The sequence below is a fragment of the Thamnophis sirtalis genome, unplaced genomic scaffold, assembly GCF_051295495.1.
Source record: "Thamnophis sirtalis isolate CommonGarterSnake01/CBP01778 unplaced genomic scaffold, rThaSir2_p1.2 scaffold_6, whole genome shotgun sequence".
NCBI classification, from domain to species: domain Eukaryota; kingdom Metazoa; phylum Chordata; class Lepidosauria; order Squamata; family Natricidae; genus Thamnophis; species Thamnophis sirtalis.
The window spans coordinates 78,281,060-78,857,775 of record NW_028261386.1 but is presented as its reverse complement, the minus strand read 5'-3'; the positions used below and the strand labels follow the sequence as shown (position 1 = coordinate 78,857,775).

Sequence of the window (576,716 nt, the reverse complement as noted above, 5' to 3'; positions counted from 1 at the left end):
CCATAATCCTCACTGCACGTCACTGCCACCGATTAAGCTAAAAGTAGGAATTTCACCTAAAATATTCTGGGAACTAAAGTGTCCCTTCAAAATTCTCTGATGGAAAGCTATGATAACTAGGCCATTTAACATGGCAATGTATTTATGTGGCCTTTGAAAAGCATAAAGTCATTTATTTATTCATCTAATTTTTATCCTGCTGCGATTTATCAGTCTCTTGGTGCTGCACAACAAGGCAATATACTTGATTCATCCACAGTATAGTAATTAAAACTAATATAATAATGATAAATTCAATACAGAAATAAGTTCAGCAACAGAGTCTCTTATAACATCCCACAAAACTAGTTTGCATTATATGGTTTGTGAATAGTTCTATTGCTAGATTAAACCGTCCAACTCTCTTTCTGCTTTCAAGACATATCTATATCAAATTGTTAATGTTGCATTAATGTTTAAAGTTTCTGAAGAGTAGATCCACACAGTACCAGTTATACTTCTAGTACTTTCAAAACAGCTTGAAGCAGATCTCACCTCTCCGTATTTTTAAGCATGAAAACTATTAATTCATGCATTTGTTCATGTTGTTCTATACATTACATTCCCAAGTATAGCAGGCAAACATTGTATCAACTCAACAATAACATAATTAGAGTTCACAGGTCCTTGATTGTAGAAGGGACTGGTCTAAATGATATCCCTGGCAAATACTTTCATTTAGAACAAAATTGTTAACAGTCTTTTGTTTTTTTAAGGACATATCAGGGGTGAAATGCTACCGGTTTGGACCGGCTCACCCAAAGTGGTAGTAAAAAATGCTACTGGTTCACCTGAACCAGTAGTAAAAAAAAAAATGCTACTGGTTCAGGCAAACTGGTATTTCTGATGATCAGCTGTGATGCAAGATTTATATTAGCTAGAAAGCCGGACTTCCTAATCTAAATTGTGTGGACCAACGGATTCCATCCCTCCCCCTACCTTTGCAGGCGCACTCAGTAGCATGCTGCGCCTACCCACCCAGATATCATGATGTCCATTTTTGATGCTCTGCGCATGTGCAGAAGATCCTGCACACATGCTAACATTTGAGAACCGGTAGTGAAGGTAAATAAATTTCATGCCTGGGACATATTGGTTTTTCTATGTTTGTGATTATAATTATCCATCAAAATTAGCCAGAATTTTTAAGTTGCCAATTTCATTTGATTCTTTCATCTGCCCAGCATTATTCTTAACAGACAAAATACATATATTACAAACTGAAGAGAGTACTTTTGATTCTGCCAAACAGGAATCTTATCTAACAGGGTTCATGAGAATAATGACATCCATTAAAATATCACTCTTTCCCCATCATTCCCTTAAAAAAACAATACAGGTAAAGTGGAAATATTTCTCAATCCGAATTTCCTGTGATTGAACAACACCTTTCCCTTGAACAAATGCATCTCTTCTTTCAACCAACTTTTCTTTCTGGTCTCTCTGTTTCATAACAACGTTGATCTTGTGGGTAATTTTGCCTCTCTAACATTTTTATTGTGTTATGAACAAAGAGAACTGACAATGAAGAAACCAGAAGTAGCTTTTGCTGGAAGGGCAATCAAAAAACACAATAAGTCTTATGAAGAGAGATGCAATTTGAGGGTGGGAAAAAGGCTTCAACATCTTTTCAGGTGGCATCAGAAAACTCCAATACTTGGTATTGGTGTTGAGATGTTCATATTTAAACCTTTAAATTCACACCATTTTTTCTAATGTGTGGTTGAAAGCAGGGATAGGATCCTACCGGTTTAACAACTGAGCTCACACGCACTCACTTCGTTCCCACACACACCAGGATGCACACTGCCAAACAGCTGAGGTGCGGCAATACACTCTGCCACACGACTCAGCTGAGAAGATAAAGTTAGGTAAAGTGCAGGGGCGGGCAGGTGGGCCCATCTGATTTTGGAGCAAACTGGTTCACTCCCAGCTGATTGCTGGAGCTACCAGTTCAGGTGAAGTGGTCCAAACCAGTAGAATCCCACCCCTGGTTGAAAATATTGTGCATCAGTTGGTAGACTGTTTGCAGTAGTCTGCGCTGTGGATGAAGGGCCCACTTCAACTCAAGAGCTTTCAATGAATGCTTCTTTCAGTTTGCAAGAGGTGCTGTTCTTTCTTGATCTTATTTTACCTTCAAAATTAGCATTTGTGTTCTCTGCCCACAACTCAGTTCCTCTTTCTTATACAATATGTTGCCCTTACCAAAAGCCTGAGATATTTCTCCACGCAGCATGGTAGACGTTTTGCCTAACACAGAGGAAAAAAATCCTTTTCTTTCCTTCACTCCCACACAATACTTAAAGTAATACATTACCAAGAATATCAACTTAGTGTCTTTTAAAAAAAATAATTTTAGGAAAGTTTACAAAAACAAAGATAAGAAACTAATACAAACTGAACAGAAGACTTGTAAGTGATTCTTCCTCTGATTTTTCTTTATTCTTCAGAACAATTGAAAAGATGTTTATTCAAATTACAATTACTAAGTAATTATACAATTGCACTGGCTTTTTATTTATTCCTCATTTTATTTGGATTTATTGTTGTTTTGATTTTTTAAAGTAAATCCTCAAAAACAAAACTTGAGACAAAGTAGTCCTATTGTTACCTCACTATGTTATTTACAAGTGCTGATTATTCTCTAAAAGGAAAAAATAATGCAAGTGCCACCATCTGTGTTTGTTTTCTCCATGTTCCCATTAAAATGTTCTCAGCATACAGAATGGTGCAACTCCTAAATGGCAATCTTTTAAAAGGCCACTAGCACACTATTCGTCAGGGCAACACCATGTCATGTGACATGTTGTCAAACTGTGCGACCGCTCCGGCTGCCAAATTGTTTCGCTGTATCTTGAGATTCTTGAACTATAGAAAGCAAGTTGGAAGGGGGGTGGAAAAGCTACGGAGTTCTTTTTTTCTCTGAAAAAGAATCCAATCCCTCACCCAGCCTTTTATGTTGTGACAAAAGCAACTAATATGTTTCATTGTTATCTGTTCTTTGGCTCCACACTCCAGTGGATGCTGCTTTAGAGCAATTAGCAACTTCCCAACACTGTTTTAAAGGGCAAGCGCTTTGTAGTCTTTCACCAACAGTGATTTTTTAATTGGTTTGGAACATCTGCATAGAAAATGCAGAATTCACTCTTATTAATAGGGAAGGGCATACATACATTTCTAGATATAGACCAGGGCTGATTCCAGGCTGAAGCAACCTGAACATTCTTAATGTATCAAGTGATATTTTTTTTCCAGAAAATAGCTTAGCAGATTTAATGAACATCATCCTTTCTATTTATTAAGTGATATATTCAAGACCAATATTGTCTGGCAAATCATTTGAAGCAATACTCTAAAACCTGAGCGTTTTGTATGATGAACATTTCTATGACAAGCAAGACTGAGATCCGCCAGTCTTATGCCAATTTGTAATAATGTCAACTTCACCCCTTCCCCAAATGTGTGTATTCACTTAGCAGAGATATAAACAGAAGCCTGTAACTGAGAACTTTCTCAACGAATATCTTCAGGTAAAATTTAGTTTACTTCTAGATTTGGGTATGTTTCAATGGCAGATGCTCTTGAATCATCAGAATTTCAATTATCTGTAATATAATTGTTAGGACACAATGTGTTCTAAGCATCACCCAGAATGCATTGCACCCTGGCGCACAGGTGAATTTTCCATGAATTCCAGCAATTGTCTACATCACTGTTAGTCAACCTTTTTCTACCTACCACCCACTAATGGATCTTTCTTGATGGAAAAATTTCCTTACCGCCCACCAGTTTTTGCGCAAGTGCGAAATATTTTTTAGAAAGGAGGGTTTTTTTTAAAAAAAAATGTACATAAAATTATCTTTTTATTTCTATTTTATGCATGTTTATAATGTTTTTAACATTATAAAATTTAATTGGAAAACAATAAAGTAAATTGAAATTAGCTTTACTAGTGATTAATGAGATCTTTGAGGCTGATGCTGCAAGACTAAATATTTGATATCTAGTTTGATTTTCGTAAGGAACACTGTATTAGGTGCCAATTTTTATTAAGTGTCACCATCAAAAAAAATTCCTTTTCCTGCCTTCTTCTTCTTTACCTTTCTTATAGTATTTCACTATATCAAGGATCTCTTTTTCCCTTTTTTATTTTCTCCTTCTCCTTCCTTTACTTATTTCTTTCTTTTATTTTATAAGATAACAAAACTTAATTTATGAGCCACACTAAACACTGCTTACTCTCCTCCTTTATTTTATCCCCTTTTCTCTATTTTTCTTCCTGTTTTTGTTAATTTTTTTATCTTTTCCTTTTTATCTCCTTTTTTTTAACCTTCCTTAGGGCAATGTACAAAAGTAAGGCTGACCTAGTTAGCCCACTTATTATTATTAGCCAACAACAATTCTCTCCTACCTATAACTTTTCTTTCTCCTATTTTGCAACTGCTCTGTTCGACTTCTGCCTGTCCCTGCTCTCCCCTCCTCCCCTTCCCCTTCCCACGTGTTTGCTTCTCCTATTTTGCAACTGCGCACATTGGTTTATTGATGTGTGCGCTCGCGGCTGGCCACTCGCTCAAAAGAAGGTTTTAACTTCCGAAGTCCCTACCGCCCACCTGGAATCCCAAAATGCCCACTAGTGGGCGGTAGGGACCAGGTTGACGACCCATGGTCTACATAACACTTTCAGCGAATCTGAGCCACTTCAAAATCCAAGCGTTTCTTAACACTTATAGGGCCACTTAGCATGCATCTTTAGCCGTGATGGTACAGTGATTAAAATCCATACTGCAGGCTACTTCTGCTGACTGCTAGCTGCAGTTAGACCAGCTGAAGCCTTCCATCCTTCCGAGGTGGGTAAATTGAGGATTCAGATTGTTGGGGGCAATATGCTGACTCTGTAAACCTTTTAGAGAGGACTGTAAAGCATTGTGAAGTGGTGTAGAAGGCTAAGTACTGTGGGATTGATTTCATTATAATTGATAAACAAAGTTTTTTTAAAAATTTAGGAATAGCAATAGCAATTATTTCATTTCATTTCATTTATTAAAATTTATAGGCCGCCCTTTTCCCTGAGGGGACTCAGGGCGGCTTACAATCACAAGGGAGGGGGGTGCAGTATCAAAAAAACAAAACAAAATGTGAACAAAGAAAAGTAATAAAACACAACTTTCATTCAGCAATCAAACACTCGGGCGGGTAAATTGGGAACCTATCCCCAGGCCTGCTGGGAGAGCCAGATCTTGAGGGCTGCGCGGAAGGTCTGGATGGTGGTGAGGGTACGGATCTCAACGGGGAGATCGTTCCACAGGGTCGGAGCTGCAACAGAAAAGGCTCTCCTCCGTGTGGTCGCCAGTCGGCATTGACTGGCAGATGGGATTCGGAGGAGGCCCAGTCTGTGCAATCTAATTGGTCGAAGGGAGGTAATCGGCCGAAGGCGGTCTCTCAAGTACCCAGATCCACTACCATGGAGTGCTTTAAAGGTGGTCATCAGTACCCTGAAGCGCACCCGGAGACCGACAGGTAGCCAGTGCAGCTCGCGGAGGACGGGTGTAACGTGGGCGAACCGCGGTGCGCCCACTATCACTCGCGCGGCTGCATTCTGGACTAACTGTAGTCGCCGGATGCACTTCAAGGGCAACCCCATGTAGAGCCCATTGCAGTATTCCAGCCTAGAGATCACAAGGGCTCGAGTGACTGTTGTGAGAGCCTCCCGGTCTAGGTAGGGCCGCAACTGGCGGACCAGGCGAACCTGGGCAAATGCCCCCCTGGTCACAGCTGACAGCTGGTGGTCAAAAGTCAGCTGTGGGTCCAGGAGGACTCCTAAGTTGCGGACCCTATCTGAGGGGTATAAAATTTGACCCCCCAGCCTAAGTGTTGGTACATTAGCCAAATTATTGGGAGGGAAGCACAACAGCCACTCGGTCTTGTCCGGGTTGAGTACCAGTTTGTTAGCGCTCATCCAGTTCTTAACGGCCTCAAGACCCTGGTTCATCACGTCCACCGCTTCATTGAGTTGGCACGGGGCGGACAGATACAGTTGCGTATCGTCCGCATATTGGTGGTATTTTATCCCGTGCCTCCGAATGATCTCGCCCAGCGGTTTCATGTATATGTTAAATAGTAGGGGGGATAAGACCGAACCCTACGGCACCCCACATGTTAGGGGCCTCAGGGACGATCTCTGCCCCCCGACCAACACCGACTGCGACCTGTCCGAGAGGTAGGAGGAGAACCACTGCAAAACAGTGCCTCCCACTCCCTCCCAAAGATGGATAAGGGCCCCAATGTAGGGGGCCAGAGTTCGAGGCTGACTTGTGCCACTCTAGCAGATGGAGGGAAAAGTACTGGTGTTTTCGGGGCTCAGTCCTCGCCACTGCAGCCGCCATCCTCTATCGCTCCCTGCCAGCTCAGCCACAATCCTACTCCTCCTAATGGTTAAGTAAGCCGGGAGCAAAGTCCGGAGGAGGCTACAACGACGCAGGGCCCAGTTCAAAGATTGTCCTCTTCCCTGCCCGGGTAAGTCAGCCTAGGACGGCCAGGTCTTTCCTAAGGGCCGCAGGAGAAGGCAGCAGGTAATAAATAGTAGGATAGGTAACAGATAGTAAGGTGAGCAAAGATAGATCCGAGGGGAGGGGGGGGCGTCTGGGACGGCAGCAAACACAACCATTCAATCCGTCACTCCGCAGTTTCAATGCAGCCTCCGACAGCCCCCTTCTTTAAGATGAAAAGCTAAGTTGAAAATTAACCCCTCTCAGCTCACTAGTCACCAGGGCTCACAGTCACAGTCACAGTCACTCGGCTCCAGCAAGGTCAAACAGGCTGGCCAGAACAGGAAGATGTAAAGATGTAAATGCTGTGAGTCAGCTGTTTGGCGCCGCCATCTTTCCCTCCACGCTTTCCTCCACGCTTTCCTTCTAACTCCAGCAGCTGCTGTTCCGCTGCTCAGGGGCGACTAATAGGACCAGGGGCCAGCAGATAAATGGCCAGGGGGCTCACCAGGCAGCACCAGGGGCTTCCAGAAATCCTAGGTGGTAAGGTGGTAAGGGGAGACGCCGAACGTCCGCGCGCCGCTATCGCCGCCGCGCACCGCCGTCGCCGCCGTCCTCACGCAGCTGGACAACCCGGGCTGCCGCTGTGGGGAAACGCTAAGCCTCCGGATTTCTTCGGGTCCTATGGGTTCCGCAGGTCTTAGACTCTCCCAGGGACTCTTTCCAAAAATTTTGCGGTCCGTTTGGAGGCTTCCCGGTGCTTTTTCGCCAAGTTTGCATGGAGCAAAAAAGCCCGGTCGCCATTCCAAACCCGCGCATGCGCAATTAGACCTACATAGCAGTTCATAGTGCCTTATAGTGCTAAGTCAGTGATAGCTAACCTTTTCGTCACCAAGTGCTGACAGCGTGCACACATTCACCCATAATGCAATGTGCATGTGACACACACACATCCACATGCCCCATACTCCCTATGCATGTATCTGTGACTCCCATGCACCCCACCCCCGTGCATGTGCACATGATCCCCCATACGCACCCCACCCATTCACGCACAACCCTGTACATGCACCCCACCCCCACACATGTGTGCGGATGTCCAGCATGTGCCCCACCCCCTGTGCATGCATGGCAAAGACCTGAAAACCAGCTGGCTGGCAGAAAGCATGCGCGCATACACAATAGAGCTGAGCTGGGGCAATGGCTCACGTGCCCGCAGAGAGAGCTCTGTGTGCAACCTGTGGCATGTGTGCCACAGGTTCTCTATCACAGTTCTAAGTCATTTATTGCCCCCAACAATCTGGGTCCTCATTTTACCAACCACGGAAGAATGGAACGCTGAATCAACCTTGAGTCCTGTCATGATCGAACACCTGGCAGTGGAATGGAGGTTTTGCCTGCAATACTGCATTCTAACCACTGTGCCATAAGCACTATGCTCTCACATTATGGGCAAATATGCCATTTATCAGATTAGATTGTATACCAGCTATAGGTCATTTTGTTCTAATGGTTAAAGTTCTAGGTACCAGGCAAGAAAGCAGAAGGTGTGAGTTGCAGTTGTAGGCGTGAAAGCTGGCTGTGTAACTTTGGGCCAGCCATTCTCTCTCACAGGGTTGTTGTCGTGGGGAAAATAGGAGGAGGAAGGTATGATGGATATGTTTGCTGCCTTGAGTTATTTGTAAAAATAAAAAAGTGGGATACAAATAAAATAAATCAATAAATAAATTCAACAGAAACAAAAAGTCATAGTAAGTACTTTCTGGAAATCTGATCTGTCTAAAAATGCAAATTATATCTATACAATGCAAAATTGGATATAAATCACTTATTTCCAGGGTTGAAAGTAGATAATTAAATTGATTTGAAACAATAAGCTACAGTTTTGCCACATTTTTTTTTGCTATCTCCACCATAAACCAGTTTTTAATTGCTTCTGCCTGCACATTTCCTCCACCACTAATCTCTGTATGTAGAGAAGTAACACAGAGTAGATAAGGCAAGACTCGGATTTTGTAATATACAGTATAATGAAATATTCACACTCTAAAAAAATTGAAAAGTGCATGTATAATACATAGCAAAAAGGTCTAGTCCAGAATGATACTACTGCATGATTCTGTAATGCAATAGAACAGCTTCAGTTGTTAAATGATTACAGTAGGTTAATGTTAACTTTGAAGAAGCAGGATAGAAAGAATATTGACACCTTGGAACTCTGGTGTTGGAGAAGACCTGAAAAAACAGGTTATGGATATATTGCCATGCTGAAAATTTATCTATGTGGTCACTAGGAATAAAAAAAAATTACTTGAAGCTACATAATCAATAAAAAATCAATCCATATATTACTACAAGGGATGTAAGAGAGAAACAGAGTATATTAATTATCATGTATTCATCAACTGGTAAGAAGTACAACTTTACTTTTATTACAGAAAAATGGCAGGAATGTCAATGAGTCACAAAAGGAGAATAAACTCTCCATTCTTCTAAAATATGTAAACTAAATCTCATGATTCTAACACATATGCTGCACTACCCAAAAGAGACAGCTCAGTGAATTTTGCCTTTACTGTAAAGATTAAATCCTGGAAATGAAAATTTTGAAAACCTTCCATCGAAAGGAAAATATATTTCTTTGGGGAGAAAATGTTATAAACTGCTTTACATGATTTAAGTTATTTATTGCAAGAATAATGCTTTCTTATATGCTTGCACATTCAAGCCAAAGCAAAATGTCTTTTAAATCAGATATGATGTAAATAATGGGCATATCTAGAGGCAATGGGTTTTTCAAATGAGAATTGAAGAAAAAGCTCTGGTCTCACGAGTCATTATTCTAAGCAATGGAGTGTGTGTGGGTTTGTGTTTGTGTACACTCACAAACATGCATGCTTCTTTTCGGAAATATATGCTTCTAAGCTTGGAATGAACAGATCTGTAACAAAATGAAAGATGAGGAAACCTACACCACAGTTTTTCAATTTATCACAGTAAAAAATGTTGTGAACAAAAAAAATAACGTAAACATTGTTCATGCACTTATGAACTTAAATTCAAGTTTTCTTTATGGTAATTACTTGATGAATCACCATCTCTTATTTACTGTAATTGAGTGTGTGTCCTTATTAGCATTTCATTGACACGTGCAAACAATTCTAACTTGACAATATATAGTAGCAAATCATTCCCTCCCATGCAGGCAAAGGTCAAAGAACATACATACTTAGGAATTTGAGTTCAAAACATAGAATATCATAGTTATAAAACACTCTGTTTATAATGGAAATACTCTAATTTTGAAATTGTTATAACAACATAGACGTGTTATGAAAGCAAATACCATTAATGTTAAAAAATAGTGGCCTAAAAGGATAAGATCCTAACATTGAGATACTCTCTGGGCACATGGAAGGGAGGCAGTAGCCTAAGGATGGGATCACTCACAGAAGACCTTTAGGAGACGAAGTAAGGACTGAACCCATCCTCATTTCTCAGCCAATGAACAGCCTTCCTCCTACCACCCTTAGGAGGGATCTCTACCCAGAGTTTTTATTTTCAGAAAGTGCAGGTTCATCTCATTACTCCTTGTAATGCATGTATATTCTGATATAAATAAAGGTAAAGATTCCCCTAGCACATATGTGCTAGTCATTCCTGACTCTAGGGGGCGGTGCTCATCTCCGTTTTAAAGCCCAAGAGCCAGCATTGTCTGAAGATATCTCCGTGGTCATGTGGCTGGCATGACTAAATGTTTAAGGGGCATGGAACACTGTTATCTATCCACCTATTTTTTCTACTTCCATTTTTACATGCTTTCGAACTGCTAGGTTGGCACAAGCTGGGAAAAGTAATGGGAGCTTACTCCGTTATGCAGCACTAGTGATTCGAACTACCAAACTGCCGACCTTTCTGATTGACAAGCTCAGCATCTTAGCCACTGAGTCTCCATATTTGATATAAATAGGATATAAATGATATAAATAGGATAAAACGTTTTTGCACTCATCATACATTGATATTCAGATTGCAGCACAAACAGCCCTTAGACCAGGCACACTAGCCAGAACTTGTACACCCTGGCATGTGAAAAATAAATGGGTATGGGATTTTATTTGAGTGTTTATGCTGCCAACAGAAGCAAGTTAAACAGAGGTCCACTCAAAATGCTTTAATTTCTAAGTGTGGGAGGATTCCCCCAGACTCAGACTGGAAAATAACTTTTTAACCATTCAGCTAGCTGAGATGCCTTGCTGGTCTTTGAAGGAAGGCTTTGCTAGATCTAGCTATCACTTTCCATGTCAAAACAAAATAAACACTGCTGGTTTCTTTTAAAAAAAAACTTTTGTATTCTTTATGAAAAGTGAGAAAAGGACTTTTGATGATTCTGCTATGTGTGACCCACTGCTTACTCATCTCCATTCCACCAGGCTAAAATGACACTGTTATGTTCCCAAATCTCATGGACAAATTTGCTAATTGGTAAATAGAACTGATGAACATTTTACTTGAGAAGAACATCTTGAGATCTTTACTCAGAGTTATGTAGTTCTGCTGATATTAGTAGAATCATTTTTTTCTCAGTTAGAACTGTTTGTCTGATGGGGAAAGGTAGGAAGATTAGATCCCTCTATACAGTTCTCCCAGAGTAAAATTGACTTTTTTTTCCCCAAACTCTATCTCCTAAGTACAAATTACTGGCAAATAACCATGTAGAATAGTCTGAGATGGAGAAAATCTCTAGACCTTACAATGTGTCAAGTGCAGTTCACAAAGAGTGAGACTAATGTTCTGAAAGACAGCCAAAGATCGTTTATGAGCAGCTCTCAAAGGGGCAATTTCTTCTTTCATTTTTCTCTTATAAGCCTTAAGGTGCATAGGTAACACAAGATTATCAAGTGACAGCAGTAGGTGTTAGATTTATTTTAAAAAAAGAAGGCAGCATTATGATCACTGGTTTTATATATTTTCTGGGATGATTTAGATGTGATTAATTTCCCCTAAACTCTCAAGGAAAAGAATCATACATGAAAGAAAATTTTACCATAAAGCATCTAACCACCCCAGTGCAGCAGCAGACATAGAAAGTGAATAACTGTCTTGGGTTCTTGATGGACTTACAATTTGCATATAAATTTGCCATTATCTAATAATATTTGACGTGGTGGCTCAGTGGCTAAGACGCTGAGCTTGTTGATCAGAAAGGTTGGCAGTTCGGCGGTTCAAATCCTTATCATTGCATAACGAGTGAGCTCCCGTTGCTTGTCGCAGCTTCTGCCAGTTCGAAAGCATGTAAAAATGCAAGTAGAAAAATAGGAACCACCTTTGGTGGGAAGGTAACAGCGTTCCGTGTACGTTTGGCATTTAGTCATGCTGGCCACATGACTACGAAGAGTCTTCGGGCAGTGCTGGCTCTTTGGCTTTGAAATGGAGATGAGCACCGCATCCAAGTGTCAGGAACAACTAGTACATATGCGTGAGGAGAACCTATACCTTTTAATAACATTTGACTCATTTGCAAAAAAGAAGTTCCAATAACTTTTTTAAAAGATGCAAATCTGTCAATTAAACATTAAAATGCAAGTTTATAACTTCCTTATGAATACAATGGTTTTTTTTTCTAAATCAACAGAGATAGGATGGTTTGTTGGAAGTCCATGCAAAACAAATTAGGGAATAAGGATAAGTTAACACATACTTATTCAGAGCTTACTTCGGAATAAGGCTTCAATTCTTAATCACAAAGACCTACTCTGTCAGTATTTCTACTGTTCCATAGCATTCCAGAGTTGTTGGATATGAGATAGAAAACAAATGTTTTCTAAATATTTATTTTTTAAATAAAAACAAAATTTAAAAAATAATTCCATCACACAACACTGGTTGCAAATTGCTACTGACAAGATGGTAACCTACAAAACTGGTTTCTTATCTTTTCTGGAAAATATAGCTTAGTGTTTTTCTTCCATGTTACATGTGGATATACATTTTTTTCATTGGAGAGGTTGCTGTCATGTATTCTGACTCATAGATCACAATTCACTCAGCCTCCTACTTCACATTTCTGTTTAGCTCAGGAAAAACACTCAAAGGTACCATAGAACTTTCCTAGTGTGCAAATCATGCTGGGATAATAAACTTGCAACCATCTCTCATGCTAAACAAATGTTTGCACATAGAACTCTCTGAAAAACTGATGGATGAAAAGAGTGGCATATAATTAGACCAGAAAACCAATAAATTGCTCGAATCTGTAAAAATAGTCAGGAAGGCTAAGGATCAGAATGAACTAAGACTTGTAACAAATGCCTCCCCCCCCCAAAAAAAAATTATTTTAATGTGTAAGGATAAAAGAAAGGTTGGTCCATTAATAGGAGTTAATGGCAAGAAGGTAACAGGCAGCAGGGAGAAAGCAGAATTGCTTAATTCCTTTTTTGCATCTGTCTTCATGAAAAAGGGAAAAAATATTGTTAGCACTATGTAAAAAATGTATTGACCCAGTCACTACACTGTCCACAAAATATGTTGGTTGTTAAAGGAAAACTACAAGTAAAACATATACAAAAAAGGGGAGAGGGGGGGAAATAGTCCAACCTACCAAATGCAGCACCATGGGAGACAAAGCAAGAATACAGATCAAAATAGACATGAAATTGGTAAGAGAACACATAACCCTTCTAGAGGAGTTCAAATTACTATACCCAGATGGTTTACATAGCAGATTCTGAAAGAGTTGACAGGTGAAATCTCAGAATCACTGAACAAAATTTCAGAGAACTGAAAAAGAATTTACGTGTTTCCAACTTTCAAAAAGTGGGGAAAGGTGGATCAATCTAGGAAAATCCTGAAAAAGGTAAGGTAAGGCAGCATAGGTTTGTTAAGAACAGATCATACCAAACAAACCTTATTGCCTTTTTTTGATAAAGTGACTAAATTAGTGGATCAGGAAAATGCTATGGATTATATGTGATATATAGAAAAGTGTGCAACAGATAATACCATCACCAGGTGGATTCGCAGTTGGCTGACCAGCTGCACTCAGTCATCTTCAATGGGACTACATCTACATGGAATGAAGCATGTAGTAGGATACTTCAAGATTCTGTCTTGGGCCTACAACATCTTCATAAATAATCTTGATGAGGGGACAGAAGGAGTTCATCAAATTTGCAGATGACACCAAGCTGGAGGAAATTGCTAACACTTTGGAAAATAGATTTACGATTCAGAAAGATCTTGACAGGCTTAAGCATTGGGCCATATGCAATAAGATACAGTGGTAAAAAAAAAAGTAAGGTCCTGCACTTAGGCAAGAAAAATCAAATGCAGAGGTATAGAATAGGTGATACCTGGTTCAGGAATACTAAATCTCTGGCAAGATTTCATTAAGTGGTTTGTTCTTGTCTCCTTAAGGCTGAGAGAGACTGACTGACCCAAAATCACCCAGTTGGTTTTGAGTCTACCGTGGGACTAGAACTCATGGTCTCCCAGTTTCTAACCTAGTGCCTTATCCACTATAATACATGGTGTGTTCTCTCTCTGTCTGTCTCTCCTTTTTTAAGGGAGGATTTTTTTTCCCCTGTGGTGTTTTTTTTTGTAGTTCCTTAATCCTAAATAAATTGTTATTAAGCCATATATTTTTTGCTTAAGTGACTACTAATTATATTTAGGAATTAGAAGTGTCTTGGTGAATATTTAAAGCCTCTATTAAAAAAAGAAAAAGAAGATCTTATGGAGTCACTGGTGGGTTTTTTTTTTTTTTTGCACTGATATAGTACTCACAAAAGACAAAACCTGAAATATTCACTAAACCCAGTCTTTTTCTCTTCTTATGAATGATCCAATGCCAGGATCATAATAATACCCTGAAGCTGAGTAGACAACTTATTTCTCACTTTCCTGGACATTTCCTGTGTTTTTCTGTGCTTTCAAAAAAACTAGCATCTTGACTTAATGGAATATTTATTAATCCCCCAAATGTTTGTGATAGAACTGAACCCACCAAAAAGCATTAAACTAGGACAAGGTGACATGTTTTTCTCCTCCCTCTACAATATGCACTTTCTTATGACCTGACTTTCTGGTTGCGATTTTTTTTTTCTTTTTGTTCCAGAATTTAGTTAGACATAACTGTCTGAACAGATGCACAATAAAATAGTCCAGTGGAACCTTTACCCATATTAATACACAGAAAAAGGGGCAGGATTCACCGTGCATAGAATTTATTGTTCCTTTAAATTGGCTTTTTAAACTGGTGATAAAAACCTGACCAAGAAACTCAGGCCTTCCTCAAAACTACAAAGATCTAATCTTTTTATCACATCGTTTTTAAAGATGTGAAATAGTATATATTTATAAACAGTGCAGAGAGAGAGGGGGGGGAGAGATGCACCTGTATTATTGATGTAGTATATTTGGCAAATCCATTAAGTTCTATCCAGTCCAAACGTTGCTGTTTACTCATAACTTTGGCATGATAAATTGGTAGTTATAATGCATTGATTAAATATTACCTACTACTGGATTACTTAAATATAAATTTGCAAGATAAACTGGAACAGCTCAGACAGAATCATTACAGATTTTGTGGTAATTAATAGGAATGTTATGTAAATACATATTTAAGTGATTTATATAATGGAACTCCAAATGAACTGTTATAATCTATCATGCTGCGATAAATTAGCTTTCATGTAGGTATCTGACCTCTACTGGAGTATGAAAGGACCTGCATATGCGTCTCTTGAGTTTTACTTCCTTTTCTTGGTTTCACTTGGTAAATGCTGCTCCTTGCATTCTTTAACCACAAACACATCCAATGAAATAAAGTGTAGTTTCAGGACTTGCTACACAAAAGAAATTATATAACCATGATTGTGACAGAGCAAAAGAGCAAGATTAAAATTAAAACAAAGCAACCTTTATTTGTGCTATTACTCTAAATTTACTATGGAGTAAGTCAATTTGACCTTGATATTTACTGCTGAAATATATGTTGATTAGCACTACGTAACAGAATTATAAATTACAGTGAAGTAAAATTGTCTTTAAACATCAGGTTTCCCTGGGGAAACATACACAGATTTTTTCATCTTTGCAAATGGGGATTCTTTGCCACTAGGCTTCAATTTTTTCCTTTGCCACAAGTGCCTAATATTAAATTGGCATTTAAGGAATGATCATTTTTGTCATTTAGTTACACAATGCAAAACTGAGTGGTTTTTGTTGTGGATGTGAATCAGTGACGGGATTCAAAAAATTGTTCTACCAATTTTGTGGACGGGGCTTGGTGGGCAGAGCAGGGTTTGGTGGGTGGGGCAGGGGAAAGATATTGCAAAATCTCCATTCCCACCCCACTCCAGAGGAAGGTTACTGTAAAATCCCCATTCCCTCCCCAACCCACTAACTGCTTTCCAGCTCTGTTCTCCTGTGCAGGGCAACAAGAGACCGCCTCCTGCCAGTCACCTCCCAAAGACCTATTAGATCCCACAGACTAGGCCTCCTCCGAATTCCATCTGCCGGCCAATGTCAGCTGGCGACTCCTCGGGGGAGGGCCTTCTCTGTGGCTGCTCTGGCCCTCTGGAATGATCTCCACGTGGAGATCTGAACCCTTACTACCCTCCTGGCCTTCCGCAAAGCAGTTAAGACCTGGCTGTTCCGGCAGGCCTGGGGCCATCCAGCCCCATTCGAGGTTACGGCTGTTGTATAATTTTAAATTGTTGTTTATTTTATTTTTTATTTTTTGTATCCCTTCCCCTTTTTTATTGTGAGCCGCCCTGAGTCCCTCGGGAATAGGGCGGGATACAAACCCAATAAAATCCAAAATCCAAATCCAAACAAAAATATCCAGCCAATCAGCTGGAAATCGGAAGACAGTGAATAGATTGGGGGCAGGGGCAGCTAGTGGTGATATTTGCCAGTTCTCTGAACTACTCAAAATTTCCACTACTGATTCACCAGAACCGGTCAGAACCAGCTGAATACTACCTTTGATGTGGATGTTTTCAAGTTAGTGTTGACTTCTGGTGTGACTGCCTAGAGAAGTCCTACAGTTTTCTTAGCAAGGTCTTTTGGAAGTGGTTTGCCATTGCCTGCTCCCTAGAGCTGAGAGAGAGTGATTGGACAGCTGGCTTCATGCAGAAGGCAGGATTAGAACCCATGGTCTCCTGGTTTCTAGTTTAGTGCCCTATCCACTACATCCTCCAAATGGAATTAGGCTTTCCCATCTGTAGGGAGTTAAAGATTGAGAAGAAAATATTGGTATTAAACATACAAGCACATTTGACCTTCATGGAAATTCTATGTGTTTAGCATTAAAGAATGTAGATAATTGGCAAATTTTATAAAATAAATGTAATGGGTGCCAGTTTGTAATGATGATTATAACTACCATTTGAGTGTCATTTATGAAAGTATATGGATAAGGGAAAACGTATATGGAGAAAACAGAAAATCTGCTTTTTACTATCCCTCTTGTAATTGAGACACTTTCACTTTTTGATTGTAATATTAGAATGGCAACAGAGGTGGTATTCAGCAGGTTCTGACCAGTTCTGGAGAACCGGTAGCGGAAATTTTGAGTACTTCAGAGAACTGGTAAATACCACCTATAACTGGCCCTGCCCCCCCCCCCCATCTATTCTCTGTCTCCTGAGTCCCAGATGATCAGGAGGAAATGGGGAATTTACATTAACCTTCCCCTGGAGTGAGGAGGGAATGGAGATTTTACAGTATCCTTCCCCTGCCATGCCCACCAAACCACACCCACAGAACCGGTAGTAAAAAAAAAATTGAATCCCACCACTGAATGGCAACTATCAGAAAAAGGGCAAAACCAGAAGAGGGAGAAAGGGATTGTCAGAGCAACTTGCAGAAAGAGGAATTGCACCAGAATTGCTTCAGAAAACATTTGAGAAATTAGGTAAAAAGTTCTCTGAGTCACTTAATATTAAATTGACAAATTTTTGAGAGAGAATTAAAGAAATATTTGTAAAGTTGAATTAGGAGATAAAAGAAAAAAATAAGAAAATAGAAATTACTGTAAAACAAGTGACTGGAGATGTAAAACAAATTAATAACAAAGTAGAAACTTTCATAAGGAGGGGAGAAGTTTTAAGTAGAGAGATGAAAAGAAATTTGGATAATCTGGCATTACTGGAGTTAGGAGAAAAGGAATTTTGCTTGAGATTCAGAGAGGTTCCATTTTGGCAAAGATATTACAGAAAAGATAATTAAAGCTATCTTTTTTTAATTGGGATGAAGAGGATACAAAGGTAGAAACTGACAAACTTTATAGAATAAATGCAAAATTATAGACCAGGTTCTTCAGCACCATTTTAAAACAAGACTGAAGATTGATTATACAGATGAAAATGTGCTTAAATCAATTCTTATTAGAATACTGTGCAAGAGAACCGAAAATTTATTTCTGACTGACAGACTTAAAACAGAAAAGGGTTTCATTTCAGCAGGACAAATCAGAAGGAATTATTGTTACTTTCAAACAAAAGAGGTTTTGACTGAATTATATGCAAAAAAACAAGAGAATTTGTAGGCAATACAAATGGAAATGCAGATGAGTCTACACAATTCCAACTCTATCTGTCCCTTCCAACTCTGCTATTGTATTGTATTGTAAAAGCCTTTATGGGTGCAATAGGAAAGTGAAAGGGATGATACTCCTTAGGTAATATTGACTTTTCTAAATTTTGGGACTAATTACAAATTAGGATTACAATACAATACAATAGCAGAGTTGGAAGGGATCTTGGAGGTCTTCTAGTTCAACCCCCTGCCTAGGCAGGAAACCCTATACCGTTTCAGACAAATGGCTATCCAACATCTTCTTAAAGACTTCCAGTGTTGGAGCATTCACAACTTCTGGAGGCAAGCTGTTCCACTGATTAATTGTTCTAACTGTCAGGAAATTTCTCTTCAGTTCTAAGTTGCTTCTCTCCTTGATTAGTTTCCATCCATTGCTTCTTGTTCTACCCTGAAGTGCCTTGGAGAATAGTTTGACTCCCTCTTCTTTCTGGCAACTCCTGAGATATTGGAACACTGCTATCATGTCTCCCCTAGTCCTTCTTTCTATTAAACTAGACATACCCAATTCCTGCAACCATTCTTCATATGTTTTAATCTCAAAGTAGTATTAACACTTCACGTGATCTTGATTCTATCTCTGTTTATATAGCCTAGAACTCTGTTGGCTTTTTTGGCAGCTGCTGCACACTGCTGGCTCATATTTAAATGGTTGTTTACTAGGACTCCAAGATCCCTCTCACAGTTACTACTATTGAGCAAGGTACAACCTATACTGTACCTGTGCATTTCATTTTTCTTGCCTAAATGTAGAACCTTACTCTTTTCACCATTGAATTTCATTTTATTAGATAGTGCCCAATGTTCAAGTTCATTACAAATGCATACTGTGGAATATAAATGGAGTAAACCATTATTTGAAAAAAAATAAAACAGGATACGATTTGCTTACAAAAAGACATATAAGCAAAAAGATATAAAATATTTAGCTTACAAAACTTTGGATGAAGATTTTATCTCAGCAGAAACAAAAAGTGGGGAAATGGACTTTTGTTTATAAACCCTGAACTTCATCAAAAACTTTAATTGACTGATGAGTATGGCACATATATTGGAGTGCAAGTTAATTTGTATGGGGTTAAACCTTTGATATTGGGAATATAGATAAATAAATATAAAACATAAATGATTATGGACAGATGAATTGGATTTTTAAAAATGAAAATTGGTGCTTAATGTGATTTTTACAGGTGTTTGTGATGGATTTTACCTGTCTGAAATCCACTCCTAAAAATGATGATGTAAGTTGTGGCTGTAACTTCATATTAATGTTTAAGAAAATAACAACAGCTTGAATTGCTGACAAATGCACTCTGAATTCAAAAATCTAGCAAGTTGCTTGTGTTGGATTGAGATTCTGCTTATTAAAAAGGTGATTTTAGCATCATGTTGCTGGTAAATGAGCTCTTGGGAGCAAAGGCAGGATAAAAATACAATAGAAAAAAAAAACACAACTCCTTTTTTTCCTTAAGAATTTTGCTGTAGCAACAGAGCCAAGTAGGCGGATGGAAGTGCAACTGTTTGTGTCACACACTGTATATACATGGAGCCAAAGCCCACTGGGCTTAATCTGAATCTATTTCCAATGCCAGGGCTACAGTTTCTGAAAACATAAAAAGGTTGTCTTGCTACCCTTCCTCCCAGGGCTGAAGGGACATCCCCTCCCCTCCAGAATCAGCTTGAATGATAAACTGGGAAAGCAGCCAGGAGCTCCTAGTTGCTTTTTCCCAGACCCAGGCATCAACAATTCCAGTTGCCAACTTGCCACCACATGCACGTGTCCCTGGCCCCTTGGCAACAAGGGCTCCAGGCAGCCTCCAAAGATGCCCTTTGTTTTGCAGTGTATGGAAATGAAACAGCAGGGGAAGACAGCCGGCTGTTTCTTCCCTTCTCTGAGCTGCCAAATCAATGTGAATGCTTTGTAGCAGGGGACTTATGGAGACGCAGAGTCTTCTATTCGGGCCCAGAAAGGAAAAACAGCAAGAGAAAGACAATAACGGAGAAATGGTCCAGGAGTAGCAAGTGGCAATATATTTATATGCCAGAGGTGGTCTTCAAAAATTTCAGCAGCAGGTTCTCTGCCCAGTTGCTGGGTGGGCATAGCCATGGTGGGCATGGCCTAGTCGGCCTCTTGCACAGGCTCTGGAGGCTTTCCTCGAGCCTCTGGGAGGGCGAAAACATAAATGGGCCTCTGGGAGGCCCATTTTTCTTCCTCCCTAGCCTCCACGCAGGTCCTGCACTTACCTCACATCCAAAATGGACCACTTGGAGACTCCTGGGAGAGAAGGGGTGGGAGGGTAGAGCCAGCCAGGGGTGGGATTTGGAGGTTAGCTATGAGTTCTCCCGAACCCGGGCAAACCCATAACAGACCACCTCTGATATATGCTCCTCATTTCAAGTATACTGGTAGGCTGGGAAACTTAAAAGAAAGATGAGGCTTAGATTGAGTTCCTGAAAGGGTTGGATAATCTGATTCATATTGACCTTCCTGCTTCTGGACAGCTATGACATTATGGGAACGCCATTGTTTTGCTTTCTCATGTAGTGACAAATATTCCTAATCTTTCCTTCTCCAGGCTTTGAGGACAGTTGTGTTGGAAGAACTGGTAAGGAGGTCAAAGAGAGGGTGAATGGAGAACTATTTATACCCGCCTCCATTTTTCTTTGCCTATTTGGAATTCAGAATTCTCAGCTGGAAAGAATGTGGCTACGTCTGCTTCTCTTCATTTGGAAAATGCAACATGCTACCAGATTCTTCTCAAAAGCTTCCAGAGATCATTGCTTATATTATCTTCAACCCATTTCTTAAATTAATTCAAGAGTCAAGTAGTTTAAAATCTGTTCTACCACTTACCATAGAGTCCTTCTGTTCTTTCTGGAATATTTATGACATCTATGGCAGAGGTGGTATTCTGCTGGTTCACACCGGTTCAGGCGAACCAGTATTGGTGGTGGAGCAAGGCTCTGCTCACCAACCCAGACATCATCACTGACCTTCTGCACATGGCCAGATGTGTGCTACCGCTACCAAACTGGTAGTGAAGAAAAGAGGATATCATTACTGATCTATGGGAGATGGAAAACAGTAAGTCAATTTTGAAAGCAGGGAGACCCAGAAACCTTAAATTTGGGTACCAGTGAGTTCGCTCTCAATTTGGATGGTAAGAAGAACCATAAATGCTGATCTGCTCACAGACCAGATCTTCTCATTTCTTCCCTCCCAGTGTAATCTCCTCCACTCCTGATAAACCAGAACACTTTCTTAAACTATCTCAAAACATGATAGTACCAGAATTCTACCAATGGTATTAAATAGAATTGGCAAAAATCAGATATTGCTATTTGCACGAGCAAGAAGTATACAAATGCTCCATAGAGTCTAAACCACTGACTGCTTTGCCAGCTGGATGGATTCAGTATTTATTTATTTGCGGCACTTTAATACTACGTCATTCAAAAGGACCCGTAGACACAAGTTATTAAAAACTATAACATCAAAATAGTGCAACAGAACATAATGAATATATTAAACTATGAAAGCTCCATCTTATTAAAATGTTAGGCTTCTGGATAATTACACCTTAATTAAAGGACCTTCTGAACAGCTGTTTTAATACATTTCTAAAAGGCAAAGTGATATGTGCTCTAGATTTCCCCACTAAAATATAACATTCTCTCTCCTACATTGCTTGAGAGGAAAGAATCCTCAATAGCACTACTCAGGATGGGTGCACTGTACAAATAGGACTACTTCAAGGTGATGGGCACTAAGCCATGGATAACTTTTATAGGCTCTCTGTGGCTGGTACATTTGTACTGTGGCTTTTGCATTGTTACTCAGAAGTCTATAAATTCAAGCAGATCCCCACATCACCAATGGCTTTCACCCACAAGCATGTGGGCTGCTGTATTCTGGACCAGTTGAAGGTTTTTAAATCAACTATTGTAATATCAAGCTGCAAAAGATAACTAAAGCGGAATTAAGCGATATAGGATTTTTCATCTCCTCTCTCTCCATAAAAGTGTATCTTTCTTTCCCACCTCCCCTTCCCTTTCAGTAAAATGAAAACTTCTCAAAATGTAACATTCTTTGAATATCTAATGTGGTGGTTCATTTTGCATCCCAATCCAGACTATACATAAGGTAAAGGTTCCCCTCGCACATATGTGCTAGTCATTCCCGACTCTAAGGAGCTGTGTTCATCTCCATTTTAAAGCCATAGAGCCAGCGCTGTCCGAAGACGTCTCCGTGGTCCTGTGGCCGACATAACTAAATGCCAAAGGCGCACAGAACACTGTTATCTACCCACCAAAGTTGGTCCCTATTTTTCTACTTCCATTTTTACATGCTTTCGAATTGCTAGGTTGACAGAAGCTGGGACAAGTAACCAGAGGTCACTCCATTACACGACGCTAGAGATTCAAACCTCTGAACTACCGACCTTCTGACCGACAAGCTCAGCATCTTAGCCACTGAGCCACCACATCCCTAGACTATACATAGATGAAGCCTTTTATCTCAACCAATTTATTTTAGTATCAGAGCTTGAGATAAGTTTGGACATACGAAGCAGTATAAAAGAAGAATTAAGAAGGGGCCCACTGTTTATCTTCGGATAAAGCTGGTCAGAATTTGTATGCGTGAGAGCGGAAGGCATGAACGCCTATGGTGAGGATAATTCTGGCAGTCTTAAACCCATCTGCTTTAGCAATGAAGATAAGACATCTCTATTTCAGATGTTTCTGTCCTTTGTGTGATTTTTATTCTTGCTGTTCCTGTCCCATAACCATTTGTAACTAATAACAATTGGGAGCTTCCTAAGAGGCTCTATTTGTTTGCTTGTAGCATCCCTCGGCCTTTTCTACAGCAAAGATTGCATGCAGCCATTAGAGTACATTGGGTGAGGGATTTTGACTCAAGCTTTTGACAAGCTGCCTGCCCTTGTTCAAGACCTGTATCTCAGAATGCACAGAGCCTCCTGGAACTTCAGTGGCTGCCCCCTGGGTGGTTATCTGAACAATTGCTAAGAAATGTCCATTATTATGGGATTGTCCATAATAGGTAAACAGGTGGGTAATAGGTAAATATGTCATTATTTAACTCCATGGACGTTAGAAAGAAAAAGAAGCAAAGCAGCAAAGAAAAGACAGCCCTTCTGAAACATCTCAAAGCTAATAATTTATCTGAAATGTATGAAGAAGGGGGTAGATGTGGCAGTGTTGCAAAGTATATCCTGAAGCCATCTTACAAGAGCCTCTTAATGCATCATTTTAATACAACCCATTGGTCACAGAGTACATTATAGACAAAAGGAGTGTAAGGCATAGGGATTATACTTTTGACCACCCCCCTCCCCCGAAATAAATGCTTGGCCTTATTTTCAGTGTGGTCTTATTATTTTTGAGGTGCAAGGGGTGATGAGCATGATCACCTAATGGCTGCTGCTGTGTTGCAATATTTTCAGGAAGGGCTTATTTTGGGAGGGAGGGCTTATTTTAGGGGAAACGGGATAGATAGATAGATAGATAGATAGATAGATAGATAGATAGATAGATAGATAGATAGATAGATAAAAGGATAGATAAAAGGATAGATATAGATATATCTGTGCATGTGTATAGATAGACAGATGGATGGATATAGTTGTGTGTGTGTGTATACCGGTATATAGTAAATAGGAAGTGTGTGTGGGGGGGTGGGGGGATGTATGAGAAAACACACTTCCTATTTAAAAAACCGAGCATTGACTTACTTTTACCATTAAGAGTTAAGCTTTTAAAAAAACAGGAACTTTTTATCCTAAAGCTTTCCTAAGTCTGTCCCTCATACATTTTCTTTTAAAGTTGCCATTTCGCTGCTACAGCTGGGCTTGTCAGTTTTCAGCACTAATGGGTTGTGATATGGTGTCGGGGAAGTCAACAATCAATGCTGGAAAGTGGGTGGGGGGGAAAGGCTATCGCTGCTGACAGAGCCAAGGATGGAAATACAATGGAGTTCAGTTGGTATAGAAATAAAGGGAAATTTCTCTTTTGTGTCTTGCTTTTCAGATTAGCAGAGATGTAGCCTTTGATAACACGGTTGACCGTTTCCTCTCTCCAAGGCTGTTCGTTTTATCCTATAACTCATCCCCAAACCAAACACTCATGCAAACATACATGAAAGCATAGAATACTGTATATATGTCTGAGTTTATATTGGCCATGCATTTTACAGTACTCAGATATATAATTGAGAGCTTGCAAAAAGAGTAATTAAAGGACACTGAATTCAGGAGAGGGAAAGTCGATAGGGCACCATATTTTCTAATGGCTGTTTCCACACCAGGGATTTATAGTGTCACCCAGTCATTACTGTGGCAATAGAAATCCTGTCTTCCCTTGTGATGGATCGCCATTGCAAAGGCTGAATGATGCTGTAAGAAGCTATACAGCTCTAATCTGGTGATGGCCATAGAGTTGCGGCAGCAACAGTTACATAAAGTCTGGAGTTTGCAGAAGGTCTTTATGGAAAGCCAGAGAGCTGAAATGGCCTGTTCCTTCCAATTCTGAGGGAAACCCAGAATATTTTTTTTATTAATTGTTAGTATTTTTACCTTTGGGGGGCTGGAAAAAGTGGCTTTACAAATCATCTGAAAGGTACAATAACTGACTGATGTAGGACTGTCAAACTCCCGGCCTGCAGGCCAGATGCATCACACTGGCCATGGCCACACTCAGTTTAGCAAATAAGAAAAATGTCCCGATACGTCACATGACGACGGGAGTTTGACCCCCCTGAACTAATGCAGTCATGGCATACCAAGAACAAGAATGTCTTAGGGCCATTTTTTAAACAACGTGTGTGTGTGTGTGTGTGTGTATCCTCAAAACTTTTAGGAAATAAAATTACAAAATTAACAGAAACTAATATAGAAACAAAATGCAATGAATATTTTCCTATTGTCTTTACAGCAGTTTTAAATACAATTATAAATGTACCTCTTGCTCTATGGCCGTGATGGCGAATCTATGGCACGTGTACCACAGGTCACATGCTGAGCCCTATTTGCCAGCATGGCCTCAGCTCATTTCCAAATTTTTGGTTGGCCCATTGGTCCTGTTTTTCGCCCTCCCCAGGCTCCGGAGGCTCACTTGAAGCCTGGGGAGAGCGAAAAATGGGCCCAACAGGCCAACCAGAAGTTCGGAAACAATCTATTTCCACCTTCCGGAGGGCCTCCATGGGGGCGGGGTAGGCTGTTTTCGCCCTCCCCCGGCTTCAGGAAAGCCTCACAATTTTGGTACGCCTTTAGAAGTAGCCATCACTGCTTTATGGTTTCAACATAACCTCATTTTTTTCTCTAATCTATCCTGTCTAATTATCAAATCTATAAATCATAAGTTCATTATTTCTGCTTCCTACAAAAAGTTTTCAAGGGGCCAATTCGTAATGTTATAATCCTACAACGATCAGATGTAATCCAGTAATCAGATGCTGATGTTTTTTTTGTCATGGCCAGCTGAATTGATATTATTCAAGGAGCACAGTTTAATTAGGACAATATATAAATATTGTGAGATTTAAAAATACATACATGAGAAGGTAAAACTTGCTCAAAACTTATTTCAACAAAAGGAATACTGGAGTTACATGATGGCTGCCCTACCTGATCATGGTCTCTCAGCCTTAACATACCTTACAACAGGGTTTCTCAACCCCTGGGCCACAGCCCACTACTGGGTCTTAGCCTATACACAACTGGTCTGCAGGCCAATGCACACGAGCCTGCATGAAGCTCAAGTCATGTGCATGCAGTTCAACTTGCAGTTAAAATGCGTGAGCATGAGAGGTGGTATTCGGCAGGTTTTTTTTTTTTTTATTAAATGTTTTTTTAGTTTTAGTTTAAAACTGGTACAACATCTTTCTTAATATATCAATCAATTACAGATAATACAGAAAAAGACAAAAACAACAATCAGAAAAACAAAACAAAACACAGGTGTCTATTATGAAAAAATAAGAAGTATATCAACTGGTTACAACATGTTTTGGTGCTTCTCTTCCGTTGACTCCTATTAATTCAAATATCTTAACTCGAATATTTACCATATCAACATCATTATACCTCCGGTTTTAATTATTATAGTTATTTAAACATCCTGGCAGGTTCTGACCAGTTCTGGAGAACTAGTAGTGGAAATTTTAATTTGGAGAACCGGTAAATACCCCCTGTGACTGGCCCTGCCCTATCTATTCTCTGCCTCCCAAATCTCAGCTGATCGGGAGGAAAAGGAGATTTTACAGTATCCTTCCCTTGCCACACCCACCAAGCCATGCCCGCAGAACCCATAATAAAAAAAATTGAATCCCACCACTGATGTGCATGCATGCCAGCCCACCATTCATGCAGCCTGGTTCCCCTCCCGCCCCAAGGCAAGTCACCAAGCTGCAAAGGTTGGGGACTATTGCCTTACAGGTTTTTGGTGGGGAGAAATTGAGGAACGGAGGCACTGCCTGGAGCTTCTGGTAGTAAAGCTGTATGTGAAACTAACAAATAAATGAAAATAACTAAATGTTCACAAAGCTATCTTCACTACTTTGAGATGATGATATAAAAATGTGTATGGAGCAAGAAGATGTAACACATTGTTATCAATAAAGAAATAATAATTATGACTTTATATGTCATTATTGGAGCATAATTATTATTTCCTATTATTTATTTCTACATATTCTTCCTTCAACAGGAGCCAAGAGATGACTGTAGAAACAATAAAGGGTAATTAAATAAAATCACTGTTAACAGTATTAATCAGTGACTTTTTCATTATTTAAATAATCACCTGATTTTTAAACTGCACAAACTTGAACTGGGTGTTTATTCCTGAAGCTGTAGGTGTTGTGTCGAGTTCATACAAACTGATGTAAAATTGTTATTTAACTGGGTTACAGAACAAGTTTATCATTTATGGCAATAGATATTCAGTCTGCATAGGCCATATTTTAAGGAAAAATTGATACACCAATTATGATTTGTATTTTTCAGAAGAAAACTATATAACTGTATAATACCCTATATAATACTACAGAATTGCCTTGTGATCCAATACCTAAGTTCTTCAGATTATCCCTAACGCTATCCATATTATTTATTGGGTTGGTTATATAGAACATGTGATACTTCATTAAAGCGAGCCCTTGGCTATCACTGTATTCAGACAAAATTCAACTTTTGTCATGACAACCTACATAGACCTTATGTTTTCTTCTTAGTCTTGCCATCCTTAGAAGAACTTTCACTGGAAATCCCCAAAAGATCCTTCCCCCTTGCTGCTTCCTCCACTATTGCTTTCTGCAAGCAAGTGAACACACTTTTGAAGACATTCTTTGAAATTTAAATGTTTTGTGTGCTGAGATGGATTCTCCACCCCCTTTATTATTATTATTTATTCAATTTACAGCCCAGCTTTCTCCTCCATGGGGGATAATAACATCTAGCAACATTGAAAGCAATGTTACAAATGCTTCTCTTTGTTCCTATTCTTTTGGGATAGGCATGTTGCTGTGAAACCAAAATGCTGGGTTTCTGAATTGCTTTTTATGGGCCACAGCCATGTTTCCAAAGGAAGCGGGGGGGGGAGTGGGTTTCTTTTTCCTGAGTTATTCAATTACTACCAGGACTTATGATTCATTGGCTAAGAGCGTTAACAAGCATAAATTGGTCACTCTCACAAGACAAATGGCAGAATAGTGACTACCCATCTTGCCTCTTAGCTTGACTTCTAGAGGAGCTATAAACTACTTCTTTTTTAGTAAACGATTCAGAGATGGAACATGGGCCAATTCTGGCGGCTTAGGAAAGCTCAGATGAGGGTTCTGTGTCAGAGGCCGAGAGGGAGCTAGACAGCAGAGAGGCAGAGGAACAGCTGGAGCCTGTTCTCAGTGTGTGCAAGTGCAGAGCTACCAGAAGACAAGAACAACTAAGAAAGCACGGTCGACTTAGGAGTAAAGCCACACCTTGGAGGTGATTAGCCCTCTCAGAGGAAACAAAAGTGGGCTTTTGCAGTAAACAATTCGTTCATTTGGTCGTTTCAACAGTGGATGATAACCTATATATATGTATGGGTACAATATAAGGAAACTGATGAAAATTGCACACAGTGATTTGGAAAAGAGGATTAGAAAAGTTTGTTATTAAATATTAAGGATGTTTAGCTAGAATAGGACATAAGGATTCAGTGTTATTGGAGAATTTCAGAAATATTAAATGAAATGCCTATAGTCAAACAACTATAGTCAAATGAAAATGGAGGTATGATGACGGTAACATGTATAAATATCTGAGTTAAAATACTTAAATTAATATGAATTGTGCTAGATGACTGTGGAAGAGATGCACGAAAGACTTTTGCAACCAACTGACACTTTCTACAGTATGTAAAAAAGGAAGATTTTATGTGTTGTGTTTGTTTTGAAAATAAAAAATAAAAAAAACTTTATTAAAAAAGAGTGGAAAGTTCTGTTTGTGACTATAAGAGACTCTGTGCCAAGTTTTGCCTTGTCCTACATTTAGAAACTAGTTATCTGTCAGCTCTCTAAATGAAATAAGGTTAGTATTGATAACTATTCCTCTGAAAGACGGCTTACTAAGTCTTGCTGACTGTGAATGAAAGGAATTCACAGTCGTGTAAATAAAAGGGGTTTTGCCGGGACCAAGACTCTACTTCTTGCTTAAGGAAGCTGGGTCAGACCAATGATGGGAGTCTGGAAATTATGGCTCAACAGTGAAGTCCACCACCCCTTCACATTGCAACCCTCTTGGAGTTTGGGCTTCTGGAATTAAAATAGTTCAGTTGTTGCCATAAAAAGGAATTATTTGCCTCTTTCCATTACTACCTTGTTCTGTGCCTACATGGACGCATATCTCTGCAACTGCATATCAGAGCCCTTCTAAACTATTCTCAGGGACCGAGACCATTTTCACATCCATCTTAAAGATTGCATTGTTTTGTCATGGTGAGATGAGATGCAATTGTCCAAATGCTTCTTTTGGCCCTTCCAGTTGCAAATGGTTCCTTCAGGCTGTTCCCCCATACACCCGCATGCATCCTTTTTTCCTTTTGCCTCTTCTGTAGGGCAAGAACAGAAGAGAGAGCCAGGAGAAAAGGTTATTTAGAAGAGAATTCCTGTTTTATGTGATATAATAAAGGATGGCAGCTCTATTCCATCTAATGCTAAAATGATGTATAGAGAAATGGTGCTCTGCAGAGACTGCCATAGGCAAAACAGCAGATCTAATCAAAAGCTTTATTTTGGAACAGTGAGATGCTCCATGAACACCATGTTCTTTCAGCCATTGATTACAATGGAGCTAGGTTGTTGTTTTTTGCCTCTAACATGCACACCACCAAGTATTTCCCCCTTGTCTGAGATGCAGAGCCCAGTGATTTATTTATTTTTTATACAGAATATATGCAACTATTACAATAGTTCCCTTCTGTAAAATAAATGATACACCAAACAAATATGTAAAAATATAATTAACCTTTAGAAGGCTGGCATTTTCAAAACTGTCAGCTGAATGAATGTATACAGTTCCTTGGGCTACGAAGGATTAATGGAAGTTGAAACATAAATCAATAACAGTAAAAACATGCTTCTGTTAAAGCTTGCTACAAGGCTCTCTTTTTTATCCATGTGCGTTTGGCATATTAAGCCACCTAATCTTATAGTCTGCTAGGCTGTCTGGCTACACCGATGTATCGCAATGTCTGGACAAGACATTCAGATAGTGCGTGCACTTATTTATTCTGACAAACCATCCTTGAAAATAATGGCAGAGGGAAAAATGGGCACGTTCCACCAGGAATATCTCCACTCAGCAAGCACGGAAAGGCAGTTTTCACAAGGTCATGTCTAATTGCTGTAAGCTGCTTACATACCCTGATTCAATCAAACATCAGATACTCATAGTATTTTCCAAATTCCTCCAGTATCTGAATCTCGCCTCTGTCTAAAGAATGAGAGACAGAACTTGAGCAGGTAAGAAAGAATCACAACACTGAGAGAACGCTGACAAAATGTAATGCTGTCCACGATGGTATGTTTCATGATATTTTTATACTGCCACTCTCCCAAAAACTATACACACACATACACGTCTTTACCATATATAATATATTCACATTTTTTTACTTAGCTTGGCTTCACTTTATGATCCTCTTCTTTTCTATGCATTTCAGGAAAAAGAAGAATCTGGTTCAGAAATGTGCCCCTTCTGAATTAGAAGTCTCTCCAAAGGCTGGGCTAATTTGCTCAAATGTGTAACTTTATTATAACCTTGCACAACTGCAGGTTGACCCTGTTCAGAGCCACTGATTTATCCCAAGGCCAGAACTGGTCAGCACTGCCACCCAGAGGCTTTGGGGCAGAGATCAAGGGCTGCAGTTGAGAAATTTCCCCACTGCTGCACACAAGGCCACAATTGTGCCCAATGAAATAGTTCCAATGAAATAGCTGCGCAGAAATGATGGTTCTTGATCTCTGCAATGGCATCAGGAACTAGGACTTTCACTTTTATAATTCACAATAATATCCTGCTTTAGATAGTCCAACGTCCCATGTAAAGGTAAAGGTTCCTCTCGTACATATGTGCTAGTCGTTCCTGACTCTAGGGGGCGGTGTTCATCTCCATTTCAAAGCTGAAGAGCCAGCGCTGTCTGAAGACGTCTCCATGGTCATGTGGCCGGCATGACTAAGGTGACCAGACGTCCCGATTTTGGCGGGACAGTCACTATTTCTAACAATTTGTCCCATGTCCCGGGGCGTTTTTAAAAAGTCCCAATTTTCTGGCTTCATGTTGAAAGCCCAGTGGATTTGCTTAAGAAATCCTAACTGGGGCAAGACAAAAGACACTCTGTCTAACCTCTCTCTCTGTCTCAATACTTTTATTGAAGATATTAAAACGTTAAAGCAAGAAAACGGATCCCCCTGCCCTTTTACCTCCTTTTATAAGAAAAAATGACCTAGTACCATAGAGCTCCAGGAAATACTTTGGCTAGAGAAGTAGCGACTGTTCCTTCCTGGATTTCCCGGATGGGAGGGGCAGGGAGGTTGGAGGTCGGCTCGTGTGGGAAAAAATGGTGGCTCCTCATCATTATCAAGGTTTCCTTGAAAAATATTTCCCTGGGACTAATTTCACCATTTTAATTTGCTCAGTTCTTTGTATTAATATCTACATCATTCTGGATTGACTTGGAGTGCCTGCCTGCTGGTAAGTGACCTGGGTTTTTTTTCTTTTATTTTTTTAATGTATTTTAAAATAATATTTTATTTATTGTGCATAGGATTTTTTAAAATAGTTTTATTCTGTGTGGATTCTTTTTTTTAAATTGTCTTAGACTATTTAAAAAAAGATTCTATCCAAAATAAATTGAAGTGAAACCATTTTTAAAAATTCTATGCACAACACTTTGAAATATATTGTGCATAGAATTTTTAAAAATAGTTTTACTTCAATTTATTCTGTGTAGAATAGTTTGAAATGTTTTACTTCAATTTATTCTGTGTGGATTCTTTTTTAAATTGTCTTAGACTATTTAAAAAAAGATTCTATCCAAAATACAAAATACCAGCTGCAGTTATTCACTTAGGAACTGTGGCAAGAAAGGTGGTATAGTGACCAAAGTTACAATGCATTGAAAAAAGTGACTGATGACCATTTTCACACTTAGCGACCATTTTCACACTTAGCGACTGTTGCAGCATCCTCATGGTCACGTGATCAAAATTTTGATGTTTGGCAACAGTTACAATTTATATTTGTAAATTGTAGTTATGTTAAAATAAAAAAATGTTACAATACTATTTTTGCATTGTATGAAAATTTTTGTTGCTCCGTATAAAATTTTTAATCAAGCCCCCCCCCCCCCAGTCAAAGGTGTCCTTCTTTACCAATCTGAAAATCTGGTTACCTTAGGCATGACTCAACGCCGAAGGTACATAGAGCACTGTTATCTTTCAACCAAAGTGGTTCCTATTTTTCTACTTGCATTTTTCCATGCTTTTGAACTGCTAGGTTGGCAAAAGCTGGAACAACTAATGGGACCTCACTTCATTACGTGGCACTAGGGATTCAAACCGCTGAACTGTCCACCTTCTGATCAACAAGCTCATCGTCTTAGACACTGAGCCACGGCATCCCTGAAACTTCCCATGACTTATGTACAAATATGGTTGCACACGTAGGTGGGGATTACTTTCTAAACTGAAGCAAGTCACAATACTAATGGTGGCCCCCGGCAAACCAAACTGGCCACATCAACAAGGAAGCTGGTGAGACTCCTGCCCTTTTCATACTAGATCTGAATCTTCCAGAATCCCTAGAGGACTCTTGAGGGGCATGAGGAATGTTTTACCACACTAAAGCAAATGGGGAACTTCCACTTGTTGAATAAGACTATGGAGTTTGCACTTTAGGGGCATGAACTAGAGCCATGATGGCGAACCTGTGGCACACAGAACCAGTGACATGCGGTGAGGTTTATGGCTGGTGAGGCAAGCGGGCAAAAGCCGCCCCATGTCTGCTGCCCTATGTTTGCCAGCGGCAGGGCTTCGGCGCTGTGTCCGCCACACAGGCAGGATGCGCCCCGCTCTATGGAGGACACAGCAGCAGGGCTTTAAAGCCCCAGCGCTGTGTCCGCCATACAGGCGGGACGCATCCTGCTCTATGGTGGACACAGCGGCGGGGCTTTCCTAAAGCCCCACTGAAGCACCGAAGCCCCGGCATTCGGACGTTCACTTTCCAACTGCTTCTCGCCGCCGCCGCACTCTGCCACCTCGCCTGCCTCCTCCGACGAACAATCCTCTGGTTTCTTCAGCTCGGACAGAGCTGGGACACCCAAGCTGCTGGCGGCAGCAGTGGCTACCTGAGCGGCCCTGATCCCCCCTCCCCAGCCAGCCAGCCCACCCACCCTCTGCTCAACCTACTCCCCGCCTGGCCAGCCAGCCAGCACAAGGCCTCACCGCTCTTCTCTTCCTCCTCCTCCCCGCTCAAGTAGCAGCTCCGCGGGACAACAGGGTCTCATTCCTCCCCGGGCGCGGCGAGCTCCAGCGGGCTGGACACGGGTGCGAGGGGCCTGGCTCCGCAGTGCCTCCTCGCTTAGTTGCAGCTGGAGAAGAAAGGGGAGAGGAGGAGGAAAGGGGGAGGGGAGCAGGACGGGGCTCCCGGTGTGGGGAGAGGAGAAAGGGAAGGGGGGCACAGCCGGCAAAAGAAAGTGCCAGCCCGCCAGTAGAGGCGGGTAATAGACCCACCTCTACTGGCGGGCTGCCCCTTTCTTCTCAAACTCTGTTAAATTGTTTGATTGAAGAAACAAACACAGGCACACACACACAAATTACTTATAATAAAAAAATACTTACAAATTACATTAATTTTGAACCTCTCTCCCTCCCTCCGACCTACGTACCTTTTCCAGCTGTTTCACAATCACAGAGGAGTTCAACTCTGCTCTTGCCTGCCATCATGAAAATGTAAAAATGTAAAAGGAAAAAGTCAAGAGCTGCTGAGGTCAGGCTGGATTAGCTGCTGCCAGAGTCCCCAATGGATGACACTGCTTAACTGTTTTAAAAAAAGCCTCTAAAAAGTGCCCTCTACAGGAGGAGGTGAGAGAACCACATGCCTCATCTACATAAGGAATTTTTCAGCTTTTAACCCTTAACTCTGCTCAAGTGACCATAAAGATAGACTAAATTAGGCATGTGGTTCTCTTGCCTTCTCCTGCAGAGGGCACTTTTTTAAGAGGCTTTTTTAAACAGTTCAGCACTAAGCAGAGTCATCCACTGTGACTCTGGCAGCAACTACCTCAGCCTTTTTCTTTTCATGATGACAGTGGTGAGGCCCTGCCTCCCCTGCCTGCACGTCCCTGCACAGAACCCTCTGTGGGCACACCAGCCATTGCTCCAGCCCAGCTCCACCACGCATGCTTGCGGGCCTCCCGCCAGCCAGCTGGTCTTCGGGTCTCTGCCGTGCATGCATGGGGGAGGGGCGCATGCCAAGTGGGGGATTGCATTCTGGGCGTTCACACACGCCCACGCTTTGGGCATTCAGCACTCAAAAGGTTAAGCATCACAGAACTAGAGCATGGGTGTCAAACTCGCTGGGTCACATTGCCATCACATGACTTTTGTGATGTTTTTCTCATTCGTGGAGCTGCGATAGGCATGGCCTGTGTGTGACACATCCGGCCCACAGACTGCCAGTTTGACACCCCTGAATTAGAGGGAGAGTTATCACAGCTATTAAGAATCTGGATGACTTGGCAGAAAGCTTCTCCATATTTTTGCCACCATCTCACTGTCTTGGTTATCCTGAGCAGTGAAAGGAAACCTGGGAATTCTGGACTTCGGTATATGTTCTGTATGTTCAACATGGCATGCTTCTGTAAAGCCATTTAAGTTAGCATGGTCAAAAAGGTTTTGCCGTGGTTCTGCTCATACCTGAAGAGGCTTCTCCAGAAGCTGATGCTTGCTCAACCCCATACAGTATCAATTAATTATGCATGTCTACTCATACATTACCTTCAAAAGGCTTACTCTGCAACCTTCCTAGATGGCATTTGGCTACTTGAGACCCCATTCTGAGGCCTTCCCTAACTGCACTGTAATAAGTAATTTGTCAGGCCTAGAAGGCATCTTTTGCATTGGGGCTTCAGGCCTGCCACATTTAATGCTGTGGAAAATGGGAGGGGGGTCATATGGAGTATGGGAGGTATATAGTCAAAATAACATTCCTTTCTCAGTCAAGGATATCTTGCCCTGCACCTGGAGTAGTGTGACTGGGAGGCATCTCCAGTTGAGATGGGGCCTGATTGGACCATGTGATGGATATAGAGGTGCTAGACAGGGACTTGAACTTTCAGCTGGGTGGGGAAAACCTGGAAGCTTTCAGATTCGGGTTTTCCCAGAAATGCCAATGTGGCATCTCTAATAAAATGGAACTTTGAGGAAACTCAAGCCTCAGAGTCTTCTTTTGTTAGGGGTGTTACTTGGAACCCTGACATAATTCTTATTCTCTTGGTCTTTTAATACATTAAATTTACATTTATATGCTGCCTAGTTATAATTTAACTGTTTTGGCATTGCCTATTATTATTATTATTATTATTATTATTATTATTATTATTATTATTATTATTATTATTATTATACAATTATTATTATTATTATTATTATTATTATTATTATTATTATTATTATACAAAATGTTTATATGGTGAAGTTAATGTTTTGTAAACCTTCCCAGTTTTGAAGGACAGCATAGTACCGTATTTTCACGCATATAACCCGCCCATGCAAATAACCCGCAGGTTTTCAAGATCGTGTAAAATATTTTCCGTATACCCCGCCCACTTTTATACCCCACGACGAGTAAGCCATCGGACCTCCCCATTATAACCAATCGGTAAACATTACATTAGCGCTATTTCATCATATTGCCTCAAGCCCAACCGTAGGCCTAACAAAGCTCCTATATATAGGCTAACCATGCCTAAGCGAAAGTCATACACGGCCAAATTCAAACTTAACGTAGTAACACGTGCTGAAGCAACCAGCAACAGATCTGCTGCCCGAGAATTTGAAGTTGACGAAAAGTCAATAAGACAATGGAGAAAAGATAAGGCTGCATTAGCGAAAATGAATCCTAGGAAATGTGCCAGACGAGGTCCTACAGCGAAATGGCCGGATTTAGAGGTAGACCTTAAGAACTGGGTTTTAGACAGGCGGGCGAATAACCAAGGAGTTTCTACATTGGCCATCCAAATGAAAGCTAGGCTTATTGCCGTTGAACTAAAGATATCCGATTTCAAATGTGGCTTAACCTGGGTGGGCAAATTTATGAAACGGAACAATTTATCCGTGCGTATGCGCACAACAGTTGGACAACGTTTACCGAATGATTGGGAGCAACTAGTCGCTAATTTTAGAGATTTCACCATTGAGAACATTAGAGAACGCGAAATTTTGCATTCTGAAATAATTAATATGGATGAAGTTCCGATGGCCTTCGACATTCCTGCTACGAGGTCAGTCGCTGAAAAAGGAATTAAAACGGTGGCCATATCGACTACCGGTCATGAGCGGACTTGCTTTACTGTGGTTCTGGCATGTACAGCAAACGGAATAAAACTTAAACCAATGGTTATATTTAAACGAATCACGATGCCCCGCGAAAAATTTCCACCCAGTGTCTTCGTACACTGCAACAAAAATGGTTGGATGGACAATGAAGTCATGCTGTTATGGATAGAGAAATGTTTCCGAACCCAACCAGGCGGATTTTTCTCGAAGAAATCGTTGGTAATATTTGACAGCATGGCTGCACATAAGTGCGAAAACGTTAAAAAGAAACTGAATGGCCTTGGGGCCCATGTTTCTGTTATCCCTGGTGGTTTAACTTCCAAACTTCAGCCACTTGATATTGCAGTAAATCATCCGTTTAAAACTTATGTTCGCGCTGAATGGGACGAATGGATGCAGTCTGGGACTCATACTTTTACACCATCTGGTCGTTTGCGTCGTGCAACCCATGGAGAAGCCTGCAATTGGGTGCTTAATGCATGGAACAAAATCTCTCCAGATACTATCCTGAATGGATTTAAAAAGGTGGGCATCATTGCTGACGAAAAAGAAGGCGCTTCAGACCTAAGCGACAACTCGGCAGACGAAGATGACGATCTGCGACAAGACGCTGTCACCTCCGAACGCCTAGAGGCCGTTTTAGCGGCATTTAATGATGGTTCGGGCGACGATGCCTTTGAGGGTTTTTCTTCATCAAGTGAAGAAGAGGACAATTAAAGTCTTTTAATTAATTTATAGTAATAGGACAAATATGTTTTAAAGTTTAATTTGGGTTGTATAGGGCTCTTTTATATTGATGTGAAAATATGGTAACTTTGTTTTAATAAATAAAAAATTCAAATAACGCAACAGGTTAGTTTATTCAAGTTTGTTGACTGTTATACTGGTACGTCTCCCTTTAGTTAATCTGTTAGTCGCTGTCATGTAAAATATTTTCCGTATACCCCGCCCACTTTTATACCCCGCGGGGGGCATGCGGGGTAGGTAAAAAACGCACATTGCCCACGGGTTATATGTGTGAAAATACGGTAATTTTAAACACAAAAACCTATCCCCTCTTATTTCCAACATATTTTACACTCCAGTTAACCTACACCCCCCCAACCACCCCAAAAATAAAACATTCTGAGTGACTTTTTAAAATGAGTAATGGGGAAATCACTGACTTCTGGTTTATATCTTACAAACAAGAGAGTTAACAGAGGGAGGTGTAAACAAGAAATAATGATGCTGATTGATTTGATTATCTTGTGGATAAGAAAATTCCTATTTTTACTTTTATCAACATTCCTATTTTTCATCTCTTCATTTTCAAGCTTGCACTGCATCTAGTCCTCCTGTGGGCTGGCCAATGCTCAATCTTTTCTTTCTATTGGGTGTTTTTTTCCTACTTGCTGTCACTGGGGGCTCTGTGATGCATCTAACCAAAACACAAATATGCTCTGGCAATTTTTAAATTTATTTTTGCTTCTGTGTACCAAGACATTGCTTTTCCCTATTCTCCAGCCCATGAGCCATCCAACTTTGGTCATCCTGTAATTGCACAGCATTAAAGTAGCACTTTTCTCTCTTCCCATAGGTATCTCCAGTCAAGTAATTGAAATTACCTGAATCAGAATAGAGGCAATGGGGATTTTTCAGACTTGCTGAAAATCTTCAGTCTCTTTGTCAAAATCACTGTAGCTTATTCTGTGACCTGGCATGTGCACACTTTTGGCAACAGATAAAAACATCTTTAGTGTAAACATGGATTATTGTTATTTTAACATGGTTTCTGCTGTTTTATGATTGTAAACAATGTGGATGCACATCAATGGTGGGATTCAAATTTTTTTACTACCAGTTCTGTGGGTGTGGCTTGGTGGATGTGGCATGGCTTGGTGGGCGTGGCAAGGGAAGGATACTGTAAAATCTCAATTCCCTCCCCACTCCAGGGGAAGGATACTGCAAAATCCCCATTTCCTCCTGATCACCTGGGACTTGGGAGGCAGAGAATAGATGGGGGTGGGGCCAAGGTATCAGAGGTGATATTTACCGGTTCTCCGAACTACTCAAAATTTCCACTACCAGTTCTCCCTGCTGAATACCACCTCTGATACACATGTCTGAAATCCAGCTAATGTGAAAGATTACGGTGGGTGGATATGGATTCCCCCAATCCACTTTTTTTTTACCAAGAATTGAACTGGTTAATTTTCACAAGGCATTATATGGACAATGCTCTCAAAAATATATATGCTATTTTCTTGTTTTGAACTGGCACTAAGTATTTTATAAATCAGCCAAACCTTTCATTACTTAAGAGCAAGAATTGTGGCCAAAAATTATGACAACATACTTTTTAGCCAGGAACAAAATCCTGTTTAATTTCTTTCAATTTTGCACTTAGTTTATTAAAAAAAAAACTATTTCCGCAATAATTCTGTTAGTGACTTTTGAGTGATCATGATCTGCACACTCCAATTATTACTTGAAGCAATGAACTTTTTGAGAATAAATGGACTTGTTCTGGGTAAATACGGCCTAATAAATAAATATGGCTTGCAGCAACAATCATTTCAGTGCAAAATCTAATGAATTTAAAACATTTTTGCCTCCCTCTGTGTAACTTAAAAGAAACAATTCTAATTCTGTTAGTAATACTGTAATTTCTATGCATTTGGCAATGTCAGTAATTTCAATGGTTTAATCCCAAATTTAAAAAAAATAACTCAATAAATATTTTACTTTTCAAAAGTAAAGCCATGTAATGTTATTTTCTTAACAAATAAAGAAAAAAAATCAAATCAAATGCTACTTATTTTGTGATGCTTGCAATAATCTCTTAATGAAGATGTCCTTTTACTGACCCTGTACATTTTATCTTTGCTTCATCACAGCTTCCTATTTTGACAAGCTTTCATCTGGATATCTTTTGATGTTAGCAGTAGAATTATATCTCTTGAATTAAGGCTATTCTACCAGTTATCTACTTTGCCCAGACTTCTGGTCTATGCTACTTCTGGCCACTTGATTTTGTTTGAAACTTGCCTTGCATATTTCTTTTCCTTCAGAAACATGCTCAAGCAGCGTCCAACTGCACCATCACAATAACCCTGTAAGGAAGACTAGCCTGACATCTTATCCTCACACAAGCACCCGCACAAGCATTTCAACGGGCTCGATGGACACCTGGCATTTACCCTGATGTAAGGAAATGCAGTCTTATCAAGAAAGGTTTTTGATTACATAAGGATGAGATTTTTTAAAATGAGTTACTCAAGCCCTCCTTTTTTCCCTCTCTCTTTTTAGAGTAAATTGATTTCCATTCACCACACCCTGGTCCCTCGAAAACGTCTTCTGACCGAGCCAAAACTTGCAATAGAGGGCCGTACTCGGGGTTTTTTGCAGCAAACTCAGCTGTAACCGGAGCGGAGAAGCGAACGAGTTTCCTGCGTGGTACACATTTAAAAAGAAAAAAAATGTGCGTTCGTGCAGGCAGATTGCTTGCCGCTACAATCTGTTTCGGGGGCTGGAGGCTTTAAATGCGGATACTGTATTCTGCCTGGCGGCGTTGTACGACAAGAACCTGGGAAGCTACGTCGGCGATGTACAACATAGAGCTTTTCTCTGTCTTCCTCTACATTTCTCTTTTGGCTGCTTAACGATCAGCCGCTTGTACTTAATTGCTGTTAGGGGGGCTTGGAAGAGGGGGGGGGCTTTCAAAGTCGGCCCATTAAAGAAATGAATTGAATCAACGCGTATTTTATTCCAAGCGTCTATAAATCCTATATCTGATCCCCGTTAAAATGCTTCCTCCCCCCATCCACCCTTCCTTAGCCCTCTCTGCTGATCGGATTTGAGATCCACCAGGATATGCAAACCCACCCACCCCCGGCCCAAACTGTGCTCAGCCGCCTGAAAATGATCGGAAGGCTGGCTTGCGTTCCTTTAAAATATAGGCCAGCCTAGCTCAACCGGGATGGAAGGTCCCTCTCTGCATCGCAATTAAAGTGGAAATGTAAGGGAGGAGGAGGGTTTTTTTTAAAAAAAGGAAAGAAAAAAAAAACAGGCCGGGAGGAAGGAGGGCAAGTACAAGGCTTCAGCTCTTTTATCCCGGAATAATGTCACGTCACCTTGATTTTACGGACCACCTCTCGCTAACAGACGAGCAGCTCTTGCAAGCAGACGGGCCCCTCCTCCGCCTCCCCAGGCCTCTGCGTGGAGAAGCAATTATACACTATGTTCCCTGCCCCAACACAACCGTCCTTCCACAAACTGGGGGGGGGACTCAAAAAGGGCCCCGATCTACAAAACTCCTCGGCCCTTTTGCAAAAGGGTGGTGGCGGTGTCTGAAATGATCCTGTCCGGGGTCAACTTTGAGGAGGGGGGCAAAAATAACTCCACCCCACAGCAGCGAGGCGAAAAACCTTGTTCAACCTTGGCGTTCCCGTCCCCTGCAGCTGCTTCGAAGAGGACACGGGAGAAAAATAGTCCCTCCTTCCCAGGCCGACCAACCGGGGCCCTTTCCACTCTCTTCGCATGCTAAGAGGAGAAGCCCACCTCCCCGCCCCGAGAGGCTCGGTTGGAGAAGTCACACAGCTGCTAGCCCAACCCCGCAGCTCGCCTACACTCGGGGGCATGTAAGCGAATGGTGCAATAATCCACCGGTCCTATGACTGCATGTGACTCTCCGGGTTGCAGCAGGGAAATAGATGAAACTAGCGAAAAGAATCCTGGCTGCTTGGAAAACCCGGACTGGATTTCTCCCTGTTAGACGGTGGGGGGGGGAGGTGGGCGGGAATGGCCTTCTTCGCCTGCCCGGGTATAAAGGGAGGATGGTAGAACCATTCAGTGGCGTGGAATAATCGAGAACGAGCTTGCTTTTGGAGATTGCAAACCAATTAAAATCCTGGAAGCCGTAAGCAGTTTGTTTTTTTTAAAACAACGTGTACAGAAGCTCGACCGAGTCCCCACCTTTCCCAAAGCTTTCTCCTTTCTCCAGGTTTTGGCTGGGTTGCGTTCAGCCTGGTCGAAGACTATGATCTAATGCCTTTTCCGTCTTCGCAGATAATTGCAGCTTTGCAAAAAGTTGTTAGACGGCAGGATGTGTGGGCGCTCAGCGATTTTGCTCTTAGCAGAGCAAGGCTGAGGAATTGGCGAGTTCTGGGAAAATGTTCAGAGGATGAAGTCTCTGGCTTTTTACCTTTCCTGATGTGTAAATTTAACCGGTTATTATATTTATCAATTCCAGGAGGCGTTTATTCGTTTCATCGAAGATTTATATATATGTAGTAGAGGTACTACTGCTCTTGCTGAGGATTCTTAAAGAAGGTTTAAGTAATATCTACAAATCAAATGTTGCCATTTATTTAAAGCTGGCACAATTTTGCATACACGTAGTTGTCGCATTTTTTTGGCTCAGCACAAGTATCCCAAAGAGGCTGTCTTGGTTTTTTATATATATTGTTATTTATGCTTGCCTCCTCTGAACCAAGGCACATTGAGGTGGATAAAGCAATAACCTAGATGTGTTAATCAGTGCAATTAAGCCGGTCAGATCTCCCTTTTTCCCGTTTTAATCAAAGTGTAAAGTAAAGAAAATAAGGGTGCTTATCTTACTACCTGTGGTCCTTGCAGATTATTGGGCTGGCTTTCCTGAATCCACCACCCCAGACAGGTAATTGGGGCAATACAAAAATAGGGATACCTTTTAGGAAAAGGGTGGGGAACCAAACAAGTCACCAGACAGGATGATTACTGTGGCTGATTACCTTCAGCATTGTTCGCACAACACATTTAACGCTCAGTTGCTGAGTTAGCCCATTTGCAGGATGCGTGTCAAATTAAGCACATAAGACAATAAGCCATAACTAATACACGAAGCTTTTCATGGTCATGGAAAATGGCAATCCCTCGTGTTTTTATAGGACCTGGACAATTGTGTGGTGTGCACACGGCCCCCTCCCTTATTGCTGACTGTGATGCTTCTCTCCTGGATACACACAATGTTATATGGGAGGACAAAAAGCTCCCAACTTTGCTACAATTGTGTCTGCCAATGCTGTTTATAATGGCTGCTAGTTGATAAAATTTCCAGGCCTGTGTGCAGTTTGCAGTGTATGTGATGGGGAGTGTGGTTTCTAGAATAGACTGCTTCCAAGGCTGCTTTCTTGCTGGATAAAATCTATTGTACACCAGAATGGAAGTCATTGAGATGGGCTGGAAAGCAAGGGGCTCGTTCAAGAAATCGTTAAAGGCCTGCTAAGAGGGTGGGGAAGGGATTGGACCGATTCTAGAAAGGGTAAATGCTACATCAGCGTAAAAAAAAAACCCTCAGGATCATCTTTGTGCAAGCTGTGGTTTTTTTCTACTTGGAAGCATGGTCTCATATGTGTATTATGTTAGGATTCATGATCAATTCAGAGATGCAAAAAGTTATATCAGAATTAATCTTGGCAAGAGAGGAGAGAGAGAGAGAGGCTCAAGCAAAATCACCGACATTGCTTTAAGAAATTCCTCGGAGATGTAAAGAGTATAAAATTCCAACAACACCATTTGGGCTTTACATTCAGGACTGGTATATATAGTGAATTAGACTGATGGAATGTTGAGAATCTCGGTTAGCCTGAGTTGACAAGGGGATTAATCTGCCCCTCCAGGTCAGAATTGTCTGGCTCTGCGTGCTTGTAGTTGTTAGAAATGATACTGCGTGATAAATTCATTCAGTTAAGAAAATAGTCATTTTTGTCAGCTAGCAGTACATTCTTTCTGATACAATGGTGGACATTGCAGTGGTGTCAAATCCCATATCTTACACTCTGTTCTCTTTACAGAAGAGATTGTTACAAAATGTCCACATTTTTTGTGTGCATTCACTATTAAAAGAAATATACACAACAGGACGTTACTCTCACTTGAGATGCAGATAACCTGATACGTTGAGTAACTAACCGTAAAATGAAAAGATTTTGTAAATTTCAAAAATGATTCTTCAAAATTTAGGAAACATGGACAGTCAGCAACCGTTACTTTAGAAATTCATTGGCGAAACCACCCCAAGTTACGGAAGCTGGTTGTCAGCTTCTGCCTTGCTGTTGCTTCAGCTGCCATGAAACGGGGAGGGAGGGCTGGTATTTGGGAGGGGTTAATTGATGTGCTGGAGGAATCTTCTAGGATGTTCGAGATGCTCGGATGGCGCATGCGTGAGAGCTTCCCGCGTTGATTAACGGCCTCGACATTCCATCTTCGTGATGCCTGTTTGAAGTTATCTCACACCTGACACTTGAAGGACTTATGATTGGCCTGGAGCTATGATCCTAAGGGGTGGAGAATGGACTATTCTATATATCAATCGCTTTCGCGCCTAATTAAGTAGACTTTGCTTCGCAACTGCTTGCTTACCATTTATAATTAGTAAAAGTACTTTGGATTTCCCATCCATGGAGTCTCTTAGTCTTCTTTCCTAATTATGTAATGGAGTGATGCTGACAAGAAGCAAAGTCTCAAAAACCCTTTCCAGGAGATTTACATCTACCGTGAAGAGAGGAAATGTCTTCGCCGATCAGGGAAGAGGAGGGGGCCGCTGGAGGTGAGGATACCAGCGGAGCAGGGCCTCCCGAACTTTCGCTTCACGAGCCCGGACCTCCCGACCTCTCCCTGCACGAAGATTTATTTCAACTGCAAATTTCCAGCCAGCCTGACCCTCCCCCCCCCCCGATGGTCGACTTCGGTGGGACAAAGAGAGGCAGAGACAAGCTGGAATGCTGGAATCACCCAAAGGCAACCCCGACAACCAACGCTGGAGACGGGAGCCGTGAGAAAACCCCAGAGGAGTGAATACCCTGATTATTGGAGTCAAAGGTACTTTGGGGAAAGAAGTGGGGAGGATGAAAGAGACTGGAGAAGCTGGCAGCAACAGGGAGCCATGAGAAAACCCCAGAGGAGTGAATTACCTGATTATTGGGGTCAAAGGTACTTTGGGGAAAGAAGTGGGGAGGATGAAAGAGACTGGAGAAGTTGGCAGCAACATTACCCATGCGCGCCGTCACCCCCTCCCCCTCGGCCTGCTTCACCCCCTGCGGCTAGAGGTTTTGCTGACCCAGGGGGCCCACCTCCCCGAAGACACCGGATGGCTAAAATCCCTCCCTTGCCTGTGCGTTACAATGGTGATTCTGCTGGCTTGGCCTCTTTTATGATGCAGGTTTTTAATTACATGGAAATTTATGGCCGTGATTTTGAGACTGATGTTATGAGGGTCAGAATGATTCTTTTATCTTTGGATGGTGAAGCTGCCAAATGGTCAACGGCTTTACATATGTCTGGCTCTCCCCTCTTGGGGAATTTCAACCGCTTTATGGAGGCCTTCCGCCAACGTTTTGATGACCCTTTAACGGAGAAGCGGAGCAAATTGCAATTTATAACCTTCGAACAGGACGATAGACCTGTCGCCCAATACATCCAGGAATTTCAATGTCTATCACAATACATGAGAGGCTGGGGGGAGGACGCCCTGCTGGACAAATTTGCTTCGGGGTTAGATGAAGACATTTATCAGCAATGTGTCAATCGTAACCTGCCCAGACGTTTAATCACTTGGTTTGAACACGCAGCGGACGCTGAACTCGACTTAACCAGGCTCCGTTATGCTAAAGAGGAAAGAAGGAAGCGGAAAGAGAGAGCGGCTAAGTCCACCCCCCCCCCAAGCCAGTAAATCGCTCTTCAAACGACGGGGGGAAGGGAGGGGGCCCCCTTCAGGCCTCTCCAGACCTTTAACATGCTTCCGTTGCGGAAAATTGGGGCACACCGCCCCCGAATGCCGTGCTAAATTGCCCATCTCTGCTCAACTCCCTCCCAAACGTGAGGAAAAGTCTGGCAGAGTCTCCGAAAAGAAGAAGAAGGAAACTGCTTTCGCTGTGGACTCCAACCCCCCTCGTTTCGCCCAGCCATTAGAGGGAGACGCGAACGCCAACTCCTCTTCTTCTGAGGACTCCGATGACGACACGTCGCCTCACTGGGTGAGTTCAAACAAAGGGCCCCTGCTAATCCCCATAGAGTTAAAAGTACCCCCTGAGGGGCAACCAGCCACCCTTCAGGCCCTGCTCGATTCAGGCTGTTCCCGGTCCATGATCAATCCAGCCATGGTGGAAAAATTGGGCCTCAAATTGCGCACTTTGAAAACCCCAATTGTGTTTTGCCAAATAGATGGATCTATTGCAGGGGGGGGGCGCCCATTTTTTTACGGAGCCTTTGGAGATGAAGATGGGTACCCATACTGAACTAATTTCCTTTGTGGTCGCACCTGGCATGGACAGGCCACTCATTTTGGGCATCCCGTGGCTCCGGAAGTGGAACCCTCACATAAATTGGCGGACGGGCCGCTTATGTGTTCGCTCCAAGGTGCCTCCAGTGGGGGAGGGCTCTCCGGACCAACCTATGACTGACATTCCTGAAGTGGCCGCTAGAGGGCAGGAGAGGATTGCAGGAGAGGAGAAAATTCCGAAAGAGTATTGGGATCTTAAAGAGGTCTTCAGCGAAAAATCTTCAGACAATCTGCCCCCCCACAGGCCTACTGATTGCTCCATAGACATTTTACCCGGGGTTAAACTGCCTAAACCCCAAATTTACTCCATGTCACCCAGGGAAATGGAGGAAAAGTGTTCTTTCATTGACAAAAATTTGAAACGTGGGTTCATTGAACCGGCTCGACCCAAAGTGGCTGCCCCTGTACTTTTTCGTGAAAAAAAAGATGGTTCTCTTCGTTTATGCTGTAATTTTAAAAACCTGAACGCTGTATCAACTCAGAACCTCTACCCACTCCCACTGATGAAAGACTTGTTGGCACAGCTAGGGAAGGGCCGCATTTTTACTAAATTGGACCTCCGAGAAGCTTACTATAGAGTCCGCATAAAGGAAGGAGACGAATGGAAGACTGCTTTCAACTGCCCTCTTGGTTGCTTCCAGTTCCGGGTCATGCCTTTTGGCCTACAGGGGGCTCCTGCTGTTTTCATGCAACTTATTAATGAAATCTTGCACGATCATCTGTACAAAGGAGTTATCGTATATTTGGACGATATCCTTATCTATACTCGCACCTATGACCACCACGTCGCTCTGGTGCGCACTGTTTTGAAAAAACTCCGGGCCGCTGACCTCTATGCCAAATTGTCTAAGTGTGAGTTTCACCAAACTAAAATTGACTATCTTGGATATCGCATCTCACCAGACGGCATTGAAATGGACCCTGAGAAGGTGAGGGCGGTCACTGAATGGGACGCACCCAAAACTCGTAAACAATTACAAAAATTTTGGGGTTTCGCTAATTTCTACCGTCAGTTCATTCCCTCTTTTGCTAAGATTGCTCTTCCTATTACTAATTTGCTCAAGACGAAGGGAGACCCGAAACCTAAACCTAATAAGCCTTTGGACTGGAACATGGAATGCCAGGCGGCATTCGAGAAACTTAAACGCCTCTTTGCCACTGAGCCAGTACTTAAGCATCCTGACCTGGACCGGCCTTTCGTCATCCAGGCTGATGCCAGCGATGTCGCCGTAGGGGCCATTCTGCTGCAAGCCAACGACCAAGGTAACCTGCAGCCTTGCGCGTACACCTCCCGAAAGCTCACTGACACGGAGAGGCGTTGGGCGGTTTGGGAAAAGGAGGCTTTCGCGGTCCGTTGGGCCCTGGCTACGTGGCGCCATTTCCTAGAGGGCGCTAAACACCCCTTTGAGGTGTGGACTGACCACAAGAACTTGGAAGCGTTGCGAACGCCTCGCCGTCTCTCCCCCAAACAAATGCGATGGGCCCAATATTTCAACCGTTTCAATTTCATTCTAAAGTATATCCCGGGAGGGAAGAACTTCATGGCGGATGCTTTGTCCAGATTACCTCAATATAATTGCTCTAAACTGAGTATCGTCCAACCGCTCCTAGCAGCTCCGGTGCTCACGCGCCAACAGACCCAATCACAGAGGGAGGTGCCTCACGATCTACTTTCTGACCTCAAAAAAGCTCTTCCTCACGACGACTGGTTCCTGAACCATTGGGACGAGTGCACTATGAGAGACGATCTACCGTAGATTGGTGCTAAATTATACATCCCCGCGTCCCTACGACTCGTGGTCCTTCGTCGCGCTCATGACTCCAGATTGGCGGGTCATTTTGGATTCGTAAAAACTTTACATCTAGTGAAGAGACAATTCTGGTGGCCCTCTTTAAAAAAGGACATTGAACTTTATGTGGCCAGTTGCCCAGTTTGCGCTGCCGCCAAAAAACCGCCAGGGAAACCGCAAGGACTGCTCCAATCTGTCGCTCGCCCGGTTGCCCCTTGGAAGGAGATTTCTATGGACTTTATTGTTGAGCTTCCCGAAAGCCAGGGGCATACTGTTATATGGGTGGTCACTGATTTGTTTTCCAAGCAAGTTCATTTCGTGCCTTGTCACAAAATTCCTTCCGCCAAGGCTTTGGCTAAACTGTTCATTTCCCACATTTACCGGTTGCATGGAATGCCCGACCGTATTATCTCCGATCGTGGTGTCCAATTTACATCTAATTTTTGGAAAGAATTTCTCAAACGAATTGGCTCCGCCCAGGGCCTTAGCTCCGCCTACCATCCTCAGACTAATGGCAGCTGTGAACGTACAAATTCCGTTCTTGAGCAATATTTACGTTGTTTCATCAATTATCAACAAGACGATTGGGTAGACTTGTTACCACATGCTGAGGTGGGCTACAACAACTCGGTTCACTCCAGCACGGGTTTCACCCCTTTTCGGGTCGTTTACAGTCAGGATTTTGTTCCTATTCCCGAATTGCCTCGTGACCAACCGCAAGTCCCTTCAATTGCGGACTGGAGTGAGCGTCTCAGTCGCATTTGGCCATTGACCCTCTCCACTTTGGACGCTGCACATAAAGCCCATAAGAAGCAAGCGGATAAAAAGCGCTCTCAGCCCTATGAATACCGGCCTGGGGATTTGGTATATTTGTCCACGAAATTCCTGCACACTACGCAGAAGCCAAAGAAATTGGGACCCAAATATGTTGGCCCGTTTCCTATTGTAAAGGTCATCAATCCTGTTTCTGTTCGTTTACAATTGCCAAAACACCTCAACCGAATCCACCCGGTGTTCCACATTAACCTCATCAAACCTGTTCGGGTTTCCCACTTGCGTCCCCCTGATGATCCTCCGCCTGCTCCATTGCTAATTGATGGCGAATGTCATTTTGAAGTTCGTGCCATTCTTGATTCCCGCAAGCACCGTAATCGCGTCCAATACCTGGTGGCTTGGAAGCATTTTCCTCCCTCCCATACAGAATGGGTTGATAAATCTCATGTTTGTGCTCCCCGCCTACTTCAGAAATTTTATGCTGCTTATCCCGACAAGCCTTGACTTTCTTTTCCTCCCCTTCTTCTTTTTGTGTTTTGTTGTTTGTCTGTTTCGGTTTTTTTTTTTCCCCAGGCCTAACAGCCTTTTTCCGGGGGGTGGCCGGATGTCAGCTTCTGCCTTGCTGTTGCTTCAGCTGCCATGAAACGGGGAGGGAGGGCTGGTATTTGGGAGGGGTTAATTGATGTGCTGGAGGAATCTTCTAGGATGTTCGAGATGCTCGGATGGCGCATGCGTGAGAGCTTCCCGCGTTGATTAACGGCCTCGACATTCCATCTTCGTGATGCCTGTTTGAAGTTATCTCACACCTGACACTTGAAGGACTTATGATTGGCCTGGAGCTATGATCCTAAGGGGTGGAGAATGGACTATTCTATATATCAATCGCTTTCGCGCCTAATTAAGTAGACTTTGCTTCGCAACTGCTTGCTTACCATTTATAATTAGTAAAAGTACTTTGGATTTCCCATCCATGGAGTCTCTTAGTCTTCTTTCCTAATTATGTAATGGAGTGATGCTGACACTGGTATATAGAAATGTTACTATGTGATATGATATGGTAAGGAAAATATCTGCCTAAAATGGTCTTAAATTTTGACCACTTTAATATTAGCATCCTACTCTAGAGTTAAGAGGCCAAACTACACATAACAAGCAGTTACAAAATTGGTGGAAGATTGATTGGTTCAGGTCTGCGGGTGCACAAATCCCAGCTACAAATTACATTCAATTTAGAGCTGCTACCCACAAGAAGATAAAGCATACAAGTTCCACCACTCTGTTTCTCCTTATAGGTAATTACAACAGAATTGAAAGTAATCTGCTGAGGATTTATGGATTTTCAGCCCTCCTGCATCACAGCTTTAGTCCCAATCTAAGACCTCAGCTGCCTTTAATAAAATAAGAAATGTTTGGAGAGCCACTGACAGCTCTTCAAAGCAGACTAGATTAGGAAACCATAGGGAAGATTAGAGCTCTACTTCATTGAGTTGAGCTATGGAAACAAACTCTGACTGCTTTTTATAAGGCTAGATCCTGAAGATGAAATTCAAATACTTTGGCCACCAAATGAGAAGAAAGGGCTCATTGGAGGAGAGCCTAATGCTGGGAAAGACTGAGGGCAAAAGAAGAAGGGGACAGCAGAGGATGAGGTGGCTGGATGGAGTCACCGAAGCAGTAGGCGTGAAATGGACTCCAGAGGATGGTAGAGGGCAGGAAGGTCTGGAGGATTTGGGGGATTTCATAGTATCCTACCCCTGGAGTGGGGAGGATTTGGGGGATTTCATAGTATCCTACCCCTGGAGTGGGGAGGATTTGGGGGATTTCATAGTATCCTACCCCTGGAGTGGGGAGGATTTGGGGGATTTCATAGTATCCTTCCCCTGGAGTGGGGAGGATTTGGGGGATTTCATAGTATCCTTCCCCTGGAGTGGGGAGGATTTGGGGGATTTCATAGTATCCTACCCCTGGAGTGGGGAGGATTTGGGGGATTTCATAGTATCCTTCCCCTGGAGTGGGGAGGAAATGTAGATTTCATAGTATCCTTCCCCTGGAGTGGGGAGGATTTGGGGGATTTCATAGTATCCTTCCCCTGGAGTGGGGAGGATTTGGGGGATTTCATAGTATCCTTCCCCTGGAGTGGGGAGGATTTGGGGGATTTCATAGTATACTAAGTCAGAAATAACATTGCTGCGTAGCCAGGAGTGTGTCTCAGTCACTTAAACCTCATACATAAATCATTGTACGAGGCGCTCGACGGCGCCTCTTACCTGCTGCGGGTCCCACCAGGACCGGCCAGAGGCACAGCAAGCTCCGGAACCAGAGCGGGAGCCTCCGCCGCATGGCTCAGCTCCGCCAGGGACGCATCCGGCAAGGGGAAAGCGGGGTCCCCTCTCCCGCAGCGGGTGGAGGGCGCGGGGCGGCGGCAGGGCTGGGCTGCCTCCGGGTCCTGCCTCCCGGAGCCCTGGGGCGGCGGGGCTTGGCTTCCAGCAGGGAGGAGAAGGGGGGCTTCCCGGAGCCGCGCGCTCGGCAAGCTCGCCGCTCAACTCAGCGCCAGCGCGCCTTCATCCCCGAGCGCCCAGCGGAAGGGCCAAGCCGCTCGCCTCGGAGCCGCTGGAGCTGGGACGCCGCCTCCGCCGTGGAATTTGCTCCAACTCAGCCGCTCCGGCCCATTGTCAGCCGGCTGGTCCCTGCCTTCCCTCCCCTCCTCTCTCTAGCTTAAAGAGACACCGACTTGCCTCGGCTGGAGGCCGGGCACGGGGAGGAGTTGGCGCCAGCCCGGGGAGGGGGCTGCGAGCGGGCGGGCGGGGGGACGGGAGGTAAAAGGCTGGATGGGTTTGGTTGCCAAACTGAGGCGGCTCGCTCGGGGCTCTTCCCTCTCTCCCCACGGGTGGGCAGCGGCCGGAGTTCCCACAAATGCCGCTCCCCGCATTTTTCTGGACGGGGTCTCGCAGGAAGGAATCCCCTCCTCCAACAGGCAACAGCACTGCCGGATCCAGTTGTAGACTCGAGTATAAGCCGAGCCGGCTTTTTTCAGCCCAAAAAGTGGGCTGAAAAACTCGGCTTATACTCAAGTATATACGGTACCTCACCCTCTTGGGAATCCTCCTCCTTACTCCCTTCTATCACAAAAGGAAGGGAATACAGAGGCAGTGTAATGCTCCAAACAGATCAGAAGCTGGCACTAGGTTGACTCCTGTCAATAGACAGGATAGAGAATTCTAATGTTTAGATCTTCCTACATATTCTGATAAGGGTTCAGCGGTTAAAGATACTGAGCTTGTCAGTTGCAAGCCGAGAGCCTGGGTTCGAGAACCAAGCACTGCACAATGGCATGAGCTCCTGTTCCTTGCCCTAGCTCCTGCCCACCTAGCATGCAAATGTGAGTAAATAAATAGGCACCACTTGTTCAGTCGGGTAAAGGATAGGCACACACAGGCTACAGTAACAACAGCTCTTTATTGCAAATGAGAAACATCCACCAAGGCTGAGTCGGACAGCAGCTCATTTAAAGGGGGCTGTCAGACTTTTCGACCAATAGGATTCAACCTCTGTTCCCGCTGGAACAGCGGACCTTGGTGGAAACCACTGTCACTAGGGTGAATATCTAACACCCCTCCCCTCTTGGATGGAACAATCCTACTGGTAACGTAGTCACGCAGGTAGGCGGGCCTTTGGGTAGCTCTGCCTGACCTGCGCAGTTCAGTAGGAAGAGTTTCCTTGGACAAGTCGGACGGACCTGTTTGTTCCACAGCCCCGCTTGATGGAAACTCCTGGAACTTTTCACAGGCTGCGACTGGAGCTTCTGGAACTGGCTCGCTCGGAGCTCGCTGTGAGCCTGCAACAAAATCAGATAAGTCTTTCGGAACCCTCAGGCTTGAGCTGGCCGTGAAAGGAGTGAGACCTTTCGACCAATAGGATTCAATCTCTGTTCCCGCCAGAACAGCGGACCTTGGTGGAAACCACTGTCGCTAGGGTGAATATCTAACACCACTTCAGTGGGAAAGTAACAGGATTCCATGCCCCTTTGGCATATAGCCATGTTGCCCATAATGACCAACATAACTATAGCATGTTGAAGACCAAAATGTCTTCAGACAACCCTGGCTCCCTCAGCCAAAAAACAGAGATGAGCACAGTGCCCTAGATTTGGATGTGACTAGACAAGGAAGCTTTTACCTTTTATATATTCTGCAATATAAACAAACTGTAAAAGTATGTGGCGATGACCTTGGGAGACAGGGCAGAAAGATGCAACCAAAGAAATGGTCAAACCAAAAGTCAACTTAGCCCACAGCAGGAACATGGATGGAGCAGGCGGACCAGGAGAGAATATCAGCCCCCAGTTTCTTGGGTAGTAAAGGGAACGATGCAGGGGAAAGAAGTACTTTCAGATTTGCAAGAGTCTGTTAATGTAACCTTACAATAAAGCAGAATTATGGCGATGTTTCCTGTCTAGTCTATCTTGCGAGGCTTACAAAAGCTGAACCTTAAGATATCTGCCTTATACAGAGAAATAGAAACAAGAAACTGAACTTTAACTAGCATTAAACAGAAAAATAAAGATCAAACTTCTAATGTAGTTTCCTGGCTAGACGTATTTACAAGTCCCTTAGAGAAAAACAGATTCATGAAAGAAAAACAGCTTGCTTGCTTTTCTAGTTTTTCCAGTTTCTGATAGATTGCAACCTTTAATCAGAGGCTCAGAAGAATAACCCTAGTTCTTTTCTTTTCCTATTTCTGGCACCCAGCTTCTGCCTTTGTTCCAAAGGGATCAGAACTTTTTTATATATATACAGAGGGAATGGGGGAAAAAACTTTAATCTGTGTAATTCGGAGCATGGACATCACTTTCATGAAGATGTAGTTTCAATATCTGAAAGAAGTGACACTGTGTTCCCTGTCTGACATGAGGTTCTGTCCATCTGAAGAACTCTGAACACAAGCTGCCTTGATCACCTTGATTTCCTATGATAAAAAAGTGACTAGTAAAACATTTAATAGATGTTTATGGGACACCCACATGTTTTAAAAGAATTCTATCTTTGTTTACTATCCAAATGTTTGCTATTAAACTTTTATGAAGAGTGATTTAATAATATGAGTGTGATTTGAATGATATACCAAAAATTTGGACTTTTATAGTACGCATGGAACTATGGATTTACCAATCATGATTGTAGCAAATAATAATACAGGTAATAGATGCCTTGGCTGCAATTCTAAACCACCTGGAGCTTCACTTGAAGACCATCAGCATTGACCAAATAACCATCAGTCAATTGCAAAAGGCAGCTTGACTTGAAACAGCTTACATCCTGCAATGATAACTTAAAACACCATCAATGAATATTTGCCTATTCCAGGTTCTTGGGAATGACGTGATAGTTGGACAAAAATGCCAAATCCAGTGTAAAAATCTTGTTGTCTGAGTAACAAACCATAACTTCTATTAAAATGGCAAAATAGTTACATATGTACACTTGTCTTTTTTTTTCCTCCCCTTTTTAGATTTTTTTTTACTTTTTATATCTTTTTTCCCTCTTTCTATATGTTGAAGCATATGGGACGTGGTGGTTCAGTGGCTAAGATGCTGAGCTTGTTGATCAGGAAGGTCGACAGTTCAGCAGTTCGAATCCCTAGTGCCACATAGCAGCTCCTGTTACTTGTCCCAGCTTCTGCCAACCTAGCAGTTCGAAAGCACACAAAAAATGCAAGTAGAAAAATAGGGACCACTTTGGTGGGAAGGTAATAGTGTTCCATGTACCTTCGGCATTTAGTCATACTGGCCACATGACCACGGAGACATCTTTGGATAGCGCTGGCTCTTTGGCTTTGAAACAGATGAGCACCACCCCCTAGAGTCAGGAACGACTAGCACATATGTGTGAGGAGAACCTTTATATGCAATAAAAAAGAAAGTGGAAAAAAGAATTTAAAAGTATTTGGCTCAGGTATTTGCTGGTTCATTTTCCCCCCCAATCTTAGGAACTTTAAGATGTGTGGACTTCATGCTGGTTTGGGAATTCTGAAGTTGAAGTTCACACCTCCTAATGTTGCTGAGGTTGAGAAACATTGCACTGAATGTCAGAGAAGATGAAATTCTTGAGAGCAAGCACCATCAGAGAGAAGGCCACCCGCAAGAATGACAAGCTATAATTTGTGGCACCCACACTAAGACCTCCTGGGACAGTCTTAGCATTTTGTCAGTTTTTATAATGGAGAAGACAGCCTACAGTACTCGAGGTATCTTAGTAAAAACAGCCTTCCTCTCCTGCAGCTGCTATACATGTATGTTAATTTACAGCCAATTATCACTTCCGTTTGTTCTGCACAGTCAGTCCAGCTATATGACTGCAGAAAGAATTGAAGTGCTGCTGTTTTTTAATTACACTGGGGGGGGGGGAATGAAACATTCTGCCTCTAGGAGTACAATGCTGGTTCCATCAAAAACATGAATGGTTATTATTTCTTGAAAAGTCACATGGTCTCTGTGTCTTTCTATTTGAGGAGCTAAATTGGTTTATGTATCTATACATGCAATTCTAAGAAATTTCAAAGCCAGCTCTCTTGCAAATGGCATGGTTCTCATTTTCAGTCATGAGCCATCTTTGCTGCTACAGAAATATTAAGAATGAACATCTTCATTATCCTATATGGTACAAACAGCACATTTGAAATAATTGTTAAAACATCCATTTTTAGTTTATATCTGTGATGGTGAACCTATGGCACGCCCTCTCTGTAGGCACGTGAGCCGTCGCCCAGCTCAGCTCCACTGCGCATGCATCTCCTACTGGCCAGCTAATTTTCAGGTCTCTGCCACGCATGTACAGGGCTTGGGGCGCATGTGGGAGAATGCATGTGCTGGAGCAGGGGGGGGTATGCCACCCCCATGGCCCCTTTTTGCTTCCAGGAGGCTTCAGGGAGACCTACTAGGCCCAAAATGGGGTGCGGGGGGTCGCACATGCATGCGTGGGGGTTTGTGTGCCTATGCATAGGGAGGTGGGGCACTTGGGGGAGGGTCGTATGTGCATTGCATTATGGGTGTGGGAGTGCATTTTTGGCACGTGACGACAAAAAGGTTAGCCATCACTGGTTTATATTATGCATCGGAAAGATTTTATATGTTACATTCTGCTTGTAATCCTGGATCCAAGGTCAAGATAACAAATTCATGATAACAAATCTGATTTACATTCCAACATCTTCTAAAATGTGGAGTGAAATTTCCAGAGTCATGTTTCACTTCAATATTAATCTCTGTTCGGATCCAGAGCTAAAACCATTTTTAGACACTTACCTATCCCGTCTGCAATGGATGTTTCCTAGTTTGCAACCGAAGTTTTAATCTCTAGTTGAGAAAGTTTTCAGATGATCCTATGGTGGTCTTGAGAATCACTAGAGTGTGAGATTCCGTGAAATTACCATTGAGCTGAGATCTCTGAGAATACTGACTTACCTTTCAAATATTTCAAACATTTAGGGAATCCTTTTTCTCACTGAACCTTAAGACTTAATTACTATGGAAGAGGAAAAAAGGGCAATTGGAAAAACAGAAATCTTATTCCCATTCACTTGAACGAGAAGATGTCTTGGTAAAGAAGAAACGAAGTTAAAGGGACACAGAAGAGAAAGAACATCTACATGTTTGGCATACAAAGATACCTGGTTTAACCAGGTTGCTCTAATTAAAACAGGTGGATATAGTTCTTGGGACCAAGGCACAGTGATCTCATGTTTTCACTATTATTTCTAGCCTGCTGTTTTTCAGATTTTGATGAGCAAAATATACACATCCTTTGCCTTGAGTGACTCAGTGCATCCACTTTTCTCCTAACCACGCCCAGAGAAAATAACTTCATTTTGTGGGCTTAAAATAGTGTCCAAAATCATTGTCTATGGTGTGCATTTGTATGGTCTCTCTGTGTGTGTGCCTGCATTTGTGTGTGTTTGTGTGTTACTAGATTACAGGAAATTGGGGGGGGGGGGGACACAAGAAAAATTCAGAAAGTTTGGAAGACCACTTCACTCTGGGAAGAATTTGAGAGGTGGGTTCTTAACAGAATACAGAGTTGGAAGGGACTTTGGAGATCTTCTAGTCCAACCCCTACTCAAGAAGGAAATGCTATACCATTTCAGATTATCCAATCTCTTCTTAAAAACCTCCACAGCCCCTTAGATATTGGAACACTGCTTTCATATATCTCCTAGTTCTTTTTATTAAACTAGACATACTCAATTCCTGCAACCATTTTTCATATGTTTTAACTTTGATACCCTACTAATCTTTGTTGCTCTTCACTCTTTCTAGAGTGAAGAGGGTCTCAACCTTCCTAATGCCATGACCCTTTAATACAGTTCCTCATATTGTGGTGACCCCCAACCATAAAATTATTTTATGTTTTCCGTATTTTTTCAAAAATATGTGTTTTCTGATGGTCTTAGGCGACCCCTGTGAAAGGGTCGTTCGACCCTCCCAAAGGGGTCCCAACCCACAGGTTGAGAACCACTGTTCTAGAGTCTCAATATCTTTTTTTGTATCATGGCAACCAAAACTGGATGCAATATTCCAAGTATGGTCTTACCAGGGCATTATAAAGTGGTACTAATCTAATGATCTTAATTCTATCTCTCTATTAATGCAGCCTAGGACTTTGTTGGCTTTTTTGGCGGCTGCAGCACATTGCAGTGATTATCCAGCAAGACTCTTAAGATCCCTCTTGCAGTTACCACTATTGAGCCAGGTACCACCTATTCTGAAACTAAGCATTTGGTTTTTCGTGCTTAAACGTAGAACTTTTCTTTTCTCACTACTGAACTTCATTTTGTTAGATAGGGCCAATGTTGAGATCCTTCGGTATCTTGAGCCTATCTTCTGAGGTCTTGGCTATTCCTGCCAGCTTGGTATCATCTGCAAATCTTCTATCCCCTTGCCTAAATCATTGATGAAGATATTGAAGAGAACTGTGCCTAAAGACAGAACCTTGAGGTACCCCATTGCATACATCCCTTTATGTAAATGCAGTTCCATTAAGGACTATGCATTGAGTGCAATTGGTCAGCCAGTTATGAATTCATTTGCTGGTAATGCTGTCCAACCCACATTTTCTATCTTATTAAGCAGTAGGTTGTGGTCTATTTTATCAAATGCCTTATTGAAGTCCAAGTAAATTGCACAGCATTTCTTTGGTCCACTAATTTTATTAACATTGTTACATGCAATAAGATTTGTCTGGCATTATCTGTTTTTGACAAACCCATGCTGGCTTCTGATTATGACTTTGTTTGCCTCTAGGTGTTTTCAGATTTGTTGCTTAATTATCTTTTCCAGAATCTTCCCAGTATTGATGCCAGACTGATAGGTCTGTAGTTTCCTGGATCCATTTTTTTTCTTTTGTTGAAGATGGGATTATCTGTTAGTTCCCAGTGCTCTGGGATCTTTGAAAGATATAGTTCAGTGGTTCTGCCAGTTCTTTCAGAACCTTGGGGTATAATCCATCTGGTCCTGGTGATTTGAACTCTTCATGAATAGGTATCACAATTTTCTTGCTTATTGTAGGTCAGACTGTTTTTTTTTTTCCTTTTGTGTAAAGACAGTTGCAAAAAGCGAGTTAAACAGTTCTCATTTGTCCCTGCTGCTCATCACCTTCTTGCCATATTCTCCCATTTATGTATCAATCATTTCCTTGACTTTTTTCTTGTTTTTTACATGTTGAAAGAAGCTTTCTTTGTTATTTTTGACTTTGTTGCAAGCCTTAGTTCATTTTGAGCCTTAGCTTTCCTGACGTTTTGCAGGTTTGGGCTAGTTACTGATATTCTGTCTTAGTTATGTGCCCGTTTCCACTTTTTATACATGTCCTTTTTGTTTTTCAGTTTATCAGAGAGCTTTGTGCATCCATGCTGGTTTCTTTTGAGATGTCTTTATTTTTCTTCTTCACTGGATTTGTGCTAGATTGGGATTTTAAAAAAAATAATCTCACTTTTTAAAGTTTCCCAAGCTTCTTTGATTGTTTTCCCCTTGAGGATTCTTATCCATGGAATCCTTCCCAAGCTCTTGCTACATTTATTGAAATTAACTCTCTCAAAGTCTAGTTTAAGATACTCTATACTCTTTGACTTTGTTCTATTGCTTGTGCTTGCCTACTTTTGAATAACAATCTAATACATGGTCACTCCCCTTCAGGGCTTCTGTAACTTCAATGCCATTTTTCATTTCATCTCTGTTAGTAAGAATTAAGCCCAGAATGGCTGACTCTCTAGTTCCTTTATTTACTTTTTTGAGAGACGAAGTTGTCTGCTAGGTTTGTCAGGAATCTGTTTGATCTTCCTCTAAATGCAGAGTTTTTCTCCCGGATGATGTCAGAGTAATTAAACTCCCCCATTATTATTGTGTTGTCTTCCTCCAATACTTTAGTTAACTGACTAGCAAAAAGTTCATTTTCTCTGTTTGGTTGTGTGTCCTATAGTATACACCTATGGCAATGTCATTCTTTTTTTCCTTTTATATTGACCCAAATGCACCCAAATGTTTTCATCATTTTTCTTCTTATTTCTGTATACATGTATGTATGTATATATGTATGTGTGTGTGTGCGCACACACACACACACACACATATATAGCACAACTGCACCTCTTCTTTTACTAGGTCTGTTTCTTTCAGATAATTTAAATCCCACTAGCTGTATATTCCATTCATGAGTTTCATCCCACCAAGTTTCTGTAATGGCAATAATACCATATCTTCCCTCGTGTAGTTCATCCAGTTTATTCCTCATACTTTGTTGGTGTGTAGACATTTGTGTCCTTTGTGACTGACCCTGTGATTTTTTTCTACACAACTTGCTATATGTCTAAGTTCCAGAGGTGGGTTCTTACCGGTTTGGACCAGTTCGGCCAAGTAGGTAGTAACTCGGCCGGACATGCACCCGAATCGGTTCTATCGTAGGTGCCACAATCTTGTTTTTTGCTTCTGCACATGCAAAGAAGCATTTTTTTTTACTTCTGTGCATGCGTGTGTACAACGCATCAAGCGCATGCATGCATGAAGCAAGGCACGTCCCTCAGTGAACCAGCAGTAAAAGAAGCCGGAACCCACCACTGCTGAGTTTCCTTTCTTCCTTGCCACGTGTTTGATTAATGCCCATGAGGTGGCACACACTATAAAAACACACTATTCTTATTAACAGAAAATATCTTATTGTAAGACATTGCATATGTTGTTTATCTGGTAGAAATGCTGGGTTTTGAATGAAATCACTGGGGTTTTATATAGCTCCAAAACATGAGTGGATGTGATGGAATACAATCAGAGGAAAGTGTCACTAGAGGTCATACTCAGTTCCATGACTTTCCAGCCATCATATAGCTGTTTTCTTAATAAGTTGGCAGCTTGTCAGTCCTGGTGCAAGTGTCCACCTCAACCTTTACTTAACTGTTAACTTCAGGGAAACAAACGGTTGTACTAGCAGGTGCATTGCAGAGGGTTTTCAATGCCTGTCTTTTTATCCTATTGATTTATAGGGATGTGAATTTCCTTATTTAAATTTTTTTTTTCAAATGTCATGTTAGGTTAACAGCAAAACTGAAAATTTGATATTTTCAGATCTCTGGGGCATCTATTGATTCCCTAGTATGATTTCTGTACCTGTTGCAGGCTGTAATTCTGACAAACTGCCTAGCTTTGGATGAAAATGTACATCAAAGGTTTTAATGTATGTGTCTTTTTAGATTGGTAATGTAATTCCTTCTACTCCCAAAACATGACTGGTTGTTAAAGGTGCTTTTTTAATGCATGGGTTTATACTGAGTCAGCCTCAGAGTGTTGAGAGTCAGTAGCCATGTAAACCCTGAGAATGATGGTTTTCTCTTGGCTCTTATGCCAGACAGTATTTCACGGTTGTTGAAATCCTTTCATTTCTATCCACATTGCTTTGGTTTTGTCATCCTAGCAGCTGAGAATGAAAGAAAAGCAGCACTCATAATGAAATGAAACTGTTTTTTCAAACTGAGAATGAACCTTTTCCACTTGTCCCATATATTATTCTAAACCGTGCTTTCTTTAATTGAAGCTTAATGAATAAATCACAATTATCTGGGTTTTCATAAACCATAAACCATAGTTTATAAACAGCTGTCTTTGTACAACCTACAAAACCAAACCAAAGTACATTATACTTTGGGACATATGTGTAAATATACAGGGTACACCATTAGTGTTACACCCAAACTAATAGCAAATGTCAAATATTAATTCCGGTTAGAGTTATCAGATTTCTGTTGCACAAACTCATACAATCACTAGATGACATTATTTGTATTAATTGGTATAAATAACGGGGGGTTGCCTTTAACTAAGGATGCTCACCTCTGGGTTCCTACTCTTTGCACTTCAGCATGGGAAGACAATCTAAGGCTCTAAAGGGGACTTTAGTGTACAAATGGATGCATAAGCCAAGAGGCATTCTGGTCATATACAGCAGTCTTAGGTCATGAAGTTCGTGATTAATACTAACATCTTGAAGTAGGTTCAGAACTTGGAGTTGGGAAAGAATTGGAAGGTTTCCAAGTCATCTAAGCCAGTGATGGGTTTCCATATTTTTTACTACTGGTTCGCTCGTGCTCACGGCACTTCTGCGCATGTGCAGAAGTGTCCTGGCAGGTGGCGGAGCCTCCTGCCGCCACCGCCACTACTGGTTTGCCCTATCCGGGCCAAACCGGCAGAAACCCACCTCTGATCTAAGCCAGCTTTTTGCTATGGGTAAGAATCTACTAAGTCATCTAGGGGAATTGAAAATCTCTTGTGGGGAGAAGTCCACCACTGTTCTAGGGAGAATATTCCACTGCAAGATGCTTCTTTTCACCAGAAATTTGTTTTTATATTTAGTATGAGTTTATTTTAATTTCAGCACAATGGTCCTTGTCTTGCTGTTATTTTCAGCAGAGTACAGGGCTGCCCTCTTGTGTGTGACAGCCTTTTCAGTATATCTGCAGATGGTTATCATATCTCACCTTATGTTTAGTTTTGCAAGTTGGCTGCCTTTATAATGCTTGCCACAGGGCTTGGATTTCTGATGACAATGTGGTCTGGGTAGCTTACATCTGAACAGAGGTACCTTCTCCATTATCCTTTGCCAGAAGTGTGTAGTCTAATTAAAGCAAAGCATAACGAAATGATTGCATCCTTTGATCTGGAGCAATGCTCTCCTAATGCAGCCCAAGATTGCATTGGCCATTGTCAGTGCTGCATCACTTTTTGTTCAGATTCAACTGGTTCCCTACCAGTACTCATGTATCATTTTCACATGTACTGGTTACATTTATCCAGGTAGGATTGTAGTCATACCACCTTAGACAAATAGAAGAAGCTTCATGCCACAAACAACATTTGTCTGTAGTGCCAGAGGGGAATATTTGAAAATTATTGTAGTAACTGTCCCGGTACTAAACCCTTACTACTCTCATCCCAAAGGATGAAGATTCTAGGGAGTGCCTGTCCTTACACTCTTCTTTTGTGTACTATCCAGATCCCAAATGTGCTACCTCTTGTCTGCCACTCTCCTTTTTGGAATGTGCTCCCTCTTTCCTAAGAAACTGGCAGTTCATTGTAATCTATCCCACAAGCTCCTCCTCCACGGGCACCATTTGTCAAAATCCTCTTCCTTAAGACCACTGTGATCTTGAATGGACCAAAATAAAATCTGTACTATTGTACATCTTATCATATATGTTGAAAGTAACTAGGAGATGATCATGGTTCTCCTAGATAACGTGATGTTACTCCAAACATGGCAGTGCTGGCATGAATATTGAACTCCTCCAAGCCATCATTATGAGATTCCTCCGTATAAAACAAGACCATCTCCATCTGTTCAGCAAGACCTTATTGGGCAGTAGGTGGGAAGAAAACCTTTTGAGTCACTATTCTATCCTAGGTACCAAGTAAAAAGTGACACCTTGGCATATTAATGTCTAAGAAGCCAGAGGGAGAAACCCATTTTTTTAAATAATTTTTTTATTTTCAAACAAACAGAAACACACAAAACATATAACATAAAAACCTCTTCAACTGCATACAGTGTGGTTACAAGGTTTTTCTGCGTTCTTTCCATAGTCATCACTTGAGCTTTATCAAAATTCACATATTGTCAATTAAATATCTTTGTATACATTATTATTATACTTCATTTGTTTGATTATCACTATTGTTTCTCCATTTTAAACAAGGTATTCTAAATATGTATTCATTTATCTTATAATGATTCATTATATCATCTTCAATATATCCAATAATAAAGAAATTTTATATCCTATTCTAAATCATTCTATTATTTTAGCATTGATAACATTCTCTAATAATTTTCAATTCCATGTTTTTTCCATTATTAGTATCATCAATCTAATATACATGTATACAAATTGTTATAATTGTTAACAGTAGCTATTATTACATCCTTTTTATATGAAACATATTAAATTTGAAGTAAATTTATATTATGGCATTTCATTACATCATCCTGAAATCCAATGATATTACATCTTTATATTCTATTATATATAGAATTATTTATCTTTTATAAAAAGGTTTTTCAACATCATCTCCATCATCCTCACTTACAGTTTGTATAAAATTTCATATTATCAATCTAGTATATATAAATGCTTTATTATCATAATTAATCATTTATTTGGCTATAGCTATTATTACTTTGTCTTAAACATAGTACTCAAAATTTAAATACATTTAACTAAATTTTATTGTGACATTTCATTTCATCATCAGGTATCCTTTCAGAAATAGTGCAGTCCAATATCTCTTGCCATTTGGGAGTAACCCATTTTTGTACAATAAAGTTATTAAAGGTAGTCTTCGACTTACATCAGTTCATTTAGTGACCAAAGTTACAATAGCACTGAAAAAAGTGATTTATGGCAATTTTCCATACTTACCACCATTGTAGCATCCCCATGGTCGCATGACCAAAATTCGGATGCTTGGTAATTGGTTCATAATAATGATGGGTTGCAATGTCTCTGGTCATGTGATCCCCTTTTGTGACCTGCTGACAAGCAAAGTCAATAGGGAATCCAGATTCACTTAACAACCACGTTACTAACTTAACAAACTCAGTGATTCACTTAATTACTATGGCAAGGAAAGTCATAAAATGCGGCAAAACTCACATAACAAATGTTTCACTTAGCAACATAAATTTTGGCCTCAATTATGGTCATAACTTGAAGACTACCTGTATCTCCCTCCCAACCATTCACTCTTTTATTGCAACACCAAGAATACACGAGGGTGCAATTAAGAGGAAACTAAGGCCTTCCTGATCATTAATCTGTGTTTAATGGTTTATTGTATACACACCAGGTTGGCCTTATATGTGATTGCCATGATTCTTTATTATTTGCTGAAGTGTCTTTTGGAAATACACTGGAAGTGCTCACTCTTTTTTTATTAATGCACCTGTAACCTCCACAGGTAACACTAAGCCCTTTAGATAAATAAGAACAGTTTTAAATAAAGTTTCTCCAGAGTCAAAATCTTAAAAAGCTTTTGCATACAATATAGCAATATTGTACCTCCTGTAGATTTTAGTACTTTTGCAGGGTTTTTTTTTCATTTTGGTACTAAGTGTTAAATCAAGCATACCCATAATTAAACAGTACATTGAAAAAACGCATTTATCTAGCAGAATGCTCTTTCCAAGTATTATTCTAAGTATTTGCATAAGTGCAAATCTTTTCATTTCTATAGTGCGAAGAATAATGGGAGCTTTGTGATGCCAGATCTTAGCTCCATCTCAACAGCCAAACTTAATGCAAGAGAACAAAGGTAAGAATCTTTTCTACTTTACTTTGCAGAATATTTTTAGATTCCTGCTTTAGTTCTTCCCCCAGATTGTACCATTTCCATTGCATATGGGGGTTCTCCTGATCAAGAGCATTTAATATAAATAGAGCATGCCTACGTTTTAAACTTTAACTTGTTGCTTACCCACTTCAGTCAGAGTTAGAGGACATGATTCTTTGTTGCTGCATTCCTTAGTGGATAATTATCTTTGTAAGCTGCCCAGATCTAGAAAGAGTGCAGAGAAGAGCAACAAAGATGATTAGGGGACTGGAGGCTAAAACATATGAAGAACGGTTGCAGGAACTGGGTATGTCTATTTAATGAAAAGGAGGACTAGGGCAGACATGATAGCAGTGTTCCAATATCTCAGGGGTTGCCACAAAGAAGAGGGAGTCAAACAAAGCACCTGAGGAAGCAACAAGAAGCAATGGGTGGAAACTAATCAAGGAGAGAAGCAACTTAAAACTAAGGAGAAATTTCCTGACAGTTAGAACAATTAATCAGTGGAACAACTTGCCTCCAGAAGTTGTGAAAGCTCCAACACTGGAAGTTTTTAAGAAGATGTTGGATAACTATTTGTCTGAAATGGTATAGGATTTCCTGCGTAGGTAGGAGGTTGGACTAGAAGACCTCCAAGGTCCCTTCCAACTCTGTTATTATTCTATTCTATTGTCATTAAGTAAGGTGGTCATATACATTTTCTTAATAAAATAAGTGAATAGGCAGTTCTGTATTTTCTACTTTAATTTCACAAAACCATAAGTCAGTGATGGTTAATCTTTTTTGGCTTGGGTGCTGAAAGCAAGAATGCAACACCCATAATTCAATGCCCTCAGGCCTCCCATGCATGCATGCATGACCCCCCACCACACGAATGCATTCACTCACTGAAGCCTATGGAGGCCAGAAACGGCCCATAGGTAGGCCTAGTAGACCTGTTTTTCACCAGGAGGCTTTCCTGGAGCTTGTGGAAGGCGAAAATGGCCTCCCCCAGCCCTCTGGAGGCCCTTTGAGGGCCGAAAATCAGCTGGCCATCATGCACATGCGCACTGGAGCTCACCTAGGTTAACAGCTCGCATACCTGTAAAGATGGCTCCACGTACCACCTGTGGCATGCGTGCCATAGGTTTGACATTTGGCCATAAGTCATATATATCTCCAACATCTTTGGGTATAACTTCCAGAGACCTGGAATGTGGTCTTTGACATGTCACTGAAAAGCTAAATGTAGCTATTCACTAAAAACATACTGTGCCCTCCTGATCAAGTTTTTCTCTTTTTACAATAAGGTACATCAAACAATAACATTGTTTTGCTCTAGTGCTTTAGAAAACTTGAAGAAACAAGTTCCCCTGGTAAAAAAATGGGTTTAGAAACATCATCGCCACCCTATCCCTTGAAGTATTTCAGCTAAACATCAACACTTAATCCTCTGATCATTGCATATTTCCTTGACCTTTGATTCTTATTTCTGTAAAAACACTAGTGTTGTATTTTCACATGGTAAACTCTTCCTCCACGGTTTCCAGTGCAATAAGGATAAAATAGGCGTTTCATTAGCATAAGACAGTCACCTAACTCCTTCCCTGCTTCCTACCACACCATTTTTTTATGGTAATAATAATTTTACACATTTTTATCACGCCTCTCGTCCCAGAGGGTCTTGAATCATTTTGCAAGCTATTTACAAGAATTGCTTTAGCCACTAGTGAAATGAGACCAACTCTGCAGGATAACTTACAGTATGTTTAGCAGCAGCCCAAGAGAGCTGCCCAAGAAATGAAAATTGTGCCAATCAGTTGAAGAATGAAAGAAAGGTTCGTGCTAAGTAATAGAATGCCATTATTCATACAGTTAATATTTCATGTTTTACGTACCAATGGAAAAAAAATATCAGAAGGCCTCAAATTTTCAGACCTGAGGATACATTTAGAAATTGAGTACTTTGGACATAGTCATAAAAAGCCTGCACGAGGGCAGCGGTTAGTGTCAAATATTGGGAGTGCCCCCCTCATCACACAGAAAAGATGTCAAAACAGAGAAGGAGGAGGAGGAGAAGAAGAAAGAGTGTGAGACCCTCCAAGTTCTTTTGCAGTTAAATGATCATGGACTACACTTTTTAGATGGCATTGGATATTGCTTCACTTATTTTGAAATGCAGTAAACCAAGCTTGCTGAGCTAGTAATCTCCCCTGTTCCATGTTGCTGAATAGATATAGTAAAGTCTCAATACTTGCACAGATAATGCTAATAGGAGAAGGAGTTCAACTGATTCACTGACTACCACAAACCAACCAAATCAGTGCTAAGGAGAAGAGTTGAAAGTATTTACTTTCTGAATCTGCTTGGACCTCTACCAAATTTGTGTGGAGGGATCTGGTTCCCTAGTTCAGGAACTGGTTGTTATTCACCTGAGCCCTACAGTCACAGGTTTTTATTTTTACTCTATGCTTGAGTCAGGCTACAGCTATTACACATGCCTTGTCTGATCTCTTCCAACTTTTGATTTCATCTTTGTCTCTTGCTGTCAACAGATTGGCAGTATCTAGGGTAGATTGATTCCATTGTGATATACCAGGGGTGGGCTTCAAAAATTTTAGCAAAAGGTTCTCTGCCCAGCTGCTGGATGGGTGTGGCCTAGTCAGTCTCCTGCACATGGCGGAGTGGTTGTTTTCATCCTCCCTGGATTCCAGAGGCTTTTTGGAGGCCTCCGGGAGGGCAAAAACGGCCTCCCCCGGGCTCTGAAGGCTCCCTGGAAGCTGGAAATGAGCCCATTTTTGGCCTTCCAGAGCCTCCAAGTGACCCGTTTTTCACCCTTCCAGAGCCTCTGAGCGGGCCATGCACTTACCTGGCATCCAAACCAGACTGCGTGGAGATTCCTGGGAGGGGAGGGGCCAGCCAGGAGTGGGATTTGGGGGTTTGCCGAACTGCACAGAATCTTTGCTAGAGGATTGCCTGAACCCCAGCGAACCCAAGGCAGCCCGCCCGTGTGATATACTCAGCCAGTGTACTTGCCTGGCAATTGGAATGGAGGAAATGAAGGGAGGTGTTGGGAACTGATGATAATGAGTGAGCTTAGTTGACTGCTAGTGATTCTGGAGCCCCAAGTTGCCAAGTGTATATGCAGAGAAGGTTAGATCTGCCCAGATGATACAGGGAACCATGAAGATGACCTTGGAAAAGCAATCCAGAATCTGTTAAGACAGCAACTGCAGGAAGCTTGTAAAGTATTCGAAAAAGACTCAAACTGGTTCCCTTCAGATTCCTTTGGGCATAAGTGGGAAGGTAGGACAAACCTACACTATAACGTATCTCAGTAAAGACTAATATAGTCCTATTCTTCTTATGGAGTCAGTTTTCCAGAAGGAACTTAGCTTTTTTTTTTTTTTTGAAGATTTGTTAGTGGTCCAACTGTAACCTTGGTCACTGTCTAGAATGGACATGTGATGAAGGCCTCAGGATTGCTTCCATGTGACACTCAATGGGCTTTTATTAGGATTAACCTGAATATGTAAAGTTGGAACAGTGCCCTCCAAAATATAGAAGCAATTGACTTACCCTGTTGGAAGCCTTGGCACTATGTCTCTGTGACAAAATACACGATACAAAAATTGCTAAGCTGTTTCCCTGGCATTGGGCCACCTCATACAAAGGGTGACGTGAGTCATCTTGGCAAACAGATCCACTACAACTGGTATGGACATGTAGCCATCGACTGGAGATAAATCCGTAATAAAATCTAGAGAGACTATATGCCGAGGGGGAGTGGGCAATGGGTGTGGCAGCCCCACTGGCTTCTGATGGTGGATTTAGCCCTTCCGCAGGTGTGGCAAGATGCTTTGTAGTCATTTATGTCCGCTGCCATTTTAGGCCACCAAAAGTCTCTTAACTTCTATGCAGTGTGTTGTGCCCCACTGTCTGGTTATCGAGACAAAGCTGCAAAACCTTTCCTCTCAAAGATGAAAGAACCACAATTCTGCCCTTTTGCTTCAGTGTGTCTCCCTCTCTATGCCAAAAAGGGGGTGATGGTAGCAGGTGAGACCCCCTGGGTTTCATCCATCTGGGCCTGCAAGAAGTAGTCTAGAAATTGCTGACATGATCATGGTCATTAAGTCCCGGTATGGTTGTGTTGTTCCTAACAGCCCTCCAGAACTTGATAAATGGATAAAAAGATCAAATCCAGTCTAAATGTCAGGTTAGTTGTGTGACCAATCACCTATAATAAACCTACAATAAAATTGCCAAATTCAGTCTAAATATCTGGCTGACTGTATGATTAACCATAATAATAAACAATTGTCACTCAAACTCAACAGTAGCATCTCTATGTGGAGACTTCATCCTAGTAAAATAAGCAGATCGTATAGGAATTTATTTAAATACCATGAAAAGTCCACCTGCCCCCAATTTTCCTGAAAATACTATCCAGAGACCAAATCTTCACTGCAGTTATTTTTTCCCTTGAACTATTTTTATTCCATCAAACAGCTCCCAACTTTGCAATAACAAGTGACAATCACATCAGTATCTCTCCCTTCTTGCTTTTCTTCTAAAGGAAGCATCACCATTTAGTACTTTATCAATCCAGAATAATAACAATAATTCTACAACTGAGGAGCTATCTTGATTTAAAAGTAATGTGTGTACATTATTAGAATGCTCAACAATTTGTCCAGGCGTATTGTAGAATTAAACAGCATGCCACTTACGGTAATTCAGTGGAGAAAGTTTTCAGGCTTGAAACAACATTTTAGCTTCAATATATTTTCTTCAATCTTGTAACCTTCAGTTGTGTTTTGGACTTATAAGTGTGGTCAATAAACCCAGTGACTGAGAATGATAATATTGGGGAAGATCAATCTTTTCAGATTTATGTTGGTTCTGCTTGCGACTCTTAGAATTATTTGATTATTCCCTATTGGTTGCACTTTCTTTCTTGTATATGTGCATATGCTCTCTGCGCACTTCTTCCCATCACTCCAACACTATGTGATCTTCTCCCACATTTGTTGATTGAACTGTGATGTAATCAACATCTTAATATCTCTTCTGCATCCTGAATCGTTCAGAATCTTACTGGAGCCTTGTGGTCAGCTCCTGGTGTCAGGTCAATCTCTTCTCTTCACAGTGGTTCAAATCCTTGGCCAGGCCCTATTTCTCACTTTATAAAGAACAAGCACACATGGATAAAATGCACCCAAGGTGAACTGAAGATATAGGTGAAGCAGGCAGGAAGTGGACTGAATGTCATTCTTTGTGCATTTTTGTGCATATTCTTTTGTTGGAGAGCTTGTAAGAAATGTTTGGCTGATAGCATCTTAAGATCAGCATTAATAAAGCTGCTTTTGAAGGCTTGGCCCTGGAAACCATGATAATATGGAAATGTGTCTCCTTCTCAAAAGTTATAAATAAAATATTCCAGAATGTGTTGTTAGTAGCATATACATGATTTTTTCTCTCATAGAAAGATGCTGTCATTGTGTATTGAATAGTATCTGCCAATTACAGTAAGAATACAAACTAAGCAATCTGACTTAATGTAAGTAACTTCAGTTATCTCCGTCTCTCCAGAACATAACTTCATAGTCAATTTTCCTCTTCTGCACCTTTTGACATATAAACAGAAATCCCAAAAGCTGATGTTCACCAACAAGTATGATACAGTATAAACTACAAGATCATGAGTTGCAAAAATCCAACAGAGCAATATCTTTTTGTTGCCCTCTAGACGTAATTGGATTAATTAATTGGATTTTTGCTGCCCAGATCTAGCACCTATATTATAAGCATTTTCTATTTTCCCATCAATTTGTACCATTCATGTATCGCCTTTGTATAATGAGTTGGAAAAAGGTTTAGTATATTTGTTTATCTGCCAAAAATGTCTAAAACAAGAATGATTGCATAGATTGGGACACGTGGGTACTACTATAATATATAAAATGTTGGTTTGGGTTTTTTTTTAAAAAAAGGATTTTTTTAAAGAAAATAATTGCTTAAAAAGTGCACAAAGGACCTGTAGAAAACTTGTTTACTGCTTTTGCAATAAAATAAGTTAGCTTAGCTTTTTTTTCTCTCAGCTAGTTATACTCAGTTCTTTAACAATCAAGTATCACATATCGATAACTGAAAATTTAGTTTCAGAAACTCAAATAAAACCGAAAGAATAGTCTCAGCAAATGTCACTTCATGGCTTACTGTTGTCCTTTATTGCTGATATAAAGTCTTTGGTCCTTGGGGGACAATTGGTAGTTACACCTTACCCCTTGCTTGCTGCACTAATAGGTAATTGCTACTTTTGTCTAGATAGTTACAATCATTTTAAGTTACACAGAGGGATATTTTCTAGATATAGAGCTGCATGTAATGTTCTTGACATATTGCAAAAAGGATGCAGAAAGTTTTAATTCTAACATGAATTCTATCTTCTTTATTGTTGTTTCACATTAAAAATTATAACCCATGTATCAAGAGTCACATTAAAGTTTCTAGGTAATTCCTAACTGAATTTTAGCAGCCAGAAAAATGTGGAGAAGGATTTTTAGTCCTGACAAAGAGTCTCTTCAGTGCCTACACTGAATTTTCTTCCCCGTCCCTGTTTTTGGCAACAACAGAATATGCTCCATATTCCCAATTTATTCAGTTTTCTTAGGGGCTCCCTCCCTCCCTCCCTTCCTTCCTTCATTATAAATGTCTACTATTGATATCTATTGGTATTAATAAAATGAATTTATTCAAACATCTCAAAGCCTCTAACTGAATCTTGGAAAAGGTTGGTTTTAATTAACAAAAGAACAAGCAGTTGACAAAAATCACTTCACCTGTTGAAAAAGTACAATTATCCTCCTTCTCTTTTCAGCGAATATACACTTTTTAAAAAATAAATAAACTTGAAAATAAAAATGTTATGGTCATTTTTCATAAATATATGAATTGGAACTCTATTTGTAAACCAAGTTCTTAAAAAATTAAATTGTTCTTCCAGTTTAAAATGGATGCTGGCCATATTCCCCCGCCTCCTTCCAAAATCAATTCCTGGCTCCATCACCATTGGAGGGCGGCACAAAGGCAGATACCATCCACTGAAAGTTGTACCTGATATATATGGAAAATAATAAAGAAACACAAGAATTCCAGTGATGCATTATAAATATAGGATCTCCTCAGGGGTGGGCTTCACAAATTTTAGCAAGGGGTTCTCTGTCCGATTGCTGGACGGGCGTGGCCATGGCCTAGTTGGTCTCCTGCATAGGCATTTTTGCCCTCCCAGGCTCCAGAGGCTTTCCTCAAGCCTCCAGGAGAGCGAAAACGGCCTTCCCAAACTTCCGGTAGGCCCGTTTTTCGCCCTCCCCAAGCCTCAGCACACGCCTGCACTTGCCTGCATCCAAACAAGCAACATGAGGAGGGGAGGGCAGAGGTGGACAGGGCCAACCAGGAGTGGGATTTGGGGGTTCTTTAAACTGCACAGAATCCTACCTAGAGATTCTCCTGAACCCCTGCCAACTCCCAGCAGCCCATCCCTGGATCTCCTGTTCAAACAAGCATATCTGTCTCTTAGGTCTTGAGCATTATCCTAATTCATTAATAGGAGATCTAGATTAGCATACAGGGATCTCCACTTTTTCTTAAAATAGAAATACACTAAGTCTTGTATGTGTGCTGAGAGGCATTCAGAGGGCCTAGATGAGGCAAAGGAAGGAAATAACAATATTTAGTCTGACCTTGCTGACCCTGGCTGGTTTTGGAAAGCTAAGCAATAAAAAAAAACCTGGTGAATACTTCAGGAGAAACCACTCCAAATCCAAACTTTTAAGCTAAACCAGGTACCCCGGGGGGGGGGGGGGGGTTCCAGAAGAAGACAATAGCAATTGTCTTGCTTCTTTTTTAAAAAAAATTCAAACTAAACTTGGAGGTAGATCTTTGTTGACTAGGACAATTGAGCATGGAGCAGCTATCTGAGCCCCTGCCCCTCCTCACAATTTTCACAATATAGTAGCCACCGAGACATCACTACAATAAGTGCAATATGTTCAAACTAAGAGATTTCATGAATTTTATTTCTTTTGACAATTGTAGTGTATCAAAAATAAGAGCATAAAATTGGCTATACTGCACCAAAACACACACACACACACACACACACACACACACACACACGAAATGTCTTCAAAAGAAGGGGACGGTGTAATATGGGCTTCATCCTCAATTAACCATCCATTTATTGCCTTTCCTGTGTTTGCTGTGTTAAAAGAAAGGGATTTGTTCCTAATTGCTATGCGGTTTACACTAGAAATGTTCTGCTAAGGACAGTTTATTCCTACAGTGACTTGGCTTAGTATTATTGAGATGAATATATTGGCACCCAAAGGGATTTATTAGCAAACAATGAAATTAGTGTTAGAGGCAAGATTGCTCATGCCAGGCAGTATTTGTTAACATTAAGGAAAATTGATTAGCAGTTATTAGGGTTTGCTCTTCTAGAATCCCTTCTGTTTCTTTCTCTCTTTTTTCTTTTTGAAGCAGTCATTCCAGATGCATATAAATTTTAATAGTTCATTCAGAAAACCAAGTTCTTTCTATGCTGTGTTTGTCCGTAAGATATCAATTCTGGCTAATTCAAGACAATTCAGGGTTTTCATTTGGGGTCTGGTGGAAACCCATAAAATATCTGAAGATGTTTGTATCCATCAAAGAAGAAACTGCCCATGTGATGATGTTTTTATGTAGGATGAAACACTATCCTGACCATTCCCAGCCCAGTGCCCTCCTATTTCTCAAGGAAAAGGAGAGAGAGGGAGAGGGAGATAACCTGACAAATAGGAATGATATTGCTAGGGTAAATTGCTCTACATAAAATAGACATTTTATAGAATGACCAATACAGAAAAGTTATTTCAAGCAGCTTACATGTGATACATGAAATGTATCCTTCAGCTTAGTGATCACAGAATACTTGTAAACAAGCACATGATCACTTCATTGAGAAACAGAGGAAGCTTAGAATTCATGGCAAACATTCAGAGACTTGGAGGATTGAAGAAAGGGAGCATCCTAGGATAGGATAGGACAAGACAGAATAGAAGCTGGAAGAGATCTTGGAGGCCTTCTAGTCAAATGCTCAAGCAGGGGAACCAGTGGTGGGATCCTGCTGGTTTAACAACCGGTTCAGTGATTGCGTGTTTCGTGCACATGCTCCATACACACCCGCACCTGACACATTACGTTACTTCTGGGGAGTAACACAGCTGGGGCACGGCAATCCGGTCTGCAGCGCAAATCAGCAGAGTGTACAGGTAAGTAAAGTGCAGGGGTGGGCCTACCTGATCATCGGAGCGAACTGGTTTGCTCCCAGCTGGTGTCGAAGCTACTGGGTCACCCCAACTGGTCCAAACCGGCTGAATCCCAGTCCTGAGGAGAACCTATACCATTTCAGATAAGTGACTGTCTAGTCTCTTCTTAAAAACCTCCAGTGATGGAGCAACCATGATTTCTAAAGGCAAGCTGTTCCACTGCTTAATTGTCTTCACTGTTAGGGAGTTTCTCTTCAATTCCAGGTTGCTTCTCTTTTTGATTAGTTTTCAACCATTGTTTCTTGTCCTGCCCTCAGATGCTTTGGAAAATAATCTGACCCCCTTTTCTTTGTGGCAGGAATTCTGAAATATAAACAAAGTCGATCTAAATTATGTCCTGCATATACAATTGGAAGCACTCTCTGAAACAATGTCCATGTCCTATCATGTACATGTTGACAAGCTCTTGCTTGATCTTTCCAGTTTATTTCGGAACAGTAGGAAAGAATTGAGCTGTGAGCCACTAAGGGTTTGGAAAAACCTATGTGGCAGAATTTTGATCAGTGGTGGGTTGCAGCAGTACGCCCCAGTACAGGCGTACTGGAGCCTGCCCGGAGCACTGGGAACCGTTCCGGTACGGTGCTCCAGAGGGCCCACCTGCCTGCCTGCGCTCCTTACCTGTCTTTAAAGTCTTTAATGTGCATGCGCATGATGCATACAGCGCATGTCATGTACAATGCATGGTGCGTACAGCTCACGGCGCATACAGCATACAGCACATGGCACATACAGTGCATGGACAATGCTCTGCTGAGCAGCTGGAGCATCACGGAGGCGCCGCTGGAAGGTAAGACGCATGCGCGTGCATACCGGTTGCAACGGCATCCGGAACCCACTACTGTATATATGTATATTGACAAAATAGCCAAATAAGGAAGCTCAAAGAAAAGAAAGGTCACGGGTTTCAGTAAGAAGCCTTTCACTTTAATTTCTTTTTTATTTGGGAAATTTATATGTCTTTCCACTCACTTTCAGAGACTCTAGGCAGCTTACAAAAAATAAAAACACCAGTACCTTAGCAACGCTTTGTGGGCTTAGCATTCCACTGAACAAGTTCTCTGAGCACCAAAGATGTGCTTAAAAAAACCACACCCTCAAATCAACAATGAAATAGGAAAGGAGCTCGTAGAAACACAAAGAGTAGGAAGAGATACAATGGTGGCTAGGCTGCTACTCACCCTGTGTGACTTTTGCAGCAGATGAAAGAATTTTTTGGGGGAAAGACCTGTGCCATTTTTCTGATGTCATTTGCTTTGCTTTGAATATTTTCAGGTAGTCAATTATGCTATCAGTACAGGGATGTCTACAAGAAGGGAGTCAAAATTCAATGTAATTAAACACAGACTAAAAAAAAACAGGTGGAACTTCAGTTGCATGGTTGAAGCTGCCATCTTGAGTTTTTTTACCTCTCCTGGCAGATACCCCTGAATCAGTGTGTGTCAAAAATAAACTGCATTTGAGAAGAAGCAATATGTGATACATACATACGGTACATCAGGGGTCCTCATCCCCCGGTCCGTGGACCGGCACTGCTCCATGGCATGCCAGAAACCAGGCCTTGCAAACAAGGAAAGCCACATCCACGGGATGGAGGCAGCACATGAAATCACGCCCCCTCTGATGCACGGAGAAACCTCTCTCCACAGAACTGGTCTCTGGTGCCCAAAAGGTTGGAGGACACTGTGGTACATCATAAAGCTCCATTTCTATGTAGTAAAATCAGCTGCAGATTCCTGGCAGTATATGGTCAGTAGCAAAACTGATTTGGTTGACATTTAGAATTATGTTTGTTGCACTCTCTCTTCATACTGTACAAGATTCTGCTGACATGCAACAGTGCTTTTGCCATTCTAGCCTCTGCCTATGTAGAGGGAATTAGTCCAGAGGTATTTCTCCTGCAATAATAAAAAATAACTTACATGCAGCGTGCCATTGATCAGCCAGCTTTGCAAAATTCCAGAATGTGGAACACAGTTCATTGGTCTTGTTATGGCTCTATTTTAAATTTCTATAGGTAGAACAGAGGTGGTATTCAGCAGGTTCTGACCAGTTCTGGAGAACCGGTAGTGGAAATTATGAGTAGTTCAGAGAACTGGTAAATACCACCTCTGACTGTCCCAGCCCCTGTCTATTCTCTGCCTCTCGAGTCCCAGTGTCAGGGTTCCAAGAAACTTCCCCAACAAAAGAAAACTCGGAGGATTTTGCAGTAACCTTCCCCTGCCACGCCCACCAAGCCATGCCCACAGAACCGGTAGTGAATAAATTTGAATCCCACCACTGAGGTAGAAGTAACTTTTATAGACAGCGAGATGTTACGGGATTTATACAGTTAGTACAGCTGACAAGCAATTTTGCTATATTCATTGTCAGGGGAACCAAGGTAAGAAGACAAGGTAATATACAATTTTAAAGTTTTATTCTTAAAGAAGTTAAAATTGTGAGAAAATTGTTCAGCAACTAAAAAGCATTAAAGAGAATTAATATTATAGTCCTCTATATGCCATACACACAGAGAGAGGGGGGGAGGGAGGGAGGGAAGGAAGGAAAGAAGGAAGGAAGGAAGGAAGGAAAAAGGAAGGAAGGAGTCTATATTGCAACAGCTTATTTGGTCCTAGCTGCCTTTTACTGTAAACAAGAAAATTGAGCCACATTTAAAGGAAAATAAACAGGAGAGGGGGAATCCATTATAATATGTACTAGTTATTTGCTTTTTTTAGAAATTTTAATTTTGTGCAAACTTTGGCCACACTCGGGATAGCTACTTTAGGCATGCTCAAGGGCTTCCTTGAGCCTCCAGGGAATTTTGAGAAACTGTAGCACACTATATTACAAAATGCAATTGAAATTCTTCCTGAGCATCAAGAGATTTGCTATCTGGCATGTAGCAACATAAGCAGATCCATGTGGGGAATAGCTACATGGTGTGCACAGTGCCCTGGATTTCAGCTTTCATATTCATTCTTTGTTTTCTCTAAAAATAAAAAAATAAAATAAAACTTTTTAAAATGTGAAGTTTTGTTTTCCTGGAAGAACAGAAAACCTTGTCTTAAAGCTTAATGGAGCTATGAATGGAGTTTGGGGGGGAAATCACTAAACCAAACACATAATGATATTAATGGTGGCAAATTAATGTTTTAGGTAAGATAAATGGAGAAAAAAAATACTCAGCAAGCCTCTAAGCAGGTAACAGAAGTGGGGAAATTGGAGGTTAATCATGTTTCTCCACTTAAATAATACAATGTAAATATTCAAGCTAAAGAAAGTATCAAGAATTCTGGGATTTTTTAACCCTAGCAAATCTAGAAAACTCTGGAATAGTTTGATCCAGTGTTGCTTTATTGGCTTTATTCTACACCAATTCTGATCTTGAAATCACAACTACTTTCTTTATCTTGGGGTTTTACTGAATCCTTTCTGTATTAATGCTCCTATTTTGAGAGACACAGATCCAGGCATGTCCTGCTTTCTGATGATGCCTGTAAGATTTACACAAGCCCTTGGTTTATAATGTTCCATTTTAAATAGATGGCAATTGAATGTTAATTGTGATTTTAACTGACTTTAATTGACTTTTAATCCACTTGTCCTGTTCTGAATACATTATTGTTTACTTCGTATTTCATAACTGTGGATTTTGTTTTCTCACATCTTGGAGTAAATCCGTAGTTAATTTTGGAAAAGTAGGATACAGATATATGTCCATGAAGTTTTCTTGGCAGCAATATGCAAGTGGATTGTCACCGTTCTCTATTGTGGGGTTCTTTCAATTTCCCAGTGTAGTCTGGGGAGGTGGGGGGATCTGGGTAGGTGTCTCATTCTAGTACTAACCAGGACATTTTAATCCAAACAATTGCACAGCTATTTAGCCCTAATTGTTGCTTGTTTTCTGATTTTCCATTCTACCTAAGTGTTTGTTGTATTAAAATATCAAAAGCCCTAGAACAGGGGTGTCAAACTCAATTTCATTGAGGGCCACATCAGGGCTGTGTTTGATCTGGGGGGGAGTGTGGCCAGGGTGGGCATGGCCAGCTCAATATCACTCGGGGGCACCTGTGGTGGCCCAAGCAGTCTGCCAGCAAAAATGGCCTTCCAAGCTCCATTTTGGCTGTGACGGCCTCCTGCAGCCCTCCCTAGTTCCATTTTCACTGGCAGAGGCACTGCAGGCATTGCTTTCCCAAAGCAGAATTGGATACATCTCTCTTTCAAATATTTGTACAAGGTATTCAAAACTGATTTGGGACAGCAATTGGATGCCTGAATTAAAATGGTATCATTTCATCAACAGCCCCAAACGATGGTGGGATTTAATCTCACATAGGGAATCTTTCCAAGTATGAATGGAATCTGGGACTGGAAGATTTAGGTTTCAAGCATTACCATTTTATATCATGAAGTATCAAATGCATGACTGAACTAGATCCCATCCCTGGACTTCTTCCTAGTTGCCTTTCAAAGGTAAGAAAGTCATTGCTACATAATGATTTCCCACATTGCCCCCAAAACATAAGTATTGCAAGAACATATGAAAGGAACTACTGATAGGAGGAACATTACATCACGGTGAAACGACAGACTTTCCCGGGAGTCTGGGATCACTGCTGAATTCGCAGGACGGTCCAATCCAGACCTAAACTGTCCCGAAGAGACAGTGACAGGTAGGGGCATATTCTGTCAATCCTAGAGACACCCACAAAGTCTCTAGTGATCTGGGGAAAAGCCCCTCTTGCCGGCAACTGTGAGTTATTGGAGACAGAACACCCTAAATCTGGAGATTTAATTTAAAATAAAGACTGAAGAGAGAGCAATTGGCGGACTTAAGGCATGGTCAATTGAAGATTTCCCTTTTTTCCCTTTTTACTGCCGGAAGCCTGACTGGACTTTCATTGTAATTCACTTTTTAAATTGGACTGCTCTTTGCACTTTTTTTTATTTTCTTCATTGGACTCTTTGGAAACATTTTGTAATAACATCTTTTATTTCATTTTCCTTTTCCTTTATACAATCACTTAAATACTGTGCAGTTGGAAAAGCAATAAACAACTCATAACACTTCTATCCTTCATACACCCTTCCTTCTACCCCTCCAACTTTCATTTCTCCCCTCCAACAATGCCCTCTTCTATTTCCCCTCCCCCTCAACCATTCCTTTCTCCCCTTCCCACCATCTCACCCTCCTTACATTCCCTTCTCACTCCCTCTTAATTCCTCCCTCTTCTTTCCCTCTACTCCCCACTTCGGTGTATTTCTACTATTCATTGGTCTATTCGTTTTGTAATTTACACTAAAATTATAGGAAAAAAGAAAAAAAAAAGGAAAAGAAAAGGAAAAGAAAAAAAAGAAAGAAAAAGAAGCAACAGTATCCAAGTGCATTCATTGTTTTAAAAATTGAGTCTATGTTTCCACCCTCCCCCCCTCCCCCCCATGAACCCCCCTCCCTGACCCCCTTCTGACTTCCCAGATCCCATTCCCGACATCATTCTTTATCAAGCAAAGTCTGGAGTATATTGAAACCAGATAGATTAAAAGTTAAAAAATAATAAAAAAATAAAAAGTAAAAAAGAAAGGAAAAAAAGAAAAGAATAATTAAAAAATAAAAGGGGGAACCCCCCCCCAAAAAAGAGAAATCAATAAACTCTCTACCTTAAACTCAGCTTCCCATCATTATTAACACTTAAGCAATGTGCATCATTCCTAATCTCAATTAATTTATTACTTGCAGGATTTCAAACTATGTTGAAACCAAGTGAGTTAATCAAATAAAATTCTACTCTAGCTAGGGACCTTATCTCCTTATCTAAATATATATCCATTTCCAAACCTTTAATATATCCCTTTTACCTCTTTCTCTATAAAGCAACTTAAACACCTCAAATATTTCTCTCGGTTTCTGTTCCAGCTCCTCTCATCCTGCCTCTACCCGTGTCAATATATATATTTTGTTATCATCCGTACTCCTCCCATATTTGCTCCGTCTTCCTTCAAGCTCCCTAAGTATATTCTTCCACACATTATGTTCAAATAAGAATTACTATAAAAATCAGCTTACTTTCTGGCTCAAAATAAACTCTAATTAAACCTTCACTACCCTCCCATCTGTGCCACCCTTCCCAACTCGATTCAACCTAAACCACAATCCGGAAGCATCACAATCTCCGCCTTCCTCACCCAAGAGAGTAAAACATAAACATTTTGTATAAAAGTTCAAAGTTGTCCATCAAGTCTTTTTTTTTTTTTTAAAGTCCCATACAATATAATTTCAGAGGAGATCAACATCATTTCTTACAGCCCTAATGTCTCTTGATCGGTATACCACTATGCCATTTTCTACAAGACAGAGTCACAGAGTATTATTTGAGTTAAGATTAAGCAGATGCTTTGGAAGCATAATTAAGTCCTTGTTCTCTGCTCTGCTGCACTGCCGAAGGGGAAAAACGATAGCTCCCGCCTTGTAGTTGTGTGATTGGTTGTTTCCCATCTGCTTCTCCTTGTCTTTGTCCAGGTCCGGGTAGTTCAGGAAGTCCCGCCTTTAAAATCTTATAATAAAAGTCTTGAGCTTCACAAGCTGAATTAAGGCGATGTTTTTGATCATCAAGTGTGACTGTAATGCCAAATGGCGCCTCCCATCTGTACTGTATCTGATTATCTCTAAGTTCTTTAGTTAAAAAAGCATAGTCTCTCCTGGCTTTTAACATCTGGGGTGGCACCTCTTTAAAAACGATCAAGTCCTGTCCATCAATTCACAGCCTGTTGTTGTAGAGCTCTTGTAGTATCGCGTTTCTGGATTCTTTTGTAGCAAAATATATAACCACATCTCTCGGCAGCTGTCTCTGTTTTGCTGTCCACGAACTATGGCGGTAAATTTTTTGAATCTGCCAATCAAAGTTGAGTCCCGGACCTCCCACCACACGACTGAAAGCCTCAAAAAAGGTCTGCTTCAAATTCTCCTGTTCATTTTCACGCAATCCCCTAACTCTTATTGCAAACGCAGTCTTTTTATAATTTGTCATGACAAGTTGTCTCTCTGCCTTATCAACTTCCTGTTGCAACTTTTTGATTTTGGATGTCAGATTAGAATTGGCTTTTTCCAAAAGTTCCAATTTATCCTCCATTCCTGCAATATAGTCTGTCATCACAGTTATAACCCCGATGGTATCCTCCTTTGTTTGAGCAATCTTGGCATCAAGTTTATCACATAATTCCGAAATAAATTGTATTATTTCCTCTCTAAATTCCCTGAGAGTATCAAAAAGAAATTCTTTCGTTAACAAGTCTCCAGTAGGGGGCGTAGAAGGCAAAGACTGTGGCTTTATAGCGATTACTTGGGATGTATTGTTAAAAAAACGTTTAGAATTAGAATGTTTTGACTTGGGAGCCATTATGAAAGAACAAAAGTGAACAAACAAAGTCTTTGAGCACCTTGATTTAAAATAAAATACTTTGAGTAGACTTTGGCAATTAGTAAAGAGAGGTCTTCAGGAAAACCAGGCTGGTTAAATATATCAACTGCGAAGGCTATAAAATCGCCATTTTGAAAAACAATTAAGCAAAGGAGTTTTTGGTAAGCTTGAAGCTGGTATTTTAAATAGTAATAAACAAAAAAAAAATTCAGGAATGGTCGCTGCTCGGACCGACTTTAAATAGCTTAGATTTGTTCTGAGGGGGGAGGACGACCTGCCTAGAGCTGAAAAAAAACAGCTGAGAAGATCTGGCTGGAGTAAAAAAAAAGCTCAGCTTTTGTTGAACCTCTTCTCCGTTCACAGCAAAAGAAAAGGCTGTGAATTACAAAGAGATCCTAACGACTGAGCTCCTCCCTGCCCCTTTCTGCCTGAAAGGGGAGATATCTATTGATCTTTTAGATATACAAACCAGAACTCTGAGGGGAGCTCCGTTGAGCCCCCGGCGACGACAGGCTCCTCCCCCGGAACTGGAAACATTGATATAATTAAGTTTACCAGAGATTTTTTTTTATTGGGAATATACCAGAAACGTATAATAAAGATCTGAAATATTTGATTGTAAATGTTTTAACGGCAGCTAGAATTGTATTTGCAAAAAATTGGAAAAATGAGAAAATACCAACACAGGAGGAAGTTATTCAAAAAATAATGGAATGTGCTGAAATGAGTAAATTGACATTTGAAATTAGAGAACAAGAAGATGGACAATTTTATAAGGTATGGGATTTGTTCTATCAGTGGTTAGATAAAAAAAATATGGAAATGAATTTTTTTGGAGAAATCTTTCATATTGTAATAATAGAATGAGATAGGTGATACCATAAAGACATATTATTATTAAATAGATTTAAATGATGCAATGGAATATTGGTATATATATGAATGGAAGGAATAACAATTGTAGTTGAACTTATGATGTACAATGGTAACAACATATCTATGTATATTTGATGGATAATCTATGACTTTATATACAACTGAAAGTGGTGATGCACAAGTACAAAATGGAGAATTTTTTTTCATATTGCAAGAACAATAGAATGTGATACTAAAAAGACATATTATTACTAAATAATGAAGCAATTGAATGTTGGTATATACATGAATCTAATCTCTAGAATATTTGTTTAAAATGAAGGAATAACAATTGTAAGCTGAACATATGATCTATAATGATAATAACATACCTATGTATACTTGATGGGCAATCTGTGATTTTATATGTAATTGAAAGCGGTGATGCACAAATGCTTGTAACCAAATGACATGCTATGTGTATATGTAATTGAAGATGGTTTTATGTTTCATGATTTGTTTGTCTTTGTTGGTCTAAAAATAAAAAACCTTTATACAAAAAAGAAAGGAACTACTGATATGGTTAGATTTCCTATCATAATTCTCCCTCCTTCTTGTAGCTGGGCCAGCAAATCCCAAAACTGTGGAGCTGGAAGGACCATGGAAAATCTAGTCCAATCTTCTGCTATGGGAAAGGAAACTAAGGATATTTATTTATTTATCATATGGCACATTCACATCATATTTTAATTAAAAAGAATATAAATATATAAAACAGAATATAAACTCTGAAACCTTAACAGGAAGACTCCAAAAGTATATCCAAGTTACAAATATAAGTTTTATATTTCATTTGTCTCAGCCAGAAAATCATCAAAATCCCCATTACAGGGTCTGTTTTGACACTCTATCATTAGGTGTTGGATAGTTTGCCACAATTCAATGATGGTTCCCCCCCCCCCTTATGGAGGGGCATCTGCCATGACAAGTGCGAGTTCATTTCAGTGTTGTCTATATCACATTGGGCTGGTCAAATCCAGGCTTTTCCGAGGTGCAGGGAAAGCTTCAACCTTTGGCAGGCGTGGGAGGGGGGATTTTCTATCCCCCCTCCCACGGGTAGGAAACTACCCGTGACCAGAGGTGGTATTCAGCCAGTTCTGACAGCTTCTGGAGAACTGGTAGCAGAAATTTTGAGTAGTTCGGGGAACCGGCAAATAGGTTGGCCCCACCCCCGCTGCCTCCCAGCTTCCCAGCTGATCTTTTGTTGCCCTGACAGGAGAATGGAACTGGAAAGCAGATTAGTGGGGTGGGGAGGAAATAGGGATTTTGCAGTAACCTTCGCTCAGGAGTGCGGAGGGAATGGGGATATTGCAGTATCCTTTCCCTGCCACATCTACAAAGCTATGCCATGTCCACCAAGCCAGGCCCACAGAACCAGTAGTAAAAAAAAAAAATTCCACCACTGCCTGTGACTTCTGTATGCTATTGTCAATTCTTTTGGCTTTCTTACGGAAACTCGTTTCTGTGCTAGCAGAGTAATGTGCAGTGGAGCCCTATTGTCTTGAGCAATGATATTATGGTAATAATAGAGGAAGGAGCCCTGTGACCTGCTCTGTTTCAACTCATCAGTCTCCTTAAGTAAACTGTACCTCTGCTGAGAATTCTTTTAAACAATCTCATTTTCAATCAGATAAATGAGTTACACATAATGTCTAGCAACTCACCGGTGTAAATGGGATGACTCATATTTGAAAGAATCTTTACTATAAGAAGGCTGGCTGTCTTATTTTTCTGTTGCTAAGAGGAACTATTTATGGGATGGTTTAACATAGCTTGTTAACTATTAAAAAAACATATTAAAGACATAAATCTACAAAGCAGGAAGTTCAGAAAAGAAGAGGCCACCACAGTGAGGAAACAAAACCAATGTGTTAATTGTGCTAAGACAGAAATGTACAAGGGAACAATTTATATTTGCTCATTTCTTTTTCCCACTTGTACTTCCAGCTTCCAGCCATGATTATGTCTCCAAACATGCCCAGCACTAATTACTTGCACTCAAGTGCAATTGAACACATTAGCCACTAGATGGTGCTTTGTAAACTCAAGGGTACTATCTGTATCCATCATTATTTACACAGTACTGATTAATGCTTGTTTTGATACTAGTTTTATTGGTGATTTCTTTAATACTATTGTAAAATCTACAAGAATTCTATAAGTATATATACATTTACAAATACAATGTATGTATTTGATTTTCATATATTTGTCTCATATTTTATTCTGAGTTATCTAGGTTGTCACACTTTATAAAATCCTTACCATACATTTGTGGGGTGTATTTTAACCATTGCCATCAAGTATCTTATAGCCAAGCTATGGGTATGAAGCATACCCATAGCTCAGCCATCAGAAGCAAGGGCTATGAATTACTTCTTTAAGATATTCAGGCAATACAGGCAATGTTGATTTACTAGCACATGGGTGTGAAACTCATGGCATCATGTTGCCATCATGTGATGTTTCGTGGTGTTTTTCTCATTCGTTGAGCTACCGTGGGCATGGCCTGTGCACGACACATCCAGCCCATGGGCCACCAGTTTGACACGCCTGGTCTAGCAGCTCAAGCCTCATATGCAAATTAATAAAAATGTGGATTTTGACATACATCTTTCTTTCGTTCTTTTCTTTCTTTGCTAAGTTTTATTTGGTGAATTATTCTAACCTATTTCCTGCTATTCACAAATATCTCTAAAGCTAGGTGTCACTGTGATGAAAAATATTCCCACACTTGATCCTAGGAAATTAATAATTTTCTCCATTTCCTACATAAATGACCTTTTGAAGGATAATTTTATAACCTGCCCTGCAGTACCTGTGAAAAACACATTTGCTGATAAGAGTTTCTCTAAAATCCACCTAAGCAAAGACTAGTAATTTTACTCATTTTCATAAGTAGTTAGGGCCGTATTAACGAATCTTTACATGGCAATTCGAACAGTTTAGTTGAAACAGGCCAGATATGAAGAGAGAACATTATTGAGGCCACTGCCTCCAGCTGAAGAAATCAATCTAGTTCTCTTTTCAGGTTAATCACAAATGTTTCTTTAGTGGGCAATAAAGAAAAAGCAGTGGCTTTACTCATCCCTCCAATGTTCTGACATTCATTAAGAAATAAGATGTTTTTTCGGATAAAAGGGAATTGTTGGGTTCTTTTGGTACAAGTAAGCTTAGCATTAGATTTAGTAAGAAAGTACTCTGAACCTGTAAGAAAAGAAATAAGGAAAATGCTATCATGGTTTATTTATGGGAAATAAAATGGATTTCTTCTTTGGAGTAAAACCAGTGTGGAATAGGGAAAGTCTTTTGTAATTCTCTCAGAGATGGTTTGGGATATTGACATTCAAATTGCAGGGATTTGCATGCATATAACAAGGAGTCATGATTCAATATTTTAACATACAAAACAACACCTGCACAATATAGATCAGGAAAGTCCATGTCATCTTGAGCATTTATATCAAAGTGGGACAACCAGTGATCTGTAAGTTGTTCATGCCTCCCACAGATTCTTTTTTACACCTTACAGAGTCACTCAAGATTGCACCACTGATATTCAGCAGCACATTGCCAAATTAAAGCAGTGCAATTTTTTTATACTTTTTGGTTTTACAAGTAAGCAATAAAACAGTAGAATCCCTATTTTATTGGGCAGGGTTTTATTGAATCCTAATAAATGCAAAAAGCCTAACCCCACCCCTCAAAAGATTTAGTCCCTTCTCCTTTGATAACACTGAAAGTAGAAAAATGCCTTCACAAAAACTTGCAGAAAGATTGGTCATCCATAGTAGGCAGTCAGGGAGGAATATTTGGTCATGCAACCACAGTCCAAAGGGTAGGTGCTATTTGTTACATCACCAAGCCTTAGGGCTATTCTTGTGTTGCAGCAACCCTACTGTCCTCATTAGAGACATCAACAAAGCACATAAAGTATCTCTTGTTTCTTCTCTGTCTGATCCTCATGTATTGAGGAAAGCACTGCATTTGCTCTCTTGTTATCAAAATACGTACCTGCTTGGATATTTTGGCAAGGTGGTACTTTTAAGGTGGAGCTGCTTTTGTTAAGATGATGGGTGCTATTTCTGCATTTCCACAACCAACGTTTGCAATGTTGTCATATTTTTGGAGAGCCACCTGAGCCCCTGTCTTTATTTTATGCTGCACAATTTATTGAGGCCTAAAGTGTGCAATAGAGGGGCTCAGTGGCTAAGATACAGAGCTTGTCGATCAGAAAGGTCGGCAGTTTGGCGGTTCGAATTCCTAGTGGCGGTAATGGAGTGAGCTCCCATTTCTTGTCCCAGCTTCTGCCAACGTAGCAATTCGAAAGCATGTAAAAATGCAAGTAGAAAAATAGCAACCACCTTTGGTGGGAAGGTAATAGCGTTCTGTGCACCTTCAGCGTTTAGTCATGCCAGCCACATGACCACAGAGATGTCTTTGGACAGCGCTGGCTCTTCGGATTTGAAACAGAGATGAGCACAACTGGGGAGTGCATGAGGCCCACCAGAATATTTTATCCTCTGATTACAATTTTTCCCAAAAACCTCTGATGAGATTAGTCAAGCTTATTCTTACTACTACTACTACATCCATCCTTTAAAGATAATAGCGCTGTGTATAAAACAGCACCCCGAACTGAACAGACAATCATGACAGAAACTATTTCAAACGCTTTTGAAATAAAGTTAACTTATTAAGCAGTGCTTTTCTGTGATGCTTGATCTTTGACGGCTGTTTCACATATGGCAAGCATTCACAAGGTCTTATTTATAGTCAAGTGGTGAACATGAATAGGTTAATTACCCAAAGCAATTACATAGTTTCTAAGAACTACCAGTCTATTGTATCAAAATTATTGTACTCCTTTACTCCTTCTTTAAATGGAGTTTCTTCTATTAGTAGTTTCCTAAAGTGGAATATAAAAATTTCAGAGAAATAATCAGCTCTCCTTCCTAATAAGGAATATGACATTATTGCTATTCAGTGGTTTGAGAATACTTGGATCTTTCCTGTCCTCAGCTTGTTGATAAGTAATGTGTTGGACTGGAAATTGATGTTGGACCAGAAGGGCAGCAGGATATCTGCAGAGAGAAGAAGACCACGAGAAGGGAGATGATGGCACAGAAGAATAAGGTAGGCTTTTAGAATTATCTGCTCCCACACTGGCCCTTGTTCTCAGGATACAATTTGGGGAAACTTCACAGCTAATGAATGAAATTACATATGATTTTCAGTCTTTTTAATGTAATATTTCACATTAATTGGTGGGGGGAGTTAACAGTCACTATTTTGAATAGCAATAAAATCAAACTAACAATCAATGCAGCTTGTGCTGCCATATTCTGGACCAGTTGAAGCTCAAGGAAAGTCACAGGTGGAATCCATTACAATAATCAAACCACAAGGCAACTAGGGCATAAGTGACTGTGTAACCCCCCCCCCCCCCCACACACACACACTCATCTAGGAAATGGTGCAACTGGTTAATCAGATGGAATTATGCAAAGGCCTTCTGAACCACAGCTGCTCTTCAAAGCAGGAGCTATGAGTCCAGATAGCCCCTCAGATTGTATACCAACAAGGGGAAATTCCTGCAGCATCCAAAGTCAAAGATGGAATATCCCTTGATCTGGGTAGCCCAAATACCCAGAACCACTTGGTCTTGGTAGGCTTGTAAATATATATAATTTTAAATATAATTTCACATTCATAAAATCCATGTATTTAAATATAATATTTTACAAATTATAAACATGGATGCTTAACTGACTTTTGGATGCAATGTAGACATGTTTGTAGGATTCCAAATCCAGAGGAGAATTAAGCTGCTTTTAAAGATTTGGGATATGGTCAATCAAAGCAGAGCTTCTCCCAAGCAATCCAAATTGGAATCTGAACTCCCCCAAAGCTTCATTAGCATTTGAAATTATTCAGAGACAAAGACAATGTGTTTCCTAATTGTGATGTATTACTCCTCCAGGAACTGATGCAAGGAAGGTATTAGAGTGGAGAAAGGAAAAAATAGAGGATTGTAACTGACAGCTCATTGCAAATAGTTTTAGCAGGACTCCCCACCACGAAACTTTGAGGAGAGGTGCTAAAGTAATATATTGCAAGTTTTCCACTATTGAGTGCTGGAGTTTGTTTTTAACTCTCTTAACACTTTAATTTTCTCTTTAGAAGCAGAAATATCAGGTATTTTGGTTGCCAATGAAAAATTAGGAACTGGGGCACTGGGTGATTTTTCAGAAAATCTTGGTTGTTCATATGTTTGTTCTAGTGTGTCTCATTAGGCATCTCTCCATTTTACTGTGTTTTCAACCGTTTGTCATTAAACATAACTAAGTACTGTAGGTTGTGTACTTGGGCTTTGAATTTTGGTAAGGTTTCTTGCCAAAGATACTTCTGTTTTGTTCAATATTTACACACAAACTGTTCCCCAAAACTTAAAAAATGAAAGCAGTCTAGAAAAAGCAAACAACTTCCTTTGTTTGGGCGACTCGTTTAAAAAAAAAAAAAAACCAGCAGTAAATGGTATGTGTGAATGACCTTGAAGTCTGAGCAACAAGATACAACCAAGGGAACCGTCAGATAAAAGGCAGCTTAGCCCACAGCAGGAATGTGGGCAGGGCAAGAAGCTTAGAAAAGACCCTCCCTGGTTTCTTGGGTTGTTAAGGACACATGGGGAGAGAAGTACTTTCAGATTTGCAAGGTTTTTTTAATGAAACATTTCAATAAAGTAGAATCTGGTCATGTTTGCTGTCTGATCTACCTAGTACAGCTGACAGCAGCTATCTTTCTGAAAGTCTGCCAAATTCCTAGTTAGGTTCACTTCTTAGGAATGTTTTCAGAAGATGCTGGATTATAATAAACTTGAAATATCCTCAAAAAGAGAGGGTATTTATTATTTTTATTACCCAAAAGGTATATGCCACCCACAATGTCATATTTTACGACCATAAGTTAATTTCTTGATTGTCAGAAGGGGAATCTCCCCAAAAAAAATCCATCCAACTCAATCAATGAAGTTACTAAGAATTTGTGTCTGTGCATACATACACACTTACCATTTTGAACTTTGGTAAATTCAGCCTTCTATGAACAATTTATTATTTCTTCCGAGTTTTATTCAGTTGTCTTTATTTAGAAAAATATTCTTTTTATTTCAGGGGACATCAATGGGAAGCCCATATTGAATAACATGAGCATTTTGAAGTGGTCTGAAATAAATCAGACTGTTTTGCACGTCACTGAATAAATTTCCAGCTGAATGGCAAAAGAGGTACATGTTCCTACTGAAAAAAAAATTACTTTGTTATGCTCAGAATCAAATTATTTCACGAAGTACTCATGATGCTGAAAAAAAGTAAGGAAAGGCATCTTCCATGCAAATCTAATTGCACTACAATCACAATTCAAGGACACATCCATGGAATTTTATGGGCAATGATTCACCCATGCCACTTTCCATTATATTTTTCAAATAACCTGTGGTCCTGGAATTATTTTGTGGTCTCCCATCCAACTATTAACAAGGCCCAATCTTGTTTAGCTTCTTTCAGCCTAGACAAGGTTAGCCAGATGCTGCCACCTGGTGAAACACCGAAAACAATTTCTCATTCAATTTAATAAGGAAATAGTAACAAAATTAAAACATTACTCTGCCCGGCCAACCCCATTGTGTTCTGTTTGGGCTCCAAGTATCTTCTTTTTATGAATTTCCAATCAGTCATGAACAGAGAATGTGTACTGTACCACAAGTGAGCAGCTGAACTGCTTTTATAAAGCTGATTTGGCCTGAAGTCAAACTAAAGAGTAAGTCATTTCTAAAATGAAGCAATTATTGCCTCTTCTTTACAGCCAGTTAAATTCATCATTTAACCAATTAAAGATATACATATTTACACATACTGTTTCTGGTATTTGAAAAAAATCATGAATGAAGATAATTGTTCATTATATATAGAAACTTTTGACATTTTTAATTTTAAAAACTGTCATTCAGTGTTTGAGGGAAAAGACATCCCTCTAAACTATTATCACTTTTTTGAATCAGGCAAGATAGAAACACTATTCAGCTTATGGCTGTATTGCAACAGAAACTGGTAGAACCAGTTTATTTGCTTAATCAACTGTTGTTCTTCAGCCATGCTTAAATATATGAGCTTTCCATATTGCTGACTGAAAGGATTGCCTAAGATTTCTTTTTTAAAGGATAGTTTGAAAGTACGGATGTTTCTTTGTCCAAAACATGTGTCAGATTTCTTTAAAAATATGCATGAATGAGAGAAGCCTTGCCATTCAGGCATTATTTGCCTGGAGTATGATTAAAAGTCACCCTTGCAAAAATAGTCTGAAAAAAGATGCATTTAGGGTTATTGTTTTTTACAAATATGGTTTATTTTTCTGGACTACCAAAAGATTTTAATTTACGAAGATGGGTGCTTTCCTACAAAACTATTATCCCTATATAAAACCTCACAATTAAAAATATATTAAATGCTCTAGCTAATTAATTAAAACCTGTTTAATGTAAAACCTGTTAAAAACTATTCTGAAAAAACTAGCTGCAGAGAAAACATTTTAAAGATAAGATTAATGCAAGAATGTTTACACATTTACTGAATAATATGACAGAACTAGCCAGAACAAAAAGAATGAAGTACTGAAGGACTAACTGGCAGATAGAAACCGAGTATATGTGGAAATTGCCAATTATGGCATAATCTTAAAAACATAAAATTTATGCAGGTACAATTTTATGGAGGAACACTGTGACTCAGTGGCTAAGATGCTGAGCTTGTCGATTAGAAAGGTTGGCAGCTGGGTAGTTCGAATCCCTAGCTCCATGTAATAGAGGGAGCTCCCGTTACTTGTCCCAGCTTCTGCCAATCTAGCAGTTCGAAAGAATGTAAAATGCAAATAGAAAAATAGGAACCACCTTTGGTGGGAAAGTAACAGCATTCCATGTGGCTTTGGTGTTTAGTCATGCCAGCCACATGATCATGGACATGTCTTTGGACAGCACTGGCTCTTCGGCTTTGAAATGGAGATGAGCACCGCCCCCTAGAGTCAGGGACAGCTAGCACCAGTGATGTGCGGTGAAGCAAGCAGGCAAAAGCTGCCCTATGTCGGACACAGCGGCGGGGCGTTCAGATGCCCCGGCGCTGTCTCCACCATAGAGGCGGGACGCCTTTATGTCGGACACAGTGGTGGGGCTTTGGTGGGGCTTTCGGAAAGCCCCAACGCTGTGTCTGCCATAGAGGCAGGACGCCTCTATGTCGGACACAGCGGCAGGGCTTTGAGAAGGGCTCTACCACACCAAGGGAGAACCCATCTTTCTCCCCTCTCCTACAAAACAGCATCAGAAGGAGAAAGGGGCAGATTATATTAATGAAGACACCCCATACTTAAAGTGGTTCCCCTTAGACAGGAAACGGAAAATGATTATAAACATGCCTGCTGAATGGTCAGCCTCCTCACTTTAACAGTTTTGGGTTGCCAAATTCAACTCAGACACTTCCCAGCTGAGGGATTTCCTACTGCCCAATAAATGCATTTATTTATGGGAATGGTTCCGAAACATTAAAAAAAAGTGCCAGCCTGCACGCCAGCAGAGGCAGGTAAAACACACACATACACAAATTACTTACAATAATACAATTACTTACAAATTACATTAATTTTGAATTCCTCCCTCCGACCCACATACCTTTTCCAGCTGTTTCACAGAGGATTTCAACTCTGCTCTTGTCTGCCATGATGAAAATGTAAAAATGTAAAAGGAAAAAGGCAAGAGCTGCTGAGGTCAGGCTGGATTAGCTGCTGCCAGAATCTCCAATGGTTGACTCTGCTTAACTGTTTAAAAAAGCCTCTAAAAAAGTGCCCTCTACAGGAGGCAGCAAGAGAACCACGTGCTTCATCTACATAAGGAATTTTTCGGCTTTTAACCCTTGCTTAACTCTGCTCAAGTAATCATAAAGATAGACTAAATGAGGCACGTGATTCTCCCACCTCTTCCTGTAGAGGGCACTTTTTTAGAGGCTTTTCTTAACAGTTAAGCACTAAGCAGAGTCATCCACTGTGACTCTGGCAGCAATTACCTCAGCCTTTTTCCTTTTACATTTTTTTTCTTTTCACGATGACAGTGGTGAGACCCTGCCTCCCCTGACTGCACATCCCTGGCTAGCACATCTGTGCGGGGGGGGGGGAACTTTACCTTTACCTTACTATAATTTTATGTTTTGAGGATTTTTTTAAATGACTTGCAGTGTGAAAAAATACTAGGATATTTGTATGTTACTCAGAAACTACAATGCTATGCCATTATATAGTTTTACTTTAAATTTAGAATATTTTATACAAAAGGATGTAAAAACAATTATAGTCAAATGAATGTTTAATAATTATAATAATTTTTATACAATATATTGGATTCATGATATGAGAATTTGCTTAAATTCAGTTCAGTTCAGTTTATTGTATTTGTATGCTGCCCTTTTCCCCCGAAGGGGGACTCAGGGCGGCTCACAACTCGAACCGGGGAAGGGGGATACAGACAAAAATTTAAAAAAAAACAAACATAACAATATATAATTTAAAACTCACAACAGTCATACCATTCGAGACGGGGGCAACAGCTCTTTAGCCCCAGGCCTGTCAGAACAGCCAGGTTTTGAGGGCTTTGCAGAAGGCCTGGAGGGTGGTGAGGGTTCGAATCTCCACGGGCAGTTCGTTCCAGAGGGTCGGAGCAGCCACAGAGAAGGCTCTCCTCCGGGTAGTCGCCAGTCGACACTGGCCGGCGGATGGAATTCGGAGGAGGCCTAATCTGTGGGATCTAATCGGTCTAGTGGAGGTAATTGGCAGCAGGCGGTCTCTCAAACACCCAGGTCCAATACCATGAAGGGCTTTATAAGTGACGACTAGCGCCTTGAAGCGTATCCGGAGACCAATAGGCAGCCAGTGCAGCTCGCAGAGGATAGGTGTTACGTGGGTGAACCGAGGTACACCCACGATCGCTCGCGCAGCTGCATTCTGGACAAGCTGAAGTCTCCGAATATTCTTCAAGGGCTGCCCCATGTAGAGCACGTTGCAGTAGTCCAGTCTAGAGGTCACAAGGGCGCGAGTGACTGTTGTGAGGGCCTCCCGGTTCAGGTAGGGACGCAACTGGTGCACCAGGCGAACCTGGGCAAATGCCCCCCTGGTCACAGCCAACAAGTGGTGTTCAAAAGTCAGCTGTGGGTCCAGGAGGACTCCCAAATTGCGAACCCTGTCTTAGGGGCGTACTGTTTGACCCCCCAGCCTGAGAGATGGAACACTTGGCCAATTAGTAGGAGGGAAACACACCAGCCACTCGGTCTTGTCAAATAAATGTGTTATAAAAGATTTATAATAATAATAATAATAATGTATAGAAATATATTTGATTTAATAATATGTGATTTGATATGAATTGTAAGTGATGACTATGGAAGGGATGCACAAAAATCTTGTAACCAACCGACACACTTTCTGTAATTTGTAATGGAAGATGGTTTCATGTTTTCTGTTTTGTCTGTTTGTGTTTGTTTACAATAAAAAACAACCTCTACAATGCTATTTAATGGTTTTAGGGTGTGGTACCTGCCACTGTGGGAGTGGGGAAATTGGCATGTATTTTTTCTGATAGGTTAATTTAATTGTGCTGTAAACTGATGTACAATGTTCCATCTTTAGCTTGGGCACAAAGATATTTGGAGTAAAACACACTAACACTTTTTATTCCAATGTCTAGAAAAACCAGCCTTTTAAAATCATGTGTCCTTGGTATCCTGCATTTTATAATCCTGTCTGTAACTATCTGCAAAATAAGTGAGGAAACATTGTAATGCCCCAGTGAGTTTGAGCCAATATTTCTTATCAGGAGTCTTAAATTACACATGCACATCAGTTTAAGTGTGGATATATGAAAGAATAAATGAATAAGCGAGTATTTTAGAATATGCATATACATATCTATTTATATATGAAAACATTAAATAATAACCACATGAAATTTAACATGTCTAATTAGAGTTTGAATACAGAAAAGAAAAAAAATCTAGAAGAAAATGTCAAAAAGGCTCAATAACTAAGATGTTTAACACCATCTTACCAGGAATTCTCATTGAAAAGTTGACTGACCTGAATTTCCCTCCCCTCACTTGTGAATGGATCAAAGACTTCCTGACAGATCATTCACAAACAGTAAGGGTTTACATCTTCCACACTGAAGCTCAGAACAGGCTCCCCTCAGGGCTGTGTGCTCAGCCCATACCCTTACTCGCTGTATACATATGATTGCATATCCTCTGATCCATCCAATATCATAATGACACAACAGTGTTGGGTCTCATAACCGGAGGGGACAAATCAGCATACAGGGAAGAAGTCCAGAAGGTATCCATATGGTGCTCAAGAAACAACTTACATCTAAATACTAGTAAGACAAAGGAGATAGTGCTAGATTTCCGGAAGCACAGAGAGGAACCTGCCCCACTGTATATCTGGGGGGGGGCTGTGTGGAGAGGGTTTCCTCTTTTAAATTCTTGGGAGTGCTTATTAGTCAAGATCTCACCTGGAAAAACAACACGTCTCTGGTGGTTGGAAAGGCCCAACAGAGACTTCATTTCCTTAGAGTCCTGCGAAAAAATCAGGTGGAACAATGGCTGATGACCTCTTTCTATCGGTCCACCATAGAAAGTGTCCTCACATATTGTATTACAGTATGGTATGCTGGTTTAACAGCGGCAGACAGGAAGGCACTACAGAGAGTAATCAATTCGGCTCAAGAAACCATTGGTTGCCCTCTGACACCACTTGATGACATTGCCAGATCTCGCTGATTTAGCAGAGAAAGGAAGATACTCAGAGATGATTCACACCCTGGTCAGTGTCTCTTTGCACTTCTACCATCAGGCAGAAGACATCAAAGTATAGCCAGTCAAACAAACAGGTTTAAAGATAGTTTCTATCCTTGGGCTGTGAGACTTTTAAATACAACCACAATCACTCCATGCACACGCTAGTTTTTTTCTTTTTCTTTCTTTTTTCGTTTCTGTTATAATTTTGCACCAGTGAGGTTAAAACCAATTTCGTTGTATTTAAGTACAATGACAATAAAGATTATACTTAGTATTCTCTTGGCAAGTGCTGATGGATTGCTTGGCATGAATTTAGGTTACAGTTACGTTATTCTCTCTTCTACAAAGATGAAATATATACCCTTTCTAGGAGTTTGCACAGAATTCCAATTTGTTGTTGTTACAGAATATAATGACCCTTGGGTATACACCTGATTTTCCTACTAGAATTACTTACCAATTTTCCCTACTCTATCTGCTTCTAACCATGTAACAACTTTGACTTTTGTGGTATAGAAAAATGCTACTGAAATATAAGAATTATTATACTGTACCTGAAGAATTTAGAGACATCTGAAAACAAAAGGCACAATTTAGCATAATTGAGCCACCAGTAGTCTCACTAAAAAAAAAAAATCAAGCAGAATTCTGTCATACTTCCAATTAAATCTACTTAAGCTATTCTTATAGTGTAATCTTATTTCTATCCCTGTCCATTCTGAAGTCTTTCCAATTTCAGTGGGGCAAGTTTGTACATAATAACAAATGATTGCTTTCATAGTTGTAATTAATATTGCAGAGGTTGTAATCAAAGTTCATAGTCTATGGAATGAATGGGTGGTGTCATGAACACAATTAGCTTACCTGTGGTATTGTGGTAGAATTACTATTTTTAATAGTACAATACAATTACTTTTTGTAGTATCTATTTTTGATGGAGGAACCTGGTTACTGGTTATACAAATGTTATAAACGTATCTTGACTTCAATAAAGCATCTCACAAAATATCCTGTCATATAAATTAACAATCTAGTAAATATGGGCTGAATGACATGGGAATTATATAGACCTAAACTTGACTCAAATTGTATTCCAAGAATGTTAATAATGATTCCTTATCTAGCTGGAGAAAACTATCAATGGTGTGCCACATAAATCAATCCTGGGGCTTATTGCATTCTTCAATATTTTGATTAACGATTTGGGTGAAGAGGCAGTGAGAATGCATATCAAATCTCCAGATGATCCTAAAATTAGAAGGAATGGCTAATAGCCTAGACTACAGAAATAAAATTCAAAAGATTTGGCCCATTGGGCTGAAGGTAAAAGTATAAAATGTAACGGGAACAAGTACAAAGTTCTTCACTTAAAGGGGGAAAAAAATCAAACATGCTTAATAATTATCCTTGGACAAAAGAACTTGGAATAGTTGTTAACTGAAATCTGAAGATCAGCTAGTAGTGGGATTTGGCTACAAAGAAAGCACGTTCATCTTTAGGTTGCATCAATGGAAATACAATTTTCAAATCACAAGAAGTAATAATTCCACTTCATTTTGCTTTGTCACACCCTGGCTCAGGTACTGTGTCCGTTTCTAAGCACAACTCTTCATAAAAAAGATCTAGAGCAATTGGAACAGGTTTGAAGAGCAGTGAAAATTAATAGAAACGAAGTCCTATGAGGAGAGATTAAAGGAGATGGGTTTGTTTTATCTTGAGATAAGATGACTAAGGGAGAATATTACAGCACTCTTCACATATTTGAAAAGATGTCATGTAGAAAAAAGGTCAAGATCTGTTCTCACTCCAGAGAGCACTATATGGGGAAAAATATTAAGTTATAGAGAGGCAATTCCAACTGAATGTCAGGGGGAAAAATCTACCTAATAACAGTAATACAACAGTGAAACACCTCCAGAGAGGTGGTGGACTTTTCTTCACTAGATGTGTTTAAACAAGTGAAAACCCAGAAATTAATATGGTTTCCTTACGAAAAAGTTAGATTTGGCTGTCTAAAGGGTCCCTTCCAATGTAATGATTTCATCTTTTTAAGTTAATAGATTACCATATATTTTAAACTGTAAACTTAAAACCAAGGTTTGCTTTTTATTTTTGAGATAACATTGTAACTCTCATTGGTTTAATTGGTGGATTAGAAATGGAGTCTTAGTGGATATCACTGTACAGTGCATATTAATTACATTAAAATAGCCCTTAATTTGTTAATGCTAATAGTGGCAATATGCTATTATATAAATGCAAGTCATTTCTATACCTAATAATTTAACAAAATGAGAAGTAATCATTCTTTCGATCATCAAAGATGTTTTACATACACCAAATGTAATTCCATTGTTAAGGGACGTAACGATAGTGCTGGAAATATTTTACTCTCTTCAGGAAATCCTTGCTGTGCATACAAATTAATAGAACATGTTGAAAACAGCCCTGTATATAATAATTGTATTAAGAGCATCATTAATGCAAATGATTATTAGGATTTTGAGACAGCTGGACACAGTAGCAATTTCAGAACTGTTGCTGCCACAGATTGCTGGTCACACATGCTGCTGAAAATGATATAATCAGCAAAAAGATATACAATGTATTATTACTTAGCAACAGTGTTATTGACAGAATAAACTAATATTGGGAATTGAAAAAAGAAATTATTTTGCAGTAAAAGAAATATTTATGTGTTACCAATGTGTTATCAACAAACTGCTATGGGTAGCATGTAACAAAGTAAAAGTACTATAAATATACACTTCATATGCAACAATTTGTATCTGGAAACATAGCATCATCTGCAGAAGCAGCAATCTTGGCATCCAATTTAGAATAATTAGACCATGTTGATAATTTAAGTGGCCATTCTAGCATCCTTTTGTACTTGAAAGGGTGAAAGATCTAGATTAACATATTTTCAAGGGATGTCAGCCAATTTTAGTTGAGCAGCTGCCTGAGCTGCTTTTAAATCAATCTATCAATTAATTAATGGATTAAAGTTCATTTTAAGCAGGTCAATACCAATGATACTTGATAGCTTTGCTTTACACATTGTGCAACTCACCAGTTACTGCTTTTATAGTGTATATCCTTTCCATTCATGCCAAAGGATAAGGCCACTGCCCAACAAGACCCTTCCCCCACTTGGCAGGTTAACCTAATACTTGTTAGAGAAATATTGTGCAATACATTCCTCAAAAGTAAGTCTAATGGCTTTAGAATGATATATTCTAAAAATTATTGTATGAGGATTGTAGTCAGCAGAACAATTCCATTCTTAAAAATAAGTCTCTGTCCATTTATTGTAGCTCATTCCCAGGTAAAGGGAGATAGAGTAGCAGCCTTAGGAACAATCACGAAATTATTAATTGGAAGTTATATGTGCTATATGAAATTTTTACTTAATAAACAAATGCAGGAGCCATGAAATAAACTTACCCTGTAAAAGATGTACACTAACAGTTAATAATAATAATAATAATAATAATAATAACAATAACAACAATAACATAATCAACCCTGAAAAATGTGATAGCATTTGAACAAATTCTGATTTTAAATGTAGAAAGTAAAAAACATCTTTATATCATGTTTTATCTTCCCATATAATAGCAAATGCAGACATTTGTCTTACTGACCCAGATATTTCTGTCTAATCCAGCAAAGAAACCCATTATGTAAAAGTAGGTTGGATCAGTCCTTTGAATGAAGATCCCTTTATGCATATATTAAGGGCTTATCTTGAGCTGAGTAGACTTACATGCATGTCTTATCACATATGGTGCTTGGATTGTACCTGTCTATAGAGCCTGGTGTTCTGTGAGTTTAGAATTCATTCGTGTGCCTAATTTTTTACTCTGTTTTGTGCACCTTGTGTGATAAATGTTGATAGATGAGAAATAATTTATGACTGTTTGGTTGTTGTGTGGTAGTTACTAAAAACTTTTGAAAGTTGGGTGGCATTAAATTAAGTAAATAAATACCCCCATATATAGTTTTAATGGCAAAAATTAATTGGATCTTCTTTTTCTTATTCACACCATAGAGTCCCCTTCTTTCTTTCTTTTCTTTCTTTTTTCCTTCCTTCCTTTTTATTTCTCTTTCTTCCCTCTTTTCTTTTCTTTCTTCTTCCTCTTTCTTCCTCTTCTATATAACCTTGCTTAAGCCAGAAGGAAATAGCAAAGTGGTATATTTTAGAAAACCCAACCTCTTATTCCAAGGGCTCTTTTTATTATTTGAAGGCATTCCCCCCCCCCCCTCTTTTTACATGTCTTTGAATAAGAGAAAACAGGGAGGTGTAGCCTCCGTCCCTGGTTTTACAATGCTTTGTCAGCTTTCCTGGTCCTGGATGGAGCCTGCCGAAAAGAAGCTGGGAATTGCCCGTCTCTCTTTTCCAGAGGATCCTCTTTGCCATAAGAGCTGCAGCAGGAAACGGAAGAGAAATCCAGTCCGCGTTTTCCACGCGTACCAGGATAATCAGAGAAGTGGATAATAATTGTTAGAACTCGTTCTCCTCGCCTCTCCCTCCCTCTACTCCCCCCCCCTCTCCCAGCCATGCTGGGCCTGATAGGCTCAGCCAGACGTGTATTTACCCATATCCGGGCTAGAGAGGAAAAGAAAAAACTTTCATTTAGACTAAAAAACAAAACAAAACAACAACTTTCACTATGAAATCACACAGCAGGGACAGGCACGGAGCGTAAGGCATTCTTCAATTTCTAATCTCCATGAAGGACTTTGGGAGGGGACTTTTCTGTCATTTTTCCAAAAAGAAAAAAGAAAAAAAAGCCCTTGCTGTCTGCGTGTGAGTGCGCGCGCGCGCGGACGCGCCTACAATAATCATACTGGCTTTTTCATCAAATAAATCTGTTTTCCTGTGCTTTAGGGCCAGTTTTGAATTGTGTTTGGTCCTGTCAATTCCACACCCTTCCTTATTTATTTTTCCCGTTTTTCTAGTGGGGGGGAAGGAAAGGGGAGGGAGATAATTGAGTCTCCTCGATCATGGCCGCGCAAGTAGCAGCGGCTCCGATGAGTGCGAGCAAGAAGAGCAAGGTCAAAACCCAGAGTTTGACGGGTAACTTAAGCCAGGATCTTAACTCTGGGTTTCCCGCGGCTGGCACCGTGGGAGCTGCTGGACCTGGCTCCCTCCTGGGGGTCGTAGATGGGACGAGCGGCAGCCGATTGAATAATGTAGATCACCATCTTCTCCACCAAGATAATGAAGTGAACATGGCCAATAATGCAACTTCTACCGCCGCGGTTCCTAACAACGCTACCAGCAGCGGCCGCAGCTCTTCCTCGGAACTGGTTCTGAAAGACCCTGGAAGCGCGTCGGGCTTATCTTCCTCTTCTTTTCTTATGGAGACAGGGCTGCTTCCTAATCATAAGTTGCAAAGCGTTGGAGGCGATGCCCCAGCCACCGCACCTTCACACCACCCCTGTGCCCAGCACCAGCACCAGCACCCAGCTCACCTCCGTGCCCAGCATCCCCACGTTCACTACCACCACCACCACCACCACCACGCAGTTCAACACCAACAGCTAAATCAATTCCAGCCACAGCCGCCGCCTCAGCACCATCCGATGCAGAATAACAACAACGGCGGCGGCGGCGGCAGCAGCAACAACAACGGCGGCGGCGCTGCTCAGCCCAGCAGCGCAGACATGGAACAGCAGCAGCAGCAGCAGCAACATGGAGGAAAAGATCGTGGCTTGGGGGGACAGGCCGAGCCCCAAAGCCAGCCGCAGCCTCAGCCCCTGCTGAATCAAGGCGGGGACGGGGAAGAGGCGACGCCGCCGCCGGACAAAATGGGCGAGCAGCACCTCAACAGTCGCTACGACCACCCTAGTTTGGGACCTTTGGGCGGGCAGCAGCAGCAGCCGCCGCCTCCACCGCTACCACCACCGCTACCACCTCAGGGAGCGGGTGGCAGCAGCAGTGGCGGCGGCGGCGGCACTGGAGGAGGAGACGGCGGCGGCCCCTCAGCGGTGGGTGTCTCGGAGTTTAATAGCTATTACGGCAACGCTGGCAGCGGCGGCAGCAGCGGCGGCGGAGGCGCCTCCTCAGCGAGCCGGGCCGGGCCTTGCTTTGATCAACATGGCGGACAACAAAGCCCCGGGATGGGGCTAATGCACCCCGCGGCGGCCCCCAACATCATGGACCCCCTGCCCAACTCGCACGAAGGCTACGGCAACAATCAGTACAACCACTACTCGAGCGCTTACGGCCGGCCTGGCGGCGGCACTAACACAGGAACAGGAGCTGTGGCGGCAGCGGCGGCGGCTGCAGGAGGAGGAGGCGGCTATGGGGGCTCGTCCTCTGCTTTTGGGGTACTGAGTTCCCCCAGGCAGCACCAGCAGGGCATGATGCTGGGCCCTGGCGGCGCCGGGAGCTTGGGAAAGGCATCCGGGGCTGCGGGTTTCCAAAGATTCTCCGGGCAAAACCAACACCCGTCTGGAGCCACCCCAACCTTGAACCAGCTGCTGACTTCCCCCAGCCCCATGATGAGGAGCTATGGCACGGGCTACCCTGATTATAGTAGCCCCAGCGGTGCCCCATCGCAGCAGCCGGCTCAGGGAGCAGCCGCCGCAGCCGCCCCAGGAAGTCAGCAGGCAGTCATGGGCAAGGACATGGGCTCCCAGTATGGAGCTGCAAACCCAGCCTGGGCAGCTGCACAACAAAGAAATCACCCTGCTATGAGCCCTGGAAGCACTGGACAGACCCTCAGCAGGAACCAGGTAACCATAAGAACCCCAAAGAGCAAACCGTTGTTGTGGGTTAACTTCGTGTGTTAATGTGTCCGATGCAACCTTTACTTTCTGCTTTACTTTTCCCCCACTACTCCATCTCAACTGCTTGCTGCCTCCCTAACAGGATTGGATAATGCACAATGTCTGACTCTGATTAGGTTAGAGAGGCATCACAGGGGGAATGACTTTTCTTCGAAAAAATAAGACCATTTTTATGAGACCGCTGAACAATACAAGAGACCCACTCTACCCCACCCAGTGCTGCTACTCTAGACTTATTAGAAATCTGAACACACAAGGCCCTGAGGAGAACCACTTTGGAGTGGGAAAGGGAGGGACCAGTGTCATTTTATTGGCTGTGCCAGTTAACATGCTTTCTTTCTTATCCTGTCCTGATTATTTTAGAAAGACCTCTAAAGTTATTAACACATTGCTTTGCTTGAATGCAGTTGTATTCTGAAAACCAGCAGAAACAGGCTAAGTAGCTTGTATAGTGCCCTACTACTGATAATTTTCAAGGCTCACATTGTTCTTTGGATGACCTTTTCTTTTTACATGTTTCTCCTGCCTTTCCAGTCTGTATACACTCAGTTTGAAAGCATATAGAGGAAAATAATTAAAAATCTGTTGTGAAAAGGGTCCGTTTTTTTTTAACTAGAAAAAGCCTGAGTGCAGTAAGAGATCAACAGTCAGGGTTTCTGGTGACTAATACATCTTTTCTGATTACATGTATCTTGTAGTTTGCCAAATTAATAGGTATCAGATGGTGATTGAACAATGCTTGCTTAAGTTTCCTATTTAGCACCTTTAAAACAGTAGGAAATAACTCCGCGCCCTTGATGTTTCTTATTCTGCTGTCTGAGCCTAAAGAGTGACTTGATCTCCTTTGCGAGGTTTGGAATTTGAATTGTGGAGGTAAACTGGCTGTAATAGTCTCCAGACAGCTGCCTCTGAGTTGACATCTAATCTGCCATCTGATTGGCTCCCCTTTCTCCATTGGGCATTTAGCATTGCTGATGTAAATAGAATTGCTGAGCAGTACAGTCACAAAAATTCTTGCCACAAATAATAACTGAGCACTTTTGCTCACAGATGCAAGGTTACATGTTCTTAGAAGAAGCTGAAATAATTGTCAGTCATCGATAGATAGCTGAGGTTAAGTGGGATTTAGCACACCACTACCTATTATATTAAACATTAGCAATAATAATGAACAGTCTTTTTAGAAAGGGAGATTAATTTCCTTCTTCCTTTTGTTTTGCATTTTTGTTTAGCTTGTTATTTTGTTAATGGTTTTTGAAAATTTCCTTCCTTCTACTAGCATAAATAAATATTTTAAATTTTAAATCATTGGGACTGATAACAAACAGAATTGTAGCCGATTACTTGTTTTTTTTGCTGTGCTATGCCGCATTTATTAGATCTGTATTTGTGTGACTGAATTATTGCTGAGTATTGATCTTTTATAGAATTTCATATTACCTTAGCATTAGATATATATTTTTGGGGTGATGTTAATTTTATTTGTACATTGGTTACTATTGTATCACTCACGCCCTTAGATATGTAGCTATTAGATAACTTATTAATATTGCTTAAGGTCTGTGGGTTTTGTTTGCTTCTAAATTATATTAACATTCAGGAAACTATATTTTTTTAAAAAACCTGTTTTGTATTTGTAATTTATTGATTAGAAACATAAATTACTGTGCTTCATTTCATTCTTCATCTTTAAAAGACAAAATGGAAACCTATGTTTTAATTTGCAATAAAATAAACAATTTTTTAAAAGAGTGATATTTTAGTATTACTAGGGACATTTTTACTTACTAGGACCATGCTATTATGAATGCTAAATCTTTGAATCTGTTTTAAGGAAAAGGAATACGAAAAATAGATTTTCATATATACTATTTGGAAATACCAAATGTCTCAGTTTTAAAATAAAATTTAAATGATTGTGTTCTGGAATAGAAACTAACTGCAGTAGTGAGTGATGGGCTAATCAGAAAAATAATTTGAATCTTTGGGTACACTGAAAACATATTTGTCTTATTGTCTCAATATAGTGCTATTGCTTTAATATTATACTATCTTTCCCCCCTCCTTTATGAGGAAGTAAAAATTCAAAAAGTTAACTCTGTTTTCTTCTAATTTTCTAAGATTAATAAAAACATTAGCACAATGTGTGTGTCTATATAATCCCAGTTCAATTTAAAATTGTTTAATTTTCTGTGCTGTAAGCAAGAGATTATTCTTGCATGTAGTTTAATATGTTGAAAAGATAAACTGCATTTTATATGATATCTTAATGGGAAAATTGTGAATTTTCAATTTTAGCTAAAAAGAGATCAGAATCATAATAAACTTATCATGACCATTGGAAATAGATTTTACACTTAACTGGTGCATATCCTGCTTGTAGGGCAAATACTTGTTCGCCACTGAAATATCGTGGGTGCAATTTATAAAATGTAGTCTGACAAGTTTCTTTAACATATGAGCATTTGGTACTAATGTTCATAATGAATATCATTCATTAGTAATGTTTTTGTTACTTTTCTATTACAATTGAAATCATTTAGAATAATAGACTTAAAATGGTATTTCTATTTTAAAAAGCAAAAGGTTATCAAAATATATATTTATTTTTTAAATATATTTTTCTCTGGATCAGATTCTTAAAATTATACCTATATACTTCTCCTGTATTCCTGTTGGCAAAAAACATGTACATTTGAAAAGTGTGGATTAAAATGGTTACCAGAACATATATGTGAGATGTATCTATTTATAAATGCCCATGCATACACAAATAAATGTACAGATATACCTGTACACATGTGCACAATGTAATGCTCAGTCCAGATATGCAGTAACTATTTTAATATTCTCTGTAATATAAAGAAAATAGAAGCCAGAGCACTATCTGGATGCTTGATGGCATTATTGCTTATAGGTATGTTTGTTTTCAATATATAGGAGTTGAATTCTGTTTTGAGCAAAATACTCCCATCTTATTTGCTTAAGAAAACAATTTAAATTACTTTAATCATAGCCCGTTCCAAATGTAAAAGGATTACCAAATATAACAATAAAATGAAAATCTCACGAAGCCTAGACTATTCAAGCTCCATCTTTGTAGCATCTATAGTTACAAAAAAGATCAAAAGTAGTACAATTAGGACAGAAGTACATAAGAGCCTCAGATTTAGTTTGATTATTTATTAGTTTTGTGATTATACAGGCTAAAGATTAAGAGTCAATGATACAAGTGACTTAAAGAAATACTTCACATTTCAGGTGTCATAGGTTATTACATATGCTATAGATCAAAAAATTATATAAAGCATAATGGTTGTTACTTATCTTTTTCTTTCTTTTTCAACTCTTGACTTCTCTAGATAATAGTTGATTAGAAAAACATCAGGTAGTTGATTGCTGTTTTTTTTAAAAACCACAGCCCTTGTTATAGGAATATATTATCTATAAAGGAGTCCCCTTTCTCTTTTTTTCGAATTAGCTGTAATTCATTGTTTTGAATGTAATGTGAAATTGCAGGATCACACACTTGCAGGATCACACACTGATGAATATCAGCTCTATAGCTATAGATTATTAGTACTAATATGAGAAAACAATGCTTTTTATATTATATGTTCAGTACTAGTTTGTGATTAAAATTCTTAATTATGAATTCTGTGGTAATGGAGCAATATAATTAATAGCTTCTTTGTTACAATTATCACTATTAATAGTGAGGACATTGGTGCATATTATTGATTTTTGAAATATTAAGGATGCTGGAATATTGAGTTCTCAATTGAAATTTACATTCAACTTTGCTTGAGGTAACTATTGAGCTAAATAGTCAGTTTTATAGACTTTTCCACCATGTAATCTCTAAGAGGCAAGCTTATGCTTTCCTAACACATAAAATATAAATGTAGTTGTAGTAGATCAATCAGTAGATCAAACTGCCACATAATATGTATGAATTCTTCATTAAAAGGGTAGGCCTCTCCCAGGGGTGGGTTCTGGCTGCCGCTACTACTGGTTTGTTCAGGGACGTGCTGTGTGTGCATGCTCGATGCATGCTCTGCATGCGCACTGTGCGTGCTTGATGCACACTTGTGTGTGTGTGCTTGATGCACATAGCACACGTATGCACAATACAAAAAATGTCTGTGCTTGCGCATAAGGCAAAAAAAAAGATGAGAGAACCGGTTTGGGGGCGTGACAGACCTGGGTTGCTGCTGGTTCCATCAACCTAGGCCGCCAAGTTACTACCGGTTCGGCCGAACCAGTAAGAACCTACCTCTGGCCTCTCCCCTGGCATTGTTGTGTGCCAAAGTAGTAGGATGTTTGCAGTGTGCTGCTCACCATGATTTGACATGAGTAGAACCTTAATTTGCACCTTTAAAATGAATATTTGCCCTAATATTTAGTGCATATAAGCATGATGCTGGAGCAGCATGCATATATCTTTCCCTTTGTTCCAAATGCAAACTTTTTATTATTCCAGTAGGCAAATATAAGATCAGATTTAGAAAGGAAGTTCAAGCAAAGACATTTCTTTCAATTTAGTGAATGCTGATAAACAAATCTATTACCTTTTAACAAAATAAATCCAAATCACTATTCAAACTGCTGTATCTTCCATATTGCTGGAAATGAAAAAGCATATATTTGTGTTTGGGGAAAAGGCAGCATATAAAATGAGCATCATCATATTTTTTACTCTTAGGTTAATTATGCTTAGTCAGCATATTAAGTCTAGTCTGATTGACCCGAAATTTTCACATACTGCATGTTATGAAGCAATGGTGTGTGTATTCTCATTCATATAATTGCCCTCAAGCTTGCTAAGGCTCCAGTAGGGCATCACATTTCAATACAGCTTTGAAATTTGCTGTCTCCTGTCCTATGATTCTTAATATATTTCTCATGAACAAATGCTTACTTTCAGTCTTGATGATCTGTGTCATTTATTAATAGAGATGTGAGGGGAAAGGGGCAATGTTTTTATGAACTCATGAAAGGTAATCATGGAATTGATTTCTCTTTTCGTTTTAATAGTTAAAGGCTGTTTGCACATTCTAGCCTGATCCAAAGCTCTGCTTCTCTTATTAAGATTTTAAGTTATAAATGCTGTCACAAGCCGTTCCCTTGGGATTACACACATGCTTGTTCAAAAAAAAAAGCATGAATGTGCTAAAGTTTCTACTTTCCTGAAGCATTCGTTTGCCAGGACAAAAGAGCTTAGGATGGCATATTCCATGAGTTGTATCATGCAGAGCATCATAAAGCATGACACTGCTTTAACATCTCAAGTCAGATAATTTGTAGCTTAACACAAACTGTTTCAATAGTCTTCAAAATCAGTGAAATTCTCTTCAAATGTAAAACTAATAGAGAGACTTCGGCATTTTAAAGACTGAAAAAATCTGTTAGCCACGAGCTTTCATGGATCAGAGCCTGCAGCATCAGTTGCATTTTTCTTTTCTTTTTTCAGTGTTCCTATTAAGATAATTGACAGGGACATCCTCTCAGGTTGTTGTTTTTTTGGTCATTCCTGGCTTGTTATTATTTCCTCTGATTGCTCATTTAGTTGCTGATGCCAACTAAATAAAGTGTAGGTAGGTTTTTTATTTTTGTACATCTGAATAATTTCAAATATGAAATAACAAAGGTATGTTATACGTTTTTATATTACACTTGAAGGGTCACCTCTATTGAGGATGTTAGCCATTGCAAACTAATGTCAAACTAATGTCGGCGAATACTGAATACATTTCACAGAATTATTCCAGATTCTGTCCTGGAGTATGTTACTAAAGATGATGGGCTTAGAAGATTATGATAGATGATACTCTTGTAAATAAAGACTGTGATAGAATGCTATTTTGGCCAAAATTGTGCATTAATTGCCAAACAAACAATTGATTTTTTTCTTAATTGACAATAACAGGGAAAAAGAACAATAAGAGGATTGGGGTTTTTCAGTGATTTCACATTTATTGAATTTGAAGATTTATATTTTTTTAAACAACTTAATTCAGTATATTTGAAATGGACTTAATTAAATTTCAGTTTGGAATACAAATTTGTCAATTTCATTTACACAGAGTCCGAAAAGTTTATAAGGAACAGGTAATCGTACTTTGATAATCTGATATGCTCTTTATATTTTAACAGTTTGTTTATCAGTTTCAATTCTATTCAGCATTGTCATTAGTAAGGAAATAGAATTGTTTATAACCAATACTTTTTATAATGTTGATAAATATCTAAGCTTTGAGAAACTAACTAGCATTTTATCCATAAAAAAGAAATAGAAAGCAACTTTTAGTGTCTTCATGATTCTTCTACTTTTATTTATTTTAAGAACATAGTCCTTTTACTGTGTCCCATTTCTTCATTTTAAAAGTCCAGCACTTCTGCTTTATTCATTCTGTATCTCTTCCCATTAAAACACAGATTGATGTTTGTGTGTGTCTGTGTGTATTTTATATATTTCTCTATCTCAATTGTTATTAAAACAGTTTACCATTACATCATTTACCTGCTGATTATAGAAATATTGAAGCTGGCTATTCAGGCTTTTATAGATCAGGTAAAAATACATTGTGGGAGAAATACCTGAATCCACCAGTAGAACTTATTTAGCTTAGCTTATGTTTTCCAATTTATATATTCTCCAATTCCAAATACAAAACAACTAAGGATTTTTAACTATCTCATCATTTCATACTTTTTCCATATTTTCTTTTCTGCTTTTCTATATTTTGTTTAATTTCAGTACAGTTGTGGTGAGGTACTCAAATAATAGTTTGAATTGTGCATTATAATAATAATAGTATCATGTAATAGCTTATAGAAGAAATTAATACATTGTTACATTTTGACGCTCATAGAAACCTATGAATGTATCAGCATCTCAGTATTGACAAATAATTTAAGTTGCTTGTCTCTCCAAAACAACTCAGTTCATACATACTAACCAAAAAAAGAGAAAAAGAAAACATTTTAACCAAGTGGTGCCAGAGGTCATCTTTTTCAAACTTGAGAAAGATAATTTGTCTTATAAAAAATGCAAAGCAAATTGTACTATCATAATTTTCCTGATTGCTCTGAACAGTTTCCCTTTTAAAGTTCTTCCATAGGTTGCTTGCACAAGTAAAACAGCTACATTTTTGTATGTTAAAACATTTAGTTTTATATTTACATACAGAAGCTAAAAGATTTCATAATAAGCTTATTTGCCTTTATACTGAATATGACAATATCTTTTCTATAGATTCTTGAAATAACCTTGTAAAAAGGGGCGCGGCAACCAGTTGCAGTCACTTTTGTATCTATTTATTGAAGTAAAAATTGGGGAGCCAACAAGGCAAAATCAATCAACTAACCATTTATAGCAGGCAGTCAGGGATTGAATAAATGCTCTGTTTTGCTCTCTCCACTCCCACTAGTGAAAAGAACAAGAAGCTTGTCAGCAGACCACAATAAATCTAATTTGGGTTGTATCTGGCATTGTGGGTTGGATTCTGCAACCTTCGAAAGATAGACCTAAAATGAATGATTTAAAATGATTGTCTGAATTACAATAGATGAACACTTGTTATTTCAAGGTTGTGTCCCACCCTTGTTGTTAACAATAAGATAATGTGTTGGTTTAAGAGCAATGAAATATATAATGTTGTATAAATAAAAAAATATTCAATGCATAGGAATTGAAAGTTGTAATTGATTATAAGAAACTGGAATAGTTTTAGAACTGTTTATCAAGGACTATAAACTTGCAGTAATCTCCATTACATTTGGGTGATGGTTATGGTACCAATAGTCTTGTTTATAAGTGACTTGCTACCTTTGTTTGTTAAAACTATTGGCTTTAACAAAACAGTTAGATTACCTTATTTATAATTATGTATAGATTATAGATCCAAAGTTTATTTGGAAATATAATTTGCATTCACTTGGAGCCATTTTCATTCTGATTTATTCAACAGCATAAAAAAACTTGGAGCAGAGCAATGGAGATGGAGCAATGTAAAAAAATGTTTTAAATTCCTATATACCAGGACCAAATTTATAGGCACCTGGACAATCAAGGAAAGAGATATTTTTCACCCTAGGTCTAGAGCAGAAACCTTTAGTATGACTATTCATATTTATTGATGTAGCAAGTTATACAAATTAATTTGTATGTGAAATTGTCATTTATATGAATATAAAATGTGTCTGGCATTAGAACTGAGAATTGTAGCAGAGTTCATCCAATGAAAAATTATTATAGTGGACAGAATTAATTTTATTTTGCAGTTCCTCTAATAAATGAAGTTAAGTATTTGACTTCCTGGCAGAAATTATGATCCCTTTGTTTTGTTAGGCGGTATTTGTTATGATGTTTATAATACTGTTATTTATATTTCTGGTTTTATTGCTGTTTCCATTTAACTTAGAAAATAAAAAGCTTCCCCTAAGATTTCAGTGTCTCCACGTTTCTCTGGGCTCGGTTGCATAGCATGAGAAAGGGCTGGGGGAAGGTCTGTTTGGTGGAGAATTCAAAATATGGCACGATTAGTGACTGTAAAAGTTTCTCTCTTGGAGCATGTTGGTTTGCTTGCTTGGCATCACATGATCAAAATATTTTTACCCTTAGTGCTGCCAGAAGCTATCTATTGCTTTTCAACAATCTTCGCTGTTGGGCGCCTTGCCAAGATGTTTAAGACAGCCCCTTATGTGAGCTGTTCCATTCTTAACCTCCTTGACTGAAGTGCCTTGACCTTCACATATGTAGATTAGCCATGTGCTCTGTGAATTGAAACTTGCTGCCTCAGGAAGAAAAGGTTTTCTTTTTATTCCTGGGGGAATTTGACAGCCATTCATCCCTGACCTGGGCAGAGGTAATGCAAGGAAATTGGATTCAAATGGAATGTGTATACAGATAACATGCAGGCAGGATTCAGAGACTAGTCACTCTCCTGCCTGGCAGAGGAAGGACTAATTCACCCACAAAGATAAGCTGCTGATTTGGATGCTGTGAAAAAGACATGCAAAGAGAGAAGTTTGAGCGGATGTTTTGTTGATTTGGAGAACTATAATAGTTTCTCGCTGTTGGTTATTCAGTTGTACAGTTACAGGGGTCTGGTTTTTTCTGTTTTTTGGACAGACACTAGCTTTTCTTCTTTTTGACTTGAGTGCTGGCTGAATCTATTAAAAACCTTTATATGGGTATTCATTAAAATATATATGATTATAATGACTATTGAAGAATTAATTTTGTAACGTATACACATTTACTTATGTAATTTGAAAGGATAATGAAGGCAAACAAGCAGCAATGTATGTAGCCAATAGTCTTTTTTCCAAAAGGGGGAAAAACAACAACCCTAAATTTGTACAGTGTGATTGGGTGCAAATGAAATTTTCTGTTAATCAGCTGTAGCTGTTGCTACAAACAGGAGGGTGTTTTTTAGTTTTTGGCTGACACAAAGCATTAATATAGTATGCAAATATATAAAAATATTTTGGAGTAAACTTTTATGTTTTATATTATCACCCACACATTTTAAATTGCCAATAAAGTTAAAATGCTAGCATCATTTTCAGATAATTGAGATTTAGATTGCAAACGTATTACCCATTTGCCAGATTAAGACTCATGAATAGGTATATATAAGATTGAATGAATATAGTGAATGCTCCAGACAGATTTAGGCAGTATAAGCCATTGAAGGTGGGATGCTCTCTTCTGCTGGTGGGCAGACAAAATCGATCCAGTTCTTTATGATGTTGGCCATCAGACGCATCAAATTCTTTCCAAGTGTCTAGGATGTTGTAATGTATCAATGTGGTATATGTGCAGATCCAAGCAATGTGATCTTTTGCAATTGACAGATGGAAACTTTGTCAATATGCATGTTTTCTAAGTGCTGTCCAAGATTTTGTGGTATGGCATCAGGGTACTGATAAGCACTGACCACTGACACTGGGACTACCACAGCTAGTTTATGCCATAATCTTTCAATTTTGATTTTCAAATCTTGATAACTTTGTGATGTTCTCCAATGCTTTGTATTTTTTCTATTATCTCCTGGTATTTCCACATTAATTCTCCACACTTTCTTTTTTTCAACTACAGTTTTATCTGATGCATTATGAACCAAGACTTTATCACTCTATATTGAAAAATACCACAATATTTTAACCTATTCATTTTTAATATTTTTTCAACTATGTTTCCACCAATTTTTCATTACTACTACAGATAATTTTTACAAATGTTCCAGGGATTCATTTTGACAACTGTGTTATGTTGTTCTTTATCATCACTTTGTGCTGTCTTCTCATACAAGATGAATATACTCTTTCTTCTATTTCTTTGCAAAATCTGCACTTTAAATCATTTTATAATTTTTCATTTCTGTCTTGATTTCTTTAGTTTGAATAGCTTGTTCTTGAGCAGGCAAAATCAAGCCTCCAGTTTCTTTCTTTTTAATGTTTTAATTTCCATTTGTAAGCCATTGACAGGTTTTATCTTTAGCTAATTTTCCCTTGATCTTTTTTTTCACTTTTTGTTTCCTATACATTCAGTAAGTTCCAATTTTTAAATTGCATTAATGCTGGTTTTGGTTGTCCTATATGCATATTTTCTTTTCAACAATTTTTTGACCTGAATTAAACCTTCATTTATCTAGGGCAGGTGTAATCTATCAGTATCTCTATGGTGATGTTATAATGAATAGTGAATAGTCATTATTTCTCCTAGGCGCTGCTTGGAGTGTCCAAGCACGGGTTAACTTCAGCTTGCTGCCCAAGGAACTGAGTTTTAAAATTGATTGTAGCTCCACCTCTTGGTTGCCTCAGAGGCTCAGTTTCAAAAAACTCAGTCGGCCTACAGGACATCTATTCTGAGGCTCCAGTCCTTGTGCAGCAAGCTGGACCCCAAATTCTAGCATAGTTGTAGCTCCCTTATTTTACCTTGTTTTAGAAAATTTAGCTTAGATTGCAGATAGCTTTGTTTACAGTTCTAGTCTTCTGTTAGCTCCGTCTGCCTTCGCACCGCACAGACAGGCTCCCTGGAGCGCTGACAGCCCAGGCATTGCCTTGGGCAGATCGTGGAGTCGGGGGGCCCTTCCGGGCAGCTATTTGTGAGTACTAGGAGGGCAGTCAGGTAGTCAGGATTCCCCTGACAGGAGTGTTAGGCTCCGTAAAGCCCAACAACGCTCCAGGCGCACGCGCGCGAACGGCTGCCATTTTAAAACTCCTATTTTGGCGCGCTTTCATTCCTGGGCTCCAGCCTTTGCCGCGCAGCCTGTCTAACCCAGCAGATCACCGCGGAGGGCTGCCATAAGCCTGGAGCCTCGCACTGGGTGGCCAGACAGGCTCTTGCCCTCCTTCTCTCCTCAAGCAGCTGCAGGGAACCTAGGCCTGACCAGCCTTTCTACCTGCCATCAGTGCGGATCTGCGGGCGCAAGGCTGTTCATCTCAGCCAGCTCCAGTCTCCCTCTCTTCTCCTCAGCCGGCTAGGCCTCAGTGCTCTTCAAAGGCCCAACGTGAGGATCACCTAAGACATGGTTTACTTCGCTGCCAAAATGGAGAAGCAGCTCAGCCCTCATCACAGCGTGGAAGAGAGGCAAGGGGAAAAGACCGGGCCCACTCCCAGCAAACGTAGTAGGCTCAATTCATCAGCCAAGGGAGTTGGGGTGGGTGCTTACCCAAGGGAGATTCAGCCAAAGGTGGGGATGGCCTCTAAGGCCGAGGAAAAAATGGCGCCACGTCGCCAGAAAGCCCTGGAAAAACAATTCCAGAAGACCCAGGCCACACATCGCAAGAATTCAGTGGGGTCCTCCCCAAGTGAGATTGGGGATGGATCTCCCAGAAGTGACTCCCAGTGAGGGGAATCTCCCATAGGCCCAGGCAGTGAGGATTTTGGGTTCTCCCCCAACCCTCATAGGGCATCCTTGGGGTCACCTACCCATTCCATGGCTGTAGACTCCCTGGCAGACATAGATTCAGGGGCTGAGGAGGAATCCTTGGCTCCCTCTGAATTAGAGCCCCCTCCCCCTCAGAGTCAGAAGACCATGCTATCTAGGACTATGGAGGAGGTTGTGGCTCGTGCCATATCAAAAGGTATTTCCGATGGCAAGTTGCAGTTAGTGGCCAAGTTGCCCTCTGTGGCGCCCAAGCCCGTTGCCAGCCAGGTTACACGCCCTAAGGCTCCCGAAGCTAGGGCGTCATCTCCTACCCCAACGGGTCTTAGTGAGGTGTCGGATCTGGAAGAGGCTGAGATAGAGGTCCCGGTTCTCTCGGATGATGAGAACCCCGCCCCTGAGCAGGCCACCAGCTCAGGCCTGTTTAACCCCACCATGTTTAGGGCCATTCTCACCAAGGCCCGGGCAGCAGGGCCCCAGATGGTCTTCCGGCCCCCGAGGCCAAACCTCCATCTGACCAGGCCACGGGCGTGACCATAGGGCCCCAGGATCCTGGTGCAGACCTATTTAAGGAGGTGCCTCCATCCCTGAACCTGGTTCCGGCCCCTCAGTTATTCCTAGATATTATCCAACGGCAATGGGCCCAGCCAGGGACAATGGCCAATCCCAGTGGGACGGACAGGAAGCTGTACACTATGAGGCCCCACTGGAGGAGCTCCTGAAGCTCCCCCAGGTGAATGACCCTATCATGTACCTCACCTCCCCCTCTTCCCTTCCCGCGGAATTGCGCATGTGCAAGTGATCCCACATGTGTTTGTGTGGGGGGAATTTTCGCCCTCTCCAGGCTTCAGAGACTTTTTAGAAGCTTGGGGAAGGTGGAAATTGCCTCCCCGACCACCCAGAGGCCCTCTGGAGGCTGGAAATGGCCCGTTTTCCAACTTTTGGTTTGCGTGTAGGGCTGTTTTTCGCCCTCCGGAGAAGCCTCCTGAGGGCGAAAAATGACCCAACGTGCAAACCGGAAGTTCAGGAACAGACTTCTGGGTTGTCTGTAGGGTTGTATTTTGGCCTCCGGAGGCTGCAAAACAGCCAAAAATGAAGGCCAAAATCAGCTGGCCAGCTGACAAGGCAATGCCTTGCATGGCCTAAGAAATGGCTCCGTGTGCCACATGTGCCATAGGTTCACCATCATAGGTCTAAATTATTGGGGGAGAGGACTAGAAGTGACATGATTGCAGTTTCCCAATATCTAAGGGGCTGCCACAAAGAAGGGAATCAACCTATTCTCCAAAACACCTAAGGGCAGGACAAGAAGCAATGGATGAAAACTAAGTCAAGGAGAGAACCAACTAGAACTAAGGGAAAATTTCCTAATAGTTGGACCAATTAATCAGTAGAATGTCTTGTCTCCAGAAGTTCTGGATGCTCCAACACTGGAAGTTTTTCAGAAGAGAATGGACAACTATTTGTTTAAAATGTTATAGGATTTCCTGCTCAAGCAGGAGGTTGGACTAGAAGACTTCCAAGGTCCTTTCCAATACTGTTATTCTGTCCCTATTGTCCCTGTGAGTAATTAAATATTGTAAGCAAGCATGTTATAAGCCTATTGCTTAGTGATTTTGTCCCTTATGCTGGGTCTTTTTGAATCAGATGCATTTTTTCAGTCATTATCCAGTCACTGATGTCTCTTTTATGCCATACTTCATTAACCTACTTAGCTATAACTGGATATAAGCTAGTCAGATATTTATGCTAAAAGCCATGCAACTGATCATTTCTAGGAAATGTATCATTTTTAAGCCTTTTTAGTCAATTCGTAACAATTTCTGCTATTACTATTAGATCTTCAATTTGATTTTTACTAAATGCATCTTCAAATTCTTTTATCCTTCCAACATTTTTATTATAGACTTTCCCCACACATCTTTTCAAAACTGAATTGTTTCTTTTTACTTTGATTGTCCATTTTCAGAATTTCTGTTGTCATTTATATTTTGGTAGAATCATCACTTGTCTGATCAAAATTGCTGATTTTGCTTAAATTGGATGATTAGGATCCTATAGCATTTAATTTAACCAGCTATTAGTTTTTACCAGTTATTTGTTGCTTTATAATTCCCAAAGCTTCAATTTTTTTGATGTTAAACCAATCTTTTTTTATTAGTCTTGTTCTGATCTTTACATTTTTCATTTTTTTCTCTTTCATGTTTTTTAAAAAAATGATTTGCATCTGATCTTCATTTTTTTAACTTGTGGCCAGCCTAATGTTTTAGTTTGGGATTGAGTATGATTTTGCTTTCAGTTTTTGATATCCACTTCTTCTGTATCCATTACTGCTATATTTGTTACTATGATGGTTGATTGCCCAGTCAGCCAGATGTTTAGACTAAATTTGGCATTATGGTTATATGATTGTACTCAGAGGTGGTATTCAGCCAGTTCACACCAGTTCGCGTGAACCGGTAGCAGAAATTTGGCCTGGGTCACCAAACTGGTAGCAAGTGTTGGCTGGCCACACCCATAAACCAATCACCCAGTTGTCGCCCACCCACTCAACACTTTCTCACCCTGCCTGCTCACTTGCCCCACCTGCCTGCTAGACCCACCTGCCTGCTAGACCCTTGCTTGTCCTGCCTATCCCAGCCCTTTATATGTTGCCTGAGCTTCGCCACACAGTCAAGCTACACACATCGGCAGTTCCCTCCACACCTCACCTGCTCTGCTCAGCTCACCAAAGAATAAGTAAGCATGCTGCCTGCTCGTTCTTTGCCTTGGATCAGGGGCTGGGCCTCCAGCCTAGCTGCTGCCTATCTCGACCGGGTCAGGGAACACACCATTCCCTGGTTCTGACCTTGTCCCAGAGCCGCCACTTTTTCGCCCTCCACCTCGTTCACGTACCTTCTGTTCCGGTGGCCTTGTTGGGGGAGGACCCAGCAAGGCTCAGCCACTTTTGAAGAGAAGCCTCCAGCCACCAGTCGTTTTCAGCTGCCTTCTGAGCAACTCTGCTGCGACACCGTCCCTCCAGCACAGCATGCTGTTTTCTTGGCCAGGTCCAGTGGCCGCCACAAAGAACAGGACAATGGCAACAGTCATGGGACTTGTCCTGTGACTGTCACTGCCATTACCGTCCTGTTTACGCAGGCTGCACACCCGCACCCCACTGCCTGCTGGTGCCACTCGTGGCCAGCCGCTGGACCCAGCCAGGAGAACAGCCTGCTGCGCCGGAGGGATAGCGTCACAGTAGAACTGCTCGGAAGACAGCCACCAGCCTCAGTCTTTAAGGTACTTTGATGCTGGGGAAGGCGAGGACCATAAAGCGACAGGCAGCAACAGGAGCTGCCTTCCAAGGTTAGAGGTAGAAATGTTTGGCTTCTCTCTGCCGCAGGATTCAGCATGGCTGCCTCTCTTCTCCCTCTCGGGTTCATACACACAGGCAAGAACACCCAGGTTGAATGCTAGAAGACTTGGCTGAACTTTTCTGTGGGTTCTGTGGGCGTGGTTTTGGTGGGTGTGTTTTGGTGGGGTAGTGCCATCCCACCTTGCCATGAGTGACATCGAGTTGGGCATACCCACTCAGTCACATGACACCACCACCCAGCCATGCCTACCGAACCAGTAGGGAAAAAATTAGAAAGCCAGCATTGATTGTACTGTAGTTACTCTTTCCAGTTTGTTTAACTATATTCACATCTTGCATAAATTAACTTAAGATTAAGTTTCGGGTGTCTTGTCTGGACATTACATTGTCTTTGGACATTGAATTATGCTAAAGATGAACTATAAATTGTGATGGACCTGAGTCACTTTACCTTCAAATGGTCTAGCAGTTCTGTGATAGCACAGTCTACAAACCTTTTAAGCCAGATTCCAATAGACCTCTCCGTACCTGAAAAATTATACAAGACAACATTATGAAGTTGCAGCAGAAGTGGAAAAAATACCTTTACCACTCTTGTTGACACAAAGTAGACTCTTGACAGATTTGATTTTTTTTTTACTACTGTACTCCATCTGTCATCTTACTTATATCTTTTTTTTATTCTCAGCTGTCACTAAGGAACTACAAGGGTTCTGAAAAGGAGGAAAGGCTCCTTAGGAACAATTGTGACAATTACCTGGGACATTTCTATCTTCAGCGGAATGATCAGGGCAGCAATAGAAAATTGGCTTCCAGATTTCTAGAATCTCTCAAGACTGTGTATTACTGTAGAATAGCACCTTTCCCCCAGCCCTTGGGAGGAACAGGTCTAGAAATTTTAAGAAAAAAATTAGCTGATCATGTAAAGTCTAATAATAATGTCTTCTGTTTACTTCCTGGATATATCTATGTGTTTTTCTTAGCAGCAGATTCATCTAATGTGACATTTGCGGCCCTTCCTAGACAGGTAGTCTTGCTTATGGTCCCCTGCCTTAGTCACCACCTTGGATTGCTGCAATGTGCTTTACATGGGTGTGCCCTGAAGACCACTCTGAAACTTCAGCATGTCCAGAATGCAGCGCACACTGTGATAGGTACCCCTTTGTTTTACCTTTTTAATACCTCTGTTATGCGAGCTGCACTGACTTCCAGTTTCTTTCTCAGTGCAATTCAAGAGGGTGATCATTACCTTTAAAATCCTATATGGCATAGGGCCAGGTTATTGATGGGACCACCTTTCCCTAAAGACATCTAACCATCCTACCAGTTCAAATAGTGTGTGCACGCTCCTAATCCCTTTCCCTAAATATTGCCATCTGATGGGAGCCAGGCATTGAATCTTTTTCATGGCAGCCTCTACCCTGGGGCATACTCTGTTCCTAAAACTTTGGCAGGTCTTCATAACCTTCTGCAGGGCTTTGAAGACCTGGCTTTTCCCCAAGCACTGGGATGGTGGAATAAGATTGCATAATTGCACATTAGAGGTTTGCATTAGTCTTTGTTGTTTTTAATGTTTTAATATTTCAATGACTTTAGTTTTATTCTTTTAATGCAATTGTATATGTTGTTTTAATTTTTGATTGGAATCCTTTAAAAGTTGGTTAGAGACTATATTAATTAATAAATTAATTAACCTGCGTTGCATTCTTCAGGGATGTATTTTCAACCATCCGTTCTTGATGTTAGTCCTGCATCCTATTGTGGTCTTCCATCAATATGCTAGGTGAATCCAACTTTGCTTATCTTTTTGAAAACTCTGTCTTGAGATATTGAATAATATGTGTAATAGAAATACAATAATTTAAAAAGAATAGTAAGTTAGGAGGTATTCTCTAGCCAGGCAGGCCCAACCTGATAGAGGAATACCTTTTTAGAATTACCATCTTCCTGTTGAACAGAGAAACCCACATTTGCTAATTTCTTGGCTTTCCCCCAAGCTTTCAAGTGGAACATCTTATTTGCCTCATCTGTTTGTTTGCCCCAAAGAAATTCCTGTCTGCTTTTCTTGATATTACTCTTCTCTCCAAAAATTCTCTCCTAATTTCAAATGCATTTGGACAGTCTCACTTATTTTTAGAATCAGCTGTTCAGGGTAGGTTTTTCATCTTAGCATTTGCTGTCTATGATAAAAAGAGTTTCCTTGTCTTTAACTCAGTGGGATAGCTTGAATTAATTAGACATTGGACTTTCATTGATTTGTACAGGCCCAAATTGAATGGTTGCAGAGAGGAAGGAAAAGCAAATGCACTTTAGCATCAAAACAAAACTTGCTATTATTTCGTAGCACTTATTTAAAATATGCCGTTTGTTCTTCTAAAATTTACAGAAAATTATTATTTTCTGTAAATATATATGAATTTGTGGTGAACTCATTTATCGAGAGTGGTGCAGTTCCCTTAATAATGCACCAAATATTAAGATATTTTCATTTATAGAGATGTTGATATTCATTCAGCCCTGCTGCTGCTGCCCTTCTCTATCGTCCCCTCTTAAAAATCTTTTTTGATATCTCAAACTTCCACCTCCTGCAGAGAAGGCGAGCACCATGTGCCTATAGTCACTATGGGACTCTGCATTTGGGAAAATGAAGTATCTCAAATATATTTGAAGTTGCTTTCTGTATTTGGATTTTCTGTATGCAAGGAAGATACCTTTTCTCCAAGGGACAGTGTCACCTAAGAGTTAGAAACGATTTAAAATTTTGAGCAGGATCAGCAGATTCAGTGTTATAAATGTGATCCTGCCTCACCAGTGTAAAACAAAAATACCTATTGCAAACAGCTGAAAACTTTTTAAGCATTAGAAAAAATGCAAGTATCATTGGAATAGATGGGAATTCATTTTTAAGTAGTAATTTGTTTTTTTAATGGTTATTTAGGCAGTTTTACTCACTGAATTGTTATGATACCAAGGCTTTCTATTTTTCTTGCATTTGAACCAAGCCATCAAATTAAATATGGATTCAATGTGAACAAATGATATTTCAGCAAGTTTCTTCTTTTAAAAAATTACAACTCTCTTTGAACATAAATTAATTGTTCAGTAATTAGTTTTTAAAATATTACTTGGTAACTATAAACAAATTACTCAACATACTGTTTGTGTATAACTAGGATGCTGAAGTTCATCAGTTGTATAATGGGGAAACCTGTTGGGTTAGCAGAGATAAAATTTTCCAAATTAGATAGAGATGATAGATAGAGTCAATCCCAAAATAGGTAGGATCAATAAATGCATATTCCCTCTCATCCATACATTTTGGAGGAAAGAGGATTAAAGAAGAGAAGAGAAAGAGAAACTCAAAGTAGACATTGTGAACAGGATAAAAAGAAAAATGCAAAAAAATCTCTTCTTGTATTTCAGCTCTTATCTCCTGCTCCATACTATCTTTCCCCCATATCTTCTGAACCTTCACATATTGATTTCTCTGGGAGAACCGGGAAAACAAAAATAATATTGAAAGACAGAGGAGCTATCAAAGAAGGCCTTGAGTGAATTTGCAAGGTAATGAAGGTAGTAAGGCTGATAAACTATAGCAGGTGGGTTACTCTAGATTTTTTTTTTCATCCATGGTTTATGGGATTGCATTTTGGCTACAGATTGATGAAGCTAATTTAGTAAATGGGGAAATATTGGCTTTTCTTTTTTTAAAAAAAGTTTTATTGTTTTATTTAAACAAAAACACACACAAAAAGAATAATCTTTCTTACATCTTATAGAAAGCGTGTCAGTTGGTTACAAATACATTTTGTGCGTTTCTTCCACAATCATTACATATACTTCATTCAAATTGAATTGTACTTTTAAAAATTTATGTATTTTACTATCACTGTTCCACAATTCTCATTTGGTTACAATTATTTAAGCTTGCTTTTATCTAAAATCATTTGTATTTAAAGACACAACCACCTACTGGCATACATTCGCAATCTTAGTAAACCTCCAATGACTTTACACCTTTGTAACATATTCTAAAACAAAATTAATTAGTAGGATATCTAAGCATTCCCTCCCCTTTCCCTCCCACAACTCACAGATTAAAGCTTATGTCCAATTTGCTTTTACTAGCACAACACACATGTATATATCATTAAACATTATCCATTAACATTTCCTTGTTATTATTGTAGTTAACTAAAAAAAAATAATTACTATTTATATCACATCTCCTCTCTTCAGACCCAAATTAATTATACCTTCATAACAAGATCTAAACAAAAATTTATTAATAAAATGTATAGGTCTTTTCACCAAATCCCAATTTACAATTTATGGCCAGGTTACTTAAACTAATTAAGGTTATCATTTCATTATTATTATCATGGTTAATTATATGTTAACGAATAAACATTCAATGATAATCTAAAACACTACAAAATACTGAAATCCCTATTTATTAATCACCAAGAATTAGCTAACTTTTTATTGTCAACTTTCATTATCAACCTGTATCTTTCCAGTAGCAAAACAGTCTTATCTCTCTTGCCAGTTGTTGTGTCAATTCTCTTTTCAGCTCCTTTTCAAAGTTTTTATGAACTCTCCGCACTTTATTGCTTAAAAGATCTCTTAAATAGTTCTGTTGCCCTTGAATTGTTATTAACATTAGCTTATCTTTGGTTTCTAACTTATTTCTGAATAGGATTCTCTTCTTAACTCCTTATCACTCTTTTTTTTCCTACTGTATCTTGAAATCTGGGATAAAGCTCCAAATTGTGAAATTCACTTTTCCATCTTCCATTCTTTCCATTTTCACCCATATTTGCTCCATTAATAAGTTCATCTGTTGTCTTGTCTTTATCTTCTATATTTTCATTCTCTTCTTTAATTTTTGGGGCTCCAACCCCTTCATCTTTTGCTGTGATAAACAATAGTCTATCCAACTTTTTCTCAAATCTCCCAAATCCTTCTAAAATATTTTGAATTCCAACCAGGATATTTTGAAATTTTGAGGTTTCCTCATCTGAATATTGATCCATTTTTCCAAAAGAAAAGAAATAGAAAAAAAAGAAGTCTAATAGCCACTGCCACTCTAGCCTTTCAAACTTCTTTTGTGAATATATCTATATTTATTTTAAGTCTTAAGCACAAGTTCTTTTGTACTCTTCAAAGTAGAAGGGTTCTTATCTTTTTCTTTGGTTTTCCTTCTGTTGCCAAAATATTTTCCAAGAGCACCTGCAAAAAGCAATTTGTGCCCTTGAGTCTTTATCAGATTTTGTAAACAAATTGCAAACCCTTCAGTTATAAAGTCAGTGAGATCAAATAGGAGTGAACAAAGGATACATTGTTTCAAAAAAACCTTCAGACTCAGGCTTCTGAATGCCAGATTCCACTTTTTTATATTTTTTCTCAATTTTATGGAAAACAAAAATCTTTAAATGTCTTTAGTGTAATTTTATAACAAATAGAAGGGAGAATTTGTTAAAATAAAAAAAGTTTTAATTTAAGCAAAAAAAAAGTGGTAAAAAATAGAGGAAAAAAAACAATCCATTCACTTCAAGGGGAAAAACAGGAAACGTTACAACCACTTCAATCCACAAAACATTGTTGCAAGCAAGAACAAAAACTTTCTAAGGCAGTCCAATAAGGATTAAATTCACCGCTTTATTCTTTAGTTAGGGGACTAATTTATCTTTTTTTAAAAAGGTTTCTTTGGGCAATCTTTCTCAAAGTAAAAAAAAATCTCACTTTCACTTCCATCCTTCCGGAGCCGTTTCTGACTTAGTCAGCCTGGGGGCTGCCTGTTTGCCGCCAGTTTGAAGCGCTTCACTTGGGTCAATCAGGGACTTTGCGGTGTCCCTGAGTCCAGCAAGGCTTTGTCTTCCTGGTCAATGTCTCTCCGGGATGGTTTAGGTCCTACTGGACTGTCCAGAGATAAAAGTGTCAACGGCGGTCTCGGACAGTCGAGACCACAAGTTGTGTTGTGACATTGGCGCCTCCTCGAAATATTGGCTTTCTTTATTTGTTATTAGTTGGTTGTCTTCCTATTTAGTATTTCAGTATAAGTGTACATTCTCCATTGTGGACTTGCCAATCATAAAGAATTCAAATTACATTTAGAATTTCTGATGTGCGTTAGATAAAAGTATTTTTCAACATATTTATATTCTATAGAAGCAGACCGGATGCCTCCAGTTGTTCCATTCATTCTGTGAAAAATGGTGGTGTCTGTTTTGTTTTGATTAATATTCTTGGAATCGATCTGTAAATATGAACTTGTCAGCAATATGGCAATGGTTGCTTTTGAACTATTAATACTTATACATATTTTATCCATAAATTTTCACATATAACATCTACCTGCACCCTATGCAATAGAGCATGTCTGAATATATGACATCTTGCTGATGAGCTATTGCAGGGTTTGAATTTTATATTATTATAAAATAATTATTATTGACATATTACCCATTGCCTGTTGCTCTAATGATGCAGATAAAACCTATGCAGATAAAAGTTATTTTCAAAGGCATAAGGAGATGTGTTTCAAAATAGTACCTAACATTGAATTAGGGTTGGAGTTTATTATATAAAAATAAATGTGGGATATTGTTCACCAAAATATGTCAGCAAATTTATCTGTGCAGACTAGTTTGGAAACTTAACAATGAAATATGCATAGGATTTCTGCATTAAAATACTGATGGAATAAAAATCATTCCACATTTCTATGGAAATGACCTTTCCATTTAACCGATGTCATGATCATGTACACTTTTTCAAAAACTCCTCTTATAGCAAGAGCCTCAAAATGGTGCCCGAACCTGTAATCACAATGTATATGTGTCTATTGCCACTTCAGATAGCATTTAAAACAGCCAGTTTCTTATAGTAGTTTGTTTATAGCTTTTATGATAGCTTCATATATTTTTAAAGAAGGAGCTGTTGCTCAAAGTTCTCTGAAATATTTTACATTCAGTAGTAAATGAGATGTGAATCAGATTGTCAGATGGATAGTTGCCAAGTTATTTCGGCACTTGCTGTTTAACGTAGCTAACAGCACACTAGGAAAGGTGTGAGCCTAACAGATAAAAGCGTAAACAGCACCTTTCTGCTTCATTATATCTGGTTTCTCACCACTTTTTCTTTATACTACAAGGACCTAAATTTGTATGGGAGATGTCACAGGTACTGTCAAACTGTAAGGATATGATGGCTCTATCAAATACACTAGACAGAAGTGAAGAAAGATTGATGTAAGGAAGTTTCAATTTTAGTAATTTTCCACCAAAATCTTCTTCAAAAATTTCCAAGCAAAAAATATGTTAGGGTATAGTAACAGCCCTTCTGCATGGAATAGCTTTAAAAAAATGTTTTGTATCCCTTGATTATGTTAGGCATTTGTGTTTCACTCCTGTGCATGCTGTTATACCTTTTTAATATGCAGTAAATCCAACTTCATCTATATAAGTGTCTGTAGAACGGATGCCTTAATTCTTTTTATGTTAATTAGAAACATCCCAGCAATTTAGTAATGTACTATCAAAATAACCTGTCATTGTTACTGTACCCCATAATCAGGAACATCTTCTATATCATGGAGTATGACAGTTGTGTAACAGTATGATCTTTTTTCATTTCTGATTGACTTTGGTATTTTAAGACTTCCAAAATGGCAAAAAACGCCATCACCACTCTAATGCAGGTTAGGAATGGGTTAAAAAGTGAAGTAGGACAATCCCTTAGGTCAACATTCCCTCTAAAATATCCTGTCTTTCTAAATTGATTTTGAAGCAATTACTAGATATCAAATATCAATTAAAATACTCGTTTCTGACCCATTTTATTCTAGGTTCTGGATATCAATCTTTAAAGATAGGTTCTTTCTCCCTGCATTGTCCAAATGAATCCCTGAAAAGTATCCATTAAAAAGTTCTAGTTACCTCACAATGCAAGATAGAGACTGCCTTCTCCTGCTTTGTCCCCCACCAAAATCATACAAAATTGATAAAAGTAGGGAGAAAAGCCCAGCCCTTTCTAGGATCATAGTTCTTTCCCAGGGGTGATTCTCAAATTGTTGCTTGATACTATAGCTAAATGTGATGTGAATAATCCCATCAATCCAAGTATTTAAATCACAATTTGTTCCTAATGTGCAGTCCTAATTGGCATAAATTGCTCAGGCATTGTTTTTGCCGAGTTGAACATAACACAAGTTTTACATGGAGCTGTCTAGTCTAGAATATAGCAGTGTGGGTAACTACGGGTTTATTTTCGTATGCCATTTTAACAACCCTATTTTGTGAGCTTGCACTGGTACCTTTATGCTTCCAGGTATGATTTAAAGTAATGGTTTTTGGGGTACAGACCCTAGAACACAACCCCTTTAGTAGCCATCACATCAGGAAATAGGACTAGGTAGACAGTCAAGGGAAAAAAAGAACAATAGAGTTAGTCCTTGGCTTAGGAGTAAGTATCCCAGGTTCATGTGGATCATGATTTAAAATGTTTTTGCTGGTTTTCAACAAAAATGCCCATTTATCAGCCTGCTATTTTTGTAAGTTTTAATTATGTGTTCTTATCTGATTTGGGAATATTGGTTTTGTGTAGAGAGCTATTACAGGAATCTGGATCCTGAACCATATGCAGCTTTATAGATTAAAACCAGCAGCTTGACTGGCATTCATAACCTATTGGCAACTATTAAGATGGCTACAAAATATGTGTTATAAGGACATGATACCTATGATTTACCAACACATGGGCTAATGCATTTTGGATCAAGTTAGTTTTCAAAGTCAACTCCAAGTAAAATATATACTTCGAATATGTGTGTTGCACGTAGTTTATACCTTAGGGAGGAAAATATTGGGCATATGAATGAATATATAGAGCGTGTGAATGAATTCCTCTTACAACCTTCACTAAAGATGGGGAAATGTGAAGATATGCAAAAAAGAAGAATAGTGGGTATATGCTTTGTTGTGAGGAATGAATGTTGTTTTTCAAAAGAACCAAAAATTGTTTGATGCTTCTGTTTCCTTAGTTATATGGTAGTGAAAATTGAGTATGTCAGGAGAAACAGCAATTTGAATGTAGTGGAAATGGGTTACTTAAGGCAGTGGTCCCCAACCTTTTTATCGCCGCGGACCAGTCAGCCTTTGATAATTTTACCGTGGCCCGCTGAGCGTGCGCAGGGGTGGGGGGCGTTGTTCGTGATGACACATTGATTGTTCAGTATGGCTAGCGAAGATAGCGTAGCACAAACTGCGCCTACGCAAGGCTACGCTACTAGCGCTGTCTACGCTAGCCCTACGTAGCTGCGCAGGCGCTCTTAGGTTTTTTTCAGGAATCGGCCAGCGCTGAAGCGCTGAAAAGGAATGAGAAGGGCGGCGCTGGACATAGGGGGGCAGTGGGCCGCTGGTGACGTCAGAGTGCCACCAGCGGTCCAGTAACACCCCTTGTGCCAGTTAGCCCTAATTTGCATACAGAAAGAAACTATGGCCCCCGGCCGCTGCAGCGATCATAGCCCCCGGCCGCTGCAGCGATCATGGCCCCCGGCCGCTGCAGCGATCATGGCCCCCGGCCGCTGCAGCGATCATGGCCCCCGGCCGCTGCGCGGCCCGGTGCCGGGTACTCCACGGCCCGGCACCGGTCCACGGACCGGGGGTTGGGGATCACTGACTTAAGGAGTATATGTGGTAAAACAGAAAGATTAAAAAATGAATGGATGCTGAATAAATGTGGATTGAAGATAAAACGGTGACCAGCATGAAAGAATTGCAAAACAAATTATATGAAGCAGCAATAAATGAATTGGGATGAACAAAAAGACAGAGGATTGTGTGTTTTTAATCAGCTGATGAAATTTTCAAAAAAAAAGGAGGTGAGAAATTTAAGCAACAAAAGAAAAAATATGAATTGGTGCACATATATGGTTGATGCATGCATTATGTTCAAGGATAGAACATTATATATATATATATATATATATATATATATATATATATATATATATATATATATATATATATATATATATATATATATATATATATATATATATATATATATATATCTGTGTACATTATGCATGACATTGCTTATGACAAGAGTGACTAGTATTATGGCTATATATGTAAGTATGTTGAATTGAATAATGTTAGACTTTTAAATTTTAAAATCCATATGAAATGTGTTATCCACAGTGCTATTCCATCATTGTAGTATAATCTTTCCAGACAATAAATGATTTAGTTGGAACAAATTCACAGTTTTGCATGTCTAATAAAAGCTATTTAATAAATGTTTTGTAAGTCATAATCAGAATTGTAAAATAATACCTGAGAAACATCACATTACAAAGAAGATCTGTTGTAAATGAAAGGTAAGCATAAATCAGTTTCCCAATGTTGTTTTCTCAAGTGCTTTGAAAATATTTAATTAGTGATATATATTTTCTAAATCTTTTATTTTGCTTTTAATAGTATACTGACCCAGGGATTAAAAGAACTTAATTATTATCTAAGAGCTGAACATTTTAAACAATGTCTAAAAATCGTCCCATTTAAAGGCTGGTATTCATACTATAAATTGTACAGAAAGTATTTTTCAAGATGACTTTTAAAATTTTTATACTTTTGAATTAGTTATAAGGGAATAATACTGTTTCTTCTTTTTTGTTTCTCAGAGTGGCTTAAAAGTTAAGCTTTTAAAATTAACATTTGAAAATCATTACAAATTTTAGTCTTCTGTATAGAGAATAACAAGTAAAACTGGAACATTATTTTAAATAATTATATATCTATGTCTGTATCTATATTTATATCCATTTATATATATCCATCAATCATCTGTCTGTCTGTCCATCCATCCATCCATTTTGACTGACACTTTACTAGAATAGAACAACAGAGTTGGAAGGGACCTTGGAGGTCTTCTAGTACAACCCCCTGCCTAGGCAGGAAACCCTATACCACTTCAGACAAATGGTTATCCAATCTCTTCTTTAAAACTTCCAGTGTTGGAGTATTTACAACCTCTGGAGGCAAGTTGTTCCACTGATTAATTATTCTAACTGTCAGGAAATTTATCCTTAGTTCTAGGTTACTTCTCTCCTTGATTAGTTTCCACCCATTGCTTCTTGTACTGCCTTCAAGTGCTTTAGAGAATAGCTTGACTCTCTTCTTTGTGGCAGCCCCTGAGATATTGGAACACTGCTATCATGTCACCCCTAGTCCTTCTTTTTATCCGACTACTACTACTAGGTTTACTTTACATTAGCTTTCTCCATAGTGAGGGGGGAGGTGTATCCAGAATGGGTTCACCTTGTCCTCTCATGATTGGATGAGTCAGATAAGCTCTTTGGGCAACGCCCCCTGGCCAGCAGGACTTCCCATATTTGACTCATCCCACTCAAGGGAAAGGATGCACCACTCTGGACCTCCAGTAATGTACAAAGGATTAAGGAAAATAAACTTGGACCCGGCGAATCCTGCCTCCCTACATCACACACAGCTTCCTCCTGCAAGGACTGGACTGCCACAAGCCCCCTGGGGGCAAGCAGGAGGACTGGGCACACATGCTTCCTAGAGGCAGCCCATTGCCGCAAAGGCCTTTCAGGAGCAGAAGTGTTCTTCCACTCCCCTCAGGGGTTGAGCCACGAGGGTTGTTAAAATCCCTGGAAAACCTGCGCTGGCAGCTATCACCAGTGGAAAAGGTGAGAGCCGGAAAGGCTCAGAAAGAGCTGCGGGAGGCAGGGGAGGCGAGCGGCAGCGGCAGCCGCATGGCAAGCCTGCAAGGCAAAAGCCATTTCCATGTGCTCCAGCAAAGAGGAGCCTTTTGAATTTGGAGCCGGGGCCATCTTGAAACCACGTGGTCCAAGATGGCGGCCCCCAGCAGCTCAGGAGGCCGGCAGGAGCCCAGCTCTCAGCCCTCCAACAACACCACCACCTGAGGCCCTGAGGAGCCCTTAAAAAGGTGAGAGACCATCGCAGAGGCATTAGCCAAGGGCGAGGGAGGCAGCAAAGGGCCAAAAGGAGGCTTATCAAGGAGTTTAAAGAGGCAGGCGGTAGATCAATCCCCTCCCCAAGCCTACCTCCTTGATGAATCACAGAAGCAGCTGCCACAATGCTTGCAGGAAGAACCCCCCCCCACCTCTGTACCTTTTCTGACTGCCAAGTAACAGGAGAAGGCTTCCCCCTTAAGAACACACTCCTTTAAGTAGGAGGGGGGGGGTTGAGAAGGTCCTCAGAAGGAAACACAGTTAATGGCCAGCAGCTCTCATTAACAAAGCTGTGTTTTTTGGTGGCTAATTCTTGCTTCCCCCTTAAGAACTCCCTCCTTTAATTAGGAGAAAGAGGGGGAGGGGCGAGAGGCTGACTAGCCTCAGTAGCAAAAGCTGTGGTTTTTTTTGGGTGGCTAATTCTTAAAGGTGGGGCTATGGTATTTGCCCCACAGAGCCATTTGGGAAGAAGAGGGAGGGTGGCCCAAGCCGGACGCCCCCTGCAGCCTGGAAAAACACAGCAGGGGGGGGAGGAGTAATCAGCCCAGCTGCTAAAGGCTGCAGCTCCCAATGGAGCCTCCAATCAGGTTAGAGATTACCCCTGAAGACCTTCCAAGGGTGGGGGTGACTAGGCAAAGGGCTAATGCAATCAATACAATACTATGCAATACAATAGCAGAGTGGGAAGGGACCTGCAGGTCTTCTAGCCCAATCCCCTGCCTAGGCAGGATATCCTATACCATTTCAGACAAATGGCTATCCAACATCTTCTTAAAGACTTCCATTGTTGGGGCATTCACAACGTCTGGAGGCAGGTTGTTCCACTGATTAATTGTTCTAACTGTCAGGAAATTTCTCCTCAGTTCTAAGTTGCTTCTCTCCTTGATTAGTTTCCACCCATTGCTTCTTGTTCTGCACTCAAGTGCCTTGGAGGATAGTCGGGCGGCCTCTTCTCTGTGGCAACCCCAGAGATATTGGAACACTGCTATCACGTCTCTAGTTTACTGGAAGTCCTTCCTTCCAGTAAACTAGACCTACCCAGTTCCTGCAACCGTTCTTTATAGGCTTTAGTCTCCAGTACCCTAATCCCCTGTTGCCTTTCTGTGCACTCTCCCTAGAGTCTCCACATCCTTTCTACATCATGGTGACCAAACTGAATGCAGAATTCCAAGTGTGGCCTTCCCAAGGCCTTATAAAGTGGGATTAACACTTCATGGGAGCTTGATTCTATTCCTCTGTTTATGCAGCCAAAAACTGTGTTGGTCTTTCTGGCAGCTGTTGCACACTGCTGGCTCATATTAAAGGGTTGTCCACTAGGACTCCAAGATCCCCTTCACAGTCTCTACTGTGGAGCAAGGTATTCTGTACCTGTGCACTTCACCTTCGTTGCCTAAGGGTAGAACCTTACTTCATTGAATCTCATTTTCCTAGGCAGTGCCCAATGTTCAAGGGTATCAAGATCCTTCTGTATCTTTAGCCTGTATTCTGGAGTGTTGGCTATTCCTGCCAGCTTGGGGTCATCTGCAAACCTGATGAGTCCCCCCCACCGATCAGCATTTAACAAACAGAGAGCTAACCATCATACCGGCTCCTTCTTATGACCGCTTGAGATAACAGCAGTTCTTAAAGAAACTACTATCATGGCATATATTTTGCTAACCCAACTGTTAGCTTACACACCTAACACCCTCATTCAAATCACTGATGAAGATGTTGAAGAGTACTGGGCCCAACACAGAGCCTTGGGGGACTCACTGCATTCTTCCCTCCATGAAGAGGCAGTTCCATTGAGGAGTACAGGTGTGTGCGGTTGGTCAACCGGTTACCAAGCCATCTGATGTGACTATGTCTAACCCACATTCTTCTACTTTATCTAGTAGTAGGTTATGGTCTATCTTATCAGGACTTGCTGAAGTCCAAGTTAACTATATCGATGGCATTCCTATGGTCCACTAGTGTTGTCACCGTATCTAAGAAAGCAATATGGCTAGTCTGGCATGATCTGTTTTTGACAAACCCATGTTGGCTTTGGGTTCTTGAGCTGTTTTTCTCCCTTTCTGAAGGGGGGAATCACATCAGCAATCCTATAGTGGTTCTCCGGTACTCCAGGATCTCTGATAAATATAGTTTCAGTTGTTTGGAGATCTCGTCCGCCAGTTCCTTCAGATCCCTGGGGTGTAACCCACCCGGTCCTGGGAATTGGACTTTGGCTAAGATAGACGGGCTACCATTACTTCCCTATCTCATCTTGGGTTCCTAATCTGAATTTTGGGGCGCTGTTCTTGATAGGTTGGATTGTTTATCCCTTCGGGTAAAGACAGATGCCAAGCATGAGTTAAATAGTTCTGCTTTACCCCTGCTGCTTGTCACCTTCGGGCCACTTTCTCCCAGCAAGGAACCAATCGTTTCCTTAATCTTTCTTGGTTTTAAGAGGCAGGAAGATGCCCCCTTTTGTATTTTATTTTATTATATTATTATTATTATTATTGTTGTGGTTCTTGTTGTTATTATTATTATTTTACCTTTGCGGCAGGCCTTTCTTTATTGTGAGCCTTAGCTTCCCTCACTTCATCTTTACACGCACTCTAGTGGCTGCCCATTAAACTCCATCTGTGTTTACATTCAGAATATCTCTGTGCTAATCCTAGCCATAGAATCATAGCACCCTTATGGCCGGGGGAAAAAGGGTCAGACAGGCCGGTCCCCATGCCAGAACCCACCACAAACTCAGAATAGGATGTCCAACTATGAGAGATCGCAGAAGCACCTCAGATAGCCTATGAATTTAGACAACATTCACTGAGGGCAGAACATATAGCAGGGGTGGGGAACATCAGAGCCGACTGGCTCAGCCGGACCAAGGGGACAATTTGGAGCGGAAGCTGCAGCCAGCAATCTTCAAGGAGCTGGTGGAGTGCTTCTGACACCCGGAGGTTGACTTATTTGCCACGCCCCTCAACGCTCAGCTCCCGAGGTTCTTCTCCAGGTACCAGACATGGGGGGGCAGAAGGGGCGGATGATCTGCGAAGCCCCTGGCCCAGGGGTCGTCGGTATGCCTTTCCGCCCTTACCCCTGATCCCCAGGGTCATATGGGAAACCCTTCGGGAAGGGGCGGAAGGGGTTCTGTTGGCGCCTCACTGGCCCCGGAGGCCGTGGTTGCAGATCTCCAGTCGCTTTCAGCAGAGAGGCCATGGAGAATCCCCCAGGAGGGGATATCCCTTAACCAGACCTTCAATGGCTCCAGCTGACCGCTTAGCTCTTGAGCGGAGCATCCTGGGGAAAGACCTCTCCCCCCCAGGGTGATGCAGACTATCCAGACTGCCCGCACACCCTTCACAGAGCGTATCTATGGCTCCATGTGGTGGGCCTTTGCCTCATGGTGTAATTCCCTGGGGCACAATCCTAGCCAGGCCTCAGTGCCTCAGATTCTGGACCTCCTCCAGGCAGGCCGGGACAGAGGGTTAGCTTCTAACACAATTAGGAGACAGGTTTCAGCCATCTCACCAGTTCTCCTGCGTGGCAGGAGCCAGAGCTTGACTCACCATCCTATGGTCAGGAAATTCCTCAAGGGGGCTTCCAACCCCAAACCGCACACGGCATTCAGGTATCCTTCCTGGGACTTACACAGGGTAGGGGACACTCCAATAGGCGCTCCATTTGAGCCTTTACAAACAGTTTCCCTTAAGTTCCTGATTCTTACGGTGGCCTTTCTGGTGGCCATCTCCTCCACCAAGCAGATATACGAACTGCAAGCTCTACCCAACAGGGAGGATCTCTGCTTCTTCCACCAAGACAGGGTGGGGTTACGTCCTTCATCCCCAGGGTGGGCCCCTGTTTCCATCAAACCCAGGAACTGATTTGCCGAACTTCTGGCCAGACTCTTCCCACCCGTTGGGAAAGAAATAGCACACTCTGTGCGTAAGGAGGGCTCTGAGGATTACCTCAGGAGAACCAGGCGAAACAGGAAATCCGAAGCTCTGTTTGTCTCCTTCCAACCAGGGTCCTGGGTAACAGGGTGACTTCCACCACAATAGGCAGGTGGTTGCGAACCTGCGTTGCCACTGCATACCAATCGCAGGGCTTACTGACACCAATCATATCACAGCTCACTCCATGCGGAGCGCAGCCACGTCCAGGGCCTGAGCCACGCAGACAGCCCTGGCCAGAATCTGCAGGGCAGCCACGTGGGCTTTCCCCTCTCCCTTTGCTAGGAACTATAAACTGGACTCTTTTGCCTCAGCAGAAGCCTCTTTGGACGCAGGGCGTTGCAGGTGGTTCACAGGGCGGGGCCCACGCCTCAACTGGCATGAGTGGGGGACATGGGGCCTCATGGGTCTCCCATGGGAGGGCCCTAGGGACGTGCAGGCTTTGATAGGAGCCGAGGTGGTGCAGTGGTTAGGGTGCAGTACTGCAGGCCACTTCAGCTGACTGTTATCTGCAGTTCAGCAGTTCTAATCTCACCGGCTCAAGGTTGACTCAGCCTTCCATCCTTCCGAGGTGGGTGAAATGAGGACCCGGATTGTTGTTGGGGGCAATATGCTGACTCTGTAAACCGCTTAGAGAGGGCTGAAAGCCCTATGAAGCGGTATATAAGTCTAACTGCTATATTGCTATTGATACGTCCCATTCTGGATACTCCTCCCCCCTCATTATGGAGAAAGGGCGTTGGTACTTACCTGATACACCTCTTCTCATAGTGGGGAGGAGTATCCAGTCCCTCCCTGACTATGTTTGTACGACTAAGTGTTATGTTCATTGTTTTATGAAGTTATATAAATATTGATGTGAAGACGATAAAAGCTAAGAACTGAATTAAGAGTCTGGAGTGAATGGTGCAACGAGTCGGATGGAGCTCTTCGTCAAATATGGGAAGTCCTGCTGGCCAGGGGCATTGCCCAAAGGTGGCGCAGTGGGTAGAGTGCAGTACTGCAGGCCACTAGTTGACTGCTAGTTCAGCAGTTCAGTGGTTCAAATCTCACCGGCTCAGGGTTGACTCAGCCTTCCATCCTTCTGAGGTGGGTAAAATGAGGACCCAGATTGTTGTTGGGGGCAATATGCTGACTCTGTAAACCGCTTAGAGAGGCCTGAAAGGCCTATGAAGCGGTATATAAGTCCACTGCTATTGCTATTGCTATTGCTATTGCTATTATCTGACTCATCCAATCATGAGAGGACAAGGTCAACCCATTCTGGATACTCCTCCCCCCACTATGAGAAGAGGCGTATCAGGTAAGTACCATGCCCTTTTTCTAGTGTCTTACAATTTACAAACATGGATCCACAATTCATCCTGTGAGGTAACAGAAGACATAATATTGTTTATAAGATAAATATGTTCCCTCTAAATTGTATAGAGTGTTACTTCACCATTCTGTTTCTTTGACATAAAGGTGAAAGATCTGGAAGGATAGGGGTGTTTTTTTATGTATTCTTGCAATAAACAGACATGCAAGAAGAGAAAATAAGATCCTAGAAGTGAACAACTGATGGTGTAGATGGTGTCATTGAGAAGGATTTGGCTTCCTTGACCATGGATTGATTTATCTACAAGAAGAACTGATGCAAGAAATGGGTTACATCTTATAAATACAGAGAAGGGATATATTCACAGGCACCTTGTCACATTCATCAAGAGAGTTTAAGCTGATTCAAAGGGGAAAGGATAGTAAAACACCAGATTTGACTACATAGCTGACATGTAAGGACAGGGAAGTAGTCATACATCCAGAAAAAGATGGTTAGGTAGTATGGGGGAGAGGGGGGAATGGCCAAGAAAATACAAGAGTCAGGTTACTAAGGAGTGCCAATTGCAGACTAAAGTGTCTGTATACAACAGCAAAGTACAGGATACAAAGAAGAGTCAGGAACATAAAAATGATGTCATAGGTATTACTGAAACATGGTGGAATTATACACTTTAATGGAATACAGTGCTGGAAGGCTACAACTTAAAAAGTACTAGGCTCAACAAAAAGGAAGAGATGTTGACTTATGTATGAAGGAAACATGGACCTACAAAAAATCCAGCTTTGAAAGCATCTGGGAAACAATAAAAGGAAAGAGAAATAAAAAGAATACAGTTGTGGGAATCTATGGCAAGATGAAGAAGAGGATGAAACCTTTATGTGCCACATGATCCAATTATCAAGGAAGCCTGATTTAGTGACTATGGGGGATTGTAGCTATGTTCAGACAGTTATAGGTCTGAGATATTCTTACCCTCTTTCGCAGACAATTTCATTTGGCAAAAGGGAAAAGAGGAAACAAAGTGATCTGTACCATGGCTAATCCTCACTAATGAGGAGAAAATGTTTGGGAAATAAAATCACCTGGCATCGTGGGAGGTAGTGACCATACTATCCTGGAATTTCAGATAGCTTGGGAAGGAGAAACTCAAGCAGTCAGAGTTTAGTTTTGGACTTCAGAAGAGCAGACTTTGAGGGACTCAGAAGAATAGTGTGAAGAATACAATGGCTTGATAGCTGAAAGGAGAAAAATACCCAAGTAGACTAGGAGCTTCTTCAAAAGAGGTACAAACTAAATTAATTCTTACAAAAAGAAATAATGGTAGACATCTAAAAAGACCAAACTGGATCCACATCGAATTTTATAAATTGCTTAAAAGAGAAAAAGGAAACTACAAAAACTGAATACACAGGAATATATCTGAAGTACAGTAAAAACTCAAGGAGTAACATGAAAAAAGCTAAAAGCCCAGTACAAGGTTAGGCTAGCGATGGATGCCAAAAACAACAGAAAAGGTTTTTTCAGGTATGCAAAAGCAAAGTCAAGGAGATAATAGGTCTTCTGCAGAGAGAGAATGGAGAAATAGTTAAGGTGGATTATGAAAAGATAGATTTCTCAACTCCTACTTTGCATCTGTTTTATGTCAGGGGAACAAGCCCTCAGTTGTCCCTCACTGTGCTACTGGGGACATGGAAGGGGGATAAATTAAAGCTCAAGATAAGCAAAGGGCAAGAGATGGAATGTCTAGCTAATGTAAATAAGTTAGTCTCCAGGGCCAGATGAATCACACCCTAAGGTATTGAAGGAACTGGCACTGATAGTTTCAGAAACAACTCTCAGTAATCTTTGAGAGTTCTTGGAGAACAGGTGAAGTTCCAGAAGATTGAAAAAGACGTAATGTTGTTCCTATTTTCAAAAAAAATGATGAAGGAAGATCCAAGAAAATATAAACCTATATGCTTGACAGTAGTCCCAGGCAAGCTCCTTGAGCAGATTATCAGGCAGTATGTCTTTGAGCATTTAGATAGTTCATTAATTAACAGGAGCCAACATGGATTTATGCCAAACAAAGGATGTCAGATTAACTTGATTTCCTTTAATGATAGAGTTACTAGGCTAGTTGATTTGAGAAAGGACATTAATAAAATATATCTTTAGCAAGGCTTTTGACAGTGTCTAATAGCATCTTTATTAACAAAATGATAAAATATGGGGTGACAACTCAACTTTTTGAGGTGGATCCTCAAATAGCATACTCAAAGTTAAATTATAAATAATGTCAAATTACTTGGAGAGCCATCTTGAGGGGGATGCCATTGTTCTGGGCCCAGTGCTGTTCAGTGTGTTTACAAATGATAAGGAGTTGAGGGAATATTTACCAAGTTTGCAGATAATACAAACTGGGAAGGCTGGCTAATACTTGGGAAGAGAGGAAAAACACCCCAGCTCCACAAAAAGACTAGGATACTAGGAAAAAACAAATAGAATGAAATTCATAGGGGAAATGTAAAATCATACATTTTGATAAGAACAAAAGGAACATACACAGAATAGGGGAAATCTGGCTCAAGCAGCACATATGAGAAGGATTTAGGGGTACTGGTGGATCATAAGTTCAACATGTCCCAGTAGTGTGTAATGTAGCTGCAAAGAAAGCCAAAACATTGAAGAACATTAGGAGGAGATCAGCAGAGATTCCAGATTGCTGGAAGCAATTATCTTGCTATAGTCTGCCTTGGTCAGATGTTATTTGGAGAATTGTGTCTGTTCTACAACACTAGTTTAAAAAGAACAATTATAAAATGGAGTTTGTTCAGAGATGGGCTACCAAGATAATGTAAAGACTGGAAATCAAATCCTATGAGGAATGGTTAAAATATCTAGGTATGCATAGCAGAGGTGTCAAACTGGCGGCCCATGAGCTGATGTGCCACGTGCAGGCCATGCTCACCCCAGCTCCACAAAGGGGAAAATGTCATGAAACGTCACATGATGGCAATGTGATGCGGTGAGTTTGACACCCGTGATTTATAGCTTGAAAAAGCAAAAGTTGACAAGACATGACTGTCTTCAAATATTTGAAAGGCAATCACATTGTAGATGTTTCAGACTTACAGGTTAGACTAGAGCAGTGTTTTTCAACCTTTTTTGTGCAAAGGCACACTTTTTTCATGAAAAAAATCACGAGGCACACCACCATTAGAAAATGTTAAAAAAAAATAACTCTGTGCCTATATTGACTATATATAAAGTAATTCTCTTGAATAGGAATCAAATAAACAAAAAGAAATTATTTTATAATAAAATAAAAAGCCCCAAAAGACAAGGCAAGCCACGTTGAAGCAAATAGCCTCCGCCACAATTTTTTTTAAAAAAAAACCATGCAGTGGCAGAAATGTCAGTTGCAGGAAAGGGGAAGAATGGCTGGAAGGGGAAGGGATTTTATGAATTACCTCTCTCTCTCACACACACACACACACACATTCTCCCACGCACAGTGAGATTTAGGTAAAGATGCGGCGGCAGCCTGTTCCCCTCATTCCCAGGAGACTCCCACCCAGCACGTTTTTTACCTCCGCAGCCTCAGGAGGGAGCAGCCAGCCAGCCCCGATGAAGCCACCCAAAGCGGCGGGAAACAAAGCCCGCTCAGGCCGCAAGGCCGGGCCTGCTCTGCTCTTGCTTCTCTCTCTCCCTCTCTCTCTCCCTCTCCGTCTGCTGCAGTTCTCGGGAAGCGCCTGGCCGAGCAAAGCACAACTCACCTGGGCCAAGCGCGGCTGTTTTGCGCTTGCCAGCCCAGCGAGGGGGCCGGCCCGCGGTGCCGTTTTGCTGGAGCAGGAAAGGCGGGACCAAAGCCCGGCCGCGAGCAAGGGAGCGCGCGGCGAGCAGCGATGCCGGGCTGCTTCCTCCTCCACCGCCGCTGCCTTCACTACCCAGCAGACAAAAGCGAGGGCCGGCCAGCGGGGGCTGCTTTCGCCGCGGCTGTCAGTCCCAGCGAAGGCCGTGTGTTGCTTAGCCGCCGGACCCGCTCCTAGCCCTTCTGGAGAGCGCGGCGCGTTTGCGGGAAGGAAGCCCACCCTGGGTCAGAGAAGGCGACGACATGCATCCCTCCCTGACACTAACACACGCAACGTGCACATTCAGGTGCTGTCCTCCCCCTCCCTTCTCCTTTCATTGTCGCCCTTCCTCCCTTAACGGTTAGAGATGTCAGAGATATCAGAGATGTCCCGAGGCAAAAACACCCAGCGGGTGTTTTTCCCACGGCACACCTTACACTATGTCACGGCACACTAGTGTGCCGCGGCACAGTGGTTGAAAAACACTGGACTAGAACAATTGGGACGAAACTACTAGGATGTAGAGCAGACATTAGTAAGAATGGCTTGAGAGTAACAGCTGCCTATCAGTGGAATTTATTTATTTAAAACATACTGCATCCCTTAAGATTTTCAAACAAAGTAATCTATCAGGAATCTTGTAGTGAATAGACAGCCTCCTTTATTAAGACACTTAATAAAGATTGGTAAGAATAAGTAATGAGGAGAATCTTTATTGTTACTTTGCATTTTAGTCTTACCTTGTTTCTAACAGGCCCAGTTCCTCTTTATTTAGTTTTTATGAGTTCCCATAAATATCTTTGAAAATTACAGAGAGAGAGAGGGTGTGTGTGTGTATGTGTGTGTGTGTATCTGTCTCTCTGTGTGTGTGTGTGTGTGTGTATCTGTGTGTGTGTGCGCATGCAGAACCACTGCAGCTGAAAGCAGAGAGACAAAATTCTTTCCTATTTCTTTGTGTTATGGGGCAGTAGTATAGTCATAAAATAATTTTTGTCTTCATTGCAGTGGTGGGTTTCAAAAAAATTTGGAACCTAATCTGTGGATGTGGCCTGCTTTGTGGGAGTGCCTTGCCGGCCATGTGACCGGGTAGGAGTGACTTGCCAGCCATGTGACCGGGTGGGAGTGGCCAAGATGATGTCAGCATTCCCAGTCAAGATAGAGGTATAAATTACACAGAAAAGAAAGAGTCATCCATACACCTGAATTTAACTTCAAAGCAGTGGCAACAGCTTAAATTCATTAAATAATAATGTTTGTTAGGGCGATGCACTGTTTTTGAATATATAGGAATGTAAAGCTCACAGCATCTACTTGGTACTTTTTAAAGCAGCGACACCTTTTTCCTGGATTCATGAAATATCTACTTTAAAGAGTTGTGGGTGGGGTACTATATTTACAGTCTTGTATTCTCTTCGGTACTTTGTTTGGAACAGAATCCAAAGTACCATGCAGTCCTAGCATTTGTGCTAAAGCTAGGCAAGTTATTTTACAGGGCTCTGAGCACTCCTCCAGATCTGGTAAATGAAGCAGATGTTCCAAAGTACTCCCACAACTTTTCAATGCTTTGAAATCCCACCAAATGATTTATACAAGCCTATTTCATACTTTCTTCTATATGGCAATCAGGGTGGTTTTACATATGGTTCACAGGTGGTCTATTTTCCAAGTACTTAGAGGGCCAAGAACTGCCTTTCTTAGATTGCAGCTTTAGCTTCCTTGAATGTTAACACACCTTCAGGCCATTCAAATATAGACTAGATCTGATCCTGGAACCATATAACATGCTTTATATATTAATATCATATTCAATGTAATCATTATTGCTAAACAAACAGACAGCAGTTAGAGTAGTTTGTAACAAAACATGGGCAAGAAACAAGAAGTTGATTCACCACCATCACCCCATTTTAGTTTATTTCTGTCTTATCTAATATTTTCCTGCAATTCTTTCATAATCCAGACTACTAAAAAGAGTTCTACATAATGATACTTTTAAAATAAGTTTGATGTCCAACAGATTTCCTACTTATTAATATGAGCAGGTTCTGGCCTGTTGCTTAAAAAAATAAATTCATAAATATATCCCCAATAAAAAAGAATAGTATGTTGGAGTACTGAAAAACTCAGCCAAATGGGAAAATCCAAAGAAAAAAATATTGGACCTCCAGCTAAGAAGTAACAATTTATATATAGTATGCACAATTCTTTTAGTTAAATTATTGCTGAACAATTTATAATAGTTGTATCAAAGTATTATTCTAAGATATTTGCCACTACTACCCTACTTCCTAGATGTTCACTATTCTCTCCCCCCCCCCAAGATTTAAGGGCATATGAAACAGTTTTGATGAAAGTTGCATGATATGAAACTTCTCTCTTTTGAAATAAGGTTTGGTTTTAATTCTCCAATGAATCAAAAGGAATGTTTCACGCTTGTTACACAGCATTTGTTTTAGCTTTCCATAGCTCTCCCCAAAACCAACCAAGGAAGATAAAACCACAGAAATCTAATACTGTTGTGCACAGCTTTGCACTAAATTATCTGTACAGTAAGCCAAAAATAGTTTAAGATTATAATTAGCCCACCTGTTTCCCCCATTAACATGCAAATACATTTTTCTTGTTCAGAGACTGCATGAGAGATTTCCCAGTTCTTGCAAAATATCACACATCCACATAAAGGGAGCAGCAACTCCTCTGTGAAGCGGGGGGGAGTTCTGCTTCTCTCTGCCATTTAAAGGCTGCAGCAGGGAGAATCCCAACTTTTTTCCTCTCCTTCCATTTACAGAGGAGCTGTGGCTCCCTTTATGCTCCCCCTGTCCCTGTCCCTGTCCCTGAAGCACCTGAAAGGGACAGGCAGGCTTCCACAGCTTTATTGAGAAGACATTTCTGAGAAGAGAAACTTCTCGGGTCCGGCTGCACCCAAGCTGGTGGAGTGCCCGTGCGATCAGAGCAACCATGCGGCTCACCTGCACTGGCTGTCTCCCTGGCGATGGGTCAGCGGTTGTGGGCGCTCCACCATATCAGGTGCAGCCGGACCAGAGCAGTTTCTCTTCTCAGAAATGTTTTCTCAGTGGAGCTGCGGCAGCCTGCCTGTCCCTTTCAGGTGCTTCGACCCCCAGGTGTGCCGATCTCCCCATTATTCGCATCGGGGTGTGCTGCAAGAGGGGGGAGTGAAGACCTTTTCCAGCTGGTGCAAAGGACTTCCCCAGACTTGCTTTAGTGAGCACAGGCCCGCACCTCCACCACCAACAATCTGGAAAAGGTCTTTACTCCCTCTCTCTTTCAGCATGCCCCGATGCAAAAAACGCTGAGGCGTTGCAAAGTCCTGAAACTTGTCAAAGATGCCGGCCATGCCACGTAAGCGCCCGCCACTGTCCCCACCCCCACGCCCGTGCTTTCTGGCGTCCAGGCATCTTAGGCAAGTCCAGAGATTTTGCAAAGGCCTTGTGAGGTCCCTGAATTTGTCAAAGACGCCAGCCGCACCGCGTAAGCTCCCGCCACCATCCCCACCCCCGCGCTTTCTGGCGGCCATGTAGCCCTGGGCTATAAGCGAGCCTGGGATCCTTGCAAGGCTGCAAAAGGTCACCGGACTCGCTTATAGTGCAGGGCCGTGGCAGCCCCCCCGCCCCCCGCTTAGTTGCAGCTTACTTATCTCCTCTGAGTCGGCAGGCAGCAATAGAAAGCCAAACAGAAAAAAGGTAAGTGGGTTTAGATAGGGTTCTTAGAGGTAGGCAGGGAGATTGGTGATGTAGACAATCAGTGAGTGGTGGGCGGGGCTAGGATAGTGCGGACGGGCAGGGGGAGCAAGCAATGGAGCGGCTTCTGGATGGGTTGGGGTGAGCAAGCAACAGGGCTGGGGCAGGCATTCCGGAACTTACTTCCGGGTCCAACGGTGGAACCTCCTCTCACCAGTTCGGTAGATTTGACCAACCGGTTCTACCGAACCAGTGCAAACTGGTAGGAACCCACCTCTGCTTCATTGGCTCTGAGTGATGTTGTCTGGGACCACATACTGAACTAATATGGCATAGTGGTGGTTCAAGGGTTTTCAATCAGCCTCAAAAAAATAATATTTTTTAAAAAATGTTTTTAGCTTAGTTCCATATGAATACAGTGTGCACCGGACACAATCCATTTTATTACAAGGAAACAGCTGGGCAGTTAAAATCAATATAAAAAGTTGTGAAGTTGTAGAAAACTTTTGTTTTAAAAATGCAAAATCAGCGACCTTAGCAGTGACCTTTGATCAGCTGACAATCCCCTTCCCCCATCTACCAATAGCCTCATTATACACATCCAGAAAAGGCACGGCATAATTGACTTAAATTGACAGTGATTCACAGTAAGAAATGCTGAATATTAGTTTGGTAAATTAATTCACTGAGTGGAGGATAGGAGTCACAAGTCTGACTAAAACTGTTAGGAGAGGGGGGGAGAAAAGGGGGAGAAGAGAGGGAGGGAGGGAGGGAGGGAGAGAGAGAGAGAGAGAGAGAGAGAGAGAGAGAGAGAGAGAGAGAGAGAGAGAGAGAGAGAGAGAGAGAGAGAGAGATAATATAAACAAAACTTTCTTTCAACCTAGAAAATTACTTGGTAAAGCCACTGCATGTATTCTCACCCCCACCCTCATTTTTAAATAGCAGTGCTTTTCATACTGTCAGAATTCCATGCTGTGACACCCCTTTTCAAAAGTTATGACAGCAGTGTAATGACAGCTACTGCCTCTTGAGAATCAATCAGGCAATTAATTTTGTAAATGAAATGCTGATTATACAAAGCTTCACATGAGAGGCCGAGTGATTAAAATCAATTTAACAAATTGTTTCAGGTGGGACTTGATTAATAATTTGCCATAAATGCAGAGAATATATGGCCAGCATACATTTTTCTATGTTAATATATAACTCTAGAAAATAGAGTGGATGTATTTTTGTACCTGCCCTTCCACAATGTGAAAGCCAGTGTGACATAGCCTCTAAAGTTTTTCTCACCTCCGACTTCAAAACCTATTAACAGAGCAATTTGTTTTGTATAATATTCCAAGGCTGCGTTAAATGGAATGTGTTGCCTTGCACTGTCCAGATTGGCAGCCGACTGTGTCTCAGGTAGCTGCTCTTCTCAATGTTAATGTGAGTTCTATTAAAGGCAGGGAGCTGTGTCCCTAGGGTCATCTGCAGAAGGGTCAAAGTCAAGATTGCAAGCTCAATCACATGGCCACATTTTAATCCCCCTCTCTTTGTAGCTTCTCTTGTGCCCATTAGGTTGGGAATATTCAGTCTAAAAAGCCAATATAGAGCTAAGGTAGGAATTTGCAGCATATGGCCATTGAGATGATGTAGTATTGGAGTTTCTGTCATCCCTTGCTGTTGGTTGTACAAGAAAGAGCTGGTGGAAACCAAACCATGTCTAAGTATCACACATTCCCCATCTCTTCACTGAGTGTATCACAAAACTTGTTAGATGCAGAAACAAGGACATAATCTGCAATATTGGAATTGTTATTGGTAACTGGCATAACTGAAAGTGTGGATGCTGGGAATTTTCTACTCCTTATCAGTAGCAAAGCAATACCTCTACAGTTAAAGACATTAAAGACATTAGTCTTGCAGATCCTGAGCTATACGGCATTCGAAGAATTAAAAGCTTGATCTCAATACCGAGTAGCTATCATAAGCCTCAGTAAGTTTTTATTTATGCTTTTATGTACCTCCATTATAGGTTGATAACTCTGAGAGTATAGGCTAGACTGCTCTTTTCCTTCTTATTACATGAGAACAAAATCAATTTTATATATTGTGCAAATATAGGTAGAATCATAGGGAAACATTCTGGAAGAACATATCATACAGTTTATACTTAGAAACTATTTCCTAACATTTTTTATTTGATTTATTCTCTTATCTTTCATCTCTTGCAAGCCCTCAACTTAGGCTCTTATTCAAAATGTTATGAACATTCATCTAGCACTTTGACTTTAAATCTGGAAATCAGAATGCTGAGTGTATATTGTGAATCTGTGCAGATTCCCTAGGGGAACTTGCTTCAACTAGGGCAGGGCTCATGAGTTACTTAAAATGTGTTGTTTTTAGGCAGTTTATCTTCATGCAGCCATAGATATGAGAAGTAGTTGAATTATATTGGTTTACATCAAAATAAATTATGAGAAAATGTATTTCTTAGGTAAGGTTTTTTTTTTAATCGACTATGAATGAAGATATGAGCCTCCTGAAGTGGAATATATCATAGCTAAACAATGCTATTGGAGTTTTCCATTTTCCATTAGAGCTTTCTGTATTGCCTTTCATTTTTATTTAAAAATGAACTTTTAAAACCTCTCCATGTTCCATGAAGCACATGTAGTAGTATTTAATGTATCAAAATAATGAAATGTATTCTGTAGCAGAATGAAAACATTGGGTACTTCTACTAATGCTTCATAGATAGAATTCCTCACAGTTTCTTTGTCTGTTGCAACCATATGTTCCATTGTGCAGCTTCCCACAGCTTCCCTTCATCCTCAGGAACAGCCTTTGGGGGAGATATGGGAATGCAGCTGGCATAGTCCTGGTAGGTAATCAAAGCATTTGTCATTGTTTTTGTGAGCAACTGGAAAAAAAGCAGTCAAATGTTCCAAACTCCTGAAACATAAGACTAGAAACCCAAAATAAAACTTTCAGATATAATAAAAAATGGAATAATTCTTCCTTTATGGATGAAGGTTATTTATATTGATTTCAAGAGGATTTTGATGTGATGGTTCAAGGTAACAGAAAGTCAGGATTAAAAATAAGCCAGAAGTAGGGATGCAGATAGAGGAAAACACTATAGATACTATAAATTACTCTTAAATAATGCAGTAACATTATAGACAACAAGCAAACCAAACCAAGTAATTAGTTTTTCTCAGTCCTAGAATTTTTTCAGCCATCAGGTGGGATAGATGTGAGTAATTGGGTTTAAATGTTATTTTAACCTCTATGTGCCTCTGCAATGGCACTGCAAAAAGTCAACTTGTGTGTAGTTCATTAAAAAGGGATGGGAGCTGTTGATTGTGATTTGTTTGCTCTATACCCATAATAGATTTATCCACAGTATAATAAATTACCTGTGACTGGTTGATACCCTAACCCCAGTATTCTAAAAGTAAGATTAGAATAAATGTATAACATGCAACTGGAGGAAGTGCCATTTAATTTCGTTGCTTTATTTTATAAAGGCCATCAATTTGGACTGAGGAAAGATATAGATTTCTATTTAATATTTTAAGACATATCTCTCTCCACTGCTCCACAGTTCTAAAACTCCCAGGAGAAATATGGCAAAACCTCCTCATTGCTATTATATAGTGCAGTAAAATCATTTGGAGTTGGAGGCAAGTTAGGTCATCAAGTCAAACCCACTACTCAGTTCAACAAACCAATGTAATCTTTTTTTCTGGGTTTTCTTTCATTTGAACACATCCTGTGAAGGAAAGCCCACCTCTTCTCTTGGTAATTGGTTTCACTGTCAAACTATTCTTCCAGTTAGGAGTTTAAAAAAAAAACCATTCAAATAAGATCTGCCTTCTTCCAACTTTAATTCATTATTTCATGTTCTGCATACTTGAAAAGTAGAGAACAGATCTTGACCTTATGCTGTGTGATGTTCTTTCATGTATTTGAAGGGTGGTGTCATATCTCCTCTCAGTCTTCTGCTGTCAAAGCACTAAATATTACCATTTCACCAGTCTCTTTTTATGGGACTTCAGTTTCTAATCTCTTGTTTTCGATTCCGTTCTCTGAATCTGCTTCAAATACTTTTTAAAATGCAGTGTCAAAAACTAGAGAAACATTGTTCATCCAGAGTCAGAACATGTATCACTAATCACATCCTTTCTACTCTATGAAGTCCCATAATTGCATTTCTAGAGATCTGTAGAGAACTTTGTACTGGAATTTTGCAGGAAGAAAAGTCCATTTTGTAAACCAATTGCATATCTTTAGCTTTAACTCATGACTCTAACCCAGCATTCACTGCGAGTATAGCTATGGAGGTAATTCCCCCACCCCCACCCTGTGCCTTCAAGACAGTTTTGGCTTCTCACCATTGCTTGGACAAATCCCTGTGGTTTTCTTGGCAGGATTTCAGAAATGGTTTGGCATTGTCACCATCCTAGGGCTGAGAGAGAGTGACAGGCTCAAGGTCACCAAGTTGGCTTTGTGCCTTGATGGGACCAGAACCCATGGTCTCCTGGTTTCTAGCCTTGTGTCTTAATCACTACAGCAGACTGGCTCTCAATGGCTCTCATATATAAATGCACATCTGAGGAGTATATTTTCATAGCATATGCATGTTGATTTTAAGCACATTTAGCTGTTGCAATTTTTGTAATTAATTTGTGGTAGTGTCTTTGAAAAATGTTGCAATAATTACTATCTATTATAATTTGGTTGATTTTAATTTTGTAGAATGATATTTTGTATTTTTAAGATAAACTGCAGAATGCTAATAAGATTTAATCACATTTTTAATATGCCAGTAACCATTTTCTTTTTGGGTATCTAACTATGGCCATGTCACTGTAGCAGTAGCATGAATTAATTTAAATAACCCAAGTAAATATACACTTTGAATCAAATTAATATTGAAAACATAGATGAGACTAAGGAGGACAAGAAAGCAAAACTATGTTTGAATGAGTAAATTTAGTTTACTAATAGATAGCTCTATACATCTGAATCCAATTCCTAACAAAGTAATAATATATGGTTACTTTAAATTATTGTTTCATGAAAGCCAATAAATTATAGTGGATAAAAAAGTGGATATGAAAAGGTCAATTCTAATTTTTAAACTCTGGCTGCTTTGGAAAGCCACTACTAAAATCCCAAATAAGACCTAAGAGCCATAGTGAGTCATGGTTAGAATGCAGTATTGCAGGCTAACTCTGCCCACTGCCAGGAATTTGATCCTGACCAGCTCAGGTTTGACTCAGCCTTCCATCCTTTCAAGGTCAGTAAAATGAGAACCCAGATTTTTGGGGGCAATATGTTGACTCCGTAAACCGCTTAGAGAGGGCTGTAAAGCCCTGTAAAGCGGTATACAAGTCTAAGTGATATTGCTAATGGGAGTAAATGATAATCTCATGGGAAGGGCAGAACAAAGGGGTAGCCAGTGGTCTGCATGAAAGTACCTGGAGTTGCATTTATCCAAGATACTTTTAACGGTGTACATTAAATGGTACAAGAAAAAATATTAGTCAAATTATGTATTGCATCCAAGTGTAGTCAGAAATCAATGGTCCAAGAAAAAAGAACACATCATAATTGTATTGGTCACTTAAATCCTGAAATAATTCAATATTGAAGTGTAGTGAAAAAGTTTCAGATAGCAACACGGATTAGAAACGGGAAAATCTGTTTTTGAATATTTGTTCATGTTAAAAGACCCCTACAACGAAATAGCATCTAATGGAAAATTATGATCTACTTAAAATGTCACATTAAATTATAAATCCATTGCTATTGAAAATGGCTATAATAATGATAAAAATAGTGTTTGTAGATATGAATCTATAAGAGTATGTGGATATGCACATTTTTTTCTGTTATTGTCCTCTAAATAAATTGACTCCTGTTGAATTACTAAATTCCATACAAAAAGTAAATAGAAACAGCTCATTCCTCAGTTTAAAAAACACTTTGCATAATTTAATTGTCTATAGAAAGGAACAGATATTGTCATTCACTTTTTGTGAGATGTGAAAACTTTAAAAATATTTGTGCCATTTACTACATATTTGAGTAACAGTAGCTGATATGTATGTTATTGCATATTGCACTATTCTTTGCATTGCTTTTACCCATTGTGAGCTGCCAAGAGTTGCTGTGTGAGATAGATAACTATATAAATCAAATAAATAAAAAAGAAGCAGTGATTTGCTGTAACAGTATTATATGTCCCACCAACAAAAACCAGGATATGATTGTTATTTTCCGAACTCAAAACAAAAATCAAAACTTTTGATGTGAACCATATTGTATGATTTGCTTATTGACTTGGAATAAAAAATGAAAAAAAAAACCACCCTGTGAACAGTGGTGAAGATGGAGCAATTAGATTATGTAAACTATTATTCTGGTAAGCTATTCCCATTGCCAATGATGCATTCTTAAGGAGTTTCCATCCTTGTGTAATTGACTGTGTAACTTATGTGAACATGTTTCTCTGGAACTAGTTATATAATTCTTGAACCTAAACTGAAAATTAAAAATAAACCTTTTTTTAGTATGTTAGCGTAATTCATTTCAGAATGAAGACTGTTTAAAACTGCACCAGCCAAGTGATTTTCAAAAATGCAGTGGACTAAAACATAGTTTTTATCATTTCCCTCCTCTAATCAATAGGGCAACCCAATGGATCCAATGGTAATGAAAAGACCTCAGTTGTTTGCAGTCGGCAACAGTCCCCATGCCCAGTCACAGCCCAGCAGTCCATATCCAGGGCAGTCATATGGGCCATCAGGTCCCCAGCGTTTTCCAATGGCAATGCAGACCCGAACTCCTGGTTCCATGGCAGGAATGCAATATCCACAGCAACAGGTTTGTTACCTTCCTTTCTGATTATCTGCTTTTATTCTGTAAAGTGATACTTAGTCCCACAACATCTCTCTCAACATATCCTTCATTTAGGAGTGGGAAAGGAAAGAGAAAGCTAATTCGTAATTTATTAGTTTTCTTTTTAGTTTTTATTTTCTTTTGTCAGTGGTGAACATATCTATTTAAAAAGAGGATATATTATTCATCAAATGCATTCTCTGGATTTGTGATCTTTTTCATTCATTCAGCTGCCATAAGCCTTCCGCTGCTAGTCATTTCTTCATCATAAATAATAATACTGAAGAGGGCAGATTGATTGAAATGAATATGCTATTGGTCAGCACAACAACAGTTGCAATTTACAATAAAGTACTTGGAAAACATAAAAAGTAGTACATGCTTTACATGTGAATGTATTACAGCATCTTCCTTTTTCCCTCCAGTTCAAACGGCAGGGAAGAGTTTTCTTATGTCCAACAAGAAGGATGTAGTGGTTTCATTTCAATCTATGGTTAGAGTTTTGCAGTTGATGGCAATTTTTTTCCTGTGTTCTCAAGAAGGTCAATTACTTACATTTTCATCGCCTGGATAAAGCCATTTGTGTTTTTGAAATGGCAGAATAGAGGAAAGTTATCAAAAGATTAGAGTATGTTGGTAAATCTCTGATTAAGCTGTTTGTTGAAGACTGCTTTTCACAAATGCTTTTTTTTTTTTTTTAGAAAAGAGCACTGTTTGCATAGGGCTAAATATAATTACTTTTAAAAACTTAATTTGAAGTTAAATATGGCAAAAGTGGAAAATAATGAACAGGCGGGTAGGTGTATTTATTGCATTGGCATGGAATAGTCAATAATTAGCTGTGCATTCACAATTTGCATTCATAAATCTCTTACCATACAATTTCCTTGAGGTTTAGATTGCTAAGAGTATAGCAGTAAAGGTGACTTCTTTGTGAGAGCTTCACTAAACAATAGCAAGAAATTTATTTTGGTGGTTCTTATTAGTGCAATTGCAAGTGATAGATTTTAAAAGTCAGTAACCTGGCTGTTACTTGGAAACAAAGAGGAAGATAATGTTTACTTCTTAACTTAATTAAAGTTACCACTGGTTTATCCCACGATGCTCTTTATTTTGGAAAGGACTATTGCTATCTTAAGCGTAGTGTTGCATTTTTTTACTTGTGGAAAAATCCTTTTTTTAAAAAAAAGTTTTATCTGTCAGAAGGCAGTGATCTTATGCAGCAATTGGCCACTATCCCTATCTGTCTTTTTGCAGCATTAGAATAATTGGATGAGAAATATAGTTATGACTACTAATACTCTTTGGGGAAGTAGTAGGAAGATAATTACAACATTGATTTTTTATTAAATGGACATCAACACCTAGGGATAATTTTGTTTGGACAGTGTCCAGAGTTTCATATGTTTAGCTTGTAAATCCAGTTCTTGTCTTTAGTGCTTATATCTTATATGTCAAAATGAAAAATAAACAGTGTTAAAATTTCAGAATGCAGACCTGCCAATGATATCTTCAGTGGAGACCGGTGTCTATAAGGAAAACTAAGCTGGAAATTGCTTAAGAATTTGAATGGGTTTTACTATGTACAGATATTGTTATGTGAGATTTATAAATGAATTCAACTTTTTTAAAAAACAGATGTGTACATATTAATTTATATTTAACAGATTCTAAGTAGCTTGCAGTAATAAAACTATATGTATCTCATACTCAAGAAGTGGGTATTCATAGGATCTCCTCCCAGCTAAACTCAGTTGGGTGAGCAGATTTCATCTGAAGCATCTGGTTCATAAAGATAAGGAGACCCTATACCACAGCGGTCCCAACTTTTATGGCTTGGCAGTCCAGTGGGGAGAGGGAGGGAAAGGGGAAACGTGGAAGTGGTGGGCTGATGCGTGTGTATATGCACCAGTCCGCCGCTCGTATGGCTTGAGCTGCATGTGTCCGCCAACCTGCCACTTGGACGATTTGAACTGCACATGCTGTGCACCAGCCAGCCGCTTGGGTGGCCCATTTCCAAACCAGCCATGGCCCAGTAGTGGGCTGCAGCCCGGGGATTGGTGACCTCTACTATACCACATAGGACTGTATAAGGCATTCACTTTGAATGTGGTTTGGAAGCTTATTGGCAGCCAATATAGCTTCTGCACAAGAGGTATTATTCTATTAGATTTTACTTGGCATACAAAGGAACTACCTTAAATTAAGGCCCTTTGGCAATTGTATTGTATTGTATTGTATTGTATTGTATTTGGTTTATTTGTATGCTGCCCTTCTCCAGGAGGGACTCAGGGCGGCAAACAACTCAGGGGGGAAAGGGAACATAAACAACAGTACACATAATTAAAATGCACGAAAATCACACAGCCATACCAGTCGAGAGGGGAGGGGAACTCATCAACCCCAGGGCTGCCAGCACAGCCAGGTTTTGACGGCTTTCCGGAAGGCCTGGAGAGAGGTGAGGGTCCGGATCTCCGCGGGGAGTTCATTCCAAAGGGCCGGAGCTGCTACAGAGAAGGCCCTCCCCCGGGTAATAGCCAGGTGGCATTGGCTGGTGGACGGAACCCGGAGGAGGCCGACCCTGTGAGATCTGACGGATCTTTGGGAGGTAATTGGCAGCAGGCGGTCTCTCAAGTACCCAGGTCCAATACCATGAAGGGCTTTATAAGTTACGACTAGCACTTTGAAGCGTATCCGGAGACCGATCGGTAGCCAGTGCAGCTCGCGAAGGATAGGTGTAACGTGGGTGTACCGGGGTGCACCCACAATCGCTCGCGCGTCTGCATTCTGGACGAGTTGAAGTCTCTGAATACTCTTCAAAGGCTGCCCCATGTAGAGCGCATTGCAGTAGTCCAGTCTTGAGGTCACGAGGGCGTGAGTGACTGTTGCGAGTGCCTCCCGGTTCAGGTAGGGGCGCAACTGGTGCACCAGGTGAACCTGGGCAAATGCCCCCCTGGTCATAGCCGACAGGTGATGTTCTAAAGTCAGCTGTGGGTCCAGGAGGACTCCCAAGTTGCGCGCCCTGTCTGAGGGGCGTAAATTTTCACCCCCCAGCCTGAGTGATGGAATACTGGCCAAATTCTTGGGAGGAAAACACAACAGCCACTCGGTCTTGTCTGGATTGAGTACAAGCTTGTTAACCCCCATCCAGACCCTGACAGCCTCCAGGCACTGGCACATCATGTCAACTGCTTCACTGAGTTGGCACGGGGCGGACAGATACAGCTGAGTATCGTCCGCATATTGATGGTATTTGATCCCGTGCCGTTGAATGATCTCACCCAGTGGCTTCATGTAGATATTAAACAGAAGGGGGGATAAGACCGAACCATGAGGAACCCCATATTTCAGGGGCCTAGGGGTCGACCTCTCTCCCCCAACTAACACCGACTGCGACCTGTCCGAGAGGTAGGAGGAGAACCACCGAAAAATGGTGCCGCCCACTCCCACCTCTCGTAACCGTCGCAGAAGGATACCATGGTCGATGGTATCGAAGGCCACTGAGAGGTCAAGGAGCACCAGGATGGAGGAATAACCTCCATCCCTGGCTCTCCAGAGATCATCGGTCAGTGCGACCAAAGCGGTTTCCGTGCTGTAGCCAGGCCTGAATCCAGACTGAAAGGCGTCCAGATAATCGGCTTCATCCAAGAACCGTCAGAGTTGAGAGGCTATCACTTTCTCAACAACCTTCCCAATGAAGGGAAGGTTGGAGACTGGACGGTAGTTGTTCAAACTAGCTGGGTCCAACGATGGCTTCTTCAGGAGGGGTCTCACCACCGCTATCTTCAGTGCCGGTGGGAAGAAGCCCTCCCGAAGAGAAGCATCCACCATCGCCTGGACCCAGCTCCGCGTCACCTCCTTGCTGTTCACAACCATCCAGGAGGGGCACGGGTCCAGTACACACGTGGCAGCACTCACCGCTCCCATGGCCTTGTCCACTTCATCAGGAGCAACAGGTTGAAAGTCAGTCCAGAGGTGGCGTTCAAGACCTTCCCCCGGTACCCCGGCTGGCTTTGTGCCAGGTCCATCCGAAGCCGAGCAACTTTGTCCGCGAGGAACTGGACATATTCCTCTGCTCTACCTTGTAAAGGGTTATCCGCAACCCTCGTATTTAGGAGGGAGCGGGTCACCCTAAACTCAGCGGACGCTATCAGAGCGGCAATGTGATTGTTCTTGGCTGTCCGTATTGCCGATAGATATGCTCCGATGCAGGTTTTCAGAAGTGCTCGGTCTGACTCGGATTTACTGGCCCTCCAGCGGCGCTCTAGGCGTCTCTTTTGGCGCTTCATCTCCCGGAGGTCCTTGGTAAACCAAGGAGCCCTCCTGGATCCACTGCCGCGGATCGCAATTTTGTGGAGAGCCTCAGACGCTACCGAGTTCCAAGTAGCAACTAAGGTCTCCACCGAACTGCGGGTGAGAGTATCAGGCATAACACCAAGCGCCGTCTGGAAACCCTGAGGATCCATAAGACGCCTGGGGTGGAACCACCTAATCGGTTCCTCCTCCCTACAGCGGGGGATTGGTCTCCGAAAGTCAAACCTCAGTAGGAAGTGGTCTGACCATGACAGGGGCAAGATCTCACTACCCCTCAAACCAAGATCACAACTCCACTGCTCCGAGAGAAATACGAGGTCGAGTGTGTGACCCGCTGAGTGGGTCGGGCCCTGAATTACTTGGGTCAAGCCCATGGCTGTCATGGAAGCCATGAACTCCTGTGCTCCATCAGAGTGTTCGCCGAGCGAAGGCAAGTTGAAATCCCCCAGTATCATAAGTCTGGGGAACTCAACCGCCAGCTCGGCTACTGACTCGAGGAGCAAGGGTAGGGCTGTTGTCACGCTGTTGGGAGGCAGGTACGTCAACAACAAGCCCACTTGACCTGCAAGGTCCAACTTCACCAGCAAGGACTCACACCCGACAAGCTCCGGAGCAGGGATCCTACGAGGAACTAAAGACTGTCGGATAACAATGGCCACTCCTCCACCCCTTCTCTGGGGTCGCAGTTGATGAAGCACCTGAAAACCCTCTGGGCACATTTCTGTGAGGGGGACTCCTCCCTCCGGGCCCAGACAGGTTTCATTAATACATGCCAGATCTGCCCCCTTGTCTGTAATTAGGTCCTGGACAAGGGGAGCCTTATGAACCACAGATCTGGCATTTAGCAACAGCAACCTGAGACCAGGGTCCTGATTACTCACACCATCTGGCCTTGGAGTGGAACTCACAGGGCCGGAAGGGGGGATCCCTCGAATATAGGGAACCCTCCTTCCCCGGTAATGGCTTGCCCTGAAGTTCCCGCCATATCTGCCCCTCCCCATTATGACCCCAATGTTCCGGCCCACTCCCGCATCTGTGGTCCCTTCACCCTCTCCCCCAGCTACCGGGTTCATCAGCAGGCCCTTCGACACACACAACCAAGGGCCGGGGCCCCCTAGCACTTCTGCCAAAGCACTCAGTGCAGGAGGTCCCAGCTAAACTCCTGGCCCACCAAACACACCCATGTAATTGGAAACTTGGGTTAAGATTGAGGGTTTGAAAATGAGAATAGAAATCTTTTTTTTCTCTCCCTATCCCTGCAATGACTGCCTAACCCACATCATATTTTGTTGTGGGGATAAAATGAAGGGAGATATTGAGCCTTGAGCTCCTGCAGTCAGGGAGGATATAAATCTAGCAAATAAAATTCAAAAGATTTGGCAGATATGCAGAATGTGTAGCAAAGAAGGATTATGACAAAATTGAATGGAATTTGAAGTCTTTCATTTTACATATGTAGTGCATTTTGAAGTGTCAGAAAACAGCTCATGTTTTATAGTATATCCTGTAGCCATATGCATATGTGTTTTTCAAATTAAATGTTGTTTTTTTTGTGTGTATTTAGCATATTTGTAGAAAAAATCCCATAATTCTTTAATTGTAATATGGAAGCATACTTAGAAAGTGCTGTTATCAGCATCTAATAAGGATACCAAACATTTGTGAGCCTACTTAATAGAATTTGACATATTGCCCTACTATCCATCTGCTTAAAGAAAGACATGTTGCTTTTCAGTTTTGAAAGTTTTCTGTGAAATCACAATGGTTACTTTCAAACCAAAAATACTGGTTTACTCTATCCAAAATAAAGATGTAATAAAAGCAGATTTCGTTAATATATTTAAAAATTAATTAGTTACTTCAAAACTATAGTTACTGCGCATGTGCGAAGGAAGATGGCTGCCTGAGCTCACCGCTCAGGTTGGAAGACAGAGAAAATACCCAGTCTGTGCCATTACCGACCGCTGGACCTCTCAAACGGAAGGCTTTGGGAGAGAGGAATCCAGAGCGTCCGGAGGGCTGCCTGCTGGAAAGACATTCTTGGGCGTCCTGGGACGAGCCTCGGCGGTGTTGAACAACGTGGGATGGCCATCGGGCGCCGTTCCCCCCCCCCGTGGATGGTGGCTTTTCAGCTGACAGGCAGCGTTTCTTGCTGGCGTGGACAGAGAGAGGCAGCCGATAGGCAACGTTTCTAGCTGGCGTGGAGCGAGAAAGGCAGAGACAGTCTTGGACGAGCCTCGGCGGTGTTGGACAGCATGGGACGGCCTTCGGGCGGCGTTTCCCCCCCCCCCCGGCGGATGGTGGTTTCTCAGTCAACAGGCAGCGTTTCTATCGGGGAGAGCGGCGTTTTCATCTGGAGGGAGGCTGAAGGAGCCTGCTCCAGTGGCTTGATAATTTCTGGCGAGCGACTGCTGGGCACCGCCCCCGCCCTCCTCTGCTGCCCCCCCCCCGCTGCCCCCCCCTCGCCACATGAACAATAGACAGTAATGGCGCCTTCTTAACGAGGCCAACCTACAATCTTGGCCTGAGGGAGCTTTGGCCCTCTCTAATTGCTGGCTAAGAGAGTCTCGCCCTCCCCCCCCTGCTGCTGGGTGACGTTTCTTTCTTTTTCGGCTTTGGCATTTCAGCTGCTCCTTGTGAGGGATTGAGATTCACGCCGGGCTAGCCATCGCCCCATGGAGAAGGTGGTCAGCCAGGAACAGTACTGGGAGAGAATGGGAGGCTGTTTACATCTACTGCCATTCCAGCTCGGCTGGGCACCCCCTCCTCCCGCTCCCTTCGGCTTGGCCCCTCCTTTCGGTGAATTCTCCCCCCCACCTGGTTGCTGCTGCTGCAGGGCCTTCTACAGGGCCTTCTGCTGTTCGACATCTGACTCTTTTTTGAGCGCGGCTTCTGGACTGCATTTCCATCTGGCACGGCCACTGCTACCTGATACCACCCTGGACTTCTGGCCTCAGAGAGCGCCACCATTAGATGAGCGGGGGTACTGCAGTATGCAAGAAAGCCCCCTGCTTCCTTCAACTACTCTGGACTTTCTGGATTTTCCCAGAATCTGTCTGTTGCAGAGCCATCTGCTGAGAACTATTTGGCTCTCCCTGAACTCGCACTTTAACAATTTTGCGCTACTTTTATTCTTCTTATTTCCTTCTTTTTTTTCTTCTCCCTTTTCCTTCTATCTTTAGTATGTTGAGTATATGGGATTGTATGTAAGTGTGTGAGTGACCCACTTTTATTGTTATTACTGTTGCATTTGTGTATTTTAATAATTACGTGGGGACTGGTTGTGTGAGTGTCTGAGTATGCTTGGCTCGGAGGACCTGCTAGGGAAGGCGGGGGGTACCGGGGTGGTTGGGGGGACTACGGCCACGGGAGTGGGTCAGAGCATTGCGGTCGTGACAGGGAGAGGCAGATACGGCGGGGACCTTAGGGCTAGCCATTACCGGGGAAGGAGGGTTCGCTACATTACAGAGATCCCTCCTTCCGGCCCTTTGAGTCCCACTCCAAGACCAGATGGCGCGAGTAGCCAGGACCCTGGTCTCAGGCTGCTGTTGCTAAATGCCAGGTCTGTTATCCACAAGGCTCCCCTCGTCCGGGACTTAATTGTTGACGAGAGGGCAGACCTGGCATGTATTACTGAAACCTGGCTGGGCACAGAAGGAGGAGTCCCCCTTGTAGAGATGTGCCCAGAGGGATTTCAGGTGCTTCATCAGCCGAGAGCCCAGGGAAGGGGTGGCGGTGTGGCTATTGTAATCCGGGAGTCTCTGTTACCTCGTAGGGTCCCTGCTCCGGAGCTTGTCGGGTGTGAGTCCCTGCTGATAAAGTTGGACCTCAAGGGTCAAGTGGGTTTGCTGCTAACGTACCTGCCTCCCAACTGCGTTGCAGCATCCCTCCCCTCGCTCCTCGAGTCAGTAGCCGAGCTGGCAGTTGAGTTCCCCAGGCTTATAGTTCTGGGGGACTTCAATTTGCCATCGCTCGGTGAACGCTCTGATGGGGCGCAGGAGTTCATGGCCTCCATGACAGCCATGGGCTTGACCCAGGTAATTCGGGGCCCAACCCATGCAGCGGGTCACATGCTCGACCTCGTATTCCTCTCGGAGCAGTGGATGTGTGATCTTGGTCTGAGGGGTAATGAGATCATACCCCTGTCATGGTCAGACCACTGCCTACTGAGGCTTGACTTCCGGAGGCCAAACCCCCACCGTAGGGAGGAGGAACCGACCAGGTGGTTCCGCCCCAGGCGACTTATGGACCCATTGAGGTTCCAGACAGAGCTTGGGGTCATTCCTGATACTCTCGCCCACAGTTCGGCGGAGACTCTGGTTGCCGCCTGGCATTCGGCGGCGTCGGAGTCTCTTGTTCGGATTGCGCCACTACGGCCCCTCCGGGTCAGTGGATCCCGGAGGCCCCCTTGGTTTACCGAGGAGCTCCGGGAGAAGAAACGCCGGAGGAGATGCCTAGAGCACCAGTGGAGGTCCGATAAGTCCGAGGCGAACCGAGCACTTCTAACCACCTGCACCAAGGACTACGTCTGAGCATTAAGAACTGCCAAAAGATCATACATTTCTGCCTTGGTTGCGTCCGCCGAGTCACGCCCAGCCGCCCTGTTTAGGATAACCCGCTCCCTCCTTAACAGGAGGGATGCGGGAGACCCCTTGCAGGGTAGGGCTGAGGACTATGCTCAATTCTTGGCGGACAAAATAGCTCGGTTTCGGTCGGACTTGGACTCCACCGCAGTAGATCCAGCCGAGACACAGGAGGACCGCTTGGCAAATCATCTCTGGGTTGAGTTCCAGGATGTTGCCTCTGGGGATGTGGACAAGGCCATTCGAGCTGTAAGTGCCTCCACCTGTATTCTGGACCCGTGTCCCTCCTGGCTGGTTGCCAACAGCAGGGAGGTGACACATGGCTGGATCCAGGCGGTCGTGACCGCCTCCCTTCGGGAGGGGCACTTCCCCGCCGTACTTAAAACGGCGGTGGTGAGACCCCTCCTGAAGAAACCATCCTTGGATCCAGCCATTTTAAACAACTTTCGTCCTGTCTCCAACCTCCCCTTTATCGGGAAGGTTGTTGAGAAGGTGGTGGCCTTCCAGCTTCAACGGGCCTTGGAGGAAGCTAGTTATCTTGACCCCTTCCAGTCCGGCTTCAGACCTGGTTACAGCACAGAAACCGCTTTGGTCGCATTGACCGATGATCTCTGGAGGGCCAGAGATGGAGGCTATGCATCCATCCTGGTTCTCCTTGACCTCTCAGCGGCTTTCGATACCATCGACCATGGTATCCTTCTGCGACGACTGCGGGAGGTGGGAGTGGGAGGCACTGTTTTACAGTGGTTCTCCTCCTACCTCTCAGACAGGTCGCAGTCGGTGTTGGTCGGGGGGCAGAGATCGTCCCTGAGGCCCCTAACATGTGGGGTGCCACAGGGTTCGGTCTTATCCCCCCTACTATTTAACATTTACATGAAACCGCTGGGCGAGATCATTCGGAGGCACGGGATAAAATACCACCAATATGCGGACGATACGCAACTGTATCTGTCCGCCCCGTGCCAACTCAATGAAGCGGTGGACGTGATGAACCAGGGTCTAGAGGCCGTTAGGAACTGGATGAGCGCTAACAAACTGGTGCTCAACCCGGACAAGACCGAGTGGCTGTTGTGCTTCCCTCCCAATAATTTGGCTAATGTACCAACACTTAGGCTGGGGGGTCAAATTTTACACCCCTCAGATAGGGTCCGCAACTTAGGAGTCCTCCTGGACCCACAGCTGACTTTTGACCACCAGCTGTCAGCTGTGACCAGGGGGGCATTTGCCCAGGTTCGCCTGGTCCGCCAGTTGCGGCCCTACCTAGACCGGGAGGCTCTCACAACAGTCACTCGAGCCCTTGTGATCTCTAGGCTGGAATACTGCAATGGGCTCTACATGGGGTTGCCCTTGAAGTGCATCCGGCGACTACAGTTAGTCCAGAATGCAGCCGCGCGAGTGATAGTGGGCGCACCGCGGTTCGCCCACGTTACACCTGTCCTCCGCGAGCTGCACTGGCTACCTGTTGGTCTCCGGGTGCGCTTCAGGGTACTGATGACCACCTTTAAAGCACTCCATGGTAGTGGATCTGGGTACTTGAGAGACCGCCTCCTGCCGATTACCTCCCTTCGACCAATTCGATCGCACAGACTGGGCCTCCTCCGAATCCCATCTGCCAGTCAATGCCGACTGGCGACCACACGGAGGAGAGCCTTTTCTGTTGCAGCTCCGACCCTGTGGAACGATCTCCCCGCTGAGATCCGTACCCTCACCACCGTCCAGACCTTCCGCGCAGCCCTCAAGATCTGGCTCTCCCAGCAGGCCTGGGGATAGGTTCCTAATTCACCCGCCCGAGTGTTTGATTGTTGAACGAAAGTTGTGTTTTACTATTTTTTTCTTTGTTCACATTTTGTTTTGTTTTTGATGTTGCACTTCCCTCCCTTGTGATTGTAAGCCGCCCTGAGTCCCCTCAGGGAAAAGGGCGGCCTATAAATTTTAATAAATTCAAATTCAAATAAATTCAATTCAAATAAATTCAAAACATATACATTGTTTTTTAAATTTTCTACCTCGGGAAATCCAATGCATTCTTAAAAATTATCAAAATGATTTCTAATTTGTTATAGATTGAAAAATTATAAACAAATTGTAGGTATCTAAATCTTTTGTAGTCACAAAGAAATAAATGAGTACTGTATATATGGGCTGCAAGGATACATAATCTAATTTTGTAATTTGGGCCTAAAGGTATAATCCTGATAACAACTATCTATTGTAGAATAAGATTTTGAACAGCTGGAAAGCTGGTGAGAAGGGAATCCAGACTGATAATTTGGTAGGATTGGGGACTTTTGAAAGTACTTTCATATTGACCATATTCTGAAAATAAGACCCAATTCTTAGAAACAGAATTGGTAGTTTAAGAGTAAAAGCTCTAGTAGGAGAGTTAGAACACCCAGTGTAAATTACCAAGCAAAAATGCTGATTTAACTCACTGATATGATTTAAATCATCTTTTCCATTGATTTAAACAGAGATTTTGATCACTAAAATGCATTCATTCAGAACACAGTGTAACATATTTATATAATCTTTAGAATTACAACTCCTGTGTGTTTGTCGCCTTATTTCAATAAAAATAATAATTGAGGATTTCAAAAAGGGAATGATTTTCACAAGATGCAATACTGAAATAGGAGTCAATGCTGGTAGGTTGCACAGTATGTGTCTTTTATTCATTCTTATGAGATTGTATCATTTCCACAATGTTGAAATAGCATTTAATTTTAAAGGCTCTTTTTAATAAGAAAGGAATTTAATATTTAATTCATATTTTTGAAAAAAATCAAACTGTATTCAATTTCTTAGGATTTGATTTATGCTGCTGCTTTAATAGAATACAGAAAGATGCATTTTGTGTTGTAATGTAGAGTCCAAAACACCACATACTGAACTGGAGGCGAGAGATTGCTGCAACCATGCAGATTGTCTACTTAAAGATATCTGCCTTAGTAAGTCAAAGGTTCATCATAATGAAAAATGAGGCTATACAATAAGAAATAATGTGATTATTGGACAAGACTTTTTAAAAGGCCACCTTAAGAATTGTGCAATCATAGATTACACATAATCACAGAATTACCCCATTTGTTCCATGGATTATGCAGAAGCCTGAATTTACACGGCCTTATAAATTTTTATGTATAAGATTCTCTAAGTAGGGGTATGTTACTAATGCTGTCTGTACTGCTGGGAAATGTTTAGTGTTTCCCCCTTTCCGTGTGATGTTAAGCCTCATTGACTAAATTGAAAAAGGCTGCTCATAGCAGGATAAGGTTTTATGTTGTATTGTCTCCTTTGGAATTATCCTTTCCATTAAATATAATTCGCTCTATGGAGGGAGGTGAGCATAGATTACGGATAATCACAGAATCAAATTTGACACAAGAAAGAAACTTTATGGTAGCTTAGCTCTACATCTTAACTGTGGTCATTGACAATGTTTACTGAATAAAATCCCAAAAGCAGTACAATTGAATTATTATGGAAACTAGAAACAGTACAATGATTTCTTCCTCTAAACTGATGTAAGGAATTTTCGATTAAAAAGAAAATGCTTGCTGTTTTGAGAGAGTAATATTGTTTGAATTAGATGACACAATAGTATCAGGAAATAGCATTAGGGCTAGAGCTGACACTTGTGTCTTTCAATATATACATTTGAGTAAATTGGTTGTTGAAATTATTGCATTAAATATCTACCAAAAACTAAGTCATTGTGTTTATTAAAGAATTCTTATCAGTTGCAAACAGAAATCCACATAATACATATGACAGCAGAAGAACCCCATATGATACCATTAATGGATACCATCAGACCTGCAATTGCTAAACTGATTTCCTTCGGATTTCCTCACTTCCTTTTCTGATGGGCAGAATTAATATGTTAACATTCTGTGCAGATCTTGACCTGGTAATTAAGTATGCAATTAGTAGCAGTAAGTCAGAGTTAGCATATATTTTGCAAAGTTCTCATGATAGATGCATTTTTGTTAGTGCATTTTATATCCATTTGAGAAGGCAAGAACAACTTTAATGGAAATACGTTTGGATTTTTTTGCCTGTGCAAAATGATCATCTTGAACCAGATCAATTATAATATTCAATCACGAGTCAGTGAAACGTTCAAGGAGCAACACATATTTAAGTTTGTGTTTTTTGCCTATTTTTCTCCTTTTGCAGAGTGGATATAAACAAAAGCATCAGATTTTTTTAAATTTTTATTTTCATTTAAAATTTATCACCAATTTCAAACTGAGTGACTTGTTTAAGGTATTCTTTCTATTTAATTTCTCCCAATTGTCGGTTTATAATTTTTGTCAAGTTTTGACATTTTCTCTTAATTTCCTGTATTGTTTATGCAATATTAGTCTACCTATAAGGGTTAAATCATAAATAAGTATTAGATGTTCTCTTACATATTAACAAGTTGAAGAATATCATACTCTATACTAGAAAATAAATTTTAGTTTTCAGTATAAAGTGATGCTCTCTAGGGAAAAATAAATTAGATCTGCTGGTGATATTTATGACAAGGCAACAAATAATATCACTTTCCTTGAAATTCTAAGATCAGGCTTGTTAATGTATCCTAAAATAGAACAAACTAAATCAGAATATAGAACAGAACATGTTTAAACCTTAGCATTGCTGTCAACATCAGCTTGGAGATTAAATCTAAGAGTATATCTCTAATTACATAATGTGTTAAGAGTTGTAGCCCATATGTTGTTTATTTTGCTTTGAATTTCTTTAATTGATATAAAACCTCCCTGGCTCAGGTCAAATAATATACCGTTTGGGGAAAAATAGCGTAGGAAAAAAAAAGTGGGATAAAAAACAAAGAGGAAAATATGGGCCGATAGAATGGATTCCCCGTTTCCCTTGTATTGCTCTTCAAAATGCCCTTTTTTGAGGGGTTGGAAGAAATTGAGGATTTTATTGCATATGAAATTGGGATAAAGCAGGGGTGTCAAATGCACATCGTTACATTGTCATCACATGACGACATATGACCTTTTCCCCCTTTGCTAAACCGGGCGTGGATGTGCCAGCATGTGATGCATCTGGCCCATGGGCCGCGAGTTTGACAGCCCTGGGATAAAGTGATCCAAAAGAAGAAAGTGGTAGACATCTTATTGCATGAATGTTACTTGCCAACATAAAATGCCAACATCCAGCGTACACACACACACACACACACACACACACACACACACACACACCACACAAGCAGAGCAGGTTTTTCTAGCTTAGAGGCCTTGATTGTGCTTGCTAAGAGCAATAATGTAGCAGTAAATTCATTGTTAGCTTGTTTTAATGATTTAATGTTTTCTCTTTTCAAGGTTCTATTTTGACATTTACCATCACTTTTGTTTTGAAATAGACTATTGGTTCACATGTAGGAAAGCACATAAAATAAACTTGAAAATTAGGGCTACATAAATTACTAATGGCATTACCTACTTACCTTCCATTTAATAGAAAAGTTCCAAACTGTTATTTTGGCATTATGCAGCCCTTCTTAATAAACGTTTTCAAAATATCAATGATCCTCAACTTACAACTACAATTGAGCCCATTTCCATTGCCGAGCAATCTTTTTGGCGCAATTATTAAGCAAATTAGTGTAGTTGGTAAGTAATTACGTTGTCATTAAGCGAATCTGGATCTCCCACTGATTTTGCTTATCAGAAGCTGGCTAGGAAGGTTATGAAGGGTGATCACATGACTCCAGGACAGTGCAGCTGTCATAAATACAGGCCGATTGCCAAATCCCCAAATTTGGATCATGTGACCATGGGGATGTTGCAACAGTCATAAGTGGGAAAACTGGTCATAAGTTTTTTTTTTTTTTTAGTGCTGTAGTAACTTTGAACTAAGTCGAGGACCCCTGTAAAAGGAAAAACAAAACTGTCTTCACTTCATGCATTTGAAGCTGATAGTATAAATATTAAAACCAGAAGTAAGAATGTTTTTCCTCCTCCACCTTCCTCTTTCCCCCCCTCTCATACAAACATACATACATACATACATACATACATACATCATACATACATACATATATATCCTGCTTCAAAATTCCTAAAGTTTGTAACACTGTGGTTGTCCTATTATTTTCTTTCCATTTGAATAAGGAAGAGGGAAAACATTGTCTTCCATCCCCTTTTCTCCATAATTATGTCTTCTTTTGCCATCCTTCAAAAGTGGCAGGCAAAATGATTAGGAGCTCCTTTCTGTTACAAGATTAGGTGGCCTGGATCATTTCCATTTGGAATATATATATATATATATATATATATATATATATATATATATATATATATATATATATATATATATATATATATATATATATATATATATATATATATATATATTTTATTTGTGCTGATAAATAAATAAAGGAAGACTAGTATAGATCTATTTCAAGCTATTTAGCTCTCATCAGCTAGCCATATCCTTACTGGGATTCGAACCTGTGCTCTATTGCTTCCCAGGCAGGGAGTTAACCATTTGAGCTACAGAGAACGACTCCTTTTATCAGCCAGCCAGGGTGGGAGGTATATACTTAAAGTCACAACCCCTGGTATGCCCAAGTGTGGGAGGAAGGTCACACTTCCACTCTTTGTCATTAGGCTCGTCACAAGAGTCCATCCAGACAGAAACCCAATATTTTTACTGTTGCCTTTGTTATATTTGTGTTTTTATTTGTGCTGATAAATAAATAAAGGAAGACTAGTATAGATCTATTTCAAGCTATTTAGCTCTCATCAGCTAGCCATATCCTTACTGGGATTCGAACCTGTGCTCTATTGCTTCCCAGGCAGGGAGTTAACCATTTGAGCTACAGAGAACGACTCCTTTTATCAGCCAGCCAGGGTGGGAGGTATATACTTAAAGTCACAACCCCTGGTATGCCCAAGTGTGGGAGGAAGGTCACACTTCCACTCATATATATATAAGGCTCAAGGTAAAGAAGATGAAAGTTTACAGTGGTCTGTGTAGAATGAAATGTTCTGAGGGGAGTATTGCTCTCAGTACTTGAACTCGAGATCATCCAGTTCAGTAGAATGGAGCATAGGCAAAAAGAAACTCGTTCACATTTTGCGTAATTCGCTGCCATATGGTAAAAGCCCACTAGCTTTGATAGCTTTAATAGAGAATTGGACAAAATCCATAGATTGCTCTTAGTCATGAATACTTTACTGAGCCTCCTATGTTTATAGGCAACATGCCACTGAATACCATCTGCTGGGATTAGCAGTGGGAGAGGAAGCTTCCTAGAGGAATCTGATAGGACTATGCACAGTTTGAAAATATTTGGAAGAAACACGTTGGACTTTCCATGAGTACCACTCCTCTCTGGTGTTCTTTAAAGCAGCCCATCTTTTTTAATGCTTCAGTTTACAAAGAAATGGTGGCTGCTTTAAATTCTGCATCGACAGTCATAAGTGTGAAACCTTATGAAGATAGTGACATAATTAGACATTTTGGAGAAGAAGAACCCATAGTACTGTGAAGTTTTCAATTTTAATCTACAAGAATTAGGCAGAATTCTGAATGCCAGAGGTGAAAATCAGTATTAATGCTACTGATTATGTAAGACATGATCATTCACTTTATTCCTGCTGATGAAAATGCAAAAGAATACTTTCCTATGACACAGGGTTTACTGAAACATCGTTGCTGTCTTGTTTATAATACTCTTGTGGATGCTTTTGCACAGAGCAGTATGTGTCAGAGCTTGAAATACTCTTGTGCAGTTCCCTTTGAACAGATAGCACAGGACAAGTTCTAGCACATAGCTTCTTGACATGTGGCCGCCTACCACTAGGAAAGAATGCCTTCCTTGCATTATCTAAGCTGATCTGCTTCAAAGTTTGCCAATCATTTTGCAGTTTAAATATTGGTCTGTAAGTAATTTCTGAGCTTTCATATTGAATCATTGCATATATTTTTTGAACAAAGCAAGATAGCAGTAGGAAATATTGAATAGACTAAAGCAAACTATCGTTGGCTAGGAGATATAAATCTTCACAATCTTTGTTAGTGTGAACCCATTTTTGTTTTGAACTGTAGCATATTCTGAATCCTTGTATTGCACAAGATGAAAATAGAAGTAGAAGCAAAAAAGTGAAATAAAATTGCTACCAGTAAGTATGTAATAGATGTATAAGCAGTAGAGCTCTAAAGGGTTCATTAGATATTAATTACCCTCCTATTCTTGTATTAACATTTAAAAATCTTAGCTTTACAGTTTTTCACATCCTCATGTCTTCACATTGAGTCTTAAGAAACTGCCTTGCATCAAATCAGATGACTGATCCCTCTAGCCCAGAATTATTAATATCTGATTGGTGGTGGCTGACCAGCATTTCAGGCAAGATATTTTCTAGCTCTATTATGAGAGGAATTGAATCTAGAATTTGTGGATGTGTCCCATGGACAAAAGATGCCCAGTAACAAGGTTTTGTATGAATCCTGATGCTCAGTACATCGTTTGACTAAATGCTTAGCTTGGGAACAAACACACATCTTGCTATGGAATTGAAACAACTATTCTGGGAAATCTGTGGCTATAAACACTTTTTATTAGCATTACATAAAAGGCAGAGTATTTAGTGCTAGGTGTCTTTGGATTTTATATAAGAACAGTGTCATTTTAGCACCTCTTAGAAAAGGCAGGTAATATTTATAGGTATTGTTGCTTTCTCAAATGATAAAATGATACCAAAATGTATAAGTATCGGAGGGTTCTGTGTAAGAAAATTATTTTCAGTCAGAAATTTTGAAAAAAAAAAGATATTTTTTTAGCTACCAGATTTAAGGGCAACCATTATAAAAATAATATAATGCGTCAGTTTGACCATATAAAGGACAAAGTGGAAAAATATCAAAACAACAGCTAAAGAGTAGAGCACATTACATACATGAAACCAATGCTAATTATGAAATTCATTAAGTGTGTTAATCCAAATGCTTTGAACCTTATATAGCATTGTAACAAAGTTTGGACATATTTAAAGAAATAAAATTATGAGCCTGAAAGAAACAGTTAGAAATGAAACTGATCAAAGTATTGGGGAATTTGGTTTGGTATGGAGTTACAAGTTCAAGACATGTCAACATAAAACAAGCAGCATAACAAGACATGTCTCAAGATTTCACTGGTTCCTTTTTTGCAAGGGCAAATCTAGATTCCAATGGAATGCTCTTATATCTCCCAACTGAAACAATGGATGGGAGCACATTATGTTATGCCAGGGTTAGCGCCCTCCTGATTGTCCGCATAGTAATTTAATTTAGATATCTGATAGATCTGAAAGGAGTGCAACAGCTACTTAAAATATATCTTTTAGAGAGGGACATCAGATCTAATTGAGCATCAATGTTCTTAAGATATTGCTTCATTGCCCCTAATGTATGTCTTCTTCAATTAAGGAAACCCTACCGGTTCCAGGTTCTTGGTATTGCTTGGGCTAAGATGAAACAAACTCATCAGAAGAAGTCATAGGGAGTATAACTTGCTGTTGATAAAAACTGTTAGGTACACATCTTTGTTTGCAAAGGTTTGTATCCAAGCCCTATGGTTTTATTAGAAATAACTTGTAATGCTTCTGCATTGCAATATTCAGCCAGGGTTTGCAATAGAAGTCTGGCTACAGCTAAAAGTCAACTATAGAAACATAACCTATTCTCCATAGTTGGTGGAGATAGCATCCAGGAATGGGTTAACTCCACCTGTTATCCAATTGTTCTGAGTCTGCAATCTGTGATGATACACTTCCTCTGGTAGCTCCTCCCAGCTTTTAGCCTCACTATCCTAAGTTCCAATGAGGCTCTGGGGCATTGCTCACAAGTTTTCACTCTGCAGCCTCAGCCCCAGGCCTCCAATAGTGACAGATGCCATTTTGATTCACAGAAGGTGATGGGCGTCATTTTGAAGATCTGCGAAGACATCGGTTGCCAATTTGGAACACAGTTACATTGGCAGCCATTTCGCAGCCGCGTGGAACCAGATGAGAACTTACGCCACATGGAGCCTGTCACAACCAGGCTGCTCTTCTGCCCTCCACCCCCTCTAGACACCAGGGCTTGATATTTTTACACAGGGGCGACAGGAGTAATTTTGCGGGACAGCCTTGTCATGCGGTGCCTTAAATATGTTGGATGCCATTTTGGAGGACCCAATCTCAGTGGCTGAAGATCCTCAACTCTTCCCCCCTCATGCAGGGTATGCCGTAGGGATTTCGGGTTTGAGGCCTGCGAGGAAGTGGACAGCCCCCACTCACAGTCCAAGGGGCACATAAAAAAAAGGTTCACTGACAAAACCACGAAGCCCTTATCCACGCCGACATAAGCGCGGAGGGCAAATCCACGCCGTCCAAAGCGCTAAGGAAAAAGGCGACCCTAGCACGAAGACATAAGCGCGGAGGCCAAATCCACGCCTCCCGAAGCGCTCAGCACCCTAAACCTAACCCTAAACCTAACCCTAAACCAAACCCTAAACCAAACCCCTAAACCTAATCCTAACCCTTACCTTAATTTAAATCGGCTTTCTGAAGGCACACTGTTTTAAAGCGCCCTTCTGTCGCCGCGCTGTTGTCACCACGCTGATGATGTCATGGTGATGACATCGCGGTTTTAGCGAAGCGGTTTTGTTGCCGCTATTTTGACAAGCACGGTTTTGTCGGGCCACGCAAAAAAAGGCCTCTAAGGCCAAAGAATGGGCGGAGAGCTGACGCCAAGGGCCTTAGACTGTGAATTTACCAAAGCCCAGAGGAAAGCGGCCAGAAGGGCCTCAAATCAACGATCCAGGGAGCAGGTCAGTCTCCATTTGCGGAGCTGCCCCTCACTACCAACAGCCCTCAGCAGGCCAAAATGTCACCAGATTGTGAAGAAGAACTTTCCTTATCCTAACCTGAAGAATTTGGGGATTTTTTTGGCAGTCCACCAATCAGGGAACAAACCTCCAGTCATAACAGCCCCATGCTGGAGGCCACCTTCACTCCAACGGCAGCAGCTGTCCGCCCTCAGTAGCCTTCAGAGACTGTACATCCACCGGACTTCCGGGGAGGGGCCTGGCGCCGTCGGTAGCTTAACAGAGCTCCCCCAGAGTTCTGGTTCGTTATCTACTCAATATCAAGAAGATAACTCTTTTTTCAGACAAGAAAAAAGCAGTGAGGAATCTCAGCTGGTAAGAATCTTCTTTGAAGTTCACAGTTTGTTTCTTTTTGGGCTGTGGACGGAGGGGGAGGATCAACCCAAAGCTGAGTCATTCAACTCCGACCTGAACTTCTTAGCTGTTATTCACAGCACAAGACAGGAACCCCTCCCCCTTAGGACAATCTTTAGAAAACAGACTATTGAAAATCAATACGAGCAAAGACCAAACTTGTGAACTTTAAAATTTTTCTCTATCTGAAATACCAGCTTCAATGTTATAAAAATTTCTTTTGTTTAATTGTCTTCAAAATGGCGTTTACAGCTTCTGCATTTGTTATCTCCGGCTTCCTGGTACAGAATCAAAAGAATAACTTCTTATAATCTAATTAGACCTACTCCCTTAAAGCCTTCAAAGACTCTTTGTTGTTGACACAGAGACATTCCAAACATTCCAAACAGACTTTCTCTTTTGAAACCCTCCGTAAAACCCTTTGTAAAAAAAAAAAAGGGGGGGGGGAGGAATTTCTTTTTCTCCAAACAGCACAGTGGATTAGCAATTTAGAATAAATAATTAAAACCAAAATATAATGGCATCCAAATCAACCTCTGTGAAATTACCTCCGAAAACGTCTCCCATACCTGGCACAAAGTTGCAGCCCCCACCATCTATGCCCCCTAGTGGAGATATACTAACAAAAGAATTTTTCTTGGAAATGTTCAAAGAATCCAGAGAACAGAACTTAGAAATGTTTAGAGAATCCAGAGAACAGAATCTAGAAATGCTTAGAGAGTTCAAAGATGAAATAAGGAATGAGATGGAAGTTCTATATGACAAATTCGATACTAGGGTCACTAAAATGAATGATAATATGATGGGAATTGTAAATGTGATAACAGAATATATTTCTGGAATGGAAGATAATTTAGAAATTCTCAATGAAGCTAAAACTAACCTGATATCCAAAACTGAAGTGGTGGAACAAAAAATTGATAATGCTGAAAAACAAATTATTATGATACAGTATAAGCAGATGGAACTTGCATTAAGAGTGAGGGGGCTGCGTGAAGAAAAGCAGGAGAACTTAAAGCAAATGTTTTCTGAAGCTTTTGACCGTCTGGTGGGAAAACCGGGATCCAATTTTAATTGGCAGATTGACAAGACTTTTCGTGTTAACTCGTGGGCGGCAAAACAAAGGCAACTTCCCCGAGATGTGGTAATATACTTTGTTACAAGAGAATCTAGAAATATGATATTACAAGAGTCTTATAATACTAAGCTTCAAATTGGTGGACAGGATCTGATTGTTTTGAAAGAAATACCACCTCAGATGCTAAGAGCCAGAAGAGATTATGCTTTTCTGGTGGAAGAGCTCAGAAAGCGTCAGATACAGTACAGATGGGATGCCCCATTCGGTATTATAGTTACAATGGACAAACAAAGATATCATCTCAGTTCTGTATGGAAAGCTCGTGATTTCTATCATAAGATTCTGAAGATGGGATACCCTGAATCTTCGGGATATGGTGAAAAACCACGAGACGAACAAGATAAACAGCAAACCACACAACCATCAGATAAAATGTATCATCTCCCTCTCCCAGAAGGGCAAGGAGTCAAGGAAAAAAGATCCAACCGTATGACCACCAGACAAACGGATAAACAAACTACCATGCAACAATCTCAACAATCGCTGGCCACTGATCAAGGAGCTACTGCAACAAGCTCAGAAGCTGTGGGAGGAGCCAAACCAAAGGTGAGACAGGCCTTGCGGGAGGGCAGAGCACATCTCGTGGGTGGCAAATGTACTGGCTGACTGGCTCAGCCGATCTCCAGTTGATCCCACAGAGTAGCACCTGCACTCAAGTCTATTCTGGAATTTGACAGTGTGGTACAGACTTCCAGTATTCAATCTCTTTGCCACCTTAGACAACAACCAGCTGCCCAGGTATTACACAAGGTACACAGTTCCAGGGTCAGGGAGCAAGGTCCTCCGCAGCCCGTGGCTCCTGTATGACTTCCCCCCTCTTCCACTCATCCAGAGAGTCATCAGGAAGATGCTGGAGGAGGAGGCGGATCCCCTACTCCTGGCTTTTCAGTGGTTCAGATGGCCCTGGTTTGCGGACCTGGTGCAACTTTTCATGGCTCCACCCTGGAGGATCCCTCCAACCAGAATTCCACTCAGCCAGGGGTCCCTTGTCCATCCAGATCCTCAGTGGCTCCAATTGACTACCTGGAGATTGAAGGTGAGTCCTCAGCATGGACAATCTATCCAAGGGAGTCATCAGAATGACCCAAGCATCACGAACTGTATTTATGATGCCACCTGGAGGGCTTTCACCCGATGGTGCTTTAGCAAAGACATCATTCCCACTGTGGCTTCCATTCCTAATGTCCTGGAATTCCTCCAGCAAGGACTTGACAGTGGCTTGTCTCCTAATATCCTTAGGAGACAGGTAGCAGCTCTTCTCTTCTATCCTTGAAACTTTTGCCCACCATCCCTTAGTCCGACGGTTCTTAAGGAGGGCTACCAACCTTAGACCTCTGGTTGTCCACAGATTTCCAATTTGGGACTTGACCAGAGTGTCAAATGCCCTTACCATAGCGCCCTTTGAACCCTTGTGGACGACCTGCCTATGCTACGTGTCCCTTAAGGTGGCATTCCTGTTGGCCATAACATCGGCCAGGCAGGCATCGGAACTGGCAACCTTATCCATGAGGCAAGACCTCTGTGTGTGCCATTTGGACAGGGTGTTGTTGTGTCTGGACACATCATTTGTTCCAAAGATAAACACATGGTTTCATAGAGCCCAGGAGTTGGTGTTGCCAAACTTTTGTCCTGAACCAGTTCATCATCTACAACAAAAGTGGCACATGCTAGATGTCAGATGAGCCCTTTGCATCTATATCAGAAGGATATCTTCACTACGACACACGGAAACCTCGTATTCTTTCAGCTGGCCACAAAGGGCAGCAAGGCAACAACATCTTCTCTAGGTCATTGGATCAGAGCCTGAATAGCAAAAACCTACAAATTGTAGTCCTTACTATTGCCAAGATATATTACAGCTAACTCAACCAGGACTGCGGCAACGTCTGTGGCATGGGCATCGCAGGCCTCAATAGAAGAGGTCTGTCGAGCCACCACCTAGGCCTCTCGTCCCCATTTATCCACCATTACAAATTGGCGGAGTCTGTCTTTGGCAAGCGGGTTTTGGAACGAGTCCACACTGCTCAGGGAACTTCGGCCCAGACAACAGCCCACCCGTAAAGACAAACCAGGCTTTGGTATGTCCCATTCCTGAATGCTCTCTCCACCAACTATGGAGTCTTACCTGAGACGCCTGTTGTCTGGGCAGTGGAGATAGCATCCAGCCCCATCCAGATAAGTGTCCGGCCCTGGGTTCCAGAGGAGACATTTCTTCACCATAACACGTCAATCTGCAGTGACACCTTCGTCAAAAACTGGGAGGAGCTACCAGAGGAGGCATGACATCACAGATTGCAGACTCAGTCACATAACAGACGGAGTTAATCCATTCTTGGATACTATCTTCATCGCCCAGAGAATGGGTGTCTCAGGTAAGACCAATGCCCATTCTGCTAGCTCCAAGGCTTGTAGTATAAGGTCCTTTCCTTTTTGGGTAAGATCATGTCTATTATGCGGAAACAATAGGATTGCTGATCCACCATTTCTTCAAGTGCATCCTTCAGTGACAGAGACCTGTTCAAATAACAACAGCAAGAAGAATGAAAAAATATCCAAACTATTTTAGAAGCTGAATTTCCCACCTGAAGCTCAAAAGTGCTTAGTGCAATCTTTGTAAGCAAATACAGATATTTCTAGGATCTCTTGGATACACCAGATAGAAACAATGGAATGGAAAGGAATAGAATTCTTTATTGGCCAAGTGTGATTGGACACACAAGGAATTTTTCTTTGGTGCATAAGCTCTCAGTGTTCAAGCTATAAGTAATCATAAAAATACATTCATCATAAATTATAAGATACAACACTTATTGATAGTCATAGGATACTAAATAAGCAATCAACATAAATCATACTAGGAAACTAAATAAAACAACATAAATCATAAACATACAAGCTACAAGCTGTAGTCATAAGTAGAAAAGGAAATAGGTAATTAGGAAAGATGAGAAGAATAATAGTAAATTTGTGTGAAAGTATAATGCAGAGCTACGACAATGCAAGGAGAATCTTTAAAGATTCAGAATCTAGGGTCACACACAGAAATGTAAGAGGAGTGTTTGGTGCAACTATAAAACCCTATTTGTTTATAGAAGAAGTTTACCAGGTTTACCAGGACTTGCTGTACACTATAGTTATTTGTAGTATAAATGTAATAGATAGCTTCAATATTTACTCTGCACTTCGTGACTGTTTTATGATTTCTAAAAATCTTGCCTGATAGCAGCCTATATAAATGTTCACACACTAATCAAGGAAGGGCAACAGAGAACTTCTGTTTTCTCTTTTCCTGCTAGAAGTAAACAAAAATCAAACTGCACATTTGTTCCCTGCTTAAAAAAAAACAGGGAAAATGTGGATTCCATGACTGGGAAATTCAAGTCAGCATTTACCAAAATATACTCTCCTATCTTCCATAGCCCCTAGCATTTTCTTTATATGGACAGTTTGGAGACAAACACTTTATGTTTCTGTATCCCTCCAAATTTCCTCAAAGCTTTAGAGAGGAACCAGATTTAGACACATTCAGAAGATTTATTTCACTTCAAATAAGTCTTATTTGAATATACAAACTCTTTAGTTGAGTATTCATTTATTGTAGTCCTGTGTGAAGGTTACTAAGGATAATAGTTTTATAGCAAATACTTAGTTGCCCTTCTTGGATATCCAAGGAATACCTGCATGCACATTATTACTTTTAAGTAAGAAAGTACTGATTCATTTATTCTTATGCTATATATCAAAGTCTATATTGCTGATGTCATGCGCCACTGATTGTTTACAATGTGCAATTCTGCATGAACATAGTGGTCATTTCTGGTAATTGCAATTTCCCATTAAAAAGAAGAAATGTACAATGAATAGCCTTGGTAAATTTTTACAGATAAAAATGACACACTTGAACCGCTATTAGTTTTTTTCTATTTACTTTTATGTAACAAAATAACAGGATAGGAACCTAGGAGGGCTTCTAGTCCAACCCCCTGCTCAAGCAGAGAACCCTATGCAATTTAAGACAAAAAGTTATCCAATCTGTTCTTTAAAAATCTCCAATGTTGGAACAGTCACAACTTCTGGAGACAATTCTTTTTTAAAAAATAATTTTTATTTAACAATTTTGTTTATACAATCACCATCTTTGCAACAATTCCACATCGGTATGCCTCCATTATACCATTTTTAGCCATACATGTATACATATACTTTTTAAATACATTTTCATCTACTAATATATTAATTTATCTACAATCCATTTTATATCCATACGTATGGACATAAGTACTTATACTTCTTCTATACATATTACTTTACCAATGTGCTAATTTCTATTCTATACATCTTATATCTATATATGTGTACATATATTCCTCTTATAGATATTGTTCTGTTAGTGTATTATTTTATATACAATATATCTTACATTCCCCCCATCTTATTTATTTATGCGGTTTTGTAATTATTTTCTAGTTTCTTAACGTTTCTTCCCTTAATGCTTTCTTATTCTTTACATCTTTCCCTTCTTCCCTTCTGGAGACAATTCATTCCACTGATTAATTGTTCTAACTATCAGGAAATTTCTTTTTATCTCTATGTTGGGTCTTCCTTGATTAGTTTCCATCCATTGCTTCTTTGTCCTTCCTTCAGGTGCTTTGGAGAATTGATTGACCCCCTCTTCCTTGTAGCAGTCCCTCAAATATTGGAACATTGCTGTATCATCCCTAGTCCTTCTTTTCATTAAACTAGACCTACACAATTCCTGCAAATGGATAAACTAAAGTCTCTTGGAGGGGTTTGTGAAAAACTGCTAAGAAGCACGCAAGTGTGATAATAAGGTATATCCAAATAACAAGTCGGATCCAAAGCAAGAATCAGATTTCCTCATGAGGTTTTTCATCTTTCAGTGATTTATTTTTATTTATTTTATTGGATTTAGAGTCCAGGTTGCTTACATCTCAAATGTAGGAAACAATAAAAGGAAAAAGGAAAAACCTACAGCCCAGTAGTAGCCATCCTGCCTGCAGGCTGGTTGTAAAATAGGTGTAGAGGGAGCCATATGGATTTCTGAGGACATTCTGTTCCAAAGCACAGTTGAAGCTATAGAATAGGGGTCCCCAATTCCGGGACTGGCCCAGTGCCAGGCTGCAGCCTTTTAGGTAGCAGGGTATGGAATTGGTGAGTCAGCACACGCGCACATGCATGTGAAGCTGCATTTGTGAAAGTGGTCCACACGAACATGAAACCATTGCCTTCCCTTTTCCCACACACGCATACTGCCCTTACAGCCACCTCTGCCAGTCCGCTAAGCCAGAAAGATTGGTAACCACTGCTGTAGAAAAGGTATGTTTGCTAGGCATATTTGGCAGATAAAGTTGGTGATAGATGTTATTTAAATAATTGGCAATGAGTCAGTTTGCAAAGCAGTGGTTTTATATGAGTGTAATATGTCTTGCCAGATCCTATTCATATCACTGCAGAATGATGCAGATTGGCCAGTATAAAGGCCTTCCTTATTACAGCTGCCACCCATTCTTCAAGTAGTAGCCGTAAGTCCAGAATTACTTCCATGTTACGCACCAGTCTTAAATATGTTGATGAAGAGTCTCAGTGTTCCAGGTAGAGTTGTCTAGAAGTTGAATCATGGCAACTGGGCTTCTTTTCATGTTGGTTCAAAACATTTTGCTGCTTATCAAGATGTGCTCAGACTGAAGAAGCTATTTGGATAAGCAGCAAAATGTTTCGAACCAAGAAGAAAAGAAATCTGGTTGCCATGACTCAACTTCCAGACCAGTCTTAAATAGGGAAGTGAAGGCCATTTAAGAGCAAAGATGAAGAACTCCCGGTTTCAGGGGCCCCAGATAATCATAGCCAGTCTTGTCAGGATATTAAGTGTAGTTGTTTGTCCCATCAAGATCCAAACAGATACTGGGTTAGGACAGCAGTCAAGTTATACAATTAAATATCATCTGTGTACTGATAGTAACAGACTCCAAACTAATGGGTGACTTCACTCAGTGGGATAGTCTTATAGATGTGAAATAGAAGGAACAAGAGAGTCAGGCCCTGAGGCACTCCAGAAGTGAGGAATCATGGATATGACTTCTCCCACCCTAACATAATCCCCCACCCACCCCAATCCATAGCTAGACTAGAAGGATAACATTATTAATAGAATTGAAAGCTGCTGAGGTGTGCCATCCCAGCTCAACCAAAGGCCAACCAGGACCAGGATTGGTGCTGTCTCTTTGTATTGTACCCTGGCCTGAAACCTCACTGAAATGGGACAAGGTAATCTGCTTTCTTTAAGTTCCTCTTCAACTGTTGTCTGAATGCCTTCCTAACAACCTTTCTTAAAAATGGGAAAGTTTGTGCTTGGATGATAGTTGTCCAGAATTGTTAGGTCCAACAAGGGCTTCTTCAGAAGGGTAAACACTACTGCTTCCTTCAGAGCAGAAAGAACCACTGACCCTCACAAAAACCAGACATTATAATATGGACCCCTTAACAATCCAGGAAGACTAGGATGGAATAAGAAGGTGGCCAGGTTCCCAGCTTGGAATGGCCTTGCCCATTTTATGAGGAGTCAGAAGTTAAAATGCAGTCCAGATTACCTCTATATGGAGCCCAATTTCTATGTCAAACTCTGCTTCCTACCCTGTAGCTATGATTTTTATTCAAGGGTCCGTGCCCACTTATTTACCTTCATGGACAATAGTTTTTTGGGGGGATTTTGGCAAGAACTGTTCAGATGTTTTGATATTAAGAAATTAAAATAATGTTAATTTAGTCAATATTAACTAATACTTCCTTAAATACAACTGGGAATGATGTTATTCATTATTTAATTCATTATTTAATTTGGTGTGATGGATAGGCAATGACTGTAGCATATTTAGTATAATGAGATCTTGTGGTGAGGATTCTAACAAAATAACATGGCTGCTTCAAGGTCTTCTTGTTCGTAGACATAGGATCCTTCCACAAAGCTAGCCAGGATGGATTTCCTGCTCCTGATCCAGAAAGGCACTTTGATCATCACTGGAAAATCTGTGCAGGTTCTGTGTATTTTTATATTTATGTTTGTATTTATATGTATGTAAACTGCCAGAGAGATAGATGTTGGATTGAAGACCAGAATGGCTCTAGATAATGATAATGGCTTTCATCTCACCCTTCCTACCCCATTTTTATCATAAATTCATGTGGAAATAGGAAGTCTGTAGGAATTGTCTCATTCTGACAATCTGCCAATTTTGAGGGTTTACTGCTGCATTCCCAGCACAGTCCAGATTTGATTATCTGTAAACTCTTACCTCATTGAAATGGCAAGTTATATGTATGAAAAATCAATGCCCTTAAAAAAGTGCAACATTAGCAAAGAACAAGCAAACAAGCCTATATAATATTGTAGTCATACAAATGCATAATTTAAACTTTCTTATAAGGCTTATAAGCAAATATGAAAGACACCCCCTACTGCTACCATTAATAATGACATATATGCATGGAGATTAATTAATCATTATAGGTAAGTTAAAGAAAGACATAAGAATTATGTCTTATGTAGTAGGGACAGGTTTGTAAATAATCAGCTTTGATTTGAGTAAAAGTCACGTTTTAAGAGGCTTAACATAATTTCATTTGCAATGAGAAAGAGGATGCTAGTTGTTTATGAAAATTTGTGGAGATGTTTACTGTTAAAAAGACTTGTGTGCTAATTACTTTTCATGGCTGGGTGAGGTTTCTCTGGCAATATAAACATATAAGGAAAACATAAAACAATGTTTCTATAAATGGAATTCTGGCTTGATTAAATTAGTTCCTTTAAAATTCCTTGGCAATTTTTTTGAATAAGAGTGCCTGATATTTAAAGAAAAAAAATGATTAAACAAAAATAAAAGCTTGCTGGGAATACTCAAAAACCTTGAGTTCTCCTAGTCAAAGTGATAGCTCCCTTTTCATCATCCAAACATAAGAATATTTACAATGTAGGTAACTTGGCCAAAATGATGAATGGGATACTGTCAAAATTTTGAAGGGAGAGGCAGGATGAAGTGGGGAGAAGTTAAGGAGTCTTGGGGGGAATAAGTATTATTATAGTTATGCAAACCTGCCTAAAAGACCTAGAGAGTATTCAAAATACGAGCAAAGAACCCTTGTAGTTTTTGGATCTGATTGTACAACTCTTTGCTTACAATCAGTTGCAACAACATTACTGTTAAGCTAATTCATTTGTTATTGTTTTAGTATAGAATTGCCCGAAGAATTGCAAGGAAAATGTGCAAAACAGGAATACATACGGCATATTACTGGATTTCAATTATTTAACTTTAAATATTTTAATTATTTTAAATGCATTTCAAAAACAAGCTATTTGAAAATGTTTGGAGGAAAAATGTAGTCAATGATATTCTTTTTTTTTAAAGTAATCTTTATTAGTTATACATTTTTTTTAGAGTAAAACATACAAATACAAATACAATTTTAAACATACAACGCCCCCCCCCCCCCCCGGTGACAGTCATTCCCAGCCCAACTTTTTTTTCCTTCCTCATTGTTAGGTCTCTAAGCCACATCTTCTCATTACAAAATTCAGGGATCTATTACAATTCCCATTGTTAACAACTGCTATTTAACTTTCCCCGTTTTAAGTCCCTGCTGTTCTCCTTGTCGCCCACATATACCATAGGTTCCAGCTAAGGTAATGTTCCGTTTCTCCTTTGTCCCTTAGCCAACCCGTCATTCTGTCCATTTCTGCACATTCATAGATCTTTTTTATTATAGCATCCTCCGACGGTATGGTAGTGGATTTCCAAAATTGTGCATAAGTTATTCTTGCGGCCACAATTATATGTAGGCTCAAATGCCATATTGAATTGCTCATGTTTTCTGGTTTAATGCTTAGTAGAAGGTTCTCGGGTCTCCATTCCATGCTTGCCCCAGTAATCTCTTTTAGCCATTTTTTAATCCTCCTCCAGTATTTCGTGGCCTCAGTACAGGACCACCAAATATGGTAGAATGTGCCATCCTTTCTTCCACATTTCCAACACAGTGGAGATAACCCAGGAAACATTTTGGCTAACCTCGTTGGGGGGAAGTGCCACCTATAAACCATCTTGTATATGTTTTCTTTGAATGCTGTAGATATTGTAAGTTTAATGGTCTTACTCCATAGATCCCATCATTTGCCCATTTCAATCTCATAGCCAAAGTTTCTCTCCCATGCTATTAGAAGGCTTTTATCCATCTCTTCATTAGCATCTTGGCAGGTCAAAAATTGATAAATCTTCAATAACATTTTCTTGTCTCTGCCAAACAAAATCTTATCTAGCCCCTGAGGGTTTGGGTAGATCCCAAACCGTACCTTATCGCTTTTAAACCTGTTTCTAACCTGTAAATATTCCCACCATTCCAGATTCCTGCCCTGCTGCTCTAATTCCATCTTTGTTTTCATGTTGCCATCTTCTGTCATAATGTCTTTATATGTTATGTTTCTTGTCCAATTAAATACACTGGGATGCGTTAAGGCCTCTAACGGTGCCAACCAGCACGGAACCCTAAGATAGTATTTTTTCCTCATCTTTTCCCAGACCCCCATCAAAATCTTCCGAATATAATGTCCCATGAAGTACCTATGGGGGGTGGTCAATGATATTCTTATAAGAAACAAAGATAATAGAATCATTGGAGCTATCAGATCTTGGTTACAGATGGCCATTAATGGCAGCAAAAAGAAACAATTGCTAGACTCAAGTAGATATCCGTATTTTTGAGCCTAGTTCTATTGGCCCATCCATCAAAAGCATTGTATGTCTCTGGATGCAATGATGATTCAATTGTTAGGTTTTTTTTATATCCCACCATAATCCAAGAGCTTCTTGGTAATTTACTTATGCTAATACCTTACATACTATTTATTACTACTTCTATTCATCATCATCATCACCACCTCAATTCATTGCATGGCATTGCAAATAAAAACAAAACAGATCATAACCACTGAAATCCAAATAGACCAAGGAAAGGGGGAGGGATGAAAAGCTAGCCAAATTCTTAGAATGACCTCTGCATTAATTCGATTTTCAGCATCCTTCTGAGTGCGATCAGAGAGAGGGACAGTCTGATCAATGCTGAAAGATTGTTCCACAGAACTCGTGTGCTGTGAAAAAGCAGTGTCTCCCTGCCACAGGTCCTTTTACATCTAGTGGGTAACTACGAGTAGTTTAGATCACCATTAGGTCCGTCTCATTCTGGTTAGACTAAGCTTACCTGCATTTTATAATTAATGTCCTGTTGTATGATATAACAAAACTTCATATCTGATTGCTAAAGTTGCTTTATATTGAATTAGACAATTAGGTCGTCCAATTCAGCCTTCCCTAAACTAGTGCTTTTCAATGGTTTTGCTAGCTGGGAATTATGTACAGCACTATATCCACTATCCTACAATGTACAAAATCCCACTATGTCTATAACCTGCTGGATTTAATTACAGCGTGCTTTAACTTTTTGCTCCTATGATATAGGATCCCACAATCTAAAACCAATAAATCTCCTTACAGCTGCACAAGTAGAACAGAAAGTGTATGTAGAACTCTTGATTTATTTCTGGACCTGGCATTGATAACATTGACACAGCAAGTGTGTTACCTTAGAATGACCTAGAAATAACCCAGGTTAGCTGGAGTTCATTCAAGCAAGTTGAGATTACCAGCTAAGGAATATTGTTTACATTCCATTTTTCCCTAATAACTATGTGAAGTAAGCTTTTTGACCATAGTGGATATTTCTTTGAAATAATCCTAAATTTGTAAAGTCATTTGGATAGCATGTGTGTGTATCTATTATAGCCACATCAGTAAGTAGGGGTTTCTTTATTTTTTAATAATCTGATGTTATTATTTTTATATAGGTAACTGGGCTAACAGAGAGTAACTGGCCCAAAGTCACCCAGCTGACTTTCATTTCAAGGGGGATTAATTTAAAACTCATAGTGTCCTGGTTCCTAGCCTAGTGCCTGAACCACTATACCATACTGTTTCTTTATTTAAGGGTTTCTGTATCAATCTTTTGTTGATTTATATCCTTTACATTGCGGGTAACTATTGTTATTGTTGTATGAAGAAAGGAAAGGTTAGTGGTTATCAAGGTAACCAATGTATGAAGACTTATAATAACACAATAAAAAGGGAAAAACATTTAGAAATCATTTTTTTATTTACATTTTCTCAAATGGTACATATATTGGTAATATTCTAGCATGTGATTTCATTTATTATAAGGAAGAAGACATTACATAAACTGCTAAATATTTCTGAGAGTTCAATCATTGAACCATGGACAATTTTTCTTTACGAGATGATTTTTCATTTTCTATTTTTTGTGAATAAAGAGAAGTTTCAAACATAGGCTGTATCTAACCTGTCTTCTTCAGAATTGTACCAAATGGTAATAACAGGTTATGGAACAATCTTTTCTCTTGTAATTGCAGCATTTCTGCTTTTCTTTACAATGGTAAATGAAATATTTTTGATGTTTTTATTAGTCAAAGAATTTGGAACAGTTTTTGAGTCACATCTCTGCCAAATAATAACAATCCCAAAGAGAAGCAAGAGAACAGAACTATCAATATTTGAACTTTGGGCATTTTAATTGCCTGGAATCATTTTTTAAAAGGTATAATGACTGTCTAATAGTTCAAGGTAGGAGATTTTAGGGTTGGGAGACAGAATGAGAATAAAATAAAAAGTAACACTCTCAAAGATCATAAATATAAACACATTGACAGTATCAAGATAATAATCATAAAATATATGAAGGCATGTGCCTGTCGTATTCCAGCCTTCATTTAACATATCCCCTCCTGCATTCCTCACTAGGAACAATCAAGCCTTACTGGTCTCCTGAAACCCAAGAAAATGGTGCATATCAGATCTCTGCACGGAGAGAATTCAAAATTATTAGGGACAATGATCAATCTGTGATTCCAAACCCCTGCCAGATGAAAGTCAGAGGTAGTATTCTGCCAGTTCGGACCGGTTTGCCCAAACCGATAGTGGAAATCGCGGCTGGCCCGCCCACCCACCCCGGCTCTATGGCATCCCATTTAAGTCCTTTTCAAAGCCAAAGCGCATGCGCGGAAGCCTGAGCGGACGTGCGCATGCTCATATTTGCGAACCGGTAGGGAAGTTAAGTGAATACTATCCCTATGTGTATTCAACTGTAGTCTTTAACTTATGACTAGTCGCTAGCGACCATTTGAAGTTACAATAGACCCAAAAAGGTGCTTAGTACCTAGATTCTAAGTTTCCAAGCCCCCCTCATATTACATGATTACATTTTGGGTTTTGGCAACTGCCTTACTGTTTGCAACGTCTCACAATCACATGACTGAAATTTAAAAGGTTCCCCCCTTTTTTGCCAGAAACAGCTGTTTACAGCTGCTCCTTGACTTACAACTACAATACAGCCCAGAATTTATGTTGCTAAGTGGGAAATTTGTTAAGTGACTTTTGTCCCATTTTATGATTTTACTTGCCATCTTTGTTAAGTAAATCACTGTATTTGTTAAATTAGTAACACCATTTGTCAGCATTGACTTCATTTATTAATCAGGAAAGAAACCACTGGACTCCATTTGAATTGAAATCAAGTGTACTTTTACTAATTATAAATGAACAGTTGCAAAACAAAGCTGAGTCTGGTTAATTAGGCGCAAAAGCGGATAATATCAAGTACAATTCAATCCCCTCCCCTTGACACCCCTGTACATAGTCCAATTATAATGCACCCAACTGTCAGGTGGGAGATAACTTCAAAAAGTCTCATCAGGATGGAATGCCGGACAGTTAGCCTTGGCGGGAAACTCCCTTCTTCCACATGCGCAGTAAGGTGGTCAAAACAGCGACTAGAAACTTCCTCCAGCACATAATGATTCCCCTCCCAGATACCATGCCCCCCTCCCCGTTTCAATGACAGCCGAAGCAGCAGCAAAGCAGAGGCTGACATCCGGCCCTTCTCCAGAAAAGGGTGGTCAGACCTGCAGAAACGAAAAGAATACAAACAAACAGACAGACAACAAGACACGAAAAAGGGAAAGGGAGAGGGGAGAAAAACAAGAAAAAGGAAAAGGAAAATTAGGAGAATGTCCAAAATCAGGGCTTGTCAGGATAAGCAGAGTAGAACTTGCGGAGCAGATGGGGCACCCGAACATGGGACCCATCAACCCATTCAGTGTGAGAAGGTGGGAAATGCTTCCAAGCCACCAGGTACTGGACACGATTTCGGCACTTACGAGAGTCTAAAATCTCACGGATTTCGAAATGTTGCTCACCCTCAACCAAAAGCGGAGCGGGCGGAGGAGGGAGAGTCGGCCTCAACGACGAAGTGCAGACAGGCTTCAGGAAGTTAACATGGAAAACAGGGTAAACCCGGTTGAGGTGCTTGGGCAGCTGGAGCCGGACAGAAAGAGGGTTGATGATTTTGACAACGGGAAACGGGCCAACATACTTGGGCCCCAATTTCTTCGACTGTTGGGGTGTTTGAAGAAATTTAGTGGACAAATACACCTGATCACCAACCTTGTACTCATAAGGCTTAGTCCGTTTCTTGTCAGCCTGTTTCTTACGGCGCGGTGCGTAGCATCTAGAGTCCGCAGAGCCAAAGGCCCAATGCGCCGAAGGCGGTCACTCCACTCGGACAGCGACGATACCTGGGGCTGTTCACGGGGAACCTCAGGAATGGGCACAAAGTCCTGGCCAAACACCACACGGAAAGGGGTGAAACCAGTGCTGCTATGCACAGAATTGTTGTAAGCCACCTCCGCATGCGGCAACAAATCCACCCAATCATCTTGCTGGTAGTTGATGAAACAATGTAAATATTGTTCTAGTACAGAATTAGTCCTCTCACAAGCTCCATTAGTCTGAGGGTGGTGGGCGGAGCTTAATTACTGGGCGGAGCCAATCCGCTTCAGAAACTCCTTCCGGAAAATGGAGGTGAACTGCACACCTCTGTCCGATATAATGCGGTCAGGCACCCCATGTAAGCGGTAAATATGGGAGATGAACATCTTAGCAAAAGACTTAGCAGAAGGAATCTTGGAGCAAGGGAAGAAATGGACCTGTTTGGAGAACAAGTTGGTAGCAACCCAGATAATAGTGTGTCCCTGACTCTCAGGAAGTTCGACAATGAAATCCATAGAGAACTCCTTCCAAGGGGCCACTGGGCGAGCTACTGCCTGGAGCAACACCTGCGGCTTTCCCGGCGGGCGTTTAGCAGCAGCACAAACGGGACAACTGGCAACATATTTTTCAATGTCCTTTTACAAAGAGTGCCACCAAAACTGTCTCTTGACGAGGTGAAGCGTCTTGACGAAACCAAAGTGCCCCGCCATTCGGGAATCATGAGCCCGTTGAAGAACAATGAGTCTAAGAGATGCAGGAACGTATAATTTCGTCCCAATCCAAGGCAATTCATCTCTCATAGTGCATTCATGCACGTGCTGCCAGAACCAATCATCATCAGCGAGGGCTTTTTTCAGGTTGGAAAGAAAGTCCTGAGACATCTCTACCTTAGAACGCGCTTGACTCCTAGTAACAACAGGAGCAGTGAGGCTCGTCGCGGGAATGACAGGCTGGACCACACTGACTTTAGAGCAGTTGTATTGAGGAAGTCTGGATAAAGCATCAGCCATAAAAAATTTTCCCCTGGAATGTATTTCAGGGTAAAATTAAATCTATTGAAATGTTGAGCCCAGCGCATCTGTTTAGGAGAAAGTTTCCTGGGCGTTCTCAAAGCGTAAGGTGGTCAAAACAGCGACTAGAAACTTCCTCCAGCACATAATGATTCCCCTCCCAGATACCATGCCCCCCCTCCCCGTTTCAATGACAACCGAAGCAGCAGCAAAGCAGCGGCTGACACCATTGTTAAGCGAATCTGGCTTTCCTATTGACTTCCTATTGACTCACAAAAGGTGATCACATGACCCTGGGAAATTGCAACTGTGGTAAATATGAACCAGCATTTTTGTGACCATGGGGATGGCACAAAAGTTGAAAGTATGAAAAATGGTTTTTTCTAGTGCCATTCTAACTTTGAACAGTCACTAAATGAACTGCTGTAAGCTGAGGACTAGCTATATTTCTAATTTCCAGCAAAAGTGCTCTTTGTGGACAGTGGGTTCATTTAATGACCATGACATTCACTTAATGACTGCTTCAAAAATGTCATTAAAATCAGGTTCATCACATGATGAACTTCTTAATGACCAGGATGATTTACGACTGTAATTCCAGTTTCAATTACAGTTGTAAGTCGGGGACATCCTGTAAATGAGGCCAGAAAGGAGTTGTTTCCTTAGTCTGATCAGATGGACAGATAAAGATTGGAGAAAGTATTCCTTCAGATAATACAGGTAGTCCTCCACTTACAACCACAATTGTGCCCAAAATGTAACTAACTAAGTGAAACATTTGTTGAGTTTTGCCCATTTTACCTTTACCTTTCTTGCCACAATTGTTAAGTGAACCACTGCATTTAGTAACATGGTTGTTAAGTGAATCTGGTTTCCCCATTGACTGTGCTTGTCAGAAGGTCACAAAAGGGGTGGTGGTCATGTGATCCCAGGATGCTGCAACCATCATAAATTTGAAAAAGTTGCTAAGCACCTGAATTTTGATCATGGGATTACAGGGATAATGCAATGTTATACGTGTGAAAAACCACCATAAGTCTCTTTTTTCACTACCATTGTAACTTCGAACAGTCACTAAATGAACTCTTGTAAGTTGAAAACTATCTGTATCGTGTGCTGCTGGCGTTAATTATCAAAAAACAAAACAAAATACAAGTGTATGTATGTATGTGATTTCTGGAATCTGTTCTAGGTTGGCTTAATACAGGGCAGATATGAAGGTTTGAAAGTATTATTCGAATCGTATTATTAATGATGTTGGAAGACTGTTCTGTTTTATTCACTTTAATGATCCGTTTTGAATTTGATTGGAATAAACTGACAAAAGATGGTATTTTGAAATGAAACATGACGGAAAGCAGTTAGTATAAACTGTCCAATAATTCTTCACAAGCAGAAAAAAAGCAGGCATTAGAAAGTGAGATTTATGTCAATAAAAAGATAGTAAGATAAATTGATAGTTTCGCAGTAGATCTGAGTTGTAAAAAATGAGCCTTTGTTCCCAATGCTCGCTCCTTCCTTCCTCCCTCCCTCCCTTCCTCCCTCCCTCCCATCCATCTATAAATTAGTAATAGGCAAATAGTATTCTTCTGTTTATTAAGTGTGTGTGTGTGTGTGTGTGTGTATGTGTTTTATCTTATATCTTATATTAAGGAACCAGAATTGGTTCCTTGATTACACAGTGCAGAAATATCCTACTCAAGTGTATCTGTTACTACCTGAAATGCCTGTAAGTTTCATCACCGCCTCATAGTTGTGTTATCATAGAGAGAAGACTTTTGTGTACCTAGCTCATTTCAAAACCTGTATCACATACGGATTTCATGTTCATGATGCTGAAATAGATATTAGTCATTCTTGGTGACTCATAGACTGCATTAGCTCAGTGACTAAAATTGGGAATTTCAGTACATAGCAAGGATTGTCATGCCATTTTTTTAAAGGAAAAAAACCTCACAATATATCTACATTTATTGTGTGCTGTCCTGATGGTACCATGGAAAGGGAAAATAAAATTATTATGGGATTGGAGTTTAAGGTATTTTAAGGTATTTATTGGGATTTATATTTAGTATGGAAAGGCTAAAATTATAGGACTAGTTATAGAGAAAAATGTCTCTATTAGCTGGAAGTTTTGTAGATATTCAGTATAATTTTATATATATGAAGTTTAATATGGTTCAGTATTTAAATTTATAACATTAACAGAAATACAAATAAAGTGAGATTCCGGCCTGTTCCAAGTAATAGCAAGAGTTAAACCAAAGTTTGACCCAAATTCACACATGGAATTTTACTATTATCAAATTATTTGATGGACCACCGTGTACCAGGCTTTTAAAAATGATTCGAAAACGGATAGAGCATAAATTTGTTACAGTTTAGTAACAACTGTAGTAACTATTTAATTTAAGTAATAGTAGCTAATATTAAATTTCACTAATAGTAGCTAATAATAAAATTGCCCATTAATTCTAGATGTGGATTATCAGGAGATGGTTTGGGCTACTGCTCAAACTCCACTATTCTGTTTTCTCAATATATATTTTTCTCGTCCATGCTAAAGAGAACATGCATGATTTTGGTCAAGCAGAGAATTCTTATGCCCATAGCAGAACTACAGAGTATTATAGTTTAGAATGGATTCTTGGAGTACAAGTTTAAGAAGAAAAAAATACACAAAAATGGGTTGAGATGCCATTTTGTATTAAAGATAATTCACACAAAAGAAATATAAGATCAACCTTACAGTGAATAGGTTTCTACACAGATGTGTTTGTCCAAAGGGGACTCAAGCAGAGATTCTTTTCATGTCCACATGGAATTCTGTAAGTCATTCAGTCATCTTCTACTTATGAATCATACTGCTTGAATATCTGTTGCTCTGTGAATGCTCTCAACATCCATCTGTATGGGTCTTAAGAATCTTTTTGCCCCCAGACTAGAGGATGGCTAGATAAAGCTGTCTAGACAGCAATGATGCAATCATATATGTAAAACTAAACCTGGAAGCTTTTACAGCCAAACCAATCCAGAGAGAATAAATGAGCTCCTGTCTGTCAGGATGTACTAGCTTTTAAATTAATAAATCAAACAAAAGTTGTCATGCTAAATAAATTATACAAAACGTGATCGTGTTGTACTTCTTAATGATTTTATTTGTTTTCTTTCAAAGTGTTTATAGTGAGGCAGTAATGTGCAGTACCTCAAGAGATCACTTTGATGATCTTGATCTGGCATTCCAAACAAAGAGAATCTGCTTTTGATGTTGTTGTATGTATAGGACACTATGTTTTAATAGAATTGTAATACTTCATTATATTTTATTATCATATTTGACAATTTTTGAAGTGTAATTCATCTCTGTTTGGTTTTAAAATTACAGTTCTTCCCCCCCCCCCCCCTGCACCAACTTTTTACCTTTTGCTCCCAGCTGCTGAGGCCTTACTACCTTTGCTGTCTATTTTCTGAACCTATCTTCTCCTGCAAATGTTTCATACACATGGTTCCCTGAGCCTTTCCAACACCTTCCTTCCAGCTTTCCTTATGAAGACAGCACAGCATTGATGTTATGGAATGTATGGATGATCTTGGGGAAAAGAATTACTGCTTAAGAAATAATAACACAAGAAGGCAGGAGCCCTTAGTGGCTTAATGGTCAGAGAAAGAAACTTAGGAAGGACCCATCCTAATGGATCAAGCACCTAAATGTGGTGGAAGGAAGTTTATACTTTTATACTTGCAATATTCTGTTAATAGCATTAATTCCATTCTTAATTCCATTAAGTAGAATCTGTTCATCTTGTTGCTTTCCTGCCTGTTTACCTGACAGTTTACCTGACAGTTCCAAAGGCAGCACAGCTTTGTGAAGATAGCATACTCTTCCAAAGGTTTAAGGAGTCACATGCAGGAAAAGCTGGGTCTAAAAAGGAAACCGGTAAGGCAGCACAAAAGTCGAAAAGATTGGTGTGGGGAGCTGGGACAGAAGAAGCTCGGCAAATGAATATTTTCTGGCTTGTCTGAGGTGTCCCAGGGTGTGGCAAGCAGTCCTAGAACCAGGTAGTCTGGGCTGCTTGCTGCCCCAAAAGGCAGGGTGCGGGATGGCCAAAGGACAGAGATGGGAGGAAGATATGCGGATCGGGGAAGTTGGCAGCAGTACCTCACATTATTGAGGCTCAGGCCTGAGAAGTACCAAGCCTGAAAAGCTTGGTTTGAAGTGGGAAATCTCTTAACAACCCGTGATTCTCTGTTAACAACCAGAACAAGACGCTCCGGGATTGCTGTTGTAAGTCAGTGTGGTCATGTGGCATCTCGCCTTATGACTGTACTATCTTATGATAGTAATTGCAGTCCTAATTGTGAACATGAATCAATTACTACCTGTAGGAAAGAAAAAAGGAATTATATAGTTAAAAGTACATTTATATTCTACCCCTCCATCTCTAAAGTTACAGTATAATTTCTTTCTTTCTACAGTTCATCCTTTCTATCATCAAAACCATGAATCACAAGTTCATTTCCCCCCCAGCAATAGACGTAAGGGGGTTCCAGTTACTAATAAATGTAATTAGTTGCCTTTTCTGTAATCAAAAAGTCAATTTTGCCATCTGTTAATTCTGCCCTATTCACCTGCCTGTTCCATGGTGGGTATTTGGAGTCTTTCCATTTTTGTACATGCAATAATCTTACAGCAATTATATTTAAAAACAATCTTCCATAACTTATTTCTAATTATCTATTTTTTAGTCCCAATAAGAAATGGGATTAAAAAAATATTCTGTAAATTGCTCATGATAGGAGATGGGTGACATACAAATTTAATAAATAAATACATTGTTATTGTGTAGATACCAATTCAAAAGCATTGAGTAGACTTTATTCCAATATTTTTTCTGTTTCAGTATATTATGTGAAGTAATAATGAAATTATGAGTCAATGATGAGCAAGGTCTGCTTTTAGTGAGGACAGATGGAGACAGCAAATGTCTAAAATGTACTTTTAAAAAGTGATGCATTTGTAGTAATGTTTTTCATTTTTTAATTTAATTTTACTGTTTCCTATGGCTTGGAGGAAAAGCACACAACATTGATTGACCGTAGTTATAATTACTGAGCATTTAATGGTGCAATTCAGTTTTGGCAATGCAAAATCATACAATTATTATGACACAGTATATCGGTTTATGCAATATGGAATAATTTTGGTTTGAAGTGAATTCTTTCTAACTTTAATCACAACTAAAGAACAATACTAAGTACAAATGAACAGAAGGCTATTCAAGGAAAAGAGCAGGACGGGAGGGGAGTTCATTGCAAGAGCATTCGGTGAAACTCCAAGCATTTAAGCTGATGCAGCTCTTTGTCAGGAAAATATTGGAAAAAGAATCTCTCTCTCTGATTATATATATATATATATATATATATATGTATGTATGTATGTATGTATGTATGTATGTATGTATGTATGTATATGTATGTGTGTGTGTGTGTACACACACACACACACATATATATATATATATATATACACACACAAACATATACAAACAAAACACGTAACATAAAAACATTTTCCATTCCTTTCAGTGTGTTGATTGGTTATAAGGTTGTTGTGCATCCTTTCTGTAGTCATCCCTTAAATTTTATATAAAATAACATATTGTCAATCAAGAATATTTGTATACATTATTATTATAGTACTTCATTTGTTTGTAACTATTGTTTCTTCATTTTAAACAAGGTATTCTAAATATGGGTTCATTTATATTATAATTTGTTACATCATCTTCAGTGTGTCCAATTACATACATACATACATACATACATACATACATACATACATACATACATACATACATACATTCTATTTTAAATCATTCTATTATTTTGCTGTTGGTAACATTCTCTAATAAATTTTCAATTCCTTTTTTTTAATCTAACCACTAATTAAATAGATCCCATGTCCTATAAAATTGTTTATCTTCTTGTTCTCTAATTTCATGTCAACTTAGTCATTTTTGCACATTCCATTGCTCATATCATCAATCTAATATATATGCTTACAATTAAGATTATTAAACATTCATTAAATATAGCTATTATTACATCCTTTTTATTTGAAGCATACTAAATTTAAAGTAAATTTATATTATGACATTTTCATTTTTTTCTTGGTATATTTTGTTTTCTTGTTTGTAAATTATTTTGTCAGTTCTATTATGAACTGTCCAGAATGGTTCCTGAGTTAAGAAGTCATTCTATATATCCAGTCATTCATTATTACAATAATTAGAAACCAGGCACTTATGTAAAGTGTTTGTCTAAAAAAAAATTCCAGCTTTTAAAAAATAATCAGTGATTTCTATACAATCTAATATTGCTGAAGTATTATTATTCTGTATATTCCAAACTTTCAGTGAATATTCTTCCTTATGAAAACTTAGATTTCTTTTCTTTGCTATAAATGCTTCGTGCTAGCATTCTTCTTAGATAATCCTTTTATAGGTTTTATGAAATGCATTTGAACTTTATAGTGAGGAAAAAAAAATGAAAAAAAAAATGGGCGGAAATCAATTTTCCCTTCAAGCAACTTATTGGTATATCTTCCATAGTTATTACTATCCCTGGGATTCTTTATGTCCCACCATGTAATAATTATTGTATTAGTTGGACACCTCCCTTTTTCCAGGGCGCTGCTCAGGAGAGTCCAAGCAAGGGTTAAATACAGCCAAACTGCCCAGAGCTGAATTGAAACTTTAAGCCACGCCACTGGTGCTGATTATCCCCAGATTTTCAATTCAGCTAGCCCAGTTCTAGATGCGCTTTAAGTTTCTCTTTATTTAGTTTATTAGCTTGGACTCTCTTGAGCATTTACTGTGAGTATTTTCAGTTTAGGGGTGATCAGGCTGAGTGAGTGTAATTAGATTTCTTTAATTTGTTTCTAACTCGCTCTTCGGTTCTCCGGCGTCCTGCTTAACTCCCAGGCACCGCGGGGAACGCAGGCAACTGCTGGGGCAGTGAAGACCCTCGCTAGGGAGGGGGAAAGCCCCGCTGAGGTTCCTGCGGTTGGCGTCCATGCCTTTGGTGACCGGCGTGAAGGTGCAGTGCCTCAGAGCTCCGGATAGTTTGGTGGCTACTTTTAAAGTAATTAGAGCTCCCAGTCGCCATTTTGGGAGCAATTTGCATTTTTGGCTTCTGATTGCAACCTCGTGGCAGCTGCCTGCAGCCTGATTCACAGCAGGTGCCGCGGGGAGCCACTCTTTGTCCGGCCTGGCTGGCAATTAGGTGTATCCTTTTCACCTGAGCGGCAAGGATTGGGGCCGCTGGTCACAAGCCTCATTCCTGCAGCACTGGGAGCTGTTAATGCTCGTACTTTATTCCACCTGCTGGATATTGCTGCTGCGACCCCCCCACGTCTCTCCAGAGCGTCTGTTGGTTTGCAGGGCTTTGCAAGGTGGTGAGTGGATGTAGCCCCTGATTATATTTGACCACAGTTTAATAATGGCTGAGCAGGTTCCTGAGGATTCCACCCAGGCAGGGGATTCCTCCAAGGTTTTCTCCAGGCAGGCTGGCGTGACTGCCAGGGAGGCCATCAGGGGCTCCAAACCATACTCAAGGCCAGCCCCTAAGCAGGGATCAGGGCCAGATAAGAATGCATTGCGTCGCCAAAAGGCCCTTGAAAAGCAATTCTCCAAGGCCCAGCACCAAACGCAGTCCTCCCAATCGGTGTTTCCTGAGGAGCCCACCATGGAGGTTCCTCCAGCCCAGCCAAGGCCCGTTTCAGACAATAAGAATGAAGGCAAGGAGTTTTCCCCCACAGCTTCTATGTCTAGGGCAGTATCTCCAGGGGCCTCTATGGTGGATCAAGCTGGTCTTTTCGCTTACCCTTCGGATCTTGAAGAAGGCCCTGCCCCGGGCCCCTTGGCCCCTCAGCTTCTGACCTAAACTAAGTGGAAATGCAGGAAGTTATCAACAGGGCCATTTCCCAGGGCATTGAAGAGGACATGTTGCACAAGGGCAGACGCACCCGCAAAACTAAGCACCTAGAACCCCAGACGGTTCCCGAGGTGACTTCTCCACGTCCCTTGCATTCCCAACTCCTCTTCAGGTTCTGAGGCTTCGGACTGGGAGGAGGAGAATGACATTCTGCCTGTTCAGGAGGCTGAATTCTCTGGGGAGGAAGGTGCAGCAGTTCAAAAGCCCTCTTCTTCGGGACTATTTAACATTGCAAATTTCAAAACTATTTTGGACAAGGCCAAGCTGGCTACCTGTATGGGGTCCACTCCACCTGTTGAACTGGATGATTTGTCTGGGGATTTGTTTGAGGAGCCGGTCTCGGTTCAGGAGATCATTCCTATTCCCAAGATGTTTCTTAATTTGGTTCAGAAACAATGGGCTCAGCCTGCTACCATGACTACCCCCTCTAGTAATGTTAAGAGGCTGTATACTATGGATGCCAGCCTGGAGGATTTACTTAAGCTACCACCTATCGATCCTCTGTTGCGGCCCTCACCTCAACATCTGTGCTTCCGCCTGATCTGTTGGAGGGCCTTAAAGCTGAGAATAAGAAATCGGAGAATGCTTGTCATAAGACGCACCTGGTGGCTGCATGTCTGCCTCGGCTTCCTTTCTTTCCAGGGCAGCTCTCCTTTGGTTGAGGAAGCTGATGGCGAGGGTTCCAGTTAAGGATACCAAGTTGAGGCAGGAGATTAACAAAATCATGGTGGCCACCAAGTACACTGCCGATGCCACCCTCAGTGCGGCTAAGTTCGCTTTCGGGCCCTGGCTTCGAATGTTACCACCAGGCATCTCTTGTGGCTGAGGCATTGGAACGTTGATATGCGCTCCAAGTGGAAGTTGGTGTCTGCCCCTTTCAAGGGGGTCAAGCTTTTCGGGGATGTCTTAGACCCTGTCCTAGTGGAAAATAAGGACAAAAAGAAGGTGATGCCGTCGGTTTCTAAGAAATACGATAAGAAGGGCTTTTATTCCTGTAGGAGGCAGTCCTTTAGGAACTCGGAACTTTTTCGAGTTCTGCGCAGTCACATCGCCCGTTCCACCAGCAGATGGACAGGTCCCAGGACCGCCAGTCCTTTCGGGACAGGGGTCGCCAGTTGTATTACTCCAGATGCCCCTTTCGGGGGGGTGTGTCTGACTCCCGTCCCTTCAGGAAGTATAAGTGACTGTCAGGAGTCAGCTCCCATAGGAGGGCGGCTCCAATTGTTTCATGCCCAGTGGGAGCAGGTCACGTCGGACCAGTGGGTGTTGCAAACGATCCGGCTGGGTCTCACCCTAGATTTTCTCTTGCTTCCTCCCTGTCATTTCATCACGTGCCCCGTCCCCTCGTGCCCAGTCAAAAGATCCCTCATGGAGCAGGAAATAAGACATCTCAGGGAGATCAGGGCCATAGAGCCGGTACCTCCAGGTCAGGAGGGGACAGGGTTCTATTCCATCCTGTTTCTGGTTCCAAAAAACTCCGGAGGGTGGAGCGGGATCCTGGATTTAAAGAGGCTAAATTATCATGTCATCTATCGGAGGTTCAAGATGCAGTCCCTCCAGTCAATCCTGGGTTGCATCAGGCAGAGAGACATTTTAACCTCCATAGACCTGAAAGAGACCTACCTCCACGTACCCATCCGCAAAGCTCACCACAGATACCTGAGGTTCACCTACGCCGGTCAACCCTACCAGTACCGGGCCATGCCGTTCGGCCTGTTATCAGCCCCAAGGACATTCACCAAGGTCCTCGCAGCAGTGGCGGCATTCCTCAAGTCACGACCAGTAAGACTGCACTGCTATTTAGACGATGTGCTCATCCAGTCGTCATCCCCCCAGCAGGCGATCGAGGATCTGCAGTACACTATGCAGGTTCTCCGGGGTCACGGCTTCTCCATCAACTTGGAAAAGAGCCATCTTCAACCAACGACAGGCTTCCAGCATCTGGGGGCCGTCATCGACACCGTCGCCTGCCAGGTCTTCCTGTTTCCAGAGAGGATGGAGAGCCTCAGAGAGATGGCCATGCAGGTTCAGCGGTCTCCTCGTGCCAAGGTAGTTCTGCTGTCACAGCTGCTGGGCAAGATGATATCGTGCCTGTCCATCATTCTGTGGGCATGTCTTCATTCTCGTCCCCTCCAGTGGCTCCTGCTGCCCTATCAAAGGGCCAACGAGAGCAGCTCATTGCTGCTCGTTCCCGTCTCCGCGAAGGTGCGTCGCTCCCTCAGTTGGTGGTTGTCTCTGGCCCTGAAGAAGGGCTCTCTGTTCAAGGAGCCGACCCGGCTCACCATCACGAAGGATGCCAGTCTGTATTGCCCTCTCTCAGACGTATATCTGAGCTGGCTGCCTTGTCTGTCCGTGAGGACTTGTGCTTGTTTCGCCAGGACAGGGTGGTCCTTCGGCTGGATCCTTCTTTCGTGCCTAAAATTAATTCCTGGTTCCACCGGGCCCAGGAGGTCATCCTTCCTGACTTCTATCTGCACCCGAGGCATCCTCGCGAGGAGCGCTGGCACAAGCTGGATGTTCGCAGGGTGCTATGCCATTACATCAAGCATACAGCCAGTTTTCGCCGTTCGGAGTCGTTATTTGTTTCCTTTCAGCCGTCGCTCAGGACAGGAAGATTTCCTCGTCTACGATTGGCAGATGGCTTATGGCCTGCATCGCTCTCGCTCATGTTCTTCAGTCTTGACCAGTACCCAGTCGCATCACAGCGCATTCGACCAGAAGTGCTGCCACCACCGTGACCTGGGTGACGCAGGCTCCTATTGAGGAGATTTGCAGAGCAGCCACATGGACTTCCTTATCTCTGTGCGGAATTACAAGTTTGCTTCAGCGGAAGGGGCCTTTGGGAGGTGTGTGCTGCAGGGTATTCATTCCAGTGGAGAGACCCTGACTGCTTCTGCTTCCTGCCCTAGTGACATTTAGTTTGGGTATGTCCCTTGCTTGGACTCTCCTGAGCAGCGCCCTGGAAAAGGACCATTGACTTACCTGAAGGGTTGTTTTCAGGGCGCTGCGAAGGAGAGTCCTCCCACCCTCGGGTCTGGCTCGCTGTTATCACATTTGTTTCTTTGGATGTTCCAGTTGGACTTGTTCTGGTTGTGTTTCCAGTTGATCCAATGTTGGACTTCTCAGCGCACAACAGTTCCACGTCTTCATTGAAAATCTGGGGATAATCAGCATCAGAGACATGGCTTAAAGTTTCAATTCAGCTCTGGGCAGTTTGGCTGTATTTAACTCTTGCTTGGACTCTACTTCGCAGTCCCCTGAAAACGACCCTTCAGGTAAGTCAATGGTCCATTTGTTTATTAAAAGTAAAATAAAATATGCTGTAGATTACTTGAATTCCTTCTTATTCTCCAGGGTACTGTGGGAAGGGCCACTGATGGGTTATTATCACAGCCTGATTGGTCCGGAGAATGAGTGTTATTTTTGCAGCCATGCCTCTATTCTGTTGCTCAAGTTCTGTTGCTCAAACCTGTTGCTCAAGTTTTCAACTCAGTCTGGTCTGAGGAGATTGTTTTTCCCTTGGCTCCTGATTGAATCCATAGAAGTTGATAGTGGACAGGAAAAAAAGGAGTAGTTGGAAATTATGAATTTGTTCTTTTCTGTGTTACTTATCTGGTAGAGTATACCTATAGCTATTTGCTTATTTCCTGGATGACCTGAATGGGGGAAAGTGTATCCTGCCTGGTCTTGTTAGATCATGTGGCAACTTTGATACCATCAACCATGGGATCCTTTTGGACACCCATGAGAGTTAGGAGGCATTGCTCTGCATTGGTTCCACTCCTTCCTTAGCAAGGACTTCCAATCTATCTTGGTAGGGGAAGAGAAGTGCGGGCTTGTAGAATGTCTTTTATCCACTCATTTTTAACATCAACAGCTACTGGGAAGGGTTTAGTATCAACAACAGTAACAATCTTTATTATAGTCAGAGATCTTCATAAGAAATACAAAATAACTTAACCTTGACTGTGCGTTTTGGCAGTTGGTTAATTAACCAACTGCCAAAAATCAGAATTTGGAAAAGCAGGAGGCAAAGAGAAACTTGCAACAAGTGATTTCTTTTGAGCAGTTATTAAAGGAAAGAATAAACATTGGACTCAAGACCTGGGGAATATGAAGGTTTTTTTTCCCTTCTCCTTCTCCCCCCCCCCCTTCTGCAAAAGGTTAAAATGGTGTCAGCTTCTCTTCCGGTTTCAAAATAGTTGGATTAACTAAATTTAAGGTGGACCAGAATTTTGAAATAAGATTTGTATAAGTAACTGTAATCTTGGAACTGGCTATTAAGGAAGAACAAAAGACTAAGATTGCTGCCATTGCTTTTTCCCACAGCAGTTGAAGTAGATAAACGGGTGGATTAGAACTCTGAAACAAGAATTGTATAACTAACTATAACTTTGGAACTGGACATCATAGAAAACTGGGAATTAGAAGAACTATGTGAAATTATAAAAAATATAAATCATTAAAGTCAAGTCTAAATAGGATTCTGAACCCAGGGAAGCAGAGATCTAAAGAAGAATTTAAAGAAGAAGAAAGGGGGCAAGACAATGAAGGGGCAGAAACAGAGGGAAATAAAAAGCAGACAAAAAATTCCATCAGTTTTGACAGTGGTATAGGGAAAACTGTAAAAAGAGGAGGTGTCCCAACAAAAGGGAATAAAAAGCAGACAAAAGTGGTTTTGGAGGTTGTTAGTGGCATAAGGAAAATTGAACTAGGAGACTATGCCCCAACAAAGAGAAATATAAAATACTCTTGAGAGGGTGACTTGGGGAAAATTGATGGGAGTGGAGGTGTTAAAATAAAGAAGAGGGAGAAGACAGGAACAGAGAAGTGGGACAAAAGACTTAATAGGAAAAAATCAGATATCTAGCTATGGGAAAATATAAAGCAAGATAAGGGTTTTATTCCTAAATATGACAATAAAATGGAGTTGCTAACTGGTTGAACATAATAATGGAAAGATAACTAAAAAAGCCCAAAATATATGGAATATGGATAAATATGAAACTGATATGGGGAGGTTGTAAAGCAGAAGTTTGTGTTTCACTTTTATACATGATAATTAAACTGAGTGGAGTATTGACTGAAAATGACAACAGAAGGATAACTAAACATGGGTTAAAATATATGAAACATGGATATATAGAGAACTTTTAAGATGATGAATAAAGTGAGATGTTTACTGCTTGTCATTTTACATAATAGTTTAAGGGAGTTGTAATGAACATTGAATAGTGAAATTTGTCATTTATAGACAATTTAAGGGTAATCTAATCCAAGATATGGAAAAACGGAAAGGGAACATGGAATATATCTATAATGGGAAATTACTGAGATTCAAAGACAAAATCATAAATCGGGGGCATATAAGGATGTATAATTATATAAAGATAATGATGAGAATAGCTGGGAATTGTAACCAGGTCTACATCTCGACCAAAATTAGGCTGGGATGGGGGAAGCACAATGACTATATATGTATACTTTTTTGTTCTATTCTTTTTTAAGAAAGGAGAATATATGTTAAAATTAAATATGTATATCAAAAGGAACTATAAATACCATCAATATAAAATGGAGCTTGCTCAGAAGCTGAAATACACCAAGTAAATGAGAAGAAGAGTGGGAAGAAAAGGAGAGAGGTCAGGGAAGAAGAGAGGAAGAGGAGAGAGGGCTAGAGGAAGGGAGAGAGGAAGAGGAGGAGAAAAATGAGTGGAAAGGGGGGAGAGGAGAAGGAGAGAGGAAGGGAAAGTAGAGTAGGGAAGGATGACAGAGGGAAGAAAGGAGGTAGGGAGGGGGAGGAGAGAGGGAGAAGAAAGTGATGGATAAGGACAAATATGGTGTATGGAGAGCAGAAGAGCTAATAATAGTGTTTTGGGAGTTGATAGTAAGATGAATTGGTGTAAACATTTAATAATACAAAATGATGCTGGCTATGTATTAGTATACATGTGATTATATGTTATGAAAATGAAAAAAAATACTAAAAAAAGAAATACAAAATGGAAACAATAATTTTAAAAGATTTTTTAAAAGTCTCAAATTGCAGTTATGTGACCATGGAACACTGCAACTGGTTGTAAGGGTGACCTAGTTAAGCACCTGGAATGTGGTCATGTGACCATGGTATGATAGTTTACAATGGCCACAGGTGAGTTACAGGACATAAACCACCTGTTTGGAGGTCGTCGTAATTCTTAATGGTCGTAAAACAACCAACTCACTGACTACCTGTATGTTGATGGTACCTAATACCCACTCGAGGCCATGTTGGCAATGCTGCCAATCTGTTTCCAAGTGCCTGGAGGTCTAGGTATGAGATAATAGAGTGACCTTGAGCCTGACAAGTTGGCGTTGCTGCTGATACTTGAGGATCCTCTATACTGCTGTACTTCTGGTGTTACTTCTTGATGAGCGGGCAGTGTTGATCACGAAGCAGGTTCATAGTGGAGGATGATTTTGGACTCACAATTCCTGCCACATCAGTAAGTTGTGGCCTTACCTAGATAACTAATGCCCTTATGACTATCTGGACTACTATAAAATGCTCTTTTGAGAGATGTCCTTAAAGAGGATTTGAAACTAAAGGTGGTTCAAAATGCACTAGTCTGCATACATTAGCAGCATATTTATTACAGATCCAACCTTGGTAGCGAAATTAAACTACATTAAGCTTAGTCTGTTATCTTTTATTAATTTTTCTTTTTATGGATATAATTTTTGCAAATGTTCCCTACTTTTTAACTGAATGGATTAGTTTTTCTTCTTCTACTTTTTATTCTTTCTAATACCTATGGATAATTGTTTTTCTTTTTTTGATAATGCTTGATTGGATATTTTCCCCTCCATTTAAGAATTGTTTTCTCTTTAAATTTGGAACATAAAGAAGATATAAAAAGTAACATAAAGAGGGTTGTAACAATAGAGGGAAAAGAAGTAACACTGCCACTTAGTGGCTGGAGGCTTGGGAACATTGTTTTTCTTTTTTTCTTTGATCATTTGATACTTCAAGGTTTCTCAGTTTGTTTACCAAGAGTGATAGTAGGAAGAGCACAGATTGTTTACACGGGTGTTTTTTGGGAGTTCTATCACCAGCTGGATTGGAGGAAAGACAAAACCTTGACTTGAAAGATTATAATGAACTTGCTTGAAATTTAATAAAAAGCCTTGAATGCTATAGTGGCAGTGTTTACAAATTGGAAGAATGGCGCAACAGGAAAAAGAAATGTTAACATTGCAAATGATCATGTTTGAAATTCAAAAATTATTAACAGAGAAAGTTGAGAAGAGATTGGAAAATATAGAACACAAACCAGAAAAATTTGATGGGAAAATTGAGAATGTTTATCAAATGAAGAAAGTGGAGGACAGAGTCCTAAAAATTGAAGAAAAAATTAGCAAAGAGATAAGACAATTATGGATACTGACAACAAATTGAGCATAGTTGGAAATGGCAAGAGCGGAATATGGAAAGGGGAGGTAGATGGACTGGAACTCTACTCCAGGTTTCAAAGCATAGAAGAAGAAAAGAAAGAAAAATTGATGGAGGTAAGGAAAGAAATCTTGAGAATCACCAGTGATAACCAAAGACAAGCTGATGGAAGGAGCAGATGGAGGGTTTCGAGTTTTCATGAGATACAAAATGAACAATAACTTGCGAAGAGAAGTCATACAAGACTTACTAAGAAAGTAATCAGAATACTAATGCTACAAATGGCAAAAGACATAAGACTGCACTATTACTGGAAAGATAATGAAAATGTGTAATAAAATTGTTAAATTTAGTTAAATTTAGAGTATTATGTATAAAATGAAGTGATAATAGTTATAGTCAAATAAATAATAATGATAATAATAATGCATATATATATATATATATATATATATATATATATATATATATATATATATATATATATATATATATATATATATATATAACTAATATATATATTAGTTTGACAATATGAAATTTTATATAAATTACAAATGGAAACTATGAGAGGAGGTTTAAAAGCTTTGTTATTAAATATAATTAATTTTTATTTAGAACATGTTATAAAGATGTAATGTTATTGGATGTTTTTAGGAAGATCTAATGGAATACCATTATATAATTTTACTTTAGATTCAAAATATTTCATATAAAAGGATGTAAAAGCAACTATAGTCAAATGAAGGTTGAGGTACAATAATAGATATATAAATATATTTGATTTAAAAATATGTGATTTGATATGTATTGCAAGTGATGACTCTGGAAGGGATGCACAGAAATTTTGTAACCAACTGACGGACTTTCTATAATTTGTAATGCAAGATGCTTTTATGTTGTTGTTTTTTGTTCGTATGTGTTTGTTCAAAAAATTTAAAAAGTTTGAAAAAAAGAAAACAGATCTCTCTGAGAGCCTTCCCTTGATTTTCTTTGATTTGATGATGTTATTTTTTCCGCTTTTGTATTACTGTAGCACTGTTGTCTGTTTGTCTTTGGATTTTATATCTTTTTTTTCTTTATGAACCGCTTAGAGTCATTTGATTGTGGTGTTGAATAAATAAAGAATACCCCTGAAAATATGCCTTTCTCCAATTCATTTAGCTGTGTATTGGAGGTTATCTGAAGAAGGCTCTCAGGTTAAGATCTAGTGGTTAAAGATTGGAAAAACATATTTCCACATCAGCCAGTTGCAACTATAGCAGTCTCTTGAACTAATTGAAGCTTTTGAATAAGGGCAGCCTTAATAGCGCAAACAGAAAGCTGTCTCTATGTGAATATTCTCTGTGTGAATAATTACTGTAAGACCAACTTTACATGTGTAAAGTCATAGTTGAACCATCAACTAAAGGAGATAAAAGGACAACAAGGCCCCTTGCACCTCCAGAGTCAGTGCCAAATGTCTTAAAAATGAAACTCTTTCTGGAACAGGACAGGTTTTACTCCACCAGGCAGAGACACCATTCAGAAGTAGTCTATCCCTAAAAAAACTAAAAATAAAATACAATTACAAAATAAGTAGTCTATTCTTCTATTGACTGAACTGAAACTCATTTCAGTAGCTTTTATCTAATTCATTTCCATGCCCAGACATTGATTTTGAACAGTCATTACAATCTATGTATTTATAATAATTTGCAATTATGCAATCTGTTAATTAATTTATAATTTCATACAGCTATTGTTCCCAAAAATTCAGGGTAATTTGCAACTAAAATAACAACACAATAACAACCAATAGAAGAAGCCAAATTCATGAAATTACACATATAACTATCAAACGCAAATCAACTAGTTTTAATACAACTAATAAAACATAAAATATGAATGCAAATAAATATTACTAATTAAGTAAGCAAGCAAGCAAGCTGCTAACAGATGTTTCAAACTCCATTCATGTTATCAAAGCTTTCCAAATGTTCAGGAGCAAAGGCACCATCCAGATACTGGGCAGGAGACTCAAGCAGGACTGACATTATCAAACAAAAATACGTCTCTCTTGCTCTTCCCCAGATCTCTTGCAGAGAAGAAACCTATGGCATGCCCCCCTGCCACTGGAAACATTTGGGTGGGCAAGATCAATTAGAAGTAAATGGTCTTAGAGATACCTGGATGCCAAACCATGTAGGACTTTGTAAGTCAATTTAGGTTCTTTGAATTGTTTCTGAAAGCCTTTTGGCAACTAGTCAGCACCTGCAACACAGGAGGATAACCAAATCAGCTCCTACAGGTAGCTACGTATTGTACCGGTTGTATCATTCAAGTAGTCCAAAAATGTTGCCCTATATAGAGCATATTGCATTGATCTAACGAAAATTCATATATTACTGGAAAATCCGGGACATCAGCTGAATCTTAGCAAAGGTTCCCTCTCACCCGGCATAACCTTTGGCTGCCTATCCATCAGTAATTGTGAGTCTGGGAGAATCTCTCAGTTGCATGAAGTGTTTCTTCATCTACTGCATCTTCTTGAGCTCAAATCAGGGGTGAAATACAGCAGGTTCTGACAGGTTCTGGAGAACCAGTAGCGGAAATTTTGAGTAGTTCGGAGAACCAGCAAATGCCACCTCTGGCTGACACCAGAGTGGGGTGGAATGGAGATTTTGCAGGAGCCTTCCCCTGGAATGAGGTAGAAATTGAGATTTTGCAACATCCTTCCTCTGGAATGGGGTGGGAATGGAAATTTTACAATATCCTTCCTCTGCCATGCCCACCAAGCCACACCATGCCCACCAAGCCAAGCCTACAGAACCAATAGTAAAAAAAAAATGAATTTCACCACTGGCTCAAAGGATATCTTTATGATTTGCAGAAGGAGAAAAGCAACTTGGGAGCCTGGTCACCTCTAATTTCAACAGTAGAACTAGATACTTGGAAGAACTGCCTTTCATATTACTGGGACATGCCCCAACCATCTGCCAGAATACATATGGATCCATGAGGTGCCTAGGTGGACCCAATTGAATAGATTCAGCCACTGTAAGAAGTTCTGAGCAGAGGGTCATCTCTGACAGATCAGGAATTGATTCAAGCATGGTAGTAAATTCAATATAACAAATACCACCTTCAGATCACTCAGAACTGCTAGGTAGCGAAGATTAAATTCTTGGGACTGAGATGACTCAAGGTTGACATTCATATAAAATATTCCTACCCAATCTTTGTATCGTTGTATTGATGAAGCCACTAAATTGAAAAACAGAATCAGAATGCAGGTTAGCAATAGCAATAGCAGTAGACTTATATACCGCTTCATAGGCCTTTCAGGCCTCTCTAAGCGGTTTACAGAGAGTCAGCATATTGCCCCCAACAATCTGGGTCCTCATTTTACCCACCTCGGAAGGATGGAAGGCTGAGTCAACCCTGAGCCGGTGAGATTTGAACTGCTGACCTGCTGATCTAGCAGTAGCCTGCAGTGCTGCATTTAACCACTGCGCCACCTTGGCTCCTTTACAATTGCTATCTGAGATCTCTGATTCTATTAATCCACCTCAGTGGGGATCATGTCCCAAAGGGGGGCCCTAAAGAAAATATTCCTCCTGGGTCCTGTCAGGTTGTATTCCTTTGTAGATGGGATCCACAATATGTCCTTCTGTTTATACACTATCCCATGTTTTTCAAGTGAGTCTTAAGGTCAAAATAATTGTTCTTCTCTTAAGTAGAAATGGCTTGATTTGACTACAGTGCACATATTTTGATTTTGTCTGTATATCTAATAACCACACATCAGGATAATAACAAAGAGCTAGTGCTCAAATTATGACTACAATTTGGACTATATTTTCAGTCATAAATTAGTGTAGTTGTATAACAAGTCATCATGTGATTGAACCTGATTTTACAACCATTTGTACCATAGTCATTAAGTGAACACATGATTTTTAAGTGAATCCAGTTTTCCCAATAGGCATTTTTATTGCAAACTGGCTAGGAATGTTACAAATTGTGATCATGTGACTACAGGATGCTACCATTGGTCATAAATGTGTCCTGATTACCAAACACTTGAATTGTAATCATGTGACTGTTGGGAGGTTGCAAGACTCAGAAGTGTGAGGATAGGTCATAAATCACTCTTTCCAAGGCGGTCATAACTTTGAACTGTTGTTAAATGAACAGTTGTAAATCAAGGATTACCTGTATTTTACTATAAAATTTGTCACCACCTCCTTTCCAGTGTGCTTAAAGAACATTGAAACCTGAAAGAACATTACCTACTTTATACTATAAGCTAATTTGTTGCTTTTCTTCAATTTACTTTACATGTTCTCTAAGATGTAAATCATAGGTGACTAATTAAGACCCAAATATTTTTGATCCCCCAATTTTTTTTTAGTAAGGGCTATATGCCTTATTTTCCAGAAAACAAATGGCTATTAAAATTGTTAACATGCAAAGAAGTCAAAAGAAATTTCATTCTCAATGACTGTTATATTCTTAGTACTTTTTTCTGCAGAATTCCTTCTGAGATTTTGTTTCTTAGAATATATTAATTTTATGAAGTTTGGAACTGTTTATCCAGAAGAAATACCATTTATTATGTTGTGAAAGGCTTGAGGTTTTACTAAATAATCCTTCATCTTTACTAGACTATACGGTTATATGAGTGCTAATTTGGCATTTTGTATTCTTGTCCTGTCTGTTTGTGGTATTTAATGTTCTAACATATCCTTGGTTGGTTGAATCCATATGTCACTCAAATGGGAGCTTGTAGTTTGGCACTGGTCTGACAGTCAGTCAGCCATGGAATACAATGATAAAATTATGAAAACTGTGTCTCTGTTCATTGGACCAGTAGAATTCACAAGCATTTTTCCCTTATGTGCATAAATATTATATTGCCACGTCTTGGCTTATAGACACTGACTTTCTGGGACTTGTCAAAATAAGACAACTTATTTTCCCTTGCATAAACCTCCTTTTTTTTAGTTGTTTTTGCTTTCTGTATATAAAACATGAATCTTAAGCATCTTGATTCATTTTATTAGTATAAAAATATAATTGTGTTCTATTACATACCTGTCAAAAATAAAAATGTCTTTGAGATGTACTGTATCACTATATTTTAGCATGAACATTATATTTTATATTTTCCACTATCTATTAGGAAAAAATTGTTAGGGGTATTATTAAAAATAAAAAATACATTTGCTGCTAATGGTACTTTACCCCACACCCTTTGATAATATATATTGTATACAGCAATTCTTCCTTCTCCAGTTAGTCCTTCCCATTTCAGCCTGTTTTCTTCTATCCCTAATTGCATTGCAAGGATGTTCTGCAAAACCTTATACTCTGGGGACCTTGAATAATCAGGTAGAAGAGAGGTATTGCTTTCAAGTCTTTCAGCTTTTCTGTTTAATCTCCTGACTTCCTGAGATTTCTGTAGCCAGATCCTATTGTGGGTTAAGGCGAAATATTCCTGTCACTGTCAGGGCAACCACAACACAAAGGCAAAGCATTTATTAAGTAGCATTCAGGACAGAACACATTCTGAAACAGAAGTATATGCATGGATTGCCTACCACTTATCATAAGTAGATGCTTCAGTTGATAGTGGTGTATCTTGACATTGAGTATGCCAGAATAAAGGAGACTACAGTAAAATAAAATAATACTGTACAGGAACATTCAGGTCCCTATCTGATATTCTGGTGATTGTGGACGAATTTTCGTCATGATAGCAGATTGTTCTGATTGTATATCTTAATTCTCAAGATGTTCAATAAAAACATGACACATTACACTTTCCTTGTTAACCAAAATCTCCCTATCTATTAATAGGAATTAGATGAAGCTCTATTCACATTGTAGGTCTCAATATTGCAGGGTGCCCGAAAGTTCTAAAGGGTTCACAGTGTTTCAATTCTGTATGGCAAAGGAACTGGGGTGGATAATGAAGATATTAAAGTTGGCAGTTCTCATTTTGTTTGTTATGGTAGTGTAATATCCTCCAATTTGTCACCTCCTGCTGTTGGGTTAGAGAAGAGTTTGGAATCCCAGGGAAGAATGTTTACTAAGAGATATTCATTAAAATATATAAAAATGTGCAGTTGAGTGTTCTACGAGATCAAAAATACATACCCACATGCTTTTTCTTCTGAGTTATATTCTCCTGTGTAATGTTTACATGTGTGTTAGATATGTTCACTACTTTGAATTATTTGTAAAAATAATAAAAGCGGGTAAAGGTGAGGGACTTGTGTTAAGTTTCAGACCAGTATAATGTTTGAATCAAAACTGTAAATATGTTTTCTGGTTTTCTTGAGTGTGCCTACTTTGCTATTTTTGCTGTTCCATCACTAGAATACATCTGCTGGCAAAATATGTTGGCAGCCTTATCTTCCATGCCACTCTAATTATTCCATTAAATTAAGTACCAGTTCTGCTCTTGGACTCTAGGTATAAATATTGGCCCAGGTACTGTATTGTATCATATAATCCAGATTTTCATTTTCAAAATTTATACTAAACTATCTTTCTGCCTATCCTCCCCAACAAATAATTTAGGATACTTGGGAGAATGTAGAAAAGTAATATCTGAAGGATTACAACAAGCCTTTCCTAATGCTAACGATGAGGAAATTAACATGACTACATTTTTCCTGCACATCTTGCTTGCATTATTGCTTACAACTCCTTGCTTTTATTTAAAAAAAATAAAATCTGATCTGTAGTTCCCGCTGATGGAATTTGTTACTTTCTCATGTGTGAATGATGAATCTGTTTCCACAACAGATAAAAAGCTTTTGTTATTTTACCAGTAAGCTGTGGTAAATTAGCAGAGTGGAACTTGTTGGAGAATTGATGCTTTTCTCACTTGTTCATTTGACAGAACCATACAGTACCGATAAAATGTTTCCTTCCAAGTGTCAGTATACTTACATAAGAAATCAGCATAAATCAGGAAGGAACTGTTAGCACAGTTGATACCTTGATGCCTTCTAATCATAACTACATGTTCTACTTTTCCACTTGATAACATAGGATTGACTGACAGCTTTTGTAATAAATTAGGTTGCTAAGAGCATAATACAGTGGAGACTTTCCATTCCTTCAGATACTACTTTTCACACAAATAGGAAACAAAAACCCTACATACATCTATCTCATCAAAGCCCAGCTCTTGTAGTGGACATTGGGCCTGGGTTGCTGAACCAGTAGGGACTGCTGGCTGGCCAAGCCGCTGAACTGGTCCCCCAGTCGCTGCTCGCTTTTGCCACCCAGTCCAGCCTCTGCTTTCCATTGTCACAGCCTGCCTCTCCTACTCCCTTCCCTGCGGCCCGCAGCCCTGCCATGTTTGCCTGCCTTCCATGTGGCTTTCCTGGTGTCCCTGTGGCCAGCTTGCAAAGGCAGGCAAACAGAGGGCTGCATGGAAGGCAGGCAAGCATGTAGGGGCCAGCCACCCATGGGTATGGGAGCTAGCAGCCTACTCTCTTCCCCGCAGACCAGGAGGTCAGGCGCCAGATGGATGTCCTGGGGCTGCTGCACATGCGTACCACCTGCCCTCCCGTAGCATCGCCACCACCAGATGCAGGTTTTGTAAAGTGAGTTTCACCACATTTTACAAGTTGACTACACCCACCCGGTCACATGACCACCAAACCACGCCCACAGAACCGGTAGGGAATTTTTTTGGATTTCACCACTGAGTTAGTGAGTTTCACAGAGAGTCAGTTTGTTTGGTGAAAAACTTTATCTAAGAAACTATGTAATAATTGGCACTAAATGACTATGATACAAAGGTAAGCAAATCCAATTCAGTTATAATAAAGTTAACCACATCACTGTAAACATACAATTACCCCGCCCAGTTCCACCCTCAAAACCACACAATTACCCAGATGATACTCCTAATCACAAGCACCAATCACCATGAACCTAAGCCACCCTCAGCCACACCCCCACTCAGTGTCATCATTGCCTCCTTCCTTATCGGCTGCACCCAAGTAGAAGAGTTACTTCAGAGTAGGGGCGCCTGTGGTTTTGTGAGGGAAGTCATATGGAGCCATGGCAGAGTTGTGAGGGAAGCCAATGCTACGCATTGCCATGTGGCCCTGAAGAGTCCGCTCTGGAAGAGACTGCCCAGAAGCTGAGCTGCATGCATGCAGCCACAGGCTCCACCGACATCAGAGAGAGGAGGGGAAGGGCTTAGGTGGCAGCCCCAGCCGCAGTGGTGTGTGTATAGCTGAGCAGGTGTGGCATTGGCAGCAGCTGGGTGGGTACGCTGTCAAGGAAGCCCTCGCGGAGGTCGGGAGATAGCGGCGCCGTGGAAAAAGCGCCATGAATGTAAGTATGAGGGCTGACACAGTTTTTCTTTGGGAAAATGTGGGAAGAGGCCCCAAAAGTTTTCTTGGCAAGGTTCTTCAGAAGTGGTTAGCTATTATCTTCTTTATAGGGTAGAAAGAGAGTGTATGTGTGACTGGCCCAAGGTCATTCAACTGACTTTGTGTCTAGGATGGGACTAGAAGTTACGGACACCTGTTGTAGACAATATTGTAAGGGGATGGGGAACCCTTTCAACACTGAGTGGCCAAAACGGAACGTGTGCGCACCGGAACATATGCGCACCAGAGCACCAGAAACCCAAAGACCAGCTGGCCAGTGTGTATGCACACGCCAGCCACCTAGCCTTTGGGTTTCCGGCATGCACATGCATATCAGCCAGCTGGCCTTCATGGACGCCAGAGCGCTGGAAACACAAAGACCAGATGGTCTTCAGGTTTCCAGTGCTCCCGCACATGTGAACGCCAGCTGGCCAATGCGCACACCAGAAACCAGAAGAACAGCTGGCAATGGCATATGTGTCCACAGAGAGGGCTCTGGCACGTGTGCCATAGGTTCACCATCATGGCACTACACTAAACTGGTTCTTATACATATTTAAATAGTGAGGCAAAAAGTTATTATGTGTAGTACAACAAAACATTGCCAGTTATAAAAACTCCTTTTTGGGATTGCTTGGTAGAAAAGTAGTCTTTAAGGAATAATCACACTTTAGTAGCAAAATATGAAGATCATATGTTCCTCCCATCAGAAACTTCTGAAGTGGCAAATGATGGGAAAGAGTTTTGATTAATGCAAATAACTGAATCAAGCATAGGGCAGCTCCTCCCTCCCCTGTATGTTCTTAAATAAGATGTGCTGAAACAACCTCCAGGAGTGAACTATTTAGTTAAATTCATATTGCTCATCTAAGGGAGGAAACAGTGAGTTGTCTAATAGCTGAATTTTGATCACATGACCGTGGGAATGATGCAGCGGCTGTAAGTATGAAAAATGGTCACCCTTTTTTTCAATGGCATTGTAACTTTGAATGGTCACTAAATGAAGTGTTGTAAGTCGAGAACTACCTATATACCTTAAAATCCAAGTCTCCATCATCTTGTATTTGCAATTTTTTAAAAATAACAATAAAGACATTTTTAGTGTTTCTGAAAAGTTAAAAAATACTGAATTTCTTTTGTTACATTTTTTTTCTATTGTAGGGAGGATATTTAAAATGGCTGTTTGGAAATGAAACATTTGATTTTTCATCATGCAATTTCTTTTATTAGCTATAAAATGCCAAGTCTTCTTCAATTCAAGTCATTGGACTCCAATGACAGAGAAAATTGTTGATATTTTTTTTCCACAATAGCATGGAAGTGGTTTTCCACGTCCTTTTTCCAGATTTTTTTTTTTTTGAGTTGCATTTCCTGTTGGTATACCATCCAAGTACTCCTCAAGTACAATTCAATTTAGCTTCCAAGATCAACAAAAATCAGCCATGTCTTGCAAGTAGCTGGACTTAATGACTGAAGGCTGCACATAAAAAGGAAATCCATTTATAAACATTTTGTGTCATTTGAGTTATAATTGCTCTTTGCTAGAAATAATTATCTCTCAAATAAAATATGAATGATTAATATGAGTTTTTAACAGTGAACAAAACGGAAGGCTCAAGCTGATGTCTTGGTTGCCTTGACTGCTGTTTTGAGTATTTTGTTGAGTACTAGTTTGATAAGGATTCAGATCTACTTGATCCCACATCATCTGTGTCCTGATTTGAGCTACTAGGGAAATGAAAATATCCTCCTTTGAATATCCCCAGTGTTAATCAATGATTAAAAATATAGCAACTTCTTGAAAAATGCTTTTAGGGAAGATTCTTTATGTGACACACAAAATTCACAGAGAAAAGTAATTCTGAAACTTTTAATATGCTGCAAATGTTGAAGAATATAATTCCAAGTATATTCTTGGAAATCCCATATTGTGACTTCAGCATTTTTTGTTCTGGGGAGAAATTAATTTCTTTTCATGCTTGGGTATAGTGTGATGGCCTAGAGATCTGGGATCCTTACTTGGAAGTACCATGCAATCTTGTTTTCTGAGTTTCAGCTTTGTTTGAATGCAGTTTTAAAGTTTGCTTTATTTCTTTTTTATGCAGCTGTCTTGTTAGAAAGTGTTCTGTAGACTTCATAGAGCTGAGGTATTGAATGCCCTCAATGGCTCCTTTGAATGTGCTTTAAAGTGCATAATTAGGGTACTTGAGCATAAAACTACAATTATACACTTGTGTGTTAATTTTTTACATGCTTGTAAGTGAGTTCAACACTATCTGTAATTGAGAATGAACTCTTTTATTGTGAATGTAACAGCATATACCAACTGCTTAACCAATTTGGGAATTAAAAGAACACCCATTAAAAAGATGGATGACATTTTATGTGTAGTATGGAGAAGATGCCAGATACCTTTGGATACATGGAAATCCTGATACCTTTAGCATATTGCTAATAAACACGTGGTGTATTAGGGACCCGGTGGCTCAGTGGTTAAGATGCTGAACTTGTAGATCAGAAAGATCAGCAGTTTGACAGTTCGAATCCCTAGCGCTGCGTAACAAAGTGAGCTCCAGTTACTTGTCCCAGCTTCTGCCAACCTAGCAGTTCGAAAGCATGTAAAAATACCAGTAGAAAAATAGGAATCACCTTTGGTGGGAAGGTAACTGCGTTCCATGTGCCTTTGGCATTTAGTCATGCTGGCCACATGACCTCGGAGACATCTTTGGACAGCGCTGGCTCTTCGGCTTTGAAATGGAGATGAGCACCACCCCTTAGAGTCAGTAAGACTAGCATATATGTGCAAGGGGCACCTTTACCTTTAATACACACAGACACAGATACACTCCCACAGACAGACACATAAACCTTTTTACATTTCCAGCATCAAGCTTTAAATGTTTTTTAAAAATACTGTACTTGTTTATTTGAGAAGGCCTATTGAGCTCAGTGAAATTTAACGTCTTAGAAAACCAAAACAAAAATGTAAAGAAAGGTAGTTAATTCAAAACCAATTATATCAAGAGTTGGATGCTGTTTAAGATGTCAGTTACCATCTCTTAGTTTTGCAGAAGAGTGAAAATGTCCCTGGCTGAAGGTTTCGGTGCTTGATTTTATAAGAGATTTGTTTTGAAGATTTAGCAATTTTGGGTCTCACAGATGTTATCTTGGAGCAACCTATATCAGCAGCTCGTGAGGTATATTATCTCCTTTAAAAAAAATTAAGTTCCATTTATGAAATGGCAATGTGGTCAGATATCCTTACCTATGAATACATGGCGTAACAAGTATTATTGTTCATTCGGTCAGAAAAAGAAATAGTTTGTAATGACATTCAGTATTTGTCACAGACAGTTTTTATCAGTTCGTGACAATGTAGTTGTGTTTTCATGGAGAAAGAAATTACATTTTCATAGAGATGATTGACTGGTTTCTTGTAGTAGATTCATTTATTTGAATCTCACCATGAAAACTAGCAAACTTGTTTATAAACTCAGTGCATCGAAAATATGTTGACATGAGAAATATAAATATTTTTTCATACTACAGTTACTTTGAACAATTACACTGGAGTATATTGTATGGACTTTACAGCTAAATCATCTGCAATATTGAATTTTAGCAGTATTTTTGTGTGTGTGCCTGTGTGTATATATGCATATACGTACATTTAACATTAACTTTCTATATAAGAAATAGGAAAAATAAACAATCACATCTTGCGAAGATTAACTAATGGTGAACTGAAATGATGAAGTTTTGCTCTGTATATAATTCCTTCAGAGATATTTGTTTTTGGGCCTTATTATTTCAAGAGAAGGCATTATAGTAGTCTGTCATAAAAAACACCACTAGTTGGTAATTTGGCCTGGAGAAAGTTAAAATGTATGAAAGGTTAATTATGATGTATTTCAAAAAAATTAATGTGCAAGGGGAGTTGTTTGTTATCTTAATATCTAAGATGAATTTTTCATCTGTATATAAATTATCCATCACAATAAAAAAATCTTCTTCAATGAAAATCAGACAGTTCAGAGCTTATTGATATGTATTTGAAATGGGGAAATTTTGCCCCAATAAGCATCACTTTAGATTGATCAATATTGACAGTTGTTAAGTCTGGGGTGTTCTGTGGCAGTTGCTCGTCTGTTTGAACTCTAAAATCCCAGGGCACTTTAATTTCTCCATTTTTGATCATTTTGTCTTGTTTATGGTCCCACTAATTTTTGTTTGCAAGGAAATGGTATTTCTTGGACATATTTCAATGCACCATTGTTGCTACTTTGTCATGTTGCTGTTTGTAGTCAGTCTGTGAGATCTTGCAATAGCCAATTAGACCACTGTTTCCTTAGCTTCTTTGGAGAGGTGGCATTGATTATCTGTTGCTGTCATCTTAATTTTGGATTGTATGTATTTGTTCTTAAGACTTGGTCTTATACAGCAAGAATCTCTTTCTTCAACTTTCCTTCTCTTAGCCATTGGCAGGTGTTGTCGTTGTTGTTTTCGTCATCATCATCTCTCTCTCTCTGTGTCTCTCTCTCCTCCCCCTCTCCCTCCCTCCGTCTCTGTGTGTACTTGTATGTGTCCTGATCCTGTAGCTCATTTCTCACTATATATCCAGGAAATCCAACACTTAGCACCATCTTTATTGACGCATGTTGTGATGGATGCAATATGGGATTCTGTAAATTATATTCATAAAGGAGAATATTTGTAGCTCAGGGTTAACATGAGGGGTCCTTGGTATTCTCTGAGTTTGCTTGTTTTCTTGCAGACCTTTCATTCCCAAACTAGATAACATTATCAGTGCACTGATGATATTAACTAGTCTGGGTAATGAAATGTCTGCAAGAAAACAAGCAAACTCAGAGAACATCAAGGACCCCTCTGAAATTATATCTCATGTTACTATTTATTGGGGAGATTTATTGGTCTAGTTCCTCTAATGAGACCTATTCAGTATCATTGAACCTCTGACATAGATGTCATCCTCCTCAGAGCATTCAAACTTCACAACCACATCAGTGTAGTTATTATTATTGCTATTATTACTTGTCAGTAATCTACAGTTAGATTCACAGGCTGACTGGTGGCAATATAGTAATTAGCATCCTAACCATAGAACTAAGAATTATGAAGACAGCATCTAAGAATATAGACAGCTTGAAGCATGGTGGTGTTTTATAAAATTAGGTTGTTCAGGTTAAATTCACAATTTCCAGATACCAAAGAAGTTCTTTGGGTATTGCTCCAAGGGCCCCTGTCACCATTTGTATAACAATGGATTGCTTTATTCCATAAGTGTTCAACTTCAAGCAGCAAGTTCTGGTATTTTGTAATATTTTCCTGTTCTTTTTCCTCAGTCCTAGCATCACCAACATCATCAATGAAAACAACTGTTCCTTGCGTCTTATTTTTTATTACTAGGATTATGGTTATTATTTGTGGTACTATTAGTTAAAGTAGCATTATTTACTAAATTATTTTCACATAATAAATGTATGGATGTCAATGAACAATCTGAAATGTCATGAGAAGTCAATGAGCTGAAGAGTTTGGGGGTCCCTAACCTATAATCTTGGTTTAGTTCCATAGAGGTCTTTCATGAATACCAATATAGCACACTAATGTTCACCATCATCTTGAACGCAAAGGCTTTGTGCTATGGTAGATTTAAAGCTAAAGGTGCAAGAATGTTGGAAAAGATAGATAGCTTTATGTTTATGTTTAGTATCTTGGAATACTTTGTTTCAAATTCTGAATGGTTTGTTCTAAGTTAAAAATAGCTCATATAACCTTACTATAAATATTCCAACAATCTTCTCTCGAAAGGAAAAGATACATCAAAAATGTAGTTTATTGGATTCAATAATGTATTTGAGAAGGTGGACATCAGATTTTTTTTGTGGGTGATGCCAAAGAATTGAGAAGGGACAGACTCTATGATTCAGGCTTGTGAGTTATTGGCACTTTTTGAACAGTGTTTTAAGATATAAATACATTTATGGCTAATTTACTCAACATTAAATATATTGATGTTATCTTGGATTAGGTTAAAAAAATAGACATTAAGAAAATGACGAACTTGTTAGTCTATAGTAGCAAAAGTATTTGGAAGAATATGGTAACACATATGGTAAAAAGCATAAGCTTTTAGTAAGCTCATGAAATTTCATAAAATGTAACATCTTAAATGTTTTTGAGGTACAATGAGCATGAGGATCTGCCAGAGTAAATTATTTTGAAAAATTGCAAAAATACTTTTACTGTGTATATTAAGAACTGGATTTGAGAGATGGATACTTTATCCGTTTTTTTAAAAGTAGTCTTTTCTACCAATTAAAAAGTGATGCAATATGTTTCCTTTTAGTATAGATCTCATGGTATATTATAACAATAGCATTTTTAAAACAGATTTTTATATAAATTTAATGATTTTATGTACATGTTAGAATGTTTTTAATTTTCCTTTGTCTTTTTCTTGTTATTTTGGTAGATATTTTGATTTTTTTGTATTTGTAATTTATTTTTGTGGACTTTTTCAACATGTAATTAAATTTAACTTTGAAAAAAATGTTTAAATAATTCTGGAAACCATCTCAGCTTGAATAAAAGATGTTTCAAACTCAAGACTCAGAATGTTTTGAGAACATTAGAATGTTTACAGCGAGACAGAAGCAATCTGTTTCTATTACAATACATTTTTATTTGAATGTAACTTTATTTGAGTATTGCTTATTTGAAATATTTTGTCCTATGCTTCTGACTTTGCTTTGGAGTCCCACTTAAAACCATCTTCTTTGTTTTCCATTTTGAAATGCCTCCGTAAACTTTATTATATGCAACAGGAGGTTTGTACCTTTCTTTTTTAATATTGCAGCTATTGTGGCCAGTGACTAATCACAGACCTGAAACAACAACAAAAGTACTACAGGTAGTCCACGATTTACGATTGGTCATTTAATGACTGTTTGCAGTTAGTAGTCATGATGGTGGGTGATTTTTACAGCCCATAAAGCAATTCCAGGTTACTGTAAAATGTCGTCTTGCGCTCCCCAGGGCCACATGAGCGCATTTCATTTTAACATATTTTGCAACTCTTTTGGAGACATTAAACATATCATCTGATAACATAAAGCAATTAAAATCATTATTTTATCAGGTGGAACATATGCAAACACACAGTTATGAGAGTGTGATGCAAGTTGTTACAGAAAGATCAAAAGGCTAGAATCTCAGGCTCCTCTAAATCACAAGGGCTTGCTGTGTGATAGTATATTGTTATACCTTTTCTCCAACGTGGACACATTAAAGTCGACCTGCAGTGTGTTGACAGATAATACTAAATAGGTAATGTGCTGGTATGAAGAGTTTTCTATTTCTATCCTGTCAATACCTAGCTCTCCCTGGAGAGCTATGTTTAATACTGCTGCAAATTAAAAATCTACCTTTTAACAGGCTCAGGGTTAACAGAGCTTAACATAAGAACCTGCACTGATGTAATCACTCCAGGTTTTGGTTTTCCAAGGTGAGGAAAAGTGGTCAGTTAAGGGTCATGGTTTCCAACAATCATGGATGCTGAAGCTGAGAACCAGACTCTTTAAGTGCATTGTTGCATTTGAAACATGGAAACATACCTAAAGAGTATTTCTCATATACCCTCAGTTTCTGTGCAGTAAAATAAAATAGAAAAATAGACTTGCTTGTAAATAGCAACACTTTCTGTGGAGATTGTCATTTCTTTATTTGCTGCCTAGATGCGCAAGAGGCAGTTGTAACATTCAGTAATGAGGTGGTTTAGATTATGAAATAACAGATTAATGTTGCAAGGAATGATCCTGTAGAACAATGGCAAATTAAGTTGTAGGAGTATGCCTTGATATCCAAAGTAATTGCATAGTTCCAAGTACGACTTTTGACACAGAATTTAACTCAATTTGGACTTTAATACTATGTATGGTCTTCTTCCAGAGATAAATGTAGGTTTCTTGTAACATATAATGTCATTTTATGATAGATATTTATATGTTGCTTAGATTTTAATAGTGATTTATAGTTTTTAAAATGAGGATGTTTTACAAGGATAAAAATACTTTTTTTTAACTTATGTTAGGTATTCATTGTGTGTTTTCTCTCTTTTTGCCTTGTTTGTTTGATCCCCCCCTTTCTCAAAAATGCTTAATAAAATATAATTTAAAAAATATTACAATGAAGTGTGATGATTGGCTTGCAAGATGCTGGTGAATGTCACTATGCGGCATGGAACATGTCTAAGGACCAAGTTCCATATTAAAAACAGGCCACTCCCTCAGAACAGTCTTTCCATGTTAACACAAAGGGACTACTGCATTCTTTTTGAACTATTTCTTTTGTAAGGATCCAAACTTGTTTATTTCCTGTTTTGGATAAAACAAAGATCTTTCTACCAGATGGTTGATAAGAATGATTATATTAGAATTAGAATGTTATAAATATTTTACATGCAACTACTCTGTCATCTAGGTACCTTAAACCATTATTGTCTGTCAGCTTACTTATTTACGTATGTATGTATGTATGTATGTATGTATGTATGTATGTATGTAAGTAAGTAAGTAAGTAAGTAAGTAAGTAAGTAAGTAAGTAAGTAAGTAAGTAATTTATTTATGAAATTTATTTGCTGCCCATCTCGTATCCAATGACTGGTGGCTTACAACATAAAAACTTGAAAGCACTAAAAATATTAAAAATCAAAAATCATAGAACACAGCTAATAAAATAATTAGTAAATACAAATACTTTTTGAGGAGTAGTCTTTAATAGAGATTTGCCTATCCCCCCTGTGATTTTACCTTTTCTGTTTATTCCTTTCCTGCTTGGGGTTTTTTAAAAAAACTTTTGGTGTCAATGGTCTTTCAGCATTGTTACTGCATGCTATCTCAATGATGTGCTATGCTCTCATAATTGTTTCCTACTAGCTGTTAATCTTGCATTGCCCTACGATATTCCCTGATTTGGAAGATAGTTCTGCAAATTCTTCAGAACAAAAGTAATGGTAAGAGTTTTGCTTTACTGTGGAACAGGGCACGAATTCCTATAGAATTGAAGTCACAGATGATTACTCAAAAGGCAATGTTTAAACGCTGAAAGGCAAATCACTAGTTTTTCTCATATTGTGGAAATGAAAAAATAAATATATCTCTACCCGCCTACAAAGTTAATAAAAGATGGTGGTTGGAAATATCTTGAAAGAATGAAGAAATTAAATTCTCAGAAGAACTAATAGTACACATTTGTTTTATTTTACCTAGAGTCATTTATTTTGCAGTCTTTAATCTGACAGTAAGCACCCTCCGATAGATGATAATTAATGTACATATCATCTACTTCTTGTGCCATATCCGTCATCGGAAGTTGGCAATCATGTTGACAATCCCATTTTTTTCCAACAATCACACGAAAAAGTGCTGCTCAGTTTTGTCCAAACCAGTCCCTTAGATTTTGAAATGTACATATACGTTAATATCAAACAAGATACATTAGAGTTTCTAAGCTAACCAATAGGATAGTTCTTGCAGCCAGAAAAATAGATATACAAGAGCACATAAAACATAATTCAGTATCTCTAATGACCCTTTTAATGATCTTTAATCATTTTGTTTCGGGGTGAAGCTGAGTGTTTACTGGCTGGATGCCCTTCCTGATGCCTTAGTAGACTTTGCAGCAGTTATTTTCTCTTTACCCCCTGATAGAGAAATGTCTGACGCTGCCTAGGATCAGCAAACTCTCAATCTTCCGAGGGGAGGACAACTGTCTTCACCTTTAGGCCACCATGCCACTTTGTATCTCTAATAAATAAATATATTTTATTTATTTGCATCCTATATTTATTATTAATAAGAAAAATAAAATGACTTTTCTTTTTGCCTTCCTTTTTGTGAAGGATGGGGCGAGAGTATAAGTTAATACAAGAGGTTATACTACAGAAATCCAAATCCATTTTTGTTTGGATGGGAATAGCTGTGTGTGCTATTGGTCTCATGTTAGTCTCATCCATTAACAGTATAATCATTCCTACTTGATGGCCGAGGACACATAACAGTATAGGAGGGAGGATTTTCAGTGAGCGAGTGTTTAGACTTTATTTATTTTAGTGCTGTATACTTCAGGAGTCGTGCATTTCTGCATTGCCAAATAATGCAATCTTGGAAGAAAAAACAAGCAAGATTAATGGAATGGGGAAGTACTTTAATTTGTTGAAGCATTAGTTATATAAGGAAGAACCATGTGCGCACCTCAATGATGGCAAAGACTATTAAATGGCTGTTAATGAGAAGCAGGCAACACTTAGTATAATACTTTTTGCTGTAGTAAAATTGGTACTTCATTCATCCACATTATAATGAGTTGTTAGAAAAGCTGAATTTTCCCCTAGTCAAAGCTATGTCATCCAAAAGCATATGTTCCATTAGTATGTTCCTGGTAAAGAAGGAAGTTGAAAACAGATTGGAGCAGTGCTGAAAGATATGGCGAAACTGATATAAAATTACAAGAAATCTAAAGTGCATGGCTGAAGGGAGATTAATCGGAAAAAAATGTCAGTTTGCTTCAGCTAGGCTTCTTAAATAGCTTTACTAATAAAAAAGCACTGAGAAAGATTATTTATGGAACATATTATTATTGTTTCATTTGCATAATGGGCATGATACAATAGAGAATACAGATAGTCCTCGAGTTATGACCCACGTTTTAGCAACCATTCAAAATTGCAATGCCACTGAACAAGGGGGAATTTGAAACTGGTCTGCAAAATTTGGTTGTCATAGCATTCCCCAAGCCACGTGATCATGATTGTAATATTAGAGTGAGCCATGGTTAACGTGGTCATAACCTGCAACCTTCCCTGGCAACTCCCCACAAGCAAACTCAACAGGGAAGCTGGCACAGAAAGTTATAAGTCATTCCTATAAGTTGGTCCTTCTGCACTTTGTTGCCAAGCAACCTGAAATCATGTGATCAGCATTGCAGTCTTTTCTGCCAGCCTACCCAGAAAGTTATTGCTTTCCACTTGGATTTCAGTAAAGAGGACTTGCAGGTTGCAAAGTCGGGATAGGCCTTTCCTCCATTCCAACAGGCATGTTTCGGAAGTTAGTAGTTTCAGTACTCAGCAAAGATACTTACTCCTGGCTCTTGTAGTTGTGGCTGTTGCAATGTCCCTGCAGTCACGCGATTGCAATTCGGGTGCTTAGCAATTGCAATTACAGTGTCCCACTATCACATCATCTCTGCTTTTGACTTTCATTGCCAGCTTTCAACAAGCAAATAGGGAAAATAGGAAAACTGTCAGAAGGTTATCAATGGCAATCATGTGAAGTTGGAACAAATGACTGTGCAGGGTTTGTTTAATTAGACAGCCATTGTAAATTGGCATAATCATGTGACATCATGCTTCATGGCTGTGTTGCTTAGCAACCAAGTTATCAATCACAATTGCCATTGTTAAGCAATGACTATGTGTACTATGTGTTCTGGACACAAATCAGCGGGTTGAGCAAGGTCTTGAGCAACCTGGCCAGTAGGTTAGAATCTGCTACATTGGTATCTGCTGATCTCAATCCAAACTCCCTGCAGTGAAAGAAAAATAAATGTGTGATAATCTTGCTTTTAAAAAATATTTGTCTGTATTTTTCTGCAAGTTGCTAAGTAATGCTTTAGAAAGTAGTCATCCAATTTCTAAATCTTGTGGAAATATGTAGTATGCCTATGTATGCCTATGTATAGAACTAGATTGTTATGGAGAAACTAGGAGGAGGAGGGAGCTTAGCAGGGGGTGGGTTGCTGCTGGCATTACTGCCAGTTTGGGGTGCATTTGCACTTTAAAAGGTGTGCACAACTTTAGAAAAGTGGGGAGAATTGCATTTTCGAAATGCAGATTGTTCTGCGCATGTGCAGAACTGAAAATCAAGATGGCGGCAATGGCGATAGAACCAGTTTGGGGGCCTGGCAGTCCAAATTACTACCTACTCGGCCGAACTGGTAGGAACCCAATTCTGGAGCTTAGGTATCCTTATTGCCTTGAATTGATCAAAAATAAAAGGAGTTTAAAAATCAAATAAACAAACATACCCATATTTAATTCTGGAAAAGTGAGAGAAATTTTCTTTTGATAAGCTAACAGTTTCATTAAGTATTTAATAGTTGCAATAGGATTTAAGGGTTTAACACTGAGCGGAAAGCAGTTTTGTTCAAGTTAATTTTTGGATTCAACCCTTGAAAATTGTTTTAATATCAAGGTAAGGGAATAGGGAATATGAATATTCACATATCTCCTGCCAAAAACTACCTAACTAAGAATTGGAGAGATGATTCAGGCAAGATACATGAACTTGTTGAAGTAATTTGCTGTTTAATATTGAAAGTAAAAGAGAACGGATTTGGGTAAGTTAGCCCTGATACAAGGGGCTGCCCTTGAAGAGCATCCGGCGGCTTCAGCTAGTCCAGAATGCGGCCGCGCGAGTGATTGTGGGTGCACCTCGGTTCACCCACATAACACCTATCCTCCGCGAGCTGCACTGGCTACCTGTTGATCTCCGTGTGCGCTTCAAGGTGCTTCTTACCACCTACAAAGCCCTTCATGGTAGTGGATCTGCGTACTTGGGAGACCGCCTCCTGCCAATCACCTCCTCTCGACCCATAAGATCTCACAGATTAGGCCTCCTCCGAGTGCCATCTGCCAGCCAGTGCCGGCTGGCAACTACGCGGAGGAGAGCCTTTTCAGTAGCAGCTCCGACTCTCTGGAGCGATCTCCCCGTGGAGATTCGTACCCTCACCACCCTTCAGACCTTCCGCACAGCCCTCAAGATCTGGCTATCCCATCAGCCCTGGGGGTAAAGAGTATAATCCGCCCCCACCCGAATGTTGAATGAATGTTGCTCGATTTTAATTATACATTGTGTCTATATGTTATTGTATGTTTTCCCCCTCCCATACAAGTTGTTAGCCGCCCTGAGTCCCCTCAGGGAAAAGGGCGGCCTATAAATAAACTCAACTACAACTACAACTACAGTTTTGCATATTACCTTTCACAAAACGTACTCCGTTTTATAAAAAAAAACCTTAAGACCACTTTCACTGTAAAAGAGGTAGAGAAATGGTTCTTTCAAGATTTTGTATGTCATTATAGATCATTATTTGATCTTTGTGCTTTCTATACCACACCATCATGAGCGTCTGTGCCTGCACAGGGCTTCATTCATAGTATTCTGTTCCTGAACTTCCATAGGATAAATAACAATTTCTAATTTACCATGCATGCCAAGTCATTCTTTGGCATTTACATCAATTTCTTTTCAACTGCCATAGCTATACCAGCGGGAGAAATCCTCATGGATAAAAATTATTCTAAGATTGCTTAGGATTTCATTTTTCTTCTCCATTTCTTTTATCTCAATGATTACCATCATCATGATGGTCTGAATCGGGGGTCTCCAACCTTGGCAATTTTAAGACCTGTGAACTTCAACTCTCAGAATTCCTCAGCTAGCAAAGCTGGGAAGATGCCAAGGTTGGAGATCCCTGGTCTGGACTATTGGCAGATCCAGCACCATCAGCGTGTTTTGTCTGGGGGGCATCTTAAGAGCTTGAAAATATTTTCCTTCAATGCATTCAGTGCAGCAACAAATTCCATATTCCCAGACAGAAGCTTGCTAGGCTGTAGTATTTACGGAAAGGCCAGCTAGTCTACTTTGTCACTACTGCAGCTTTAATCAAGGCCTCTGCGGTTGCTTCAGTGCTGTTGAGGAAATGTGGGTTCAGTATGTTAAATAATGTTGATTTTGTGGTTGGGAAACAGTCTTCGGAATCTGCAAATACAATGAAGCTCCTGATATTCAGTTGAAGGACTGGCAACTTGTCATTTTATTGACTAAATATTATGAATTTATTTATAATACTGTATAGTAGTTACCTGGTTATAAAATTATGAGGTGTAAACATAGATATCACCCAATTTAACACCCTGCCCATTGAAGAAATCCACTACCAAATCCCTGATAGATAGCATACTTTAATTGTTTAAATTTTTCCACCAAGGAGAATTCAGCACCTCTGGGGGCATTGTTGAATAGTTCTTACTTTTACGAAATTCTTTTTGATCTCCAGTTTAAAACTGCTTCTGGGTAATTTAAATCCTGTGTTTCTGGGTTTATCTTTAATAACTGAAAAGTCTAGCTTATTTTCTACATGACAGCTATTCCATTTTTTAAAAACAGCTTTCATGTTTTTCTCCCCTCTGCCCGCTTTTTCTTCAAGCTAACTGTACGGGTTTTTCTCTAGCTATCCTCACAAGTTTGGTTTTTTCTCCCTATCTCCTTATCATTTTGGTCGCTCTCCTTTGAATATGCTCCAGTTGGTCTATATCACTCCTAAAATACAATGCCCAGAACTGGACGCAATATGATTTTGGTAAAATTGCATTTCCTTTTTTGCAGCTTCAACACTGTTTGGTTCTTATGTTCGGTTTTCAATCCACCAAGACTTCAACATCTTTTTTACTTGTACTGCTGCTCCCTATGCTTTTCCATCTTCTTTTTGCCATTTCCAAAAAAGGACTTTACTTCTAAAATTCATATGCCTACTGCTTCCTATCCACTGTCAACATCTTCCTGAATCTTGATATTTTGTTCTAAAGTATTATCTACAGTTAATAATAATATTTTACAATCTTATAATAGTTTACAACCAGTAATTTATAGATATATAGAATAGCACAAACCTCTAAGTTACACTGTTTAACACATTCTTTCCACTTGACTTGGAGTCATTGGTGTACAACCAACTTTGAATCTATCTAATTCTAGCACAAATCATCCAGTATTTGATACCTTTTGTACTAGAATATCGAACTTTTTGCCTGATTTGCAGAATACAAGTTGTCTGCCACATCCCACTGATTGACTAAACTAGTACACTATCAAAAAGAGTGATCAGTTTAATTTGGCTTAATTTATTATTAATAAGCCCATCCTGACTGATGGGTGATGCATTATTTTCTTAGTGTATTTAAACTGACAGTTTAATAATCTCTTTCAGAATTTTGTCTGTTATTCACATCAAGCAGTCTGTAGTTACCTGGATCATTTTCATGCTCTTTTCTATTTAAGAACAGTATCTGCTGTCTCCAATCTTCTGCCAAGTCTAAATGTTCCCAATGATTTTTCAAAGAAGGTAGAAGGTTCACAGTTCCCTGAGATGACCTTCAGGGTATCCAGATATAATTATCTATTCCCAGAAACTTCAACTTGTTCGTATTAGCCATATTATACCTAAATCTCTCTTTACTTAGTTTCTGCTTTGGTCCTTTTTAACACAGTTTTCATTTTTTTTCTTGCTTGTACTTTTCATTTGCTTTAGTCTTTCTGAATTTCCTTCTATGGTTTATAGCTTCTATGTATATATATACATATACATATACATATACATATACATATACATATACATATACATATACATATACATATACATATACATATACATATACATATACATATACATATACATATACATATACATATACATATACATATACATATACATATACATATACATATACATATATATATATATATATATATATATATATATATATATATATATATATATATATATATATTTTGGGGGGGGGTCTGTGATTATTCCCATCTTCCATTTTTCTACACATCCTTTTAATTCTTAACTGGCAAAATACCAGTCAAAACATATATCTATAAATATATGCTAGCCTTCCCCTTTGCAGCTGGATGGACTTGCAAAATGTAAATCATTTAACTGGTTTTTCAAAAGACTCAACTCTCCTGTATGTCCTTTGATATAAGGATACTATTATAATAGTTCTCTAAAACTTATTGAAATGGGTTTTTTTTCTAAAAAATTAGTATGCACATACACCTATGTTCCAATTTTTTTTTTCTGTTATACCTTGAAACGTGGGATGATTCATGCAGCAGAAACTTTAGGTGGAAAATTGAAAGGTGTAAATAGAGTCATTCTGATAACTTCTTGGATAAATACTACTGACTAGCAAGCTATGAATATTCTATAGAAACCCTTTTGCTGTTCTTGAGTATAAGTTCAGTGAGCAAGAATAATTGGTAATGGTTTCTTTGGATGTTTCAGAGAACATGAAAAGAAATTATTCAGTAAAACCAGCGTGGTAGAATATTTTTTTTATGTTTCCCTTGACAGAATATCTCCAAAATAGAGTTTAGCGAACTGCATTATTCCTTTAAGTTTAAAATTAACTCATTCCATTGGGAGAGACTTCTTACCATGGCATTTGGTATTATGTTTATGATCTTTAGGAGTTGAACACATAGATTTTTGTCCTCAATTCCTAACTGTATTGGCTTTTCCCCCCCTAACAGATGCCATCTCAGTATGGTCCACAAGGTGTAACTGGTTACTGCCAACAGCCATATTACAACCAGCAACCACAACCTCAGCACCTGCCTCCTCAGACCCAGTACCTCTCCCAGGCCCAGCAAAGGTACCAGACGCAGCAGGTAAGCCCAGTTCAGTAGTTCTTCAAGACTAGAACAGTGGTGATAAATCCTATATTAAAAAAAAGAGGATTGATAGAATAAGTCTTAACCAAGACCCGCTTTTCCCATTGTACTCAGCAGCTATTTTCATTTTAATTTATATCAATAATTTGCCCTGGTTTTGGGTCAGAGTGATATTTCTGATTTCCCTATATTTATCAAACGTTATCACTCCCACTTGCCTGTTTTCTTGATACATTGTGTCCAATGACATAAATTTGATACTGTGCATTCTATTATATTCATGCATACTATCAAATCTATATCATTAGGCACCACTAAAACCACTGAAAAGTATTCAGGGATTTCTAATTGCTTTTTTTTAACATTTAAAAAAATAAAATGTAAATGTGGGCTCCACTGATGTCCTATTAAGTGTGACTCATTATATTGGAGATATTTTGCTCTTTTTAGTGGAATAAATTTGCTGGTAAACCATCTCCATTATGGTTATAGAAGTAATTGAAGCACCAGGATGACAGAAAAATGAATAAAATAGAGTGCATCCAACATGAATTAAGTCAATTTATATTTGCATTCTAAGAGTACTGAACAGCCCAATACCAAGTATAAGCAATGATTTCTACAGCTGTATATGTGTATTTGTTTTATTTCTTTATATATTTATTACACATTCATAAATACATTTGAGTAAACTGTCAAACTATCTATTCCGACTGACAGCATATTTCTATTGTGGTGGAATTTGTCCACAATTCCTGTTACCAGAAATTACCAAAACTTTCATTATAGTGAACAGTGTTATTACATGCTAGTTGTTTGTCTTACAGAAGGTAAGAATTACATACATGTTTTTTACAAGATTATATATATATATATATATATATATATATATATATATATATATATATATATATATGTGTGTGTGTGTGTGTGTGTGTGTGTGTGTGTGTGTGTGTATGTATGTGTGTATATATATATATATATATATATATATATATATATATATATATATATATATATATATATATATATATATATATATATATATATATATATATATATTAATTAAAGGGAGATTACCCACTGCACTGAAAATTAGTGGCAGAGTGTGAGATTATACTTGAGAAGGCAATGTGAAATAGCCATATTTTCATGAAATTATAGTGCAATACCCAAATATATAAAATAAAATGTTTATGTTTTTAATTAATTTAGGGATTATGATATAGAATTTATTCTTAGCTCCTAGATATTTAAATATTTACTTTATTGTAATTATTCTTATTTTTTTTTTAAATGTTCACTTCTCAGAATCACTTGGTGAGATGGGCAGCCATACAAATCTATCTATCTATCTATCTATCTATCTATCTATCTATCTATCTATCTATCTATCTATCTATCTATCATCTATCTATCTATCTATCTATCTATCTATCTATCTATCTATCTATCTAACTAACTAACTAACTAACTAACTAACTAACTAACTAACTAACTAACTAACTAACTATCTGCAAAAACACTGACACAGGAATTACAAAATCTCCAGAACCGTAGAGCCTACAAACTTGAAATTTGGAATATATGTTCCTCTTGGCTTCTAGGTGCTCGGTAACAAAAGATTTTTCAAAAAGACCATCAGAGTATTAGCATTTTGTATATTATTGTTAACACACTCTGATAGATATTCTACTCCCCCTCCCAACCTGAAAACTTGGACGTGAGAGTGGGCTGGCCAGCATGTTACTCATCCAATCTGCTGGCTGGAAGTTTGGAGAGAAGCCTGAGGAGAGAAGGGGATAGGATAGGTGGGGCTTTGTTGGGCAAACCTGAGGGATAGAAGGTGATATGATAGGTGGGGCTTCTGTGGGGCAAGCCTGAGGGGAGAAGGGAATATGATATAGGAGGCTTCTGTGGGGCAAGCCTGAGGGAGAGAAGGGGAGAGGATATGGGAGGCTTCTGTGGGGCAAGCCTCAGGGGAGAGGAGAGGTTGATGGTAACATCTCATTAATTTTCAAGCTGTAGGTGTCGATTTATCAGGCCCGATCGCATAGTTTTGTAGTGGAGTATGGGTATTCAGCTAGTGGAATGAATAAAGGAATGCATGAATATGAAGCTGTCTGTTATAGGATATAGCTAGTCCCCAACTTACAACAGTTCATTTAGTGAATGTTCAAAGTTATGATGGCACTGAAAAAATGTGATTTATGACTGTTTTTCACAGTTATGACCTTTGCAGCATCCCCATGATCATGTGATCAAAATTGAGATGCTTGACAATTGCTTGATACTTATGACTGTTGTTATTTCCCCGGGTCAGATCACCTTTGTGACCTGACAAGTAAAGTCAATGGGGAAACCACATTCACTTATCAACTGTGTTATTAACTTATCAACTTTAGTGAGTCATTTAATAATTGTGGCAAGAATGATCATAAAATGGGGCAAAACGTACTTAACAAATGTCTCACTTATGAACAGAAATTTTGGGCTCAGTTGTCATCATAAGTCGAGGCCTACCTGTACTAATGTTCGTTAAATTTATAGAGCTATATAGAAGGGTGCATCAGATGTTTTGAAGCACTACTGAATAAGAATGTTGCAGCTCTTGCAACTCTTTAACACAGCTGTTTATCTTCCCAGACTGCAGTGTAGCTGTGCAATTCCAAGAAAATACACAGTTGCTTTAAGAGTTGCAGATTGGTACAACTTTTACATCTCTATGCACTCCAGAAGTGGATCCTAATGTATAATGAGGTGTAATTAAAACCAGAAGGAAGTGTGAGTTTGGAATTCACACTTTGGAATATAGAATCCCCCCCCCCCCGCAAAGCATACAGTACAAAGCAACACTATTTTATTTTTATTAACTTAAAGTGAAAGCTTTTAAACTTGATCATGTGTTCCTCCAAGTAATTTTAAAACAATAAATATGTACACAGTATATTTAAAATAATTTTTCTTTATTCTGAAAAGTAAAGAATAAAATACCAGTTTTAACTGAAGTATGTTATACTGAGATTTCATGCAAATGACTTAATATTTTTAGCAGCCTTCTTTCGGCAGCGGTATATATGGTTCGCCACTGTTCATGAATATATTTTTGCTTATCTAAAGGGAACGCACATGCTGAACTGTGAGTTCATAATGAAAAACATAAAACTTGACAAATGTTTTCAGGTCAAATCTAGCATAGCAAGATTATATTTGAAGAAATAATCGTTTGAGGGTCATACTAAGTTTAGTTATTTGTAGAGAATTGATTAAATGTTCATGATCTAGTATCCACAAGCTTATTATATTCCAGAACATAAATAGTTTGTGTTTTTTGAAACAGCAACAAAATTTTCAGTCAGCTCCCAAATCTTAAATTAGGTCACAATGTGCAGAGTGTATTGGGCATTGTATGCGATTTAAAGCCATTTGTAAAACTGCTAACTGATGGCAGCATCTCTTTCTGTTTCTTTACAAGTGTTCAGCTATAAACTATAAGAAAATGTGGTTTATATTGGGTGCTCTGCTATAATGTTCTTGTTTTTAGGACCTGGAACTGCTCATAAAATGCATATATCACATTGTGACTAACGTTTTCTTGTTAAATAGTTCAAATCCCATACAAAACAAATACTTCTATCTAGTATATTGCATATCTGTAACATGATAAAACATAAGGGATCTGTTTTCCTCATTTTGATTGGTACATGTATTTATGGAGAGAACTAAGAAGTAACAGAATCTTCCACAGAGAGGCAGATGACACAGTGGCAATTTTCTGTAATTCCTCATTTTTTTATTCTTTTGTCAGAAGTATTTCCCATGCTTTCTCAAGAGAACCTTCAGCTCTCTAAGCAATATTTTCAGGTGGCTGAATGAGGAATTGGTGAAAATTAACAAGTTTTCATTACATCTTGTGTAAAACATCTGATATTCTTCAGTTGAGTTGGATCCAGTCTCAGGCTTTGTTTACAAACGATGGATTTCAAGACATCAGATTGAGGTCAAATGCTCTTTTTAGGGAAGAATGTCACTGAATCCAGAATTTGGATTCAGTGGGTAAATGTCTGTGGAGATTCTCAATCATTCAGGTCAAGGTACTTTTCCATAAGGCAACTGGACTTTTTGGGGTTTTTTCCCCTTGTCATCCAAGAAAGTCCAGTTGCCTTTTGGAAAACTACCTTTGGAAGATGCAAAGAGTACATTACAAATTTCAGGTAGAATCTGTTAACTGTATGAAAACTGGTTTTGCTGTGCACTGCTTGGAGAGTCCAAGCGACGGGTTAAATCATCTGGTTGCCCTGGGACTGAGGAATCTTTTTCCTTGGCCACACCTCCTCGTGCTCCTTGGCGCCAGAATTTTTCCTCATTCAGGACATATATTTGTGAGCTCCAGAGTAATTTATCTAAGCTTGGACTCTCCTAGTTTTCTTTTTTTTTATGAAAACTGGTTTGCTTAAATTTATAAATATCCTTCTTTCAATTGAATTTATATAATCTTACCACTAAAAAATGAAATGAAAATTGAAAAAATGAAATTGCTGAAAGTTTGAAACATTTTCACTATCAAACAGACTATATATGAAAGTTATGAAATGTTAGGAACACCTGATCCTTTTCAGTTTAATAACATAGGGTTCAAACATTTTTACTACTGATTCTGTGGGCGTGGCTTGGTGGGCAGGGGAAGGATACTGTAAAATCCCCATTTCCTCCTGATAAGCTGGGACTGGGCGGGGCCAGTCAGAGATGGTATTTACCAGTTCTCTGAATTACTCAAAATTTCCTCTACCAGTTCTCCAGAACTGGTCAGAATCTGCTGAATACCACCTCTGCTACCCTCCCTCTTTCTCCCTCTTCCTCCTCTTTCTTTTAAGGTCTGGATATTTTTTTTTAAAGTATTGGAACATGCTTTGTCATTCCTAGAGTTACTAAAGACAATTTTCACCTTGTAAAATCCCCAATTGCTTTTGTACTTCTCAACATGTGATCGGTATTGAAATTAAAAGGAGAATAAAGAGTCAACTCGGTAGAACTAGCAAAGAGAAGTATTTCTGACATCAGAAATTGTAGCATGGGTTTGGGGTTGATGTTTGATTTGCTACCCCCTATTTTAAATTATTTGACAAAGATGGATCCTATCAGGAAGATGTGTATTTGTAGTGTGAATAATGCAACAAACAGACCAAGAAACAGAGTGAAGAACTTCCAAATTCTATTTTGGGTATTTCTGTAATTTGAACTGATAATATACATTGAGTTATGTTTAATCTTTCATATTATTTTCATGAATATTTCTATATTGTTAGAACTTTTAAGTTGCAACTTCATGACGGCAGTATTAATTGTTTTGTTACTTTGCAACAAAGTAATCTTTAACTGAGTCTTAGTAAATATTTGGAAAAGTTTTGATATTGAAAGTGCTGCTGAGTTCAATACTTTATTTGAGGATATTTATTAGATTCTCAGTTAAATATTCCCCCTTGGTTCAGTAGATCATATACAATATTGTTATGGAAACAATTTTATGAATTAGAGCTATGTATAACTAAAATGATATACCTTTTTTCTTTTGTTTTATTATTCACTTCATTTTTAAAAACTTTTAAGTTTTTTTATTTTATTTGACAATGCATGTAGTTTTACTTTTGGTTTGGATTTTTTCTGTTTATCATTATTTTAAAAGCAGTAAAAGAATAAATTAAAAGTAGTGTAGTTTGAAAGGCATTGCATAAGCATAATTTGACAGCTGTAGATTTTTTTAAAAAAAGGAAGATATCTCCAAGTGCATTTTCATTTTTAAAAGGTAAACACTTGTTAAGATGCAAGAATCAAATATCTGTGTTTTATGTTTTATGCAGAAACATTTCCTTATTATTGTTTAATTATTTTTAGTCATGTATCTGTTTCCCATTATTTAAACCAGAGAAGGTTAATTAAAATAGCTGTTTATTCTATAACTGCTTGAGGATATTAACTTCACAAAATATGTATTTTATAGTTGCCATTTATAGTTCAGCAGCATTAATAGCTTAACATTCAGATATTGGTTCAAGAATCTGTTAATTAGTTTAATAAAGTATTGCAATGAGATCATTTTGTTCTAAAGAATATTTGTCAGATAAGAATATTGTCAATGAAACCCACGTGGAAATTATAGCTCTTAACTAAAAGTATTTAGTAACAAGATATACTTAGTTTCTTTATTTCTATTTATTTACTGAATCTTGAAGTTGGCTGGATTTTAAATGGTGTACAAAGAACTTCATTATCATGATCAATAAAAAGAGTAGAAAATATAGTACAACAAAATCTAGGTGTTTATTTAAATGCTTGTTTGATTTCCAGTTTAATAACATAGGTTGACCACTGCCCTCCAAAAGAAAATTGAGACAGGACATATTTTGGGACAATTCTTTCAGAATGAATTATTTTTCCTGGCTGTTTAATCCTGCCAAAATTAGTGATATTCTCCACAGAAAGCAAATATTTAAAACTACATTGCAGATAGTTGATATGAACAACTATTACCAAAATGATAATAATTATGATTAATATTCATATTCAAAAAGCAAGAACTGTTATAAAATTTTGGTGGGGATCTTTTTGGCTTATGAAACACTTTAGTTTCCACTGGGTAATGAGGATAAGTGACATTTCAAGTTAACTTGAGCAGAAAATAATTGGATGCATACATTTATTTAATTAGATAAAGTAATGTACCTGAATTATTACTCAGTTGTAAATAGAAGTATGTGTCAGATTCATCTTATGCCTGAAATATTTCACAGAATTTAAAAAGAGGTCAGATTATTTGGGAAAGTGGGTGATCCTAAATTGTGTTATTCACTGATGTGACCTAGAAACAACTGACATATTCCATTGTGGGGGGAGGGGGACAGCAAAATTATCTTCAGCTTCTACCATAATACCTGGCAATCACTGCCCTTGCATCCACAGAAGGAGAAACATAATTCATTTAGGAAAAAAAACTTTCTTTTCTATACATTTTTTATATCTATATGAAATCTGGTAAAGTTATTCCCAACAGAAGGAATTATTAATAATACATATGTTGTCACTTTTTTTTATTTAACAGATATTAAAAGCTACTTTGCTTGGAAGAAACACATACACAAAATTCATTTTTATGAAAAACACCTTACCTAATCTCCCTCTCCTGTATATATGTATATGTGTATGTATCTGTATGTTCAATGCAAAATTTCCTTGAAATATTTTGCTGAAAAATGAGTTAAAATGGGGAATTAAAAGTATATTTTTGCCTATTTAAAGAGAAACAGGAAGAAGAGTCACATGCTTAGTTTGCACTTTTTTATGAATCAGTAGTTTATCATATTTTTTTTTCATTCTTGCATCCAGTTTTGGTCATCATGATATTAAAAATGTTGCGACTTTAGAAAGTGTGCAGAGAAGAGCAACAAAAATAATTAGGGGACTGGAAGTTAAAACATGAAAAATGGTTGCAGGAATTGGGTATGTCTAATTTAATGAAAAGAAGCACTAGGGGAGACCCTGATAACAGTCTTCCAATATCTAAGGATTCTCCTAGGCGCTGCTTGGAGTGTCCAAGCTCGGGTTAACTTCAGCTTGCTGCCCAAGGAACTGAGTTTGAAACTTTGTTGTAGCTCCGCCTCCTGGTTGCTCCAGAGGCTCAGTTTTAAAAAACTCAGTCACCCAACAGGACGTATTTCCAGGGGCTCCAGTCCTTGTGCAGCAAGCTGGACCCCAATTTAGTATTTCCTAGAGAGTTTGTAGCTCCTTTTTTGCTAGTTTGGATAGATAGGTTGCAGTTAGGGTAATTTTATCCTGCTTTTCTACTTCTACGAGAATTCTGCTTTAATCCATCGCGCAGGCAGGCTCCCTGGGGCGATCGCAGCCCAGCCTCCACCTGGGCTGTTTCTAGGTTGGGTCTCTCCCAAAACGCCGGTTCAGTGAGTACGTGGGGGGGGGATTCGGCAGCTAAAGCCTTCCTGGGCCCCTGACAGGAGCGCTAGGCTCCGTGCCGGTCCGACAACGCTCCAGGTGCGCGCAGCAAGAGAGCCTGCCATTTTAAACGGCCCGTTCTGGCGCGCTTTCGTTTCCAGGCCTCTATTCTTGCCGCGCAGCCTCCCTTGAACAGCAGATCGCCACGGAGGGCCGCCTTAAGCCTGGAGACTCAAGTGGGGCGCTCACGCTGTCTCTTGCCCTCCTTCTCTTTCCAGCGGCCGCAGGGAACCCGGAATTCAAACCCCCACCTACCTGCCTTCAGCACGGATCCGCAGGCGCTAGGCTGATCCTCTCAGCCAGCTCCAGCCTCCCTCTCCTCTCTTCAGCCGGCTAGGCCTCTGAGCCTTAAAGGCCCAGCGTGTGGATCAGGTTCTGGCCTACCCCAGGCCTGGTCTACTGCCATTGCCAGAATGGAGCAACAGCTTAATACTATCAGCATGGAAGAGAGGCAAGGGGAAAAGACCGGGCCCACTCCCAGTAAGCGTAGCAGGCCCAATCCATCGGGCAAGGGAGTTGGGGGGGGGTATTTCCCCAAGGGAGAAGCAGCCTAAGGTAGGTTCGGCCTCCAAGGCTGAGGAAAAAATGGTACTGCGCCGTCAGAAGGCCCTGGAGAAACAGTTCCAGAGGTCCCAGGCCGCACAGTGCAAGATTTCTATGGCGCCATCCCCCAATGAGACCGGGGGTGGGTCTCCCAGGGGCGAATCCCAGCGAGGGGAATCCCCTCTAGGCCCAGGCAGTGAGGACTTTGGGTTCTCCCCCAACCCTCATAGGGCTTCCTTGGGATCCCCTACCCATTCCATGGCTATGGATTCCCTAGCAGACATGGATTCAGGAGCTGAGGAGGAGCTCCATCTGAATTGGAGCCCCTTCCCCCGCAGGGTCAGGAGTCCATCCTATCCAGGGCCATGGAGGAGGTTGTAGCTCGGGCCATATCCAAAGGCATCTCAGATGGCATGGTACAGCTGGCGGCCCAGTTGCCCTCTGTGGCGCACAAGCCAGCTCCCAGTCAGGCCAAGATTCCCAAGGCCTCTGAAGCTAGGGCACCCTCTCCTGCCCCCACGGGCCTTAGTGAGGTGTCAGATCAGGAGGAGCCTGAGGTAGAGGTTCTGGTCCTATCGGAGGATGAGGAACCTGCCGCTGAACAGGCCACGGGCTCAGCCCTATTCAATCCGGCCATGTTTAAGCCCCTCCTTACGAAGGCCATTTTTGGACATCATCCAGCGACAGTGGGTGCAGCCGGGGACTCTAGCCACTCCCAGTGGGATGGAGAGGAAGCTATTCACCATGGAGGCTCCCCTGGAGGAGCTCCTCAAGGTTCCTCAGGTGGATGATCCAATTATGGCTCTCACATCCCCCACTTCCCTTCCAGCCGAGTTATTGGAAGGCCTCAAGGCAGAGGACAAGAGGGCGGAAACCGCGGCTCTTAAGACGCACTAGGCCACCGCCTGGGCCATGCGCACTTCCGCCAGCTCCTCTTATTTTGGCAGGGCAGCCCTCTTCTGGCTCCGCAAACTGCGGGCTGGCCTCCCGGCAGGCAACTCCAAGTCTAGGCAGGACATCACCAAGATCATAGCCGCTGTGGAGTATTCTGCTGACGCGTCCCTGGCCGCCACCAAATTTTCAACCAGGGCGCTGGCCTCGAATGTCACCTCGAGGCGCCTGCTGTGGCTCCGCCACTGGCAGGCTGATGTTAAAGCGAAATGGAAGGTGGCTTCTGCCCCCTTCAAGGGAGGTAAGCTGTTTGGAGAGGCCCTAGATCCATTCCTCACTGAGAATAAGGATAAGTCACAAAAAAGCACGAATGGTAAGGTCAGCCCTTTCGCAAAAATTCCTTTTGGAATAGCGAGCCCTCCACTTCCACTGCCGGTCCTAGTCAAGCCTACGGCGACTCACAGGATCGCGCCCAGGATAGACCCTCCTTTAGAGACAGAGGGAAGCAGCAGGGTTTCCGCAAACCCTTCCGGGGAGGCTATTCCAACAGGCCCTTTAGAAAGTCAAAGTGACTGTCACAGGGCTCCCCCCATAGGCGGCCGGCTCCAGCTCTATGCCGCCCAGTGGGAGGAAATGACGGACAGTTGGGTCAGGAACACAGTCCCCCACGGGCTGACCCTGGAGTTCCTGTCCTTCCCCCCGAGAACCTTCCTCCATTGCCCTATCCCCAGGTCCGCCCACAAGTTACAACTGATGAGGGCGGAGATACAACACCTTTTAGAGATAGCGGCCAGAGGACAAAAAGGCAGGGGGTTTTATTCCATCCTCTTCCTGGTCCCCAAGTCATCAGAGAGGGTGAGGGTGATCCTGGACCTCAAGAAGCTGAACAAGCATCTGGCGTACAAGCGCTTCAAGATGCGGTCCCTCCAGACCATCCTGGGCTGCGTCAGACCGGGCGATCTGCTGACATCGATCGACCTGAAGGAGGCGTATCTGCACGTTCCGATCCACCCGTTCCTGAGGTTCCAGTTCGCCCATCACCATTACCAGTACAGGGCCCTTCCCTTTGGGCTCTCGTCGGCCCCGCGGACCTTCACCAAGCTGCTGGCAGCTGTAGCCGCATGACTCCGGTCTCTGCCTGTCAGATTGGAATGCTACCTGGACGACATACTTATCCACTCATCGTCCAGGGGGCAAGCCCAAGCAGACCTGGCCACCACCATCAAGGCCCTGCAGCTTCACGGGTTCTCAGTCAATCTCACCAAGAGCCATGTGAACCCGACTTGCAGGATCCAGCACCTCGGAACGATCATTGATTCCGAAACCTGCCAAGTCTTCCTCACTCAAGAGCGAGTCGACAGCATCTGGACCCTGGTGAGGAGCATCCGCTCAACCGGGTCAGCCTCGATCCTCTCTCTATCACAACTGATGGGGAAGCTGGTGTCTTGCATCGCGGTGGTCCCATGGGCGCGGCTGCACACGCGAGAACTGCAATGGTTCCTGCTACTTCTCCAAAGGAAGAAGGCCAGCAACTCCAAACGGGTGGTACGGGTCCCACCGAAGGTCCTCCGCTCCCTCTGGTGGTGGCAGACGGAAGCCCTCCTCAAAGGCACATGCTTCAGGGAGCCAAAGAGGCTGATAATCACCACAGATGCCAGCCTCTTCGCCTGGGGTGCTCATCTGGGAACAGCAGTGGTGCAGGGCAGGTGGTCGCAGCGGAGCTCGCCCACAACATCAACTGGCTGGAGCTCCGGGCCGCAAGACTCTCCCTGCACCACTTCCTCGACCAGGTCAGAGGCCGCGATGTACTGATTCTGACGGACAACATCGCTGCCAAAGCCTACATCAACCACCAGGGCGGCATGCGGTCTCTGGCGCTGATGTCGGAAGCAGAGACTCTGGGTCGCTGGGCGGAGAGTCATCTGGCGTCAATACGAGCAGACCACATCTCCGGCGTGGACAACGTGACAGCGGACTGGCTCAGCAGAACAACCATCCAGAACTCGGAATGGCATCTGCACCCGAGACTGTTTTACCAGCTGTCTCGACCCAGTTGTCGACCTGTTTGCCTCGCCAGCCAACACCCAACTTCCAAGGTACTTCACCCGGTTCCATTGCCCAGGGGCGGAGGGCACGGACGCTTTAAGATCCCGCTGGCCCCCGGGTCGGCTGTACGCCTTCCCTCCGCTTCCTCTGATACCACATGTCATTCGGAAGATTCTGGAGGAAGCTGCGGAGGTGCTCCTAGTCGCTCCTCACTGGCCGAGGAGGACTTGGTTTGCCGACTTGGTCAGTCTGTCGGTGTCCCGGCCGTGGCGCATACCTCAGGAGCAAATCTCCCACAGCCAGGGGGTCGTCCAACATCCGGAGCCCCAGTGGCTGCAGCTGGTCATCTGGCACTTGAGGGGGACCTCCTGAGGCTTCATTGGAATTGGAATTAGTTGGAATTGGAATTAGTTTATTTGTATGCCGCTCTTCTCCCTGAGGGGACTCAGGGCGGCTAACAATTCAGGGGGGAGGGGATGACAAACAAGTTATAGACATAAGACAATACATTATTAAAAGAAAGCACAACAGTCATACCATTCGGGCGGGGTTAGGGTCTTTAGCCCAAGGCCTGCTGGGACAGCCAGATTTTAAGGGCGGTACGGAAGGTCTGAAGGGTGGTGAGGGTACGAATCTCCACGGGGAGTTCGTTCCAGAGGGTCGGAGCAGCCACCGAGAAGGCTCTCCTCCGGGTAGTTGCCAGCCGACATTGGCTGGCTGATGGAATTCGGAGGAGGCCTAATCTATGCGATCTTATCGGTCTAGTGGAGGTAATTGGCAGTAGGCGGTCTCTCAAGTACCCAGATCCAATACCATGAAGGGCTTTATAGGTGACAACCAGCACCTTGAAGCGCACCCGGAGACCAACAGGCAGCCAGTGCAGCTCGCGGAGGATAGGTGTTACGTGGGTGAAACGTGGTGCACCCACTATCGCTCGCGCGGCCGCATTCTGGACCAGCTAAAGTCGCCGAATACTCTTCAAGGGCAGCCCCATGTAGAGCACATTGCAGTACTCCAGCCTAGAGGTCACAAGGGCACGAGTGACTGTTGTGAGAGCCTCCCGGTTCAGGTAGGGGCGCAACTGGTGCACCAGGCGAACCTGGGCAAATGCCCCCCTGGTGACAGCTGACAAGTGGTGTTCAAAAGTCAGCTGTGGGTCCAGGAGAACTCCCAAGTTGCGGACCCTGTCTGAGGGGCGTATCATTTGACCCCCCAGCCTGAGAGATGGAGCACTTGGCCAATTATTGGGAGGGAAGCACAGCAGCCACTCAGTCTTATCTGGATTGAGTACAAGCTTGTTAACCCCCATCCAGTCTCTAACAGCTTCTCCGACAGAGTCATCCAGACGATCCAAGCTTCCAAACGACCGTCCACCGTCAGAATCTACGAGGCTACGTGGATGGCCTTCTCTAGTTGGTGCCTCAACCATCACCTTGTGGCATCCTCCGCGACCATTCCGCAAGTCCTGGAATTTCTTCAGGACGGTTTGGAGAAAGAGCTGGCACCAAACACTCTCCGTAGACAGGTGGCCGCCCTTAGCACCATCCTGTCTTCTGACTCTCAGCTACCGATTTCACGACATCCTCAGGTAAAAGGGTTCCTGAAGGGGGCGTCCAACCTTTGCCCGCCCACCATTCACAGGTACCCTACCTGGGACTTGACTGTTGTTCTGCAGGCATTGACCGCATCTCCCTTTGAACCATTGCGGACGGTGGGCCTACGCCACCTTACGCTAAAGACCGCCTTCCTCATCGCCATCACCTCCGCCCGCAGAATTTCGGAGTTGGCCGCCTTGTCTGTCAGAGGCGACCTTTGCATTTTCCACTCCGACAGAGTCATATTGAGACTGGACCCTGCCTTTGTCCCGAAGATTAACACCATCTTCCACAGAGCACAGGAAGTGATACTCCCTGACTTTTGCCCTCGTCCCAAGCACCAGAGGGAAGTCACTTGGCACAAATTAGATGTACAGAGGGCGGTGCGTATTTACATCAAGCGAACGGCTCCTTTCCGTAAATCGGAGGCCTTATTTGTGTTATTCCAGCCAGCCTCCATGGGGAAGAAAGTCACGTCCTCTACCATCGGACGCTGGCTCAGAGCGTGCATCAAGTTGTCTTATGAGATTCAGGCCAGACCGGTTCCCTCGCGCATAACAGCACACTCTACGAGGAGTGCTGCGACTTCGGCCGCCTGGGCTACGCAAGCGCCAATTGAAGAAATCTGCCGTGCTGCGACGTGGTCTGGTCCGTCTCCATTTATACGCAACTATAGACTGGACACTTTCGCCTCCACTGAGGCGTCTTTTGGGAGGAGAGTTCTACAGAGGGTTGTGGCAAGCACCGCGGCCCCGGACATTTCTTCTTCCCTCCCAACTTCGACATAGCTTTGGCATGTCCCGAGCTTGGACACTCCAAGCAGCGCCTTGGAGAAAGACCATTGGATTACCTGAATGGTCATTCTCAAGGCGCTGCGGAGTGTCCAAATCCACCCTTAAGGTGGGGCCGCAAGGTGTGTTCTTAGCACCTTCGTGTCTTGGACTTGGACTAGTTCAGTCATGGACTATTGATCTCCTTCATTTTTTAAAACTGAGCCTCTGGAGCAACCAGGAGGCGGAGCTACAACAAAGTTTCAAACTCAGTTCCTTGGGCAGCAAGCTGAAGTTAACCCGAGCTTGGACACTCCTCAGCGCCTCGAGAACAACCATTCAGGTAAGCCAATGGTCTTTCCCTGCAAATTTTACTCCACTAGTTGTTGCCAACTAGAGGGAGTGGTGCTCATCTCTGTTTCAAGGCCATTGAGCAAGCATTCTCCGAAGACATTTCCATGGTCATGTGGCCAGCATGCTGTTACTTTCCTATTGAAGTAGTACCTATTTATCTACTTGCATTTGCATGCTACCTGGGTATATTGTATCTCTAGTCAACCACAATTTCTTTATATATTGTTTTCCTTCAGGAGCTGGGGTGAGAATGGGAGTTCACCCCATCATGTGGAATTCGGGTCTTGAACCTGGTGACTTTCCAGCCAACAATCCCAGTGTCTTAACTGCTGAGCCATCGCTGCTGGAAAGCAGGCAGCCCAGGTTTGAGACCTGAGTGCCACACTACAGACTGAGCTCCCATCTTTGCCCCAGCTCCTGAGGAAAAACAATATACTGGTTTATAAAGAAACCATGATTGACTAGAACAATATACCCAGCTATAATCCAAATGTAACTAAAAAGGTCCACAACCATCCTATCTCAAGATCTGGAAGCTTTTTAGTAAATTCTTCAATATATCAGCCTTGTTCAGCAATATTCATGGATTGTCCTCCATAAAGTCCCTTTTGTTCTTTAGTAATAGATCCATTGTATTAACCAAAACTTTTAAAATATACTTAATATAAAAGAACTGCAGTATTATTTCTAATGTCTCTTCAGATTTTTTTAGCAGATTAATGAAAAAAGCAATTATCTTGAAGAAACAACTAGTGTGTTATTAAATTTTTCGTGTTGATTTTGTCTTCTTAGAATCTGTGTACAGAAAGTTTACAAAAGATTACTTCTGATGTTTTCTTTTCCAATTGTTTAAAGAGTTTTTATGTTTTTTCCTCTCTAATTCTTTTTTGTTCTTTTTATATATTTTACAAGGGGGAATAACTATACTAAGTACAGTATCACTTTTCTATTCCATACATCCTTCTTTACTTTGTGCTTTTCTTTCTGTTTTGTCCTTGTCTCTTCTCCTTGGCATAATAACAACATCATAAGGTTTTTGTGCAGGAGTAGAAAGACAAGTCTATCTAAGAGTAGCAAGTCGGTTACACTTATTGAGACATCATGCTGCTAACTGGCATGTACACTTGTTTTCCTTTCCAAGTGAACACACATGCACACACCTAAAATTCTTCAGTTCGCTTGTCTGTTTGTTACACTTAATTAGCCAAAAGGATGCATCATAGGACAACATTTTTTGAAGCAAGGTAACTCAAATGAATATCTCCAAAATCTGGGACTTATTATTCCTGTGAAATTAAAATTCCAAGGAACTTCTGAATAGTTGTATTTGGAAACTTAGGGCAACTGCAGCTCAGCCAGTGATCATGATTTCCAATCAACTTGTAAAGCCAATGGGGGAACTCTAGCAGGAAGTCAGAAATCAATCCTACTCCCATTCCTTTTTTGCCTGCCTGGCCATGGTCTTTCTGATTCTCTCTTTAGGTAAGGAAATATCTCAGTAATCTTAGTTCATCACGTAAATAATGGTAGAAAGGTGCAGTACTAATATTAGGATTTCTTCACAACCATTTATATGGTTGTTTTTAAATTTTATGATTGCATTATATCCAATTTTTCTCTAAATTTTATTCCCCCCTTTTAAACTTCATATACGAAGGTTATGAATAGTTATAGATTCTCACACACCCAGTTTGCTCTCTCACTGACTCAGGACTTGAACTCAGTTCAAGTCTCAGTCATACTGGATTAAATGATATGGAGAAGAAACAATTGGCATAAAAAAAGCAGAATCTTCACTGATGCATATAGTGTTAAACTACACATTACACATTCATGGCTTCAGCCATATTTTTATCCTTGGCAACTGAGAAAACCTATTCTAGTTTAATGTTACAAATAACCATGTTATTTAATAATCCCAGAGCTTATTGAGTTTTGCACACATAAAAAGCTTTATAATTAATTCCATGTAAAAATAACTGTGTATTTTAACTAGAAAGACATTTGTTGGAAGCCTGTCTTACATTTCTCCATGCCTATTTGTTTATAAATAAATTCCTGAGAAGAAACTAAATACATTTCTTTGCAATTTAACATCATTGAGTTAGTAGCTTTATTATCCAGAGGAACCATCTGCTCGTGGAACTGCTTTTTTTTCTTGATTCAGAAAAGCATCAGCAGTGGTTTGACTCTGCTATAAGCTTGGGGCAGTGCTATGACCTCATTTATGTGAGCGAGCCCTGGGGTTCATATTCACTTGCGGAGGCATGCTGATGGAGTGTTCTGCTGTGTGGAGCACTGAGACCCAAATTCTTTGCTTGCACAGCAAGATAGCTTAAAGTTGTCACCCTCTGGAGATTGTAATTTTGTTTAGCTCCTGAACTGATTGATAGTGCTGACTTTTGAATCTTCAACTCTAGTTCTGTCTCGTGCGGATCAGACAAAAGTATTTCCTCAAGGACTTCCAGCAAATATGGCACTTGGGGTGGGGGGAGAATGTGTCTTACAGTCTACATATGAGTGAAAGAGAACATTGAAGAATCACATTTTGTATTATGATAACCTCATGCTATTTTTTTAAAAAAAATCTAATATTTAAACAGTGCTACAGTGTCAATTTCAAATTTGAGCAATACTTATGTTTTCATAGCTTGTAATTTCAGGCTTTTAATTATTTTAATTTGATATGCATATGTGTCTTTGTGTGTTTGTATGTGTGTGTGTGTTTGTTTTTATGTGTGTCCAGACACACACATTGGTTTATCCATAAGGGTACTCTCAGTGATTAAAAGTGTCTTTCACATTTAGCACAAAAAACAAAAGCCAGAAAAGACATATGTATAAGGAAGAGAATATATATGTAGAATTCATTAAAATTTATTATTAAAACACATAGAATCAAATCGATATAGGTATATAGATATATAATCCATATTTTTATTAAGAGGGAGGGAGAAAGAAAATGCTAATGAATAGTGTTCTTACACTATTGCTGTAATAACCCGTATACATTACAATTAAATCAAATGGTTAAATTGATATGAAAAGCAAGGATAGGGTATTGAACATTACCGCAAACATTACCCAATAACAAGTGGTTCTGTATTTCTTTTTTAAGTATAGGATTTCCTGTGTTTGGCGTGTGTGTATGATTAGTCAATGAAAAACGTGTACAAATAAATTATAAAATTTCCTGCTCTTTTTGCACTCTTGCATTATTTTTCAAATTATTTTCCTATCTAAAGTAAAAGTGCTTATTCTCCATGTTATATCCTAACATGTAATTTATGTTAATTATTGTAAGTTTCTCATGATTTTCCTTTTCATAACATTTGGACATTTTGAAACAGTAATGGAAAATCAATAGTTCCAAATGATTTTTATGAACACTACTGTATTATTACAGGCATTGGATTCCCTTGTGCAATCTGCCATGGTTTCTTCTGATCATTCCTTGGCTTTTAGTGACATAACTGCCAGAAGTTAACAGTGTAGTTTTCCAATATTTTGAGATAGAAATGAAAGAAAATTGAAAAATAATTACTCATATTAAATAAAAATAGATGAAAATTCTATCCAGGAAAATACTGCCATCCTCCATCTATGTAACTCTATGTAACTGCACTTTACCTTCTTTCCCAATGTTGGGAAACATCATAAACTATTTACAATTTGGATAATTAACTTCCAGAAGTATTCAGACCATCCTAGAATGGCTGATTTGTATGAGCAGAGGAAAAATGGAACATTCTGGAATGTTCTTGGACATTATATTGTAAGTTTTGCACATACATAGTTAAAATAAATAGTTCAGATCAACAATTGCCATGCTAATTTTTTAATAGAAAAAAATATAAATATCTTATAACAAATTTTCCTCCAAGATTAATAGACTTTCCTCATTTAATTCAGAAATAATTTAATTTCATTAATGTCTTTTTTAAAAGTATTTTTAAATGTTTTTTTAAATAACTATTTTAAAAATGTTTTTTAAAAAGTATTTTTGTAAAATATTTGTCCAATTTGGTAGATGTTAAAATAAATGAAAGTAGCCCTAGCAAACTCCCCCGTCATTCATATTGATCTTACAGACTTGAATATTGTCCGATAAAATATTTTTAGTTAAATATGAAATGCATTCTTTCAGTTGATTTTTTTGCCCCTTCCCTTTTAATTTTTTTTAAATACTGAAATGTTTTTTTCCTGTGTTGTGCTTAGCTTTAGTAAACGAAAAAGAACTACTATATTAATTTTTGTGGCCCAGAATATTTGACATTCTAAATTATATCTGAAGATAGATTGCTTTCCAAAAAAAAAGTTGTGCTTTTTAAAAATGAAATAGACATACTCTACATGTGTATTGTCATTATTCAGTTATGATTTAAGAGCTTTCCTAAATTAGAAATTTCATTCACAGAGGACATGCATGATAGTATCCTTAATATATTTTGGTCATTATACAATATTATGAATGTTAAGTGTGGAATCCCTTACATCATTAGTTGTTGTAATACAACAATCATGGGAAAACTTTCTTGAAACACTGGAAAGATGACCTGGACAGTGGTTAAACTGTACAGACAGAATTGGATAAACTGATTGGAAACTTTTACTTCTAGGTACTAAATTAATTATTTTTCTGAATTCTTGCAACAGAGACTCGTGTTTTAATGAAATACAGCTTTAGGAACTTGGTTTTGAGCGAAGGAGCAACCTAAGGCATACTGACTTCCTGTTCATTCTTTTGTTTCTTTTGGCTATTACTGTACTGTTTTTTTCTCTCTTCACAATATGATGTAGTGCATTTTAAACATTGTGAAATGTAATTTTTGAAGAAAGTGTTTCATTTTTATGCTGTTCAGGGTTGGATGATAATGATATTTATTAGATTTGTAAAGGCTGCCTATTCCAAAGGAATCTATAACAATATGTAGTATGTGTACCCCTTAATGTCATGATAATTTTAGACATAGATGTTACTTTGTAATGTTATTTTTAAATTAATAAAAATATGTGGATGTTGAACATCATTTTCCTTTTTCTGGGATTTTTTTTTTTTAAACGTTCTAGTTAATTTTACAATTCTGAGATTTCTTAGTGGTTTCCCATTTAAGTGGTAACCAAGAATTTCTGTAAAAGATTCTGAATTAACCAAAAAATAAATATATATAGTATTTTGAAGGAAAAATGTACCAATGATACACAGAAATTTCATATCATCATTCTTTAGAATGTATGTATTTAGAACTTTATATTTACTTTTATAAACATTGTGCAAATATCTAAAACAATTGTATAATGAGAATTAAATATTGTTATGGAAAAGTAATTTCTATCATTTCCCATGTTACTTGCTAATTTGTGTACTTCATAATGAAGTTGGAAAACTGAGACAAGAAGTTACTTTATTCATTTATTTATTTATCACTTTTATATATTACTTAGTCATATCACTTTTTTCTTTTTGTCATATGAAATTAGTTGTTTCTATAATTTCACCTAGGACTTCTGTTTAAAAGTTAGGATGCTATTGCTAAAAATACAGAATTTGATAATGCTGGCTTAATTCAAAGAAGTCAATATGATTTTTAATGGCAGTTTTTATAGATAAAAGTTGTAGAGATGTTGTTCTATTATTTATTATTTGTTTAGTTTTTTCATCTAATATGTCAGTCCTCATAATTTTGTGATTCACAGTATGTTTAGAAAAGTGTTTTATACTGCTTTTCAGTTCTGAAGGGAGTAAAGTTTGCCTGTTTGAGTCTTTCCAAATAGGAGAATGCCATGGCAAGTTAAAAGATATCAAACTGTGGTTTTGCTTATTTTTGTATGGAGCTATAGAAACTATTTAAATATAGTATATAGGAAATGTGATGATGATGATGATAATCCCAAGAACAAGCACTGTAAACCAATTCTGTGAAAGCAAAAATTTAAAAAAAACTATACAAGGAAAATGGAGTTTGAATGATGTGAACCAAAGTACAGAAAAATTGCTGCCAACTGTGAAAACAGAGAACATTATAAAACAACAGAAACAAAAGCAGAATATAAGGAAAAACCGCTGCATGACAGATTAAATGGATGGAAAACCAAAGCTTTGCATGGACAGCACTTGAGAAACACTGAATGAAAATGTAATAACAACTTGACATGGGAACTATCAAGAAAGAAACAGAAGGTTTAATACTTGCTGCTCAAGAACAAGAACTACAAATTAATGCCATGAAAGTGAAGATACAAAAATCCATTGACAATCCAAACTGCCAACTTTGAAATGACAAAGTTGAAACTGTTTCACACTTAATATATGAGCGCAACAAAATTGCACAAACTGATTACAAAGCTAGACATGACCTAGTTGCTAAATTAATCCACTGGTCATTATGTAAAAATATGCCTTACCTGTATCTGAAAACTCATGAGAACAGCTAGAAAACATAACAAAATATTGTGACATCGAAGTTGAGTGACTATGGAGGAAGAAATCAATGGTTGCATTAATATAATAGGAATCCTTGAAGCAGGGGTGGATTTCAGCTGGTATGCACCCGTATGGGTGTACGGGTTGGTGAAATTTAGCGTGCCTTCCCTCATCCCTTCTTCCGGAGGCCCCATACCAGAACACTTCCTCCCCTAGCCTGCCCACCACTCACTCGTTCCCCCCAGTCGCCGCTCACTTGCCCCACCCATCCACTTCCTTTGCCCGCCCAGCTGAGGCTCTGAGGCTGCAGGCGGGTGGGGGGAATGTTTCCTATATGCCTTCCCCCTCCAGAAGAAACCAGGCGGGCCCTAGGATAGTCAGCAGCCCACCCGCCACTACCATGTGACCACTTTAGGGGTGCAGCACCTGCCCGGACGCAGCTGCAGCCAGTAACAGGACGCGAAGAAGAGGCCATCCAACATAGTGTTCCGAGGTCAGTGGGTTATTGGGTAGATTGCACAGGGCTGGACAGGAGGCGGCAGGAAGGCAGGGGTCGAGGCTATGTGCCCATACCAGCAGAAAATAATCCCATTCCCACAGTCCTGGAACTGCACTGCGAGGTAAGGGAAGCAAGTCTTTGTAGAGACCTTCCTGCCTTTAAGGGGGACAAGCTCTTTGGGGAGGCCTTGGACCCTGTCCTTGTAGAGAACAAGGACAAGAAAAAGGCATGCTTTTGGTCATTAAAAAATCAGAGCGTAAGGGTTCCAATTTTTATAGGAGGCAGTCCTTTTGCTCCTCAGAGCAACCCTCTACCTCAGGCTCGTTCCAGTGCCCCTATTTCCAAGGTACAGATAGGCCCCATGACCATCAGTCCTTTCGGAACAGAGGCCATCAACAGAATTTTTCCAGGCGCCCATTTTGCAGGGAGTCTGGTTCTAGACCCTTCCAGCATTATAAGTGACCATCAGCGGACAGCTCCCATCAGAGGGTGTCTGCAACTGTTCACCCAATGGGAACGAATCATGTCAGACCAGTGGGTCCTGCAAACTATCCGCATGGGTCTAACTGTAGAATTCATGTCACCTCCACAACGCCATTTCATCCAGTGCCCAACCCCCTCCTGCCCTGTCAAGAAGGCTCTCATGGAACAGGAGATCCTTCATCTCAGGGAAATCAGGGCCATAGAACCAGTTCTGCAGTCAGGATGGGACAGAACTTTATTTCATCCTATTCCTTGTCCCAAAGAACTTTGGGGGGTGGAGGGGAATACTAGATCTAAAAAAGCTAAATTACCATCTAGCATACAATAGGTTCAAGATGCAGTCCCTCCAGTCAGTTCTAGGCTGCATCAGGCCAGGAAACCTACTAACCTTCATAGATCTCAAGGAGGCATACCTCCACGTCCCAATTCACAGAGCGCACCACAAGTTTTGGAGGTTCTTTTACACATGCCAGCACTTTCAGTACAGGGTGCTTCTGGAGACCTGTCATCGGCCCCCAGAATGTTCACGAAAATTCTCGCAGCAGTAACCATTTCTTAGATCCTGGCCAGTGTGGCTCCAAGCCTACCTGGATGACATTCTCATCCAGTTGTCGTCCCTCCAATGAGCGACACAAGAGAATCCTCCAAGACCACTGGTTCTCTGTCAACCTAGAAAAAAGCTATCTTGAGCCAACCACCAGGTTGCAGCACCTTGGTGCCATCATAGACACTGTCTCCCATTCTCCGGAGCGGATGGAGAGCATCAGGACTCTGGTGCAGCAGGTACAACACTCAAATCAGGCCTTGATTATGCAGTTGTCCCAGCTCTTAGGCAAAATGATATCCTGCCTATCCATCGTGCCGTGGGCGAGGCTTCACTCTCAGCAGCTCAAGTGGCATCTATTACCGCACCAACATGCCAACAACAGCAACTCCCAAGCACTGATCCTGGTCCCCCCTTGGGTGCGTCGCTCCCTCCAGTGGTGGCTGTCCTCCACCCTGGTGAAAGGAACCCTCTTCAAGGAGCCGGACCGTCTAACCATCACGATGGATGCCAGCCTTTCAGCTGGGGGGGGGCTGATTTCTGCAACCAAATAGTACAGGGCAGGTGGTCAGCGACCAAGTTGACACACAGCATCAACTGGCTAGAGTTGAGGGCAGCGAGACTGGCCCTTCTTCCTTTTCAGAGCAGCATCCAGGGACATCATATGATGATTCTCACGGACAATGTAGCAGCCAAGGCACACATAAACCGCCAAGGGAGCACCCGAGCCAAGTTCCTGCTGGTGGAGGCTGAATCCCTGGGAATGTGGGCAGGAAGACACCTGCACTCGATTCAAGCAGAGCAAATCTCCAGGGTGAACAGCATTCAGGTGGATTGGGTAAACAGGGCCACTGTCAAGCACTCGGAGTGGCGCATACATCTAGATCTGTTTCATCGACTGTCGCAGAGATTTGGCCCACTGGTCGACCTATTCACCACCCTGGAGAACACACACCTTCCCAGGTTCTTCGCACAATTTCACTCTCCACAAGTGGAAGGCGTCAACACCCTATATTGCCCCTGGCCGCCATGGCTTCTATATGCCTTCCCTCCATTGCCACTCCTGCCCAGGGTTATTTGGAAAATCTTGGCGGAGAGCGTGGAGGTTCTGCTCGTGGCTCCCTTCTAGCCCAAGAGGACTTGGTTTGCCAACCTGGGTGAGCCTGCCCATCAATCCACTATGGCGGATTCCCAAATAAGAGGTCTCTCTTAGCCAGGGAGCTCTACAACATCCGGAGCCCAGGTGGCTGCAAGTAGCCGCCTGACACTTGAGAGGGACCTCCTGAGCAAGGGTAGACACTCCATTAAGGTTATCCAGACCATTCAGGTGTCCAGACAACCTGTCACGACCAGGATATATGACGCCACCTGAAGGTCCTTTGAAAGATACGACGCATGAGGTAACGCTGACCACGGCTACCGGCCCTCAGGTTCTGGACTATTTACAGGATGGACTGGACCAGGGCCTGGCGCCTAACACCCTCAGGCGTCAGGTGGCTGCCTTATCCACAATCCTCGTGCCGGACAGTCACTCGTCTCTTGGCTGTCACCCCATCATCTGTAGTTTCCTGCAGGGTGCCACCAACCTGAGACCCCCAGTTGTCCATCGGTACCCGTCATGGGAACTCAAAGTTGTGTTACAGGCCCTTATAGGCACACTTTTTGAGCCACTACAGTCTGCCAGCCTGAAACATCTGACATTTAAGACCGTCTTAATTGCCATCACTTCTGCGTGACGGATCTCGGAGTTGACAGCCCTGTCTATTCGGGAGGACTTGTGTCTGATACATCCTGACAAGATGGTCCTCCGGCTGGACCCGGCATTTATTCCCAAGGTTAACTCCTAGTTTCACCGGGCTCAGGAGCTTATCCTCTCGGATTTCTGTCCGCATCCCAAACATCCGAGGGAGAAACCTTCACTCATGTCCTGCAATCCAGACCGGTGCCATGCCATATTACCACACATTCTACTAGGAGCGCCGCCACCACCACAGCCTTGGCGACCCAGGCACTGATAGAGGAGATTTGCAGGGCGGCAACTTTGACTTCCTTATCTCCATTTGTTCAAAACTATAAATTGGACAAATTAGCTTCTGTGGAGGGGCATTTGGGAGGCTTGTCCTACAGAGTATTCATACCAAAGGAGAGAACTTGGACTCATCAGCTTCCCACCCTAGTGACATTTAGCTTGGGTATGTCCCATGCTTCGACTTTCCAAGCAGCGCACAGGAAAATGATCATTGGCTTACCTGAAGGGTCATTTTCTGTGCACTGCGAGGAGAGTCCAACCCCACCCTGGGGCCTTTCTCTGCTGTTTGATAGATATTTTGGACCTTTTTATGGACTTTCTTGTACTACCTTTCAAACGCATACAGATCCACCCCTTCATTGAAAAAAATGGCAGTGAAGGCAACACCAGAGGTGTGGCTAAAGTTTCAATTCAATCCTGGGCAGATTGGCTGAGTTTAACCCATGCTTGGACTCTCTTTGCAGTGCACAGAAAACAACCCTTCAGGTAAGCCAATGGTCATTCTCTGCCTGCCTCCTTCACTCGTTCGGGCAGGCGGAGAACAAAAAGAGGCACGTGTAGCCAAGGGCAAAGGAGGTTGCCGCTTCCTTCCTTTATGTGTTCGGGCAGTGGGGCTGCTTTCTCACACGCCTTCTTTTTTCTCCAGAATAGGTTCTAAAACTTTTTGAAACCCACCACTGCTTTGAAGCAATATTGAAAGCACCGCCTACTGTAGATACATGGAAAATTTGAACTTATTAAACCTGACTATTCTGACTTTGCAAGAAAAAAACAAACCCTATTCAGAACTGCCTATATACACAGATGCTACCTTAATAACTTTTAGATCCTTGGTTAAAATTTGAACTTTTAAGTTTTTACCAATCCTAAACCATGAATCGAATTGAAGATTAAAACTTAAATAATAATATCCTTGCCAAATCTTTCAACTATGTAGGGTCAATTCTAAATTCTGAAGACAGCATTCATGAATGTATCTTCTGTGTATTATTCTGAAATAGAGGCTGTAAATCATTTATTAAATCAGAATTTTGTAAATGCTATATTAAGTTGGATATGCACAATTAATTATGTGAATGATCATTTTGTAAGGTATAGTATTTTTTGTCTGATTTTATTTAGAAGTATTTGCCAAGTTATTTCCTAAGAAAACAACATCCTTTCATTTTGAACTAATTTATTTCTCACTTCATATTTTTTATCCTAAAGGTTTAAACACAAGTACCATATTATTTAATAGATGGATCATATTCTAAATCTCATCTTCCTGCTTTTTACCAATTGTTCCCTCCAAATCCTGTTGATTGCAATATAGCGATTTGAAGAACATACAGCTATGTTTTTCAAACCTGATTTATTTATTTGCTTATTTGTTTACTTGGACTTCTGTGCCACTAATTCTTGCAGGCACTTTAAAGTGGCTTTACAGAATGTTGCTTCCTGTGCATTGTGCCCTGTGCCCTAGTTGGAAAGAAACTCCTAATGCATTCTGAAATTGCACTTTCAGCTATTTTAGAATTGATAATTGACGAGTCTGTAAGTGTCTGCCAAAATGGAGAAAATCTGAATGCAAATTTTAGCCAAGTGCTTTAAAGCCTGTACTTATCATCCAAATTTATCTGCCTCTCTGCAAGTTTGATGCACATGAGAAAAAAATCTATATATACTTGTATATATGTTTATATACTATATCTATCATACATCCTTCCCTTTTCTATGTCCTCCCCAATCAAGAATTAAATCTAAAGTGATAATTTTCAAATGTCATTAAGACTGAAATTCTGTGTCTATCCTTTGAGGTTATATTGTTGTTCCAAACCTGGTTTAGGAAATCTGATGTCAGATGCCTATGCTATCTCTTCACTTTAAAGTAGCTTTAACGAAGTTGTAGAGCAGCTGTCTAGAGTACATGTGGGCTACCTCAGAATCCTTCCTTTCTCCAGATAGATTTGCCCAGCTAAGATACAGGATCTACTCTCCAGCTAATAATGTGTGCTGTAATGTCATCCCTGTCCCTCAGGGATGTCTAGCTCACCTTGTCCTCACCAGAAGTTACCAGGATTATCCAGCTTGCTATGTCCTCTAATTTGGCTTCTCATTTCTTTTTGCCAAAAGTATTCTTGTATTCTAGTGACATAGCAATTTCTAAACAAATAACATAATCGGTGGTTTACAACTTTACTACTTGGGAATAATATCCTGGGCTTAACATGTTTAAAATCACATACCAATATTTAATGACACAAAGACAGATAAAACCAGGCAAAATTGGAAGGGGGGAAATGATTTATAAAAAGCATGTTTGATCAGGAGCTCCCAGTATTTATAACAGAATAGATAGATAGAATTCTTTATTGGCTAAGTGTGATTGGATACACAAGGAATTTGTCTTTGATGCATATACTCTCAGTGTACATAAAGAAAAATAAAATAGAATACATTCATCAAGAATCATAAGATACAACACTTAGTGATAGTCATACGTTACTAATAAGCAATCAAATTATACTAGGGAACAAAGAAGACAATATAAATTTTAAAGATACAAGCAACGGTTATAGTCATAAGTGAAAGAGATAGAAGAATAATAGTCTTAGTAGATAATAACGTATAATTAATAAATAGATAATTAATTTGCCATTTATAAATAACAGGACCTCTTCAATGGTGTGTTCATACTTTTAAATGACCTTTCCAGTTAAAATTGATTGGTTTACTGGATTGAATTTACTGAGAGTATTTTTCTTCTGTCAGAACTTTTATGGAAAACTGACCTAGTTGATTTCATTATACAGTAGCATTGCTGTACAATACAAGGCCTTCTCACTTTCTAACATATTTCACCCAAGTAAGAACAAAATTTCATCTCAAGCAAAAATTAGACAATTTAGAAAATCTATGTAATGTGTTATTTCTAAAATATTTGGTGATGTATCTTTTAAACAAATAAATCAATATAATTATGTAAGAAATTCACATGTATATTTTAATGGAGGGATCTGATTCAATATGCGGTTTAAATGAATTGGTCTTCAATGGCAATGCAAAAATACTTATATGAGTAAGGTGACCAGATTTTCAGATTGGTAAAGAGGGACACCATTGACCGGGACGGGGGGGGGGGCAGCTTGATTAAAAAATTTATATTTTGTCAAAAGGTCACACAAGGCAATTACATGACCCCAGGACACTGAAAGCATCATAAATATGAATCTGTTGCCAAACATCAAAATTTTGATCACGTGATCATGAGGATGCTTCAACGGTCGCTAAGTGTGAAAAATGGTCGCTAAGTGTGAAAAATGGTCATCAGTCACTTTTTTCAATGCCATTGTAACTTTGGTCACTAAATGAACTGTTTGAAAGCTAAAGCTAGCTTGCATTATGCTAGCTTACATTTTCAAGAGAGAGAAGCTAAACTCCTTTTTAGAATTGAAATAGAAATGAGTAGAGTAGAGTAGAGTAGAATAGTTTATTAGCCAAGTGTGATTGGACACACAAGGAATTTGTCTTCGGTGTACATTTAAAAAAAAATAGAATACATTCATCAAAAATCATAAGCTACAACACTTAGTGATAGTCTCTCTCTCTCTCTCTCTCTCTCTCTCTCACACACACACACACACACACACTCACAAACTTCTCTGGATTCAATGGGACTTTTAGAAAATCCCCCCTCCTGTGCACACATTCCCTCTTTCTCTCTCTCCCCTTCTCTGGATTCAATGGGGTTTAGGAAATCCCCCCTCCTCACACACTCCCCCCCTCTCTCCCCTCCTCTGGATTCAATGGGGTTTAGAAAATCCCCCCTCCTCACACACTCCCTCTCTCTCTCTCCCTCTCTTTCTCCCCTCCTCTGGATTCAATGGGGTTTAGGAAATCCCCCCTCCTCACACACTCCCTCTCTCTCTCTCTCTCTATCTCTCTCTCTTTCTCTCTCTCTCTCTCTCTCTCTCTCTCTCTCTCCTCTGGATTCAATGGGGTTTAGGAAATCCCCCCTCCTCACAAACTCTCTCTCTCTCTCTCTCTCTCTCCCCCCCCTCCTCTGGATTCAATGCGGTTTAGAAAATCCCCCCTCCTCACACACTCCTTCAGCCTCTTTCTCCCCTTTCTGGATTTGCTCTGAAGTTTTTAAAATTACCTTTTCTGTAGAGACCAGGTTATCAGCCACGTGACACACACGCTGTGTTTCTATGGAACAGTAATTCCCTCCTCAAACAACAACACGCAATGCCAATTTAGAAGCCCGACAGCCGAGGAGAAGCAGCAGTCCGGGGAGGGGGAGGGGCTGAGCTTGGACGGCCTCGGAGGCAGCTGCTAGCTCCGAGAGAGGGAGGAAGAGAGGGGGGGAGGGAGGGGCTGCTCAAAGCAACAGAAAAAGAAAAAATCCGTGAGGGAAGTCCGTGGTCTCCACAGGAGTAAGTCTTCTCCTCTCTCAGCCATTGGCAACAGCTCCCAGGGACGCACAGGCGGGGATGCGCTCGTCTCGAAGAAGAATGTATGCTCCCAGTTGCTAGGAGAGCCTCAGCGGCTGGAGGCTTTTTCATAACTTTAAAAAAAAATCAGGACTTTTTTTAAAAAAAACCAGGACGTGGGAAAAATTGTGGAAAAGCGTGACTATCCCGCCAAAAGCGGGACGTCTGGTCACCTTATATATGAGGCCTGGAATAGGATAACAATGTAATTTGTGATCAAGCTAAAAGTATGAGTTGCATTAGGAAATGGTTACACTGTAGTAAGTAGTAACAAGACTCTGCACTTAATATTATTGCATAGAAATTCATGCTGTTTTATTTTTAAAGGCATTATTCTTTAAGTCTTAACTGATCATCTGATGATTTTTTTTTATTCTTAGAGTACTAGTAAGGCTTTTAAATCTAAACTATTTTCCGTCTCCATGTTAGGAACTGGCTGTGAGAAATGCAGAGTATAGGTCTGGTTCTTTACCTCTTCAATCCTCTTCTTTGTCACTGTCTCTCTCCTCTCCACTTTGACTGTGTGTTTTCAAACTTTAAACTCAACTCCATTGTAATGCTTACTTATTTGTGAAGTGTCAATGAAAAAAAAGACAGTTGATTAAATAAACAATGTAAATGTTGTTAAGTGTTAGTTTCTGTTGTTGTTGCAGAGGATTTATTGGAGACACTATTATCTGAGGTAGGATGTAAATTTAAAGGGGAAAAATGTTGCTCATTTGTTAGCCTACTAGAAAGCTATCTTGCTTTTTAACTGAGGGAGGGCTGAATGCCATTTGTTGATTTAAATCATGCTGGCCTACCCAGCAGGAAGGCTGTGTCTAGGTAGGAGGAGGAAGAGGACGTGATCAAAACTAATAATCATTCACCCATCAGCATCTGTCACTCTTAAGCCTAACTGGTGATAACCAAAGGGAAAAGATGGATTTCTAAGATTATTTTAGCACATAGTTAAAAGAAGAATGGAAGTCAAAAAAGAAGCTTAATTTCATTAGAACTTTTTAAATTCAACACTATTTGTTTTACATTATAGAAACAGCAATTGACATCTTTATGCTAGCAATCAGAATAAATGAAATTACTAAACTGAACTATGATTATTAGCTGACTTCACTGCACTAAACTTCCATTTAAATTGGAACAAAAATTGTTATTTCTCTTAATCTGTCAAAATGAGAAGACAGTGATGATTAAAAATATACATTTATATTTTGCATTTGGAGGAACCCTTTGGTAACATTTTTATTTCATTTATTTATAATAAAAAATAGTGAGTGAGATAAGATGGGTGGCCAATAAATGTTATAAATAAATAATAAATTATGTTTTTATTTATCAAATTTATATGGCTGCCCATCTCACCATGGGCAACCTTCGGCAGAGTACAACAATAAAATAAAACAACAATACACAAAAACAATTAGTACAGACTATAAAATAATCATTATTGACAATTAAAATACAAATAAAAATTAACATATACAAATCTACAAGACATGGAGAAAGTAAATATATCAACCATAAGAGTAGAGCCATCTTAAGAATATTGCCATTTCTCTGGGACACCCAATCCTGGCGACAAAGTCAGGTCTTGAGGGACTTCTTGAATGTTACTAGTGATGGAACTAACCTGACTTGTGTGAGGGGATAAGAATGTCTCATAATGAGGCAGAAACCACAAGAGGGGAGACCCATCTCCCAGACTCAACAAAATTAAATCCCTAGAAAATGGTACCCCGAACGTGCTTTCTCTGCCAGATCCAGTGGAATGGACACATATAATAAGGAAGATGTAATTGAGTAGAGGTAATTAGCCCCCTGCCATTAAGGGCTTTAAACTAGCACCTTGCATTGGATTTGCAATCAGATTTGTGGCTAAAGCAGCTCATGTTGTAGGAGCACACATAACTGGCTGTATTGCTGCATTTTTCCATGAGTTGAAGCTTCCAGGGCAGCTCCATATAGAGTAGTAGTAGTTCAATCTGAAGGTGACCAAGGCATGAGAGATTTTGAGCAGAACCTCTCAATCTAAGGCTTGGTGCAGTTGATGCACAACATGAAGTTGTGCAAAGATCCTTCTAACCATAAATTCTATGTACTCTTTGAGCAGGTGAGCTTTAATCCCATATTGGGTCTATCTGGGGCAGTGCAACCCTATCAAGCACCAAAAATGGCATAGTCCTAGAACCTAGATCCCAAAGCTACTGAGTGTTGCTGAGTTTCAGCTGAAGCCTGTTGTTCCCCATTCAGACTCTCATCAGGATTAGATGTCCAAAAGTGCTTTTTTCAAGAGGCAACTGGACTTTCTTGTTTTTCTTTGAAGGTGTTTTTCTTCTCTTCCAAGAATTTTCTTCAGCTCTGACTGGATGGTGGGGCTGAAGAAGCTTCTTGGATGAGATGCGAAACATCTTCAAAGAAAAACAAGAAAGTTCAGTTGCCTCTTGAAAAAAAGGGACCTTTGGGACAACCATGACCTGAATGACTGAGAATCTCATAGACAGCTGGATAATTAAGTGATGTTCTTGGTATCACTTTATTTGCTGGGGCAGAAATATATAATTGGGTATCATTAACATACTGGTACCTAACACCGTGATGATGAATGAGTTCACACAGCAGCCTCATATAAATGTTAAATCAAGCAGGAGAGAACACTGAACTCTTTGGCTCCTCCCACACAGTAGGAGCTGAGACCTATCTCCGCCAATCATCACCAATCAAGAAAGGGGAAGGATCAGCATAAGCACATCACAACATCGCATCACCCAATGCCAATCTTCTAAGCCAATGAGAAGGGATACCAAGATTGATGATTAAAAATTTGAGTTCAAATAGGGCAAGGATGGATTCACAACCCCCATCCTGCCTACATCAGAGATCATCAAAAAGTGTAAATAATGCTGTTTCCATCCCATATCAGGTCAGAATCCTGATGATCCAAGATCCTACAGAATACCAATAAGAAGCAATGCCATATCTGTTGAAAGTGCTGTTTAAAAATTATTTCCATGTTTTCAATGCTAACTATGATTCATGTAAAAATAATTGTTCCATTCAGTTGATTAAAATTACCAATTAAAAGACGAGGAAAAAACAAATTAAAATAATAATTTATTAACCAATAGGGAAGAAAGATAAACAAACAATAAAATCTCATCTCCTTTTGAAATTAAAGTTATGTTGATTTATCCTCAAGAGCCAATGTGATGTAGTGGTTAAGGCATCGGACTAGAAACAGGGAGGCCGTGAGTTCTAGTCCCACCTTAGACACAAAACCAGATGGCTGACCTTGGGCCAGTCACTTTCTCTTAGCCCTAGGAAGGAAACAGTAGCAATCCACTTTTGAAAAACCTTGCCAGGGAAATGGCAGAAATTCATCCAGGCAGTCTTGTAGGGAATTGGGGAAAAAGTTATCCTGTATTCTTGGAAGTTAAGCCTGGTTGTTCTTTTATTTCTCAGACTTCCACTTGAATATTATACTATAGTCCAAATAAATCCCATTGACATAGATTGATTTTTGCAGTTTGATTTAGACCACTGTGGAAGTAACATCCATTCACACAGACCAAAATTGAACTTTCCTGAAACCCCAATCTGCACTCTAGGACAATATTATAGAGGGATTGTGACAGAAATATAGGGAATATTTATCTATCCTAAAGGCTATATGATCTACTTCATGTGCTATGGACAAATCAGTTCTGTTTAATTTCGTTAGACACTTAATTGCTTTGATTATTCCTTTAATGCTAATTCAGGAGTCTTCTGATATTTATACTATTCTGAAGGAGGCTGTTATATATAGTTATAGAAAGATAAAATATTCTCTTCCCACAACTTCAAAATAGCCTTATACAATTTTCTAACAAAATGGCTAGGGAAGACAACATCAAGCTTGGAGCAGCAGTTTCATCTTTAGCCAATGGTTGCCCCACCCCGTGTATTCAGTTTGCTAAAGACTTAGAATAACTGTATTGTCATTTTGAATGTACACCAATCAGCATACATTACAATGAAATTTCATTGCATACAGCTCTCAAAGGGTCACCACCTCCAATATACACTACATAAACATGAATGAATGAATGAATGAATGAATGAATGAATGAATGAATGAATGAATGAATGAATGAATGAATTTACCCACATATATTATATGACACAGAAAAACCACACAATCTAGATTTTAGATACATGTACACGGTGAGAAAAATGAATCTTGCAAGTTTAGCAGACGGATGGCATAGGAAACACAGCTGTTAACAAAATCTGGTTGTCCTGCTAGAAAAAAAAAGAAAAACAAAATCTTCTGAAAAAGTAGAGGTACAATATCTAGTAACCATTATTACTATTCAGTGTTTATCTTATATTTTGCCATCCCCAAGCAGTATAATTTGACTTTCTCTAGAGTTAAATTGAATTGAATCCTGTATACAATATTAACAAATGGCATGCCATTAAATTCTCATCACTACAACTTGTTTTTAATCAAATAGGATGCATTCTGAAATCTATAGGATGCTTTCTTTAGAGCTGTAGCATGTATATACTGTATCAGTGGTGGGTTCCGGATCCCGTTCCAACCAGTACAGTTGGAAAGGAGCCTGGCATGTGTCGTACCTGCCTGTGATGCCTCCGCATGCCTCTGCGACGCTCCAGATGCTCGGTGGAGCGTCGCACAGGTGCTGTACATGCCATGTGTGTGCCCGGAAGTTCCAAAGGCTTAAAGGACAGGTAAGGAGCTTGGGTGGGCAGGTGGGCCCTCCGGAGCACTGTATCGGAATGATACCCGGTGCTCTGGGCAGGTTCCGGTATGCCCGTACTGGGGCATACCACCTGCAACCCACCATTGTACTCTATGTACTAAATATGTGTGCAAAGCAAATAGAGAGAATACTGAGGTTTAGTTGAAATTGTGGGGAGGGGGAGTGGAAAGGTATCAACATAGAACTAGATCAGTCCTATAATTAATTTCTCTCCCTTTTTTTCTTTTATCATTGCTAGTATTTCCTATTACTAACATGTAAATGTATATTTTATCTAGGAAATGTCTCAGGAAGGCTATGGAACTAGGTCTCAACCCTCAGTCACCCAGAACAAACCTAACCATGAAGAACTGACCCTAATCCAACAAGAGAGGCCTTCAAGTTTACCAGTAAGAAATTTGTTGTCATTTGATAGTTTCATACTTTACATTGAAAATAATATTTTCTAGTAAAACTTACATTTAATATTTTTTCAAGAGCTCCAATATCAGAATTATGCTTGGATTTTATTTACATGCATGTATTTATTGTGAAATTAATTACCAAAGAAAGCTAGTTATTTTTATGCTATGTTTAAATATATTATAATATTTATATAATAAATATTGGATAATATTTAAATAATAATAAATGCTTAAATCATTTTAATTATGTCAGAATAATAATCCTTTCTGATGTGCTTATGGATACTGTTGAATTTTATAATCCAGAAAAGTATAAAACTATATTAATATTAAATATTTATGCTTTAAAACAAAATATCATTTTATAAAATGTTCTGCTATATATTTTATATCTCAAACAGTCATTGCTTGGGTTTAGTGCTTCTCTTAATACATTTTAGTGAATGAATCTCAGATACAGATCATTATTGTGGATATGTACAAACCATGTTTTTCACGCTATGACAGCATGACCTAATTATTTTGTAGTGTATCATGTCAGCATATCATATCCAAGCAATATTGAAAACATGAAAAAGTGGGATAAAAAACCACTTTTTTAATGTTCTTGTCACCTCTTAATTACAATATTAATTTTGCTGAATGTATTTGAATGTGACCAGCAATATAGTTCAAAATTTACATAATTTTAAAACAATATATTATTGAATCCATATTAGAGTTATTCAGAAAAGTACAATGGTAATGATGATGAAATTTGGAAAATGTAATATACTAATAATAGTAAACTAACATTGTAATCCAAAGAGTTTGCTTATGGCTGCATTGTAGAAACACATATTAGAACTAATACCATTGATTAAAAAGAAAGGCTCATTAAACTTGTTGGGATTTATATGGATGTCAAAATGTTTAAAATTAAATTCAAGTCTATAAGAGCAACCCACTGAGAGTGTTCATGTGTTTAATAGTTAGATTTAGTTCTTTTAAGAATAGCATTGTTTTCAAAATAGTATAATATTAGTAATGCTTTGGAGAAGACAATAAACATCCCTGCTTACCAAAAATCAGGATTTCTATAGATATTTACTTTTTTTTTAGTTTTCTATACTTTATTAATAACAGTGTCTTGATAGTAAATTTGCACGTTCAGTCTCCAAAATCTTCTATGGCTAATATCCTCCTATAAGAAATTAGACTTTGATCTTTCAGGTTGATGAAGAATCTTTCCATATTGAAACTTTATCAAGGCATTTAAGTAGAGGATTATTATCTTTATCAAGTACATTTTGATTTTTATTTCTTTGAGACTAATTTGTAATTATATTCCGACAAAGACAAATGGCTATCAAAAACTTCCAGTGTTGGGGCATTCACAACTTCTGGAGGCAAGCTGTTCCACTGATTAATTGTTCTAACTGTCAGGACATTTTTCCTCAGTTCTAAGTTACTTCACTCCTTGATTAGTTTCCATCCATTGCTTCTTGTTCTACCCTCAGATGCCTTGGAGAATAGTTTGACTCCCTCTTCTTTGTGGCAACCCCTGAGATATCCGAACACTGCTATCATGTCTCCCTTAGTCCTTCTTTTCATTAAACTAGACATACCCAGTTCCTGCAACCGTTCTTCATATGTTTTAGTCTCCAGTCCCCTAATCATCTTTGTTGCTCTTCTCTGCACTCTTTCTAGAGTCTCCACATCTTTTCTACATTGTGGTGACCAAAACTGAATGCAGTATTCCAAGTGTGGCCTTACCAAAGCATTATAAAGTGGTATTAACACTTCACGTGATCTTGATTCTATCCCTCTGTGTTGGCTTTTTTGGCAGCTACTACACACTGCTGGTTCATATTTAAATGGTTGTCCACTAGGACTCCAAGATCCCTCTCACAGTTACTACCATTGAGCAAGGTACCACCTATACTGTACCTGTGCATTTTGTTTTTCTTGCCTAAATGTAGAACTCTCTTCACCATTGAATTTCATTTTATTAGATAGTGCCCAAAGTTCAAGTTTGTCAAAATCTTTCTATATTTTAAGCCTGTCTTCTGGACTGTTGGCTATTCCTGCCAGCTTGGGGTCATCTGAAAATTTGATGAGTTCCCCACTTATTCCCTCATCCAAATTATTGATGAAGATGTTGAAGAGTACTGGGCCTAAAACAGAGCCTTTGGGTACTCCACTGCATACTTCCCTCCATGTAGATGCAGTTCCATTGAGGGCTACACGTTGAGTGTGGTTGGTCAGCCAGTTACAAATCCATCTGGTGGTGATGTTGTCTTAACTCACATTCTTCTACTTTATCTAGTAGAAGGTTATGGTCTACCGTATCAAATGCCTTACTAAAGTCCAAGTAAACTATATTGACAGCATTCCTCTGGTACACTAATTTTGTCACTTTGTCAAAGAATGCAATAAGATTAAACAGGCATGATCTGTTTTTGACAAACCTATGTTGGCTTTTGGCTATTACTTTGTTTACTTCTAGGTGTTCGCTAATTCGTTGCTTGATTATCTTTTCCAGAATCTTTACTGGTATTGAGGTCAGGCTGATAGGTATATATATCATCATTATTATACAATTGTATCACAGCGGCCAGTTGTTTCGCTGGATTTGGCATTGATTACTAGTCGGGCCCCACCCAGGGGCCTAGGACGTCGTAACGTATTTTCGTAATATGCGTGCAGATCCAAGCAGTGCGGCTTTTTGCATTTGACTGATGGTGATTTTGTCAATTTTTAACTGTTTTAAATATAATTCCAGTACTTTTGGAATAGTACCCAGTGTGCCGATTACCACTGGAATTACCACTGCTGGTTTGTGCCATAGTCGTTGAATTTCAATTTTTAAGTCCTGGTATTTTGAGAGTTTTTCACATTCCTTCTCATCGACCCTGCTATCACTTGGTATTGCAATGTCTATGATTGTAAACTTGTTTTTCTCAACCAGTGTGATGTCTGATGTATTATGCGCCAGTATTTTGTCCGTTTGTATGAGAAAATCCCACAAGATCTTGACCATCTGATTTTCGGTGACTTTTCAGGCTGATGTTCCCAACAGTTTGTTGCTGTTTTAATATTATATAATATTATATATATAATTTTTCCATGCCAAACTGCATTGAAATATCGGTGCTGAATACTCGGACTCTGTCAATGATTGGATTTCTTTTTCTGACTTTCCATAGAGTTTCAAATCATCCATATATAGTAAATGCGAAACTTTTTCAGCTTCTTTGGCTGTTTGGTAGCCTAATTTCATTTTTTAAAGATTACTGATAGTGGGATCATTGCGATGATGAAGAGAAGAGGTGAAAGTGAATCACCCTGGAAAATTCCTCGCTTGATATTAACCATTCCGTAGATCTCATTCCCTACTGCCAACTCAGTTCTCCATTGTTTCAACGCCTTTTCAGTAACGCTTGTAATATTTTTGCTAATGCCAGTTGTTTCTAAGCATTTTATGATCCAACTATGTGGCAGTGAGTCAAATGCCTTTTTGTAATCAATCCAGACCATATTCAAGTTCGTTTTTCTGTTCTTATAATTTTCTAATATCATTTTATCAATTAGGAGCTGATCTTTTGTGCCCCTGCTCCTTCTTTTGTTGCCTTTTTGCTCTACTGGCAAGATGTTGTTTGTTTCCAAATAATCCATCATGTTATCTGCAATAATGCCTGTGAGTAATTTGAAGGTTGTTGGCAAGCATGTTATTGGTCTGTAGTTTTCAGGTGTTGTTCCTTTAGTTGCATCTTTCTGAATCAAGTATGTTTTTCCAGTTGTCAACCATTCATCAATTTGGCCCTTTTGTAAAATTTCATTCAGTTGCCTGGCCAATATTGCATGTAAACTGGTCAGATATTTGAGCCAGAAACCATGTAATTGGTCCTTTCCAGGTGATGTCCAATTCTTTACCTTTTTTACTCGATTTTTGACCATCTCAGTTGTTATTTCTAATACTTGCATTTGTTTGTTGCCAATGCTTTTCTCAAAATCATGTATCCACTTTGCTTCCTTATTGTAGTCCTTTGCATTTTCCCACAATTCTTTCCAGAATTCAACTGTGGCCTGCTTTTCTGGTTTTTCACTTTTGGTGTCACCATTCACATTAAGACTTTGATAAAAATGCCGTTGGTCTGATCGAAATTGCTGATTTTGTTTATATTGGATGATTCGTGCCTCATATCTTTCAATTTTTCTAGCTGTTGCTGTTATCCGCTGTTTTACAATCTCTACAGCTTCATTGATGTTTCTTGTATCCAATCTATATCTTCTGATTAGCCGATCTATGGTTTTGTTGTTTTTAAGCCGTTGCTCATGCGTGTTCTTTAAGTTACTAGCATCTTCCCTTAATTTTTTGACTTTTTGTTCTAATCGGATTTTCCACTTTGGCTTTGATGCTTTTTCTGTTGTGTGACTAGGTACTTTGATTTTAATGCCTAGTTCATTAGTGACTATTACAGCTGCGCTGTACATTAACTGGTTCGTTTCCAAGATGGATCCCGATTCAATTGTTGAAAACACTGCATTAACTGCATTTCATGATAGGGGGCAAAATTTTCTTAGGCACAGTTTTTAGTGATGGTAAACGTTGCCTTTCCTCATTAAGCAGAAAATGCTCCATGATCTTATCCTTCAATTCTTTTTGTTTTTGAGTTAGTTCATCAGTTGGTTCAGTGATAACTGGTTCTAGTGGTGGTGGAGCTTCTTCTGGGAGTTCTACTATAATGTCTTTAGTTGTGTCTTGAATATCAGTTATTTCCGCTTATGATATTGTTTTTTTGATTTTGCAATTTGCCTGAATTTCCTCAAGTTCAACTTCACTAAACACTTTATTCCGTATAATAAATCACCTTTGATCTGCTAGTTGTTGTTCACTAACATTTGAATCTGGATATTGTTGTTTCCATAATTCATACATTCGCTTTAAATAACCTCTTTTTTCTGGCTCTGAGTTGTAGTAACAGGCCATTATGGCATGGTTTTCATCTGCACTATATTTTTGTCGTTTTGTTGGCTGGTCCACTTGTAGCCCACTTGTCGACGGATGTCCAGGGACCCCAACATCCACCACAACCCTTGTTAACCCGCGCGACGACTGATGCGGTATAAAAATTTTATTTGTTTCTTTCACCATATTGTATGGGTTGGCGGGTTTTTTTTATGGGGCCAGGTTGCCAACCTGACCCTAACCCTCCTCCTTTCTCATCCGAGCTTGGGACCGGCAACGGCGGAGTTGTTGTTGTTGTTGTTATTGTTGTTATTATTATTATTATTATTATTATTATTATTATTATTATTGTTATATTTTAGAAGTGTTATTGTATATATGACATTCAGTCCTGGTCTTCTAACATAAGTAGGCTTCAAATGACTATTATTCCGTACAGTAAAAGCTGCATATGATGGCTTATTTTGGGCTATCTTGTGGACCAGCACAAAAACAGGCTGCACAAACCAATGGAGCCCCATCAGCACACACATGGGATCCAGGCAGTACACAAAATCATGCCCCCCCCCCTCCCAATGTGCAGAAAAAACCCTTCCACTGGTGCTGGCTTATTTGATTGCTTCACATATAATGTCTTGTAGATAAGTGTGTGATTTGTTTAAAAACTATTGCATTTACAGTTATTTAAAACAATGTGAAAATTATATTCATAGTGATTATTGCTTTGAAACTATTACCAGAGAAGTTTTTAAAACCCTACAATTACTAGCCAGCTATATACTGTAATATATACATTAACGATTTCATCCAGGGTTCATTCAGGGTTTTCAGAAAGAAATTGGACTATCATTTTTCAAGGTAATTTTGAGATCAATAGGAAATAATCTAGTGAATAATTTGTGTTGAGAATTGTACTATATTGGACTCCTCCCTCGATGCTCTAGTACTTTTGGACTAATCAACATCTGTAACATGTTGACCATGATATGCCTTTATACTTACTCAGTTTTTGACTTTTGGGAGTCACCACTTTGCACTGGTTCTATCTAGAATAATTAGAATAATTGTGAAACATTAACAAGGCATTTCAGTCTTTGAAGTAATCATTGTGGTGCTTTTCTACTGATTTTAGAGAGACATTGGTATTTCTGAACCAGCAACAAAAAAATAGGCCAATATGGGGTACTGAGTTTAGAGAAAATAAAAGTCATACGTAGTAGAACTGCTGGTTTTGAATCAGGATTTAAACATTTTCTGAGGATGATGCAAATACTTTGAAGAACTAGATTTGAAGTGCTTCTTGATGTGCTCATCTTATATACATACATTTTTAGATACAAATAAAACAAAAATATGTCTGCAGTTGTTGTAATATATATGATTTATTTAATTCTGTATCACAAAATCCAAGAAAGTATAAAAACAAAGGATAATTATATTCCACTTGGTTGGAGTATAATTCAGATACCATGAATTTGGGTTGGGTACATGAAAACAAAATTCTAAGTGAGAGCAAGAAACTTCAGGTGAGCAAGTAATATTATTTCATCTGTTCCATTGAATATCTGTAAAATAATATAAGTTACAAAACTAGCTAGAAGCTGCAAAACAGTATAGTTCTGTCCATGCTTTTCTACCGTATATTTGTGGCTGACCAACAGCATATGTGTGAAAAATGAAGAGACTGTGCAGAATACTATCCTCAGGCTTTGCATTTTCCTAAAATGTTTAGATAAATTGGGAGATTCTCCAGACCAAATTATGAGGATAATGGAAGGGGCACATGTGGCAGCAGCAGAAACATAGAGTGGAATTTTACTCATAGTGTGAACCAGCCATTTGGTTGCTGCTCCCCTGCGAATTTCACCTTGATCCATTATTTTCCTCTGATCAAGTCAAGTATATAAAAGTGAGATACTGCCTCATAATGGTGATCTAAATAAAAGTGCTAGAAGCATTAGAATATGTGATTTTTAATTGGATTCTTAAAGACTTGACACACATTCAAATCCATCTAGGTCAAACTGTTTAGATAATTGAGGAGCAAAAGGAAAGATAATTTATTATACTGTTTGACAAGTCATTAGGATTAGCTAATGAAAATATGGTTTGTTTGTAGCCATTTGTTTCCAGCCCACAGTACAAATTCATCTGCCTTGAATTTAACAGGAACATTTGTGCCAAGATTTTTATATATAATGTGTGAAGGAAGTAGAATTTAGCAGGGCTTGCATGCACCAAAAAATGTTTGGAAAACCTCTCTGAAGGGTGGAAGTAAACAACTTTCTGAAGCAACTAATGGTTTATACTTCTGGAACATCCTTTCACATAAAAAACAGAGCCAAGGAGTAATGGATATTAGGTGGCCATTTAAAGTACTGTATTTCCCAAGTATTTTTTTTAATATTTGAAAAATGAGTGTTCAGTTTGTTTAACATATATATAATCTTGCAATACAATGGATAGACAATGGCTAAAATGATGATAATGATTGAGCTTCTGAGAATATTGCAGATAAGGATTTGTTTTTCAAGCTTTGCTAACAAAATTAAACCAAATAGTCAATATTTTTTAATTCTAAAATGAATAAATTATAATATAAATTGTTATTAAAATGTTTCCCATGATGCACTTCATGTTTTCAAATCAATACATGCCAAAGGAATTTCATGAATCATCTTAACAAAAGTATTCTAAGTAGTTAAGTGATAAAAATATATACTTTAAAAAATGTTTTGCTACTTCACTGGTGTTTGGAAGATATTTGGCAAAGTTTTAAATCTAATGAACACGGATATCTTCATAGATAACTCCATCCTAGTAATTCTGCTGCTGTTAAATTATCATGGCAAAGTTAGATTTTTATAATCAATTTTGGTTACTATTAATTTACGTGACCCGTCAAAACCGCGGAGGACAAAATCGCGCTCGACGAAAGCGCGCATTTGACGTCATCACAGCGCGACAAAAAAAATTAAAAATTGAAATAAAATTAAAATTAAAGCAAGCCGATTCACATAAAGGTAAGGGTTAGGTTTAGGGTTAGGGTTAGGTTAAGGGTTAGCGTTAGGTTTAGCGTTAGGTTAAGGGTTACGTTTAGGGTTAGATTTAGGGTTAGGTTAAGGGTTAGGTTTAGGGTTAGGTTTGGAGGGGTTAGGGTAAGGTTTTCGCTTTATTTTTACATTTTTCGATCACAGCGCGATGTTTTCATCGCGCTGTGATGACGTCAAATACGCGCTTTCGTCGAGCGCGATTTTGTCCTCCGCGCTTTTGTGGTGGAACCTTAATTTAAATGATCAATTTTATTTTCTGAGTACTTTTAGTTTCTGCATAGAAATATCCTGAATTTTACCTTTTGCCTTACAAGCATATACACACACATACATCACAGATATATAAACCTTAATTTTATAGGGAAATAGCAAGTGAATAATTGGGGAAGACACCGGTGTAATTTCAGCTGGTAGATTGATCAGGATTCGTTTGTTGGTTTTTTACAAACAACTCAAGCAACTGTATTTGCAAATCCAGCATTCAGTACTCCAGCTTTGAACTCTTACGCACTAGAACAAAATATGGGAAGGGACTAGAAAGGCTGGCATAGATAACAGAAAAGAACTGCACAGAGGCATAAAACCTCTACTAAAATGACTGCACAGTTAGATGCTTCAGACTTTTTTATACTCTTTGTTCTTCAATGCCCTGTCTCATGCAGCTGGGAATTGTTCACAGAGTTGAAAGCCATAAAGGTACAAGTGACTTCCCCACTACTGTTGCTTGTGAATATTAATCATTTGTTCCCACAAGAGCATCAATGTGTTTTACTGTATCTGAGTTTATAGGACAGTAGCACTAATTCGGTCCCTATTTTTATTTTTATATTTTATTGCTTTAAAACACAAGAATATTTCTAAAATACCAAAACGCAAAGGAAAAAAAATGAAATAAAGAGAAAACAGTAAGTAATATTTAAAAAACAAAAAGAAATTACAGTTAAGTTGACGTTACATAACTTGTAACATTAAGCTAAACATTTTAAACAACAAATAAAACCTTGACTGCACAAAATCATATTGTCCTCTCTTTCCATTGTGTTGGTAAACAGCCAGTTTAAAGGCTAAAAATGTATACAAACCAGCCTTTATATTAGGACACATAGTAGGACACTTTCCAAGGACACATTATAATAGTTTTTGCAACAATTTCTGCTGTGTAGCCTTGCTTTAAACACAAAATGAAATATAATGTAGGGATAGCTGCTGCAGAGCCTCTAGAATTCAAAAGCTATTAGAATTTAAAAACTAGCAGATTTGATTCACATTTATTTTGCAAGCCAAATTTACAGATGAATTTACAAACAAAAGGAATAAAAGAATGAGTAAAAATACTGTACTATTTAGGAATATTATTGCTGATTTGCAGAAATGTCAACAAGCTAGTTCTTGATAATGTGAGTTAAATATAGCCTGCAACTGATACATGAACAGATTTTGGTACCAATCATTACCCCTGGTTATTTACTTTTGTTCAGTATTTGTGCTGAAAATAACTATTTGGAAATATGACAAATTAAAATAAGGAAAGTTTATATTGTGTAATTTTTGTGCCTGAAATTTCACATTGTTTTTACCCAGTATGGAATGAATAGTGGTTTTTCCTTCTTTTATTTTGCTTCCTTCAGCAATATTGTAAAATGACTGATTTTCTTTGTTTGGGTCAAGAATTTTTAGCTGAAAATTGTTACTCTGTGAAAGAAGATTATTGACTCAACAAGCCTTCAATTTTCAGTGAATAACACTTCCACCCCCTAGCTTCAGGAACATATCATGCATCCATTCTATTTTAAAGTACAGACTGTAATTTAAGACTGAGGCACTTTGATGCCCCACTGAACTTTGTTTAAGCCTAGAATAAAAGAAGGGGAAAGCATTAAGGTCCAAACAAAGTGACTAGGGTTTCCTAAACCATTCTCTCTATTATTGTATGGCAATATAAGAATAAAGTTGAAAATTCTAGCTTAGTTTTGGTTTCACAAAATTTTTACACCTCTTATTTCATAAGTAAGTATTAAAGAATTATGTAGAATTATAACAATTAAGAGAATCTCTGGCAGAGTAGATTATCCGCAAACAAGATCATTTAAATATTTATACCCATAAAAAATAAATGATTTCTGTCTTTGTTGTTGGATTGATGAAACTCTTGTTTTTATGGATCAGATATTTTGGGGATATTTATTAATTATTGAAATCTAATAAAATTACATACAAGTGTGTATGTATATGGATAACTTTGTGTGCTAATTTTATTAGATTTTATTAGATTTCAATAATCTAATACCCAGTACCCAGTGATGGGAATAAAAAGCTATATTCAGTGGAACCAACTCTAGAGGATGTATTAGCTTTAGCTTCGGTAGATCCCCCCTGATAGCAGCTCTCACATCCAACTCGGTTCTTCCAGCAGACCTAATGGAAGGCCTCAAGGCAGTGGACAAGAAGGCAGAGAAGGCCTGCCACAAAAGCCATCTAGCAGCGGCTTGGGCCATTAAGGCATCTTCCTCCACCTGATTTTTCAATAGGGCATCCATCATTTGCCTACGAGAGCTGCAATCTAGACTTCCAGCAGATAACACACATTTCTGTCAAGACGTGACCAAAATCATTGCTGCGGTGCAATACTCTGCCGTCATCTTGCTTAACACGGCAAAGTTTGCCTCCATGGTGCTAGCCTCTAATATCACTTTGAGGCACTTATCAGTCACTGGCAAGCCAACCAGAAGACCAAGTGGAAGCTTGCTTCCGTTCCTTTCAAGGGGGCCAAACCTTTTGGAGAGGTCTTAGATCCCTTCTTAATTGAATCCAAGATAAGCGGAAGGTCCTTCCTATCTTGACTAAAAAGCAGGTCCATCCCATTCTATAGAAGGCAGTCCTTTCATGCAAACGGCTCCTCCTCCAACTCTTCCACGGCCAACAGACCCTTCAATCAATCAACCTCCTGAGGATGGACGGCCTGTCGGAGGAGGTGATACATACCATCCAGGTGGCCTTTGATAACCAGAATTTACGATTCTATGTGGACCACCTTCACCAAATGGTATGACAATTTCCAGCTTGATCCAGTCACAGCACCTGTACCCCGTTTATTGGACTTTCTACAGGAAGGCCTCAATAAGGGACTTGCTCCCAACACCCTTCATCGTCAGGTTGTTGCATTGTCCACCATTTGGTCTGGAGATTCGGCTCAGCCCCTCAGCAGACTACCAAGGGTTCAAAGCTTCCTCAAGGATGCCTCCAATCTGCGCCCTCTGAGGGTCCACCGCTACCCGACCTGGCAGTTACCGGTTGTCTTACAGGCTCTGATTTCAGCTCCATTCGAGCCTCTTTGTACGACTTCTCTCCAGCACCTCACACTTAAGACAGTCTTTCTTACTGCTATAACATCTACAAGAAGAATAAAAACTGGTGGCCCTTTCTGTCTGAGAGGACTTATGCATCATTCATCCAGACAGAGTTGTACTTCGCCTAGACCCATCCTTCATCCCAAAAGTTAACATATGGTTCCATAGGGTGCAAGAGGTAATTTTACCAAACTGTTGCCCGTGCCCCAGACACCTGAGGGAACATGTCTGGCACACCCTGGACGTCAGACAAGCCCTGCATAGGTACATTAAACGAACTGCAGACTTCCACAGGTCTGAGGCCCTTTTCAAGTCGTTCCAGCCAGGGTTTATGGGACGAAAAGTAACATCTTCTACAGCAGATGGCTACGAGTGTGCATCGTAACTGTGTATAAGCATCAGTCCAAAGTGATCCCTCAACATATCACTGCTCACTCCACAAGGAGCACCGCAACCACCACTGCCTGGGCAACCCAGGCTACAATAGATGATATCTATAGAGCAGCTATGTGCCCTTTGTCTGAAACTACAAATTGGGCATGCATGCTTCAGCCGAGGCATCGTTCAGCAGGCAGGTTCTGCAGGGAGTTATTTCCATGACCGAATCCCAGGACAGACTTTCTTCCCGCCCCAGTGACACTTAGCTTGGGTATGTCCCATGCTTGGACTGTCAGCCTCTGCTTCGCTGCTGCTATTCAGCTGCCATTGAAACGGGGAGGGGGGGCATGGTATTTGGGAGGGGAATCATTATGTACTGGAGGATTGTTATTAGGAGCTGTCCTGACTATCTATCTGCGCATGTGGAAGAAGGGAGTTTCCCGCCAAGGTCAACTGTCCAGCATTCCACCCTGATGATGTTTTTTGAAGATATCTCCCACCCGACGGTTGGGTGAATTATTATTGGACTCTGAAATGGGGTGCCAAGGGGAGGGGATTGAATTATACATGATATCTATTGCTTTCATGCCAATTTACTCAGACTCAGCTTTGCTTTGCTACTCATCGTTTGTAATTAGTAAAAGTACACTTAATTCTAAGCATGGAGTTGAGTGGTTTCTTTCTTGATTATTAAACGAAGGAGCACCTGACATGGCTTACCTGAAGGGTCCTTTTCTTTGCACTGTGGGAGAGTCCAAACCCACCCAGGGTCTTCGTGTCCAGGGATTCGGGGCCAACATATCATCTCAGATGCCTTTGCCTGTTTCATCACACCATTAGCCTTCACTGGTCCCAGAACTGGTAAAAAATCTGGCGTTAAGGAGGACAAGGAGGCCTGGCCAAGGAAAAGATTCCTCAATCCTAGACTAATTTAACACATGCTTGGACTCTCCCGCAGTGCGCAGAAAAGGACCCTTCAGGTAGGCCAATGGTCATTCCCAGAGTTGGCCTTACATTGTAAACATAAGTCTCTCTTCATTTGTCAAAATGATCAAGAAGAGAAAGTAGAGACTGATTTTCAAAGAGCTAGGTGGGTAGGAGGGTCCCCCTGTACCAGTTTTGTGTTTTATGCGGAACATGAGATTGGAGAAGAATTAACATAAATAGAATCCCCTCCTTGTTTCGCTCATATGTACCATAAACTTTAAATGATATAGTTTGAATAAAAGTAAAAGACAGATTTCTGGTGATTTCACAGATACAGCTATATAAGCTATGGATGTACTTTATCATTATATTTTTCTTGGAAGTGTAGTTATTTTAATTTCCCAGGTTAGCTCTATTCCTGGTTTTTGTAGTAATTTCTTATTGTTATAGCATTGCATTTTTAAAACATTTGTGGTTGGTGCTTTATTTTTCAGCACCTATAGCTGAAATTAATTCTAATGATAACCAATGTCAAAAAGTCAAACTTCATTCTCTTACGCTTACCCAATATTTTTTTTTAAGTGCTTATGTTATCCTCACCTGATACAGTAGCTATTGCATCTGTCAGTTAATGAAATAACTAAAGTGCTTGTCAGCTGGCTTCTGTTTGTCATAGTCTACATATCCCTCTCACCCCTAATATAACATTTTGTGGATGGAAAAAGATTCTGTGGCAAAATTACGATGCAGCATCAGTACTCAACGTGTTTTTTTATTTGTTTATTTTATTTATTTTACCTTTATTTGTAAGAAACAAAGTTAAAGAAGCAACCAAGCCTGTGTCTGTCTCTGATGTTGAAGTCAGCATTGTATGATAGTCTGTTATGATTTTGCCCCCTTTAGAGAACAAGATGAACAACAGAGGTGAGAAGAAATCAACCATTTCTAAGGTGTTTTGAGCAGCAAAATGATGGGTTGGTTTGTCTGTTCCAGTAATGTTAATTTATTTTTGGGAAATATCACTCCCTAATGTCATCTCTCTCATTTCCTCCATCTTTTAATAATCTCTAGTACAGGAATGGCATAAGATAAGCAGTGTGTTTGTTTGTTTTTTTAATACATAATTGTTTATTAAAGATTTTTTTCCACAGAATTAAAAACAATACATATTTTGTAATATTTTGAGTTAAAATGAGAAAAAATATAAAAGTAAAAAAATAAAGAAAATAAAGAAAAAGAAGAATAAAAAAGAAATGGCTTTCAAGTAGATTTCTCTCTCTCTCTCTCCCTTCCTCCCTCCCCCCCCCCCATGGAAGTCATCTTCTTTCCATAAGCTACCTTTTCTAATAATCAAATCCATAAATTACCAGTTCATATTTTTTCCTTTTTTCAGCAAAATACCTGTAAGTTTTCAGTCCCTAACTGCTTGTTTGCTTTTTAAAAATACTAACTGGCTCCAGGTTTAGATCCATAAATATATGGATCTTCCTCTCCGATTATTGGTTCTTTAGACAGACAGTACTGAGAAATAGTTTGCAGCAACTCTTTTGGGGCTCCAGAACAATAAACACTATTAATTAGAAACATTTCCCAGGCCTCTTTGAAAAGGCAGCAGATTTGGTGGCTTTCCCCTTTGGACTGAGCTAAGGGGCAAATCAAGCTATAGTTACTTTGGGGGCACAGCTGCTGGTGCTATCATTTTCCCATTCCATGGAGATACTTTCCAAGGTAGTTAGCTCTGTGGGTCTATTTGAGGAAAAAGAAATAGAGTTTCTTAAGAGGTGGTAGAGTCCACCTCATAACCTTGCTGGATATTTTTATAATTTGTCATCAGCTGACACAGCCTGAGCAGAATATTCTTACCACTCCCTCTGGCTGCTGGAAGTCTGAAATTACATCTTTGTCTTTGAAGTCAGACACACTGTTAGCGTTGCTATAGAGACAAGGCGGGTAATGGCCTCCGCAGAGAAGAGGTTGGTATTTAGTGTTTGAATGCTGCTGTTACACAAGGCCTTGATTTTTAGAGTGGTTACTGAACTATCCCCTTTTAGTAAATGTTTAAAAATTACAGTTTTACATGGGCTTACCAGATTAATAGTCATGGTTTATTTCATTTTAACTGCAAGGATAAAAGCATTATTCCATTAAATGTGGTGGTTCCCCCCCTTCTTCTGGTTTATGCATTATTAACCCAAGCTTTCTTGTTTTGCTTGTAACGTTTTATAGGCTTTTTCAAACATGCAGTCTGATTTGCTCTGCTGCTCTTTTATTTTCACAGTTTAACCCTTTTTCTGAGAGCCCTCTTTCCTGTAGCAATGTAATAGGCCAGCTTGAAATAAATGTCAGGATGTTTTTGAAATGTATCTGGTTAGAGTTTGAAAAAGGTAATCAAACTGGTGTGCTTAAATATTATTATTCTTGTTATACAACTCTGTGTTATTCTTGGGATTGCAATTGGTCTGAATTTTATCACATAGCTTTTTTGATTATGTATAATCTTTTGAATATTGTAGCATTGGTTTTATATTTAATTTATAAAGCAAGCATACACACACACACACACACACACAAAAAAATACAGAATAGAGTACAGTCTATACTATACTTTATAGAGTGTGTGTGTGTATATATATATATATATATATATATATATATATGTATGTATGTATGTATGTATGTATGTATGTATGTACGTACGTACGTGTGTGTGTGTGTGTGTGTGTATATATATATACTACATATATATTTACAACCCCTGGTAAGCCCCAATTATGGGAGGAAGCTAACTGCTTCCATCATCTGTCTATCGGCTCGTCACAAGAGTCCATCACGACAGAAACCCAATATTTTTACTGTTGCCTTTGTTATATTTGTGTTTTTTTATTTGTGCTGATAAATAAATAAGGGGAGACTAGTATAGATCTATTTCAAGCTATTTAGCTCTCATCAGCTAGCCATACCCTTACTGGTTCAGGGTAGCCCAGGTTACTGGTTCAGCCCAGGTTCAAATCCCAGTAAGGGTATGGCTAGCTGATGAGAGCTAAATAGCTTGAAATAGATCTATACTAGTCTCCCTTTATTTATTTATCAGCACAAATAAAAAATATATATATATATATATATATATATATATATATATATATATATATATATATATATATATATATATATATATATATATATATATATATATATATATACATACATACATACATACATACATATATATATATATATACACACATACATACATACATACATACATACACACACACATACACACACATACATACATATCACTCGCCATCGACCTTGCTGAAACGTTGCCAAGACAATCCCAATCTTACATGGGAAAAAACCCAAATACAACACCAGCATACCTACACCCGTGAAAATCTACACACACATATAAAGACTGGACTTTTTCCTAGTCTCAAGGAAAAATACTAGACCGTAGGAAACAGAAGGAGGGAAATATTTGTAGCGACTATACCTTTTGAAATACAAATCCTAAATTTGGATAGCTGAAAGCATTATATTCTCATAATAATTTGTATATTGCTTAACACGGTTTATAGACTAAATAGCAGGTATTTCAGATTAGTTAGTTCACATTTCTCTGGCCCTGAGTTTATGTTTAGTGTTATAAATAATAACACACTAGCATTAATGACAGTATCCGATAGTAATATATGCTTTATATTACTAGTAATATATGCTTTATTGTGCTTTACATGCAGAGCAAGTTGCATGATTGGTAGACTGCACCAACAACATCCTAGTAAGTTTGTTGCATAGTTTATTGCACATAAAAGAAAACTAATGTAAGACTAATATCTTCTTCCTATTGTCTTGTGATAGGCAACTTTATTTACATAATAAAAACATTCATAGGATCTCAGCTACCTTCCATAACACTGTTTTTGCAGTGCTTTGAGTAGAGTAGCTAGTAACTCTGACAACTGTTCAAGACTCCCTGCCACCACTGCCTTCTCTAACACTGCCATTACCTTCCTCCTGCATTCCTTGTAAATAAATATTTTCCATTTTCTTTTCTCATATTGCATCTATCTTACTTTATTCTTTTATTTTTCTGTGTTCCCATCTTGTCCTTACATCGCAGTTAGCAATAATCTAACACCTTTTGCCACACATTTAGAGAAATTATTGTGCTGAATTAGAAGATAGGATGAATCAGGTTAAATTAGATTTTCTTTAATGAGTGCTTACCTGTTTTTTTTTCTTTTCAGTCTATCATTGCAAAAAAATATGGGAAGAATTTAAAAAATTATAAAATATGGCTTGGCTTTTTCTAGCCTAAGCAAGATTTTTCACTTTTTATGCATTTTAAAATGCCAAATTTATTTTAAAAAAAAACAAAAAAACCCAACCTTAAAGCAGTTCCCAACCATTAAAAATATCTAGATATATTTTACTAGGAGCAAAATAGATGGATTACTAGTAGCAAACACAAAATATTAACAGGATGGAAGCCCAGATGGTATTTCCTTGTATAATCCGTAACCAGGCAGCATTAGTCTTGTCTGAATTGAGGATTAGTCCTAACTCTGAGTAGTGATGCCAATAGCAATCTCTTGCCACAACCTGTTGCAAAATCTTAATGAAGAGAAGGTATATCTGCGGATGAGAAATAGAGCTTTATTGCATTTTGTTGCTCTGTGTACATTTCTAATATGTGTTCAGTTGCAACAATTGTTACTCGTGGAATATAGATATTGCAGCTAACGTTTAAATATGAACAATATCAATATGCATTCTGATTAGCTACGGTTGTTCAAGTTCTCAAACTTCTCAAGTTTCCAATCCTTTGGCGATCCTTTTATTTAGTGATAGACTGAATTTGGGACTTTTCTCTGCAGTGCATGCACTATGTTAAGAATGAGCCAATAAATGAAGCATTTTCTGCTAGCAAATTTAACCAACCTTGCAAAGCCTTTAATACATGGGTTGCTTCAATGGCTTCTTGAGAGTGGCCAGTTTTCTATTGGCTTCCCATTATTCATTTTTCCTCGACATGCTTTTTTTTTTTTTTGCTTTTATTGCTGAAAGATTCCATTTCCACATAATTAGTATGTATAATATTTATTGTCATTGTACTTAAATACAACGAAATTGGTTTTTCTGTTCATTTCTTTTTACATATCTGAAGTAGTCATATTTATTTTAAAATTGTTAAAATATCAGTATTGATTTAAATGAACATTTATTTAATTTTTAAATCATTCTTCTATTAATGAATTTAGTTGAACATCTTGGCTTTATGTTTTTACTATAGCTCTGTAATATTCCTGCGAGATAGGTTTTATATATATTCGTTTATGATGAAAGGATTTCTGAGATGATAGAATTCCTCCAGCCTTTACATATCACTGTAATAGCCAAAAATCAGCCACTCTTATACTTATCCTATAATTTAACAATTTTCAAAGCAGTTTAATGATATCCAAATCTGGGCGTTGGGACAATTGCAATATGTATGGTTTATTTGCTGGAAAAGGAGGAGGAGGAGGAGGAGGAGGAGGAGGAGGAGGAGGAGGAGGAGGAGGAGGAGGAGACTGCTAAAGATTGTATTTGTGTTTGAGAAATGTTCCACAGTATTGTATTCCCTCATAGACATGATGCTGATACTGCTTAGTATCAGACTTGATGCTATAAAAATATTGAAATAAAATTTAAATTTACATGTAGTTTCCTGACCTTAATAATGGAAGAAGGAAAATCTGGTTTTTGCTGTTAATTGCTCTAGTATACCTACACATAGGGAAATAATGCTACAGTGTACCACTTATTTCTTTTCTACATTTCATTCGTACTGTATTTATTTTCTTTAATAATGATGTAAAATTATACAACCTACATTACTATTTTAGTTAAAACAGTATTTTAATATTTTATGTCCCGATGACATACAAAATGTAAAATTGAGTCCAATCACATGATGACTCATTTTACAATTGCATCAATTAGCAACCACAAGTCCAGTCCCAATTGTGGTAGTAAGATAAGCACTACCTGAATACTATGGTAGTTTCAAGATATGTGAAATCAGAACTCACAACACATTGTCATTTGAGAACTAGAGAAGGTAACTTAATGATTTTTCTTCAGAAAAAAATATGCAGAAAACATAAAGTCCCCAAGTCTTTCCACAGCAGATTTTGTAATTGCACTGAAATATTACAGGTCAGGAATAAAAGAAGATGCTCATGTGCTAGCAGAAGTCTGTCTAATAGTCATATGATTGGGCTTATTCTTCATTTCCTCCAATTAATTGAAATTAAACAGTTGGGGAAATACATTCCAGAATAGCATTAGCAATAGCATTTAGATTTATATACCGTCCCATAGTGCTTTACAGCACTCTCTGGGTGGTTTACAATGTAAAAGCATTATTTTCCATATTGCCCCCAATCATCTGGGTCCTCATTTTGCCAAGAATGAAAAACTATATGGTAGGAATATTCCAAGAAATCTTTAATTTGGATTGTCATTATGGAGTTGATTGCACAATTGCAGCTATCATCTGACTTCTCTGAGCTCCATGTAAATGCCTGCAAGCTTGCTTTTGTTAATCAGTTTACTGAATGAACCACAGTTAGATCCATATATAAACCATTGTTGGACTGGATACATTTTAGATCTGATTCATTAATACCATTGACCCAGTTGTTAATAAATTTCACATCTTTTGGCTTTAGGCTCAAGCATTTGGGTGAAAAAAGCCTTGCGAGCTTCAATGTTAAAATATTTAAGTCGTTTTTTATGTTAAGCTGAATATTATTATTACCTGATTAACTCTTCATTGTAAATAATGATACTGTAGAGAGGTTTAACATAAAGAAAGTCAGAGAAATCAGCCTTATTGTTTATATCATGCAACATGCTTGGCTGTTTTATTTATAGATTGGGGGTTACTAAAGATATCAAATAGACCTTTCCTTTGTAGTTAGATATAATTAAATAATGTTAAGCAAACCACCAGAATATGACTGCATCAAATAAAAGTTTGGCTTTCACAATCAGTAATGTAATTGATAAGTGTTTTTTTTATTTTGTTTTGTTCTTTATTTTAGTGCTGCTTTTAATAGAATCATTGAAGCTTGATAACTTTTGAGTGTCTTTTCCATGACAAAATTCTACTGAAATTATTTAGACTTTATTCAATAGAATAAAGTTAATTAGAATGTTAACTTTCCTTCCTTTTATGTTTGAAATAGCTTTATGTTTTAAAATTAGGATGAATTGGGCAAGAGTTTCCGAATTCAGCAACTTGAAGCAAAAAGAACCTAGTACATAATAAGTTTAAAGAAATATGACCAGATTAACTAAATTATTTCATTATTACAAATGAAGGTTACATGTTACATGTCTCAGGAAAATGTTGCGGCATCCAATCTGGGTCAGTCACCAGGATCAGAAGTTTTGTTTTCTGAGCTTTCAAACTCGTGCTGGAACCCATCCTCATTTTATTATTAAAATGCATTTGCTCTTCTATATTATTGAAAGACAAATAGATGTGTGAGATTACATTATAGTTAACATAATTATTTTTTCCTAAATCCTATTGCTAAGCTTCTTTCAAGAAGCTTTCTTTAAAAAAAAACTCTAGTTAAATATATACTATATATTTTAATAGAGTACTGATAATTCATATAATAGTTCGATGTTCAGTGGAAAGTGTTTGCATTTCTTCCTTCCCTTTCTCTATGGACCAGGGGTCATCAAACTAGCAGTCCATGGGCCGGATGTGGTGTGCGCAGACCATACCCAACCCAGCTCCACGAAGGGAAAAAACATTACCTGACGGCAACATGATGGTGCGAGTTTGCCTATGAGTTTTAATCCTGCCTTTGACACAAAGCTGAGTGGCTTTGAGTCTCTGTCTCTTCCTCTCTCCCTCCCTCTCTCCTCAAATATAACTGTTATCACATGTAACATAATAACAACAATCATGTTTTCTATGGTCAGTTCTTGACTTCATATTCTTACCATTTGAAGTACTGACAAGATTTCAAGTTTTAATCTAAATGGCAATACAACATATACAGTTGCAAGAAAAAGTATGTGAACCCCTTGGGATTATGTGGAGTTTTGCATGAATTGGTCACAAAATGTGCTCTGAACTTCATCTAAGTCACAACAATAGAAAAAAATGCTGAAAATAATACTACACAAACATTAGATGTTGCCATGGTTTAATTGCACATAGCATGTAAACATTCACAGTGCAGGGAGGAAAAAGTATGTGAACCCTTGGACTTAATAACAGGTTGACCCTCCTTTGGCAGCAATAACCTCAACCAAACGTTTCTTGTAGTTGCAAATCAGATCTGCACAACGATCTGGAGTAATTGTGGACCACTCCTCTTTACAAAACTGCTTCAGTGTAGCAATATTCTTGGGATGTCTGGTGTGAATCGCTCTCTTAAGGTCATGCCACAGCATTTCAATCGGATTGAGGTCAGGACTCTGACTGGGCCACTCCAGAGGGCGTATTCTGTGCTGTTGAAGCCATTTTTGTGTTGACTTACTTGTATGCTTTGGGTCATTGTCCTGTTGCATCACCCATCCCCTGCGGAGCTTCAGTTGGCAGACAGATGGTCGTACGTTTTCCTGCAAAATGTCTTGATAAACTCTGGAATTCATTTTCCCATCAACGACAACAATCCGTCCAGGCCCTGAGGCAGCAAAGCAGCCCCAAACCATGATGCTCTTTCTGCCATGTTTTACAATGAGGATGAGGTTTTGATGTTGGTATGCTGTGCCTTTTTTTCTCCACACATAGTATTGTGTGTTTTTCCCAAACAACTCAATTTTGGTTTCATCTGTCCACAGTATATTTTGCCAGTAGTGCTGTGGAACATCCAGGTGCTCTTTTGCACACTTCAAACATGCTGCAATATTTTTTTTGGACAGCAATGGCTTCCTCCGTGGTGCCCTCCAATGTACTCCATTCTTGTTTAATGTTTTCCCTATTATAGATGTGTCAACAAACATGTTAGCATGTGCCAGAGATTTCTGTAGGTCTTTAGCTGACACTCTAGGATTCTTCTTTACCTCATAAAGCATTCTGCACTGTGCTCTTGCAGTCATTTTTACAGGATGACCACACCTAGGGAGAGTAGCAAGAGTGCTAAACTTTCTCCATTTGTAGACAGTCTGTCTTACCGTGGACACATGAACATCAAGGCTTTTGGAGATACTTTTGTAACCCTTTCCAGCTTCATGCAAGTCAACAATTCTTGATCGTAGGTCTTCTGAGAGCTCTTTTCTGCGAGGCATGGTTCACATCAGACAGTGCTTCTTGAAACCAGTAAACCCATAACAGGTGTGTGTTTTTAAAGGGCAGAACAGCTGTTAGCAACACATCCAATATCATCACAGTGATTGGAGTCAAGATTGGCTCACTCCTGGCTCCAATTAGCTCTTGGAGACGTCATTAGGCTAGAGGCTCACATACTTTTTCCTCCCTGCACTGTGAATGTTTACATGTTATGTGCAATTAAACCATGGCAAGATCTAATGTTTGTGTAGTATTTTCAGCAGACTGTGTTTGTATATTGTTATGACTTAGATGAAGTTCAGAGTACATTTTATGACCAATTCATGCAAAACTCCGTGTAATCCCAAGGGGTTCACATAATTTTTCTTGCAACTGTATAGTTTTGATTCATGCAAGAGACTCACAACTGCATCTGAGCATTTTTAGAAGTAATTAACAAAACTGAATAGTTGCACAAAATTGAAGCTGTAGGCTTAGTTCCTAGGTTTATTACTACATGATATGGAGGTTAATTACATGCAATTAAAATATGTAGATTGAATGTGGCTGTCCGGGTTAAGATGCATTACTGATGTGGCTTGTGGTCCTGATCAAGTAGTTGTTTCTCTCTCTAAGCTTTTGTTCCAATATATAAGTTTTATACAAGAGAAAAAATAACACTAACCAGGAATTAGCATTGTTTTGACATGTTCATTTTCAAACCATATAAAAATTTAAACTGCTTAAAAACCTGAAGAGGATTTTCCAGGTAAATATAGTGAACTGTTTGCATTTGATAGCATTCACTTATGAATAAATAATTGATAGCTGATTATTGATTTTTTTTTAGTGAACTGAAGATCCTTAAAAAGTTTCTTAGAAGGCATAGAAATGACATTGAAGTTTCAAGCCTTTACATATTTGCTTTTAAACAGGGCCAAAAAAATAAATGTAAATTACATCAAAGATAATATATAGTTAGACTGTTAGAACATAACTTTATAACAATGGCATGTCTACTGTCCTCTGTACTTAATTAATGAGATGGTGTTTTTATATTCCAATTATCAGTTTTGAGAGTTATCTGACCTTCAACATTTGCTATACCCAATATACTTTTTAAAATGCATAAAGCCAGAAATCTCTCTGGAATAAATCCAAGAATTGTATCAGAACATATAAGCCATCCTATCCAAGTTGTTCCAGAATTAGTTCATTCTGATTCAATGTCTGATTTATTTTTCTGAAATTGACATTAGAAAAAGAAAACTCCATTCTTCCATCTAGAAGAGGAAAATCATAGGCAGCTGAAATTTATCCGTTTATCAGAAAACTAAATTATGATTAAGTGAGAAGCTTTCTAAACTTCACATGAAATTGATGCAGTGTTTTTATATTCCTTCAGTTTTGTTCCTTCACCCTTTAGCTGTTAGAAAATGATTAAATTTGTGGTTACAATACTACATTTGGTGTGGAACATCATGACAAATGTTAAATAGGTTGTTAGGCTTCTGTGGAATGAAAAAAATATTGTAAGGAATGACAATGCCTCTTTTAGTAAAACAAATTGTGAGGGGTTATAATGACATATGAGGAATTGATTTAGTGTTTTGTTTTTTCCCATAAAAATAAATCAGTTGCTAGGCTATGTCAGCAACTCCCAAAAACATCATCTGCAGTCATTCAGGATTGATTGATTGGATAACCATGAGGAAGAATGAATAGAAAAACTAAGCAGCATTGGTCTGACTGCACAAACACCTCAGATTTGGAGGCAGGTGTGTTGATCACTGAATCCAATGTTTTACTATTCTAAGCATGTGATTTTATCTAAACACATTTGGATGCATATGTGGGTGGGTGTTTGTCCTTCTTTTGTGTAACTGCTGCAGCACTAGTCTTTATATCATGCTGTAACTTAAAAGAAAAATGACTGACAAAGGAGTTTTGTTGGATGCCCAGAATTCTAATGCTAGTTTAAATCTATCTAGTGTAATACAAGTGAATTAAATTTTGATATGGATTTTTCTACTCCCTTTTGTGATCTGAACTATAGACAAAAATTCAGCTCACCTACTTTTTCTTCTTTACTTAAAAGTTCATTTTTTAGAAAAATCCTAGTTAGTTTCTTTTGTTCTGGAGCGGTAAATTTTAAATAAAGGGGTTGGCTAAAAATTGATATTGCTAAAAAGGCATCAATGATTATTAGAGTTGTACAACTTATGTTTCTAAAACATTACTAATGGGTGAATTCCAAATATCATTTGAACCTTGGTTCAATAACTACATGAAGTTGTAACTTTTGTTAACACTATAACTTTTATGTTGCTTTAAACCAGTGTTTTCCAAACCTGGATAAATTATGCAAAATTGAATAAAAGTATTTTTTCTTTGCGTAATGATACAAAAACTCATTAACCATCACAATAAGGAAATTTAAATTGACTTAAAATTTCTGGGTATAGTAAAATCTATTTGAAAATCTCTCAAAATATTCCTATTAACACAAAAATGAATAAAAATTACCAATAGTAATATGTTGAAATGACATAAAGCTCATTCAGTGATACTGTTTCTATAGTACAGGTAGTCCTCAAGTTACAAACACTTGTTCAATTACCCTCCTATTGTGTTGAATGAAGGTTCTTACCCTCAATCCTCAAAGTTCAGTAAGATTTTCTGATAAGTGGTTTTGGGTAACGAAAGAAAAAGGTTGGGAAGTACTGCTTTAAAAAATATGTATATTTTGCATTATTTTAAGTTCTTAGCTTTCTAATGATTTGGACCACAAACAAAATAGATCTGTTGGTAAGAGGCATGGGAAACAATTTTACCTAATTCCCTCTTTGCTTTACAGCTTCCGTATTAATTATTTTCTGTGTTTTGGGGAGGCGGGTGGGAGTGTCACTTGCTTCAGCAAATTCCTGGCAGGACATAGAGATTGTATTTTTTTTAAATGATAACAATCCTTCCTCACTGTTCCATTATGTAATCAAGTATTACAATTGAAACCAATGAGTTCTTTTTCCACAGACTGAGGCTTATATAGAAAATTACAGGTGAAATATAAAAGAAATCTACAATTTGTCAATTAAAAATGTAGATACTGAAAGGAAATGGGGAAACCCTATATTTTTCTATTATTGATTCAAAAAGTAAGAATTTAAATAGCTAACTGATCTTTGTGATGCATGAACTTCTATGTAAGAAACAGATATACATTTTGAAAAGACTATGCTAATTTAACATGATCTTTTTAATGCCTGCTTCTATTTTTCATTTAATACTTAAAATGTACAGAGGAAATAGGTCATAGGTTATATTTAAGATTATATTGGTCCCAGCTGAGTCTGCCACCACCATATGTTTTATTCGGCTGTGGAGAACTGAAGAACTCTTTGTAGCATATTTGGGATGATACAAATATATAAAAAAATAATTTCTACTGCATGAAAAAATATCTACTAACAAAATGTATTAATCTCGAACTAATAGAATCTATTTTCCTATTTTTAAATTATTAAAAGTTTTCAGAAAGCCAGTATTTTTAATGGACTTAAAATAATAAATAACCAGCAACTTAATGATGTGAACATCGCAAAGATACTTTTGTGCTATTAAATTTTTGCTTATTTAAGATCAGTCTAGATTTTAAAAGGTGGGCAGAAATTAATGTATAGTTCTATTAACCTTCCTTGCCATTTATCTCTCCTTGGTTGTATGCAAGTACACCAAAACATACCAGGTGTATGTATTACAGATTTAATATATTAAAAATACTTAAGATACATCTCTCCTATAAAAATATAGTATATAAAAATAATAAAAAAATCTGCTAAAAATATATAGTACAATATATTTTATTACATAATTTGGTTAAACTAATAGTTCTTCACATGTAACGATGTGGATGTAGATATATCTCCAACTACTCACACTGTTCTTTGGGTTGCTGGTAAAGATAGGGTTATGTGTTGTTTTTATATTTGGAAATATTTACTCTTAGCTATTTTGATTATTTTTTTACTTGTTGCCTGGTTCCTTTGCGCTTTTGCAGAAAAAAAAAATTCCTTCATTTTTAAAATATACCTCCAATAAATAGAAACAAAGATTTATGTTCTAATAATTAGCTTGATTCATTAATGAGAAGAAAATATATTCTGTGGGCTATAGGAAATTGTGACAGACAGAAGAATCTTGTGTAATGACATTCAAAAGATATCCGTATGTTGCATGTTTATGTATTATTAGACTTTCACTGTTTCTTTGATCTTTTAAAAGACAATCTGTAAATGTTGGAGGGCTGATCAGAGAGTTTTTGAATGAAATAATGGAAATAATGAGAAATAATGGTTCTCATCTTTCCAATTAATTTTTGAAGAACTATTCTGTTAAATTATCCAAATTCTGAATGCTGCTTTTACATAAAATTGACTATTGTTTAATGCACAACCTTGTGTTGTACTAGACGCATCATTTCCAGCCTTGTGCATTGCCTGTATACTATGTGACATCAGAAGTGGATATGGGACTTTAATAAATGTCAAAGATCTGCTGAATCAGCCTTTTCTTTTCAAGAGCAGGTGTTTTATTTTGCAAATGTATTGCTACGTGTTGCTAGCACTTTTAGACTGTTTCACTTTCCCAGCAGAAACTAGGCTAATAATACCATCAGGCCACTGAAGCCTAAAATCATGTTTTTCCTTTCTAGAGTGAAAGGATGTACATCTCAAAAGATTTCATTACAAGATGCATCATTTGAACAGAGAAATTTTAAATAAGTTAATAATTTGTATACTAATGATTTATAAATTCATGTAAATAAGCATACTTGGTGTTATTGATTGCATAAAATTCAAAAGAATTTTAAAATGTCTTCTCTTGGTAGAATAATCTACCATAGTTTACACTATCATGGTTTAGAGGGATGGATTGTCAATTCTTCATGTCACAAATTTTCAACCCTGTTAGAAAGTACAATGATACATTTGAGAATGAAGATTGTAGCACTATTAAGAAGTGATTTTAGTATAAAAAAATTCATTAGATTTCATTTAAACATTTGGGAAAGACAGAAAAACAATCCAAGCAGTAGTGTAGCTGAAATCTTAAATAAATTGTAATGAATACTGGAAGACACAGAATGTGTTAATCTTCAAGCTGTGTGATTATTTTGTGTTGTGAAAGGTTAGCTGTTCAATTGAAGCCTTAATTATTTTTCAAATGAATATTTCATAACAATTATTTTTCCATTGAATATACAACTGCATGATTATTTTATTCCATGTGAGGTAGATATTCATTGTGTGTGTGTGTGTGTGTGTGTGTGTGTGTGTGTGTGTGTGTGTGTGTGTGTGTGTGTGTGATTCTGATCAGTTTTTCTAACTTGGAAGGATTAGAAAATATTCATATTTCCTTATAGGTGGTTATAATAAGACAGATATGGCATTTAAAAGGTCATTTTCAGGGCATTTTTCACTCAGCTTCATAGGTAGTAATCTTGCACAATTGATTGAAAACTATCTAAAGCACCGCGTTAGCAATCAGTGGGGAAATCTTGCACTGTGGGAGAATCCAAGTTAACTTAAATGTACTGCATCTCTGCAAGTTAATATTTAACTCTGCAAGTTAATATTTATATGATGTCAAGTTATGCAAAACATGTATTTTCAATCTGGAAGGCCTTTTCAAAGTACATTCATTCATGTCCTGGTAAGGAATACATATTGTTCAATCTCTTAATCCTCTCTAACTAGTCACTTAGTGACTGTTTGAAGTTGTGACAGTGCTGAGCAAGGAGATTGTGACCGGTCCTCATGTTGTGGCCATCCCTACAGTCAAATTTATGATTTGGGCATTTGGTAATTGGTACATGTTTACGATGGTCACAGTGTCTTGAAGTCACCTGATTGCCATTGTGGCAATCAGTCAGTGGGGAAGCCAGCAGGAAGTTGCAAGTTATGTTCTCATGACATCACACTTAACAATCCATGGTGATTCACTTAACCACAGCCGGAACTGGTGAATTTTTACAAATACATCACTTAGTGACTGAGTTGCCAGTCCCAATCACATTCAGTATGTGAGGACTACCTTCCTCACTGGTGAGATAAAAACAAGAATGTATATAGCTCAATAGAAAGATATGGGAGAAGAGGGGTTTTTTAAAAAAACAACAACAGGATATTTTCTTTAACAAAGAGCTTTTGTATAGTGGAATCAAACACAGGCAGGTAGAGTTAAAGTTTTCATAAATCAGGCTGTTTATTGTCAGATTGGTTGCAAGTATGTAACACATTTCCCCCCTAATCTGTCTTGAGAGTCAGAACTAGATTGCCTGTTCCTTCTACCTTAGTTAACTATAGTGATTTCTATTACTGAGGTCAAGTGGGTTTTCAGAAGTTCCTCTCACTTTGATCTATCATTTCACAACTACTTTCTTCTAAGAAAGTATCCTGGTCAGCCCTGTCTTGTAGCCACTCTATGCTATTCTGGCCTACTCAGGAGGTCCCTCCACTTGGCCTCAGTTGCAGTATAACATACAGCTCTAGGGCACTTCATCTGAACCTCTTCTGGCCTTTCCTGGAAGTTCTGATTACAGACCTCTTCAAAGACCTGGTGCCACTGAGCTGCCCTGGGGCAGATTGCTCGATTGTTTTGTTCCTGGACCTGATACTGTTTCAGTCTGTACCTCCAGCTTCAGGCAAGCTTACTTGGGCTGCTATTGTCTTCTGTTTTTTTTTAAAAAAAACCTCTTCTCCCATATCTTTCTATTGAGCTATATACATTCTTGTTTTTATCTCACCAGGTAGGAAGGATCATTTAAAAGGAATGGTGAAGGAAGGGGTTATAGGGCAATAGCAAAAGCACTTAGACTTGTATACCACTTCATGGTGCTTTATAGCCCCCTCTAAGTGGTTTACAGAGTCAGCATATTTCCCCCAACAATCTGGGTTCTCTTTTTACTGACCTCAGAAGGATGAGAGGCTGAGTAAATCCTGAACCAGTCAAGACTGAATTCCTGGCAATGAGCAGTAAGTTAACCAGTGTTACTGCATTCTAACAACTGTGCCACTGTGGCACAGGACCATCCTTCTACAAGGTAAGTAATATTTAAAGCTCTTATTGTCAGGCTTTTCATTTCAGGGCCTTAAATGAATCTTTCCTGTGTTATTCAGATATCCTCATTAGGTGTCACTCTTGTTAAGAAGTGAAAGGGAATCTTTGGTTATGGTGGTATATCATTATATCAACAAATGTTTGCTTCTTTCAGAAATTTGTTTAAAAGTGTTCATTTTTAAAAAATTAGTAGTATAGAACATGTAGTTGGCATGAAATATATGCCCTTACAAGTGAGGACAAGTAGAATCTATTGAGTACATCCTCTTCCACTAACAGTTTTAGAAGGAACCCCATTGTGCCTTACTCTACTTCTGAAAAGTATTATAGATTTTATTACCAAATAATGTGCATCATTCCTGCTAACTTATCCCATATCTGCCATACATTACATAACCATTTTTTGCGCAACTTCATGTAGAATAAGGCGCATGATTCTGAGACAGAAGTAGCAGTCTGTATCTATACAACAATGTTTTAATTGAAGATACTGGTGTTCCAATCCTTTTTATAGCTATTCTGCAGATACAGTAACCAACATTTATCATCACCTGACTGACATTAATTGACATAATGTACCTCATGTAATTTCCATAGGAAAATAATTGCTTAGTATTTTTGTGTTTGGATTCTCTCTTAAAGATAAATTAGCATGATCGTAAAGATTAACTATATGGCTTCCAGTGGATCTAATGAAGATGACAAAACGATTCATAACTATCTAGTCATTTTAAATACTTTAGTTTATAAGAGAACATTTTATATATGAGATGATTTGTTACCATTTTTAAAACTTCTTTGTATTTTGTTGAGTAGGATGGTTTCCATCATCTTCATGCAAAATTCAATGAAAATCTTTTTTCTATATGTGATATAGGAATCTTTTGTCTAGATTGTAATATGACACATGACTTTAAAAGCATGATTGGAATTGAGGTTGAAAAAAGAAAGCAAAACTTCATGAATTGGTTGCAAGTAGCCATTGCAATTGATTAAAGAAAATATTTAAAGCACAAACAGTCAATGAGTGATGATAAGCTTTACTTTATCTCATTTGTAGTACCCCTTTTGCTTTTTGAAAGGTATATTGATTATTATAACAGAGAGGAGCAAGATGAAGCTGAAGTTTCCTATTTTCCTTCACAGCTATAGTTAACAGATAAGGCAAAAGCCAGGGGCAGACTTCTGATGTTATTGAATTCTCAACTTTCTTGAGACCTAGAAGAATAACCAATAGATATGATAGGAATTGTAATGGTGAAGCTGCAGATTGCATACAGTGTTATGATAGGCTAAAATAAGGCTTTAGATCTTTAATAATTGGTTTAGTAACCTAGATTTTTAAAATATTAGAATTATTGTACCAGATATTTCAGCTTGTCCCCATTAAAGCAATTTTATACATTCAAATATTATTTATATTTCATGCCCCCATTGTTATATTATGACACAGACTATTTTAATCTCAGTTGTACATTATATAGTACAATCGAAACAGGATTAATGAGAAGAATCAATAATTGAATTGAAGAAAGAATTATGTTTGACCTCAGAACCAGTTGTATTTTCTCAAGTGCACAACACAGAATTTATTTGCATTTGCCCAAGCAACAATGACTGCTTAGACTGGTACACCCATTATAACCGGGAATGGAGAATGATGGTGTTTCTTTGATTATCTGTGTAGAGGTGACATCATAAGAAATGATTAAAGTGCACTGTATGCAGACTATATATAAAAAGACAACTCAAAAATTTGATTTAATGGTGAAAATTTAATTTCTGAAAAGAGAATCATGGCATCAGTTTTATGACTCACCTGCCCCAGTTATTATTGCCCTTCAAGATCAAGTTTATCGTGTTGATTTCGATATTTTATTTTGGAACCAAGTTACTTAAGGGTTTCTCCTTTTCTGAGCTACAATTTTAAATTAGGCTGTTCTCATTTATTCAGCATTATGCAGTTAGATTGAGGTTAAGGACTGCATAGGAGAGAGATTTTTTGGCTATAGTCCCACATCTTTAAAATAAGTTGCTATCTAGGATGTATTCACCAGATAGCAGAGGTTAATGTTTTTTCTGTAGTGTATTGTTAGATACAAGAGTATTAGCATTTTTGTTCCTGACTTTTAAAAAAGTATTATTGCTGGATTTTTTATCTTTTTGAATCATTTACCCTATCTTATACATTGCTAAAGTTCTTTACATATCCTCCAGGTTGAATGTAACAAAGTAGGAATAAGTGTAAGGTATATAAATCTTCAGCATAGACTAGTTTTCATAGACACATTTAAATTCCTCTTTCTTATCTTTTTCTTTTCTGTTATCAATTACTTTTTGTTGTCTTTCTCTTTCTTAAATCTGGACCTTTCATGCCAGCCCTTCCTTGTTCATGTTATAGGAACATACTATAATAGTATGACAATACTTATTTGCTGACTGTATACAACTAATATATTTTATTATAAGTATATTTCTGTATTATATTAAACCTTAGCATGTTTAATAAAAGAAACCAAAAATTAATACAGAAATTTCACATGTTGAGAGTATTAGATAGGTAACGTTAAGGATTTACTTCCAAATAAAAATGTTTAGATTCAGGTTGTCAGTATGCATTGAGTAATTGGATTCAGTAGGTGTCTATGTCCTGAGGAAGTACAGTCTGTTGTCCTGTTATTCGAAAATCTCTTTGTATGAAAAATTCTTTATTAAGCCTTTGAGGCTATTGGGCAAGGTGGATTTTAGCCCAAGGCATTCCCTTAGTACATTGGGTAACTTATTTTAATGTCATGCTTTGCTATGATAGATTTTCTACTCAATGAATTTTCTAACACTATAAAACAGAACAATAATATTGATTTATTTGTCTTTATTCAGCATTTATATTCCATTTCCTTTCACACTAAAAAGAAAGTAATGAAAGTTATATGAAATGAATTCAAGTCAAAGGTGTTTAACATATGTGGAGGAAATGAAGCTTAGATTCAAGCAATGATCACTGAAGTATAGCAATGTAAGATCATTATTGAGCAATAAAACAGGATAGGAATTATCACAAGAATGTATATGTCATTCCTCGTGCTTTTATTTTACAAGGTTTTTTTGCATGTGTTCTTTTTATTGTTCCCTATGTTTTATAGTCTTTGAAGCTATATACAAAAATCAAAAGCCTTTCTCATTTCTGTTAATATTTTAACCATCTTATTCAGTGTTATCAAGCAAAATTCAAGAGGAACTCTATATTGCAAATTATTTAAATAATGTGAATAGTATTAAAATAAATGAATATGGTACTTATTTCAATTTTAATTTTTTAGCTGAAATTTTGTTCCATAAATATATATTATCTGTATATTATAAGAAAGTTTGTATTGTAATGTTGCCTACATTAACAAGTGAAGCACTATTATACTTTTAAATCCAGCTGAGCTTTTGTGCTAAACATGAAATGAATGACTTGCTATATGTGGAATGGAGAATTAAGCTTTTGAAATAGAGTTTCCATTTTTTGCTCTTGGCTTTCTATATAACGGAGAAGAAAATTCTCAATCTGCCTTCATTTCTTTGTTGCCATAACATCGAGAGCCAATTTGGTCTAGTAGTTAAGGTACCAGTCTAGAAAGCAAGAGACTGTAATTTCAAGCCATGAAAGTCAGCTGGGTGACCTTGGGCCAGTCACTCTATCACAGCCCAATTCAGCTCACAAGTTTGTCATTATGGGGGAAATAGGAGGAGGAGGTATTCACTGCCTTGAATTATTTGTAAAAATAATAAAGGTGGGAAATAAATAAGCAAACAAACAAACAAATAAAAAATTCAAGTAACTTGAACCATAATTCAGTTTTGAAGGTGAGAAAGAGTGGAAGGCATGGATGCTTCCAATAGTATACACAGCTGTATCTGTCCGCCCCGTGCCAACTCAGTGAAGCGGCTGACATGATGTGTCAGTGCCTGGAAGCTGTTAGGGTCTGGATGGGTGTGAACAAGCTTGCACTCAATCCCGACAAGACCGAGTGGCTTGTGTTTTTCCCTCCCAATAATTGGCCTTGTATTCCAACTCTCAGGCTTGGGGGTGAAATTATACGCCCTTCAGACAGGGTTCGCAATTTGGGAATCCTCCTGGACCCACAGCTGACTTTAGAGCATCATTTGTCAGCTGTGACCAGGGGGACATTTGCCCAGGTTCGTCTGGTGCACCAATTGCGTCCCTACCTGAACCGGTAGGCACTCAGAACAGTCACTCACACCCTTGTGACCTCAAGACTGGACTACTGTAATGCGCTTTACAAGGGGCAGCCCTTGAAGAGCATTCGGAGACTTCAGCTTGTCCAGAATGCAGCCGCGTGAGCGATTGTGGGTACACCTCGGTACACCCACGTTACACCTATCCTCCGCGAGCAGCACTGGCTGCCTATTGGACTCCGGACACGCTTCAAGGTGCTAATCGTTACTTTTAAAGCCCTACATGGTATCGGACCTGGGTACTTGAGAGACCGCTTTCTACCAATTACCTCCCTACGACCAATTAGATCCCACAGATTAGGCCGCCTCCGGATTCCATCAACTAGCCAGTGTTGACTGTCAACCCCCCGGGGGAGGGCCTTCTCAGTGGCTGCTCCAGCCCTCTGGAACGATCTCCCCGTGGAGATTCGGACCCTCGCCACCCTTCAGGCTTTCCGCAAAGCCATTAAAACCTGGCTGTTCCGGCAGGCCTGGGGCTGATGAGTTCCCAGCCCCACTCGAATTGTTGCGGCAGTTGACGAGTTTTTAACAGGGCGGCATACAAGTTTAATAAAACTTAAAAAAAAACCTAGTACTTAACCCTTTATAGTTCTGCTTGTGTTCATATGTGCCGACTGTCATACCAACTGTGCAGGAGCTCATTGAAATATTTTGAAACTGAGATTTTACATTCTTTCTGTGAAATCTATTGCATATAGGCTGAAGTTACATAGTAGTAAAAATAAAATAGTTCTGATTTGCTTGTGAAGTAAGAAGGCTAACGTTCTCTTGAAGCAATATTCTTGTCTTTCCAGTTATTCTTAATCAGTTAACAATCTTTTTCATGTGAAACTCATCAGCTGTCACAAGTTGCAAATTTTATTCTTGATCACACAATTCAGCTTTTAACAAAGTCACCATTTTAACATGTTTTTTGCCCAACTACACATAGAACTCATGTCATCACAGTCATCTCCATTAAAAACAATACTTCATTTCACAGTGAAATTCAATTGACAGGACCTGTTTGGCAGTCAAAAATTCAATACTAAAATGTAATGATGAATAATCAATGCATGCTTCCATTTTACGAATAATAGCAACACAATTCACAGCAATTTTCTATAAACTGAGGCAAAAGAACAGACACTAAAAAACATATCAAAATTTTCAGCACATTACCAGTGCTGTGTGTTGGTAACGTAACAGTAATATATCAATCCATGTATATTACAATACAAAGTTCCTTCTGATGTGAGTGTAAAGTCTATGATCTTGTAAAGTCATTAGCAATTCAGATATGCACTAGCTGACTAAAGCAGTGATGGCTCTAGTCTTATTCTTATGGCGTGCCAAAATTGTGTGTAGCGTACTATTGTGAGCGTGCCGGCACCAATTCAATCCTTCCTACCCACTTGTGCATGCACACATGACCCCCCCCCCACATGCACGCATTACCCCTCCCCCTGCTCCGGAGGCTTTCCTGAGGGTGAATATGGCCACCCCCGGCCCTCCAGAAGGCTGAAAAGGTTGCAGACACCCGGTCTAGTTGGACTTCCAAAATCTTTAGCACATTGCTTTTGATTAAGGGACCTCAGGTAAAAGAGAGTAGAAAAATATAGCTACCAATTAAAATAAATAAGCTGCTAGTAATTAAAATAAATAATAGACTAGAGGGACCAACTCTTTGATTCTTAATAACTTTGTGCCAAATATAATAAATAAAATTCTATGTCCTTTCTGGAAGGTGTATGAGTTGTTCTGCCTGAGATAAACATTAAACATAACAGCAACAAAAAACAATCCTAGCTTTATTCCTATGACGTTAGTCCTTATTTCAACTGATATGAAATAAATGCTGTTCTAAATACATTTTTAGGATGATAAATAACTGTATTAGCATATAAATATCAACAGAACTAAGTCCCAATGAGTTCAATAAAACTTGGGAAACATTGTATCCCAAAACATTTCTGTGGAATTAAATTTAAATCAGTAAATAAAAATACAGACATTCTAAATAAATGCAGTAATAAAAACTAGAGTTATACATCAACGATAATATATTTGCAAGCTATTTAGAATGAAGTATCATTTTAATGTCTTATTATAGAGAAATATTTTTAAGGAAAGATGAGGAAGCAGAAAAGTTAACTATATTTCATGGTATTACATATTACAATGTTATATTAGTTTTTCATAAAGCAGAAAACTGCAAGAATGATCTGGCTAAAGTAAAAAAAATGAATATTCAGTAAAAATCTAACTTTGAATATTGAAACAGTTTATACGTCCTTTCAATGTCAGTTGTGTGCAAAGTGCTTTTTTCTCATTTTGAAACATCACTCCCAGGTGATGTTAGCCAAGTGTAGAATTAATGTACATTTTTATTCAAAATAATTGTTAGGCTACTGAAGAGTAAATCTCTCAAAATGCCATTTCAGGGTTTCTTTGACATTGAAGTTCTACAAAAACATTTTTTTTCAAAGGAATATGTGATTGGGTTTTTAAAAAGATTTTATCTTTTCTCTGGAATTTTCATAATTTTGGCCACTCCCACATTTCAGGGGCATCTTACACAGCCTACTTCCTAGAAATATTATAGGATAACCTTAACTTCATGTATTCTTTTAAAAAGGACATTCACTAAAAGGGAAGAGTTCATAATATCTCCCTTGTGATACACTAAGGAGTATGAATAATAATCTCGTATGGCTTCATTATTCGAAGATTTTATACAGTAAAGCTCCCAGAAGATTTTTTTGAAAAAGCTTCTATACTCATTATGAAAGCAATTTGGTTGAAGGTACTCATCCAGATTATTTTTTTAAAGCATAAGGTAATAAGTGTAGCATTTCAAATACATACCATAATATGTTTTTATACCAGTTTAAATTTGATTCTTCCTATTAACAGGCTAGTTACTAAACCAAGAAACAAATAAGCAAATAAACAAATCTATTTTCGGAATGAATGATACATTTTTCAATATGGATGTCCTAAGGGAAATCAGTTCTAAATTAGCCTGTGTTAGGAAAATGTTCTGGGAGGATATTCTGTTCTAAGTCAGAAGGAAGGATTGTGTTTATTTCACTTGCCTAATACTTACAAGTAACAAATGTATAATCCACATCTTTTGCATGTAATATAATAAAAATGAACAAGAAAATAAATCAGGATGAGACAATACCGTAGCTAAAGCCTGATCACACCAAATTTATTTCTTAAAGTTTATTTATTTATTTATTTATTTAATTTGCTGGCTATCTCACCACAAGTTAAGCATTTGCTAAAATTTATTCTGCGGAAACAAATGTTCAGCTTCAGTTGAGGTTTATTTTTCTATTTATCTATAAAGAATTAAAAGTTTTCTAAAGCCAGTTTGGTGTACTGATGAAAATGCCTGCCTAGAAACCAGAAGCGAGTTCTAGTCCTGCTTGGCCATGAAAGCCAACTAGGTTTAATCTAATCTGGTGGGATTAGAGCTATAGTCTCCTGTTAGCCTGATGCCTTCTCCCTCTCTCTCTCTCATCTATCTATCTCTATCTCCCAAAAGAAAGTTTTGCATATTCTAAAAATACAGGAAGGAAATGAGATTGAGTTTATATAATCTTGCTTTTACATAGTCATCTGTGTGCTAAAATGCACTTTCCCTTAGACTAGAATGGTTAACTTTTTTTGGCTCGCGTGCCATAAGGGGGGAGCACAGGGGGATCATGCACAGGCGTGCCGCATCCATAATGCAACGCACTACCCCCCCAATGCGCATGTGTGCATGAGAGGCACTTTCCCCCTATTTTTTGCATGCTTTTTTCACCCTCCCCAGGCTCCAGAGGCTTTATAGGAGCCTGAGGAGGGAGAAAACAGCTTTCCCCACCCCCCCAGAGGCCCTCCGGAGGCTTCAGGGACCTTCAGGAGACTTCCATTCCCAAACTTCCGGTTTGTCCATAGGGCCGTTTTTTTGTGCTCCGGAGGCTTCAGGGAAACTCCTGAAGCCTCCGGAGGTCCTTGGCGGGGGGAGGCTCTTTTAATCCTCCCCAGGCTCCTATAAAGCCTCTGGAGCCTGGGGAGGGGGAAAATGGCTTTAAAAAAGGCTGACTGCAGCTGGCCAGCGCATGCATGCGTGCTGGCCATCTGACAGCACCACACCTCGCATGCCCTGACAAATGGCTCCGCGTGCCACAGGTTCGCCATCCCGGGACTAAAGTATTTATAGTGGATACATATATATCGGACAGTGTGAATGAGATTCCATAAAACATAAATTTCCTCTTGTTACTTTTATCAGCTATGTCATTGAAAACAGATTTATTTTTAAATAAGTTCTTCACAGAAAACACAAGAGTTAGAACAATTGTTTTTAATGTAGTTTTCTTGCATTGTGTTCTCTTTTGTTCTGTTGAGTGTGTGTAGCTGTTTTATCAGTTTCCTTCACCCAGTATAAAATTGTTAAAGAATAGCATTATACTTTTGAATTATATCTTTTATTGCTCTAGTATTACTTTATAAGGGTGATCATGAAGCGCTTGTGTATCATGAGCCCTTTGCCCAGTGGCCCCCAACCTTTTGGGCACCAGGGACCAGTTCTATGGAGAAAAGTTTTTCCGTAAACTGGGGAAGGTGTGGTTTTTTGTGCTGCGTGTATACCAATGGGGCTTCGCTTGTTGCATGGACCAGTTGCTGGCATGCCGCGGATCAGTGCTGGTCCACAAGGGTTGGGGACCCCTGATCTAGCCTACTCTCCAGCTATTGGAGCAAATACCTTCAAGGCAGCAAGTTCAGCATAAACATTAATACTCTCTTTATGTTTGTAAAATTAAATGATGTATATCAGTAGGACTCCCTTACTGGGATTCTAAACTTGCTTATCAACATTTTTTATAATTGAAATGTCTGCCTCCATTTTCTCTGAACTAAAATATTTTAATATTCTATTTTTGCTCTTGACCATCTTCCAGAAGTACACAATAATGTCCCCATTGGTATTACCTAAATTCTGTTGGTGATCTCAGAGCCAGTTTGGTGTACTGCTTAAGGCATCAGGCTAGAAAGGGGAGACTGTGAGTTCTAGTCTGACTTTAGGCATGAAAGCTGGATGGCCCTGGGCCTTTCTCCCTTTCTCTGGTCCCTAGGAAGGAGGCAATGCAACCACTTCTGAAAAACTTTGCCAAAAAAACTGCAAGGGTTCATCCAGGACATCTCCAAGAATTGGACATGATTGAATAGAAGAAAGAAAATGCTGATGCATTCCCCAACATTTTCATTGAATGCTTGTTCATTATAATATAAATTATAAGAATTTGTCCTTGATTAGAAAATTATTTAAAAATATAATGAAATAATGTTTTTGAAGTCTTATTAAATCTCTTATAAAATTAATTTAAAAAAATATGTTTTCTGAGATGGAGTCCTCTTTCTTTCCCTCTCTACCTCACATGTGGTCCTTTGCAGATCTATATGCTTTATAGTAAAAAAAACTGCGAGATAACCTAACAAAAATGTTTGAATTAAAAGATATACCAGATTCTTCTGTGTAATGGCATGCTTATATAACAGGAATGCTTAAAGTTGGCAAAAAAGGTGAAAGAAGATTGAGGGTAAAGTATTTTCCTTTGTGTCCATGAAGCAATGCTAATTTGGATTCCATTTCCTTGATATTTCTTTTCACCAGATTTAAAATGTTTTTGGAAAATCTATAATGCAATTGGTCACATTTGCTATGAAGTGGACCCAGATGCTACAATGCTTCTTTCTGCTTGACTTGATTATTCCCACTTCTCATTTATAATGTTATAATGGATAATCTGATTACAATTTAACTTGATATGAAGAATGCAGCTGAATAATGGAATGACATTTTTATTTGTGAAGATGTTGGGAGTTTATTACCTAACAGTAGTAGCTATTAAGTAGATTAAAGACAGGCAGATTCAAATTCAAAAATGTCATGTTCATAAAGGCTTTCAAAAAATATTATTCCATGGACTAAGTATAAAGTAGTAGAAATCCAGAAACGTTAAAATAATTCAAATGAGTGGCTATTCTGATCAGGGTAGGGATTCAGAATAATGACAAAGTTGTAAATTTGAAAGTAAAACACTATAAAATATTGATGAGGAGATACTAACTCTCAAAAGGGAATTATAGACAGATATTCAGACAGACAGATTAAGTTAAGTAGAAAGAAAAGGCAAAGTCAGAGACTAAATAGCAAACACATCTGCTAGATATCTGTCAAACAGTTGGGATAGATTGTGTAGATTGTATAGGTTGTCACACAAACTCCTAGCTGATAGCTTCTATTTCTTCTCTCAGCAGAAAGCTTATATTAAAGTAGCAGTTACCCATTCTTACAAAATTGGTTGTTGTATGTGATCTGGCTGTAAACTCAGTTAGAAATGCTGGACTATTTTCATTCATAATCAATTCCTTCTGTTGTGAATTTTCATTTACAATAGCCCCTGCAAGGAAGCATTTCAACCTGTCTCCAGTTTCTTATATTCATTAGTACTAATTCTATTCACAGGAACTAATTGGGCCTTCTAGTGAGTTTAGATCAGAGTCTTGGGATGTGGGTTAATAAAGACTAGTTATAACAGGCCCTGTATTTGTCCTCGCCTGAACAATTGCCCTAACCATCAGATAAGACCACAACATTTCTGAAAACAAGGTGAATAAATTATTTTAAGTGAATTCTCCTTCAGTATTTATTACATCTAGAAAAATATTTGTCATAATATTTTGGACTCTTACTTGGTTCTGCATTTGGATAATTGGTAGATTGGTAGATCTATGTACACTAACAGCTCTGAAATATACTGTTCTTGAATGATTTCACTCATACAACTTGTATGCTAAGCTTGAGAACTATTGAAGTTACTTGACTTGGATTATTTAGGGTCCCATATCTTTTCTGAAGGTACTGAGATGTATTTTGCCAGAATGGATTCTATTCTAATCTGGCAGACAGTTATGTTTTGTAAGTTTTGTAATATTGGCTTTCGTTATTGACCTGGTGTTAGACACTAGCTATCATTGACCTTTTCTCAAGAATGGGTCATGTCATTCTTTCTAAAGGACATCTTTCTCACAGCAGAGACTGCATTCATCTACCATGTTTTCCAATATCAAGTTACGCTCAATCATCTTATCCCAGATATTAGTATTCATCTTGTTTTGAGGACTAGTTTTTGAGTGGTCTTTGTCAACTTCCAAATCTTAATTAAACTCAATTTTAATGTGGAACTTCATCCATAATCTAGTGGTAAAACAGATAGGACAGAAGTGACTCTGGAGCCATTCCTTTTTTGTATAAACTATGAGTGATACACCTCACTCATCTATTGCTTATGGCTGAGTTGGTTCATTCTTCTACTTACCTAGGACAGTTTCAAGCATATTACAGTTACCACCTAGGGCCATTGTCAGAGTCTGCTCCACTCTTCTTTATCTCTGAATGTAGAATATATGTTTTATGGTTAGGCTTCCTACTATTGTGCTGGTATAAGTCAGCAGAAGGAGAGATGAAAGGATGGGAGGAAGCTCTGTTATGACCTTGGAGCTGTGCTGCCAGAATGGTTGCTAGCCAGGATCATTGTGGGGCAAATGAAAGTAGTATTCTGGATGGCCATGCCTAGTATATAGTTGTGGGGGACTAAAAGCCAGGGGGGGGGGGGCAGGGAAACTAACCTCAGGTGCTGGGGATCATACTGCTGGTTTGAACTCTAAAAGAAGGTTGAGAGGTTAGAGATGGAGAGGCGTGTTGTCATATTGAATTGAATTGAATTGATTAGGTTTCTATGCTGCCCAATCCCGAAGGACTCCGGGCGGCTTACAGAATAAAAAGAAATTAAAAGAACTTAAAAACAATAGGACACACAAAGTTAAAAAAGAACACAACAAACACCAATCAGAAGGCCTGCCGGAAAAGCCAGGTTTTAATGGCTTTGCGAAAGGCCATGAGTGGGGATGGCCCAGATCTCTGGGGGCAGCTCATTCCATATGGCCGGAGTGGCAACAGAGAAGGCCCTACTCCTAGGCGCCGGCAGCCGGCATTGTCCTGCTGAAGGCACCTGGAGAAGGCCCATCCTGTGTGATCTTATTGGTCTAAGGGAGGTATGTGGCAGGAGACGGTCTCGTAGATACCCAGGTCCTAGGCCATGTAGGGCTTTAAAGGTAATAACCAGCACCTTGAATCGTGTTCGGAAACCAATGAGCAGCCAGTGCAGCTCGCCGGAGGATAGGTGGGTGTACCTTGGCACACCCAGTATCACTCGCGCGGCTGCATTCTGGACTAGTTGCAGTCTCCGAACACTTTTCAGGGGCAGCCCCAAGTAGAGTGCGTTACAGTAATCCAGTCTTGAGATGACGAGCACATATTTGATGTGCTGTTCTGCTCTAAGGCTTTGGGGTAAAAAGTGCCATTGGAGAGTTGGTGTGAGAAGTTGGCAGCAGAAGAAAGCTATTATTGTATATGTACTGTTCCACTGGAATGTTCAGGAATCAGTTCCTGGCCCCAAAGAAAGAAGACAGCTGAAAGCTTCCCTAGGAGGAGAGAAACAAAAACCCATACAGAGAGGTGTCCTCTACTCCAAATCCAGGGCTACCTGAAGACAGAATTCCTTTCCTGTTGTACATGGTAAAAGAAACAAAAAGCCTCCATTATCTCTGCCTCTGTGAAAGAATTGTTGTCCTTAAATATATACACATATCTATAGTTACTTTGTAATACTGACAACACCTATATTCCTAAAGGAATGAATGGATCCTACAAGAACTTCCTACTTAGGCATTGCTGATCCTCCCTGCCAAGAACATGCTTTCACTTTAGTTTGGAATGCATATAGTGAGCTAGTTCTTGTTCCCAACACATCCCACCAAGAAACTGTGCCAAATACATCCAAAGTCAGCTCTTTGAGGAAGACCAGATCAAAAAACATACAGGAATGGTGCTTGTATGGTATAAAAATACAAACATTGAAAGACTAAGTTTTTCTCTATCCCATTTGAATTTGAATCTCTATTTTGGATTCCCAGCGCATAAGGATCAAATTGGAATAGCTGAATCATTGGAAATCATTGGAAAAGATACTCAAATACAGATGACAGTGGGCAGAGGGGAAAGCAGCGGCAATGGAGGAAGCGGCAGCGGTGTCCAATGAAGTTCCCGTGATACAAAGTGCCCCGCCGCTGCCGAGGCCAACATCCACGCTGTCCCCGATGTCTCCGCCAACTGCTGCCCCAGCCTACAGCCAGCGGGGCAGCGGCCGGCCTCGGCGGCGGTGGGGCACTGTGCATCACGGGAGCCGCCAAGCGGCCGGGTCTGCAGCAAAGGCGCTTGGTGGCTCCCGCGATGCAAAGTGCCCCGCCGTCCCCTGCCCCGGCCTGCAGCCAACGGGGCAGCAGTCGGCCTCGGCGGGGCACTTTGCATCACGGGAGCCGCCAAGCGCCCGGGTCTGCAGCAAAGGCGCTTGCCGGTTCCCGCGATGCAAAGTTTCCCACTGCCCCCGATGCCACCAACCGCCCGCTGGCCCGGCCTGCAGCCAGCACCATATCCGGGTCTGCATGTCCCACTGAATGGCTGGCCCGGAAGGCATGCCGGCACTTTAAAGTGCATGCCGCCTCAGCCCACCATAAAACGAAACATGTCCTAGTTTGTGGCCGGGCAGTACGTTGGCACTTTAAAGTGCATGCCTCCTGGCCACAAACCAGGACATGTTTCACTTTATGGCAGGCCGAGGCGGCATGCACTTTAAAGTGCCGGCATGCCTTCCGGGCCGGCCATTCAGCGGGACATGCTTTAAAAAATAAAATAAAAAACGAAAAATAAAAATAAATGTGCCAGCCCACGCACCAGCAGAGGCGGGTGTAAACACACACACACACACACACACACACACACACACACACACAAATTACAATTACTTACATTACAAATAATTTTGAATTCCCCCCCTGCCCCCCCCTCTGACCCACATACCTTCCAGCTGCATCAAAAATGCAAGATTTGGCCTAGCCAGGCCCAGGCAGGCTAAGATAGTTGCTGCTAGAGTCACCACGCGGATGACTCTGCTTAAATGTTTTTAAAAAGCCCCTAAACCCTCTGCAGGAGGAGGCGAGAGAATCACGTGCCTCATTTGCATAAAATTTTTTTTGCTTTTTAACCCTTGCTTAACTCTTAAAAGGCGAAAAATTCCTTATGCAAAGGAGGCCCATAGTTCTCTAGCCTCCCCCTACAGTTAACACTAAGCAGACTCAAAGTCACTGTGACTTGGAATCTGGCAGCCTTGGCCTTTTTGATTATTTTAAAAAATTCTTTCCTTTTCCTCCTGAGACTGGTGAGGCTCCGCCTCCCCTGCCTCCAGTGACTGCACGTCCCTGGATTGAGTACCTGCTTGCAGTCTCTCTCAGCTCCAACTCTTTCTCATTATACCTATCCATTCATTTATTGATTTTTAACTTTTAACTTTTAACATAAAGGTTGAGCAAATTGGTATGTTCCACATCTCAAGAAGACAAACTATATTAATGCCTAAATTCAATTTGATTTGAGACTGAATGCAATGTATTTCTTGGTCTAGAGACAGACTTCTGACTTCCCATTTGTGTCTTCCTCTACTTAGCCTTTATTTACTCATCTCTAGTTGATCTGAAATATTAACACCAATATTTTCAAAGCATTTAGTAATGTGGTTAACATTGATTCTTTGCTCAGTAAATAATATTTGGTAGAAATAGATAAAGCCAATATCATGATGTTTTCAGTAGAAAAACTAAGTAGGTAACTGTATGAGAATACTTAACCCCATTTGGAACATTTGTGTCATTTGCTAAAATCCATTAATGGATTTCCATTTGTTTGTCACTGTATTTTGTTCAATCTTTTTATTGAATTTCTGCAAGAGTTAAAAATTTGCCCATGCATTATATAGATGCATTAATCTTAGATGCTTAGAGAATTCGTCCTCCACTAGTATTTGCATGATGGAATTCCTTTGAAAATTTAAGTATTTAAGTATTTGCCAAAAAAGGCAGATATATATGCCATTCGATGACAACACATACACACACACACACACACACACACACACACACACACACACACACACCAGTTACCTGAAAGATAACCCTGGATTAAAGATGGCCTATTCTTCAAGGAAGAACAAACAGAAAAAAATTAAAATCTTAGTTAATGTTAAACTAAAAAAGTCTTGTTCAGTCCCAGATTTTCTAACTTGTCAGTCTATAGATGGTAGCCACGATTTAAACCAATTCTAAAGATTCTTCCTCCCCAGTGCAAGTTTTATGGCCTATACCAGTGATGGCAAACTTTTCTTTCCTCGGGTGCCGAAAGTGCAACATGCGTGTGTGACAGCGTGCGTGTGAGTGCCAACACCCATAATGCAAAGCCTCCACACAGGCCCACCCATGCATGCGCGTGTGACCCACCCCACCACCACGAATGCAGACGGGTCTCCCAGCAGAGACCTGAAAATCAGCTGGGCAGTGGGAAGCACACTCACATGTTCGCCATCACTGACCTATACTTATCTGTACATATATATGTATACATATATAACTACAGAAGTATGTGCCAAAAAGAGCAGGGTCAAAACAGAAATAACTACTTATTAAAGATAATTGCCTATCTCCAAAATATTTCATAAAATTGATCCCTCATCTTGTTCATATCAGCTATTCTCTCACCTACGAAATACGTAAGTATATGTACACATACAGTGTGTGTATGTATGTGTAAGCATGTATGTATGTATTGAATTTTTTGTTGATAAAGCAGTATGCTCCTTCCCATATTTGGGGCATACCAGCTGCCTTGACAAAACATCTAATGTATGTATGTAGATGCACACACATACTGTATATGTACATATACATGCATGCATATATGCATATGTATATGTGTGTTCATCCACATCCACATGTGCACCCCTTTCCAAGAGAAGCAGAACAGAAGGAGGCAAATCAAAAAGGCAATGTGAAAACATTGAAAATAAAGAGGATGAAAGAAGGAAGTAGAACTGATAGAGATAAAAAGGGAAGAGATAACTAGTCGGGAGGAAAGAATAAGAGCAAGAAGCCTGGACTTTGTTTATTGTTTCAGAAAGCTTTAGAACTGGTTTCCATCTATTAGACCTATACTATATAGTGATAAAACTTACAGCAGCTGTCTTAGCTGTCTTTAATCTATCTCTTCCTTCAACTGATCAGAAAGTTGCCTGTATCTTTTCAAAGGCCTTAACACCTTAACATTTTGTATGAGCCTCACATCACATTCCTTGTATGTCCAATCACACTTGGCCAATAAAGAATTATGTCTTTCCCCGTAGTATAATTGTATGCTGAAAATGCTAGTAAGTTGCAAAAGATTTGTTAAATTTATATTCAAAGTACCAGTTATGGATAAAACAAATATGTAATGTCAACCATTATAAAGGAAGGGTATAATATCATAGGCATTTTCACCATATATTCACAATGAGCTTGTTTTCATATAGTTATTTCCAATAAATAATGTTATCTGAAAACTCCTTGCAAGAGTTAAAAGACTGCATTGTTGAATATCTTAAGATGATCATTGTACTTAATACAGTCTGTGAAAGTTCCTGGAAATTTCAACTGTTTGCAAATATGACACCGAAACAATTAAAGAATCACCACAAAGTGGTGAGTGGATTAGTTCTTTGCCTGGAAATCATCTTTGATTTCCAATTCTTTTCTGGATACAACTGAAAAGACTGGCTTTAAATTTTAAAATCTGAAGGGTTCTTAAAGGGGGACAACTTCCACAAAGCTGACATATTCATCATACAGACCTTCAAGTGCTTACAAGTGGATGTGACATTCCACATATTAATATTACTATTACATATTCTTAGTCTTTCATGCATTTGTGACAAAGTAATTTCATTCTATAAAGTTTTTTTTTAATTTACATTTTGTATTTTATAGGTATGCTTTCCTAATAAACATAGGTTGATATTATGTAAATTTTTGTACATACCTTTCTGTAATACATAAAATTTTGTGAGAAATTTTAAGCTGTGCAATATTTTGATATGTCACTAGCAGATAATGAATTGTGTGCCTACTTGTGCCATAGCAAATACTGTTTTGGCAAAGAGCACACACGTTTGGTTGAAAAGAAATTTGTGATGGATTTCTCTGGCAGTTCTAGATGTACCAGATTGTTCCCAGATACAGATGGCATTTACAGTTGTCCTTTTGTTCTTTTTTCTTTTCCCCTTCTTAGAGATTTTTTAAATGGATTTGTTGTAATCTTCTAGGTTTGGTATGTTCGTTGGCTATTAATACATTTAATTGTTTATTTCATGTTTATTTTATGTTTTCCTGTGTGATGTCCTATGCAGAAATTCATGTATTTGCTTTCTTAATGGATCCTCTTTCAGTCAAAGCAGTGTGCTACACACCTGTTCAAAGTACTCCTTAGAGCAGAAGACAGTGTGGCAAGCAGCTATTCCAAAGTTAGTGTTTTCTCATGCACTGTAGCAAATTGTTTTGGCATGAAAATATCCAAATACCTTGTGTGTTATCAAAACTGTGCAAAACTGAAGGAAATCAATAGAAAAATAACATTTGTATTGGATTTATATTCTTTCCATTTAGAATGGCATTAAATATGTTAGGAAGTCCTTTATCTCCATCTGATTGATTTGTCTAATCTGAATTAATATTAATATATGGGTGAATTTGTTTTTACCAGGGTATTACTATTTTGAAATGCTATTTTAGGATTTCAATAGTTTGCTTGGATTTTGACCCTTGATTGTTTGAGCTATGATTAGGAAGCTGCTGCTTCGATCTCCTTTTACCATTGAATAAGGATAGAGCAAGGACACCCTCACCTACGTATGTGAAAACTCAGCTGCGTATGTGAGAGCTCCACAATGGATTGAGGATAAGATCGGACATACTGCACAATCAACCTCCATGTGAAGATCTGCATTTTAATAAAGCAGTTCCCTTCAAAGTTTCTGGCTTGGTAGTATAAGTTTAGGCTGGAGAAAGGATTAGTGCACAGTTGAAAATAGAATCAGTATGTAACAAGACCTCTTGTTCATGACGAAGAAATTACAATTTTTGCAAAGTGAATTAATGGGATATGTATTTAGTTGAAGCAGTTGGAAAAGAATAGCTAATCATCAGATCAAATCTGAAATAACATTTTACTTAAAATAACATTTGTCATAGTTTTGTAATTAATGTGCATAGAAACTGCACAATCAAGTATTTATAATGTTTTAATATATAAATAATAGATTTCATGAACTTTGATACACCCACAGCATGTTAACTCTGATACAAATCACCATTCCCTCTATGCTTGTTCAGAGGGGTCATAATTTTGTGAGGCTACTATGCTGAATTTTTTAGATTTCATGCATAATATCATACTGTATCATACTCAATATCATACTGTAGGATCTGTGATATTAGAACATTTTAACTTGAAACATTACATTTCTTAAATCTTTTCTCTTATTTTGATTTGATTTAGTAAATTTAATTTCTCCATTTGTAATTTTCTTTTAATCTATCTTGACTTTTTAAAATCCAGATACACTCTGCTAATAATTGAAAGTTTACATGGAGTCCAGGTCAAAGTTAATGGAGTTTTTAAAAAGCTGAATATTCTCACTAGTTTTCTTATATAAATAACCAAAATGAAATTCGTTTTAATGAAAAAGGACACATTATAAACAACCAAGGGAATATTAAGAGTATAGTAAAAATACTTTAAAATGAAATATTAAATTATATTAGTCAAAGGAGTATCACACCTTGTCTTTCTACCTGCATTTTGATAAATAACATTGTTCTTCTCACATTACTGCTCTTGACCATATTTAGCAAACAGCCTTTAATTCCTTCTCTCTGCAACCCTACTCACGTTATCATATTCTTTCTGTAAATCAGCAAACTTTTTTTTCATATTCAATAGATTTTTTTAGAGAGTTGTTGAATAGCAAAAATCTAAAAATTCTATACCTAGCATAAGCTGAACTTCCCTAATGTTGTTCATTGCTGCAACTAGTGTCCAATTAATCAGAATTCCACTTTGACCCTTCTTGAGGTACCCTTAATAAATTACCTCTGCCTAGTTTTTGTATTCACTCATGCTAGCTTTCCCATTCTTTAGAGGACAAATAATGACATTTTGCAAAACTTCAGCACCGATGCAATCGTCACCCTTCCTTAATAACCTACGTAGATATTTTAATATTTGCACAGATACACTGTCTATACCCACTACAGCCTAATGATTTTTCAACATCCTTATACAAATTTATGACTTATTTTTCATCAGTTTTCTGGCACACTAGCATATGTAACTTATTTTAGTTACATTCTTTAACACATCAATAACATTCCATCAGTATCACTAAAATACTCCTTCCAACAATTCCTCACATTGATTTCATCACAAGTGATATCACTTATGTTTAATTCCATTAACTAGCAAATTGTGGATCTTTCTTCATCCATTTCCAAAATATGCTTTTATTCCCATCAAAATAATCCTTCATTTTCATTTCATTTTTTAAACTGAATTGTTTCGTAATCTCCTTACTTCATTCTTTGCTGGTATATTTTGCTCTGTGTATTACACATTATTTGTCTTTTATACTGATTTTTTGAAACGGTCATACTTTCCTGAAATTCACGTGCAAGTTTAATTATTTATCATATATGAAATGTTAAGGAGTTTTAAAAGTTATGCAGCCAGGCCATGAGTCTTAGTTTCAATCCCCAATACTAATGTAACTGTTGTTTAAAAATGAAATGTATAAACAATCATATCCATTATTTCTTGTGGTTCTTTTAACACATTATGTATTCTTGGTTTAGACTAGTACATAACTAACTTTAATTTTATCCTGATTTAAGTGAATCTCTCATTAGACATGTTAGCAATTTATAAAATCCCATATTCTAACGCCAACCATTTCCCCCGTTAGCTTAGTTTTCAGGCTTTGTTCAAAGCAGCACAAATGGAAATGTCATGCCTTCCCTATTAAGTGAACTTGCAGAACTGGTCAAACTAGATCGACACAGAAGTATAAGATTTGCTGTTCTTTTAGCTTTGTAGACAAAATGCAGCCCTAATGATGCCTCTGTCTGCTTAAGGGTAGATTAAAGTATATGCTTTTCTGTAGGATAAATGATGTGGAAATCTAATTCACCTTGATGCGTACTTTCTTTCTTACTTTTTACGTCCCTATTCTCTCTCCCACCCCTTCCCTTTCAGTCCTTTGAAAGTTGTAGGAAAAAGTTCAAAGCAGCAAAGTTCTCTTTTCTGGCATGTGGAGTGAATAAGAAATTATATGATAAGGGATTGAAAGAATAGCATACTCCTGCAGCAAGAATGTTGAGTTGTTCATCAAACCAATGGGGAAAATGAATGGATCAATTCTGGGAACAACTAGAGAGCACAGGTGTATATTTGGAATGTAAACAAAAAAACAACAACCCCCAAGTGTCCTTTTAAAAATGTTTTGGAATTTTACAACTCATATTTCATTAATGGTATTATTTTTCAATTTATATCTCCTTAAACAAGGATGGTCAGTGAAAATTAGTTGCCGGGGGGGAAGGGGGAGATACACGACACACATCATCTTTAACTTTAACGTCGAGATTTTGAAAGATGCCACTGTTGTTTATTCTACATTATTCAATATATTAAAATAGCCTTCCCAAACCTTTGCTTTCCAATATTTAAGAATTGCAGTTATCAGCTATCGTGGCCTTCATCTATTTTGGCTAGAAATATTGGGAGTAACAGTCCTATGGCATATTTGGAAAGCAATAGATTGAAAAAAATTATACTAGTCTATTTCTCCCCCAAACAATTTACATTATAAGTAGCAGCTTTCATGAACAATTTAACATATATTAGAAAATGGCCCTGAATTCAAGCTATAAAGCAAATCAGAAATTCTAAAATAGACAAACCATGTGTTAAATAACATTATTCATATTCAAGAAGCTAAGGATTGTACATAGTCCATTCCATGAGTTCATCACTATTAAACCTCTGTCTTATATAAAACATTTAATCATTGGTGCCTGAATTTGCTGATTTGTTGACTCTTGCCATCTCTTTTTATTCTTTTGTAGGGGTTTAATTGGTTATATGTTTTACGGCAAAGCATATCTTTGGTTTATTTTTATCCCCAAAAAATTTTGTACAACCAGAACATGATTAATCATAGATTCAATTTCTAAAAAGCCAATTAAATTCCATATATACAAAACAAAATTCTACTATGAATGTTGAATAGAGTGATAGTAAATGCCCAAATCAATCAGTGAGCTCAAATAATGTTTGAGTGGCTAGTCTCATACAAAGTGACCTATACACTAAATTATCTTCATCCTTAAACAAAATATAGTCGTAAACCTCATTAATCCTGTCTTTGAGGACTATACAATTAAGTTATCATCTCAAGGCAAAAAATGACAAACTTACAGGCAGACTTTATGGAAGAAATGTGTAAGAGGGACTTTGGTCAGATAGCACTAAAGAAAGGAGGTAGAATGAGGGATCGTGTAGAGTAAAACAACATTTGAAAAAAATACTCTTCAAAATATTTGATAGAGTCAAGAAGAATTTGGAAAAGGAAATACAATGGGGAATTGAATAATATAGCTAAATATATGCTGTTCTAGTCTTTTCATATTGGCAAAAATATGAAATTTGTGTGTGAGAAAACAAATGAATGGTCAAGGATATGCCAGAATAGGAAGAGACAAGGGGAAGGCAGAGATAACTAAAAACAGCAAAGTTCCACCCATCACCATTATGTACCACCTGATCATTCCCTTCCCCACCAAAGGAAAGCTGTCAGCTTCCTTCAAAAATGTTTTACATCTCTTTTTTAGCTTTCCTGTTCAAATGATCTATAGCAATCATAAAGACTGATTTACATGTAAAAGAGTTGAGCTAAAATTCATCAAAACTTAATATAATTTCTCATGGATAAAATGAATAGGATTTTTTTTTCTTACCAAGCTTATTTCTCTTATCAAAACCTAAATGGAAGACTATCAATGTCATACCTGTTTTATTGACTAGTTTATAGGCAACTTTCACTATATGTACCCATTCTTTTCATTTATGTCTGAATCTTTTTACAGTCCAGCCAGCATATATAAGACTATGCATGAAATAGAGAGCTAAAAACAACTATTTCACAATATATTTTTTCTTCATCTTCTGAATTAGTATACAGTTCATATAAACTTACTGTGTATTAGATGTATTAATTTTTAAGGTGCCATGACTTTGGCATGTTATTATTGACGACTCAGTCACCCATTTTGGAACAGACTATGGAGAGCAAAGAACTGTCCAGTGGCAAAAGATGTTTTGGAGGTTGACAGTGGCATAAGGAAAATTGATATAGGAGGGAAATATAAAAGATCTTTTTGATGGAGGCTTGGGGAAAATTGAAGAAGGTGGACATGTCAAAACAAAGAAAAGGGAGAAGGCAGGAATAGAGAAGTGGGACAAAAGACTTACTAGGAAAAAAGCAGGCAACTAGAAATTGTTATATGGGAAAATATAAAGCTAAGATAAGGGGTTTATTCCTAAATAGGACAATAAAATGGAGCTCCTAACTGACTGAATATGATAATGGAAAGATAATTAAATAAAAGTTAAAACATATGTAATATGGACAAATATGAAACTGATATGGGGAGATTGTAAAGCAGAGGTTTGTGACTCACTTTTATACATGATGAACTGAGTTGCTAATTGATTGAATATGACAATAGAAGGACAATTAAGCATGGGTTAAAATATATGAAACATGGACATATATAGAACTTTTAAGATGATCAACAAAGTGAGATGTGTACCGTTTGTTATTCTATATAGTAGATTAAGGGAATTGTAATGAACATTGAACAGTAAGGATTGCCATTTATAGACAATTAAGGGTAATCTAAAACAAGATATGGAAAAATGGAGTGAAAACATGAAATATACTTACAATGGGAAACAATTGAGATTTAAAGACAGAATTACAAAGTGGGGGTGTGTAAGGATGTATAATTATATAAACATAATGATGAGAATAGCTGGGAATTGTAACCAGGTCTACATCTCGGCCAAAATTAGAGTGGTGGTGGTGTTGAAAAGTACAATCTATATATGTATACCTTTTTGTTCTCTCTTTTAAAAAAGTGGGGAGAAAGATATATGTTAAAATTAAATATGTCTACTGAAAAGGAATTTATAACTACCATCAACATAAAATGGAGCTCTCTCAGAAGCTGAAATACACCAAGTAAATGAGAAGAGTGTGAAGTAGAGGAGAAAGGTAAGGAAAGAAGAGAGGGATAGGAGAGAGGGCAAGGGGGAGAAGAGGAGGAGAGAAAGGAGTGGAAAGGGAGGAGAGGAGAAGGAGAGAGGAAAGGGAAGTAGAGAAAACAAGGGTGGCAGTGGGAAGAAAGGAGGTAGGGAGGGGGAGGAGAGAGGGAAAAGAAGGTGACAAATATGGTGTATGGAGAGCAGAAGAGCCAATAATTGTTTTTGGGAGTTGATGGTAAGATGAATTGATGTAAACATTTAATAATACAATACAATGTTGGCTATATAATAGTATACTAATATTTTCTTATAATTATTTCTGTTTTACTCAGCTAATCAAATTAGTATTGATTATTATATTATTAGTAAAATTAACAGGAGCTGATTTATATATGTGCTAAAAGGAGTAACTACAGTTTTAAATGTATTCTTTGACATAAAGAAGCAGTCTTTTCTATTTGCCAATCCGTTTAAATATTGAAGCATTTGACATAAAGGATTATTTGACTGTTTCCAAGTTGGAATTTCAAACACCCTTTATAAAAGTTTCTTTATCACTGCTATTAACATTGGTTCCTGGCAATTGCAATACAGTACCTGACAAATTTTAGTGAAAAGGCAATACTAGACCCTCAGAGAACATTTCTGAAACAGTATTTCAGTTTGAAGTGAGTTGGCGATATATTAAAGAAGCCATTTTCACCTCTTTGTAAATGATAGACAGCTGCTAGATCAGATAATGATGTGTCCTCATGTTTGATGCCTCCTTTTATCATCTCAAGACTTTTCACTGAGTCAAATCTATTGATTAGTAGTATTAGTCTACTTTCCAGGAATCTCATTTTGCACTGAATGTAACATGCTAACTGTAATAAACATACTTCAGCTTCCTTTATCTCATATTAAATTACAGTGTATGCTTGAGGAATAAATAATTATATGCTTAAGTCCCATATTGTCATTTGACTTTGGTGATACACTTCGGGCTGGTGATACAAGTATTTAAAATGTATTATAATTTTCTCACATGTATGTCATGTATATGTAAGGACAGGTAATATTACAATAAATTATAGAAATTGGACAAAGTACTGCAAAATATTAGAGATGTTATTGACATTTTATTTAGAAGTATGAAATAAAGTGTATTATAATCATATATCAAGTATGCCATTCAAAAAGTTTGATGTGCTTATTGTTTAATTAATTTATTTTTTGGTTTTTTGTTTCATTTTTCTTAACAAATTTTGTCCTTGTTTTGTTGTCTTCTTGTTGGGATCCAGGTGCAACTCTTTAAATAAACTTGGTCATTTTAAAAACAGTACCATGCTGTTCAATAATTACATTAATTATACTGACAGAGGCTAGATAAAAATTAATTGAATCCCTAGAGAGAGTAAAGGTATTCTGGATATATGCACTATGATTGAATTACATTGTTTGAGATTTTATTTGTAGTTACATATAAAAAGATACTTAGAAGAAATATAAACATATGCATTGCAATTGGTAATTATTAAGCAATATCAAGTAAAAATGAAATCATTTTGTTGTACCTTTCTTCAAATAGAAGTATTTGCATTTTACAATCTGCAGCAACTTCCCCTCTTGTTAATTGTATTAAAAAGAAATGATACAATTACCGAGAACAGAGCCATTACAGGCTTCCTGATCTGACATGTGGAGGCAAAATTCCTAATGCTAGCATGGAATATGGTCCTGTTTTCCAGGAATTAAATATGAAGGTATCTTGTTATAACTCATAGAATAGATTAATATTACAGATTTCTGAACTAAAAATTCATATTTTTCTCTTAGAAATGACTACTTTCAAGTCCCCTCTCTTATATAAATATTTTGGAAACTTCCCAGATGCATTAACTCACTATGTGCATTAACTTTACAATAAAAAAGCTTGTCTTATATTCTTGAACATAGAAATTATACCTGTCAGAGGGATCTATATTATTTTAAGTGATAAACTATATTTTTCTTATTTCTCAGATTGTGTAACTTGTTTTTCTGAAAACTCTTAGAAACCAGGATGATGTGATTGTTCAGTGTGATCATTCAGATCATCCAGTGGTGCAATCATCTTTGTTGCAATAGAGTCCATCTTCCTCGTATAGAAGGAAAAGGGAATAACCTTGAAGAATAGGAGGAAGAGCTACCAGCAAGACAATAACCTATTTCCCCGAAAATAAGACTGGGTCTTAATTTCTTTTGACCATCAAAAAAATGGGTAAGGCATCTTTTTGGGGAGGTCTTAATTGCTCCTCCCCATGTAGCGCTAGGAGGCGGGGGGTGGATAGGATGAGTGACCCCCTCGGCCAACTTCCCAAAGTTTTGCAGCAGGCTATTCCACCATCCACAAAAGAGGTGTTTCGCTGGTGCCCCCCCAAGCCGCAGTCTTCAGCAAGCATGGTAATCTTCCCTCCCCCCCCCTGCATACCTTCCTTTCAAAGAGGAGTTTCATTACGATGAAGAGGCGGCTTGAGGCAGGGTTTAGGTCAGGTTGGGCTTTCTCCTGCCTGTCCTCCTTTTCTCAGTCTATGCTGCCCCAGACAGAGCCGATAAGAGATCTGCAGCGCCCACCAGGGCCCAAAGAGTGCCAGCATAGCTGTAAGCCTGATTCCTGTAGCACTGAATGAGCGGGGCAGAAAGAGCAGCTGCTTGGCCATTTAAGACTTGTAGATTTCAACTCCCAGAACTTCCTACAGCCTCCCATCAACACCTTCCCCTTTCTGGGTTGGGGTAGCTTGCGCCCACTGGTTCTGTTGGGGTTGAAAGTTTGATCACACCCCACAAGGGATCCTCCAACCTGGTGGAATTTTCTGCAAAAGCTGAAATGGATAGCCGGAGGAGGGAAGGGAAAAAAGGAAATGAGAAAGCATGGACTTTTCTCAGCACAAAGCTTCACAGAAAGCAAATCAAACCATGATTGGGGGGGGGGGATTTTCCTGTGAGTACAGTGCTAAAAGTTAACATTTCAGAAATGTTACCTGTGTCTCCTGGTGCAATGCTCTGCTGCAGCTTTAGAGCATACCTCTGCCTTCCCTGCAGATGATTGCAAGGCTGGAGACTTCACCTTGCTCCGATCAGCAGGAAAATCCCCCCATTTCCTTGCCAATTGTTCTATCCTTGGGGAACTCTGCACAGACACACATCCCAAAAATGCTCCCTCCGAAGCCTTCAGCCTTGCAATCCTGTGCAGGGAAGGCGAAGATTTGATCCAAAGCTGCGGCAGATCATTGCAGTGGGAGGCCTCCACAGAGAGACAGAATGAGAGGCAGCTCCAAGCCCTTGCTGGCTCAGCTGATCAGTGGGCAGTGATTAAGGGTGAAGTCTCCATTGAGGTGACTCAGGAAGGGAAGGGCTCCCTTCTGTGCTGGCCACGGCCCCTTTACCAGGGCTTATTTTGGGGTAGGGCTTATAGTACGCCCATCTCCATACATCAGGATAGGGCTTAATTTTGGGGGGTCATATTTTCGAGGAAACACGGTAGTAAAAAGAGCCTTAAGCCCAGGCCATGAAATAAACATGAGTAACTTCTCAAGCAGGCTGTTTTCAAGTTTATATAAAGAAAAGAGAGGAAGGGGAAGCATGTTTAGATTTTCAAGGTTCTTTTACCGTAGCTTTATAATAAAATTAGTACCAACCTACATGGTATCAGTTTCCTAGTTTGATCTACTCTGAAGTCTGCCATCTTGAAGTTGTTTGTCCTTTTCTTTTCACCTTTCCAATCATTATAGACTTTTCTAGAGAGCTAGATCTTTGCATAATATGTTCAAAATATCATAATTTGAGCCTCTAGTCATATGAGACTTGATTGAAATTCAGTATTGATTTGTTCAGTGATTTAACTGTTTGTTTTCTTGACCATCCATGGTATTCCCTCCAAAGTTCAGAAATGCCAGTACTCTTTGTCTCCTGCTTGTTCAAAGTACAGATTTCACTGTCATAAAGTGTCAGAGAAAACCTTTTTCTGCATAATTTTGATCTTTGTAGACACATCCTGGAATCTGAATATCTTTTTTTAAGACGTTCATTGCTGCTTTTATCAAATCCTGGTTTGAGCATACTTCTCGATTGCATATTTATTTACTATTTGTTGATCCTAAAAGGTAAAAGTTATCTACCACTTCTGTATCTTGTGAGTTCTAAAGATGGCTTCTTAACTTGTCATTAGCTTAGTTTTCTCTGTATTTAACCTTTGTCCCGTAATTTTACTGTGTTCCTTCAATTTTATTAACTAAAGCTTCATATCATTGACACTTTTAACTGTCAGAATAGAGTCATCAGCATAGTGCAGGATGCTGGGTTATCAGTTGGAAAGCCAGTAGCCCAGGTTTAAGACCTGAGTTCCATGCAACAGGGTGAGTCCTGTTGAGTCCTTGCCCAACTCCTACCAACTGAAAGCATGCAAATGTGAGTAGATATGTATCACTTTGGTGTGAAGATAACAATGACATCGCACTGACCAAATGACCCTGGAATGTCTTCTGAAAGTTTTGGCTCAGTGGCCTTGAAACAGATAAGTACCGTCCCTTATAGTCGGCCATGAGTAGCAGATTAAAATCCACAGGGACTCTACCTTCCATATAAAAATCACACTCAATTTTCCTGCAGTTCAACTTCTCTCAATATATACAGTATTCAGCATATAGGTAGGAGAGACCATATAGTTTTGTTTTGTTCCTTTATCAATCTGGACCGAGTCTGTTTTACCATATTCCTTCTGCATTGCGGCTTCCTGACCTCTGTACATGTTTCTCATGAGGACAGTATGTTCTGGAATTGCCAAGTATATTTATACTAATCTTTGCATATCTATTTTCAAAATGTAACTCAAGTAGATATAATAAAATATAAACTTTAAGGACTTTAAATATTGAAAAATTGTAAATATAGGGGTTTTCTTCCAGTTTATGGCTAAATAGTTTGTTTAGATGAATAAAACATTTATGTAATGTACAGACATAAAGACTTCATTTAATTAACTCACCTTCAAATTTATACCACATCCTTATGCTTTTTTCCTAGTCTAAGTAATGTATGAAACTAATATCTTATTTATGAAATGTCTGAGCCACTTCTCTTTAAGTTATATATGCTTGATCAGAGTAAATCCTAATTTGAGTGTTGATGATCATGACTAAATAGCATATTTAGTGTCAATTTTCATACTCACAATTAGATGCTCAAAATTTCTCATGTAAATGAACTATTTGATTTTGTATGCCAAGATAAAGTTATATCACTTAATGGCCTATAGAATGTTTCTTCTGTGGGCATTGCATACAAGAACACTTTTACAAGCAAATTTCAGAATACCCACATTAGTGGACAATTTTAGCCCAAACTATAGAAGTTCTTTCAAGTGCTAAAAGTACAAAAATCATTTTTAAGAATTATTTTCTTAACCTTTTCTTAACCACGTGTAAGAAATGTGAAAATTTTCTGTTATGTTCTTTTTGTTGCTAGGAATCAAATTGCTAATTTTAAGCAAATGAAATGATAGTTCACGTAACTATCAGTTGGTGGGGTGCATTCAAATAGTATGTTAGCTTCTCAAAATTAGATATTCTCACTTGCATAAACATTCTTGGAATAAAACTGAGATTCGTTCTATTCAAGCCATATTGGCTAAAATGTACTGTATTTGGTTGATGGTCCTTAGTAAGCGATACTTCGTATAGCATGAGTACAAATAAAGCTGATAACCTGATATATTATTTATTTATTTATTTAATAAGATTTATAGGCCGCCCAATCCCGAGGGACTCCGGGCGGCTTACAAAAAAGAGAAAGAAGAAATAATGAAAAAATAAAAAAAGACAGATTTAAAATCACCACACCTACATTCGTTCTGATCGTGGCTGGACCTCAACAGTGAGGTCAACAGCCCCAGGCCTGCCGGAATAGCCAGGTTTTAACAGCTTTTCTGAAGGCCATGAGAGTGGGTAAGGTCTGGATCTCAGGGGGTAGCTCATTCCAAAGGGTCGGAGCAGCCACAGAGAAGGCTCTCCTCTGGGGAGCCGCCAGCCAACATTGTCTGGCTGACAGCATCTGAAAGAGGCCCACCCTGTGGGATCTCATGGGCCGCTGGGAGGTATGTGGCAGTAGGAGGTCTCGCAGGTACGCTGGCCCTAAGCCATGTAGGGCTTTAAAGGTAATAACCAACACCTTGAATTGCGTCCGGAGACCAATAGGTAGCCAGTGCAGCTCGCGGAGGATAGGTGTAATGTGGGTGTACCTAGGTGTACCCAGTATCGCTCGCGCTGCTGCATTCTGGACTAGCTGCAGTCTCCGAACACTTTTCAAGGGTAGCCCCATGTAGAGCGCGTTGCAGTAATCCAGCCTTGAGGTGACTAGGGTGTGAGTGACCGTTTGAAGTGCCTCCCGATCCAAGTAGGGCCGCAATTGATGCACCAGGCGAACCTGGGCAAAGGCCCCCCTGGTCACAGCCGACAAATTGTGTTCCAGTGTCAGCTGTGAATCCAGGAAGACCCCCAAATTGCGGGCCCTCTCTGAGGGGTGTAAGTTTTCACCCCCCAGAATCAAGGATGGACTGTCTAGGCTGTCCTTTGGGGGCAACATCCACAGCCACTCAGTCTTGTCGGGATTGAGTACGAGTTTGTTTACCCCCATCCGGATCCTGACAGCTTCCAGGCATTGGCACATCACGTCCACCACTACACTGAGCTGGCACCAGGCTGAGAGATACAATTGTGTATCATCTACATACTGATGGTACTTAACCCCGTGCTGTCGAATGATCTCGCCCAGCGGCTTCATGTAGATGTTAATGTGCACACCACATTTAAGGGGCCTAGGGGTCAACCTTTGCCCCCCGACCAACAATGACGATATTGTTTTCTTCTTTAAAATATGTTACGTGAAAGTCTCAAATATTCATGGGATGCAGGATACTAATAATAAAAATAATAAAAGTATAAAAATGAAGAAGTTAAAATGCTCTAGGACTTTAGAATTCAAACAGACGGGCACCTGCCACAAAACACCATAAACTTAACAACTGTCAATAAGAAAGACAAAAAAAGTCTAAACAGTAGACATGGCAGTACTTGAAGACAGCAGACGAGAACTGGAGAAGATAATAAAATGCAAAGACTTGCAAATAGAAATAGAATGACAGTGGCAAAAGAAAGCAAAGCAATAGGTTCCCAGGGTGCAATCTCAAAACAGCTGGAGCACTTGAATACATTCCCATTGACAAAATCATCATCAGTCAATTGCAAAATGCAGTTATTCAGAACAGCTTACATTCTGTGAAGATATTTACAACACCTTCAAATATCAACATTTTTCTATCTCAGGTCCTCAAGGAGTCAGTAAGTGGATAAAAATGCCAAATCCAGTTTGAACATCTGGCTGATTATGTAACAAATCATAATTCTAGCAGAGGTAGTGGGTTAATCACCAGTAACTGAGTTTAAACATGAGCTCTGGTGGTGCAGTGCAGAGGTAGATTGCTCCCAGTTCAGCCTAGATCGAGCAAACTGGTAGTGGCAGTGGCGAGAGACTCCGGCCACCTGCCCAGATGCTTCTGCACATGCACAGAAGATCACGCACTCACAAGCAAGTTGGTAGTTTAAAAAATGGAAATCCACCATTGGTGCAGGCTACTTCTGCTGACTAATGCAGTAATGCAGGCTACTTCTGCTGACTACCAGCTGCCTGCAATTTGGAAGTTTGAATCTCACCAGGCTCAAGATTGATTCAGCCTTCCATCCTTCTGAGGTTGGTAAAATGAGGACCCAGATTGTTGGGGCAATATGCTGACTCTCTAAATCACATAGAGAGAGCTGTAAAGCACTGTGAAGCAGTATATAAGTCTAAGTGCTATTGCTATTAAACATTCTTGGGATAAACATGTCTATCATCCAAGAAAAATAAAAAATAATATAAAAATAAATAAAATATAAAAACAATAATTAAAAATAATAAATAATTTTAAAAGAAAACAAAAAACAAAACTCAAAGGACAGACTTGATGGGCCACTGGGTGTTTTTCTGGCCATTAGTTTTCTATGTTTCTATAATAATAGTGAGACAGACCTCTCTTCCCGATTACATCAGTCCCCCTCCATTAGATCTTGCAAAGTTGGCATGTTGGCAAGGGTATCTGCTCACGTCCATCAATTTGAAAGAAGCTTATCTGCATGTACTCATACACACAGCACACAGGAAATTCCTGCGATTCCACTACGACCAGAGGCACTATCAATACAGGGCCCTGCCCTTCAGCTTCTCGTCTGCACCCAGGACTTTTACCAAGCTTCTTGCAGCTGACCTTCGCACCCGCCCCATACGCCTGGAATGTTATGTAGACGACATCATCATTCATTCAATGACCCCTCGCCAGGCATTAAGAGACGTGCAGATCACCATATGCACCCTACAGAACCACGGGTTCTCGGTGAATTGGAAGAAAAACCACCTCGACCCAGTGACTCACATCCAGCACTTGGGCACCATAATAGACTCTGTTTCCTATCACCAGACCGGCTTCGCAACCTCAAGAACAGAATTTGTCAGTGCCGCCGAGCCAACTCCTTGCTGATCATCCAACTCTCACAGCTTCTCAGCATCATTATATCTTGCCTAAATGTAGTTCCCTGGGCTCACCTACATGCCAGGGAACTGCAGTGGTTCTTACTGCCGATGCAGAGAGCAAAGGCCAGCAATTCCCCCAGGAAGGTTCGACTCTCTTTGAAAGTGGTCCGATCCCTGAAGTGATGGCAGTCGACAGCAGTAGAGAAGGGCTGCCTATTCAAAGAACCCGACAGGGTCGTGGTCACTTCGGACTCCAGTCTCTATGGTTGAGGGGCACATTGCCAAGGTCAGCTGGCACAAGGCAGGTGGTCGCGGAAGGAGAAAGCTCCAAGCATCAATTGGCTAGAGCTGAGAACAGCCAGGCTCACCCTAAGACGGTTCTCAGCCCAATTGGTGGGTCACCATGTTCTGCTACTCACAGACAACATTGCAACGAAGGCCCATGTGAATTGGCAGGGCAGCACCCACTCCAGAAGACTCATGGCAGAGACAGAGGCCTTGCGCCGTTGGGCAGAACGATACCTGATATCAATAAGAGTGGATCACATTTCCTGCACCAGTAATGTCGGCAGACTGGCTGAGTCGATCGACAACTCCAAGTGGCGCCTACATCCTCCTCAGTTCTGACAGATAGTACACCAGTTCGGGCAGCCACAAGTCGATCTATTCGCAACTGCACTCAATACACAACTCCCGAGATTCTTCTCACGCTACCAATCGCCACAGGCAGAGGGGAAGGATGTGCTGAGGTCCAGGTGGCCCCCAGGTCTCCTGTATGCCTTCCCGCCCCTACCACTCATCCCGCAGGTAATCAACAAGCTCCTGGCGGAGGAGGAGAAACTCATACTAGTAGCTCCGCATTGGCCCAGGAGGTCATGGTACGCGGACCTGGTCGACCTGTCCATAAGGAAACCATGGAGAATTCCTCAGGAGCAGATTTCCCTCAGCCAAAGGGCCATCAGTCATCCAGAGCCCCAGTGGCTCCAACTAGCCATATGGCACTTGAGGGGGAGCTCCTGAGGAAACACAACCTATCAGACAAGGTCATCCAGACCATTCAAGCATCCAGGAGGCCATCTACAACACGCATCTACAATGCGACCTGGACCACGGTCTCCACCTGGTGCAAGTGGCATAGCATTGTAGATGTTCCAGCATCCATACCTCAACTCCTGGATTTTCTTCAGGAGGGGTTGGACAAGGGCTTGGCACCCAATACCCTCCAACACCAGGTTGTGGCCTTATCAACTATTCTGGCTAGAGACTCTCATCAGTCCTTGAGTCAACACCCTCAGATCAAGAGTTTCTTGAAGGGGGCGACCAATCTTCGACCTCAGACGATACACAGGTACCCGTTCTGGAGCTTACCATATATTCTGCGTGCCCTAACTACCGCACCATTCGAACCGTTGAGAACCACCTCTCTTCGTCACTTGACCCTTAAGACTGCCTTCTTAGTAGCAATTACCCACTGTAGGGAGGAGGAACCGACCAAGTGGTTCCGCCCCAGGCGACTTATGGAGCCTCTGAGGTTCCAGACGGAGCTTGGGGTTATTCCTGATACTCTCGCCCACAGTCCGGTGGAGACTCTGGTTGCTGCCTGGCACTCGGCAGCATCGGAGACCCTTGACCGGACTGCGCCACTATGGCCCCTCCGAGGCGGCGGATCCCGGAGGCCTCCTTGGTTCACCGAGGAGCTCCGGGAGATGAAGCGCCGGAGGAGACGCCTAGAGCACCTATGGAGGTCCGATAAATCCGAATCGAACCGAGCAATCCTAACAACTAGCACCAAGGAGTACATCAGGGCACTTAGGGCAGCAAAAAGATCTCATATTGCCACCTTGGTTGCGTCTGCTGAGTCCCGCCCAACTGCCCTGTTTAGGATAACCCGCTCCCTCCTAAATAGGAGGGATACGGGGGAACCCTTGCAGGGTAGAGCTGAGGATTATGCCCAATTCTTAGCGGACAAAATTGCTCGGTTTCGGTCGGATTTGGACTCCATCCCTGCAGTTCCAGCCGAGGCACAAGAGGATGAATTGGTAGACCACCTCTGGGTTGAGTTTCAGGATGTTGCCCCTGGGGATGTGGACAAGGCCATGAGAGCTGTGAGTGCCTCCACCTGTGTACTGGACCCATGTCCCTCATGGCTGGCTGCCAACAACAGTGAGGTGACACGAGGCTGGATCCAGGCGGTTGTTACCGCCTCTCTTCGGGAGGGGCACCTCCCCGCCGCACTTAAAGCGGCGGTGGTGAGACCCCTCCTGAAGAAGCCATCTTTGGATCCAGCTGCCCTTAACAACTACCGTCCAGTCTCCAACCTCCCTTTTGTTGGGAAGGTTGTCGAGAAGGTGGTGGCCTTCCAGCTTCAACAGTCCTTGGAGGAAGCAAGTTATCTCGACCCCTTCCAGTCGGGCTTCAGACCCGGCTACAGCACAGAAACCGCTTTGGTCGCTTTGACCGATGATCTCTGGAGAGCCAGAGACGGAGGCCATGCCTCCATCCTGGTTCTCCTCGACCTCTCGGCGGCTTTCGATACCATCGACCATGGTATCCTTCTGCGACGACTGCGGGAGGTGGGGGTGGGAGGCACTGTTTTACAGTGGTTCTCCTCCTACCTCTCGGACAGGTCGCAGTCGGTGTTAGTGGGGGGGGCAGAGATCGACCCCTAGGCCCCTAACATATGGGGTGCCGCAGGGTTCGGTCTTATCCCCCCTACTATTTAACATCTACATGAAACCGCTGGGTGAGATCATTCGGAGGCACGGGATAAGATACCATCAATACGCGGACGATACTCAGTTGTATCTGTCCGCCCCGTGCCAACTCAATGAAGCGATGGACGTGATGAACCGGGGTCTTGAGACCGTTATGGACTGGATGAGGGCTAACAAGCTTGTACTCAACCCGGAGAAGACCGAGTGGCTGTTGTGTTTTCCTCCCAATAATTCGATCAGTGTTCCATCGCTCAGGCTGGGGGGTCAAATTTTATACCCCTCAGAGAGGGTTCGCAACTTGGGAGTCCTCCTGGATCCACAGCTGACTTTCGACCACCATTTGACGGCTGTGACCAGGGGGGCATTTGCCCAGGTTCGCCTGGTGCGCCAGTTGCGACCCTACCTGAACCGGGAGGCCCTCACAACAGTCACTCGGGCCCTTGTGATCTCTAGGCTGGAATACTGCAATGTGCTCTACATGGGGCTGCCCTTGAAGAGCATCCGGCGACTTCAGCTAGTCCAGAACGCGGCCGCGCGAGTGATTGTGGGTGCACCTCGGTTCGCCCACATAACACCTATCCTCCGCGAGCTGCGCTGGCTACCTGTTGATCTCCGGGTGCGCTTCAAGGTGCTACTTGTCACTCATAAAGCCCTCCATGGTAGTGGATCTGCGTACTTGAGAGACCGCCTCCTGCCAATTACCTCCCTGTGACCAATTAGATCGCATAGATTAGGCCTCCTCCGAGTTCCATCTGCCAGTCAGTGCCGACTGGCAACTACACGGAGGAGAGCCTTTTCAGTAGTAGCTCCGACCCTTTGGAACGATCTCCCCGTGGAGATTCGTACCCTCACCACCGTCCAGACCTTCCGCACAGCCCTTAAGACCTGGCTAGCCCGTCAGGCCTGGGGATAAAGCTAATTTGTCCCCACCCGAATGATGAATGAATGTTGCTTACTATTTTACTTCTATGTATTGTTTGTGTCTATTGTCTGTACCCTCCCTTCCTTATTTTATGTAAGCCACCCTGAGTCCCCTCAGGGAAAAGGGCGGCCTATAAATACTAATAAAATCCTAAAAATCCTAAATCCTACTTTGGCCAGAAGGGTATCAGAGATTGCGGCGTTATCTGTCAGGGAGGAACTGTGTATAGTCCATCATGATCGAGTCATCCTTCATCTAGATCCTTCCTTCTTACCAAAGGTGAACTCACACTTCCACAGATCTCAGGAGATGATCCTCCTGAATTTTTGTCCCAGGCCTCAGCATCCCAGGGAATGCGCCTGGCACAAGCTGGACGTTCGATGAGTGATCTGCATATATATGAAAAGAACTAAGGACCTCAGACATTCAGAATCATTCTTTGGGTCGACCTGGGTCGTTGGGCTGTAAGGTTTTGTCCTCAACCATTGGACTTTGGCTGCGAGCCTGCATAAAAATGGTCTATGAGCATCAGAGCAGGACTGTACCAGGTCATGTGATGGCTCACTCACAAGGAGTGCTGCCACCACAGCGGCCTGGGTGACCCAAGGGTCCATCATTGACATTTGCAGAGCTGCTACGTGGGTGTCCCCCACAGCTTTCATCTGAAATTATAAAATTGATACCTTTGCTTCAGCTGAAGCCTCCTTTGGAAGACGTATTTTTCAGCAAGTTGCCTCGGCGTCGGACATTCTAAGCACTACATTGACCCTCCCTGGGACACAATAGCTTGGGTATGTCCCATGCTTGGACTCTCCAAGCAGGTCACAGGAGAATGACTGTTGGCTTACGTGAACGGTTGTTCTCTGGGCGCTGCAAGAGAGTCCAAACCCGCCCAGGGTTTCTTGGAGGTTCAAAGATTTGGAGTTATAATCAGAATACCTGGCGGACGTCCTACAGCGGACAAGACTTTGTTTTTAAACTGACATTGAGGAGGCAAAGGAGGTGTGACCAAAGAAAAATCTCAGTCCTAGGGCAGATGGGCTGTGTTAACCCACGCTTGGATTCTCCCGCAGCGCCCAGAGAACGACCGTTCAGCTAAGCCAAAAGCAAAAAGCCCTCAATGTTGTTAGACCCCAGGACCAGAGTTGTTTAGATAGCTGTATTGTTGATGACCTCCTTTTACCGATCCACAGTAGAAAGCGTCCTCATTGCATTACGGTGTAGTATGCCAGGTTGGCAGCCATGGAAAGACATTAGAGGGTGGGGAGTACAGCACAAAACATTCTGGGCTGCCTCCTGACACCACTAGACAACATCGCTAGGGCCCTGAGGAAAATCCTCAGGGACAATTCACACCCTGGTCAGCATTTCTTTATTATCCTACCAATGGGAAGGAGAGATAGAAGCAAAGGCAACCGCACAAACAGGCTGAAGAACAGTTTTTATAGGTGGGCTGTCAGACTTCTGAGTGGAAAATAACTTTATAACTTTATAACAACATAGTATGATTGACTTGCGGGGCCGGCGCGACATGTAGTAGTTCACATGGTGCAGTAGGATTGTGCGTTTGTTTGTAGGATTCACGGGGTTAAGTTTTTTCTGTCTTTCACTGTGAGTTGTATTGGGCTTGGGGGGGATGCACGAAGGGAGTCTCAGCCAATCTCATTGTACACATATTGTACTCTGACAATAAATGTTTGAATAATTGTTGAGGTGGCCATTTTTATCATCCCTCTCCTATGGATTGAATTTTTCACTTTTAGGATATTTATTACTATAGATTTTTATATTTTTATGTGTGTGTTTTTAACCAGAGTATTATGCATTGCTCAGACTTGATAATGGTGAACTGGGCAACTGCATAAATTTGATAAATAAATAATTTTATGAAATTGATATGCCACCTAATTTCAGCAACAGAAGCCAATATCCAGTAGCCAGTCTGGTGATATTCATAATGATTTCAATAAACCTAGAAGGGGTTTGAGAAGGATTCCAAAGAGAAACAGCACAAGAAGCTTGGGAAACTTTGAAAATGAGATGATAAAAAGCCCAGTCTAGCAAAATTCAGTGAAGAAGAAAAAGAAATCAGCATGGCTGCTGAAACAATTCTGAAATAAACTGAAAGATAAAAAGGACAAGTATAAAAAGTGGAAAAGGGGGTACATAACTAAGGCAGCAAGTAGCCTGAAACTGCACAGATGAAGTCAGTAAAGCTAAGTCTCAAAATGAACTAAGACTTGCGGGGAAAAAATCAAAAATAACAGCAAAAGCTTATTTCCACATGGTAGAAAAACAAAAAACAAAAAGTCAAGGAAACAATTGGTCCATTAATGGGTGAAAATGGCAAGAAAATGACGAGCAGCAGGGAGAAAGCAGAACTACTTAACTCATTTTTTGCGTCTGTCCTTCACACAAAAGGAAAATACAATCCAACGTATCAAAAATGCTGTAAAGTGCACATTAGGAATGCAAGTCAAAATAAGCAACAAAATGGTAAGAAAACACCTATCCACTCTAGAAGAATTTAAATCACCAGGACCAGATTGATTACACCCCAAGGTTCTGAAGGAATTGGCAGATCAGATCTCAGAATAACCGAACCGTATCTTTCAAAGATCCTGGGGCATCAATGAACTATCACATGACTGTAAAAGGGCTGATATTAGCCTGACATCAATACCTGGAAAGATTCTAGAAAAAGGTAATCAATCAAGGAATCTGCAAACAGCTAGAGGCAAACAAAATCATAACCAGAAGCCAACATCAATTTGTCAAAAATAGATCATGCCAGACAAATCTTATTGCATACTGACAAAATATTAAAATTAGTGGACCAGCAAAATGCTGTGGATATAATTTACTTGGACTTACATGATACCTGTAAGAAAGAAAAAATGTGGGTTAGGCAGCATCATCACCAGATGGATTTGCAACTGGCTATCAATTGCAGTAGTTCTTAATGCAACTGCATCTACATGGAGGGAAATATGCAGTGGGGTACCCCAAAGCCCAATACTCTTCAAAATCTCCATCAATGATTTACATGATGGATAGAAGGGGAACTCATCAAATTTGCAGACAACACCAAGCTGACAGAATAGACTCTGGAAAGAGTGCAGAAACATGATTAGTACCGGACAGTATGTGAAACAACGAATGATGCTTCATTATCGCCCCGCAATGGTAAGTAAATATGTTTTTTTATTTATGATGTTGTAAATGACACTGGAGTGGATAACTCACTAACAAGATGCGCTTTATATTTTGCAGACTCCAAAATAATAACTCCTAGACAGCAAACTCTTCAAGACACCCCGCTTTTATATTCCAGTGCTATTTGCTGCGGTCATAAAGCTTCTGCAGATTTTTATGATCTAGACTATAACTGGGGTTCTGAGCTATCCCAGAGACCACGCTATCTAAACAGTGAGTTAAAAAGTTGCAATCTGTGTAAAGACTGGTTTGCTGGCATGGTGGAGGTCCAAGGCAGTCAAGAAGGGCTGCTTGTTAAGGAGCCAGAAAGACTAGTTGTCACCACGGATGCCAGCCTCCTGAGAAAGCAGAAGTTCTCTGACCAGGTCATTCGAACAATCCAAGCGTCCAGGAGGCCTTCTACTACTAGAATCTACGATGCCACCTGGGCCGTATTCTCTCAGTGGTGCATGACTAGAGACATAGAGGCCTCATCAGCCTCGATCCCTCAGACCCTAGACTTTTTGCAGGAGGGTCTGGATAAAGGCCTTGCGGTCAGCACCCTCAGACGTCAGGTTGCAGCGCTGTCTACCATCCTGGCAAAGGGCTCCTCTCGCTCTCGGAGTCAACTTCCTCAGATCAAGAGCTTTCTCAAGGGAGCAGCAAACATCAGCCCTCCAGCTGTTCACCGGTATCCGTCTTGGAACCTTCCATTTGTGCTTAAGGCCCTGACCAAAGCCCCATTTGAGCCTTTGAGAAAGACCAGTCTGCGCCACCTTACCATGAAAACTGCTTTCCTGGTGGCCATTACATCCGCTCGCAGGGTATCCGAGCTGGCAGCGCTCTCTGTCAGGGAGGATTTGTGGGTAGTTCACCCGGACAGAGTAATTCTGAGGCTTGATCCGTCATTTACTCCGAAAATTAACTCTCTGTTTCACAGGTCTCAAGAGCTTATTTTGCCCAACTTCTGTCCCCATCCTTCTCACCCTAAGGAGCGTGAGTGGCACAAGCTGGACGTGAGACGAGCCGTGCAAACGTATGTAAAGAGGACAAAAGACTTCCGCCTGTCAGAGGCGTTCTTTGTCTCCTTCCTCCCTGCGTCCCTTGGCCACAAGGTCTCCTCTCACACTGTGGGACGTTGGCTACGTGCTTGCATCAAGCTGGCATATGAACACCAGGGCAAAACGGCTCCGAGACGGGTCACTGCACACTCCACTAGGAGCGCAGCAGCGTCTGCAGCCTGGGCAACCCAGGCTTCTATTCTAGACATTTGTAGAGCGGCCACTTGGGCCTCCCCCATGGGCTTTATCAAAAACTATAAGATTGACACCTTTGCCTCAGCCAAAGCCTCTTTTGGCAGAAGAGTTTTATAAAGAGTGGCTGAAATGCCAGAGGCTGCGGCGCTTCCCCACCCTGGGACTCAATAGCTTGGGCATGTCCCAGCATTTGGACTCTCCGAGCAGTGCACTGGAGAAAGACCGTTGGCTTACCTGAACGGTCGTTCTCGGGGCACTGCGAGGAGAGTCCAAACCCACCCGGGTGTCTATTATATTGAACGATGTGACTGTATTGACTGTAACTGATTACAGGACGGTTTCCTTCGTTTTCGAACTGAGCATGCAGAGGCAAAGGGAGGCGTGGTCAACAAAAACATCACTCAGTCCAAGGGCAGATAGGCTGTGTTAACCCAGCATTTGGAAAAGTTAAATGCATTTGGACTCTCCTTGCAGTGCCCCGAGAACGACCGTTCAGGTAAGCCAACGGTCTTTTTGTTACACATAGTGAAACTAAAGCAGCAGTTATAGAGAGGTTTAATAGAACCCTAAAAAACAAACTCTGGAGATATTTCACAGCTAGAAATACCCATCGGTATGTGGACATTTTGGCAGACATTCTTCAGGGGTACAATAGCACTTACCAACATAGCATTGGGACTGCTCCTAAAACCGTAAATTTGTCTAACGAAAGGGATGTGTGGCTGAGACTTTATGGGGTAACTTTAAAAAGTAAAAGAAAGGAAAAATGTCTTAAGGCGGGGGATCATGTCAGGGTATCTAGACTGAAGGGTAAATTTGAAAAGGGGTATCAGCAAACCTATACGGATGAGATATTCATTGTCAAAGAACTGGGGACAAGGGGGGAAAGAGTGGTGTATAGATTAAATGATTACGTGGGTGACCCGGTAGAGGGGGCTTTTTACTTTGAGGAGCTCCAAAAAGTTCCAGCTGACCAACAGCGTATATACAGAATAGAGAAAATTATCCAAAAAAGAGGGCGGGGGAGAGACAGAGAGTTTCTAGTCAAATGGAATGGCTGGCCAGAGAAGTTCAACAGTTGGGTTAAGGCTACTGAAGTACAACATCTTTGAAATGTCAGATTTTTACATCACCCTCCCCAGCAATGCATCAGCAGCAATTTTCCCCCAAAACAAAAATTCTAATTTTACTATTCAATTAGCGAGATCGTTGGATCTTTCAGGGCCGTGGGAAGTAGGTCTAGCAGAGATACAATATCCACATAGCTGGCATACATTATCATCTCCTGGATATTTTGAAATTGCTAATGAGAGAAAGAAATGGCATTTTTCTTTGAGAAGCGGGTACTATAATAGCATCCGACAACTGTTAGAAAATATGAATAAACTTATATCAAATGCTAAGGATGGACCTAAGACAACCCTACATTATGATTCAGTGGGTCGGAAAATTAATCTTAAAGGAGATGAACCTCATACCATTCTAGTTAGCGGTGAACTTGGACATCTGTTAGGTATGTTCCCTGGATTCAGCACCTTATATGTTTACACAGACATTGTAGAGCTCCAGATAGTAGGTGACTTCTATGTGCCATTACTACGCTGTGTACCTGTGCAGGGGCAAGACAATGATTTCATAACTATGACCTATGACCGTCCACATTATGTGCCAGTCAGCAAACATCACATCGATACCGTTACTATAGAAACCAAAACCGACCAGGACAAAAACGTGCATTTTTATCACGGGAAGGTGATTGTCAAGCTTCATTTTAGGCCTTGGAAAAGTGAAGGATGGTTGTAAACAAGGAGCACGGAAGACCTCAAGACTATGTGGCTTACTACAGGGCACAAGCTGGGGGCGGCCTTCCGGGCTTCCGAGGAGCCCCCATTATGTACGGAACCAGTTTAGGAGGGTTGTTCCGTGGACTTTTTCGAAAAGCAATGCCTTTTTTGAGGCGAGGATTAGAAATCATAAAACCGCATGTGAAATCTGCTGCCAAAAACATCGCCAGAGATGTTGCAGGACATCTTGTATCCCGTGTTGTTGAGAACGGGCAGGATGGATCAGGGCTGGCCATAGCCAGGAAGAATTACGCATCGGGCCCGCCTATTCCGTTTAAAAAGAGAAGACTTGTGAAAAAGCCCCATCATACCAAGAGGAGACGTGTGCAGAAGAGGAAACCCTGTGACAAGGAAGACATATTCTAATACATTATGTCATTTATTCATTCTGCTTCAGAGGAATGTGTCAAATCTGAACTGGATCTTTTTCAACTGGCGCCTACACAGACCAGTATTGAAAACAGTACCTATATCGAGATCCCCCCTTTATCAGCGCTAACGCCCAACGGACCCATGGAATTTTTCATCACGGGGCATGGTGAGCATTACACAGATTTAAACAACACCCTCCTGTATGTGAGTTGCAAGATTGTAAAAGCGGATGGGTCGGATATTGATGACGGGGCAAGGGTGGCCCTGGTCAACTACCCCATAGCATCTCTGTTTAACCAGCTAGATGTTACCTTGGGAGATCGACTCATTACCCAGAGCCATCATTGCTATTCGTATAGGGCCATAATTGAACTGATTCTCAACTTTGGTGGTGATGCATTGGGCACCCAATTTACTTCTGGGGGATTTTACAAAGATGACTCAGATCTCATGGAGAGTACTCTACTGACAGCGGCTGGGAACTCTGGTTTCAAAGCGAGAGCGAGACACACAAGCGGTAGTTGAAAATGGGACCTGCTTGGGCCTCTGCATAGCGATCTGTTTTTTCAAGACAGACTGCTAATTAATGGCATAGATGTGAAAGTCAAACTCACAAGAAGCAGAAATGAATTTTGCGTGATGAAGGATGGCAATGAGAATTACAAAGTGCAACTCCTGGCAGCTTCTCTCTTTGTAAAACATGTGAAAATAGCCAGAGCTGCGCTGGCTACCTGTCGATCTCCGGATGCGCTTCAAGGTGCTATTAGTCACCCATAAAGCCCTGCATGGTAGTGGATCTGGGTACTTGAGAGACCGCCTTCTGCCAATTACCTCCCTGCGACCAATTCGATCTCATAGATTGGGCCTCCTCCGTATTCCATCGGCCAGCCAGTGCCGGCTGGCAACTACAAGGAGGAGGGCCTTCTCAGTAGTAGCCCCGACCCTTTGGAACGAGCTCCCCGTGGAGATTCGTACCCTCTCCACCGTCCAGGCCTTCCGCACAGCCCTTAAGAACTGGCTAGCCCGTCAGGCCTGGGGACAAGGATAGCCGCCCCTCCCGAATGATGAATGTATGTTGCTTATTACTTTTATTATATGTGTCTATGTCATTGTTTGTGTTCCCCCTCCCTGATTTTATGTGAGCCGCCCTGAGTCCCCTCAGGGAAAAGGGCGGCCTACAAATGTTAATAAAATCTCAAAATCTCAAATCATGCCTCTGAAGTATGTTGCGCATCTCATCATCCAATCGGTTAGTGGCTGTAGTCCCCATAGTAGGCGTCCTGCCCTGTAGCTGCTCCATCTGATGACGCGACACCAGATACATTTTCTCTGCATGGTCCATGGTTTACCCTGCTAACAGGCTAGTCAACAGAGGAATAGCAGCCCCTAGCAAGGGACCTATAAAACCGCCCGACTGAAGTATGATCTGTTTCTTCTTTTTGAGTGAAACCTTTCTATCACTCAGCTTTTTAATGACACCCTTCTTACTCTTTAGAGACCGGAATTGTGAAGGTTTCAGAGGAAGATTTCCTTTTAGGGTGTTCAGTGCTATTTCTGCTATTGACCCCACCAGGTCATTATTAGCATTGCATAAAATGGCTTTTCTCTGTCTTGGTCCAGACTTTACTAAGATTTTTAAAAGCCCCCAATTTCTACGTAACCTCTCTGACATCTTAAATGAACTAGTGCTAAGATAACTGGGCTACAACTTTTTACTCTTCTTTTTCATTGTGTAAACAGTAGGCCAATCAGGGGGGAAGAGTCCCGTTCTTAGCCTATAGGATTCTGGAGTGGTGGCTGACAAATCTACTAATAGGTACCCGTGTGGTTTGTGAGTAGCATCTTGGAATACTTCTAAAAAATACTTTGTGTTAGTGGGATACATCTGCCTGGCCAGTGTGACAATTTGCATTTGATCACGGGGGCTTCTGAATAAAACCAAATATTTGGAATTCAGAGCTATTGTCCTCATTTTCTTACCTTGAAAAAACAGGTTTTGTAGTATGAGAATAATGCTCAGGTTTCTGTGATGAACGTACTGTGTAAAAGCCTTCTCTATTTGGTCGCTGTCACCGACAGATGCCATGAGATCATCTATCACAGCTAGAGTTATTTGATTTGGCGGAAACAAAACATCATCTTCAAAAGAAGATGGAAGACCTTCCATAAACTTAATATAAGGGAATTTATTAAGCAGTTCTTTGTACAGAGGTTGCCAACAGCTATAAAACCATACAATATTTTGAGGACTTTGAGACAATACCCCATCACCATGTTCTAATATTTGTTTGATAAAAAAAGATTTACCAGAATTGGACGGCCCACTTATAATACAGGAAAAAGGATGTACAAATTGTGCAATGTTTTCCATAATCCTTAATAACCGTAAGGCAGTGTACAGTAATCCTCACTCTTTAATAACCTTTTATTATACACAACTTTTAAAGTTTTTCGGAGGACCCTCGTTTCTAGGGTCCACTGTTTCTTAACCCTGACAATTCCCAACTGTTCTACACTGATCTCCTTTTTTCTCTTTGCATCAGGCAGACAATAATCATCTACCAAATCTTTCAAACTGTCAAAGTTAACTTTACTGCTATTACCACAATTTAGCGTGATACCCTTCACTTTTACCACTGCTTCACCATTGGATAAAGGATAAGCATACGTTTTGGGACCGGCCGCAACAAACTCTGTTATCGTAGTGTTTGGTGGAATTTCACTTGTCAGTTGTCCTAAATAATCACCCAAAGGGGGTGTCCACGCCCCCTCTCTACTTACAAAGATGACTGAATCGGTGTCATGGTACAGACACCTATCGCCCAGCCCCTCCAGTAGTCTGTATAATTCTAGCCGTGCATAAGCGGTCGTAAAGCTGGCAATGAATACATTAGTGCATGAGGATTTGGTGGGTTGGTTCTTGGCTGTTTTCCACGTCACGACAGCTGTCTCTGTATCCACAAACTCACATGAAGAAACATCATAATAGGGCACAAAAAGATATTTGAATAATTCCTCAGGGTTTGTCACCACTGATGTGGTCAGGTGATTGGTGCTCTGGCCAAACTTGCCCCACAATGAATTTAAAAAGAGTTTGGCAATCTGTCTTTTAGCAGGATTTACTTCAATGTGGTCACGTCGTAAATGGACCCCTTCCATCTTTTCATAATCCTGAATATATTGCTCTTTATCCTGATGTTTTGCACCATTCAGGGTAACCACTGGCCTCCTGTTTCTGTCTGAGATGCATGTTCATATATCCTGAAAATAGCTCATTTGAAGTTCTTTCAAAATGCCAGATCTCATAGATTTCAACAATTCTGTAACCTTTTTCTAAGGCTACATTCAATTCAACAGTACACCATGTTTCGGTCAGAGCTCTTTCCTCATCACTGTGTTTACAGGGGGAGGTTTGCAGTTTTTCTGTGCAGGTTGCGCACAAACTAAACATTAATTTGCCCCCTGATTTGTGAGGTAGGACTGGGAAATAGAGATTCCTTGGCGGGTACACTTTGACTTTGACTAGCCCAAAATATTGCTTTATGTCCCCAAAGTTTTGATAGATGATTTGAGGGTGCCCAATTGGATACTCCTTGGTCTTATTCACAAAAGGGTACAAACTGGTGAAATCGTAGTATAAGATTTGTTCACCAGGTTTTGGTTTGTAGTACAGGCATGTAGCATTTGTTCTACCACCAAAAAAAGCATCTCGAGGATTCAAAGGAGCTGGGAGCTTATTCTCAACTAGAAACTGCTTCAAAGAGGTGTCATCCTCCACCATGGCACGCCACTCATGTTCCCAGATGCAGCGCACAGCATAACCCTGTGACCTGAGGTATTCTTCTTTAATCCTAGTACGGCTGTGCAGGCTACCATATGTTGAATCAAGTAATTTGTTGAAGTCTTTTTCAGAGTAGCAGACAGGGCACCCATGAAAAAAACACCCGTGAAATTCAAAAGCTGTGGGGGTTCCATTTATTACCGCAAAACCATCCAAAAAATATTTGCCCACTTTCTTTTCACCACCCTTCAGAGCATGTTGAATATTGAGCTTCTCAGTGTGCTCTATATACAACAACCATTGAATCGCTGGGGCCGAATACCTTTTCTGTGTATTGTGATAATTGTCCAAAGGATCTAAAGCAATGGTATTGCTTTTCAAATACATGAACAGGTACTGCGCCATGCAGACAGATGCCAATGTGATATATTGGAAGGGGTCAATGCATTGAATCTCCTCAACAATATCCAACCCGACCCCACTGTGGTACTCACGCTCAGTCATTTTCATCACCTGATCCCTAAATCAAATACAGGCCTCTCTTAATATATCTACATCCTGTCTGCAATAGTAAGCCAGAGCCTTCTTTAGTTTAAACACAGTACCTCTATTAGCAGTGTGCCATTTCAGGAATTCTTCTCTCTCCCCGGGCATCATAGTTTCTGGGCTGTAATACTTGGTTTCAGGGAGTGGTCCCACGTAGTCTTGATTGGCCATTGTATTGAACAAGTGAGGGAAATATCCTTTGCAGCCTTGAAACCCCATAGCTTTGGGTAATTTGGATAATTTAAGTGGTAAAAATGAGAGGCTATCAATAAACCAAATCTTATAGTCTGGAAGGGTAATACACAGTAGTTTCCCCCCCTGACTTATAAGTTGAACCCTAACCTTTTCACGGATCAGCTGCCTCAGTACAAGGTATCCATCATAACCTTTGGAGTTGTGTGCAATAAAAGTACATCCTTTAAACTTATGATTTATAAATTTCTTTATAAACTGTTCCAGGCATCTAACACCATAACAATCCCACCTCACAACATCTTTATCGTCCTCATCTTTCAACATATCCCTGGCACATGTATAATTAGGTATGTGGGTGCCTGTTTCTTGGCAGCATTCAAAATCATAAATAATGTATCTTTCGCCAATTCGTGGTCGGTCCAACGATTTTAGAAAGCATTATATATTCTGCATTATATATTCAGCCATGCCTTTTCTCCTCACTATGCCCATACTTCTAAAATGGAACAAAAAAGCCGGTGGCAACTCAAGATTGCAACAACTGCCATGTGTATACTAAACCCAGTTAGTATTCTCATTCCAATTACATTCTAACATGTCAGTGGAGGACATTTGCAGGGCTGCAACCTGGGCCTCACCATCGCCGTTTATCAAGCACTACCAGCTAGACTCATTTGCTTCGTCGGAGGCAGCGTTTGGACAACATGTGCTACAAAGGGTTCTCTCTATGGAAAGGGCCCTGGACCAGCCTGTCACCCGCCCTTGATAATCTATGCTTGGGTATATCCCATGCATGGAGTCTCCAAGCAGTGCACAGGGTTAAGCTTTGTTTTTGGCTGTGACGGCCACCTGCAACCTTCTACCAGCGAAAACAGAGCTCGGGAGGGCCACCCGCTTCATTTTCACTGGCAGAGGCACCGTAGGCCTGTCCTTCACTGTTTCAGGGTGGCCCCGCGGACCAGAACTAAGCACCCCGTGGGCCGGATGCGGGCCCCAGGCCTTGAGTTTGACACCCCTGCAATAGATGATCTTGAAAAAGATCAGTCAATATGGTAACTAAGAATTGGCACTGACTTGATAGCAGGTAATGAAACAATCAAAATACATTTAACTAATAGGAACACATATTTCAGAGCATTAGTGGAGGAAAATGGAGCTTTATTTTTATTTATAAATTATTTGTAATAATGTTAATCCTTAAAAAGGTGGAAAAATACAAAAATAGGAAGTTTACTGCGGAAAAATATTTAAATATTATTATACCCAAACCTACAGTTTGATACAAGATTAAATGCTTACTAAAATAAAAACCCCAAAATACAAGACACAAGGCCAGGTGGAATGAAGAGTTTGTGATGTTCCTGTTTTTAATTTAAAATCAGGGTTGGAGGAAGGTCCAAATGTAATAGAAGCCAAACATAAAGGATCATTGATTACAAAATATAGACTCCATGTATGTCCTTGAGAAGGGTATTGATTTTGGTTATTATCATGCATACTGGAGAGATTACTTCATGGTTCTGAAATTAGAATCTTAGGTCTTATTTTGGAAGTGGGGGCACTATACATAACCAGTGCATTGAAGCATATCTTTGATTGGAGTGATATTCAAACAGTAGCAGCGGGAGGTTTCAATTGATTCGTTCATCTTAATCATAGTCCTGTGGATTTCATAATTCCATGAGAGTATTATTTTGCATCAGGAATTTGGTTTGCTATGTGCTTGCCCTGCTGGGATCTGTCTGCACCTGCTTCTCTTTTTTCATCTCTATGGGAAGATAATGTTATTAGAGTTTCGTAGAAGAGTTTTCAAGATATTTTAAATATATTAAGGAGGGAAGCCTTCAACTTCTAAAATATACTTGTATAAATCTCAAAAATACTGCAGAGGTTCAGTTATCTGATCCAGAAGCTCTTGAATTATCCTGTAAAGAGAAGAGAGAGCAAATGCATTGTTACTCACTTGTATATGAATCTAACAATAAATTCATTGAACATCTGATTAGCTAGGGTATACTGTATGTGTAACTAACAACATTGTCCAATTATTTCTCCTTGTCCTACTAGAAAGAATTATGCAATTCTCTAGTTTATTTTAGTATACTCTTCCAAAATGGAATATATGGCTTCATTAGCTAGATTAAGTTTCAATTTAAGCAGTGTATTACTGATACTATTACCAGAGTCACTCTGGTGACAATAATTTTATGCACTGATAAGAGAACAAAATTATTAGGCATTGCTGATCTAATCAGGTTAAGTGTTGTTTCTAGAAGGCTAAATTTACCCTAATGCTTCTACAGGTGCAGTGATTTTTCTTATTATTTGATTTTACTATATTTTTGTTATTAAGGTTTAAAATGTATTTTATTATTGCTATTTTAATACCTATAATCCATCCAGGGTCCATGAGAATTGAGGTGCCACATTAATTTCCATAAATAAAATTTCCATAATGTTGACAAATAGATATAGAATTGTACCAAAATAACATTTACAAAAACTTTAAAGATTTCAGTTTAATATTATTCTTCATTCTAATTTAACATGAAATAAGAAAATATATACCCTGAGAAATTGTTTTTTGTATCATGTATTCTCAGAATAAAATAATACTGAATATGCATATACATATTGCATAACTGATTGTTGAAATTTTATTATGGCATGAAACTACAGATAATCCTCAACTGATGACCAGTTGAGCGCAAAATTTCTGTTGCTAAGCAAGATATTTTCCCCCTTTTATTAACTTCCTTGGCACAGTTGTTAAGTGAATCACTGTAGCTTCCCGATTGACTTTGCTTATCAGAAGGTCACAAAAGATGATCACATGACTCTGGGATCCTGCAACCATTATAAATGAGAGTCAGTTGCCATGTGTCTGAATTTTGATCACGTGACCACGGGGATGCTACAACAGTTGCAAATGATCATATTACTATTTTCAGTACTTTTGTAACTTCAATGAGCTGTTGTAAAATGAGGATTACCTGTATGGTAAAGCAAATTAACTCAGTTATAAAATAAAATAGTACCTATCTTTACTATCCCACATTGTGCATTCTAGCTTTTCAAATCCCCAGGTATTATGTACTGAAGTCCATAAAAACTTTCATATTGTACAGTTTATCATATAAACCATTTATTTATGGTACATTTAACCTGCAAAATATCTGCCTATCTATCTATGAATCTCCATAGTAGATATAGCAATAGCAATAGCAGTAGACTTATATACCGCTTCATAGGCCTTTCAGGCCTCTCTAAGCGGTTTACAGAGTCAGCATATTGCCCCCAACAATCTGGGTCCTCATTTTACCCACCTCGGAAGGATGGAAGGCTGAGTCAACCCTGAGCCGGTGAGATTTGAACCGCTGACCTGCTGATCTAGCAGTAGCCTGCATGCTGCATTTAACCACTGCGCCACCTTGGCTCACTATATTTCCCTATACATAGTAAAGTATATGACAGTCATTTCTTTTGCAGTTGTGATTTCGACCATCTCAATTTTGATGTTTTTTTTAAAAAGCAAGATTAAATGTTTCACTTTTTTTGCCATTTCCTTTAAACTTCCCTCACTACTAAAACAGCTCCCAGATTTGCAAGGAGAAAAACTTTCCAGTGTTGTTTCCCTCCATGGAGAAATTAGTTTACTACTCATGATGTCCAGAGGATCCAATCAAAATAATCAAAATTGTATTGAGCTACTGTGACACAAACTCTGTCCCTTTTACATATCCATATGACATTACAGTGCATGTACAGGAGGAGCAGAGCTAATGTTCCATTGGTATGACACAGGATTCATCATTGTGTCATTTATCATAATCTCTAACGTTATTCTATTATGCTGCATTTAATTTTTCAAGGCAGTAAATTGGATAGTTGTTCTAATTCTAAATCTTATTGCAGATACACTGCTTTAACCATTTTTAAAATGTTGTTTTATATACGGATATGCAACTATTAAAGCAAGTCTATTTAGCTTCTGTTTTTTTTTTATTTGAATGGAATGTATTTGATGAAGCACTTGCTTGTACATCAAGTTATAGATCTCACATGCTATACAGGTAACTTGAGGTGGTGTGAAGAGAAATTGTAAATATATTGACTCCAAACTTAAATTGTATTCAGTGTATAGGAAAAGTTAGGAAAGCAGAGCTATTTATCAAAGGTTAATGTGGTATAGGAAGTTAGATTTATTAGGAATTATCCCATACACTGTTGTGATATGTTTTCCAATAGTGTCGATACACATGTGGATAGACAGTGCTTATTAAAATGCTGGAAAGGTTTTTAATAAAAAAAATCCCCAGTAAACTAAACTGTTCTGGGGTAAAAGGAATGGATAAATGGTTAAGAACTGAGAATAGAAACAAAGAGTAAGAGATAATTCCTGTAATAAACCAAATAGGAGTTTTCAATTTAACTTAAATGATCTGGAATTAGGAAGAGCAATGAGACAGCTAAGTTTACTACCATATTAACATTACATTAGTTAACATGGCTAAAACAAATTATAATTGTAAAATAATATCTTCACACTGGAGGATTGTTCAGTAATTGACAAATGTAGTACGTGTAAACAAGCATAAAATGATGAAAATGTACAGTTATTCCCTTTTCTTTCATTACTTTGAATCAGAAAAAAAATCAGCAAAGAAAACTTGGGGTTATAATGAAATGCTCCATAGCAATATTGATTGATATGTGATATAAAAACAGTAAATTCCCTCTTTCAATTCAGTAGAAAGGGAGTAAGAAATTTAATATTCACTGTATATACAAATTTAGAGTGAAACATTGTTTGTAAATTCAATTCAATAGTAGCAGATCAAAAAAGCTATGTAGACTCAGAAAAGTATGGGGAAAGGACACAAAAATTATCAAGGAACTGACAAAAAGGCTGTGGTGTTCGAAGTTTTTTAGCCTACAATAGAATATTATTGTTGTTGTTTTTAACCTACAATAGATTATTGTTGTTGTTATTGTTATTAAATAATTATTATTATTAAATACTTATTATTAATATTGCAATAAGTTAATACATTGTTACATTTAATAATTTAATAATAATGTATTAAATTATTGATAACATGGAGAATATAATTTTGCCTATGCTATTAGAAGCAAGCATCATCTAATAAAACTAGTAGAGGACTGACAGATAAAAGTAAACACTTTTTCATACAGCAATATAATTTTTTTTGTTAAATTAAATTTATATAGCTGCCCATATCTCACATATTCTTCGCTTATTTTTGGAACTCACTATTTAAGCACTTGGTATAGGAATCAAAGCACTTTTAGTAGAGCTGAATACTGCCTGCTTGTCCAACATTTGGAAGGCATCACTGGTTTAATTGGTTTCATATCGCTCTACTCTTACTTTTATAAATATTTTCTTAACTTTCTCCTACAATCTATCTTTCTGTAATTTAAACCTATTCTTCTATTGCACAGTAGACAACAGATCATGACTATCTTACCTTCAAATGTTGATACAACAATATAGATTATTTCAAGCTAGTTATGAATTTACCTAATTATCATGCTACTCAACCCATGTTTAAAGAGCTTGGCAACTAGAATTGGGATAATTTATCAGATGCTTTGCTGAAATATGCCCATCATTCCTGCAATCTAATAAAATTACTCAATAAAAGAAAAATAGAATTGTTTTTAATAAATCCTTGTTAATGTCTAATATCTAGTTTACAGATCAAAAGCTTAATTGGTCTAAATTTCTGAGTGTCCATAGTTTTTTATTATTCTTTTTTTTAAATATAGGAACAGTGTTTGCCCTCTTTCAGTAATTTAGAACCTCACTTCAAGATTTTTCCAAGATTACTTCTCTATCAACCTTATGCTGCAATTCTCTTACTTTCAAAGTGCTCTTCACAATTGCCAAATCTTTTTGTATTTTGCCATTTTATTGCAAAATAGAGCTATTTTATGCAGCTACAATGCATTCAGAAAATATCCACACTCCCCTTCATTTTTGTCAATTTTGTTATGCTGCAGCCTAATTCTACAAGTTGTTGAAATTCATTTTTCCTCATTAATCTATTCTACACTCAGTACCCCATAATGACAAACTGAAAACAGAATTTTAGAAATCTCTATAAATTTATTAAAAAAGAAAAAAAACCTGAAATAACACATTTTCAGAAGTATTCAGACCCTTTGCAACAACACTTGAAATTTAGCTCAGATGCCTCCCATTTTTCTTCCCTAGAGTACACACAATGCATGCTGTAGCAGAGCAAAAGCCATGAAGTCAAAGGAATTGCCTCCATAGCTCAGAGACAGGATTATTGCAAGGCCCAGATCTGGGGAAGGCTATAATAAAATTTCTGCTGCACTGAAAGTTCGTAAGAGCACAGTGGCCTCCATAATTCTTAACTGGAAGAGCTTTGGCACAATCAGGACTCTTCCAAAAACTGGTCACCTGGTCAAACTGTGCAATTGGGTGAGAGGGCCCTTAGTAAGCGAGGTGACCAAGAACCTGATGGGTACTCTGATTGGTTCCAGGGAAGCTGTGTGGAGATAGAACAGAGTTCCAAAAGGACAACAATCATTGCAGCCCTCCAGCGATCTGGGCTTTATGGAAGAGTGGCTAGACAAACCTTCTCCTGAATGCAAAACACATGAAAGCCCGATTGGAGTGTGCAAAAAGCACCTGAAGGACTGTCAGACTAAGGAACAACACTCTGGTTTGATGAAACCAAGTTTGAACTGTTTGGCCTCAATTCTAATCATTATGTCTGGAGAAAACCATGCACCACTCATCACCTGCCCAATATCATCCTAGCAGTGAAGCATGGTAGTGGCAGCATCATGCTGCGGACGTGTTTTTGAGTTGCAGAGACTGGTCAGGGTTGAGAGAAAGCTGAATGAAGCAAATACAGGGATATCTTCAATGTATACCTGTTTCATAGTGTTCAAGAACTCAGTATGGGCCAAATGTTCACTTTCCAACGTGACAATGATTCTAAGCACACAGCCAAGACAACACAACAGTAGTTTAGGGACAATTCTGTGAATATCCTAGAGTGGCCCAGCCAAAGCCTTGACTTGAATCCTATTGAACATCTCTGTCCACCAATGGTTGCCATCCAACCTGATGAGAGAATTTGCAAAGAATGGGAGGAAATTCCCCAATCCAGGTGTGCAAAGCTTGTCGTGTCATACCCCAAAAGATTCAAGGCTGTAATTGCTGCCAAAGGTCTTCAACAAAGTACTGAGTAAAGGATCTGAATACTTATGCCAATGTGATATTTTATTTTTTTCTTAATAAATTTCTAAAATTCTGTTTTCATTTTGTCATTATGGCGTATTGATGTAAAAAAAGAATTTCAACAACTGTAGAATCAGGCTGCAGCATAACAAAATTGACGAAAGTGAAGAGGATCTGAATGCATTGTATTTCTTTATTTTGAACATATCTGAGTAAGTCCTTTTTGTTGTTCTCTCTTCTTTTGTGATACTGACACTGATTGTCCAATTTTTTGTTATCTGTGCATATTCTCCCTTGGTAACTAGTTTATTTTTTACCTCCTATATTTATCTTTTTTATTTTATTCTCAGTACTTTTTTAGGTAACAATATCTGCTTTCTCATTTTTAAGCATTGGAATTATTTGCAGTTGTGTTTTCAATTTATTTAGGAATTTACTTGAGTTTCATTTCCCATCTCCTTTCATTGAATCTGTGTAAGTATTGCTCTGAATTAGTAAAATCTACTTTCTTGAAGACCAAATTACTATTTTATTACATTTCATGTTAATATTTTTTATAATTGAATTGCCATTTCTTGTCTTTACTGCTACCTTCATTTCATTGATTAAGTATCTCTGTTGGTTTGCATCTGCTGAATAGCCAATCCACTTGTGTCGTCTTTCTGAATGACAGAAGGATATGTCAGGAATTAACAGGAGGAACCATGCTTGGCTAAGCTGTTTCCCAGTAGATGGAGTAATTTAAATCCTGCATTACTGTTCTTCGTGTCTCCTTGGAAGAGCTGCCAGTTGCTTTTAAAAAGCATTGGTCACATTTTATTTTGGTTGGGCACTCAGTAGAAGATAACCAGCTGCAGCATTATTTCAACTTTTTACTCCATTTATTTTAATCCAGGTGTGTTAGTGGCCTGTCAGGTTCATTCTTTAGGATTTCTGAGAAGTGGTTATCTCTTAAAATCTGAGGCAACTCCTTTTATATTACTGAGTTTCTTATGGATAAGCAAAGTTTCAGTTTTTATATTCTAAACATAGATGTTACCTCATATGTCTGAGTTTTACTATTATCTTCCTGTGTTAAAATTTTTAGATTTGTTGCCTGCATATTGTGTGTTTTCAATCACAGTGATCTACCTTAAAGCAGACCTGTAAGTGCAAAAAATAGGTGCCCCTTAATCAGCGATTTCTGGCTTTGAATCCTAGGTGCTGTTCAACTAACTCTCCCATTTCCACTGACCCTTAGCCCCACTGGCCAGCAATGGTGGGAGCCTGTAATACAGGGTTTTGGAAACTAAAACTAGGAAATACTACTAGATGAAGAAAACATCTGATATCTGAGTTACCATATCTACTTAGGCTACATTTCAATTCCAGCCAGATGTCCCAATTTTTACTTAAACTCAAATACTTGAACTGTATTTGGCAATTATATGATTACATTATTATAGTTAGCATAATAATTTAGAGTGGTAACTAGAAATTGTTGAGTGGCAGTTGAAAACTGTAGTAGCTGTTGTTTTACTACAACCTCCCTAAAAGGCCCCTTTCTTTCACTCAGTTAAATGTGTTTGTCTGTGTGTGTTGTTGTGTTGCTTTGCTGTTGCTTGCCCAGGCTTTTTTTCCCCTTCCCTCTCCATGTTGGCCCACATATCGGCAGAGTTAATCATTCATTAGCATGATAATTTAACTGTTTATATTGGTGGCTAGGAACTGCTTTTGAAAGGGGAGTGTCTTTTTGAAATGTGAAGAAAACATCTTTCTGCTTGCAAGCATTTTTTCCCTGGGAACATCTATTTTCATAAGAGGCTTGACTTTCTTGTGAATTATAGATGACAAATATGTTCAAGTGGCTGACCCAAGTCAAAGCAATGCATCACAAAGGTTGTAGGAAGGACCCATTGGTAGGAAAGAACAAGCCAAGCATTTAACTTTTATGAAGTCGTGGGAAGATCTATTATTGTTGCTTTGGTAGGAAATGTGAGGCCTCCGTTCAGTATACAAATCTATACTATAAAAAGATAAGTTTATTTCAGAAGTTGGGCTAAATGTTAGGGATTGCAACACTAAAGAATTCCGTGCAGAAAGCCAGCAGCCGAAAATTCCCAGCAGTCTCTCCGGGCCTGTCCCTCCCCCGGCTGAGCCCTAGAGATTTTATGGCAGCGCTTTCTCTCCCGCTCTCCTCCTCCCTTTCCTGCCTTATCCTCCACCCCCGTCCTTTGGCTCTTGGAAAAAAGATCCTCCAGCCTGACTAGAAAATCAGCCTTGTTTCCTCAGAAACCGCAGCTGCTGCTAGAGGAAAAAAAAAACACGTCAGGCTGGCCCTCCAACAGGCACAGATGTGCCTTTGTAAATCTGTATAAATGCTGAGCAGGCTTGCGTGCTGAGGGCAGATATCCTCCCCTCCCGAGGACGGGGCCAATGCGAATGGCAGGCCGTTTCTCTTTTCTTAAAGGCGTCTCTCCCTCTGAGCTCTTCCCTCCCCCTCCACCCGCGCTCTGTTTTCTCTTTAGTTGTCGTTTGCTGCATTAGGGTTAGAGCTAGCTTTTAAAGTTTAAACCTCTATAAACCTAGGAGTCGCACACTCATAAAAGACTCTGGCAACTAATTTGTTCCCACGTCTCCTTTGCTTTGTTCTTATTTCACAGCCCGCAGCGAGTTGAGGGCTCCTCTTATTTTTTGCCGTCTTAAATTGTTTTTACATTTTCAAAGAGTGTGTGCGTGCGTGCGTATGCGCCACATTTCAGGGTGAATTCTGCCGTTCGCCGAGGGCACGCACAAAGCGAGGCGCTGAGAGTGGCAGGGGGGAATTTGGGTCGAAACTTTCTGCAGGCATAGGGAGGATGTGCTTAAAATAAAATTATTGCCGGGATAATTTACGGTGAGGGCTATTAATCGTGCCATCTTTAAAGGCACACATCCACTCTCTCCCGTTTTCTCCCCCATCTCGCTTGTCCCTCTTGGAGTCTTTCTTTTTCTTCACCTTCCCCTCCCCCCTTTTAATATAACTTGCAGGCGGATGAGTTGCAACTCGTTCTGCGTAATTAAAAAAGAGTGGATGATGGTTGGAACAGGATGGAAAAATAAGAGCGGGGGGGGGGGAAGGGAAGGGAGACTGGCGGCGGGAGGAAGAGAGCTGGGAGGACGCTGGAGCGCTACTGCTGAAGCAGACAAAAACAGGTCGGGTCTGATCCGGAGTGGGGGCTGGGACGGTTCTCTGTCATTGGCTCTTGCCAAGGCTCCGGAGCAGCTGTGCGAGACGAGCGCACGAGGCCGGTTGCTGCCCAGGCGCTTCGCTTGTTTCATATCTCAGAACTGTTCGGCGGAGCCAAATGCAGCCTCATCAACCTTGACTGGCGGGAAAACCGACTCAGAGCATTTGTGGGTCCTGTAAAACAGAGCTCTGCCTATCCTGCAGATCCTTTGAATGTTACAGGGATTTTGCATAGTTCGTTATTACATTTCCCTCCCTTTAACTTCTGACATATCCCTAGAATTCTCTCCCTCTCTGGGTCTCTCTCCTTAAGACTTTACAAATGTATGTTATCTTAATACTACTTATTCTGTATGAACCTGCTATTAGTTACTCTTACCTCCTTTTGAATTTGCTTGAATCTGACTCTTTTTATTACCATTTCACATTAAACTCAAATTGTGAATAATGATGATGAGCATCTTTGAGCTGTGTGTCAGCTGAGTATTGATTTGAGTTTTAGAGTCTTTCAAATTTCAGCTGTTTTTTCTACATCTGTAAAAATAAGACTACTGAAGGTCTACCTGAAAAAACCGGTGTGAGAAGAAATGAGAGAAAAATACTGTAAATCAAATGGATATGTTTCACACACATTGATATATGTTTGTGTGTGTATAATACACACTATATAGATATGTGTTGGTGATGTACACACACAGAATATGCTAGGATTTATAAAGCAAGATTGAAAAATGTAGAAAAAATGTTTTTGTTACTTCCTTATATTAGACTGGCTTTAAAAATACCTTGAAATACAAAAAAAACCTTCAAAAACTTCTATTTATTTTTGAACCTCAAATTACAGTATATACAATTTGCTTTGTTTTTATAACTAAAAAGGGAAATGTGGATTTTATATTTTGACTTTAGATGTTTATTTTTTATTTTCACACTAGTTTTAACTGAGTTTAGATATTTCATTTCCAAATGAATCCCACATTTCTGCTAGACTACTATAGAAACAAATGACAAGATGACGTTCATAGAACTTAATACCTACCCACCCCCATCCCAGTCTATAGCATTGATGCAACAGGACAAGGACTGAATCAATGTAGGGTAATCTGTTTTATTGGGTTCCAGTTTTTTTCATATAGCTATACTGTGTATATATATTAGTGTGACTTTATCTTCAGTGGTGTTATATAAATATGCACAAGTCAGTTATTTTGAGTCCACAGTGCTTCCTAACTGTTGTGAATTTCAATTAAAGAGGCAAGCTCACACTTTTTAAAAAAATATATGTTTCTCTGGTTTTATATATAGGGATAGAATTAAATGTCATCAGAGAATGCAGTGATAATAGTGTAGAATAAATACATTTGCCTTTCATCAACTGCAGTCTGCAGATTTTGAGAACGCTTACAATTTGCTTATCCTCCTTAATGTAGATTATCTACAGTAGCCTGGTAGATAATCACTGATAATGTTTAGTCTGAAATAAATGTTTAGGGTATGCCTCTTAAGCAAAAAATAATTGTTCAGTTTCATAGATTTAAAAAAGGAACATAATTACAGAAATATTTCATTTAAAACATAGTTTATATTTAGCCTTTAAAAAATAATTTACAAGTCATATTAACTATAATATATTTCACGATGTAAATTCTACTGTTATGTAGCAGGAGATGTAGGACTAATTGTTGAATTACCATAGTAACATTTTTGTAAACAATTGCATTAAAATGAACATTTTATTCAGTATTTTATATTTGAAGTAATATTCATTTTATCAATATCCATGTAAATATTAAAGATCTGGATTTCAAGATACATACAATATGGAAATATGTTTTTCAACTGTTTATTTACTTGCTCACTTATTTCCTTTGTTCATTTCTCTTGCTCTCAGCAAAACAGTATTCTACCTAAATGTAATCCTGTAGTCGAAGCAAAAAGTTTTCTACGTGTTACCCTTGCTTAGGCTATAATTGTTTAGTATGCAGTCCCTTAAACTGCAGATATTTGTAAACTCCTTGAAAAGGCAATTATAATGAAGGTTATCAGTGAGTAGTTTTTATTTGATCTGAAGCACAAGTTCTTTATTTGAAAGAACCACTTTTTTGTTGTGTGGAATACATTTGTATGCATGAAATGAACTGTAAAAAACATGAAAGTGTTGAAAAGATTTGCCAAGGCTAGATAGTTTAGAGATTAAAGCTCTAGCCTTTCACCTTTGAGGCTGCTCTTTGAGTCTTTCCTCAAAGCCTGTGTAAAATGAGCTGCTTGGTGTGTGCTCAGTCTTCAGTACTTTAAACCCCAAAGTGCAGAACTGATATAGACTGTTACTAGAGAATATAAATTTAGTTATAGGATTTGAAAGTATTGTATAAAGTGTTTACACTTAAGTTATATTTATGGATTTTACATATGTAGGCAAAATAATGAAAATACGTCTATAGAGATAATCAGAATTGCTGCCTTCACGTGCATGTCTGAATCTGTAGTCTAATGCTATGTTAATGTCTCTGCTTGCATTTATAGCTAATTTGAATTACAAGTAGTCCTGTAATTCAACTTACCATGGAGTTTTAAAAAGTTATTTAATGATCTTCTCTTGACATTAGAACTTCCACCCTACCCTGCCCCTGATGGACATGTGATTGTATTTTGGGCTTTTGGGTATTACAACTGGTTGCCAAGCATCCCGTGATTGGCTGAATCTTCCCCAGAAAGTCAGTGAAGAAGCCAGCAGGGAATCTTGCAAACTCCCTGCCAGAGGATTTCCCATCCGCCCCATGCCTGGGCGCTGGCGTAACATCTGCAGTAGGGTCCAAGCTTCCTTTCTTCAGCCTCTGTAATTTCCTTCTGTGCAAGGAAGGAATCTGCCTTCCCTCTGTCAGTCAGTCTGCTTAACAACCCAGATTTTGGGAAATCCTGGATTGTGATCGTTGAGCACAATGGTCACGTGGGTGTCTTACTTAACAATCACTTCACTCAATGACTTAAATTCTCGTCCAAATTGTGGTAGTAAGTTGAGGACTATAGTTTTGGGTGGGGGAGAAATACATGTGTAAAAGTCACCCTGTATTGTATGTTACTTTATCATTGCGGAATAAGTATATTTCATATAACTTTTTTGTTTGCATTGTTAGCCAATCACATTTAAAATTAGGAAGGAATTTTTTCCATATGAATTGGCTTTTTTTTTAAAAAAAAAAGATGGTTGCTGAAGTATAATGCCTATATTGCACATGATCATGCACTACCCTTTCTGAATGCATAAATCATTTCACAATTAATAAATGGGAATAGAGAAGAGATGTCGGAATTTGAAAGGGATTTAAAGTAGGAATCCCAAACCCACAGGCCTTTTTGCAGCCCTCCAGGTCATTTTGTGTGGCTTACACCCTCATTCTGTGTAAACCATATCCACACACAGAACAAAAGAAATACAGCAGCAGCTTGATAGTCCTTGGTCTGACCAGAAAGTGAAATGCAGCTTGATGCCTGAGGGCAAGCCATAGTACAGAGAGGATGCAGTGATCCCAAACTATGATAGCCTCCCAGGGCATCTCAGTTGGATGGAAATCAGTTGCTTGCCTTCTCCCCTTTGGTGTTTCCACACTGAGTGCCTCTCATCTTCCACTACCATTTCATCAGAACATCAGAAATGCCTCACACATCTCTCTGCTCTTTCGATTACGATTGTAGTTCTAGTGCCAGCTAGCCAGCCAGCTCAGCATCTGCCACTCTCCAGCTAGTGTCTTTGTCAACTGGAAAAGGCATAAGGATGTCAAAGGAAACCACAACCGCCTTTGTATCCTAGCCTTGCCATTATGGGAACTATGCCAGATCACCACATATTCCAGCTCTTCCCTGCCCAGTTCCCACTTCCTTCCCTTGGTTTTTCAATTTTTTTTCTAATGTCTACACAAAACCCTATTCCTCGCTAAAGAAAAACCAATTTTCTGCTTCTCACATAGAAGATTTACTTTAGCCCTGCACAAATCTTTGAACAGGTGTTTCGCTTCAAGAAAGTTTTATGCAGAACAACCCTTCAAAGCAGCTTCATAAGGTTATCTGTTGCACCCACTTCTAAAAGTGGAGCAATGCATTCTGTGATATGAAGCAATTCAGCAAAGGAAGCTACGTTGACCCTGTATGTCAGTGAGAAAGAACATGTTCCATGCAATTTAAAATATCTCATAGAAGTAAATCCTGCCAGTTGGCATAACTCTATATTGCATATATTTTGTAATCATCTTGCTTCAATGTAGGAACTGCCTACCTTGTTTGCTGGAATGGTCACTCATTCAGAATTGTGTATTTTTCCCTAGCTACTGGCAAATCACATCGCATACAAATGTTCTCCACAGATTAAGAAATTATGTAAACTATATTAAGTTAAAGCATCTTCTATCCTTAAAGGCCAGCATCATTATAACTTCAGAATTGGATTCTCTGAATTAGAATGCTTAGAAACAAAATATTATTTGCTTTGTTTTTTCCTTCTCTTTTGCATAATATCTATTAATAATTTCATAATTAATTTTCTTTCTTCTGAAAGGATGTAGGTCTTTAGAAGGCAGTAGCTCTTATACTATTAAACTCACTTGTCATATACATTATAGTGTATCTATTATCATTGTGCAATTTTCATTATCAAATATGCTTCAGATCAAAACCAGAAAAGTCCTTTAGCAAGTTCTTAAGCAAAATGCAACTTCTTGGGATCACTGCTGCTGGCAGCCCCATGAGTCCCAAGAAAATCTTGTGATTGAAGAGATAGGCTGCTGTGTTCAGCCATTGCACACTTCCTAGATATTTGCATAAAAGATCCAGCTGCTTTAAGGATAGCATGTAGAGCACTCCTATATTACTGCTAAGGATGTATGACTTATGTAGGATGGAAACAGTTGTGGAATTACATTTTCACAAAAATAAGGACACGGAATTTACAGTCATTTCCTTACTCTTTCCAGCAAGCATTCTGAAAGCCATCAGTGAAACTACAATCTATACCTCCTATGAGATATATTTGTACATATGGATGCATCCTCTTTCCATTTAATTAAATGAAATGCTAAAAATTCTTCCCCTCTTTTATGAATTTTAAACCATTTTTCCTGACAGTTATAAAACTCAGTTGAAAGCTGACAACTATAGCAAAATATTATTTATTAATGATATTGATACTGTCTGAGACAGAATTTAAAGGCATAGTGGAATTGTGTCCCTCTCAGTTGTATAGCATTCAGTGTATCATGAATATTACTTATTTCAATATTCATTCTCACTAATATTTTATATACAAATAACTCCGTTGCTGCCTTTCCTTAGTTTTTTCAAACACTTCACAACAGTCTTGAAAGCGGTTATTCAGTAGTTGCACAAAGCCAAGCAATCACTAGATGGCAGCCAAGAGATACTTGGTTGGTCTACCTAGTGGATAAAGGTCAAACAGATGACTAGCGAGCATTTTGTTTATAGGAATTAAGGATACATTGGTTGGCAATAAGATGGGGAAGGGAAAAAGTGATCAAATAACAAGAACAAGATGTGTGCCAATTGATTGTGGCTTTTCATGTGGTGAATTATGATAGGGTCAGAATTTCAGCCAACGAATTCACCAATAATGGTCCTTAGAATGTGGTATGTTACAGTTAAAGGGGCAGCACAGACTTATTCTGGATGCACGATGATGGCACCAAGGGCAGCATGATTTATGGTTGGCCCTGGAATAGGGTGGGGGAAATGATAAAGCAGAATGTGTTCAAAGAACAAAGTCAAAAATAAACATAACAGCTAATGTGATGTATATAACCTATTGCTTGTTTGTTGCTAAGTAAATGGCAATCTAACATCTGAACAGGAGCTAAAAGTAAGCTTATGAGTCTTTACTACATTGGTGGATCACTGAAAAGCACCAATAAACACAAGAAACAATATGCGATAAAAATTCATAAATAAAATGTGCACAAACAAGTGAAAACAGTACAATTAAATGTGAGACTGAATCAGATTCACACTTGTAGAGTTATATTTTTTTGCCTATGGAATCTCCCCATATTGCCTGCTCCTGGGAACATACAGATAAGATTTTATGGAGAGGGAGAGGAGTTTTGTGGCTGAACTCCCCCCCCCCCATTTAAATAGACAATTGTAGCAAAAATAATTGATCTAAAGCTCAGCTGTTAGAAGTATTGTATATTCCCAACATAGGATTTATTATAATTTCTGAAAATATTAATATTTACTTTTATTAAATTAGTCCATCCAAATTAGTATGACATGCATTTTAATCTCAGTTATAAACTCTATTCCACACTTTAATTAATGCCTGTAAGATTGCCATTCTGATCTAGAAAAATCCCATTGAAATCCATGAATCTTCCTTTTGAATAAAATGCATGTACATGATTTGGTTAGTGTTACACAACATTATAAAAATAGAATTGGTATCTTTGATTTAGCAATTTTCCCACTATCGCTACCTAAACTTTGTAGCTTTGAAGATACATGCTTGTATAATCAGAAATGGGTGACAAACACCAATGCTTTAATTAGCAAGCAAACAATTGGTATGCATGCTTTTTCAGAAAATGCATTAATTAGAAAATTGATTTTAATCAATTATTTAAATCAAGTCTTTTCTGGGGTGATTTAAATTATTTTGATTTAAATCATTTTGTCCTGCCCTGCTTTCCCTGCATCCCATACCTTCTTGTAAATTCTCCTCATTCTCCCAGTTAGCATATTCAGAGAGCACAGAAGTTCAAGGACACTTTGCTCATGCTGTGGTATTACAATAGAAATTACAGTGTTCCTTCTATTTGCTCATATCAATATATCACTAACAAATATTAAAAACTTCAAAAATATGTATTTATTGAAAATTTATTGAGCATTAACGTTCCATCTGTCAGGATAATCTCCCAAAGTTGTTTCCAATTTATAAAAATAATTTTAAACAAAAAAAAGCAATAATTACTCTTTGAAAACAAAGCAAAGCCCTTTTTTATCAATACTTGTCAATACACAGATCAGTACCTGTTTTCAATAAAAACATATCACAACTGATTTTTAAGTACAATGAAAGGGAATGCAATCACCCTCAGATTTTTTAACTAATTAGTTTTATTGCCTTGAATTAAAATTATTGACCTGTATAATTCTATCAAATACTACACCATTCCTTTGAGCGGGCCTGTTCTGACTATGGGCCCTAATACTATGCTAAACAAGACCAGTTTCTTGTGTTTACATGCTGTTAAAGTAGCATTAAACTAAGCTGTAGGGCTATTCTTAGTGATGTCAGAAATGACTCATTAATTATGGCACTGATTGTAGAATTCCATCTCTTCCTAGTTATTACTCTCTCCAAATGCTGTAAGTTTTCAGCACAAGATAAAAAGCATATTTGCTTACCCAGACACTTGGCTGCCTTTTCGCAACTATGTTTTGTCATTATTGCTTTTGTGATATTTTTCTTAATTTGTTTCTAGATAGATACATGTTTCTTCTTCATGTACTTTGCTTTGGAATTATTCTTAATGATAAAAAGTCACCGCATTTAAAATCAATAAACAAGGAATAAAGACATTGCTCCAACCACATAATCAGTGAAAACAAATTGAAAAGTGATCATGTATTTCTAGTTTCACATCATAAATTCTTATTTCTTTATTTAATTTCTATAGTGGCTCGTCACAAAGAGTGACTCTGGGCAGCTTACAATTCTAAAAGTTTAAACATTTAATTAATATCAAGTTTAAAGCCAAAGATGGGGTCCTTCGCATACTTGGAGCCCCAGGTACATAACCAAGATTTAGAGCCCACCAAAGAGTTGGAGCACTTTCCAAAGGGAAAATATTCCATAGGGCAGGGGCTACAGCAGAGAAGGTCCATCTTCTGGTCCCTGCCAGGCAACACTCTGGCTGATGATAACATACCCAATCTGTTAAACCAAATTGCATGAGTTCAATTGGAAAAAGTCCCTCAGGAAATCTGGTCCCAAGCCATGCAGGTTTTTTAGGTGACAACCAGCACCTTGAATCGCATCTGAAATTATATCAATAGCCAATGCAGCTCATGTGCCAGTGGTGCTTACATGTACCATGTATCTAACACCACTTACTATCCAAGAAGCTGTATTCTGTACCATTTGAAGCTTCTAAATGATCTTCAAGAGTAACCCTATGTAGAAGGTTGAATCTGAATGAAATATTTACAAGAACATGAGTTATGGTAACAGAGCTCCCTAGTCCAGGAAAGGGTAAAACTGGCACATCACCTGAAGGTGTGCAAAGACTGTTCTAGTTATGGCTGCCACTACTCTTTGATCAGGAGCTGTAAATTTTAAGGGGATCCCTAGATTGCATACTGAGCCTGTTTGGGCAGTGCTGCTCCATATAGAACCAAAGATGGAAAGATCTCGTCACCAAATATCCACAGCCACTCAGTTGTGCTCTGGTTAATTCAGATCTTGATTTGCCCCATCCAGATCCCAACAGCCTTCAGACACTAGGTTAGGACATTCATGGCACGACTCAGAGGACCTGAAGTAGAAATGTAAAGTTGGGTGTCATCTGTATGTTGGTGATATCTTGCCCCAAATTGGAAATTAGAATCAAGTCAGCATAGTCTCCAAGAATAATCTGTTACGGATTGACCATGAAGACTATGGTTCCCAGCTGAAAGTACTCAAATGTATCAACGTACAATTGATCTTGGACAATGATTTTTCTCTGATAAAGGCCTCGGATAGTAGAATTTTATGTTTATAGATAGTTAAAACACTGCTCACCAGCACAACAGACAAAATTAACTCTGCTTTGTGCCTGTATCTATCCTGCATTCTATCCAGATGCATTTCATGCATGAAAATCAAGGAGAGCAGACTTAATGCAAAAGAATAAGTGGACACATATCAGAGGTCAGAATGTTACTCTTCATAAACCATTAGAAATTCCTGAGAAAGGAAATTTAAAAACAAATGCCATTATGAAACAAATGAATTTCCATCCTATATCTTTAGCTTTGTCATGTTACATATTAGTTCATTTATAAGTATATTTGATCCATATATGTCACCTTTTTAGATCATTCTAGTGTCATGATAAAAGAATTGAGGCTTTGTGTGTGTGTTTATTTATGTATTCATTCATTCATTACATGCATGTGTAGCCTCTCGCAGGTTGAGGCAGGCAGGTTCCTAAATTTATGCATTAATTAAATTGAATGAAAAGGTATATGTTTACCTTGATGTGGCCCCCAAATCCCATTTTTCATATAAGGGATTTTAGCACACTTGTGCATATCCACTATTCAACTTCCTTAATATTCACTTATTAGAGTGATGCCTCACCTCTCCTGTGGAAGCTTTAGGTGCTCACATGGCAGGAGAGGGAAGCTCCCATTACATATAGCCAGCAGGAACCCTTGTTATTTAAATTGTGTTAAGAAACTTGGAAAAATCAGAGATCACTTTGTCTATTCAACTCAGATTCAACATAAGGAATGGCATTTCAGGCCAGTATAAAATTTCTGATCAAATGTAAATAAATGTGGAGAGCAAGTGAGAAGACTTCAGTTGTTGGAAAATTACTTTGAGAAAGGAAACTGAAAAAAATAGGACTACGTTGATGGTTGTTTTGTGGGAATGTTGTATTTTTCTATTTATTAGACCCTCTGTACACCAGCTAAGACGGGGCTGCTGCATATGGCCTGCAAATTTGGGACAACCACTGGTAGGCAACAAAGTTAGCTTTCTACATTTCCCTGCTGCTACGTAGCACCCATCTGGATTTTTGCAGTCCAGATCTTTAGGACTAGTTAGCTTAAACTCTAATGTAAGAATAGGGGAGGAACCTTTTGTACAGACAACTGAAAGAAAGGGCCATTTGATATGAATTGTTTTGATAGTTGTGTTTTGAAACCATAACTGAAATTTGAAAATATTTATACTAATTTGTCATACCAGCTACTGTAAATATGAACTATTATTATTTCTTATTATTAGCACTGGGTCATGTTTTGAGGTTAGTTTTCAGGCATATTTCTTACTAACAGACTCCCACTGAAAGCTGGAGGAGTAAATACAAATGAGAAAGCCAAGCTGAAATTTAAGAATTTATCACTATGCAAAATACGCATATGCATCATAATGTCCTGGCATCATGTTAAGTGTTTTCTTGCAAAATTATGTCTTGAAAACATTGTAACTGGTAAAATAGCTTTGAATACTGCTCCCCGGCCAATTTTTGTTTTTCTAGTATGAGTTATTTCTGCTTTTCAATAGATCTGTAAGTGAAGCAGTTTTGGGGGGAAATATATGATAATCACAATAATACAAGAAGAATATGTTCTTCTTTACTAGCAGCAACCTTTTTCTATTATATACCATTGCCCTCAAATCTACTTCGGTATGTAAAAGAGAAAATGAAGCAAAAATTTCAGTTACTAGGATTATAAATGTTAAGCAGCAGACCATTTCTTTGCATGCATTAATGAGAAAATTATGAGTAGTTATACTTTGCCAAACACAGTTCAAAGGCTTTCTTTCCATTCATGGATGAAGTGGTCTTTTCAGGACTCCCCCTCCCCCTTGTGCATGAATGTATGGGAAGAGCCAATATTCTGTAAGTTCACATGTACAAAAAATATGTGAACCCAATGGCTAGAATTGATTTTGGTAACTTTGCTCGGATAACGTCTTAATTTATTATTGGTTTTAATTGTTTTTGGGGCATTTTTTGACTGAATGGTGTAACCTCTTGCTAATTTTTATGTTTAAAAATGAATGTAAAGGTAGTCCTCAACTTAGAACTACAATTGAGCCCAAATTTTCGGTTGCTAAACAATAGTCATTTGGTGAATTTTGCTCCATTTTATGACCTTTCTTGATGTAGTTGTTAAGTGAATCACTGTAGTTGTTAAATTAGTAACATGGTTATTAAGTAACGGTTGTCACAAAAATGACCATGTGACTCCGGGACACTGCAACTGTCATAAATACATGCCAGTCGCAAAGCATCTGAAGTTTGATAATATGACCTTGAGGATGCTGTAAGTGTGAAAAGTCACTTTTGTCAATGCCATTATAACTTAAAACATCATTATGCGAATGAATGTAAGACAATGACTACCTGTATAGAGCTTTTGTAAATAGAGGCTGTAGTGCTCTTGTTCAAACTTCGTATCAATTAAAATGTTAGCTACTATTCAAAATCTACACTGAGCAAAATGTGGCAAATTAAAAAGTTCCGTATGCCCTGCTGCTTTCTTCATTGTGAAGTACTAATGAGAAATCCAGCACAATCAACTGTCAGGATACAGCATAATAGCAAGCGTGGAGGGTTTGGGAATTTTTCCCTATGAACACCTAAGAAATTCAATGGGGGGGGGGGGAATGAATTTAAGGCTTCCACTTTCTACTATATTATTAATAGCTGGAAAAGTTTTCAATACAGTGGAATCCACACAACTACAAATGGCCTTTGTTTAAGAGTAGGTTACTTGAATTCATAAGTGAACCTATTATTTACTTTGATCAGTAAAAAAAACAGATGAGTAATGCCAAGAGATTTATTTTTCCTTAGGCATATGATAAGCTCTTTTCCCAAACTGTTTGAAGTACTCCTCTGCTTCCACTAGAGGGGGATTCCTTCCAAACAAGGTTGTGATCTGTTAAGAACAATTCCTGCAGTCTTTACATTTTGCAAAAGTGCCCAGCAGGGTTTATTTTACCATGTTCTTTCACAAATGTATCCTTTGGTAAGGGTGATGACATATAACTAAAAAGTGTATGCATATATTACGGAGAGCAAAATCCTTTCCTATTAACAAATCGAACTTGCTGATGTTTTACCAGATTGCTCTTGACATGAGATGAAATATTGTATCAGAGAATTGAGGACAGGTAGTCCTCAGGCTACAACCCTAATTGCAATTGTAATTCCTGTTGCTAAGCAAAGCAGCCATTAAGCAAAAGATCCTGTGCTTAGAGATGGCAGCCCAGATTGCGATCATCAGGTCAGAACTGCACAGTTGTTAGGCTAGGACCTCAAATTTCTCCTGCCCCTGTGCAAACTGCCTCCACTTCAGTCTTCCCACTTGCCTATTTTCTCCCATCTCTGCTTTATTGGCTGCCCTGCACTCTTCTGCCTGTTCCTGCTGTATTCCACCAATCCTCCCAACTGACCTTCCTGTTTTCTCTCTGTGTTGCTAGCCTGAGATTCCAGCTCTGGGCAAAGAGGAAGCAGGACTGAAACAGTGGATGAGGTAGGATAGGCAGAGGAGTCTATCTTGTCCTGCTAGTGCAATGATTGATAGCTGGCAGATTGTGGAAGAGCGTAGCAGGACAGGCTGGAAAGGCAGGCTGGAGCAGCTCCATCATTGGATGAAGTAGGAGAGCTGGCACGTCCCAGGCAATTGATAATTGATCACTTATCTAGCATTCAAAGTTATGATGGACGCATCCAACCCAATGTGTACTTATGACCTGGTTCAAGAGTTCTGATTTTCCCCCTCCCCCTGTAGTCACATGACCACATTTCGGGCACTTGGCAAAATGATTTATGGCTGTTTGTAGTGTCCCATGGTCACTTGATCATAATTTATGATGTTTTTGTTAAAACTGATGCTTATTTCCAATTTTTGGCAAAACACATAGCGGACAATACATTTGCTTAATGGCCAAGATGGTCACTTAATGACTAGAGATTCACTTAACAACCATGGTGATTTTGGTTATTTGTTTATTTATTTATTTACATTTTGTATTTCTAGACAGTCCATCTCCTTCAGGGAAGGACTTGCTTAATCACAACCAAGCAAAACAAGTTTGTAAAACTGGGTGATGACCTACTTTACGGATGTAGTGACTTACAACCACGCTCCATTAACATCATAAATCAGGGACTCTGTAGTTTTTTTTAAAAAGTACAGTTTTGAAGCTTCCTCCCCCTTTAATATAACCACCTCACTAATAAATATGACTGATCTCTGATATTAATGCTAGTCCATACAAGACAAGAGTACAACTTTCCTTCTGGGGACAAACTGTTGCATAAATATTATATATTGTGCCACATTTTATTTGGCTACTTTTTATTAGGGCATAAAAACTCAATTTGTTCCTCTCTTCCTCCAGCCCTAAAAAAGTGTTTTTATTATTTTGCTAACTATAATTTCTGCTTAGATCAGCACTGCTGTTTTTATATATGGATTTAAGTCACACTGAGTCTGTTCCAGCTTGTATTTTCCTCACAAACTCTGTGGCTCTGTTCACTTTTAAGTGACTACTTTTGAAATTTTATTTCTCCTTATAATTTCAGGTTGAAGTTTTAGCCACGGAGGATGCTTCATTTGGACTCAAGGTCTGTAGACGATGAAATTTCTTTTAGTGGGTACTCTTAAGTTTAAAACAACTGATTTAATTTTATATGAGAACATTTACTTTTTCCTGAAATTTATATCATTAATTCATATCTTGTAATATTTACTTGAGATTATTTCAGTCAAGATGACATTTCATATTGTGTTCCACTTTTTTTCTAAATAAATTTTCTTTGCAAGAAAGATCAGGTTGGAATATGAGAACATATTATAAACTAAAGCTAATCACTTTAAATATAACATTTTGTTTTGTAGTTTGGTAATGTGACTCATGCCTCTGTATTGAGACCCAGAAGTTGATTTCTGAGCACTTTTGCAGTTTTCACATGCCTAGTATTAAATTCCTGAGAAGAGAACTTTTTAAGGTTCTAGATTTACTTTTACAAATATTAACTTTATGTATCAGTAATGAAATTAGGCTATCTATCCTATTTTTTAAAATGGTGGTCCTTAATGGTAAATTTTATATAGGCTATAACAGTGATGGTTAACCTTTTTTGACTCCTGTGCCAAAAGCAGGAGGAGCGCAGGACGGTCGTATGCCACACCCATAATGCTATGTGCATGACCCCTCCTCCTTTTGGCATGGTTTTTTTGCCCTCCCTAGGCTCCAGAGGCTTTCTAAGAGCCTGGGGAGGGCAAAAACAGCCCCCCAGGTGCTCTGGAGGCTTCAAGAGCTTCCCTAAAGCCTCTGGAGGGTGAAAAACGGACCTACGGGAACCCGGAAGTTTGGGAATGGTGACTTCTGGTTTGTCCATAGAGCCGATTTTCAATCTCCGGAGCCTTCAGAAGGCTTCCCTAAAGCCTCTGGAAGGTAAAAAATGGCCCTAAGGATAAACCAGAAGTCCATTCCTGAACTTCAGGTTTGCCCGTAGGGCTGGTTTTTTGCGTTCCAGAGGCTTCAACCTCCGGAGTGTGAAAAGCTGCCTCAAAAGAAGGCCGAAGTCAGCTGGCCAGCGCACACATACGCACTGGAACTAACAGGGCAACGTCTCGCATGCCCTAACAAATGGCTCCGCGTGCCACCTGTGGCACATGTGCCACAGGTTCGCCATCATGGGGCTATAAAATAGACTAGTGAGAAAAGAGATTGGATAGTGGGAAAGGAGTATAAATCTGAAAACCTAATCTTATATCATGAATTTTCTGTTGTTAAATATCCATATGATATAATACTTCAAAAAAGTATAGAAATTGAGTAATCACCAAAGTAAGAACAATTGGTAGGAAAAGAATAAAGCTCAACATTCATGATAAAAGAAAAAAAAACTATGGGCATAGTTAACTCTGGGAGGAGGGGAATCAAAATTGCCACTTTATTAGTTAGTAAATATTTATGACACTATGATTTACTACTGTTTTATTGTGTTGTGATATCTGGGAAACTGATTTAAAATAAATTATTAAAAATAAATAGAGCTGCTCCAAAATTGTTTGAAGTGTTTAACATATGGTATTCTGTAGCATTTTCTAGTTTGTATTTAATACGCAGCAGGCATACAGAACATTCACTGAATATTTAATAAAGCTGGAGGGTCAGCTTTTGCAAACTCATCTCCATAATCCTTCATGCTAGCTGGGTAAACAGAAGTATTATTGAAGATTATTGTAGCCAATAGCTCTCATTGTCTAACCCATTTTGGAAAAGACTGTGTTATTGTTTTAAGGTTAAAATTGTACTTTGGGAAAGATATTAGGATCAATTTGTATGTGGCACAAGCTGGGTATTTGCCAAGTAAAATTTTCACTTTCATTTTGAATGCACTTAGGACATACTGCATCAAACTATGTCTGTTTGGCATTAACATAAGTGGCTTCAATGTCACATTCTGGGTTTACTACTACTATAGATGACTAAGCTAGAACACATAGTAAATATTTTCTAAAAGGAAGTATGCATAGAATGCTTTCATGAATAAGCAATTCACCAGTCCTCATATGAAAGAGCCACTTCAGGAATAAATGTTGCTTTTGCTGTCTGAATGCATATATTTTATTAGAGGATTTCAGTTACAATAATATAAATCCTAGTTTTCTTTTTAGTCCTATGGAATGTTTCTGGAACCTGCTTATTTCATTATGTTTCATGAGAGTGTGACATCCCTGCTTCTATCAAACTGTTGCTTCCTTTTGATATAAAAATTGAATAATTCAATGCAATTTATCTTCCACAATCATTTGAGTAATTGACCTCCAAATCTGAGATTATAAACTTGTTGCATCAATAATTACCAAACAAGCATGAAGTATTTGTTGATTTTCTTTTTTTAAAAAAATATTTGTTTTTAGTTTATGTTCTTTATTTTCTGGTCTGGCACTGAGGGAAAGGAAGAATGTCAAACTCTTGAAACAGTTGTGTCAAGTAACTTATTTCTTAACTTAAAACTTCACTGGATATTGCACATACTTTCTATATTATTGCATCCTGTGCTTTCTATTTTCGTCCCTGAACAATCACATTTTATTAACAATACCACCACATTTTATTCACGATTTTCTTTTTAATCTTCTACTAATGGTGCTTCAAGATGTTTTGCTACTGCAAACCTAACACCAAATTTTCATACAGCTAAAGCCTTTTTGTACCATTCAGACCTCAACTGCTACCTTCATCATACCTCCTATGTGCTGTTTCCTTAAGCAGCTTGTTTCATTTTGCTGCTTGGTAGAACTGGCCCAGCTCCCTACAGACAAAAGATTCATCCAGAATAAGCCAAGAAATTCTTAGTGAAATGGGGCCTAGTTGTGGGAAACAAATACACTTTAACATATCGAATAGGCAATATGTATTGTGTAAAAAAAATAATTGTTTCTAAACTATAAAAACTAAATTTTCCACAAATAGTCCTAAATCACCATGTTAATAACTTTTAGTTTGAAAGAATTAATATTATATTAGCTGAATTTCAAATACGTTCATATGAACTGTCTCATTTGCTGTTAAATATTTTTGGAGAACTAATGAAACAGTCCTTGAAAATAATTCCATCCAGGTTTTCTCGAAATATTATTTTAAATAGATGACAAATTATTTTCATGGATGCATTCTTTGTAGTTAAGAATGGGGATTAACCCTTTTTTAATTTTAGTCTATGATATTCTACAGTTGTTTTTCTTTTGTTCTTAATTGGAAATTTTATCCTTTATTTTGAGGCAGTGTGAGTGACAGAAACTTTGTTGTATAACATGAACTGAGTTACCTATATATTACGTATAGTAATATATACCTATAGTAATATATAGGTAACTATATACAGTTAAAAATTTATATATATATATATTGAGTACTTTGGTATTTGATTAAAGAAGCCAAGCAACAAAGCAAATCCTAAATATTTCCAATTTTTTCACCACACCATTTCAATGAGATACCATCACTATGTTTCACTAATTTCTGTAAAAATAATTGTAAGCAGTTGCCTCCATTTTTGATGAGTTGGTCTTCACTATGCAGGGCCATACTGTTTAGTAAGTGTCATCACCAGAAAATAGCAACATTATTATATTCTGGATTTTGTAATTGCAAACATATTCATATTGTTAATAAGAAAACTGAATGAACAAATCCATAGACTCAAGCTATACCTTTTACCTTTTTTTTTCTTTTTCTGTTCAATCACGTCCGATTCTCAGCCACTGTCTGGAAAAAAAAAATTAGTAGCAAGCTTTTTCAGAACTGGTTTGTCATTGTCTCCATCCTAGGGCTGAGAGAAAGTAATTGGCACAAGATCACCCAACCGGCTTTGTGTCTAAGATGGGGAACTAGAACTCGCGTCTCCCAGTTTTTGCCTTGATGTCTTGACCACTATTCCAAACTGCCCCTCTCCTTATATGCTAGTGTGATTTTAAAAACCATAGGATAAAATATATATAGTTTCTGCATCACAGTTATATATTTTATATTTATACAAAACTTCCATTGACCTTATAGAATTATTTCAGAAGAATCTGACTAATTTCCTTTAAGATAAAGATACAAAATTCAAATAATATAGATGATTATACTTTGCAGTATAAACTTTCTACAGCAGATAATAGGACCTTACCCATCGAAGAGAGAAAAATAGATTGTAAATAAAGAATTAAGTTGTGCTTATTGCAAGTTAATTAATATTAAAAATCTTTTAAATATATTTTCACAAATTCAGTCAGTACTCCATACAGGCTTCAGATAGCAGAAATACAGTATCTGGTTATATGTACTGCATCTATATACTTTATATCATCTCTCATTCTTATAACCACCTATTTCCTGTGTTGATTTCTCAAATAGCCATATGGGGTATGCTTAAAATGACAGTTGCTGCGTAAGTCTGTATGTTCATATTTCACATAAATATTTCATAGCATTTACCATGTAGATTCAATAGGTATACAGCTATATTTTTATGACTGATAAGAATTAACATTTCTTCAGTGTCTATCTCAAAGTGTCTCTTTTGAACTTAAGATGATTATGTGATGCATATCTTCAAAAGAAAGAGGTCCTTTTCTAGGAATCCATCTCAATACTTCACCAATTCAGACCCACACAGTGCAGCTAGTTTTCTTTTGGGGAAGCAGTTTTACTAGATAAAACTATCCTGCCCTGGAAACTTATTCAATGTTATATATGCATGCCTGCTGCCAGCTGCCTTCTGTGATCTACAAGTAAGCCTTGTCTTATAGCTATATTTTATTCACTCCTTGGAACATAAATAAATGCTTGCAAGATTTTACACTGGGCATTCTTAAACCTTTGGTGCTAACCTGAATAAAGAAAATCAGGTATCAAGGTCAGACAGTTCCAAAAGTCACCTACTAGAGGAAAAATGCAATATAAAAACCAGTAAAATGATATTTATGCCTTTTGTATTGGTATTTTTAAGTTAAACAAGATCTGCAGCCTGGAAAATTGCTCTTCTCTAAGCCCAATGTCCCATACCTGAAACACCTACTTACCATTAGCAGTGTCAGTCTGAGATGTAAATCTCAGCAATTAATTCCTTCAAGAAACTTCCAACAACAACTTATTACTCATCATACCTTTTATCTGTGTGGGCAATACAATACATGACAGGCCAAACCACATCAGCACAAATTATTTCTCTTGCCTTCATAATGTCTAACTTAAAATGTATTATCATATGCCAAGAGAGATGTTGCCCCTAAATAACAGAAGGGAGAGATCAGGAAGGGGGCTGAACTGTGATTGCAGAGGTGCATATTCAACTCTACCCTGAACATCCTCGGCATTGAAGATTTCAGGATGACTTGGGAGGGGGAAATCACCTTTATTTGCATCACTGAACACCATCAGCACTGACAAAATCACCACCATCTTATTGTAAAAAGCAACTTTACTTAGAACAGTTGCATCCTGTGAGGATATCTAATATTATGAAACAACAATATCTGACAATCTAGGTCCTTGGGAAGGACTCGATAGGTGGACAAGAAAAGTCGTTATTGTTATGGTTTGGTCGTTGCTACGATTGCCGTTGTCATTTAAACCTATTTAAAGGTATTAACAGGGTCATGTTAATGGGACGAGCCACTGTTCTAGGCCACCCTGAGTTTCAAAATGAGAGTCTAGCATATATTTTTGAGTTAATATTCAGTAATAATAAGAGAAATAGTTTGGCTGAGGCATCATGAGACAAATTGGGAGACTGGTAGTTCTAGTCCTACCTTTGGCATGAAGCCAGCTGGGTGACTTTGGACCAGTCATTCTCTCTCAGTCTTAGAAACTAGGCAATAGCAAACCACTTCTGAAATCTTGCCAAGAAAACTGCAGGGAGCCAACACAAACTTGAAGGCACGCAGGAACACATTCAATAAAAAAAATTAATTGGAGAACAGAGACTTAAATGGATTGGAAGTGACCAGCTCTATGTTCTTTATTTCAAGAAATTAATGTCTGAGTATTTAGTTTTAAAGTGTAACAAATATCTATTACTATGCAATATTTTCAAGCAAGTTAGCATTCCTTTCTGCAAGGAACAGTTAAAGTAGCCTCTGCTTCTGCCATCTGCTGGCTACAGACATAATGTACATCTTGAAAGAGCAGTGTCATTTTATTAAATCTAATTAACCTTTATCATATTGATGTTTTAAGTGTTACTTTTATTAATTTGTTGATGAGTGTGTTTAATGTATGCTTGTCCTTAAATTATGCTTTGCGATAACCTGGCATGCAACTTGTCGGACTTCAATAATATTACACAGGTGTGAAAACAGATTGCTGATTACTTATCATTTTATCTGAAAAAGGCAAGATTTGGAAACAGTTTGTTAGATATTGTTCCTTTAGACTTAATAACACAAAGGAGCCTGTATTCCATTGATTGGGTTTGGAGAAAAGATTGCTTTATAAATATTAAAAAAATAAAAAATGTCATTAATACATCATCTTAATGAGAGAATAGCTTCCATTTGTTAAATGTGTCTTTACTGGCCAAATAAGTAAGGCTCTAAAATCTAAAAACAGTGGCATAGGTGGCCCAAATTAAAATTTAAATTCTTCTTTAAGAATAAGTGCATTTACCAGTAGATACAGTGCAGTTTTCTTGCAACCCTATTTCTTCTTACTAATGAGCAAATGCCACTGAATTTAACTTCTATGTAAAATAGGTACAGGATTCCTATCCTACCTTAGGTAAACACAGAATAAGAGCAAGATTATTTTTTTATTATTATTAACTAGCTCACTTTTGAATAATCTCATTTTCAGAGTTTAGGTCATCTTAATTTTCCAAATTAAGAAAAACCATATTTATTTTAGTGCAGAATCTTTGGGCTCAAGAATCAAGTACATGCCATTTATACTGTTAATGGTCATAAGGTTATATGCTTTTTATGTCCTATAAAAATCCCTAAACACAATAAAAAGCATAACACATAAATATTAAAATATTTAATAAATGTTTTAATTTTCAACCTACTGTATCAAGAAACAATTTATTAGAGTATTTATTGCTGTATTATAATAAAAAAATCTAGCCAAAATGTTAAAATTCTCAGCAATGTTTTATTTCAAATAAATTTCTTTTTAAGTTATCAGTGCTCAATTTCTGCTTTGAAAGGGTACTGTATTTATACTTTCATTATTTCAGAGGGTTTTTTTCCTGATAAATGCTGATCTTTTCCTTAGTCTGCTCCCTTCTAACCTTGACCCTTACCATGTACAGGTGAAATTCGAAAAATTAGAATATCGTGCAAAAGTTCATTTATTTCAGTAATGCAATGTAAAAGGTGAAACTAATATATGAGATAGACTCATTACATGCAAAGCAAAATAGTTCAAGCCGTGATTTGTCATAATTGTGATGATTATGGCTTACAGCTCATGAAAACCCCAAATCCACAATCTCAAAAAATTAGAATATTGTGAAAAGGTGCAATATTTTAGGCTCAAAGTGTCCCACTCTAATCAGCTAATTAAGCCATAACACCTGCAAAGGGTTCCTGAGCCTTTAAATGGTCTCTCAGTCTGGTTCAGTAGGAATCACAATCATGGGAAGGACTGATGACCTGACAGTTGTGCAGAAAACCATCATTGACACCTTCCATAAGGAGAGAAAGCCTCAAAAGGTAATTGCAAAAGAAGTTGGATGTTCCCAAAGTGCTGTATCAAAGCACATTAATAGAAATATGTGGAAGGGAAAAGTGTGGAAGAAAAAGGTGCACAAGCAGTAGGGATGACTGCAGCCTGGAGAGGATTGTCAGGAAAAGGCCATTCAAAAATGTTGGAGACTTTCACAAGGAGTGGACTGAGGCTGGAGTCAGTGCATCAAGAGCCACCACACACAGACGGATCCTGGACATGGGCTTCAAATGTCATATTCCTCTTGTCAAGCCTCTCCTGAACAACAAACAAAGTCAGAAGCGTCCTACCTGGGCTAAAAAAAACCATACCTGGTCTGTTGCTCAGTGGTCCAAAGTCCTCTTTTCTGATGAGAGCAACTTTTGCATCTCATTTGGAAACCAAGGACCCAGAGTATGGAGGAAGAATGGAGAGGCACACACTGCAAGATGCTTGAAGTCCAGTGTGAAGTTTCCATAGTCTGTGTTGATTTGGGGAGCCATGTCATCTGCTGGTGTTGGTCCACTGTGCTTCATTAAGTCCAGGGTCAACACAGCCCGTCTACCAGGAGATTTTGGAGCACTTCATGCTTCCTTCCAGAGACAAGCTTTATGGGGATGCTGACTTCATTTTCCAGTAGGATTAGGCACCGGCCCACACTGCCAAAAGTACTAAAACCTGGTTCAATGACCTTGGGATTAGTGTGCTTGATTGGCCAGCAAACTTTCCTGACCTGAACCTCATAGAGAATCTATGGGGCATTGCCAAGAGAAAGATGAGAAACATGAGACCGAACAGTGCAGAAGAGCTGAAGGCCACTATTGGAGCATCTTGGTCTTCCATAACATCTCAGCAGTGCCACAGGCCGATAGCTTCCATGCCATGCCGCATTGAGGCAGTAATTGCTGCAAAAGGGGCCCAAACCAAGTACTGAATACATATGCATGCTTATACTTTTCAGAGGTCCGATATTGTTCTATGTACAATCCTTGTTTTATTGATTGCATGTAATATTTTAATTTTCTGAGATTGTATATTTGGGGTTTTCATGAGCTGTAAGCCATAATCATCACAGTTATGACAAATCACGGCTTGAACTATCTTGCTTTGCATGTAATGACTCTATCTCATATATTAGCTTCACCTTTTAAGTTGCATTACTGAAATAAATGAACTTTTGCACGATATTCTAATTTTTCGAGTTTCACCTGTATGATAATGTGGATAGTAAAGAGACTAGTTGGTTGAAAATAACATTTTTAGAGCTTTAGCTATAAAGTGTTTTTCAGCTGTTACAGTAATAATAAAAAGAGCTTGTATGTTCTCAGGATGTGTTTGATTCTACCCTGCAGTGATTCATTGTGGATCTCTTTCCTAGATAAGTGCTTATTTCTTGTGCTCAGGGAAAATGCTGTACACCTTCGGATTCATTTGTGCCTATTCAAGCTTGTACTGTAGGCAGTTTTGTATAGCTCTCTCCGAATTAAAAAGCTATTTAAGCTCAGAAAGTGACTGCAAATATAAAAAGGCTTTTGGCTCCCCTGTCGATTCATAGTAAGTTTAAAAATATATTTTAGATCCTACATGCCACTTGTTCTAAGTTCACCTTGCACTTGGTATCCTGCCAAGAGTCATTAGAATGCGGTGGGATATAAATGAGGTCAATATAATTTTTCAGTTGATAATTTTTCAATTCCTACTGCAAGGATTGGAACTTTGCAGGTTTTTTCCTAATAGGACTCCAGATGATGACACCTTACAAAAGATGCTGCAACCAGTAAATTGCACATATGTTTTAAAATTCTGTCTTGTAGACTTTGCTTCTAGGCCATTTTTGATATAACTTTTTTTCAAATATGCATACTAAGCCAAATAGGCATTTTGCTTTACTTATGAAGAAATATGTGCAGCTATTTGATCTAAATATTTTATTGTCATAGTAATTTTTTATTATATTCCTTTGTTTCTATTATTCTTAGATGGCAGCTGCATTCATGTACTGATAGTAAGGTAACAGGTCAATAGGCATCCGTGTATCAGCATTCTGGATCATGGGCAGTCTCCACATTTGTAAATGCAGGGAATCAGTTATGACTGTCGGCCCCAGGCCACCTGATGGATCTTAAAGGCTTAGTGAGGATGCTTGGGGATTTTCGCACCAAAATGGCAGGATGTTAAAAAGTAGATGGGGCAAATGTAACTCTCATGAAATCCTAGCAAAATATCCAGAAACATACAGTGTTTCCCTGAAAATAAAATCCGGTCTTATATATTTTTCCCAACAAAAAAAGCACCAGGTCTTATTTTGGGGGAGGAGGGGGGGTGTCTTATAATGACTCACCTTGCAGTGGCAAGCCCCACCCAGCAGGAGCCCATTGCAGGCCCATTTCTTCTGTAGCCACTTCCCACTGCTCACGCGCATCACCCCTGGGCCTCTGCAGCTGATAACAGAGCTCCAGATCGACCTTGGCTGCAGACGGCATTCCAGAAAGGCGTCTGACAATGAAACAGAGGCCGGGAGTGATGTGCACGAGTAGCAGCAAGCAGTTGCAGAAAAATTGGGTCAACAAGGCAAAGCTGGTATCAGGGTGTGCAAGTAAGTAGTAGGGCAGCTCCTCTACCACCATCCTCACCCTAGCTTAATTTTTACCTGTGCACCTCGTGCGGCACCCTGGTTTGGATGGGATCTTATTTAGAGCTTATTTTGGGGGGTAGGGCTTATTTTGGACTAGGGGTGAAGTACTCTAAAGTTTTCTATGAACTTGCTTCATGAATTTACATGCGTGCCAAACGCACACTTTGCGCACATACACACCACAGGTGCTAAGAAGCCTTTTCTGAGTCTGCAAAGGTAAGTAAAACAGCAAGGGGGGGAACAGCTGTGCCCCTCGATTTAGATTCGCTAGAAAGCTTCCTGCTTTCTAGGTAATATAAATTGCGTGGACACTGTTGCACAGCTGATCATCAGAACTTTCATTTTTACTTTTATAAAGCATTTTTTACTACCTATTTGCCCGAACCAGTAGTAAAAAAATGCTTTAAAAAAGTTTTTAAAGGGTTCCAACAATCAGCTGTGCCGCACAATTTATATTAACTACAAAGCAGGAAATCCTGCTTTTGGAATTTTTTTAAACTTTTTTAAAGCATTTTTTACTACCGGTTTAGGTGAACACACATGTAAAAATCAAGCTAGGACTTAATTTCGGAGTAGATCATATTTTCAGGTAAACTGTATTAGCTCCAGTTCTGTTCTGGTTATTTGCTTTAGGCAGGGACATACAGTACTTCCTCCTAAAGGGGTGATCTGTGGCTTTGAGGTTCTGCTGGATTCACATGTCCCACCCTGCAGCAGCTCACAACAAAGAAAGTATGATTTGCAGAGGTTCAGAGAAGGTAAGTTTGGGGAAAAGAAGTAGATAACAAAATTTGGAAATTGAATACGCGTATCTTGGGCCTCATAGAAGTTAAAGTTGGCAAAAGCCAGTAGATTCATGGATACAATCCCAAGTGGTGCATGCAATCTATAAAGCCTTATGTGGTGATGTTGCAGATTGTTTTAGGAACTTTCTTCTTCAAGAACCTGGGCCTGCTCTGTGAGGTCATCAGGAGAAGGAATAGGTTTCTGACTCTGAGAGGCGAGAAGGTCAGACTCGAAGGCAAATCTTTTTTGTTTGGCCCAATGCTCTGGAACAGTAGTGATTAGTCGTGAGTTAATTATGATAGGTGTTGTGATTAGTTTCTTGGATGTTTTATCAGATTTTATGATACTGATGTTGGAAACAACCTGAAGTTTTGGAATATGAACAGTATATAAATAAATCTAAGGCTAAGAGGTCAATAGAAAGACTAAGTGAGCATATTCATATTTATTTCCATTTTTGTTTTCTCAGTGTATTCTGTGTAATCTGAATCTAGCTGTAGTTTCTAGGGTCTTAATTTGGCACTCCTAATTCAGCAATTTTTTTGGGGGGGGGGAATTATGTTTAACACGCAGTAAATTTGCAGAACATATTCTGTAAAGGATGAATTAAAATGCATTCATCAATATGTTGTAATTTTTACTCAGCTGCATTGTTCATGTACATTTTAATTTTTTTAAGCTGTCTTCTGTAGCAGCAACAACAGCCTCATATTCAGCGGTGTGCAAAATAATTGCTGAAACAGAGAATCATCAGCAGTCCTGTTCAGTGTCAGAAATTGCCAGGAGCCCTTCTGCTGGTATACTGCTGAGTCTAAGAATGGGAATTTAGAGTATCTTGCTAGCACTGAAATATTTTCAGAAGTGACCTTGCCTACCACATTTGACCACTGAGCCCTTATAAAGCCATATAAAGCCTTCTGCCTAGGAATCTTGCCCAAGCAATACATTTCTCTAGTTTGATGTGTATTTCTATGCATTCATCTCTGATTCAGTAGCTTGGTACCTAAGCATAAGTAAATTCCACCTTCTTCTCAATTTCTGGCTCACTTCTTACAGTTGCTTGTAGTTCATGAATGAAAGCAAACTCTTTCAAAGATAGACAGGCATTTTTTTAAAAAAATCATTAAAAGCAATCCCCGAATAAGAACACAGTAAGAGGCATATTTTTAAAATGAAAATGTTAAAAACAAAAAAAATGTTAAAGTTTGTAAACAACTTACTATCTCTGTAACGGAAGACAACTATAATAAGATCTATTAGAAAGGCATACGCAAATTTGCATACATAATAAATCCTCAATTGGCTGGTCTGATTAGATTTTACCTGAGAAGCAGGTATGGGAGAAGGTGGTTCAGTCCTAAACAAATAGAGGTTTTCATGTTGCTTCTCAAATTTCAATTTGAGACACTGGGAAATTGAGAAGCAATGTTACCATAGGTGATTATGGCTGGTGCAGGTAGCCCCCTTCACCAGCAGTCTAGTTGCAGTTTTTCACTAACCTTTGATGTACTATACTGGAATAATATAATTCCAAAGCCACTGGATCAGAGTGACATCAAGGAAATAGCTAAAGCCAAGAAAATGCAGGGTGTGTCAGAAGGTCCTCAACTAATAGCCTCAATTTTGACTCACTTCTAGAAATATGCACCCGCTCCTCCAGGAGGAGCACAAAATCAACCTCCTTAATTTTGGAACTAGGGAATTGCCTACTTGTACTGCTTCTGTCTTATAAAGTTGCAATATGTCATTCACCCTCATTTAGTACATCATCATGTACAGAAATAATTCTAGGGTATGCATAGCCTCTCAGCTGATACAGAGAAATAACAATTGAGTATCATCATCAGCATATAGAAGAGGCGTGTGTGTGTGTGTGTGCATGCATGCAGGTCTTGGCATATTCAGGTCTTTTCCCATGTAAGATTTACAGTATCTTGGCGACGTTTCAACGAGGTGACACTCGTCATCTTCAGGCTGGTGCCTTTGGCTTCATGCTTGTGCGAGCAAAGCGTGATTGGAGCTGCCGCTTTTCTATCAATATAGGTGGGGGTATAAGGGCAGCTCCAATCAACTTTTGCTCGCACAAGCACGAAGCCAAAGGCAGCAGCTTGAAGATGAGTGTGAATGTGTGTGTGTGTGTGTATGTATGTATGTATATGTATATATGTATATATTGCATTTGTGCTGATAAATAAAGGGAGATTAGTATAGATCTATTTCAAGCTATTTAGCTCTCATCAGCTAGCCATACCCTTACTGGGAATCAAACCTGGACTGTATTACATATCAGGCAGTTATATTAGCCACTAAGCCACAGGATCTCTTCCTTTATCAGCTAGGCCAGGGAAATAGGTATGTATTGTGTCACAACCCCTGGTATGCCCAAATATGGGAGGAAGCATACTGCTTCCTTTCTCTGTCTATCGGCTCGTCACAAGAGACCATCACGACAGAAACCCAATATTTTTACTGTTGTCTTTGTTGCATTTGTGTTGCATTTGTGTTGCATTTGTGCTAATAAATAATGGCTTTCTGTCGTGATGGTCTCTTGTGACGAGCCGATAGACAGAGAAAGGAAGCAGTATGCTTCCTCCTATATTTGGGCATACCAGGGGTTGTGACACAATACATATACATACATACACACACATATACACATACATACAGTGGGACCTCAACTATGAGAGACAAAATGAGAAAACAAATCCAGACAATCACATTGTCTGATTTGGAAAGAATTCTTTTGCAAATTATGGTGGAAAATAAGTATTTGGTCAATATCAAAAGTTCATCTCAATACTTTGTTATATATCCTTTGTTGGCAATGACAGAGGTCTAACATTTTCTGTAAGTCTTCACAAGGTTGGCACACACTTTTGCTGGTATGTTGGCCCATTCCTCCATGCAGATCTCCTCTAGAGCAGTGATGTTTTGGGGATGTTGCTGGACAACATGGACATTCAACTCCCTCCAAAGATTTTCTATGGGGTTGAAATCTGGAGACTGGCTAGGCCACTCCAGGACTTTGAAATGCTTCTTATGAAGCCACTCCTTCGTTGCCCGGGTGGTGTGTTTGGGATCATTGTCATGCTGAAAGACCCAGCCACGTTTCATCTTCAATGCCCTTGCTGAGGGAAGGAGGTTTGCACTCAAAATCTCACGATACATGGCCCCATTCATTCTTTCCTGTACACAGATCAGTCGTCCTGGTCCCTTTGCAGAGAAACAGCCCCAAAGCATGATGTTGCCACCCCCATGCTTCACGCTAGGTATGGTGTTCTTTGGATGCAATTCAGCATTCTCTCTCCTCCAAACACGACGAGTGGTGTTTCTACCAAACAGTTCTACATCTGACCATATGACATTCTCCAAATCCTCTTCTGGATCATCCAAATGCTCTCTAGCAAAATTCAGACGGACCCGGACATGTACTGGCTTAAGCAGGGGGACATGTTTGGTACTGCAGGATCTGAGTCCCTGGTGGCGTAGGGTGTTACTGATGGTAGCCTTTGTTATGTTGGTCCCAGCTCTCTGCAGGTCATTCACTAGGTTAAGGTGACCAGATTTTCAGATTGGTAAAGAGGGACACCTTTGACCGGGGGGGGGAGGGGCTTGATTAAAAATTGTATACGGAGCAACAAAAATTTTCATACAACACAAAAATAGTATTGTAATATTTTTTATTTCAACATAACTTCAATTTACAAATATAAATTGTAACTTGCCAAACATCAAAATTTTGATCACGTGACCATGAGGATGCTGCAATGGTGGCTAAGTGTGAACAGTGACGTGCGGTGAAGCTTCTGGCTGGTGAGGCAAAAAGAAAGTGCCTTTTGCCGCCCCCCCGCCCCCCCCCGCAGCAGCTATGTCCGAAATAGAGGCGTCCCGCGCCCCGCAGCTATGTCCGACCCAGCTGCGGGGTGCCTCTATGTCAGAAAGAAGCGGTGGGGTGCTTTCTTTCAGCTTTTGCCTGCCCCGCAGGGCAAACACTTTCACCTTGCAGGCGCTGGAGCCGCAGGCCACAGGAGTACGTCCTGCCCACAGCAGAAGAGCGCCGGTTCCTGCCCAGGCTGGAGTGAGAGCCGTGGAGGCGAAAGGCGAGGGGTGGGCGGGTGTTCCAAGAGCCCCCCTCCCCTTTTGGCACTCCACAAGCCAGGCCCGCAGTGGCAAGAGGCTCCGCTCCACTTCTATCACCCCCCCCCTCCACTCCAGAGAACCCAGCCGCGGGCAAGTCTCCGCAGCCCTGGTTCCCTCTCCAAGCAGCCCCAGGAGGAAACGGGCCAGCCCCACTTCCCTCCCCGGACTTTCCGGCAGTGGAGGACAGCATTCCGCTCCCTCTTCCAAGCCCCGAGTGGCCATCCTTTTGCCTCCGCGGGTCTCGCTCCAGCCTTGTCCAGTCTCCTCGGCAGGCCTGCCAGAGCTCTGGAAGAAAGCGGCGGGAGCCAAGGCTGGCCACTCGGGGCTTGGAAGGGGGAGCAGAATGCAGGTCCTCCACTGCCGGAGAGTCCGGGGAGGGAAGCAGGGCTGGCCCGTTTCCTCCCGAGGCTGCTTGGAGATGGAACCAGGGCTGCAGAAACTCGCCCGCGGCCGGCTTCTCTGGAGTGAAGGGAGGGTGATAGAAGCGGACCGGAGCCTCTTGCCGCTGTGGGTCTGGCTTGCGGAGTGCCGAAAGGGGAGGGGGCCTCTTGGAACACCCCCCCCCCACACACCCCTCTTCGCCCCACAGCCAGGACCATCCTTGCGCCTTAAGCCGCGTTTCTTCCTGCAAAGCCCTTCGGGCGTCAGACAGAGCTCTCAGGTTGCCCAATCCAGTTCCTCCCAGGTTCAAAACTACGGAGGGAGGGCTCTGCATTCTTCCCTCTTCCGACTAAGTTAAAACACACGTCTATCCTTCTCCGCGCAACACAAACGCTTTGCGCGCATCCGATTGAAGAGGACACTGCAGAGCTGCTCTTTGGCGACAAAAGCTTCCCTCTCCGTCACTACGGGCTAAAACTGCCATAAGCCTTTGTTTAAAGCGCGTTGGATAATAAGGCCTCTCTCTCTTCCGCCGTTGCTCGTAGGCACCGAATGTAATGAACTTTAGTCAGGAGTAAACTCAGCCATGTGCAAAGGGCCAGTCTAAACGGAACCTTCCAAGCGTTGCCCGCTTGCACCCTTATGAGGTCAAGTGCCCCTTTCATTTTCAGGCAACTTGATTTATAAAGATGGATCTCCCGAAAGTGAGTAAGAGCTAGCTTGGCTTTTTGTTGCCCGGGAGCCTCGAGAAGACAGCCTCGTCTTTTGCTTCTCTCGTCTCAAAGCGCTCTAGCAAACGCCTCCGTCCAAAGACACCCCACCCCCACTCGGCTTCTCAACCAGCTCTACTCACGGCCAGAGCGCCCTCTCCACTCCTTCAATACAGCAGGGTCACCATTTCAGGAAGCAAAAGTGTTGCTACACGCAGTTGTTGGAAAATGACATTAAGCTTAATTAAGCCCATTGCTCCCCCCACCACCACTGTGTCCAATAGGCCAGGTGTCTCGCATTTATGGTGGACATAAACGCGAGATGCCTGGCCTGTTGGGACACAGCAGAGAGAACGTCCCTGCTGCCTCCGCACTCCGCTGCCTCGCCCCCCGCTTCCTCCAACCCCGCTTCCTCCAACCCCACCGCTGTGAAGAAAGAAACGCACACACACAGACACAAATTCCTCACAATAAAAAAATTAAATTACAATAAATTTGAATCCTCCCCCTCCCTCCGTCTGATCCGCATACCTTTTCCAGCTGTGGAAACTCAACTCTCCTCTTGTCCGCCAAACGTAAGCGTGCTCAACATAAGCGTGCTCATAAGGCATGATTCGCTGTTACCAGATCAGGAGGTGGGAGAATCAGTGCCTCCTTTGCATACGAAAATTTTTGCTTTTTAACCCTTTCTTAACTTTTAAAAGGCGAAAAATTCCTTATGCAAAGGAGGCCCCGAGTTCTCTGGCCTCCTCCTATAGTTAACACTAAGCAAACAGCAAGCCACTATGACTTGAAATCTGGTAGCCACTACCCTGGCTTTAATTATTTTTATAAAATTCTTCAAAATTCTTTCCTTCCCTCGAGACTGGTGAGGTCCCGCCTCCCCTGCCTCTAGTGACTGCATGTCCCTGAGTGTGAAAATGGTCGCTGTGTGAAAAATCAGTCACTTTTTTCAATGGCATTGTAACTTTGGTCACTATACCACCTTTCTCGTCACAGTTCTTAAGTGAATAACTGCAGCTGATAAGTTAGTAACATAAGTGAATCTGGTTTCCCCATTTGACTTTGTCAAAAGGTCACAAAAGGCAATTACATGACCCCAGGACACTGAAACCATCATAAATACTAATCTGTTGCCAAACATCAAAATTTTGATCGCGTGACCATGAGGATGCTGCAATGGTCACTAAGTGTGAAAAATGGTCATCAGTCACTTTTTTCAATGCCATTGTAACTTTGGTCACTATACCACCTTTCTTGCCACAGTTCTTAAGTGAATAACTGCAGCTGGTATTTTGTATTTTGGATAGAATTTTTTTTTAAATAGTCTAAGACAATTTAAAAAAAGAATCCACACAGAATAAAACTATTTTAAAAAATCCTATGCACAATAAATAAAATATTATTTTAAAATACATTAAAAAAATAAAAGAAAAAACCCCAGCTCATTTACCAGCAGGCAGGCACTCCAAGTCAATCCAGAATGATGTGGATGTTAATACAAAGAACTGAGCAAATTAAAATGGTGAAATTAGTCCCAGGGAAATATTTTTCAAAGAAAAATATTTCACCATTTTTCCCACACGAGCCGACCTCCAACCTCCATGCCCCTCCCCTCGGGAAATCCAAGAAGGAACACTCGCTACTTCTCTAGCCAAAGTATTTCCTGGAGCTCTATGGTACTGGGTCATCTTTTCTTATAAAAGGAGGTAAAAGGGCGGGGGGGGGTGTTCCGTTTTCTTGCTTTCATGTTTTAATATCTTCAATGAAAGTACTGAGAGAGAGGTTAGACAGAATGTTTTTTGTCTTGCCCCGGTTAGGATTTCTTAAGCAAATCCACTGGGCTTTCAACATGAAGCCAGAAAATCGGGACTTTTTTAAAATGCCCCGGGGCACGGGACAAATCGTTAGAAATCATGACTGTCCCGCCAAAATAGGGACGTCTGGTCACCTTACACTAGGTCCCCCCGTGTGGTTCTGGGATTTTTGCTCACCGTTCTTGCGATCATTTTGACCCCACGGGGTGAGATCTTGCGTGAACCCCCAGATCGAGGGAGATTATCAGTGATTTTGTATGTCTTCCGTTTTCTAATTATTGCTCCCACAGTTGATTTCTTCACACCAAGCTGTTTGCATATTGCAGATTCAGTCTTCCCAGCCTGGTGCAGGTCTACAATTTTATTTCTGGTGTCCTTCGACAGCTCTTTGGTCTTCACCATAGTGGAGTTTGGAGTGTGACTTTGAGGTTGTGGACAGGTGTCTTTTATACTGCTAACAAGTCCATTAATACAGGTAATGAGTGGAGGACAGAGGAGCCTCTTAAAGAAGAAGTTACAGGTCTGTGAGAGCCAGAAATCTTGCTAGTTTATAGATGACCAAATAATTATTTTCCACCATAATTTCCCAAAAAATTATTTCCAAATCAGACAATGTGATTTGTCTGGATTTGTTTTCTCATTTTGTCTCTCATAGTTGAGGTCTACCTATGATGTCAATTACAGGCTTCTCTCATCTTTTTAAATGGGAGAACGTGCACAATTGGTGGCTGACTAAATACTTTTTTGCCCCACTGTGTGTGTGTCTGTATATGTGTGCGTGCGTATGTGTGTGTGTGTGTGTGTGTGTGTATGTGTGTATGTATGTATGTATATCTTTGGTTATTCAGGTTTTCTCCCACGTAAAATTGGAAGTGTCTTGGCGACGTTTCGATGAAGTCTCATTCGTCATCTTCAGGCTTGTTTGCTTGGCTTGGTGCTTCCAAGAGCAATGTGAGATCTTAGCTGTTTCTTCCTTTTAACTGCCAGTGGGGGTTTGAGCTGATTGGGTGGGAGCTTGGCTGTGTTCTGATTGGGTGGAGGTGTGTTCTGATTGGTTGAGGGTTTTGTGTTTCATGTAAGGATAGGAGGGGTTTAAAGTGGCTATTGGTGCAGTTGCGGTCTGGCTTCTGGTCCTTGGTCGTGCCTCATCATCAGTGTGGGTTTTTGTCTGCTTTCTTTGTGGATGTTTGGTGTTGACATCCTGTGTGGCTATTGTGAGTGTGGGTTTGGTATCATTCCTCATGTTAGGGACTCGTTTGTCAATAAGGTCTGGCTTCCAAATGGCTGGCAGGCGGGAGGTATCGTCCCGCCTGTTCATGCTGTGTGGGCGTTTTTCTATCTTGATGGCTTCTCTGATTATTAAAATGTTCAGCCTTGGCAATAGTTCTGGTCTTTTTAAAGTCAATTTTATGTCCTGTGGCTTTAAGGTGTTGGACCAAGGAAGAAGTTGGTTCCTCTTTTCTGATTGTGTTTTTGTATTCTTCAATGCGTGCACTTATTCTTCTGTTGGTTTGTCCGATGTATGTGGTGGGGCAGGTGGGGCATGGGATTTCATATACTCCTTGATTTTATAACTCAATTTTGTCTTTGGGGTTTCTTAGGATGGTGGATATTTTTCAGTTTGTGCAGAATGCTGTCTTGATGTTGTGTTTGTGGAGGATTTTGCTGATTCTGTCTGTGGTGCCTTTTATGTATGGGAGGAGGGCTTTTCCGTTTTCTTGTTCTCTGTCCTGGATTTTAGTGGGGGTTTCTTTTTGATTAGGTTGGTGATCTTATTTCTTTGGAATCCATTGGATGTCAGTACGTTAGTGAGAGTGTGTAGTTCGGTTTTTAGGTGTTGTTCATCAGCTAAGCGTTTTGTTCTGGAGATGAGTGTCTTGGCTACAGAGTTGATCTGGGCTGGGTGGTGGTGTGAGAGTGCGTTCAGGTAGCGGTTAGTGTGTTTTCTTCTGGTAGATGGTGTGTCCTAGGGAGCCATTAGATTTCCTGTAGACTAAGATATCCAGGAAGGGAAGTTGGTTGTTTACTTCTGTTTCCATGGTGAACTGTATTTTGGGGTGTAGGCTGTTGAGGTGTGTAAGGAAGTTGTCCAGTTGTTCTTTCCCATGTTCAACATATACCGTATTTTCACCCATATAACCCGCCCACGCAAATAACCCGCCCACGCGAATAACCTGCGGGTTTTCGGGATCGTGTAAAATATTTTCCGTATACCCCGCCCACGCATATAACCCGCGACGAGTAAGAGAGAAGGGAAACAGCTGAGATGGGGGGGGGGAAGAAACGGAGAAAGAAGCCTGCGCAAGCTGGGGAAGAGGAAAGGAACGGAGGAGAAGGAAACAGCTGAGATCGGGGTGGGGGAAGAAACGGAGAAAGAAGCCTGCGCAAGCCTCCGATCGTGTAAAATATTTTCCGTATACCCCGCCCACGCATATAACCCGCAGGGGGCGCTGTGCACGTAAAAAACGCATATAACCCGCGGGTTATATGGGTGAAAATACGGTATATATCTTGAAATAGAAGCTATTTAGCTCTAATTAGCTAGCCATACCGTTACTGGGAATCGAACCTGGGCTGTATTACATATTAGGCAGTTTCCAAACCCAGAAACAGGCCAGGTTAACATGCTCAGTAGTACCAAAGATTGATCGGCGATCATGGGAAAGCAACACCATACAGTTTCTTAATTCCCTATCTCTATTAAGATACCCTTCTGGGTGATAATATGTGTTTCAGTCTTACAACTGTGCATGAACCTGGAATGAAAGTTACAGCCAAATCATCCCTTTCTTCCCAAACCATCAGAAACTGTAGGGCCATCATTCTCTTTTGCACTTTCTGTAGAAAAGAAACATATGTAACTGGACAATTATAAGAATTAACTAATTCTTAAATTTACCTATCTTCTATATTAATAGCAACCTTCCTCCGAGCAAAGAACTAAAGGAAAAGTTACTTGCCTCCTCACCTGAAATAACACACCAGTGCCATTTGGCTCTTTAGGAAAATGAACGCTAGCTATTTGGGCCTCAGTGGATTTGTGGAGAGTTTTATGTGTGGGGGTAATGGCACATGGATATTCAGTATTAGAAAGAAAAATCAGTTTTCTGTAAAATCTGTGCTATGTTTCCACGTATTTTCACTGTAGGCTGTTCATTTGACTAGTAATGTATTTTTAAGAACTAAAATAGCTAAATATATTCGTCACAGTCAATGCTTGTTTAAAAATAAGTATTGCTGTGCAGTATATATCAGATAGGAAAGATAAAAATATATTATATAGAAGAACACAGAAGAGAGTTTTCTCCCTGCCTCATCTCCTTCACCCCTTAATTCTTTGCTACTTTTTTTCTCCTTTGCTGTTCCACGCATTCACTGTTGCTTTGTGTCAGCAGTTTATGTTCTGCATGCTTAATGAAGTCTATAGCTTGCCTCAGTTCAGCACAGTCTTTCCCCTTACTCTGACAGAATTTTGATCAATGAGGTTTCCTCAAGAGGAGATTTCAGAATGGTGTTGACTGGAAAAGCCTGGGCTAGCACAGAGGCATGCACATTGCAGATGTCTTATCAAAGAAAATAAGCTGAAGCCATTCTTTACTATCTCACAAGTCAAATGTCATATTTTGATTATCTCTTTCTTTCTTTCTTTCTTTCTTTCTTTCTTTCTTTCTTTCGCAACAGGCAGAGAAGATTGGTAGCAAAATGTTCTGGTTAGTTACAATGTTACATGATAGAATTTTGTTAACAAATGGTTGAGATTCACCCAAATTAGTTTGGCTTTCCTCACAGATACACAGAGGTTTCTTCCACATCTCATACTAATGCTGCTCTAGGAATGTGCTCACAGAACACAATGAATTGTAAAATAGGAATTATATTTTTGCCTAGTGCATTATGTGAATTCGTACAGATCCATGCATTGTCCAAATCCAAAACACTTATTGAATAAACTATGGTTCAACTAATCGTGTCTGTACCCAACTTGAGAGCATAAATATCATGCTTCTCAAAGATTCCTTATTTTCAGAAAAGGAGTACGTTTTGAGTGCGGATGAATCTACAGGTTCATACCTTCAAGAAAAAAAGCTGAGCCAAGAAACACTGCAACTCATTCTCTCTCCTGCAGAGAATGTAGAAGCTAATGAAGTGATTTCTAGAGTATCTCTTCTTAGTATTAGAGACAGAAGCCATTTGAAAGCAGGCATTCCTGCTGGAAACAAAGGCTTTGTAGGACCCTTGACTAATTTTCAGCCTCACAAATTACTTATACATTACTCAAGCAATGCAAACAACCAAAGCTGAGTTGCTCAGCATTGTATTCTCATGTGTTCTGATTTTGATTCTTGGAGTGACCTTTTAGACTACTGCTGAATATTGGTTGTGAAACCTGTTAGTCTTTTGCTTTCTCTTCTTGCAGTTTCTGGATTGGAAAATAGAATTTGGGTTTTGACAACTTTGCAAAGTTGGTTTTTGTAAATATTTTAGGCTATAAAACAGAATAACTTGGAGGTTTCATATGCTTTCTCTGATGAACTCAAGCTACCATTTTCTTCCATCCAGCCATTAACAGCTATTTAATTGGATTTTAGCATGCCTATTTCATTTATTCTTATATTCACTAAATAACCAGTGAGAAACCATAAAGACTTACTTAAGGTAAATGTTAAGTATATTGTTAGTTATATTAACTACCAAGCAAAAGTAAATTTCATATAGCGTCCATAAAAATTTGACTTTAAAAAGTTCAAGTATTTAGTTTCTGACTATAGAAGCGAGATTGGCAAACCATGGTGAGGAATCAAATGGAGACTTGATGTAGAATTTGTACATGGGCATAACAGGGTAAAGTCTGACTGCCCCACTTTGAATGCTGTTGAACCACCCAAGTGCAGACTATTAGCTCAAGAAGATATATGTGTTATAGCCTTCAAAGTAAATCAACTGATAGAACTCTTCATGCATGAACTTGATTGTTCACATCTGACACTGATATCAGTAAGTATCAAAGTCATAATGCAGAACCAGTGGTGCTCCTCTTTGTCCTATTTCCTGAATTAACTTTTGAGGAAAGTTATATGAATATAACTATTAGGTTGTTTGGTCTCTTGGGTTTTTTCCTCTCTTTCTTTATTTTTTAATGAGTGTAATTATGTAATCTCAAACATAAAGGAACCATGTAAAGAGAGCAAGAGAATTAAAGAGCAAGAATTAATTGTATTAAATTATTTCTAGATTCTTCTGGGTGTTTGTATGAGCAGTTTTTCATCTCATTGACCATGCCCAGCTTCTGGAGTAGTTGTCTACAATAGCTTTTCAGTTGTTCTATTAGTGATTGTAATATTAGTCTTCGAATGTAAGGCTGATGTTTCCTGATCAATCTCATAGTTAATATTCAATATCTATCTCTCATTTTCTTAACATCTTCATGAAACTATTGGCAGAAGTCATTTACATGTCAGTGTCAGATGTGAACAACCAAGTTCATGCATGAAGAATTCTATTCATCCATAATCATGTAATTTCAATGGCCAGGTCGTGATATTTCATGATCTTTTTCCAGTTCTTTTTCCATGATGATGATGATTGTTGTTGTTGTTGTTGTTGTTGTTGTTGTGTTAATTGGACATCTTCACACAATATATTTTCCATGTGGTCGTTATACAATTCCAAGCCCAGAATTAATTCAGACAGGGCAGGAGTACTGCTGTCATGAAAAATCAACAATTAAGATGATTTTATTTGAACTGTCCTTGTTTTGGCTGCACTTCAGTTTCAGGATCTTTGAGTGTTTCAGGAGCCAAAATGCTTGTGTAAGTTCTGTAGTGTTAGCCAAAAGTTCATTTTATTCATTAGGGATCAAATGTACACTTTTGCAAAGTAGTTAGATTTTGCTTTAATTATCCATAATATTTTAGTTTTTCCATCTACTTTATTACAGTCTCCTTTCTGGATGGTTTTTGGAAGGTGGCCCACAAGCCTTACTTTTGTCTTTTTTGTACATATAAAAATCTAATCTGTCAACTCCAGGTGACTGACCATTTATTTATAAACTCAAATGAAAATGCTGAGTAAGAGTCTTAAAGCTTTTATTAAAGTAGACCTTCTTTTCTTGTATTTTCTGAGAAACTGAATATTTTCCAAGTTAGGAAATAATTTATCAACATAATCATTATTGTTATTCAAGTGCCAGGGTTATATTGGATATCTTCAGAAAGTAGGGACTTTTTCCTACTAGGAAAAGAATTTTTCATATGTTAATTCCGCAATGGAACAATAGAACAGAGTAAGACTCTTGTTTTGCAGCACTTTATTATTAAATTAAGATCAAAGTAATGACATATTTTTCAAATTCTACTATTCAGTAATAAAATATTAAAACCATTTCAAAAACTTAATTGTTACAATGTGATTTTTTTCAGTCTTTGAAGAAGTTATAGAGTATTATGCTTGACAGCAATTATCATTTGTTTTCTTTTGGAATTTTTCTTAGATTCTTTTTTATTTTTTTTAGAAGTTTACCTCAAAGTGAAAGTTACTGAAGGCAGAAAGGAATCAGGGACTTGCCAAGCTTGTTGGCTAGAGTCATGGACAAGAGCAAGGCCTGTCTGAACTGCCACTCAGGTTTTATTCTGTGAGTTTGCAGGGTTGGTGATTAGAGTGGCTTTCGCCCAATTATGCTGTGATTATTCTACTGCACTGTAATTGACTGGGGAGATATGCTAATACCTGTCATTTGGGATGATAAAAGATGAGCAGAGGACGCAATGCATTATTTAGCTGGCTGTGTGATAGATGAGGGATGCGCAGAGTGCTTTAATTGCTGAGAAGAGAGGTTAAGCTGAACGAACGGATGAATTAGAAATGAGTTTTTTTATGGGTTGTGGAAAAGTGAAATAAAGGAAAATGTTCTTTAAAACCAAAGCACCAGATTCAAGCAAAACAAGGCTAAAGCTTTTAAGGCAGTTTACTCTATCAATCTGAATGCATAAGAAAAATCCATTTAACATTCAGTAAATACGAACATAAAAGTTCAATGAATTTGCAATCTTTACCAGAAAAAAAAATACATCAGAATATTGTCTCAGATAAGGTATTTTGATGACCTGAAATCTTTTCAGGTTATGGTGTGTGTGTATGTGAATACATTTTTGTTATTAGATCAATGTATATGAAATAAATAATTTAAATAATCTTGGAGACTTTAAATCTCCAGATATGAAGTATAGTTAATAAAATAAAAAAATAAATTAGCAATTAGAGTACTGTCAGCAATGGGTTGGCTTATCGATTTCATGCTATAAAATATACTTCTTAATTGTCAAATTATTTATTTGACATTTTGAATAAACTCCAAATCAACCAAGGTTTCAAGAGTTAATGTTCGTGGAGTTCTTGGAGGTTTCCATAAATCAGAATTACATCTCAAAATATAAAAGTTGAATCAGTATAGAAGTGAAAGAAATGTCTTTTCCAGCCAGTCCTAAGTAGTCCAAACTACTATGGAATTATAGCTATCAGTGTAGTGTTGTTTATTAACAAACTACTCTGAAAGACATTTTTAAATATTTAATGGCTTTCTGTTGGGAAAATAAGTGCTTGAAATGTAGGCAAAGTTTCAGTAAAGAAAGTACTCACTGGAATAGGTCCTGTTAATGTCAATTATGTGACCCATATGTAATTGACACTTGTTTTACAAATGAAATGTATTTATATCTGGCCTTTCATCCCCAAATGTAGTGATTGTAGTTCTTTTAAAACACACAGTTCTTTTGTGAACTTGCTAACTTTGAAGTGGTTACTTTACAAAAAAGCAATTTGTGCAGCTTTTTTCTCTCGTACTGTATGGTTTATGTTGGTGTGTATTGGTTAATTTGATATTTGTAAAATGCAAGTACTTCTACTTTGGCATATTTCCATGCTTTGACTTGATGCCTGACAATTTCTAAAAGAAATATAATGAAATTCTAGTTGTATTTTACATAATTTATAGTAAGGAAGTACATATCCCAGTCTAATAAGATTTTGAGAGCTATAAAATAATAGTGTTGCATTTAAACTACATGAAACATTTCACTGCAAAGATCCCCAACAGTTTGCCATTGTGGATACATTAAATGAATAACATTTGGGCTAAAAGGCAATCATTAGTTTTGTAGAAATAGGGAGTAGCAAAAAATAAGGCCAAAGGTCACTTTTTTGTCAAGCTGGTCCTATTTGTACCATTAAGCCAAGCCCACTCCATTTGGACTCCACACCAATGTCAGTGTTGCAGTTAATGATGAGGCAATTATCTTAATTTCAGAACACATTTTGGACAAAAAAAAAACAACCTTAAAGCAAAGAAAGAAAAAAGAGAAAAGAGTTCATTGCCTCTAACTTCACTTCCTCGATTCATTTCATTTGGATTTTGGAAAGCTGAGTAGGTACCCTCAAGCTTTCAAGAGGATCTTCTGTGTCCTGCCTTCTCTTGACTTGCCATTTACATTGACTGCCAGTGGCAGTTTGTATCTGATGAGAAGCCTTGGGGTTTCTTTCCAGGATGCTTGACAGACATCATTGTTGGAGAAACTATGGTGTCAAGAAAGAAGAACATATACAATGGTTCATAACTATATAACAGGGGAAAAGTTTTCGTATTAACTGTTTTTGGATTAGAATACAGGCATATTTATCTTCTGAAGCCAATAACGATACCTTTCAGTGAAATTAAACTTTTTTGTTTATTTTTCTGAATTTAGTCCATTCCCATTTGCCACTAGAAAATAAATGTCAGTGACCAGCTGTTTGGCAACTGTTGTATATCATGATTTGTGTTAGACAAAAGACCTGTGAAACATCTATGGAGGTACAACATGTCTTTGGGATTTAGGTGTTCACTTTACAGTTGGTTAAATTTAAAAAGAACCTTTGCAGTTGATCTGTTTAGCTTACAGAATGTATTGTTTTTCAGTTTTAATGTCTTACTCAAAATTGTTGAATATTTAATCTATAGGTGCTATAGTTCATTTTCAGTTCTAAGAAAAGAAGATGAAGCACTGGAGCAAATGTATATAAATATTGCTATCTTGTCTATTAAAGCCTCTCCATTTTCTAGATTGATCCTCTTCCTCCTCTCTACCACTTCTCTACTTGTTCCTATTTTTCTCTGACTTTGACTACATTCTTCAGCATAACACACACACACACACACACACACACAAAATTCTGCCCAATCTTGGGCTTACTCCATTTTAGCATGGGCACAGTTCTGCAACTGCCATTAGTATAAAATGCAATTCCTGGATTTTTGCCTGGAACTAAGCAATTAAGCTGCATTTCACAGTTCGTAATATAAAAATTATGTTGACTACATTAGATACATTTTTAAGGCTCAGTTTACAATGCTGATGTTAATCTTTGAAATTTTCAGCACTTAATAGCAAGTTGCCTCAAGTCCTCTTTTGACCATCAACCTTGTCTGTGGCCCAAGGTTGCATTTGGAGCTCTGCTGTGCCTCAGCAGCTTTGGAAATCCGATTAGGTCTGATGATGTTACAGAAAGATGAGCACAGCGATGAGTACAGTTTTTACTGTAGAAAAATGTCATATAAATGAAGTGAATAAAATTATCCCCCTCTCATGAGAAGGCTCTAATGAGAAGTGGGGAGCCTGCATCAGTGTCTTGAATGAATAAGATCTCGCCTTCCTTAGCAGAGCATAGTGAGAGGCTCTGGACGAGGAGTCAAGGTGAATCTACACCTTCTATTTTTTTTTTTTTTGTAATTAAGGGGGCACTTATATAGTGATATGCATTGTGATTGTGAACAAAGACTGCAGTCTGTAGTATGCAAGTCCACAAATAAAAAAAGAATTCATATGTTTTCTGCCTTATCTTTCTCTGTTCATTGAATCTTATATTTGAGCCTTGGTCAGATAGAGTTCTATAAGATCATCTTACAGATTTTCTTGTTCATATAGAGTAATGTGAGGAATTTGTTCTTAAACTAAAACAAATCTAAGTTATAAGGTATTTCCCCTTTCCCTTGGAATAAATGAAACATATTTGACTGACATTGTTGGAAATAAGTGATAAGAATTGTTAACAGATCTATCAATCATAACAGTGTCTTTATTTCTTGTATTATTAACTCCTGAGGTTTTGCTGGAGCTTGTGAGATGTAATTTTGTATTGTAGACTTTTCGTACTGTGCTCTTGATGTACTTCTGTGGTTGGCCATGAAAACCGTACTTTTTATTTTTGTTTTCAGTGATTCAGTCATAAGGTTTTTATGATCTCAGCTTGTTCCTTCACTAGTTGTATCTGGTATGATCTGAGGAATCCTTGTAGCCCGCTGGGGTAATAAGAAAGAGGCTCTGTGGTAGAGCAAGTAAATTTTCTGAACTTGAAAAGGGTGTGTGTGTGTTTGTGTGTCCACGTGTGTGTGTCCACGGGCTCATGAAGAGAAACTGACATAGACACTAAAAGATGCTACTGCATTTTATATATCCTGCAAACATGATAGTCTGAAAGCATTTTTAATAGAATCTGACTCGTAATATAAATGTGTACCAAAGGTGAGATAATTTTATTAATTTAATTGTGAAAAAGTGTGCATCAGTCTATATCTCTGCAATATGTGTATCAGTCTATACAACTTTATAAACATTATATTGTACTGTTCATGAATATCAAAAAATGTCTATAGTCTTACATTATTAGACACTGTTTCCAACAGTGTTCCTCTGCTGATAAAAATACTACCAACAGAATGGGAAAATAGGAAATTCTGTAGTTCCTTTGCAATCCCCCAAACCTCCAGAGCAAATTTGAGAATCTACTATTAATTACAATAGGCAATGTTTGGGATAGAGCTGAGCTGGGGGAAGTAAAGGCCCATCAGCTTCCAACACTTTAAAGTCTGCAAGTTCTCCAGGAGTGCTTCCGATATGCACTGTAGAATATGCACTGCACCTCTGGGAAGCCCCCATTCCTCCACTTCCTCTTCTTTCACCACCACCCCAAACAATGTCTTCTGCAAAACTGCCACTTTCATCCAGGGATCCACTTCCACCTTGCCTTCTTCATCCAGCGATAAGAGTGTGCTGCATCTCACCAGCACGTCCCAATGCACTCTACATGGTCTGTGGACTGTTCATCCTCATGGTGAAGATGAGACTCCTTCACCAACTCCATCCCAATGCACTTCTCTAATGCCTGATGCCAGGCTTAGCAAAGGTCAACTGGGGGAAGCAGAAGTGGGATAAGGTTTTCTTTGAAATGTTTCTTTCTCATTCAAGAATCTTCTTCAGCTTTGACTGGGTGGTGGAGAATGGAAGGATATATACTCCTTGCAGACAGCTAGTCATTTGCATTCTTTTAGCGAGTCAGTAAGGTTACCTGGAGGTTTATCTGTGTCATCAGGGTCACCTGAGTGGTGCAAATAGGTGTAGAGTCTCCTTGAAACTGTTGAAAGGACTGCAGATTGGAGATAGATATTGTCATATCCCCCACCCCTCTGTTTAGAGGGGGCTGTTCAATTTTGACATAGATGGCCTTTTTGACTCCATCCTGCAGCCAAGAAGGATCCAAACCCATTTGTACTTACTCAGGTGATGTTTGGGGGAACCATGACCAGGATGACTGAGAATCTCCATAGCCTTTTAGCTATTTAAGTTATTGTAGCAAAATATATGTCAACAAACTTAACACATGGATTGTCCCAGTGACTATGTAGGACAGATTGGGAGGAAGCTATCCACCAAATTGCAAGAATACAAGTGAGAGTCAAACAAGGAGACCCAAACTCATTGGTAGTCTCATATTTGCAATGAACCAGAACATACATTCAATTTTGCATCTACTAAGATTGTTGGATGAGCATGTACAAAAACAGCCAGAGAAATGATTGAAGCCTGGGAAACAAGCCTCTAATCAGTCAACAGGAGTGCTGATTTACCACCAGCTTATCAAATACTTAGGAGGCAAGGAAAAGACAGCCAATGACTTAATAGCCAGCCGTAAATGGAAAAGCCAATGACTTAATAGTCAGCCATCAATACCATAATCAACTACTAAAAAGCCATGTACAACCATGCACCATATAAATACCACACTCAGAATAGCCCAGAGAGAAATTCCCTGAGAATGGGCTCCAAAACCTTGGAAGACTAAAACTCTGGCCCCAATGACCAAGCCAGATTGAATCCTGCAACATTATCCTGGGACACACATATTCACCATTTGTGAATCTTAATCCAGTTAATCCCCCCCCCTCCCCGTCTTGTATGTATGAATATAAAATAATCAATTTGATGTAGTGGTTAAGGGCATTGGCTAGAAATTGGGACATTCTGAATTCTAGTTGTTCCTTAAGCATGGAAACAATTGAGTGACTTGGGCCAGTCACTTTTTTCTCAGCACTAGAAAAACGACAGTGGCAAGTTACTTCTGAAAAATGCGAGAAACCTGTGCAGGCTCATCCATGTATTGTCATTTAGTGAAGGCTGACTCAAAGGATCTTTTTCCCAGGAGCTTGAGGTAGTATGACACTATTGACTTTTCTCCTATCATCATAACATTTCTGTTATGATGATAGGAAATAGGCTTGGTTGAGAGATAGGCTAGCAAACTCAAAACTTTATAGTCAAGTGGAGATTTGGACTTGGGTTACATGGCAGAACAATTGCTTTTGGTGTCAAGTGGAATTTGTACTGAAGAAAATAATTGTCTGGGATATTTTGAAGCCTAGTTTTAACATAACAGATTTTGGTATAAGATGCTCTATGGCATCTCTTTTTATTTCATATAATATTTTTAACAAGGAGAAAAGAATTTGTACTTTGGATTGAATGCTATTTTATACATGATAGTTGTAAAATTAGTTTTTTCAGATATTCTAAATGAAAAATATATTTAGTTTGACTATACATGAAGTTACTTAATCCTCTTTTTAAGTTGGCAAAGTCAATGACCAAACATCCAATGGCTGGTAATTAATTCATACATTGGTATGAATGATACCAAGGTATTTTGAATATTATATTCTTCCCTATTTACAACATAATGTTATTTCATACTTTTAATTTGAAATACAAATTAAACTGGGCAGAAGTAGTTTATAAACTAATAACTGATTCATGTACATAGTTTAATAGAAGTCTCCAGTGTGCAATAGGTGTGCTTACAATCTTCTGTAGGTATGAGCACCTGTTATATGACTTTATGATAGAGACATATCCCATAATTGGGACTAATTTAATTGATAATTGTATTTTAATGGAAGTTAAGTGCAACTATGGCTTCAAACAATCCAATTTAAATATTATAAGTCAAGTTGAACTAAGTGGGATTTATTCCTGAACAGAGATGTAAATTGTTATGATCAACCCTGAGGTTGCAGCTTTATATTTTAAAAATCTGTACTTAGAGATAACATAAAGATGAATACGTTCACCATTTAATATCCAAGCATGGATAATATTTAAAGCTATAAATTTAATTAAAGTAAGGTAACTTAGCAATGCCCATTTGTACTGTTAGATCTCGAATAATGTAATAATTTTACATTGTTAGCTACAGCCTTTGTTGTATACTTTATCTGTCATTGTCTTGAATCAAGATTTATTAAAATAGATTTAAAGGGATTTACTTAGTACTATGTACCAATAGTGGATGATGAATCATTGATGTGAAATTCTGAATTTTGAAAGTAAAAATAAAAAAGGAATAATAATGGCTTTACTGGAAAAAATATACACTTTCTAGTGCTGTTTGGGGAATGGTGAAAGAGGAAATCTATTTCTGCGGTTGTTGCCTAATAAACATCTACTCTGCCACTTCACATCAGCTTCTGTCCTTTCCAAGTAAATTAGTTCTTTGGGCAGCATGTCAAGAGGAAGTGTATTGTTCTTGGCAGGGCACTTGAATTTCTAATAACCAGATTCCTGCCTTAATTGCAATTACCTGGACACCCAAGCAGGGTGAACTTTTGGAAAAAGAATGTAATTAGTGCAAAAGAAATGTTGCTGCCAATTGCTTGTCTAAATACTTGCAGTAAGTAGACCAATGATAAGTTCAGATCTTAAAATTCCTTCAATCTGTACAAAACTGCTGAAAGCTACTGCATGCTGTTATGTAAACACAGTCTTGCATTTGCACAAGTAAGGGAGTTCTCTCACTTTTTCATTTTTCCCCAGGCTGCATTTTGGTTTTTTAAAAATTGTAATATAGCATGAAGACCTCAGAAAATAATGTTCCTTAAACCTTACAAGCTTCATAGCATTCTAAAAAAAAAAGATACCAGAAGCTGGTATCATTTATTTCACCTAAAAAAAGCACAACTTCATCTCAATACAGAAGCTGGAGACAATATGTAAAACATAATTTTAAAATAGCCCCACTTTGTTACTTTAGGCACTTAACAGAGATTTATTATCTATTTCATTTTTCCAATGCACATACTAGAGGGAAATGGAGACTAAAACATATGAAGAATAGTTGCAGGAACTGGGTATGTCTAATTTGATGAAAAGAAGGACTAGGGGAAACATGATAGCAGTGTTCCAATATCTCAGGGGTTGCCACAAAGAAAAGGCAGTCCAACTATTTTCCAAGACACCTGAGGGTAGAACAAGAAGCAATGGTGGAAACTAATCAAGGAGAGAAGCAACTTAGAACTGAGGAGAACTTTTCTGACCGTTAGAACAATTAATCAGTGGAACAGCTTGCCTCCAGAGGTTGTGAATGCCCCAACACTGGAAGTCTTTAAGAAGATGTTGGATAGTCATTTGTCAGAAACAGTATAGGGTTTCCTGCGTAGGCAGGGGATTGGACTAGAAGACCTCCAAGGTCCCTTCCAACTCTGCTATTGTAATTGTAAATGCAATTGAAATCAACATTCTCATGGTCATATTATATACTGGACTGCAAAGGTCTAGAGTTAAAAATCTTCTATATCTCTTTGATGCCATATGGTTGCTGTCATGTGGTAGCTATCCATATTTTTTGCAACCCAGATATGGTATCCTTAGCCAGGTATATTTAAATTTCATGAACTTTTACAGTATAAAGAACTAGGAATTAATTTCTAGTACTAGAAACTCTTTCTTTTTAAAGAACAATGGGGTTTGTTCAGACATACGGTCACTGAAAGGTCTAAGCCTTCAAACGGAGGAGCATAGATTAACCTAGATAGAAATCACTGTAGCACGAACATTTTCTCAAAACTGACAAAGTACATTTACACAAGTTCAGCATTTCAAGAAGTTCTCATAAAAGGGGTTGTTCGGTTATAAAATGGCTACCATTAGAGAGACTTATCATGTTCACAAAATGGCTGCTGTTACAGACATGATCAGTCACAAAATATTTGCTTACCTGAAGATAAAAAGGGCAAGGCTGCTCTCCACTAAATATTCTGCACTCTCACTCTGCTCTCTCTCCTAGCTTATGAATGCAAGACATGATGGAGAATAAAACCTTTTCAAACAAAGTCCTGGCCTGTATCCACTCACCACTTTCATTTTTTAAGAATAACTATAGGATCCAGAGATACTTCTAAAAATAAATACAATACTAACAAAATGGTGTTTTGCAGTGCTGCATGCCATTTATTTACTTGTAACATGTCCTTCAAGTATTTAAATTCTGATGGGAAAAGGATCCTGGGAAGTGCCAAGAAAAATGTCTGGGTAGCATTTATACTATGCAGATAATTATACTTTCCCTGATCTAGCTTAAATGAAATGATCAACATATTACTGTTTTTCATCTAGAAAAGCAAAAACAAAAACAAAAAACCAGTATTGGTCTTTGGGTATGTGTAGTTAAAATCAGTGAGGTTCACGGCCGGTGAGGCAAGCAGTGAGGTGGGGGGGGAGAAAGAAGGGGAAACCCAGGGCTAGACAGTCCGCTCATACACGCGCACCCCCGGCCACACATTTCTCCCTTTGCAAAAAGGCGAAGTCAAAGCAAAAGCGGGGAAAGCAGAGCCAGACCCGAAGGCAGTTTGAGGGGGTTAAAGAGAAAGCGAGGGACCGGAGAGGAGCGGGGTGCAGTGCTTCTTACCTGGCTTGGAGAGGTATGGACGGTGGGGTGAGGGACTCCCGGCTCGGTCCTCCTTCCTCAGCGGCCTCTGAGTCAGGGCGAAAGGACGGCCGGAGAGACTCGGGTGAGCAAGCTGCGCACAGCGCTTCCAGAAGCAGCAGCACAAGGGGCGCCCCCGCCACCTTCCAGCCTCCCTCCATCCATCTCCTCCCAACTCGCACGGCGAAAAGAGGGTTTAAAGGGACCGGCAGGCAGCGAAAGAGAAAGCATCCCGGCACTTTAAAGTGAATGGTGCCTTCCGGCCATACATCGGGTCCCGCTGCATGGACGGAAGCCTTGACACGAGTGCAAAAGATGAAAGCAGCCTCAACGCCTGGCAACCCCGCTCGCCCTTGCCGCCTCGATTACGCACGGAATCCGCAACTATTTACATAGTATCTGTGCAGCGCTGGCCTAGCAATACACACAAGCACACACTGAGCATGTTCTTCCCACCCAGCAAAGGCACTCACAACGCCAACGCTAGATGCCTCTTCCCCGCCACCCACCCACCCAAAAAAGCCCGCGTCCTCTCAGCAAACTGCCACCCATACCTGATCCCATATATATATCTAGTGCCCCCAGCACTTGAAGCCCCGGCCGCCTGTCCTTCGCCAGACACCAACAGTCTGAGAAAAGCTAACGGGCACCTCGTCCTCAGACCTGCCCACGTCCCTCCCTCACCTGCGAAAGAGACTGAGCGGCCGCGGCACATGGGAAGCAGGCTCAGCGCGAACTGCAAGAACTCATTCGCGCGCTCTCAGGAGTGGCGGAGGCAGCAGCTCGAGACTGGCCCTGAATCAGGCCCTCTCTCTCTCTGGAAGGGCTGAGCAGAGGAAACCGTGCCGCCACCTCCCGGCCATAGAGCGAGACACGTCCTGCTGAATGGCCGGAAGGTACGCTGGCACTTTAAAGTGCATGCCGCCACCCCGGCCAAAGAACGAGACACGTCCTGCTTTATGACTGGGAGGCGCACTGACACTTTAAAGTGCATGCCGCCGCCCCAGCCACACAGCGGGACCTGCTGAATGGCCGGAAGGCACGCCGGCACTGTAAAGTGCATGCCGCCACCCCAGCCATAGAGCGAGACACGTCCTGCTTTATGACCGGGAGGCACGCTGGCACTTTAAAGTGCATGCCACTGCCCCGGCCATACAGCGGGACCTGCTGAATGGCTGGAAGCCGGCATGTCCTGCTCTACACGGCGGCATGGCTTTAAAAAAAAAAAGTGCCAGCCCGGGTGCCAGCTGAGGCAGGTAAAACACACACACACACACACACACACACACACACACACACACACACACACACAAATTACTTATAATAATACAAAGTATAATTACTTACAAATAATTTTGAATTCCTCCCCCCTGCTCCCTCCCTCCAACCCACATACCTTTGCCAGCTGTGTCAACTCTCCTCTTGTCCGCCACCATGATGATTTCAACTCTCCTCTTGTCCACCGCCATGATGAGAATGTAAAACATGTAAAAATAAAAAGGCAAGATCTGCTGCTGCCAGAGCAGGAGGCAAGAGAACAACGTGCCTCCTTTGCATAAGGAATTTTCCGCCTTTTAACCCTTGCTCAGAGTTAAGCAAGGGTTAAAAGGTGGAAAATTCCTTATGCAAAGGAGGCACATGGTTCTCTCGCCTCCCCCTGCAGTTAATCACTAAGCAGATTTATCCACTGTGACTCTTTTTCCTTTTAAATTTGTTTTTCTTTTTCATGATGACAGTGGTGAGGCCCTGCCTCCCCTGACTGCACGTCTCTGGTTAAAACATACAGCTTATGTGCGCATGTGCGAGTTTGGAATGGCTGCTCCACTTTCCGCTCTGTTTCAAGCTGACAGAAAAATTGCTGGGAAACCTTACAAACAGGCAACATAATCCTTCAGAGAGGTCCCCGGGGGTGATTGAAATCCGGGGGACCCGAAGAGGCCAGTTTGCTGGGGAGGTCATCACTCCCGGACGATCTCGGGTCTCGCAACTCTCAGCGGTTTTGAAACAATCTATGCCGGTTGATGGCGGCAGCGTGCAGGCAATGGCTGCGTTTTCTACTGACTCTCGGCGCCTGCGACATCTTTTGAGTTTGCCCACCCGGCTTGTTGAGCCCCTGGGGACCTTTTTGGATTGCCACCACCCCGGAGGGGGGGAGAATGACCTGTGCACCCGCCGAGGTTGGGCAAATTGGGCGGCTGGCTACATTTACCGCCGCCATGGCCCTTCCGGACGCCCACTCTCTGTTTGGCTCTGCCTTTGAATCAATGCTGCCTCCTTTCTCTTCCGTTTGTTGCTTGATTGGACTTCTTCCCTTGGTGAGTTTCTCCCTCAGCCCACCATTGCTGCTGTGGAGTCTTTTTCTACTCCCCCTGCTTGTCATTTGGCTCTTTTCCATCTGGGCTTCTGAATATCCAGTCTCCTTTAACCGTAACCCCAGGGCCTCTGGACTTGCTGCCTCAGCCCCAGTCGCTTTGACCATCACTACTCGCGACTGTCCCTGGAATACCAACTTGGAAAGCACTTGTTTAATTCCGCCCATTACGGTGCCTTGGACTCTGGACGAGTGGGGGTGCTCGCAGCGTGTAGGAAGGCCCTCTGCCACCCCTCAACCGCCCTGGACTCTTTGGACCTTCCCAGACCTACAGGAGAGGGGGAAACAAGACATCCCCCTGTAGGCCTCCTGTGGACCATTGCTGGGTTTCAACCATTTTAACCATCTCAAATGCTAAGAACTACTTGCACAACTCCTAACATCGCGTGAACTGCTCTTGTATGTGGAATGCTTGTGGTATACTTGCTAATGAATGATCCCACTTTTTAAACTAATTTTTTAACATTTTTGCTCTGTTACTGTAATTTATGCTTTTATTGCTATAGTGAGGTATGCATGCTGGGAATGACTGTTTAGCATATATGAATGGACCGAGAGTGTGGCCTGGTGCCCCCCCCCCCACTGAGTGCAGAAGCAGAAGTGTGTGGGGGCCTGGACCCGCTTCTTGGCCCGGGGTACATGGGGTAAATGGCCTGCCGAGGAGATCAGGGGGCGTGGGAGGGGAGGAGGGGTGTACGGAAACGGGGATGGGCCGGAGCATCCCGGTCACATTTGGGAGAGGCAAGTACGACGAGAGTTTCAGGGCTGGCCATTACCGGGGAAGGAGGGCTCGCTATGTTACAGCAATCCCTCATTCCGGCCCTGAAGACTACCCAACGACCAGATGGCAAGAGATGTCAGGGCCCTGGTCTCTGGTTGCTGCTGCTAAATGCCAGGTCTGTGATTCAGAAAGCTCCCTTCGTCCAGGACTTAATACTAGACTAGGGGGCAGATCTGGCATGTATTAATGAGACCTGGATGGGCCATGAGGGAGGAGTCCCCCTCTCGGAAATGTGCCTAGAAGCGTTTCAGGTGCTCCACCAACCACGACACCAGAAAAGGGGTGGGGGAGTAGCAGTTGTCATCCTGAAATCATTAGCACCTCGTGGGATCCCTGCTCCGGAGACTGTCGGGTGTGAGTCCCTTCTGGTGAAGCTGGACCTTGGGTTCAAGTGGCCCTGTTGTTAACGTACCTACCTCCCAGCTGCGTTACAACAGCCCTGCCTTCGCTCCTGGAGTCAGTAGCTGGACTGGCGGTTGAGTTCCCCAGACTTATTGTACTGGGGAACTTTAACCTGCCATCTCTCGGTGAACGCTCTGATGGGGCGCAGGAGTTCATGGCTTCCATGACAGCCATGGACTTCACCCAGGTAATTCAGGGTCTGACTCATACAGCGGGACACACTTTTGACCTCGTGTTTCTCTCGGAGCAGTGGAGATGTGATCTGGAACTGAACGGCATAAAGACCTCGCCCTTGTCATGGTCAGATCACTTCCTACTGAGGCTTGATTTTCAGAAACTACTCCCCCACTGCAGGGAGGTGGAACCGATTAAATGGTTCCGCCCCAGGCACCTGATGGATCCTTTGAGATTTCAGACGGAGCTTGGGGAAATACCTGACTCCCTTGCCCACAATCTGACAGAGTCCTTGGTCGCTGCTTGGAACAGAGTGGCGGCTGGGGCTCTTGATCGGATTGCGCCTTTGCGGCCTCTCCGTGGCAGTGGATCCAGGAGGACCCCTTGAAGAAGCGCCAAAAGAGACACCTAGAGCGACGCTGGAGGGCCAGTAAATCCGAATCTGCCCGAACACAATTAAGAGCCTTTATCAGGACTTATCTAGTGGCGATTTTGGCGGCAAAATGTACGCATTTCTCCGCTCTCATTGCATCCTCAGAATCCCACCCGGCCGCCCTGTTTAGGATAACCCGCTCCCTCCTGAAAGGGAGGGAGGCAGGTGAACCCTTACAGGGAAGAGCCAAGGAATTTGGTCAGTTTCTGTCGGACAAAGTTGCTCAGATTCGGACCGACCTGGACTCCACTTGGGCAGTACCTGCAGAGATGCCTAGAGTGGGTCTTGATTGGATTTCTTGGAGCGAGTTCCAGCCTGTCACTCCTGAGGAAGTGGACAAGGCCATGGGAGCTGTGAGTGCCTTCACCTGTCTACTGGACCCATGTCCCTCCTGGCTGGTTTCGACCAGCAGGAAGGTTACACTAGGCTGGCTCAAGAGGATTGTTAATACCTCTCTTCAGGAGGGATCTTTCTCACTGCCCCTAAAGGACGCAGTGGTAAGACCCCTCCTTAAGAAGCCTTCTCTGGATTCAGCTATCCTTAAAAATTACTGTCCAGTCTCCAACCTCCCTTTTGTTGGGAAGGTTGTTGAGAAAGTGGTGGCGTTTCAGCTCCGACGGATCTTGGATGAAGCAGATTATCTGGATCTCTTTCAGTTGGGTTTCAGGCCTGGTTACTCCACCGAAACTGCTTTGGTCGCGCTGACCGATGATCTCTGGCAAGCCAGGGATAGAGGACATTCCTCTATCCTTGTGTTTCTTGACCTCTCAGCAGCCTTCGATACCATCGACCATGGTATCCTTCTGCGACGATTGGGAGAGGTGGGAGTGGGAGGCACCGTTCTACGGTGGTTCTCCTCTTACCTCTCAGATAGGTCGCAGTCGATGTTGGTTGGAGGGCAGAGATTGACCCCTAGGCCCCTAAGGTATTGGGTGCCACAGGGCACGGTCCTGTCCCCCCTCCTATTTAACATCTACATGAAGCCGCTGGGTGAGATCATTCGTCGGCACGGGATCAAATACCATCAGTATGCAGACGATACCCAGTTGTATCTGTCTGCCCAGTGCCAACTCAGCGAAGCGGTAGAAAGTGATGTGCCAGTGCCTGGAAGCTGTCAGGGTCTGGATGGGAGTAAACAAGCTGGCACTCAATCCCGACAAGACCGAGTGACTATTGATTTTGCCCCCCAAGAATGGACCAGATATTCCATCTCTTAGCCTGGGGGGAGAAACTCTTCACCCCTCAGAGAGGATTCACAACTTGGGTGTCCTCCTGGATTCTCAGCTGACATTAGAATACCACCTGTCGGCTGTGACCAGGGGGGCCTTTGCCCAGGTTCGCCTGGTGCACCAGTTGCGGCCCTACCTGGACCGGGAGGCATTTCAAATGGTCACTCATGCTCTCGTCACCTCTAGGCTTGATTAATGCAATGCGCTTTACTTGGGGCTGCCCCTGAAGAGTGTTCGGAGACTACAATTGGTCCAGAATGCGGCTGCGCGAGCGATATCGGGTGTACCTAGGTATACCCATGTCACACCTATCCTCCGCGAGCTGCACTGGCTTCCCAGCTGTCTCTGAACATGCTTCAAGGTGCTAGTCGTTACCTTTAAAGCCCTACATGGCTTGGGACCTGGATATCTGCAGGACTGCCTCCTGCCACATACCTCCCAACGACCCATAAGATCCCACAGGCTGGGCCTCCTCCGGGTACCGTCGACCGAGCAATGCCGGTTGGCAACTACTTGGGGGAGGTCTTTCTCTGTAGCTGCCCCGGCCTTGTGGAATGATCTTCCCGCAGAGATCCGGACTCTTCCCACTCTCTTGGCCTTCCGGAAAGCCATTAAAACCTGGCTGTTCCGGCAGGCCTGGGGCTGTTGACCCCAAAATAGGGTCCAGCCCCATTCAGAATGGAGTGCATGATGTGTTGTATTTTATATCTATCTTTCTTCCTTGTATCTTACTTTTTTTTTTTTTGATTATTTTTGTACTGTAAGCAGCCCGGAGTCCTATGGGATTGGGCGGCATATAAATGTTGTTAAACTTATAAACTTAAACTTATATTTCTGATTGTTAGTACATAGATTTGAGATTTTAAAATTTTTATATAGATGACCAAAATACAGAGTTCCTAGACCTTATGCCTTTTGGGGAGAAATATTGTGAGATGCAATTTGTAAATAATCCATCAAACTCTTCAGTAGAACTTTTTTTCATTTAATTGTGGGGAATCTGTTAACAAGAATGGCAAATCCACAGCAGTTGTGCTTGGTTGATTGCTCCTTTTCTGTTCATAAGTGACAGTAAACTGTAGAATATTTGTGCCTTTTACTGATGGGCTGAAAATAAGAAAAGCTATCAGATGAAAGTGCTTTGTATTTTATAGACAAATATATAAAACTGCTTTGTTCTTTAGAAAATCCAGTTAAGAGCACTTCAAACAAAACTGCCCAAGTGATAGGCTCCCCAGGCTCATGTAATGGCAAAATGGAAGTGTTGTGATGTGAAGGTCATTGTAATAGATTGTTCCCTCTGCTTGTAAATAGTGAGGAGTAAGAATAAAAAACCAAACAAAGCTTATATAGCAAAATACAACTATAACTAAAAGTCTCTAGTTTTTGAATTAAATTATGATGCCTTCCAAGTATTAATTAGTATGAGGTTTTTTTTAATCCTACAACTTGCCTTATCAAGTATACAAAAGTGCACACGTTTTCTTACTCACTCGGATTTCCTAACATACTTCTGCATAACTAAAGACTGATCAGCTCAGTATTGACTCAGGTAGCATTAATTTTGTGTTCTGTGTTGCTCATTAGATCTGCTTGGTTGTGTGAGACTTAGCTACTGAAAATGTTGGGGGTGTTTTAGATGTGAATTCATCAAAATGATTTTTGAGGAATCTGTATCAGTCCTATTCCATTAAGCCAGAGATGCCCAGAATTACATCATTCACATCATTTGGATAATGATGTGGCACATATGATAGCATTTATCCTCCTCCCTTGGACATGCATGATTACAACTTTCCTTATTCCTTAGAATTCTCAGACTCATTGGGGGAGGGGAATCAACCATACTGATTTTTTCAAGCCTATATTTTTATTAAACACATCAATTTTATCAGCTCTTTACAGTCTTACATGTATTAATCTGAAGTCTTTATGATGAATTTAAAGTACACAATAATGGCACAAAATGTTCTTTTTTTAATAACAAACATGATGAACTTAAAATGTCATTTGGTATTGTAGGAACAGGAAATAGGAAGGAAAGATTTTGGAGATATCACAAACTTATAGGAGAGAGATTGAGATCAAAAGATACTTCAGAAAAACTTAGGAAAGTGGATTAGTTTTTAACCCTTTGATTCAGGGTACATAATATTGTTTTGGGCCATACTTGATACACCAATGTTTGCATTTCAAAAGCTGTCAGAGCTGGGGGGAAAAACAGATAAGAATTTGATTAAATAACATTGATGTAATGTAATTTGGTATGGATAAAATTAAATACATTAATTAAATACTCTTGGTATACCAATCAGGATGCAACTACACAGCCTATCAACCCACTTACAGCAACAAAGCCAGCACTCCACACACACACACCAAGATTTATAAAGAGACGGCAGCTCTGACCACGCTTTACTCGCACAAGCACGAAGCCGAAAACACCAGCCTGAAGATGGCGACTGGGACCTCACCAAAACATTGCCAAGACAATCTCAATATTACACGGGAAAAGACCTAAATACAACAAGACCAGCATACACACGCACACGAAAATTATGTCTCCATACTGACAGCACCTAGCTGGCCTTGTCTGGAATAAAAGTGATACAAGGTTGGATATGATTACTATTTGAATGGAAAATTTATAGGAAAACTATATTAGAAAATTAAAAACATCCCAAAAGAGGATTATTACAAGCCACTTTTGTACTGTTGCCAATAAAACGTCATGGTCAGGTTTATGAAGTCACTACAATTTGAGTTTAAAATCAAAGGAAACTTCACTTTTAAATTAGAGAGGATGTGAAGGCATCTATTCCAATTGATAATCCACTTGTCTGTGTTTATGGGATTGTTATGCTTTTAATTATTTTCTTTCAGGAAAATGTTCCAAATATGAAACTGATTTAATGCTTTTCTGTAACCTTTGAAGTTCTGCCTGCAGACCTTGGCATCTTGTATTTGTTCGTTCATTTAATAGATTTAGATTAGACCCGTCACGAAACATGACTGAATTTTTATAATGCTCTTTTTCTGCTCCTATTCCATAAGAATACTAATGGGATATTGTGACTGAGGTGTTGAGAATAAATAAAGTTAATAATCTAAAGCTAATAATAGAATTCTCATGATTGATAAAGACCTAAACTTGTGATTCCCACGTTCTTCCCCCAGCACCAAATCATTATACCACACTCATGGGAATTTTCCTCTAAGTTCTAAGGAACCTGGTAAAATAATGTTTAATTATGAAAAGACTAATACCTATTTTTCATAGGATTACTGCATATGCATGACATCAAGAGAAATAATCTTTAAATTAAAAGATTTAAATCCTTTAGGACTTACACTATTGCCTCTGAATGAAATATGACTTTATCCTCATTGTGTACTGATTTCATTTCTGCAATTCTGCATGTTTTCTTGATTAATACTGAGTACTATAAGTTAATTTTATAGGAAAACGTAAGAAAACTGGAAGGCTTATGGTAGGTGGCTGAAGGGTCATTGCATGAGTCTTCACCCTTAAAATGAGTTTGCTGCTTCTGTAAAACTGGATAAAATATAAGGGAAAATTAGTGCAAGATTGTAGAAATCCCTAGGTAATTAATCAAATGGATTTGCTTTTGTCGTTAACATTTTTGAAACCAATTTACTTAAGCTCAGTTTATCCTGTCCTCGAAAAATAAATAATTGTTTGAAACCTACAAGCATAAATGATTTTAACAGTTAGGTCTTGAACCGAACCATACTTAGTTGGAAATAATTTCCATTTCTTTTAAGATTGAACCTCCAAATAAGTGTGTTTTATACAGAGGTTATAGCTTGCTGCATAAAATCAATAACTTCACATTTTCATCTGTTCAATCTTTTTGCAAATCTCAGCTCTCTTATCCTTTCATTTGAAAATAGAAACAAAATACTGTTAATAGATTTTTAATGTTAAAGAAATAACCTCAAAACTTTGTCAGAATTTAATATTAGTCTACGATTGATGACATCCAATTTGATGTAGCGTTTAAGCTATAAAACAGGAGACCAGGAGTTCTAGTTTCACCAGGGACATGAAGGCAGCTGGATGGCCTTGGGCCAGACAACAGCAAACCCTGATTCAGAGACACATGCAAGCACACATACAAACACATTTTGCAGAGTATAAGAAAGTATTTTATATACTTTAATGTTCAAATTATAATATGCAATTGATAAATTATAGTGTAGACTAACCTCCACTAGCATTTTTATGAGCAAATAAATCCTGTCACATTTAAGTACAGTTTTACTAAATGCTTCATTCAGAATTAGAAAAGTTGGGAGGTTTTTTTCATTGTCAAAAAAAACCCCTCAGATATACTTCAGGTTATTTAATTTGTATATATCTCTATATGCATACCTATATATGGCTAAGAAACTGAGCTTGTCGATCAGAAAGGTTGGCTGTTCGGTGGTTTGAATCACTAGTGGTGAGCTCCTGTTATTTGTCCCAGCCTCTGCCAATGTAGCAGTTCGAAAGTGCATTTAAAAAATGCAAGCAGAAAAAATAGGGTGAGAAGGTATGCCTTTGCCGTTTTGTCATGCTGGCCACATGACCTCAGAAATGTCTTCAGACAGCGCTGGCTCTTTGGCATTGAAACGAACATGAGCACCACCCCCTAGAGTCGGGAATGACTAGCACATATGTGCGAGGGGAACCTTTACCTTTATATATTGCTATAATTGATTACATTTGCTTTGTAATGGAAAAATCATTGCTAATTTATTGTTAGTTTCATTTTCGAAACTCTTGAAATGACCCCTGAAAATACAGAGATTGGCTATCCCAAACTATGAAAAAAAGGTGCTATTTGTATATAACTACACATTCTAAAACTTTCAAGAGGAGCCAAATAGACTGTAAAAATAAAGCTTACAGATGTTAGAAACCTAAAAGCTGAGCCTTTTACTTAGTTTCCACTTTTATGGTTACGCTGTTATAGAATTTTCTATTCTTAGTAGTGTAGTGCCTATAATGTAATGGTTGTAGCGTTGAGCTTTGACTGGGGAAAGTGAATTCATTTCTCTACTCGCCTACTGTATGGCGCTTACAGAGTGGGGTTGGACCAAGCCACATTCCCAGGATTATTGTTTGGGTGATGAAATTAAGTGGTGTTTTTATCTCTACCTGAGGATTCTGCACCAACTAAAAAGCTGCTCCAGATCTCTGTTCTATGATGGTGACTGAGTTTGGCAGGTAGCTGAATTCCATGCTTGGCTAGAACATTACACAAAAGCAGCTTTTATTTCTCAGTAGTAAAAATGTGGGCAGCTCATTTTCTCATTGGAGGGAGCTCTTATCTCATCTCCCCTTCTTGTTCCCGAACTTTTAACTTTATCAAGAGATCTTTTAAGTGCAGCATTTGCCTGACTTAGCAGAAGAGAAATTGTAAGAGCTGTCTGTTGGAACATCAAAATGAGCAATCACGATAGCAAAAGGGAAAAATGGTACTGTTAATAGAATTCCATATATACTTCTTCTCTTAATTGGTATCATAATTTTTTTTAACAAAAATTCTTCCCCTTTTCCACAAGAAATGAGCAAGCATGAAAAATGCAGGGACATTTTTAATTACTTTTTTCCATTTTGTATTGAGTAAGGGATACAGGGTTTTTATTTACTCTAATGGAATGGAAATAGTGACATGTACAAGTAGTCTCAGAAAAATTGCAAGATATAAATGCAAAAAATTAAGAAATAAATACCAGTAGCAGTTGACTTTCTGTCTAACCTCAGTAATGGTATTAACACTGAGTCAGAAAAAATGGTACACAATAGAATTGACAATAAACAAATTGAGATCAGGAGAATGTATCTATCTGTAATAATTGTGGTAAGATCATTTGTAATATTGTAGTCCAACCTCTTTATTTAAAAGCCAATACTGAATACAGTGAAAAATGAAAGCAGTTCTTTTACCATTCTTATCTCTTCTCATGTAGTTTCTCGGCTTTGCTCCCCCAAATGCTAAGAACACAAGAATATCAAATACAGATATCAAGCAATTACCATCTAGATTGCTACTTGGAAATTTTTCAAATGTCCTTATGTTGATTTAGGAGGATAGACAACTCCAAGTCATTTTCAATTTTGAAGAGTATTATTTGGCCATCTGGTCACATCAGTCATCTTCCATTTGGATTATAGGTAGCCTTCAATCTACGACCATTGGTTCAGTGACAGTTAAAAATTGCAGTAATGCTTGATGAAGGATTTTCAACCTATACCAAAGCTTCAGTCATTGCAGCACCCCTGCTATCAAATTGAGTGTTTATCAGTTTGACTACTCTTATAACCAACCACACCGCAGTAGCCCCCACATGCCTATATCCGTCATCTCATCCTGCTGGATTCCTGGAGCCTATCTCTCACCCAATTGAGCACCATTGGCCTTGGGCCAGCTTTCTGCTCCATTGGGTCCCATATCCTTAGACCGCATCCCACCCTTCCTCCACTTCATACTTTGTTTCATTTACCTTTACTGAAGGTAAATGGCAGGGTTCGGTCTTATCCCCCCTACTATTTAACATATACATGAAACCGCTGGGCGAGATCATTCGAAGGCACGGGATAAAATACCACCAATATGCGGACGATACACAATTGTATCTGTCCGCCCCGTGCCAACTCAATGAAGCGGTGGACGTGATGAACCAGGGTCTTGAGGCCGTTAAGAGCTGGATGAGCGCTAACAAACTGGTACTCAACCCGGACAAGACCGAGTGGCTGTTGTGCTTTCCTCCCAATAATTTGGCTGACATTCCAACACTCAGGCTGGGGGGTCAAATTCTATACCCCTCAGATAGGGTCCGTAACTTAGGAGTCCTCCTGGATCCTCAGCTGACTCTCGACCACCAGTTGTCGGCTGTGACCAGGGGGGCATTTGCCCAGGTTCGCCTGGTCCGCCAGTTACGGCCCTACCTGAACCGGGAGGCTCTCACAACAGTCACTCGAGCCCTTGTGATCTCTAGGCTGGAATACTGCAATGGGCTCTACATGGGGTTGTCCCTGAAGAGCACCCGGCGACTGCAGTTAGTCCAGAATGCGGCCGCGCGAGTGATAGTGGGCGCACCACGGTTCGCCCACATTACACCCATCCTCCGCGAGCTGCACTGGCTACCTGTGGGTCTCCGGGTGCGCTTCAGGGTATTGATGACCACCTTTAAAGCACTCCATGGTAGTGGGTCTGGATACTTGAGAGACCGCCTTCTGCCGATTACCTCCCTCCGACCGATTAGATCACACAGGCTGGGCCTCCTCCGGATTCCATCCGCCAGTCAATGCCGACTGGCGACTACACGGAGGAGAGCCTTTTCTGTTGTAGCTCCGACCCTGTGGAACGATCTCCCCGTTGAGATTCGTACCCTCACCACCATCCAAACCTTCCGCACAGCCCTCAAGATCTGGCTCTCCCAGCAGGCCTGGGGATAGGTTTTCAATTTACCCGCCCGAATGTTGATTGTTGAATGTATGTTGTGGTTTACTATTTTATTATTGGTCTTTATTGTTGGTTTGTTATTGTACACCCTTCCCTTTGTGATTGTAAGCCGCCCTGAGTCCCCTCAGGGAGAAGGGCGGCCTATAAGTCTTATTAAAATCTCTAAAAAAAAAATCTCTGAAGAGTGCCTTCAGGAAAGAGAATCAGCTGATCCACTGTGCAGCCTTCCTTTGTGGAGATCACTTGGTACCTAGAAGTGAGTACCATTTTGAAAGTAACTGCAATTCCCAAATAGTATAAAGTACTATAATTAAAAAACCAAGTTCTCTCACAAAAAACCCCTTGTAGTATTTACTGAATTCTTGGCTTGCATATGGATTGTGTAGAAATTTAACACAAAGGAAATTTCTGGTTTTTCAGTCACTCCAATAGTTTACTGAGTAGTATACAGCTTTTACTGCTACTACATGAATGCTACTATAAAAACTTAATCTGCTTGTTTTTATAGTAATGTTATTAAAGATTACAATTACAAAAGTAAAAATTAATAGGAACTAAAAAAGAAAATAAACGAAAAAATAAAAGAGGAAGGAAACAAAATAAAAAGTGAAGGAAAGAAAAAGAAATAGAAACAAAAATATATAAAGAATGCATGTGTGTATGTGTTGTTTGTATGTATGTATGAAATCCAAAAAACTTCATCATTTCAGACATTATGTCCAGGGGTGATATTCACTTACCTTCGCTACCGGTTCGCAAATTGCAGTACTTAGATATAGCTTAAATTTGGTTGCTTTTTCTAAATATTTACCATGTACAGTCAATTATGAAATTCAGTTCAGATCTGAAGATTTTTCTTAAAACGGGGTTATAATATTACCCTCAGCTTTTTCTCCTTGTGTTCCAGCACCATACCCAAATACCTAAATCCTATCACACCATGAAACCTATACTTACCTTTTGCCATCAATGCAAGGGAAGCTCTCAAAACATTCACCAATTTTGCAGATGAGGAAATATTTACCTTGTTATGGTAATTATTTTTATTTGAAAATATCTGAAAGCCCTAACCAATTCCTTGTAACTAATTTAACTTTTGATCAACTTAGGGTGCCTCTTTCCCATTAAGCAACAACCAGATGTGATAGCCAGATCAATTTCAGCTGAATTTACATTACGGATTTTTATAAGCCAATTGCAGACAGTTTCTTAGTCAAGGCTCTGACTTATTTTCTAAACTATTCCTCAGTGTGGAATTGTTTTCCCTTTAGGAGCTTTTGCTTAAGAATCCACACATGTTATGCTATCTCCACATCCTTTTTCCTGATCATGGGTGGTTATTTAGAACAGCAGCCCCAACCTTTTGGGTGTCAGAGACTGATTCCATGGAAGGCAGTTTCTCCTAGGCACTGCTTGGAGTATCCAAGCATTGGTTAACTTCAGCTTGCTGCCCAAGGACTGAGTTCAAATCTTTGTGTAGCCATGCTTCCTGTTCCCCACAGAGGTTCAATTTTAAAAACCCAGTCACCCTAAAAGGATGCAGTTGGGGAGTTCCAGTCCTTGAACAGCAAATTGGACTCTCCAAGTAGTTAGTGTAGCCTTTTTTCTTATTTTTGTGTTTAGCATATAGTGTTAGGATTCTTTAAAAATTCACTGGATAAAGATTCATGCCTAATTGAAGCGTGGAACAGGTGCTCAGAGCGTGGCTGCCTTCCGCAACCACCTTGGTTGAGGCACCACCGGGAGGCTTGTCAGCGGCTGCTGGCGAGCTCTGAGGGCAGGTAGGGACCCCTCCAAGTTCGCTGCTGGTGTCCCATTCATTTGAAACTACAGACTGGAACCTTTGCCTCGGCTGGGGCTTCGTTTGGAAGCCTCTTACAGCGGGTCCTTACAGTAGGTCCTTACAGTAGGTCCTTCTTCCCACCCTGGGACCACATTGCTTGGGTATGTCCCATGCTTAGACACACCTAGCAGCGCCTAGGAGAATGACCGTTGGCTTACCTGAATGATCGTTCTCTAGGTGCTGCGGGAATGTCCAGCCACGCCCTGGGGCTTTTTTCTTGGATGGGTGCAGGACCTTGCTCCATAAGACACAGACTTTTCCATACAGCAACCTTTGGATCGGATACCTTTGTTTTTAAAACTGAGCCTCTGTGGGGAACAGGAAGCATGGCTACACAAAGATTTGAACTCAGTCTTTGGGCAGCAAGCTGAAGTTAACCCATGCTTGGACACTCCCGCAGCGCCTAGAGAACGACCATTCAGGTAAGCCAACAGTCATTTTCTGCAGACTGGGAGGTGTGGGTGTGATTTTGTGCACTGCCTGGATCCCACGCATGCATGAATGGGGCTTCGCTCACTTGCATGGCCCGGTTCTTGGCCAGCCATGGACCAATGTCGGTTTGCAGCCTGGGAATTGGGGACTCCTGATCTAGAACTTCGTAAAAGTATATGTGAAATTCATGTTGCCTCTTCAATGGGCAGGATTTAAACCATTTCAGGCACTGAGTCTGGAGAGGGACCCTTGTGGAATTTTGCATTGTTTTAAACACCATGAAATAATCTCCCCCTTCCATGTATTTACCTGTTGGTTCTTCCTCTGCAGCAACAGTAAGTTAACATTAAATGTCATTTTGTAATTGAAGTAATGGTCACACAGCTGTGCTTTTCTGGTAATATAAGCATTGTCAGGATCAGTTTAGGAGCTTGGCTTCATTTTCTGCTCAGATGCCAATTCTGATGGCGATTATAATAGTATGAAAGTACAACTTTTTGTTAATTAGGGCTGAGGTCTGTCAAAAGCTGGTAAGTTGTACTGAAGGATACAGGGACTAAACCTTAACATTTGTTTTTAGTCACTGCCTAAAATTCAGTTTTATCTGCAATGTGTAAATGTGTGTTTTGTTTGCAAAGGTGAGTTCACACCCTCTTTCACACTTGGCACACACTTTCATTTCCCAGCTGAAGGAATGATTTCTTTATTTTGTATGCATGTGAGATTCTGAGGAGGAGCCCTTACACTTAAATGAACCTGCAAGCATAGAAAAGCAAGTGCCTGTAGCGCTAATAATGAGATCTGACAAGGCAATCCTGCTGTGTTTATTTATGACTTCTGCCTCTGTTAGTTCTTGTGTGAGGTTCTTCTCTAATGGTTACAATATTGCTTGAGTTCGACACAATCCTGAGAAATCCTATGGAGCCCAAAGGCCTACTAAACTGGCAGTGGTTCAGCTTCTAGAAGACAGGTGTGATTGCTTTTGATTTTATATAGCTTTTGATATTTGTGTTCATTGTTTAATTGGTTGTTTTTACAAAATACTTTCTAAGTTTAAAAATACTAAGTTAGGTGGTCAGAATTCGTCAAATCCACTTTGTACTTATTTTGCTATCTGCAATATATGAGTCCGTGTATATAGGGCTGTGTGTAGCCCGAATGTATAAAGCCACAGGGAATATTTTATCAAGAAAGAAGAAGACTACTGTAGTAATGACATCTTATGTTATTGTGATTGCTGGCAAGAGCCATCAAGGGTTCAAGAAAATGTAGAAACAGTTCTACAGTATTGTGAGACAAGACTTGCCATGCAAATAAATGAATGTATTCTTCAGCTTTTCAAAGCCCCAGTAGGTGGCAGCACCAAGCTGACTTTGGCTGATCTCAAAAAAGATAGAATAGACTAGAATGAATGAGCTGGAAGGGACCTTGGAGGTCTTCTATTCAAGCCCCCTGCTAAATAAGTTGGATCAGGCTTGGTTAGTATTTGGATGAGAAACTTATAGAAAATACTGGAGTGGTAGGGTCAGTTGGGAAGTTAAAATTACTTTCAAAGAAAACAACAGGCAGGACACAGGGGGAAAAAATGGATTTTTTACTTTTCTGCAGATACTTGTTAATATTCTATTTTAATAATATATTCAACTCCATATTAAGGTCCTTTTTTAATATTTATTGATACATAACTTTATAATTTTATTTCACTTTTTGGTTGAAGTATAGTAGATATTGTATTAGTTTTGATGTACGATTCTGTCTGTAATGTTAGCATTAGTGTTATAAAAATAAACTGCTGTATATTTGGATTCTTTATTATCTATTGAAATGAATTGGTGCAAGAAATAATGCTGCTTTGATTTGCATTTCTTGTTCTATATTGTTGTCCTTCCTTGTGCTGTGAATTGATCTCTGTTCAAGCCACTATATTCCTAAAGGGAAGGAAAGAGAAACATTTTCTATTAATTACCATTCTCTGTGTGATGAGTTTTTTTTATATGTCACAGAGCCATTTGGGTTGTATTCAGGGAGGGTCCCTTTGCTGACCAATTAATGTTCATCACCTTTTCCTTTCACCCATTCCTTGCCCCTGCCTATCTATTTTAGAAGATTGGTAGGCCTTTTGTTACAGATTTGGAAGTCAGCGAGATAGTGGGATGAATTTATTATTGGGAATTGTCAGGCTTTGTCAGCCCTTTTGCCCAGCCTCTCTAAAACTTCCATTTATACATGCATAGCATTGTTTGCTATATCAACAAGTGCAATGTCATAGTTGGAACTAGAAGGAAATGTAATCCACATTAAGTTCTCCTCTGGCTTTTTTAACAATTGTAGAAATATTTTTTTTCTTAGCTTGGAAAAAAAATGCTTTAATCTTTCAAGAAATTAGGGAACCTCTCTAGAGAGTTGTTTCATTCATTCATTCTTTTGCATGTAAAAATGACTTGATTATGTCAGACATGATGAGAAAATTGCCAGAAAAGCATAACATTGATTCCAGTTACTGATTAGGAATTAGACAAACCAAAGAAAGTGTGTGATTTGAGGACCATAAAAAGCATGGAAGTGATACTTTCATTTCTTCTTACTTGAAAGGTGAAACCTTTCACCTCCTTTTTTCTGAGATTTTAATAATATTACAGAATTCCTATATTTGGAGCATTTTATTTAAAATACATATATTGTATTTTGAGATTGCATTTCCATTAATAGAATGGGGTTCTGTAGATACCATAATAGGCTCTGCTTAGTTGGCTTATCTTACAAGTGCACTGAAGTATTAGATTGAATATAGTCATTCTTAAAACATACTGGTGTAAATAAGTGAGAATCAAGTCCTTGGCTCTCTGCAGTTTGGATGTGTCAGCTTACACCAAGGGAAACCGTATCATCTTTAAAAGCAGATTGCTCTGTTGTTTGCTTGTTTATACTCTGATTACATTTTCTTCAAGTAGATTTAAACAAATTACAAATAAGATAAGAAATATAAATCATATAAATTCATCAAAGTTCAATCTTTCACAAACTATTACTTGGTTAATAGTCACATTTTCAACAGTTATTGAACTCTTACCATTGGTATACTATTACTTGAAATGTAGTCGCTATTCCTATCTCCTGCAGCACCAAAGTATTGTGTCCCCTTTTACCATGTATTATTTAAAAAACCCTCCAAGCAGTACAAAGTTTGTAAATTTACATTACCAGATGGCATAACATATCCAATTTATAGCACCTGTAGGTAACAGTATGCTTTGAAGATGGAGCTGTTCCCAACATACTGCCAGAAAGCATGTGGACAAGTGTTAAAAAAAACCCTAAAATAACTACTATCCCAGAATATAATCTTTATAAAGATGAAACAAACAAAATGATTTAATGATAATCTTTTTCTTTATCTTCTCTAGCTTATTTACAACTATGGTGTAGCCATAGCTGATCAGTTATATATCATGCAATTTGTTTCACATGTCAACAAACTTTTCAAGCTCTGGATAACATGACACATAAGGACTCAGATAATCTCACTGTCACTGCCATCGCCACAACACAGTTGCCAACAGAATCACACAAGATTTTGTGAACTCATCTTTAAGTTCTTACATAAAAGTAATGAGAACTTGGCCAAAATGTTTAAAATCTATGAGGGTTTGGCAATTACATATGGCCAGGCTTCTTTTTTTTGTACTTCAAAAGAGAAATTTAGTATAAATGGAGGGAAATGTCATTTTATGAACCTTTGGTTTTATTCCTTCTTCAGAATCTGAAGCTTTCAATATTTGCTCAAGACCAATATCTAATAAAAATGATTAACAAAAGAATTGAATGGATAATTAAAATCAGATTGATGTCATTCTTTTCCAACTTCTAATCTTTAACTGAAGGTCCATGATAATGAATAATGCTTCGGTTACCAAGGGATCTAGAGGTGAAAAATATTTAGCAGCTGGAAAGAATACAGTGGGTTTTGGTTTTTTTTAGAGAAGAGATTCACTAGTTTTGTATCTTACATCCAACCCAGCAGTATATCAAATAATTTGATTCATTTTCCATATTAAACTGAGTCTACTTACATAATCTTACACTCAATCAGTTAAAAACAAGGAAATAATAAAAATAACCTCAATTAAAATAGAAATAAAAAGTTTAGTCAGTATTATTAAAATTATAATAGAAACAAAAGCTATTTTTTCTCAAGAGAGACATTTCTGTATTTCAACTGTATTTCTACTGAATGTGCTGTGCACAGGGCAGGACCTAACATTTTACATATTTATGTTTATCTTGCCAAACCCCTATCTTGGTACTCGTGCTGCCTCACCAGCTTAAAAGCAGGGTTTTCAACTTTGCAACTTTAAAATGTGTGGACTTCAGTTCCCAGAATTCCCAAGCCAGCATGCTAGAGTTGAGGTCTTCCTAAAGGAGATAGACTAGCAACAGAACACTAATATACCCCTCTCCCCCTAATAATTTGCCCAAACTCCTACTCCAAATACCTTTGAGTACATTTGGGCTTGCCATGGCCTTTTTGCTAGGGCTGCAAGAAACTGACTGGCTCAAAGTCACTATATAGTAAGATAGCGCTAGGATTACCAGAACAGTGTATAAGTATGCCTACTTCCTTCAGCCTCATTTTGTGTGACTAGTAGAGAATTGTTGAACTGAAAAGCCTTAGAATATATGGTTAATGTTACCATTAATTCAGACCAAAAACAGGTAGGAAGCTACAAGCTAAATATGTCCAAGTTAACACAGATGAGGCAAGATATTGTAGTGGGCAAGCCATTGGACAAAGACTGGGGAGACTCATTATACCTACTGCCATGAAAGCTTACTGCCTTGGCAAGTCACTCTTTCTCCACTTGGCCTACCTTACAGGGCTGTTGTTAAAATTGGATGAGGAAATGCTCTAGATGCTGCTTTAGGCAGGTGGACACAATAGCAGCAAATAAATCTGCTCTTGTTTGTTAGATCCTCCATTACATATTCAGACAGTTAAGCACTGGCTCTGAACATCGAGGCTCCATTCCAGTTATTATAGCTCCTAACCTTTAATCTTTCCCTTTCTATGTGCTTATTGACAATCTGTTGAATTAAGTGGGCCTGAGAACAATACTTAGAAAATTCGAGGAGCGTAGATATTTTTAAACAGATTTTCTCAAAATAGAAATTGGGGAGGAGGTATTACACTTTTTAAAAAGTATTCTGGTGTAGTTATAATAATCTACATGGTTATGGAAATACTTGCTGAAGGGGGAAAAACTCTACTCACTATTTTCTTTTAATTTGTAAAACTGCCCATGTAAAATACTCTTATTTCTATATAAATATGAAATATTTTGACTTTTAAGAATGGATGTGTTACTGAGTTGTTGCTTTTAGTTTTGCAAACATATTCTGTATACTAAAACAGGGTGGACCAACAACTGATGACCTCCTTTTACCAGTCCACAATAGAAAGCATCCTCACTTATTGCATCACGGTATGGCATGCTGGTTTGATAGCCACAAATAGAAAAACATTACAGAGGGTGGTGAGCACAGCACAAAACATTGTGGGCTGCTCCCTGACACCACAAAATGAGATTGCTAGGGCTCTCTGCCTTAGAAGAGTGAGGAAAATCCTCAGGGACGACTCACACCCTGGTCAGCACTTCTTTACCCTCTTACCATCGGGAAGGAGATATAGAAGCATAATCAGCCACACAAACAGGCTGAAGAACAGTTTTTATCCATGGGCTGCTAGACTCCTGAATGTGAAATAACATCATAACTAAGTAATACAATGGACTTGCAGGGCCGGTGCAACGTGTAACATGTTCACACCGGTGTAATGGGACTGGGTGTTTGTTAATATGATTTATTGTCTTCACTGTGAGTTGTATTGTGTTGGGGGGGAGGGCTGCACTGAGGGAGCTGGGTCAATCTCATTGTACATATGTTGTGCACTGACAATAAAGAATTATTATCATTCAATTTTAAAAATACATGTATTGAGAAAATCTTTTGTCTGGTCTATTTATAGTTCTTGTTACGCTTTATAAAATACCTGTGGGTCATAAAGATTGATTTTTGTATGAGAGGTTTTATTTTGTTTTTTTAATATATCCAAATTTCCTCAGTTTTCTTTTTAAGTACCAGAGTTTGGCAGAATATAATAGCTGACTCAATAGCACCAATGAGCTATTAATTTGAACCAGTTATCATCTTTGTATTGTTATGAATTTGTTTTAGAATCTATTTTCTAAGAAAACAAGAACATCTGGGAAATCAGTCACATTTGTTTTATATGGCATGTTAATAGAGAGGTGTTTCTATGTGTATTTGTGGGTACTGATGTGTGCATGCTTATATACATAAATCTTTTTAGATTATCCTTCAAAATTCTATTATATATTACAATTTCTTTCCAAAAGAACCATATATAAAGAATGCTTCTGACACAAGAAAGATTCTGTGGTACCTCTCTATATTTATAGTTTTGGTTCAAATCCATTATGTTATAATTGCAAAGTACACCATGACATATTTTCCTTTCTAAAATCTTGCCTGTTTTAGAATATATGATTAAAGTTCTCTCTCTCTCTATTGAAGCATATTTTAGAAAATTAGCAGAATGTGGGCTGTTAAGACACTTTTCCTTAAGTGCCTCTTTAGATTATAGATCATGAATCAGGATTTAGATATCTCTAAATTTGGAAAGAAAATTGCTCTTCATTGGAATTGATCTCTGATTTAGGTGTCTTTGTATATTTTCCCAATTATGTAGTAGCTTAAACTTTAATTCATTTGTTGGGTAGACAGCAAGACCAACTGGATTCCTGAAGATTTATTGAAATAAAGTGTCATACATTGTTAGTTGCTGGCTTGCGGGAAAAATTAAACTTACATTTGGAAACAGTGAGAAATCTACTGTAAATTGATCCCTTATAGTTTTTTTCACTATACAGCCTAAATTGCCACCATTAAATAAATCTCACTTACTAAAATGAGTGTTTCATTCTCTTTAACCTTTTCCCAAGTATATTGGAATATGCCATCCATGTTCTAAACACATAAATTATATATAAATTGTGGGTAATCTATTTTTATTTACTTGTAGTTTTATATTTTTCTTTAATCAGGGCGATATCATAAGGTCAGCTCTCTTTTTAGTCACTAATAAAAGAGAGAAATGCAGTCTCTGGTGATCACATACTGTATGACAGATTAATATGGAAAGAGACATCCAGAGTCATAAATACTTTGTATTGGACTTAATAGCAAAGAGATTGTCAGTGTGGAATGTTGAACATTGATGTAATAAAACTCCACCTAGCAAACCAAACAATTCTTGTAACAGAACGTGTATTAGTTAAAACACATTAACCAAAATTAATTAATGTATTATAATAATTCAACCAGTAAGTTACCAGGAAATGGATGTTTGTAATCTTTATTCAGGAAGACTGCAGCCAAGGGCATAAGCAGTTATACTCACTTAGACCTCAAGATTTCAAAAGCTTATACTAAAAATATCCCAGAATCTGTCGTGAGTAGTGCGTTAAAGTTAAAAATCATCTTAGTAGACTCGACTACTTCCATATTATGCAATACCTCTATTGACTCATCCAGCCCATTACTATGGGTAATTCAGTACAAGAAGTGTAATTCAGCACATCCAGACAGCATGGAAATCTGATAACAAAAAGAAATGATTCATAATTCATCTGATTTTGGAGTGAGGAGGTGCCCTCACATGACAATAAATCAAACACCAAGTCCCCAAGTTGTTCCATCAAACACCACAGCTGAATCTCTGTTTGCAATAGCTATAAATAACCATTTTTATCCAGTAATGCTTGAAAATGGGGTAGTAGCATTTTCTTGAGCATCTTTGAGAGAGTGATTAGAAATGTAAGCTTCTGGTCCAGCAAAGAAACAATCTCACAACTACTTCATTTGAAATAACTGGGCTAACTCTCATTGAAATAATTATAAATATGTCTATCTATCTATCTATCTATCTATCTATCTATCTATCTATCTATCTATCTATTCATCCATCTATCAGGCTCAGTAGGCTACTGATCATTGAAATCTCTCTGCAATTTGCAGTAAAAACAAATTTAAAACTAAAGATATTAAAACATTAAATCTTCCCAAATCTTCCTTTACTATCATGGTGGAAATAGAAGGGCCAAAATCAAAAGCAGTTGAACAAATCTTTCTAGTGTTCTTGTTCATAAAGCAACTGATTTAAGGTATATATCAAGTGAAGGAACTATATAAGTAATGATGTCTGTCAGAGAAGGCATAAGTAAATTTATATTCTAAGCATCTAATAAAATTGCAACTTCAGCTTTAGGAACCTAAAATAATTTTCACAAGTTAATGTTTTGGGGGTTTTCGTGGACCTGAAGCTCCTGCTGGCAGGGCAGAAAGAGGATCTGTCCAGGACAGCCTTTTCTCAACAGATATGTCCATTCTTGGAGCATAGTGCCCTAAGGACCTGATTTTGCAGCACATTCTACAAGGAGCGTCATATGAAGGCTATTCAGAAACTGCAGAATGTAGCAAGCCATTTGCTGATAGGTAAAATATTCGATAAAGATATATATCTCTTTAATAACTAAAGTGTGAACTGGAACACCAGGTCTCTAGCTTGTTGCCTTAACCATCAAACCAAATTGGTTCATTATTACCTATGAAACTTTTTTATGCTGAGATTGTGATCCCCCTTCAGGAACATTTTCTCCTAGAAGCTGCCAATCTTGTATGTTCAAGTTGCAGACAGCATATTGTGGATTGCCACACTTGATATGGCTAAGAGGCAAGAACCCATTAAACTTACCTGATCCATGGTTGCACTATTTTTAGGAAACAGCTTGCTCCACCTCAAAGTCTTATAATTGGGACAGCACACAAATAGAAGTAAATCAAATATTTCCTTAACCATGTGAAAAACTACTGTTCTAAAGATGTAATGTGATGAAGTTGTTGTTCTCTCTTTACTACAATGTACTCCTGTGTATATTCTGTGGATCAGTCTGTTGATTTTGGACACCAGCTACATTTCATCATGGATGACTTGTTCTGCCTACAACCAGTATTTTACTTCTTCCATAAGCTTGTCATTTCCTATCCCAGTTCCTGTATTTTGTTTTCATCTCATTCTAGAGTTTAAAAAGTGCAAACAGGTACTAAATGAAAGTGAAGAATAAGATATTCCTCTGGCTAGGTTCAATAGATCTATGATCCCTGCATCACTGCAGAAGTGGAAGAACTTTACAAAGAGTGCCTTAAAGAAGTCATGGAGCCTTTTTAGGATTTCAACTGGATCACACACATGAATTAGTCCACATAATATAGGTAGAGTTAATTTATCTTCAGAAATCTTTGTTTGGGGCTCAATGCAACTTTTTCTGGGAATATTACCCAGTTCAATTAACTCAGTTTTAGAATTTGCATCTCACTCTCCCCACCCTACCCCATGCCCAAGTCATATGTACTGTGTGACCCTGTGATTGGTGCCCTATGCATTTCCCTCATTATCTTTCTTTTGTTTCCTTTTATTCTCTGATGAGAATACAATGCTCAAAAGGACATTTGAGAGCCATTTCACCATTCCATAGAGAGACTAGGGCTTGGTAGGAGTGCCAGCCATGTCAACTGGAAAAAAATAATGCAGTTTATTTAATCACTGTGTTTATCATTATCTTCCAAACCATTCAACTAATAATTTGTAGTAATTATTTACTGTCTAAGTGACCCAGTACAGAGGTAGAAAAGAATTGACTGATCAATGTGAATTAAATACTAGCTATTTTGTATATTTACATGGAGAGAATACACACATTGAAGGTCCATAATATGGATAATTGCCACCAGATGTTGAAGACTATGAATTTAACGCACAACTTCCATTGTTTGGAAGGTTCTTTATCAGGATTATTACATAGAGGATAGACAAAGTATTGATGTAAGATTGTGCTCCAAAGCAAGAACAATATAAGGTGGCACTGTTCAGTAATTATGTAATTTTGTCTATATCCTCCTACATTTTCAGCAGAGGTGGGTTGCTCCCGATTCAACCCAGATCAGGCGAACTGGTGGTGGTGGCAGGAGGCTCTGCCCACCTGCCACGATGCTTATGTGCAGAAGCGTTGCACGCAAGCATGCACGTACAAGCGAACCAGTAGTAAAAGAAAAAAAAAGGAAACTCACCACTGATTTTCAGTAATTGATTAGAGGACACTTGACTACTTAACTGCAAAATTTCCAAAGGGACACTTCCTGAAATTTTTCAGTCACCGGAATGTGTGTATTTTTTGAATTGACTGGATAGATGATAGACCTATCTACAGATAGATAGGTAGATATAATGAAAAAACCAACAGACAGACATCATACTCCAGGATGGAGTATGAATTCTGAATGATTTTAGTAATAAGTTTGGAACACAGCATGTTATTTTTAAATTTAATAAACCCACTTTAATTTATTGCCTAGCTGTGGCATTTTTATACTGTGAAGCTAATAACTATTATGAATGTCTGAATACAAATTGATATTCAACAACTAATGACCAAATGCTACCCAACTAATTATAGCTACAATCTTATCTTTCATGTGTGGTGGGTGTTGTGTTTTCCTTTCAATGATGTACAGTGGAATGTTTTCTTAAACAAAACTACAGCATTTAGCATTGAAGTGCTTCCTGTATGCTTAATGTGAACTGATTTATTGTCTGTGTGTGTGTGTGTGTGTGAATTTTCTTAAAGTACCGCAGCAAAGAGACTAGAGCTGTTGTATAATAGTGCTGTATTTACCTAGCTTCATTAAAAATAAGTTTATCATCGGTGAAATATACTCAAGGAGCATTTTAGCAATATTCTTTGAGCATTCTGATTTATCTACCCATGTGTGTCTGTATCTCTTTCCTTCTCCAATTCATTGGTGACTTGCTTTGGGTTTCCTGCTTCTTTGTAGGTAGTTTACTGCCATCTCATTTCTTTGCTGGCTATGCTACAATTGTGAATTATTTCAAGAGTGATCCCATTGGAAGATTTGCTACCAAGATCTGATAAGATTTGCTACCAAGAAAGCATGCCATTAAAAAATTAAGTTCATCGTGATCTTCTTTTTACCCTTGTCACATGAATACAAGAAATGTTGTGTATAGATGGAAGCATTGGAGAGGAGATAACCATAAATATCACTCTAAGAAATGTAATTCCTGAGCAAAGATGGCTTGCTTGCAGTCAAGCTTTAATCTGTAAACAGTGTAAGAACTGACCAAGATGTAGTAGCTAATATAATCCATTGGTTGACTTAATATTGGAATAAATCTGTTAACTGGAAAGTGTTGCAGCAAAATACTTTTTTCTCTTTTGCGAACAAAATTCTTACCATCATAATAAGAAAATAACATACTATGTGTATGAAACAAATCTAAATGAGGAGAAGTATTGATGTTATTGTTACCTATTTTTACTTCCAGGGATATGATAACCCCAGCTTTTGAGATTAATGAAATGCCTGCTCCAGCAGGCCTTTGGAATATGCATGGGGACTTCCTTTCCATACAGTGACCAAACTTGCCAAAAATAAACAGTTAAAAAGATAAATGAGAACTTTGTTAGGATGAAAAGATGTCTTACTTTGAATAAAATGCAGTAAGATTTTTTTGTTCTTTACAAGTGTTGTAGATTTAACTGTCATTCTGAAAGGACAAAGTTGGTGCCCTGCTGACTAAATTATTCTCTGGACAAGTATCAGTTACAGAGCTTTTCTTTCTTTCTTTTTAACAAGATCTCTGTGTAATCTATTATGGAACTCTTATCTTATTACCATCTGTCTGTGCAGTAATTTTACAACTGGGTATATTCAAATATGTTTATGGCAAATAACTATATCATTGGTTTATAAATTTGTGCTTATAAAGATGAAGATACATATGCTTGTACATGCATAAATTACATACCCTCTTTTTCTGTGTTTCTTAAATTCAAATGGTACAGAGCCTTAAGCAAAATTATCTTTTCAATGTTGTGGGTCACATATGTGAGATAGGCAACTATATGAATTGAATAAATAAATAAACAAGGGCATGGCAGGATTGCTAAGGTTAAAAAAGCTTTTTAAAAGTGCTGATTGTTACATGTTTTGTTCTGTTATTTCCAGAATTCTGCATTCAACTACTTAGTACATTTTTACCCAGGATGAAATTTCCAACACAGAAATATCTTTCTAGGATGATTGTGGAAATCCTCCACATAGGTCATGTGTGATGCAGGTGTGCCTAATAATTAACTTCTGCTTCTGTCAGGGACGTGCAGTCACTGGAGGCAGGGGAGGCGGGGCCTCACCAGTCTCAGGAAGAAAAGGAAAGATTTTTTTTAAAATAATTAAAAAGGCCAAGGTAGTTACTGCCAGACTCCAAGTCACAGTGACTTTGAGTCTGCTTAGTGTTAACTGTAGGGAGAGGCTAAAGAACTATGGGCCTCCTTTGCATAAGGAATTTTTCGCCTTTTAAGAGTTAAGCAAGGGTTAAAAAGCAAAAAATTTCTTATGCAAATGAGGCACGTGATTCTCTCGCCTCCTCCTGCAGAGGGCTTAGAGGCTTTTAAAAAAACATTTAAGCAGAGTCATCCACGTGGTGACTCTAGCAGCAACTATCCTAGCCTGCCTGGCCTTGGCTAGACCAAATCTTGCATTTTTGACGCAGCTGGAAGGTATGTGGGTCAGAGGGAGGGGGCAGTGGGGAGGAATTCAAAGTTATTTATAAGTAATGTTTTATTGTGAGTAATTTGTGTGTGTGTGTTTCTTCATTTCACTCAAACAAACTCTCAATTTGAGAGAGAGTTTGTTTGAGAAGAGAGGGAAGGGGCAGAAGCAGGGAGGGCAGCCTTGTTTGAGAAGAGAGGGGCAGCCCTCTCCCCCCCACCCTGCTCCTCTCTCTCCTTTCTTCGCCGGCTGCCACCTCGCTCCCTCCACCTCCTCCGTCCCCGCCACTGTGTCTGACAGGCGTCTCGCATTTATGCCCGCCATAAACACGAGACACAGAGGGGGGACGGAGGAGGTGGGGGCAAGGCAGCAGAGCCTGGCAGCGGTGAGAAGCAGCACCCCCACCGCTGTGTCCGCCAGGCATCTCGCGTTTATGCCCGCCATAAACGCGAGATTCCTGACGGACACAGAGGCGGGGACGGAGGAGGCGGGGGCAAGGTGGCAGAGCGCGGCAGCAATGAGAAGCAGCACCCCCGCCACTGTGTCTGCCAGGCATCTTGCGTTTATGGCGGGCATAAACACGAGACGCCTGACAGACACAGAGGCGGGGACGTCCCCGTCACTGCCGCGCTCCCCCGCCTCAACCCTCCACCTCCTCCATCCCCGTCCGTTGCGGTTGTTCCCTCCCCCCAAGCCGTTTCATGAACAGCCGCTAATGAAGAATCTGGCCCCCGCCAGCCACGGCATGATTCAACCTCTGCTTTTCTTTTCGAGGCGCCCTTCTCCGCCTCCCAACCCCCCCAAAAAAAACCTCCCACTTCCAACCAGTTTCCTCCTTTTTACTTTTTTTTTTTTTTAAAATAAAGGATGGCATTGCCAAGCGGAGAGCGACGTGCCAGGGGGAAATGCGAGACCGATCGAGGCTTTAATGGGCTATGGAGGTGAACGGGAATTAATTGGGTTGACTCTTGGTTGGCACCAAGGGTGCCCTGAGCGGGTTTCATGGGGAGAGGGCATGGGACGGAGGCTTTCCTGCAACTGGCTGAGCCCTGAATGGAGGCGGCTGTTTTCCGGCTTCTTTACGGCTTTGTCAGCAGCGGGATCGCTTCGTGCGGGCGCGACTCATATGCAAATGGAGACGCGGGGAAGCAGGGAGGTTGGCAGGAGTTGAAGAAAAGAAGAGAAGGCGGGGGGCGAGGTGGGGGAGCGCAGCAGCGGCGGGGACGTTCTTGCCGCTGCCAGGCTCTTGCCTCACCAACCATAATCCTCACCGCACGTCACTGGCTTCTGTGATAGACAGTCATATTTTTAATGGTTTCTTGCCATGTAGCTGGATGGCTGTATATATCATACTAACAGGCATATATGATTCTCCCAGAAATACCTTCTGTATCTGTTTGAGGTAGCAAATCACAGTTGTATGACCACTGTATATTTGATTGGAATAACTAGCATGTTAAATCTTGGTAACTTGGCAGATAATTTAGAAAGAACATAATTTTCTGTTAAAATGTTAATGGCATTGGTCTATTTAGAAATTCCATGGGAGTGATGCTTAGATTTCCATGTGTAGAATTTGAAGATAGAGAAGCTAAATAACATTTCAAGATATCCTTGTAGTTCTATGCAACATGACAAAGAAATACTACTTAGCTTTGTTTTGCTTAAGGAAATCAGGAAAGGTGAATTGGGGGAAAGGAAAAGATTCAGTAGGAGTAATGCAAAAAATACACACAAAGCATTTGAAAGCTCTACTTATGTTTCTTCTCCCTCCCCCTCCTCCCCCCATTTGTTTTTTTTTCCTTTGAGGGGGAGGGATAAAATGTAATTCCTTAAACAGAATTACATCATGTGGAGCCCTTTTGATTTTATGAATGAGCTTTGTCAGATTTGTGAGGAAATCCCTTGAAGGCACACACTTGAGGGAATGCCTGAGATTTGTCACACACTTCACTTCTGAGGGGATTAGTAAAATGAAAAGTTGTAATTTGATCTGATTTGCAGGGAGGGGTAAGCAAACCCCTCTTTCACTTTCACCCTCTACTCCTCTTTCATTCACATAGTTCATGGGGTGAGTCAAAGATAAATTGTTGCATTACAGCAGACTCTTGGGTATTTTCTTGATCCCCCAACTGCAGATCATTTTATCCTTCACTATGATGCATATGTAATAACATTTTGAAGCATTACTTGGCCTTACAAAACGAATTACCTGCGGTTCAAAAAACATTATCAATGTCTTGGCTGTCCTCTGAAGGGAATGACTGCCCAAATGTATCCCTTGGGGGTGCATGATTTCTTTCATCTCTTCTTTTCTTTCTTTTCTTTTTTGTATTCATTTTAAACAAGTGAAAGTATTTTGAAGGGGATTGTTTTCATATTCCATTGTATTCTGTGTTGTCAGTATTTGTTTTAGCTATGCTGTCACATTTAATAGACATTTGACTTCATTCAAGGCTCTACTTCATTATCTGAATGTCATATAGTCTGTTGCATAAAAATATCTCCCTAATGAATTTACTCTGATTAAGTTCTTCCATCTTGATTTTATTTTATAGTTAGAAAATAAAGCTTTAAAGGGGGGGGTGCAAAACAGGTATCTCTGCCTGCATATAGTTTACCAGATGTTATTTTTATGATAAAAATAATTCAGTGTCTTTTTTTAACAAAATAGAAGTGATCCTAACATATTTTACTTTTCACAATACAGAATTGTAACGTAATATGAAAAGAACTATTCTTGTTTTAAATAAAAAAGTAACTAAACAAATATATTATTGTTAAACAAAACTTTATCTAAATGCATAAAAGATAATGTTTATGTACATATCATAAACATGGCAAAACATTTATTTTCTGAAATACTATTCCTCATTTCTAGTAAGGCATAGTAATAATGGAAGGGATCCAGAATTACTCATTGTTAGACTAGTTGGGTGGAATCTGTGGAACCTAAGTCAGACATGATAAAACAACTGTGTAAATTCTGTTTTCAAAGCAGAGAACTCCCTGGTCAGCATTAGAATAGCTATTGGTATGGTCATTCAGAGTTAAAGGAGGCTATTATTAAATGAAGTTTTACTTGACCTAAAGGATTTGGGAAATTAATAATCAGTCTCAAATGTGCCTTTTCTGACAGGTAATTAAAATGTGGTGAGAAAACCAGATGCATCAAGAAAATTATGTTTATCTGGACCTATGTGACTCTGTCTTTTAAGCAACATATTGTAACTGAGAACAATTTAGTTGTTTTAGTGAATTATCTGCAATAGAAACTGGATGCAGGCATTTGACCCGACTAAGTTTTTTAGGCTTCTTGGTGGTTTTCAGTACCATTGGTATTCTTCTTGGACCTTGAATTTAGCCTTTAGGAGCACAGTTTTATCATGGATCTGGTGCTGTCCATCAAACCATGCCAAGAAGGTAGCAGTGAGAGACAAATGTTATTTGGCTATTTTTTGTCCTCTATGTTACTTTAACATCTATGTGAAAACAATGGAAAGTTATGCAGAGCACTGAAGTATATGCCATCAATATGCTGGTGTCATCCAGTCTTCTGCTACTTATCAACTAAGTCCAGGAAGCAGTTGATTCTCCTTAATAATCACATATATTTTAATAATAGTCTAAATGCGCATGAACTTAAATTTGAATAAGATGAAGATGTTGTAGACTACAATTATATCATGGTTATCTGTACGGGGAAAGGGAGGGAAGCATAGAGGGTCAAAGGATGAAAAGTATAGACTGATATCATGATATAATGCTGTAACTTGCATAGTCGCCTCAGTACTTGAGATACAAGTACTAGAGGTAGCATTTAAGTGATATCACTGCACAAATGTCACTGTAGTGTCATATGCATGCTGTCATGGTCAGTATTGTGTGTGGGATTGTACTCCATTAGAAAGAGTGTGATGCTTGATTTTTGTATTGTTTCTGGATTTCCAGGAGGCAGCAATGGCAAGGAATCCATTTGTGCCACACTTAAAAAGTTAGGGTTTTTTGATAAAAAAGATTAATTCTATCAGCATTGTTTTTAATGTGTACCTCAAATGGCCTGGACATTGGTATTTGAATGTAGACCTTTTTAACTCTCATATTTTATTATGTTTTATTAATCTAAGTGAAATATCCATGTATGGTATGCCATACACTAAGTCAGTGATGGCTAACCTTTTATGGATCACGTGCCAAAAGCGGGGGGAGCGCAGGGAGGGTCGTGCATGGGGGTGCCCCCACCCATAATGCTATGCGCACAAATCCCCCTGCATGCATCCAGCGCAAACCCCCACTTTTGGTGTACTTTTTTCACCCTCCCCAGGCTCCAGAGGCTTTCTAGGAGCCTGGGGAGGGTGAAAAGAGCCCCCCCAAGGCCCTCCAGAGGCTTCAGGAGCTTCCCTGAAGCCTCCAGAGAGTGAAAAACCAGTCCTATGGGCAAACCAGAAGCCTGTTCTTGAAGTTCTGGGGTGCCCGTAGGGCTGGTTGTTCGCGCTCCAGAGGCTTCACGAAGGGCAAAAAAAAAGAAGGCTAAAGTCAACTGGTCAGTGCGTGCATGCGCACTGGAGCTGACAGGGCAATGCCTCGCGTACCCTAACATATGGCTCTGCGTGCCACCTGTGGCACGTGTGCCATAGGTTCAGCATCACAGCACTAAATAAATAAATTTAGTGTGTTCTAACAGTAAGAAATTTTGTTTAATTTTAACTAACCTACAGCTCTGGGAGTAAAAAAAATAATAATTCACAGAAACAGTAATTAATAAACAAATGTGTTTTAGCTTTGAAGGAAAAATATTTCAACAGTATCATTGCAAAGGAAATGGGTTACTCAGTTTTCTTTAGTAATTATTATTATTTTCCAGTGATTGATGAGAATGAAGCTTGGATAACTCTGTTGGGATCCATAATTACTGTTGTGTATAGCTGGTAAGGAGAGAGAGATTTGGTAAATGTGGCTGTATTATGCAGGAAAAGGAAAATCTCTAGACACTGTAGCACTGAGAGGACTAATAGTGTCAGTTGCATAAAATGTGCCCTGATTAGCTCTTGTGCTGTCTGCTATGAAGAGAAAAGAGAAGAGATGTTAGCTTTGTGTTGTACAAATAGATTGCCCAGTTCAAGAGATTCCAAGATTAACAGAATAACAAAATAACAGAGTTGGAAGGGACCTTGGAGGTTTTCTAGTCCCATCTCCTGCTCAAGCAGGTGACCCTCTACCATTTCAGACAAATAGTTGTCCAATCTCTTCTTTAAACCTCCAGTGATAGAACACTGCAGGGGGATCCTTACTTGAGAGAAAAAGGAGTTTCACTGGATGTTATCTTACCCATTGATATTACAATATGGGCTGTTCCCAGGAAAAGCTCTATCCATTGTGGATAGGTGAATCATATATCCCATAAATTCAAGTCAGATTTTTTTACATGTTATGCAGGTATATATAACTCCATTATGTGCTTATAATCTGTATTTATAAAAATGATCTAAGATATGCATATTTTGGGCTGGAGAAATACATAACAGTAATGATTTTATTTATCCCAGAATCGACCTTATTCTCCTCCTGATAGGGATTTATGTTGATTGGGGGCAGACTGGATGGACTGCTAGCTCTTTCTCTGCCATCAGTTTTCCATGTTTCTATGTTTCTACATATATGATATCTAACTACTTTTCAAGTATTTCAATTAACTAATATCAATTGTCAATAGACAATTCCCTATACTACATTAATCTACAAATATGCCACCCAATTATTATTTCGAATTTAACAGATTGGAAAAAAATATTAAACAAAGGAATTTTTTGAAATTCTGACATGTGCCCAATTGAAAATTTCCATTATGTTATTTGTTTTTTCATATCACCCATAAAATGTGAGATATTTCTCAATTTTTATTTTTTGGCTAAGCATTCTCCTTCTTTATGTTATTTCTTTATCAAAGTTTTTTTTAATGATAAAGTAGAGGCACATCCCCAGCTCTCTTTCTCATTATATTTTGCATCATGTTAGGTTGCAATAAGAAAACAGTAATAGTTCTGAATAATAAGTTACTGCAAGATATGAGATTTGTACTGCATTTATTCCAAAATTGAAAAATTCTCTTTCTTCCCTTTCTCCAGAATCTTGTGGATTCTCGAATCGTATATATTGTGAAAGGTAGATGATGTTGAGTTCATTTTTAGAAAGGTTTTCCTGCTGCTTTTTATTTAGGCAGTATTTGCAATATGTTTGCTGTTGGAAGACCTTGGCACCACTGTGATACCTGCTCACATAGCCAGGAATTCACAGCATTCATTGTGGGCAGCTCATTTTTTTTTTAAAGTAATTATCTATTTCATCAGAACAGTGATCAGATAAACTACTGTTAAAAATCAAAATAAATTATTGAATTCTCTCATTACGTAGCTAATTCGCTTTCTACAAATACTGAGAGAAATAAATATGTTCTTGGACTTAACAAATTCAGGAAGCAATTAATTAAGAGACTTGTACAGAGCTAGAAGTATGATTGCTTTGCACATAAGAAAAAGAATTGCTATGATTTTCTGTCAAGGACAACAGTAAAAGCAACATTCTTTTTGGAAAAGTGATTGCATTTCAGTGCAAAAAAGGAGAGATATTTCTAACAGGAGGTATTCACTTCCTCAGACTTAATTTTTTTTTGTCTACATCATCAAAGCAACTGTATTGTAGAATCATACCAGAAAATTAAAATCTGTAAGGGGATCAAGCATGGGGTCTGAAATAATCAGGATTCTGGCACGCCATCTGATTGGTGTATTTTTCTTATGCTACCTGTTTGTTGAAGTTAAGACCATTTTCTAAGGTTGCTTAAGATTCTTACTGGCTTCTGCTGTAGCCTCATCATTTTCCCCGGTCTGTCCATTCATATGCTTTGTATTAGCAGTGGCTTATTGGCATTGTGATTGCATATTTCTGGTGCAACTATAATACTATCTGTAAGATCCTAAACCAAATTTAATTGTATTATATTATTTGTAACAGTTTTGGTTTAGCAATCTCCTTGAGAGTAACCTAGCTTGTGTTTGGGAAAATAATTAAATAAAAACATAATTGTTGGAGCGCAAGAGGAACTTTAAGTGATTGAGTATTTTCTACACTAGTTTGCAAACAGTGCATCAAAACAAACTTTGCATTAATGTGTTTCTGCCTTGAGTAGACATTAGGGCAGAACATCCCAAACTTTTTTAAAATTTTGGTGCCTCTAGGGTTTCACAGGACATCATAAATGCATTTCTATATAGAATATTTTTTTAAAAACCCAGGAAGTATAAAAATATTGTAGTTTGTCAGTATATATTAAATTCTTTAAACTTTATGCTTAATAGAGTTTGTTTGTTTGTTTGTTTGTTTGTTTGTTTAAAATATTTATATAGTTGTCCAGCTTATGTCAAACTCTGCGGAGCTCCCAAATATCAGTAGATGATATTCATCTAATAAGGCCACAGAATTAAATACTGAGAGCATAACAAGTGGTATTCTGCCGGTTCGCCCTGATTCAGGCAAACCGGTAGCAGCGGCTGCGGAAGGCTCCACCCACCCACCAAAATGTCATCAGGGATGCTCTGCGCATGCGCAGAAGGTTCTGTACATACCCAGAAGCGCCATGAGCACATGCACGCTCCCAGTTCCAAACTGGTAGCGGATAAGAGGAAACCATTACTGGAGTATAAATAATATGTTTGAATAAACTCCTGTACAATGTCAACATAATTTGGGAAAATATATAGACTAAAACATGAATGAGTTGTGGAAGAGATCCCTCCCTAGTTCAGTTTCAATAAATATATTTTAATAACCATATTAGAAAAATTGAAAATTGTATGTTGTCCCTTTAATTGCACTAATGCCTGGGAAAATTTTGATACATGTACAAGTTGTATACTTTGTATATTTATATAAGAAGGAGGGAATTCATTTCCATTTTTATTGCTTGTTATTAGTCCCAAATTGGAATTTATTCAACTACATTCCAATATTACATGTACCTTTTTGTGAATGCTGGTGGCTACTACTCTTTTATCAATTTCCCCCCTTCTTTCTTCTCAGGATTTATCAGGCTCCATTGATGACCTGCCTACTGGAACCGAAGCAACATTGAGTTCAGCCGTTAGCGCATCAGGTTCTACCAGCAGTCAAGGGGAACAGAGCAACCCAGCACAATCACCTTTCTCCCCTCATGCCTCTCCACATCTCTCCAGCATCCCTGGGGGCCCGTCCCCTTCCCCCGTGGGCTCACCAGCTGGAAGCAATCAGTCAAGGTCTGGTCCTATTTCTCCTGCAAGTATTCCAGGTAAATGGTGGGCTTTAACTATATACCTATATACATTCAGCAATCTGTGGTGCTCTGTTTTGTTTTTTACCAATATTTTGTATGCTCTTCTTACTTCTCCATCCTAGGCATACGTCACATTATCAATCATTTATATAGAATGAAGCTCTTAAACTTGTTCAGGAGGAAAACTTTGTAAATTGTTAAACCTCAATTCATATCTCCACTCTCTTTTTTCCCCAAAAGAATTGGTCACCAATGTTTGTTTTGCAAGTGATCAAAAATAAAATTGTGCATTTTGCACAGCTGCTGTAAGAAGTAAGTTTCATTTTATTCCGAATGGATCCTACTTTTGAATACACATGCAAATAGGATTGGGCTAATCTTGATTGTCACTTTCTGCCTCTGCCAGTTTCTCTCTTCTGATCTCAGTCACTTCTGATCTCCTATTTAGTCTTGCCACAAGCTTCTCTATATGACATAGATTGACTTCCTCAATCATTTTTTCCCCTCTGGCAAGTCATTATAAAACAAGGAACTGTTGTATTGCTGATACTGTGTCAGCAATGCAAAGATTTAACGGGGTGTTTTTTCATGAAAGGTTGTTAAAATTAAGGTATTCTGTTTTGATGGCTTACTGGTATAAAAGCATTCTTTATCTCATACCTTTGTCAACCAAGAAGAAATTGACACCTAGAGAAATATTAAAAGAACATAAAGAGTCACCTTATAGAGGAGATGGGCAGCATGCACATTTAACAAATAAATAAAACAATATAAATAACCCTAACTGAATTTCTAAATGCTGTGATTGCCTATATATATTGTCTAACGACTTTCCTTCTTCATTTTATTATTATTTATTTTTTGTCTTGATCATGTTTGCGAGAATGAAATTGTATTACATTAATCACATTATATACATAGCATTATTTATTTAGTTATTTCCCTATTTAAAAAGCTGGGCATATAGAGCTGAGAATGGGATCCCTTACTATGTGATTCTGTCCTCATCAATGGTAGCCTCTCTATCATGGAAATAAAACAAATTCATATTATAAAATATAGAAATTATTTAAAGTTTCAGAACTTTATACAACACAGTTTTTTCCGTGTTTATCACTCTATTTTTACCAATATATTGTTAATATTAGCATTGTCATTTAGAAGGATGATCTCTCTCTTTCTCTCTCTATCTCTTTAATAAAATGATAACTGAGGAGTGAAAGCTGACATGGCATTACATCAAAATGCAATGCTGATGCCAGAACATTTAGTGAGTGCTAGCTTGGCTTGCTTCCTGAGCCCAAAGTCTCAGTTTACTAACAAAGCAAAAATGTTAAAAAGCAGGAAGCTGGGATCACAACGTTCTGTGGCCAGCTCTCAGTTTTTAATGGACTAGTATTATGTTTTACCAGATGCTCCAAAAGCTCAGAAATGCTCTTTTCCAAAATCTAATTATGACATGTACAAATTGGCTAAAATAACCTCTATCCTGTTTCAAGTTCAGTGTAAGGCAGCTAAGCACTCTATTAAAGAATCTGTTGAAGTCTTACCTGTCATTTATATGTTCCTCTCTTTTCCATAAAAAGAAAGGAGATTTTATGTGTTCCTTTTTTATTTTATCTTACATAACAAAAAATGTGCAATGAAATGGGATAGCAAAAAATAGATGCTGCAATCTTTTTCTGACTTTAGGGTAAAAGTAGGGAGTTTTAGACTAGTAGTTCTTTGGGCATATCCTGAGATGATGGAACACTTTCTAAATGCTTGTTTGTGACTTGAGGTTGTAATTATGGATTGCTTCTGTCCAGATACTTGTTTGAATATTTGAATGTTTATTTAATTTGTATGCCACCCCACTCCCGAGGCACTCGGGGCAGCTAACAACCAAAGGGGGGAAGGGGATACAAATAGGACAAAAGACAGACAGAATAAAAACAACAGCAGTCACAACATTTCAAGTGGGGCTGGAAAGTCATCAGCCCCAGGCCTGCCGGAACAACCAGGTCTTTGTGGCTTTGCGGAAAGCCTGAAGGGTGGTGAGGGTCCGGTTTTCCCAGGGAGATCGTTCCAGAGGGCCGGAGCAGCCACAGAGAGGGCCCTCCTCCGGGGATTTGCCAGTCGGCACTGGCTGGCAGATGGAATTCGGAGGAGGCCTAATCTGTGGGATCTGATCGGTCGTAGGGAGGTAATTGGCAGGAGGCGGTCTCTCAGGTATCCAGGTCCGATACCATGTAGGGCTTTAAAAGTAACGACTAGCACCTTGAAGCATGTCCGGAGCCCAATAGGCAGCCAGTGCAGCTCGCAGAGGATAGGTGTAATGTGGGTGTACCGAGGTGCACCCACAATTGCTCGCGCGGCTGCATGGATAAGCTGAAGTCTCCGAATACTCTTCAAGGGCAGCCCCATGTACAGCGCGTTACAGTAGTCCAGTCTTGAGGTCACAAGGGCGTGAGAGACTATTTGAAGGGCCTCCCTGTCCAGGTAGGGTCGCAATTGGTGCACCAGGCGAACCTGGGCAAATGCCCCCCTGGTCACAGCTGACAGATGATGTTCTAAAGTCAGCTGTGGGTCCAGGAGGAGTCCCAAATTGCGAACCCTTTCTGAGGGGCATATAATTTCACCCCCCAGCCTGAGACATGGAGTACATGACCAATCTTTGGGAGGGAGCATCAATAGCCACTCAGTCTTGTCGGGATTGAGTGCAAGCTTGTTCATTCCCATCCAGACCCTGACAGCCTCCAGGCACTGACACATCACTTCAACCGCTTCACTGAGTTGGCACGGGGCGGACAGATACAGCTGCGTATCGTCCGCGTATTGGTGGTATTTTATCCCGTGCCGACGTATGATCTCACCCAGCAGCTTCATGTAGATATTAAATAGGAGGGGGCACAGGACCGAACCCTGCGGCACCCCATAATTGAGGGGCCCGGGGGTCAATCTCTGCCCTCTGACCAACACCGACTGTGACCTGTCCGAGAGGTAGGAGGAGAACCACTGAAGAACGGTGCCTCCCACCTCCCGCAACCGCCGCAGAAGGATACCATGGTCTATGGTATCGAAGGCCACTGACAGGTCAAGGAGCACCAGGATAGAGGCCCCTATCCCTGGCTCTCCAGAGATCATCGATCAGCGCGACCAAAGCAGTTTCTGTGCTGTAGCCAGGCCTGAATCCAGACTGACTTGTTTTACTTGTGTAAAACAATATTGTTTTTGTGGAAGTAAGGGTGTTATTTGAAACTGGGAGAAAGGGTATTTGACTCAAACACTTTAAGAATCACTGAGTTAGGTGCTATATAAGTAGTTCTCAACTTACAACTGCAATTGGGAGAGGGTTGTAAGTCAAGGCACTGATAAGACCAAACTCAAATTTATGACCATATGAGTTTGTTAAGTGAATCACATGACCATAAGTTTGAATCCATTCACAAATGGTATTTTTTGTCAGAAACCAGCAAAACATCACCAGAAACTGGTGGTGACCCTTTGAGAGCTGTATGCAATGAAAATTTCATTTTAATGTATACCGATTAGTTTACATTCAAAGTGACAATAAAGAATCTAGTCTAATCTAGTCTAGAAAAGTTACAAATCCTGGTCACGTAATTGTGGAATGTGGTAACCAGTTATAAATATGAGCTGGTTCCCAAATACCCAAATGTCATGTGTCTGTGTGAGTGTGCGCACATGCGCACACATTTTTCAATGGCTGCTAATGTTTTATAGGTGATAAAGCATCCTTTCCAAATCCAGTATATCTCTGAATGGTGATTAAACAACCAGTTTTAAGGACTATCTGTAGAGTTAAAAAGTAACTTATTTTTAAAAAAATGTTTTAAATATATATACTCTTTTTAGGGTGGAGGAAAAACAGCAGTATGTTTATTTCAAGTTAAGAGTACTCTAGCATGAAGGCAGCAAAAACCAGCACATTTTATTCCTATATCATGAAGGTGTTAGAATTTGAGTTTAAAATGGAAACCTTTTAGTCTTTTGGGTATAGTTTGTTGGAACGCTCAAGATAAATTATGTAAAGGGAGCCAAGACACCATCTGTCTATTCTTGAGGGTGATAAATCTCTGAAAATTTAACAAAATACACCCAAATTTGGTGAGAGAACAAAATAAAAGAATATGTTTGAAAATGGGTTGCGTTATGGTTTGCATGGATAAAATTTTGTAGTACTTCCTTTTGGAGAAGTGGTTTGGGCAGCAGCTCAGATTGTTGCCAAAAGTACCAATCTAAGCCCTTTGTGGCCAATGGTATTGAAGGCCACCATGAGATCAAGGAGAGCAAGGACAGATCTACTGTATATTCTTTTTAATTTCTGCTGCTAGTGTGAATGAACAGTTGAATAGTGTGGGTGAAAAAAGTCCTTTTGACTTCTCAAATGTGGGTGCTGGACTGGGACTTGACTAGATATAACTACAACTTTTTCAATGAAAGATTAAGAACTAATCTGTTGTTATGTACTAAATAAATAGTATCTGTTCTAGATAAATATCAGTATCAAAATATCAAAAAACATCAGTCTGGTTTACAAGGTCATTGTAAATATTTGAATGGATGTTTAATTCTCATCCATTTTCTCTTCCACACCATAATTTTGTATGAACAAGCAACATTTTTGAAAATGAATGCTAAACCGTAATATTTTTTTCATTTTTAGTTATATCTAGGTAAGAAGTAATTTAAAAAAAAATCCCTTAGTGGTCACTAGTAATCTTATTTAAAAGGGTATGCTCTAACAATAATAAAAGAAAACTCTCCAGTGGATTTGTTCCTTTCTTATCCCTAGACAGTGCTGGATTCAAATTATTGTGATGTGTTGATTTATTACAGCTGTTAACTTTCTTAGTAATCAGTTTCATTGCTCATTCTAAATTCACACATGTACCTTTGATTTCTCTTCCAGAACAGAGCAATGTGAGTTGTCGTTGACTAATGAAAAACAGAATTAGTTTCAGCATGAGACAAACGGAATGCCGACACCAATCCAGAAATGCATTAATCTTTAATAATCCACATCTCCATGTTTATAAATGATATAACCAAAAGTTGTTAATGCTGTTATTCTCCCTTGCAAACAAAAACTGACATAACAGTTGAGAAATTCCAAACTACACTATAAAAATATAGGTAAACATTTATGTGACCTTGCAAAGAAGTTTAAATTAATGATCCAAACTTCCTTAAGGAATTCCTCTTTATGATTGCAGGTATACTACTCTAGTTCTGGAGTTCTTGATGCTCTCTAAACTTGGTTGTTTGCTTGTACACCCAATTAGATATCATCAGTAACTAGTGAATATGAGTTTTGTTCCCTGTTTATATATAGTAGTTTGTGGTGGGGGGTATGGTTTTCTCATTGATAGTTCCTTGATTAGGGTATTGTTTTCTGCTTGGAAGTTAATTCTTGTTTATCTAAGTGTGTTCTAGTCTTCTTGTTCCTCCTTAGCTTTTTTTTTAAATTAGAATAATGTGCAAATGTAGTTTAGCTGTGTATGTCTACTGATGGCTGACTTGTCTGAATGCCAAGCTTCCTGAATACATAGCTTGTTTGTGTTCAACTTGGTTTAGGATGCTCACAGTTTCTCAATTGAAATGGTTGAATCTGTCCAAGTGTTAAGGACTTTTCCAAGTGATTAAGGATTTTTCATTCTGTCTCTTGATTGCTAGATGGTGTTCATGAATAGACTCTGCCTGTTTATTCTATATAGTGGCTGTTACAGTTTCACTATATGTGGTAAACGATTCCTGTTTTTTTCTTCTTGGATTACTGGGTATTTTGGTTTACTTAAGCTATTTTCAAGCCATTTTAAATTTTATAGAACTGTAAAAATACAGTGGAATGCTGCCTTTATGTATAATGCTCATATTTCTCTATCTCTCTTTCACACTATATTATAGATTGGAAACAATACAGTACAAAAGTAGTCCTCCATTTACAATCATAATTGGGTTCAGAATCTCACTCACTAAATGAAGAGGTTGTTAAGCAAGATGCCACATGACTGCTTTGCTCAATAACTGCAATCCCGGGTCTCCAAGTTAGGTGACTGATTGGGTTATTAAAAGGAACTCTGGGGTGAGGGTTCATGTCCAGCCTGGTGTGTTGGGATGGGGAGAGAGCACAAGCCTCACACCACACCCACAGTCCAACTCCTCCTCCCCACCCCATAATTGTGAGAATGACGGCATTCCCTATCGTTTTCTCCTCCAGGGAGAAGAAATGCTAGAGTTCTGAAAGCTGAGAATGCTGGCATTAGCTAGCATTTTCACCAGATTTGACATTCATTTCTCCAGCGTATGGAGGATCTTTCTAATTTCCTCAATGCTTTAGCTAATCTACATTTAAATAACATCTGAATCCGCAAACACTCTGTGTGTGTTCTGTCTGTGTGGAAATGGAAGAGATAATTTCCCCCTCTCCTACAACTATCTCCTTTAGGTAAATAGGGTCAAGTTCTTCTATGTTTTTGTGAAAATAGTGTGAGTAAAAACATCAAGATTTAGTTTTTCCTTTTCAGATGTACATATTTTTTCCACTCATCAAATTTTGATGCTGGCTATATCTTCATGGCTGTCTTCACATACTAGATAGGATTCAACAAAGCACTTAAGAAAGGGATATACACGTGGTGTTGGGTTTTTTTTTGTCTCATTGAATGATTCCTCAGTAAACCATCTACTGCTTTTGAAGTTTTGATTGATTGATTATGTTTTATCAGGTTATTTTTGATTCTTCGCAACCATATAGATCAGATCTGGACATTTTATGGCTGTGAGCCACATCCAGCCAATGGGTGGTCCCAGTACGGCCAGTGGCAGGGGTAGAGCATTGAGAGAAGGTGGCAAGGCATTGATGCATGGCTGCGGAGGGGTGGAGTAGCAATGATAGGGGGCAGGAGAGCAGTACCGCTTTGACTAGGAGACAGGGCTGGGATGGGCAGTGGCAATGTGGCGGTGCGGGTGGCAGCCGTCCACAGTAGTCAGGGAGAAATTAAATGCCACCCCTGATATAGATAGATGTTGTCCATGATGATCTATTCCTAACTGGGTCTTTCAGGTCTTAAAGCATTGTACCCTTTGCAACTCATCCATCCACCTTGAACAATTTTAAAAATTTGAAACTTGGCTTAAGAACAAGGCAGTCTCTTTGGCTCAAAAAGAAAACTATCAGAAAGCACACTCAATTGCCACCATTGAGTAATAAAAGATGGCACTTTTACTCTATAAATGTGATGAAAAATACTGGACATCTGTAGAGGGGATTTTTTTTCTCATTTGAAATATTGTACGCCTCTGTAAGTTGCTCTCGGGTACATGGAGGTAAATCGAAGGGAAGCTTTTTGAGGTGGTCAAATTAGACCTTTAAAAAAGCCGTACCTCAGCTCAGAAAAGGCCTAAGTATAGACGAGAGATGAAGTCAGTAATAAAAGAGCAAGCTTTCATCTAATCTTTCTCCTAGAGACCCAGCCGGACAAATTGGCAACTGTGTTCGCAGCTACCCCCCTCCTTTTTGTACCATAAGAACTACTAATCGGATCCATGCTGCTCTAACTGTGGTTAGTTATTAGCAGAATAAAAGCAGTTTCTTTGAAAAAACAGGATGGGGTGGGCTGGAGGGAAATGGCTATACAAAAGTGTGGGGTTGTTAGAATCTTAAATGCACAGCAGTTGATTTGTTCCCCCATTCCACCCCATATTCTGAATTAGATGATGAATAAAATCTTTTATCTGTCAAATATGTCTGTTTCCTTCAGAGGGCAGCCAAATATTAAGCTTTTCAGACAAAAAAAGTAAATGCTGAAGGAATAAATAGTTGGGAGGAGGAATAGTAGGCAAGTGGTTATGAGAAAGTCAGTGTTGTTTTTATTAATATGCTTGAATAAAGAAATTGAGAATCATAAAATTTTACAACACACCTTTCTTCTCCAAGATTGTAATGAAAGTGTTCCTGATCAGACTTTCCTATTAGGAGGCCATTCCATAAACTCTCCAGTTGTTTTTTCTTGTCAGTGAACTCTTAATTTAAAATCAGTCTTCTTGCCCAAAACTAGCCTTGATGGTTTGGGAAATCATTCCATTTTTCATTCTGACGGTCTAGAGCAGGGATGTCAAACCGGATTTCTTCGAGGGCCAGATCAACATTGCAGTTCTCTATGACACCTGGGGGAAGGACAGATGCTTCCTGTAGCCCCCTGGCAGCCAAAATGGGCACGGGGATTCGCACACAGCCCACCTGAGCCTTGTTTTCACCCTCCATGGCCTCCTGCAGCACTCTTTCAGCTCTTTTTTGGCCCCTTTTTTGGCAGAGTGCTGTAGGAGCCCATGGAGGATAAAAATGAGGTGCGGGGGACCTGCATGCAGCCCATTTTAGCCGCCAGAGGCACCGTGGGCCAGTCCTTTGATATTTCCAGGCTGGCCCCATGGGCCAGATTTAAGCAGCCTGCGGGCTAGATGTGACCTTCAGGCCTTGAGTTTGACACTCCTGGTCCAGAGGGTAGCACCATCTTCTTTTCTTTTTTTTACTACGGTATCTTTAATTTCCAAATGTGTTTACATTCCTGTAATACTTTTTGTTAGTCAGCTATATGGAAAACTACATTGACAGTGAAATTGACATCTGGTTTGAATTCTAAAATGAGCAATGAGGCATTTGCTTTAACATCTTAGAAGATTGGGGTTTTTTCTGCCTTTTAAGTTAAGAGCAACACTTTACAACATATCCCTTGGCGTGACAGCATTCTGCTCTCCACGTGTGTATCAGCAGAGGATGTTGCTAGTATGCATGGCAGCCAGAGGGGAAGGAGACATCTGATTACCGCACCATTGCAGTTGATACCTTGATGTAGGTGACAAATAAGCAGAGGGTGAAAATTATATATTTAATAAAATTTCTGCAGACGGTTTTACACTTTTGGACCATCTCTACTTTGATCCCATATGAGACTAAAGCGCAAAACATTCTGGTCCTTCCTTTTGCACCCATATGTTGTCATCTTCCAAAGAGGAAGCGATGAAGAGGCCAAAAGTGTAGCAGAAAGCACCTGAGAAGTGAAGGATATGTTTGAAAGCAGAACAAAAGAAAAGGGGTCACAAAGCGGTCTGCCTTCTGAAAATGGCAAAGCTGCCTTAGGTCTTCTTATTTTCCCCTCCCTCTCCAAAATAGATTCTTAATTCTTTTTTAAATTCTTTTTTCTTGCACTTTCTTTGAACTCTATTACTTTACTTTTAATACCACTTGATGGTTACTTACTTTGAAATTCCCCATTTAATTTTAGTGTTTGCTATGTTGGTAGTGTGATAGAAAGCCACATATGAGTTTTTAATTTTGTTCAGTTTCAAAGTCCAATGCTTACCTAAATGGAGACTACTCCCCTGAAATCAAATCAGGTTTCCATTTGTGGGTTTCATCCCACCAAGTTTCTGTAAAGGCAACAATATCATATCTGCCCTCATTTACTTGAATTTCTAATTCACCCTGTTTATTCCTCATACTCCGTGCATTGGTGTATAGACATTTGAGTCCATTTTGAGTGACCTTGTGTTTACTGTCTACATAACCTGTGTTGTGCCTGACTGCCCCTACTTGCCACCTATTTGATTAGTGCACATGATATGGCACTCACTATTAATTGCTTGTTTGCTTGACAGTAAGGTTGATAATGTTACCCACACAAACTTCTATGTTACATGCAATTTTGGTCACTAGAAATTCATACAATGCCAGAACCTTATTCTGACATACTGTAATTGTGTGAACGAAAATAAATATATAAATTATGTCCAGACAAGGGAGCTCTCTTTTATGGTACCTTCTCTCTCTGTAAAAGTATGAAATGTAGCCTATAACAGCGGCCGCCAATCTTTTGGGCACCAGGGACCAGTTCCGTGAAGCGAGGTATTTCTGCAGACCGGAGAGGACATGGTTTCATGTGCATCCCGCAGATGGTGCTTCGCTTATGTGTGCAATCTGGTTTCTGGCATGCTGTGGCCCGGTGCCAGTCCATGGACCGGGTGTTGGCGATCCCTGATGTATAAGAATATATAGGAATGGGAAAAGTCTGAGGATATTATCCAAACTCCTAGATCAAGTTTTTTGTAACTGAATTATTATGGTATTTTCTCATTACTTCACTTTTCTTCATATTGTTAGTTTTAGCCTCCACAAGAAACTAAAATTTATTATTTCACATTATGAAAATAAGTACACATGTGTAAAGCTATTCTAGAAGACATTGCGTACTGTAAGGAAATTCAAATATCTACTTCTCATTCCTTCTGTGAGAGAAACTGTAGTTTAGATACGAAATGGATTAATAATTTACTTTCCCTGGGAAAATCACTTAACGTGGTGTATTTTGTTAATAACCAGAAATTTAAAATGAAAATCAGGTCAAGTTGTGCTAGATCTGTACAAACAGTGAGAGAAAACTTGCTTGAAGCATCTTTTTATATATAGCAATTGTTTTTACACAGAGAATGGCATTTCTATTCTAGATTTATCAGCACACAAAGCAACCATAAACACATCTTAAATGGCCAATTTCACAGGGTTTATGACTGCATTGTATTGCCGCTATGACACCAATCAGCCAAGGTGTAATCTGGCCTTTAGAAGGCTGTTTAGTCTGTGTGTAATGCATTGCAATTATCAGGGTCCCAGGCTTGGTTCCAGGTGAGCACCAAAATACTGTCAAGGGAAAATCTATCCATTTAGCTCTGCAGACAAATTAAAGGAAGGGTAAAAGACAGAGCTTTCAAGCAGTAAGGTCTGCAATACAGTTCAGTATGCAAATTTGTGCGTTCAAACCAACATTCATTCATACATATTTTTTCTCTCTCCTTACTCTTCTCCTTTTACTAATTTTCTATTTATTTATTTTTAGTATTTTCTGGCTATATATACGCCAAGCCTTAAATTCTCTAAAATAATGTTCAGTTTTTATAGGAAACAAAGTATGAATACTATTAATTAGGAAGGCAAAAGTCAAAATTAAGGATTTGAGTATTTATGATTTAATCAAGAAATAGTTACTTTAGATCTCCCTAAAACCATTTGCCAGAAGAAAAACAAATAACTAAGACTTACCGTAGATTGTATGAAAAATTATCAACCAAACAACCTGTGAGCAGACCTCCATTCTTGATATCTCAGGATCCAACTGAGTAATAGAACCCTCATTTCAACTCACCCATTTTGAACAAGAATTCTCCTATCTACAATGTTCAACTTTTGGCGGAAAGTTGATAAGAAGATGGTAAGATACCTTGGGGAAACAGATTCTTTAATTTGTGATTCATACTTAGGATAGCATAGAAATCAGTATTGGTTGCTTAGTCAGATGAAGGTCAGTCAGATGAAGATCATCCAGGCATTTTGGCTGGTTCAGAATGCAATAGACTGTTTATTGGTGAATGAAAATTACCATTGCCAAGAAACAATTCAGAATGCTGCAATAAAGCCTTGTATATCTGGGCTCTTAGGTACCTCCAGTCCCACTTCTCCCAATGGAATTTACCAATCTGGTGCTTGCTTCCTAGCAGAAATAGTTAGTGATCTCCCTTTGGGGAAAGATGAAGGGGTCAGGGATTCTAAAGACTGCTTCTCAGTCGCAGCTCCCTATTTTATGGAATATCTTCCCCTTTGAGGCCAGATTAGCATATGCCCTGGTGACATTTTGCAAGTTGATGAAACTGAGCTGTGCCAGAGACCATTTGGAGGTGATTATATTCAGGGCTTGTTCATCACTATTCCTTTTAGCTCTACCATGGTAAATTTTCAATGGCTAATATACAGCAAGAAAAAAAATCGCAAAATGTATTTTATCTCTCTCTCTCTCTCATTCAAAATAGCAAAATATATGCCAGTTTATCTATGTGTTCAAATTATCTGTATTATCAATCAACAGATAATTTGTATAAAAAGATCCCATTATATTTTATGTCTTTTTTTGGTAGAAATACTATTTTCAATTCATTTCATGCAAAGCCAAGCTTCAAATCAGTTTTCAGTGAATCATCACCTAAGGCTGCCAATCTGTTCATGTACACTGAAATCCAATGGGTTAATGCAGCAAAAATAATGTATTGATTTCTTTCACTTTTGCCAGAAATCAAAGCTTTCATTGACTCAAGGAACAGAGACACTATCCAATTATCAAACAGTATGTCTGCTCGATTTGGCATTTTTAACAGATGTGATAGTGAAATTAGACCCCTTAGTTGTGAATTGCAAGGAAAAAAGACAATTGCTATCATGATTAGAACATTTTAAAGCTTGCAGATCAAAACTTAACTTTTTGGTACATAAATTGTTGAAAAGAAAAAGTATTTTCCTTTAGCACTCTGAAAACAGATAATAAAACTGTTGCTGGACTCCTGGACATTAACAAACAAAATATAGTCTTTCTCATTAGGCTTAGCCAAGAATGCAGTGGCAGATTCCATGTTTTTGAACAGCTAAAACTCTACGTGGTATTTATTTTAAATCTCATGGAAATACTTTAGTGACATTTCCGAACAAGCATACATTCTCATTCTGTAAAATAATACTGAAATCCATTGAAATTAAGGCAATCCTGCACTAATTTCTTGACTATTGTGGATATTAAAAAGTACAGTAGCATTTCCACAAAAATGATAACAATTTCCATCTTTGACTCTACCTATTTATGAATCTGCCTATTTTAATGCAAATTTTGAAAATGTCTGAAAAATTGAAATACCTCAGGCAGTTGCTTTCTTGTAAAACAAACAGGATTATATTAGCACTGACAAATACCAAACAGTGTTATGTTTTATATCATAATAAAGATAAATAACAGTTTAGCATTTTTAGTTTCTAATGTGCCTTTTGACAGCAATAACAATGTGCCAAAATCAGTGATCTTCTGATTAAATGTACTTCTGGAAATGCTTGACTGTCTAATTCTTAAGAAGATGCAACTATTTTGTTTATATTTGCCCTAAAGTAACTGTCCTTAAAAAAAAAAGTTCCCTGACATTGAGAAATGTCTATCTAAATATATATGTTAATCTTAATCTTTTATAGTACACTGAGGATGTAGTATAATAAAGGAAATAATACTTTTCTTGTTTGCTATTACTGCTGTTATTGTCTTACTTCCTATTTAGAGTGCTTTAAATTGCCATACAAAAATTAGAAGTTACGGTCAGAAGTAAAAACACTATATATTTAGAGAGAAAATCAGTCTCAGGAAACTACTGTTTTTTGATCTGATTTTTTCCTCTGTCTCATACAGGATGGCTTGCTGTTGACAAAACCAAAGAAGCCAGGGACCAACAATAGTTTCAGTCAAATGGAGGTTTTTAATCAAAACACAGTCTGATTTAAAAATGAAAACATATGCATCCATACCAGGGATAAAATGCTCTGAAGCCTGCTACCAGTTTGCTTCGCTACCGGTTTGTTTCACACATGCATGCATGGTTTGTGCACATGCATGTAGGCACACCACAGGCGTTACTGTGCAGCACTAAAAAAGAAGGATTAAGAAGCCTTTTCTGAGTCTGCAAAAGGAAGTAGAACAGTGGCGGGGGGACAACTGTGCCGCATGGTTTAGATTCGCTAGAAAGTAGGATAATTTGTGTGACACAGCTGATCATCGGAACAACTGGTTTGGCTGAACCGGTGGCATTTTTTACTACCGGTTCAGGCAAACCGGTCTGAACCTGTAGCATTTCCCCCCTGATCCATACTCATTTTTTCTAATTCTGAGATTTAAATTAGGTGATTTAGGTAATTAGATAATACATTTTTGCTTATATTCATGTTTTAAGTTATAATAGTAATTGATCTACATTTAAAATTAAGAATGAGTGAAGAATATTCCAGTTATTTAAAAAAAAGAAATCTTTTTAAAATGGTATAACAATTAAATACTGTAGTTGATCAGCTGTTAGTGCATGAAACAATAAAGTAAAATAAAACCTTTAAAATATATCTGTAAAAAAACATTTATAACTTGCTACAATTAACAGCTATTTGTTCACTTATATAATAGCCCATGTAATTTGTACTATGTTCTTTGGATGTTTTCTGGTTCCATTATATTAGTGGCAAGAGCACCAATAAATATAAATGCCAATAGACTGCTATCCTTGCCTAGAACCACTAATATATAAGAACAGTGCTGCTGAATTAAGACAAAGGCTAACAAATAAACCAAAGTAATTTGTTGGCTGCCAACATTAATTTAGTTGTAATGGGTTTTTCAGCTTCTAGATCAAAGGTGTTTTCTTCTGTAAGGTGAAATTGCTTTAGTGGAAATAAAAACAAATGCTGGTATTTCAAAGCTACATAACCATCATTATATCATTTGATGATGATCTAAAGTAAGTTAAAACAGGGTCTATTCATTTCAGTTACTAAAATCCTTACTGAAATGCCAGAATTGTAGAAGGTTCTGAAAGTTACGGTTGTCAGCTCTAGGCTACGAAACAACCCAACAAAAAAGGGGTAGAGGCAAAGTGATACAGAAAATGCTTCATTTTTGCTGATATCTAATGGTCATCTGGATTTTTGCAGTCCAGATCTGGTATTTTTACGGAAAGTGATCAAGTATAATTTCTGATATTGCTTCAGAAAGCATATAACAATTGATGACATAATAAATTTGATTTTGTACAATCTCATCATTATGATTACACTTGGTTAATACTGTAATATTAAACCTGCGGTAGAATTACATAACAGATTTGCTATCTCCTCTTCTACAGTGTCATGACCAGGCCATCTATATTGTTTTATTGAATTTATACTTTTTATTAATTTTGTTAACAATCTGTAATTATATCAATTTTATATTTGTTTTTACTATAGATACATGCACATTATAATCTTTCCATTTCCCTGTAGGGTTAATGCCTTATTTGTTTTGAGCCCATTCAACTGTGGACAGTTGTACTGAATCCTAAAGAATTTCAGTTCTCCCATATATCTTTTTACAAGTCTTAGGCAAGCTGGTATGCTTAGTTTTAAGGCAACATAAGTCTTGTGAATGCTAGGCGCTAAATATAAAATTAAGATACTCCAATACATATATTTACAGTTTTGTATTGAAGTAGTGTGTGTTATGATAGATCATTGAAACATGTTTCAAATTTCCTTGAATATCTATCAGTAATATTTTAGACATATTTGGGATGAACTTTTCTATTGCCTCTTACCAGAAATAACTGTTTGGTCACAGCTGAGAATCATTGGATTTGCCTTGTGTTCATTCTAATGCAGAAATATATCATCTCATCAAAAAATAAAGTTAGTGTTTTGTTTTGATGAGACTTGCTTATTCTTAAGTGAACTTTGGAGAAAAAATAGTGAGCATTAAAGATTTTATAATAGTACTTACTCTGGTTATGCTCTCTGCCTCACCTCAAGAGCTGGCCAGAATGTAGAGGTATTTTATTACAATTTATTGTAATATTATAATCTCTGTATCCAAAATATCCCTATGGGAAGCTGAAAATCCCAGACGGTAACAATTAGATTAATGTAATAGTGTAAGGAATCATCTACTTGGTTCCAGTTACTTAAATGGCAGTCCTACTCAAGAATGAGGCCTATTTAGTGTGAAACATAATTCACTTCTTTCCATAATCTACCATTTCTTTTTTTATTATTATTATTATTATTATTTTTTAAGTTTTTATTTTATACACATAAACACATCAACAAGAACAAACACATGACTTAAGACAACATAGGAACAAGAAGTTCCATCATATATCATACAACAGTTCCGTATCGGTTTCTTTGCAGTTAGTGTTTTCCCTTTCTATACCTTTCTATCTTACATTCATGGTCTCTTTATTCGTTATCCATTTTTATGTATAATTCTATATTTATTTATACTTAGCTATTTATAACCAAATATTGTTTATCTATAATGTGCTATGTATTCTTACTATCATTTATTCTCTTACATACAATTCTAGGTATACATTCACATGGTTATTCTTTTTCTTTGCCAATCTTATACTATTGTTATTCCATTTAAGAGATTATAGGGTACAGTTTGGATTGTATTGTTTACCATCCCAAGCGTCTGTTATGACACCACCTTATTTTCTTTTTCTTTTCTTTTCTCTCTCCATTCCTTCTCTACTTCCTTCCTTCCTTCCTCCTCTCCTTCCCTTTCTTCCTTCCCTTACCTCTCCCCTACTCTTACCCTCTCTCTTCCCCTTCCTACCCTCTCTCCTTCTCTTTTTCTCCCTTCCTTCCTCCTCTCCTTCTCTTTCTCTCCCTTCCACCCACCTTTCCTTATCTCTTTCTTCTTCCCTTACCTCTCCTCCATTCTTCCTCTTCCTTTCCTACTATCTCTCCTTCTCTTTCTCTCCTTCCATCCTCCTCTCCTTTCCCTTCCTTCTTCCCTCCTTTCTCTACTTTCTTCCTCCTCTCCTCTCCTTCCTTCTTCCCTCCCTTTCTTTTTCTATTGTTATAAGTATCTCTTTTAAATCTCAATTTGTGTTTTCTTGGGGATGGTATTTCCACAAACCCATATAATTTCATATCATTTCCTTTTTTCTCTTTCGTTCTATAGTCTATATGCCAGCTATCGTCCTGAGTTGATTTCACCATTCTTAACCTTCTTATTTTATTAAACATCTGGGCTCTTCTTTTTTTGATGCATTCAGCCCATTCAAATTTATTGAGATAATTGTTGTTTCTTGATCCATCTTTAACTGGGGTTGGTTTTTTTTACTTCTGGTTTGTATCTGACTTTTCCCTCTCGCGCGTTCCTTCTCTGCTCTCTCTCTTTCTTGCCTCTGTTCTTCTCTCCTGTTTCTTTCATTATGTTCTGGTATTTCTTCCTCTTGACCTCCACTTTCCAATTCCTCCTTGCTTCCTTGTTCTATTTCCCTCTTGCGGAATTCTTCATAGAATTTATGTGCATCTTCTATATTTTCTATCTTATATCTTTTTCCTTGCCAAGATACTAGAACCCCTTCTGGTACCAACCATCTGTACATTATTCTGTTTTTATTTAACTGGTTTGTTAAGAATTGGTACTGCCTACGTTGTTCCCGAATTCTTCGTGGAATCTGTTTGAGCGTGATCAACTCTTTTCCCTGTAAAGTAATTGTCTCTTCTCTGGTTTTTTTGTACACTTCATCTTTTGTTATTTTTTTAGCAAATCTTACATGCACTTCCCTCGGGAGTCCATGTCTTCTGGCATAATTAGTGTGCGCCCTATAAGCCTCATCAATGTCTCCTCTCAATTCTTGTTCTTTTTTTTAAAGAGATTCAGTGAGAATTTTAATTACTTTTCCTTTCACGTCCTCCTCCTTCTCTTCCGGTATGTTTTGGAATCTTAGGTAGAATGCAGCTCTTTCATTTTCCAGTTGAATTATTGATAGTTCTAATTCTTTATTAAGTTATTTATATTCCAATTCCATTTTTTCCATCCTCAGGTCTGATTGTTCTATTTTTTCTTCCATACACTGGATTTTCTGTTCATTGATTGTTAAGGCCTTCTGTATCTTTTCAATTTTGTCATCTACTATCTTAATAGTTTCTTTCAATTCTCCCATTTCATTTTTCATTTCTTCATGATTCCTCCTTGTTTCTTCATGATTAGTAGTTGTCACTTCTTGGCTTTTCGCCAATGTCTCTTGTATCATCTGGAGGATTGATTGCATACTTTGCATCGTTGGAGCTGGTCCCGCTGTTTCTGCCATCTTTTCACCTTTCTCCAACCCCAACGCACTCTCAATTGATCTTTGATTTGAGGAGGGGGAGTGTTGCTGAGATCACATTGGGTGTAGTTTTTTTCACTAATTTTACTGAAGTTGCCATTTTTTATCCCTCTATTTATCCTTTCCCACAATTGCATATAAGTTTTACTTTTACTTCTACTTTGTCAGTAATATCTATGATATAAATAATTGTATATTTCAATATTCAACAATAATTAACTGTCCTTAATATCACATTTCAATCCCTAAACATTCCTATGTAGTATTCTATCCTATTTGATTATTTGGTTTTTGGTCTTTACTTAATATATATCATAGATTTATATATTACACTATTATCTTATACCAATAAATGTCTCTCAATTTTATCAATTATACAAGCATTCAATCCTAGTAATGTGTGTGTGTGTGTGTGTGTGTGTGTGTGTGTGTGTGTGTGTGTATGTATCAGCTTATGTCATCAGAGATTTTCTTACATCAGATTTCAGGGTTCGGATTTACAATCCACTAGGTGTCACCCTTTCCTCAGTCTCACTGTTAATATCCATGAAGCAAAATTCTCTTTCCAATACAGTTCTCTATCTATTGTCTCTGGCACTGTTCCAAGCTCCGAGGCAAATAAATGTCAAATACTTATAAATTCAACAAGCAGCAGAAGGAAGAGTGAGCAGAAAAAGAAAAGGAACTCAGTGTACCAACCCGACTGTTAAACAACCTCTTCTTTGAGCTTTCCAAATCTTTTCGGCAAATATTATTTTCCATTCCACTCCTGTTTGTCCATGTCGGATTTTCGTTCTCACTGTGGCTAATTCCTTTAGCCTCTTCCGGCTGTCCCTTCCGTCTCAGCGTCTCTGCTCCAGTTCTTTTCGGCAAAATTGAGCTGCAAAAACAGTTTCTCTCCCGGCGCTTTCTTCTTTCCAGCTCACCCTCTCTACCAGTTTTGCGTTGCCTTCCTCTTTGGGTTGTCAGCAATAGTAACAAGTATCCAATTTCCACTGCTTCTCTGTCTATTCGCTCCCTTCTTATGCAGTCGCCATCGCTCCAGTCCTAACCAAAAGGCAGGATAGCTCCTCGTCCGTTTAGGGGGTTTCTCCTATCCGCAGGAGGATTTGCCTTATCACCCCAGCGTCTACAGAGTATCCCCTTTAATCTGTTGGTCCCTTCAGGATCAACAGTGCTCAAAAAAGAGCCCAAACGAAGAAGTTAGAGTTAGAAGTTAGGAGAGCTTCCTTCCCTCCACTCTAAGCACGGTGACGTCACCACAGGAAGTTCTATAATCTACCATTTCTAATCATCAAACCTATAAATCACAAGTTCATTTTTTCTTGTTACAGCAGTAACAAGAAAACTAACAGTAACTAACAAATGTAGTTATTATCCTTTCTCTAATAAAACAAGTCAATTTTGCAGTCTCTGCTGACTTCTTTACCAGCCATTCCTCAGTTGTGAGCATTTCAGAGTCTTTCCATTTTTGTGCATATAATCATCATGCAGCAGTTGTCATATATAAAAACAATGACCTTTTATGTTTTCTGCATTTCCAACATAAATCTGAAGTACCTTTATACATTCTAGCTTGTATATATTGTAAGCACATAGGTCAATTTTTAAAAAGTATTTGAATAATTTTGCTTTGCCTATTTTCAGTAAATCTGTGATAGGTTCCAAAGAGGTAGCTTTGTAAATATGATTGATTGATACCTTAAAGACCAACAAGTTACTTATCCTATTCATATAAGCAATATATTCAAAACTACCTCATAATGTTGGGCTATATCATTCATTAGAATTCTTGACACATCTTGTTCACTAAGGTTTTTGGTTCGAATAGTTTCTGTCCAAATTGCCAATAATTGCCAAAAATACTTTTCAGCTATTTTCTAGTTATAGATCTCTTCTTCTATATCATTCTAACAGTTCTCCTTGAAATTCAATTGTGTAAACAATTGGTTGATTATTATTTTTTGTAAATGATGCATCATGTAACGTATGGAAAGAGAAAAAGGCCTTTACAACTATTTATCCTTGGCCCCGATCTCACAATATCAATTGAGAACATCTGATTATCATGTTTTGGGCTAGGAGAAACTTCACATGAGATTTACAGAAAGAAATATTTCATATTCTTTGCTTATGGGGGGGGGAGGGGGAAGGATAGGAAAATTCTGCAATTGACTTTATGACTTGCCTTTGGAAATGCTTTGAATGATTAGCTTTATCTACCATTTGAACTATGTTGTTCACAGTTATGGTGTAATGATAGTTTCACAGCCTGAGAGGGTTCACTTCCCAGGTCCACTGAACATTGTACTCTTAACGGATAAGAAAATCACCTCCTATCATTTCATATAGAGGCCCTTAGGAAAAGATTGGAAAATATGTCTTAAGAATATATCAGGTTGTGAAAGTGAAAATTATCCAGTTGCTAAGATTTCTGTAACTTGAATCTATTCTTGTTTTAACAAAGCTAAGAAGAATATTTCTTTCTGTTGTGGGCTGCCAAGAGTTTGACACTAGTTTCCAAAAACCCTCATATCTTGATTTAATGTAGTACTCAGGCTGATGGAGCATCTATTATATTCAAATTATTTGCATCAATGTATTGTGGTATTTACATAAATGATGTAAATATTATTTAACAGATAAATCAAAAATGTTTTCAATGTATCTGAAGTCCAGTCAACAAAGGTCCATTAAATGGTATTTTTACTATATCTATATTTGTCTAAGTAATGTAGCCTGTGATGAGATAACTGAGAGTATTTTCCCATGCTACTGCAGTTCTATTTTAATAGCTATTTAAACTATATACAGATGTATGGAATTAGATGTTAACTAATTCATTCCTAGTATCCCAGAAAGATTTCCTAAAATTCAATTTAACCAAATTGAACAAAATATATAATACAGATTATATTATTTGTGGCCACCTTGTTTATTATTATTAGTTTATTAGTTTATTAGGTCAGTAATTCAGCCCAAATAAGAACCACTAAAAAGAATTCAAGAAGAAATATAGAATTCAGAATGTTAAGAGCAAAATGTTATATTGCTGGTAGCATGTATTTAGATTCAAGTTTTTCTCAGCATTTTACAGAACCAGCAGGCTTTCACTCTTCAGAGAAATATATTTTCATGTTAAAATAAACCTGCAAAAACCTAGTTGTTTGGTCACCATCAGGAGGTGTTATATTGAAATGTTTGTTACATTCATAAGAGCCTCAGCTTTCAAATCAATACTTTTATTTTTAAAGGAATACATTCCATAGTGAATTGATAATCAGAGTGTGACACAATACATTTGCATCTAAGTTGGTTCTTAACATGAACTGTTTATAGTTTACAGATTACAATGCCTGCTTATTGAATCATTTAAATGTGTTGTAACATTAATATAGATGGCCTGCTGTTAAGTCCATAGTTGCTCTTCACAACCTGGAAAACAAATTCTCAGAATCATATCAAATAGATTTACTGAAAAGGAAAGTTAGTTTGCAGAAAACTTTGCAAAATCTTTTGCAGCTGGTCCCGCAAAATAATAAGAAATATGGAAAATAAAGGAAGTTTGTTATCTATGTATATTAACTATATTATATATATTTGTATGAGGTCCAAGACGATTCTTCTTCACTCAGTTTGGCCCAGGCAAGCCAAAAGATTGCTCAGCCATGATTTAGGTCATTAGGAAAAGATTGTTTAAAAATCCCTTTGCTGCCTATATAGGAAAGGGATTTCTCTTGCGCCTCCCCCCCTCCCCAATTTTAGGGAAATAAGGATTCCTTTTTTTTAACCAAATAATTGTTATTTGAATTTATTTCTATTTTAATGGTGCTGGTTTTCATTTTACCTTGATTGTAATTGTATTGTTTTTTACTTGTATGTCTATCATTTACATTTTTGGTTGCTATAAATCACCTTGGTATATAAAGTGAAATACAGGATATAAAATCAACAATCAATAAATAAATTTCCTCCATTGCTGTGGGCCCTGACTGTAAATGTGGTTGGGATGACTGGCAAGTGATTGCCTTTTAATAGAAATAGGACCTTTACAAGAGGGATTTTCTTTAGGACCTAGCAATGGTGGATGTGATTAAATTTTCCCTTCATGCTTGCCTTGATTTTGATTATTATCAGCCACTCCAAACAAAGGGTATTTGTATTTTTGAAACCTGCATATCAATTTAAAGACTCATTAACAATATGTACAGTGGGGTAGTACAGTACAGTTGCTTTGGAATATCTTATTAAAGCAGTCACTCCTCTTGCCAGCAGTTTATGACGGGCTTTGTTAATAATTATGTAACAAGTCATATTCTGATCACATCTGGGGGGCAGTATAGTTGGGCGAGCTGTTTTCCTTATTGTGTTAAATAATCATTCACTGCTCTAGCAGTCTTCTAATTGGCAAGATTTTCCCTTCCAACTCCCCTCCACATAACTCCTAAACCTGCTTTCAAAGTTCTCCCAGTTTTCCAGAACAGATTTGGAAGTCAAGCAAGGAGCTATAGGTAGATGCAGGCTTCATTCCAACCAAAGGGTTCATTACATTGGTGGTAGGAGCCAACCCACAGGAGTGAAGCAGTTCAGGAGTGATTTTCAATAGGAAAACAGTACAGTAAAAATATAAAAACAAAACCCTGATCTGGATTCTCCATCCCTCCCTAGGTGACTATTGTAAGAGGGGGAAACAAAAGAGGAGAAAAGAAGGCAAACCCAAATCGCCTCATAGATACAACGATGCTGAACCAAGCTTTCTGTCTGCACTTTGCCCACAGCTATGCAGATATTCAGGTCAAGATGTAAATCTGCTTGTGTTGCTATTTATGAAGTCATGTTCCCTTTGGTTAAACACTGACTTGGATTCGGTCCTATTCCAATTTGCATGCTAGTTTTTTTTTTTTTTACCAGATGTAAATTATGAACTAAGCTCTTATTTGGATAACAAAGTGCACACCACAGGCTTTAGATATGTATTGGTTTATTACTGTGTTATATCTTGGCACCAACATTAAATCCATTGATTCAGTGGATTTTTTTCCCCAAACAACATAGATAGAATTTATCTTTGGTTCTAAGGTTGGCAGCTGTCCATGTTTTCCTGGCTGTAAGCCAGTGCAAGCTAATAGGATGAATCCCACTGTTCAGCCGCCTTGGATTTTGTAAATTCCTTCCTAAAATATATATTTCAAGAGCTATAAACTGAATTATGTCAATAAGTTTGAAAACAGGCTCGGTACAAAATAAAGCATTTCAGGATGCTTTTTTATTAAATATGTTGTGCATGTTTCCATGGATTATACAAAAGAAAAATGTATATTTGAAATAGATATTACATTTTTCACTGTATCTAGCACAGTCGTTGTACCACTTTTTAGAATACCTGTATGATTTTTATTACCTCTTTTTCCTTTTTAGGAATAAGTCATTTATTTTTTGTCTCCGTGTATATTGCAGGTAGCCAGATGCCATCACAGACTCCTGGTACCCAATCAGAATCTAGCTCCCATCCTGCCTTGAGCCAATCCCCAATGCCCCAGGATCGAGGTTTGTGTTGAAAAATAATAACTGTGGAGCATAACAAAATAAAAGAAGAGAAGAGCAAAATTTGTTAATCTGCCTATTAGAACCAGGAAATTCTATGTAAACTTTTCTCAGCAAGAACAATTTCCCAAGGGAAGAGTAAATTTAAAAAGATTGTCTATAAGATTATTTTAAAAAAGACCTTACTGTTCTGAAAACACTCTGTATCAGAAGTTCTTTGTAGATGGTTTATGGCATTTTAAAATCTGGATTTTAGGAAACATTATTTATAAATATCTGACTTAGAATGTAGTCTCTGTGGGATAAAAATGTCAGCTCATTTTCAAACAAGAGTTCCCATAGTTTTCAAAGTAAGGAAGTATTGTTATGATTTTCAATATAGGCCATTACATTTATTTTCTTTTTAAAAACTAGGAATGGGGCTAACAGGCTGGAAATGAATATTCTTGCTTTTCTCTTCTCAAAAAGTGCCAGCATTGTATTTTGTCAAATTTCAAACACACCAGGAATAATCTTTTCTGAATAAGGCTTTTTAATACCATAGTAAATTATCATGGTCTTGCTGTACTGTCTCATTGTGGAGTGGAGGGTGTGTGCATGGGCAGGATGAGCGATGAAACCTGCAAGTATATGACAAAAATACAAAATCTCAGCAGGGTTACTCAGGGTAATCCAAAAAGCCCAGGCAGAGGAAATGGTACCTATATTGGACAGCAACAATATAGGAAGATGCTAGAGGCAAAAGATCACTTTAGTGACAGAAGCGAAGGCAGTGTGTGGGTGAAGGCAGTGGTAAACCACAGCTTTATTTTATCAAGAAAATCATATGGATAGGAAATATCAAATCACTGTTAGGGCAGTGCTGCTCATGTCAGATAACACTCAACATGCTACTAGGGAAGAGCTTGGAGTATTAAGGATTGGATATTTTCAATCAGAAGATTGCATTGTTTACTACTCAAGTCTTTAAAAACAAAGAAGGGACAATGTTGCTCTTATAGTTAAAAAGAGTACAGTGAGAACAGTACTTGGCTACATTGCAATCAGTGATCAAATATTGATTAGATTTCATGGATAAGTGTATGCTTCAACTACTGATGCAAATGAAAAGGAAGCTTACGAGTTTGATGATCGAGTTCAGTTTCAAATCAGCAGAAAATGGAAGCAAGATGTGATGCTTGTGATTGGATATTGGAATGCCAAAGTTGGAAACATTAAGAAGAAAATGTAGTTTGACTGTATTGCCTAAGAAGTGGAAATTAAGTAGAACAACAGTTTCTGACAATCTAATGATTTTTTGTCATTGCCAATGCAGTTTTCCAACAACAAAAATGAATACTATGAATAACACCAGAAGGAGTACACAGAAGTCAAATTGGCTACATTATTGATAGAAGGAGATGAAATAGCTCATTTATAACAGTGAAAATATGATAGGGCTGACTGTAAAAGAGATAATGAATTGATTTTTTTGATGTGCAAGTTCTAAATTAAGCTAAAGAAGAAGAAGGTCAACCAGTTTCCATGATATCATCTTGAACATGCATCCACTATTTCCAGAGAAAACATCAGATATTTCTTTGAAGTTCTGAACTTTATTGACACACAGCCAGAGTTCACCCGAATAGGTAGTAAAAATCTGGCGTACCTTTCCGAACCAGTAGTAATAGCAGCCTGGCCATGCCCCCGAACCGGTTCCCTCAGTTGCCACTGCCGTTGCCAGCATGTTTTTTGGCTGGAAAAGGAGGCAGAGAGAAGCAGTCCTGTTGTCAATGTACACAACAGGGGGAAGGTGGGGGGGAAGAAATTTCAACTTCAGCCTCCTGGTGTGGCACAAAGCTTTGGGTGAAGGCAGGAGGGAGGTTGAGCAGCAGGTTGAGTGAGGGGTAGGCAGTGGCGTTTTTCCCTTCTCCCAGCCTCCAGAAGAACTCTGCAGGCTTCAGCAGGGCTGGAAGAAGAGAAAAATGCCTCCATTTTTGCAAAAACGGGGGCATTTTTTTCTTCCCCTAGGCCTGCTAAAACCTGCGGAGTGTTCCTGGGGGCTGGAGAGGACAAAAACTTTTTTTCTTACTGAGTAGTTTGCAGGTGGTCCCTTAGCTCCAGCAAGGCATTGTTTTAAGGCAAAAAAACCCAACCCATCAATAAATCTCTGTTATTCTGATGACATTACTTTGATAGCTGAAAATGCAATTGATGTAGTGTGTGTGTGTGTCCATGATGTTGTATTGTTTCATTGAATGTGAACAAAGTTTTTGCCATACTCTTATGATTCACTGGAGAGAACCAACAGTTTTGAGCCCATGTTTGCGCCCATTAGAACAAGTTTGAAAATTATACCCAAAATCAAGTTGTCAGTTTCCAGATTTGCCTATCACAACCTGAAAAATTCCAAGCACCTGTGCAAGAAGTTCCAAGTCCACTGCCTGCCAGGACATTTGTGGCCACTTAAACTAGGGCAAAGAACTATGTAAGTCTTAACACAGGGAGGGGGTGGTGGAGATTTGCACAGAGTGGTAGGTCCTGTGCTCCATGATCCTTCATGCTGTGCTTTTTTCTGTTTTGGGGATGCTTCCAGCTGAAATTATTGATTGAACACCAGCATCTTCACTGACTGACAGTCTGATGAACTGCAGCAGAGAATAGCATCCAACTCTTGAATTACAGGGCCAAACAGAAATGCTGTTTTTATGAATAATTTATCATAACCTGCACTTTGAAAATTTTAACCTTAATCTTCAAATTGCTCTTCTGGCACAAGTTTACTGCCATTTTGTTTCCAATGCATTATCCTGATGTTTATCATCAAGAGAGCTGGCTTTTTTTTATTCAGAATATTTATTGAATCCCTTTCCATGCTATGGCTGATCTTTTGTGACCTAACTTGTTTAAAATGCCCATTTGTTTCATGCCACAAAAACAACATTTGTAACCAGTGAAGTTACATTGATCTGCCAACACATTTATCCAAAGCTTTTGTTAGTTCTGAGCATTGTACACATAAACATGTCTGGGCTCCCTTTTGTGCCCTACCATTGATTAGAGACCTCTTTAAAATGGAAAACTTGCTTGAACCTTTTTCTACTGAACTTAAAACTGAGGGAAAGTACCAGTATGGTATTCAAAGGAAAGGTGTTTGTCATACACTGATAAAACTCAAGTAGAAAATTTTTCCTGTTAAAAATAACTAAACTGCAGGGCTCCGTAGCAGTCATTTAAACATTTCACTTACTGATTCAAACATTTCCAAGTGAAAATACTAAAGGACCCTCCAATTTCTGGCAGTGTTTGTGTTCCTTCTAGCAAATGTGCCATATTTTCTTTCCGTGTTGAAAGAATGAATAAAAGAGCATTATGCATTTATTTAAAATATCTCAGTGCTCTGTTAGCTGAGTAGTTTATGAGATTTTCTTTGCTGTTGTAAGCATTCTTGACATGGCCAACATATGACTAGCCCCAAATCTTCTCACTTTTAAGAAAGCCATTAAGGCTCAACTCTAACACAGACATTAGGGATCGATTAAGTAAGAGTCCCCCTTTGATTGTTCTGTCATGTACTAATCACTATTTTGTATTTATGTATTGTGCTTATTGGTATATGATGATATGTTCCCTTTTTATTTATTATTTTTAAGCTGTACACCACTCAGAATTACATCATTTGAGCTGGGAAGTCCTATAAATCTTGAAAATAAATAGAAGATAAATCACAATTATTTTTAACCCAAGGAAGCTAATTTTATGTTGTTATTTTCAGTTGAATAGTTCATGTTTCTAAACTTAAAAATAATGCATCAGATTCTAACAGAGTGCTTCGCCACAAATATTTTGTATCATACTGTGTGTGTGTGTGTGTGTGTGTGTGTGTGTGTGTGTGTGTGTGTGTGTGTGTGTGTGTATGATACAGATGCTGCCTACACTTGATCGGTAAGAAACTTGATTAGACTGGTTACTTCACAATTCCTTTGCTGTCTATTACCATTGCAGTGTGTATAGGAATTCATCTCTGGGAAGCAAAGATCGAGCAGCATTAACAAAGTAGATCAGTCCTGGAGCTACTAAATTAGAGTAGCAAAAATGTGGACAGGCATTAGGTTTTTGCAGAGAGTTAGACTTATCTGTAGCTCTTTGCTGACATCTGATGTTTATCCTAATTAGTACAGTGGAGGTGGGGGGAGTTTCTGTCATGCTTATCTGTATCCTGTTTCTGCCTACCGGCCTGGTTTCACTCATTCTGCAACTTAGGCAATTCTAAGCTTAGTCTTTGTGCTCAGGCCAGTCTTCCAATAGACCACAAAAGCTTTCTTTGCTTTTTAAGACTGAAGGCCCAGCTGGGACACCCGAAGCATGCAGGGCTAAGATAGCTGCTATTCTCTTTCCCTGATGGAATTTAGAGGAAGTTAGATACATCACAGCAAAAACGCATGTGTCTTTTCTCCCATTTACACCTTTTCAGGCTGTCACCCTGCTGAAGCTGTGGAGCTGTGGTCCATTAAAAATGAGTCTGGTTTCCCCCAATAGGAATCATCACTAGACCTCAGCAGAAGTAGAGCAGTGTTTTTCAACCACTGTGCCGCGGCACACTAGTGTGCCGTGACATAGTGTAAGGTGTGCCGTGGGAAAAACACTTTATATATAGTCAGTATAGGCACAGAGTTAAATTTTTTTAACATTTTCTAATGGTGGTGTGCCTCGTGATTTTTTTCATGAAAAAAGTGTGCCTTTGCACAAAAAAGGTTGAAAAACACTGAAGTAGAGGATATTATCAGCCTTAAACACAAAAGGAAGGGCAAAGCAAGAAAGGAGAGTAAAAGGAATTACTTATTGCTCTATTGCTAGGTTAGAGTATAAAGGTTACTTCAAAATATTTGTAGAGACAGCAATTTTGGGGGAGTGATTTGTTACTTGAACTACAGGAGAAATAGAAAAAAAATGTATTTTCTTATATCTATATTAAAGTTTGTATACAACGTTACATTATTTTTTAAACTCATAATGACAGTGTAATGAAAAGCATGTTTAAAATAATATAAAGTATTCCTTGATTTACAACCCGGTCATTTAACTTTTTAAAAAGCTACTTAAGATCTGTCCTCAAAGTGGTGCTCCCCCTACAGTTATTGCTTTCTGGACCTTGGCAACTGGCTCACATTTATGACTGATTTTAATATCCCATGGTCACATGACCATGCTTTTCAGTGTTTTGGGCTGGTTTATGTCAAACAGCAACCCATTCAGAAGAACAGATTCACTTAACATAAGAAGCTGGTTCAAAATACAGTGGCGCAAGTATTAATAGTCACCTGTCTGTCTATATGTTACCATTGCTCTGTAAGCTGTATTGGTTACCAGTTGGCTTCTAAGCGTAGTTCAAGATGCTGGTTATTACCTATAAAGTCTTGTATTACATTTGGGCTGGATATCTGAGGGACTGATTATCTCCAAGAGTTTTCTCCCACCTAGTATATTATGGCAAAGTGGTGGGTGTGCTTCAGTTTCTTTCCTTCTATTAAACATCATTTTGTGGAACCAAGGATGTATCAGTGGTACCATTTCGTATGTACCATTTCAGCCGAACCGGTATTGGTATTGCAGCCTGGGTCACTGGAACTGGCAGTGACCCAGGCCTGCCACCCCACTGAACTGGTTCCCTCATTGCTGACACTGCTGCCATCTTGTTTTTTAGTTCTGCGCATGTGCAGAACAATTTTAATTTAACTGCACATGTGTGCGCAAAGTAAATCTGGGCAAAACCGGCAGTAAAGCCTGGCAGGACCCCTGGTATGTATGTATTATTTGTCACAACACCCACCCTCTGGAATAGCATCCTAGAGATAAGGACAGTGCCCCCTCTCCTAGACTTGGGGATGATGTGGTGGGGGAGGGAAGGGTTTTGCTATTTTTGTTTCATCTTTGTTGTTTCTATATTTTTTTAATCTGGGTTGTCTATGTGGAGTTATGTTTTATCTGTTTTATAGATATTTTTGGTTTTGTACGATGCTCAGAATACATTGGAATTAAAGCAGCTATAATAATTTAAACAATAAACTAAATAAACAAAATAAAAGTACACGCATGCACACACACACACACACACCAGATATATGCAAGGTAAATGGACACAAATTAGGGATTAATTATGAATCTTTTGTATTCTAGATATTGCCAGAACATAAAAGTTAAATACTCTTTCAATTTTTTGTACAGGTTAAAAAAAGGGGTAATTTCTCAATACAAATAAAATATAAAACTGATGTTTTATTAAAGGATTAATGAAAAGTGATTAACTATATCCATATATTGTTGGAGAACTCCCGCAAAACCCATTTGTTTGGCACCCTTGGTGTTCTTGGTTTGAAATAAGTATGCCTTCTTTCATCATGCTTGGATTAAAATAGTACATTGGGAACAGCTAAAAATACAGAATCTAATGCAAACTTTAAATGGCCTCATGCTGTTACTCTGGCATACATTTTCATGAAGAGGGTGCTTTATAAGCCTTTATTTATTAAGGAAAATATATATGGGTCAGGATTAATTAAAAAAAACCTTTTAATTGTTTTCTCTTTATAATTTTCGCAGCAGTACATAGTTAAATATTCATGATAATGTTGATGATACACTAAAGGTCTGGAGTTTCAAAATCAACACAGGTTATTTAACCCTTTTCATCTGATGCATCATCAGAGATTTCCTCAGAAAATCCCAAAGCTCTGGAATAATTAGAAGAAAGTAATGAGGATTTAATTAGTCCTTGAGATGTGCTAAAATAGGACTACTGAGAACCTCCCCCCCCCCCACCCTTATTTAGACATGGAATGCAACTAGATCTGATGCCATTTCAGATGCTGTGATACGCTGGAAAATGTATTCCATAGCTGGAGGCAGTTTCATGGCACCATTCTGTGCCTGAAAGATCTGCACGGAAGGTACCCATCATGACAGTTTCTGACAAAAGCTCACATTCACCATCCTTTGCCAAGAGCCCGTTTTACATTCTTCTTCCTCTGGGTTCTGTCTTTCTTTTTTCCTTCCCCTCATTTATGTGCTGTATGCTAGTGTTAGTGTTTCATCTTTCTCTCCCCCACACCCTATGGTTTTTGCAGGGGGAGGAGCAGGAAGGAAAGAGATATATAAGCATGTTTGAAAAGAAACAAGCGGAATGCAAAGAATCGCAGTGGGTAACAAATTGGAGCCTTATAGAATCCAGGTGTTGTCAAAGGAAACCTTTGACACACCTGCATGTAAGCATTAACTCAAAATCAAGCTCTTATTTAATTTTAAATCTTCAAAGACATGATATTTATTAAGAGTTGCAATGTAGTAAATTTCAGTAGAGTGGAGATTATTATCCAGAAGGAAGCAAAAACAGAAAGGATGCACTCTGGAATTTTTATGTTTTTATGTTTGGGTTTTTATTTATTAATTTTTTGGATGCACAATAACAAACTGAATTTCTGTTGCTTCATGTTCTTGATTTACTTACTCCTTTTCATTTTCTTATAATATCTATATCCTGTCACTTCAGCATCCATTTATTTTCATTTAATGCAATATTAATAAATGTATCCTTATGGAAGTTATGTGTATAATTTAAGGAACTTTTCTCTCACATTCCCCACTCAGGACTCCATCATCATTTAGCACTGACATTTGATAAAAAGTCTCTTTTTCCTAACATCTGTTTGCCATCTCTAAGTCAGATGCAAAGGAATAAAAATCCTAATCAAACTGCAATTCAAAAAGCACTTTTTAGTAGGACTGTTTTTGATCATAAAAGGATATTCTATCTTGTTTTTCTTCTGAAGAGGATTTACAACTGATCTGCTGCATAATAAATCTATTCACACTGTTATTTTGTATTTGTATACAGTTACTTTCTGGTTTTATGTTCTTTGAGTGTTTTTTTTTTAATCCAAATCAGAAGTACAGTAACATTTTAAACTTTGCTTTTAAATCTGGTTTATTTGAAAGATCTCCAGCAAGGTTCCCAATTTGCTGACACTATGCAAAATTGCACTTTGCTGTCTTCTTTTTCTGGTTTATTTGAACAGGGAAAGGAACAAAGTAATTATATGCAAATGTATGCAATGTATCTTTGTTTACCACTAATCTGCTATGAGACAGAAGCAATTTCCACTATATAGATGTTATCCAAATGCTCTAGATTCATATAATCATTTGTGCAGTGATCATGTAGCAGTCAATTGAGTGGATCAATTGAAGTTTCTAAAGATTATTAATTCAGCAGCTTTGGGACAATTAGGAAAAAGGCCCTTTTTTATCAAATATTCCACTCTGAGAAGCAAGGTGGGTTTTTAAGTAGGTTGGTAACTCAAAAAGAAGTGGATGGGGGCCCGGATCTGCCCCTCGCCCTAGAGTGAATGGTGTATGTGGCCTGCCGGGAAGAATGGGGGCCATGGGAGAGGGGGTGTCTACGGGTGGGGGAGAGGGTCGGAGCATTTCGGTTACGACTGGGAGGGGCAGATATGATAGGAGCTGTAGGGCTAGCCATTACCGGGGAAGAAGGACTCGCTACATTACAGGCTCACCTCATTACCGGGGAAGAAGGACTCGCTACATTACAGGCTCACCCCTCAGGCTCACCTCAAGAACCTGGTGGCAGAGGAGATCAGGGCCCTGGTCACAGGTTGCTGCTGCTAAATGCCAGGTCTGATGTGAATAAGGCTCCCCTCGTCCAGGACTTAATATTAGACGAGGGGGCAGACCTGGCATGTATAACTGAAACCTGGCTGGGCCAAGAGGGAGGAGTCCCCCTCTCAGAGATGTGCCCAAATGGGTTCCAGGTGTTCCACCAACCATGACACCAGTGAAGGGGTGGGGGAGTAGCAATGGTCGTCCAGGAGTCATTAGTTCCTTGCAGGATCCCTGCCCCAGAGATTGTGGGGTGTGAGTCTCTTCTCTTGAAGTTGGACCTAGGGGTTCAAGTGGGCTTGTTCTTGACGTACCTACCTCCCAGCTGCGTCACGACAGGCCTGCCTGTGCTACTAGAGGCAGTAGCCGGGTTGGCGGTAGAGTTCCCCAGGCTAATGGTGCTGGGGGACTTTAATCTACCATCTCTTGGCGAACACTCTGAGGGGGCACAGGAGTTCATAGCTTCCATGACAACCATGGACTTGACCCAAGTAGTTCAGGGTCCAACTCATAGAGCGGGACACAAACTCGACCTCGTATTTCTCTCGCGGCAGTGGAGACATGATCTGCAATTAAGGGGAATAGAGACCTCGCCCCTGTCATGGTCGGATCACTCCTTGCTGAGGCTTGACTTCAGGACACTACTCCCCCACTGCAGGGAGGTAGAACCGATTAAGTGGTTCCGCCCCAGGCGCCTGATGGACCCGATGGGATTTCAGAGGGAGCTTGGAGAGATACATGACTCCCTTGCTCGCAATCTGACCGAATCCTTAGTCGCTGCCTGGAATGCTGCGGCGACTGAGGCACTGGATCGGATTGCGCCTTTCAGGCCTCTCCACGGCAGTGGATCCAGGAGGGCACCTTGGTTTGCTGAGGAATTCCGGGAGATGAAGCGTCAAAAGAGACGCCTAGAACGACGTTGGAGGACTAGTAACTCTGAATCTGATCGAACACTACTAAGAGCCTTTATTAGGACTTCCTAGTGGCGATACGGGCGGCAAAATGCACACATTTTTCCGCTCTTATTGCATCCACAGAATCCTGCCCAGTCGCCCTGTTCAGGGTGACCCGCTCCCTCCTGAAAGGTGAGGGGGTGGGGGAACCCCTGCAGGGAAGAGCTGAGGAATTTGTTCAATTTCTGTCAGATAAAATCACTCAGTTTCGGACAGACCTTGACTCCGCTTGGGCAATACCAGCCGAGATGCCGAGGGTAAGTCTAAGTCGGATTTCCTGGGATGAGTTCGAATTTGTCACCCCTGAGGAAATGGACAAGGCCATGGGAGCGATGAGCGCCTCCATCTGGACCCATGCCCCTCCTGGCTGGTCTTGACCGGCAGGGAGGTGACACGAGGCTGGCTCCAGGTGATTATCAATGCATCTTTGCAGGAGGGGTCTTTCCTGCAACCCCTAAAGGAAACTGTGGTGAGACCCCCTCCTCAAGAAGCCTTCCCTGGATCCAGCCGTCCTGAAAACTACCGTCCTGTTTCCAACCTTCCTTTTCTGGGGAAGGTTGTTGAGAAGGTGGTGGCGCTTCAACTCCGACGGACCTTGAATGAAGCGGATTATCTGGATTCCTTTCAGTCTGGTTTCAGGCCTGGGTACAGCATGGAAACCGCTTTGGTCGCACTGATCGATGATCTCTGGCGGGCTAGGGATAGAGGGCATTCCTCTATCCTGGTGCTGCTTGACCTCTCAGCGGCTTTCGATACCATCGACCATGGTATCCTTCTGTGACTTCTGGAGGAGATGGGAGTGAGAGGCACCGTTTTTTGGTGGTTCTCCTCTTACCTCTCCGGCAGGTCGCAGTCGGTGTTGGTCGGGGGACAGAGGTCGACCCCTAGGCTCCTCAAATGTGGGGTGCCGCAGCGTTCGGTCCTGTCCCCCCTCCTATTCAACATCTACATGAAGCCGCTGGGTGAGATCATACGACGGCACGGGATAAAGTACCATCAATATGCAGATGATACACAATTATATCTATCTGCCCCGTGCCAGCTCAGTGTAGCGGCGGACGTGATGTGCCGATGTCTGGAAGCTGTCAGGATCTGGATGGAGATAAACAAATTGGTACTCAATCCCGATAAGACCGAGTGGCTTTGGATGTTGCCCCCGAAGGGCAGTCCGTCCCTGATCCTGGGGGGTGAAAACTTACACCCCTCAGAGAGGGCCCGCAATTTGGGGGTCCTCCTGGATTCGCAGCTGACACTGGAACACCATCTGTCGGCTGTGACCAGGGGGGCTTTTGCCCAGGTTCGCCTGGTACACCAATTGCAGCCCTACTTGGACCGGGGGGCACTTCAAATGGTCACTCATGCCCTTGTCACCTCAAGGCTGGATTATTGCAATGCGCTCTACATGGGGCTACCCTTGAAAAGCATTCGGAAACTACAGCTAGTCCAGAATGCAGCCGCACGAGCGATATTGGGTGTACCGAGATACACCCATATTACACCTGTCCTCCGCGAACTGCACTGGCTGCCAATTGGTCTTCGGATGCAATTCAAGGTGTTGGTTATTACCTTTAAAGCCCTACATGGCTTAGGACCAGCGTATCTGCGAGACTGTCTACTGCCACACACCTCCCAACGGCCGATAAGATCCCACCGGCCTCCTTCAGATGCCGTCAGCCGGACAATGTCGGCTGGCGGGCCCCCGGAGGAGAGCCTTCTCTGTGGCTGCTCCGACCTTGTGGAATCAGCTACCCCCAGAGGTCCGGACCTTACCCACTCTCATGGCCTTCAGGAAAGCTGTTAAAACCTGGCTGTTCCGGCACGCCTGGGGCTGTTGACCTTATTGTCAAGGTCCAGCCCCGATTAGAGTGTATGCGTGTTGTGAATTTTTAAACTATTGTTTTATTTTGCTTTTCTTTTTCTTCTTTCTTTGTAAGCCGCCCGGAGTCCTCCAGGATTGGGCGGCCTATAAATTTAATAAATAAATAAAAAGACAATTTATATAAATATGATATTTTCTGTATAACTGTTCTCAGTTATAAAAAGTACCTCTAGTAATGGAGTTTTATAGGGTATGGGAGAATTTATTTGAAATTCTTCATAAAGCTTAAGGGGCTCTCAAGGACAAGATCACATGTAGTAAATTAGAATATTTTGAAAAGAGTAGAACAAATGCTTCACAAATTAAGGGAGATGAGGACAGTCATCATGATCAACATTGTAAAGCAGTTGTATTCTGCTAGTATCTTCCAGTTTAATTTTGATTCTTAACCTCTCAAGGATTTAGAGAAATGTGGTATTGAGAATTCATTCACTTGTTTAGGGTGTCACCATGCTAATTTTTGATTTGGTTACACCCAATGTTTGTCAAGGACAAAAGTTTTCTTTTGCTGCTGCCTTTTTTAAAAAGTGATGTTAGAGTACCAAACTAGCTCTATTCTTGGAGAATCTTAGTGCCAGTTTCAGAACCCGATAGGTGTCAGCTTCAAGTCCTCAACCAACTTCATATGGAAATCCAATTGATTAATTACTAAATGTATAGAAGAAGAAAAAAGCTTATATGCAGAAAGAAATGAATGGTCAGAGTGTATGCAAAGATAAAAGGCAGCATTTTAATCAGTTGCTTGAAGGAAGAAGACACGTTTGAACTAAATAATCGTATGGACAGAATAAAAAACTAAAATCGAATCTTTGTTATTGTTGTTTAGAAAGAGGAACAATGGCTTATGCTATGCGTTAGTACAATTGCTAACAAAAAGTCATCTCAATGGAAAAATCAGCCCCAGACTTTAATGAGAAACAAATCAGAATCATTTTTTGTTGAAAAATGTCTGTTTGTTTCTTAGCAGTCTGTTGGTCTTGTTGAGCTTTTTGTACTCAGGATAATTATTTCAGAAAGTGCTACTGTGAAACTGTAACTTAATATTATAGCACATAATTTGTTTTCAAAGGTTTCCTAATTCAGACCCTGGTCTTTTCTAAAGTAGAGTTTGGAGAAAACCTCAGGCAAAAATTCTGAAAAGCTGTTGTTACTTAATGTAAATAATTCTAAGGTGATCTGGGTTGGCATAAAGCAGATAACCCCCTCATGTGTTCCAAAAACATGGCTTCTTTGGATGCTTTGCTCATTTCCTTAAATTTGATGAGTTCATCTTCATTGTTCCTATTAATGCTGGACATATCTGAAGATTTTCAGGTAATGTCCCTCACACTGTAAAGTCTTAGCACATTATTTGCATTCTAAGGACAACAACTACATTCCAAAGTGTATTATCCTATTTTTTTTCTCAGTGCAAGATTAGCTTTGGTGGGGTGGGGTGGGGTGGGGAGGGAGAGTTCCAAACTGTTACTCTAGGAAATGAGCTCATTTTGTATACATTTCAATGCTGCCTAGGTAGATTTAATAATTATTCACGGAACACAAAATGTTATTTTTCCTTTTTCTTGTCATCCACTTTCAAAATTACTATTCAGAATTCTTATCACACACTCCCAACTGAGTTCATTGGCAATGCATGTGGAAGCCCTCATTTTTCACATGATTTTTCTCCCCTGGGTTTCTCAGTATGTTCAAAAGATACTCAGAGCTGATCTTTATTTAAATCTGTTTGTGACATAGCTGGATTTTATCTTTTAACATATTCTTCCTCTCCTCCAGAAACTTTTACATTCCTTCCTTTCTTCTCCCTTCCTTGAATTCTTACCCTTTTCTGTCTTCATGATGAATCCTAGCATTTTGCTTGTACTCTCTGGTTCCCAAGATTATTTGTGCATTCAAATTACTGCCAGCAGCCTGCTAATTCAATTGCTTTGAACCTGTCTTGTCCATTAATCTATCTTCATTTTGAATTCAGAATAAATATCTCTCTCACTCAACTTACTGTCTTTCTGGATAGGCAGAAACAAATGTGGCATAGTTAATGATTATATAAAGGAGCCAAGAATCTCTCTGCCATCTTAGCTAGCAGGCACTGAGGAAACAGAAGTACAATCAAAATCATGACTTCCAAAAGTCAGCAAAAATTTCTTTACTCATAATGAGTTTTGGTTTAGGAGGGAGCAAGACTCCATTCTTTCCATTCCATATGCATTGTTTATTTGTTTGTTTGTTTGTTCAATTTATAAGCCACTTCAATTTTCCAAACAATTCTGCACAACTCTTTGGCAAATTATTAAGCAGTTTACTATGCATTTTAGTTTTGATTGACTGTTTTCAATTACCTTTATCTATAGATTCACTATTCTTTCCAATTTAGGCAGATCTTAACAAGGAAGCATCCATTCATCCTTCTCTAGCATAGTTGCTAGGAAGTTGGAAGATACTCAAACTGACTGCTTGCCCTTTTGGTTTTCTAGAAATAATATTTCAGATGTTTTGTTTGTTGGCGATGACAATGTACCTAGACCAGGTACACAATAAAACTGATACAATCTAAAACTCTGAAACATGGGCACTGACATCACAACAGTCAGCACATAGTTCAGCTACGTATTATCATGGGTATAATGAAATGCCATATGTCTTTGGAGTAGGCTCTGAATGGAGAAAGTTGCCAATTTGGAAAGATGTATTCTCTTCTGTTTCTAATTATAAATAATTAGAGAAGCAATCATAATTGGTAACAGAAAGAAGACATTATTTCTTGAATTTCATGGGAGGAAGCATGCAATGGGGTACCCCAAGGCTTCATCTTAGGCCCAGTACACTTCAAAATTTCATAAATGATTTAGGCAAGGGGCTAGCAGGGGAGCTCATCAAATTTGCAGACAACATCAAGCTGGGCAGAATTGACAACACTTTAGAAGACAGACTCAGGATTCAGAAGAATCTTGATTTGAGCATTGGACACCATCCAAGATGCAGTTCTGTGGTGAGAAAAATAAAGTCCTGCACTTAGGCCATAGAATATAATTTTAATATAACTCCCTTTGTGCATTGCTTTACATTTTACTCAACATCATTAAGTAAGATTTGTATGAGGAAAATTTGGATTTTTCTTCCCAAACTACCATCTGGGGGATCTATCTAAGCCTTCCTCCAATTCCAATTTATCAATGATATATGATAATTTTAAGGATTAGGCAGGAAGAAAATAAAAAAGGAGGTATATATTTAAATATCATTGCTGCTGTATGTAGATGAGGTTTTTGTCCTATCAGAAAGAGAATTGGTTGAAAGATTTAGCCACTTAACTTAATAGCACAGCTGGTGGAACTCCAGGGGGCCTTGGCTAAAGCTTTAGTTGGGTCATTATTTTCTGCCTTCACCAAAGGAATTCAGTTTGTGAAGAAGAATGAATAAACAAACAAAGACCGAATACAGAATTAAAATAGAGGATTTTAAAATATATCATAGAACAAACGTCTCTAGTCTCAACAAATTTAGCATTCTAAGCAGCCTTTTCAGTGGAAGACAAATGTGCAAAGATGACAAGCTATGTGAGAGTTATTTCACCAAAGAAGCATTTTTAAAGCATCTTTAGTTGAATTTATGCAAAAAGCTGTGTCAGCAAGATGCAAATCTTAGCAATCGTTATTTAAATGTTCAGGGTGCTGAACAAAAAGTTTGTTAGTGTAGCCCAGTGAATTTTTATTGGCTTACTACTACCCAAAAATGCCCACTAGAACAGCTTGAAGTTTATGTTAGCTAATAAAATTGCTTGCCAAAAATCCTTAATTTCTGTGGCTGCTGTACCAGCAAAAATAAAATAACTGGAAAGCAAAGGTGGGGGGGGGGCAGGGAGAGGTGTCAGTAAGGTGAAAGTGATGAGTCAGGATTTGCATTGACCTGGTTTTTCTTCCCATAGTCATTTATAGCCTCATCTTCCCTGGTTTTAAAATTCAGAATTTGACATTTTGTGAAGTGGTTGATAGTGTACTATTAGGGACTTAGTTAAGAGAGCGCCTGCCTTCCTTTCCCACTGCTTCTTGGATTCTTTTCCAATTGATTTTATAATATATCTTCTACGGTATCTTATCCAGTGAGGCAAGTGCTCTATTAATGCAAATGTTTAAAAGATAGTGTTTTGCTAATGATCTAATCTGTCTTCCATAAATATCATTTAAGTACCTTATATTCTGAGGAGATAAACTCTTTTGAATGTTTGTAACTACAGTATTTCACAACCGGCCAATCCATCTGAACTTGCTTTTAGAATTGCTTTTTGTCCTATGATAGTTAAGCTTTCAACATTTAAGCCTACTAGACCTTTTGCATCAAAATTCATTGTTGTTGAAGCCTCATGTGTTTGTTATCAGTATCTTCTCATTCACCGGATTGTTCAGATTTGATTACTATTAATGTACATTTAATAATAGTGTGCATGCTAGAATATATTTATCAGCCTCATGTTTGATTTTCTTAGTCCAAGAAGGACTGTCATTAGGTGCCAACAGATTCAGTAGTAAATCAAAAATTATCACTGAAATATGTAAAATATTATATTTGTAAGGGACTGTGACTGTAGTTGGCAGATCAAAATAGCTTTTTATATTCAAGTACTTTCTTGCAAATAGTGTTGCTTAGCAAGGAATGTTTGTGTGAAATATTAGGAGTCTTAATTATTCAGAATGTTTTCACTTCCATTTTCCATGTCTTTCTCATATAGTTTTCCCCCCATTGTTTTATAAATGTATAAATTCAGAGCTCTGGGAACTTTGCTTTATTAGCAGAGCTCTAGGAAAAGTTATATATGAATAACTGATGTATACAGAGAGAGTGACATATTGGTGAAATTTAACTCTTTATTAGGATTAAAACACAATATAACTGAAACATTAATTAAGATAATCCTGCTTTTGGACACAATACTTCTAGTGACTTCTATGACTTTCCTTTCGTAGCTTGATTCTCCAAGTGCTCATGTTTTGTTTAAGACATGTATGAAAAATAGTTTTCTCAAAGCAGGATTAGGATTAAAACTTCTATACTGATGATCTGATAGTGGAGGAGCTTTTTCAAAGACAGTTTACATTCTGTCTATGCTGTTTAGATTAGCATATACCCCTATATAGATGTTAGCAGTTCTATTGAAGACCAGGCCAATTTGTGGAATACAGAGAAGGCCCTAACAGTTGACACTAATGCTTCTAAGTACAACTAGTTGTAACGGAACTCAAGACACATCTTGATGTACTAACAAATTAGTGTAATGAAATTAGTAAGGAAATGGCTGTAGTGGAGAAATGTAACATAATCCATAATGCAGATGGAAATGCAAATGAAGGAATTTTCAGGAAGGATTACAGTAAATCAAACATGGAGTTGGGGTGCTTTAAGTGGTTTAGCCAAAAAAGAAAACAGCACTAGTCACAGCAATTAAACAGGGCAAATTTATTGACCTCGGTTGAGTCTGCAATGACTCAACCGAATAGTGATGCTTTTTCTCACTGTATGGCATATCCATCAAGATATTGGGGGATATAATCCAGAAATGTTGAAACAATTTTCTACATGCTTTTCAAATGAAATTGATCAGATTTGCAGCAGTTTCCACTGTTGATGTAGATCATAGGGTACCTTTTTAGATAACCTTGATAACTGCTTATCCTGTTCATATGGAATGCTTTTCAGCTTTTATTTCTTCAGGACAGCGACATAATATATGGAGAGCTAAAGGCCATCTTCTGGTTGCTCAGACTTTGCCTTTAAATTGGCCAGGTTTTAGTTTGACCCTGTGGCCATTGAAGGAATTGTTCAGTGTCTCCTTGATTTTTTTAAAAAAATGTCCTGCCTTACTACTCTTAAATAATTATTTTCTTAGATATAGTGATTGAGAAAGTGGTGGCCAATACTGAAGCAGCTTTGGTCACACCTTGATGTAGATTTTGTTAGTATGACCCAGCTTGCTTTCCAGGATCTCTCAGCAATTTTAATGTTATCAAGTAGGATATCTTTCTGAGACACTAGTGGGTTTGGATCTAAAGACACTAGATCCATGGGAGCATGGTTCCTATCTAAAAAAGGGTGCTGGGACACTATAGGCATGTGATGTCTTCTATGGTGCTTAACGTCTAAATGAAATAGTTAATGGTGTTCATTTGAAGCTTTGGAATGCAATTACATCAATATCCTGATGGCAACCAATGTCGCAGTCACCAGCCCCAAGAAAGTAATCAATCTTCTTGAATGTTGCCTAGTCTAATGATGATCTAGATTAAGGAACTGAAATTAACTCCCAAGAAGTCAATATAATATTGGTAATGCTTGAATGGAATCAGTTTGGGATGTGGGATTGCACTTTACAGAATCAGCTGTTTGGGAGACTTTTTCCTTCTCTTGTTATTGGAATAGTGCCTGTCCTTCATGGTTCATCTGTCATGTACATGGAACATTGGCTTCATCTATAATGCTTCTAGGCTGTGGAATACACTCCCCAAGGTTGACTCCTTTTTCCCCTGTATTTAGGAAAGTCACAACAGCATGACATTTTTCTTAAGCTTTTAATTGATATTTATTTCAATTCTATTGTGCTGGTGTTGGTTTTAAATGTCCATTTCAGTTAAATTTGTGTAAGTCACATTGAGGCTATAGATAGGCTGAAAAGAGAAGTATAAATTCAGTAATAAATAAAACCAATAGTGAGATGGAGACAGCAGACCAAATGCAATTTTTTTTCCTAGCGACAATGCATCAACTCAGTCAAAAGTGATATAAAAATATCACAGGAATATATCTTATTTAATCTGTCAGACCAGAGTGCGTGTGTGCATTGCATTTGATGGGTGATCGATTGAATGAACTCAAATGTCCAAAAGTATTTTCAGAGTTGAGAACTCTCTGTATAATTTTTCTGTGATAAATTACAGTATTTGACTAAAATGTAAAATTAATATTCGTATGTCTTAACATTAACCAAAGAACTTTGGTTTTTTGTTTTTAGCACTACATTTAAAGCAGGGATAAGCATCATTTTTTGAAATGAGGTATTCACTGGTCTTGTATTATGGTAGAGAACAAAAGCAGGCAAAATTAGTAGGTGTGACATGATGCAAAGGTCTACTCAAATTCATATTAATAATTCATATGGAAGTAGCAAAACCATGATCTTCTCCATATGAATTGTTAATATATGGTTGAGATTCTCCCTTTAATCATGCCCTAAGCATTCCTAAAGCAGTTTTTTGGGGGGGAGGGCGGGGGGTAATAACAGTGGACCCAACTCTCAAAATAGAGAATAGGACAATAATGGCAGCCTTTTGGTTATAAAGGCAGAAGATGAACAATGGATACCAGACAAATTTTAGGAATGTATATTGTGTCATATTCTGTCATATTTCTCATATAGGTTGGACGGGATTTGCAAAAAGTATGTTTGAGAAATTGTTATTAAGTATAATTAGAATTTCCTGTCTTCTCATCTAATTTTATTTTAAGATTTATTAATCATCTTTGTATAACATTGTCTTATTTGTGTAGATGTGATAAAGTCCAAACTACAGCGTTACTGCTATAGTTATAATGCCATGTATAATTCCAAGATTTAAACTATATATATATATATATATAGTATACTATATAATTCCTTCTCAACTCAAATGTCATGAGATTAAAAAAAAAAAGTACTAACAACATTCAATATTTACCTTAATTTAAGTTAATGATAGGGAGGTCCCTAATTTTTCTCTCTATCATGTCTATTTAACTTTAGGTTTTATGACAAGCATTCAAAGAAACCCTCAATTGTCACAATATGCATCTCAGCAGACTGGACCTTCTATGTCACCCCATCCTTCACCTGGAGGTCAAATGCATTCTGGAATCGGGAGCTTTCCACAAAGTAATTCAAGTGGTACTTATGGAGCTCAGATGAGCCAGTATGGGCCACAAGGTAAAATAATTAACATTAATCAGTTTTCTATGACTTATTCTATTGAAAAATGTGTTACAGGTCTCCTCGACTTACAACAGTTCATTTAATGACAGTTCAAACTTACAAAGGCACTGAAGCAAATGACTTATGACCGTTTTTCACACTCACAACCATTGTAGCATCCCCATGGTTCCATGATTAAAATTCGGATGCTTGGCAACTGATTCTTATTTATGATGTTTGCAGTGACTCTGAGTCATGTGAACACCTTTTGTGACCTTTTGACAAGCAAAGTAAAAGGGGAAGCCAGATTCACTTAACAAGTATGTTAGTAACTTAACAATTGCAGTGATTCACTTAACAACTGTGGCAACAAAGGTCATAAAATGGGACAAAATTCACTTGACAACTGACTCACTTAGGAACAAAAACTTTGGACTTAATTGTGGTCATAAGTTGAGCTACATATGTCAAAGATGGTGGTCTCATATATATATGTGTGTGTGTGTATGTGTGTGTGTGTATGTATGTGTATATGTAAAAAAATTAAGGGGGAAGTGTTTGCATTGTATTATTGTGCATTTCATAGTTATATGTGTAAGATACCAATTCAGACTTATCAAGTTAAAGATATTAATATTTTGGGATAGATTGTATCATGCATGTATTTGAGATTCATTGGATGATCAGTATTAGTTTAGCTCTTAATATATAAATACAAAAAATGGCAATGATACAACGCAACCTTCCAAAATGTGTCTAATTTTTCTTACAAAGCAACAACCACTAATGCAAAGAGATAGGCTTGGCTTAAATCCACGTGACAGTAACAATCAGCAAACTGAATGAGGACCCTTCTTTTGAAACAATTTTTTAAAATTTATTTCTGGCACAGATGGTTCAATTTAACTCAGTTTATTGGCAATTGGAAAAAAAAATATTGTGCTTTGGCTTCTCAGCCAAGCAGCAGTTCCTGACTGACTTAGGCTTGGAACTAAGCAGGATTGGATCCAATTAGTATTTGGAAGAGAGATCTCTTGGGAATATCAAAGCTGTAGGCTAGACTGGGAAGCTGAAAAAGAATCCCAGAAGGTAGTGACAAACTTTTCTATATTGTTATTAAGGGAAAATATATGACTATCTCCACAAAGTCACTATGAATCAAGCTCAGTTTGAAGAAGACTTGCAGTGATTCTGCAGCTTTCATTTACCTTGCCATCATAAATTAGATCATTTTTCGTGTGTGGATCAGGGTGATACCAGCTTATTTTTACCATAGCAGATGATGGCATATTCTGAGAAAATACTGTAGCATAATCTAATAAAGCTGAGTGTGGGCTGCTTGAAATTGTAAGTAATGTGTGACACAATGAAGCAGCCATGTGCTCCGCTTACGATTTTTCAGTTCCATTGTTGAATGTTACATTCTGCAGCTTTGCTTTGTTATCTGCCCAACTTTAAATGTTTTTTCTATCCCCTCATTTTCATCATAGCAACTTTACTAGACTAAAGCAGCTCTCTGTTGTTAGCATATATAATATGAAAGAGATTGACATATTTCAGTGACATGGTGTGATATGCATGATTGTGATGGAGATCAAGAACATTAAATATTAGAAAGTCAATTATTATTTACTTAATGTGTGTGTCATCCAACTTTCAACTGTGGGTGGCTCACAACAATCAAAGTACTTTGCAATAAAATCAATAATATATAATCTAAATTACTGAAACAGTTATCCTAAAATAACAAAAAGATCATTGGATTCCTTCTGAAAACTTTAGGGCTTTTCTATAGAAGTACGATTAGACTATGATGATCTTCATTCATTTCATTCATTCATTTATTGGTTTTGTATGCCGCCCACTCCTGAAGGACTCTGGGCAGCTTACAATAAAACAGGGAAAGGGGATAAATAAGACAATACAAGACAATACAACAATTTAAAATACGACAACATTCACGGATGAAGTGGGGCTGGATACTTCAATAGCCACCAGCCTGCCGGAACAGCCAGGACTTGGTAGCTTTACGGAAGGCCGGGAGGGTAGTAAGGGTCCGGATTTCCACGGGGAGCTCGTTCCAGAGGGCCGGAGCTGCAACAGAGAAGGCTGAAATTTATCTTTACTGATAAATTTCATAAACTTCATTACCTTTGATATGATGACTATAGACATGGATAAAATTAGCAGCGTAATAGCTTCAGTCACAACAGAGTAATATAGTCTTGCAACTTGCAGCTGTTTACAAGAATTACAAGAACATTGCAGTCTTCATTTTAAAAGGATTTAGAAGACCCGGAGCTGTCTTTAAGGTAGAATGTTATTTTATCTACCTAAATACAGAATACAGATTAACAGAGTTGGAAGGGACCTTGTAGGTCATCTAGTAGTGCTAAATATTAAGGAAGGGTGGACATGCTCCAAATTATTGGTAGAAATGCACATTGCTTTATAGCAGTCAGAGCTGATTTTTAGCTTGATATGAAGATGTTTGTAAATAAATACATGTTGGCCAAAGCTTTTTTAAAATTGTTTTTAAAGCAAGGGTTCCTTAAAAGTTCTGACATCTTGTGTACTGAGTCAAGGAGAAAGCGCGCACTAGCTCAGCCAAGTATATGGAGAAAGATTTGCTGGATTTGCTGAAAAACTGAAGGAATATAAATGATTAAATATTGTCTGAAATATTGAATGCTCCAAAAGGAAGACCTTTTTAGTAGCCTCTAAATGAAGGTTTCAATGTATACACTGGCCCTTAGATGAACTGAGAAGAACTATACAGATAGTCTTCAATTTATAAATGTTCATTTAACAACCGTTTACCTCAGAAAAATTGGCTTCCAACCCAACCTTGAAGACTGTCACACAACCTGCCCGGTATTTACAACAGTTGCAACATCTTGCAGTCATGTTTGTTATCTGCTCAGCAGGCTTCCAAAATCAAAATTAATTGTGAAAGCCTGATTCATTTAACAACCATAGTAAAAATAGTCATAAAATTGGTCTGGTCATGTGATCACTTGCTTAACAATTGCAACAATTTAACAACCAAAGTTCCAGTCCCAATTTTGACTGTAAGTCAAGGACTACCTTTGATGATATGAAGTCTTCATTTTTGTGGTGTTTCAAATTGGATTTTTATTTTTATTTCCTTCATTTATTTGGTGGTGAGATAAAATTATGTATTTCTGGATATAACAATTATAAGCTTGTTGTCAGTCAAAATAATTTTGTTGTGCTAGTTTGCGTTTTAAAGTGAGGATTAAGTATTTAGTGTGGAAATTTGATAAAATAAAAATAAATACATTTCCAAGTTCTTTTGCTTAAAGAGATGTTGCAATAGTGTATACTTTTTAAATATGTTAATTTCAGTTATGGATGATTCATAAATAGAGACTGGTTCTAGATAAATCAGTTATTGATAGGAAAAGACAATAGTAATACTGTTCTCATTTTAAAGTATATGGGAATTCTTAAAATTCCTCAACATACACTCTCTGTTTCCCTGTCATGGCCTGCCCTGTGTTCAGTGCCCTTATTTTATGTTCTTGTTTGTAATAGAAGATGTTTATAGGCAAATATTTAGATCCCCAAATATTGTTGGACTTCAATTCTATGATTCTTAACCAGATTTCATGTAGATGGGGGGGAATGAAACTTGTAATACAGCAGCATTTCAAAATAGATAGTCTTTGAAACAGGTTTGGATCATGGTTTGGACTGGCTTCCAGGAAGCAAATCATCTAACAACTGAAGGGCGGGGGGGCAGTACATCAACAAAGGTTTAGGTCTCATTGCCAGGATGGTTTTTGTACTAGACCAATGTTTGTTTCCCATCCCAAAGAAATATATGGAATAAAAATGAATTAAAATTACACAAGTGGATTGTAAATAACCTTCAAACCAATAAAGAAATATTTCTTGCAGTAAACAGTTTTGTTAGCTGTCAAGTGGTTGAAATTATTGTATGTTGTGAATATAAACAGCTGGAGCAGTTTGCATTATTCAGCAATTTACCATGGAGCTATCTAACTGAATTTGTGTGTGAAAAGCAGTACATGCCACATTAAACACGCATTGTTTGTAGCTTACATTTTGGGGAGAAAGAGTTCTTCTAGTGGAGATATTCCCATTGCTCAGGTTCCAGATACCAGGATAAGATGGTCATGATATTACTTAATTTTCCAGGATGGATTATATAATTAGGTAGCACCAGCATACTGACGATACTTCACCCTGTGGTGATGGATGAGCTCAACCAGAGACCTCATGTAGGTGTTGGAAAAAAGTGAATAAGTAAAAGTAGATCATTGTCATAATAAAACACACAAGCCAACCTCTACATTCTGCAGTTTGTATTTTTAAAAAGTTCTGCACTATAAATCTGTGGTATTTAGTTCCCATAATTGATTTGGAATCAGCCAAAAATGATTACTTTCTGATTAAAATCCTGCTATGTAATATCTGTGCTGTGATATTTCAGAATTGTGAAATGGGTTTCTTGCTGAATGACAGCAATTGTGCAACTGGAATTTCTATTTTGATTTGTAGAATTCAGCTCAGATTTAAAATCCTAAATAATACGAATGGTTTAGTTTTAGAATAGATGCTAGTGTTGAAGAAAACAACCTGCTGCAATTAATCATTTATTCCTGAGCTTCTGTTTTCTTATTGAATTCTGAAAGCATCATCTTTTACCATTCCACATACATCAGCACAGGCTTGTTTTATGCCGCATGTGCCACTGCAATAAATATCTGGGCTTCAGGCAAGAATGAGAAACATAAAAAACATTAATTTCCATGGTTTTAATTCATAACTTCTGAAGCACTTGTAACTTTAAAGTGTAAATAAGAAGTGAAAACCACTTTCGGAACATTGCTAGTGTTGCATAGTAAACCCAGTATTTGAATAATAGTGTCTATCAGTTCACATACAATGTTTTGGCTGCCAGAAGTTATGAGCAGGTGGCAGACAAGAAATTATTTGCAATTTGTATTAGGCTAAATTTTAAAAACCACATGACTCATTTCTAAGTTCATGTGTGTATGAACCTAGTGTTGTTTTTAATTTTAACTTATAAGGTGAAAGTTCATTGGCAAATGAATGAATAGTATGGTACATAACAAGTAAATTTCCTAGAATCTGTGTAGAAAACTTTTACAGAAATAAAGTCAGTTTTATAACTTGTTTCTTTGATACTGGGGATATTTTTTATTATTATTTTAGCACCTAAAATTGGGCATGTGCTACATAGATAAGAAAACAGATTTTGTCCAAAAGGACTTGCAAATAAGTTTAGCTAACCCACATTATTAGTGTACATTTAATATATCTAATTATTTGCCAGATATTATCATGTAAAAGGCAATGAAAGGTTTTAAAAGGTTGGGATGCTGAAACTGCTTGAAATCAAACTGGAGTTACAACATGTTTCTTAATTTGGCCCTTAATACAAAATTCTGCAAAGCCAATTTAAACTGAGCCACATAGGAATAAACATAGCAAGGAAAAACAAAGTTTTAAACTCCTATTTTTTTTCTTTCAAATTTTATTTATAAGAGAATGTTAATGTTTTTCTTTTTTATATTTTGGCTTCCTTATACATGTAAGCTCCAGTGCTAAGCAACTTAGTTTCTTCCTCCATATGAGGCTCCAATCCTCTGGATTTCATTCTAATTAGCTGAAATGGTTGAAGAAAGAATAGGCTGCTTATTAACGTTCCAAGGCTGTTGTGCCAAAGAGTACTTACTTAAAAAGTGTGGGCTTTTTTGCACTTGGCTGCCTGATATCCCAGCTGATGGGGACTAGCTCAGCATCTGCTCCATTCATTGAATCTAATGGTGCATCCATCTGCTTGCTGTCAAAGCCACTGCCAGCAAATTATGAATCTATTAGAAAAACATGGAAATTTGTACTTTTCTTTCTTGGTTTTCTCTGTCATTTATTGTTGGTATTTATATAGGTGTTGAAAGAAGTCTACCTTTTTTTCTTCTTCTTAAATATTATCACATTATTGATACCCGGGTTTCTATTTAACAGAAGCTTTGTACTTTATAATGCAGACACTAAATCTGCTGTCTTATCTTATATCTGTTTTAATTATTATGTCATTCTGAATGCAATATTTGGTTAAAAGTTATGTAAAGAAGGATTAGGGAATGAAAGGTTTATGAGATCTGTTAATCTGTTGTCTTCTTCCCAAGTTTCCTCATAGCTGCTATATGGTGACCTTGCAGTTACAGTATATAGGAAATTCTTAAGGTGAAATGCCAAATCAGGAATAGCCAAGACAAAAGTTAGACGTAGTTTTCTGTTTGACCTCTGATAGACATAGAAACATTTTTGTTGCTTTCAGCAAACACGGTTGTGCAGAATAAAACCTGATTCTTAATAGATAGGTGTAAGCATGGTGCAAATAGCAAAGTGTAGACTAATTCTGTTAATTATGATTTCACTTGTATCAAAAAGTGCTAAATGGGAGCAAAATACAAATAATATTCAACTAATGACCAAATTGGGACTGTAAAAATTGTCATTTAGTGGTACATTTGTTAAGGGAGACATTACCAATCTGCAACTTGTGACCTGCCAGCTTCTTTGTTGACTTTGATTTTCAAAAAGTGGCTGGGAAGGTTACAAATGGCAATCACGTGACTGAAGGATACTGTAGTTGTCATAAGTGCAAGCCAGTTGACAAGTGACCAGATTGCATGTGTAATGGTTGAAGTATGAGGACTAGTCACTTTTTTCAGTTTCTTTGCAATGTTGAACTGTGGCCAAACAAATGGTTGTAAGTGGATAATTACCTGTAACTATCCATCATACTTGAGTGACCACCTAAGGCTTTGCAGGAACGTCAGTAGAGTGGGAGGTTTAGATTAAGAAGATTGCTGAATCCAATTAAGACTTGGTTGGGGAACCACCAGGAAATCCTAAAATTGGACATTACACTGGGAAACCAGATGCCTAGAAAAAAGCTTCTTGCCAAGAACAGCATGGATAAATACTTGTAGTCACCAGGAGTTAAACATTTAAGATAAATTTTATCTTACATTTTAAAAAACAAACAAAATCTGGGCAGGCACTAGAGCTTGTTTGTTATTTATTGTTCTTTTAATGTTGTAAAGTAGTGCAGACTCATTTGGAATGGGGCAAATAGTCTATACATTAAATAAATGTTTCCCTGGTGAGAACCCAACATGCCAATCACATGTGTATCCTTGCCTTCTGAAACCAAATGTATAATGCTGTTTGATTTCTTTTAAAGGATAGAATGGAGCTGTAATGTTTAAGCATGGGGCATTCTGATCCCATTATCAGTCAGTGTAAGAAACAACCCACAGCCTAGATGTCTTATTAAAAAGGAAAAGTGAATTATATAATAAGATGAGATGCCACACTTGTTCTGCTGTCTATCTCTTACACAAAGTAGAATGTGTATGAAGGGGTATATTCATTGTGGGAGTCTTCCTCAGTGAAATCTTTAAAAAAAGGAAAAGAACAAGGCGAAGGAGCCATTTTGTACCAGGCCCGCTACATCATTGTGAGTTCTCCCTTTGTGTCATTCTGTTGCTACCTCTGCATTTTCCATTCTGTGGCTCTGGCTACTGCACGATGATTAACAAGGCAGCCACTGTTTCCCCCACGGCCTACTTTTTCACTGGCTCAAGGTTGCCTCAGCCTTCCAACTTTCCGAGGTCAGTAAAATAAGGACCTAGATTGTTGAGAGCAATATGCTGACTCTGAATACTGCTCTGTAAAGCACTATGAAGCAGTATATAGATCCAAGTGCTATTGCCTTTGTTCACATTCGTCTACCAGGCTTTCCACATATTTATTTATTTATCAGCACAATATTTATTTATTTATCAGCACAAATAAAAAAAACACAAATATAACAAAGGCAACAGTAAAAATATTGGGTTTCTGTCGTGATGGACTCTTGTGACGAGCCGATTGACAGATGATGGAAGCAGTTAGCTTCCTCCCATAATTGGGGCTTACCAGGGGTTGTGACTCTAAATATATACCTTCTTCCCTGGCTTCAGCTGATAAGGAGGAGACCTGTGGCTTAATGGCTAAGACGTTTGCCTAAGATGCAATACAGCACAGGTTCGAATCCCAGTAAGGGTATGGCTAGCTGATGAGAGCTAAATAGCTTGAAATAGATCTATACTAGTCTTCCTTTATTTATTTATCAGCGCGCGCGCGCATGCGCACACACACACACACACACACATATATCCCTATTGATGTAGGCACATACGTTTCAGAAATAATAGATCCAGCAATGCTAATGCCTGACAGATACCGAATACTAACTAAGAATACTTGGGCATATTTTGCCCTGCTTAAATAATTGTAATGTACACAGCTTTCTCCAGAGGGCTCATTCCATAGATTCAGAACTGGTAACTTTATTTTCCTCTTCTATATTGTTTTGTTTAGGGAACTACTCCAGACAGTCAACATACTCTGGAGTGACCAACGCAAGTTACAGTGGACCAGGACCTGGTATGGGTATAAACGCCAGCAACCAGATGCATGGACAGGGTCCAGGCCAGCCTTGTGGTACCATTCCCTTGGGACGAATGCCATCAACTGTGATGCAAAGCAGACCGTTTCCTGGAAATATGAGCAGTATGACACCCAGTTCTCCGGGCATGGCTCAGCAAGGAGGCCCTGGGATGGGGCCACCCATGCCAACTGTGAACCGTAAGGCCCAGGAGGCAGCTGCAGCAGTGATGCAAGCTGCTGCCAACTCCGCCCAGAGCAGGTACGCTTCCAAGGGGAAGGATCTGAAAGCACTGACAATGTCCATGCTAAGTAAAACACATTTGTGTGTAAAAGAAAGAGAACAGTAGAGTGGGCTGAACCAAACCAAAACGACAAGGGTGAGTGTTGGAGGTTTTATAGCATGTTTTCTCTCAGAAAGCAAAAAATAAATAGAGGCGGAAATCCCACTGTTTAAAACAAAAACTATTTGCATCTAGCTTCTGAAAGAATACATTTAAATCTATGCAAGTGGTACAATAAATTGTTGGGAAAGCTGATGAGATAAATTGTGGGAAAAAGGCAGCATTACTGGAAAGATAAGCAAGATATCTTAAGCTTTCAGAATATTTATCTGCAGCCTTTGGCAAAAGAACTCAATGACGGCCAATCTTTGTAAATCAATTAGAATATCTGATTGGCATCTGCCATCCTGAGAAACAAAGTGGGTCCAGCATCTAGATTTCTGTACACAGGTTCTCCGGTCATTTTAGAATAAGGAAACAGACAAGTCATCTATTTGATTTCTAGATCCAATAACTGTAGCCTCCTACCTCTGGAATAATATTTCCAGACCTTTAAACTATTGATTGAAGTTTGTTAAGATCTACAAACAATGCAAAGACTGTGTTTGCACATGCTGTCCTTCCCCCATAGGCACCTATTGCAAACACATGAATTCATGTTCTTGGTTGTATCTTTTGGTTTCACTGTGTTAAAATAAGTGGAAATATCATTAAGAGAAAAATGAATTTCATGATTACTTTGCAAAACTGTGTTACTATTATATGCATCTGTATATTTAATGCATGCATATAAAACAGCATGCATATTTATAATACTTGAAAAAGTATAAACATTAGATATTCTTTTTTTAAAAAAAACATTCATTGCATTCCATATACATTACCAGTAAGTGCTCAAAATGCAGATAATCACATTACTACCAGAAAGGATAAGAATATTTTATTAGATTGCTTGACCTTTGTTTTATTACTTTAAGAATGTATATCTTGTTTGAACTGTGAGGAATATAATTTATAAAACAGCAATTTAGTTTTTGTTAATGTGTTCTCTTAATATGTAAAACCAACAGTTTCATAAAAATAACTGAAAGCCTGTGCAATTTAGCAGGCTGGTGGGTTTAGTGTTTTTTTTTTTTTCTTTTTCTTTTCTTTTTCTTTGAACAATCCATATTTTTCAGAAGTGAAAACTGGGTGTAAAAACAAAAATAAATAAATAAATAAGGCCATTTTCAGTACAATCAAGTGTTGCATTTCACAGCATCAATTGTGATATAAATAATTATAACTAATGTAAGATATATGTAGCATTTAGGTTCATAAATGAGGCATCTTGCAACTCCATTTTTTTAGAATTTGCTTTTCAGTTTCTATTTTCTATGATACAGTGCTTTATATTTTTTTCATCTCCTAGCAAACCCTCTTTTACTCTTTACCTAAGGAAAGGCTAAGTCATTACTATACTTTTATAGCAAAAAGGAAAACACCTGTAGGGAGTACCAAGGGGCTTTTTCAGGAGGCAACTGGACTTCCTTGTTTTTTCTTTGAAGACGTTTCACTTTTCATCGAAGAAGCTTCTTCAGCTTTGACATGAATGGAAGTGGGGAATGGAAGGATTTATATTCCTTGCAGAAAAATCTTTCCATTCCCCACTATCCTGTCAGAGCTGAAGAAGTTTCTTGGATGAGAAGCGAAACGTCTTCAAAGAAAAAACAAAGTCCAGTTGCCTCCTGAAAAAGCACCTTTGGGACAAGCATAAGCTGGATGACTTAGAATCTCCAGACATGAGATGAACTCCACCATTTAAGGCTAGGCAAGAACCACATTTTTCTACTTATTGCCAGAGAGTAAGAGAAAGCAATACAGCTGTTTTCCAAACAATAAGAATCCTGCCATCAGGTCCAAGCTTGTGGTCCAATACAAATCCAAAGAAGTTGTTCTTTTGTTCTGCTTTAGGCCACCATACATTCGGTCGCCTGCTTATCCCAGCCAGTCTGGGGCTGGCGGACGCCCCATGTTTTCTTCACAGCACCCCAACTATGGCAACGCTCAGGGTCCCATGATGCATCAGCCTGACCAGTACGGGTAGGTAGCCGTATCAACTGGACTTGCTGTGGAATCTTGACAGATTTTTTTTTTCCTGTACTGCCATTTAGCTGCCATTTGGCTACCAAAAGTACCCAACCGCAAATACAGGACTCACATCAGAAAAGCAGTTTAATTTTTGTTTTACTAACTGTGTCAGATATGATTTTTAAAATATGCATGTCACCTGTACTGCATGGCTTGTGGCATGGCTTTTTCCCTTCATGCTTGAAAGGGAAGGCAAGATTCTCATCGGCTGAAAATGAATTAAATTTTGCATTTTTCTGCACCATTACCTGTCCTCCATTTTTTTTCATTGATGTCTAGGAGCAATACCATGAAACTCTGATATTTCCATGACTGTATTGTTGATAATCATCACATTTCATTTCTCCCCTGGAGTAAAACATTCTATTTTTTGACAGGAAAAGAATATTGCAGAAGCTAAGTTAATAAAAGGCTTACTCAGAGTGCCATGATATCAACATTTAGACAGTTTATGTCAAGCAGGTGGGGAAATTTACTAATTCCTCCACCAGAGTAACTTGAATTTGCTAGCATGTATCTGAGGTAGAGAGAATTATTTTCTAATTATTATCTTCTTATGCCATAACGTTCCTATTGTAAGACTTGTGGGTTTTATTTTTGCAACACTTACTAACTTAACAATCTTATAACTTAGTTTCAAAACATAAGTGTTTTACTTCATAATTAAAGGGTTGACCCCCTGGAAAAATCAATATTTTTTTAAATCCTGAGTCTGCCTACAACTCACTATTACCACCACCAAGGAAATCAAGGCAAATGATTACAGCTTTTTGATCTGTGAGAAGTTTATGTGCATCTGTGTCTAAACAGGCAAGATTCCTCCTTGGAGAGCCTTTGAAGCTGACTCAAAGTGGAGTGTGTTTGTGTTTACATATTCCAAAAGCTATGAAATCATTTTATAAATAAAATAGGTAAGTTCCATATGGGATGACCCACTTGAAAATCAGTGTTGCTGAGAAGTATAATATTCAAATCATATTTGCGCTAAAACTGGGGGCATTTAAATTTCTCTAAGGGGTTACAAGAAGATGCAATGTAATCCAGGCTCTTTCAAAATCAGCAGATCCATTTAATCTCAGAAAGCAAGTTTGGCTTTTTCCCCCTTGGCAAGTCACCTTAAATAAATTTGTTATCTTACTTTAAATGGCATACATCAGGGAAGACTCACTTCAGAAAGTGAGGCAGAAAATCAGTGCTAGCTAACAAGAAATTGGAGTGTCAAGATTTGAGATTCAGATGGTTATATCCTTTATCTTGATATATACGTTTCTTTTCTAATTAACATCAAAGATTTAACTTACCACATTTTTTATATATAATCATCAGTCTCATTCTATTCAGTGAAGTTTACTCAGGCAAGTGACTACAAAATTGCACTTAAAAAACATAGTTCAGACATTTCTATGTGTTAGTAATATATTCAACATTGTACCATATTGTATTATTTCTGGGATAAGATTTAAAGGAGAATATTTGTAGCTCAGGGTTGAAATGAGGGTGCTCTCTGAACTTGCTTGTTTTCTTGCAGACGTTTCATTACCCTAATTAGGTAACATCATCAGTCCTAGTAAGGAATGAGGTTTGCTGTCAGTTGATATTCTGGTGTCTTCCAACTTCATTTACCGTATTTTTCAGAGTATAAAACACACCTTTTTCCCTCAAAAAAGAGGGTGAAAATCTGGGTGCATCTTATACACTGAATACAGCATTTTTGGCATACCAAAACCCCACCCCCCTTGTAAAAATGGACATGCAGAGGGCTTGGGAGGCTTGCAAAGTGCTCCTGAGGGCTGGGGAGGGCAAAAAAGGGCCATTTTTGCCCCCCTCCCAGCCCCTAAGGACACTCTACAAGCCTTCCAAAGCCTCTGCATGCCCCTTTTTTGCAAAACAAATGGGCCTTTTTTTCTCATTTTTGCCCCCCCCCCAGCCCCCAGGAGCACTCTAAGAACAGCCCAAAGCTCTGCATGCCTGTGTGTGTGTGTGTGTGTGTGTGCGCGCGCAAAAAATGAGGCGTGCAGAGGGTTTGGGAGGCCTGCAGAGTGCAATTTTTTTAAAAAAAAAATCACCTCTTCAAAATCATGGTGCGTCTTACACTCCAATGCATCTTATAGTCCGAAAAATACAATACATATAAATTCAACATAATACGTTCAGAATTACTGTTTGCAGTTTATTTTTTTCCATGGAATTTAATTTTTTTTGTTTGGATTTGATTTGAATACTGTGGATCTTATGCAATCAAAGCACTACTTTAACTACAGTATAGCCCAGCCCTGTTTAAAGAGTTTCTTCTCTGTACTAGTGGTTTGAAACATTATTCCAAATAATAAGTTTGTTCTTAAAGAACAGGAAATAACCTTGAAAAAGCAAGGTGTCATAAAGAGTTAAATTGATTTCCTTTTTTCTTCTTCCCTCCCTGCCTCCACCCCTACAAAGACATTTAGAAGCTGTATATAATGGATAAGGATAGTATGCTCAGATGTGACAAATCTTTGCAATTACCATGGAAGGATACAGTGAGTGCACTATAAAAATGAAGGATGGCAGCAAGAAGTGAGCTTAGACTTTCTCAACTGTTTAGATACGAAGAAGTAATAAAGGCAACAAATAAAGTTGAAATTAAAATTTTAAGGGTTTACCAATTTTGAAAGTCTCTGGATGAGCATCCAAGTTGAGATACACTAGCTCAGATAGACATTGTTGAGTCCACACATTGTGGCTTTTAACATTTATAAAAGAAACATCTTTAGTTTTGTGGAGTTAATAAACTCCTTTAAACAATGGAAGACAGATCCTTGTTTCCCCCCCCCCTCCCTCCTACCACAGGAGTATTTGCTTAATAGAAAGCACAGATAGCATTTGTTAGTATAGATTGGCATGTTACCATGGCAAATAAATGAACACTATCTGAGGAAGAAAATATGCAATAAAACTATCAAATTCTGCATAGTGGAGTACATGGATAAGGTTTCTTTCTTATAAATACATTGTGGATTCTGATGAAGTGCAGTGGAAAATTCAGGACAAATAAAAGAAAATAACTTTTAACACAGCCCATAATAAAATTTAAATATAGTGATGTTGACCAACTTGGACATTTCCAAAGTTGAGACTATGAATGCTGTTAAACATGAACATAGTATATTATTTGAAGTATCCAAGCATCTGGTTCATGTACCACAGTAAACTTCTGTAAGAATTTGTTCCAAAAAAAATAATAAATAGGTAGCTTCATTTATGATCCCAGTCACAAATCAGAAAACCATAATGTGTATTAAGATATTTTTATTAACCAGGTTGCTATATATCAGTTACAAGGGAATATGAACACGATCTTTGTTGTGAATTTCATCTTTGGCATCCAGATAGTAGCTATTCAATATTGGGGGTGGGGTGGGTGGGAAGAGAGGATGTAGGACTACATAGGCCTTGAGACAGCACCAGCAGAATTTTAATAAAATTGAATTTTTATTTTTAAATGAACCTCTCAGGTGCTCTGCAATGGCTACTAAGCAGTTTCACAGTCTTTTTCTGGTGCCATTCATGCTTCATCTAGGTTGCAGTTAAAGTCTGATTTAGGTGTTTCCTAAAGTCATGGCAACAGAGGGTGAGAAGCCATGGTTGTTTTTTTTTTAAATAAATGTTTTTTAATTTTAATTGAAACAAGTACAGCATCTTTCTTTACATCTGTAGAAAGTGTATCAATCGATTACAGATCCTCCACAGTCAACAAACATAACTCATATTAACTTAAGCATTATTATATATCCATTTTCATTTGACTGTAATTATTATTTAAAAGTATTAATACAAGTAATAATCTTGAACAATACCTGCCCACACCAGTGGGAAAAGAAAAAATCAAAAAGAAAAGGCAAAAAAAAAAAAAAAAAGACAAAAAAGAAAAAAGAAAAAACACGACAGGCAGGGAAAAAGAACAAAACAGAAGCCATGGTTGTTTGTGTAATTGTCCAGACCCTTGTATTGCTGTTAAAAAAAGAAGTACTGAAGTCCTTAGGAAGCTGGGGTAAGACATGTTCCTCTCCTTGCAAGACATTTCTAGGGGGCCTTATTGGAGTTGGGCTGGTTTTGCTACTGCCTGCAGCTGCTTGTCCCACAGAGTGTTTCTAGGAAGATTCCTATTTAGAAATTGACAGGGCTCCTTTGGGGAAAGAAGACATGAACATCTGTGCTCAAGCAAGGGAACTAGGCCCTTCTCTGTTGCCTGAGCATCAAATTTCATTGTAACCTGAACGTGTATCATGCTCATCACCCATGATTCTTTCTTGTACGTCACATATTACTGTCACACATAGGCCTGCTGCATTCTCAGGCTTCTGTTCTATGCATGCCAACGTGGGGTTGAGATATGATGACATGTTACATCAGGCAAAGAAAGCATGTAAGGCATTTTGAGGAAATAATGATTTATTTTATCGTGCCACTAGCCAGTGTCTCAGACAAGGAGAAACAGGAATGTAATCACTTTTGTTCAGCCTGATGGCCTTAGTGGTAGTGAGGTGGTGATATAGCAAATCTGTGTTTTGCAAGGTGATGCTGAAATTCAAATAATATATATGCTCTTTCTCAAATAATATATTTGAATATATTATGTAATATAGCTCTTTTTTTCTTATGTACACTTCTGTAAATGCAAATGAATGGATTGTTTTTAGTATGGATGAGTTCAGAATACAAATTCTCTATGTATAGTATAAACTTAAATAACAGACCCTCTGTGGGGGCGGGGTCAGAGGGAGAGGGAGCATACATGTGTGAACACACATGCTATGTATATACACATATACACTCATACACACAAATATTTCTTTATAAATAACTGGGTCCTCTATCAGCATTATCTGGTGCTGTGTTGCTGTTTGTAATTCATATTTCATGTTGCTGTTGCTAGCAAAGCACTTTTTCACATTTCTCCAGAGTCCTGAGCATGTGAGACTGCTGATGGCCCAATAGCCATTGGCAAGGAAATATTGTTAATAGACATAATACATTTATGTGTCAAAGAGAAGAAATAGGGCAAAAAGTTTTAGAAAGCAATATGCTTGCGTTGAATTTGATAAGGCTATGATTTTTCCTACTGAATGTATACATTTACACAAAACTGTGGCTGAAGCAATCCATTTTATCTTGATGCTTGATTTGAGATTACAATTTTAAAAACAACTCATAGCATGCACATTACATACAGCAAATAAAGTTAAAAGCAGTGGAATGAATTTATACAAAATCTGCAGTTGCTGTTTGTTTTTAGTTTCTGCACTAGTTCAATACGAAGTTTATTTTCCAATTTTCTCCATAAGAAGTTTACTGTCCCTAGCGTATTTGTCCCAATGTCTGTATAGGAAGCAAAATTATTTATAGATGCAGAACTGGAGAATGAATTCCATATTAAACCAATCTCTGTCCTGATTTATATTAATAACAGTGATTTTTTTTATCAAGAAGAACTTCTAGGGCTTCCTGGGAGGAGCCTGCTGGTGGTGGCAGCAAAAAATCAGCTGCCTCCGAATTCCTGGCTACGTACCTGTTTAGAGGATCTTCCATCTGACGTCTTATCAGGTTTTCTTATCCTTCAGGCAAGAAGGAAAGAAGAAATTGTTTTGCTGGCAAATGCTCTTCGATTTTTGCAGCTTTTGTGCTTGCAGGGAAAGGGGGGCTAGCCCAAGGCAGAACGGCTGTCCGTGCTGGGAATTTCAAACTGCCTTGTGCAGGACAAAGTAGGTCTCCCCCACTCAGTTCAAAGTTTTGTTTGATTTAATCTTATCACGAGCTGAATCCGTTTCCGTGGACAATAATTGTTTATCAACATTTTAGCTTCTTTTCTTTTTCTCCTCCGAAAAATTATTTACTTAGAGGCTTTTAAAATGGCGCCGAGCAGGCTGGTTTCTCCGGTAATAATGAACACTTTTTGTTAATTCTCACAAGAATTCACAAGAATTCAAAACAAAAGAGATTGCTTATCATATGTTTTGGTTTCACAATAGGCCAGCAGAAGCTTTTGGCTTCAAAACCAAATATTAACTTGAAGTTGTAAATTTTTTTCTTATTACTATTCAAAATACCAGCTTCAATTTTGTAAAAGGCTTTCTTATCCAGCTGCGTTACAAGATGGCGATTTTATAGCTTCTGCGTTTGATATATGACACACTCAATCAGCTCTATTCTCCTGAAGACTTCTCCTTATTAACTGTTAAAAGTCTATAAATAATATCCCATTTAAAACCGAGGGGAGCAGAGACTTTGTTTGTTTGTGCGTTTTTTATAATGGCTCCCAAATCGAAGCAGTCTAAGCGTCTCCTTAATAATACATCTCAAGAAATTGTTACAAAATCGCTGCCCTTGCCTCCCACGCCCTCTACTGGAGATCTCTTAACGCAAGAATTTCTTTTTGAAACCCTTAAAGAGTTCAGACAGGAAATTAAACAACTTTTATCGGACTTATATGATAAACTGGACGCCAAGATTGCTCAAACAAGGGAAGATACGATCAGAGTTATGACTGTTATGACAGACTATGTTTCTGAAATGGAGGACAAATTGGAACTTTTGGAAAAAACTAATTCTAATTTGACATCTAAAATTCAAACGTTACAACAGGAAGTTGAAAATGCTCAAAAACAACTCGTTATGATAAATTACAATAAGACTGCGTTTGCAATAAGAGTCAGAGGATTGCGTGAAAAGGAACAGGAGAATTTGAAACAGACCTTTTTTGAGGCTTTCAGACGTTCGGTGGGAAGTCCGGGATTTAACTTTGATTGGCAGATTCAAAAAATTTATCGCCAGAACTCGTGTGTAGCAAAACAACGACAGCTTCCGAGGGACATAATTATATATTTCACCACAAGAGAATCCAGAAATGCGATAATACAGAAGTTCTACAATAACAGGCTGCGAATCGATGGACAGGACTTGATTGTTTTTAAAGAAATACCATCTCAAATATTAAGAGCAAGGAGAGACTACACTTTCTTAACTGAAAAACTCAGAGATTCTCAGATACAATATAAATGGGAAGTGCCATCTAGTATCACAGTCACATTTGAGAACCAAAAATATCGTCTCAATTCTGTTTGCGAAGCCTGAGATTTTTACTACAAAACTCTGAAGGTGGGACTTCCTGATTCACCTGGACTTGGAGAAAGACAAGGAGAAGGAGAAGATAAGCAGCGGGACACGTGGCTACAAGGCGGAGGGTGTTGCTTTCCCCTTCCGGAAGGACAGAAGAGTAAAGAATAAAGATCCAGCTATGCCTTTAAAATACTTCTTAAATTTTTAATTTGAATAAAATTTCAGGACTCCTGTCTGGTATAAAATGACAAAGCTGTATACCGATGAAGAGATATTGAGACTGAAAGAAGCGGTGCTGAATTTGGACATATATTGTATGGGACTTATATAAGACTTGTTTGAATCTTAATTTAAACTGCACATGATCTATTCTTTGGGGCGAGGAGAGCAGAGATCGTAGTTTTCTTGGATTGTGGTTTGGGATGAATGGAGTCGGGTGGCGTGGGGTAGATGGAAGGGTAGTGAAAGTTCAATTAGATTACCTTGATCTAGAATGTAAGCTGATTTTTGTATAAATTGTTATTTGAATACAAGGTTAAGAAAGATTATCTGGAGAGTCTACACGAGGGTGGAGTAAATATGAGAGGAGCAATGGATGAGGATAAAATATATATGCGGACACGGGTAAAGGCAGGATGGGAGGTATAGAATTTATATGCGGAAGCAGGTAAAGACATTGTTTAAGATTTTAAAAATAATGAGAAGCTGAGTTTAATGTTAGAGAGTATATTGACTTCTCTTTCTTGGGGGGGGGTTTCCCCCCTTTTTTTTCTTTTTATTATTCTTTTCTTTTTTGTTCTTTATTTTATTTTTTTTTATTTTATTTTGTAACTTCTAATCTATTTGGTTTCAATATACTCCAGACTTTGTTTGATAAAGAACGATGCCGGGAATGGGACCTGGGAAGTCGGAAGGGGGTCAGGGAGGGGGGTTCAGGGGGTGGGTGGGGGGGAGGGTGGAAATATAGACTCAATTTTCAGAACAATGAATGCACTTGGATACTGTTGCTTTTTTTTCTTTTTTTTCTTTTCTTCTTTCTTTTCCTTTTATTTTTCTTTTGTTTTAGTACAAAACAAATAGACCAATGAATACTAGAAATACACCGAAGCGAGGTGTAGAGGGAAAGAAGAGGGGGGAATTAAGAGGGAGTGAGAAGGGAATGTAAGGAGGGTGAGATGGTGGGAAGGGGAGAAAGGAATGGCTGAGGGGGAGGGGAAGTAGAAGAGGGGATTGTTGGAAGGGAGAAATGAAAGTTGGAGGGGTAGAAGGAAGGGTGTATGTAGGATAGAAGTGTTATGAGTTGTTTATTGCTTCTTCTTTTTTTAACTGCACAGTATTTAAGTGATTGTATAAAGGAAAAGGAAAATGTAATAAAAGAATCTTTGATAGAAGAAGAACTTCTAGTAGTTTAGCACTTCATAGTTGTTATAGTTAATTTTGAATTCAGTTTTTATTGACTGATAACTGGGTGGATGCAAGGCTTATCAAATTGGCCAAGACACGGAATTGGGTAGATGTTAAAGAAGACACAAATTTGAAAGCAATGGTAGGTGAGAAAATAGGCTGAAAACAACAATAAAATTTAATGAAAATCTGGAATTGTTTATCACATGTACTGATATAAAATAAGAGCTTGGCAGTAATCCTTGTGATAGAGATTTTGGAATAAAAGCTATTCCAAGCTAATTATGAATGGGTTTTGCTTCATCAGCAAAAATATATTTTCTAAATTACAGGAAAAACTGTTTTACATTATTCCACCATTATTGGTTAGTTTTTTTCCATTTTGTGTCCAGTTCTATAGAAGGAGGATTGAGACAAACTAGAACAGATTAAGAAAGTATACTTCTAGAAGCCATGTTCCTTGATAAGGAACTGGGAATATTTAATTTTGAGAAGACTAGAATGATATACACTAGTTCAGGTACCTGAAAATATGTCAGAAGAAAACCAGGACCTGATCTTTATTATCTTTTCATGTGCAGAGCATATTATGGAATAATGAATGTAAGTTATTTGGAGGCAGAGTTTGATTAAATATAAGTATGGATTTCCTAAATTTGAAAGCAATTTAAAATAGAATTAATACTTCAGAGAGGTGGGACTCACCTGTATTATGCTCAAGTAGAATCTGGACAGCAGTTCATCATTGATGTTTTTAACTGCATAAAAAAGTGGCTGGACTCAGTAAGCTAAATGGCTCTTTCCAACTAGTCTTTGTATGATTGTGGCATCCTAATTTCTGTAATACTAAAGTAAGTCTTTCTGTGCGCAGGAACCTGTTCCTGCAGTTCCCAAAGTTGAATTGAATTGAATTTATTGGTCTTGTATGCCGCCCACTCCCGAAGGACTCCGGGCGGCTTACAATAAACAAAGGAAGGGGATAAATAGACAAATAGACAAACAACAATTTAAAATACACAACATTCATAGTTCCCGTGGGGCTGACTATTTCAACAGCCCCCCAGCCTGCCGGAACAGCCAGGTCTTCGTGGCTTTGCGGAAGACCGGGAGAGTAGTAAGGGTCCGGATTTCGACAGGGAGCTCGTTCCAGAGGGCTGGAGCTGCAACAGAGAAAGCTCTCCCCCAGGGAGTCGCCAGCCGACATTGGCTGGCAGATGGGATCCAGAGGAGGCCTAGTCTGTGCGATCTGATCGGTCTATGGGAGGTAATTGGCAGGAGGCAGTCTCTCAGGTACCCAGGTCCAATGCCTTGTAGGGCTTTATAAGTAACAACTAGCACCTTGAAGCGAGTCCGGAGACTAATAGGTAGCCAGTGCAGCTCGCGGAGGATAGGTGTAATGTGGGTGTACCTGGGTGCACCCACGATCGCTTGCGCGGCTGCGTTCTGGACTAGCTGAAGTCTTCGAACACTCTTCAAGGGCAGCCCCATGTAGAGCGTGTTACAGTAATCCAGTCTTGAGGTCACAAGGGCGTGAGTGACTATCTGAAGGGCCTCCCGATCCAGGTAGGGTCGCAATTGGTGCACCAGGCGAACCTGGGCAAAGGTCCCCCTGGTCACAGCCGACAAATGGTGTTCTAAGGTCAGCTGGGGGTCCAGGAGGACTCCCAAATTGCGAACCCTCTCTGAGGGGCGTATAATTTTACCCCCCAGCCTGAGAGATGGAATACTTGGCCAATCTTTGGGAGGGAACATCAGTAGCCACTCGGTCTTGTCTGGATTGAGTGCCAACTTGTTTACTCCCATCCAGACCCTAACAGCCTCCAGGCACTGGCACATCATTTCTACTGCTTCGCTGAGTTGGCACGGGGCGGACAGATACAGCTGCGTATCGTCCGCATATTGGTGGTATTTGATCCAGTGCCGGCGTATGATCTCACCCAGCGGCTTCATGTAGATGTTAAATAGGAGGGGGGACAGGACTGAACCCTGCGGCACCGCATAGTTGAGGGGCCTTGGGGTCGACCTCTGCCCTCCGACCAACACCGACTGCGACCTGTCCGAGAGGTAGGAGGAGAACCACCGAAGGACGGTGCCTCCCACTCCCACCTCTCGCAACCATCGCAGAAGGATACTATGGTCAATGGTATCGAAGGCCGCTGAGAGGTCAAGGAGCACAAGGTTTGGGGGGTGACCCCTATCCCTGGCTCGCCAGAGATCATCGATCAGCGCAACCAAAGCAGTTTCCGTGCTGTAACCAGGCCTGAAACCCGACTGAAAGGGATCCAGATAATCGGTTTCATCCAAGGACCATCGGAGTTGAGAGGCCACCACTTTCTCAACAACCTTCCCAACAAAGGGAAGGTTGGAGACTGGACGATAGTTGCTCAAAATGGCTGGGTCCAGAGATGGCTTCTTCAGGAGGGGTCTCACCACCGCATCCTTTAGGAGGAGCGGGAAAATTCCCTCCCGGAGAGAGGTGTTAACTATCGTCCGGATCCAGCCACGTGTCACCTCCCTGCTGGTAGAGACCAGCCAGGAGGGGCACGGGTCCAGTATGCAAGTGGAGGCACTCACCGCTCCCATGGCCTTGTCCACTTCCTCAGGAGAGACAAATTGAAACTCAATCCATAAAGTATGCTCAAGACCTTCCCCTGGTACCTTGGCTAGTACCGTGCAATTGGAGTCCAGCTCTGTCCGAATCCGAGCGACTTTATCCGTTAAATACTGAACAAATTCCTCAGCTCTACCTTGTAAAGGGTCATCCGCATCCCTCCCTTTCAAGAGGGAGTGGGTTATTCTAAACAAGGCGGCTGGGCGCGATTTAGCGGATGCAATAAGGGTGGCAAAATGCGAACAAGTTGAGATTTCTAATGGACCTCAGTATATAAAATTATAATTCTTCTCATTGGTATTACTTGATTGTCTAAGCAATAACTTGCAGTAAAAGCAGCTGTATTTTGGCTTCCAAAAATAATCTCCTTGAAAACTCAGTTGGATAACATAGAGTTTGCTTCTTGGCCTAAATTACTGTATGGCATTAGTATGAGCTGCTAAACAGCTGCTGCTCTCTGCCTCAGTGCTGGCTTCAGTTCATTAATGGAGGAATTGATTCCTGCTGTTGAGTGGCTCTCAAAATATGTACATGCTTGTTCCTATTTGGTTTTCTAACAGATGTACAAGTGCATTTTTTAAAACAAAAAAAGAGAGAGAAAGAGAGAGGAGGGTGGCCCAACATTTCTTTTCACCTTTTCCTTTCATTTTTAATAGGAGTATCTGCATTGTTTTATATTATATATTATATATGTTATAAATTACACACAGCACTATTATCTTTTATTTGGATCTTTTAGGAAATAGTTAAGTCTCCTAGGCAAATTTTAAATGTGTAGGTCAAATAAATGACTTTTACATGTCATCATAATTTTATTTATGATTTGAGGCCACCCAACTTCTGAACAGCCCTGGGCAGCCCCAGGCCAGGCAAGAAGGTTAACTCAGTATCACACATAGAGAGACACAACCCATAAGGGCTCCACAACCATCCTATCCCAAGGTCTGAATGAACCATGTTTTTAAAAGTTTCAGAAAATCATTAAGGCAAGAGGAATATAGCTCTCTGGTGGAATATCACACCAGAATGCAGATGCCATAACCAATTAAATGACATCCCTGTAAAAAATGGTTATCAAGAAAATACAAAAAGATTCTTTGCTCACAGGTTAAAGTAAGAAATGACCTTATTCCAATGATACTGTTTTTTGTTCTCTGTGTAACTGTTGTACTATATCAAAAGTCACATAATTTCATAAAAGTGATTGCAGAAGCAACATGGATTAAACGAATATCATTCCAGGAATGCTTTTACCAAAATAATTGATTTGTTTTTGCTTTCTATGTTGACATAGAAAATTCCCTGTTGTGTTCATAAAGTGTGGGTTTGGATAAAATTGGGGGGCCATGTTTGTCAGTTATGCATTTGTATACCTCATAAACAAATGTTTTGGTTTAGTTTGCTTTCTCAGAATCACAGTATAAATTCACAAATCTAGTAAAATCTTCAAATCTAAGACATTTTGCTTATAATTTGCTTTCAGAAATACACACATACACACACACACAATTTTACAATGTACTTAGTATAAATTTATTAAGAAAAGGACGTATTATTTATGTAATGTATAGTAATATCCACATGACAGCATATTAGTCTACAATTTGACTTTAGGAAACCTAATTTTGCAGGGGGTGGAGGGAATCTATTTATCCATTAAGCTATTATTTATAATTCACAGGATTGATTGACAAGTCAGTGTACTTTTATACCAACCAATAATCAGTGTTCAGTCAGTGAAACATTTTCTTAAGTAGAAAGATATAAACCATAGCAAACAACATAAAACCTAAACAGAGAATATTGCAGCAAATAAGATCAAAAAGAAGAGCACTAGTACGAATAGTTATCAGTAAAATATTAATATTTTAAAATATGGGGGAAAACATTCTTTATATCTCTGGGAGAAAGTATTATAATGTCTTCATCTGGTGCAGAAAATGCTGCAATGTAAGCATTAAGGGAGCTCATCGAAGAGAGCATTCTACAGATAGGACGTGACTATGGGTAGTCCTCAATTTATGATCATAAAGGGGATAGGATCATTTTCCATTAAGCAGTATGGTCATTAATGTGTGGTCATTACATGATTACACATTAATTTGCTATCTTTTTTTGCTGCAGTTGGTAAGCGAGATATCATGTAATTGCAATTTGCAGCCTTCCTTGCTGGCTTCCCCGTTGTCATGGTAAAATCAGGTTCCACTGGGTTCTGCACCCTAATGATTTGATAGCCGCTGAATGGACTCTCAGGTCTCTCCTCGGCCAACACTGATCCTTCTTTAGTTAACATAGGTGCCAAGAAGCAGGGCAAACACTCCAAGCCTGAGAAAATAAACGTCTCGCAAGCAGCAGAAAGATGCTGACTCTGCAAGCAATACTTCATTATTGGCAACCATTGAGCAGGGAATGCTTCAGCTGCATATGCTCGCCAGGAAAGGATTTAATCCGTGTAGAGAGTACCTTCCATTCCTGGAAGCATCTTCAGCATCTGACTTTCTGATTCATGAATTCCTATTCTTGGTACTTTCATTTTGACATTGGTTTATTACTGACCAAGTGTTTGATTCATCTCTTACTACTTTTCAAGTTATACAGTGGTATTAGATTGCTAGATCTACTGGATTACATCTTATCCTCATCCTCTAGTAAGGTATTGTTCTCCTGTTTCCGCAATTCTTCTTTTGTCTAACCTATGTCTATTTGCTAATGCCTCTCCAAACAAACCTTCCTGGTGTTTTTACCAGTCTCACTGCAAATGTATTACTCTTAAACACAGTGTATATATGTGTATTCTTACCCAGCATCTCTGCATGCCGCACACCCATCCCAGGGGCTCACATCTCATATGGTCTCCACCTGCTTATTCCTGAGCATTTTCTCCCTTCACCGAAACCAGGACATAAAATCCATTGACTGCTTGTTGAAAGCCATCTGGGAAGCCCAGAAATTGCCATCCTATGTCTGCAGGAGGCTGCAAGTGTTGTAAATGTTACCAAGTGCCCAAATTGCAATCATGTGACTATGGGGGTGGTGCATTGGTTGTCACATTGAGAACAAGTCATCAGTCATTTTTTCAGTGCCTTCGTTACTTTGAACTACCATTAAATGAATTGTTGGTTATAAGTTGAGGACTGCTAGTGGTAAACATTCCCCTTCCCACTTGGCCTGATTGTGGAGATATCTTAAGCATTTCAAGTAAAACTGAAGGTGTTCCATCAGAGAGCCTGTCCCAATCCTTTGGGGCTTTGTAAGCTAATACTGTCTCTTTGAATTAAGCTCAGAAATGGACTAGCATCCAGTGCAGTTGTCAGTGTTCTCATTTAATATGATTGTATCTGCCAATTCCAGTTAACAGTGTAGTTGGGAAAGGCAGTCCCTCTTACAAGGAGCTTAGCTTGCAAAGTTATATTTATCTGGCTGGTTATAATTGTTGGATGTACTCTAAATTGATAAAAGTCACATAAGATTCCAAGGCTTTAGCAGCCATGCTAGATTCAGAAGTACTCCAAATTATGTGCCTGTTCCCTAGGGACTGTGTAATCCCTTCTACAATGGGGTAGATACTGCTCAGCCAGATAGAAGTCATGACAAAGAGTACTTTTGTCTAGTTGCAGCTGATGCACCAGTACATGGAGTAGAAGGATTTCTCAATAAATCATGCTCCTACTACCAACCAGTGGGATGATACAGTGTAATTTACCTGGAACTGCTCTGAAAGACCATTCAGAAACTGCAATTGGTGCAAAATTTAACAGTCCTTGTATTGATGCCAATAGAGCAAATTGGCTACTAGTACATTTATGGGTACAATTAGTGCTGATTTTTACCTATGTAGCTATATTTGGCTTAGTGCTGAGATCCCTATAGAACCATCTTCTCCAGCAGAGTGCTGGTACATGTGTTCTGCAAAATTGCTATCTTTCTCTGCTCCCGTGATGTTAGGAAGAGTAAGGCCAGAAGGTGCTGGTTTTTTCATCATTGCCCTATATCAAGAAACAGCCCTCTAATTAGGGAGAAGACTTGCTCCAATGGTGATTGCTTTGCAAAACCTGGTTAAGACAGTTTTATCACAGCACATTTTAGCTTTGTTTAAGGACACCATTGCGTGACTGAATCTGTATGTCATTCCAGCTAACTTAATACTGTATATGTTCTCCGTTTCTATTTATTGTTTTTCTATGTCAGTTATTTTATATTTTTGAATTGTATGCCACTGAATATTTTTATTTGTGATGTATAATTATTATACAAATATTACTAAAACATAATACTGGTAATCTCCCAGTAGAAATGAAGCTTACCCTTCTCTTTGTTAATGTTTTTTAATGTCTTTAAAAAAAAGATGAAATTATATCAGAGCATTCCCTTGAATTTATCATGTCATGATTACTTTCCATTTTATTGAACATATGGTGGTATCATGTCTGGCTGGTTTACTGTTCATATGTTGTACTGTTAATGTTTGGTTTGGTTTTTATATTTTATGTAAGCCACCAAGAGTTTTTGGATTGGAGGATATAAAAAAGAAAGATAAAATGGAGCAGGAGGATATAGTAACCACAATGTAGCATAGAATAAAGTGAAGGTGGAATAGAGAGTGTAAAATGTCTCCACCTTTAAAGGAAATTCATGAAGAACCTGTCATTGCACAATTATAACTAGGATGGGACCCTAATTCCAGTTAGTGAGACTTAGTTGGGTAATTATGAAGGACTGTTGGCTAGACTAAAAAGTGAGATGAAAATTCTCAGAGGAAAGCAAACCACTTCTGTAATGCTGCCAAGAAAATATTTGGCAGGCATCAACCTTGATTTGAGGGATTTTGTACTTTTTAGTAGCTATAGTAGTAAAGGAATTTGGTTCTAACTGTTCTCTCTGCAGTGTAATTTATTTTATTATGTTTAATATCATCTGAGTTGGCTGACTGTAATATATTTATTATCTGCTCTGGGATTTTTTAAAATGTAGTCCAAATACAAATAGAATTAAATTTAGAAAATACCGAGTTAAAGCCTTGTTATGATAATTGATTATCTTTTAAGAGATTTTCCTTCATGTATTGATGCATCATTTTTATTGTGTTTTTACTACCTTGGCATCCAGCAGCCAACTTGGAGTTATTCTAAAAACCTCAGTACTTAAAATGCCAGCATGGACAAATCATGGTGTCTTTAGAACTTGGTCCTGATTCTGAGCCCAGTTACAAAGCAGGTTAATCATCTGACAGAATGGTTGGTATAACAGTAGAACTATCTAAACATTTTAGGGCATCTAAAATTATCTAAACAAATTTAATCTCACAAATACAGAAATACAGTTCCTCTTCTACTCCTGTCCCTTAGGAGCCAACGAGGAGATAATATTGAGACTTGCAGGTGGTGAAGAAAAATTCCAATACATTGGCAGAACAACAGAAATTGATTCAAGGTAGCATTAGATCCAAAACTGAGAAGAAATAGAGTTGTATCTTGCTTCTGACCAAAAAAATGGCTTGGAAAATCCCTTGAGTTTTAAGCAGAACTATGAATAACTTGGAAACTGAAGTCAGCCTTAACTGAGATGCATCTCTCTTTATGCTAAACTGGAGGCTTTTAAACAAAACAATTCTGTAAATGCTGTTTGATTATAAATTGTGAATGAACTCCTCCAGAATGGGCTGTAATTCTCAGAATAATTTACTAGAAATAAGCCTCAGTGAACACAATGGGATGAGCTTGAAATAAGCAAATATTGATTTCCATTGCATAGAACATTAATATCAATATAACATGTCCCATAAGTTTCAGACATAACGTTAACCAAATTGAAATTTCTTTTTTTTAAGTTCTGTGGGGAGGAAAACGTTAAATGTTTATGCAAATACAATTGACCAATATCTGTTCCATTAAAATTAATGCCACTGATTAAAACAACTAAAATTGTTGTTCCTCCCTTATTTTCTCATCTCCATCTCCAGATGATTTGGAATCAAGCCAACCATCCTATACAAATACAGTGTCATTCTCTGAATAGCGAGTATAATTTCAGAGTGTATTACTATTGATTCCGGATAGCACATTCCCTTTTCCCTTATATGCACATAGAACACACACGAACACACACCATACCCCCACTGCTGACTTCTTGCTATAGAAGCTAATAGCTAGTACATTTTGGCTACTTGGCAGTAGGTTAAGAGAAGCTGCTGTGCACTAGTTTCTTATGATAAAAGCATTTTACTGAGTCCTTCGTGCACAGTCACTAAGCAACCTGCTTCAGGTTAATTCTGTTTACAGTGCTATCAAAAATAACTCTGACTTAAATGTGGCTGTCATTAGTATTTCACAACACAATAGTGTTATCTATACTTCACACCCACTGTCAGGCAAACAAGGGGATATTTGCAGTAATATAACTATGATCACTTGAAAGTCTAGCAGGACCCAAAGTGCACAAACAGTTTTGTGTTGTCAGGATGTGTACATTTAGGAATTCTGTATATGTCCCAGAATATACAGAGGAATGTACAGGGCTGTTGATTTCATATTCATATAAGGTGCCAAGTGCTCATTTATCCACAAACTTTCTTTTCTCTAATTAAAGGAATTAATAAGCAAAAAAAAAAAAAACCTTGGCTTGTGCCCCCAAAACTGAAGCCAAGCCAGAGTATTATTGGAAAAGGTATTCCAGTTTTTGATTGAGTTAGCTAACTAGCTTCCAAAAATCTGGATACCTCTAGAGGTATCTGGTGGCAATCCAGATTTTTATAGTCTCTCATTTTGACTTACATTACGATATCTTTTCCTATATTTCATAAGAAACTCTGACTGAGAACTTAAATTTGTGCATGTATTTTCTCTATTATTTATCTAAGTGGTATTTTAACCTTGGAAATTTCATTAAATGGTTGCTTTCTGAAGCAATAACATTAACAAAATGACATAAAAATTAAGCATATTCTTTCCATTCTCCATCTTTTCCTTTGTTCCTTCCCCTCACACACACAAAATCTTGCAACCTCTTGTACTCTAATAGTTGGTAACAGTCTGATTTTAGAAAATTCATACTGTGACAGAGAAGAAAAGCTGCAACAAAATTATATGTATGAGAGACTGTAAGAAAATCCCAGCAGGAAAATATGTTTTCAGATCTCACCTCTGAATTACTCTCATTATAATAACCCATTTGATGTCAGTGTATGACAAATTAGAAGCTTTTTATTACTAGACCTCGCTCAACATAAGATTTAAATGAAGTACATCTGGTTATTGTACAGGTCATTGTGTTTAAATAACAACCTTCAAATCATTCTTTGACATTTAAAAGGAAAGAGAAATATTGTCATGTGGCAGATACAGCGCAGATAAAGCATGGGACAGTTTGGTCAGTATGCTTATTAGTGTGTGTTTCCAGCAGGCATTTTCATGGTTGGCAACTAAGTAGATAAGCTTATTGATTGTCAATATTTTACAAAATATCCCTGCTTAAAACCTTTAACTCCAATTGTCGTTTTGAAATTTTGAAGTCACGGGAGTCAACTTGGTAACTTCCAAGAAGTTCTATCAACATTGCTCATACAAGAGTAATGAGAAGAGCAAGAGAAAGTAAGCAATGTTGGTCTCTTGCATTTTAATTTTGACCTTTGGAGATTTCCTTAGATTTATCTGCACCAGGGGTGGGTTCCAGCTGCCGCTACTGTTGGTTTGCTCAGGGATATGCCACACGCAAGTGTGCTTCGCACATGCATGCTTGATGCACACTTCACGTGTATGCACAGTGCAACAAAAATTGCTCTGCATATATGCAGAAGGCAAAAACAAGATGGTGCCGCCAGCGCAGCCAAGAGAACCGGTTCTGGGGCGAGGCAGGCCTTGGTCGCTTCCGGTTCCAGCGACCCAGGCCACCAAGTTACAACCAGTTCAGCCGAACTAGTAGGAACCCACCTCTGGTCTGCACCTTGTTTCATACAGTAAATTCCCAAAAATGACTAAATCTCTGCTCATCTTTGCCTGTTTTAATATGTAGATTAGCAACCATGTCAGAGTTTATAGACTCATTACATACAATATTACGCATACATGCATATAGTTTTCTTTTTAAAAAATGCTTATGTTTGAGAAAACATTAATTAAAAAGATCATGTAAGAGAAAGGCTCCCATGTACAAACATAAGCATATTAAGATGCAATTTCCTCACTTCAGCAGATTTGATTGGGAGAAACTATTTACCTTTTTGGGTTGCCTCTATTACTGATTGTCTTTAGAAGGATTTTCAGCACCTAGATAGCGTTTCTCCACATCAACATGATTTTTTTTTGTTTAGGAATGAAATTCATTTACTAAAATATGAGTCAGGAAATGAAATAGAAATAAATATTCATGATTTGATATAAAAATGTTCTGGGCATAATATTAAAACAGCTTTTTTCTCCTTTAGTTTTACTAATCTTGAAAAGTTCTGTTATAGTAAGAGATTTCATATCATCATGAGAGAGTGATATTTAAGTTTAGAACATACTTTTCAGTTTACAGAGATTGGTTTAAATAAACATGAATTAAAAGAGTACATTTCAGACATGGTTCCAAAGGTGTCCCTGACAGTTATTTCAAATACCCTCAGCATTTTAAGTGGAAAGAAGTCTACGATTTATTTACAGGGATAGCTTTGACACTATCTGAGCTAAAGTTAAACTTTTTATTTAGCTACTAAAAATACTATAACTACCTTGAATGCAACCAGGGTATTATTTTACACCTTTCCCAATATTGCCTGTAGTACATTGAATTTGTTCCACTGTTGACATTTTTCATCCATAAATGCCACAACAGTTTTGGAAATTGGTTTTATACACTTCAACAACTAATATTAACTTTGCCTCTTACCTTAATGGAGTTTAGGTTGCAGGGGGAAAGCTGAAAATGTGTTAGAACAGGTCAAATAGTTCTTCAGTGAAAATAGTACTGACAGAAGCATATTTTATTCTTTCTTCCTTCATTTCTTTCTTTAGTAACCACAAATGATTCTATGACTTTAAGGATATATAAATATATTTAACGAATGATGTGCAAGCTATTAGTGTTTAGTGCCCAAAGGTTAATCAGAATAAATCTTACAATTTCAGTTTAGTTCTTAATGGATTCTACTTTACAATGCAAAATGAATGTAGAACTATTTGTCATATTCAGTTATCATTCTACTTAAAGACCAAATGCCATGGAATCAGAATAAAAAGATGAAATTTGTCTGACTTATTAGTTCTGGAAGCTGTCTTCCAAAGCTTTATCCCCCATGAAATGTTCACAGGTTAAAAAAACCTTTTTATATGTAAAGATACACTGACTATATGAAAAAGATAGTCATATTTTTATATATGAGGTGCACAAAAACTGAATAAAATATATTTAATATATCTGACTAATTGGAAATCATTGAATACAAAAATATTTGGAAGAGGTGTATAGGTCATCTAGTCAATTAGTTAATTAAAACAGTACAAACTACTACTGCTTAATAGTGATAAAGACACACCTTGAAACCTTTCAGTCATAGTGAACAAGCCATTATTATAATCAGATTGTTCAGTAATTTTTAAATCAACCCCCTAATTCTCAGCTTTTTATGTATTAACCTAGTGTCTTGGTTTCAACAGATGTTGGCCGCATCTTACACATGATAGCTTAAGATACTTGTATCTACCACTAACGTATTTCCTTTATGTCTTTTCTTTTGCCATAGGGAAATACAGTGTCATTTTAACTAGATATGTTAAGATTACTCCATTCACTTACTAATGCGCTAAAGTATTTATTGTGGCATTGCAATCCTATATTAGATTCATGGTTTTTCCTTATCTTTGTAATAATGATTCAGGCTTCTGTTCCTCCTTTGCCTCTACCTTTATGAATACCAAGATATCATGCATCAGGATAATAATGAAAATAAAATCTGTTAGATTTATATCCTGACATTTACACATACACACCTTACCCTATCCCCTTATAATCCAAGGCAGATTGCATAATGCTGTCTCCTCCCCGTCCTCCTCCCCTCCCCTGTGGTAAACCTGTGGAGTAGTTAATACTGGGAGAGAATGACTATGGTAAGTTCAATTTATCCAGTGAGCTCCAGTAAGCAAATTTCCCTGAAAATCAGAAAAAATTTCCATTGGCACCCATCCCCCCAAAAAATCCTTTCTCTAATTGTTAGCATCTTAATTTGTATGCATAGCTTCTGCTTCCCAAATCTGGATCTTAAGACAGTCATATCTGTACAAGCACATATTAGTATTTTATCCCAATAATTCTGCATATAGATTTGCCATTGTAACTCTGTTTAAGAAATTTAAAACTGAGATTTATGTTGCCTTATAGATGTTCAAGAGCATTATTCCCTTGATTTGATTGCATCAGTAAATAAATAATTGTTTGCTTTAGGATAATAAGTAATAATCAAATATACTTATGGTTAGTATATTGATTAAAACCACATTTTGATGATGCATTAAAATGGACAACAGGTTTTGTTTGTTATTTGGATTGTTTTTGAATCTACCAAAGTTTCTCATGTTCAGTTATGTAACATTTTGATGGTGGTGCTTTTCTTCTTTTTTTTCTTTTTTAGTTTGCTCTCAGATACTATAAGGGGTCTGGTGGGGTTGTAATAATGAACTAGAAGAGGCAAGACTATTTTTTTCAATAAGTTATTTTTTACTAAAATAGTTATGCTTGGAAGTTAGTTTCTTTCACACCCAAAAAATAACTAACCACAAAGCATTTACTTTTGGCAGCATCTTAGTAGCAACTCTCAGATTTTGACTTTCAGGAGGCATACTATCACTTAAACTGTAATTTTCAGATAGTGTATTTTAATAAATAAATGTTTAACAGAGTATTTTGGTATAGTTTGAGTTGATAGTTCAGGCCTGATAGAAGACTCAAAATTGAATTTCAAAATTTATTTAATCATTGTAATACTTACATTTGTTAATTCCTTTTAATGTTTTATGTACATTGAAGAAATATCTAAATTTTATCATTCTTCATAATTTTAGATAATAACAATAATTATTAGTAATATTATTAACAAATTAATTCATTAAAATACAAATGTGTCCGCTTACTTGTCTACATGGAAAGTCATAGAGAAACTCTAAAAAGATGTCAAATAGAGTTAATTTAATTGCATTAATATATATGATCCTCTAAAAGATGCAATCTAATTTCTTTTAGAGACCTACATTCATATTAGTCATGCAAAGCACAGTGATCTCAGAAAGATTATTTACAAAGGGGCTGTTCAAAGTAGCACCAGGCACAAAGGAAACATTGAAATGTAACAGTCCTGTTGTAAACCTTAATGTAAAGGAGAAAAAGGCAGTAAATGTTAATGAGATGCTGCTAGTTCAGAATACGTGTGTGTAGGATTATTATTGCAACGAAAAGTAGTGATTGTAATATACTATGTAATAGTTTCAATCCTATTTTCAGAATACTTTTAAAAGTTATTGACAATATATGCACAAACAATATTTTATTTCAGAGAAATCTTCCAAAGTTTTTGCAAATACTCCTGCTCCAGTTTTTTTTCTTTTTGAGGGAGGGAGGAGTGAAATGTATGGCTGTGCATTTTAAGTATTTTTCTTTATAACATCAAAACTTGCATCAGGGGAATAACATTGTATGTCAGTTGTCTCCTTCATATCAAAAGAAATCCTTTTCTTCTTTACAGATATAGAGGACAAAGCCAACTTGGAAAAAACATTAATTATACCAAAAGTTCCATACTTGTTTCAATAAAATGATTTTAAAATCTAGTATTGACTAGTAACTTTTTCATACTTTATATTAAAGTGATTAAACTAATAAGATATTAGTTAATAAATAAAAATATTATTTTCCATATTCTTTCAGCTTCCTTGATCCTTATTTTCTTTGATCCTTCAGTTGCAACAAAAATCCAAATAGAGCTTCTGGATTTCATAAAAGCATTTGAAGGTTAAACACAACACCCGTCAATAATACTAAGTTACTAACTAATGAACTGTCTAGCACATCAAATTCACCTGAGAAACTTTCCTTGATTTAGAAAGCATACAAAGTATAGAAACATATAGAAAACATATAAATTCACACTTTGCATTACATCAGTATTTTTTTACATTTTTTTTACAGTTACATTTATTAACCTCAATGATTTTTTTTTTAAACTCTAAACTACAAGCAAGCAAACCATACTGTGGCTTTCTTCAATTTGTATTTTCAATCACAGTGCAAAAATGGCATTTGTCTTAAGCATTTATATTGTTTAAAATTGTGAATTTAAGCTTTCTTATAGGGGATGCAGTGGCTCAGTGGCTTAAGACGCTGAGCTTGTCAATCGAAAGGTGAGCAGTTCGGTGGTTTGAATCCCTAGTGCTGCATAACGGGCTGAGCTCCCGTTACATGTCCCAGCTTCTGCCAACCTAGCAGTTCAAAAGCACGTAAAAAAGTAGAAAAATAGGGACCACCTTTGATGGGAAGGTAACAGCATTCCGTGCGCCTTTGGCATTTAGTCCTGCCAGCCACATAACCATGGAGATGTCTTTGGACAGCGGCTTTGAAATGGAGATGAGCACACACACACCCAGAGTCAGGAGCAACTAGGACATATGTGCGAGGGGGACCTTTACCTTTACCTTCATAGACAAAAATAACTTGAAAAGGATTCATATAAACTGGATAATTATATTGGTGTGAAGAACCAGAGGATTGATATTTCTGTGATGGTTGCTGTGTCTGGTGAATATTTCTTGACAAGCAAATGAATACTGACTATATCCTTCATATTTGAGATTTCATTCATTAACACATATGTGAGTATATACTTGTATTTACTCACCCATAAAAGGTAGCCCTGTTAAGATGTACTACACTAAATTAAAAAACACATGTTTTTTTTTATTTTGCTCGAAAGCTCTTCTGATTCTTTATAAACTATAGCTTACCATACAGCAATCCATTAATATAGCTATATATTCAGTGATTACAATTATAGTAAACGCTTTAAAACAAGATGAATGTCCATTTCTTAATAGTGTATCTAAGTAGTACAATTTCAATCTGTTTATGCATTTTTGTTTTGCTTTGTGAGAGTTGCTTTATTTTTTATTATATTTTTTAGTATGGTAGGCAAAATACAATCAAAAGCTCTTAGCTAATTTATCTTGAGTTCTTTTTTTAACTTCAATAGTGAGCACTCTATTCTCTTTTATGTGCTTTCATCACTATGTGTTGGCCATGTCCAATCTCAACTTCTTTACATAGTATTCAGATTTATCCATTTTAAATTAACATATATTACATCTATTTTGCTTAGAGATCTGCATGAAATGACTTTAGAATGGACTTCAGAATAAGTTCATTACTAGTAAGCTCCTGACGCAAGCAAAAACTAACCGGCTACATCTTCTGTAGGTGTCTGTGAATACTGAAGTATGAATTTTGTAACTAACTGAGATGTACTGTACAGTAAGAAATTTAATAAGAGCTTGTGCATGTGTGTGTCATTTCTCTTCATTCAGGCAAGGCAGTTTTCCTGTCATCAATCAGAGTGGCATTATGGGATCCAGCTCTCCATACACCCAACCAATGAACAGCAACTCAAGTTTGATGAACCCTCAAGCTCCTCCTTACAGCATACCACCTAACATGGTGAACAGTTCCACAGGTAATGACTGGTAAAATTTCAAGGAGTAGCAGGCTGCTTTTTCAAAGGTAGAAATCTTTAAAGTGTTTCTCTTTGACAGCGGTACAATTGCATATGCATGTATCAAAATCCTGATGTAAGAATTTGAAAATTTCCAATTAACTCCTAGATATATTTTCGCCATATCTCTACTTTCTCTTCTTTGTTTCTTGAAAACATGGGTTTTGCCCATTTGACAACTGGTAGGTCTAGAAGAAGACTTTTGTTTAAAATGTAGCAGAGATCTTGAAACCAGGATTCCTATGGTTAAACAATATTTTTGGCCAAACTCAGAGTGTCTCATAATACGTCTCTTATCTACCTCAAGTATAACTTTCTGAAAGACCCAGGTAGTATATTTGTCTACGAAAATACAAAGAAAATGGTTTTTTTCCAGTAAAATTTACTGAAATGGATTTTTGTTTGCAATACAATACACAAAAATGCATTTATTTTTGTTTGCAGGAATATCATTACAAAACATCTTGTTCCCTGGGAGATTATTTAGTTGCTCATTTTCATTGCGGTAATATTCAGACTTACATTATCAGTTTCATTTTTCCCCCTCCAATGACTGTCATAATGGGGTTTTCCAGCAGCCATATTGTCTTGAGTTATTAGTAAAAAAAAACTATTTAGTCACATGTATGGAATAGTTTCCCAATAAGTAGGCAGACAAGAGACATTTGTACTTCACCCCCATTTTTTTTCTCTCCCCACAATCTTTTAAAGTTTTTGTTTTCTGCAGTATTTTTCTGGGAGCTGAAAATAACCATTATTGACCTATGGCCTCATTATGCCTGCTTTTTTTATCCTATAGGCAACTGTTTAACAGAGGTACTCCCACTGGTCTTATTTATAATGGTTTTATGTTGTGTTTTCAACAAGGATAAGGAGAGGTATGAAAACTTTTAATCATGCAGGAAGGTTTTTAAAAAAATAATAATAATAAAATTGCTTCTTTTTAGTATTAGGCACAAGCAGCACACTTTTATTCCAGTTGAAAAAGGAAAAGTCTTGTTAAGCAAATGATAATCACCGTCTTATTCCTCACCAAAGCTGTCCTAGTTATTACTGTGTTTGGGTTATGTAGTTACCTATTTTGTCTTCCTGGCTGAAATAAAATTACTTTTGAGCATAGAAACTACGCTATAAATTCTAGCTTTCTGCTTCGCAGCAGTAATTTCTTTACCCTAACTTCTCTGGTTCCTAGATCCGCAAACATCACCAACAAGCAAACTGATGGTAGAATGTCCTGCCTTAAGAAGATTTATGTATTGCAAAAGAATAACCAATTTTAAGAAAGATACACATGGTGATTTTTTCTTCAGATAGTTCAGCCATTTATTACTTCATGCAGTGAAAATCTATTCAATACAAAATCACTTATCATATGTCTTTTGTATGCAGTAGTCATTGTATATTTATTACATTACACATTCTGAAAAATTGAGTTTTTACAGTAATTTAACCATAGAAGAGAATATATGTAGCTCAGGATTGAACTGTGGAGTCCTTGAGCTTGCTTGTTTTCTGGCAGATATTTCATCACCCAACTAGGCAACGTCATCAGTGTTAGTGAGTGTGGGGTTATTCTCTGTTTATGTATAGTAACTTATCTTCCCAGTGTTGGAATGTGTATGTGTGTGGTTTTTTTCCCCTAAGTACCAGTTATTCCTTTATTAGGATATTGTTTTCTGCTTACTTGTTCTTTTGGTAGTAATCCCTATTTATTTGGGTACAGGATGCTTCAGAAGATGTGTTCTGGTCTTTTTGTTTCCTTCTTAGCTTTTTATTATCTCTTTTGAATGATATTTAAATGTGTTTATTTCTATGTGTCTATTAATGGCTGATTTATATGAATGCCAAGCTTCTGATAATTTCCTAGCCTTTTTGTCTAGGATGTTCATGTTTTCCAAGTGGAAACTATGGTTGACTCTATCCATGTGTTGTGAGATGAAGGACATTTCATTATGTCTTTTGACTCCTATTTGGTGTTAAATTAAAATAATACAATATTAAAATCCCATCAAACAATTTTGAGAAGTAGTAGCAGTAGTGAATGCATCAATTTTAATTTTTAATATGGCAAATATTTATAAATGTAACCCAGCGAAACAAAAGCACTTTTATGCTCCTCCCTAAGTATTTTTTAAAGTCGAAAGAGATCCTGAAAGAAAAAAGTTTAAAAATCATTGACTTAAATGAATCTTTCCCAACTTTGTCATCTTTTAGATCTGTGCCTTTGAAGCTATAGAATTTGCAGCAATAGACATAATTGCTGAGACATTCTGAAAGCTAAAGTCCACATATTTGGATGGTACCAGTTTAGAGCAGGCGTAAAGTTGTATTTTTTAAATTTACTTTAATTAAGTAATTTAATTAGAGTTATGTAATGTGAACAAAGCAGCATTGTTGTACTGGTGCTAATAATAAACCTAGCTCAAGAATTTTTCACCAGCCAGGAAAGCTTAGCAGGACTTACTACACTCTTTCTCTCTGATTCTGAGCACATGCAAGAGTTTTCAGAGACATCTATATATTGCCTCGAAAGAGGACATTGTAGTTCTGCCAATAATAGTTTAATAGAATTATCCAAAGACATTAATTCAGATAACTGGCACTTTAACTATCTCTCTGTTCCATTAGCGCAACATAGAAGATAAAGAAAATACCCCTTAGATGATCTTGGAAGATAGGAAGCATTTCAAGTAGCCTCTTGGGTAGAGATGAATTGTTATAGGCCTTAGTAATTAAATAATTATTGAAAGAGAAACAAAAGTGGCTATGTATATAACTGCCTTTGCAGTTATAATACCAAGGAAAAAATTGCGATCACGAGAAATGTTTCATTTGAAAAAAGGAAGTGTGTATTAAAATTTTACTTCATGACTATAACTTTGGGTATTTTCCCCATTTTTTTCATCTTCTGGTTCACTACTGGACATTAATTTTCATTATGCTTGTTTTAGTTTTAAAAAAAGTATTGCATAACAATATTGCTGAGTCTGTATAAACTTGCCATTAATGTAATTATATTTTAAAGTAATTTTTGTTCTAGCCACAAACAGCGTTTCTTCTGTTTTTGCTTAAGTAAATTGGCACAAAATATTATATTTGGCTTTACAGTTTACCGCTGCTCACTTCAGCAGTTCTGTTCCAAGCAAAGCACATCTGTCACTGTGGTAGTCATTTGCCTTGATCCAGGAATCTGTCTATCCACAGAAAGTGTTCAGGCATATTTCAGAAAATATAGGAACTCTAACTATGAGTCTATAGACAGTTTGTGAATGCCTTATACTGAGAAAACTATTGTGTGGTAATGTAACGTGATACAAGCTACAGACAATGGATTTAGATCTCAGAACCAATGTTTTCTTACAACCAACCTTTTTATTTTGCAAAAACCTGCATAAAGGATTTGTGGGATGATACTACAGGGCAGCTGAACTAATAGCCATTATGGTGCAAAGGGGAGGCATCAAATGTAATGGCTTACCCGGAATACTATGTTGGAAGTATTATTTTTAGGAACACCATTAGACTGAGTTCCTGCTACAGAGGGAGTGTAATCCCATCCAGACTAGCCAATTTCCCCATTTTCAAGATCAAGAAAGGGTGAGTGGCAAGCTCACATCACAATATCTCTCAGCCCTTTCTGGATTGTGTCCTCCTCTTTTTCCTTTGCTATCACACATTACTTCAGCCATTGGCAGACTGCTTATAAATAAGAATTTTTGATAAGTAAACATGGACACAATTTTGTTAGGTTTTAATCTCAAACAGTAAGGATGCATAGGCTCTTTTAGACTGGGCTCAAGGAAAAAGAGCTTCCTCTGTCTCAACACTGAGTAGGGAATGGATATATTTGTGGCCCGACTCAATATAAGATAGTTAAAGGTGACATAGTAGTCTAAGTGTTATTCTTTAACCAGAGGAAATTCCAATTCAAACCCATCTTTAACCATGAAGTCCCACATTACAAAGTTGTACTGATATGGGGACAAAATAAAAGGAGATCTCCATGTAAGATCCCATTAATTCTAGAAGGCAGTAAATGCATAATTCAACTGCTGATGTATTGGGATTTTTATTGCTTCTAGCAAAGTTGCTAGAGTTACCACTAGCTTTGAGAACATTTTCTGACACCGACAACAATATCATTATCAGAAGATAGGGGAGAAAACACAGGCAGTTTGACTGCAATATAAATTATGTTGTGTTTGCCTTTAAGTGTGCTAAATTTGGTGTGATGTAGGTCATTCAGAACCTTGACCCATATTTTCTTTTCTCAACTATCCCAACTTTCAACTTAGAAAAAGCCCAAGGCTATTTCTTGGAGCCTATTCACTCTTTACAGCAATACTTTTTCAGTAATAGATGTCACAGTTATCTTCCATTTTTACGTTTTGTGTCTTTTGACAATTTATAGGCTGGATTGTTAATGTGTATGCGCTGGAGTTTGCCAGAACAGTGACAATTGCATTCTTTCACTGCTTAAAACAGGGTCAAAATGATGCCCTCAGTTTGTCATTGGACTTGAAAGCAAAGGGACTCAAGAGACCTTATAAAAAACATTGCAGCAAAAGATGGAGAATGCCACAAGAAAGCTAGAATTTATTATCTATTTACAAACCACACTAGTTGTTCTTTCTCAAGATGACAGTAGCTTTGCTCTAGTTGTAGCTGTGGACAATGGATCACAGTACAGATGGCAATTTTCTTGTATCCAGATGTGCTTCATAATTCACAGAGGAAACATGTGGCAGATGTCTTATAAGCTCTCTTGCTGACTCAGGCAAGAAATAAACCAATTTCAGAGGATATAGTTTGCCCATGATTCTTCTTTCATAACATATCATCCAAGATTTAGATTACACTTTTCTATTCAAATTGTTCTGCTCTTGTGCAATTGTTCAAATGGTTACCTGAATAATTTAGAAGTAGCAGAAATTATCATTCTTTGTGTAACTCACTGTTCAACTTCTTTTGGAAGGCTTGCAGCAGCCTTAGTACACTTAATACCAGCAAATTCACAAATAACTTTGACTGGCATTATAGTCTGATTTGGCGGGGGGCAGTGGAGAAGATGCCAGCTAAACTCAAGGTGGTCTCCTGATCTGGAATCAGCATGTTCCATTTTGGGAGGGCATTTTGCACTTCTTATTCATTTTATTAAAATATGCACTGGGATGTTTACCTGATCCCTAAATCCCTTTGTTTTCTGATGTTCCATTAGTTGAAAAGAACAATATGTTCTACTTGTAAGGTTGTAGGAAAGCTGTATTATACTTTCTGAATTTTGCTCCCTTTTCATTTGGTCGTCTTTGGCCTACAGATACAGTTCACAGATCCATATTCAATATATTGTTAGCTATATACTCCTGGGGCACTGGTTAGGTTTTTTTTGGCAGAGCCGTTCTCCCAACCTGCAGTGAAGTGATGCTAAAAATATTAGCAAATTAGCACCACGAAGCTTGCCAGCTTAACTGCCAGAGTCTTGCTCCTTCTCTCACTGCTGTAATTAAAACTAATTATTTCCTAAAACATAGTAATACATGGATATGTGCAGTAATCATTTTGTAGTGGGCAATCTGCAAAGTGTTTTTTAAAGCTCCCCCCTTTCCCTTTGGCTTGTTCTCCCACATGTTGGCTGCTGCTTGGAATGCTGCATTACCCTGTTGCAGAAAAGCAAAGCAGCCCAGAAACCATAGGCTGAAGCTTCTGGGCCTGTAATCATTGGCATATTTCACTTTTAGGGTTTTTTTTTTTTTTTTTTGACAACTCAGGATTTTTATATGAATTGTAAATAGATACCAGAATAAGCTGTTTGTTGGTGTTTTTACTGCAATCTGGGTCAGTCACCAGGACCAGAGGTTTTGTCTTCCAAGCTTTGGGACTCGTGCCAGAACCCTTCATCAGGGAACTTCTCCCTAGCAGAGTGAGAGAGAAGTTCCCTGAGGATGGGCTCCAGCACAAATGTTCAAAAGCTCAGAAAACAAAACCTCTTGTTCCAGTGACCGACCCAGATTGGATCCTGCAACATTATCCTGGGACATGTGCATTCAAATTCATTTCGTGAGTGCTTTTACTGTCTGTTGAAGAATGAATTTTAAAAAGTAACTACTGATAGCATTTATTGTGAGACTTTGATTTTATAGGAAACACTGAATGAATTTTACACACCCACATATGTATGTGTGTGCACGTGCGCTATATATAAAACTTTTCTATCTGTAACCTTTAACTGGCTAAAACACTATGTCATAGGGCAAAACTTTATCAACAAAGATACCTTTACCTGCTGGAGAGGGGAGAGGAAGGGAAGGAAGGAAGGAAGATTGATTTCCAGTGCTTATTGCCAGCTTGCCATGAGAAAACACAATGGGGAAGCCAGCAGGAAGTTGGAAGTCACTCCTGGTTCCACTGCTTTTTGCCCTACCCACAGTCATTCTGTTCCTCTCTTTGGGTAATTAAATATATCTGAAATGATGACCCAACAAGGCGCAGGCTATGTAGTATACACCACAGGTAGTCATCAACTTATGACCAATCTTTAGCAACCATTCAAAATTACTATGAATCCCTCAAAAGGTACTGACAAACCAGTTCTAAACCCCCCCCCCTCCTCCCATGTGCACATTTTGGGTGCTTGGCAACCGCCTGCAACTGGCCTGCATTTATGGACATTTGCAGCATCCCACAGTGTCATGACTGTGAATTATAACCTTTTTTTTTTACCAAACACTGGCATTTACTTCCAGTTTCCCACAAAAAAAAGCTCCAGAAGCAAACAATGGGTTCCTCTGATGACTGCAGATTTGCTTAAAGTCAGCGATTTTGCTTAATGAATATAGTGATTCACTTAATGAACCCCACTAAAACTCAGGTCGATCATGTGGTTGACACACTTTATGACCATCATGACTTATAACCATAGTGGACAGTCTCCATTACAGTCATACATCAAGGACAACCTGTATGGTTTTCAATTATTTCTAGAAAATGTTTGCAAGTATAAGATGAGTTGCTTTTTTTATTTGTGTTTTAGGGTTAGGCACATAGTCACAACTGTATATCTTGAATTCTACACAGTTGTGTGTCTATGGAGTGTATCCCACAGCCATACTGGTACCTGTCCCTAATCCAAAACAGAAGGTAGGAAAATCATAGGAGAAAGAGACAAAGATAGAAGAACCATGAAAAGAGAGAGAATGGAAAAGATTGACTCTGGAATGCAGTTTTAGGCTATGGAGATTCATCAAGAAAGTACCTTAACTTAAATGCTTCTGCTGTTTAAATATGTGAATATACTATAAAAGGAAAGGAAAGATATAATTTTGATTCAACTATTTATTTCCCTCTTGAAGTTGAAATAGGAAATTTCCGTGATGAGCAGCCATGGCCTTACAACTTACTTTTCACATCCTTCCAACACTAGGAAGAAAATGAACATTTCTGAGGCATACCTCTGTGATATGGCTGCATAAGTGTTACTTGAACGAGAATTATCAATATTACACTACACTGTATTCCAAGCTGGTGTCTTTAGAGCTGAATGTTCATGTCAGCCACTGAGAGATCTATGAAATAATTTACCTGTAGCACAGTTAAATCTATTGCAGGCCAGGCATTTGTTAACTAGAAGGTTGGTAGAATATTACAAAGTGCTTACTAATGTAATTGTAAGGCTTTCATTCTACTTCTGAAACTATAATGCATTGCAAATTCCAATTCAGTGCCTTAATATATTAATTATAATAGCTGATGTGACAGTGATTGGTATCTGTGTCTTCTAGTAAAGTCCTATCAGATCTGTAAAGTGATCCATGGATGCAGAAGTTTGATACACATACCCACTTTTCTTGTGAAAAAAGATCTTAAAATTAGAAATGAGAATAAAGAGAGAGTAAATCTTTGGATTATCAGAATCACTTAAATCAAATTAAATAAACAAATCACGCATTTCTCTTTTATTACAGTCCCAGCTTTCTTGGTCTCCCATGCTTTAGTGTGCTGTTTTGTTCTGTTCAAGAAATACTCAGTATTTTGACATTTATTGTAAATGCATCTAATCACAGCAACTTTTCAGTAGTACTGATGTTCCATAATGGGTGACTGCATTATGTATGCGAAAGTAGCATGACTGATAAAAATTCTCATAAAATTGAACATAGTTACATTTGAGATAACTCATCTAACGCTTCAACAGTGTTTGCCAGCTCACAAATCAAAGATGGGCCTAATAAAGTTGGTCGTCATTTTCCAGAATGAATGTGGCATATGTGGCTGTAAAGAGTTGTGCAATTGCTTCCCCTTAAGAAACATTTAATTCATTTTCAAAATCTATTTGCTGAGATACAAAACTCGTCCCAGCTTCCATAAGAGAAAGAACATCCACCTTTTCTGACCATCTTGTGCCATCAGTTGGGGACAGAAGGAAGTTACCCTTAATCATGTCTCCTGTTTTCAATTAGCACCTATGGGTCTTGCAGATTTGATGACTCAAGCCGAGTCCAAATTGCCTGTTCCTCTCAAACCGGATGGAAAAGAAGAAGGACCTCCTCAGCCAGAGAGCAAAAAGGTACTTCCTTCCCTTGCATGCATTCTTGGCTTGGCACAGCAGAACTCTATGGCTTTGTCCTTCATTCTCTGATTTGAGCTTGCCCCTTCAGTTCTTTCCTGCATGGATTTTTTCCCCCCATTCATGTGCAATCTATTATTTTGGTTTTATTCTTTTCCTTATCTGGATCTGAAAGTTACTAGTTCTTACGGCATTACCTTGGGAGGTGGGGAAATAAAGCTCAATAAAATCTTGGAGGGGGGAGGTTTCAAATAATCCCTAACTGGGAAAAAGTGAATCTTATCTTGCCCTTGGTACTTGGCAGCAGCCATGTTTCCTCTGTCTTCCATTGTAGCTTCCTGTTTTGGCCATTTCAATAGCCACAGCATACTTTAATCCTTTGCTTTATTTCCTTATTTGATAAAAATAAGATGATCAGCTTTCTTTATGTTTTTTTTCTTTCTCTCCCTTTCTTTCTTTCTTTCTTTCTTTCTTTCTGTCTGTCTGTCTGTCTGTCTGTCTGTCTCTTTCTTTCTCTCTCTTTATCTCATGAGGGGAAATCCCTGCTTGATGCTTCATTTAGCTTGACGAAAGCATGGTGGCATAGCTTAAGCTAAGCATCCAGCAAAATTGCAAGATTATATGATAAATGTTGTTTTAAGGCATATGTATATTGTACGTGTGTATTTTTTCTCTGTGTGTCTCTGTTTATATTTCATATAATTAAAAAAAACAGTCAGTCTGTTAAACTGGATGTATTTTTTTCCTTTTTAATAAAGTTTGCCCTGCCTTTGTCCTTTTTTTTATTCCTCTACCACAGGATAGCTACAGCTCTCAGGGTATTTCTCAGCCCCCAACCCCAGGCAACCTGCCAGTCCCTTCCCCAATGTCCCCAAGTTCTGCTAGCATCTCCTCATTTCATGGAGATGAAAGTGATAGCATTGGCAGCCCAGGCTGGCCAAAGACTCCATCAAGCCCTGTAAGTGGCTCTGGCTTTTGTTTTTTGGGTTTTTGATATTTATTAATATTTTAATGCTTGCTTGTCTGTTTTATAGATTCTTTTGTTCATTATTTATCCGCTAAAGGATTTGTTTAATGTAAGCAGAGGCTAAATTCTGCTCTTGGTTCTCTACGTGCAGCTCATGCCTTCTTCTGCTCAGGTTTAGGTTGGGCTTGAGCTTGCTTGACTGAGGGCAAAATTTGGCCCAGCCCAATTTTAAATAACCAATGTTGTGAAGCAGATCTTTCTCTCATAATGCATCAGCTTACAAAGCATGCTTTCTGTGTTGATCAGGACATTCTGTCTCTGTTATGGGGTCCAAACTCTTAGAAAACTAAAAGGATTTTCAATTGGTCATAAATAGCATAGCAATCTAAAAATTCATTTCTTCTGGTTTAAAAACATTGTTGTTCTCACTTGCGTTCATTACAGAACAATTCAGATAATAATTTCTGAGCAACCAAACGTACTTGCCACATTAGAAAGTTATTTTTGGAATGGGTGAAATCTTGCAAAGTGTGAATATAATTTTTAGACAGTATTTTAACAAGAACATTATTTGTTACAAAGTTTTCAGATACCAAAGCTTAACTAATTTTCCTCAACTACTTTAATTTTTATTGTAACATTAAGAAAAATATTTCTGCTTTTAAGAAATTTTTGCTGTGTGATAACATGAATGGTGAAAGGTGTCACTAATTTGTTATAAAGTTCAGCAGAGTGCTTTCAACCATATCTTGATTTTTATGTGACGCTTAATGGAAATAGAATGTGAAAAGACAAGAATGAAAGACAATGTATAAAATGAAACATTATTTCTCTACAGTATTTTTTTAAAGTATGTATTTTCACCTTGTAGGTCACAAAATGTTTAGGGGCCTCCAAAATCAGCATTCCAAATGAAGCTCATGCCAAATTGCCATTTTTAAAAACGAATTTGCCTATATATTTTTTAAAAATCGGGGGAAATGCTGTTGCCCACTCCACATAATTGCTCATCATTGGGGAAAAGATAATCATGGAATATTCTGACATTATGACATGTACACAAGATCAGCCTTCCCAGCTTAGTGTTCTCAAATATGTTGAGGCTATAACTCCTAGAATTCTAAACCCATCCACCCCCCTCCTTCCTTACTGGGAGTTCTGGCAATTGCAGTTTCAGCATACTCCAGGTAGTCCTCGACGTACAACCACAATTAAGCCCAGAATTTCTCTTGCTAAGTGAAACAGTTGATAAGTGAATTTTGTCCCATTTTACAACCTTTCTCGCCACAGTTGTAAATTGAATCACTGCAATTGTTAGTAACATGGTTGTAAAGTGAATCTGGCTTCCCCCCCCCCCTCCCTGACTTTGCTTGTCAGAAGATCACAAAAGGTGATCACAAGACCCTGGGATACTGTAACCATCACAAGTAATGAGCCAGTTGCCAAGCATCCAAATCTTGATCACACAATCAAAATAAGTGTGAAAAATGGTCATGAGTCACTTTTTTCAATGCTGCTATTAAACTTCAAACAATCACTAAACGAAAGGTTGTAAATCAAGGCCTACCTTTGGTTTATGGAAAGGTTACTTAAACTTTATGGAGGCAAAGAGGGCTACTCTTTATTCCAGACCTGTTTCCTTGACATCTTTTGGTTAATGGTAATTTCTAGTTTTTTAGGTGAAGCTTAGGAGTACTTGATGTCTTGGAAACAGTACTTCCAAACACCTTCCTTCTCTCTCTCTCTCTAAATTCTTTCCAAAGAAAATATAAATGCAATTAGAAAGGCCAGTATAAAAGATCATTGGATATAATTTTTTTACATCTATGCTTAGAATGCTTTATATCTAGTGTAAAAACATCAGCAGTAACAGAAAAGAACTAAGGGAAGGCAAAAGAATTGAAATCAATTAATAATGTTTGAATCCTTCAGAACAATTGGCTTTGAGTCTCAGAAGGCATCTTTCTGGTGTATGTTCCGTCTATGCTCAAAAGTAGCTGTTCCCAATTAGAAGTCTAAATACCAACTCTACAAACTCTGGGTTGTTATATTAGATTGGGATACATTAAGTGCACAAAATGTCAATCCTTTAAAGCATTTTTCAGAACCGTAAAAGATCTTTGGGGAGAAAATATTCATTCATGTGCTTATTTTAGCTATTATATATCCCCAGAGAGAGTATTATAAATGCATATTTCTGTTTCTGCAATAATTAAAAGAGAACCACTTCCGGTTTTTTTTTTTAAAGAGGAAATGGAAGGAATTACCTTTTTATTTTCAATTGAAGTAAACATTATTATGATCTAGAGCAGCGATGGCGAACCTTTTTTGGCTCACACGCCATAAGTGGAGGGCGTGCAGGGGGGTTGTGTGTGGGTGTGCCATAATGCAATGCGCGAACCCCCCCAATGCACATGGGCACACTATAGGCGTGACCCCCCCCCCATTTTTTGCATGCTTTTTTTGCCCTCCCCAGGCTCCAGAGGCTTTGTAGTCTTGGGAGGGCGAAAAAGCCTCCCCTCCCCCCCCCCCGGATGCCCTCCGGAGGCTTCAGGGACCTTCAGGAGGCTTCCCTGAAGCCTTCGGAGCAGTCAAAATGACCCTTCGAGAAAACCGGAAGTCCGTTCCTGAACTTCCGGTTTGCCTGTAGGGCTGGGTTTTTGCGCTCCGGAGGCTTCAAGGAAGCCTTCTTTTTGCCCTCCCCAGGCTCCTATAAAGCCTCTGGAGCGTGGGGAGGGCAAAAATGGCTTTTAAAAAGGGTGAACTGACAGGATCGCGCCTCGCGTGCCCTGACAAATGGCTCCGCATGCCACCTGTGGCACGCGTGCCATAGCTTCGCCATCACTGTTCTAGAGTTTTTAGAAATTAATTCAAAACTTTAACAAAAGGCAACATTGTGAAAGGACTTAGGAAAGTAGAAAATCTGGGTCATTATTTGAAAAAACAGAGTCTATTGGGCTAAAGGACTAGTGTGAATGTCACTAGATATATTTGTATTACTTAGTAATACTATAGATAAGATGGGTGGCACATACATTTAATAAATATTTAAATAAATATATTTCTAAATTAAGTAACTTCTGTTTCCTACCAGGGGCAAATAAATAAATATATATATAGGGGTATAGGTATAGGTATAGGTATAGGTATAGATAGATATATGCTGGTCACAATAAGGATCCATTATTAATACAAATATTAGAGTAAATACATGACATCCTGAACAGGTTAATAATTACAATTATCATTTAATATCAAAAGCCATGCATCTAACAGATGGACATCTAATATACTGTATATTAAAAATATCAAATATTTGTTGTTATGTAATTGTAATTACAAGAAGCAATGATTAGGGTAACAATAGACACGCAAACTAATCAGCAGCTGGGTTTGGCATTCTGTCAGTATTGCATTTTGGATAATCCAAATAACAGATACAAATTCCAAACCGATAGAAAATAGTCAGGACTCTTACAGTGAGGAAGATGCAGTATTCACAGCAGGATGTTCGTAGATAAAAATAAGGTCTTAAAAATGTATTCTTTTTCTAATAACTGTATTTCCCTATACAATGTGCCACATTGTCACAATATATAACTTTAGCTGATATGTCTTGCATGTACACATGCAAAGACCATAGTGCAGGGGTGTCAAACTTGTGTCATCACGTGACGTATTGTGACTTTTTCTCCTTTCACTAAACTGGGCGTGGCCAGTGTGTGACACATCTGGGCTGCGGGCTGTGAGTTTGACACCCCTGCTTAGTGCAATATCTTTGGAACATCTTATATGAAGAAAATATGCAAACTTGGGCTAGTACAAGTATCCTGATTTAGCAGCCACAATTGGGACTGGCAACTTGGTTGTTAAGTGAAGAGATTACTGTTAAACCATGACTGTGCTTATGGTCTTATTTGACCTTTCCTAACGACTGCAAAGGTAATAAATGTGAGGATTGGTCAAAGAGTTACTTTTTCTACTTATTTATTATTGTGTATAAATAATGGAAGAAAATGGACATACCTAATACTCCTTCCTCTCTTATTTTTCCTATAACAACAATCCTGTGAAGTGGGTTGGCTGAAAGAGAGTGACTAGCCCAAAGACACACAGAGAGTTTTCCATGACTAAGACTCATAGTCTCCTAGTTCTAGGCCAGCACCTTAACCAATAAACCAAACTCGCTCTCATCACCAAACTGGGTCTCATCTCATAACAGTGAACAGTCACTAAATAAGGCAGTCACTATTCGAGGATTATCTGTAAATGCAACCCCCAGGTGTATAAATTATGTCACATAAAAAGATAGATAAATATTATCTCTATCTACTAACATAGTTTTGTAATGCAACTACTGATTAAAATATATTAGATGCAGAAGTGATAAGTTTTATCTCATCATATTATGCCTCATTTCCATTGAAGTAATGACACAACTGAATGCTCCTTTTTCTTTGTTTTTGCCCAAGCAGGCCAAAACCTGTTGTAGGGAGCTGCTGCTGGTCCTTTAGAACAGATGTGGGAGGCATATGGGGCAGCATTGAATGTAGTGTTGATTTTCTGCCAAAAATTCTTAATAATTTTTCATCATGCACCAGGATATTTTTTTATCCTCTCAAAAGTATTTATTGTGTATCAAATAAGTCCACCTGTAGTTTTTTTTTTTTTACTATTTACTTCAGCATTGATTGTTAAACTGAATTCAGTTCATAATTTAATAGTTTTAGGGTATAATAAACCTTATAAAATAAAGACTTCCCTTTAAGGGAAGATGGACTTTCCATTCAGTCTGGCCATATGAGGCTCCTGTAATTTGTGCCTGACTGAACAGTAGCATGTTCAAAATGTGAAATTTTAATGTGTTTTGCTGTAGGGCTTAAGCAGTAGAAAATCAAGTTTTCTATGGGAAGATTTCCTCTTTTTTCTTCTCAAAGTTAATATTTCATTTTAAAAGAAAATTGCACCACTTCACTGTGCTTGACAGCCTTAAAAGCTCCTGCAGTGAGAAGTCCTTCTTACCTTCTGTAAATTGTGATGTTTTCAGATTAAGTTGTCACTTTGTGGCCTGCACCATCTCATTGAAAAGTGACTTTTCTTTATGTATGTAGACAGTACAAATGTCCAGCAAAGAAACGATTTTAGGCTACTTTCCATTCTTAGATGATTTAGTGTTGTAACAAGAGGTATTTCACTGTGTAAAATTGAAAACTTCTATTTGGCCATTAAGTCTGAATGTTCCTTGTAATAGGCAATTGGTTCAGGAGCAGAGTGAAAAATTATTAAGGATTGTATTAAACTTAGATAACATTTGTGCCATTATAAAACATGTGATATCATGAATGAGGAAGTACCAAAGCTAATGAGCAATGCTGATATTAGCTGCAATAATTTGTTATTCAGGAGAGTATACATTTTTGTCAACTTTCTTCTGAATTATTGTTCAAAACAGTACAATGAATAGCAATAGCAATAGCAGTAGACTTATATACCGCTTCATAGGCCTTTCAGGCCTCTCTAAGCGGTTTTACAGAGAGTCAGCATATTGCCCCCAACAATCTGGGTCCTCATTTTACCCACCTCGGAAGGATGGAAGGCTGAGTCAACCCTGAGCCGGTGAGATTTGAACCGCTGACCTGCTGATCTAGCAGTAGCCTGCAGTGCTGCATTTAACCACTGCGCCACCTTGGCTCTTGAAAACTGGGTTCCAACTTGAAAGTGACCTTTTCAAAAGAACATTTAATATCCGCAGCATAGCTAGAATTCTTTTTGTTTCTTTTTTGAAGCAAACTGTTTTCTAAAAAGAAAAAAGAAAAAAAGCTTGCTACATAGTGCTTTGAATGCCTGATATATGAAGGAAATAGTATCCTTCTGAATTAAGAAATGTAACCACATTATATGACACCATGCTTTGTGCTAGGATGTTCATCTGTAGTTCTTTATTTGCATCTAGTAAAGCAAATACAGTTGTGTTAATTAATAATTGTCCCATAATTAAATATGCTAAAAGGAGATCTGACATTGTCCTTTATTTCACAATGTAATAGACACTGTTACAGCCAGGAAGCATTACAGTGAATAAATTAGAATTCTGTATGTAAGGTAAAAAGTTTTAGAGGCAGGCTAATTTAGTTAATTAAAAGCCATGGACCCAGTCTACATAAAATGAAACCATACACTTCAGCAGAAGAATTCTAAGTTTATTTTAAATCTCCTGTGAAATCAATGTGACCTAGAAATGTTTGACTCTGCTCATTTTCCTACCAGCAGCTTATACTGCCTTCTAAATCATCCAACCATCATTCTGCCAAAATAACAAAATGGAGACAAGCTTTATATCACTTAATAATGGCTAGATGATGCTAGATGTTTAAACTATTCATGGGGAAATGGCCTCTGACTGGCCTTAGAAATACTGTGATCATTTGAAATTTTTCTAAAAAATCTGGATCTAAATATCTAGTAAGTGTTAATGTTTTATGTTCATGCCAAATGACTTTCCACATGTAGGGGCTTTATGAAATTGATAATCCAGTTTTGCAACCAGCTAGAATGTACAGACAGATGTTCTTGAGGCACATAATTACTCATTTTCTACAAATCGACAGGTTACAGTTATAAGTACGCCAGGTATGAAAACAGAAACTTAGAAATTCTATTAATGGAGGCACTGGAGCCAGCAGAAATTTTGGATTGAAGGAAATGGATTTTTTATTATTATTATTTTACTGGAACTGAATGATGAGTTGCGGAAGATAGCCCATTTCATCTTCTTCAAACACCTACAAAATTCCATAGGCTAGACACAAGGCAAGAGATAAAATTATTTACGTATTTACTGAATGATGTAAGAATAAGCTTCAGTGCCTGGATATGGATGGCAGGCTACATTCATCACCATGCAATGCTTCAGTCCTTTTTTTAGCATTTATACCATGGAACCAGGGGTGGAGTGGGCTAGGGGTTAAGACTCTGGGCTTGTTGACCAGAAGGTTGGCAGTTTGAGACCCAAGCACCACATGACAAGGTGAGCTCCCATTCTTACCCCAACTCCTGCCAATCTAACAGTTTGAAAGCATGCAAATGCAAGCAGATAAATAGGTACCACTTTGGTGAGGAAAAACAGCGTTCTCTGCGCCTCAGCATATAGTCATGGTGTTCACATGACCAGAGACATATCTTCAGACAGTGGTGTCTCCCTCAACTAAGAAACATAGATGAGCATCTCTCCCTAGAGTTGAATATGACAGGACAGGAAACCTTTAACTTTTTTAAAAATCATGGAGCACATAGTACTCTGCCACCACTGGCTTCATAGTCAACCCCACATCTAACATTGTTGCACCATTAGTGTAGGGGTGTGCAATAATTTTCAGGTCAAAAGCAACATAGGTCTTTGAGTGGAATAACCATCTTCTAAAAAGTGGACAAGGGTAGGTTAAAGTAGGCAAGATGAAAGCAATAATTAATTCTGATCTAATTTGATTTAAACTAAATCATAATCCAGTTTCTTTAATTGCAGATGGATTAGTATTCCTCATGTATTTAGTAATTGTCCCCTTTTTCTCCTTGCCTCCACCTGTAGCATAGAATCCCTTCTTTACATTATCACAGTCAAGACAGTTTTAGATTATTACTCTGCAAGTCTTTAAATAGTTGTCTAAAAATAGTCTTTAAAAAGCTAAATTCATCCTGAAAAAGAATACCATGTGCTAAGTTTTCAATGCCAAATGCATCGATTTTTCTAAGGGTTAAAATCAGTAAGAGAAATCCTTTTTTAGCTAAAGTTACAGGTCATGTTTGAGGAATTCTCCTACACATGATAATGATCAGGATAGTGTCATTGATGATAGAAAAAGAAGTCAATAAAGGAAATAAAATGAATGTGAAACTTTGGCAGATAGCAAATGGTTATTCTGATTATTTAAACATTTATTAAATGTTTTTAACCATATAGACATAATAGGGAAGTGGAATAAACAGGCATATGGAAAAAGAACTCTGCAATTTTCAATTTTCAAATCCAAGATTAATAAGTCAGGAAATCGTATTTAACTATATGTGTTTTTTATATATGAATTAGGAATTATGGTGAATAGTATTATGAAGTTACTGCCAGTTGTAGTTTCCTTATTTGCTTCACTAGTGGTGTGAAGGACTAGATTTCTTTTAATTCTAATTACAGCAGAACTGATTTGAATGTGAACGTTTGAATTATCTTGTTTTTCCGAGTTTCATTTTTTAATAGAGTGAAATTATTACTAGCCTCAGGCATCATCAGAAACTTGCCTTCTGAGATCCAAAGCTTATCTGAATTAATATGAAAACAATAACATTGGAAGTTTGGGCCCTTTGTTTTATAAATGAAATGCAGCATGTGGACGGAATGTATTGTTTGTGCCTGAACTAGTAGCCTTCATTCCTGTCTGTTGTGTGATAGCTTTAACGTCCTCCTTTGTCTATGTTGTATTAGTTTCTTACTACCATTTCCTGTCTCCCTCCCTTTCCCAACTTTCTTTTTGAAATGTATTTGCTTTAGAAATCAAGTTCCTCCAACACAACCGGGGAGAAGATCACCAAAATGTATGAGCTGGGAACTGAGCCAGAGCGGAAAGTTTGGGTGGATCGCTATCTCAACTTCATGGAAGAAAGGGGAACACCTGTAGCTGGTCTCCCTGCTGTTGGCAAGAAGCCACTGGATCTTTTTAGACTCTATATTTGTGTTAAGGAGATTGGTGGGTTAGCCCAGGTGAGTGATTGTGAGTGATGCCAGATTGTCATATGGCTTTAATCTTAACCTTGCAGGCAAAAGTAGAGACTATCCTTGAAATGCAACTTAACATTATTCTAATCTGCATATTTTCAAAGACTGAAGATCGGGTAAACATAGTGCAGAGAACCTCAGAATACAGAATGGCAAGCATATCAATTCAGAATTCAGAGTGCATAATCTCAAGAAAAGTGTTAAAATATATTAAAAAGATATGATTACCTTGGATCTCTTAATTTTCCAGTGTAACTATCCGCAACCTCCATCCCCCCAAATAACACTTTTCTGGTGGTACTAAATTCATTTTCATATTAAAAATGATGACAAGTCCCTGTAGATTTTTTTAGCAATTTTTTAAGGTTTGCCATTGCCTCCTTTCTGGGGCTGAGGGAGTGACTAGGCCAACATCACCCAGTTGGCTTTTTGCCTAAGACAGAATTAGAATTCATGGTCCCCTGAATTCTAACCAGTGCCTTAAATTGCTATTCCAAACTGGTTATGTTGACATTTTGCTGGGGTAGGGGGGGATGAGTATTGAATTGCATCTTCATGCATAATCAGTGAAATGAGACTGCTTATATAAATAACGCCTAATAAAATTTTGTACACCAATATGGAACATCTTGTAAATAATGACTGTTTTATACAAATGTGATTTCAAATACAGATATAGAAAGAAAAGCATATAGCTGTGTATGCAATAATTGAGAAAATATATAGGTGTATATTTGGTTAGATATTTTTTTTAACCATAACCGGGAAGTGAAAAAAATATGCTGCAATAGATCTACATAAAGGATGCATACAGTATTCATTTTTGGTCTTCATAAATCATCCAATTTTATTTAAGCAATTCTTAGAATTTTAGTGTCATGCATTACCAATAAAATTCATTTCATTCATTAGTATTTCCGCTGTAGATTTTTTTTTAATAAATTCATAATCCATCTTTTATTCTGCATAATGAGTGCTTGTCTCCCTTATAGAGGGCCTGGAGTTTTAGCCCCTGAACCAGAAATACGAGCTAAACAAATCTGGAGCTGCTTTTTTGAAGAAGTTTGAAAGATGTTAAAGCACTTCAATAATATCTTCATTATTGCCATTTAAAATTTATTTTTAAAAGTTGATTTAAAAAAAAATAACACTCAGACTGTATGTTTGTGTGTCAGAGGAACAAAGTATATAAAATAAATTTGATCACACTACACATCTCAAGCTCACTGAAAGCATAAAAAGTAGAGATGTAAATAGCAAAGCATTTTATATAGCCAAAGTAAGTTTTTTTAATGGTTTGGTAAGTGCAGATAATGTTTATGCATTATTAAGTGAGGGAATAATGGGCATTAGGGTTTTGTTTTGTTTTTGAAAGACATTACATGTAGATTTTTCCCTTTTCAGTTTTTTTATCAATCTACTTTGCTGCAATTCATTCAACCTATTTTATTTATTTGTGCATTTGTTCCTTCCTTCATTTCCTAGGTTAATAAAAATAAGAAGTGGCGTGAGCTGGCTACCAACCTAAACGTTGGCACTTCAAGCAGTGCAGCCAGTTCCTTGAAAAAACAATATATTCAATACCTCTTTGCCTTTGAATGCAAGATTGAACGAGGGGAGGAACCCCCTCCAGAAGTCTTCAGCACTGGAGATACTAAGAAACAAGCTAAGATTCAGCCGCCATCTCCTGGTAAGTTGAAGAACTACAGAAACAATCTTTTTAAAAAATTGCACAGGATATGGAGTTACTAAACAACTTAAATCTCATAAAAACATCTGCCATATGTAGATATTCCTAATTAATTTCTGGAGCTCATAAATGAGGGAGAGTAGTTCTTGATTACCTATGTCAACAGATCTCTTAAAGGATTTGCATATATTCATATTGACACGTGCAAATATCTCTGAAATCTGTACCGATATTCTACATGTTAAATTTAACTCCATTAATAACTATTAAAAATGTTTGCTACTAATTTTTAATGGAAGGAAAATGTACTCCACATTACCGAAGCGAAATAAGCCTGTATTTCCATTTTTATTTAACTTTTTTAGATCTGCAAAATTCTAATGGCATTGTTCCAGCAAATACTTTACAGCATATAGTAAATTATTTCTATGGACTTCTGTTGTTTTTACATTTTTTTATTCGTAACATTTTATTTTCATTGATTCTACATTTAATGTTGACAACAAATGTTTTACCATCAGTGATGAAGTTTGGGACAGTGGTTTTCTCAGCCGTTCTGGTATCACAGAAAACTCAGAAAGCATGTAGAGCTTTTCTTTGTTTGTTTGTTTTGGAGATAATAGAAATCTGAGAATAGAACTGTGGGCCGCATTAGAAAGAAGTGAAAGTAAGAGAAGCAGCAAATTGTAGATCAATAGCAATAGTACTTAGACTTATTTACTGCTTCACAGTGCTTTACAACCCCCTCTAAATGGTTTACAGAGTCAACATATTGCCCCCAACAATCTGGGTCCTCATTTTACCCACCTTGGAAGATTGGAAAGCTGAGTTCAACCTTGAGCTGGTGATAATTGAACTGCCAAACTGCATCCAGCAATCAGCAGAAGTAGCTTGCAGTACTGCATTCTAACCACTGTGCCACCACGGCTCCAACAAAAATAGGAAGACCAAACAGGGGTCATGGGAAAGTGAAATAATACATAATAGCCATTTAGAATATTTCAGAGTCGGTAACCTATTGAGAGAGATGTATGGAAAGAAAGAGAAAAAAATGAAAATTGCTAGTAGCTGCAAGACTGAGACACCCAAGAAAGGAAAGGAAGCATAATAAGGAGCCTACCATAGGCCATAAAATGTAGAATGTAAAAAATACATGCTAGAAGTATAAAGAGAGAGACTAAAATGATGGGGTATCTATAGATAGTCTATTGTAATATAATTCAATCAACCTACTATTTTATTTGGCCATTAAGGGCTCATTCAATTGTTCCTCCAATATGATATTATATACTAGCACTTGTGGACAGGAACATACAGTCAGTTTCCTTAAAAAGAATAGAAAAATAACACTGAGAAACAAACTGAAGAGTGCTTAGATCTCTTAGTTCTTTTGTCTGACAAGGTGATCGTACTTCAACAAAAAATACTTCACTTATAGGCAGCAATGGAAAATTCCCAAACTAAACAATTATTCATAAAATTGGATTTTATTCATTCTGGAATTAATATTACTGTGGATGCTGTTGCCTTAGGAAAATACTTAAGTATGTTCTGTGTGTATGTACACACCCACCTATAAATATATATTTGCCAACTGAGAGCAATATTTATTTCTTATAATGAAGTAGGCTTCAGTCCAAGAAAGTTTATGTCACAAAATAAAGCTATCAGCCTTTAAAATATTACTTTCCAGAGATGAAAGCTATTTTTCCAGCAGAAATACTAGAAAAACATTTGCTGTAGATAACTTGCCTTTTGTTGCAATGGAAGTAACCACAGGAAATATGCTGAGGAGTGAAACAGCAAACTTAAAATACTGGGATAAATTGAATAGCAACTCCATTGCTGTAATATCTCTCTGAAAGCCCTATCGTGTCAACGATGGTGCTGGAACAGTTTAGTTTAGATGGATATTCCGTAAACAATAAGAATTAGTGTTAGGAATGATTTTCCATATAGTTGAACCAGTGTGCCAATATTTACTTTCCATCATAATTGTTTACACCTCGATACTCTCTTTAACAGCCTGAAGTAAACAGATTTCAAATGGAAAATCTAGCTTTACTTTGAGTAAATGGTAAAGCAGAGAAATGTCAGAGTTCATGGTGTAAACATTTAGCCCACATTTAAAGGTTTTATCAGTATCCTATTTAGCAAAAAAAAAAATATTTAGACCAAGTAGAAACTCCATTTTTAAAACAAAAACATGATTACATCTGGGAAAAATTTCACCAAATATGAGTAGTTGTTCATAGATTTTACTGCTGAGTTAGGGATTTTACAAAATATATAAGGCTTAGTCAGTCTCCTAATTTTCAACACTTGTTCTGTACAAGCAATTTATGGACACACCAATAGTGCAAAATATATGAAGAGAGTTAACAATGCATAATGGTGCTTGAAGAAAGGAAATAGAGAACTGTTAGTGTTTCAGCTTTCAGTTCTTTGAATCACAATTTATTCATAAAAAGTCAATTACTAAACAGAATTCTCTTCAGTATATACTGAAGGGGAGAAAGGAGTATGTTTACCAAATTATGTTTTCCACATTCTTCCTAACTTATTGATGGATCTATAATTGAATTTCACCTTACTGCATGCTAATTTGCAATGCTGAAAAAGCATCAGGACACAAAACAGCCACCATGGTGGCACTTTCCCATTCATAAATACCTGCCATTGTGGACATGACTCCATTCACAAAATCCCTGCTCAAAGAAAATAAACTTTCTCATGAAAAAGATTACAATGTAGAGGCAGAGAACAAGCTTCATGCTCTTTTGATGCTCTGTTTTTACTCTGTATCCATTTAATCAAAAGCAAACTGGGAATCTTCGGAAAAACATGCATGACAGACAAAGCACCCAAATATCCTTCACATTCAATAACAACACCAATAACAACAACAACAAACAGAAACAACAATAATTTCTTCGTTAGAACTTGAACTGTTAAGTTGTTACCAGTCCTAGGATGTGAATCAAAATGAAGATTAAATCTTAAGTAATAATGATAATTATGATAATTATGATAATAATAAATGTCAGTAAAACCAGCAAATGCTTTTTATGCAATGAGAAAGATGAAACAATGGGTGACTTTATCAGTGGCTGCAGCAAAATCTCACTGAATGATTAGCTACAATGTCATGGTTGATGCCAGAATTATACATTAGAAGCTTTGCCAGAGGTTTGGGTTCAAATGCAGCAAAAATTACTGTGAACACCAAAAGCTAAATTGACAAAGTTCTTGAAATTTAGCAAGTCAAAACCTTGTAGGTCTTTTGAATCCAAGCAGACAGATATCTGACCCACAACAAGCCTGACATCACTATGGAAAAGAAAAGTCTTGCATTGATATTGCAATACCAGGTGATGCAGAAATTGAAGAAAAAAAGTTAGAAATACCTCTATCTGCAAAATGAGGTTAAGCTATTGTGGAGGAAGAAATCATTGGCTGTACCGATAGTGATAGGAGCCCTTGGAGCAATACCGAAAGGGTGGCCTAGATACATGGAAATTTAAAAGTTAACATACCTGAATATTCAGACTTTGCAACAAAAAAAACTTATTTGGAACTGCTTATATACTTTAACAACTTAACAGCTTAATTAAGATGTACTAGAAGCAGGCATATTATTTTGCTTTTTTTGATCTTCCAATAAAATAACTTTGAAAAAAGTTAGGAACAGATTGAAAAAAGAAATAACATGGACACAGAGGCTGGTAAAGTCTCACATCATAAACGCCCCTGTAGTCACATAATCAACATTGGCAAACAGCATGAATTTCTAATGGTTGTGGTGTTTCAGGATTGTGTGATTATCATTTATGCCGTTCCCAGGAAGCCTCCAACAAGCAAAGTCAAGGGGGGGAGCCATTTTTGCTTAACAATTTTATGAATTGCTTAACAACAGTGATTCATTTAATGACTACAACAAAAAAGGCCATAAAATCACATGTAACTCACTTAACTACCACATCACTAACAAAGGTTCCGGTCCCAATATATTATTAGAAGTCAAATGTGCAAAACATGTTTCCATCCTTTGAAATTGTAGCAGTCTTGAGCTGGCTTCTTAATTCAGGCCAATTGTTTTTGCATTTCATTTCAACTGACTGAAGGAAAAGAGCCAATCCCCCCCCCCCCCCCCGCGCAAACATTTCTGTAATTCCAATGTTCTCAGCAGGCTTAGTTTAGAAACTTTGAGCCTCAGTTTATAGAGAGCCCAGGGTTTCCTTGGCAGCGGGAAACAAGGAGGGGAGTGTGAGCACAGAGGGCTAAGGCAGTCTTTTAATTAGTCAGTCTGTAACCAAAAACCCATCTATCTTTGCTGGCAGGTGGCTGACTGCATTTCTATTATTAGCTGACAGGTGATGTCACAAAATCTGGCAGGCAGCCAACTAGGGAATCCCCAGCGGAAGATAAACGAGGAAAGGGGCTGGGTTATAAACAAAGGTGCCCTTTGATTGACCTTCATTCGCAGTGGACATGTGATGTTTCTTAGAAAACCTCCCACCGCTTTTCCCTCCCTCCCCCCTTGTCAGAATTAGGGCACCGAGTTCACGCTGTGTAAATTATCTTCCCAGCATGGCGTCTGGCTGTTAAGACTGAAGTATGTGAATGTACTTAACCTTCAGTAACCTTTCCATTGTTTACTTTAGCTTATACATTTGTAGCTTCTGGCAAAAGGTAGGGATATCCTAGAGAGCATGTTAGGCCTCCTATTAATAGAGTTCCAAGAGGCTACAGTCATGTATTTATTTGTTTCTTCCAATTTGGGGGTGGGGGAGGAAGGGGGAATTGCTGGGCAATGGAAAAGCTTTCATTCACCCCCTGCTTCCCACCCTCCTCTTCCTTCTCTGGTATTATCAACTGGATAGTTGAGACAATATAAATAAAAAAGACAGAATGCAGTTGTGATTTGGAAATTGCTGTGGATTCTGTGCGAGCCTCAGGGAGCAGCGTACAACTGCACAGTAGTGTAGTCAATGAGTCCAATTGGATGCTTTTGAGATACGGTAGAATTAAGGTTCATCTATTGAGGAAACCTCAACTCATTCTTTCTATACCTAGATGTTAATCTTGTCAAACTATATATGCTCTATTCTAGTGGTAACTTTCAAGTATGGGATAGTTGACTCAGCCTTCCATCCTTCCGAGGTGGGTAAAATGAGGACCCAGATTGTTGTTGGGGGCAATATGCTGACTCTGTAAACCGCTTAGAGAGGGCTGAAAGCCCTATGAAGCGGTATATAAGTCTAACTGCTATTGCTATAGTTGTGCAACATAATGCTATTCTTTTCTTTAACAGAAGGGAGCTGCCAGAAGACCCAGGAAGGAAAATTAAAGACTAAAGCAGGAGTGTCCAACCTTGGCAACTTTTAAGACTTGTGAACTCAACTCCCAGAATTCCCCAGCCAGCAATTCTAAGAATTGAAGTCCACAGATCTTAAAGTTGCCAAGGTTGATCACCCCTGGACTAAAGTAACATATACTTTGAAGTTGCTACATTGATTACCAGTTGGCCTCCCAACTAATTTCAGAGTTGTGGTCATTACCTTTATAGCCTATACAGCACAACCGTGGGACTTATCAAACCACCCCTTGCCCAGTGACGTGTGTGACAGTTACCGTTGGTGAGGCAAGACTGCAGCAGCGGCGAGAAGCAACATCCCCGGCACTGTGTCCGACAGGCATCTCGCATTTATGGCGGACATAAACACGAGACGCCTGTCGGACACAGTGGCGGGGGTGTTGCTTCTCGCCGCCGTCGCGCTCCACCGCCTTGCCTCCCGCCTCCTCCGATGAACAATCCTGCTGCCCCGGCCTGCAGCCAGCCCACCCACCCCTCGCCCGACCTGCTCCCTGCCTGGACTTTTCGCTCTTCTCCTCCTCCTCGTCCCCGCTCGGTGCTGGGCTGGCTGCAGACCGGGGCATCAGGATTGTTTGTCGGAGGAGGCGGGGGGCAAGGCGGTGGAGCGCGATGGTGGCAAGAAGCATCTCAGATGGAGCCGGGACACCCGGGAGGCAAGCTGGCACTTCGGCATGCCTTTAAGTGCCGGCTTGCCTTCCGGGTGTCCTGGCTCCATCTGAGATGCTTCTCACCGCCGTCGCGTTCCACCGCCTTGCCCCCCCGCCTCCTCATATGAACAATCCTGCTGCCCCAGCCTGCAGCCAGCCCACCCACCCCCGCCCGACCTGCTCCCTGCCTGGACTCACCGCTCTCCTCCTCCTCCTCCTCCTCCTCCTCCTCCTCCTCCTCCTCCTCCTCCCCGCTCGGTGCTGGGCTTTAAAGGGTCTCCCCTCCCCAGCCAGCCAGCCCACCCAGCCAATTCCTCCCACCACCACCACTGTGTCCAACAGGCCAGGTGTCTCGCGTTTATGGCGGACATAAATGCGAGACGCCTGGCCTGTTGAAACACAGCGGCGAAAACGTCCCTGCCGCTTCCGTGCTCCGCCGCCTCGCCCCCCTGCCTCCTCCGACCCCACCGCTGTGAAGAAAGAAAGAAAAAACACACACACAAACCTCACAATAAAAAATTAAATATTTTATTAAATTACAAATTACAAATTAAATTACAATAAATTTGAATCCCCCCCTCCCTCCATCTGATCCACCTTTTCCAGCTGTGGAAACTCTCTCAACTCTCCTCTTGTCCGCCCAACGTAAGCGTGCTCAATGTAAGCGTGCTCATAAGGCATGATTCGCTGCTCCCCGATCAGGAGGCGGGAGAATCAGTGCCTCTTTTGCATATGAAAGTGTTCGGTTTTTAACTCCTCCTTAACTTTTAAAAGGCGAACAATTCCTTAGGCAAAAGAGGCCCCGAGTTCTCTGGCCTCCTCCCATAGTTAACACTGAGAGCAGACACCAAGCCACTGTGACTTTGAATCTGGTAGCAACTACCCTGGCTTTAATTATTTTTAAAAAATTATTTAAAATTCTTCTTTTCCCTCAGGAGACTGGTGAGGCCCTGCCTCCCCTGCCTCTAGTGACTGCACGTCCCTGCCCTTGCCAGAATTGTCTTTGCTATCTAGCTAGGTCATCTAGAGAGGACCTGATGCAGATCCCAGTTTTGTGAAGGGCCTGGGGCGTGCAGCAGACGACAGGTCTTCTCCCCATATCCTCCTCCCAAACGTATCCCCACACCAACCCTCCTAATATTTCATACACAAACTAAAGCACTTCTATTTCAGAATATATTTAGCATTTGGAAAGTTTAGTTTTATTGGTGCCTATCATATTTAGGTTTGGGATGATTTATTGTAATTGGTAATGGTTATTTGTACTGTTTCTTTTGACCTTTAGGATTGGGACAGCTTATAAATATTGTAAAGTAAATAAATAACTTTGCTTAATAACTTGTTATATACAAAGTGTGTAACATAATAGATCTTTTGTGGCAGACATTATATGATCCACAGCTCTTTTTTTCTAGCTGAAGCAGAAATTACTATTTTCACCATATTTTAGGGAGCAATTAGTGAACAGGATAAGTCAGTCATCAGAGGGGGGGGGGATCCCATATTTTAAGAGCTAATTTAGACATTTCATTGCTTGGGAGAAGATTACTCTATCAGCTTCATCATAAGTATTTATGAATCCACAGTGTATATATATTGGGATCCCCTCACATCAAGATATTAGAACAGTAACTTTGCCAAAGTTTCTCCTTTACAAGACCTTGTAAATATAAGGCCCATTGATTTATTTTGCTTGAGAAGCAGTCTGGAAGCAGTTCTAGGGAAATGATCCAACTTGAATTGAGTTTGTCTTGAGTTTGAAACCATCAATTCAGACAAACAATCTAATATAGTAAACAATACTTCCACTAACACTTGGCAGGGCAAGCCACTATATGTAAACAAGAGCTAATCTCAATTCCTGCAGCACTGAAGATGTTACCTAGTTGGGTAATAAAATGTCTGCAAGAACCTCAAAGACCACCCAGGATTCTATGGAAATGATCCAAGAACATTAACTTGGTGTTTCCGACTTTTCTGTTGTGGTCTGTGAATCTATTATTCTTACAAGTCAAGTATATTTTGAAAGGAGTTTAGAGTTTCAGATACAGGGAACCTGTACAATTCCATTATATCTGCCCTGTTGGTCATCAACTTGAAGAAGACCTGGACAAATTTTGCTTAAGCAGTATATAATGATTAATTCTTAGCCATAGCAGAATTTAATAAAATAAATCACATCTCATCTGGGAGGTATATTCAAATAAATAAAGATATTTCTTCTGTGCCTCAGTTTTCTTTCTACCCATGCAAGAATTCACACCTGATATTTTTTTTCCTCTTCCTTCTTTTTTAAAAAAATTCAGCTAACTCGGGTTCTCTTCAGGGTCCACAGACCCCTCAGTCTACAGGGAGCAATTCTATGACAGAAGTGCCAAGTGACCTCAAGCCTCCAACACCAGCGTCCACACCTCATGGACAGATGACACCTACACAGAGCAGCAGGTACTTTTCTTAGAGCCTTTCAGGATATTGGATCTGTGCTTTGGCAAGTGCAGTCACTGCCCCAAATCCAGACACCTTCTCTCTCTTTCAGGGATGTTGCATTTTCCTGTGACTCAAAATGCAACATGTTGTGGGAAATATTATTGGTATCTGGAAAATGAGTGTCACGGGCATTTCTTGGATGCTGCCCATGACATCATTGATGGTGAGTGGCAGTTACCCCATCTTTCTTTGCCACCATATTGTCAATCTCACCCTTCCCCCTGACCAGGAATGAAAAAAAGGAAAGTTATGGGATCTGAAAATGCAGAGGTTCAAACTGATGTGTGAAAAAGTTGCTTTTAATTTCAATTTCCTCAATACACACACAGACCCCAAACTCTTCAGTCTTTGGTTAGAGCTTCATTGATGGCAGAACTAAAACTGTAAAAAAGCTTTGCCTTAAGAGTAATTTCATGTGAGTTTGCAGGATGAAGTTTCTGCTTTTTCGCTGTAGAACTCTTTGTGTGTATGTATAGATATGTGTGCAACTGTGTCCAGATGCATGCATAAACAACCAGAAAAAATGGAGAAAATTAGCGAGCAATCCCAAGTAAACCATTATCATGGCTTAATCCTATTGTAGAGAACTAATTGGTAAATAGAACAAACTTCTATTTTTCCCTAAAAGGACTTCTCCATTATTTCCTGCAGCATCTGGCATTGAGAAAAAAAATGTCAGCCCCTCTCAGAAATAATTATTTGTGCACAATTTGAATTGTTTATCTACCAACACACAGGCACATTCATGTACAACCCTACTCACTGATTTTTAAAGTTGCCCATTGTTGTCCATGCGTGTTATTCCATACATACAAATGGGTATTTCTTTGGATATAAAATTTGGGGAATATTCAATGAACAGAGGCTGGATATGATCAGTGATCTGTCAACTAAATTTGAGAGGTTATCTGCTTATATTCATATATTTAATTGTGGTGCAATTAAAATGAATAAATTAACCATACAGTGCCTTTTCACAAGGCATAATATTCTTGATATAAATTAAGAAGTTCTGAAACCAAGAATTGACCTGTGATACATATAAATGATGGAAAGGGGTCACTATGTTGGGATGGTTAGACTGCTGTATTGAACTTAAGAAACTTTTGTTCAAATCCCAGCTCTGTTATGAAGTTTATTTTATGGGCCTTGGACAAATAGGTGTTCTCATATTCCACTCTGAACTTCTTGACTCAGGTAGAGAATGAGGTACTTGACCACTTGTTCTATATATTTTGAATATCTTATATATCCTATACTGTTAAGGCAACAGTGGTGATTTTCACAACAGTTTAACTTTCTGAACTCTATGGATCACCACCTGATCAGGCATTGCTCAACTATAACTGTGTCTCTATAACTCAAATACTTTCCTATGTTCTATCTCTTTAGAAATAGTTCAGTCAGTGTACATGATCCCTTTTCGGATATAAGTGATTCCACATACCCAAAGCGGAACTCTATGACTCCAAATGCACCCTATCAGCAATCAATGAATATGCCAGATATGATGGGAAGGATGCCCTATGAGCCAAACAAGGATCCTTTTGGTGGGATGAGAAAAGGTATTTTGTGTGCAGGAGGGGGCATGCACATAGACTCTATGTTTGTGTATTATCAGTTCCTAGATGGGATTCTCCATCTTTGTATTACAAAGGTATAAAAAATATTTTTGACACTTTGTTTTTGTCTGTGTTTCTGTCTCTCTGTCTTTCATAAGTAACTTTGCAAGTTAACAGATTAGTGCAGAGAACTTTTGCCAATAAGTTTAAGAAGTTCCTTTTATGATACAGAAAATTATATGGAAGAGTTTTAAAATTATATTGTTCGAATTATACCAATACTCTCAATTTAGGCCTATTACTTTTCTGTAAGTAACAGGATTTGGTAAACTCAGATTATATACAAGCCAGTTTAATAAGACATACAATTATACAACATATATTATTTTAGTTTAAATCTCAATGTACCGGTAATCACCAATTGTCATTGTCTTATTTCACTTAGATGAGATAGAACTGCTGTAGGAAGTTTACAGGAATAAATCAGCATGCTAAGTATAAAGGAATTTATGTAATGGTTTAAAAATGGGTCTGTACCCTATAATATTCTTGGGGAACACTTTTTTGACATGGAAGTAAGGATCTTTTGCAACAGTTCCACATTATGGGAACCTGTTCCAAGTGCTAGATTTTTAGATCTGGACAAACGTCTCAGCAATGTCTAAAATATATAGGGATTTGAGTTAAATAGATCATTTATATCATGACTTCTACTAATAAGATTCAAATCCCTTTAACAGTCATATGTGAAGATACATAAAAATACAAAAAAGTCATACTGAATCTTCAGCAGTATTTGTGGAGCAATGCTGTACTTTAAGCAAAATCCCGACTATAGCAGGACTCAATTATTTCAGAAAACCTGAACAAAAATGCCTCTCTAGAGTACCTTTCACAGCTAGATTCTGTTTATGTATGTACAGTATGTAGGCTGGTATCTGTATATACGTACAGCTACAACAACTATTTTACATTCACAAGAACCTTGTCGTATACTTCAAGATGAGAGATAATGACTAAATCATGATTTATACTAGGCAATATTCTGTATCTATGAAATCATTTATTACTTTTAAGTCCCAAGGAGATTTCCAAAGTGACTTCCAGTTAGAAATCTGAGAGCAGGAATAAATAATAGAGCAATAAAACAAGTAAATCAATAAAATAAGAGCAGCAGCATTTTTAGTGTTAAAGCAGAAATTTAAAATAAGCAAATCGAAAGCTGTGAAGAACTTAGGAAAAACATTTTTATTTAGTGCCCAGATTTACCAATCCTGGTCACTTACATATTTTTTTCTGCCAACATCAAAAACTGAAGAGATCTGTGTTTTATGTCACTTCCAGGAGGGAGAAAAACCTTACTTGTCGGTAGATTGATATTTTAGAAACACTCTATTATCTGGTGGTAATATTTATACATCTTCCTTTCCAAATTCACTACACAAATAGATATGGAGAAATATATTTCATTTGTGTAGGCTGATCTTAGAGAACAAAAATAGCTGTGATCACAATGCTAATATATTTGAGCCAGTGGAAATTTGTAGGTTAGTAGTAGACTCCTTTCTTGAGGGAAAAAAAAGCAGAAAACAAAAATTGCTTGAGATTTTTATTTGGATTTAAAATTATAAAATACAGTATGCTTAGAGTATCGATGTGGTCCCAGCTTTGTAAACCACAGTAAAATACACAGTAGCATTATAATAGCACTTGTTGCTGAAGTACGTATCTCCTCAGTTCTGATACTGTTTGTTGAATTATTCTGCTTCAGTTCTCTGAACATAAATGGTATTTAATAATTCTTAATAATATATCTTTCAAATAACATAGGTAACCCATATATTCTTTCTTTCTTTCTTTCTTTCTTTCTTTCTTTCATAGTGCCTGGAAATAGTGAACCCTTCATGGCCCCTGGACAAATGCCCAACAGTGGCATGCAGGATATGTACAGCCAGAGTCCCGCTGGAACCATTTCCAACATGGGCATAGGCCAACGCCAACAGTTTCCCTATGGAAGTGGTTATGACCGGAGGTGAGACTTCATCAACTTCAAAACACAGAGAAAAATGGTGAAAAGATTCTGCATTGTCACTGTCCTTCTAACAGACCATTTAGCTGAGCCATTTAATGCTCTTCAGAAAATCAGCAAGAGCAGAACCACTAATAGAGACTGAGTCTATTTTGAGTAGGAACTAATAAGTGAGTGTGTGCTGAACAAGGAGTTGCCTTGAGCTATATTTGATATATATTTTGCTTAATCAGATTTCAGCATTATTATTCAGTGTGTGTGTAAGTGTGTATGTTCGTGTATGTGTACGCTTAATGAACCAGCCACTGGGAAATTGCACCTTGTTCTGATGGTTTTGTGCTATCTGTTGTAGAGGAGTACGTTACAAAAATCTACGTAAACAAAGATTCTCATTTCCAGGATAGTCATTCCCAGCCTCAATAAAGTCAACAATACTTCCATTTGGATGCCTATCCTCATTCACATTGTGACCCAACACACATAACTGACACGGGGTTGGAAATCAATATCCTCTGGTATGCAGGCAAGCAATACATTCATCAATGTAGAAAGGGAAAACTGGTAGGTAACAGAGATATATTCCTTCCTATGCTCTCCCACACCCAGTTCAAAGTTAAGCCAATGGGAGAGATTAGTTCTGTATTAGCATCATAAGACCATAAAAAGATCAAGATTTCCCCTTCCCAGTTATGTCTGACACTAGGGGAGGCAGTGCTCATCTCTTGCTTAGCTGAGGGAGCCGGTGTTTTTATTTATATTGCCACCTACTCACACATGGTGACTCACGGTCGTTTACAGGACTTAAAAGCACAATATAAAATAAATATAAATAATAAAATAATAATCTCCACCCCCACAACAACAGCCATTTAATGCTGGCTGGTAATGTTGCCCAAAGACACTCACGGAATGTTGTTACCTTCCCACCAAAGTGGTACCAATTTAACTACTTGCATTTGCATGCCTTTGAACTGTGTACTTGGACTCAAACTGCCAACCTTCCAGTTGACAAACCCAGCGTCTTAACCACTAGGCCACCACACGCACACCCTAGTCATAAGACCATAGCTGGAGAGAAGAAAAGAGAGGAGTTGCTAATTGGCTGGAATTCAGTAGAAGGGAGATTCTTTTTTTGGAAAAGCAAAATGTCTCCCTCAAAAAAGGGAGGGGATGACGAACAATGGCTGTAGAAGTACAATAAAATGCACAAAGTAGCGAAACTTTTTTTTATTTATTCTCTTCAAAATTATACCATTTACAGTAACAGTCAACCTGCATAAAAATTAGTGCTACGCCAATAAATGCTTCTTGCCATGTTTCAGTGTTCTGGGAAAAAACAATTCATGCAGAATGTGTTTTTTTCTCTGCAGCCTGGCAGTGGGAACTTTCTGGTTTAGCATTATCTATCTGCCAGAAAAACAGCAATATATTGTAATTTTGGCTCATTGGTTGAAGTACCTTCTTCTTTATAGATAACTTTTGAAAAATGCTACTAAGGAAATTGACAGCAAGAAAAAGACTATTGAAAATGTATATTAAGCAATAAACTTTGCTTTATAAAGCAATCAAAGAGATTTTATGTCACTATACTTTACTAAAAAGATAAGTAGTGAATTCAAATTAGTTTCCATCACTGATCAGAATATTAGAAATGCCTGTGGATTTTTATATCAAAAATTGCTAAAATGAATCAGTTTCAAAATGGTTTAACTCATCATGTAAATATAGCTCCTAAAGATTATTATGAGGATTATCATTAGGATTATGATATTTTGGGAGAAATGATCACATTATTTAAGAAAAAGAATGACTAAAGAGTACGAGCAACGGTGTTGAGGGAGGCACCCATGGTGGATTGCCAAGGTGATAGAGTAAAGTTCATAACATTCAGAAGCAGTTTCCTAATTCAGTAAAGTGCTAACAACACAGATTTGCAAGATTGAGGTCAATACTATTAGGTATACCAAACTAAAAAGTCAATTCCACAAGAAGGCTAAAACTACGTTTATTGAGATTGTCCATAACAGTGATGGCGAATCTTTTAAACACTGAATGCTCAAACCGCGCATGCCCAAACTGAGAGATGCGCATATGTGAATTTGCGTGAATATGCATGTGAATGCACAGACATGCGTGCATGCGCAGCAGAGACCTGAAGACCAGCTGGGCGGCGGGAAGCGGGGCATCCCAACACCAACTGTGGCAAGCGGTAAGATCTTTTTCTTTCGTGAGCTTCTGTTTCATTGTTTGCAGGCAAATAGAACCTCATGAAAGAAATGCTATGGAGATCTGACGGGATGATGGCACGTGTGCCAACAGAAAGGGCTCTGCATGCCACCTGTGGCACCCGTACCATAGGTTCGCCATTAAGGGTCTATAATAAAAGAACCTTGCAAATTTTATTGTACCTCTTCCCCTTTTTATAGTTCAGTAAATGATAGAGCTGTTTGTCTGATCTGCTTCTGAACACTATCTGGACAAATGTGTTCTTCAATTAGTAACCTAGTAACGGGCCTTGGAAAGTAGGGAAATACAACACTGGATGTGACTAAGCCCATCTCCTCCCGAGCTCCCTGCTTCCCCTCCACTATCTTTTTCGTTTCATATTGTTGCACTTCCATTGTTTATTTTTATTGTTTTATTCCTTTACTATTGTTATTTTTACATTTTTTACCATTTTAATTTTGTTTTATTTTTGCAAGACACCCAGAATGGCCCCATGGCAAGATAGGTGGCAAATAAATTTAACAAGTAAATAAATATCAAGGCCATACTCCTTACTCTCTACAATTACTTTTTAGTTATTAATTACATAGAATCCTAAGTAGTTTCATGAATAGATATGAAACTTGCAACTGCATAGTTCTTTATCCATCAGGCAAAAAAGAGCTGCATAAGCGAGCCTCTAAAATTTTATTCATCAAAAAGTCTGCAGTGGCCTATAAAACATTTTCAGCCTTAGAGAAAATGTTGATTTGAAATTGGCTATTCCCTAAGTTTTTTTTTTAATTATTATTATTTTAATTCACCAGACTTGAAGAATAAGTGTTTTTTACAGTGTGAAGTTTCCTTTGTCATTTTTAGGTTGGATCATGGGCTGGGTCCTGAAGGCAGTATGGGAGCACCTGGTCAAAGCAACATGGTGCCTTCAAACAGTGACCCAAGCATGTACTCTCCTAACTGTTATCCTGGGCAACAAAGGTGAATAATTTAATCTGTTTAAAATACCTGTGTTAACAGATAAACTTAAATCTTAAGGATTACTGGATAGGAGGTGCAATTTGCTACACTGGATTGCTGTATTGCATTTCATGCTCTCGGATTTTCTGCAAGACACTGGCATAAATTCCTTGAGAATAATGATGGTTGCATGGCTGCAGTGCTTGGTAGATAATTTTATGCTTCGGCTTTTTTAAAAGCTTTTAAAAGTTTGGATTCCAGAGATGGATTCATTTGGACCATGTAGAGAACTTGAGATTACAGCATTTTTACACATTATAAAACCATTCACCAGAGAATATTTTTCTCAGCCTTTTACTTTACATTCATTTGTAAAACAGTGAGGTTCTCAGGTGTTTCTTTGTTGATGTCGTTTCATAAATAAATTAATTGAACATGTGTTTGAAATACAGGGTGCTGCTCCTTTCTCTCAAACCCTAAAATAAATTTGTTTCACGTATCGCTATACAGTGAGATAGCATGACTATTATCTCTAACCTAATTTAACTAGCACAATTTAAGCCAAATATATTTTTAGTGAAAAAGTAGATCACTGAAGTTCTTGAAATTTCAATTACTTTCATTTTTAGCAGATTTCTCCACTTTAGATCACTGGGGCAATATAGATTTTTTTAAATTGAGGTATTATAAATTAACCATATGTGTATTTAATGCAACAATGCAATAATCCAGGAAACTGCATTGCTTGGGAAATTGGGAAATTCGCTCTCTTTTCTCCCATGGTAAATGCCTTATCTTTTAGACTTACGTCTCAGGAGTAGCACGCAGACTGCTGTGTCCAATCAAAACTCTCCCATTCTCCCTTGCCCCATTTTCTGTACTTTTCTGTTGTACTGTGTGACATTTCTGATCATGATATTTGTGCTGTTACCATAATATTAGCTAGCCCACTGCAGGAGTATGATATCCTGGGTGAGCTCATGGTGCTTACATCCAATGCTGAATGCTTATTTGCTTAAAACCATTCAACCTGGTATGGGAGAATTTGATGACTGCATTTAGATGTCACATTGTAAGAACAAATGTAAACGTTTTATCTATTTGGATAAAATATAGATGGTGCTTTTCTTCAATTCCAGGTAAGTTTGAGGCTGCACCTAAAACTCCTAAGTTTGGAGCCCAATAGATATAATAACCTCATTCAAATCGTTTAAAATAGTGATTCTTAGCTGATTTTATTAGATATGTAATCTTAGTATTGCTACTGTTGTTTTACATTCCATTATTTCTTTGTATTCCAGTTAACTATCTTTCTACTTCAGATTTGTAATCTTTTTTAAAAAAAATCTAAGAATGGCTATTAGATCATGCATTACTCATTTATACATAAATGATTTTAAAACTGTAGCACTCTGGCGATATTAGGTAATCATATATTGTTGCCAACATTCTGAATATCAAGTATGGAATCTGCTTCAGCCAGTCAGTTGCATTTCTTATCAGTTACAGTACATTAGTCAGATGCTTTTGTATTAAAGCTCATGTAGACATTGCCAAGTGAGATTCAAGAATAGGGAATCATAAACTGCCAAGTCATCTGAAGAAAGGTGAAACATGTCTGCATCCAGGCCACATGTTATTTTTATCTGATGGTAGGCACGTTCAATCCTGAAAACAGAGATATCACTTTTTTTACCAATATTGATATATTATTACCAATTATTCTAAGAGACTGATAACTGATTTACTCTGTTATATTTGTATTGAATATGTTTGAGTGGAATTGAGTGTATGAAATCGAAAATTAAAACCACTTCATTTTTAAAACATACTGTACTACATTTGGTGGAGGATGTTTGATATGAAAAAAGAGGGTGCTGTTGGAGATTTTCAGGCTTCATGAAAGACAGAAACTGTCTTAATGGGATAAGAAGTTTCAATATTTGGGGGCATTTTGGAAATCATAAGCACTAATATACAGCTCATATTTTTCATTGCAGGCATGAACCGTATGGACCGCAGTATCCAATGCAAGCTCCTCCTTCTGGACAACCCACCTATGGAGGACACCAATCTGGAATGTTTCCACAGCAGCAGGTAAATAGTTTTATAATGTTATTCTTTTCGCAAAATTCATTCTAGAAATCTAAGCATTTGGCACTGGCACTGGCAAAAAAAGTAAACAGTGGACAATGATGTTTGTTACTTATGAACAGTGTATATTTGTATCCTTTTATATGGAATGGTTCTTAACAGCAACTGACTAATGTTATGATACAGAACCTGCACTAAAATTATTCTGTTTTATTGACTGAGAAATCTGTAAGAAACCGTAGATAATTAATAAGATGTATCCCAAATAGTTCCATATGCAATGGACTAAATTGTGGTAGCATTAAATTTAGAGGCGGGGATTTGTAGGATCATAGAATTGTAAAATTGGAAAGAACTACAAGGCGTAGCTAGTCAAATTCTCTGCCTTGTGCAGGAAAAACAGTTAAATCACTCATAAGAAATGGCTGACCAGCATCTTAAAAATCTCTAGACATGGGGAACCCATAGCCTTCATAAACAGACTATTTTACTGTTGTATAAAATTAGAAAGGAAGATAATTCTGCCTTCTTATTTAAAACCTCTATGGATGTTTCAATTAGGGAGAAGGGAACACGGTTAGTGAATCTGCAGAAGTTGCCATCACTTGTCCTCCATAATAGAACCGAGCAATTAGTGTTGAGGTAGCCTTTCTTCCCCAACATTCAAAATTATATTTATTGATTGTTTGATTCATAGCTAATAACATTTCAAAGTAAATTATTGGCAATTAAAAATAAGTGGAACCTACAAGAAAATTTTGTAATGAGGATTTTTCTTCTTCTGGGCTTCATTTAGCTAGCAATCATACTGTTTAATGTTTGGTATACTGTACAAATGATATGCCTAGATTGTTCATTTTTACTTGTTATTGCATGTTATATGTTCCTCTGTTTTTAGTTTTTTATAGTTTGTTTTGGCATTTTCTTGTATATTAATTGGGGGTTTGTATTGTTGTGTATGTTTCAAAATAAATAAATGATGTTATTGGCAATATTTAGCCACATAAGAATCATCACAAGGAAAATGTGTGTGCGTGAGAGAAAGAACATGCTCAGATATTCCCATCTATATGCCTGCCACTTTCAAAACATTTAAATCACTCCACTAATACATATAAAAAACCTCAATCAAATATCATATTCAGTGCCACATAGAATTATCCTTAATACTTTTTATCCTTAAAAGATACTAATTAAGATCTAGGAGCATCCAAACGAAGATTCTAGGTTTATTTTAGGGTTTTTTTTTAAAAAAAATAAACATCTAAAGTCTAAAAACATCTTAACTAATAAATACATTTTATCATCTTCCTGATCCCACTCCCATAACTTAATAGTTGGAAACAAAATATTAAGACATTTAATTATAATGTAGTATTTACCTCAAAACAATTCCTAAAATGAAATTGGTACCTCATTTTATGCCTATAGTCATAATCATATAGTCTGACATTAAAATCATTATTCACTTAAATGTTACACACTACATATGGACAAAATTTCAACCATCTTATGCATATTTATTCAAATAATTAAAAGGTCATTTTACATCTTTCAAATACTAATGAAAATAAAGATGATTATTTGTATTTAAAATATTGTAAGTATATTGTAATTATTCTATCACTCAAATGCATAAGAACATACAAAAATAACATTTTATATTATTTTAAATATTTGGTGTCTATTTTTTCAGAACTACAAACGTCATATGGATGGCATGTATGGGCCTCCAGCAAAACGACATGATGGAGATATGTTTAACATGCAATATAGCAACCAACAGCAGGAGATGTTTAACCAGTACAGCAGTGCTTACTCTGGACCAGACAGGAGACCCATCCAGGGACAGTATCCATATCCTTATAACAGAGAGAGGATGCAGGCTCCTGGACAAATGCAACAACATGGAATACCTCCACAGATGATTGGTGGCCCAATGCAGTCATCAGCTTCCAGTGAAAGCCCCCAACAAAACATGTGGCCCACAAGAAATGATATGTCTTACCCATATCAGAACAGGCAAGGCCCCGGAGGCCCTGCACAGGCCCCACCTTATCCAGGGATGAATCGTACTGATGATATGATGGTACCTGACCAGAGAATAAACCATGAAAGCCAGTGGCCTTCTCATGTCAACCAGCGACAGCCTTCTTACATGTCATCCTCTGCTTCCATGCAGCCTATTACTCGACCTCCTCAGTCATCCTATCAGACGCCACCATCAATGCCAAACCACATATCTCGAGCTCCTAGCCCTGCATCTTTCCCACGCTCTCATGAAAATCGTATGTCTCCCAGTAAATCTCCATTCCTATCCTCTATGAAGATGCCAAAAGTTATGCCCACTCTTCCAGGCTCGCAGGTCACAGGTCCTCCAACACAACCACTACCATCTATTAGGCGGGAAGTCACTTTTCCTCCAGGTTCGGTAGAAGCATCCCAACCAGTTTTAAAACCAAGGCGAAAGATTACATCAAAAGATATCGGTAAGTCCTCCTATTGTCCTTACAGAGGAAGAAACTTTTTATAATAATTTTGTAGAGCTTGCATTTATTTCTATTAATTTGCTTAAGAAATTAGTTTTATTCAATTGAAGCTGAGCTCAAATTTTTTTCGTGGTAGGAATAATGATTTATGTATCATCAAAATACAAATGAATACTGAATATTTAGAGAAGTATAATGGTGGTAAGAGGTACAATATTGTATTATTTTAAGATGATATTGTTCTTATTATGTATTTTCATAGTATTTTATATTGTGTATAATTAATGGTTGCTTATGATCTCAGAACAAAAGTCTGAATTCCCATATAATGTATCTTATACAGTAACTTAAATAAACAAAACTTGAAATTTTAACTTGAAAGCTTTCTTTTCAAGGAGTAAAGTTGTTAATGGAGTAGTAACTGTTGACAAAAGGAAACAGTTAAAATATATGTAAAGCTGAGGAAGCTTGACTTGGAGTAGTATAACGGTACTGTTGCTTGGAAAATTGATCTATGAGATATGATATTGACAAATTCTGGACATGCTGATCAGTCATCTTCTTTCCTGAAAGAAAGCAAAGATAGTCTTATTGCACTGATGTGTATGCCCCATTTTCTTAAGTTGCTGATGAATAGTATCTTGTTGCATCTTACAGAGATACATTGATATGTTTGGATATCACTCAAGCTGCAAAAACTATCCTTCTTCTTGGTAGCTTTCCTTCCCTAAAAGGAAACTCCAGGAGAATTTGTTTCCTAGGGAGAAATACCTAGCAGTTTTTTAAAACAAAAATTAGTTTGGTTCTTTATAAATGTATTGTATGCTTTAAGTGAGAATTGTAAGAGTGCTGAAGCAAACATAATTTTTATTTTTCTGAAGAGGAAGAAACCAATAAACATAGAGCAGTTTGATATTTCCCATGTCAACCTCTTCTACTGGTATTATAAAGCTGCTTTTTTCTCTGCACCCACCTACTCTAAAGATGTGGAGATTAACTGCATTTTACAAAATGAAAGTGGAGCATTTCATCAGAATATACAGAGTTTTCACTCTGTACCACAAAGCATGTGTGACACATGTACTTATGTATTTCCAAATTAACTGAGATAAAACCTTAATGTCTCTGTCAATTTCCTAGGCTTTAGAGAAGATCATCCCTTCAGTTTCACAACAGTCTAGCTCTTTTCATACGATTATATAATAGGGCATCAAAAATTATTTGGAAATACTTTGGAACTTGTGCAAGTACAATACTCTGATCTTTAAAAAAAACAAATTGTCTCTGTTTTCCGGCTTCCAATGCTGCAGATTTCTTCTTAATAAATGCTTCCTTGCTTTGTTTGTTTTCAGTGAGTCCGGAAGCCTGGCGAGTGATGATGTCTCTTAAATCAGGCCTTCTTGCAGAAAGTACTTGGGCATTAGATACTATTAACATTCTTCTGTATGATGATAGTACGGTTGCTACTTTCAATCTCTCACAGGTAGGTTGGTTATTTTTCATCTTGATGACACCATTCATTCTGTAAATGGAGGGGAATCCCACATTCTTTGCTGCTATGTTTTCCAATGCCTGAGCCATCCAGTTCCCCTTAGGAGTAGGGCAAATCCTACAAAGACCAAAGAGGATATACAGCTCATAGATGGTGGATCAACAACTGGCATATTTTCCTGTAATGTAATGGGGAGGTAAAGGTGCACATTGTCATGCCATGGAACTAGTTTTTGCTCATGTATTACACAAATCTGTGAATGTAAAAGTTATGAGTCTTCTTGTTTTGACTGCTAAAGTAAAATAGGGTAAGACAAAGAATTATACAAATAATTGTATAATTATACAATTATAGCAATAGCACTTAGATTTATATACTTTCACAGTGTTTTACAGCACTCTCTAAATGGTTTACAGTCAACAATGTGGGTCCTCATTTTACCAACCTAAGAAGGATGAAAGGCTGAGTCCACCTTGAGTCAGTCAGGATTGAAGGAATCAAACTCCTGGCAATGAGCAGAGTTAGCCTGCAATATTGCATTCTAACCACTACACTATCAAGGCTCATTATACTCATACTTGTAACTCAGGATTATATGTAAATGGTTCACATGCTTTGAAAAGGAAAGAAATTTTCTTTGAAAAGAAGACTCAGTTCACTTTTACAATCACATGAACGAAATAGTACTCAAAAGTAAACTTTTAAGGAATTCATAATTGTTAACTTTTTTATAATGGTGTGCTCTGAACTCTATAACTCTAATCTACAGATTAAATAGGAAGAAAGGACTAACCAATTCTGAATCGTGTAAAAGGGAATCTAAAGATCTTTTTTTTCCTAAAACAAATCATTTCTTATTTTCACAATTCTATAATAAACTAAAATGTTCTTTTTACCATTTTTTCTGTTTTCTTTTTCCTCTTTGTTTCCGCAGTTATCTGGTTTTCTTGAGCTGTTGGTGGAATATTTTAGAAAATGCCTGATTGATATTTTTGGGATCCTTATGGAATATGAAGTGGGACATCCAGGACCAAAACTGCAAGATCATAATTCATCTCCGAATGAGGATGGGCAGTCTGCAACAGAGGATGTCAGGAAAGAGGAAGAAAACAATGGTGAATGTATTGATTACTTTGATGACCTGGAAGATGAGGAGGAGGAAGAGGAAGAAGATGAAGCTGAGAGCACAGAGGAAGGAAAGAGCACTCTTGTTGCTCCACCTGGTGCCATTCTTGATCCAAGTGAGAGGCCAAAACAAGCCAGTAAGTTTGACAAGTTGCCAATAAAAATTGTAAAGAAAAACAACTTATTTGTTGTTGACCGATCTGATAGGTTGGGGCACGTTCAGGAATTCAACAGTGGGCTTCTTCATTGGCAACTTGGTGGGGGTGATACAACTGAACATATTCAGACCCACTTTGAGAGTAAGATGGAGATTCCTCCTTGCAGGCGGCCATCTCTATCAGTCTCCTCAGGTAAAAAGAAGAATATAGAGGGGAAAGGAGAATCTGAGGAACAGCAAGACAAAAGCATATCAGCCACTATTGATGATGTCTTGTCAGCTCGTCCAGGAGCATTGTCTGAAGACCCCGACTCTAATTCTCAGACAGATAGTAATAAATTTCCATTTGGGATCCATCAAGTGAAAAGTCATCGAAATATCAAACTGCTGGAAGATGAGCCACGGAGTCGAGATGAGACTCCTCTATGTACCATTACCCATTGGCAAGATTCTTTGGCCAAGCGTTGCATCTGTGTGTCAAATATTGTCCGTAGCTTATCTTTTGTGCCTGGCAATGATGTGGAAATGTCTAAACATGCAGGCTTGGTGCTAATCTTGGGAAAGTTGATTCTTCTTCATCATGAGCACCCAGAAAGAAAGCGTACACCACAGACATATGAAAAAGAGGAAGAAGTGGACAAAGGGGTGGCCTGCAGCAAGGATGAGTGGTGGTGGGACTGCCTTGAAGTCTTGAGGGATAATACATTGGTCACACTAGCCAACATTTCTGGGCAGCTAGACTTATCTGCTTATACAGAAAGCATCTGTTTGCCAATTTTGGATGGCTTACTGCACTGGATGGTGTGCCCCTCGGCAGAGGCACAAGATCCTTTTCCAACTGTGGGGCCCAACTCAATCCTTTCGCCTCAGAGACTTGTACTGGAAACCCTGTGTAAACTCAGTATCCAAGACAATAATGTGGACCTTATATTGGCCACGCCCCCATTCAGTCGTCAGGAGAAACTGTATGCTACTTTAGTTAGGTACGTTGGGGAACGCAAAAATCCTGTCTGCCGAGAAATGTCAATGGCGCTCTTATCAAACCTCGCCCGAGGGGACACGTTAGTGGCAAGGGCAATAGCTGTGCAGAAGGGAAGCATTGGAAACTTGATAAGCTTCCTTGAGGATGGGGTCACCATGGCCCAGTACCAGCAGAGCCAGCATAACCTTATGCACATGCAGCCTCCGCCTTTGGAGCCACCTAGCGTGGACATGATGTGCAGGGCAGCCAAGGCCTTGTTGGCCATGGCCCGGGTAGAGGAAAACCGCTCTGAATTCCTTTTACATGAGGGCCGCTTGTTGGATATCTCAATATCAGCTGTCCTGAACTCTATGGTTGCATCTGTCATCTGTGATGTACTCTTTCAGATAGGGCAGTTATGACACAAGTGAGACACAAGCATGTGTGAGTGGAGATTAAAGGGTCACATATAACTGGCTGGTTTCTGTACCTGTTTATCCAGTGTAGGAAGAATGGGAAAAAAAGAAGAAGAAAAAGAAGAATCTTTGCTCCTCTGCCCCATTCGCTATTTACCAATTGGGAATTTTAAAACATTAATTTGAACAGTTATGGAATTAATATTTGCTGTCTATGTGTATAAGTACATCTTTTTATTTTATTTTTTTAACCAAAGTCTCTCTCTAGTACATTCAAAGATCGCATTTCTTTTTCATAGCTATCCTTGTCCATGTTTGTTTTTCCCATATTTGAATCATATTTTTCGGGGAGGGGAAGCAACTTTGAATTGGGGGTGTCAGGATATAGCAAAATATGATTTGATGTTGGGAGAAAGGGGCGTGCCACTGTCAAATGCAAAAGTGGAGGGAAAAAATGCTGAGTTAATGTGCTTTTTATTTTTTAAGAACAAAAGAAATTCCAACCATCCTTACTGTCATTGCCCAAAGCGCTGTGTGCAATAGAAGAATGATAGTGATGTAGGTGTGGTGGATGGTCAAGGAAAGACAGTCAGTTCCTCGTCTGCCCACAACATTTTCTTGGGTTCTCTGTAGGAGAACAGTTACACTATGCTAGGAGCAAAACCAATTCTTTAAGAAAGTAAAAACATAACTCTGAAGACGATCAACACAAATTGCTTCCTCACCAGAACTGTCAACATCAATATCTATTGTTTGACCTTCCCACAATGACAATTCATCACAATTCCTTTAAATCATTTTTTAAAATATTTTTTATTGCCTAAAGGCAGTGTTGTATATAGAAGTTGTACATTAAACATACCCTCATCTTTTTTTAAAAAAAATAAAACAAGTACAAGGATTTATTTTTTTCATGATGTGGTAACTACAAAGTGATGGTAGACTTAATTTTATTATTATTATTGTTATTATATTATTATTATATTATTATTTTCTTTGGGCCATAACTCCAAAAACTAAGAAAAAAACACCACGAGGGTAATGTACAAGTTTCTGTATGTATAAAGTCATGCTCTATTTCGGGAGAGCAATTGCTCACAACTTACTTTATAAATCAAGATGTGGAAATGGTTACGTACGGATTGATTTAAGAAAATGGTTACCAGTCTACAGAAAAAAATACATATATGGGGGAAAAAAGAAAACACAACTTCAAAGATTTTTCAGTGCAAAGAATACACATTTGTATTTCAAAATAATGTAGTTTAAAAATACAAAAAAACTTGATGTAAATTCCTCCTTTTCCTCTGGCTTAATGAATATCATTTATTCAGTATAAAATTTATATGTTCCACATGTTAAGAATAAATGTACATTAAATCTTGTTAAGCACTGTGACGGGTGTTCTTGAATAATGTTCTCATTTCTTCATGAAATCCCAACTGTTTCAGACTATGATGGCGAAGGTTATGTTTTTCTGCTCTGCTCTCTCTGAGTTCATCTAGTGTTCAGGTAATGTAACAAACAAAAACCTTAATTTTTTCTATCCTTATTTATAATAAAGAAGATCACAGAAGAAGATGATATTGCTAATTTTCACTGTGTCTACGAAAGTTGCTGCACTCAAGGTATATATGCTTGAATAAAACTCTGTAAAAATGGCAATCATAATTTGATTGAGTTAGCTTATATAGTTTGGAAGTTTATTGGCATTTGTATGCCGCCCACTCCCTAGGGACTCTGGGCGGCTTACAGACAAAACAAGGGAATATAGAAAAATTAAAATAGAAATACAATAGTTTAAAATTACACAACATACATACTACTTAAAATGGGCCTGGATGCTAATCAACAGCCCCAGGCCTGCCGAAACAGCCAGGTCTTAGTAGCTTTACGGAAGGCCGGAAGAGTAGTGAGGGTCCGGATCTCTACGGGGAGATCATTCCATAGGGCCGGGGCAGCAACAGAGAAGGCCCTCCCCGGGGGGGGGTCGCCAGCCAACATTGACCGGCCGATGGCACCTGGAGGAGGCCCAATCTGATCTTGTCAGTCTTTGGGAGGTAAATGGCAGGAGGCGGTCTCTCAGGTAGCCATGTCCTAAACCATGTAGGGCTTTAAAAGTGACGACTAGCACCTTGAAGCGTGTCCGGAGACCAATGGGGAGCCAGTGCAGCTCGCGGAGGTTAGGTGTAACATGGGTGTATCTAGGTACACCCGTTATCGCTCGCGCGGCTGCATTCTGGACCAACTGCAGTCTTCGAGCACTCTTCAGGGGCAGCCCCATGTAGAGCGTGTTACAGTAATCCAGTCTTGAGGTGACAAGGGCATGAGTGACCATCCGAAGGGCCTCCCGGTCCAAAGCGGGTCGCAACTGGTGCACCAGGCGAACCTGGACAAAGGCCCCCCTGGTCACAGCCGACAAATGATGTTCTAACGTCAGCTGCGGATCCAGGAGGACTCCCAAATTGCGAACCCTCTCTGAGGGGCGTATAATTTCACCCCCCAGGCTGAGATGGGATAACTGGACCATCCTTGGGAGGGAGCATCAATAACCACTCAGTCTTGTCGGGATTGAGTGCAAGCTTGTTTGCTCCCATCCAGACCCTGACAGCCTCCAGGCACTGGCACATCACTTCTACTGCTTCGCTGAGTTGGCATGGGGCGGACAGATACAGTTGAGTATCGTCCGCGTATTGATGGTATTTAATCCCATGCCGGCATATGATCTCACCCAACGGCTTCATGTAGATGTTAAATAGGAGGGGGGACAGGACCGAACCCTGCGGCACCCCATAATTGAGGGGCCTAGGGGTCGATCTCTGCCCTCCAACCAACACTGACTGCGACCTGTCCGAGAGGTAGGAGAACCACCATAGAACGGTGCCTCCCACTCCCACCTCTCGCAACCGTCGCAGAAGGATACCATGGTCGATGGTATCGAAGGCCGCTGAGAGGTAAAGGAGCACTAGGATAGAGGAATGACCTCTATCCCTGGCTCACCAGAGATCATCAATCAGCGTGACCAAAGCAGTTTCCGTGCCGTAACCAGGCCTGAAACCCGACTGAAAGGGATCCAGATAATCAGTTTCATCCAAGGTCCATCGGAGTTGAAAGGCTACCACCTTCTCAACAACCTTCCCTACAAAAGGGAGGTTGGAGACTGGACGCTAGTTGTTCAAAATGGCTGGGTCTAGGGAAGGTTTCTTCAGGAGGGGTCTCGCCACCGCATCCTTTAGGGGGTGCAGGAAGGATCCCTTCCCGAAGAGAGGTGTTAACAATCCTCTGGAACCAGCCACATGTCACCTCCCTGCTGGTCGAAACCAGCCAGGAGGGGCACGGGTCCAGTATACAGGTGGAGGCACTCACCGCTCCCATGGCCTTGTCCACTTCCTCAGGAGCGACAAGTTGAAACTCGCTCCATAAAATTCGATCAGTTTCCCGAGTTATACGTATCATCTTAGATTTATTTCTGTTAACTTATAAAATTATAAATAGCTGTGCAATAAAAACATTATTAAATGTAATAATAATCAAAACAGTGACTAAAAGAGTCAGAGATCTAAAAGTTAGAAATAAAAGAGATCAAACCGGTAAAGAATGGCTATTTTTCAAGAAGGGCTAAGAGAATTAAGAGATTCTTTCCCCAGTGCTGAAACAAATAAGAGAAACAATTCTTGACAGACCTGTTTCCAAAAGAAATTATCTAGCAAGACTAGCATGCACCTACAGTTAGTCCTCGACTTAACAGAATTTCTGTGGCTAAGCAAGGTTAGTTGTTAAGCAGTCATGCCTGATTTTATGATGTTTTTGCCATGGTTGTTAAGTGAGGCACTACATTTGTTAAGTGAATCACACTTTACAAGTAGTGTTGTTTGTTAACTGTAGTTAACAAATCCAGCTTCCCCCATTGATTTTGCTTGACAAAAGCCACCTGGAATGCAGCATCTGTAACAAATACCTAACAATCGAGCCAAGGTGGCGCAGTGGTTAAATGCAGCACTGCAGGCTACTGCTAGATCAGCAGTTCAGCGGTTCAAATCTCACCGGCTCAGGGTTGACTCAGCCTTCCATCCTTCCGAGGTGGGTAAAATGAGGACCCAGATTGTTGGGGGCAATATGCTGACTCTCTGTAAACCGCTTAGAGAGGGCTGAAAGCCCTATGAAGCGGTATATAAGTCTACTGCTATATTGCTATATATATAATTGCCAAATGCCCAAAATTCAATCACGTGACCATGGGAAAGTTGTACCAGTTGTTAAAGCTGAGGACAAGTCATAAGTCACTTTTTTCAGCGCTCTTGTGACTTTGAATAGTTGCTAAATGAATGGTTGCAAATCAAGGAATTACCTATGCTTATCACACTTCAACATGCAAAAATAAATGAGAGCAACCTTCGAGTAGAATGATGCAGAAGATACCTTCGGGTATTGGGTTCTCAAGCAGTGCTAGGAAGTTCATAGAAATTAGCAATACTGTAAGCATCCAGAATGTTCTAGTCACAGGAGTTCATTGCTCATAATATAATAACTATCGCACCATTTTAATGAAAGAAAATTTGTTCAACACTTTCTCTTTTGCATGTTCAATTTCAATTCTCCTCATGCAAATGAACATGATAGGTCCTGCTCCCAAGATCAGCATAGGCAGATCAGAGTGCAGGCAGATCTTTTGATGGGGTCCTTCTAGCTGAAGTGTATTATACTTCCAATCTTGATAATCATGAGATTCAAGTCATAAGTAGTGTTTTTAATGCATTTTTCCATGTTTCCAACTTCAAAGAATCTGTGGAACATGGTCAAAGATAGGTCTTCTTTCTTTGCAGGTATAGTCTCCCTAGACAAGAAATATGGCATAGTTCTGGTATCCATCTTGTGCTAGAGAAAAATGCTACAGGCTCTCATGTTGTGGCTGAGCATGTATTGGCCTACGCAGCGCTCTTAAATGGCCTAGGCCAGGGATCTCCAACCTTGGTGACTTTATGACTTGTGCTGTGCTGGCTGAGGAATTCTAAGAGTTGGAAGTCCACAAGTCATAAAGTCACCAAGGTTGAAGATCCCTGGCCTAGAACAGTGAAGGTGAACCTTTTGAGCTCAGCATATCAAAACTGCAGAAAATGCCTAAGCAGACTCTGATGGCTTCTCTCTCTCTCATGCACACACTTACGCAGACAAAAGAAAAACAATTCAGAGTAAAAAAATAATAAATTTAATATTTAATTAATAAATACTTGCATCATTATAAATATATTTTTGAAATGCCTGTCTGAGGCAGCTCCAGGCCTGGAAACATCAGAGAATGCTCTTGCAGCCTCTGAAAAGAGCAGGAAAGAATGTCCTGGTCTTGTGCTCTTTTTGGAGGCTCCAGAGGCCACACGAAAGCAGGCCCTCTTGCACAACTACCAGAGGCTTGGTGTGTCACCAGAAATAACATATCACCTACATTACTGGCCTGGACTAACAGCAAGGCCTGCAGAATTGACTAGTAAGAATTGCTCCTCACTGTTAGTTATTTAGCCATTCAGTAATCACTCTACATAGTGAGATGGGTGGCATATACGTTTATTAATTAAATAATTGTTCCACTTCCAAGTGGACCTCATAATTAAAAAAGAAAGCTTAAAGGCTCTGGATACATTTAGTCGACAGAAGAGACAACTGAAGGACAATATAATAATGTTTAAAGGGAGCTAATGGCTGACAGATAGAAGAAAGAATGAAGGCAGGATCAGAACCAATGGGATAGAAATACAACAAAAAAGATTCAGATATCAAAAGGAACCCACCTGCTGTTGGGTTTATGACAATTCGCCATGGCTAACTCACCACAGCCGACTTGGAATGGCCAACTCACTGCAGTACAAATTGCCATGGCCATCTCTCCACAGGACAACTTGCTGCAGGACAAGAGTTACACTAATATCAAAGAATTGGTGGAATAGAATCATTAAAGAAAGGATGCAAAAGGAGGGCGAATCAAATGTGATGGCAAAAATTAAAATAATATTTATTTTAAATAATTAAATAAAATTGGTAAATTGTCCCACGGCAAGTTTTCCTATGACGAGTTGGCTATGGCAAGTTGTCCTGCAGCGAGTTGGCCATAGCAAGTTGGTTGTGCCAAATTATCCCATTCCCTCTGCTGTTAGCCATTGCAGTAGGCTGCTAAATGAAATGATGAGGTCTGTAACCAGAGGCTGGACGGTCATCTGTTGGATATTTTTTTTTAAAAAAAATCCTTGCATAAGTGAGCATTTGGCTCATGTTATTGTAGAATAATATTGCTATGTTATTTGAGATGTGTCTGATTTCCTACTTATTCATAGAAAAGAAATATTTGCAAACTCAGGCATCCTAGACCTAGACCCGCAAAAATTAAGGAGGCCAAAGGACTTCTCATTCACTGAGAAACCGACTTATTGCACCTACAGTGGATTTCTTGTATTAAGAGCAAAGAGATCTATTTCTCTATGTATCCTTGTCATTACCTTTGCAAAAGAAAAGAGGAAAGGTAAAGCCTCTGGAGTAATATGATCATAACAAACAATAGCTTGAGTCTACTTCGGCTGGAGAAGTTTATTTTTGTTCCTTTAACTCAGATTTGTTTTTGTTGCTTTGACAGGCATATTGGTAGCAATTTTATACAGCGTCTTTACAGTTTCAGATGATAGGACAAAAATAACAAATTTAAGTTACAATAAAGTGGAATCTGACTGAATATTAGGAGGAAATGACCTAACAGGGCAGTTTAACAGTGAAATCAATTCATTATATACATCCAGATTCTTGTCAACAATCTCTTTATAGCATCAATGGCCACACTGACAACAATTTTAAGCAAGACAAATTGAATATGAATTGGCAGAAAAGGAATAAAATATCACATTTACTCTATATGGATTATTTAAAATTATTTGGAAAAACAAAAGCTGAACTAAATTCCTTATTAACAAGCACAGAAGAATTAAGTAAAGATATTTCGTGGGCACCATAGACATAAAGGTAGGGAACATGATTGAAGATGATGGAATAGAGCTTAATGATGAAGATTTGATAAAGGCAGTATCATCAGGCTACAAATATTTGGGAGTTTGGGAAATTTTGAAATCAAAAGTGAAGCATCATTGAAGCAATTAATACTTGGCCAGTCCCTGATATAAATACACAGCAGGAATAATTGACAGGAGCCAGATGGAACTTGATAACAAGAATCAAAAGATAAGAAAGCTAATGATAATGCATCATGCTTTGCATCCAGAAAATGATATTGATGAGCCAACAAGAGTAGAAGATTTCTACAAATGAAGCTAATGATGGAGGAAGAAAGGCATGACCTGAATGACTACTTTAAGAAAAGCCAAGAACTGAAGCCAGTCAATCAACTAAAGCTCTTGAAAATAACAAGGGTAAAGGTTGAAATAGAGAAAAGAAAGAATCAAAAACTGGATCATTTGAAAGAACAAGACATGGATATGAAAGGAAAATTTGATTAAAACTCCACATGATGTTGGTTAAAGTCAAGAGTATTACAAAAAGAAACTGAAGGTTTTATTTTAGCTAAGAAGAACAAGCTTTGCCAACTAATTGCATGAAGGTGAAAATTCAACATGTAGCAAACAACAGCAAATGTCATCTTTGCAGTAAAGAAGTTGAAATAATTGACCAGTTGATTAGTGGCTATAATAAAATTCACAAAATGACTACAAGGAGCATCATGACCAAGTTGCCAGAATTATTCATTGGAAACTTTGCCAGAGGCTTGGATTTGAAAACTACTGGGATCATCAAGTTCAGAATGCTTTGAGAAATGAGTGGGTTAAGATCTTATAGGACATTAAGATCCAAAGAGACATTTGTTCATATCATGCCTGATTCAACAGTTACTGAAAAGAAGAAAGTCTAGTTCATTGATGTTGCTAGTCCGGGTGATGCTGTGGAAAAACAATTAGAGTAAAATTATAAAATATCAAAACTTGCAGATCAAGGTTGAACACTTATGGGAAAAGAGCCAAAGGTGTTATTTTTCCAAAATTTAATTTAATTTAATTAACCACATTTATATGCCGCCCAATCCCGAAGGACTCCGGGCGGCTTACAAAAATAAAGAGGGGAAAAAAAGACACATAACGAACACATAACAAAAGAAAACGGTTTAAAATAGCAACACCTCATGCATTCATTCTAATCGGGGCTGGACCTCAACAGTGAGGTCAACAGCCCCAGGCCTGCCGGAACAGCCAAGTTTTTACAGCTTTCCTGAAGGCCATGAGAGTGGGTATGGTCCGGATCTCTGGGGGTAGCTGATTCCAAAGAGTCGGAGCAGCCACAGAGAAGGCTCTCCTCTGGGGGCCCACCAGCCGACACTGTCATCTGAAGGAGGCCCAATCTGTGGGATCTTACTGGCCGCTGGGAGGTATGTGGCAGCAGGCAGTCTCGAAGGTACTCTGGCCCTAAGTCATGTAGGACTTTAACGGTGATAACCAACACCTTGAATTGCGTCCGGAGACCAATTGGTAGCCCGTGCAGCTCACGGAGGACAGGTGTAATGAGGGTGCACCTTGGTGCGCCCAATATCACTCACGCGGCCGCATTCTGGACTAACTGCAGTCTCCGAACGCTTTTCAAGGGTAGCCCCATGTAGAGCGCATTGCAATAATCCAGGCTTGAGGTGACAAGGGCATGAGTAACCGTTTGAAGTGCCTCCCAATCCAAATAGGGCTGCAATTGGTGCACCAGACGAACCTGGGCAAAGCCCCCCCCCCTGGTCACAGCCGACAGATGATGCTCCAGTGTCAGCTGCGAATCAAGGAGGACCCCCAAATTGCGGACCCTCTCTGAGGGGCATAAATTTTCACCCCCCAGGGTTAAGGATGGACTGTCTAAGCTGTCCTTCGGGGGCAGCATCCAAAGCCACTCAGTCTTATCGGGATTGTGCACAAGTTTGTTCACCCCCATCCAGATCCTAACAGCCTCCAGGCATCGGCACATCACGTCCGCCGCTACACTGAGCTGGCACGTGGCAGAAAGATACAGTTGAGTATCGTCTGCGTATTGATGGTACTTTGCAGAAAGATACAGTTGAGTATCGTCTGCGTATTGATAGTACTTTACCCCATGCTGTTGCATGATCTCACCCAGCGGCTTCATGTAGATGTTAAATAGGAGGGGGGACAAGACCGAACCCTGTGGCACACCACATTTGAGGGGCCTAAGGGTCGACCTTTGCCCCCCGACCAACACCGACTGTGACCTGTCAGAGAGGTAAGAAGAGAACCACCGTAAAACGGTGCCTCTCATTCCCACCTCCCCTAGGCATCGGAGAATGTCCTCTATCCCTGGCCTGCCAGAGATCATCGGTCAGGGCGACCAAAGCGGTTTCCGTGCTGTACCCAGGCCTGAAACTGGACTGAAAGGAGTCTAGATAATCCGTTTCATTCAAGGTCCGTCGGAGTTGAAGCGCCACCACCTTCTCAACAACCTTCCCTAAAAAAGGAAGGTTGGAGACAGGACGATAGTTTTTCAAAATAGCTGGGTCCAGGGAAGGCTTCTTGAGGAGGGGTCTTACCACTGCTTCCTTTAATGGTTGCGGGAAAGACCCCTCCTGCAAAGATGTGTTAGTAATCATCTGGAGCCAGCCTTGTGTCACCTCTCTGCTGGTCGAAACCAGCCAGGAGGGGCACCGGTCCAATAAACAGGTCGAGGCACTCATCGCTCCCATGGTCTTGTCCACTTCCTCAGGGGTGACAAATTCGAACTCATCCCAGAAGATCCGATTAAGACTAACCCTCGGCATCTCGGCTGGTACTGCCCAAGTGGAATCCAGGTCTGTCCGAATCTGAGTGATTTTATCCGACAGAAACTGAACGAACTCCTCAGCTCTTCCCTGCAGGGGTTCCCGTGCCTCCTCACCTTTCAGGAGGGAGCGGGTCACCCTAAACAGGGTGGCTGGGCGAGATTCCGCGGACGCAATAAGAGCGGGAAAATGCATACATTTTGCCGCCCGTATCGCCACTAGGTAAGTCCTAATAAAGGCTCTTAATAGTGATCGATCAGATTCAGAGTTACTAGCCCTCCAATGTCGCTCTAGGCGTCTCTTTTGGCGCTTCATCTCCAGGAGTTCCTCGGTAAACCAAGGTGCCCTCCTGGATCCACTGCCGTGGAGAGGCCTCAAAGGCGCAATCCAATCCAATGCTTCAGCCACCACAACGTTCCAGGCAGCGACAAAAGACTCAGCCGGATTGCGGACAAGGGAGTCAGGTATCTCTCCAAGCTCCCTCTGAAATCCCTCCAGGTCCATCAGGCGCCTGGGGCGGAACCACTTAGTCGGCTCCACCTCCCTGCAATGGAGGAGTAGCGTCCTGAAGTCAAGCCTCAGCAAAGAGTGATCTGACCATGACAAGGGCGAGGTCTCTATTCCCCTTAACTCGAGATCACGTCTCCACTGCCCCGAGAGAAATACAAGATCAATGAGTTCTATGAGTTGGACCCTGAACTACCTGGGTCAAGTCCATGGTTGTCATGGAAGCCATGAACTCCTGTGCCCCATCTGAGTGTTCACCAAGAGATGGCAGATTAGCAATAGCAATAGCAACAGATTATAGTCCCCCAGTACCATTAGACTGGGGAACTCCACCACCAACCCGGCTACTCCCTCTAGCAGCATAGGCGGGGCTGTCGTGACGCAGCTGGGAGGTAGGTACGTCAACAGCAAGCCCAATTGAACCCCTACGTCCAACTTCAAGAGGAGAGACTCACACCCCATAATCTCTAGGGCAGGGATCCTGAGAGGAACTAACGACCTTCGGACGATAACTGCTACTCCCCCACCCCTTCACTGGTGTCGTGGTTGGTGGAGCACCTGAAACCCATTTGGGCACATTGCAGAGAGGGGGACTCCTCTCTCTTGGCCCAGCCAGGTTTCGGTTATACATGCCAGGTCTGCCTCCTGGTCTAATATTAAATACTGGATGAGGGGAGCTTTGTTCACAACCGACCTGGCATTTAGCAGCAACAACCTGAGACCAGGCCCTGAACTCCTCTGCCACTAGGTCCTTGAGTTGAGCCTGAGGAGCCGGAACAAGGAATCGCTGTAATGTAGCGAGTTCTTCTTCCCCGGTAATGGCTAGCCCTACAGTTCCCATCATATCTGCCCCTCCCAGTCATAACCGAAATGCTCCAACATCCCCCCATCCCCATAGGCCCCCCTCCCCCATGGCTCCCATTCTTCCCGGCAGGCCACGCATACCATTCACTCCAGGACGGGAGGCGAGTCTGGGCCCCCATCCACTTCTGCTTCTGCACTCAGTGGAGGGGACTCCAGGTCGCACTCCCGGTCCTATCATACTCACCAATCAAACACTCTCTTCAGGCATACCCCACGATAGTTATTAAAATACAATAATACAATAATTAAATTAAAGTGGGCACATTTTCTCTCACATTCATACACTCATTCACCCAACAAACCAGCTAAAAAATGCCGTTCCTAAATCGATGGTAATTAAAATAATTTAGGAACGGTAAGAAATTGGAAGTCCCGATCAGTGGTTCCGAATGGTCTTGTCCCCAAAAAGTCACTTAACTGTAGCAGGGGAACCTCCAAGCAGGGAGTGTTATCAACCGCTTGCGGGAGATCTCGGGTCAGCGTCCTCCTGGTCTCCAGCTCCGGCATGGGGCTCTCCTCTGCTGTTTCCCGCAGCCTGTCCCGAAACCGAGCCCTCGTCCGAGCTCCGCAGGGAAGGACTTTTGTCCGAGCCCCGCAGGGAAGGCACTCAGCACAAGTCTGAGGCGGCTGGGGCCAGTGGTAGTTTGGGTGGGAGTTCCTCGTTCTCCTCCTCTGTGGGGCCTGGAAGCGGCGCAGGAAGTCTGAGGCGGTTGGGGCAGCTGGCGATAGTTGGGGGGGCAGGGTCCCCATCCTTGTCCTCCCTCTTTGCGGGGGCCGTGTGTCAGCGATGGGGCCGTCGGCATGGGCAAGCCCAGCGGGGGCGACGGGGCCGTTGGCGTGGCAGGCTTTCCTGGGCCTCTCCTCAGGAAAGCCGGCACAAACTCAGCGGCGTGGACGTTGGGCACGAAGGGCTTGGCATTGACATTGAGGTGCCAGATGAAGGCCACGCCCAGCAGCTGCTCCTACTCCTCCGACTCCTCCAACTCCAGCGGGACCAAGCCGGGCACCGCCACGGCTTCCTCGTCTCCAGCGGCAGCTGAGGTGGTGTTCCTGGGCTCGAGGTCTGCCTGGTTCCAGCAATTGGGCACCGAGCTTGCAGTTCATGTGCATTGTCAGTTATCAGAGTAGCTTCAACTTGCAAGTCTGAAACGCTGATGAAGTTTCCCGGCAGAGCTGAGCCGCCGGGCTTTGTTTTGGTTTTTCCCCCTCCGGTGTCCAAGCAGAGCGATCCTGTGTGGTGGTGTTTTTTCCCCCCTCCTCTCCTGGCCCTTTTGAGCTCGTCTCGGCACCTCTTTCTCTGCGCCGCTTCTGGCTTCTCTTCCTCTCCGCCCGCCCGGCTCTCGCAGCTGCTCCCAGACTCTGGTGCAGAGAGACAGAAAGAAAGAGAGAAAGGAGCGCTGCTGGATTTGGTTTCCGTGCCCTCTGCACCTCCCACTAGTGAATGCCGAGAGCCAAGTGCTCTTTTTTTCCAAAGGGAAAAAGTCTCTTAAGGCCGGGCTCGGCTTCTTCTTCTACCTCCTCTCCCCACCCCACCGGTTGACCACAGGCAGCTACCTCAGTTTAGGGGCTGGCGCACGTGTTAGGGTTCCTGGTGTTTTCTTTGAAGACATTTTGCTTCTCATCCAAGGAGCTTCTTCAATTTTTGAATGAGAATGGAACGTTATCAAAGAAGACACCAAGAAAGCCCAGTTGCCTTTTGGAAAAAACATCTTTGGGATAATCATGATCTGGATAATTCAGAATCTACATAGACATTTATGGAAAAAGAAATCCATTTTTATACAACCAATTGTGATTGGAACCCTCAGAGCCATAGCTAAAAACCTTCCCTCAGTATGTGCAAATATTGAATTTAACAGACTTGAACACATTTTACAAAAACGAGCAAAAACAAAACCATCCTGTTTGGAACTATCTATATATATTCTTAGACACTGCCTTAATAATATTAGGTCCTTGGTTAGCACTTGAATTATTAAGTTTCCACCAGCAATAGACTGTGAATATAACTGTAGATTACCCACATATAATAACGTAGCTTTGCCTGGATTGATAATTAGCACACTCTTCAACACAAAGATAAAAGGGAAGATTTGCTGCTTGCTTCATTTTCCTCCCACCAGTTCTAGAAAGCTTTGGCTCCCTCTGAATCATTTTGCTGCACAACACAGGATCTTGACATTTCCTGTACAGTACCTAAACATGTTAAGCTTTTAATCCAGGAATAATTGATTGTCCCATGTTTTGAGCACTCCCCTGGCTGTCTTTGGCAAGCACAGCTGCTTTTAGGAGATGAACACATATCTTGCTCCTGTTCCACTCACAGCAATATTAGAATCATACCAAATTGTGTGAAGGCTGTGGACTTATTTGTAACTATAGTGTAATTATAATTTACACCAGAATTGGAGATAATTGTGATGTAGAGTAACATGAATAATTATTTATTGAGTCAGTCGGTCAGTGTCCTGGCTTTCCTTCAGAAGCTCAAGGTAAATAGTCTCTCCTCCTAATTTGTCCCTTTAAACAACAACCTTGTCAGGCAGCATTTTCTTTGACATAAAGAATTGTCATTTGGAATCCATGGGGAAGAATATGCTTTCAATCTAATCTCCAAAGCACTTGAAGGCAGGACAAGAAGCAATGGATGGAAACTAATTCAGGAGAGATCCAACCTAGAACTGAGGAAAAATTGCCTGACAGTTAGAACAATTAATCAGTGCAAATACTTGCCTCCAGAAGTTGTGGGTGCTCCCTCACTGAAAGTTTTTAAGAAGAAATTGGAGAGCCATTTGTCTAAAATAGTATAGGGTTTCCTGCCTTAGATCTTTAAGGTCCCTTCCAACTCTGTTATTCTATTCTATTCTACTTTAACCCATACCTCTCCAAACCGAACCAACACTTTAGGGTGTTGGCTCTTCATGGCAATTTTATAATTTTTGACTGTAACTCTTCCAAATTAGAAAGGTGATAGCATTGAAAAATGAAGGAGACAATGGAAGAACAGTCTGAATTTTATGCCAGCTTTCTTTTTCCTCTAATGTTAGATAAGAACTCCCATATTTCCTCTTGGTCATAGTCAGGGCTTCTTCACTTTTCATTCTCATCTTAGAATATCCCTCTCATGCAGCTGCAGATCCACATAAATTTCATCCTGATAATGTTTAATAAGAGCTGAGTGCCGTTTTTAGTGGAACAGCTAGGTGAATCTTCAGACAAGCTCACTTTCCATTCTCTAGAAGAGAAGAACAGCAGGAGCAAGTTATCACCCTCCATTCTGACCTTCATTACATTATTTTGAAAACACACATACATACACGCACACATACATACATACACACACACACACACACACACACACACATACATACATCTTTTCCATCTAAATTCTAGTCAGAAACCTTGAGGGGGAAATCAATGGGATGGAAAAATGAACAACTGCTATACAGAGAAGATGATGACAGCTCCTTCCCACCCCCACGCCTCTCTAGAAACATTTAAAATTTCCATTAGGACTTAAAGAAAGTTGACCTCTGAGTCAGATTCCAATTTAGTCCAGGGAGTGGGTGGGAGACTAAACTCAAGTCCTACGATGGGTATAGCTATTTATTAGAGTTTATACCTCACCTTCTATGCAGGTGCTAGTGAAATATACATAGCATTCTCCTTCTAATCCTTGTCCACAACAACATCCCTGTTAAGTAGGCTACTAGAAAGTGAGAATGGCCCAAAGTCAGTCAGTTAACTCTATTAGCATAGGAACTCTGCAGATTTCTACTTAAACACCTGAATCCCCACACACATGGTCTCTGTTGTGTTGCACAGGCAAGAAGCTACCCACTGTTATTGTCCCCAGAAGCCCCAGTGTTCTCCTGCCCCTTGGGATTGTTATAAATTAGGCCCTCCACAGGTGGCTTTTTTCAGTCTACATCCCACTCTGGAGCTGATCAATCTCATGATAAAGATGAAACCCAGCAAAGAGATAATATCTGTGACTCAAACTGATGGTCATTTTCTTCCTCTGTAGCACAACTGGATTTTTCTTCAGATTAGCTCTGAATGGAAGGTTTTTTTTTCAAGCCTTGATTGTTGGGTTTCACCAAAACAGTAGCAGAGAAAAGAAGTCACGCTTCTCCTTGTGCCGGAATCTCAACAAGATTCCAACCTCGCCATAGGGCAGGAGAAACATCTCATCTGTCAACCTTGCCATCTCCACTGTCTTATCACTGGCCAATAATAAAAATCATATATCAGAAGCATGACATGATTGGACAATACACCTGTCTATCACTAGGTATGTATAGACTTGAGTTGGCTATCTAGATTTATAAAAATGGGAATCTGAGAAAGAAGATGACACTTCAGGATTTAGCTATGTATTGTTGTATTTCAGGGGAGGTTCTACAAAGAAGAAACGGAACTGAGGTAACATTTGGTTTCCATTCCTTCCCAAAACCTGTGTGCGGGTAGTTTTTCAACATTAAGTCACATACTTATTTCGTCCTCCTTATTTCCTCCAAAAATGCATATGAAATGCCAAAGATGTATCTGTCTACTTAGATATTTGGCTGGGTTCTGAAAAAGTAGTGCCAAATTATAATTTTTAAAGTGATGGAAGAAGAACATTACTAAGCACATGAGGGGCATTAACAATATTTAATTAATGCCGTGTGTTAAATGAAATTTAAATTGTATTTTCATTCTTATTTTTGTGTGGGTTCCCTCACGTTTAAGAGCCTGGCTTGCCAGCAGACCACCCAAAGTATCTTTCAGTCAGAAAGTGTCACATATCTCTCCTTTAAGCAATTAGTTTTTCCTTGTCTCCCTCCTGGCAGTAGACACATTCAACTGGCTGTTAGCAATTGCTATCAGCTGCTATTCTATCAATCCTAGCATTTCAATGAACCTTGTCAATCCATTTATTGTAGCTGCTTTTCTTTCATTTGCAGATTAATATCTTCTTCTAAGCCTTGGCCCTATCTAAACAACCCCATGACAGAGCAGTGAATACAGTTATTTTCTCTGGGTTTTCTACTCGGCTGTGACTGACAATTGTATTACACTGGAAAGCAGTTTGCTCATTCATTATTTGGATCTATTTCTTGGTTTGGACATGGGAAAGACTTCTTTCATTCTGACAATGCTGTTTTAACTCTATTTATTAAAAAGTCTCCCTCATTCCAGTGGAGCTATGCTTTCTAAGAGACAGGATGTATTTCAGAGGACGAGGGAGATGGAATGAATACTTTCCTATTTCTCATCTTGACATTGATCGCTGGGTTCAAATCTGCTGGTTTACTTTTTTTTTTTAAGAGGGCCACTTTCATGTCAAGCATTGGCCAAGCCTAAACTAAAGACAGAATAAAGGTTAATATTTATTGAAAGACTTTAGATTAGTAAATGACAAAGTTCAAAATGGTGTATCTATAGACAGCCTCACACATAGCACCTATTTCAAAGACTTCTAACCTTATTTGAAGTGGGATTACTGATCACCTTTCAAGTAATAAGATGCACAAGGGAAGGACTGAACTAAAGTGATTCTATTTCTCCCTTGCTCTCTAAACTTGAGCAAGTCGAAGCTGGAAGCACAGACAATTTTGATAACACACCCAACTGATGGCACCATTGTGCAGGCTCGTTCCACCTGGGATTGTCATCTGCTAGATGCAGTTTTGTTTAGCAGCAGAGCAACCAATTGTGGCTCTTATCTATTTGCTGAAAGCAATTTCTGCACACCAACAGGCTTCTCCAAGACAAGGTTGTCATAAACATCATGAATGATATCCTGCTTTTTATAAATTTATTAACTTTTGAAACAAAAAAGCAAACCATAGCATGTGAAATTGGATAGTTAAGTGAATTCTTTTGCTGGGAAAACTAAAGGAAAAAAACCCAACATTTGAGCCATATCTTAATTTTCAGACATGAAGAGGATTCTTTCAAGGGGAATTAAAAGCATTCTGGATTTCATTTCTGTTTGTTACAGATCTGCTTGAAGCAAGAAGAAACAAGACCAAGTCATTCCCAGCTAAATTCCCAGTGATATTCTTTTATGTCCCTGGTGTAAATTCATCTTCAGAAGCAATGCTTTAGGGTACACTTTCATTCAATCTGATGAGTTTACTTGAAAGAGCTCTTACGAAAATTCCCCCTTCCATGCTGGTGGCTCACTATATACAATCTGAAGGTCAATTCGGATGTGCTACTTTAACTCTCAGCTGTTTTTTTTTTAAACCATTAGGCAAAATGCCAGTACATGGTTGCATTTTTGGTCAGCAAAGACCTCTTTGGAAAACCATGCTCCAAAGGCTACTTCTACTGAGGCAGACAAAGACAGCTTCTAGAGAGGGCAATTTTAGGGATGCGGTGGCTCAATGGCTAAGATGCTGAGCTTGTTGATCAGAAAGGTCAGCAGTTCAGCAGTTTGAATCCCTAGTGCCACGTAACAGAGTGAGCTCCCATTGCTTGTCCCAGCTTCTGCCAACCTAGCAGTTCAAAAGCATGTAAAAATGGAAGTAGAAAAAAAGGAACCACCTTTGGTGGGAAGGTAACAGCATTACATGCACCTTTGGCGCAATAGTGGGTTTGTACCATTTTTACTACCAGTTCACTCGTGCGCATGGACAGAAGTGTCTTGGTGGATGGGTGGAGCCTCCTGCCGCTGCCACTAACAGTTCAGCTGAACTGGGCTGAACCAGGAGCACCCACCTCTGCTTCAGTGTTTAGTCATGCCAGCCACATGACTACGGAGACGTCTTTGGACAGTGCTGGTTCTTCGGCTTTGAAATGGAGATGAGCACCGCCCCTAGAGTTGGGAACAACCAGCACATAGGTGTGAGGAGAACCTAGCAGACATCCCAAAATTCTTTATTTGGGAAATTTTCTACGCTTGGATCTCCCTTTCTGACCAAAGGACTGCTTCTTTTTTATCCCAAATTTCTAATTCTGGTTTGCAGCTAATTCATCCCCATCTGTACTCCTTGGTCTAAAACAAAATGCTTCATCCAGAATCAATTGCATCAGCTCATTACAGCCATTGGCATCTCTAGTAATGAACCCATAAGAACAGAAGAACCATCACTGTAGTTGGTTTGCAAGGGGAAATATTTATTTCAGTGAAATATGGGCACAGCTTTATAAGCATTATTAATGGGTTTCCAACTCTGTCATCTGAAGTGAAGTCTCTGCCAAGAAATGCCTATTTGTGTAATGGGACTTGTGAAATAACCATCACCCAAGATTGTACCTCTTTGCATGATTTCTCCAGTATATTCTTTTTTCTGATATTTACAAGGATAGGGATTAGTAGCCTTCTATACTAAAAAGACAATATTGTTCAGTTTCCCACTTTTTCAAAGTCAAAAATGTCATCAAACATTGGCCAAATGTTTTGCACATTTATGTCTATGTTAATAGCTAGAATGTTGTACTTTAAAGTATTGGCTACTATCTTCATTTCAGCAATCACAAAATAAGCAAGAGTTATCTCTTACGATCTGACACTAATTAATTAGTGTATAAATGCAGCCAGATCACATAATCAATTGTGACATATTATTTGGCCTTGGCCAAATATGTTCAGAGACATTGCCCCATTGGCTTTTCCACACATTTCATCCACTTTTCAGAATGTCTTGTAGCTTGGAAGTGACATCCAAAGCATTGTTTTATGGAGAGAGGATAATTTGTTTCCCTTTAAAGACAGAGATAATTCTTTTATTTGGTCTTCTTGAATTGCTGGAATTTGTCATTACTATTTTGAGATATAACAATAAAACCAAAAGATAAAGATAAAAGGATAAAACCAGAAACAAATAGAATATACTATGGAGAATAATAAAAAAAACCTTTTCCATTCTTAAACCTTACCCACATAGAATATCTTTTCATTACATCAATAAATGGTTCATGGGGAGAGAGTGAATACAATTTCAGCTGTGCAAGATTCCATAATAGTGCTTTCTTAACCCTAATCCTAACCTAAATTGTAACCCTAACTCTATTGTAATAAAATAATGTTCATTCCTTCTCTCGAGGTTCAATAAACCCATTTCTTTATGTGTTGATAAGTTTCAAATGTTCAATCTACCACACAGTTCAGCCTCAGATCAACATCTTTAAATGTTATTACTCTCCCCAAAATCATATATGATCACACACACACACACACACACATTGTGGTAATAAGGATATATCACGTAGCAGAGATACAGATCAGTTACAAGTACTTTGGTATCCCACAGTTGCATGGGAACCACAATGAGGAGCTAAGGAAGAAAGCAACATCCAGGTACCACCAAAGGATAAAAGAGGACCTAAAGAGCCAGCTCAATGGGAAGAACAAGTTTTATGCCATCAACATGTATGCTCTGCCACTCAGAGGGACGTGCAGTCACTAGAGGCAAGGGAGGCGGAGCCTCACCACTCTCCTCAGGAAAAGAAAAGAAATTTAAATATATTTTTTTAAATAATTAAAGCCAAGATAGTTGCTACCAGATTCCAGGTCACAGTGGCTTGGTGTCTGCTTAGTGTTAACCAAAGCAGGAGGCGAGAGAACTCGGGGCCTCTTTTCCATAAGGAATTTTTCGCCTTCTAAAAGTTAAGAAAGACTTAAAAGGCAAAGAAGTTCAGATGGAAAAGAGGCACTAATTATCCTGCCTCATGATCTGGAAGCAGCCAATCATGTCTTCTTGAGCACGCTTACGTTGGGCGGGTTATTTCGGAGGGTGCGCTTCAGAGGAGAGAGGAGTGGGGGAGAAGAAGGAGGCTCGCTCTTCACCCCTCCCCAACCTTCCCAGGGTCCAGATTCCCTTCGCTGCAAGCCTTGCTATCTCTTGCATCCCAAAGGTGGGTGGGTGTGGGAGCTTTGGTGGCCCCAATTCTTCTCTGGGGGGTGGGGGGTGTCTCCTGGGGCTGCTGGCTAGATAGACTCCCGAGGAGCGACTCCTTCCCTCCTAGTCCCCCTGTGGGTGGCTGGAAATGTCCGCGCATTTCAGCCAGCCACAAAACGCTTAGCCGGGGGTTTCCTTACAAGAGCCAGGGTTTCCTTACAAGAGCCAGTTCTGCGCAGCACCGGGAGGCCACAGAGAAGCTTCGCTCTGCTTTTCACTCAGCTTTTCCCCAGAGGCGATCCAAGACTTCAAGCGGCGGAGCTTGGAGAAGCAGCAGCCGCAGGCCGGGTCAGTGGGTTGGCGGCGAGGCACTTTGCATCGCAGGAGCCGCCAAGCGCCTTTGCTGCAGACCCGGGCACTTGGCGGCTCCCACGATGCAAATTCCCCCCCCCCACCGCCGAGGCCGCAAATTCCCCCCACCACCACCGAGGTTTCGCAAAAGGATGCCCAGCTGAGCCTCACCAGGCATAAACCTCACCGCACATCACTGGCCACTCATCAGAAATCCTGCCCAGAACATGAGGTAGCCAAAAAAGGACATGGAAGCTGCCAATGTGAAGACCCAGACGTTCCTCACAATGTATGGAGGTTTTCACCCCTTGTCCAACATGGACAGAAAAGTGTTGGACAGAAAGTGTGCAATCAGGGGTCTGGTGGGTGTCAAAGCTCAGAAGATCCAGGAATTCATCAGTAAGATAGTACAAAATTCAAATGTGCTGTAGCATGTTTCTGCCTCTCTTGCCACCGTTTATGGGAAGGAATAGAGTAGGATAGAATAGGACAGGAAGGAATGGATCTACTCATTTCTTTATCTTCTTTTCTTTCTCTGCTTGATAATAAAAGTGTGGGTGGGGATGAATATTGGGTTACATTCAAAGCAATCCATATTTTTAATGTTTAAAAAGAAGGGAAAAGGTATAAGAGCGCAGTGATTAAAATGCAGTACTGCAGACTACTACTGCTGACTGCCAGCTGCCACCTGTTCAGCAGTTCAATTCCCACTGGCTCAAGATTAACTCATCCTTCCAAGGTTGGTAAAATGAGGACCCAGATTGTTGAATGGCAATATGCGCTGACTCTGTAAACTGCTTAGAGAGGTCTGTGAAGCACTATGAAACAGTATATAAGTCTAGGTGCTATTTTCTATTGCTATTGCTATTCTTGGTTTGCAATCACTCCTAACTCTGATAATAGCAGCAGTAGAAGTCTGAGCTTTCTTCTCCCATGTTTACATTTATTTAAAAGTCTCAACCAGTTGCTATAAAAGGATAGATGAATGGATAAATGGAATGAATTGTAGTTATTTATTTAGCATATCATTGTCAGGGAAATCTACAAATGCTAGACCTAATGCTGTTCTGACAGTCTAGGTGGCTAGTTCATTCTGTCTGGTACTTCTGCGCCTTTCCTTGGTGCATCACAGGGCATGAACCAGCTTTACACCAGAATTGCAGTAATCGAGGTTGATGGAACATTTTCATTTGGGATCTGCGGTCTATAGAATCCTGGTCCCCAAACACAGCTCCATAGATGCTTGAGTGGGCCTGAATAAAACAGATTCAGGAAAAGTAGATCAAAGATCTTCCAAAAATAAAGTTAGCAAAAATCAATATTAGTCAATATTCTAAAGTCTCAGTGGGGCTTGTGCTTTGTAAGCCACATAAATATCAAAAGTTAGCTTTTGAAGAGAACAATTGTAAGCTAACATTTATATCCAACTGCGCCAACTCATTTCTCTATGGCAACCTTTATGAAACTTTTCTTAATACATGCTGAATTTAATCTGCTGAGATCTGAGCCATCTTACTCCTCCAGGAAAATTATAGATTGCAATTTTAATTGAAAAAGACTGGCTATAAACCGAACTCTGAAATTATGATGACTAATTACATTTCTCCTTTCATAATTAACAAACTTTGAAGTATTATGTATTAAATGTTTGCCTTCAGCTCTTGAGAAAAGATGTTTTCTCTGCTGAGAGGTTCTTTAATGATAGCAATTTTTTCCTATGCAGTTAGGTACTCTGAGACATGGAGTCCGTCTATGAACATAACCTTAGCTTAGCCCTTAAAAATGCAAAGGTTTCTTCTATCCTGTCACATCTGACTCTGGGGACAGTGCTCATATCTGTTTCCTAGCCAAAGGAACCCACATTATCCAAAGATGCTTCCATGGTCATGTGACCAGCATGACTATGTGCCATGGCACATGGAATGCTATTACCTTCCCACCAAAGTGGTACCTATTTAACTACTCACATTTGCATGGTTTTGAACAACTGGGTGGGCAGGAGCTGGTGCAAGTAACAGAAGCTTATCCTGTCACATGGTGCTTGGGTCTCAAACCTGGGCTGTCAGATTTCTAGCTGACAAGTTCAGCATCTTTAACTGATGAGCCATCATGCCCCACTAGTTCAGCCCTTAGAAGCATCAAAAATAGCTACTCAATAGTGAGATGCTACTTAAGATATGAAAGATTTTATACTCCCTATGAGAAGAATTCATTTTATGGAGGTACAGTCTTCCACCAGATAATCCTATGCAATTTAGCTTTCAGTGTTTCTTTTATCTGTTATATCATCTTAAATTATTTCCAGCTCTCATAATATAAAAATTAATTAGCAAATTTCACCTATGAATTCCACATTTTAAATCAGAGTATCTCACTCTAAAGTGGCATTTATAGTTGCATAAATGCAGGCAATTATTCTTCGGGGCAGGAGTCTATCCATACACTTAACTCTCTCTAATCTGGGTATACATGACTGTAAACTATTTTCACATTTCATCTAACATCATAATCTAGTGTATATATAATTTAAATGCCAGCTACATTTTTTTCTTTACCTTGTTTACTGAATAAACAACATTTGGTTGGGTTCACAGAAAACACAAAGCTACTTGTGTGACTCCCAAATCCAGTTGTGTTAATTCTCCTTGACTCTTGAATCCTTGGGGCCTCTGAGTTTGCTTGTTGGCTTGCAGACATTTCATTACCCAACTAGGTAGCATCATCAGTATGAGTGAGTGTGGGGTTTGCTCCAGGAGTGGGTTGCTGCCGGCATTACTGCTAATTCGCAACTCACACGGCAGACACACGCACACACTGTTCAATGTAAATTGTTTTGCATGCCTGAGCAGAACAATTTACAGTGAATTGTACACACGCAGTCACTAACATTTAAAATGGCGGCATCCAAGCGGCACACCCAGTTTGGGGGCGTGTCAGGCCTGGGTCGCTGCCTGTTCTGTGACTCAGGTCTGAATTCCACTACCGGTTCAGCCGAACCGGGCTAAAGCCACCTCTGGTTTGCTCCCTATTTATATACAATAGCTTGCCCTGCCAGTGTTGGTTGGGGTGTTGTTTTCTCCTTGGTCTTTCCTTGATTAGGGTATTCTATTCTGCTTGACTATATAGTGTTAATCCCTGCTTATCTGGTTGTAGGTTGCCAGAGAAGGTGTGTTCTGTCCTTTTGGTTTTCTTAGCTTTTTTATTGCCTCTTTTGAATGTTTTTTAAATGGGATGTGTTTCTATATGTCTATTGATACCTTATGGTGGCCTTTTCTTATGCTATCCCCATGCCTCCAGCACCTATGTCTGCTCTGACCTACGACTGTGCTTTTCGATTTGTCTCAAGGCAGTTAGCCTTTTCCGCCCTTGGTTAACCCACTGGAAGCTATAAATGACAAGTTGGAATTTAAAAAGGGGGCTTGGAATGAATCCAGCAAAGTGGCTTCTGTTCATTCAGAAGCCTCTGGTTCTAGGGCATGTTTAGCTCTAAATATGAGGCAGAATTCCTGAAAAGCAGGTGGATTATCTGGGAATTCTCACTGATATATATAGTAGCTTCTGCTGTGGCCAGTAGAATCTTTGGCCAGTACCACTGGCTTATCAGTTGCAGATTTTCTTGGCCCAGGAAATGATGATTATAGGCACTAATGCCATTTTCATTTTCTGATGAGTTGAAATTCATTCAACATGTAGCTACCCTTGAAGGTCATTCCATACTTTTGGAAACTACACCTGATAAAGTAAAAAGCACACACTTAGTCCCAAATTCAAAGGCTGTGAATTATGTTCATTCTCAGCCCATAATGAGTACCAAATAGTTGTAAAGAGTCCTACAGTAGTTCTTTCTTTCAATACTTTGGGATAAGGCTGATAAGCACCCACCTTTATCTTCCTTGAAATGCTGCCAAAGACTTAATTGGCAATTAGCTTGGCAAGGGCACACAGATCAAAGAGTCAAAATGGAGCTTTAGAAGGTAAACTGACCAGCAGGAACCAAGTTGTTTTCTGCAAAGGCTCACATGCTATAGGAAGGACCAATCATCTCCAAGTCTTACTCCCAAGTTGTCCCTTCTGTCTTAACTGTTCTTGCCTTCTGGCAGCTCAGCGCATGCGCGCACTGGGAACAGGGGGACCTGTTCCTCTGCCTTGCCTTGCTGCTGTCCAACTCTGAAGGCTTCAGAGGTAGCACATAACTCACAAATGGCCCTGGCCTCCTCTCTGACGCAGAGCTCTCATTCTGAGCCTTCCCCATACTCAAGACTGCCCCATGTTCCACCCCAACCTCCTCGCTGTTCAACTTTGCTGTGAACTCCACAGGCTGCCGGTGGACCACAACACCCACTTTGTCACAGAGTCTTTGGAACAGCAATAGTTTTGTAGTAGTAAATGAATTAACATGACTGGTGATACTCTTTACATAAGTCATTTTTATTGTATGGTTTTATTAACTGATGAATGTGCATTTATTAGAATATCTGCAAGAGGTATTGCACAAGTAAATAAATACAATATAATGCAACGCAACACAATGCGATTTGGTACTTTTGTGTCATTCTTTTCATTTATAATTCTGAATCAGTGATCCAGCTCAAGTCAGTGAAATTCAGGCAAATCTAAGGAAGATTATTTTTCCATAATTCAATTGCAGCTCACCCTCCTAAACCTTGGATGTCTATTTCATGTCATGACACCTGAAAGAATAGAAATCAGATCTTACTTTTTTCAAATAAGTGAAGAGAGCCATCATAGCCTACATCAAAGGCTAAACAGTTCCAATAACTTCAATCTTTCTTCATTGGACTTTGTTGCCCCTCTATGAGGGACAGTTGTTGATAAAAAATAGGATTGCCAACATGATCACCAACGTCCAATGACAGATATGGCACAAAAAGAAGCCCCTCTATTCTACTTTATTTGAATTCATCTTAAAGTGTGATGGCCAGAGCACAATATTCATGGTGAAATCCCACTAAAAATGTTTAAGGTTCTTCAAATCCGTTATCTGTGAATCATTATGTATTAAATTCAGCACAATGATTGTCACTGCACTAAAAATGTGGGTTGGAAAGCAGATGGAGTATAGGATGAAATAAAATTATGGCAGATCAGTGTTGAAGCTGAAAAGCACCAAACCAAGATCAAGATGTCTGTCTATCCATGAAAGAAGCTATTGCCTCATGACTGTCAGTTTTCCTGGCTAAACCAGACAGAAAACATGCACAGATGGGCTAAATTTATTTTATTGTAAGGTTACATTAACACAATCTTGCAAGTCTGTCAAAAGTTACAAAAGTTCCCACTATCACTATTAACTTCTTGATCTGTTAAGGTGGATCCTCCTCAATTTTCTTTTCCTGACCGTTACGCCACTGGCTTCTCTTGTCTGATTATTTCCTAGGCAGCATCTC

General features: G+C 39.2%; 1 protein-coding gene and 1 long non-coding RNA gene across 11 annotated transcripts; both read left to right on the top strand.

The window, feature by feature from the left end:
- The first annotated feature begins 41,067 nt into the window (after positions 1-41,067).
- On the top strand, positions 41,068-64,641 carry LOC148045048 (uncharacterized). The gene is made up of 3 exons (XR_015697168.1): positions 41,068-41,143; positions 63,872-63,949; positions 64,338-64,641. It is a non-coding gene; the product is annotated as an uncharacterized LOC148045048 (long non-coding RNA).
- A 34,848-nt stretch (positions 64,642-99,489) lies between these two features.
- On the top strand, positions 99,490-552,360 carry ARID1B (AT-rich interaction domain 1B). 10 transcript variants are annotated; one of them, XM_087718240.1, is made up of 24 exons: positions 99,490-101,260; positions 148,036-148,230; positions 224,423-224,560; positions 258,265-258,375; positions 358,208-358,249; positions 428,285-428,528; positions 450,909-451,034; positions 451,698-451,787; positions 471,037-471,216; positions 479,650-479,977; positions 481,953-482,081; positions 506,778-506,923; positions 515,419-515,525; positions 516,325-516,483; positions 525,032-525,241; positions 526,742-526,946; positions 535,277-535,415; positions 536,850-537,022; positions 538,901-539,051; positions 542,133-542,249; positions 544,229-544,325; positions 546,019-546,811; positions 548,164-548,294; positions 549,238-552,360. In XM_087718240.1, the coding sequence occupies exons 1-24, from the start codon at positions 99,524-99,526 to the stop codon at positions 550,966-550,968; spliced, it is 7,479 nt and encodes a 2,492-aa protein (XP_087574366.1). In that variant the 5' UTR covers positions 99,490-99,523; the 3' UTR covers positions 550,969-552,360. The 10 variants fall into 10 exon arrangements, with proteins under 10 accessions (XP_087574366.1, XP_087574369.1, XP_087574370.1 ...); XM_087718243.1 differs by lacking the exon at positions 450,909-451,034; XM_087718244.1 differs by lacking the exon at positions 481,953-482,081.
- The last annotated feature ends 24,356 nt before the right edge of the window (positions 552,361-576,716 follow it).

Excerpts from the sequence above, each read along its gene's own strand:
- ARID1B (XM_087718240.1), top strand. The coding sequence starts at position 99,524 with ATGGCCGCGCAAGTAGCAGCGGCTCCGATGAGTGCGAGCAAGAAGAGC. Across the intron at positions 479,978-481,952 it reads GCCAACTCCGCCCAGAGCAG|GCCACCATACATTCGGTCGC; the intron begins GTACGCTTCCAA and ends GTTCTGCTTTAG. Across the intron at positions 542,250-544,228 it reads TGTTATCCTGGGCAACAAAG|GCATGAACCGTATGGACCGC; the intron begins GTGAATAATTTA and ends TTTTCATTGCAG.